At 38.4% G+C, this 576,716-nt stretch overlaps 3 protein-coding genes across 4 annotated transcripts; 1 reads left to right on the forward strand and 2 right to left on the reverse strand.

The window, feature by feature from the left end:
* Nucleotides 1–251: 251 nt before the first annotated feature.
* EPAS1 (endothelial PAS domain protein 1) lies at nt 252–76,029 on the reverse strand. Its single transcript, XM_079298020.1, has 16 exons — nt 75,710–76,029; nt 34,644–34,834; nt 24,274–24,425; nt 23,578–23,662; nt 22,963–23,081; nt 22,666–22,868; nt 14,564–14,670; nt 9,972–10,119; nt 9,001–9,209; nt 8,489–8,676; nt 7,533–7,643; nt 5,401–5,882; nt 4,178–4,301; nt 3,971–4,088; nt 3,247–3,438; nt 252–2,593 (listed from the first exon to the last, which is right to left on the reverse strand). The coding sequence occupies exons 1-16, from the start codon at nt 75,733–75,735 to the stop codon at nt 2,442–2,444; spliced, it is 2,607 nt and encodes an 868-aa protein (XP_079154146.1). The 5' UTR covers nt 75,736–76,029; the 3' UTR covers nt 252–2,441.
* Nucleotides 76,030–123,973: 47,944 nt separating this feature from the next.
* PRKCE (protein kinase C epsilon) lies at nt 123,974–402,277 on the reverse strand. The gene is made up of 15 exons (XM_079298248.1): nt 401,704–402,277; nt 306,278–306,341; nt 230,673–230,832; nt 229,574–229,608; nt 228,012–228,097; nt 226,199–226,331; nt 223,254–223,396; nt 221,990–222,086; nt 220,281–220,495; nt 218,865–219,038; nt 177,721–177,875; nt 151,748–151,886; nt 149,339–149,527; nt 144,991–145,137; nt 123,974–127,185 (listed from the first exon to the last, which is right to left on the reverse strand). The coding sequence occupies exons 1-15, from the start codon at nt 402,049–402,051 to the stop codon at nt 127,039–127,041; spliced, it is 2,232 nt and encodes a 743-aa protein (XP_079154374.1). The 5' UTR covers nt 402,052–402,277; the 3' UTR covers nt 123,974–127,038.
* A 20,401-nt stretch (nt 402,278–422,678) lies between these two features.
* Nucleotides 422,679–544,252, forward strand: SRBD1 (S1 RNA binding domain 1). Of its 2 annotated transcripts, XM_079298246.1 has the most exons (23): nt 422,679–422,799; nt 423,969–424,076; nt 427,568–427,662; nt 428,928–429,006; nt 429,432–429,600; nt 430,550–430,900; nt 432,347–432,513; nt 433,679–433,796; nt 433,930–434,068; nt 436,829–436,925; nt 438,078–438,213; nt 443,251–443,354; nt 447,487–447,594; nt 453,005–453,162; nt 454,306–454,396; nt 455,467–455,574; nt 482,063–482,154; nt 495,129–495,211; nt 525,802–525,908; nt 528,446–528,622; nt 530,381–530,533; nt 541,032–541,216; nt 543,309–544,252. In XM_079298246.1, exons 4-23 carry the CDS (start codon nt 428,930–428,932, stop codon nt 543,596–543,598), a joined length of 2,910 nt encoding a protein of 969 aa, XP_079154372.1. In that variant the 5' UTR covers nt 422,679–422,799; nt 423,969–424,076; nt 427,568–427,662; nt 428,928–428,929; the 3' UTR covers nt 543,599–544,252. The 2 variants fall into 2 exon arrangements, with proteins under 2 accessions (XP_079154372.1, XP_079154373.1); XM_079298247.1 differs by lacking the exon at nt 427,568–427,662 and having other exon boundaries at nt 422,685–422,799; nt 428,930–429,006.
* Nucleotides 544,253–576,716: the final 32,464 nt, after the last annotated feature.

Genomic DNA, 576,716 nt, shown 5'->3' on the forward strand with positions numbered 1-576,716 from the left:
TGATTTAGTGGACTTAAGGCACCCTCATCTCCTCAGGTAGGAACACAGTTTTGAATTGGAAGCAGCAGTCTGAGCCATAGGACAAATTCCAGAAGGGCTGTGGTCTGTAGGGCATTAATTCTTCATTGGAGGAAAGACAGGCCAACTCTATAAACTTGTGGATAGTATGGACCTTTGGCAGGCTCCTTCCCAGCTCTCAAACGTGGGTAACATTTGATTGTTCTTTCAGTCTTCAAAGATGAATGCAAACCTTTATTTTCTATAAATAATTTAATAAATACTTTTGTTTTACAATGATACAACAAATAACAAATTCATAGCAAATGACTCACAAAGAATTTAGGATCAGTATACTTTAATAAGGTATCAGTGTCAAAATACATTTCCTTATCAAGTTAAAGTTCCCATACAGTTATAATATTGTCAATAAGAATTCAGCAATATAGATTATGAAATAATTATGATAAAAAGTATGATTAATATTAAGACATGGAATATTTTTTCAGAGTGTTTTAGTAAACTGTTAGGGTATAACATTTTTAATGCTGAAACTACACAAATAAGAAACAGAAGAGCAGTATTCAAGTGTCTTTAATCCTTTAAGCCTTAAAGTCTGTGCCACTGCAAATTTGTCAAATCTGGATGGCCAATTTTCATCATCTGTTGATGCTTACAATAAATTTTTTCACACAGTAGTAACTTCACTTTACGAGTAGATTAGTTTTTGTAATAAATTCTTGAAAGATTGCCTACAATAGGGAGTATATTTTTTTTACATCATGTACCCATAACAAAAAGGTCTTCAGCTTTTCTCGTGTGGTTAAGACTTGCTTAACACAATGAAGTGCTTTATGAACCCAAGGCTCTCTCTCTCTATGCAAGTGTCAGTGCATGATATAAAGCAATTTTATACACCAGGCTTCAGCAGAGTCAGAAGTCTCAAAAATATATTTTTGTTCCGAGTTTCTGGGCCAGATTTTTACCTTTAGTACTTTGCCACTGTTTCATTTTCTTCAGTGAATCTACAGTGATTTATACCAGTGGAGGAAACAAGATAGATCCCAACACAGATCTAAGTCTGTATGTATTTTCAAGTCAGAACTGCTCATCTGCCTTTTATTCTAATATTTTTTGCTGTTTAGAGATGTAATTTTAAAGTTTCAAAACCCTTTGAAAGCATTCAGAGCCCTATTTTTCAAATATGTGCACGACAATTAATGATAGTTGGAAAGGAGCTCTGAAAATGTCTGGCTGCCTTTTAATGACTTTTTAGCTACTGATTAATGTAAGGCAAGTAAAAATGAGAGACCTCCCTGCTGGCTATTCATCTCACTATGCAATTCCTAATTCTTTTTGTCTAATTATAACTGAGTTAGCTTAATACAGTGGGAAATACTATTTTGAGATTTGTGGATTCAATATTGCAATTATATTGATAGCTAGCATATAAAATGAAAAAGGGTAACATCAATCAGAGGTGTTAGTACGAGCCACTGCTCCAATTCCTGAAATATCAGCAACATCATAACAAATACTACAAGTTTCTAGCAGAAACAGCTCTTAAAGTAATTGTGTCATAGATACAGCAAAAGTACCAAGAGATGATGAACAACTGACCCAGAGAGAGATAATAATTAAAAAGAATCTGTTTTGTGTAAAAAATAAAGGCAACAACAAAGAACAAAACAAGAAACCTCAACACAAATGAAAACACAGGCCTAAATCCTCCACTGGGGTAAATCTGTAGGACTCCCTTGGCTGTAGAGCAAGCCAGGTTAAGGCAGCTGAGAATGTGGTTTGCTTCTGAGGAAAAAAGCTTAAAACGTGCAACTTTCACAGATACCCACAAACATTGCATTTCACCATTCACATTTCTTTCAACAAAGTGTATAAAAAGGAAGGAAAGGGATGGGAGGCAGAAGGCTGGGATTTTTCCTTAGTATGCTTTTCCAAAAGTTATTAAAGTTACAATAAAATAAATGCTGAAAAATATAAAGACTCAAAGGATTTTAATTTGGCAGATCAACAAAAAAACTGTGGTTGGAGATCAAATTTGTTTCATTCATCTTTGGCAATAAAAATATATCTTTGCAGTACTGCAGCCAAAGTATCACATGATGAGGCATTTATACCACAGCTTTTTATTAGCATGAAATTTGAAAAAAAAAAATTCAGAATATAAATTACAGGTAACGAGATAAGGGGAGGGTAATCAAACTCTCTAAACACCACTTTAATTGCAATAGAGAAAATACAGTAGATGTATTTCTTTAATATGAATAATAAAGTGAGTAACTTCAAAAGGCCACTATTTGGTAACGTGGACAGGTTCGATATCTACGTAAAATCCTGTAAAAGTGTACTGGTATTAGAAATTGTCTACTTGCAAAAATACATTTGAAAGGCAGCTGTTTGGACAGTGTGTGGGGTGCTGGGGCTGCTCAGGTGGCCTGGTCCAGCGCCCGGAGCAGCGCGCTGCCCTGCAGCAGCGTGGAGCCGCCCAGCACCGGCACGTTCACCTCGCAGTCATACCTCGTCAGCTCGGGCAGCGAGTAGGGCTCAAAGGAGGGCCCCAGCAGGCGGCTGGCCAGACCTGCAACACAGCAGGGAGTGAGTTAAGTGCTGAGACCTGAAAGGGCGCTGGCTTCCTCCCACCGCCTCTGTTTGCGCCGGTTTCGTTCTGTTTTATGTCAATGTGCCTCAAACCAGCAGCATTTCCACGTGTCAGAGCAAGGCTGTGCTCTGCCCCTCCTTAAACTGCTGAAAGGGTGTCACACAAACAAGTGCAGGTTTTCACATCTGCCCCCCAACTGAGATTGTTCTGAGAAAAGCTGTGTTGGTGCAGATGAGGAAAGTTGTAGTAATAGACACGGTTTCTGACTTGACACCGCTCCTCCCATGTATTATAAAGAACAGATCCACCCCTTTAACTTACAAACTTCCATATCAATGCTGCAGCTAAGTTCTACAATAAAAAGTACAATAATTTCCATCACAAGACAAGAGTATGGATGGAGGATAACAGGTCCTCCAAGGTGAAAAGGTGTTAAGTTTAACTGATATGAAGGATAAAAATATTTTTCTCATATATTATAAATGTAAACACTACAGTTTCATGCTAAACCACAAAACTAATTTTTTGTGCTATATTTTGACTTTTATAATTTGTTTTTTATGACAAAAAAAAGTGTGGGTTTTGGAACAAAATACCAGCATTTTCCAATCTCTGTGTTTGACAGCTCTTACCTGACGCTTTATGAGCTGGCTGGGTACTGTAGTCCTGACAATGGGAACTGTAAAACAGAGGGGGAAACGCTCCTGCTTTCAAATTCTCACCCAGACTGTCACAGGTGGGTTGATGCTGATGCTGATGCTGCTGCTGTTGCTGCAGTTGATTCATTGGTTGGCTCAAACCTCTTGAGTTACAGAAAAATTCATCTGTTATTTAAATAGTAAGAATATAAGAGTTAAATTGAGCCAGTCTAATAATTATAGCAGATAATAGTGATCCAAAGCAAAATGAACCTCGAAGTGATGGTGTTACAGCATAGGCAAATCTGCATCTTAGCACAAAGAAAGTCTAGAAACAGCCCCAGCTCTAGCAGCCATACAGTAGTCAAGATATGCTTGTGTAAGGAAACACAGTGTTGTAGAGAAACAGTATCTGTTCAAGCTCTGAGATATTCACACCTTGGATCTGCAGGAGGTAAACACAGCTCCATTAAGCTGATTTCTGTTCCCTCCAAAGCAAGTGTGTGAACATATGTGAAACCAACTAAATGGTATTTATCAAATGTACCTTTAAATTGTTCAGCTCTTAGTGACAGAACTTGATCTTGAATTTTAGCTTAGTATAATATTTACAGAGCTTATTTACATTTCCTTTTGAAAGAGCTTTTTTCCCTATTCAGCCTGTCTTAAAATGGTGTTTCAATATGTAACATTGCAAAACCACTTTCTTTTGTCTTACCAGTAAGAACACTTGTGCTGAGAGATTTCTTTTCTGTAACCAAGGAACAGTTTTCCCCCTTGAGAAATTTCATTCTCTTCCACATTAAGTGAGATGGGTTAATGACAGATGGATCTCCCTAGAATGAGAAGGGAAGCAAAACAAACAATTACACTAATGACCACGGTGAGTCCAAAGTTGTGAAGGGAATGTATTTGTTGTAATTACCCCACTCAGCTGTTGCAAGGCTTGTTCTTCATAATCCAGTTGTCGCTTCAGTTTCAAACTGTTAGACAGAGCAAGTCTTGCTGGGTTTATATCTATGCCTCGTTGTCCAAAAGCATCCAGGGGCCTGTGGAGAGGAGATCTTTGTGAGTGCACAAAGAAGGAAGGCCAGTTGAAATAATCTGGTTCATTTATAGAGATTCTTCTTTCATTTAAGGACATTTAAGGTATCTGAGTTTTGGCAGTGGACAGATCTCAAACATCAAATGTTTTTATTTCCTTTTATTAGTCATCCCACCATCTTTAGAAACTTTTGACGTTTGGGATCAAAGACTTATGAAAATTTAGCATAAACAGCCTGTAGGGATCTCCAAGCAGACAAAAAAATACTGTGGAAAAGAAAGTAATGTAATTCTTAAGAACTGGATTTGAGAGCCATGCATTTGAAGCCTTGCTTTACATACTAAGTATGAACACACGAGTTGTTGACTGGGGACAAACCCTTTCTTTCCAGATGCATATTCAGACACTAGTATTTCTGACAACAAGTAATCCCAAAAAGCAAACTGTACAATTTCATGTTTTGAAATGACTATTGGTATTTTATGTACTTCTTGAACATGTCAGTGTGAGTAGCATTAAAAACTCAAGAGCTGCAGAGAAACTTCCAGCTATGACACTAGAAACTCCTAGGACTGCACCCTCTGATCTACATGTCATTGCATACTGTTCACATGTGTAAGAAAGCAAACAAAAGGGTTGTAGAAAAAGACCCTGTAACTTAAATCTTGGCTGAAGTATTTATATATGCCAGCAATCCTGTTTTTATTCCTCTCTCTCCCCCATTTTCTGTTGTGCAGAAAATATATGCAAGGTAAGAAATACATGTATGTCCCTGCTACTGCTGGACCAATAAGTCTTTTTTTTTTAATTGCATAAAGTCAAGCATGCTTTGCAAAATTACTGGTGTAATTTTAACTGGACCAGCAGGAAATTCATTTGCGTATCCTTACAGGCAATGAAAAATTAGCCCACTTCTGCTTCCTCCAGACTCACTGCCACTGGGAGAGCACCACATTAATTTCCCCAGAGCTACAGTCTGATGCCTATCACAACAAATTGTTTCAGCTGAATTGAGAAAAAATGATTTTCAAGATTATCACCCTTCTCATTTCCCAAAATATTTTCTGGGTAAATATACATAGTTATACCACAGAAACACGTACCTTTTTTTATATATGGGCACCCTCTGAGAAGTTATTGGTGGGCCTGAGGGGGAACTCAATAGGGATCCTGAGTATTTATCCATCAGTCTCCATTTTGCAGGAACATATTCTAATGGGGGATCAGGTGGCCACTGGGTATTTGGTCTTCCTCCCATTGAAGACAGGGGAGTGCTGGCTTGGTCATGGTATGGTGGCAGTGATGACCTTGTATTGTTGAAGAACATCGATGACAGGGAGCCATGACCAGAGTTAATTTTTTCATTTGATAGCTGTGGGCAATATTTCTCTGTGAGGAATTGATTCTGTGAAGTAGGAGCGAGAGTTTGGAAGATGGTACTCATGCTACTTAGACTCTGCTGGGTATTTTGTGCACTTTCAGAGAGAGGACTTTCTTCTTGGCAGATGGGGCTGAGTTGGAAATCTTCTCCCTCCATAGGAATGTAAGGAGCCAACGTTTCAAGGTCCAGTTCATTAAAGTCAGTCTGTGCAAAGATAAAGTAAGTTCATAAAGAAACTGTAAGTTACATAGTTGTGGCAGTTAGTGCGAGCTGGAATACTAATATATGCAAAGTTGAAAATCACTGTATGCCAAATTTACCTAATGAAACTGGCCAACTCCTGTTTAAAGATGTCTTATTTCTATGCTAGCATACATGTTCATAACATCAGCAGCAAAATTTAGACAACAAACTGAAGGAAGAAACCTCCCAGAGGAGCAATCTTTGTTAAAGCAGCTTGCATGCAGCCTCCAGCATCACTGTGATCTGAAGTAGATATTGTTTCACTAAGCTTTGAATAACTTGTCTGCCAAGACTCTACAACATGTGGCATGTAGTTCGACCTAAGGCTTTTTCATGTTAAAATAGAAAACACAGCTTTCTCATAATCCAGCCACATAAAAAAAAGGTGTCTAAAAATGTGAGGGTTGAAAAAATTTAGCCAGAAGGACACTATCACACTTAACTCTGTATTCTTTTTTCTTGGAGGACTAATCATACCCACATTCACTTCTCTTGGTTTGACCAGAGCTGAACACAGAGGATAATCAATGCTGGCCCTCAATCAGCTCATAACATCCCTGCAACACTTTTAGAATATTCATTTTCCTCACCAAAGCAGCTGATGTGGTGGGACACACCTGAGCAAGCAGATGCTGAATCTGACAATACTGAAGTTTGTACATGTAAAGTCTTGTAGTGAATTTCATCCTGCTCCACATTTGTTTCCTATCTGTCCACTCTTGCTTTCATTTCTATGTCCAGACTAAGATGAAATTTCTTCAGAACATAGATTACAGCCTACCTAAGCCTGCAAATTGTGCTGGAAATAGAAGTACCTAATTTGGGCCCCAAACTTTCTGTAGGATTAATAGATAAAATGAGTGTGAGGTCTGTGCTTCCAATCAGCAGTGCCTGTTCCTTTCTCTTGACTATAAAGTATAAGCTCTTCACAAAGGCATTTTGATTAAGTATGCTGAATCAGGCCCACACCTTTTAATCACTAGCTCACTTGCTGTAATGTTGCAATAGTGGGTTTATTTATTCATAGGGGAAATTTCTACACTTACATCATTATTAGAATGCAGGAGATGGAGACTGTGTTACTTTATGTGTAATTTCCAAGTCTCTCTGAAAATCTCCAAGAGGCAAAAGAGGAAGCATATACCTAAAATGAGTTTTCATTTTGTAGTTAAAGGAGATGTGTGTTATGAGGGGCATTCCTCCCTCATTTGTTGTTTCGCAAGAATTAGTTTATTTTGTTCTAGAAAGGATGTTTACTCATTAGTCATTTGGCTGGATTTAATAACAAATTGCTGCTGCTTATATTCCTTATCCAATCTACAAAACCTTCCAAGTTTTGAAAGCTCTCTGGTGATCCTTTCTTCTTTCTTAGCAGTGTCACCACAGTCCACAGTGACACTCCAAACCTCGTGTTTCAGAGAATTAGGGACAGAGATTGACATGGCAGCTTTTGGAGGTGCACTGTTTTGTTAATGTGCATCAAAGATTTGGTGTGCATGTGCAAATGCAGTTTAAATGCTGCATCCCAATATCTGCACACACAACATGCAGCTGTATTGTCTACTAGCAGGAGACTGATCTTGGTGGCTTTTGGAAGAGATAGTTCATTACCTGGGAGGTGCACTGACTTTTTGATTCTGTGTCCATGGCAAAAAGTTTTTCAATCACCTCGATCTTAAAATCTTCATCCACAGAACTGTAATAATCTCCTGGGCTGCTGGGCTGCATGGAAATAACATTTTGTTGTAAGCAGGAAGACAACCACAGTACTGGCTTAGCATCATGCCATTTACACCATGCTGTTATTCAGTAACATCTTTCCTACGAGAAGTGAATGGACAGACAGTACATTTAGTGTGCTCAGAACACAAAACTGTCCACTTCTATCAGAAGCTTTTCTCTGATACAAAATTGTCAGTACAAAACATAAGCACCTATTACAGGAATCTAGATGTCATCCTATTTTAAATGCTTTTTGGCAACTTAGACCAGAAACAAGAAATGTACACCATTAAATACTTCTGTCAAGAAAGAAGATGCTTAGCAATACCTCCATGCTTTTCTTAAGATTGGATGACCTCGGGTAAGAGTGGCTCCAGCTCTTGGTGGCAGGGCTGTGGAAGCATGTTCATTTCTTCAGTGGGAAGCTCCAAAGAGCTGCTCTCAAAAGCCTGACTTGGCTAAGCTTCCTAAAAGCTAAAGCTTCTACTTAAGAAAAGGAAGGTGGGTCTGGGGCAGACAATTTTACATTGGCTTTTTATATAAGGCTAACTCTATGAAAGATGGTAGCATGTTCTCCTACTAGTTGTTTTATATGTTACAGTAATTACTGAGGGACAGCTGAGAGACAATGAGGACTGCAATGTGAAGCCAGGGTATTGTTCCCCTTTGCTAGTTTGGCTATTAATTCTTAAGGCATGATGCAGTATAGGAAGGATAGAGATACTCTTGGCCTTGCTAATAAGCAGGGAGACAGGACTTCCAACACAAAAATTCTGTATACATATACTGATGAGATTTTCATACAAAACATAACATACTTTTAATGCTTTTTAATCTCTTCTTACCGTGGAACAGCTACTGTTGCTGCTTGCACTTGGAGTACTGCTGCCAGGTGCAATCTGAGGCATTGTGAAGGATGGTATTGTCAGTGTTTCACCTTGAGCAGGGTGGCTTTTCACTTCCACTGGCCATGCTTTGTTTGGTGTCAAAACAGCATTGGTGAAGGCAGGGGCTTCCTCAAACTTCTGTGTTCCTGGATGGGGTTTTAACAATATGAATGAATACTTTTAGCTGGTGCAGTGTTATGATATAACTGCAGCTATTCATTAAAAGTAAACACTGCTCCTAGTTGCCATGACAATATGTTGGCATAGACTTAATGCACGTTATTTAGTCAGCAAGAAAGCCTGATTCTGCTCTCATTCACAGAAATTTTCCACTGGTGTGAGCATGTGGGCTCTTTTAGCCATTACTCCCAATTTGTACTCACAGCAAACAGACCTTGTCTATTAAGTTTCTAAATGTAGGCTCACATGTGGTTCTTTGTTGCACAAAAATAATTTATACAAATACTAACCAAAATCCAGGGAAATAATGGCATCACCAGGTGTTGGTGCCAGCTGAGCAAGTTCCTCTGGTTCTTCCTTTAGCTTAGTAAACAAGAAGTCACTCTTCTCTGATGCAGGGATACTGCTGTCATAGGCAGTGTTCATTGTCAGCAGGTGAGGCTTGAAGAGTGATTCTGTTTGGTCCATGGAGAACACAACATCGTTCTTCTCAATTTCACTAATGAGAGAGAGAATAGGTTTAGGCATTTTTTACCACGAATATGAAAGATCTTTAAAGATGGATAAAGCAGGCAGCACAAAGTGTCTCAAGCTGGGGCTATAGGAGCATTTTGGCTTCCCAGATGCATGCCAGGCTCTCGACAGGCGAGGCACAGTTCCAGCGTTGCTGAGCACCACCATTTCGGATGACGCACAGAGTGTGGTCAGGACTTCTGTGGGAATACTCAGGGCTTTGTTGCTCTGCTTTTTAAAGGGATGTAATCGAGGCTGTAATGACCAAGACTATCACTCAAATAAGTATTTCCTATTTTGGCCCCAACCAGGAGCAAAAATACTTGAGTTTTGCCAAATGAAGGCAAAACTTTTGATTGGTCCTGATTTTTAAGGCTGTAAACAGCTTCTCCTAGCAACATATGATACAATTCCTACTCAGTTTTATCTCTTGGTCACATCATTAGCAAAACAAAACACATTAGCAGTTGTGTTACACAATAAAATCTTCGTTGCAGACCTTACACTCTGTCAGATGAGCACTGCAGCCGCTCTGCAGAGGAGAAAGGCTGCGGTGTATTTCAACAGCGCCTATGGGAACAGGCATGCCACATTCTTCATCGATGTCTAACATCAGTAAACAAGACTGAACAAACATGACTAAAGTGATTTCAGAACAACAAGGCTGAATAAATAGACCCTTGAAAAGCTCCTCCAGATACTGCCACTCTCCAGCCCGTGAAGGCATCCGTGCGTGCCCTGAGCCCACCTCAGCACGTAGTTGACGCAGACGATGCACTGGGGCTGCAGGTTTCGGGTGTTGTAAATCACTGTTCCCTGGGTCTCCAGCCATACGTATCCCCCGTGCTTGGCCAGCATCCGGTACTGGCCCGTCACTACTTGACCTTTTGTGCACACTGAGAAAAGGGGGCAGAGATACAAATAATGCATCAGGACAGGAACATGCAGCATGTACCACTTGTTTGAAATACGCCCACCGCTGTGTTTTCATGATGCAGAAGTGCACCGAGGCATTTGTGGACAAGGGATGGGCTTAACTTTGGGGAAATTCAGCCATTTTAAACATGAAAGGGGATGTTCATTTGAGGCTTCTACTCAAGACTGAAAATTTGAATTCTGGCATTTGAGTTCTTGAGATGTTCTGAACCTTCAGATGAGAATGAGGAATTAAAAAAATTTAATATAATATCTCAACTCTCAAATAATGCCTGCTGACTGCATGTTTCTTGAGACCCTGTTGTAGAAGTGTCTCAGTTTGAGCTCCCAAAATGATGTGTAGAAAAATGAATTTATTGAGGAAACTACAGTTTCCTTATTTAGGTAATCAATAAATATAAAAATCAGATTATTTAAAAGCTATATTCACTAAGATTTTTTGATAATTGACATATTAAAAAAAAAAAAGGTATAAAAATTAAGAATAGTAAACAGGACTGCTTTGTCTAGACAAGAAAAAAAGCTGAACCACTATATTTCTCCCTCTCCTTGAACTGTGTAGCTCCTCTGCAAGAGCTTGGAATTAACACCCTAGAAGAAACACATCACCATATCAAATAATGTTTATGTCTTTTGAACTATCCTGTGTTTCTCAAATAATAACTGACAATAGTACAAATTTGGTTTAAAGCTTCTAAATGTTTGAAGGGTGAAAGCTGTAGCCCTGCTACCCCCCCAGTATTTCGCAGTATTTGCAGAGAATGAGTTTTGTAGGTTTGGACTTGTGAGATGTAAAGTTTTATCATGTCCTGTCTGTTGTAATTCAAAGCTATCAGTGAAGGAAAAATAATGTCGATCAATGACAAAAAAATTAGGGCTGGAGTAGACAAGCAGTACTTGCACTAGTAAGAGCTTGTATTTGTAAGCAGTTATAGTCATACTGAATAGCAGCAGAAGTGGGAACTGGCTGAACTAAACCTTTGACCACACATTGGCAACCTTTCCTTTTAAACAGCTTTTACATCCAAAAGAAGTATGCCATCAAACTAATGCCCTAGAAATAACACAATCTGACTCAGGAGGACTGGAAAATTGATACTGTGGTCTTTTTGCAGAAAAACTTCTTGTGAATGTGGCTATTAAAGGAAGCTATTTATTGTCAGCCTCTCCTACATTGCCACCATACAAATGTACAAATCCAGGCCTGTGAAACACAACAACTGTTTTGCAGATAATTGTTGCTGTGTTTATCCTTCTATTTCTGAAGTTTGTTTGTTTTCTTCCTAGGAGTATTTAATCATCCTTCATTTAATTTATTTAGACAAAGTAGAACATTACTTTTATTGATTAAATACTTCTGGTGGAACAAAATCAAAAGGCTTTCCTTTCAAAGTGTTTTAGTGACTGGACTGTTCTGCTCTGCTTGTGAAACATAATTACACTGCTTCCTAATCATCAGCTCATCAATAAGAGTCACAGTGTAGGCGCCTGTTACATTACAAAGAAGCTTTTTACTGCTTTAATCTTTTTTATTATTATTATTCAAAGCATGTCATGTTCTGATATAATAAAGTACAGCAGAATCCCTCCATGGGGTAATCTCATAAATTACTAATACACTTGTAACTGCTGACTTTGTTATCAATGCTACACTTAAGGTTCTGCCTTCAGAGTGAACTTCTCACTTGTCTCTTTAGTTATTTTATTTTTACTTTTTATAAGGTATACATTACCTATATCTGTACAGAACTAGTTACATGTCAATGAAATAGGCTCCAATTATATTCTTTGTCTTTGTGTGGAGAGAGGGGGAAGGCAGGGAAGAATTTAATAGAACACAAAACCATTATTCCCTTAGAAGGTTTTCTGAACTTCTGCTAACTGGTGGGCACTGTCAGAATTGATGACTGCATTATTGCAAAGAGATATACTCTATATATAGCATATTTCTAATAAAATTGTTGTTTAATAAATGCAAGTCTGCTGAACCTGAATTTTGAGGCTATTTCCACGTACAAAAGGACAATGGGAAAATGAATAAGTTCTTGGAAGAATGAGTAAGTCTGCATAAGCTCTAGACCTGCTTGGTTACCCTGCATTACACAGCATCTCAATGGCACACATAATGGAATCCAGGCATTTCCTATTTGAAGGGTTTGCCTGTGTTTTTTAAAGTCATAGCTTGCTGTTACTTTGTCTTTGTGGTTTTTCCCTGACTTGGTAAGAAGCCTGATGGTCCCAGAAGACTTGGGAACTATTTTATCTTAGAAAAACTAAATTTGCTGGCAATTTAAACTGTTGTGGGAAATCACATTTATCACAGCAATAGACTTTGGTCCTGTGCTTCCAACAGTAAAAACCTAACCCTTGCTGATCCTGTACTATCATAAATTCTAAGGAATAGTTTGATCCTAAACATTTATAACATGTGCAGTGCCTTGAGGACTTTTACTGGTGTAACACCACCCCTCTAAGACTTACTCTTGCCCTCATTCTGCTTCTTGATCAGACCTTGCACCCTGCAGCAAGTTTGTAGGACATGGGCCTTTTCAGTGGGCACAGATGGCATCTGGACACACACCCTGCACTACAGGAGGGTAAGTGAATCGCTGGAATGAGGAGCAACATCTCTTAATGCCTGCTCACAGTGGGTCCTAGAAACTCTCCAGAAATCTTTACAGGGACAAGTAACTCAGTGCTCCCATTTCATTAACTAGATGGGGATAACCAACAAGGGCTTGCTCACCCTCCCCTTCCTCTTACCAAATGCATTGCCAGCTCCCATTTTATTCCCTCCCTGGTAGTGTCCCATTCTTAGAAATCTTTAGTGATTCAAAAACACCAGTGCAACACACCCCATGATTTCACAGGATGACTTTCAATAGCCCAGCACAGGATATTAACATCCTATCTATAAATATTACTTATTCATTTTTACTGGTAAAAACACTAACATATTACCTAAGAAACAATTTTAAAAAATTAGATTCCCAGATGACTTTCACTGAGTATGGGCTGATCTAGTTTTTCTTTTAAGCAGCTTTGGAAAAAGAATGATTCATATCAACACTGTTTTACAGCAGACAACTTTCATCGCTGCCAAACACTTTTTCAAAAAACATTTCAACTTAAAACTGTCCTGAATCTTTGCCATTGGAGCTAACCCCTTAAGGTCAAACAGCTATTCTTTGCTGCAACTTTTCTCTGGGAAGTACAGAAATATTTTCTGTAAGTCTATTTGGTGGCCAATTCCCTGTAGACGTGACCTAAGTCATGGGCTTTTCCTCAGGACAGAGGCCTTCATCACAGCAACTACAAGGTGTGGGGGGTTTGTTTTTGATCTTGCAAGTTCCAGCCTAGCTTTTTAGCTTTGTTTCTATTAAAAGAGCATCTGCAGAGGTTTTAGTGATGTGCTGGTTAGAACTCTCCAATAAACTGGTTCAGGGGCTGTAACAGCCAAGGGTGGGAATTGTAATTTTTGTACATGAATGCACTACCTTGTCTCCAGCCAAAGCACAAACTCTTAAAGACAGAGAGTGAAGATTTAAATCCAATTATTTTACTTTGGATGGGAAGATAGTTGTTATTTGGTAGCAAAAGAGAGACATTCAAAAAACCACTGCAATAAGCTCTTCCTGTTTCCCTTCAGCTCTGTCTGCTGAGTCCAACAGCACACAAGAAAGATAATCACAGAATGGCTTGGGATCTTTAAGGGACCTTAGAGACCATCTAGTTCCAGCCCCTGCCATAGGCAGGGACACCTTCCACTGGAGCAGGCTGCTCTGAGCCCCATCCAGCCTGACCTGGAGCTCTTCCAGGAATGGGGCAACCACAACCTCTCTGGGCAACCTGTTCCAGTGCCTCTCCACCCTGATACTAAAGACTTCATTCCTAATATCTTATGTAAACCCACCCTCTCTCAGTTTGAAGCCATTCATGCTTATCCTGTCATACATGCTCTTGTAAATAGTCCCTCTCCATTTTTCCTGTAGGCTCCCTTCAAGTACTGAAGGGAGGTCCTTCAGTCATCACTTAGGTCCTGATACCTTCTCTTTTCTTTTTGAACAATCCAAATTCTCTTGACCACCAGGAACTGCCCTTCCCACCAGGCTAGAACTGCCTAACTCAGCTTTTCAAATTTTCAGCTGAACCTTGCACTATACCTTAGATAGACAGCGATTCTTCTCTCTAACATCCAAGTTTAGTTTTAATTATGGCAAAACCCAGACCTTCTGGAAGGACCAGCAGCAGATTTCAGCTAGACAAGCACAGTAACCTGGTGTAAATACTGCTCTTGGGGAGTATCTGCACACAAAATGCACTTGGATTTTCAACTATTTATTGAGGTACCCACAATTTATGTTTTACATGCAAACGACAAAGAAAAATAAGAATGTGACTTACAGTTCTGATGACTCTTGGTCATACTCTCTGAGTCCAAGGCATGGTAGAACTCATATGCTGAACGACCCAGCAGCTCCTCTGGATGGTATCCAATCAGCTCTGTTATTCTTGTTCAAGAAAAAAACCCCAAGTATTTAAAATTGAGATCACTGTAGCCTTATGCTTACATGTGCAGGGCAGCTATCAGCTCAAGTCCTTAAACTAACAGAATTTAAAAAGTAAAACAAGAAATTCTAAGCTTCCAAACACATGAGGAGCTATAGAGGACTTCTGATCATATTCTGAAATACCTCCATATCCAGAATAAACTGCCTTGTCCTACTACTAGGATAAAAATTAAAGATGTCAGTGTGTGCACTGCAAGTTTTCCTATGCCTATTGCATGCTATCTCTAATAGAAGATATCGAGTTTTGTTAATGACAAAGTTCTCAAGCTGCCCACTACATGCAGAAGCTCCCAACAACCACCATTCAAAATCTAATATGTGTGTGTGGGGGGGTAGTGGTTGGTGCCACCAGGTTTAAAAGTATGTGTACAGTTTAAAAACACACATAAAAGGGTTAAATCACTACTTTGGGCACTGAATTTAATCAAATAAAAATGGCAGGTAAGAAAGGAAAGAAATGCTCATCTACTTAGTCTTTCCTCACTCATTTGAAAACTTTGGCATATGGATTAGGTTACTTGGGTGACTAATCCACAAACTAAGTAGGATTTTACACAAAGAAAGCTATGATCTCAAAAACTAGACCTTTTTTTCAGAGTCTTTTTGAGGCAAGGCAGGATTTCTCAAGTTCCTGAATCAATGAAAACAGGTCATCAAACTGCAGATGATTTTCTCTAATGAGGGGGTGGAAAGAAAATGCTCTATTTCATTTGGAAATACCAGCACACAGCTTTACAGGAAATATGGCAATTTTAAAAAGTACATTAAAAATTAATTCAAAACCAAAGATTATCTTCTGCTTTACAAGACAGTGATACTCTTGGATGAATCTTCCTACCTCTGAAATTCTTTTAATAACCTGTAATACAGAGAACAGCAGCAGAAGGGATATAAACTGATTGTGGAGCTGTCATACAAACCTTGCAAACCTTTAAAAGCTGGGAGGTTTGTAAGGAATGGTCACATCTTGCAGCACCTCATAGCCATCAGTGGAGGTGCCCAGGTTTTATGCCACATCACTAACTCACTCAGAATGGTTTTATTTGCCACCACCACATTTGATTTGTGGTGCTGCTACTTTTAAGAGGCATCCTCAGATTGGTGTGCTCCCTGGAAGGACAGCTTTGGCCCAGCTCTCTAGACACAAGCATGTCTTTACAAGACAGACATGTAAATACTGTAAAACAAACAGAGCAAGGGCATGGCATTCATCTCCTGGATCCCCCTCCAGCAAGGAAGACACATAAGATGGGACTATTTAGAGTATGGCTTGAATGCCAAGGTATTGAGTCAGCTTTTCCCTGCCTCCACTTCCATAGGACTCTACAGCTCATAGCCCCAGGACACCTTGGTTTTGTCACTCTGAAAACTAGTCTCTGTCCTGATTTCCATGGAACAAACCTGGGTTTATAATACTTTAGTTAAGCAAAAGCTGAGGCTTGTATTGGGTTCCTCTCAAAAACTTACTCTTCTGTTTATGTTTCCAGTTTTATTTACAATTAAAATTAGACCAAACAAAGGGGAAATGTTTTAATCCAGATTTCAATTGTTTTTTTTTACTCTCTTCACTGAGCTTTTAAATTGCATCCCACTCAAATCTAACTTTTTATATATGAAGCCACAATTGTTTTTTTCTTTCTTATTGAAAAATACTCCTCCTAATGAATTGGTCGCCAAAGCTGAGTCACCAGAAGAAAACAACAAATACTGAAAGAGCTCTAATAAAATTAAAGCTCACAAAATACAGTTGCTGCTTGCCTTTACACAGCCAAATGGTGTAAGTGACCACGGGCTTTTGCCAAGACCATGATCTTTAACATCAGAAACTATGGCCTTTGGCTATATAATGGCACAATACCATAAAGCCATTCTGGTTAGTTTGGAGCTCATTGCAAGGGAAGGGATTTTAAAATTCAAGAAGTTCAGTATTTACTCTTAATCCAGTCATTGGGGGATGAGAGCCAAGTGGGGGTTGAACAGAGAGAAGAAAAACAAAATTCAGATAATGGAGAAAAAACAGAAGCACCATGTACCCAGCAGCATTAGTGCAATCCAAATCCACATTACAGCCCACATGGAAGTCAGCAGTGGAACTGAGATTGCAAAAAAAAAAAAATACATTACAGCAGGCTGAGGGACTCTTCTCATATGGGAATTGTAATCTCTATGCAAAATGTATGTATTCCAATCCTGTAATTCCCCTTCTCCAACTGCTCCTTGCTGTTCATAATGAGCACCCTCACTATGAAATTACTCTTCTTGTCATTCCATGGTACAGAATGACTTGTGGTGCAATCCTGCTGTGACAATGTCAAATCTAATTAGATCTAATGTAATCTTGGATGGAAGTTAGCAAGTGGTGGGTTGATAGTATCTTTTTACTACAAGTAACTACATATTACATGAAAAGATAAAAATAAGATATAAAAAAATTACCCACAAATTCCACAACATTGGCTAAGTTCTAAACTCATGCCTAGTAACAGTTATATACTAATGAAGAGTAATTGTTTTAAAATAGTTACTTTAGAAAATAATGATAAGTAGCTAAACAGCCTCTATGCTCTCATTGACTGATCTGATCATCTGTTAACACTATTCAGATTCATTCCACTTCTCTTTGAAGACTCCTCAGATTGACTTTTTTTTTTTTTTAATTATAGAATGTTCCATTTTCCCACTCACAAAACCCTCCTGAAACTGGCTGAGAGTGTTTCCTAAATACATTTTTAAATACCACTATTTTATAAAAAACACTCCAATAACTGTTATTTCTATTACTTTTGGGTGCATAAATGGACCATTCACAGCCCCCTTTATTCCTCCCATTCTGCTGTGGCTCTGAAAAGCTTAAAACAAATCTTGTAGGCTGCAGGCTGTGCAGGACTGGAAATGGGTTAGCTAATTTCATGCCACATTATGCAGCAGGGTTGAAGTGGGCAGATATCCCTATATCCATCACACCCATCCTGTGGCTCTTATCCCAATTTGTTCATGGAAGAAGACTGGGCAAAACCAAGAGCCTGCCCAGCCCCTGGACCAGGAGGCAGTGAGTGCTTTAGCACCTCACCTGAGCATCACTTTGAGGTTTGCCAGTGAGGTGCACCCTCTAAACTCTGTGTGCTCTCCACAGGAGCCTCTTAGCTGCACAAAATGCCAAGTGAGCACACAGAGGACTAAATGCAAAGGAAAAGGCATCCCATGGAGCTATGAGAAGGAGTACACAGCTAAGAAAGTCAGGAAAATGTCTACATCCCATAATACCAAAGGATGATTTACAAAACTGAGTATAGGCACAAGACTTCTACCCTTGTTTAGACACCAGACAGAAAACTGTTCTTTGTGCAAACTGTGGAATGACAAAATTAGAAAACAAACTGTATGGTGGTTTTGGATGGCATTCCTGTCACGGTAGGCTTTGTGTTTCCTTTGCATCTGTAGAATGCTAATTAGTAAGATAATAATAATTTTTTGTTGAAGATGACAGGTGGGCTGTGAGGCTGTTTATTTTCCTGTTACCAACTAGTTTCTGAGAACACTAATACCTTTGGGAGAATCTTATTTTTTTTACCAGACTGGCACTTCAGTTTTCTGAGCTAAACTTGTCATCATGATGTACAGAGGTCAAAATCTCAGAAAACACAGTGAAGAGGTGGGCAATAGCCTTCTGCAGTAGATCTGTCCCAACTGCCACCACTCATGAGTGTTTTGTGCACTATTTTGGTTTCCCTTAAATATGCAATATATATAAGTACCTTAATATTGAATTTTTGGGACATGGAATGAAGGCAAATTTTGTGCTTAGGGCATGCAATTGAGAAACAAGCAATCTGAATCCTGTTTCTAGGTTTGAACAACTTTGCCCTATTTTACCTCTTTGAGACATGGCGAAACAATCAAACCTCACTGCTTCAAGGCTGCATTTCCTACAAGATGAGCTAGTTCAAGTATTTTTGCTTTTCTTAAAATTGTGCTTTTCTGTCCCTTTATAGGAGCACAAAGCTTTTTATTGTACACCATTTCTAGAGTTAAAATAGTATGGTAAGAACCATCAGAAAGACTGCTCTAATGTTTACTGCTTATAAAAAGTAGCCAGGTGTATATTCATTGGGCCCTATTCATTGGACTGCACCAGTGAGGGTGTGGATCTCTTAACAAAGTCTTTCTGTATTCGAACTATTACCAAGTTATTGAAGTTAAATTGGTCTTGAGAGGAACAAACAAAACAAAGTTATACTTAAAGCAGAATGAGTTAAAAAAAAGAGAGAGAGAAAAAAGAATAAAGCCTAACATAGACACTATGCCTGGGGTAGAGCATTCTGTCAGCCTGCTAAAGCAGGCAGTGGGGCAGTCGTGTCAACTAACCACATTTCCTCTCAAAAATATTAATGGCTGCTGCTACTCTAACCCTGGCCAATGAAAAAAAAAAACAAAAACAAAAAACAAACAACAAAAACAAAATGCAAAATCCTGGGTCCCCTGGCCACTACTGAGCAGGATGGATGGCCTGGTCAGGGGTATCTGCCCTGTGAGCAAAAAAACTACATGTGTACATGAAAATCTTCACCAGGACCATCACTCACACTCATTTTGGCTACCTAAATCAAGTTTTAGTTATTAACCAAAGAAGTAGGTCACATTTTACTCTTAAATATGACATATACCAAAAAGTCAGTTTTGTCAAATGTGGATCTTTGGCTTCAGATATCACCACTTCACTCGTCTCCATACTGCATTTTCCCCTGAGCAGGAATTGAGGTCCATTCAAATGCCTGTGTTCTCATTTAACTTAAAAGTACCCCCCAAGTGTAAGTCAAATGGCAAATTGACTTAAATCCTCCTCCAAAGTCCTGTGCCTGCATATTTCTTATTTACTTGGACATAACTGGAAACACAATAAAATTCAGTTTCCTCTTAGTTGGGCACAGCCTGGATCCCACATGAATACTCATATGGGAAATCTAACTGGGACCAACAGTATGGCATTGCATTTTCCTGCATCATTCTATTCTGAATCATCACATATCCTTTTGTCTTCTTCAACTCTAGCATTAACATGTCCCAGTCAAGAAAAAGAAGAAAAGGCTATATATAACTAATTTGGTTTCTAGTAATCAGGGAAATTTGATCCCCCATAGCAAGCCATGCCTTCAAGGTGCAGATGCCACCAAGGTAACAAAATTGCCTTTGTACAAAGACGTTCCTTTTCTTCTGACTAAAACACCCTCACTGGCAATCCCTCCTGACACAAAAGCATTGTGCAGCTGAACTAAATTCCCACTTGGATTATTAAATTGTACCCCGATCAACATTTCTGTAGTACAGCTAAAATAATCCTTCCAATAAACCACTTAGCCAAGATAAGTGGAGCAAAAGAACAGTTTTAAATCACTCTCCAAGAATGGCTAAAGCAGGCATTTAAGAAAAAAACACTTATTTATTATTCATATCTACGAACCTTTCTCTACAGGCTCATCACCTTGCAAAAACTGTTTTAAGCATACAAACATATTCCACCTAACCACTGGCAAGTCATAGGCCCACATGCATAATTTATTTTTGGAAGACAAATTATATGGGCTACTGTCTCACATGTTTTAAATGATGGCCAGTCTTGCCTGCTTCACATTACATCTACCCTATACCCTCCTAAGGAAAAGCCAACTAGTTTTTGTCCCAAAATGCTGTAAGGTATATTAAGGTATATTTTACATGATGCTTTGTGACAGAGACAATGAGCTTTCCTTAGGAGATAATACTCAGAAATCAGAGAGCTTCTTTGACTGAGTGCTTTGAAAAATAAAAACCTAATGCTCCCTGGAAGCAGACCTGTCCACACCAGATGAACTGCAAGGAGGACACCAGGACCACTGCAGAAGCCTGGTGGAGGAGGCACACTGCCCTCAATGACACCGGCCCTGAACTGGAAAGACACTGTCCCTTATGGTGCAAGGAACTGTGTCAGCCCTGCTGTGTCCTGCAGAAAGGACAGAGTATGTAGAAAAGAGTTTAGGCACCTGACTGGCACATGCTGCCTTCCCTCCTCTGCTCCCCAGCCTGGATTTACATTCTTGGCATAAGCTGCTCCTTCAATGCAATTTGTCTAGCAGCACTGAATTTCATAAGAACAGCTGAGTGTTTTGCATTTTTATGTATTTAGTGATGTGTCGCCTGCTGGAGAGAAATCAACATCCCTCTGGGAGGAAAGCAGGGGCCAGGCAGATCTGCTGCGAAGAACAAAAAAGGTTTGTGAGCTCTCCTCCTTCTCTGTTCTGACTATCTTTCTGCAGCTTTACCAAAATATGAATAACACAGGAATGAAAAATCCAACTGAAACTATCCCGTAAAAGATATGCTACTTTGTTGTCTGGTTTTAGAGAAAAAAAATCTTTAAAAACCCTACAAGTTCAATCCTCCAGAGGAAGCTGTTGTATTTCACTGATATGTAAAATATTTTCCCTGTAAATCAAATGCCCACTATTTATGACAAGGCATAACATATCATTATTTTTTAAATAAGTATGGGTATCTTTAATGGGATAGCATCAGTCCCTCTAATTCTCATTTATAATGGCTTATGTGTTAAGTCTTGCAGACACATGTGAATGCTGCAATAAAGCAAAATCCTCTGCTACTCTCCTGTAGCCTGCCACTGAATGGTCCTAGTAATTCAGAGCACATTGCTTTTAATAGAGTCACTACCATATTGTTGCTTCTCCCTCCAGCAGCAAAATCCTTTTGATATCTCAATATTTTCATGAAAATATTAACAAAGGAAAAAGTCTGATTACATCAGAGAGCATTTCTAGTTACTTGCTGCACTGTTCTCAGAGAGGTCAGAAGGTCAGTCACAAGTTTCACACTTGCAATCTTGCTTTCATCCACAGCTGCTAACACTGCAAGTTTACATGGCTACTTCATTACAGTGTTTAAAAAGATAATCTTACTTAGCAAAGTTTAAAAAAACTTTCGAAGGTTGAAGAAATCAACAAAGATGTTGGTCCTGTGAGTTTCTGCGTAAATTGCAAGCATGCATGTAATCTCACTGATAACCCTCCAGGCCTCAGAGGTTGCTAGCATCTCTGAATTTGAGGAGACCAATTCCTTTAGGCAGAAAAGTTAATCTTAAATTCAGGGATGACCTCATAAACTTAAAAAAACCCAACAAAACAAACCCCAAATCCACAGCAGTTAAGACAGGACTTTCCAGGCAAATGGAGGACAGGAAGACACTTCATGGGAAGGGATTTCTCACATGCACAGAAGATAGTTATCACAGTACATAGACAGGGAGAAGAGATAGATGGCATGGAGAAAGATAAATGCCATGGAGATCCCAAGACAAGTCAGGCAGGTGGATTCTAGAGGGATCTCCATTTATTTCCACTCAAGAGTGAATTGTGGGGAGCAGAGAGTCAGCCCCTTGCTTGATCCAAGGTCCTTCCTTCCCGTTCATTTCGTCACTAACAGGTGCAGGGAGATAACCAATAAAGGCTATTTGCTTTTCATTGTGCAAGAGGCTGCAACTCCATTTCAGAGCAGCAGGTACTCCGGATGCCTTGGCAATTCTTGGTTAATGCAGAGCATAAAGTACTTGCCAGCTAACTGATAACAGCATCCTGGGCCAACCCAGCCGTAAAACAGTCCTTGACTAAGGTCCGTACAGCCATGGGACATGATCTCTAACACATGGGAACAAGCGTTGTGGCTCCAAGTTGCCTCATCTTCTGCCAGTAACACTGAATTCCTCACTTGGCAGGACAAGGAAATACAGCAGGAATACAGTTTCACTCAAACTGAAATTTTTGAGTGTATTAAATGAGCCACTAAATAGCCATTTCGGTAACAGGTCCACACAAGACATTTGGAAGAACTGTCTTGTTTTGTTCAAGAAGATAAAAACACCTCTGGGAATGAAAAGCCAATGGAACATACCTGTCATCACAGTAGGTGAATTTCATGTCCATGCTATGGCGACTCAGGAAGGTCTTGCTGTCCAGAGGGATATCAATGTTTGAAGGGTGCTGAATAGGTTCACACATTATTATAAGGCAGGTGAGGAGAGGCTCCTTATACCCACACAGACTGTGAGGAGGGCAAGTGTTATACACTTTAACTTGCCCAGTGCAGTGCAAAACCTGAAATAACAAGAAACAAACTTAGGATGTACTTTTTCTCCACATCAAAATGTCTATTAAAATGAAACCCATTAAGTTGGCTCAAATGTTGTACCTTCCACGTGGCAGACTTGAGGTTAACAGTTCTGCCTCTGTTGGTAACAGTGCATTTCATCCTCATGAAGAAGTCACGCTCAGTTGACATCTCTTTGCTTTTCTTTCCAAAGCCTGGCCCTGCATAAGGAAAAGGCAAACTAATTTTCTCATTTTCCTTCTTTATTTCTTCTACTTATAAGCATGAAGGATTCAACAGAAAGAACAGACTAATTCTCAGGTAATTTACCAGCAGAAACCATCAAAGATGCATTCACCCTTGCAGAGCAGTTTGTAGAGCTCAGATCTAAAACCCTTAAGTGGAACTTAAATAGGACTTTGTGCATTTTAAGTCTATGTTTTAGCTTGCAGCACATGAATCTTTTCACAGCGTTACAATTGAAAACATTATACCTGCCTAAACTTGATGAAAGGAAAATACTAAACAAACAGTTCCTTAGTACTTTCATATTTAAGCAATATTTGGCAAAAATAAAGAATCTGCAAAACACTGAATAACAGTTAATGATTACTGTAGGAACAAAAATTCCTTTTACCATGACAAACAGATCTCTACTGCTATCCATTTACTTCATTTGGTTATTGCAAAAACAAACAGGGATTTTGCCATTATTACCATTTTTCAGACTCAGATTCTCTCGAATTTCTTCATGGTCACATGGATGAGTGAAGTCAAAAATGCTGTGTCCAGTGAGTTCCACCTGTGTGGAGGCAAGAGCTATACATAGCCAAATCAAAGCAGTAGTCAAATGAAAGCAACTGAAAGTATTTATCTGTTTCTAAATACAATTGAAATGGAACTGGTCACTAAGGTGCATTGACAGGATACTCACAGACACAAATCCCACGACCCTCCCTTTGTTTATCCTATGCAAAACTCCCCATTTTCTCCCCAGAACAATTCTCTTATCTTTGAATTTGCACAGTGCAGTTAACAGTCAACACCACTTGTTATTTTTGACACAGGAGAAAACTCCCAATCCACAAAGCAGAAAAGGGGGGACCCAAAAGAGCAGCTCTATCCCCTCTGTCCCACTATCTAAGGCACAAATAGAATGAATGCCTTCTCATCTCCCCAGTAAGATCTAGGAAGGCAACTTTGCAGTCACCAATGACATGATAACTTGATAGGAAGGGAGAGGGAACCTGCAACCTGTGGTGTCTGCTGTGCAGGGTACCTGCCTGAGAAATAAGACATTTTATTTCCAGCCCTTTTTGCAGTGACACACAGCTGGGTATTCTGCATTTAGAAATAAGAGTTGTTTCTGTGAACTGTATTACAAAGAGAGGAAAGCGTAAGGGAACAAGTTACCTGGGTAAGACCCATGTATTTGTTGACATTCTCTGACAAAAAGATCATGTCTCCATCCTGTGTCACCACGGCAATAAATCCCTCCAAAGCTTTCAGGTACAAGTTGTCCATCTGCTGGTCTGCCTCTAGTTCATTCTCATTGTCAGCACATACTGAGGGAAAAAAAAGAAATAAAAGCATTTAAAGCCTTCAGCACCCCAGCCAGCCTTTTTTAATGCAGACACATCCGGTGACAAGGCAATAAAATATTGTTTTGCTGTTAAAATTTCCTTTCAACAAACCTCTTCTGGGGGGGCCTACTGAACAGCATATGAAAAGGATGCCCTTATCTCTAGGAAAGGCAGGAGATACTTTTCTAAATCTTTTGGCAAATACAAGATCCTTTCTTCACCTTCAGCATGTCTCTGCAAGACGTTTTTCCAGTCACTAACACCTGCAGATGCAAATGACTGAAGTGCATCTTCTTTGTGCATGTTCTCTTAGCCACTTGCAACATTTGTACCTCCTAACAGGCACAAGGTAGAGAGCAAGTCTTACAGAAGGTACATAAATCTGTGTATCCCTAACAAACACCTAACAGGACTCTTCCATCAGGTCAGGTTTTCTAAGAAGTTCAAATACAGCTCCTACAAAACTTGCCTAAATAGACCTTTTCACTCAGTACAGAGACATCTGTTAAGACTACATTGAATAAAAAATATAGAAAACTCCCTTGAACTCATTCTGGGTAAATCTCTTTGTCACCCCATAAATCTCAATATTCCTTGGAGACCCATCTGACTGATTGATACCCGCTTTTTCATCTTCAGACCTCAGAATTTCCTATGCTCCACTCCACCAAAGTATGACAAGCTTCATCACCCACTCACACTTCCCCTGTTCCTCAGACTCTCCTTGTATCCTAGATGTTTGCTTGTGCAGATTCATGAACCCAGTGCACCTCACTAATTTCTGGGAGAGACATGCCTCCTTTCAGCTGAAACCTAAGGCCATGCTAGAATATTTATTACTGGTGCTAGCTGGTGTTTTTTTGGTTATACATTTTCCTGGTACCTTCTGGCTGCAGTGTAGTGACAATTGATGGCACCATGATGCTCTTGTCATGTATGCTCTAATTGTGCCATGGGAGGCAGCACCTGACAAAACTGCAGGCAGGGGGGAAAGGGGCAGACACTGCTCCTCCTGATGCCAGTCACACAAATGCCCATTTCCCTATTATGCTTTTAAGCATGTCTCAGCTCCATGAATAAGAAGCTGTCAAGGAATGACATGCAATCAGCTAGTATTGAAAAAATTCTGTGTAGGAGCTGGCCCATTAATTTCTTGGTATGTTTTATGTGAAACTTCTGAAATTATTTTTTACAAAACCACTTACAGATATTGTATCAGTCTGTACCTCAGACATGCTGTGGTGAGCTTATCTTCACAGTTTTGTCAGTTAGCCTGCATTTTTGTGATCAGTCATCGCAAATGTCATAGTAAGGCTCTAATTTTGAAGGAAAAAAGCAAGTAAAAGAAGAAAAAATCACACCTTGTTGTCTCAGAATAAGGAATTACCAACTCCAATTTATAGGGCCGTGGGTAAGTCCCATCTAGATCAAAGCTGCCATAGAGCCCATGGAAGAAAGGGTGATGAGAGAATAGCTGAAGTGATTCTGCTGGAGCTCCCCATGCTCCTTCCTGGTGGCAGAAGAGTGCACTCAATTGGGTCCACCACCAATTCTCCTGTCCAGAGGCTCCAGCCATAATTACATCAGCCTTACTTACAAGAACAGTGGGACACAAACGCATTTATTGAAGAAGTTGCACCTCTGATAGTTTAATGTTGTAATTTCAGTTTACATTTAGTTCTGTAGTACAAATACTGTTAGCACTTAAGAAAAGTCATTAATTGTTGTTCTTTTCCTCAGTGAAACTGATCCTATTCCTTCATGTTTCTTGTTGAAACACTCATTTTGCAAGAAGTCTAGAAGCAGGAATAGGGCATTGCTTTGTAAAACATTACATGATTTGAGTTTGTTGCTTTTTTGAATAGGGAAGAGGCTGAGCCAAATTAATGCTGTTTTTACTTTGAAGCACTGAAGAGAGATGATTAGAGGATAAGTTTGATCTATACAGCTCCTGGAACTGCAACTGCTAGTGCCTGGGGATGGACTGCAAGCAAAACAAAAGGGATGAGCATTTGCAATTCAGAGCCCAGCAAGCACTGTTTGGAACAGGTAAGTGGTAACAAAAACGATGCTGGCTGCTGCTGCTGCATCCTCCTGTTCCTCAAACACCCCTCCCTGGCAGCAGCCCATCATGCATCATCCAAACAAGAGAAGAAATGGACTCACCCCCAGAGCTATGGAGAGCACTTGGTTTATCACCCTCTGCCTCTCAACAAGACTGTTGGCAGGGAACAGAGGATGCTCTCTGGGGATGGCCAGCACAGGCTGGGGATTGATCATTTCACAGCCCTGCACTGCAATTCTGGTACATATGCAGGAGCCAGTTCCTCCTCAGTACAAAGCAAATGACTTCAGGAAATTACATCAGGACTAGCATTTAAAATTCAGAAAATATACAATAATATATTTGAATAGTATGCACTTTGACCAAAATGACATTTAGGAAAGGAAAAAAAAAAAAAAAAAAAAGAGGTAAGTGACCATCTGCTCCCAAGCTTGTTTCTGCTGTGTAAAGAATGTCAAGGGTCTTTTTTTACTTTTCCGGAAGCAAACAAATGGTTTATTCAGCAGGGATCATGGCTATAGCCCAAGACAATCAGCCAAGTGTGGGTTCAGAGAAAAAAATGACTTTTCAGCTCTAACCCCAGACCCTCCTTTCCATTTTTTTTTTTCCCAGCTCATTAAGTTTGCATTAACAAAACATGACCATTCAAAGGCAGGAAGGCTATTCAAAGCATTTGTATTCTTAAATGCCTCCAACAGTGAAAGACAAACACTTTACTTGTATTATCAGATGATTAGGTTTGCTTTTCCATGTATATAAATTATATTACTTATACAAACACACACAGAGGACATGGATCACTCACATCAGGACTGCAGGTTCAAACCCTTAAGGTCCGAGCTGAGCACAGCACTTAAAGATACAGTCAACTTTAAAGCATGTGGTTACAGAGGTTTGTGGGATCAGAGTTCACTGTTTTTATTAAAATTATCTTCGTCCAGCTGGAGGCATCTGTGATGTGGACAGGGAGGAGGGAGAGAAGATTGTTTGTGTTGCTGTGCAGCCCATCTAACCTAACCCAAAAGCACAACCAAGGTGTTTTGCAGACACACTCCCCATGTAACTCAATAAAGCCCAGTGCACCCCCTCCTTTCTCCTCAGCAGCCTGGTTGCAGCAAGAAAGGGGAGCTGGCAGATACAGATTTCTTGTAGTACTTAATAGGGCACGCTCACATTTCAAAGACGAGGAAACCGCAGCCGCTACCAGGCACATAAAGGTGGGTGCCAAGAGCCAAAGCCACTCTGCTGCTGTTGCCCATCTATTCCTTGCCTGTCACCCCAGCAGCACTGGGAAACACACCACAGGTGCTCATGTCTTCGACTCTTTCCAGGCTCTTTGCAAACACAGCCCCAGAAGGTGTCATTTGTGCTAAACTGCTGAGGCAGATCAGCTACCTGAGGATCCTAAGTCTGCAGCAAAGAAATATGCTGGGCTGCACTGTGGCAGCCCTGGTATGCCCTGTATCAGGTAACTTGGTATAATTATAGTAATATAAATAATTAATAGGGGTCCCTCCTATGGCTGCAGTGTCAGCATTAGAGCACATTCCCTTTCTCCTGTGGAAACCACCAGCTACTAGTGCACAGAGGATATACACACTTTAGGAGAGTAATACATCAGAAACAATTCAGTCATTGCCACTAGCAAAAAATCTGGTTTGCTTCAGAAAGAATATTTTGCAGATGCAAAACAAATAATTACATAGCTACTGTGAGTTCCTCCCTGAAATCCCTATCATGTTTCACTCTGCTTTAAATTGTCTTCATTAATTTACCTTGGAGCTGAACTGGAGCACTAGTGTAAGAAAATTCAGCTTCAGATGGAAAATATTTGAGAAAGCCAGGACCAAGTGGAAGTGGGAAGTTAGCATGAGGAGTGAGAGCAGAACTTCAGCCTTGGGTTTCCAATAGGTCTGAGGTCATTTTATCCAGAGAGTAGCACCTCGTGTAGGCTTGCCAGGTTTTTGCAGGTCTTCAGGAGTGGTAACAGTGGCACTCAGTTTATACTGGTTTTTAGAGGGTGGGTTTGTTTTTTGTTTTTGTTTGTTTGTTTGATTGTTTTTTTGTTAGCATTGCACTTCAAAATAGCTGCTAGCTAAATTTTGAAATAAGCATATGTTTTTTGTTTTTTTCCTACAACTTTTTCCACCTCCCCCCAGCTAAAGGGAGTACCTCAGTTCAGGCACCATGACAGTACAGCAGGGAGACTGGACTGCAAATATGCTAGCTTAAATAACAGCACAGTTTAAATAACAGCACATTCAGCAGAATGAAGTGCTGTAATATTGTTGTTCATATTATAGCTACTTGATGTACCCCAAGCAAGATTGTGTTCATGCAACACTGGAAAGCCCATACAGGAGTAGAATCCCTGTCTAGGGGAGACTGGGAGATGTTGAAACATGTCAAAACACCTCGTAAAGCTGCTCCTGTGGCCTTCCTGGGATGACTGTCAGAGCTACAGGAGAGCCAGGAACAGAGCAATGGTGTCCCATATCCCAACATTTGATGGGTGATACATTGCTCACTTTGCCCCAAAGAAATACTTCTTGAATTTTGATACAGTATCTTTTTGGTCCATGTCTCAGTCTGTATTAAATTTTGGCAAGTATTTATTTTGACAAATTTTCTAATCACTAAATAGAATTTATTCATTGACAAGAAACTTTGAACTGTAATGGCAAATGCTTATTGCAGTGTTTATGATAGCCTTTTATGCTAAAAATAACTTTTGTAAACAAGCTTTGATTAATTCTCACTGTCAGGATGTGCACTGTTCCCAAGTTTAAGAACACTTTTTCCGTAGATGCTTGCTCATTTCCTTCAGTCCAACCTCTTGGAACGAGTCTGACGACTCAAAAATCAGGCTTCTCCTTAAAAGAAATCACTCTGCAGGTATAAACAACCTCCTAGAAAACAGCCTATAACTCCTCTCAGCACCTTTGATCTGACTCAAAGGGGTCTTTCTGGTCAGTTCAGAGGTAGACAATGATAAAATGTGTTTCTACTGGAGGTCACATCATCACCTGCACAGAATTTTCCTGGCTTTGTCTCTCATCCTGGTTCTTACAAGTACCAGTAAGTTGCTTACATATTGTACATAACTGATACCAGGCTACAGCTGCAGTTCCAGAGAAGGATTGTAAAACCTTCCTGATACCAGCAGGCAAAATTAGGGAAGATCTAACAGCAGCTTCATCCTGCATCAGAGAAAGAAGCTTTGAGACAGACTTGTCTCTTCCTGGTTTCTTGTTTTCCATCAAAGGAAAGTCACTGATTTTCCCCCCCTTTTTTTCTGTCTTGACAGGGCAGTACATCCTGTTCAAGGGGATATTTTCAATGTGTTCAATAAAAGCTTTCAATTTAGATACACCAAGAAAAAGCTACTCTTAAACTTGAAGCTTCCTGAAGGGCTCTTATCTCCAAGTGCACAAGCAATCTTGGATAAAGAAAACACTTATGTTAGTGTTGTTTTGATTGCAGTTTGTATCTAGCCAAATCATTCAGATGCTGCTCCCAGGAACTTGCTTGGAGTCCTGCAGCCATTGGTGTTGAATGTTGGGAATACAGCACCCCTTCAGACCAGGCCCTGAGTCCCATGGGACCTTTGGGTGCACCTTCCCCGAGAGGTGACATCACTTCAATCAGCTGAAGCACTCAACACTCACTCTCATTCCTAGCAGAATGGCTGGCATAAAACTATTTTTCCAATTTAATAAAAGCAACCAAGTAGACATGCTATTTTTAAAGCACTGTTTTATACCACAATGGTCTGACATTAGAGGCGGTTTGTCCAGACATTCAAAAACAATGCCCACATCGGTTCTCCCTGCAGTCTGTCCTCTCCTTTAAAAGCCTAGAGAAAAGCTATTTTTTCCCCTTCTGCTCCCTGCTGGCTTTCCGGCCCTGTTGTCTCCCTCCCTTGAAACCTTCACACTGGCTTCCTTGTGGCCTCCCTCTTCCCAAACAACTTCCCGTCTGTATCCCTGTTCCCTCCCCATTTCTGCTGTCTGCCTGCATAAGAACAACTCCCAGCCAGTTTCCTTTGCTGGATTTCTGCACAGAAAAGACACCCGGGTGACTACACAACTGGGATGGGATTAAGGCAAGCCAATAAAATAGTGTTTGCCTGATTAGCCTGATTAAAATGTCCATAGTCCTGGCACAGAGAAACTCACTGTACTAAAGAGTTCTGGTTCCTGGAACACCTTTAGCATCAGCATGGTTCAAATAAACACTTAAAATTATTGGCATTGTGCATACAGGCTTCCTAAAATGGATTATCATCCTCGTTTTCAGTCAAAAGGAGAACATCTGAGGCAGCCTTAGCAACTATCACAATGTTAGCCATTAACCAAGGCAGCCATGCTTTAGCAAAAGTCATTATTTCCCTTTTGCCATCTATTAGCTCCCCCAAAAAGCATCAGCCTTACTTACTAGCTGTACTAGAAAACAATAGGGAAAAAGTACTGCTAACAGTCTTTCTGACCACATTAAAGAACATAAGATCCCAAATCCAAAAACTCTACTACTGATAAGCATCTGAATTCCTATTTTCAGCAGCAACTTTATGGGATCAAAACCTTTACTTAAAATCAGCAAAGATCAGTTCTAAATTTATCCCAAACATTTGAATGTGACGATGGCAATAATGTACTATGCCAACAGAATTAGGAGACATCTTGAAAAATATTCAAGATGATCATAATTAAATATTTCTACTTAGCATTCCAATTATACCGTGTACTGTTCTGTGCACAACATGGAAACAGTATTATAAAGCTATTGTTTCAGTTTGCTTCCTGTGATACTAATCTCAATCAGGCCGTCAGACGAACAGCCTGCATTTCTAAATGTTAAAGGCTTCCTCTCCAACATTCCCACACAGAATTGCCTACTGTGAAAATCAAAGGGAAACGTGTTACTAAGTAAAGCAGCAACTTTTATAAAGCAAAACCTGGTATTTTTTACCCTTTTGAACTCTGAGATATACAACCAGCTATTTCCTATTATGATAGGATACAAGGGCCAAGCTCGGCCCTGCAGCGCCTGCCGGAGACGTGCACTCTGCAATCCAGAAGTCGAGATTTTTCAAGGCACGTAGCAGGAGAGCTCTCAATGAGGGCTCAGATTCAGGGGCTCTGCCATTCACCTGCTGGAAGAATGTGGGCATAGATTTCCCTAGGTCTTGGCTTCCCAACAGATAAATGATCATTATGCAGATACAACTAACAAAACAGCCCGAGTTACACAAGTGAAAAGCCCTATTCCGACTGAGGGAATAATAGGAAAGGGCATGAGGCACTCAATGCCAGTGGAGTGACACTGGCAAGTTGCCTATGGCCATCTCCAAAATCCCACCTGAGGCATCAGCTTGCAGAAAGATGAGGATACAGTCCTGGGAAAGGCCTTGTTCTCTCTGCTTCAGGCAAAATTGCCTTCAAACAGAGAGATGCGTTTAAGAATTGTGCCTACAAACAGTAACAAACTAAAATATGGTGTGGTAGTAGGTTTTGATAGACTAAATAAAAAAAAGAAAAATGGCAATCAGGCAGTAGTTTTTTCTCTATCACATTTTGAAGCTTTTTTCCAAGCTGCAGCAAATGTCATTTCAATGTCTAAATTACTGACAGAACAAATACACTCACTTAACTCCAGTTTACAATTAGGTGTCCAGCCCAAATAATCAAAGCCATTTCAAAAAAGGCAACATAAAGCAAAGAGGGGATTTGCAGGCTGGGACGGGCATTTGCTTCTATGAACTTCCATCTCCCTGTTTCCCAGTTCATCCATCAAGAGATGACAGTGTTCCTGTCAATCAACCCAGACTTCTCAAATGCAACAGTATATTTATGGTCAAATTCCAGGCTGCTAAACATGCACATGAAACCTTTGCTGCAGCTTTGCTTGGGGATCAGAAAGGGTCCAAAGCAGAAGCAAGAACAGAATGAGCACAAACATCACCCAAGCCCAATTTCCATCTTGCTTCACCCTCATCAAAACAGGATAAGCAGCAAATCCTTGATGTGTGAGCCTCCAGCTGGATCAAAAACTTACCACTCTGAATTAAACTGAACATCCTTCTAATGAAAGTCAGTGTCCTTATAAAGACTGACATTATTCAGAAGTCCACAAAGATAGGATACTTAACTTTTATGTTAGCTATACTCAGATTAGTAGAATAGTAGATGAGCAGCAGACAAAGTTTTCTGACTTGGGTTCTTTAACTACAACGTATTTTCATTATCAGATAATAATACCCAAAATTTTGAGAAAATCCATCCTTTTAAAGGTCAATTTCTCAGAATAGAAGCATCTAAGATTTTGAAACACTTATCTACACCTCTGATGTAGATGTACACCTCTGATTCCTAAAGATGCAGCCATGGACAAATCTGCATTTTATTAACAACACAAATTTTAATGAGAGGATTTACTCCAATATTTGGACTGGGGAAGTAAGTGCATCAGATTTAAGATGATGCAAATAACTAATACAGGGAAAGCATGAAATATTAAAGTACAGCCGCTGCTACTGTAACATTTTAATTCCAGATTATTTTCTGCTGCGTACTGGTGGTACTTAAAGAAAATGTGAATTGTCTACATGAATCATATTATTTTTCAAATACTGTCACAGAAGCATGTCTCAGAAATATCATATCTTTATGTGTATGTATGAATATTATACACATATATTGAATTGTCCACACTATCAAATGAGTCCAAGCCTTAACACTATAGAAGCATCAAAACAAATGTATTAGTCAGTTGACTTTTTCCTCACTGAGAAATGTAAATTAATTTGAAAAGTTCACTTTAATCTTAGCAGGTTTGCAAATGTATTTTTCTGATGAATGCATCCAACTATTTCATGTCAATTTTCACAGGCACGGACATTACTTATATTATAAGTTAGAGCCTCTCAGAAGTTTACTTTTCCTATGGTGTGTCAGTCTCCAGTTCATGCCATATAAATATTTGAAAAGCTGAGGTTGTGTTTTTATGAGAAAGTTACTAACAAATTGGCTTTGTTTAAGAACATTTACCTATTTACGCAACTTCTTCAAGTATCAGTTACATGACAAAATCAGACATGATTTCCAAACACTGTTCAGGACAAACTTTTCACAGATGTACATATTAAAAGCACATTCTAAAAGATAAGATAAAAATGCCTACATTTTATACAGTAGGCTTCAGCAAAAGCCAAAAGTGCTACGAGAAATTAGAGAGTGCACAGAAGCAGAACTGAATTTGTCTTATTCCAGACTAACCAACAACAAACCAACAGCAAATTCGCCTACAAAATGGGTTGCTTCCTAACAACATTTTTTAAAGTAATTGCTCTTGGATGACTCAACTTTTCTGTGTAGAGGAAGTGCAATCGTGACCTTATTGGGAGTCTTGCCATTAATGAAGGAAAAGACAAAATTCTGGGGTTACCATTCACAAACAATGCAGGTATTGTTTTCTTAACATATTCTCAACACTCACAGGTCACCGTGTGAAAGTTCTGGAAACATCAGTTGTTTTCATTGATCGTACAGGCTGCTCAAGACACGTATTTCCATACAAGTGGTTATTCAAGTATAGGGGCAAAGTAAGAATATTCCTAATTTTATCAGTTTTCACAGGCTATAAAAGTTATGCTTATTCACATTTCGTACTAGTCCAACATGAGCAAAACTGACTGCATAGAATCCACTCACATCAAGTATTTAGAAGTTGTTTTAGCTATCTTAGTACAGCTTGTTTTCAGCAATCTAACTACTACTCTTTGCCAGTGGATAGCACAATTACCCCTTTAAAACAAAGTATTGGACCTTCAGAGCATCCCAGCTGCTGTTTGAATGTGCAGGCACAAACATGCTTTCCACGCCAAAACAAAAATTATTTGTTTCAGCATGGAAGTTTAAGTCATGTTTGAATTCTGATTACACTCTTAAAAGCTCAAAATCTCGCAACTGAGATTAACAAACCACCTTCAAGAGTTCTCAGAGGTTGTACTTAGAGAGACAAAAAACCTGCATTAATTGTTACTTTGGTAACACTGTAGTCAGAGAAGAGCATGCAGTCTTACCAAGCTGCCATCGGCCAGCCCAGACAATCAACTTCTTTTAGCCAGGTCTTACCTGAAGACAAAAGCTTATGAGTCCGTAGGAAACTGATTGCCAGGCGCATTATGGATGCCTTGTCCAGGTGGGAACTGATGTTGTGGGGCAGGGGCAGCTCATGTGCCAGCTCATAGAAAACCTCGGTCTCTTTGCTTCTTCTGCATCTCGCTGCATCTCTTGATTTCTCCTTCCTCCGTTCAGAACTGCTCCTGACAGGTAAAGAAGAGAAAGGAAAAAGCATTTCTTGAGATGCAGTTCACAACTTGAGGCATTTACCAGAGTACATCTTCTCAGCAATAAATCCATTCTGTCAAGTGTTTGAAATCAAATGGCCAGGCTTTAATACCTATTTGTGCCCTTTGAATGGGAATTAGGAGAGGACTGCCACAGCTGGAAAGGGCTCCCATTGTACATGAATCAGCCTCTGAACGCCCTGAATCCCCACGCAGTTCAACAGGATTGAGATCTGCCTCAGGCAAGAGATTCAAAATGAAACAGCAAACTATTACTCCTGAGATTCAGGAAACATTAAAAATATTTTCTTTGTTCCATCTAAATTTACTTACTCTGGGACAGGGTGGCAATCCTTTCTAAAGCTAGAACAATTACAGTGAATATGGCTGTGACATAGATACAACAATGTTGTGGAGTTTCAATGGCTGCATTCCACATTAAAATAAAAGTAGCAGTAGAGTATCAAATCGTGTTGGTCTAGAGAACTGTCTCAGCTCTTAATCCAAAACTTGTCCAGAAAGCCGCCTTTCTTTGACCATGAAGAGCACAAAATGGAAAATACTGTTGCTTGCAAGATAGCCCTTTTTTGGAGAAGCTGTTCTATTTAAATCACCCTCTCTCCATTGTCTATGAAAATAGATTCCTTCTTAAGTAACACAACCAGTAGAGCCAACCTTCTTCAAACTTCATGGCAAACAGAAGGGCAGGAAAAAAGGGGAAGACATTTTATGAAGCAAGTATGCAAATTTAAGCCACCAAGGGACATAAAGCTAAATTTAACATGTGAGAAGCACAAAGAATACATTTATAATGGTTCTGGGATATGGCATTTTAACAGCAAACTCTACAGACTCTAAGGTTCTTTAATGAAGTACAATTCTTATTTTAGAACATGAAGCAGCTGAACCCATTTAAAACCATGAGCCATTTCAACCCCACGTGCTCTGCTGATACTCCAAGTTCTAAACTTGCATGAGTTGAGGTTTTGCAGTTGAGGATCACAGACACACCAACACAAAATACATTTCTTTCCAGGCCAGTTCTAGCAACAGTCCACCAGTGCCACTTGATTGAGCACAGAACAGGGTTCTAAGTTGAACAGGGTTCTAAGTTCCACTGTTTTTGCTGTTTTGGCTGCACTTTCATTTCTAGAATCACCAGTAGAACCCGTCTCCACTCGCAAGGCTCCCAAAAATGAAGCAGCTTATAACTTGTTTTTTTCCAACATCAATATAAAATAATGAGCCTGTAAACTAAAAATGGATCAACCAAAAAAAACCCCCACCCTATCAAAACAAGGAGTTTCAATAAATATATTTTGTTGCATGAAGATTATGAGGAAAACAAGAATTAATTGCATTACTTAATTCTAGAAACTGTTTCAAGCATGATTGGTCTCATGCAAAACTGCCTAAAACACAAAAAGAGTATTAATCCATAATAGAGTATTCCAAAGAAGATGACTATTTCTTAAAGACCTAGACAGTCTGCAAAACCTTCTAGTATTGAAACCACAGAAGGCTTCATAAATTAGTAAGAAGGAAAAACAGCCAGGACGTGCATTAAATGCCAAGAGTAAAGTCACAATAAGGTGTTTGCTGGGCCTCAACAAGGCTGGACACTCAACATCATCATTCAAAGCAGGAGGGAGCACACAGCACATCAGCAGAGCCCTTGTGCTGCCAAACACAAGAAGCTGGGCACATATGTGGGATCAGATAGGTGCTCACTAGTGGGTGTGCTAACAGGGCAAGGGGGCTCAAATTCCTACAGTATCCTCTCAAGATCAGTGATCAGCCCTCAGCAAAGCTCTTTCACAATTATTTTGCCCAAGGTGACTGTTTTATAACACAGTCTCTGTTACAGGAGGCATGTTCTGGAGGAGACCTGCACACATTTCAGTACACAAATGTCAGAATCCAACTTCAATAATTACTTCAGGGGTATTGCTGAAGTGAGCACCAACCCACCTAAGTCTGAATGTAAAGGAAATTCATTACTTTTCTCCTTGCCAAGTAAGAGTCATGCTACATCCATGTGAAAAAAAAGGTCCTTCTTACAACTATCTGAGAAGATACAACAAAAAATGTCCCATGCTCTCCTGGGCCAGGTCATGGCTACAGGAGAGTCATGTATAATACTTATACTGAAACACAGCTTGGTCTCAAAAGCAAAATGTGCCTACTATGTGCCTATACAAATGCCAGACTGGGAACAAATCTCACTTTCTAATTATACCAAGAAAATAAAAGACTAGAAGCAAAACAAAACCAAACAGAACAAGAACTATGTAACAGTATCTGTGAGCATTTCCCATTGTTGCTTGAAAAAAATAACTTCAACCATAAATATTTGAGCTCTGTTCTAAATCTAGAGGCCACAATTTTCACATTAGAACCAACTTGGGCAAAGCAAGATCCAATCCTTCATTTAATTATGAAACTTTGGGAAACAAGGCCAAAGCCAGGTCACAATTTATACAGTAAAAACAGGTTGTATAAGACAGGGTCTCACATGACACCACTGCAGCCACAAAGAAAAATATTTAGTTTTCTAACCTCTGTAAATATAATTTTTAAGTGTGGCTAATGAGACAAGCTGGTTTTAATAACCATGGGTTGCTCAAGGTTTCTAATAGTTAACGCTATTAGAGAGAAAGATTTTCTCTCTATCAGTTACAGACAGATTTTTCCTTCAACAGTACTTTTGACTGTCCTGCTGAGGTCCTCTGCAGAGAGGCATCTCTCTTCATTACACACCACATAAGAGGTTTCTCAGAAAACAAGGGGAGGAATCAGCCTGCCTGGTTGCTTTCAAAAGACTTTTCTGTTCATCCATTATCATTTTAAATAAACAAACAACTTGCCCATTAAGTATTTCCCCTTGTGGCTTCCTGCACCTCAATTTTCCTCCCCATCTCAACTCACACAGCACACCCTTGAGTCGTGTTGCTATTGTAGTCAGGGTGGCATAAGCTCACCAAGACCCAAAATGCCTCCATGCCATTTCCCCTACTCAAGACCTCCATCTACACTTGCTTGCTGTGCCTCCCAGGGATGTCCATGTCAAAGATGGTCATTCTGTGCTTACTTGTACTGGTTGCAGAAGACCCCCAAAATTGCAGTTGAGTGACAGAACTCTGCAAAGAGCAGTATTCTCATGATTTTTGTTTGCAGGCTGTAGGCCATATAATAATTCTCTCTGCAGTTACCCCCACATGATTAGCATTTCACCCCGGGTGAGGCTGGACCACCCATAGTTGGAGAGCAGTGAAGTGACTGCTCAGCAACCTGCACAACTGAAGGCCAGGAGGAAAGAAAGGCTGACACTGAATCCTCTTCACACATCACCCAAGCAATAGAGAAGAGGCCTGGGCTCTAGCTAATTTATGAATCATTCCCTCCTAGCACATAAACCTCCCACTTATGTGGCAGAAAGAGAGCACACGCGTGCGTCACCGCTTGGAGAAAACAACGCAAGCCGAAACCTCGCTCACTCTGACAGATGTCTGAAAGTGCAGAGGGAAGAGCAGAGAAAGCCACCATGAATCAAGCCACCCTTATGCTGGCCCAAAGCCCCAGGGTATTTCAAGCTAAACCTCCGGGGAGCTCCCAGGCACCTTCTGGAGCCTCAGGATCAGGCAGGACAGGACTCGACTGAGCTGCCCAGGCACCCTCACACAGCAATCACAGCATAACTGGTCCCAATAAACCAAGAAAGGAATTGAGAAGCTCAAATTTCTTTTGGAAATGGGGAAGCCAAGCTGAGGAATGGGTCTGGTGACTCCATTCAGGACCTGGCCACATAAAAGGTGGTCAGGAGACTTGAGAAGGAACAGGGAGTGCTGCCCCCCAGCAAGGACTCTCCCAGGGCTGCTGGATGATGCGCTGGTGCTGCACTGCTTATGGGCGTGCAAGCCATTGGGAATGGGAGCATTCCAGAGGCACAGGCAGTTCTGTGACACAGAACACGAGTACAGCACTGTACCCTCAGGACAGCTGTTTACATGATTTCCCACTCCCTCCTGGTGGGTTTAGTCTGCACTCTGAAAATAGAGTTTATGGGCCAATGCACGTGAGAAAAGATGACAAACAACTGGCAACTGTTAGTGCTCCCAGGTGAAGCTTCCATATTTTAATAAGCAGGTCTCCATGCTCCTCCCTAGAACTCAAACACCAAACTAGTCCCAAGGGTACACCCATGCCCAGGAAGAGAGCTCTTCATCCCACTGAGTGCAAACACCTCAGGTGATGCAGGAATGCCTTGCATGGATCCCAGGAGCCAGATTCCTATCTCTTTGCTCATGTCCAGCAGGCCCTTGCAACACAGCTTCACTGAAATCAGCAGGAATGCCTGCAGACAGAGGTCTTGCACGCCCGAGGTGAAGATCTTAATCTGACTTTCTGAAGCCTCTTTTACTGCAGGACTGGAAACTTAGGGATGGCAATTTATTAGCAAAACCTGAAGCCCCACATAACCCATCTGGTTTAAACAATCCTGCAAAACTACTGTGTCAGTTTAGGAATACCTTCCCACTGCCCTCTGCAGTGACAGCTCTGGGCTCCAGCAGCCAGGAAAAACGCTGAGGCAGCCAGCCTCAGCCAGGGGCTGCAGTGCTGCCACTGTCCTGCTGCAGCATCCTCAGAAGGTAACTGTGACCCAGGGACAGGAGAAATCAGCCCCACAAGCAATGGGGCACACAGATCATCCCCCGCCTGGGAGCTCCGGCACACGGCGTCACTCGCTGATCCCAAGCTTGGTTAGGCACCCACACAGTCCTCCCCAGCTCAGCAGCCAGGGACTGAGATGAGGTTTCAGTCCTGTTTCCACTGACTGTGGCTGTTTGCTCTCTGCAGTTTCAATCCCACCAGTACTTCATCTCCACCAGCAATCCCTGCCCGCCACCTCCACCCATACACCTGCCTGCTGCTTCCCACGGGCTGTTCCAGCCTCCCCAAAGCCCTCGGTACCCACTCAGCTGATGAGAGTGCCAGGCAGTCAGCGTCAGAGATCCTCCCTTCTGACAGGGACATTGGTGGCCTCCTCTGAGCTGATGGAGGGGACTTGGCAGGACAGCAATCTTCTGCTTGAGGTTTCGCTGCTCTTCACGAGTCCATGTGGGTCGATACTCAGGTTGTACACACACACACGCTTGTTTAAGATTCAGCAGTGCAGCGACTGCACTGAATTACACTCCCACTGTGCAGGCTCCAGAACACAGAAGCTTTCAGAGAAACTGAAATGCACACCTTGCAGAAAAATATCTCACAAGTAACTCGGTAGCCTTCAGTCATACCTACACTCTGTGTGACACATCCAGACAGCACTTTGAATTATGCAGTTCAGACAGACCCGCTTGAGTTTACTTCATGATTTTGGTGACCCTTGGACTTTGCTTCAAACTGCCATGTATACAAGCCAGTAAAACAACAGGCATATTACTTTATATCCAATGGCTGGTTATTAAATGTTTCTAGCTTCAGCACTTTAAAGGTCAAAAATCCACAGTTAATAAAGTTGTCACATGAAATTTCTCTAGCAAATGCTCATTTCGAATGGTTTAGAGTTAAAGCATCAAATGCTAATTTGCAGAACAAGAAAAATACATTCTGTGGATGGAAAGATAAGAAAATACTTTACAGTATAGAAAATGAAAAATCAAATGCTTAGCATAAAAAAATTCTAACGAAAACCTGTAAAAACTCAATAAAAATATTTTAACAGGCAGTACTACCTTAGATAACAAAAAAGATTTATTTCAAACTAGCAAATCCATTTTTTTTGCTGAGTTTATATTTTGCATTACTTTCTGTTTGGCAAATCTCTAGTTGATTGGAACCAGAATAATAAAAAAAGTTTTGCTGACTGTGAGGCAGTCCACAGCTATCTCAAAACTACACCAGAGATGTGCTTGCAGACACCAAGCAGCCAGCAGTCATGCTTACTTAGCCTTAAAATTCCTTTTAAAAGAATTTGTAACCATTCTACCTGACAAGCAGTTTATTCTGGATGTCATGCTGTGCTTTTGAAAGCTCCCTCCGTTAAAGTAATAAAAGTGACCATTGGTAAATAAAAAGTGCTAGAAGCAGCAATTTACTCACTCCCCACAAACTCGGGCCAAACTGGGAAAGCTGTGAAGGAAACCCATACACAGTGCCATGCAGAGCCCTCCTTATGCCTCTCTCCAGGGAAAGTAATTATTTCTAAAGCCTCAGAAGACACCAGATGCCCAGGTTCAGCACAGCAGCAAGAGCAAAACCAAGGGAAATGACACACAATTATTTTTCAGGCAGATGAAAAAAGCCCCAGACCAGTTTGAAATATGTGGAGTGCTCATGGAGGGCAAGTGCTAAAGCAGTGTTGCTGCCCACTGGGATACAGTACCCAGTACACAGACAAAACAAACTCAAAGGACACTAAAATGGGGAATTTGTTAATAAAGGAAATGAAAGTTCGAAGGTAACAAGAAAGGCAACTAACAGAAAGGGCTATTACAAAAAAAAAAAGGAAATGAAGTGTCTTCCACCCTTCCTTTAAAGCTGCCCTAACTTACAGTAAGTCACCACAGTAAGCTCCTTGGCGTGTTTGAGGAATTTCTTGTGTTTCTCTGCATGCGAATTAAATAACAAATCCCTGCTAGCTCAGCAAAACTTGGCACCTACTGCATAGCACTATTGATGCAATTCTTTCACCAAAGTTTAAAACCAATGGTGAGGTGATAGGAAAACGAGAAATCTGAGTGTCTCAGCAACAGAAGAGGGAAGAGTCTGCATTAAGAGTGAGGAACTCACTTCCATTCTCATTAGGATGCTTGGCACAACAATAGAGGATTTGGCTACTACAATTACAGTATCAAGAGATGAGGCTTAAATGAATACCAAAGTTTTGGTGCCTTTGAACATATTTATGATTCACTAAGTCCATATCACTCCAACACCCTCAAAGATGACAGTAACACAGCGAGCAACAGGTTTTCTTTATAGGGGATAAATTTATATGTACTTTAAAAGGACACAAAAAACTACAACCTTTCAAGTGTCTGAAGCTCTGATTATACCTTTAGTCATAATAATTAAAGTGTATTTGGTTTGTATTTTATTTATTTTCATTAACATTCTTGGCACTGATTTCTGTAACAAAAAAAAAATAGTGTTACTAACAGAGAAAGCATTATATCTATACAGTTTTAAAATGTTTATAGCACTGGCATCTTTTTTATACCACTAACTGTATTTAATGCAGCTACTACTAAAAGAAAAACACTTTGCAAGGTATGACTGTAAATACTGAAGTTATCACAGCAACTGTGTAGCACTTTGAAAGTTCAATGTTGCAAACCTCACTGAGGCTGCAGAAGCACTGACATTTTTGAAAGCATTCAGGTTCACAATATGTCAACAGAGTCTGATAAATTTAATCATAGTAAGCAAAACAATGTCTAAGGATTTATGTTCTTCCTATTTTCTCTCTGGTTTTATGAGTACCTTGGACAGAAAGATAAGTATTAGGATTTCGGCAGCCATTAATCTCCTCCTGGATTGTTTTACGATGCTGAGTGCCAGCCTGTCCCACAGCTGCCACGCCAGCACAAGCCTGGTACCTCAGAGGATGTGTCCAATGCTTTGTGTCCAGGGCATGGCACAGCCCCATGGAACCACCTGAGGCCCATGTGTGCAGAGAAGATGCCAGGCTGCTGATCAGCTCTCAGAGCAGATAGTGGCACTGCCTTTTTGCCTGTATCAGGGCTAGGTGACTTTACTCTGGCTTAGTTTTCAGGAAGTGTAGTATCCTGCCCCAAGTCACTGCATGCTCAGAAAGCACCAATGCTGCTCACAGAGGGTCAAAACAGCTCTGGGTCACCTTTGCAAAGCTGCTGCAGCACACGTTTAAAACAGAACAGTGAAACACATCCTCCATCTTCTCAAATATTAGGGGTCTTTGGAAAGAAACAAGCACAGCATATGGTCAAATCTCAGGAGACCAGCCAATCATCCCAGCTCAGGTCTTCCCTCCCCAGACTGGTTTTGCACTGCTCTGCTCCATAAAGATCATGCATTCCTTCCCTGTGGCAATCAACTCTGACACCAGCCATGACAAGGCAAGTTTCAGGCCCAGCACCAAACACTCTAAACACCACAACAGAAATGACTGTTTCAACGTTGGCCGAAACTCAACTGTTTTTAAATCTGCCAAATTTTTTTTGCAGGTGATAAATGTATCACTCTGCTTTTTTCTCCTGGAATCGCACTGCAGTGGTGGGGGTAAGGCTGGTTATGACAATGCACAACCCCAGATGTCTATCAATGATTTGTGTTTGAGAGATTGCAGATCCTTATCTTGGGGCATTACATTTAGTAATCAGTCAATTTTGACAGCTAATCTAGAGGTCCATACACATTGTTGCTCAAAGGCTCAGCAGGTATTGCTAAGATCTGTTTTCAGATAACCCAACTATTTACCTACTCTAAAAAACACATATGAAAGGATGTGCTTTATCTCTTCACCAGCGGGTTAAAGCTAAAGGTGAATGAAGTGCAATTTGCCGGCTGGGGGAGGGGGGTGAACCCGAAGCTAAATTCAAAACCAGCCCCATTTTTTGATGGGGCACTGATCACATCTCCAGCCCATACCAAACCACAACTGGCATTATTTAACAAGATGGGACAACTGCAGGTAAACAGGGACAAGTTTTCAATTAAGCTGTATTTCAAGCCTAAGGGACAATCATTGCCATTGCATGACTTTGCTATCAGTGGTATGCTTCAGCCCCAAACCCACTCAACCATAAACAGTTCAGAGTGTGGGGCAGAGCATTGTTGACAAATCCCAAGTTTTACAATGTGTTGTGCCTTGAGCAATACCCACCAACATTTGTGGGGGGCAAACCCTGGGGCTTCAGCAGGCTTGGACCAGTATCTCATGACATTTTAGCTCTGTGCTGGCACATTTGTGTGCTGACAGGTTCACACAAGGGGCCTTTGTGGGTAGGAACAATGAGAGAGGCCTGCACAGCACAGGAAAATGGGTGGTGACCACCAAGGGCTGGAAAAAAGCCTCTTTCAAAGGAAGGTCTTTGAAAACATTCATTACACCCCACCCAGCTATTTTCACTACAATATTTCAGTGCATAAAAACAACACAGGGAAAATAAGCAGCCCACCCTTCAATATGTTGTAGGTTCTCCAACCCCTGAAAAGAAATCAGCAAGCCATAAAGACTTTGAAATCTTCACCAAAAAGCCACATAAGAGGTTATCCATCAAAATCTCTCCACAGCACTTTCCTTCTCTCATGCATCTCCAGGCTCTCTATGTAATCTGACTCAACAGACATCCTAATTTTCAGAGTAAAATTGAAATTTAAAAGTGCATTGCCTAGTAAATACATGATAGCAAGCATTTATAGGAATTGAAAAGCAACCTCATTTACCCAACTGAAAAAACTGCTGTACAGTCCACTACAATGGATATCAGCTGTGATTTTTTCCCCCTACCAATTTCAGCAAGATAATAAAACATTTATAGTAAAACAGCAGCCAGAGAGAAAGAAGCAATAAATAATCTATAATTAAATGGGTCTCTGAAACCAGCAGACAGTTGTAAACTGGAAGCCAGTCTTTAGAGACCATGCTCTCACAGAGCCTTGTCTCCATCACAGTCAGCAAAGTTTGCAACAGAGCAAAGATTGAGCAGGTGAAGCCCCCAGCCTTGGGAACACAGAAATAGCTCCTTCTCCTAAAGCTCTGCTCTCTGATGATGCTCACTACAGCACCCTTACACCTAAGTTCTGTACAGAAACCTACACGGAGCACCTACAACAGAAATTCAGCCACTTTGTGTCATCTTGTTTCAGGTGTGAAGTCTCTGTGCTGGATGCTCTAATGTGCCAACTCTAAATGAAAATGCTTTGTCTCACTTACAGAACTTTCCAAACACTCACTAAGATTATTTTGCAGCATTGTCTATTAATAAGTCATGCTTCTTCTCCCAAAGTGTCAAATCTTCTAATACTAAAGTCAAGAAAATAGATCTTGCTATAAAATCTGCATTAAATAACGCTGACCCTTCTTTACTTTTTTGGATCTTAAACCATTTTAGCCTGCACTTGGTAAGGATGGAAGTTAATGATTTCTCCTTCTCTATCTCTTGGTGATTTATAGCCATTCATGGTAAGATGATGGATATCCAGAAAGACAGATTAAACAGCCATTTCTTTGGCAAGCAGGGAATAATAATTCCTGAAAATAACAATACAGATGCACTAAATTTTGATCATACCTTGTAACACAGTTTCCTCCACTTCCTGCAACCATGATCAAGCACAGATTCTGAGGGCCAGGCTACATTTTTTGCCCTCTGGGGTGTGGGTTTTTTTGTAGAAACATCCCAGGACACACAGCTCATTCTCAGCCCCTGCTTTCTCTTCGGAGGGCTGTTGTTTTACACAGTAGCTCTTTAATTGTCTCTCTCCTCCTAGTTAAGTCTTAGGGTAAACTGGAGCAGTGATAACTTCTTATGCTGTGATTTTGAGTTCTCATTAGTGTTCAAAATCTGCCACTAGTTTAAATCAATGAATATCGAAATTTAGTAGCTTGAGCTGGGGTAAATTTTGTTCTTTGCTTATACTACAAGGTAAAAGGATTGATACCAAAGGGTCAGACTACTTCAGCTACCTGGCCAGAAGAGCAGCAGTCACTTCAGCCAAGTTAGGCAATTCCTTTAAACTTACAGCTAAAATCAGAGCCTGGAGTGATTTAACCCAGGGCAATCAGTAACCCAGAACACAAACCTTCAGCTCCTGGCAAGGTCCTGAGGAGTCCTCCCACTGCTGACCTGCCCCTCCACACCCATGGTCGTGGCAGAAGCTGGAGGGACATCGAAACTCCAGCACTCGAGGAGGAAACAGTTGTGGCCTCTCAACACTCAACTGCAGTATTTCAAATATTTTAAAAATTAAGGCTTGGTTCTGTCGGGAATCAGCCACTAGCACCTCTGACACATCAGCCTGAATAATTACCCACTAAACACTAACTTTCAAAGGGAACTGACAGAAAGGCAGTCTGTATTGTAACACAAAGTAAATAACTGGATGCAGTCTTTCTCTTTTGGTGTTTCTTGCTTTATTGCTTCCCTGCTGCTACTATCTTCTAACTCCTAAACCACTATGTAGCTACAATAAAAAAGTGGTTACTCTGGGAAAAGGAAAAAAAAAAGTGAACATGAGAAGCAGCAAAGCTAGGGAGAAATTCTGTACATACACAAATGTCAATTAATATGGCCACATTTCTTAATGTTTTTGGTGTTTTACTTCAGATATATGAACTAACTATGAATTCAGTATTTTCATGTTATTCCTGTTGGAGCTTTTAAGCAAACAAGGCATATGCATACACTGGGCCTGATTCTCATCTCCACCATGGTCCCATCATCCAAGAGGGCAGGAGGCAGGAGACAGCTATAATAAATTCTGTTTATGAAAAACATAGGTAGGAAGAACTCAATTCTTCCAGAAAAGAAAGAAGACTTTTTTTGTTTCATATGATACCATCCACAATTGTTAGCTTACTTCACATTACAATAAGGGAGATCCTGAGATCTCTCAGAACTGTGCATCTGTCAGGGTGTGGTACCTCAATACTCACTGTTTTGATTCTAACTATACAGCAACCAAATTTCTGATGAGAATGTCCAAGATGCACATGCTGAAATGCATGCAACTGGATCAGTACACACAGAAGTGGCCACAAGAGTTACACAAAACAGATGGCATCTCGCAAGTCAGGAGTGAGGGTGCTCTCATCCCAGTAACTACCAGCACTGTTTTGTAAACTCACTTTGTGCCTCCTTACAGTGGTTCTTGGAAAATAAAATTTTGATTCTTCTCATTCTTTCCCCAAATTATGTAACTTAATCAACTGAACTGCACAATTTCCCAAAACCTAACTCCTTTCTCAGAAAAAGCAAAGAAAAAAAAAGGAAAAAAAATGAAGGTAAAAAAAGAAGAGAAACTGCACTCTGCCAAAAATCGTGGTTTTGTTATTAGAAAACACAACTGGGATGGTACAGGGGCCAAAGCTGAGGTAGGCTGAGAAACAACTGTAGCAGCATCAGCAGGGGAGGGCTGAGGCAGGCGCAGAGGGAGCACCACGTACACATGTTGATACAGGCTGAATCCAAAAGGGAACAGCGCTTCTCGTGCTAATCATTCCTTGGAACTGTCTGTGTCTGCCAGTGCAGTTAGCTACATTTGGACAGGACATGCTGCTGTGGCCAAGGGTAGTTACAGAAATGTATTTACCTCATTCATAGACGGGGGAAAAAAAAAGTCCTTTAATACAGAATACAGAACATGAATAAATATTTAACTCTTTTACTGGAACAGCTTTATGCTACTGTGAAATACATTTAAGACTAAGGCATATGGAAAACAAGAGTCATAATTAAAGAGCAAAGCACAGAACATCTAATGAAGACAATATAAGTTGTATAAATATAACTTAACTTGATTTAACATGGTTTTTAGTCAATGGCACATTTAGAAAGTAACAAGTCTTGGAGAAATACACTTCATGGCCACACTCCTGATTTTATTACACATTTAAAAAATTTTTAAAAGCCATCTACTTCATGACTGTATACAAAAATTATCTATATAAACTTCTCTCCCTTGTTCTTATTGTTATTTCTTCATACAGATAATGGACTTCTACCAATTTCTGTTGATTTGAAGAAAACTTGAAAACATCGGGAAAAATCTTCAAGGACTGTAAAACAACCATTACCAGAACAAACCCATGTGGATGAATATTTTAACCACAGTTTCTCCACTTAAGAGGAAACCAATCTCTCAGATCACTAAGAATCAAACAGGCGATTTTCATGACTGATACTAAATAAAGTTTCGTTATCTACCGATAACTGCTTACCACAGCTAAGAACAGGTTGTTTAGCTTTAACCAACAAAAGCCTGGCAAAACCTTTCTAAAAACACAGTGAACAAAACCAATCCATGTGAGAAGAAAGAGCCTCTCCTCTATCTGCTATATTTTCATCTAAACTCTAACTCACAATGAGGTAGGGCATAGGTCTGTGCCTCTGCAGGCACAGGGATTTTGTTCATTGTGATTACAGCATGTTTTATTAAAAACCTGAATGAAAATTTGTTTCCCTGAAGCTCTAGCTTGCTAACTGCTCTGGGAGAAGGATGAATGACAGCATCAAACCTCATCAGCCCAGAAATGAAGAATGCCAACAACTCGTCTAACCTGTACATCAGAGATTGCAGGATTCACTTGAATTAATACAATTTGAATTGGAGTGTTTCTTTGAAACAACAGTCTGACCAACTTAAGCAACTTTCAAGGATGGAGAACCAAAGCCAACCCACTGCAACATTTAGAAACTTGCTCTACTGGTCAGTCACCTTCACTGTCAAAATATTTGTAGATTTGCTTTTTCCTCCATTATAATTTATTTATTTCTGCCTATTTTTAAAGACCTAAAGTTATTTTGAGCACATAGGTATACCAGCCCAATAACACTTCACTTTCAGTCTCTGTTTCATACTGTGAAAAACCTCATAAACAACAGGTCTTGCATCACTGCTATATTCTGTGCAGAAGCTAGGTGCAAATTCAAACCCAGCATTTAACATGAGAAAACATCAGGCCAAGCAGGAAAGAGCAAAGAACTACAAAGTTGAGTTTTGCCAGAGGGGAGAGGAGAGATAGAGAAACAAGCAAGATAAGCTGTGGGGTTTGAGGAGAAAAAAAGCCACACACACACACAAACACTCCCTAGCCCAGTTCCCAGAAAATCCAGTGTTTGGTGAATGCTATTTCCCCTTCTGCCTTCCTCAGGCAGCACCACAGCAAGTCAGTGCTGAGGGGCTCCCAGAGTCACTGTCACTCACTCTCACCATCAGCACTCTCAGACATTTTGACATTTCTACAGACTACAGGATTGCTCTGGACAGTAAAAACCAGAGTGGCTAGAGCAGCAGCTGCAAAGCCTGTTTCTGTGACCTCTCCCTCACTCCTGTTTACATGGGAAGGATGGAATGCCATCGAGCATACCCTCTGAGGTGCAGTTGACTAAAGCTCTGCAAAGCCAGTCTCCAAACATGTCTCCCACGTTTTTGGGAGATGCAGCTATTCAAATTATCATCTTGAAATATTGAACTCCTCATTTCAGCATTAAAAACAAAAAAGCAACAAAACAACTGGGAAAAACATACTTGACATGACATGTCCCATGTCTGACCCATCTGACTCCCGCTCAGAGCAGGGATCCGATACTGGCACATCCCCACACACAAACAGGACCCAAGGAGAGGAGGGACAGCAAAAACCATCAAACTCCATCGAAACAATGATACTTGTACAAAGGAAGAGGACACGAGGGGACACAGCAGAGCTCAGGATGAAGGACTAGCTTGTGATACTACAAAGGCAAGGTCTCCCCTCCAAGTGTTTCTCTGAAGAATCATATCACACCTGTCCCTGAGATCAGTTCTTACCTCATCACACTAACTTAAATGGAATTATCCCAACTTGCACCAATGGAAGATTGAACACAACTGGTTAAAGTAAGTTTTATATTTTCTTGTGTTGTTTTAATGCCAATAAACAGGAAATACTTTGCTCTCAGGCTCTCTTGGGACATGCCACACTCCTTACATCAGATCAGCTGTTAAGAAGCAGTGACTATTCAGCATGGGAAGAAACATCTAGACAGCCACATCAGCTCTGTTACTTGGCTACTGAAAAATAAGGATAAAGATTTAAAAAAGAAAGTAGGTACAAAACTGTAGAAACAGTTTTGAGAAAAGTTTAAACAAAACAAGGGCTCTGCAAGAGAAAAAGGACTTTCTGTAAGTCTATTATAGAAAACAATGGGAATTTCACAAAATTCCAGAGGACATGAAAGAGTGAATCTGTAACTAGCCTGTGACATAGCATTTCCAGTGCCTCAATACAAATCTATTTCAGTAGAGAAAAAGAAATAAAATATTGAGGAGCATTTGAAATTAATACCATCTAAAAAAGCAAGAAAGACCACAAACAGAGGTTCATTAAATGATATTCTCTTCCACACAGAGGCCTGAAACATGGAGAGAACTGGAAACCAGATTTTTATCAAACCATCTCTGGAGGAAGTAGATAACACAATTCAGAAAATGGGATAAAGATTTGGGAGTGCCGTCAGCAGATTTAGGGAGAGGAAAGGGAAAGCACACAACCAAAAAAAAAATCCCATTGAGTGCAGAAAGACTTCAAGAATATGGAAAACATTTCCAAATGCAGACCTGGAATTAGATAAAGAGAGGAGTCAAGAACTTTTCACCCTAAGTGTCTTGCTTCACAGAGGGGAAAAGGTACAGGTGTGCCTGAAATACAGGAACATCTGGACTTTGTTAAGTCCTAGTTATGCAAGCACTGATCATCTTAATTAACCAAGCTTTGAGAACTGTCAGGAGGACAAAGATTAATTCTGTTTAATTCCATGAATAACACTTTTTAAGAACAAAAGGGCTCAGCCTGCTCAGTAGCTTCATCAAGAAAGATGCACTTCTTATTCCCACAGGGATACAGTTAAGAAGAAGAAAAGATACTGCAGAAAAACTTTAAAGGAAAGATAAAAATGCACCAGTACCTTCATACAAATATACATGACTGCAACTGTGCAGATACAACTCAGCCCTCAAAAAAACCCACCAAACTGTAGACAAACCAACCCCACAACCCAAAAAAACAAACTAGAATAAACCTTGTGTCAGGGTCTATTTTCTATATTCTCAAGTATTTTCTCCATGTTTCTGCTCACAAGAACTCTTGCTGTATCCTTACCTATGGCAAGCTGCCATGGCTATCTGCTCAGTGAGCCCATGCTATCCCTTGGACATGGCAAGGCCACTGCCAGCCCTCCTCAGACAGGTAAGTGCTACCCCAGTGAGAACACCTGTCCTGGGAAGCAGAGTCCATTTATTGAAAAGCCTTTTCCAATTTGGCCTGACTAAAATTCTTTTCATGGCCATCTGCCCAAATATCTCAGGTCTTACATGCTTTATCCCTGGTCCAACTACTCACCTAAAACACCTAAATTGGCTCATTTTCTGGTGTGCTTCTGGCACTCACATCACAGGCCAGGAGGAGCTGAGCCCTTGCATCCTCCTCCCTGAAGATGAATTGGAAGTTCAAACTAGAGCTTAGTCTAAGACTAGCTGTCCTGAGGATTTAATTCTGCATCTCCTTTTCCTATTTCCTTTCATGCTGCTGTTTCAGTAGTTTTGGCAACTACATCTCTGTTCATTCTGTTATCAGGGAACTGGGGACCATTTTCTGCACTGAAATAGCTTTGTTCAACATCCATTCATACCTGCAAGATCACAAATAAGTAAATATGTCAAACAGCAGAATTTCCTCTGCATCTACTTGTACATTGGCATTCACACTCCTCAGTTTTGCTACTCCATTTTGTTCCCTCTCAGGTGTAAACACAATGCCAACACATTACACTGTTTTGTTATCCAGCTGTGGTAATACACTTTGATGTTGCTCAAAGTTTAACTTCACTGAAGTTGTGTTTAACATGCCATGAGCAGAATCACCTTGTGCCTGCCTGTCAGAAGCCAGAGTATACCTGGTACTCTACACTACAAACAGACCTCTGCCACCAGAGGGTTATTTTCCCAAATATGCATTTACATCAGTCAACTAGAATTAGGGTTTCTTACAGTATGACATTATTATTACTCCTTTTTATTGCTATCTAAACATTATGCCACTAAGTTCGTCTTTGAAGACAACTTTAACGTATTTGACTAGTATTGAAAAAAATGAACTAGCTACTTGTTCTGCCATAAACACATTTTTAATAGCACATTACCCCCTTTTTTCTAAACACTTTGAAGCTGCAGAGGGAATAAAGCCTTACCCACAGAATGGGCATAATACAGAAGCAATGCTCAAAGTATTATAACACTGTACATTTCTAAAAACAGCATTAGCCTCAATAAGTGCTAAGGCACTACAGTACAATACAGACCCATACAGCTAACAAGATTAACACAGGTTTGTGTCAGATAAAAGTACTTTAGAAAGTTCACGTGTGGTATTTTCTCCTCCATTACACATGAAAATATCAAGACATTAATGCATGATAAAGTATTAAAACAACAGTACTTTTGCACATTGTATTAGCCTGGGGCTGTAAGGAATTATCTGTGCAAGACTATGTGCTCTAGCCAATAATCTGCAGAGATACACACATGAAAATACTTTCTATAGCTTTTCAGGTGCCATTGCCTTGGTCTTCATGGTAAGGAGAGGGAGTTCATATATTTTACAGATTGTCTGGACCAACAAGACCTAGCCCTCCCAGGGATTACAGTCCTTGCAGTCACACAGCAAAACAGAAATTGGCAGCAATAGCTGGAGAAGGAGCTGGAGAAAGGGCAGGTATTTTGAAGGATGGTCAGGAGCAAGTCATTTAGGAATGTGAGAGGGTAACTGTCCTTGACATTTGCAAACTGGCAAGCACTGTACTGCAGTGTCCAGGCTGCAGCTATAAAATACTTTAAGTACTGCAGCTAGAGTTTAGCAGTGGTTCCCTATTTGGTCACTCAGAACTCAATGCCTTTATATAAATACTTTTACAAACTATAAATGTACCAGAGAGCATGTCAAGTTTTGACAAGACACTAAACATCCTTCACATATCCTGTGGCTAATGTTATACCCTGGACACTGGCTACCCATTGTCAATGTAATAAGAAGGCCAAGCATTTAAAAAATGACGAGAGGTAAGTTTGGTTTACAAGAAAATGTTAAAATTTTAATTTTTGTAGATGTGTTTGCACATGCTTATATGTACACATTAGAATCACTATGCACACACAAACACATGGGGTTCAGTAGTCTTTGCCTTCCCATTTCTGAATTTTTGTGAGCAACTGGGACACAACTTCAAACTTCTCCATCTTAAAATATTAAATTAAAAAAAATAAAAAAGACACAGAGAGAGAAAAGAAAGAATGTGTGTCACATCTAAACATCAGGAATGAAGACATTCACAGTAACTATGTGTGTAACTCATGGTAGGAGCTACCAGTACTGCAATGACAGAAATAATTTTCTCAGTTTCTCAGAGGAAAAAGTAGGAGTTATCCCTCAGAAACTTACTAATGCCAGGATTTACTATACCCATAATTTTATTGCCTGAAGCCTCTACTGAAAAACTCCTTCCTTGCTTGGGAAGGGGAGAAGACAATAAACACCAGAGGACAGAAGTAGGTTACAAGTAAACATTATCCATTTAAACTGCTAATGGCAAGCTCTGTTGTTATATTTTTATCAATGCTTTTCTTCAAATTACTTTTATCAGTGATAATTTAGCTTTTATTTAATTATCTGGCAGAGCAGACAAAAGGAAAACAGATTTGTTTTACAACAGCTCCAGCACTTGCTCTGTCCATTAACACTGACAGACGAAGGCAAATTAAAGCTCTTAGACCACATTTTCAGCATATGAGGCACTGAGGTCTCTGTTTCTAACCAATGTGCTTCTAAAGGAGAACAGATTTCATGCTAATGCTTTTATTCTCTCCACACAGTTAATGCAAGTTTCTGTATTTTTCAATATTTCATATTTTTTCTCCATTCAGTCCTATGTGCTTCCAAAAACATCTCAGGACAATCAGGAGTATTTTAAAGAAGGAAAATACTACATTTCAGTCAACTGAAGAGTGAAACAGCACTTTCCCTCCTTCCAGTTTTCTTAAGACCACAAAACCACAGAGGAGTTGTGCTTGATTAAAATAATAAATAAGCATAAAGAACCCTTGGAGGACTTTATTTTGTTCCAATGCTCTTCATCCTTTTTTTAGCAATGTTTTCAGCTATTCTATTTACTTCAGTAGAAGTAAACAGATTGCTTTATAACTTTCATCTAAAATAATAAACTTATTTATAGAAGTTAATGTAGCAAGCCAGCTGTTCTGGGCAAACAGTGGGCTCCCCATTTAAATGATAATTTAATGGCTTTGATTACAAACAATTTTGCAATAAAAACAGCAAAATATTATTGACTGCTAAAAGTGCAAGTAATTAGTCATTAGTAATTACCATTCTGACTAAATAATACAGTTACTTCTGGTTTTTTATGAAATAGTCTTTCACTTGATCTTAATAAAAAACCATATTAGAAAACCAGAATTTCAAAGTCAGAACTGTCAGCCAGATATTCTGGCATGCTCTGAAGAATACTTGTGTTTCCAATAAAAATACATATATTCTTTAATTTTAGATATTTAGGATAGTTCTAATTTGTGATACACAACCCACGTAAAAGGACTCTTTCTCAAACACAATAAATAATGTCACTACCAGTCATTCAGTCTGAAATTGCTGCCACAACAACTTAACCATAAACATTTATTAACATATAATGCAAAATTAAAAGCTAGTAACAAAGTATTTCAAAGAAAGAATATTCTACTTTGTAGAAGCAAAATGAAAAGAGTTCTGCTACCATAATTTATTGACTATTCAGGTTTGTGACAAATTATCCCAATACTGTCAAATGTCTTTTCATTTTCTAATAAATCCCTCATTTTTCTCAGAATGCGATTTTTAAAAGTCTCAGATAAATTTAATTCAGTTTTTATGTCTCTTCAGCAAACATCACATGACCAATTACAAACAAATGTTACTGCTGAGGCAGGTCACATTGATGAAAATAGATTAATATTAAAGCACATGGAAATTTGGAAGACTAAGAAAATATTTCTTGGACTACCACCAAGGCAATTTTAAAGCACAAATATGAATATAATTTCATCTTTTTCTTACAAGCAGCCTTCACTAAAGGGCTCCCAAAGAAATGACAAAAATGAAGTGTCAGTATGTATTTTAAGAAGACCTTTAATGAGATGAGGGAGGAGGTAGAACGTGGTAGTTGAATATTTTTAACCAGCTTTCCAGAGATGAGTCTAAATCAAGCTCTTATGAATCTTCCCTGTCATAACCCACTACAGAGGTCAAAGGTTGAAGCTTTCCCAGAGGTTCACTGTGCACAACAAACACTTAAATTTATTTTATATATAACAGCAAAGTGCTACGGCCAGTGACATCCCATGCAGTCTCATTAGTACTGAACAGGGCATAAGCAGGGCAGGCAAAAGCACAAAATGGCCACAATTTCAACTAGTCCTAGTACTCAGTTAGTGCACTTGCACTCTTCAAAACGTGCTGTGAAAGCACAACAAAACCAGTCCCTTACTGAAGACATCAGACATATTTTGCTATAAATAGTGTATTTTTTTCCCTAATGTATTACAATTATTTGTGAACTACTATTAAGCTTTACAAAAGGACTTGGGAGTGCTCACTTTTGTTTTGTTTTGAGCAGAGATCCAGTGAATAATTTTGAGTAATTTGAGATTGTGAGCTCTGCAAGCTGGACTGGGGCAGTGAGTTCAACACCCTGCAGCCAACCTGGGGGACGCCTGGTGGGAGCTTGGCCACTTGGCCAGAGCTGAAGCCCTTGGCTCTCGTGCCAGGCACCTGACCTGTACACCATTCCATGTCTGTAATTTATCTTCAAACAAGCTCGGGGAATCAGTAGGAGAGGGAAGGCTGCTGGATGTGTGTGCTGTCTAGGAACCTGCCATTCCAACTGTGCTCAGCGCTCGCTCTAATACTGTCTCCAATCAACCAATAAATAAAATTAAAATCACAAAAACACTTTTCCTTGAACTTTTGGAAACACTTTTAAAAAATAAGAGAGTCAACATAATGGGTGTGGTTCCAGAAGAAGCTATCAGCACGATCAGAAAGAGAAACTACTGAGTTTCACGAGACATTGTCATCATCAGCAAGCTCAACATAAGGAGATATTTCTTCTGCCCCAAGCAGCTCGTACAGCACACACTGTTGGGGAAGAACAAAGGGACATTAATGATGCTGTTGCACGTACTGCACAGCCTGACCAGCATCAGGAAAGTGTTGAAGAGCCTGAGGCTGCCAGCCTCTTGCTCCACAGGCACTCTGTCTACAGCCACCCACCGCCAGCATCTGCCGCAGGTCCTGCAGCAGCCAGCAGCACATACTTGAAGAAAGCTGAGTTTCCACAACATGATGCAAATGAGAATTTGGCTTCAGCTGGTTTGTGAATACAGCTGCTACCCATCTTTTTCATACTCAGGTGATCTTTGACATTACCATGCTCTACAAATATCTACAACTTGTTTGGCACATGATGTTTCAAAAACAAGAACAGCTTTATAATTATGGTTTTGCTTTGGATATAAGTAGTGGTAACCACGAAATGTATTTAAGGCGATTTGCTGTACATGCAATTCTATCAAGCACATAAACATCCCTCTCCTAAACAGAGCCTACTTGCCTTCATTAACCATCCTGGTGTCCCCCCAGCTTCTTGGAGGGCACATAACCATCTCCTCTCTTTGGCACTCCCTGCCTAAACCAGCACCCTCCTTTCTGTCAGTGCCTTACTCCTTCTCCTTTGACATCTCACAAGTCTCCGCCACAGACTTTATACTTTTTAAATAGTAACAGATGCATAGAAGAGTTTCAGCATCTGCATATGCTAAGTGTCTTCAGTTCCCCAGTAAAGTCACCCTACAGGAAGCAAATGCAAATTACTGCCTTCTAGACATAAGGCACGGTCCTGGGGACCTTGTTATTAAATCATTAACCTTCGCCTTTCATTTTACCTATGTTTTCAGTATTCAAATGTTGCTTGAAATAGACAACCTTAGTACTTCCCCATGCTGCAATTTGTTACCAAGTGCTTCACTCCAATGATTGAACAGTGACAAACAAATGAGAGCAGGAGTTCTCAAGCAGCTAGAAAGCAGTTCAATAATTACTGCAAAAGTTAACAACGGTGTCCCCGTGAAACCTTGCAAAAATCTGTTTATCATTCCTATGCAATCCCTAAACCAAGATTTTCAAAGAGCCCTAAATACCATTTTCTGTGCCTTCAAGGCCATAGCTCTGCACCCTACTGATGCTCCAGTTTATCAGATGATGCTAACCATGGCTGGTATCTTATCTCTGTAATCCCCCAGAGTTAGGCCAAGGCTAGTGCTGTGCTATGGGTATGTAAAAATGTGTTTTGCTGTGGAAACAATCACATGTAATTTGGTGAAAAGCCTGAATAACTGGTATGTAATAATTATAGTTGCGAGTATCAAATGATTGCTTTCCTAAAAAAAAAAAAAAAAGCAACACAAAAACCACCCCCAAAAACCCATCAAACCAGCATTTCCTAAGAGCCCTTATCTATTAAACTTGGTTCATACATATATTAACATATTAGATATCTAACCATGTGATGCCAGGACAAAAAGCATGTATGGCTACAGAAATCAGTGGGAGGGGGTTTTGCTGTTGATTTGGATAGAACAAAAAGTAAATCTGCTCTGCCCCTTCATCAACCCTTTCTGTCCTCTTGGCATACCCTTGCCTACAGAGGAATACACAGCAATCTCTGGCAGGCAAGGTGAGAGGTTGATGTAGCCCAGCATCTTCTCATCAGCCCACTTCAATCAGAAGACACTTCAAGGAGGACACAGAAAACTTCCTCAAAATGTTCTCCCAGCCTCCCCCTGAGCACTGACCCCAAGAAAGTCTGTCTGGTCAAACCTCCAGCAGTGGCCACGGGTGCTCTTGATCACTGAAGTCCAGCACACACCCAAGGCTCAGCAAAACCCTTTGAAACTGCCTGCTGTGGGAAGTCAGCACGACACTCAAGTGTCCAGAACTGCTCAACAGCTTTCCCAGCTCCTGGTCCTGTCCTGCCAGCCCTCCCTTTGGGCCAGCAGCCCAAGCAGACTCCTCAGGAGAAAGCCAAGCTGCTGATCAGAGCTCCCTCCACAGGCAGGGTAGAGTCCCTTGGCTCCTTCCCAACCCCCAGGCAACATCAGTGCTGCAAATGCCACCTCCACCCAAAAAGACAGCCTCACCAAGCCTACAGGGGCTCTAGTAACAGCAAAAGGAAAGTGCCTCTTGTCCTCTCTTAAAGCTCCCTTTGCATTAAACTCTTCTTTCAAAAGCATTCCCATACTTATTAAAGCAAACAAAAAAAAAAATTCATTTCCCCCCCCATTTAGAGAAACTGAAGTGTGAACATTGTGTAAGATCTTATCATTCTTTCTGGGACTTTTGTGTTAACATTTTGAAAAGGTGCATTTTCATCATTTTTATTGCACAGTACTATCCATCATATCCTAATGCTTTGAAAAACTCAAATAAAAAAACCAATACACCATAAGCAACAGTTAACACAATTCACTTCTGCTTGTTCTGACAGATCTGTCAACCAGGAACCTTTTCAGATCTCTATTTTTTGCAGTATGGCTAAGACTGTACTTCCTCACCATAGCATATGCTGGATTTTAATGTTAATTTTACTGTTCTTTCATTTCACTTTTTCAAACCACATCCATTTAAGCTTTTTAAGCATACTCAAACATATAAATGTACTAATTGTTGTTATTACACCTAGGCTCTAAGAGGTTAAGTACACAGAATTACTACATCAGGCAGTAGGAGAAGCCCTTCCAAAACTCCTGAGGACTCAGTACTTAATGAGACTGGATTTTATAATATACATTAAAATTGTTGCTACACACCTACAGCATTCCCTTTTGTGCACAGGTCCCTAATGACAGCATGCAAGTTACACTGCATGAGACACAGCATGTTCTGCTGTAATGTCCCTGCTGACAGACTACAACCTCTGGCCAAGTGCCTTTAAAAAAAACTTTAAATTTTAAGAATAAACTGAAATAAATATCAGCAACTCTCTCTCAACAACAGTATTTGTATGAGAAGTCTCTCATTCCCCCTGCACACTGCCTGTAAAAGAGGTGCACAGGCACTTCTGCAGCATGCAGCTCACGGAAAGCACTCTGGTGCTCTTTGGCACTGTGAGCATTTCTGCTGTTCCCAGTTAGTCTTTATACAGACTCTTCCCGAGATGAGAAGCTTATTCCTGCTCAGTCTGGGAAACACCAAGCAAGCTCTTCAGCTTCAGGGAGGAGCAGGCAAGCAGGCTGAAAACACTCTGTGTCAGGCGAGCTGCTTTATCTGCGAGCACAGGCATTTTGGAAGCGTGTATCTGCGCCAACACATCCTGCAGAGGGGAGCAGTATCTCCACGCACCAAAAGCCGGCTGATGGGGGCTGCTGTAGCCCCAGAGATACCTATCACTCCTCTCCTGCAGCAGGACATGGATGGACCATTGGTGTCCTTAACACAAGCCTGCACGGAGCTCCAGGTGTGGCCAGTGACGCGAGGGACACGCTGTCCCCAGCTCTGGGAGCAGATTAGCGCGCACAGCGACACGCGCGGTCGCTGCACTGAGATCCACATCTAGACACGCACACAAGGGAACAGTCCCGAGCTGTTTACTGGGACAAAACACCACTGAATGCAGCGGGCATCTGTCTGCCTGTACTGCTGAGGATTACATCCTCAAACCTTCACTGCAGTGCCCATTTGCACATTTCTAACTCATCAAGGAAAAAGCGAACATGCCCATGTGACCATGGATCTCTCCAATGCTTGGCTACATTTGGATTCGGAGGGTATGTGTGGCCTAACATTGCTGAAAGAAGAACTAAGGCTCAGCCCATCTTTGAACAAGAGTTTTTAAATCTTGCTATTCTGAATGCAGAGTAAATTTCTAGATCTGACTCTATATGGTAAAATGATTTTCCTGAGATCACTTAAAATGATGTACACAGGAGGAGCATATACTTATTAAAAGAAATGAACTGTTAGGTCCTAAGATACCTCTCTAACTGTTCCATTTGGAGAGAAAAATCCATCTTTATTGATAGTGAACTGTGTTTCCCAGCCGGCTGTGCAGTGCTCAGCCCAACACCTTTTGCAACTTTTATATGTCTTCCCTAATCTTAGGGCCAACCTCAGCATCAGTCTGCTTCTACCTACAATTCATATTTGTATTGCTTATCCAGGACTCCAAACCCATCACTGAGGAGCAATCTTGTTGCTTTTCCCCACCATTGGCCAAAACATGTTGGGGTTAACTTGGTTTATTTGGCACCCATACTGCTAGAGCTGTTTGGTTGAGCCATACTAGGATTTCTGGCTTTGCATCCATCTGTCAAAAATGCAGTAGATGCAATACATACCCCCAATAAGTGCTTGTATTCCCAATACTATAAAATGGTTTGCTAGATGTCAGCATTTATGTCAGCACTCTATTACTCTGACAATTCTCCAAGTATGGTATTAATTGGACTGTAGCCATTAAAATATTGATCCTGAAATACAGGATCAAGAATACAAGGTAATAAACCAGACTACAGCCTTTAAGTGACCAGGAAAGCTTTCATAACACACATTACCCAGTAAAAGTTTATCTTCCATTAAATTAATCAGATTCAAAGGCAGTGTTGCAAGAAGTCATCTGTAGGCAGCATGACTTTTCCTATGACAACTGGATAACCTGGATTCATGGAAAAGATGATGGTATGAGACAATTTAAACAGAATTTCACATAATTGTGATGACTAAGTCAATTCTAATGCTTTCTCTTAAAATGATTCTTCTGTTTCTTCAAAACAGATAGTATTTAACTGGAAGATGATACATAAACTGGAACTATAACAGAAAAAAACAGTACAGTCTACTGAGTAAGTTTACAAACATGCTAAAGTGACTATTTTGTCACCTCTACTCTTCAGCTTTTCAAAGGTATGCCAGGAACAGGTTTGCCAAAGAACATGGGTAACAGTTTGAAAAACTTGTATAGAAAGTGTCAAGTTAGAGAAGCACCCTTCTGAAAAGGAGTTACTGACAAAGTACACGATGTTTTACATACAACTACGTGTGCAAACACAAATACTTAGAAAATGATCAGCACAAATGCAGTGACATGGCACAAGTTCCTATGAAATACACTTTCAAAACACATACAAAAATCTAGGCTAGTAAATGCTAAACATTATTAAATACACTTGATTCAACAGTAATGCAAAACTAATCCATATTTTAACCACAGACAATTGCAGAAACAACTTGTGTGGAAGCATTAAAAACCACCAGCATGAAAACACTGTTTTCTGAAACTCCTCCCTGAAATTCCTATCATAGTCTATAACACTCTGGATAGCTGGAGCACGTTTTCAAGGCAAATGTAAGGATTTTAACTGAGGGACTACCAGCAATACAAGAATGCTGCCTCCCCATCCCTAACTAGCGCCTGTGTTCGGTACAGCAGTCGGAGCGACAGCGGCACGTATTTCAAAGGTGCAGTCAATCTGAAGCCGTGCCTCACACGCTTATCTCGTCACGAGGCTGCAGCAGCCGACTTTATTGCCCTCAGACATGTGGGCACTGACACACGCCCCCGCTGCCGGCGGTGTCCCCGTGGAAGGGCGCTTCCACTGGCGTCACCAGCGGGACACCTCCCGCCGCTGACATGGCTCGGCCGCACGTTTGCAGGGCTGGCCTCCCCAAGAGTCGACCGTAGAAACCAGGCAGTGACCAGAACGAGCTGCAGTTATACAAGGAGCAAGGAAATATTATGCAAGACCACAGGAAGTCAGAGGAGACAGCATTCTGGGCAGGCCTGGCAAGGAGTCTGTGTGAACTTCAGCTAACAAGCAAAGCTCGGTCATTGGCGCCAAATTCAGCAGAGAACATTCCCAGTGCTGCAAAGGATAACACTCCCCATGCTTTTGCCAGTGGGCTGCCTTCCAGGACGCCATGTACCTGATGAAATGCAGATAAACCCAGGCCCTGCTTTTCGCCAAGTTTTCACTTATTTTTAAAATCTGAGGCATATTTTGGTGAAACACTTGTTAGAAGTGGCAAATAGTTAATTTTCGTGGCTTTGCTAGTAGATCACTTGCTCTTACAGTCATTGTAATTTCAACTACAATAAGTGACCTACAAAGAAAACGTCCGGCAGAATCCTCATTTTTTCCACACATCTTTCCCATCTCTACCTCAAGGCTCTCTGCTAATAGGATACGTGAGGATTATGGATTCTCTTTCCCTAAGCATTTTGGAATGACCTCTGAAAATACACTTGGTGCAAAAGGATGACACCCACCTACACTATTTTAGTCTGTTCCAACATCAAAAGCAATTGTTTTGGGGCTTGGTTTTGTTTGTTTTTAATTTTTGAAAGCTGACTCACACAGGTCCTAATTAGAGAACACATCCATTAAAATGCATCAAACTTGATTTCCCAAATTAAAAAATTTGCCTTTATCTGGTAAGCATTCATAGTCTAGCAATGAGTTCAGAGAGGTTTTTATGCTTTGTTCCAGGATTCACCTTTAAAACATCAGTGATAAAATGCTGGAGATGGAAATCCAGTTTTAGGTTCACACACACATACTGCCAAATAAGAAGCACAGCATGCAGAGTCTTACACAACGCAAAACAATTACCAATTGTGATGAGAGTAGACAAAGTGTTCTCAAGAGAATCTATTTTATGTTTGTAATCACCCTCAAAAAACACACAATAGCACTCTCCTTCCAGAAAATACATAATACAAACAAAAACCAAACAGTAGTACTGCCTCAACTGGGGGAAGTGATTCTGAGAAGTATAAGAGATCTTCAGTAGATACTGACTGCCAAAGCTAATGAACCAATCTTAAAAGTTTTCATCATTACCTTTGCTTATGGGAACAACAAAAATACAACTCTTAACAGGAGATTCCCGCCTCCAACACGGTTTGCACATGAAAAGGTTCCCATAACCTACTGCTCTTGCAAAAATAATTAAACAAGCACTGCAACAACACAGGAAAGTGAAAATGTTAGTGGTGACAATGCCTTCATTGTTACTGCCAGGATAACAATGCCCAAAATTAATCATGACCCCAACAATCAACACCAATGCACACACAGTTGGGCCTCTCCAACCAAAACAGATCTTTCTACAGCCGGATCCAGAGTTACAGATGAGAAGTGCACTTGTTTCTCCAGCTGAAGTCAGAGATTCTTGTCCAGCAGAAACAAGTCTAGCTGCACTTCCCAAGGCTTGAGCGAAGTTTATACATTGGTGGTTTCAATGTGGCCAGTCTAGAACAGCCCGCAGTGCTGAGTGTTAGTATTAATCACAGTAGCACAGCAGTTTCTTCATCCAAAAGCAGTAGGGTCTAAGCACACTGAAACACTCAGAAACGCCCAGAGTAAGGAAGAGCGTTTTATCTGTATCTATTTCTGCCAAATAGTGAGGCCAATAGCTCACAGTACATTCTTAAAACACCACAAGGGTTAACTAGTAAACCAGGCGACAAAAGCAACAAGTTGTTGTGCCAACAAGGGCACTACCAGAAACACACTTCTCCAGATTCCTCAGACTCCTGGTGGATCCTGGAACCTGTGGCACAGCAAGCTGCAAGCATGTAGCTAGCTGGCACCTGGACTTCTTCAGCCTTAGGAAGGCTTTTGTCTCTACAGGGAAATGGACTTGTGGCTGAAACTTTTCCCTGTAGCCATTACAAAACCTACTCCCAGTTATTTAATATCCTTGAGATCTCTACAACTGTATCAGAAATGGAGGTAGACACACTATAACCATGTAAACCTTGATCCCTTAAGGAAACAAGCTAGAAGAGGATAATTCATCTAATCACTGTCTCATAACCTATTAACATTTCTGTTGAATTCCAAGTAGTTCACTAAGCCATAATCCTTCTCCAAACATCCTATATGCAATTCATATTCAGCTACAGCAAATTATAGCATATCTACAACCACAAGGACAATGAGGTATTTACTTCCTCTGAGGTAGAGGAGACGTTTCAGACTCTCAACAGCAAGCATATCTCTAGGTTGAGACCTTCTCTTTATTTTCCTTCAGCACATTGATTTCATATTCCACAGCTTCACTAAATCATCTCCTGGTATGTGGGCAAACAGAGTGCACTGAAATACATTTGCCCACCAAACATTCATTCTTACAAGTGTAAATCAGAATTGTTTTCCTATACAAGTAACAGTATAAGAACAGATGCTTGCTTTACTTTCCTCATACCTCACAAAGGTATTTAATTTGCTTAATTCACCAGCTAATACCTAAAGTGAAATGAACATGAAACCCACTTTTAAGAGGAATAAAGGTTTATATCACACTGAGATTTTATTTTCCTTAAAGGCATTTTCACAAAACATTACCCAGAGGTCTGAGGCAGTAACTGAACTTCATTTTAATAGAAGTTCTAGATATTATATACATGGAGGTTTTTTGGTACAAAAGCCAGAGCACTCCAACTGTTAATTAAGGTATAAAGAGAAACTTAGGAAACCAAATCAACAGGAGTGCACAGCTCGACAAATGACTCAGTAGGCTCTTTCCATGGCTGAAACCTACTCAAAATGCAATACAACATGAAATCATTTTATATTTGCACTGTATTCATCACATGACTCCCTCCAAAGGAATGCTCTATAATGACTTCACCTTGGCAGTGCTCCTTCTTAAAAGGTTTTAACAGGTCAGCTGGCAGGCACCCTCAGCTCTTCCTTCTGCTCCACATTAGCCATCACTGCACCCAAAATTTGTGACTGTGACCTGCAATGCAGACTTTGCTCCCTGCTCACTTTATTCCCCAGGTTAGAAGAGCTCTGAAAAGTTCCTATTTGAATAAGCACCACTTACTGTCATCTGCTTCCTTTAAAATACTTCTTTTTAAAACTGCCAGAAAGCAATAGTGCTGGTCACTCTTGTCCATTGCTTCATATCTGCCTTTTGAGAAGCTGGAATTTAGTTACACCATGTTTACAGTGACATTTAGGTTTGAGGGGCGGGGGATGTTGTCCTAAGATTTGGCAGGCAAAGGGAAAGAAGTGTTACACAGATAACACAGCTTCTTGCACTATCTTCTTCAGGGCCTGCGTGCACAGCGTGCAAAGCTGCCAAGCCTGTTGAAATGTTAGGCTATTCTCAGTGTCTCTTCTTTACACTAAACACTGTGTGGGCTCCGTCTTCAGGCCCACCCTGGCACCCATATGCAAGAGAACCTTAACTGAATGAAGATCCACAGGCTTCAGCCTCTGTGAATGAGATTGCCTATGCTGACCTCTACACCCATGCCACATTAACCCTGTGTGCCAGCACTCTTCTTTCTTGCAGCTCTCAGTTCAAGGGAACTGAGAGCAAACGATTGCTGGCTGAAACCCTGCTGAACTCCCCATCTGCAGAAAAGACTCGTTTTGTTGTGATGGTCAAACCCTCCTTTTCACTCTTACAGCCCCGTGGGTTGCTCACCTGCCTGCCCCGTGACGAAATCTGAAAGAATAAGGGATTTTATCATCTCTGAGATGATCTCAGGGTGTTGCAATCTCCTGCTGCTGCCACCAACACCCCCACCTTCTCAATTGCTTGGGGCGTCTAAATTGCACGAGGATCTTATATGACAGGAGGACAAACTCAAAGGTGAAGCAAACGAAGGCGTAGGTCACCCGTCAGCACGTGGGTGTAACCTACATATTGAGGGATAATGTGGAGTGCTGCAGTAAAGAAAGCAATTAACTAGGTAATATAGGAGTGAGAGATAACCAAACTCCTTCCACTTGACAACCTCCTATTAAAGCATTTCAAGCTAGGTTTATTCTACAAGTTTCTTGCCAACATATCTACAGCATTGTGTTAGGCATAGAAATAACGTCCCTATTTTAAAAAGTTTACAGTTTAAATAAATAAGACACACAAAGGGTGGAAGGAAGGATGTACTACCATCCCATTTTTCCAGACTGGGGAGCTAGGATAAGTACAGGGACCAGCCACACCATGCTGTCCAGGCTGCATTATCAGTGCAGTGCCCCAAGTACCCAACAGAATAAAGAGCTTGGCTGAGCAAGGGGATTTCAGAGAGGGTGTGGAGGGGAAAGGAGACAGAAGAAGCAACTGCAAAGACCAGACCCACTTGCTGAAGCTGTTGTTCAGCAGCCAGGTCAGCAACAAGACACTACTTTCACAGCCAGCTCTGAGAGTGGCGAACAAGCTCAAGAGACAGAATCTAAAACATGATTTTATTCAGCTTCACTGCGCTTTGGCCCAGTCTCCACGCCAGAGAGGCTTTGTTCAGGCCAGCCATGCAGCTGACAAACAAAAGTAGGGTTGGGGGGGTTGGTTTTTCTTAAATGGGAAATAATGGCTGTTTCGAAACACCAGCATTAAGTTTCCCTCAAGATATCTGCACTTGCTTCTAGTTCATTTTCAAGCCAGCACATGCCTAAGCAAACGAGATAGTCCCCTTCTGTGAATCACTGGGAACATAAATATGGCTTTGCTGTTACGTAAAAAAGCCAACAGAAGCACTAAGACAACTTGAGCACAGAAAGGATGTTCCCATAAAAACGTCCCTCTGATTAGTAATGGCAATAAACACATCCTTCAAATCATTCACAGGGAAGAAAACCAAGACCCAGATTTATTAACACAAACTGATAATCTTACAGCTGCAGCACGAAAACAGCCCACCCGCAGCTGAACCAAGCCATGTTCCCTCAGTGAAATTCGACATCTTCCTCCTAAACCCACACATAAAAGAGCTGCATTAAGCAATAAAGGGGGTCAACACCCCCAAATGTCTGCCTTCCCTTAAAAGAGTAAGTAATACTGTTTTGTTAAGACCAAGCATTATCATCTGTCTTGAGGTATTGGTTTCTTCCTCTGCAAGCAAAAGACAGCCATGCCACATGCAAGAAGCGCTGAATTCCAAATCTCTGCATTCCTCAATGTGCAAGACAACCTTACAGGACAACAGGAATTGTGTCTACCAGGTCAATACGGGGATAACTGGAAAAAGTAAACCAAGAGCCACGTTTGTCATGGTTTTCCTTTGTGACAGAGGAGGAATGGGAAAAGCCAGCAGTAGGCAAAGCCTCGCTGTTCTTCTGACCATATGGTGAAGGCAATATGGAGAGGCTATTCCAAAATGTTTACCCTTTCCCAAAGGCTCTCCACCTTCACTGAACTAGACAAATGCAGCTTTTCCAGGAATCATCTATAGGCAAAAAGTAGAGGAAAATACCAAAAGCACTCTCACCAATTTGCAATCTTCTCTCACAGGTTATGAAACACAGTGGAGGCAACTGAGTCCCTCCCCAAAAAAATTAAAAATTAAAAAAGATTCCTGGAGTGATGTATAGCTGTAACTGGTGGCTGGATTTGTATTCCAGAGAAATACTACCTAAAGGACTGTGGCATGATAAAGCCATTTAATGTTGAATTTCTTCTCACACATCCAACACTGACATTCCACAGATCACTCAAAAGCCATTTTTGTTCTAAGCAAACTTCCTATCAGCTTTAAGTCAATACTGGCCATAAATACCTAACAGTCTGAAGACACTGTCATTGCCATCAGCTAACGAGTTTATTTCATCACAATGCCATACAAAAATCTAACCAGGAACAACAATGCTTATCATCTCAGAGGATACTTTGCCATTTGCAACGATTTTCGGATACAAATTGCACAGCCAGCTAAAAGCTGGGCACATTCCTAGCAACACTCCCCATTTACAAGCTAGAAATACAGAGTGGGGTGCTTTCTTAATGTCTCAAAGATCTTTGAAGTATTTTGACAATAAGTACCCAATAATACCTAGAATTTACTGGCAGAGAGGGTGATACAATTGTGAATGAACAGACAGGGCCTGAAGACCAACAGCAGCCAGAGAATGTCCCAAACAACAATGGCTGAATAGGATTGCTTTGTAGTTTATCATACAAATGCAAGTGCAAACGACTACAGCTGTGATACCAACAGTTTAAGCACCTTTTTATGGAAGTAAATAGCTTAGAAATGCTAATGGTGAAACAAAATACAAGGAATGTTCTTTAAAGCATACTTCCACCACCTTAACAAAAGCCGCCCAATAACCACCCCACTTCATATTTGCTTCAGCTTATTACCTAAACAAATATTCATCTTACAAGAGCATTAATATATCTTAAATGAGAAATATTATACAGTAAATTTTGACAGCTTGCACCAAAATTATGAGTCCTTAATGGATTTTTTTCTCATGCAGATTTAAAAAGGTTCATAAGGCTTCTGACACAACAAATGAGAACCAGCTTTCCCTTTCAAGAAGAGGAAAAATAGGGCACATTTTTAAGATTTCATGCAGCTTATTCAAGACACTGAACTGGGTTCTTAAACTGAAACCATTCAGCAAACCACCTTCTGTGCATGAAACAACATATATCTATAAGGGATTCATAAGGTGACGATGTAAAGAAAACACGTGTCCTAGGCCAAAGGTGGATATCACCTGCTATGACTATATTGTTATATCTGCTACTTAAAGCAATAGCTTTCCTGGGAAAGGCAAACATGTCTATCTCAGCATATGCAGGCAGGTTTTCCAGAACACGGCTCTGAAATTACCTTTGAGAACAAGTTAGGAATTCTGTAAACATGCTGTTTTCATCTCGCCCATATTTTGACTTTCTTGTCCATCGTGTCAGGAGCCAGTGAAGGGCTATGAAGGGCCTTCATTGCTATGTTTTCAATTATACTACAGTCTTTAAAAAGCTGTTCACATAACCAAAGCTAGAGAAGACCTTTGTCATTGCCAAGTCACACTTCCTGCCTAACCCAAGCCAAAGACGACTAAGTATTTTCATCAGACCTGCTAACTTGTCTAAGCAATTGCAGCTTTTGAAAGACTGGGACTCTTTTGAATCCAAGGCTTTAAGTAATGAGGGCCCTGTAAATAGTGTAAAAGGAATACCTAATATTTTTAATTTGGCAGATAAACTTGAAGATTTCTCCTGAAAGGAAGACTGGAATCTGATTGAGATCAAGCCTCCAAACCAGACACATGTATGTGTGTGATAGACTTTGGTACAGCTAAGATCTGGAAAAAAACCCAGTTAAGTTTAATATCAGAAAAGAAAGACAAAGAAAAAAGCAAAATCTTTAAATTAACATGAGAATGATTATTACTTAAGTCTCATTCAAACAAATTAAAACATCTGGTTTTCAATTAACAACACAGTGCAACACAGGAAGCCTTATAAAAATGAAGCCAAATCTAAAATGTTTCAGCAGTCTCCAAATGTCTTGACAATTTCTCAACCCAATCCCTTAATTTTAGTCTAGCTAAAACTAGAACACTGTCTTTTGTTTTCCTTGTGCTCTGGAAAATTATTTTCTAAGAAAATACCTGTTTTTACAGAAAATATTCACCAACTGCGTCTGTGGCTTTCCCAGCAATGGGCTTGGCAGCCCATTGTTCAAAATTTGCACTTTATATCTTATTTTCATTTGCCTAACTCTAACCAAATATATTTTGAAATATTAGATAATGAATAACAAATATTTACAATAGATTAAGTTCACATTTCAGTAGTTCCAAATAATTTCTAAATTATACCAGTAATCTTATTACACATACACCTTCAGACAGACTGCTTGCTATCAAGTGCCTAAGTTACACCCACATGATTCACCCATTAGGAGAGCTCCTCTTTAAAAAAAAAACAAACCCAAAATCCAACCACACCACCCTCCCAAAAAAAAAAAAATCGCCATGCACAACAGACCCCATCTCACTTCTAATTTTAGCTTTTCCTTAGATAACACAATTTCCTGAAACAAAAAGAGACTGCTCACACTCTTCTAGCTCCAAAATGTTACTGTAAATGTATTGTTATTTGTAGAAGTAGTTCAAGGCACACAGTATTTCATATCCAAGTATAAAGGGATGTTTCAGTGCTTCAGCCTTCTGTTCTGCCAGGGCTGTGGAGAAGGAGGTGAAAACAACCAGGATTTACTGGTTTATTGGTTTGTGCTTTTATTTGCATGAGGGGGGGTTAAAAAAATGAGGCAGATAATAGACAGCAGTGTAGGACTCTGCACTTACCACTGTTCACTCATATATATGAAAAAAAACAAGCAAAAAAATCCCAGCCAAATCCCATAAAAGTCCAATTGTTTTCTCCACCAAGTTCCTGCTTTACAGTCTGCCCAAATTCTGGCCTGGAGGTTTCATTCATGCAGGTCACAGCTGGGATTTAGGGACATACCTCTAGGAGTAGGGACTGGAGGAATAGCCAGGCAAGATGCAGTTTGAGAGAGGTTTCTTGTTGGAAACACCAATATGCTGCTGAAATCTCCCATACCAAACAGTCAGTTTGGTTCTACAGATTTCCACAAATACTTGAGATTAAAACACATGCTACTTAATGTTTGTCTGAGAGCAAATCAGTGCTTAAATACATACACAGCAGAACAAAGCAGCATTTGTAACTTGGGGGGTGGTTCAACACATTTATGTTAGGAATCAAAACCACTGAGGAGCTGTATTATCCTCATTTTGTCCTACTTGAGAGCACAAACAAAATTAAAAAGTGGGTTTTCCTCCTGCCCAAATACACAGAAAGCTGCAATAAGCCAGTATTAATCGTCCACTCACAGGCTAACATAAAGTATGTGTAAAGTTTCTGAATTTTTCAGACAATTTTCTTGGAGGCAACACCCTAAACATTCCCCTAAATCAAAGAAAACTGCTGATTCCACATACTAGCACACAGAGAAAGGGTCAAGGCCAGGGCACCTCTTTGACTGAAGATCAGACATAAAAAAGCAACTTCGCTTCTTGTCTGACAAAACATTTGATGAGTTTCTATAGAATAAATATCGAATATTTGCTGGGTCACTAAAAGCAATGGATAGAGAAGGCATAATGGAGATGCTATCCAATTCCAAATGCTTTGTGATAACAGTCAAATAAATTAAATTACAAGCCTAACTGTTTTCAGGCCCAAATATGCCCATTTAATCAAAATTTATTATGGCAGATTTTGTTTCAGCTAAGTTTTCTAGACCTAAATAAAGTCACAGAGGAAAGAACCAAAATCATAATTAGATTTGAGCTGAAGAAGTAAAAAGCACAATTAAGTGAGTTACTTTGGAACACTACTGATTTATCAGCTAACTGGCCTACTGTACTTTATTAAGCTACTTTCCAAATGCACAGTAAAATTGCTTCCCATTTAACAGACTTCAGAAAGAGTCTCCATGAAAAGTAGCTCTGTAAATGTAAGAAAGAAGTTAATTTTTTTAATGTAAGCAGTCAAGGTTTTGTCCTCACCAGACAACTACTTTATTATATTGCCTTTTAAGCAAATTGAGCACAAGAATGATAAATGAGAAATAACCTGCCAGATGCATGATATTCATGCTTGCACTCTATCTTAATTTAAGAGAAGGGCTCTGCCAACCTTGTGCCAGCTACTAGGAGTAGAACTATTTATAACTATTAACATATACATGTCAGTATGAATATTGGAGTAATTAACACAATAGCATTTCACAAATAGCTTTAGCAGAATAAAACCATTCCATGTATTTAAATTATTTTTCAATACAATCTGCCTTTGTATTGCTCATTTCCTTATTCTAATGTTTATCCTAATAACAGCAAAAAGTTGAAGGATTGAAGAGTTCTGTCCCCACAACACCTAACAGCAGCTCCCGCTTGGAGGCTGAAAATAATAATACTTAATGTTTATGAATCCATCATAATAAAAATACTCATGATGGATCTCCTGAATTTGCAGCATAAATGCAAAACTGGTAATTAGCAGAGTACCTCAAATATGCAAGACATTCCCCATGACCTGCAGAAGATAAATGTGACAGAAGATGCAGAGAAAAAGACATGACACAAAGGTTTATGAAGGACTGACAGATTTTTTACTTGCTCTAGGGCTAAGTGCTGAACACAAGCAGGGCAAGCCCTTGGAGCATCCCTGCAAAACACAAATCCTCAGACACCCAGATAACTTTGGGAGGATAGTACAACACTGGGAGGCACTCACACTGCACACCATTCCCACAGCAAAAGCCATTCAGCCTTCATCAAGCTGAAACACTTTGGCTCCATCAAGAAGAAATCACAGGAGCTGGGCAGCAGAAGTCAAGAGCTCCCAAGCAGGCCAGGTCACCAAGGCAGAGCTCAGCCCAACCTCTGCTCCAGGTCCCTGCAGGCACAGGCAGAGCCAGGGCATGGGAGCAGCCTGTCCTTCCTCATCCCTGCACCCTTGGGTCACCCTCTGGTAGGACAGCCAGAAACCTGCAGAAATGCAGAAGGGGCAGGGAGAACAGACACAGAAGAGGCAAAACCAAAGCAGGAGTGCCAGGAGTGGCCAGGATCATTTAAGATGACCTGAAAGCTACAGAGTGCCTGAATTTGTGGTGCTGAAACAAATACAAACTGTTTAATTTTGACACACCATAAGCATGTCCTAAACAGCCAATTTCAACAGATTGCTCACTTTTGATAATTCCAAATAAAAACTGCAAGGGCAGATGTGAGCACAGAAGCAAACAGAAGTAAATAAAATATGTGGGCTATGCATGGGGAGATGTTGAGCAATAATAAAACTTAAACAATATTTTTTTATGAAGCTGAGTAATCTATGAAATAGTTTGCAAAGGAAAGTGTTCAAAGCTGCTTCAACTGAAGTACACAAAGTAAGGTTTAAAAGAGTATAAAGATGAACTTGGAATGGCAAGAGAACAGACAAGATCATCTGTCATCAGCATCATGGAATAACAGGCAACAGGGAGCATACCTGGCAACAGTGACACTCAAAAAACATGCTGGGGAGAACGAAACTGAGACTTGTGTTTCTTGAAATCTGCAGTTTAACACCTTGGCACATTCAAATGCTCACATTTCCTGACATTCAAATTTTATCCCTTATGAGAGAGCAACTACCTGGGCTCTGAAGAGCTGTGCCATCAGGGCAGTTTCCTCATCCTGAGGAGGAGCAGCCAAGAGTGACCTCAGCTTGGCAAAATACTCTCCTGAAGGAAAAGGTCAGTGAAAATTGAGGCACAAAGCATCTCATAGAGGGGGTTCAACATCAAATAAAGCTCTAAGTAAAAGGGTAAATGAAAGCTGTCTATTACCTAGACAATAACTGGGAGCAATCCTATTTCTTTACTATCTGGACCAGAAGAAGTTAAACAAATTTATTAACATTACATGGTTATAGTCAAAAAACACATTGTGTAATTACATGGGGATCACTAGCACAGAAACACCCTGAGCTGCAAAATTGGTTTATTTTCATACAACTGGAAAACAAACACAGAATTCCCCAAGTAACAATACAACTGAAAAGGTGAAACCAAATGATGTATCCTCAGTGGTACTTGACTTGTCCTGAGCCTGCTTTCAAACTTTTCTCAGACACTGTTGTCCATCCAAAGCTGTTGATTTAACACAGCATCCATTCCTAACAAAATAGCTGTGTCTTGCACATCATTAAAAAACACATCAAGATATTGTATCAGACTGCTCTAATTACACTGGGACTTACCCACTACTTGCTGTTGTACAGCAGTGATCACAGATACTTTTCCCCCAGCTTCTACTATTTTGCTAAAATGTGTTATGCCCTTTCATTCCTACTTCTCCCAGTTTCTAATCACCACATTCTAACATAGTATCTAATATTGTGGAGATAATTTTTTAAAAATTAAGAATAATAATGATATTAATCTCAGCTCTGTATCCTTTAAATGTGGGGAATCAGCCTACTGAAAGTGCCACAAGATTTGTTCCAAATAAAGCAACTGCTCTTTTCTGCTGACAAACAGAGCTTCAAAAGAGGACCTGAGGACGTTCCTCAACTTAAGTGGACCATAAAGAGAATCAAAGATTATCTTCCTTAGAACATTAATTAACAGTAAGAGAACTGGTCCTCAACATAGTTTCAGAGCTGCCTGGAAATCTGGGAACACTGCCCCACCTTTTCTCCGTGAAAGTGATTTATAAATGCAATTAACAAGTTAGGTTAGAGATCCTAGCTGCATATCTGGAGAGAGATCAAGCAAAAATACAGTAACTGTCGAACTCAAGGCAATAAACCCACTCTATAATAGTGCTGGAAAATTAAGAAATCAAAACTACCTTGTTTCAACAGGCTACATAGATACATCCCCTGTAGGGATATCCACAGAGCACTGACAGGGCAGTGATCTGAACTCCCTCATATGACACTCTCCCAGCTCTTCCACAAACATCCATTTACGCAACAAGCCCATGAACCAGATAACAATTAGCCTACTTCTGAGAGAAACAGAAAAATTGTCACTGAATGTCACAATATTTAAAACCAGTGACAGAGTCAGGATCAGGGTTCAGACTTCAGTCCTGTGAAGCCTGTGTTGTATCTGAACAGTATTTCCACAAACCACTCCAGTGTGCTGTCCTGCAAGATTAGACAGCGCTCAATCCCTCACTCTGCTTGAAAGTAAGAGGTTAAAAGTGAAGAGATTAAGAGTGCCCCATTAAAAAGAGGTGATACAATGAATGCAGTGTATTTCCAATATATACACTATTTCATCCCCTTGCCTTATAAACGATTACAACATATTTTTATAACTACATTGTACTGTACTGTAATTTTTTTTATATTTTCAATATAACGTATATTTTGTACTCCTCTCTATCTAGAAGAAAATACACTTGAGGTAACTGTTTAACCTTAATACATTAGTGTCTGATAAACTGAGGAAAAAAGAACTACATGGGAAAGGTACGACTTACACTACTATACCTCCCCTACTACATCGTCATAGGGTGACTCAATAAAAAGGGAGCTATTATACAAACAAAAACCCAGTTTAAAGCTTACTGCATCATCAACTGGATAGTATGCATGACAAATAACTGCACTGAATTCTTAAATCTGTAACCCACATCGCTTATAAAGAGAATATATAGCCAGAACAGAAACCTGTGCTGATAATCGACGGATCCTTGTGACTGCTTGCCGTATAAAACAGACTGAATATGTATCCTTTCACAAGACTTCATAGTCCTTCATTCACTTGCTTAGTTTTCCCCATGTCCGTGCCCTCGCTCATGTGTAGGAACTGTTTACAGCTTTGGAGTAACAAGCAGATAATTCCTCTCTTAATCTCCACCTGTAACTTCTATATTATGGACAGCTGAGTTTTATTTTGACATTTGTTCTCCAGAACCAACAAGAAAACACATTCTTTGATGAACTACAAAACCACTAGTGCATTACTTTGATTCCCTCTGGAAGGGTAACTCTGGCAGTGTAGGAATGTCTGTCTAGCTTTACATCCCCCTCGAAGGGCAGCAACAAACGAGGCGCTGGGCACTGCTGGGGCTCTCGGCCCTCCGGGAAAACCCGCTGACAGCCGAGGAGCTCCACGAACCGCGGGGATGCGCCGCGGCCAGCGTCTCGGACTTGGAGCGAGGAGGTGTCTAAATATTTACACAGCCTAGCAATTTCATCCACGCGACTTTAATTATGAAACACATTTTGCTAAGAGCACTGCTACCTCCAAAACTCCCGTCCCCAACTCAAAAATAGTTTCCCACTACCTCTGTCCGCGCTGACACCAAGCCACGGCGTACACGGCAGCGGTGGCGCACCGGCTGGGTGTCCCGCCCGCCCTCCTGCCAGTGCACCTGCCCGCAGCCCGGCCGGCCGGGGCCGCCTTGGCGGGGCCGGGAGCGCTGCCGGCCGCGGGGGCATCTCCCCGGCCAGACGCTGCCCGGTGAGGCGCTGCCCAGCCCGGCTCCCGGCCGCCGGAGCGCGGTCACCCCGCGGGTCACCCCTGCCCGCTCCGCCCGGGCTGGGCTCGCTCGCCCGGTCCCGCCGCGGCTCGGCACAGGAGCCCTGGCGGGGGAGGCGAGGCCGCGCCGTCCGGCCGGCGGTGCCCCTCGGCCGAGCCCGCGGGCAGAGCCGGGCCGAAGGGGGCAGCGGCAGGAGGAGGGCGCAGCGGCCCGAGCAGCCCGGCTCGCCCGCGGCCCCCTCACCTTTTCTTCTCCTTGTCAGCTGTCATCGCGGCGGCTGCTGCCGGCTCCTGCGCCGCCTCTCGGGCCGGGGCGCGCTCAGCACCTGCCCCGGGACGCGGGGCTCCGCGGGCGGGGAGCGGGGTCCGGTTCTGCCGGGTCGCCCCCGAGGCGGGCGTACAGTCTCAGGACACTGCCGAGGATTGTACGGCCCGCTCGGGGGAGGCGGTGGCGGCGGCGGCTGCTGCGGCGGGACAGGAGCGACGCGGCGACGGGGCTGTGCAGCTCGGCGCCGCCCGCAGAAAGTTCTCACTTTAAACCTCGGGCCGCCGCTGGCCGCGGGGGCAGGGCCGGCCCCCTCCGCCCGGGACCCGGCCCGGCCCGGCCCGGCCCCGCCGCCGCCGCCGCGCCCGCCAATGGGGGCCGGCAGGGCGCCCCGGGCTCCCCGCCCCCGGCACCGGCCCGGCCGGGGGTCAGCGGGGCCGCTCCGCCCGCCAGCGCCGCTGCGGCTGCGGCTCCGCGCCCGCCGCCGGCCCCGCGCCGCTCGCTTGTTTATTAGATAGTGAAGTTTTTCGTTATTCAACTTTCTTGTCTTTCCTTCTCTTTCTCTTTTTTTTTCCCTTTCTCTCCCAGAAGCGGTGTCTCCGCGCCGGTGCGGTCCGAGGGCCACCGCAGCACCTGCCCGGCGGCTGCGGAGCTGCCGCGGCCCCGAGCGCTGCTCCCCGAGCGGGGACCTGCCCCGGCCTCGCCCCCTGGAGCGCCCCCCGTTCAGCCCGAGACGCGGGGTGTGATAAAATAAATGTAAAATCACGAAAATAGGAGCCGCAAGGACGGTGCGGGCTCGGGGCTCGGCGCCGGGGCCACCGCAGCGTGCGGGGCCGCCCCGCTCCCGCCGAGCTCGGCCCGGGTCGCGCACGGAGGAGGGAGGCTGGCGGCGGCTGGGGCAGAGGGATGTGCAAGGAAGCAAGGGCTGTGCTTTTGCCTCCTTGATGGGACTTCCTTCCTAGCCTTGTTTTTTTCAATTTTATTTTCTGTATCCTAATGTATATTTCAATCCAGGCGTTTTAAAAACTCGTGGTTGATGACACATGGTGAAGCGAGTCTGTGGCAAGTGCCAAAGCTCATCTCATGCTAGCACCTGCTATGGCTTGCTGCAGTTAAGATAAATGTAAATAATAAAAAAACCTCCCTCTTGCTTTGATTTCTGTTTATTTTACACCAAAGCAGCAAACTTTCCTAGACAAGGGATTGTGAGAATTTTTACTGATGCTGTCTTTCAGCATGGTAGAAACTTCAGCCTTATCTTCATGTTCTGTACGGCTTACTTTACATTTTTATATCTTGAACCACATGCACACCTTTGCGTTAGGCTGCACGAGGTTTTCTTTACTTCTGGAAAATGGAGGTACTGTGGGCAACATGAGCCAAACAAGACTTATTTCTTGCTAATTCAAATTTGAGCCATTTCCCCATGCCATTTCAGAGACTGGTTTGTATACAATGGGTCAGAGGGTGTTTTCCTTTTCTTTTATACAGTATGAAAGTTTAAAGAAACGCATTTGGGTTTGAATTTGCATATTCCGCTCTCAAGTCTGAAAAGAGCTACACATGCTTACACAGCAACGGCCTAATTATGTGGTAATAGTTGGGTTTTTTTCTTGTTATACAAGAGAACCTAAACAAAAGAAACCCACAAATATTTAAAACCTAAGTAAACTTAGTCAAACAGAATTTGTGTATGCAGGACTAAATTTAACCTTCTGGGAATAGGAGAATGCAATAGGATCAAAGAACCAAGTCACTCATTTCCTAGATTAAATAGACTTCTTCGTCCTTCATTGATCTCTGCTGATGTCAATGCTCCTTGCTGTATCTTAAAGCACTTCACTTGGACAAACAACTTGCCTTCTAAAATCAGACAAGAAAAGCATTCAAACTGACTAAATCTAAACTACTCTGTAATTTTAATTATTTCACATCTACTCATTGGGCAGACTCCTGTTGGGTCTGCCCACATGGATACGGTGTAGTTGATTAACAGTGTAAGCCTCTCGCTTTGGAGGGCCTGAAGGTGCTTTGACAATGGGACAATTCACATCTGAGCTCCTCTCAAGAACCTCCACCCATCCTGTCCTCCTCTGCAGACAGCTTGGTGGGCTTCAGCACAGGCCAGTGCCCAGAAAAGCAGGAATTTTGCTGCTGCATCAGGAAGGTGAAGCAAGCGAGAATAAGTGATTCTTAGTGCTCCCTCACAGCTTCAGTTCTTGAAACTCTCTATACTATTATTTCTGGCAAATGAACTTCTCATCTTGAACATGAAAAAAAAAAATTACCTGTCCTCTATAACTTACTTTAGTTATTAATTCACTCTCTTTCCCAGGACTGTTCAGGGAGGTGAAGATCAAATGTATCCTTAATACCACTGGATGCATTCTGTGGTGATAAAGAACTCCACAGCACCTTCAGGGAGGCTTGCTGGAGTTTCTCCTTGATGGAGAACAGTGGAGAGAATCACATAATTTAATTTTCAAATGCATCTCATTACTACTTTAATTTCCTTTGTGATGAGTCAGTATTTATTAGCAGCAGTACCCACCATAATGTGGACTTTCTGTAACCTTGTGCTACTCAGAAGCTTTGATAGGAACTACACCATTAATGAGCACATTTACTCTGTGAATGTGCACTATTTAACCACAGAAGAGACAGCTGCCAGAAAAGCCAAACAAATCATTAAAGTGACAGTAAGCACACTTTGTCCTCTTGATTACTTCTAAATGCTCTTTCCATTTCATATTCCTATGTTACTCCTTACATTTTACCTTGCACTTGCTACATTTTGCACTTTGCTTAGTAGATATAACTCGGATAAAATCTCATGGAAGGGGAGAAAGTGCTCAAGAAACTTCATGAGCTGAACTTAGCAGAGGTTAGCCCCTCTTTTTCCTCACCCCATCAAAGATTTCAGCATGATCAACAGATGGAACTCCTTTACTTTTACTGGTCAGAGAAAATACAAGCTGCTTTGTCGCATCCCTTCCATCTGGAAAATATTGGAGAAGATGACCCATGTTGTTCCTATGTGAATTTTTCTAGAGATGCTATAGGAACACAAACTTTTTAATTTCTAAGAGCAGCTTTCAGGTGATATATTTGAAAAGTCATTGACATCTGCCTTGATGGGTTCTTGAAGGGTCCTTCAAGTCTAGAGGGAATGAGTTAATGTCAGCTGTGTTTGGACAAAACTTTGGGGAAAAGAGAGACTTACAAAAAAATCCCGGTAGTGTGAGGGCAACTTTCACAGCTCACACTGAAATTTAAACTACATTGACAATCTAGGAAATCTGCACGGGGTAGTGACACCCGTGGTGCCCATGGGGAACACCCCATCACCCAAACAAGATGCTGGCAAGCTCCTGATTACTGCCACTTACTCTGGAACACACCAGTGATTTAGGACCAGTTATGCTGCATTGTTTTTTCCAAGGATGTGCATATGTATGTCATCAACCATCCAAATCAGCACTTAGAGCAATTTGAATGCGCATAGCCATCGTCAGCCAAGTGAAAGCCCTTCTAGGACTCCAGTTTATGTATGCATGCTACCTGTACTGACTGAGGAGTCCTGGTAAAACAGAACTTTGGCACTGCTCAGCAATTAATGTTCCAGAGTAGTCAGAAGAAAACATGGATACTCCATCTCTTACAAGGGAGGCATATTTTTAAAATTAAAACCAGCTCTTAAAAAGAGATTGAGAGAATAAAGTGTTTTAGCTTCATTAATAATCCCTGTCTGATTTCTTTCTTTTTCTGGCTCTTCAACACTGCAAAAGCAAAAGTTGATTCTTGTAATAACAAATAATGACATGATGGGAAAGGGAGAAAATAGAGCCCTGTTATTCAACACAGCTGATCCTTTGGAGGAAGGAGACAGGATTCTTCACTTACAACAGAGTAAGTTAAAGCCACAGAACATTTATTAAGTACAATAGCAAATGAGACAGAAAAATTTCAAACTTCAGGTTAATTTGTTAGCAGGGGAAAAGGGATGCTTATGAAGCATAGATAGAATACAGAAGGTCTACAAGAGAAAGCAGGGATGACTCGGGTGGAAATATAAAAAAAGTGTGCCTGACCCGTGGGGGAAAACAATAAAAATAAAAATATACATATATTTACTATTAAAGAGGACACATAGATTTCCCTTGGATACAAACAGATATGAAGAATATCCTATAGCAGCACTGACCACTGCCTTAGGCAGAAAGCAATACTCAGTCTATACCATATCCTGGACTGGCCAGTCTGAAATGTAGTTTCAAGGGAATGAGATGTTCAGATTTTTTTGAGAGCTTCCAAATACTGAGTGCACACCTTCAAGCAAGGCTTACAGATAAGCCCCAGTATTCTGAGGCATTGATTACTTACAGACACCTTCCAGACGTTTCAGCCATCACACTCTCATGGAAAAAAAAAAAAAAAAAAAAAAAAAAAAAAAGACACGATGGCAAAATGTTGGGAATGTACCTGTAAATATTAAAAGGCTTAAAATAACTCTTCTTATCTCTTTGGCTTTTTTAAAATGACATACTGAGGATGTCTCAGCCTAACCCAAGGAAAGGTGCCCAAACAAAGTCCAATTAACACAGCAGTGTGTTGTAATAAATCTAATTAGTAAGAAAACTCATGATGAAGTACACAGAAACATTCCTGTCACCATACTGGAAAATATAATTTTGAAATTTTGGGCACATTCAACCAAGAAATCAAGGGAGAAAACAAATGCAATCCAGCTTGTTAAATGGAGAAGGGTTTTGTTTTGTGTTTTCTTCTTGACCTTCAATATCTTAGTATTTAAAATACTATGGTTCCAAAGTGGATGTTTTCTTTTAATTGGTCTTACACAGTAAAAGCTGAACACATTTGCTAAGCAGAACCTTGTCTCATTGTAGAATTGCTTACAAGATTCCAGCATATTAAGAAAAATCCTGAAGAGGAGTGAGGTTAATCTAGGAATATAGTCTGTTAATGGATGCTTTTTGGTATAAAATGCAGTAAAGTCAAATTTAATGAAAATTAAGTGGATGCAGCCTTAACTTTATTTTCATAAATTCCTTTGCAATGTTTCTGGAAGTTAGGCACCCTACAGGTGTAATATTGATGATTGCCTCCTATCCAATTTCATTCCATTTCATTCCATTTCATTCCATTTCATTCAATTTCAACCTGTTTAGCTAACCCTCTGCATCACCCACACGGGCTGTCAGCTCCTGCAGAAGGTCTGCAGCCTCTTGCTCCCTGTCAGCAGCTCTGAGGAGGAAATGGGGATGCAAGAGCAGAAGCAGCATGTTTTACTCAAATCCAGCAGCAGTATCAGGAACATTCAGAAGCTGGGAAGGGTAAGTGTTCCTCTAGGTGGACTTTAAAAGCCAACTTTTGTAGCAATGTTTTTAGTGCTCATTATCACCTATTCCCAAATCACCAGAGGAGAAGAGGAACCCTATGAATAAGAGCAAAAACACTGCATGCTGCATGAACATTCAGAGAGAAAGGAAACTGTGATTGAAGATTTTTGCAATACTGAAGCTGATACCAATGCCTAGTAGTTAACATTCAGTCACTCATCAAATATTTATTTAGAGACCATGTAACATGACCTTTGCAGAACTTTGAGTTTTTACAAAGAGCCAAGAGATTGAGTTTTGGGTTGGTTTTTTGGGTTTTTTGGTTTGTTTTTTTTTTCTGGTTTCATTTTGGGTTTGTTTGAATTTTTGTTTGTTTGGTTGTGTTTTTGTTTGTTTGTATTATTTTGTTTTGTGTATGTATTTTTAAAAATTATTTTAAAAACCTTAATACTACAGCACAGCTGTTAAATCTTTTAATCTCTGGCAATTACCTCTAGAGGTTTTGCATGGCACGTGGGTGATGCTCAAGCTTATGGTGACATTGCGTAGAGCACTGAATTTCCATCATAATCCCAATGAAAACTCAGTTTAGGGTGAAACTAAAGCAAAGAGATCTCTTTTTAATCCCAATACTAAATTGTACTTTAAGATTAATTCAGGCAAATAGATTTCAGATCTGTTTTTATTCTTGGACAAAGACTAATTTACTTATAAAAAGGTAATGAAAAGTGGGGTTTTTTTTTCAAACTGTCCTTAAATTACCAATATTCAACAAAGCCACTGAACCCATTAACCCTGTGGACACCTGTTACCTAAAGAAGGTGATAAATTATTGCAAATATGTAAAGCAATCCTAAATTGTCCAGCCACTGCAATACTAAATGTCAAACCCCTGCCAAGGATATGACCTTTCTGGGGGCAGAAAATGGTCATAAAAAGATAACATCCTTACCACTACATTCTTTGAAATAATCCCACATTACTGCTGAAACTCTCTGACTTCAAGATAATTGTTTTTTTCTCCTAAAGGAAGGTTAGTTTTTAAATAAGTGAGGTTCTTGGTAATTGAAATTGCAGCCCAAAGGTGCTGCTGTAACACTCCCAAATGTATCCTTGGTGCTTGGAAACCTTAAGTGACCTGAAGCAGTCATAGATCCTCCTGGTGGATAACTGTAACCAAGTCTTCCTTTGCTCCCTCCAAGTCAGTGATGAGAACAGTTTCCCTTGAGGCTGTGACCTGTAGCAATGAGTCTAACTCAGTCCTCAGGGACATCTGGGACAGCCTGCACCCACCCAGCCCACCCCTGCTGCTCACCAGTGGCCTCCTCCAAGGCCCAGAGGTTACAGAAATACACCTACCTATGGTAAAGTTCACCTTTCCCCCTCTTTGCCCTGAAACTTGTGCTGCTTCTGAGAACCAGCCCAAAATTCCTTTGGTACATGGTCCAATACTGGTTTCTCAAGTAGATGTGCTCCTGGAAGTACTGATAGGCTCCTAAGTAGAGAAAAGATGAACTATTGGTAACAGTACAGTAATTCACATGCAGACAAGGAGTCATCCCCCTTTTCCCATTGTTGTGCTTTGTGTTTTCCTTCCGTGTCTGTGTGCTCCATGCTTTGCATGAGGCATCTGTTATCCATAACAGCCCTGCCTGTGCATACTGAAGGGTACTTCTTGTCATTATACTGTAATATATAATTTATGACATGTTATTACACCAAGTGAAAAAAAGTAGAATAGGAGGAAACTGCAACAATTATATCCCAAGTCATTTACTTATGTGGAAATTATTTTTAATTTTAAATGCAAGTTGCTTTGATATGGGAATGGTTTAATATTCTCCAAACCCGTGAGCCTTGGATTTCAGTAGTCATAAGAAATAAAACAAGAAGGACCATATTACAGCTTGCTCCATATTATCATTAATGATGAACTGAAGACACTTTAATCTAGTAGTGAGTTTGCTCATAACACATACATTCAAATAAGAGTGCAACATCCTATTTTTGCATATTCAAAACCAATATTAAGCAGCAGCACACTAACAAGGGTAGGTAAATTTTCACAAAGTGAGGGTTGGGGACTATATGAATACCTTTACATAGTCACTGATTACAAATTACTCTTTACATTTCTACAGACAGCTACAGTCAGATTACAAATATCTGAAAATTCTGTTCAGCAACATGGAATCTGAGACATTGTTATAGATAGTTGGGTTTCTTTTCTTCTTTCATTATCAGTGACAAAGGAGCTGGTCCAAACTTTCACAGTGCCTTTCAAAAGTCTGAATTAATTTCAGAAATTGCCAAAACCTCTGAATCTCCATCTCAAGCAAGTTTATTAAATCTCCACATCTACCCTCTACTTCAGAACAGTTGTAAAATAGTGTTTGCTCAAGCTATGTGAGTTGTTGACTTACTGATTTTATATGATATGTCCTATAGCCAAGGCAAGGGCAGCAGCCAAAAGAGAGAACAGTGTTTAGAACTTTTTCTCCTCAGACTGCAAAGCTTTGGGAACACGGCTGAAACCTCCAAATACATTTTTCAAATAGTGGAGCATGTTAGACCAGTATGACCCAAAACCTTGGCCAGCCTGACAGGCTCAGCAGGTTTTCACTCTGAATTGTGTCACCAACTCAGAGACAAGAACAGCAGAGTCCCAGACAAGCCTTGCATCAGAAATGAACGACACATTAACACCCCGTTCGAATTTCCAGAGATACAGGTGGAAGTTTTGCTGCAAGAGTCCTCCAGGACACCCATGCAAATCATGAAACTGAGAACAAGCCCTCCTGCTCACTCTCCCAACCAACACAAAAGGCATCTACAGCAGTCCATTTGAGATATTTCTCAGCAGCAGCACAAGTTTTTTTCATTATGCTTAATGATCGCTGATGGGATTTTCCACCAGCGATCCTTGAGTGCCCACAATGACACCAGATTTCAATAAAATCATCTTGACACCAACTGCTGTTATCACAGCAATTCAGCTCAAAACCATCCTGGATATTAAAGCTTTTCCTGTAAACTACCCATTTCCAAACACTGATTGCACAGACTCATCTAGTGACCCAGTTGTGTGCTTTATTAAAAGTCTTTCAAGCTGTGTGATGTAATGCACCTGATCATCAGCACAGCGTTGGAAAACCTGCACATATCATGTTGTCAGAAAAAAAAAGGGAATTAATATTTGTAGCAATGTCCAAAGGCAAGGTAACAACAAGGAATCAGTGTCCTACTTAAATAAATCGTGCTTTGTCCTGAACACAGTAAAGAACTTAAGTTTCTAAGTCCTTCATTGACTGGATACTCATGATTTGGCTTAACACAGGATGCTGGCATATTTCCATAGTTACACACACATAAATGACTTCAGCAGAGCTCTCCAACAAGCTAAATTAACTCAGTGTCCACATTATAACACTGCATTTGCCTTGTACATAACTATTTTTATTCACATTTTTAATCTACTTTTCATTTCTCTGCTTATGTTTTGTAGTTTTATCTCCTAAAAATGTTCTGGAAGCAAAGGTGATTGTGAATGGATGCTTTTTGATGGTTTAAGTGCATGCAAATTCAACAGGAGTTTCTATTGAAATTAAAAGCTAGTTCACATTAAAAAATACTGAATATTTTTAGAAGAGATTCTTACCAGAAAATACCCAATATCCCTACCATGCAACTTAAAAGAATGAAAACAGAGACGAGCCTTAACTATCAGTTCTGTAAGGAAGCTTTGAAATCTTTTCCAGTAAAACCTGGCAAACAAAAGAGAGAATTAATCTCCTGAGAAAGAAGTCATTTATGTTGACACTCTAAATTTCTTTAACAAATAACAGAGACAGATTATGAAGCACTGAAATGAAAGTACTGAGGTTGGAAACTGTGCTGCTCAGCTGCTGTCGTGAAGCTTGAAGTGTTACAGGCAGGTGTCAGAATCAAAGCAGGACTAGCAAGTACCAAGCTCAAAGGTTACTCTGTTTTCCTCTCACACTTACTGAGAATATCTTTCACTTTCTAGCTGAGATTTTTGGTCTGTGAACAACAACAACAGGAATGGCTAGTTCCTATTAGCTTCAAACAGAAAGTGGGCTGTGAAATAATAATTTTGTGATATGAAAAGTTCAGTCACAAAGAGGAAGAGCATGGGGCAAAAGAGAAACACAAAGTACTTTTCAGGCTGACCAAAAGATTCCATACCTTGTAAATGGATTTGGGATTATTTTTTCTCTTGGAATTTCCCCCCCTTTTTTTTTCCCTGTGAAGTCGGAGTTAATTTTAATCTTCATGCTTTAGAAGATGTCCATGAAAGCATCCCTCAAAAGATTTAGTTCTGCAATTCTAGGAAGGGTCTAGCATGTCTCTTCTGCAGTAACAGAGAAGCAAGTGGGATTTCCAGCAGTTTTAGGTTGTACCCAAGCTGGGAGGAAGCAAAGTGCTCTTTAGGAATAATCACAGCACTCCCCCCTTTCAGTGAAACTGAAAGTCTCCCATGTTTTTGTCTGCTGACACTGTCAGCATTGTTTCCTTACTACTTGTTGTTCTGCAGGAGTCTGCTGATGAAATTCCAGCTCTTTTCCCACTTCCAATCCTCACTGTTTGTCCTCCTTCCCTCCATCTTCTCTCACACACCCACCCCAGACTCCCTATTCACAGCGTTTTCCCCATGTCACTCTTCATCCATTTCTGAAACTGACAGTTCACTTTTACTCAAAATGCTCCATTTAAAGAGAGTCATTAAATCTAGTTGCCATAAATCCGTAGATATAAGCCAATAAACCAGCATCACAGAGAAGTTTTATAGTATCTTTTAGATATTTATTGGCGAGAATCCATCACAACTCATTAAACACTCTCATGTCTTATCCTCCCAATTAAAAACCTAGAGTAAGCATGAAATGTCCTGACTTCTATTTCCTATAACATGTTACACATTTTTCAAAACCAATAGGATATTTTTCTCAATTTCATTTCCTTTTGCCTAGGAGATATTAAGGACTTGCAGTCTAGTCAGCTTCTATTCTGCTTGACTCTTCAGGCAGGTGTTTTCTCCCTGTGGCACACTACAAGCAGATTTTTGGCTCTTTTAATTATTCCCAGATGGATCTCCTGGACCAACTGAAAAATGCCATAGAAGTAGCTCCTGTGTAAAATACAAGGCAAGGTAGGGTTTATGCATATCACCTGAAACTCTTTACTTCATAAATTTAAGGAGCACATTTGTCTTTACAGTTAAGGTACAAATATAGGTATCAGGTACAAACCATACCTGATACTAGAGTTTTGTTTGAAACCTGTCAGTCACATGGTTTTAGTACACTCAGCAAATTTGGCATTAAATCAGGTTATTCTGGATCCTAACGTAAGCAGTGTATTGCATCAATTGAAATGTTCAGAACATATTGCTTGAACACTCCTGTTTTCTGGAAGAAAATGTCCAGAAAGGTTTTGGCTAGTGGGCACTATTGTGTGGTGCCAAATTTACCTGCTCATTATCAGTCTTTATATTAGTTGTTCCATTCTCTTCCCCAGAATTAGACTATAATTTATCTTTCTTTTTCTGATGCATTGTTAAGTCGAGGTCAAATCTCTTCGTCTCTTTCATGGTTTCATGTTTGTGGAGGAAATCACTATCTGAGAGACCCATCCAGCCAGCTATTCTGAAACTCTTTGATGCAAATCGTTTCAGCCTTCAATATGCAAGTTAAGAAACTCCTCTTTAGCATCCTGCTTTCTTATGAGTGATACTGAAACACTTGATTTCATCCTGCAATTTTTACATCACTGGGCTTCTCTCAAATGCAACACAAATATAAGTGTTCAGCCCTTTAGCATTACTGCTTATTATTCTCTTTTTACATTCAAGTGAACTTATAACATTTTCATTATTTGTATTTTTAAATCCCTTTCAGCCTAGGCTCTACCATTCACAGCTCTGCCAATGGTCATTTTAATTTCCTTTTGTTGCGTGTTCTGGATCATTGACAGCCTCACCTGCATCAGTCATTAATTCTGCCTGTTGCATTGGCAGCTTCCTTACTGCAGCTACCTGCCATAAATTTTGAACAGCTATCAAGAATTCTTTTAAGAAAGTCTGAAGGAAAAAACAAGTGATGACTTCAGATCATCAATCAACTGATCAAATGCCAAGGAGTGCCTGAACATGAGAAAGCTTCTGCAAAAACAAAAGCAATCATCTGGTAATCATCACCTGCTGGACAAAGGGCAAAACTGAGACTAAGATTTCTAGAACACAAGTCTTCCAAAGAGTGGCTGAGAGAGCTGAGGTTGTTTAACCTGGAGAAAAGGAGGCTCAGGAGAAGCTTTATCACTCTCTACAGCTATCCAAAGGGAAGGCATAGGCAGGTGGGGGTTGGTGTTTTCTCCCAGGTAAGATGCTATAGGTAGGGCAAGAGCAAATGGCCTCAGGCTGCAGCAGAGAAGGTTTAGACTCAATGCTGGGAAAAATTTCTTTGTCAAAAGTGTTGCCAAACACTGGAACTGATTGCCCAGGGTAGAAGTGGAGTGTATTTGAAAGTCATTCAGATGTGACACTTGTGACGTGGTTTAGTGCTGGACTTGGCAGTGTTAGATTTATGGCTGGACTCAGCCATCATGGTTCTTTCCAACCTGAATGATTCTATAATTCTATGAGACTTAAATTATGCAGACTTGGATTTTAGCAATCACTAATAGGAGGAGTAGCTGAGGATCCTTTCTTGAGGTGCTGCCTTTGGTCCTGGTTTTTCCCCTGCAGCTGGCATGGGAAAGCAGAGATTTAGCAGTATGAAACTGGCAGGAGGTGTATTGGGCACTGCTCACAAACTTGTGTGAATGTAATAGAGCTAAAACATAAGCAACAAACTTTTCCCCCCCTCTATTAATCTTATCATCAAAGAGGAATTGCAGATATTACAATTCCAGATATGTCAATATTTTCAAGGACACATCATCTCTCCTCCCTAGTGATAGATACTCTCCTGGAAGAATGTGCTCAGTCCCTGGAGGAGTAATAACCTATAAAACTGTGTAGCAAAAGGATTTGGCAAGAAACATCCAAACAGTTTACATATATCACTTGGTGTGTTTTCAAAAAGATTTTAGGACATTCATGTGCAGTAGCAAAGGGTTGTTTAGGTGAGTCAGGAGGTCTCTTTCCATCTATGCCCCTATGAAGTCAAGTACACTGAAATGTTTAGTTCTGCTATTAATATCATTACTGTTGATAATTTTTGCTTTAGAAGTTTGCATTAAAAAAGTTTTCTAAACCTCACCATTTCAGAGGAAAATTTGGAAAGATGATGCAATAAAATCACAAATCAGGAAAAAAAAACCAGCAGAGTCCTCAAACAGTCCCAACAAACAGCAAAATAAGAAACAAGAAGGGAAATACACTTCAGGGAAATTGAATCAATTATATGGATCTGCACACACTTATTGGCAAAAACTGTCAGCCTGTGTTTTTCTGAAAGTAAGCAAGTGTGTTGGAGGAAGTCTTTTCCCCTTATTGTTTCCAAGCAGCAATTTATGGATAGAATTTCTTGGGCTATAGACACAAAAAAAAAATTGTAAAATAATGTAAATATAATTCAGTTTATTTTGACTACATAAAATGCAGTATTGTATGGAGACAGTTTGTGAAAAGAAGAGGTTTCTGAGGCACTGAACTGGTGCTGGAACATCAGAAAAGCTATGGTCTTAGTGGTTTTTTATGCAGGTTGAAACAGGTGCTTGACAACTTCTAGCTTCCCTTCAAGGGAGCTGTGTGGTGGAGAACTGTACACATAGGATAATCTAAAGTGTTCTCTGCAGCCTCACCAAATAATCTGGTTGTGTGTGTTGGAGCGGGCAAGCAGGCAAATTTCAAAGATAGGACAAAGCTAGAAATAACTGCATGTGATAACCAAACCTTGAAATTACACCACCCTGTGAATAACCAAGTAGAAATTGCCTGGTTTGCTTTGCTAGGGGTGTCAATCAGGTGCTTGCCTGCTTTATTGCTTACTCTTCCTTAGAATGCAGGACTGAAAAACCAGTTTCCAAGGAAAGCAGCATGTGTCAGTGGACTTACTTACGTGGGTGTAATGTCAACACCACTGAGGGGCCTTGCCTCCTGGAGATAGAACACCAGCCTTTTGGACTTCACAACTGATTTCAGAGTGCCTTTGCCACAAAACTCCCAATGATGGTTTTCTAGCTATGACTAATCCCATTGCCAGCCCCCACAGCAGGGAGAATATCTCTCTGTACTCTCTCTGTTGTAATGTGGCACGTTCTGGTCCACATTCAGGTTATTATTTATTTTTAAATGCATTGTATTTTGGGTCTTTGTATTATTACTGTCTCTTAATAAACATTTCTGTTCTCAAATGGAAAAGATTTGAGATCTGGGAAGCAAAAATTCCATAACATTTTGCCGAAAGAAGAGCACTAAGGCTTTGATGTAAATAAGCACAGCCCCAGACTCCACCTGGTCCTGGATGCACAAGGAGCAGAGCCAGCGGAGGGAGGAAGCCTCTCCAGCTGGGCTGAGAGGAGAATCCAAGGGAAGAAAAGGCAGCAGTTGTGCTCAATTGAAATGCAGACTGCCTGCCAAGTTCTCTAACTGCACCAGGAAGTATTTGTTAATTAGTTTAAAAAAAAGGAGGGGAGGGGAAAGGAGAGTGGTTATTAGGAACAGGGTGACTTCTTTATTATTTGGCATTTTCCTAGAAGGATGGATTGTCGCTGAGAATATTATTTTTTAATACTTTTAATAGTAAGAAAAATTCTCAGGAGCAGTTTAACACAGGTGTCTCATGGAAGGTTATCTCTTGTTTACAATACATTTTGGTTCTGCCTGTTAGGCACTGAAACAAACAGGCATCTAAATACGTGGTACCACAGTTTGCAGAAGCCATGAATTATTTATTATTTCCTGTCAACTTTTACATTGTGTTAATATGCTTCATGTTGCACATCTGTCACACACATCCTCCCATTCAACAGAAGGGAAAAATAGATTTATACAGAGTTACCCATGCTTACATGTCATCAGCATAGCTAGTGTTAAGATGCAACAGGTGAAATGTTCAGAGATTATACCAGCTACTCTGTCTGAAGAACTGGCCCTCAGTCTCTGCAACTCGTCTTGTAATCTACAGCTTCTAAAATTATCTTCATCACCAAATCATCTTTTTTAAAATCTAATGTCATTTAGGTTAAAAAGGCCCGACAAGATGGGAGAAAATAATTTAAGCTAATGCTTTATCACAATAATCCTTTGTTCTTTTGACTTGTCTAATTTAGGATTATTTTTGAATTTGTTTCCTTACACAAGCATCCAGTTATCATGGTAAGAGAAAGGGAATGCAGCTTTAAGCACTTGTCAAATGAAAACAATAGGTCAGACCATTCTTGTTGACTGCAGTAGGAATTAGATCAAACCTAAGTACTACACTGCAGGAGCACAAATTCCATAAGCAGGCAGCAGTGGGATGCTGCCTGATTGATGGGGCATACAGGCAGTACTGATCTGTATGCTGCGTTAGCAGATATGATTTTGCACAAGATTTTAATTGTCATGAGAAATTCTGATAGAGATGTAGATTAATTCCATCATAGCATTTTATTTCCAACTTTATAAATACTATAATGCAGAGTATCAGTCTAAAAGCAATGGTTTCCAATAGCAATGCAGACTAAACCTGTGTTCATGTAAAGCATTAACACAAAGGTACAAATTAAGTCCAGTGCATATGGCTACAGTATAAGAAGGCATTTTCTTCTTTATTTATTTGCATAAGTCTCCTTTGCCAGTACCTGGCAGAGGAAGGCTGAATGCATGCAGCTGCTCAATTGCTGTAGATCAGGTGCCTTAAAGTCAGCAACTTCATGATAAATTAACTCAATTAATTTACAATAGGTCAGAATTTCCTGCCATGGGGGGATTCAATATAAATACTTGTAGCTCAGTAAGTAAGACTGCAGTACAGATATGCATCTTCTTCCTCTACACCTCTTTGAACAGATACTGTGGGTTTCACCTGTTTGTGGTGTTATAGGAAGTTTAGGTTAGAAGGGACCTTCAAGATCATCTTGTTTCAACACCCCTGTCATGGGCAGGGACATCTACTAGACCAGATTGCTCAAAGCCCCATCCAACCTCACCTCAAACACTCCCAGAAATGGGACATCCAGAGCTTCTCCAAGTAGACCATTCCTGATGTCTAATCTAAACCTATGCTCCTCCAGTTTGATCTGTAACCCAAGAAATCAATGGAAATCCCACAAGTGTGCCTCAATATTATTTATTTATTTTATATACCAAGAATTTTATTTTTGCCCTGTGTTTTATTTCAGACTTCATTTGTGTTCATTAGACATATTAACCCTGGCTTACTTGTAGCAATGCCAAAAAATATCATTGCAATGTACAAGAGAGGCACATTGAACCAGAGAGTCTGCCTGCCACCAAAATGCCAAACTTTCTGCTTTTCAAAATGCACAAGTCTATAAAATGTTGTTATCTGGAGTCACACAAAGATACTTCAGGCAGAAGGTCACCATATTTGGTAACTTTTATAGTTTACCCCAAAGCTTGGGGTATTTTGGCTGAGGCCATGGAAAAGAGACACTGACATTGAGTACTTCTCTGGATTGAGGTCTGTGGAGGGACAGGAGTCTCTCAGCTGCTCACATCTTTGTATTCTGCATACACCATCTGTGCACCCAGATCCTCAGAGACAGGGACCTCTCTTCTTTGAGAAATACTTGAAGTCTTATTACCACCAATAGTAACTTATGTCAACTAACTCCAAGAGCACAAAAATATGAGAATTCTTACAACTGTAAAAAGCTGATTGTGGGGTTTTTTGTTTGGTTGTCTTTTTTTGTTGTTGTTTTGTTTAAATCATATGAATACATGACAAAGAATGAAAAGACAGGACCCTTACAAAAATAGGAAGTGCACACACATTCTCCAATAAAAATCCATCTCCTAGAATTGTTGTCTTCTGTGTCATGAATCCTTTCTATGGGCTCAGCCAAGGTTTGATTCACTTATCCTCAAACCTTAATGCATGGAAAAAATTGCCAACTAAACTTTTTAAAGACTCTTTAATTCAACCACATTGGTCAAAGGAATGTCCTACAGCAGATCAAAAGACTCAAGAAATCTATGAGTTTTTTAATTATTACTTTTTAAAATGTTAGTTGAGGGTTTATGACATGTAACTATTCATCAACAGTTTAAGAGATGGACTATCAAGCAGTAAAATTAAACAAGAGCTCTGGTGTGAGGCTGTCAGAAGAGTTTGATAGCTCTGATGTGGAATAACCAATATGCTTGTGACTAGATAAGAGTATTGGCTGCTGTTAACCATTTTTACCACACACATGGGATTTTCTTTTATGTTGGGGTGTCTCTCACTCATCCATAAGAAAAGAAGCCCTTTTGCTTCTTTGGAAGTACCTATCATTGCACACAGCAGAAACAACAGAACAAGGAATATGCATGTGCAGAAGTGCAAGGAATGAAAAAGGCCAGAGTTCTGTTCATCCCAACACCAACCACATTCCTCAGCAAAGAGAAAGGTCCACCAGAGCAAAGCAAGCCAGCACACTTCACAGTACTTCTGAGAAGGAAGAGCTGCCATCAGCTTCCATGCTTTCCAGGAGACCCCAGATCTTAACCCAGCAAGGTGGTTTTGCTGTTTCCAGGAAGAACACATAAACCCCACAGGCAGAGCCCCATGGGACTGGCAAGACCTTGGTGGGGCAGCCACAGAGGAGGGTGCTCCTGAACAGAGGCCAGCAGCATCTCAGTCCTTTGCATTCTGTGATGGGGTCGGTATTCACTTTTGGCCAGATCACTAGCCAGACTTGAAGAGGTAATACCTTCTTTATCCCTCTGTGAACAGAGCAAGTAAGGGGCTGTATATGGAGCATTTGGGGTAAAGATTGCATTCTGGGTAGACCTACTCCTGATTTTCACAAGAAGGTTCAGGGTCATCTGCACACAGGAGCTTATGAACATGTCTGAATCAGTATGTACAGCTGTGCTAGTTAAGTCAGGTTCATGAGCAACTATTTCACATTATAAGAGGAGGAAAAAAAAACCACCACAAGAAAAGAAAAAGGAAAATAAATGTAGTTTTGAGTTTAGAAAGGCCAGTTCACTTTACTCTGCAGCATAAAGCACATGCTCAATCTTAAGTACATGAGCAATTCCCATAATGACTCCTGCTGGAACACAAGTGTGCACTTCAGTGCTTGCACTTGGCTGGATTTTTAATTTCCAACTCATTTGTCTAAAGACATTTCTTAAGCCAAGGGAAGTTGTAAGAAATTACCTACTTTTTCATTATTGGGAAAAGTAAGCAAGTGTAATTTCCCATTCTCTTATACATTTGGTTTTAAGAAAGTCTTGCTCTGATTCATGGCATTTATTTTAAAAGAAACACTTTCAGGCCAAGAAAAGCAGTCTTTGTTTTAAAGAGGGAACAATACAAAAATGCATATTCAGCTCTCCTTCAATAATAATAATTATTATTATTTTCAATAAAGATATTTTTTATCAGAGTAGTTTACCATATAAGCAGTAGCACTAGATTTCTAGGATCTCAGATCTGTCGTGCATGCAGCTGAAGCTACAAGTGCCCTGAATGTTTCACGACCATGTGATCCTTTCACAGGCCAGCAGCTTCCCTTTCTGCCAGAAAAACACACTAAAGATTCATTTGGAGTGAGGAGCTTAATTCAAAGCTCTCCTTGCATGCTCCAGTGTGAGAGGGTGTGCTTGCTAAGAGGCAGGGCATTAAGATATCTGCATTTAAGAAGAACATTTCAAATTTTAGAAAGTGAGCATTTCATGAATTACATTCATACATAGAATCACATTCTATGAATGTAGAAGCTAGTTGGTAGGATGAAGCCCTGGAAATTATTAGGAGATAAATTTTTTAAAAAATACAAGGTAAGAAATGTAACAGCTGAGCTTCCAACACCATCATTTCATGGTGACCCTTTATCCTTCCCTGTATCTCTCCTTCTCCACCTTGATTAGCATGTCACCAATGTCAGGCTATGGACTCTTCAAGGGTGGAACACACCTCACCATATTTTTTTTTTTTGCAAGATGCCCAAAAGCATTTCCCAGAGAGATGAAGAAAACTCCCAGGGCCCTCAGCTAGGTGAGATGCAGTCATTATGCAGGAGACTCACATGCTTCAGCATTTGCTAAATATGTGCCATAAAATTGATTGGCTATGCTACTGTACTAATGTAACTTTCCAGCTGTCTATTTTACATGGACTGACTCTGCAATTTCCAGATGTACAGTCTTAGCCTTGCACTACCCTAGACTGGATCTTGTCTATAACTCATTTGCAATATCACTATAATATTTCAAAGCACATAGTTGGGCCTGCAAGTTATATTTTCAGTTCTTTGAGTACAGAGCATTTAACAGTAATTATTCTGCAATAATTATGTTTAGAATTATGTCAGCAATTCCTTACAATCTGGGGTTTTTTTAATTCCTTTTAAAAATGATATGGTAAACTGATTCTCTCAAGACAGTCATAGGTAATTTTGGAAAAAGAACTGAATTCTAGGAACTCTGAGTTAAACAACATTCACTCAAATGTCTAATGCTTTTTGGAAAAAAATATAGTGTCCAACCCTCCATATTTCCCCGAGCATAATTTTTTAACACTTTCCAGCAGTTCAGGAGAACTGCAGGGCCAGCACAGGAGAGGTTCAGCAGGTAACTGAGGTCCAAAGGGGCTGAGGCTGGTGTGGACCAGGCTTCTCCTCCTGGTCTCCCTCCCCAGTTACAAGAATTATCCCAAGCAGTAAGGCCTTGCAGGAAAAATACTGCAGCTCCAGAGGACCAAATGTGCTGATCTTATTGTTCATTACAGGTGAAAAGTATTGTCTCCATCCAGCTTCCCACACCCATTCCTCTCTTACATTAAACTATTCCTTTTAACCACTTTAGCTTTGATATGGAGTCAGGCTGAGAGAGTTTGGGGCTGTTCAGCCTGAAGAAGAGGTTTTGGGGGAACCTTATAGCACCTTGCAATACCTAAGGGGGGGCTTTTGACAAGGAAACATAGCAATGGGACAAGGGGAATGGCTTCAAACTAAAAGAGATTAAATTTAAATTAGATATTAGGAAAGAATTCTGTACTGTGAGGATAGTGAGGCTCTGGAGCAGTTTGCCCAGAGAAGCTGTGGATGCTCCATCCCTGGGAGTGTTCAAGGCCATGTTGGATGGGGCTTTAAGCCTGGTCTAGTGGAAGGTGGCCCTTGGAATTAGATGATCTTTAGGTCCCTTCCAACCCAAAACATTCTATGAATCACCCAGGAGGAAGCAAACTGAGAAAAAAAAGTATGTAAAGTACATAAATTTGTGCTGGTATTGCAGCTGCCTCATCTCAGAGTTCAAGCAGCCTTCAGCTGGAGCAGAGGAGTGAGACAGACCTCTTCTCCTTTGTGGTTAAAGAGGCATGCATATTCCTCCCAGCTTCTCACCTTCCTGAGTGAAAGCACTCAAGGATTGTAGTTTGGTTACTCCTAGGGCAGAATGATATTGTGGGATCAAGGCTAAAACCCAGCAATTGGCTGGCAATTCCAACTATTGCAACAAGAGCAGTACCAGAAGTTCCTGATGCTCAAGAGCATGTGTCTGCAGCTGCCTCCTCCACAGAAAGAGAAACAAACAGCCTTCTCTAAAGCTGAATGCTGGGGGGAAAAAAATCACCACTTCTGTTAATTTTCTTAAGATCTTGGTTTTTGAGCTCCCTGGGATACCTCAGGAAATGTGGGTTTCCACATCCAAACCAGTCAGTCTTGTAAATTGGTACTGCAGAAACCAGCAGCGGGTGTGGTTAGCTCATAAAACCACTGGAGAAATAAACTGCAGAGGCTCTCTAGCAATGGCATCAGCTTTTAGGGCTGGGAGCAGCCACAGGCACCACAAGAAATTCCCTTGTCTCTGAGGGGAAAATGATACTACTCCTGATCCCAATCTAAATTACCCTACATCAACTACAAGCTGATCCCATACTAGCCAGATGCCTTTCCAGCACTTGTCTGGAATTGCTGGCACAGCTCCATGCTGTGCCCCATGCCTCTCCCAAAAGGGGCAGAGGGTCAGGGGAGTGATGCTCTTTGCCCTGACAGGCAGCTCTGGGGTGCAGCATCTATTCAGGCCAGAGGAACAGTGCAAGAGCAGCAGCTTTGCCAAAGGCACAGCACTATTCCACCAGGCACACTGGAATAGAAAAGGTGCTTTCTTGTACATCAGTCCTGAGACTGAAAAGGAGGAAGGTTGTTGATAAGCTTTTGACATTCAAAGTAGGAGGGAAAAAAGTGATCTAACCACCGAAAATCTGCATTGCTAGGTAGTAGAATAAACATTTTGGGAGTTTCCTAATGGGATATTCTGCAAATGAGTGCTATAGATGGGCTACCTTTAAGACCATAAAAAGGCTTGAGAAAGCTTGCTGCACCATTGCTGGTACCTCAGTACACTTTGTCTGCTGACGAGCAGTAATGCAGCAAGGGCCTCTTCCACCATCACCTGCAAGTTACTTCATGGCTTTGTACTGCACACATTCCTGGTCCTAAAGCATTTTCCACCTTGAACACTCTCTTTATAGATCAGATTCTCATAAAACTAAAATATCTGGAATATCTATACAGAAGTGACTGAACAAGTGAACTGAGAGTAGGTGAAAAGATCATAAGGTACTCTATTTCAACAAGTCAAGTGTAAGAATTAACTGAAACCACAGTAAAAAAAGTTCACTTTTAGCCATTTACTGAATGCTATTTAACAGCTAAATTCACTTTCACACTGCTTTAATAATGCAATGATAATCTCTCTTTAAGCACTGGTGTTATACCATACAGTATATGAGCAAGAAGTGATGCTTCAGCTTTTCAGGCTTTTTTGGTTGGATGTTCTCTTTGGGATCGATGGCAATATCATAATGTGTTTCCAGAAAAGGGATGAAGTTACAAAAGACCAAATTTTTGTCAGTACTTTTTTGAAATACATTGAAAACAGCTTTGAATGACATCTTAATCATCATTCACAGATTATATGTTGAACAGAAAAGGGTTAGGAATAAGGGTTAAATGGTACCAAACCTGGGAAAACATGAGCTAGACACAGGAAAATAATTTGATAAATGTTAGTTAAAACACAGTAACATGGAAATGTGAAATTCAGAGCTGGTCCTGTTTTATTTCTGCTGCAAAGATGTGTAATTTAAAGGAAATTCCAGCAAGAGCAAATTTATCCCATGAAGTGAGATGAGGCACCACAACACAATGAGAACAACACAATCAATAAGTTTAGTCTTTAGAAGTCTGCATTAAGAAAGGGCAAGAAGTATTTCTTTGCAAAGTCTGTCACAATCCTGCAGTGTTTTCATCTGAACTTTAGAAAGATGTAAACAAACATGAAGGACTTTGGACAAGAGCTACAAAACAATAATGTGATCACAGAAACTGAGACTTCTTTACAAGAGTAAACACATGTAGTCCAATTGAGTAGTCCCCAGCAGCAGTGGAAGACAAACCTGGGAATTTTTGAATCTTCATCTAAAGTCCAAAACATGAAGGTATTTACAGAAATACAAGTCAAACCATGGGATAAAATTAATCACCAGAAAGTAAGCTGTCAGGGAAAAGTATACCTCAAAAAAAAACAGTTCTGCTGTGAAATAAGTAGTCAGGAAATCAGCTGCATATCAGTCCAGATTAGCAGGTACTAACAACCAAATCTAATGGGGGTTATTTAATGGGATCACACAGAGCCCTGGGGAGCAGCACAATTAGCAAACTAAAAAGGACATAAAGACTTTTTGGTGTTCTCCAAATTAGAAGTATAAAGCAACTCCCTTTCAAAGTTTTTGAAATAACAGCACCTAGATTATTTCAAGCATCTAAATGCTTCACTAAATTTTTGATCCACTAGTTTATGGAGAAGGCTCTTCCTCCTAGGAAAAACAAAAAGGTTTTCTATGACTGATAAGGGAAAAACCTTTTGCATGTATTAGTTCAGTTGCAAATCTATTTCATTTTAGAATTTATTTCATTTAAGAATTAGAAGTCATTGGAATACAGCTGTCAAAGCATATCAATCTCACTGTCACCATCTAAGGCTTTTTGGGTTCATAGCAGACAAACACAGGGGAGAAGACAACCTGTAATTTTGCTTTTTGCTATTCTTATGTCTGTAAAACTGACTGGAGCAACCATCCACTTTTACTTGTTTTTGCATTTAATTACATTAGCACACATGGGCACATTGCTGGACTGGTGTCTCGTAGGGGAGTCACATATTGGCAGGAACAGCAGACAACAACAATGTGTTTTCCACCTCTTGGATTTATGTCTTACTGAAAAATGGCAATTCAATTCCTGCATCTTATTCTAGGTTAAACAAGCCCTAATTGTGATCTAAATCTTGCTGTCTAACAACCTTATGGTACACAAATGCAGCAATGTTTATTTTCTATATCCTTCCATTCATAATTGTGAGAACCATTTTACATCAAATCTTCCTCCAGTTTCTCTATCCCCCCCTAAACTTCATGTCCTTGTCTATTTTCATTTTTGCACAATCTTTTTTTCTCCTTTGGGAACAGTAACTGATGCACAGAAACTTGCCAGTTACAGTTGTTTTCCCTTAGAAATTAAAATGATAGGCACTGGTGGGGGAACAGGACTGCACAGTAGCAATTAGGCTCATGTTGAGTACATCATTTGGTCTGTGTATTTTGGTTGCCTTCTGAAGGTCCTTTTATTTTAGCCCCAGGCCTACTTGGCTGCAGTAGGTCACTTGTTTCCGACAGCAATAAAAAAAGAAGCAGCCCTGAAAGCAGCATTTTTTTTTTAATTTTTTTTTTTTTTTTTCCTCCCCTGAGGATGTTGTTTTCTAGCCCATCTCAGTTTCCGGTTCCCATGAACCAGCTTGTCTCTGTTGTGTTTGGATTCACTGCACCGTAGGAAAATGTTAAAAGGCTTGCTTTCTTTGAAGGCAAAAGCAAGACAGATGTTAATGGGAAGCCACCATGATTTCCATGCTTTTGAAAAAACAAATCTAATTTTCCAGCTTATTTCTCCATAGTTCTACTTGTACTTATTCCAGAAAAATCCCTGTCATCTTTCCTAAGATTTGGGAGGTATGGAAGGACCAGGATTTGCTTTCTGCAGCAACTACTTTCCCTATGGATGGTGCTGCTCTGCCAAGAGATCCTCACTAGGATTTTTCCCACTGCAGCCCGAATTTCAGGCAGCATGGTCCTGCCATGGCTCTACTGTCTAGGTAAGAGTGAAAGCTGGGCCAGAGCATTTGCATCTTCAGATCCAACCCATCCCTCTCTGTTCCAAAGAGAGAGAGATCAGGGCATAAGAGTGCAACTGGTAATAAAACCCCTAAAGAATTGTTTCTCTGTGGCAACCATGGCTTGTGGAAAACACACACACATACATACACACACATATATACAGTTATTCTCCAGTCTTCAGTCATTACTGCAGGACTTGAAATAAAAATGATTTTTTTTGCTTTGTTTCTGGTTTTGTACAGCGTCATTTAATAAGCTGGAATAGCTGACCCTGCTTCTGTTAGTCAGTTAGAATGAATGGTCCAATGAAGCCTCTTCCAACCTGAATTGTCATCTTATGACACTAAAAAGCACATAAAGTCTCAGTCCCCCATCTCAATACATTTGAGGCTTGACTGATTTCTATCCAGCTTGGCAAAACAGTATGAAAAGACAATTAAAGTCTTGGGAGTTATTTTTACTTGGGGGTTGGTTTGTTTGGTTTGGGTTTTTTTTTTTGTTTGTTTGTTTGTGGGGGGAGGGCTTTTGTTTGGTTGGTTTGTTTTGGTATTTTGAATTATGGCAGAATAGAGAAGAAAGATGAAAAGCAGATTCTTCCCTCCTCCACTTTCCTGGGAAAAGCAGACAGATTTCTCATTTTGAATGCTCTTTAGCAACAGCACATACATCAACCAGCCTATTTCCTTCAGCTGTTTATGTCTGTGACTAAGATAAGTCAAAGACAGCAGCTCTCACGCAACAGACCCATTTTCCCCTCCTCAAGATGCCACCCTTTCTCCAGAGGGGCTCACACTCTGACCTAGCAGATGCCATGGGGAAGTAATGGTGCTCCATAGCCACAGCCCCAAGCTTTGGGGCTCTCTGGAACAAGCCCCATATTCCTAAGGAACTACAAAATCCACCCATTCTCCCTCTGAGAAATGGCTTAGATGAAACCTGGGAGAGCTATCACATACTTTTGTGTTACTGGCACAGATAAGTTGCATTTTTTGCTGTAGGTTCATGCCAGAGAGAGCTGCTACATGCTCTGGCAATCTTCCTCTCAAAAACAGCCACACGTAGTTCAGACTTGACAGGAACTCCACAGTGCTCTCACACCCCAGAAGGTTTTCAACCCTGAGGACAGGTACAAGATTTGAAAGCAAGATTGGGCCCTCAGCCAGCAGAGCATCCAGGTTTCTAAGGGCACTATCTCATCCTGTGCTGGCTTCTCTGGACAGCTGGAGACACCCAGCCTGAGCTGCCCTGGGGGTGACAGGTGAGGAGCCCCAACTGCTGTGGCTGGCTCAGGATGCCTCCCCAGGGCTGCACTTAGTGTCAGCATCAGCCAGGCACCAGCTGCCCCCAGGTAAGGGAGCAGAGATAGTGGGATCCCTCGCCATAAACTGACGTGCCTTTCCACACAGGAGCCACAGATCTCACTTTGTGTCTCTTCGCTTCCCCCTCCTTCCCCTGATGTGGGATAAAACACAGCAGTGGCTGAAATGTTTCAGGTAGTTCTGCATATTTATTTATGTATGTATTTAGCATTCAGGCAAAGCCCAATCACTATAAAAGCTCTTTCCCCTGACAGGCTGCCCATGAGTATGGCCCATCTAAGTGTGCTGTGCATTTGACTCACAGCATTCCAGAGACTTTGGCTATCCTCCTAAATTATAGACATTGTGGTGGCTGTGTATGTCTGGGGAACTGTCCCCTCTCATCTCAGGATCACAAGGCAGTATCACAGCTCATTTCACAGCTCCTCACCCTCATGTGCCAGGACTGAGGGACCTGCACACTGCAGGGGTGCAGTGGGGAAGGCAGGGTGCAGGGGAGCAGGGCTGTGGTGCAGCGTGCCAGCTCAGAGCACATGGAGTGCAGTGACAACACGCAGCTTAGGGGTGGGCAGGAAAAAACCCAGGAGGTATTCTCCATGTTCCATCATTCACAGAAGGACCATGAATACCTCTTCTAAGAAAAATCCTATTTGTGCCCATTCCGGGATCTCAATTCCCTCAGTCCTGCCTGCCGTCTCCCAGAAAAAAACCCCAAAAACAGAACTCAGCAGACTAGTGGCTGTACTGAGAAATAGTAAAAGGACAAGCTGACACCTGGTTGCACAGAGTAGTATTTCATCAACCCCACAGCAATCCCACGTTGCACAAGGGCACAATTCTGCCTGCAGTGGAGGGCAGCACCACCAGGCTCACGCAGGCTGGCACCGCTCCGGAGAATTCCTGTAACCCCTTGGAAAGGTTCACAGCTGCTCCAGGACACAACCTGTCTGCTTTGCCATGCAGCCAGCCTTGTGTGACAGGACTGCAAAAAAGCTGCACACCCTGCCCTGCTGTAATGCACATGCAATTTTTTGGGGTGCTCTGCTGCTGGTCTGTGGGAGGAGCCCTGTCCTGGGACATTGCAGAGATCCTGCACATCCTGAGTTTGGGATGGCACCCACCTTGAAGGATCTTGCTCCCAGCTGTGGTAGCAGCACCCTGCCAGCACTTATGGCATCTTCCATTTCCAGCCTGCTGCATCATATAATGGCAGTATCCAAGCCCTGCAGCCCTGCCTCCAGATCCCTGAGAAAAGGAAAGGCATCACCCTCTGGGCTGCAGGGAGCACAGGCTGGCCACACACCCTCCTTGTGGATTTCAGTTTGTCCCCAGACCACTGCTAATTACAATTTCTTTACATGAGTACTTTCACACAGGCAGCATTTTGCTCATGAAAAATCAACAGAACCCAAATAACTGCAAAAATAGAATCAGATGCAATAATATCTTACATAAGCTTTGGGTTAATAATAAACACAACTTTACTCAAATCCTAGTGACTCTAGTCCTAGTAGTGACACAAGAGTATAGTGAACTATTTCCCATGAAGTGATGAGATTATCCTTCCTTCATTCTGTGAATTGTTAATGAAGGAAAGGACATATTTGAGATTCCCCTGTCCCATTAATTGGGATTGTTCTGGTAGCTTGAATCAAATATCTGATTTATCAGACTGATTGTATTACAGCACAGACTGATAAATTGTGTTTTACTGGGACTCAAAAGTTATAAATACATACCAAGTAAAATTCTCAGCTGCCTTTCTGTTTACCTCCCTCTAAAATCAATGATAAGATCCTAAAAAAAAGTAGTGTTACAACTATTGTTTGGCTAAATTGGGTCAGTTCTGGCTATCCTCATGCTTCTTGATTAGACAAACTGGCCTTTATAAACTGTGTTTACTCCTGCCAAAGCACAACCCACTTGATCAGAGAATAATCCAAATTTCTGATAAACTGGATTACCCATTTTGGTGCCTTTTGAACTAAGAAAATAGTAGCCTTCCCTCCTGCCCCTTAGTGATTGCAAGGGCCTGAAATACTGTCATAGAAGTTTAGAAAGCTACCCAGGAGCAGGCTCTAGTCTGCCTGTTCCTCCTATTCAGGAGACATTATTTGAAGAAAGTGTTAAATAGATAATATTATCAGCCATACCTATCCTCTTCTGCCATGGAGACAGTAATGTTCCAGGACAGGTTAGAGACAAAAAGGCACCCAAGTCTTCAATAGCTAAGTGACTAAGAACACACATTCCAGGGGCAAACAAAGGAAAGGAATTTAGATGCATTGAAATGCAATAGTCTCAGCCTCAGTGATATTAACAAAGAACAAGCCCTATAAAGGAATTTGCAAGGTCATAACCTGGTAAGAAAATTCTTATTCCTTCTAGACACTGCCAGCTAGATTTTCAAGCTTCTCTAAAGCCTGTTTGGAGATAGATTTTTCTTCAAGTTTTTGGTGTTTCAATAATAATGTATGTGCTGGTGCATTAGTTATACCTGTATCTAATGAGAGTTATTTAGACATGTTTGCTAAAAGCAAAACCCTCATCCACTTGTACATATCAGATCATCTGTTTTTTCTCAGTTTGATGACAGGAGTCCAACCTAGATGTTAACTACAGAGAATATTTCAAAAGCAAAGGCACTTTTTAGAGTAACTTTGAAGGGAGAAAATAGTGTTCACCCTTCAGTTACAAGCTGAATTTGTGTTAACATATTTGACCACATCTCTATTTTAATTTACTTCTACCTTTGCTGTTGTCCTCATACTTGGTGAGGCAAGGAGTATTTGTAGAAAGATAAAATTGAAGCATATGCTCTGACATAATGAGATACTCCCCTAATGTATGAAAACGTTAAAATTTCTGTCTAAATAGTGACTTTTTTCTTTGACATGTCAGATTTTTTAGCTTTAACAACATTTTAACCATTTTTAGTACTTTTTAAACAAAGGAATGCACAAGAATTCATATAATGGAAGAGCTACTGTCTCAAAGCCCTCGCAGAAAAAGTGTCCAGGTTCAGATGTGAGCAGTAGCACTGCCATGGACATCCAGCAGAGTGGGAGAAGGTATCACTGCATCCCAGCATGACCCTGAATAAGGTATCTGACTGCTCAGGTCCAGTTTCTCAGTTTGTGAAACAGGAATATTAATGTTTAACTACCTTAATAAACCAACACCCACACATTACTACAGAAAAGGCCATGGTACTTCCATGTCAGAAATACAAATCAGTACATGGGAACTCCTTTTACTAAAACGTTGACCATGTGATGTTCCCATTAAAAACAAAAAAAAAAAAATTTAAAGTGTTTAAGAATGACACAAAACTGACACAAGGCCTTACAGCTGATTTGGGGATTTAACGTATCAAAGAGAAGGTCAAAAGTCAACTTGATGACAATCTAAAGTACTTACACAAAGAGTGTAACCAGAGGGCTACATCACCTAGACAAAGGCAAAACAGCTACAAGAAATTCTAAATACCCAAGGCCCAAGGAAGGGGCTGGCAGCAACAATCTTCAGATCAGGGCTGGAGAGCATAAAATTCTGAGACATGCACTAGCTCACCAGGTTACCTGCAGGCATCACTGGCCAAGATCCCACATGCTTTCTTTGCAGAGGGGGCAGACTAGACTTAATCTGAATGCATTCTCGCAGCCTCTCTCTGGAAAATTATGTTTTTAAATGCACAAATTGAATTAAAGATCCAAGTGGGCGTCCTTATCCAAGGGCTGGCAATAACTCAAGAGAAACTGAGATTGAAGCATTAACATATAATGTTATTGAAGTGCTGTAGCAAACACTTAAGTTGATAGCTTTAAAACATCAACTCAGCCTTTACAAAAGGTTTTTGTGAGGGTGTGTGGGAGAAATAGGATGGCAATTTTTGCCAGAAAAGGTGGCAAGGAAAGCAAAGAGTCAAGCCAGTGCTCCAGTTGCTATGATGGAGGCAGGGACAGGTAGGAAAAAAGCTGTGATGTCAAAAAGTCTCAGCTGACTAAAAAAATCTTTCTTTCTATTCCTATCTCACTGTCAGCTAACTCTTTGCTTCTTTCACCTGCAAGCAGTGTGTCTTTCCTGATTTGAGCCCTTGTGTGGGAATGCACAAGAGCCTATTTCTTGTCCCTTTGTTCTCTCATTTTGAGTGAAGATGGGTTGTCAGGACTCACCAAATTTGAACAGACCAGTCTTTTTAATGATTAATTCAACTGGAAATAGCTTCATGAGGTAAATAGTAACAGGAAAAGGCAATTGTTTTGGACCCATAATTGTTCCAAACAAAGTTTACCAAGCCTAGGAAATCAAAGCTCTGTACTGTCAGAGGTTGCAGTTATCCTTCCAGGCAACATCACCCCATAATGTAGGCAGCTCTGAAGTGGACTGGAACATTTAAATCACAGCTGTAAGCAGGGATGAATTTGGATATTCATACCTGTTATTTCTTCACATATTCCAGAACTGCAGCTAAGAATCATCTTCTAGATGTATGTCTCCTTCTTCATACAGATAATAATAATTAAAAAAAAAAACCCAAACAAAAACAACCTGAATCTCAGAATCTCTATTCTTTGTAGTTATATGTCTAAACAGATTGCCTTTCCATGAACAGAAAACATTCAGACTTCAAATTAACCAGGGTTAAAGGATGCTCTGTTGGGATACAGGAAACTTGGGTTTAACCCCTCCTCTTCTGTGTGATCTAGAACTTGAAACATGAACTTATATCTTCCACCTTTGGGAAGCCCAGGAAGTAGCCAGAACAGGCTACTGCATCCTAAAAATACTCTGGAGCAAACACTGGTAAGGATTATGTTGAAATGATGCACTTCCCACAAATGTCACATTATTTACTGTAAGCACCCATGAACTACATGCACTCTTATCTACTGATTCAAGGGTAGTTGGCTGCAGACATCAACAGGGACAAACCCACAAATACAACATTATGTGACTTGCTGTTTACTTTCCATTGTTTACTAACACAGATCCATACCCAACTGGCAAAGGATCTAGTTTGGGTTGCGCCATTTTTTTTTTTTTAATTTGTAAAGAAATGTAAGTTTATAAAATCACATAACTTTATGTCACTAAGCCAGCAATAAATAAAAACATATTTAAGCATTTAAAAGTCCAATTGACTCTATAGCAATAAAAGCTATTCAACCTTTTTACATATTGCAATTACAACACTGCTCCATGAAGAGTTTGGATGGAATCCTGGTGAGGGACGTGAGTGTCCCTGCAGCATGTTTTGTCCCATTAAAAAGTTCTAGGAACTACTTCAGATGATGACATTTATGATCCCAGGCCTCTTGTCAAAAATATCTCTTTCTAAATATTTCACAGAAATCAGTAGAACACCATTTCCAGGAGGTGTTTCAGACCGGCTTCAGTGGAAGCTGAGCCCCTGCTGGTCATTAGAATTAGAATTACCCTCTTGTGACTCCCTCAGGTACAGGCTGTTTGTATTTCTACCTCTGAAGGAAAAGGCTTTCCTCATTTTGGGGAGCACAGTCATATGTCCTATGAGTTTAGCAAAGCACAGACCAAGTCCTGTATTTTTTAGTTTCACTGTGCAACACATCCAAGTTGTCAGGACTCCAGAGGAAAATAAATCTCACTCCTTAAAAGTGAAATATATTTTACCTGAAAAAGATGTTCTTGGTCTGTTAGTGACTATCATGTGTAAAAAGAGAGGAAGACAGACTGCAGGTTTTCCCCCACCTCTGTCCTTAGTCATGCAAGAGATACTGTTCTGCAGCAGCCTCAGGTCAGAAGGAACCAGATATCTGTCTTGTCAGGCCTCAGCTTCCCTGGTTCTGCTTTTCATCCACTCACATGCCCAGTCCAACCATATTGCTCTACTACACTAAAGCAAAACCCCCAAAGAAATTCAGGGTTGTTGAATAAAGGGATGAGCCCTCCAGCTTCCCATCCAAATGGTTTAACTACAGAGACCCATTCCCATTTGTTGTGGTGGTGGCAGGATTTTGTCATTAAACACCTGTCAGGAGATGTGCAGGGCTTTCTTCTTGGTAGCATGACATGCTTGTTTGATCCCTGAAACACAGGGATGCAAAGAAACTGGTTTTCATCACTTTATCCAAGAGTATTCCTAACTCTCAACTACTAAAAATGGATCAGAATCACTCCCACCACTTCTTCCATCACACACCATATTGTAAGAGGAATCTCATCTCAATGGATGGCCAAATTTCTTTGCAGCTCTAGCTTTAGTTGACCAGATGTCCAAGGGTGAGTTTATGATGCCTGTATCCCCAATTGTCTGTTCTATTTATGCTGGATATTGAGTTCTGCACCTTTATGACTGATTCCAAGAGGGAAGGGGAGGAAAAAAAGCCCAAAGTTTGTTGGCAGAAGCTGCACTTGCTCCCCTGCATCCTTCTCACAGACTGTGCTGTCTGCAGCAGGGATGGACAGGAGGAGAGAGCTCTCTTTTGCTTTTTAGTTATTTTTTTTAGGTAGCTGAGGCAGAGAAGTTCCCTAGACTGTGGCTTTTCTCTTTCTTGTAACTGAGCAGCCCTGCTCTGGACTGAAACCCTGTGGCCCACCAGGGCCAGGACACGGCATTTTCCAGTGCAGGAGGGACTGAGAGAGACTGAGCACCCCATGAAGCTGCACCCCATGAAAAGGGCTTTCTGAATGTGCCATCTCTTCAGAACAGTGAGAGGTTTTATTGTTTAATGTTATTAATTTGTTATGCTTGTGAATACTTTGCTTGTTAAGTAAACAGTTTTTTTCCAGTTTTCTCCAAGGAAATATTTTTCTGAACCAGTGGAGGGAGGAGCCACTTGAATCTGCTTTCTAGAGGGACCCATTTGGAAGTTTCCTCCCAGATTTGCAGAAATGTGTGATTGGTAGGATTATGGATACACACCAACACATAGCATTTCTTAGTGACTGGATTTGCTAAGGAGGTCACTTTTAACAAGAATTTATCTGTTCAGAGCTGAACACCCTCTGTGCTGACCTGTAGCTACCAAAATACCTGGCACAGATATTTGGATTGCACATAAAAATACTGAAGGTGGACATTAGAACACACAATAGCCAAGTGCCATTGTCACTGAGTTGTGTTCCTTATCTTCCTTGGACCTTGACTAGTCCTAAAATGAGCAGTTATTAGAAGAAATCACTCCTACCCAGCAGGGCTGCATTTCTGAGAGGGCAATGACATTTTGCAGCTGTAAAAACCACTTTTGCCTTTGTCTAGTCAGAGGAAGATAACTAAATTCCCATGTTCTTGACAAAGCACTCTAACAAGCCTTGACAAGGGAGGACAGATGCCTTACCAGACATTCAAGAGACACTTGGTGAGTTTCTAGCATGACACTGACTGCTCTGCTGCTGTGATCACACTTCTGCATTGAGATTTGACAGGCACATCTCTCAGAGTGATACCAACTTCAGCAGCCTCATCTCTTTTCCTCCCTTTTTCATTTGCTCTTTGGTGCTCTCATTCACATTATGGTGGTACATTTGCCCAAGCAGTTGTGCATTCAGCCAGGTGAGAACTGACTCAGGTTAAAAAAACCTATCAGAAAGGTCTGACTTTAATGTGGAAGCATTTATAGACTGGCCTAGCCTCCATAATTCAACTCTGTACCAGTGAAATGGGAACAGAAAGTAAATGGGAGGATAAACAAGCTATGTCTGGGAAAGGTATGCCCAGTCTCTTTCCACAGCTTGCACCTTGCCCACTGATTCTTGCTGCCACCCAGCCTTAAATGGTGCCAAACACCAGACAAGAAAAGGAGGAGATGTAGGTGGCAAGTTCTGGGTTATAAATCTCTCAGTTATTCCCATCAAGAGCCCTCCTGCCTCCCAATAGAGGAGACAGGCCAAGGCTGTGAGCAGAGAACCTCTGTGTCTCCCCATGGCCCCACCAAGTCCCCCTGCCCTCCAATGTCACTTCAGTCCTATTCTGGAGAATCACACAAAGGGGCAATAAAGACAATCATTAAGATTTCCTACCTCAGAATTTGCTCTCCACTTTAGCTACCAATATTTGTTAATTCATCAAACAATGGACAAAGGTGGGGAGAGAGGGATGAAGGGGCCCTGGTTCAGAAAAGTGTGTACATACCAAAATGAAGACTGCAAGTGACAAACCAAAGGTTGGGATATATGATAAAAGAATGTTCTCCTTATAGCTCCAATCATCACATATGAACTTCCTGGTTTCAGGAGTGTTCACACTACAAATGAACCACCCTTGCTCTTAGTCACAGAGATACACTCCTGTGACTTGAGACTAAGATAGAAAAGAAAATGAAAGAAATCCATCACCAAGGGCCCAAGAATCACTGAGTAAGCAGTTTGGAGTTTTAACTTACTTTTTACACTTTTGATGTTTGGAAAGTGGGGAAAAATGCAAGAGAAAAACCAGGTTGCCTAAAAGAGAAAGGAAATGAAAAGAGATAGAAGCAAAGAATTGAATCAAAGATAAAACAAGGAAGAGAAAAAGACAATTCACAAGCCTCTCAATAAAGTAATCAAAACCCACAAAGTTGAGCTAATAGAAGCAATATTCAAAATGCAGTCAAGCATTTAGTTTACATTTGAAATAAGGATGTCTGCAGAGTTTTATTCCCAAATAATTTTGAGAAGCCTTACCATAGGGGACCAGAATGTTTTAAATCTTAAAATAATAGAGAGTTTGAGGTGAAACAAACAAAAAAAAAATCAGCAACCCAAACTGCTAAATGAACTAAGAAAAAACAAAAATTACCTGAACTAAAGAACAAAGTGTCCTTCAAGGAATAAGAGGTTGCTATATCATTCTTCCAAAAGATAATCTCAAAGACTGTGAGAACGACAAAGACACACAGCTGAGATGTTTATTGACATTTAGTAAATTGTACTGCTCAGCTGTAGCTTCCTTTCTTTGAGTTAATTCTGTTTCATGAGCACAAGAATACACAGAATTGACTTATCAAGAATGGTAAGAAGCTGAACATTTACATAGGCATATACCAAGAAAAAGAAATCTAAGTTGTTTTGCCTTTTAAATTCTCACTTTCTTGTATTATAGTGAGAAGTTAAACTTGGAGGAGGTGGTGTGACTGCAAGAGAGGCTGCATCCATAATCTCTCCACAACTCAGGGCACATGAGTGCAAATCCTCTCTCACAGACTGCAATTTCACAGCACTTTTGCAGCTAGAATAAGCCAGCATCACCAGTTATAGAAGTCCTCCCACCAGTGCCCTGCCCAGCTTCCCAGTGTAATAGGAATGCTGGCCTTGGCCAGGTTTGGAAGGAGTTCAGATGGCCTCTGTGTCACTGCCCAGTGACAGAACAGCACAAATTCCCTGGGTCGCTGTGACATGTGGATTCCTACACAAAGGCATCCACATATATATAGATTGGTCTAGCCAGTCCACATATTTTCAAGGGCCAATCACCTCTAGAAGAAACTCAAGCAGCAAAAAGAAAAACATTCAGGCAAAGAGGGCAGACTAAAACTCAGGTCCTGGCCTTTTCCTGTGTTCCAGCTGATGGTAGCTTAGGACACTGCCCACCAAACCCCATTAACAGCAACTGCATGGGCAGACAACCCAAGACAGGTTCATGACAAGAAATGCTTCATTTATGTGTCTTAATGACTGTCTGGCCCACCCCAAGAACTATCACTGGCAATCCTACTAATTTTCTTATCCTTTCCACAGGCTGTCTAAGAAGGAGTGAAGCCCCTTGTTATTCAAATCAGTGACCCCTCTCAAGTGCCCTCCTATATCAAGGGCAAGCCCATCTTTTAGTCATTTAGTCTTTTCTCACTGCAAGTACTTCAGGGCAATCTACCACAGGTGCTACACCTGCTCTGAGGATAACCACAGAGGCACAATCAAACATTTCACCTCCTCCTACAAGAGGGAAACCTTTGCAGTGAAACTACAGATAAACCAAACAGAAATGAACCTTTGTTCATTAATTATATGTCAAACATTCAAAGAGATAGAGAACTACTGGCAATAAATATTTTTTCACATAGTTATGATGAAACACAGCCCTGAACATCCCACTGGTGCTTCTACCCTCACCACATCCCTTTGCCCCTGTGGAACTGCTAAAACCCACAAAATCTTCACCTACAACTCCTTCCTCTGCTTTCTTATCTCCAGGAGAAAGGGGCAAGAATAGGATGATTTTAGTTCCAGAAGATCCCATCCCATAGGTTTTGCCCCATGGCAAATGAAATCATACAAAACAGACTGACTTATAGGGCTCAGTCTGTACCCAAACACATAAAGGAATTTACCCAAGTTATGCAGCAAACCAGAAGCCCAGATCAAGGAACAGATCTTCATACTTTACCAGAAGGTCTATTTCTTGAAATTCAATTCAGCCTCCACCAGCTTCTCTTAATTTCACTTTTCAAATAAAAAGAACAGATAAAAATAACCCTACGTGTCAACACTTAGTGAAGTGAAATGGGAAGCCAGTTGCTTGTATCTAAGGTGAGGACTGAAGGCTGTACATGTAGTAAAGCCTTCACACATTAGAGCTTTTACTACATATCAGTAAATTAATTTCATGATATAACAAAGTAGCTTGTCTTATTTTTACCAAATTTCTCCTACCACGGAGCTCACAAATCAAGGCACTTGTGTAGTAACGATAACTAGATTTTTTTAAAACATGCACACAACTGGCACTTGAACAAAATCCAACACAGCAGAAGCCCAAGATTTCTACAAGAAATAGTTGTGTTACAGACAGCCCTAAACCCTCTTAGTTATTATGTTAGAAAAGCATTGGAAATCCTGAATGCCCAGGTAGACTATATGCAGTAACAAAGAAATACCTCACACATCAGGATCTTTGCAGGGGAACACAGAATTCTCCTGACAGGTTCCAAAATTCAGTCATTTTTCCCAACAAAGGATGGATTTTACCAGATCCTGACACCACCACCACCACCACCACCACCACCACAAAGACCAAGTGCAGTTCTTGTTGCCTTACCTGTGTTCCTGCTGCAGCCAGCCCCAGGACAGGGATGAGATCACACCAAACCTCCTCCTGCACTGAGGATCTGAGCACAGAGCTTGCTCATCAATACCACATCCCTCATTAGCCACAGCTCCTGGTGGTGGCTTTGGCACAGCTCTTGTAATCCCCACACTTCTGCTTAACAGCCTGCATCTGAGACAAGAGCAAGGTTTCAGCCCTCCCAATCAAAAACCTCCCAGGCACAAGTGTAGGGCAGTGATGCATAAGGAGGGAAACAGCTTTAATTTGTAGAGGTTGAATGAGTAAATCATTAAGGGATTCAATGTAAAATCAGGAACAACTTTTCCTTAGCACACAGGATGGTGGTGGTGAGATAGGCTGGAGAGCACAATATGCACAGGGGATGTGGCATGCAGGGCATTTGGGGAGAAAATTAAACAGTGAGGGAAATGGAAATGGAGGCTCATTTCTGTTTTCTCTCTGAAAGCTCTTCATGCCTCAGCTCCTCTCTCCTGTTGTGATCTTTCTCCTATCAAAGACCACCCCTACTCTGTCCAAATCTGATTCCTGTGCTGCCTTTTACTGCAGGAATCAACTCTTGTTTTGTAAACACCACCTCCAACATCTCTCTCAGCCCTGTGTAATGCAGGATGTAATTGAGCGCTGCAGTGTGCTGAGAGCTATTGGATTGAATCTACATTTACAATTACAGCCCCTCTATGCCTTCATCTCTTTCTCTTCTACCTGCTTGCTTGTCTTTTGAGATTAGAAATTTTTAGAATTTAGAATTTAGAAATTAGACTTTTGGGCAACTACCATGTTACCCAAAGATGTAGATTCCCCCCATGGTGGGATCCTGACCTGTTGGGAAATATGGATATCAGCAGAGAATAGTGATTACTATTTCAAGGGGGCTGTGGTACTTTATATCCCATCAATCATATCTAGACATGCAGCAGTTTTTTGTTTTTTTGACTTGTATTGGGAATGAGTCAATTCATCAGAGATGTAAAGATTATTCTTCACTTACAGGTTAGTCATTGAATGGTCACTACAGTATTATAGTTTATATAGTACAGTATTTTCATATGTTTATATAGTACAATATGTACTATATGTACTATACTGTATATATGTTTATATGCACAGTATGTTTATAGTACAGTATTATAGTTTTACTGCCCCAGTATTGTGTGGGCATGAAACATCACAGAAAGTTCATGTCAGAGTAGAGAAAAAAATCTGGAGAGAGAAAACTGAGGGCATGGGGAGTTAACCTGAGGTTATTGTCAGGGTGGATGATGCTGTGGAAATTTCATGGACAGAATTGAAGCATCTGGAGCTGGCCTAAGTAAGGACTGCTAGATTTTGGTTCATATAACCAGCAGTTCCTTTGCTGTCTTTGCACACTGCTTCAGAAATAGAAAAATGTGGTTTCTGAAGACACTGCAGTGGCAGACACTGGAAGGTGATGACACAGACTATGGAGCAGCAACTCTGAATCACTATGAAGCAACTGAATGAATGCTCACTTTGCCACTCCTAATTATCTTTGCATACCACACAAAAGAAAGAGATGACAATACATGTTTTTGAAAACATATCACCATAACAGTTGCCAGTTCTTCTTTTCCATTGTACTTATGCCTATTGTGCACCCAACAATGAAATCATCTGTCACTTCAGCTATCCTCAGGAAAGAGAGTTGTATATATTCACACTGACATGTCAAGCAGCAAGTAAATTTGATGGATATCAGCAATGCTAATACGCACAATGAGAGGAAAAATCACCCACTTCTAGATCCTAGTAAAAAACTCCTTTTTATAGCTTTCAAATTTCAATGGGCCAGAGAAAAGCACAGGAAGATGAGAAAAATAAAAAGGGACGTGATAAGATACTGGATAAGACACAATTAAGTCTTGGCTAGATGCCCCAGGTACTGCAGTGCAGTAACAGTGTTAGGGGCCTCTCTTACTCAGAAAACTGAGATCACAGGTCTTGAGTAAGCACATCCCTCCTTTACTCTCCTCAGTGCAGGAATGCCACCAGTACTCTGAAGCGGCCCTGCTGCCCAGCTCTGCTGGGGACCTGCCCTGTGGAGCAGAGATGGACTTACCCTGCTCAGGGCACAAGGGAAGGGTTCACACAAGGGAAGGCAAAACTAAACTCTCAAAGCCTGCAAAGGAAGCAGCTACTGGGCTTCAACCAGCAGCACAAACTGGCAGAAGGAATAGCATGGATGATCCATCAGGAAAACAGCCTCCAGTCTCCCCAAAACAGCAGATCAAGCCCCAGGGCGCTCCTCATCCTCCCCTGAGCTGGGATAAGAAATTAGTATTTTCCTCTTCTCATGGTCCCAAGGAAAAGGGAGAGTTGTGAAGTGTTGACCTTATTCCAGGAGTTGTGGGGAGGAGGGGTTGAAACAGACCCTTTTCTACCAAGCTACCCTGCTTTTTGAAGGTTCTGGAGTATTTACAGCACAAGTACATTAGGACTTGGGAGCAAGTGTATTTGAGACTTTCTGGTCCCAAAGTCATAAGTTTGAGGAATCATCCCCGAAGGACACTTAATCTGACCTGTTATTTATTTCCATGATATGCAGTACCATCAAGGGAACATAATCCTCACAATGTGTTTTTTCGTTAGTAGTTGCAGTATTGATAAGGATTTCTTAATTTAGGGGGAAGTTTGCAAGGCCAGTTCATCTCTTTCTACTGTGAATTTCAAAACACATCCCTTGTCTCCAAAGTACTGCAGAGGACTGATCAGTAGTCACAGCAGCTACCAACAAAACCACAAGTATTTGGAGTAATTTTTTCCCTCCTGTTTGCACAGATCTACTTTGAAAAAGATTTCAAAGACTCGATTAGTGTTTGGTCATTGGGCATCTGTGACAGAAGATGACTAAGTGAATCAGTAGCTCCTTTCACTTATAATCACTCATTGTGGCTGTTGGGTAGCAGTTGCACAAAAGTGTATTGCTCCTTTTATTGCACATGGAAACGAGCTTTCAAAGTAAACCAAGGGACAAATGTTGCTGCTCAGAGCACCCCTCAGCCTTCTGATCAAATCCCTCTTTGATATCCAAAGTGGGGTGTTCCAGGAGCACATGCTGTTGACTGCAATACCATGAAAACTGGCTGGCTCACATGCAGGATTGTAATTTGGGTAAATCTGTTTTCCTTTAATGTACTTACTTTTTGCAGTGAGGAGGAAAAGGCTTTGTGAGGAAGAAAAGGGATGCAAGGTAGCAAAACAAGGCAGAATGCCAGCATTTGCCTTCAGTACATGTTTGTACCTATTAAAACATTTTGCCAAATCAAAGAGACGAATTACTGCACTGTTTTTGGAGGCTGATGCAACTCTTTTTGCTCATTCTGAGCCTGCAGTCAGCTGGTATCATTTTGCAGGCTAGAAGAGCTGTGATTTACAGTCTGGGGGATATTAACATTTGAATTACAAGTTTTCAAACTTTCAAAGCACAGCATTGAGTGTCTGTTCTTTCAGAGTGTGTTTCAGAAGATGATGGTAGCCAAAAAAATTCATCCTGACTTTCACCTCCATTAAATGTTGACTGGTGGGTAACTAGTGCTCTGTGTTTACATTTATTTGGTTTTGGTTGTATCATCATTGTTCTGTGCTCTTGGAATAAAACAATTTCTTCTCTTCTCCTGCTGTGAATGGCACTGAATGAATTGTATTATCTTAGCCAAAGTCACAGCAGGCACTGGGTCAATGGGTAAAACTGTCCAGCACAGGATGAAATCCCATCCAACAGCTCAATCTCCAGATGTCGACATGAACTGGAGGGGAAAAAAATAATGACAGGGAAGGGACAAAATTAAGTTGAAGGAAAAAGAAATTAATAGTATCAGTGGTAAAATAGCCAGAAATGAACAAAACCCAAAGCAAGGCACACACAGAACAGAGAGTGCTTCTAACTTCAGAATTTACACATTATTGAGGAGAATGGGCTGTAAGTAGCTTAGTACTTTTGCATAGCTCCTTGAAGCATTGATTTTCACATCTTATATGCCTCCACTCCAGTGAACTTGAGCTCTATTTTCTCCTCAAACCTGAGGATTCTGTGCACCTCATGGAGCAGGCTCTCAATTCTCTTGCTTGAAACAATTGGACCCAATTGTTTGGGTCATTCCTTCCATCATCACACTAGCCAAGGCTGCAGTGAGCTTTGGGCTGATGGCTTGCAAAGGGCTAGTAAATCCCCATGGATATTACAGAAGCAACACAAAGTTTCAGCAAAGTAACTGCTAGTTCATAATCTCTTTTAGTGAAATACTAAACATGCTCAGTTCTTTAAATATTGCTGCAGAGGTACAAACTGATCTATGACATCTGACTGGAGTCTCAATCTTGAAGAATTAATCAAATAATATCTGTTTGTTTAAAAACAAACAAAAAAAAGAGGACAAACCTCCTTTACTAAAATGCTATAGTTTTGTTGTTCCCATAATTCAGTATTTCCACAGCCAACAGGTAGAAGAGTGGGTTCTGATCTGTGCTACCTCTGCAAGTCTGTAAGATCCCTTTGGGAGACTGGCAAGGGCAGCAGGGATGTGTGCCTGTGGTCACACAGAATAACTCTAGATTCCAGTGGGACAAGAGTGGCTCCTACCCTGGAGGTAACAGAGGCTGCTTGCCTGAGGACAAGACACTCTTTTTTGCAACCACTGGAAATCCTTTCCTCACTTTTGTTTCATGAATAATTTAACTTTTATATTTTAATTTACTATTGAATTTCCCCTGAAAACTGTGTTTTCTTAGCAATGCGGTTTTTTTTTCTTTTCTTTTCTTTAACCTGCCTTTCAAGAACTCTATTACAGTTCTCATTTCAATTGCTGCATTTGATCCACTATATTTTCAGCTACTGCATCCCATAATTCCTGTGCCAGCACTGATTCCAAGAAAGGACAACACCCCACTGATTCATCAGCATGGCTTCCTGCAGCACAGGATTGTCCCTTAGCTATTTGTCACCTTTGCAATGGTGTCCCCTGACCCTGTTTAATTAAGAAATGGTGACTTGAGATGAAGTACCTATTTCTTCCACACCAATGAACAGTCCTTCCTCCTTCCATCACCTATTGGGTTAGCAAGCTGGATTGCCTCAAAGGAGACAGGGAATTGCCAGAGGCAGCACAAAGCCAGCAGTGCAAACAGGAAGCTCCAAGAGGCAGGAAGGGTGACTGCCCTCTTTGCAGGGAGTGTGTTAGAAAGGCTCTACACATTGTAAGTGTGACAGTGGGAGCAGATCTACTCCATTTCCCTTGCAGGAGTTTCAGGGACCTGCTAAGCACAGAGGAGAAATGGAGTACAGCACCTTGCACATCTAGCAGACGTGGATCCCAGCTCACAGTGCCCACAAAGCTGGGATCACATGGCTGAGAGCAGGGAGAGATGGACATCCCCCTCCTTCAGCCACCGTGGGCTGGCAGGCTGGCTTGGCTATCACAGCACACTGCAACTAACTAAATCCTTCTGGACTAAAACCAACAAGATTTTGCCAAGTACCCCTTTTGTCAGCTTGATCTACCAGTAACATTATGCAGATTTTCTGGTCTGAAAAATTGAGCACTCAGAGAGAAGTCTGAATATCAATAAATTAAAATATGCTTTAAATACTTGTTTTTGCCTTTATTTCTATCACCTACACAGAAATAAATTAGTTATTAAATAGATGTCATATTTGGTTTTTTGGGGTTTTTTTTTATCTTGTTTTGGTTTATTGCCATTAATAGATGACAAGTTTTTCTTGCATTGCTAAATACACATGAAAGACAACACTGAAAAAATGCAGTGTGTCCATTTGGGGCAGCAACATGATGGTAGTGGGCTAACAGCCTTAAACTGCTATTTTAAGTCTTTACCTGATAATCTCCCTACCTTTAGTTGACATACACAACACCAATATACACCACCAATAACAGATTAATTCTATTTTAGGCTAGAACAATCTGCCTCCACTTTTCTTTTCTTTATTTTTTTTTTTAATTTTTTTTGAGAAAACCTTACTGTGCTAGATGCCCTACATTTTTGTCACATAGGCTGTGAAACTTGGGTTTTCTGCAGTGTTTCAAAAACATTGTGCTGGATTAAAAGATGATGCCCTTCTCTTGAAAAAGCTGAGCCAAATAACATACTTTTGTAAAGGAGATGGTGGCAGAGTTGTAATCCTCATGGAACAGACCATGTGGTCTGTTCTCCATGGACACGACAACCTTTGGGGTTTTATTTAGATGTGCCTCCAGTAAAGGTCAAATTGTGTATGAACAGCTTGGATGAGCTTTAAAGCAGAATACTCTTTACTCCTGGTGATGCAATCAGCAGCCAGGTTGAGTTCTCAGCTGATTGCCAACTCCCTCCCTTAGCTGCTAGGTTGATAGCTGAACATGAAGCTGCACTGCTGAGGTAAGAGGACCCACACTAGTTATTCTAAAAGTAGCTTGCACTTCACATCCTTAAATCACAGTCATCCAGTTCGAATTCTTCCTGTTCCCTCCTACGTTTAGCTCCTATGCAAAATTCCCATTTCCTCCTCCATCACCTTTCAGCAGTTTTCTCTTTGATCACTGGAAACATCTCCAGATGCAAGGCCACAATTCATTTTGGACTGCTACTGCGTTTTCTGTCTTTCCCATTCTCACCTACTTGCTTCTCCATCCTCCTGCAGCCATTAAAACTTCATATATCCTGTTGTCCCACTCAGTTTTCTGAATTCCTCGGATGGCTTCCAGCTTTGATGGGGTGTGTTCTCAGCCCTGGCACTGTGCTGCCTGTGCTGGCTGATAGGATGTTAATGGGGTGCCCATGCACAGCCATGCCTGCTGCACAGATTTGCACTGGCAGCTCTGCACAGATGTGTGTTTTCCCAGCTGCCAGGCAGGAGGTGGCCTCAGCTCTTCCCCCACAATCAGCAGCACATCTCAAGGTCTTGCATTCTTCCACTTCCAGATTCTTTCACTGAGGGAAGTGTGTTTATTGCTAAGTGCAATTTTGCCTTAGTAATGTATGGTTTCCAGCAGAATTCCTGGAATCTGCTGTTTACAAGCAAGGTCAGAGGTTATAGAAATACTTTCAGTTTGCATGAGTAATATACCAGAAGGTTTTTGCCATGCATAGTGTCTAAACTACATGACAACTGCATTTTTATTGGTGTTGATAAGCTCCCTGGCTCTGAAATCTACACGTTCAGCTGTGTGGGTGTTTCAAATTATTTCTAGACAGCTTAGTAAATGAAAATTAGTACTCTCTACTCCTCTTCATCACCCAGACTCTTCTTCCAATACAAGCAGGAAAATTAACAAGAGCTAAAACATCAGTAAAGCTCTCACATTTGAAGTCTTGCAGCTGGAGATCATCTCTCAGTGTGCATATACGCAATAGCAGAAATATTACCCAGTGCAGAATGCTCCTGCAGTGTGCTGCTTTTATCACTGAGCAAGCAAATTAGAAAGTGGATAATGTCACTGAGCTGAGCCTCTTGGAAGCTCACCCCTGGGTGCTGGCCTCAGGCTAATGGCTGATAGCACAAAGGGGGGTATCAACAGCATGCTGCATGTGCCTCCTTCTGGAGAAAGGAGATTCCATCTGGTGGTGTTAAAAACTGATGGTTTAATGCTGCTTTTGTGCCCTTTGCCTTCTCAGAGTATTGGTGCCCTGCACACTTTTCCATTTCTTCTCCCACCAAAGTCAGTACCTGTGCAGCTGCTGACAAGGCAGCACTGGTGACGTGCAGTGGGATGTACGGTCACAGCAATCTTGTGCCTGTAGTGCAAGATGAGAATGCAATCAACAAGAAAAACTCACAGTAAAAGGGACTTTGGATCAGCACTTCTTGGCCCATATTTGGTAGACTGAACACACCAATGAGTTTGGCAGGCTCTGTGAGCAGAGATGTTTTCAATGGCAACACACATCATAGACTGTGTTTCAGAGTGCCCAAATGTAGAGTTTTGTGATGACAGCTGCTTAGAAAGTTGCCCCTATATTTGAAACTGGAGAAGTGTGGTATAAACCCTGCTCTGGAACACCAGTTTACCAGCGAGACAACTCAAAGAGGATGGATCTTGGGATCACCCAGGGGTGCAGGTCAGCAGCTAGAAGGCAATATTCAAGGGATTTTGTACCACCCTGTACTCTGGTACAGCAGCATCATAAACCATGAACAGGCCTCAATCCAGCAGAATTCAAGATCTAGGAAGTCAAGCTTCTATCCTTTACAGAAGGATAATGAGAGTGCAGCTGCAATTTACTGGCATGAAAGGGGTTAGCATATAATTTAATCATAGAAAAATGTCTCCACATTATTCCAGCAAGAAAAGATTAAAGGTCTTAAGTTTGCTTCTAAACAAGACAGTGATCCCCACCCTAACATAAACATTTACCTAAGTGAGATTTGCATAATCTCTTTCACCCTCAATCTCTTCACTTTAATCAACCATATCATTATTTAGAAAAATGTGCCTCCATGGGCCTGATACCTTTGCCTACTTCTCACTGCTCATTAACCAGAAATCAAGAGAAAATGTTTGGGATTTTTATGTACTAAGAGTCCAAGTAAATAGCTTTCCTAAAAAACAGAGATTCTCAAACTTTTCCTGGGTGTGACCATTTCCATAAAAAGCTTATCCTGTTGTAAACCAAAACCTCCTCTGTCTCCCTTTTACACAGAATCATAGAATGGCCTAGGATGGAAGTTACCTCAAAGATCATTTAATTCCAAATTCCCTGCTATGGGCAGGGACACCTTCCACAAGAACAGGTTGCTCAGAACCCCATCCAACCTCATCTTGAACACTTCCAGGGATGGAACAACCACAACTACTCCAGACAAATTTTTCCAGTGCCTCACCATCCTCACAGTAAAGGATTTTCTCCTAATATCTACCCTAAACCTGCTCTCTGTTAGCTTAAAGCCCTTCATCAAGTGCTGAACATGAGTGCACACCACTGCTGACTGTGAAGAACAAAGGGGACTCCAAGCAGCTGTGACAACCTTTCACAGGAGACCTCCAGCAGGTATTCACCAAAGCACAGATCTGAAAACACCTTGTTTTGGAAACACCAGGACAATTGGGGCACTGATGAACTTCATCCATACTCTTTTCCTATTATTTTTCCTAGTACTTTTACTGACTTTATACTCATTACTATGGCACCTAATTTCAGTTTGCTGATTAGCAAAAGGACAATAATAATATCTCTCCCTTTGCAGAATTTTGAGACCTCAAGCTCCAAACCACTTGTGTCGAAGAAAACCAGGGTGTTGCTTAGGCAACTGTACCTTTTTTTTTTTTTTTTTTTTTTTTTTTTTGCTATTGGAAAGTGCTTGTGCCATTTAGACACATTTCTTCATATTGATGTTCCAGTCTAAGTGCATTTACTATCACTCGAGGAGTATCTGGCCTATTCCTAAAAGGTTTTCAAGGGTACAGCTACATAAAATGACCCAATTAACCTAACAGCTTGTGCAGTCCAAAAGCAGGGCTTCTCTTCCTTACTTTCCTCTCTGTGGCACTGATCCTAGATGCATGGCACCTCTGGGTAACATTTTGTCTTAAGAGGTCTGGAGGAATGAGAGTGTCCATCTGCACAGATGAGCTTCAGCCCAGCACTGACTCTTGAAGTGACTACAAGTCTTATCTTCAGGCTGCTTCCTTCAGTACACAAGTCACTAGATCAAACTGGTAGTGTTGAATGGTGATGACAAGTGCATGCAATGCTTCAATTCAGTTCCCAATCCAGTGCCCAGATCAGCAGTAGTCTCCAGGTCAATGACTTTTTTCCTAATAGATTAAACATCTGTGTACAAATGCTAAAGTTCTTTAATGCTTTTCCAAATTTTGGACAGTCTTGCATAACCATTTCACAATATTTATAGTGGCAATTTGAGTTTCAACTTTAGCTGTTGCTCTTATCTCCTGATGCTACAGCAATGATGAGGTAAAAGGAAAGACAGAGTGGAAACTATTTTGGCACACAAGGGCACTTTCCCAATGTGCTAAGAAAACCTTTATCTTTCTCCCCTTCACTGTAGCTAACAGGACAAAAAAAAAAGGGATACTGTGTACTCCAGAACACAGTAGGAGCTTGTATTGGTAGAAGGGGAGTAGAGCATGTCCTGCATCTAGATTCTGGAAAAAAATATTTTTTGCATACAATATAAGCAAGCTAGGGAAAGACAGTCTAAACATAGCTATCTATATATAGGGAGTATGAGAAAAGCAGGAAAACTATACTGAGGTGATCATCAAAGCTTTGCTACTAAAAGGGAAGCCTGCACCAAGGACCATTTTGCAACTTGCTAAATTCCTAATTAACATATTTTCATTGTGTCCTGGACAGAACCTGTTTTGACTATGACTGGATGATCAGACAGAAAGTATGAATATTAGATTTAAAATTGACACTAATTTGGGACAGCCTGTAAAATAATGGAGAACAAGCTTGGATTAAGAAAAGAACATGTAAAAATGTAGCAGAAAACAAAACAGAACACAGTAGTAGTCATTGTAACAATCCACACTGCATCCACAACTGAAAATTACATGTAATTCTACTCCCTGTCTTCAAAAGGGATACAGTAGAACTAGAAAAGATTCAGTGGAAGTTGACAGATGACTGAAAATGGGATGTGTCTTTATGAAGCCTTTTGACAGATAGGGCAAGACTTTTCAGCCTGAAAGAGAAATGTCTGAGGGAGGGTGTATCAGTGACCTATAAAATTCTGAGTGGCATGAAACAAGGTGAAAAGCAAAAAGTGATTTATCCTCTTTCAAATAAAGACCAGGCAGCATAAAATGGACTTATGATTGGGTCAGAATAAACAAATAGAGGCAATTTTTTACATAATTGTTAGTTGAGCTCTGTAGCTCTTTCCCACAGAAATGTTTTGCATCCCAGAAGTTGAGATTGCTCAAAACCGATTATAAAAATTAATAAAAAGACAGTTTCATATTGATTTCACCATGTAACTGACTAGAGTAGCAGGAGGCTAAAAATGTTTTTGATTATGAAATTACGTGACAGCCCCTGTCTCTGGAAGGCCATGGAAGCAGACAGATACTTCCTGCTGAGACTCTCTTCCTGAGCATTCAGTACCACATTTGCAGCATGGATAGCCAGTGAGACTGCCACTCAAAAGACTGTTGTCTTCCTAAATTCTGCAGTCCATCAGCAAGGATAAAAACTGTTCTTAACAGACATCAGTTTTACAGCATTACAAGAAAACATGGTATGAATTGATCTGTTTGGAGTGATCCTTATTGTTTGTGAGATGAAGTTGAGCCTTCATATGCTTCTAAGGCTGCAACACACAGTCAGAAAACCCAAGTTACATGGTTGTTTAACTGGTAAAATCTGTGTGACAATTATTATTCTAATGGTGTCAACACACAGGAACTGGAATATCCTCATGGGCACCAAACACATTCAGCAACTTTGAGAAGACTCAGCATAAAGAAAAAAAAGTAGAGGTTTATGCAAAAGCTGCATTTGCACAGGAAACTCAACTAAAATTTTTTTTTTTTTTTTTTTTTTTTTTTTTAAAGCCAGTTAGTATACCTCCTACTTAGGTATACTAACTGGATATAGTTAATTGGATTTACTACCAGAGGATGCTGATAGCTCATCTACTGAAGTTAAGAATTTCAGACCATGGAACTGGAAAATATTTAAGGTGCCAATTGAAATATGATGAAGTAGTAAAATATTTCAGTCAATGTCATATTGACATATTTAATTAAATAAATAATTTAATAAGCTCTATGACCTTAAACTTAATTTATGGATCTCTCTATTCAATCCAATGAGAGACTAAAGCAGTGCAATGTGTTTGTAATCAAAGTGCCCAACTGAAATGATTTTCAACAGTGCAGCTAAGCAGAATGCTGCCATCAGTCAGAACTCAGTGATTATGATGCAGCCAGTAAGCAGAAAAAATATGTGAACTCACCTGCATGGTGTTTTTGAGGTAAATGTTGTATTATCCAAGAAAAATAGTGATCACACAGTTACCTGTGTTTTTCTTGGATTGTTTAGTGCTTCACAGGTGAGGTTCTTGTTAGCCAATCCTTCCTTTGCAAAATGGCCACTGCTAAAAGGCAAGCTCATAAAATTTTGTACAACACATAACTGGAAAAATATTCATCCTTCATCTTTCTTTCTTCCTCTTTAGGAAATACTCAGGAAAATTTTGGGGAAAAAAATAAGATTTAACATCATTGTATTTATTAGGTTCCAAAACAATACACATTCACATCCTTTTGAATACAGTACATTTGGCACAGTAATAATGTTTACGATGAAATAACACTAATGAGTGGCAAGAGATTCAAATTACATCCATAAGAAAAAAATTCTGTACAAATAAATCCTCACAATAAAAAAAAACCCTACCCCCTCAACTGAGTACATTTTTTATTTAGCCAGAATTATTCTGCACATAATTTAAAAAGAGGTAATTTTTAAGCCTTTTTGGAGAGAATTATTTTTCACCCAATGGAGAAAAATATATTTCCATTTTTAAAGTCTGTTTGGGAGGAAAACCAAGAAACAATGTATTCTTTATAATTATTATTAATAATAATATTTTTGGCATTTTGCACTCATTGTACAAAGAAGGAACAGAAAAGATTCTACAGAACAGGCAGAAATGTAACAGAATGTCCTTTTTTAAGAGTTATCTTTAAAAAATGTTCAAGGTAACAGACAGACCTTCTGATGTAAACCCAAGGCAGAGGATCTAACTATTTATATGGAAGAAATATCTGCCCATGCAATAGTTTCTATCTCCTTCACTTTTCTCTCAGCATCCTACCCAACACTGTGGGCACTGAGGCCTCCTGACATAATTTGCAAATTATCTTCACTTTGGAAAGGGAAATACAGACTACATAGCTTGTGCACAACAGCTCTATGGGATGCTTTTATTCCTTCAAAATAAATGCTCAGAGTTCTGTGTAAAGGCCCCTTGTTGGACAGACAGTAGTGCACGATCCCATAACTTGCTTTCCTAGCATTCCACTCACCCATGGAAAAGAACTCAGCCTTAGCATTGTGATCAGTTCTTGCCTGGATGTCAAAAGCTAACTGTGATGAGAAATAAACAGAGCCAGTGGCGAGACACAAATTGATGGGCAGCTCTACATTGTATTTCTAAGAGAGAAAGAAATTTAAACATTGAGATGATGCAATCATTAAGATGTTTCTGTGCTGGTACTCAGCTCCAGAAGCTAGTCTTTTCCCAGTACAAAAGATTACTGAAGATAAATTAAATTAAACTAAAGGCTTGATCCTTATTACACTCGTAGGCCAGACAACACATTAATTGATATATCATAATATTTAATATTTTGAAATAATCATAAGAATATATATAATAATTACACCTGAGTTTTAAAAACAAAACAAAATGGAATTGAATGGTGTCATCAGTAATAGGCTATGAGCAGCCAGACGCAAAACTGACACAAATTAACTCATCTGCTTGAGACCAAGATTATCTCTTAAAGCCAATGATTCACACTTTGTCCACCATGATTTGGAACATTCCTGTCTCTTTCCGAGCTCTATCAGGTCATAATAGAGTTGAAGAGAACTATACAAGAGATTTAGTATAGCTTAATATATGTCTACATCTTTTATAACAAAAACCTCATCTTTCTGACAGTAACTTGAACCAATACACATACAAGAGTATTGCACATGGACATTATTATAATTATTCTTTCATAGACTAACATTTTAATAGTATGCCTGAACATGCAGCAGTTGATACCTCTATATTCAATGAATTCCACAGGCCTTGCAGCAAACACTATATACAAAATCTCACCTGTACAAAAGGCAAAAAAGCTTCTTTAGTGCCACTTTGCCAATCACAAGTATATATATTTTTGTGCAGCTGGAAATCCATGTGCAACAATTAAAATGGATTCCAATGACCGCTCACTCAGTCCAGTAAAATATATAATAAAATGACCTCAGCGATACATGTACACAAAAAAAAAAATTAAAAAAAATCAAAACCAAAACCAAATCACAGGGTACTCCTGGAAATATAAGTACATAACACTGTTAGCATATCTACAGGAGGTAACTTCACATTAGTAATATTGTCCACATGAGTTACCATTTCAATTCATACACAAAAAAATTATCAATTTACAACTTTCAATAATGTCAGTTTGTGAATGTTTGATCTTCAGTTTTTTAACACATCTCCACATAATGCATGTGTAGCCTTATTTTGTGTCTTCTAAAAGCAGATTTCTCTTTAGATTTTAAACATAAAACCCAACAAACACAGTAGTATTATGGTTTTGTAAAAGTGTGTAAAAGTAACACACTGCTGAGAAAATAAATATAAATAAGAAATTATTTACCAACTTAGCTACTACAGAAAAGGCAAATTTATAATGTTTATAATTAATTTTTTATGTAAAATTAACTGTAAACATTTGCAAGCTTGCCGTCACATTAATGGTTCATTTAAAAGGATATTAAATTTGATAACATGGATAGCACACCAAATTGTCTAAAAAACAGTAAAATGGCTTTATATGGCTGAGTTAAAGTACTGTAGGGTTTTTATTCTTTAGCCCTTTAATATCTATCCATGTAGCATCTGTTTCTTGCTTTAAATAAAATTTCAGTTATCTTTTTGTCTCTTATTCCTAAGAGCTTCCTGTATATTTTATGAGAAAATTCACTGAAAGCCTTCATTGATGTGCTTCTTTTTCTGGACAACTTCATAGTTTGTACCTCTCCACCATAAATTAATAATTGAGGATTACACCTCCATGAAGGCAGACTTTGCTTTCCAAAGGGCATCTGAGTACAGATCTCACCATAACACTCGTGCAGAAGAAACAGTTCTCACCTTTTTAGCTTAATCATATATGATTATTACAGAACGTGGTCTGCTAAATTGCCTTCAATAGCATAGCTTCATTTTCTATGGAAAAGATGCAATTCCTCTGGGAATTCCTATTCTTAGGAATAAAAGAAAAGTTGCAAATATACGGCAGTGTGTTACATCCACAATTTCTGATACAAAATTATTTTGCATTGCTTTGTGAGAGAGAAATGAAGAGTGCTTTCAGGTCAGAAGATTAAAGAAAAAAACCAATAAATATATATTTTAACTTGGGATATGGGCTCAGGGTAAAAGAAGTAGTTCTTGATCTACTGAGTCTCAGTAATTTGATGATCTCTTCAGAATCACTTCTTGTAGCATCAATCCATCATTCATCCATCAGCCTAATGTTGTCTATGGCAGTAGTTCTTCTCCAAAATAAGAGAACCCTTTAAATTCTTCTTGATTGATTTGTTTGATAATTGTCTCATCCACTAGTGTTAATACTGGTTCTTCTCGTGTAAAGTCTTGATCAAAGTTATTTACATCCCTTTTGGTTTTCTGAGAAGAAAAATATAAATAGGGTGAATGGTAAAACAGCACAATAAAATTAAATATGCTCTCCCTCCTCTCCAACCCCCCCAGAAAGGCTGAATTTTCTGGAATGATGGAAATAAAAGAGGAGCTACTTCACACAAATAATAACAAACATATGAGAGAAGCTACAGGAGCAATAAATATAGATGAGTTTAGGAGAGGCCACAGAAGCAGTACTATAAATGAGATCCCAGAGACTCACAGTCTCTGACAGGTGAAGGAATAGCATTATGATGATAAAGCAGGAAGCTGAGATTAGGACTAGTTTTAGAAAGGCTTTGGCATAGTAGGTGGTATGGCTGTTTCCTCTTGGATTTGAACACAATCATATTTCAGAGTCACAGAGTGGACTGATTTAATTTATTTCCCCCAAACACAGCCCAGTGTTTCAAATCTAAGTTAACCAATTCTTTATATCATTACAAGTGATATAGACTACAGTCATGTTTAAAAATCTGAGGTAAAGCTTCCAGCAGCCCTCAGTCCAATAACCTTCAGCTCAACATTGACAACTCAGATTTCCTAATGCAGCCATATGTAATTAAGAGCACCATGCAAAATGTCAAGTCCTGTCTCCAGAGAATTCCACCTCAGAACTCTACTTTATTGCAATGGCATCAGGATTTCCCCCCACAAGTCTAAAGCACCTCACTCCTTTAGCAAAGCTGGGCCAACAAAGTGCAGCTGTGCATGTTCTGGGACAAGAGGTTTTGAGAGAGACAGTGGTGGGGAGGATTTGCTGTCCCCATGGCACTCACAACACAGACTGTCTCTGACCACTTACTTGAAAAGAACACTCTGGGCTACACTCTGTTCTCATGGTCATTCCTTTGAACCTGCAGTGTTCACATTTTCCCTGTTTGCAGCACATTTCAGGCATGTACAGGTTCAGGGAATTGGAACAAACATTTTTCTTTCTGCTGTCTCTTTTCTCTTTGTGTCATGGAAACTAGTAATTACCTGGGTGATCCTTAATGGAGGCACACTGACACACTGAAAATGAGCTTTGTATTCCTCCTGCCCATGTCTGAGATTAAATGATACTGGAAATAGAACAGCTATTTTGACTTGCAAAGTAAAATGATAAAATGACAAAGTCATAAATCATAAAGTACATTAATACATTCCAAATGGGATATATACCACCTTTCAATGTAGGTAAACTTTTCTAAAACATATAAAAATGCATATTATTCATAATATAAATATGTGTGTATATACATATATATATGTATTTAATTTATCAGCTCTACTGAGACACTAAACAGTTTTCTTTCTCCCAGTTGTAAAACAGTCACAGCAACCTTCACCTTCACTGTTTGTAAGAAATTTGTAGATATGGGAAAGAAAGGTCTGTGTAAATGCAAGACTGTCACTTATAAACCAAGTACATTCTAAGTGCAGAGAAACAAAAATCCACAACCTCTATCCACAGAATTTCATTAAAAGGAAAGAGATATGGACTTAACAAACATATATATATGTATTCTTTTTTATATTGTTTACATTTGAATATTTACTTTGTACATAAAGACCAGATATGAAATGTATGTGATTCATGTAACTCTGAATTGCACAAGAAGCCTGAGGGACATGGCTTTGGACTTTATGAGGCTTTTTCCAAGTAATTTGGGCAAAACCTGCAACGTAAGAATGAAATTCCATCTCAGTTTTTAAAAGCACTGAGTCTACATTCTTCTTGTTCTCCATGTCCTACCAAGGTATTTTCACACACTCACACAACCAATTTGCCACTCACTAAATACTCACTAAAGCAGAACAAGGTAAATGAGTATTTGCAAAAAATAGAATTCTTATTCAGAACTGTAGTTACATTCAAAAGAAGTGTGACTACCCCCACACTTCTACCACTCTCTATCAAGGGCAAATAAACTTGTGAGTAGCTGAAAACAAATAGAATAAATATTATTCTCAGGTTTTCATATGGAACATACTTGTGAAAACTATTATCTCCTTGCTTAAATTAAGAGTAGAATGACAAATTCCTTAAAGGCTATCAGGGATAATTAATTCCCCATAGCTGCTTATTCCAGAAATCACCAAGACTTGTAAAGGTGTTGGACAAAAAAGAGCACAGAGTAGTACATCTAAAAAAGGGTCTCAGCATTGGTGTCTATAAATTCTATTGATTAAAAATAACTGTGCTGCCAGTAGGGAATCCCAAACACTTCTGAAACAACAACCAAAGGTATTTGCTTAGATTTAGAAGCCTACTGCGTCTTAAAACATGACTTCAAGACCAAAGGATGAAAGAGAAGTTTTTACTTTCTCCGATTTATAAACAATTCCATGTAGTTTTGGCAGCATAGATGTAAATCACCCAATTTATTAACAGGACAAGCATGGAGCAATGTATGACTGCAAGGATATGCTAAAAGGTCTCTAATAACCAATTGATGAAGAGAGATTAAACAAATCACAGAGAACAAAAGGGAGAGGAGGGAGCCTAGGTAGCGCTCATAACAAATGCTTCTTTTCAACAGAAAGATTTATTTGAGAAGCCCCCCTTAGCAACTTAGACACTTTCCTCCTGAAGCTATGACTATTTTGCAAGGCTCCATTTGCTGAGACAAAACAGGTCTGGCCACATTTCTGCCACTATTGCTATTTTAATGTACTTGCACCGTGAATGCTCTGTGGGCCAAGAGCATGAACCAACACAGGGTTGCATCATGAGGATGAAGGTATGAAGGGCTGTGCCTGTCTCCTAGCAGAGAAGCTGAGAAAAGAAAGAAGATCTGCAAGGTAAGGAGAATATATGAAAGAAACAGTGCAGCTATTATCTGACTTTGAACATTAAAAAAATCATGAAGGTAAAAGGAAAAATGCTTAGATTGGCTGCTAAATGCGTAATTTAAAATGCAGTAATTAAATGGGTGGGATTCTGTTTATTTAGCCTGAAGCTCCTAAAACTCTGAGAGACAATATATTAAACTTTTCAAAGTTTTTTCCAGGTAAGATTTTTCAATTTCAGGTGACTGAGGAAACAACAGTATTAAGAAAGAAGAACACCGAAAACTACAGTTGTCCTGTCAAACACACAGAAATTCCATTAGGTTTCAGATGCTCCTTTTTTCTCTTTGGACTACCCAAGCATCTTGTCTTCAGCTACACGAGAGCAGGGGCACAGCAGCCACCCAAGAGCTTCTGACAGTAGGTGCCAAACTCCACACTGCCCTGGCAATGACCAAAAATGACAGAACTGCAATTCTAAATCTCATCAGAAAGATGATTGCTCCACCAGCAGAAAATCTCTGGTACTGAGAAGGAACAATCACCACCTCTCATGCAGGACACATGCTGGCCACTTGATCTTTTGTTTTTGCCAGAAGTGTGAATGTTTCAGAGGGCTCCTGACTGAGCAATGACTGTGAGACTCATGAGACATCATCTGATTAGATGTGACACCTGAAATAATAAACCCATATGACTACTACCCATCAAAGGTGACAATTTTTAAGTCCAAATCATGTTTTATTCTATTCAAAGAGATAAAGATATCAGAAATTATAAAAGACTATATCTGTATAATTTTGGATAAAGAGCTATCAGGTTTTTTGAGCCAAAATGCTTTTCTTCCCTCAAATTTCTTCACATACTTATTAAAAGATGGTGTTAATAAGCCCACAATAAACAATGGTTTTCTGAATTGTTTTTACTTTCACTACTATTTCAATAAAACATTCAATTTCTACCTGCAGTTACAAACTCAAGCTTAAGAAAACCCCACTAAAATCTGCTTATTAAGATTTCCAGTGGTGAGGATTACCAATCTTGTCTGTCAGTGATTATTAATGACTTTGTATGAATTTCAACAGTGAAAAAAGAAATTTAAGTTGATGTTCCTGTAACTGAAAATACACTCAGAAAGTTAAAACTCGTCATTCCTTCCATTAATTACATGGGCCACATGGGAACCTTTGATACTGAACAGCCACAGAAATCCTTGCAAGAAGGCCCCTGACAGAGGATGTTCCAAACCAGGGGACTCAGCAAAGCTTGGACAACTCATCAGATGTGTCATGAGATCAAGAGGCTCAGTGGAGTCTCTTCTGCCTAATAAAGGTTAAATTAACTCTCCAGTTTGGAGCCATTAAGAAGTCTCTCTAGTCTGTTACTGATTTTCATTCAATTTGCAGAAAATCACTGAAACCCTTTCAAACCCACTGAAAGGTCTACAGCTCCCATTACTGGGCTGCCATTGTCCAGCAGCTTCAAAGGCTACACAGAGAAGGTAAAAAACAGATGGAGGTGTCTAGGAAGCAACACTGCCACAAAAGACTGGGTTTTGTGTTTTAGTCTCATACAAATTAACAATATGCTGTTTAAATATAACTATAGGAGGCTGCTGCAGCTTTTGGTGTGTACCTCCAGAGGCACAGAGTAGCAGGAATGGGACATGCAACAGGAGTCACACCTTCTCCTATGTATTACATGGTATCACTTAATTTTATCCAGACTTTTGCTTCAGTAAGTTATAAGTGATTCCCATGTTTGACAGTTATCATCAAGAAGAAATTCTTCAATCACTATGATAAGAGCTCAAACACTTTGTATTTACCTCATTGCTGATAAGATTTATCAAGACAAATGGAAACTCAGACATCAAACCAGTTGGTTTGAAGCACAAGGTTATGTGGCTAACCTCACATGTCACCATCCTCCCATTCACCTCTCCTTATTATGGTAACAAAAACCACAGCACAGGCAGAGATCACTTTGCACCACTGATTGGATCTCTCTTTGTAAAGGTGTACTAGTTTCTAAATATTTGCAACCAACTATAATGAGCACTCACTTTTGCACATAACTCATGCTATTGATAAATAAATTCAGTATGAATATTTTAAAGGAAATGGGCTAAGAAGCACAACACTTCAGGCCTGGCTTTCAGTTTATCCTTAGGATGCCTCTTCACAGTGTTTGCATGTCCTGAGAATCTCTATCAGCTTGTCTGATTTCAGAAGAGAAGAAATACATGTTATCAAAATAGCTTTAAAAGTTATTAAATTTTCTCAGCATGTTAATTGCTCTATTCACACATGGAAGAGTGACAAAACATTTGCCATGAGCTGTAATATATTCAACTGAAGTTTATGATGATAAGAAGGCTTTTGAATCTAAGTAGCTTTTAAAAGTATACCAACATTCATTACTTCCAAGTATAGTGAGATTTCATTCTTCTAGATTATGCTTTCATTAGAGGTAAGGGACACCACATTAGGTGAATGTAATGGGAAACCTCCCACTCAATAAAGGTGTTAATAGATAGTGAAACAGTATTTGAAAAGCATGTCAACCTATGCAGTCCATATTTTAATCTCTTATGGAAGTGCACAAGTATTTAATAGACATCAATCAAATTCACTAAGTGATGGATTTTAAAAGGAATCATTAGTGATACATTAAACTAAAGCCACATTTATATTGAAATGGTATGCGCTTTCTTAGGAATGTGAAATGGGTCAACTAGGAAGGAGGAATAACCTAAACAATTAGGGGCATAAACATTTAATGACTTCATGGCCAGAATGCTAGCTTTTACACAGACTTCCTCAAAACCAGAGCCTCCTCAAACCACCACCACAAAACAAACAGCAAGGCAAACAAAATCACACCTCTGCAGGGTCCCTGACAGCCACCCTGTGTTCATGGTCTGAGCAATGAACATCTCCAGCAGTCACTGAGAATCTGTTGTCCTCTATAGCCCTACTTGGGAACACTCATCACCCTGAGTACACAGGGTTAAAGTTACACACAGCAAAATGCTGTATATACAGCACACCCTTGTTCACAGCCTGATTGCTACACCACAACACTTATCTCTGCACAGAACCTGGATGGAGACAGATTTCACAGGAGCTTTAGGGCAGCTCTGCACCAGCTTTCCATCTGTGCTTAGTCCTTTGCTCTCAAAATCCATTGAGTTCATTTTCTCAGGGCTTGCTTCCATTAGGACTCAATTGTGACATACAGCTATTGCACATTAGCTATGCTATGGTAGAATACATGCATTTTTTGAAGTGAAAAAATTGCAGGGAAAGAGTGCCAACTTCTGAATTGCTACACTACATCTTCCCCTTAAGGTAGGCTTCTTTGAGAGATTCAATCTCATGATAAACAATTTTATATTTCTTCTTGGGGAGGAAAACAAGAAGAGGAGACAAGAGAAGTATCATATGAAAATATCCTTCACCGGTGCATTGTGACTCCTATTGAAACCTTATGATCTACTCTGCAGTGCATATTTTATATGTGTGTCTCCCTAATTCACATTATACTGGCAAGTTTCCATTGATATCCTCAGCTGCTCTAAGGTCATGATCAGCCATGTCACCTCCCCTTTCATCCTGGCACACATCCAAGATGAGCCCATTCTCAGTTGTGTTCTGAAACTGCATTTCCACCACTGTTACAGCAGAGTGACAGGAATCAGGGCTGGAGCATCTGTGACAATGTGCTGAACCACCTGCTGGTGAATCCTCAAATACATGTGTAGAAGCCTTTGATCTTCCTGATCCCTAGCACTTTGGCACAGAGGACTATCCAGACAATGGAGCTGACTTGCACACAGGAGGAAAAAGTGGGTTAGGTTGGTAAGTTTAGGGCATGTATTCCTAGAATTTCAGTGGCTTCCAGGAGACATGCACAAAATCATTGCTCCAAATATATATCCAAATATAGAATAACTTCGCACTGGCATTTAACCAGATATATTCTGTAAAAGATAAATAAATTTACTTTACTTTCCATTCTTTAAGAAATCAGAAAGATAAGGAATAATTTAAGGAGACTGTGATATTAGTAAATCAATGAATGATGTAATAAGATATTTCAAGACACTCTGTGTGTCCTGAATAAATACTGACTGACATTCCAATGTTTTATTCTGCCTACAGTCAGTTATGCATTTATTTACAGGAAAGTACCACATTATGGAAACCTGCCTGATGATGAAAAGAAATTATATACTAGTATAATGTGATTCTGAGCCCTCCTCTATCAAAGAGCCTTGACATGGGCATTGTGATGCCAAGAAACATCACAGCTTGTAAGGTAATAGCAACACTTACAGTGGGAGCAAAATACCACGACTCAGTTGCACACTAAAATAGTTTGCATTACAGGCCATAGAGTAGGAATGCCACACAAGTTTTTTGGAAAGGCTGCCTACATTTCTGGAAATTTATGCTCTTTGATGCTCTGGCTAATTATTTTGCATGGATGATGCATATGACAGGCTTTCATACAGCAAAATGGCATAGCAGGTCTTACCTAAGATAAATGGGGAAAGCTACACAATGATGGTTGATTGTTAAGACTATGAAATTGTTAGAGATTATATTTTTTAAGTGCAATGATTATTTTTAAGCCTTTACAAAATCGAGTAAGATGTATGTGACTTTAGAAAGCAGCTGAGGTTGCTGCCTTTATTTTTTTTTAACTAATGCACATACAAATCATAGGCTAAATAAAAGGCATTGGAAGAACTATGCATGAATGGCTACTACTTCTGCATCTCAATACATCTTCTTTCCAGCTTTCTTCCAGACCCTGTTACTGCTTCTTTTGGAACACATTTTTATTAAAAGAGTACAGTATGACATAGCAGAGTTTGTAGTTACATGACTTTAATTCTTGGTTTTGCTACTGATTTACTTTGAGCTTAAGTAATTTTCTCTTCTTCCTATTTTTGTTCTCCTGTCATTCTATCAGTCTACATTCTTCTGTCTTTCACTTATTTGGCTTTTTGCTCAGTGGCAACCCCATCTTGCTGGGAATTTGAGCTGCTAATGCAGACATGACAGTACAAACTCCCTTTCTTCTTGTTCTTGTCAAATGTAAGCACAGTCGTCCAAAGAGTCACAGGCAGTCATGGTCTTCAAATCCTTCTTTTCTGCACTCAAGAATTAAGCCAGAGAACTGTTCTTCTGTAGGTCCTTCACAAACATGAATATGGCATGCAATGAACAAGATCTGTGTTCAAGGGTTTTTGTAAATGTTTAGACTGAGTGCTCCTCTCATCCCATGGGGTTTAAGCACATGAGTTCTGGAGCATGCTGTTGAGAGGACCAGCACAAGGTCTGTGCCTCCACAGTAAAAAATCCCTTATACCAGCACAGCAGCATGACAAGAGGAAAGCAGCAGCTAATGAAATGTGAGCATTCCTCACCATTTCAAAGTGTCTTCCCTGTCCTGCTGCTGCAGGTAAGTAGCTACACATCAGCTGCTTCACTCCTCCATCTGCCTAGCAGTGCATATGTCACAGGAATTAAGTTCTGCACTAGTGTGCTGAGCTGTGAATACACACACTGACACATTTTTGGTGCCCATTTTGGTTGAACACCCTAGTAAGAGCTAATGCTTGCATTAGCATAGTGTACTGCTAGTACAGAAAGTTCTGCATGAGAAATAAGCCCAAAGCTCTTTTTATACTCAATGTTTACTGGACTCCAGCTGGGATAGGACTAGTCAGAAAAGGCCAGTCTTCAACAAGTCTTGACTTTTTTTTGATAAATTCCACCTTCTGATAAAGAGCCAGATGCTACTGCTACTTAATCGCCTGGTGTTTATCCTCTGGCTTTTATTGACATCAGAAACAGGCCCTACCCAGGAATATTATGTATTATTTACTTGAATATAAACCAAAAATATTTCTGTGTGAATTCTTGCGAATGTACATAAGAATGCAAGTGAACATAATAAGATTATTTCACTCGATGGTTTAAATAACTTTATGAAAATTGTGCTGGAGCCGTCAGAAAGTGAAACAGAATTTGTGTTTTTCTTGGGAAGCCCAAAAGGAAAGCAAGTACACTCTGGTTGCTTATCACTCTATCCCAAAGGGCACCACTTAACAATGTACACTTAACAGACAGTTATATGGACTTAATTATCCAGCATGAAATTATTTTAGTGCTTAGGACTTAACAAAACCAAACAAATACTGATGGATCCCCAGTATAGAATCAAAAGAAGCATAATAGAAGTTGTTTAACTTATAAATATTTGAGAACCTGCAGTGCTGGGAAGTAGCTTTCAAACTTCTGTAATTCTAGTGTTATGGTAATCACATCTAAAAACAGCTGCTGGAGGCACTGACGCTGAAGATAATAAAAAAAAAAAACAAACCCAAATCAGACTAACTGAATGAGAAATTCTGAGAAAACAAAACCTTGTACATTGAAATAAACCCAACACTGAAATCCCTTAAAAAACCAAAAAAGGCTCACTTCTGATTTCTAAGCTGCACATAGGCTCCTCAAAAGCTATATACTTACATCTTGGGCAAACTTACAGGTTGCACAAAGTGCCAAGGCAGTTGAAGCTTTGCAAACCAAGGTCCTTTACTTTGTTGAGGGAAGAGGCAGGAGTGCTCCAGGCTTCTCTGTCCTGCCCAGGCACTGGGCTGATTGGTCTGAGCTATGTGCAGGCATAACTATGATGCTATTTGTTGTTCACAGCTGCCTACAGCAAGATCAGGTGAGATCTTGAACTTTATTGCCTGAAAACAACCAATGCTCCTCAATCAGCAGCCACCTGGTTAACACTCAAACCCAGCAGCAGCAATGTGTAACTTCTAGGAACCACTTGAAATTCAGTATTCTGATTCATGATACCCTGGGACAGGGGCAGCATGCAAAAAAAAGTGCAGCAGTTCCACCATTAGACTGTCAGTAATAAAAAGTCTGTCTCAGAAGTTCACATCCATTTTTCTTCAGTTTTTTTAAAGGATGTATATTAACCATTTTGACAGTCTACCCCATTTCTAAACTTTCTTTTTTTCTGTATCAATATTAATCAATGCAGTGTCACTCTCAGAAGGAAGCCCACTGTTTTCCTATGCCTGAAATGTCTGCAGCAAGTGGGAAATACATCATGTGCAAGGTGTAATAATGGTACATGAGGGTCTGAGGTCTCAAGATCAGTCCCCAGTGTTTTGTCTAAGCAGTAACACTTCATGCAAAGGCATGCAGTATAGCCTCTTGCGTGCCCATCTGCTAAATGCTCATTGCCATGCACTGATGACTGAATGGAAATATAGTATGAAACTGAAGGGACACCTCAAGGTTATTAGGCCTAAAAATGGACCTACCTTGACATTTTCCCCATATTGAAGGCCTTACCTTAAAGAGGGACATTCACACTGAAGCAAACTTGAAAAGAGAGAACATTTATACAAAAAGAAATTTACTTGGCCTGTAATTTCCTATGTTCCTTCTGGTGCTATTGAATGATACTGCATTTTACAGGATTTCTTCCCCACAGCATCAAGGCAAAGTCATAATTCTGCATGGATGATGATACAATCTACTGTCACAAAAAAGTAGAGGTGTGCCAAAGAACCCCCACCAAAACAGTATCATGACTTCCCAACACCAGGTTAAAAATCCCTCACTAAAGAGTAAAAAAAATCTTTGCCTGTTATCACTCATGTATGAAAATGAATCTGCAGTTCTAGAACTTGTGTTTCAGGCTAACATACTGGGAAGTTTTCTCCAGAAACGTGGTCCCTCTTTAAGGATTCCAGCCGTATTTCACAGTAAGCAGATGGTTGCTGCAGCAGTTTGAACACACACCTCTCTAATTGAAGAGATTTTTCTGGAGCCATTCAGTGCAGCACCTACCCACGGGGCAGGCACAGCCTCTGCCTGTTTGCCTGTGCAAACAGCCCAGCTGCACTCTCCAGAGGTGCTCATTTGTATTTACTACTTATTACCCAGCTTCTCATTCAGTCATAGGCAAAGGATTGCCAAAATTTTGCCAGTTTTTCACTCATTCATGGGGAGGTGGAAAAGAAAATTCCCGGTGCTCAGTGACTCCAGTTGTAACCCACAATCATTGGCTACGACTAGAATTTCATATTTGGGAATGACTTTATTTCAAACCTTTGCTGCAGTGCAAAACTGAAAGAGGACACATTGCTGGCATCCTTAAGTCAAGACTTAACAAGGGAGTTCGGGTTCACAAAGGAAACTGCATACAGACAATGTGGCTCAGATAGTGATAACTAAGGGGGGAGGGACTTCCATAATGGTTTATCATCATCTTAGAGTTACTGGAGCTGAAAAAGGTGTAATTTGAGGCTGAGAGGAAATCTGCTAACACTGAGGTCTGGTATAGTATGAGAACACTCTTCCAAGGGAAGTCCTAAGCATTAGGTCAATTTAAAAGCAGGTTGATCTTTAGCACTTGTTTTCTGACATTTATTTTTTCACTGTCCCTTAACTTTGCTTGTGATTACCACAGAGGGGAAATCGAAGTGAGAAAAGATTAGGTGATGCAGCCTGGACCACATCATGAGTTTCTAGAAAATCTGACAGAGGAACTTATAAATCTTGCAGTTCTTGGGTCACTGGTTTTAGCTGCTAGACCAACTCTCTACCCTAAGAAATCAGAACTGAAGAAGGAACATAGGATTATTCAGAAAATATTCTCAGTGATGTAACAACAGAAATTGCAGAGACTGCAAAAAGAAAGAAAGCATATCAGATGAATAGACCAGCAGCAGCTGCTGCTTCATGGTGCAAGATACAATTCTGCAATAGACTATCCCATTCATTTTGTCTCTAATGCTCTTGAGGAAAGTGAGCTTTTAGAATGGAAAACCAAAAAATTATGAGTGCATTGAGAAAATTAAAATAATGCATTGTTCTGTGAAAGCTGCATGTTGACAGTGAATCATTGTAATACGATTATTTTAACTTCATCTCCATAAAGCCACACTATGAATGGATTGCCACAGGCACTGATAAAGCCATTAGTGATGAAACTTTGGGTTAATTGCTAGAAAGAAATACATATGGCAAACATCTGTTTTACCAAGCTTTGTATTACCCTCTGCATGAGAGTTCTTCAGCTTTTTCATGGTGAGGACATTTTACACAGTGTCTCAAATTTTCCCAATCCTGACATCTACGACAGAGTAGATGAAAGTATCAAGTCTGTCTGTTTGCACATTTGCAAGGGTTGACAGTGAGAAGTCAGTCTGCAAGGGCAGGAGTGTGCCTGCAGTGAGACTGTCCTTGCTGCACAGTGTCCAAGAGCTTCCTCTGTCTCACAGCTCCTTGCAGCACACAGAGCCACTGTCACCAAGAAATAAGAGAGTGATTTTACTCTGCTGGTCTAATTCTACAAAATCAAAAAGAAAGCACATCTCCTATGAGGAAGGGCAGAGTTGAGGCTGTTAAGCCTGGAGAACACTCCAGGGAGACTCTATATTGTGGACTTCCAATACTCAAAGCAGGCTTCAAAGAAAGAAGACGACAAACTTTTTATTAGGGCCTGTGGCCATAGGACAGGGGGTGATAGTTTTAAACTGAAAGAGGGTAGATTTAAAACAGATAGAGGAAAGAAATGGCTTACAATGAGGACAGTGAAACACTGAACAGGTTGCTCAGATTGGTGAGAGATGTCCAATTCCTGGAAATCTCCAAGGACAGCCTGGACATGGTTTTGATCAACTGATACGGTAGATTAGGCTCACTGCAGAGGGGTTGGACTAGATGACCTTTAAAGGTCCTTTCTAACCCACATTATTCTATGATTCTATTAAATTGATGCTCATATGAAGCAACCACTGACTTCAGCCAAATGAGTAACAAATTTGGGGCAGTGATTTTCCTCCACCCCTGGCAAGAGTGACTGCAATACTGCACCTCTTTTTGCCACTTGTGAACTTGTTCCTGGGCTTCACTGGCTGATGTTACTGAGATGTCAGCAGGCCACAGGTTTACTCTGGAAAACCTACAGCATAGTTTGTATTTGGTATGGATAGACGGAATCAACCCATCATGCCACTAAGCAGGATCTACCACACTTACCACCACATCAATAGTTTAGGTAAGAAATTGATTTATGCACTCTTGTTTTAATTTTTAAGATGGCAAATGCAGTTTGAAAATGGGAATAATCAACTCAACCAAGCCAGGAATACAGCCATAGAAACAAGGATGGGGAGCAGAGAATCACTGAATGTTGCCAAGTTCTTTGTGGTTCTTGGGAAATAAACCATGTTGCAAATCATAGCATGGTCTTATGGCTACTGATCATGGAAATTTCATTCTACAAATGGAATAAAATTCCAGGAAGTATACATGTGATAAAATAGCTGAACAGAGGAATAAAATGCCTCAAAGGGTTTTCTGTCTCACAGCAGTTGCTCTGGAGAAAAGATATCTTTCTGCACTAAAGTGGCACTTATTGCATATGCAATTGCACATTCATGACTGCATTCAGAAAAGAATAATATTATTCAGAAATTTTCAAGACAGGCTGTGAAGCCTAAGAATTAGGTTCTAAGAACAGTAAAAATGATCTTCAAAAGACACTGCAAGCTCACTGGAGCTTAGATGTAACCAGTATCTTCTGCCTAGGTGCTCAAAAGTTTGCTTTATTTCTAATGAGCTTGATTTCCAGAGCTATGACTTTTTTCGTACACTAGCTTAACATTTAGAATAGCTCTACATGGAACAAACTCTCTATAATAAACCACAGTATATCTATACACACATATATATATGTAAAGTAATTTTACCTCTGAAAAGCCTCATGATCCTAGATTTGTGAGAGGAGGAGTTGGCAGATAACATGCATCACAGGACCTGAGCCTCAGTGAGTTTTAATCTCTCTATACTCTCTATTCCTAGTCATTAGAAGCAAAACCCTCACAGCAGGACTCAGTGCCACCAGATCTGCTTGCATTGTCTCTACCTAGGACAGCCTAGGGTGACACTTCTGTTACTGTTTAGAAATCTAAACCTCAGCTATTTGTACGAGTCCTCTGTTCAGGGCACTCTTGCAAGCCTTCAAAAAAACAGACAGTTCTTCAAAATCCTTTTGGCAATTTTCACTCTAATGCTGGACACAGGAAGAAATTTCAGCTTCCAAAGCATCATTAGAATAATCAAATCATGTACAAACTAAAAAGACATTCATTATATATTTCTGGTATAATAAGGAACATAATGACATCCATCCACTGTGTGAATGAGATTAAAAAAACCCAAAAAACCCAAAAAAAACCAATAGCAACAACAAAACAAAACCTTCAAAAGTCTGGCTAATAAATAGCTATGCAGTTTTTTTTGCAAGCCCAGTTGAAATATTCAGACTTAAGGCTGGCAGAGCTGAAGTGACATGCCTGAACCATGGAGAAGCACAGGTCTGACAGTACCATGAATACAGCTCCTCAGAACATTCATTATGGCACAGAAAGGATGCCAGGTAAGAGAAAAGCAACCCAGCTGTGCTAATCAAGGAACTCATGTGTTTTGGGGAGAGTGAGGCAGAGCAGAAGCAAGGATTTTTCCACAGTAGCACCTCTGTGACCTCCCTTGGCAGATTATTCCATTGTCTGATGGGACCTCAGTGTTTGACCATCATCCCTAAAGACTTTACTTGCTCAGTGTCATTGATTTTACACTGCCTGGAGCTCATTTGAACACATCTTATGTCTTGTTTTATTTAGAAAGTGTTTATGATATAAACAAAAATATTCCCCCCTTAGTCATCTTACTGGTTGGTCAGAAAATAGAAGACTACCTGTGTAAATATATGCATTCTTGCATGAGCAGAATTTTGTATGTGCATGCCAAACTCAATTTAAATGCTAGATGATTATATATGCATTGTACAATTTTTTCCCCAATACATATGTACACTCACATATCACATGCAAGAATGTCTATTTTCTGACTAATAATCTGGCCTCTCTTTTCACAGGTCTTTTCACAGAACTAAGCCGTCCTCAACACAAGATTAAAATAATTTTTAAAATCCTCTCTTAGCATTACAACTCACTTTAAAATAATCAACAATCCTTTATTAATACTAAAAGATGTTAAAAACCATAAAACATTCCAAACACAGGCATTAGTTATGCTTTTTCCATAGTTATTCCACAGCAATGGAATAGTTATGTTTGTTAATCTGCATCAATGAATCTCAAAGCTACACCCACAAGTAAATTTAGAGAAGAGCTCTATATGTAGATTTTAAAGAAGATCTTATTTCATTAGCTCACCTTCTGCCCTCTTCTCACAATTTTTCAAAGTGAGTGCAGTCTGGTCTAGCTTGGCAAGTATACAAAATTACCTTTATAGCACTTGAAAATTACTGCCCTAAATTTCTTTGCCATTTCTGAAGCTGAATAATTAATAATTATATTTCATTCTTGTGATCTTTCCCTCTAGCCCAGATCTATATTACATTTTACTTTCCAAGTAATACATCATTCAGTTTTAAGAGGAAAAATAAAAATTTCAGGTATGAACTTATTCAAAGATTGCTATACAACAATAAAATCCAAGCAACTGTAAAATTTATACACTTGGCTTGGTGGATCATAAACATGGATCATAAATTTATAAGGTATGCTCAAAGTTATCAGTAAAAGCTGATAGGACCCAGTCACTGGGGAAGATACTTTAGAGAGAGCAGATTGAGAACATGAAAATAATAAGAGATGCCTGTAACATAGAGCACATATTATCTGAATTTACCACTATTAAAAAAAAATTAAAAAAAAAAAAAGTGTTTAGAAAAAAATCCAAGCAAACACAACTACTAGACTGCAGGAATCAAATCTTGTAGAATAAAGAAAGTTGGTAGATATAATATAGAAATAGGTAATATGAAAATCCAACATTAGAGAAGTAGCCTGAAGAAAAATGAGCAGTAGTACAAATAAAGATGCATAAAATCACCCTAACAATTACTAAGGAGCAAAGAGCTGTCCTACATTTATACAAATTTCAGACCACTCTGAAATAATCTGCAATCACTGCTACTACTGGAACTGAAGGATTCAACTAAAACACCATTGAAGAAAGCAGAAAAGAGGAAAAGGAAGAAAACAAGAGGAATTAATGAAATAGAATTGGCTTTACAATATAACTGCAATAAAATAATTACCAGGAAGAGAAATAAACCCCACTGAGAAGGCATTTGTGTCAGCAGTGAATAAAAATACCTGATATATGAAATGCCTCCTAACTTTTAAGGACTGCCACAGTGGGAGTACTTACAAAAATAATAAAGGCCTCATAAAAATACCTATTGTCAAAGGGACTGTGCATCTTCATCACAAAAAGAAAACAGCCAATAAACAGAGTGGATTAAAGGAAACTGGAAATTAGATGTAGGCATAAAGAGAAAATAATTCTGCAGTAGTTCATCTTGATTTAAAAACAAAATTCTGATGAACACTGAGCAAAGCAACAAAAACCACAGCGAGATGAAAGGCCAAATTCCTGTGAAAACAAGAAAAGACCTACACAAATGCAACTCAGCTGAACACAATTTGGTCCAAGTGCAGCTATCTGAGAGCTGTGGCAGCTGGCTGGAAAGCTGCTAGCCACATACTAGACAGGTTCAGGTAGACACTGAAGGAATTAATGTGGGTTTACACTTCCTGCAGCAGTGCAGAGACTTGCACATCAGCTCAGGCACCAGCTGCAGCCTTGCACACCTCCAGAGCAGAGTAAGGGACTGCTGCATTGCTTCCAGGAGAGGTGCTGGCTCAGGCCCCCCTCCAGCTGGACACATGGCATTGCAAGGTTTCCATTCCCCAACATTGCATTATTCCTTGTGTGATAATGTTAGACTTGGTTTTTACTCCTAGAATGGTGCTCATAAGGGTTTCCACTCACAGCTGTCAATCCCTTTGGGCTTTTTCTGCACAGCTACAGAGAGATTTCCCCCAGAGTGGACTCAGAGGAGCTGCCTCAGGCTCCAGTTCTGGATGGTCAGCCCTGCTTTCACCAGCTCACTTGGGGAAATGCATCTCCCTGAACTCAAAGCAAAGGCATTATGTGTAACATACAGCAGTTCTTCACAAACATAGGGGACTTCTTCACCTCTGAACTTAATTCACAATTCAGACTTGAGAATTATGGTTTTTATTTTGTTAATTTGTTTTGCTTTTTGGGTTTTTAAATGCCTTTATAAACTATCTAAAGAAACAAACAAGTACCTTGACCACATGCACTGGCAGAAGAAGCAATGTGATCAGGAAAGTGTGAAATCAAAAGATGCAAATCAATCTCAGGATTTACCATAAAGTTAGCCTCTTGCACTCTGTAAGCACAAAAATGACTGCATGCATTCTGTGACATTTGGTTAACTGTAGGTATTTTCATCCAGAGGAAAACCAGAATAAGTAAAATATTTTTGTGTGGCTTTCGTACTTTCTGCAGGTGGGGTTGCTCTTAACAGATTTTTGTTACTTTAAAATAGAAATACTTGGTTATTATCCAAGAAAATGTTAGTACATAAATTTATCTAATCATAAAGTGTATTTCTTTCCCCCAAGAAGCTGTGTGTCCAAGTTTCTTCACTTAAATATTATTCCTTATAAACTCTTGTGCATGTTTTACTACAAAATCCATCAGTGGCCATCAGCAATGCAGAACTGTAAAGAGTTCACACAAAGTATGGACAGTAGATACCAACTGAAATAATCTTTTCTGGCTATGGCAAATTTGAGAACACAGAATATAATTAAACAGTGCCTTGAACTCTCTCATGGTTCATGTGGATGAACATCAACATTTTTCTGTGCATTAAAATTTATTCCTGACACTTACCTTCATAGAAACAAAGACAAAGAAATTCCTCAGTCCTGTTTTTGTGTTACTATTTCAGCCCTCAAAATACTGCATCGGGGAAATCTCATTTCTCAGCAAAGCCAGCAAGCAGAACTGCCAAAGCAAGTTTTCTCTGAATGTTATACAAACTGTTACTTACAATCCGAGGTTTGAAGGGTGGCTTGATTTTCCTTTGTTCTAGAAGAACCCAGTCAATCTCCTTGAAAAACGGATGCTGCTTAATCGCATCCTCTCCGTTCTGTGACGCCACGCAGCCAAGGCGCTTGTTGGGATTTTTTGTCATGAACTGCAGGGTGGGAGGGAGAGGAGGGAAAAGGTGAAACATGAATGGCAATACCTGGAAATCATCTGCTGCTCGATTACACACTAATTCTTAAAGCCATGTTTTTAGAGACAGTCCCCTTTCAGAAGGTTATTTCTTTTGGCTCTCCAGGTTTCAGAGGTTTCAGCCAAACTACAAGATTCAGAGACTCCAAACTATGAATTTACCACAGGAAACTCTTTCAGTTTATTGTTGAGACATCTTAATTTGATCTGACTAAAGACGTGTGGGAGTGCTAGAAAAATAGTTTCTCTTTGAAAATATCTATTTGCAATTTTAGCCAAAACTACTAAAGGAAAGAAAGACGATCTTACACCCTTCAGAGGCAGAGTGATCAGTACCTGCAGAAAGTTTCCCTTGAGAATGGGAAGTTATGTCATGTCTCCCATGACATAACTTGCACATTCTCGTTCATTTTTGTACATGATTACTGTCAGCAAGTGATGCTAACTGGTCTCCCATGGTGTGGCAATTTATAAACTTCTCATGCTTCAACTATTACTGTTCCTGTCAGGAAAAAGCTGTACAAATGGTGTAAGACATTGATTTCAACATAATTCCTTACATGATTTTTCTCTGTTATTTTTCCTTCTTTTATTAGCAATTGCTCTACTTATTTTCTAATCTGTGGGCAGAGAATCCTTGCAATTCAAGTAGTAACAAATGCTGCTCTTATACACACAAGCACATTATAGAATTAGCTCAATAGCTTTGCTTTGACTTCATATTCAGCCATTATGTAACATTTCTAAATTTAGAAAAAGTGTACAAAGTAAATAAAATGTAATAATTGTTCAGTGCCTTTTCAACCTATGTATCACATTATAGTACACTTCTGTAGGAAAAAAAAGGTGGAAAAAACCAGATCACTGTAATTCATGCCCTTGTTTTAGTACTCCAGTTATTAGGTAAGAAAGCCCTTAGAATGATTTTAGATATCTAGATCAACCATCCACAGAATCCCCTTGCTCATTTTAAAGGTACAACATAGATCAGCAGGACAATTCTATCTGTGATTTCTGACATAAACACGCCGTTCTGAGGATGATCCTCCTCTTTGGTCTTGAGTTCAACTGCTCTGCAAGTTCTTCTGCAAGTGGACAAGTCATATCTAAACTACAGGTAATATTTTCTATGAGCAGGAGAAATAAAGGTTTTGAAAGGATTACTGTGCTTTGCTGAGGACTCTTGAAAAACCACAAAACGCATTCCTACATTCCTCTGCTTTATTTCATCTCCAGGACTGGAGCTAACAGGCCAGGAAGCAGCAGCCACATGTATTACAGAAACAGAACGTGGAAACTGCAAGATACACTTTTTGTACCATGTAATCCAGGTATCAAAGAAGTAAAATGTGATCCTAGTATTTGCCATATTTTATCTTGCTTTTAAACAGGAGACAGGGAAAGCATCTGGACATGTAATTTTTAAGAAGTCCAGGACATGAAAATGTGACTAGACAATCCAGTTTAGTGCTGTACTTCACAAACTTCATGCAACTTTGAAATGGATGATGAAAAGAGAATGTATGTCAATAATGAATACTTAAAAATATCAAATGCATGTATGATGAAAAAATACAAAACTTCAAAAGCAGACATTTAATTCCATTAATTTATTCCCTTTCTATTTCTGAATGAAAGCTGACATTTATTCCCTGTTTATCACCAGCATCAGCACTGATGCAGCTGTCAGGACAGATACAGCTGTTAACTGCACTCTGCTGAAGAGATGGTTGCCAATGGAGCTGACAGTCATAGCCATGAGCCTTTTTATTTTCCTTTTATACTAAGGTAGGAACCTCCTTCTCTGAAAGAAGAAGCCTTTCAGGATCAGTATTCCTACTGACAAAATTGATAACAGGACAAAATGTTGCTTAGGGCTAGAATCAAGGATCATTTGGCTCCCCAGATTTTACTTCTTGAAATAAATCAGCTTAAAAACAGAGTTCTGTTTCTGTAGCCAGAGACTGTCATCCCAGTACACAGGGAACACACACTGTAGGGACAACACCTCTCCATTGCTTGGGAAGAAGTAGAGAGCCAATTTCAATGAAGAATTGTTTTCCTTACTACACAGGAAAGAATTTAAATAGCAATTCCTGTCAATTCACAGAAACAGGACTAATGAGATGTGTGGATTTTCATGGGATAAGCAACAGGCTGCCTTGTGATAATGAGCTTTAATATCATCCTCAGTGTTTTGTTGGAAATAACAGGAAAACTGTTTCTTCAGAAAATAGGAAAACATTGTTACTTAATAAAAGAGAATGTCTTCTTATTAAACTTTCCTTACACGGTGTTTGAAGGAGTGTAAAAATACACAGTTTCAAAATAATAAAACTCATGTCTCAAAGCACAATGTGAGGAAATGAAGTGTTCCAAAGTTAATCCCTTGCTACCATTCAGCACTAAAACACACAGATGCCTCTTTCTTTCCTCTGTTTTTCCTGTTCTTTATATGGACAAGCATCAGATGAAGAATACAAATTTCAAGCAGGTTTCACACCATAGATCTGCAGGCAGCAGGTTGCTAATCAGAAGGAAATTTGTTTTATTTGTGGTTTCAATTGCCACAGCTCCATTAAATTCTATCAGCTGATGCCTAAAAGGCTATGACTACAGCAAGATACAAATCACCATTCCTACTACCAAAATGCAGGACCATTCTGTAGAAAAGTCCCATGGACTACAATAAAAATCAGATGTAGGAATGAAAACTGAAACAACTCTTACTTTACAATGTGCCAAAATAATCCCTGAGCCCTGGATATAATCCTGAACTCTGCAGCTCAAGTCCATATATTTTAGTTGGTGAAATAAAATAATCAAAGGGTCTGGAAACAGAAATGGACTCCTGAAAGTATCATATGAGCTAACAAGAAGTAGCCAGAAAGCTATTTGGGAGGGAAGGGAGAAAAATATTAATAAGTTACTACCAGCAGAAAAAATCCTCCATGTTCTCACTACAGTGAATGCAGCATGAGAGATACTCCAGCAAACATTTCTAAAATGTAAACTTTGACTTCTGCTTTGAATCATTGCTAGAGCATCTCTCTTGCTCACCTAGAAGGAGCCTGAAGACATTATCATTAAAAGGTCAAGATGAGAATTTCTGCAGAATGTGCTGACCACTGGTGTTACAATCACAATTTGTTTATGTTTTATATAAAATTTCAAAATAACCCTTATGAAGATTTCTGCAGGATTTTATACTATCAAGTGCCTTCTTAATTTAAAGTCTACCTTATTCCAGATGCTGCAAGTAAAATATGTAGAAAGGCAGAAATTTTCCAGTTCCAAAGACAGTGAAAAAATGGAATAAATAAATACCAAGTTATTTTTTTAAGCCAAAAATCCTCATTGGGTTTTCAAACTATGAGGATTGGCATACTGCTTTTGCATTGCTTTGCTTTTAATTTTAGGATGATACTAGCACAGAAGAAAGAATTTATGTCAGTGTCATAGTAATGAATGACTTTATAAACCTGAGTTATAAAAACATATATATTCTTATATGTATTTATTTGCATTTTGACTCACAGTCTAAAAGCTTTACCCAGTAGCACATTTAGTAGCTGATTTAAAAAATCGTGGCATTTGGTGACATGAGTTGCTGTCAAGTCACCACTCACACAGAGAAATTCCAATGAGAACAGAAACAATCACACTTAAGTAAGGCTGCCTATCATGTGAACTATAAAATAGAACATGCAGCTGTAAATAAAGGGCTTTCAACCCTTCTTGATGACAGGGGAAGAAAGGCAAAGGACAGGAAATTTTGTAAGTGGGTTAAATAAAAAACATTGTTTCTTTAATTACAGAGTGCTTCTCCCACTGGTGATGGGAGTAGGAGGCATATAAAGTGTCAAAGTGATAGCACAGCTCTAGCTGGTTGGGTTTTCCCTGAAACATGAGTCTGCAGTACACAGATTTATACAGTGTACAACTGCGTGGAACACAAACATTCTGTTCCTTTCCCACAAGCAGTGTAATTTATCCCAGGCCCCATTATCCTAATAGTGGCACTCTGAACTGTGCCTGAACTCCCAGTGGTGACTGCTCTCAACAGCTATCAGCAAATTCAGTTTTAATCAAGGGAAAAAACCCAACAAACCAACCCCCCAAAAACCCACGAGGAGGAAAGCAAGTAATGGAAGACTCACTGCTTTTAAAATGCTGACAGCTTCTTTACTGAGCCAGACTGGATACAACACATCATCATGAAGGATGGATTCAAAGAGATCATCTTCATTGTCAGCTTCAAAGGGGGGTTGCCCAGCCATCATTTCGTACATGAGAACACCCAGAGCCCACCAGTCCACAGATGGACCATATTCCAGCTCCTGGAGGATCTAGCACAGGAAAAGAGATTGCACTGAAGAGACAAGTGAGACAACTCTCTCAGCTGCACATTTGCTGTTTCAACATGATCCAGCCCTTGTATGCCCTTCAGTGCCTAAGCAGGACAGAACCACACACTGATCACAGCACCCATGCAATTTGCACTGGCATAGCTAAGTGCCAATGAGATGTTGTTCTCAGAAATACTGACAGAGTTTATCAGTCCCCTGAGTAAACGAGTTTTGCCTGTGAGCAAAAGAGCTGCATATCCTTCCAAGCTGTTTAAAGCAGGTCACACTATAGGGGAAAAAAGATCATATATACAAAACAGGCTGGTGGAAAATGTGAAACATTTCCTTGTCTCTATCTTGAACAAAACAAAATACCAGCTTCTAATGCTGCACAGAGATCATCTGAGAGATTTATTCTTGTCCTTTAGGTAGGGCTGAAGGAAGCCAAAAGCATTTGTGTTCAAGTTCCTTTTATAGCATTAAACCACTGTACAATACATGGCTGTAGAACTGACTTTAATTGAAATTGCTTTCAGGAAAAACTGGCTACAACTTTTCATGTGGCATGAGTTCAACCTTGTAGCAAATACCTTTTGCAGCAATAATAGGTTAGCACTATGGAGTTTTATAGCAGCTCTTGGTGTTACAGAACTACTGTTGTACCAGGAACAAGTTTAATTCTTGTCTCCTTTTCACTGGGAAGAAGCTGCAGTTTGGCTGCATCAGTTCAGGGTGACAGGGAACCAGGGAAAGGGGAGTGGGTGCCTGCTTAAGGTGAATCTGGCTGCCTTAAAATGACTTGGAATGGCAACAAATCCACTAACTCCTTACACAACACTTAACAGTGCAGTGAGAAATCCTCTCCTGGACTGCTTGGGCTTATAGTGCTGTAGCTGGGAACCAAGACCAATAAAAAAAAAATTCATGTTTAGATGCACAGGTCTAGATTGCAACCACATTTCTCACTGAAAGAAAATTTTATTTTATATCCACCATTGTATACTTTTCAAGTGTTCTGGACACTCACTAGAAATCAGATACTGAAGAAAAAGAAAATAAAACAAGGAAAGGAAATTAAAAGATCCCCATGGTGCAAGAGAAATGGAAGCAGGAGCTAAACTTCTGCAATTGACATGACAAGTTGGAAGCCTCAGCAAAAGTTCCTGGGTTCTTATTATTGCTTTATTTTTAGTAATAATTTTCAAAGATTTTGTCAAAGGACTCAATTAATATACTGAATCAGAAAAAAAAATTAATACAAAGTGAAAAGTACCACACTGGTATTTATTTTCTTTTAATGCTGGAATACTTTTCAAACTCTGTTAGACATGTACTTATGATAGTTTCAAGATGATTCACACCTTATCAGTTGTGCTACCAAAGTTGGACAGCCATGAACACTAGCAGTATGGATTTATGATTTATTGCCTCTAATGAATAATAAATGACATTTTTCCCCACTCCAAATTTATGTTTGATGAAAGACAAACCAACAACACTTTTCCATTAAACCTGCAGACTGAATCTTCAAGATGCAGAGGTTACTAACTCAACTGAGCAAAGTCTGCCTAGCAGAATTGGTTCATTTTAGTCACTTTGAAATACACCTCTTAATATTAAAATCTAAGATATGTAAAAGCCACACAGCTCTCGGTTATTTCTTTTATCCAATGAATGCCTTGAAATGTTACCAACTAATATGCAGCATCTAGACCTAGTTTCCATCTTATTGTGCAAGTCTATGAAGTAGCACAAGAATAACACATTTTATTCACAGATATTTTAAAGAAAGGAAAAATTATATTTCCGCAAAGGCTGTGGACAAAAAGACACCAAACACATGGTTTCTTCTGTATGAAATGCTCTTTTAAACCTCACTAAAAAATAAAAACATTTTTATAACTACACAAGATTACTAAGGTAATACTCAGTTGCATGTAGCATCTTTAAAGGTTGCTAAAAATAATGATGCTGAGTCAGAAAGAGCAAATTGAGAAGAATAATTTCAGGAAACAAATTCTAGAAAAACCAGTCCTATCATCAAGGAATATGTGAGCAATAGAATAACCATTTTCTGCAAGACTACCTAAGCACAACTGCAGCAGAGTCTAGTCTGCATCTTAAATGTTTTCATCTACATGTAAAGAGTGTCTAAAATTACACATGTAACAGTCTGATGAATAAGAATATCTGTACTCTGAGTGCATTGCAAGAAAATACCTCTGGAGCTATATAGTCAGGGGTGCCACAGAACGTCGTGGTGGTCACTCCATTCAGAATCCCTTCTTTGCACATCCCAAAGTCAGCCAGTTTACAGTGGCCTTCTGCATCCAGAAGAATATTGTCCAGTTTCAGGTCCCTGAAATACAAAGGCCTCACATTAAATCAACTCTCAACTTTTGATCATGTGCTCTTGAATTTCATAACAAACTGCAGAATTTGAAAAATCAGTGGCTTCCCAAACACCACTAAAAAACTATCCTTCACATGTGTGCATGAAAAATTGGTAGCAGTTACCAAATAGACCTAGTTAAAGGCAACAAAATAAAGAAGCAGGCAATTACAAGCATTCTGCAAGACTAAGCTTTTACTCTCCTTAGCTGCATGAAAGAGCTTTTATGTATTCAAGACAGTATCAGAAAAGTTTGGGAAAGATCTCAGTTTCTTGTTTCCTACAGATCTATCATTCTGTCAATGTGAAATAGGTCAATGAAGCCATTTTGGTTTTTTTGCATTAGCACTAAGCAAGGAGTAGCAATTTATCCAATACTCAAGCATATGGGTTCAGTGAATAGATATTTTCAAACTTGGATTACTTTGAATTTGATTCCTAATGTATAGTAGTGATTCAAAGTTCAGATTGCCATGAGAGGGATGAAAAACACAATTCCCATCCTTGGGAGTACTATTTTCTGCAGCTTAAGCCTGCCCAAAAATATTTTCACAGGAATATTTTGCATTCATTGTTAAATCACATATCTTAGCAACTGTTTCTGATCACTTGTACAAATGTCTTTGTGTCAAAACCACACAATTGTCTGCTTATTAAATCGGGTCAGGTCAAAAAAAGGTTGAGAAAAGAATATCCACCTTTCCTGTCTTGCCCTCTGCATATTTTCTAAGTATACCATTGATGGTTATTATGTGTTCCAACACAATAGGTTCTAGGTACCATTTAACTTACCTGCCACTTGCCTTGGAATTAGTTACAAAAGGATCTGGAAAGTCAGTGCATGAAAGAACTCTCACTTGCATGAACCACCCCCCTCCCCCCAATTAAAACCTCTTCATCATGTAGAAGTAATAACACAAACATAAAACAAAGGCAAAAAAAATCTCACTTCTACTGCATGTGTAATAAAACAACATTTAAGTTTTATATTTCTTTCTAGGCTTTTAGGTATCACTGATAGATATTAAAGATACATAGTTATAGACATAAAATAGATAGATATATATATATAAAAATATATATCTATCTCGTATTGTATGTATGAATGCATAGAGAGGTGAGAATCAAAAGCAGAACACATGCCTTTAGGTGAATTTGTCAACACTTTCTGATCAGAATTCTTTTTCCTAATTTGGCACATTTCCTTAGGTTGAATTGATGAAAAAAAAGAGTTCTAAATCAGAGAAGAATAACAGAATCTCATGCCAGCCTCTGTAAATTAATTTTACCCCAAAAACCTATGAAAAGATGTGAGGTTTTCTTCAAAAATCCTTTATGCCAACAAATTTGATCTGAGTGAGGGATGAGAAGTCTTCACCTTACTCAGAGAATTTCTTCCAGAGAAATGTCTCCCTATCAGATCCCAGCCTTCAGAACCACAGGCACCAAACATTAATCAATGCACATTCATTGATTAAACAGCCCTTCAAAGGCTGCAGGATGTTAAGAGTTTTTGTAGACATGTCCATGGCTACAGTATGCTGGGATTTACCCAGAAATGTTCTTTTCTGTCTCTCACACCCATTTCAGTAAGTGGATTTTAGTTGGTTTTTTTTTTTTCTTTTAACAATTGTTAAACATTTTTTTAACATGCTGGCCCACATATTACTCAAGCAGGTACACAGGCCAACATGAAAATCAGCTATTTCTGGGACACAGTGGACTTGCAGCTCAAAGTCAGCATAATCATTACACATCTGCAATGATACACCCACAAATCAGATACTGGGAGGCACTGGAGGACTTACTGAGCATGTAGAGATAGGTTGTGTTATGTGCACCTTACAAAGTGGTTTGTGTGTGTGAAAGAAGTCTGACATGGCACAAGAAAGTCATATTCACCTCAGGAACAGTAAAACCACTGTCTCCTACATAAACCAGCTTTGTCAGATATGGTTTATGTGGCTGAAGTTGATCTGTCTGTAGCCATGTTTATTGCAAGCAATACCCCCTACATCAGAATTTGCTATCTCTGGGTCAGCTACGCTGCTCGTGCAAGTCCTCAGTGGGCACACGTTTTATCATTCCTTATGGTCATAGCAGCTCCTAAATAATCCAAGATCCAGCTGGCTGCAACATAACCCCCTATATAAAACCATTTAAATCCTCAAGGAACCATCCCTTCCTACCTCTGGAAAGCGACTTGGAAGAATTGTCCAACATAATGCCAGGGCAAACAGATAACCACAGCTCTGAGTCCCCTCCACAAGAAGTCAAAGCAATAGAATAAAGCATCTTGCTTCAAAAATCATGTATTTTCCCAAACCTGCTCCTTCAGTGAATCACAAGTGCTACAATAAAAAGACCTGCATTCAAACAGGACTATAGGAACATCAAATTGAATGTGACCATCTGGGTAAGGCTCTTGCAGATTGAAGAAGGAAACAAGATTGTAGCTGTAGCTTTTAACCTTCCAAGTACACTGTTATCTTGGATGTTCCTTAACTAAGGAAGAATACAAGCTATATTTCAAGAAGTCAAGATGTTCAGATAAAGAAATCAAAGTATAATTATATTTGACATAATCTTGGAACCCAACTTAAAGCCACCATCACAACAGACTGATAGAAAGAAGATCATAATACATATAATTATGATAAGAACTGCAGAAATTTGAGAAGCTGCTTAGAAAAATGGATCCACCTTCATTAAGTGTTTTCAGTATTGTTTATCAGAAGACTCTTATATTACATCTCAACTCTGATTGCAGGACTTCCCCATGCAGGTAGGTGAGACACTGGATTTGTTAGGAGCTAAAGTCATTTATCTTTCATTTAATGCCACCCATATGGTAGCCATGGATTTGAATGGAGATACAATCAATAATCTAGGAAACTCCTGAGCTAAGAAAAACCTCAACAGCAATAAAACACCAACAGTAAGGCACTGCATAATGGATAAGGATGATATACCATTCTCTTTATTTCCTTAAGGATTTGTATAAAACACAGAAATTAGCAATAAAAATTTAACTTGACAGTGGAAAAACAGACCAAACAAACTGAGCCAAGAGAAAACTAGGAAGAGTCTAATTATTCAATTCTGACTACCTGTAAAGAATGACAATGAAATTGTAAGCCTACCTGTAAAAGCACAAGTTAAATTAACTTCTTTACCATTTACCAAACTATAATCTTACTTGACAGAAGAAAAACATCTGGGATCCCTTTATCAAGCCAAAACAGTGCAGTGAAGCCTACAAGCCTCTTCAAAACTCTATTGAAGGCACTGAGGACATCAGCTTAATCACTCACGCAATAATGAAATGTAATACCAGTAGATTTGAGCTATCACAAAGTGCACCAGAGTTTCAAAAGAAATTTGGAAGAGGCTTAAACAACAGCAGTATGACTCCCAGCAAAGTACATATGGGAGGTTAAAAGGTAAGCTGGGAGTCTGCCAAAGTGCCAAATTCATAGCTAGCCCACAAGATTATCATAGTCCATAAAAGTGCTTGCACCAAAAATCATTCTGTCAATTTATAGTTGCCAGATTAAAACAAAATAAGCCAGAAAAAAACTCCCCAAACCACGAAACCTCACTAAATCCCTCTAATTCTGCAACCTTGGAAAATGAAATCTTAGTTAACTAAATAAATATGAGAGTAGGAATAAATAATGTGCTATTTAACACCTCACAGGGGAAAAAAAAACCCCAACAACCAAAACATACAGAGAAAAGGAAACAAATGAAAGAATAAAAGTAAAAGAATTGTCAGGGAAACTTGTCCTTCCAGAGCAGCAGTCTCACTGAAAAAAATTAAAAACGTTAACTTTTAGACCCATATTTCCCCAGAACTATTGCAAGAAACAGCCAGCTCTCCTACTCCTTCAAAAGTACAGTACACAGCCATATCTGGAATGTAAAATAATAATCTGTACAGATTGTTCCATTCTGATCCATTCTGTCTTTTATTTGTTTCCTGGATTTAGTGCCAGTTGTCTACCTCTGAATCAGAACATACTAAATAATACAGTGTCAGATAGCTCAATGACAAAGGTCTATTAAATTCTTCTTTTTCTCATTCGTATTCTCATTTTGCATTCTCTTTGTAGCAAGTAAGAAAGTCACCTGTGTCTGACAAAATGAGTTCCTACAACCTGAGTAATTAATTACATGCAATTGCAAACAACCTAACCAGTTAAGCCAGGAGAGTGCTCAGATTTCTTGAATGCAGCAATGCTACATTAAGCTGTTTCACTCCTTTGTTTTTTTGCCAAGATACTTTTTAGAGTCACTTCAGTTGACTTGAGCAGTCATTGGATGAAATGTTGTGGGTTGGTGGTTTTTTTTCCTTTTCTTTTACTTTTGGAGGCAGGGCAGGTTTTGTTCTGAGAAAGCTTTAAACAGAAATTTAAGCCCTGGTCCCTACTTCTGCATACCTGCCAGCATCACAGTCACCTCAGAAGCTGGAATGATTGGCAGTATCTCAAGAAAGAATCAGGATTATGAGTTAGGTTTTTGCAAGTTGGAACAGAAGAGCAGGCTGACTACAGGTAACCTGTGCAAAAACTCTGCAGTGCTCATTCCTTCCTCCACACACAAGTGCCATGAGACACTGAGTGCCCTGGCTTCCCACAAAGGCTCAGTGCATGACTATTTCATAGGACAGGGCTCCCAAAGTCCAAATCCCACCAGTAGCCAGAGAGAAAAGCATCTTGTGTGAGTGGCACCAAGTGTCATTTAGATAACACACAATTTTCTTGTTGGAAGTAAGGCAGTTAAACAATCAAGATGGGTTTGGACCAGTAAAATCAGAAAGTCTGCCAAACATTAGTAAGAGTAGCCTTTCAACACAGTAAACAGCAGTGACTACATAAATACATATTTGAAGAACAAGATCAAGCAGCTGAGAAATATGATCACAAGCTGGCAAACCACCACTTTATAGTGTCCACTTTGCCACTTCTACTCTGACTGTTGTTTGAAGCATAATAATTATTATGTACAAATAACAATATTGAAAGGGGGAATATTTATATGTAAGGTGAAAGTTAAATTAAGGATTGTACCTTACTAAACATCTATAGAACATCAACATTCAGAAAGATTTGAAAATAACAAAATAGTAAAGTATGGAACTACTGAACAACCACTTTTTTTGGTAACTTTCAACTGCAATAAACGCTTTCAATAGTGTATTTGAAACCACTGCCATTGTTCCCCTGCATGGGAAAATCACATCCTTTCTGCAGGCTTTAAATAGACAAACTGTTCACACAAGAAACCACAGAAGGTAAAAAGGAAACTTCGTACAGCAACATGGAAAACCATCAGAATCATTGCCTATTTCCTGAAGACAATAATAACTGAAGACAATATGATCATCATAGCAATTAGAATTTCAATAAGATTAATTTTTTATCTGTTTAATTAAGGCAAGACCTCTACATTCCTAAAATTACTTTCTTAGTTACTCAGTGATATCCAAGTTGCTTTTGAGACAATGATGCTCACCTACAACATCTCATGTTGGTCTCTCATGTACCCAGCACAAATTTCCTCTTTGGTGTCTTCAAAATACCGGTAATTAATGTATTAGGTTACAATTGTAACCAAGGTGAAATTATATATGGAAGTAGTCAGAAAACATAAAGGAAAGTCAACAATTTAAAGGTTCTGATGTTAGCTTCTTTAGTGATTAGATCTCACCAGCTTAATCTCAGTTTCCATACATAAACAGAAGAGGACAGATATATTAGGGGATTGTACTTGCAGAATGGATTCTTTTGTTGCTCTAAGTATTTTAGTCACAATCCATCAGCAGCCCTCTGCAACAGATCAGTGATAAATGGGAAAATTCAAACCATACATACTAAGAAAACACAAACTAAAAATATTTTTTTTCCTATTTGAAAACGTCTAAGGGCAAGAAGGAGCCCATACTTTCTGAGGATACTGAGCATAAATTGCAATAATTGCAGTGTCATTGGATATTAGGTTCTACCAGTGACCTCCCTTATCTATTGAGCAAAAAATAGGGGACACACTGGACTGTTCACATTTGTGAGCGAATTCATGATAGTAGAGCAGTTTGTGTTAGCAGAGAGGAAGTAAGGGGATACCTGAGTGAGACTAAAAGTGAGAAGAAGAGGTTAGGCTGCTTACATTGTCGTAACATATCTCAGTTTCACCTGTTATTAACTAATTTCTCTGATTTGTTTTTATGTTGATCCATTAAGCAATTACTGAATTTATGATACATAGTTTTTGTCACCATTACATTAAATATAATATAAAACACAAACACTGTAGTAGAGTTGTAGTCAGTAATATACAGAAAAATCTGCCATGCAGACTTTTTTGAAAACTGCTAGTTTCCAGTGTCAAATTTGGAATAGACTGAATCCACCTTATTCTGATGTGTATCAGTGTGCATAATTGCTATTGGCAGATGAATTACTACCACAGACTTGGTTTCAAATAAAGCCAGAGATACTATAATTCATTTTAATCCAAGAAAACAGTGATATTTCAGACAGCAGGCTAGACATAAATGTGAAGTGCTGACTTTTAATGTGACCATAGTGACATTCTCTCGTCAGGCATGTTTACTTTAAAAAACATGCACCTTTACTTTCCTTATATAACACAACATCCACCATCCTGCCATTTACACAAACGATTTGTGGTCTAAGGGGTGGCAGAGATGGGAGGAGGGATGTAGAAAAAGGCAGTTTGCTATCTACCCACCAAAGATATCAGAGGGAGATAAACACATGATCACTGTCTATGCCTCTGTAAACCCTTCAAACCAAAAGTGAGGCTTGCAGATATATAACATCACCTCTCCAGCAGTGCCCACCATTGAGAAACCTTTCAGGTCAGCAAGGTCCCAGAATAGAAAAGAAGGCTGTATGTATTACATGGTCCTGACTCTTTACTGATGTCTTAATGACATATTGAACAAAGGTTTAATATTCATTTCCAGCAGCTTAAGGAAACCAATTACTTTCATAATAGCAGAAAAACATTTTCTTTAAAATAATTTCTTTATATGGCTTTCTACTGGCTTTGACCATAACTTTATTACAATTGTCGGTAGCAGCTTAGGACATTACTGTGCCTGATCTGCTTATCTTATTATGCTGGGTTTCCTTTAAATAATGTGCAGGCAAATAAATACATTGTACTTAACAGCTTTCCTTTGTATGACTTTTCCTTTCTTATTATTTTCACATTTTTATTTGTGAACCTAAGTGAAGTATGTACAAGTTCAAATATGCATTATGTAAAATATTCTTTAAAATTGGCTAAGCACAGAAGGGAGTGGTCTCTATTTCTCTTTCAAGAGAAGGTTGCCTTAGCATTCACATCATGTTACTTTATAAACCTCATCCTTCGTGACTCCCACACCTGGGAATGCAATAATTTTTCCATGGGTCTGAGATAGGAATGTGATATAGCACTACAATGCTGCCTCTTGACTTAGCTTACTGCCAAAGACTTGATTTAGACAAGTTTTTTTGTAGGATCCCAGTGGCAACTCCCCATTCCCATGGCCCACAGGCCTGAATTTTTGTACCAAATAAGAATTTCCACAAATGGACCTGACTTCATATTAAGCCTATTGCACAGGACAAACAACCTGCTTCAGAAACCTCAGTTAAACTAGATACCAAATTATTTCCCCATTTTGTACAGCTTCTTGAGATTTTACAAACACTTTGTGTTTCTCTCTGGGTGAAAACACAAACTGTTCAGAGCTTTTTGTGAAAGTAAGATAAACAGCCCCCAGCCAGGTGCTCCAGCCAGGGACTGGGGGCTGAGCTGCCTGCAGGTCCTGGTCCCCCCAACCCTGCAGAGTGTCCCAACATTAAGGCTTCCTTTGTTCTCACTCCCTTTACTTCTGTTTAAACTACCATTTTCTTACTTTTTATTTGAAAATTTCAGCTGAAAAATTCTTAAGTGGTTCTGCATATTCAGGATGGGAACAATGGGGTGAAATCAGTCCTAGTGCTAATGATATTTACTGTTTCAGCCCCGAGTACAAAGCCCATGTGTTAAGTCATTGCTAAATATGTAATGTGATAAACCTTGTCCTCACTGACACCTTGGTGATCTGACTGAAGACAAGAGAGGTCCCAGGCTTAGCCAAGGACTGACTCAAACTGTGGTATGTTATTTAGTGAGGTTCAGTGCTCTTATTTTTGCATCTCAAATAACATAAAAATAAGATTGTGTATTATAACAATAGGTTAGGTGGAGCGCAAACCAAAAGTGCCTACTACGTATGTCCATAATCCTTTCAAAGAAAACAATACTTAATCATTATTTGATAAAACCACTTGATGAAAGACAATGAAAGGACAGTGTGAAGCTAGAAAAGCTTGTTAGATCAAGTTTTGAAAACTGAGTTCTGAAAAAATGTTACCAGAACCGTAGAAAGCAAATTTATCCGTAGATACCCTAATGAAGTTTGGATCTGCTCAAAAGTTTTTCTTTGAGCAAAAGCAATGTTGTTTTTCTTCTTCTTTTTTTTTTTTTTCCCTCAGTGACCTTAGTAGGTAGGATGACAAAATCATTATCATTTGAACAACAATAGAATACAAATCATGCAAGCAGAAAAAAAAAGAACACTTGCATTTCAGGCATATAGTTTCTGTGTCTAAACAAAATGAGTGAAATTCTTCTTCTCTTTCCAACTTTTCACTGAAGCTTTCTTGCACAGAGTAGGAAAGCATGCACTAAACAAATGCATGCATATCTAGGTAGCACTTTGCATTTCTGTAGCAGTTCTTATTGAGCTATCTCAGCAATGAATCCTTGTAACTTAATAACCCAACAAGGATATTTGATCATATATTTTAGATATATTTTATATATACAGATATCAGGAAAAGCAGAATTAAAACATATACTGCAATCAACCCCGATTCCATCAACTTTCAAAATTTACCTTAAACATGAAAGTAATTAGAGGTCTGAAACACTTTGCTCTGGTTTGAATTTTCCATCCTGTATTTTACAGGATTATCACTAGATTTGTGCCACCAGTCACAGAAGGTTAATTGAGGTACCATGATTTGCCCCAGTCCCTCCATGGCCATCTCCACAGATATCTTCCAGCAGATGATACACAGAACATGTGTGCTGCACAGCCTCCTAAAGCAGTCTGTCCTACCCCACTGACTGTGAATGTTCTCCAGGAGAAGTAGGATCCTGACTTGGAAGCTTCAGTTGTGTTCCTAAAGTCAGGTGAGATGAATCTGAGCCTTTGTGTCCTTTCAATATAAGCTATTTCCTGGCTTCCTTTATTCCAGATAGAGATTTCATTCATATTAGTTGCAAAACTTCAATTTTTGTAGTTGAAAGTCAAACAAAGGCAGGATTCTTAAAAAAACTTGCATTTATTTGTCTTCTTAGTCATGGTGGAATTGCCATACACAATTTTCTAGGCTTTTAAGTTATGCCTTCTACTAATTTTTATTTTTTCTTACTTAGGTCACATGAGCTCTCCTGTGCAAAAACTCCCTACATGCATATCCATCAAAAAGCCAGACATTAATTGCTCTGCTTTGACACACCAAGTAAAGGGCTCCAAAGTATTATTCTACATTGTTTCAGGCACACAGAGAGAGTATTCTGAAAAAAACCCCAACAAACCAGAAGAAAAGCTGCTACTGTAATCAGGCATGATTGAAGGCATTTCCTGTATTTTGCTATCAAACCAGTTGTTTTTTCCATTACATACTAAGTGAACTTTAGTAAGGTCAAGACACCAGAGAAAAACAGGATCAGAATATCTTTAATCAACTAAAGTTGAGTACTTTAGTCTCTCTCTTTCAGTTGTTTAGCCCTGGATCTTATCCGACAGCTCCCAACAAATTTTTTCCTTCAGAGATACATAAGGCAGGTCAGTTTGAATTATGATTTAGCCAGTTGTTTTCAATGGCATTTAATGTGTTAGCCTTACACTTTCCCTAGCCTGAAGGTCAATCAACCTCATACTGTGTAACAAGACCAATATTATTTTAATATAAGTCCAACAGAGGAGATGGGTTTCATTCCCAATCACAATACTGAGCAAAAATACTTCCCTTGCTGGAAGCCTATCACTTCCACCACAGTGACTATTAAGATCAAGTCTAAGTTCTGAAATTACTATTAAATGAAAATTAAAGCTGCAATAGCACAGATGAATTTGATTCATTTTTGTATATTGTCATTCTGCTGTCACACTAAATGCAGATTATTCTAAGGTGTCCTGTGCTCTGACCCTATTATTTTTGGAAAGAAAAAGTATTTCTCTTCCATGAATGCCAGATGACATTTTCCTGGTTAATGTAATACAAATGTCAACACCTGCCTCGGAAATGACCAGTACCAAGAATGTTTTTGACTGATTGAAAAAGGGAAAACCAGGCTGTGCTAAACCCAGCACATAAAGGCAGGGAAGAAAATGAGGAGTGTCATGCTCTGTGTTAAGGAGAAGTGTGAATGCATAGAAGTCAGCTGTGGTGACTGTGGAAGCCCTATTGAATTCCTTTGGGTCATGATCAAAATGGTTGTCTCCAAAGGGGATCACAGAGCAGGCACCTGCTACTGACCTCCCAATCAAGAAGATAAAGCCAAAAAAAAGCAGTATTTGTGTTATTTAAAGCAAGCTTTAGGTCAACAGAACCTAACTCTCATGGATAACTTCAACTCCCCATACATTTGTTGGAAAAGTAATTCAGCAGCTCATGTATCATCCATCCAGGTCTTGGAATGTGCAGAGAACTGCTTCCTCAAACAAAAATTAGATGTGCCCACCAGGAATGAGCAACTGCTGGACTTGCTACTCACAGACCAAGAAAACCTGCTTTGTGTTATCTTCATCAGTGCCAGCCTTGGCTGCAGTCATCACCACATTGGTGATGGTGTTGGACTGGGATCTGACTGAGCACACTGAAGCTTAGTACTAAGGGAAAGGTATTAGATTTCAGAAGAGCAAAATTCAGCTTGCACAGGGGTCAGTTAGGAGGGATTCCATGGGAAGCTTCCATGGACAAGAAAGGAACTAAGCTAGAGTGCTTCAAGCATGTTCTTCTGAAAATACAAAACCAGTCTATCCCCTTTAAAGGTAAGGAAAGGTGGTAGAGAAAGAGGTTTCTCTTGGCTTAATTTTGAGCTTCTGAGTCTTCTCAGAAATAAAAAGAGAAGTGTACCAGAGATGGAAAAGTGGATGAACATCCATGAAGAAATACAAGGGCAGAAATACAGGAGCTTGACCCGTACAAATCACTGGGCCCTGACATTATCCATCCGAGGGTGCCAAGGAAGCTGGCTGACATCACTGCAAGGCTGCTTCTTTGAGAAGCCATGGAGATCCCAGAAGACTGGAAGAAGTCTAATGTCAACCCCATCTACAAGAAGGGCTAAAAGGAGGATCCAGAAAATTACAGGCTCATCAGTCTCACTTTCAGGTCCTGGGAAAGCTATGGAACAAATCCTCCTTGGCCTGTCAGATCCAAGTCAGATGAAGCACATGATTGGGAAAAGCCATAACAGATTAGCCAAAGGCAAATTGTATGTGACAAACCTGATGGCATTCAATGACAGAGTAATCTGCTCAGCTAAAGTGGGGTGAGTGGTGAGTGGACATTGTCAACCTGCATTTTGACAAGGCTTTGAATTTGGTTTCCCACAGCTTCCTCCTAGAGAATCTGAAGTGTTACAGCCAGGAGGAGTCTGTGTGGCTCGTGAGGAACTGGCTGGCTGGACACACCCAGAGAGGGGGTAAATAATTCCTTTTAGAACTGGCAGCTTGTCACAAGTGAGGTTCCCCAGGGATCAGTCCTGGTCTCAAGGCTGTCTTATATTTTCACAGGTGATCTGCATGATGGGATCAAGTGTACCCTGACAAGGACTGATATCAATATTAAACTGATTGGGGAACTGGACACACTGGAAAAAGGACCACCCAGCAGGAAGGTGGATAGGCTGGAAGGGTGAGCTAACATTACAAACTCAACAAAGACAAGAGTGAAGTCTTGCACCTGGGGAAACATAATCCAGGAGTGGAACATAAACCAGTATCTATCCAGCAAGGGAGCAGCTCTGTAGAAAGACGTCTGGTGGTCCTGATGGACAACAAGCTCAGTGTGAGTGAACAATGTGCTGCTGCAGCAAAAAGTATCTAGGACACTGGGCTGCATCAACAAGGGCACCACCAAAAAGATTGCCAAAGGACTGAGAATCCTGCCATATGATGAAAGGCTCAGAGAACTGGGCTGTTCAGCCTTCAGAAGAGAAGGCTCAGTGGAGACCTTGTCACTGTGTTCCAGTATTTAAAAGGAACAAAGAAGTTAGATACTCACTTTTTATAAGAAATCACATGGAAAAAAAGGGACCATACATTACTCCTGGAGAGATTACTATTAGACACAAGAGGAAAAGTTTTCACAATGGTAAAAATTAGGCATTGAAATAATCTCCCTGGTGAAGTGCAGGATCCTCCAACACCCTTAAGATTGAGCAGGAGAAGGTGCTGGGCCATCTTGTCTACACATTGCCTTTACCAAGAAAGTTTGGATCAGATGATCCCTGGGTCCCCTTCCCAACTGACACACAATCATTCTATGATTCCCAGCAGCTACAAAGAAAACCTGTGCTTTGGTCCAGTTCTGTTACCTAAATGAGAACTCCAGGCTGCCTGAACACTGTGATAAGACTAAGAGGAACCTTATTATACCCCTGCTGAACACAGATACAAGCAATGAAAGCTATTCAGTGCTAACACAGATTATCTTCTTATTTTAGTGAAGGTTGTTTATTAAAAGAAAACTAATGAAATGAAATCGCCATTTCTCAGGGAAGGAACCAGACCATCAACCTACTGCAAGATGAGAACACACAGCAAAGATGAAGAGCTTGTAAAATATTACAATCTGCTGGTAAAAGTTAGCACAAATCTTTTACATCCTAATTAATGCCTATTTTGTGCTTATATCTGAAATAGATAGAATCACTGTTAGATTCAGGGCAAAAGTGACAACACAGCAATGCAGGGAGCCCATGTCATAACTTGAACTGGTCTTCTTTATCTTTCATTCCTTTGAACAAACACTATATACACTCTGCAAATTTTAAGGAAGATGTTTAAAAAAAAAAAAAAAAAAAAGAAAATATTTTAGTCTGGAAGCCACCGCACAGGACATACATTAAAATGGCCAAACTCAGATGGTTGGGAGCATATCCTGAGGAAGCCACTGATGCACCAGCACAAGCCAACATTTCAGTGCCTTTTCTATACTGCATTAGCCAATGCCCTCTGTACCTTTATGAAGCCCAGAAAGTGTAAAGGAGAAGGGTTGCTGAAGGTTTCTACATAAAATGTTTCTTTTATAAAAAGAAACCAATTGACAGGAATCCTCTTCCCTATGTTCCCAAGGGTGTCCTTAGCAGGGAACAAACACAACTCCCAGCAGTAAGTAGAGTCTTGTTAAGCAGCACATCATGTTTCCATGGAGAAAAATGCTTTCTTATTCAGAAAAGAAAAACTCTGCAGTGAACTTTTGTACAGACACTGAGTTTTTCCAACCTCATTTTGGTCTTTTTATGGAAAGCATTTCCACAGTGGTGCCTGTAATATTAGACAGAAAGGACTAAATAAATTATATAGCATAAATGAAATGATGTAACAAAGAAAGAACGCTGCTTCCAACAAAATATTTACTTATATGGAATCACTAGAAGAAAGACTTTAGTAATTTTTGCTTCTATTCTGATTTCAGTAGCATAGTTCACATGCCTAAACATGTTTTTAACCTATCATGTGGTCTGAACTTGGGAAGGGTATGTAGGCTCTTCATTTAAAACCTTTTCTAACCCTGCTGTATTTACTGGGGATCAAAACATCAGCAGTCAACAGCAGTTTAACAGATCTCTGCAGAAATTCTTGTAAAAACTGTGAGTTAAATTTATTTTGTCCTTTAATTTTCTAAAAGTATTCCATTATACAGAAAGATTATCTGTTTCGAAATTCTGTAGAGTTAACAATTTTCTATTATGTTTGATGGAAAATCACTGCAGTGGCAGGATTCTGGCAAAATAAAGAAGAATATTATTTGTCCATAAAGCATGAAGAAGATGCCTGAAACCTTGGGAGTTTCTCACCCTTATATGTTGATCTATGCATGACATAAACTCCTAATGCTGCTTCCAGACAGAGGTCACAGAATCTGGTGGTTCAAAATCCAATCCTTGCTTTGATATGTAATTAAAAAAGGCTATGTGTGTTCATGCAGAAAACTATATTTTATAAGATACTCTTTTAAAATTAGAATTGTGTAGCAAAATGAAGTTACTTTTGCCCCCAGCCTCTGCCAGAAAGCTGCACAAACATTTCTAGACAATCTTTTCACATACAGAAAGTTTCAGCTCCAGCATTGTTTCCAATGTAGCTGCTCCAGCCTTCCCCCATCTCCTCCAGAAAATGTTCTTGGGAAAGATACTTTGGCTGCAGTGCCAACTTCTAATGTCACCACTTAAAATCTACTTATACAAGGCACCCCATGATTTTTAATTAATATGAATGCAATGGAAAGATGACTCATGGGTTACTCATGTGGAATAAAACATGGCATGACTTAGGAAATTTACAGTGCACTCACCTTTGCCAGCATCAAGGTGAGGAAAATGCTATTGCAATTTACCTTCAGCTGTGAAGACAGAGAGATAACTAAGAGAAGCCAATGGTCCATCCCAAATGCAAGAGAGAGGCACTTCTGAATAAAGATTTGAGAGGCTAAAATGTGATTTTAATCTCTAACATTTGGTACTTACTGGGTAGTCACTGCAAGTAAACACTGACTTCAGTAGGATTATAATATTAACTATTGGTCACTGTGGGCTGTTCTCAAACAATTTTGTGAACATGAAAAAAAATTATTTTGGGCCTGAGGAATTATCTTTGTAACTTCTGCATGCCCAGCCTCTTCTGAGATCTGCAAACCAGACTCTGTGTTCTGACAAGATCTGAAATTATCCCATAAAGCTCCCAGATAGTTATGTGGGCAAAGAGTAGCAAGGAACCTAATTATTACAGCTCACACATAAGGTTTAATTAAATTATAATGCACAATAAAGTCCCTTTGCATCCTTCTGACAGCCTTAAACTGAGCACACTGAGTACAATTTAATTCCATTGTAAAATTGCTTTTTTCTTCTGGTATCAGAAAGCGATTTTACTGCAAATAAGATTTTTTAAGAAACAGTCTCTTATACACCAGATGGTGGCTTCTCATATACATTCTCATAAACAACATATTTTTATTATGTATTATCACATTTTGAATTCCAACTAAAAATGCATGAACAAACGAGTCTCTGAGAAAGATTATCAAAATGCTTTTCAAACAGAATGGGAGAGAAGTTGCAGAAGTTGCACTACATCTCTAAGACATATGTATGATATACTAAACTCACTATTGCTCAACCCTGGAACAAATAAGGGTATTAGTTTACAGTCTCTGCAGCCAATGTATACTATCGTGTTAAGACTTGATAGTGTAGCAAAAAAACATTAAGGGGCACTGTGATTCTCAGCTCAGACTCATTAAATGATGACACAAAATACTCCATTAGCAATGATACTGTTCCACCCTTTCATCCTGTACTTTTAAGCCCCAGACACCAATCCTTCCACTGTCTTCCTACCCCTGTAATTCTATTGCTGTAATTAGGCAAATATAGGTATGTTTTACTGCTTTTTAAATAGATTCTATTACATAGTGTGTTTAAAAAATAAACCCTATTATTATATGTGTTACAGGCACAAATTTTGGATTTTAGTATAATCTCTCTTGTATTTGGTTTATGCAGACAATTGTTTTGCTCTAATTAAGAGCACACATATCTGAGCTGGGGAGAAAAGTCAGTAGTGGTAATAACTTAGATTTGTCATCAAATTGTCTCTGGTTTTATAAGCTATAGCTCACTAATACCAGCTAATGTTTTGTTGTTACTACTACACAGAGAATTTCCAGGATGCTGTTTCAAAATTTCTTCAAATCCTCTTGCTCACAGAGAAAACAACTACTCAAGCTACAGATGTTTTGGAAATTGTGGTGAAATCCTCATCCTCTTGGGACATCCACAGAAACCCCAAACCTTTGTCCTACTTTGTGAGCAAGTGCACCACTAGCTCTGATCTGGAGCAGATAAAATATTCCCTTGTTATTCTCTTGTGAATGTTCAAAAGGTGAAAAGAGAATCTGCCTAAACACCAGGGATATCCAAAGGGTTTATTTCCCCTTTGCTTGGGCTGTTTCTCACTCAGTGTCTGTGGAAATTAGCTTAGAGGGTTTTGGCAGAGGCAGCTCCAACAAGCTTGCAGCAGACTGCCTTTAGCCTTGTGCAAGGCATTTGCTGCTGAGCTGCTCTCTATTTCCTTCACACACAATCTGAGGATCCTTGTATGCTAGCAGATAAAGACTTTGATATAAATGAGAATCAGAGCCTCTTGACAATAGCTATGGCCTCTCTGGACCCATTACAGATTATCAGCAAATGAACTTGGCAGGCATTTGGTATGCCTTTTATATCCTCAGTGTGCAGTACCATAAACACTTGCTGTCCTCTCCCTGGTAGTTAAGTTTATGCAGATACACACTCAGGTAGTTTCTTAAGTGCCAATTATTTTTGTTCTACAAGTACTCTGTTAGAGCTCTTTCAGATTTATTGATGTTTGAAAGCTTTTAAATATCCATTACCCACTTAACTGACCATAGCAATTTCATCTGACTCTTTATTTGTGTTAGAATATATTTAGGCATTTTTTAAAATGGGTCTTTGTAGACCACAGGATATCCCTTGGAAACCCTGTAATAAATCAAGTAAATACCTGGTGAAGTGCTATAATGATTATTTGTGACCATTTAATTTCATACTTTATATTCCATGTTTTGAACATATAAAGTTCCTCTGTTCAGGTTATTAGTGACCAAGTTTTCTTCAGTAAAATTTTTGGGTACTGCTTCTGTATTAATTTCATACCAAAGTGCACCCACAGTGACTGCTATACTGGCACTCTACTGCTGCCATCCCATCCTTCCCTTCCCTTGAAGGGGCAATCACATGCTCTAATACTGGAATAGCTGTGAAGAATACCTTTATGGCTGCCAACTATCAAATCTACACCAAAAAAAACCCCCAAAAAACAAACAAAAAAACCCCCACACACAGCTACATGTACTGTGTGTATTTGACAGTGACATTTTCTGTGTTTTCCATACATCAGGAGAAGGAAATTGAAGCCTGGAGGATAAAAGCATACATATGTCAATACCACCATTATTTCTGGTCTCTCACATTTATTTACTCTCTCTCTGCTATTTTGTAAGACTGGCTACTGGAAACAAATTCTTGAAGCAGGAAGCAAGAAGTGAAGACCCATGGGGTATGCACACTGTGAGAAGTGCTGCTTGGGCTTCTCATAAGCCTCTCTTCTCAAAAGCTGAAGGGCACTGTAAAAATGTTTTTTAATCTAAAATATGATATCCCCATCATAAGTGGTCTTGGGGGATTAAAATTCAACTTGGTGGTGGGAGAGATTGTCTGTCCCTGGAGCCATCCATTGCTGGGTATGTAACAGTGCAGAAACCACACCAACTCCCATTTTGATAAAGGCTGGCCTTGGCATCTCTGCTATATCTGCCCCCTCCACATGTACTCAATGCTGCTGCTGAAGATGATGATGAAGGCTCCTAATTGTGATTATTTCTGCTGCTGTCTGCTGCTCTGGGCAGCTGCTTGTTCAGGCTCTGACACAGCCAAGGCAAGGGGCACTCATTACTGCCGGCACAAGAAAGGATTTATTATCACTCTGGCCTTGTTACCCCTCACCTTTCTGCTCATTTTCAACACTGCCAGGGCCACCTGGTCCATTTTGTTCCACTTTCTGATTCTTTTGGTTAGACTGCACCTTGTCTGTCCAAGGTCTTTCTGACGTAATCCTACCACTATTTATTCTGGTATCAGTAGAGACTTTGATGCACACCCCAAAATGCTGGGCTGTATTTTCTCTGGTTTATTTTTTTTAGGCCTATTTAGTTAACCTCCTAATGAACAATAGTATTTCTATTTTCTTTCATTTGAGTACAAGCTGTCAGCTAAAGACATTTTTAAAATTTTCAAAGGATTCTGTGATAACTCAGTTATGTCAGCTTTTGGATTAGCTAAATTTTCATTTTCCACTGCCTTTTGCAGTGTTAAGCAAAAGAACATATGGTTTGTTAATAACATTGCCTTCTCAAATGTGATGATTTGCTCTTTTAAAATAAACATATTTTCTATCTAGGAAGTCAAAGCAAGACCCCAAATCATTCAGGAAGCTGCACATATCATGGATTTGAGCAGTCTCACAATCCAAATCAGCTTTTGAACAGTGATCTGCATGCAAGAATGTTTGCCAGAGCAGTGTCTAAGTGATAAGCTCTTATACAACAAGGAGGTGGATGAAAGAAGGGGCAGGAAGATGGGCAAAGAGAGTAAATGCAAACCTTGAGCCAAAAGTAGCAAGGTTTTGGCCAAAAAATAGAAGTTGCATGCAAATGTCTTTACTGAAGGGCATAATTGAAATTTGCTTTTAAGGTTGTTCATAATTTTTGCCATCACTATTTAAAAAACCCCAATGAAACAGAGTTCCTTACTTGTTTTCATCTAACATTTTGCATTGCTTACCAACTCCACAGCCCAGAAAGTGCATTGTATCCTGGGCTGCACCCTAAGCACAAGGGAGGGGATTTTGTCCCTTTACTCCCCTCTGGTGAGAGCCCATCTGCAGTGCTTTAAATGGCTTTAAACTGACAGTATTTTTAGATATTAGGAAGAAATTTTTTACCATGAAGCTGTGGGTCACTGGAATGGGTTGCCCAGTGAAGCTGTGGATGCCTGGAAGTTTTTAAGGCCAGGTTGGATGGGGCTCTGAGCAACCTGGTAGAGTGGGAGGTGTTCCTGCCTATGGCTGGGGGCTGAAACTAGATGATCTTTAAGCTCCCTTCCAACCCAAATGACTCTGTGGTTCCATTATTCAGTGATTATTGAGTGAAGCATCTCAAGAGCACAACAAAATCTTTGTTAAAAGTCTATAACCTCAGAACCACATTTGCTGTGCCCTTCTCTGCATTATTATGAAACTTTGGTAGATCCATTCAACAGCAGGCAAAAAGGCAAAGCCTCACCCTTAATGAGCCATCATTTCAACACCACTGCAACTGGGTTATAGAAATATTTTTCATTGTTTCAAGACAAACATGACTGAAGGACACAGTAAAATTCAATCCTAAGTTTTGTCTGTTAGCAGCAGAATTACATGTATCAAGCACCTTTAACTTTTTAGTGCATTGTGAAACAGAAAGCATTCTCTTTCTTCTGTTAGAAAACTGTTTGCAGAGTATGATTTTGTTTGGAGCTAGTGCACATGATTCTGCAGAAACAGCAGTTTAGGAAAACTAATGGGTTTGTTCTGTACCAGTATAGTTCAGTTTCACATGTGCTGCAGCTCTACTGGATTTTTATTCTGTGTATGTTTCTCTGAGTTAAAATCTTCTTATCAAACGCTGAGAGATAACACACATTTCTTCCTGTTATAAAATAGAGACACGAACATCAATCATCTAAAATCAGTGACATTCCTGCAGAAATAAATACAAATATGTTCTGTAACATTTCACTGCTATTATCTGTTGAGAGGCACTGTTGCCCTTTCTATTGAGGGTACCGGAACATGGCTGCCCTCAGAGGAATGTAAACTTGGCATTAACCCTGGCAGATTCCCACTCCCTGCTCACTCTCATTTAACATTAACTCACTCCTATACTGTTATCAGAAGGTAAAGGTCATAGCTTTATTTACACAATACAGCACTATACAAACGGTCATTAAACAAGAAAATCTTGCACCAAATAAACATGAAGCAAAAAACAATGCTGACCTCTCTACCAAGAACTCCCCCTGGAAGTCCCTTGCCGTTCCCCAAATAAGGTCGATGGTGCTGGTCTATCCTTCTAAATATTAACTGCCCAGCACTGCCCCTCCCCACCCCCAACTCCCACACAACAGCCAGCTAAGGACTTCTTTATGTCCCAAACCCAGGAGAAATATAGAAAGCATTTCTTCTGTTGGCAAGACCATGTGGCTCATATCCTATTCCCACAGCCTTTACTCATCCTTCCACAGCTGGAAACCTTGTCAAAGGCTCTCCTACAGGACAGAGCCTTTAGCACAATACATAAGCTGGGCAGATGGCAGGGTGGACTCCCTCAGTCGAATGCCAGAAGCCTGGGAACCAACTCTCCTTCCTGCTTCTCATCTCCCTCAGCTCCGCTGCTCTCCACCCCAGCCCACTGCCTCTTCCTGCAGGGAACACATCCTGCTTATTTCTGCATTGCATGACTGCTCCTCTGCCTACATCCAGCAAGAAACAGTGCAAAGAGGGCAGGAGGCTGCTGATTAAAATCTCATCGGAGCTCAGTTCAGTTTTAGAAACTAGAGCAGGCAGAGCAGAGAGAGTGTGGATGCAGTCCAGGGCTCAAACCCAGCCAGGAGCACTGGTCAGGTGCTGTGGCTTGGGCAGCAGTCCCTGGAGACACTGGGACTCCACACACACCTGCACAATCCACTCCTTGCTTCCTATTTTTACTGGAGGTGATGGAAATAGTTTGTTGCTCACTTGGGCCAGAAGCAAACTGTACCTTCTCTGTAGCAGACTGCTGCAACAGGCAGCTTATGTGGAGAAGACTTTGTGTTCATATTCCTATGCTTAGGTGTGAATATGCCAGGTGAGGGTACAAGGTCTTGCCCTGTTTCATGGACTATAGCTAAAGCACCAATCTAACCTTTAACTATTCAGAGTTGCAATAAGATGATCTCTACATGCTTAAATCAAAATGTTCTATGTCTTGTTTCACTAAAAAGAAAATAAAATGGGGGAAGAGAATTCTATTTGGCTGCTGCCACTCAGAAATAACACAGTAAGGTAACTTGGGAGAATGATGACTTTTAACATGTTAACCACTGACCATGCAACATTTTCATCAGTGTAAATATAACTCCTCATTACTCTGCCAAGGTTGCACTGAATCACACAACCACCAATGAAGTCACACTTTCTAAATAACTATTATTATTTCACATAAAAACACACTAATGAAAGTGTTTTTTTAGGTAGTTCTTCTTTCTGAAACCCTGGTGTGTGCTGCCCTGATAAACAGGAATGCTGGGAAAACTGATCATCCAGGGAAGATTTCAGTTAGTGTTCAAACAAGTTCTTAGGGTAGTTGTGTATGGAAAAAGCCTGGAGGTACTCAAGAATTGGCATCAGTATATTTGCATCCACATTTGCCTCAATTCAGTGTTAATAAATCATTCAGCATGACCAACATATTAATTACAGAGTGCAGAGAGCCTCAGAGAGCTCCAGCATGTTACAGGCTGGGTTATTACCTCATATTGCTGAGGAACATAATAACCCATAGTTATGAATAAGGACTCCATCATGACCAGGTGCTGCATGATTTGAAGGCAACATCTCACAGATCTTACACTTGAAAGCAAAAAATGTGCTCATACATTAGTCAACCCAAAGCAGGTGACACTAATTTCCCAGTTAAGATATTTTTCATCCTTTCAGGTGAACTGAAATTTTATACATTCAGTTTTTTTCTTTTATATTTCAGAGAAAGCACTTGAATGATTCTGGAGGATAACACAGATGAAGCAACATGCAACTACTGAAACAGTGCTTACAGCTCACACAGTAATTCCCTAAATCATGTATGAGCTGGGGACACTATCATTTATGTTCCTGAAGTGGTACCCCATTCTAGTGCTGGCCTTCCTGCCTGGGGGGACAATGGCTCTTTGTAGGTATTTCAGGTCACAGAAGGTCACTTCTGTCACCTCACTTGAACTCCTACACTGAGAGCAGAGACAGCCACCCAGGTACTCCTGACCTCAGCCCAACAACTGCAAGTGAAACAAGAACATGCCACGTTTACATACATCTGCAGAAAGAGCACAGGAATGTGGAAATTCAGTGCAAGAGGGGAGTACAGAACTGACAGATACTTAACACACAGTTAATTGCATTTTCTCTACATGAAAATTTGTACAAATTTATATAGACATAATATACATTAAGACATTATAACTGACTAAATACTAGACTCTGGGAGCAGGTGACACTGAACATAGTCCACAATCTTTCATCACCAAGTTCAAACTCCAGTCCAGCCCACAAGAAAAATCAAAATGAGATTCCTAATGCTTAATTCCTGAAGCTTGGATACATTTTTTCAAAGTGGTGCAATTGCAATTGCATAACACAAACAAGGAGAAGTGCCAGAAAATGGGATTGAAACTTCTCTAGTGTCTGATTAACTCTACTTGTATTATCAGGCCCCAGCCTGACATGTGCCTGAATAGCTGAATGCCAAATGAGAGGGAAGGTGGCAGGGATAATGTAAATATTTTTATTAAGTTGTTGAAGTGTTTTTGACACAACATTAACATCACACCTTTAAAAATGCCACACTAAAAATTATCCTATAGTTTCTCTATCATACAAGATGCATTCAGTAATAGGAATATCTTTGTATAAAAGAGTTGAGAGGTTCATCTTTACTTCCAGCTTAAGCTCAATCAACGTAAGGAGGATAAACATAAGGAAGATATATGTAATTCCAGTGAGCACACCAGCTACTGGACAAGTCTGGGAACAACTGTTGGGCCAGCTGCAAAGATGTGAACTCAGAATAATTTCTATTGCCAAAAAGGGAGCTGGCTTTCTCTTTGAACTTCAGGGGAAATGAGGATAAACCAGTTATTACAAAAGATGATCATTTAGTATCATCATAGCACTTTCTAAAAACCTAACCAACAAGCCAAAGCATGAGCTAAAGCTAGTTATTTACTTCCAAAAATATATCTTTGTTTAGCTGCAAACAAATATTTCCACATACAAGACTGAAAAAAGATCACAAGGTATAGCAGCTATTTTGAAACCTACATTTCCATCAAACATCTTAGTTTATTTATATATTCTCCACTTTCCTTGAAGTAGTGCCCACACAAGCAGCATTTCCCACTTTGGAGAATAACCATTAATTTCACACCACAATGTTTTTTCTAGAAATATAATTACACAGAAGACAAGTATTCTTTATTAAAATATCTGAAGGCACGTTAGGTAGTTATGACTGGTAGCTATTCAGGAGCAAAGGTTGTTTTCTTTTTTTCTTTCCCTTTTCTTTCCTTGTTTGCCAGCTAATAAGAGCCTTGGAGATGTAAAGCAGTTACTTGATCCCAATGCATTTTTAACATTGTAGTAAATAATGCAGTGAGGTATGGAATAATTAGGCTGAAACTGTTCTGTGCAAGACAACACATTCTATTCTTAGGCATGCTTGACATCAACAAATGCATTCTCCCAAGGCCTGGCACATTGTGAATGAATTGTGATATTTTATTATGATTAATTATTTTAAAATAATTTCTAATTTCTTCCTTCTACTTCTATTTTACAGCGTAACTTGGATGTACACTTCACAAATGTTTGAACTCCTAGTTCAGATCTCATGGTCTGGAAAATGAATTATTCTTACAGACGTAGCCATGTCAAGAATCAAAAGCCTATGTCAGAACAAAATACAACTGAATGTGTTCCTAATTTCATCCTGCTGCTTTCAATAGTTTATGCTTTCATCCTACAACTCAGGTTCTCTTGTGTCTTCTGATCATACACTCAGCATAACATCCCATTTACAAGTTCAGTGTCATACTCCAGCATGCATGTCAGACACATCAGTACAGTGTCTGAATCAAAAGTTGTGAGTACATTGTGAAGTTTAAATTGTGAAACATTGTCTCAGAATTACATTTGTCCTGAGATGGAAGTGGTCTGCTGAATAAGTCATAGAAAGAACCTAAGGCACATGAATTGCAAACCAGCCAGGAGCCAACACCCAGCAGAAGCTATATACAGGACAAGGGAAAAGAGACAGGAAAGAATGAGTAAGGAGAGATGTGTGTTAGGGATGGAAGCAGTTAAAGACAGGGGATGAATGAAGACATATTCATATAAAGCAGGGAGCTGTAATATTATACCAATTCTTTCTTGCTGGTTCACAGAAATCATTAAGATGACTGCTAATTACAAGGTGTCTACCTCCAGTTTCCAGGAGGAGGAAATTAGCTGTAGTATTTTATGGAAACAAATCCTCAAAATCCTTCACTTTTCAAAGTGACAAGCTTGTCTGTTCCCCTTATGACAGATCCTTATAAATTCTAAAGTTGCCACATTCTATTATGTGAATATACAAATACCTAGCTTTGGAAATAAATGCAGACAGTGAATAGGAAATATGATATGGGCAGGAAAGGTAAGAAATGTGTTGGATCTTCAGCACTTGAAAACAAACCCATGTGAAGTGTCAGGGCCAAAGGTACAACCCAGTATGCAAACATCATACCAGCTTTAATAAAAGATGGAGATTAAGAGCTGCAGCTAGCAAAGATTTATAAAGAAAACCAAATTTTTGATGAAAAGACCACTTTCAAAGAGATTTACTTTCCTCAGAAGCTGTGATGTTCTGCTGTTTGCTATGTCTCTGGGAAGGAAATGCCTTTGAGAAATTTGCCTTTGAATCCCTCTGTATGTGGGAAAGCCAACTGCTTCTAATGGAACTTACCACTCAACCCTGGTTACTAAACATTTAATATTTCCTTCTCAATTTCTAGTACTCTCAAGACCTGCCTTTATATGAATCCAGAGATGTGACAAATTCCACATCCTTATCTTGATGTTTCTGCGCACCAAATCTGAGACTGCCTGTCCCTGAGATGACTACCTCAAATCAAAACTGATAACCTGAAAGAGGATAGGAATATCAAGGGAAAAACAGGGCTCAGTTAGATCTGAAGAACTCAAGAGTTTTTACTAGACAGGGCAGATTTATATTACAAAAGCCTGTTAAGCATACTGCTTGTGAAAGCCTGAATTTATCTCAAGTAATAACAGGCTGCTAAAAACAAATAAAAACAGAAAGGAAGTGTGAAATGACAAGATAAAGGATTTAATAAACACATTAACATCAGGGTGAAATTTTTCAAAGCAAATTCTTACTTTTAATAATAAAGCCTATCCCTAAATGCATTCTTCATCCCAGCACAACAATATGCACATTTTGTGTGTGTGTGTGCATGGGTGTTGAAGATTAGAGACTGGGGCCAGTGGGGGAGTTTCAAATAGATGCAGGGCACTTGAAAGCAAATCAGAATTGTCTCCAAAGAGCCACTTCCTGCTGGTGACTAAGCCTTCACCCAAACAGTCAAGAGGAAGGGGCATAAGCAAAGCATTGCAAACGACCATCCCGATTGTATCTCAGTGGAGACAACTAAGACAAACAAAGTCAGGAAGTGGCAGGGGGTTAGAGACCCAGAGGAAATCTATGGCACAGAGAGGAAAGTGAAGAGATTGCACTGATCTGCAGAAAGGTCACCTCTGGGTTGCACTGTGCCAAGCTTTTTCAAACCCACTTTATTTGGACTAGAACACAAAACTGGCACACACAGCTGGCGACTGCTGCAGAAGCTATTCAAATGTTAACATTCTCAATGATAAACAGCCAAAAAAAAGTTCTGTGTAAGCAAATTGGAACAAACAGCTAATCTAAAACTGGTTGCTAAGAGATGGAGGATTTCAGCCAAAACCATCCCAAAGCCCCAAGGATACTTTATTTTTGACCAAAGAAAGTACCTGTAGATGACGCCGTGTTGGTGAAGAAACATGAGTGCTGATGTGACCTCTGCAGCATAAAAGCGGGATCGGGGCTCGTCAAATTTGCGCGAGCGCTGGATTTGAAACATGAGGTCTCCTCCATTTACATATTCCATGACGAAAAAGAGGCGGTCCTGAAATTAATTAAACAGTGCTATTTAGCTGATTTCTTTTAGTGACATAAAGGACTGCTTGAAGCTACAATCTAAATGACTGGAGCATTTACATCAAGAAATAAAAGAAGCTAATGCTATGATTCTGAAAGAGGAGAAAGCCGAAAACCTACTGAACCTAAAGAAAATTAGAAGAGTCTCAAAGTGAGAAATGAGAAAAAGGCAATCAAAATACTGTATTAAACAACACACACATAAATCTCTACCATCAACAAAATGCATATGGAATTATAATCAAGTTCATATAATAACAGAGATAGTTAAGTGATGCTACTTCTTTTATAATTTAGCCATGAAAACCATAGTTTTAGAAAATTTAGCAATAATAACCCATGAAAAGATAAGTCAATTTTGTCAACTACTGATAGATTGCTGGGCAAATTTCAGTCTTTCTCCTCTCTTACCATCTCCTTTGTCTGCACAGCATCTTCCCCAAGTAATGTAAAAATTATTTAGAATTGTTAAGCTATAGAAACAAATGCTGCCAATCTCAAACACTTACAGATTTTTCAGTTGCCTCAAACCCTCATAATGAAATAGGGTTGCATTATTTAAATACGTATCAGGTTCTTTCTATTTTTTTCTAATGCTTATCACTTTCCTATTCAAGCTTTCAAACATATTTCCATGATGGAGGTCTAGAAATTAATGCTCCTTGAGAACAGCCACTGAGATTCTCAGTCTCACCATCAACCCAAAAGTTAAGCAAGTGTTGAAACAGAGCTGAAAATATCAGTAAATTAAATCCATGCTTGGCATCTTGAACCATTTATTATCTAAACTGGCAATGCAAGTAAAGGCCTAAGGAAATAAATGACAAATATCTACTTGATACAATTTAGATAAATTTTTAAAGTGCTTCTTACAAATTTTTGTATTTTTCCCCAGTCTGTACTAATACCCCTAAATCTTCCAACTTCTTGCCTGTTCACCCTTGGTGAGTGCCTACTCCACATTCTTTATTTCCTTACTGTTAATTATCTACAGCTCTATGCACATGAGTTTAGATAGAGGTGGAGGTAACCCTGATGTGATGTGACCCAGACATTACTTTCCCTGGTCACAATTCATAGGTGTGTGAGCATGGGACTTCATCCTTCTGCAGCTCTGATGTCACACTGCAGTTTGGCTCTAGTCCCTAGTGGCTGGTAGCCGAGTTGAAGAAAAGGAAGCAAAATGTGACTTTGCTTTGGACAAGGAAAAACAACAAAATATCAAAGTTAATTAACCTCCCACAAGTGAATCCAGGCCTGCAGATTACACAGTTTATATATAAGAATCCAGAAATTCATAAATGTTTGTCATTTGTCTTTAATAATCTACTGCACAACTCAGACTCAGAGCATAGCATTTAAAATACCCTTGAACTTAAGTATGTGCATTAATGCTGCTCATTAAGTGCCTAAAAGTTATACTTATCAGGGGCTTCCTGGAGGAGGCTAGAAATGTTTGTCTGACTTTTTGCTGATTACAGAAAGAGGATGCAGAAAAAAACTTTGTGCCTTTCCTCCTGTATCTTGGCAACACAGACACTGCTGGACTGGACGAAATTTGGAAAGCCAGGTGAACTGGCATGCTTGGTAAAACATTGGTAATGACTTTGGTACATTTCCCAACACTTTTCTTACCATTCCCTAGGAAGGAAAACCACCTGAAGAATAGTATCAAAGCTTCTGGCTGCATCATTCACTCCAAAGAGCATGGATCCAGAACCATGCCTTTGCTCTTTCTGTAACATTCAGAACTGCTGATATGAAATGTTCAAAATCATAGTGCAGACCTTCTGACATTAGAGTAGGGTTTAACTATCACCCTCTTTGCTTCTTTGAGCAAAAATATGGGTCCTTGTGCTGTCTGTCTGTCTGATTTATCTTTGGAACAAATAATTATAGCCTTGCTTTTAAAAGAGAATCTGGTAGTTCTTATGGTCTTAGGATTTCAGAAGCTGGAGCTTAAGGATAACACCAATACAGTCAGGTTTGTGATGAAGTCAGTCAAAAGCATAGCTACTGGAACATAAAAAAAAAAAAGCATAAAAAAACATTAAAAAAAAAAGCATAGCTACTGGAACATAACATAAGAGGATACAACATCCCTACAAAGATGTGGGCACTGTCCTTTGTCAGGCCTCTCACTGCTGCACCACAGACTATCTCTGAAGAGCACTTTCAAGTGTCCCTTGGCAGGTCTTACCCTAAGATTCTCACGTGGATACAGTTCAGGCATTCAAGCACAAAACCCATTGGACTGCAGGCTGAGGAGAGCAAGACTAACACTTGGCTAAAGTAACTTCTCCTAACATTTATTGAAATGGAGCTTTCTTCCACTGCTATTTTAACCTTTCTAAAGTCAACAGTCTGGACTTGAGTGGGATCAAAAAGGAAAACAAAGCTGCAATTCCCATTCTCCTGAGCAGCCCTACTCAATCCCAACAATGCTATCATTTTGCTGCACCAATGACAAGGGGAAAACAAACAATGCTGATGGGAAGTGATGGTGCTGTGCCTTACAGCTGGGACTGCCAAATGGTGACCCTCAACTTGTCATTGAGCTGGGACCTGCTCCTCCCAACAGTGATAACACCAGAAAAAGACTGATTTACACAATTGTATAGATGAGGGCCATTTCCTAACATATCAGGATAGACACAGATTTTTTTCTCATATGAAATACTGTTTGATCCAAATGCTTTTAGCAACACTCACTAAATGCTTAAGTGCTGATTATTAATGTCAAAAACTGTGTTTAGTTAAAGCTTCAAGTTCTTTTATTGTAGTTCAGTCTTTTTTAGGTCACTAGCAGCTTAGCTAACTGAAAATTTGACCTGTGCTCTTTAGCAGAGTATCTTGTGACCAGACAGTCTGAACAAAAGGTTTAGCAGTATTCTCTGAGCTGGACATTGATATCTATCAATTATCTCTCACTCTCTCCTTTACATCTTCCTTTTTATGCACATCCCATCCTTAATTTGAAAGGATATTTCTGACAGATTCTGCAGCTTAATTGACAATCTCATAAAAAGCATACCTACTGAAAGCAGAATGAACAGCTCAGTAATTTAATTTGTTCTGCTATTGAATTTTTCTGCTACATATCTATATTTCAAGTCACTTTTCCAGTTTTCCTCAGCAAACATATCAGTTTTCTACTGAGAATTCACAGGAAAAAAATCGTTTGAAAGTTCTGTTCTCTGTTTACAGTGAGTCACAGAAAGCCCACTAGCATGGAGTAAACAGTAAGATGCATAAGCACAGCAGACCAGAACTTCAACATTAGAAGGTATCTTTTTTTTTTTTTTATGAAATATATTCAGTCCCCATGGAAACTTTCTTAAAAGCACTCTCTGGTCTTCCTTTTTGGTCAGAACAATGATGTCATCAGCTGAGACTCACATTTACTTGAAAAGAAGATGCAAGAAAAGAAAGAATATTTTATGAATAAGAGTTGAGATTGACAAATCCATATTTTTATTTCCATAACCTCAACAACAACAGACACACTACTTTGATTTTTGCACTCAAATATTTTTTCCATATTTCATCAAAGGTTCATGTTCAAAATACAGGTTCCCAACCCTCAGACTCCTTCCTTTCTGTCATAATGTAAGCACACACATAGAGTGACCCAATGAGAACTCTGAGTTCAATGCAGAGAGGATTAAATCCCCCCACTAGTAGTGAAATATTGTATTATTCCTGATCATATCTATCTTGCTATATGTACCAACAAGAGTTATTCAAACATTGGTATGAGAATATAAAGTAAAGACCCTTAAGAATTATACATTAAGAGACAACACAATATTTACTCAGTTAAAAATGAGATACAAGGTATGACTTTATTATCAAATGTGTTCCAAGAGAAAATGGAAAGGGTTTGGTTTGGACTGCCTGATTTTTGAACTTTGTTTTCATAACATTTGGGAAATATGTTTTGATGAATAAAATAAAAGTAAAGCAGTCCTGGGAACTCTTTAATTATATAAACTGAAATAAAAGGCAAAATCACAAACAAAGACATTACATATTAATCCTCTCTTGGCACCAATAAAGCAAAAAAGTACTGCAAAGTAAGCTAATATGTTTTCTGAAGTAAAGTAAACTAATATGTTTTCTGAAGTAATTTGATTCTTTTTCAGGGTTTATTTTAGTCCTTAATCATACTGCTTTTTCTTGAATTTCTCAAAAGACATGGTTGAATGAGAATACTTAAAATAACAAATGGAAACAAAAGCACACTGCATGAATAAGTGATTTTAAAAGAAAACTGGATATAAAATAAACAGGTTAGAAATTAAAAAGTACATTCAACTCTGTATTTCCACAGTATTTTCTGACCATGAATGCAACTCTTATACTGGAATGCAGAACAGCTGTCTCAATATCTTTATGATTTGAGTCTCACCTCTCGACTTCCTTAATTGAGAGCATCCTATATGCTTTGTGTGATCAAAAATGGACACCAAAAGCAACCTTTCTCCTAGTCTTTGTCCTTGTAACTAAATGGAGGTACTAGTTAAACTAGAAATCTTGTTTCATCTCTCATTCCACTCCTTTAATTTTGTCCCAATTTCATTTTTCATCCTTCTTGACATTTGAAATAGCCACCCTCTGCTCTACAGTATATCCTTCTAGTACTTCATGCTTTATTGTGATTATTGCCATTCTCTAATTTTTAGTTTTGTTTATATGTTTTTTGTTTATATCTGGCTATCTATTATGTGCACTCCCTGCCATTTTATATTTGCTTGGGTTTAGGTGTTCAGAGTTCCACTGAAGTTCTACCTTCTTTTCATTTGGAATATTGTGCATATTTTTAATTGGGAAAAGGAGGGGATATTTCCAGAGACATCAATAGCAATAAAAATCTAAGGACATAACAGATTCAATCCAGCTCCTCTTTGTGGAGGTGTGATTAATGACCAAGACCTTCCTACTAGTAAGACCAGATAATCTTGCCAATCAGTTCTGATTTAACAGATGACACTATGCAGTCTATTCCTTGTTTAGATGTGGAATAATACCATTGTTAAGGAACAAGCTTCTACGTAAACCCTGAATGAAAAGTTAGACACGGAAAGACTTTGATGTATTGTTTACATTAATTATTGTGTAAATCTTAAAAGACTTTTAAGAAATGGCTATCAGTCATTAACCCAGCTGTCCTTCATTTGTTTTCCAATTAAAATCTCATTAACATTAAATTGCAGTCTAAAGACAATCCATTGATAGACATAAAACCATGTACAATTATCACTTCAATCTGAAGAATACAAACTTTTTTTTTCCTCTTTCAAAAAAGTCCTAACAGCTAGGGGACCCAATATGCAGTTCAACACAGCCTCATTAGTGAAATATTACAAAACAAAACTAAATCATGCAATCTGTCTCCCAGTTTCAAAATTGAGATGTGTGTCCATGGCACAAGTCTGAAAGCAATTTTTTTCACTACTGCTTTTTGTCTCCCAGTTCAGCTTCTATAATACTTAAAATCATGGAGGAAAGGCAGTGATCATGGACTCAAGCAAAATTCACAAATGATAAATCTTAACAGCCTACTCCAACAACCATTTTTTCCTTCATTTATGTTTTCATAAATTGGCTGTAAATAAATTCCTCCTGATTCTCACTAGTTCCCTACATTAAGTTATTGTATGAAGAAAGATTTTTCTCCCAATTTCAGAAAGTTGCATTTGAATTACATTTCTTCAGAGGCCCCTGAAAGTATCAAGGAAACCAACATGTGTATCAAATACAGGTAAATGTAAAATAGTTCACATTCTAGTAGAGTACTGTCACATAATGGAATATGTTTAGCCACTAAACTTGTTGCAAAACAAAAGTCAAACACAACTTTTATTGTTCAAGAAGTCAGGTAAATATATCACCTTGGTATGCTCTGTAAGATGATATTTTATTAATGTCTTGCATGTATGGAATTCTCCTCTAACTAATATAAAACTGTGATTACTTAATTCTATTTAAACAGGATGCTGAAAAGTTTGTTTAAAATTACCTAAAACTACAGCAACTGTCCCACCCCTCAGAACTCAAATAAACATTTCCTGCTTCTGATGGAAGTTGCACAGGCATACTGTATACAAACTATGTGCAAACCTTCACCACAAAGACTAACCAGGATGGCAGATTCATTTTCCACAATCCCAGCATTAGGAGGGACAAATACAAATCCAAGAGAAAAACCAGGTACAACACTAAAGAAACCAATAAGAAGCTCTCTCCTGTTCTTGTAAGTCCTTTTTGAAGTTCACAGAGGACACCACGACATGTTATCTATCTCTGATTTCAGTGTTTATACTCAGGGCTAATTGTGTTGTTTTTCCTGTTTTGTACCAGGGCTTTCAAGGAGTTCCAAATAAGAAGGGAACAACTTCTACGAATCCTATATTTCTTGGAATAAATGACCTGTACATAGGAACTGCTGTCTTAAATTTCACATGAGATGTCTGCATCTTTCACTTAACACAAAATGCATATGTTCAGATTCTGTATTAGAGTTTGTTTTTTTTTGTCAGCCTGACACTCCAAATTTCTCTCAAACTGGTGAGTACTATTCTAGTTAGAGCTTGTTGGTCAGTTTTGCTCAGCTTTGTCCAGTTCGTCCAATTTCAAATTCTTTTTTTTGCCCTTGAAAGGATTGCCTCAGAGTTAAAACACAGACCAGAGAGAATCAGAGAACCACACAAAACTGGATAAGGAAGTCTTGCAAGGTCATCTAGCTTATCCCACAGCTGACAGGCAGGATCAGCTGTACCTAACCTAAGGGGGAACTAACCTTTTCAATGCTGCAAGGCAGTCTCTGGACTCTGTAAGCCAGAGATCTAAAACTGTGAACCTGAACAGCCACTCTGAATGGACTCAATTTGGCCCACAAAGACCTAGAAGCAGGAGCCTCTGCTAATCTGGTCTGCCAGAGGGCAAATAGGCTTGGCTGCATTCCACTGCAGTGGAGTCTCATTTCTGGCAGAAATGCCCTGCTCCCCTTCTCAGTCCCCTTGTCACCAGCAAAAGCCAGTAGTGAATAATTCCTCCTAGAACATGCTCTGCCTCCCAGGTCAAAAAGTTGTATCAGTTACTGAAAATAAACCTCCTCTGGCAGTCTGTTTGAGTACTTGCAGAAGATACCACTGGGAACTCTCACTGCTGCAAATCACTTGGGTTGCTTCTTATTCTATCAATTCCTAGCTGTGTTGGAAGTTATATAACACCTTTAGAGAAATAATTCTGTGCTTTTCACCTTTGTTTCTTATAAAAATAACTGGTGACTGGTTTTTCCTTGATTTTTACAGAACTGATTACAGAATATTTCTATTCTGTTTGTAGAGACCTCAGTTGCTATGTTAGTTGAGAGCCTGGGGTATAAAAATCACTTCTAAAGCCTTAAGAATGGTTTCAAGGTTAGGCTGGCCATTCTTGAGACACTCAAAAATCCCTCTGTAGCCTATCACACCATACCATGTGAATGGCCAGAGAAAGCTACAAATCAAATGCAATTAGTCTTCAGACAGTGCTTTCTGAATCAATATGGAGATTCTCAAATCCTCTACAGTGTATTACCTTAAAGACCTGCCTTGCAGCATTTATTCAGCTATGATGTGAGTAGCTGGAAAGGGGTTTTTTAAAGCAAGATGTTTGTCTGAGATCTCTGCCATAGAGCAGTCCTGGTATGTCACTTCTGTCATGGGAGATTTATGCTGTCTCCTTATGGAATACCCATGGATACTGGAACAAAATGTGCTTCTTGTTTTTCATGCCCATAACATCTCATAGTATTATTCAACAAGGAAAACATGGATAGTGCTATGTATCTTGAGATAAATTGGCTGGCTTGGGTGAGGGATTTACTATGTGCAAGCAGTAGGTCACAAAACCATAGAAATAACAAGTCAATGATTCAAGGCAGGAAATGTTATCCAGGACCTCACCTATTCTTTGTAAAAAGTTCAAGGGACTATTAAATTTTACCTAGAGCAGCACTCAAGAATAAAGTTTTATTTATGGCAATTCCAAAGACATACCAAACAATACTCTAAAACTGTCCAAAGTGAAGAGAAGCCAGCCTGCCCTGAATTCACTGAGAGTGAAAAAATGTGCCTTTTGTTTATCACCCCAACACTAATACTTCTAGAGAAGTTTAGTTGAATGTTTCAATTATTGAAAGACTCTAATTCCACATTACTCTGGCAAGCAAAATTCTCTGACATTGGCATCACTTTTGAAATGTACAAGTCTTCAACTGGACCATAAATGCTGGAATATGAGAAAGCATGGTTATGCATAAAATCTATACCCTGGACTCTGCAGCAGTCAGAATCACAGATTAACATCACCTCCCTCACACAGACCTTTTTCCTGTGAAATTTATGAACACCTGATCTGGAATACAATTTTCATAATGTTTTCTGAGATAATGAATTTTGTCAGATTGCTATCTGGACCAAATTTACCATGCATTGGATTAGCTCGTGTATCAGGCTCATACTAGGTCTAGTAAAAAAAATAATAAAAAACAAAAAATCCAAAATTTAATTAATTTTGTTTTTTAAAAAAGATGAAATTTAGAGTAATTCAACGTCACACAGAAACAGCAGGTAGAGAGTTGTCAGCCTGCTCTCCTCCATAGAGCTCTCATTTTACTCACTGAGAATATGACATAAAATTCTAGCTCTGAGTTGCCTGAATGGACAAAATTTCATATCAAGACCCTAAAATATAATCATGTGAGAGCAAAAATGTTCATTATTTTACTTCCTTCCTCCTTTAAATTAAGAATTAAAAATTATAATTTTGGTTTCTGTTGTTCTTGGTTACTGATGGATATTATACCTCCTCCCTATGTGAATGTTTTCTATGTGACACCTATAATATGATATAATATCTCATTTTCTGACACAGTACCTACGGAGCTTAGTGGTGAGACTCTCTTTAGCTCAAACGGGGTTGAGATCAGGACTAAAATTTTAATACTGTAATATGTTGAATTTATTAGACAAGGGCATGTGATGAAAATGCTGAGCAAATTTTGTGCATTAACATTTCATCAGTTCGATCCCCTACCTTCTAACCTTAGAAATGAACAAAATTACTTCTAAACTTGGGAAGATCTTCAACCCCAAATTATCCTGGATAGATATGTGTTGTGACTGGATTTTTCTGGGAGCTAGGGCAAACCTTTCAGTGCTACCCAGGTGCAGTGCTGGTAGCTGTGAGCTCCAGGGTGAGCCCAGGGAAGGGCATTCCCTGGATAGCATTCCCTGCTCCCTGCCTGCCCCCTGAAAGCCCAAGCAAGCTCCAAGAGCAAGGACCCCAGCAGGGTCCCAGCTGGTGGAACACTGTTCTTGTGCCCTTCCTCTTATATAAGGGAGAAACACAACTGGAATCCTCTGCAGAAATGGCATGTTTTGTAGTTCTAGTCACTTCAAAAGGGGTATCAAGTAGGAAAAGCTTCTCAGGCCATTTCCCTAATACCTTCATTTGATGACAGATAAGCTGTGAAAAGCGCCTTTTATGAAATTCTTTGATCTCATCTTCTTTTGGTGTTGTTTGGAAAAAAGAACTGTTCTGGTGAGATAATTTTAAAGACCTCTCATTTAATGGCCTGGTGCACATGGCAGAAAATTATATCAAGCCTGTAAAATGTCATTATGCAGAAAATGTTACAATGTGCAGGCAGCTATTAATATTCCTTTGTTCTGCTTCTCATAGGAAAAATATAAATACTCTCATCCAAACAGAACGAGCTATAAAGTTTGTGAAGCCACCTCAGAACTTCTAAGAACAATTTTTAAACTATTTCTGTTCTACCAAGGACCTTACAGATGGCACATATCCTAGGTGTCTCCTCAGCTCCTAGACTGGCTCTGGTACCTTCCCTGTCTTTGCAATTTCTCTTTTCTTACACTGTTTGGGCATCTAGTTTATGTCTTTGAGCACACAGGGAAACATGCCAGATGCTAGAAAACTAATAGAGAACACTCTGAGGAATGCAACCAGTTGGTCCAGCAGCAGTGATAGGAAAACAAACCCAGTTAAGGAAGATAATGAAAATGACAGGACAAAATATTCATCCAGCAGTGAGAGTCTCAGAAAAAATCCAATATTGAAAAAAAAAAAAAAAAACCCAAACCCAAGCAGAAGTAATCAGCTGAGTGGGCAAGTCCTTATATCACAATCATGATACACTGGCAACAGTGCTCTTTGTTTCTAGGAATGCAACAAGCTGACTGAAAGGCAGAAATTGTCTTCTCACATTTATGCAACTGCCAGTTGTGATCCTGGAGAAATCTACAATGACTTCAGCAATGAGTTACTCACATACAAGCTATTAAAAGTTGTCTGTTGAGAAATGACTTCTAGTCACGTACATCAGGACCAGGCATACTGAACCAAAATAGGCAGACTGCAGCAGAAATATGGGATGACATTTTATATTTTAGTTTCTCAGTTTACACTTTCAGAATTTGTTAAAAAAAAAAAAAAGAAAACAAAAATGCATAGATATTTCCTCTCCTCTCATGCAAGAACAAATTCTTGCCACTGCACCAGACCATGAAAAAAGAGTTTTCAGAATTTAGTTCTGCTGCTTTTCCCAGCTCAGAATTCTACTTACCCATGAACAGAGTACTGAACAATGCATAAGGGAAAGAAGGCAAACCAAACAGGTACAAAAAGTTATTCAAACATTTGTTATGTAATCCTGTAAGTTAACTTGCCCAATAGGAGCTTGATATGAACACTAGCGTGTTCATTAAGTAAGGAGTAAACTAGAATTCTCCAATAGCTTTCAAACTTCTTTCCCTGTAATGTGGAATGAGTGTTGGAAAAACTGTGATGCATCAGGGCCAGCTTCTTTACACACTGTCTAGATATCCCATTTATGATGCTCTATGTGTTACAGACATTTGCTACCAGATACTCTTTACTGGTTTTAAATTGTTTTTTCTACCTAAGTGAAAAAAGAGGGACGATGAAAAGATTGGTACTTCCTCCAAAGATAATTATTTTAAATGGCAAAGAGTAACCAAATGAAACTAGAAAAATGAAGTATGAGCATTAAAGAGAGGGCTTTTGCCAATTTCACTGTATGAGCTTCTTATTCTGATAATTTCACAGTCACTAATTAATGTTTCCATAATAATTAATGCTCCTTTGCATGTTCCTCATATCTCTTCCTCCCTACTCTTACAACCAACTCAATCACTTTGCACTAAGGAAGAAAAAACCATGATTATTCACTGATGGACCTAGAAGAACAGTCTATTTTGTATTCAGCAATTTTACATAAGTCAGAGCACAATAAAACATTCTCTGGCCCTGTTTAAGGACTTGATTTTAAAACTTTGTACATTAGACCAGGTCACTGTCTCCTACAGGACCCTTTGTGAGATTAAGCATTAAGGAATTGACTTAGACTTTTAGAAAGTTTGTGATGGGGGAGGACAGGGAATCCTGTGCTCTTTTCAAAAGAAGGAGATGAATGAAGCCTTTGGCAACAAAGATATTCAGCACAGAGAAACAGCTCTTCTGCATTATGTGAAGTGTTTCAGTAATGTTCCCACGTACTTAAAAACTAAGGTCAGCCAGTGACAACAGTTGGTTCTAGCTTGACAACACAGCAAGAAACTTGCATTGCACTGCGATCACCCAGATGGAAAATTTATATGAGATACTGTCATATCAGTTCACAAACTATGCCCTGGATGCCAGAAATAACTAAAAGTCTAGAGCTTACTTGAACATCATGTTCTGAATAGAAAAAGTAGTTGCATTTGTACTGACAAAACCTTCCTGAGGATTTGAAGTTCCTTAAAATGAGACATTAGCATTGAGTAACTGTGTCTCTGCTCACATGAAAAAAATCCAGCAGAGTTTGTTTTGCTGTTTTTACTAATGAGACTTTCTTTTTGGGAACTTAGCTAAACCAAAACAAATTAATTATGACAGCAAAAATAAAGGCTTTGCTATTCTGATGTAAGTTAAGAGATGTTCCCATTCAGAAATATCTATTTCCAGATTTTTATTCAGGGGTCCTCTTTTCTTACATTCATGGTATTCTGACAGGCACATTATCATTCTGATGCTTATTTCCTTAAACTCAAGCTCTGCTCTTTACGCTGGGCATATTTAAAAATATAATCTCAAATATATATTATTACTACTTGTCTTAAAATGCCATAACAAGATAAATGAAAGAACACCTTTCTGCTGATACTGCACTGAGTAATACAGACTGAAAGCTTCTGTGCACCAGTACTTGGTATATGCCAAGAAAGGACAGAATTAGGCTGCACAGGGAGAAACAGCATGGCAAAGAGAAAAAGAAACATTAGAAAAAGTGTTTGTAGGGTATCTGCTGCCTAACCTGAGCTGCAGCCTTTGCTGAATGCTGGAGCCACGGATGAAGCCTCAGGAACCAACTCCCTTTACTGAGCTCCAGGGGTTGCATGCTGCACATGACTTTTTACAGATCCCAGCTTGCTTCCCACTGAGCAAGCTTCAGCACCCTGACTGCAGCAATGGAAGGAAAGATACTCATCCACACTTTGGGAAGTGCAACCTTCATTGAGACAGGATAACACAAAGCTATCACTGAATCAGGCCATTCAGGAAGAGAGAGACTCAAAGTTCCTGACTTCATGGCTAGTGCATGGCCAGACACAAAACTATCCTCTCTTTGTCTCCTCATGCATAATTTTTTTTTTTTTTTTTAATTTGTTCCCAGGCTGTCCTAGCTAGCTGTTAACAGAGGTTTCATTAAATAATCATAATACATCATTGTTTCTAAAGTTTTGCAGTGCTCCTCCTGAAACCTTGCTGTGGAAACACGACAACATCAAAATTCCCTTGTCATGGGGAGACAGATGAGTATGAAGAGCAGCTCAGACAGAGCTTCTGCCCTGGGTAAATGTTCTGAACAAATCCCTGTACAGCCTCTGTTGCTAAGCAGAAACCAGATAACCTGCTCTGCTAGAGAGCAGCTGCCAGAGAGGGAAACTTAACCTTCATATGCTCTCTCCTGTGCCTCTTGTACACACCACTGTTCCACACACAGACTCAGTGTTTCATGCTCTGATTTGATCTCATGCAGGAGAAAACCACACAACACAAAGGGAGAATGAAATTATGACAATGAATAAAGACTAACAAAGTCAACATTGAACATGATTAATACAAATTCAAATAGATATGTCTACTTAAAAATAACTAATATATGGACAGCTTCTCCTATTCATCCAGAAAATGATAAAAGACCAAAATATAGAGTGCTACTACATGAACTGAGATAAAAGACATGAGGACCATGCCAGACTACCTCAACAAAGGACCCTCAGCTAAGCTGAGCCCTGTCATCTTCTGCAGCCTCCAATGTAGCACTTACATCCTTGCACTTACAGGATTACTAATGATAGAGATCAGGGCCCTGAGGGCACTGCCAGGCCCCAGTTGCCCTGTCCAGTCTCCCCTGGGGAGGGACATCCCCTTAACACTGCACTGTGGACCAGCCCAAGGCTGTAGAAGTGCACCTCAGGCCCTGGCTCTGAAGTGAACCCTGCTGGGGGCTGTCAGTGGACACCCTGAGCAGCAGACAGCTGTGCTTGTCACATCTGGACCTGGAGCTAGGTCTGCATTAGCTGCTGAGAGTGGCCTGTGCTGGGCATCACTCTCAGTCCCCAGTGCTCAGCCTTACTCTCACTGACAGTCTGTACCTACTTCCAAAGGTATGAACAGGTTTGATCCAAAGGAGATTAAATTCATACATTCAAAAGAAGGCAATTAATATTCCCCCAACATGATGCCCAGGAACTGCAGGTACAGGAAGATTTTCTCTCTGAAGCACAGGTGGTCCCCTGCATGACTTAATTACCAGCCAAGCTGCTTCTGAGAAAGGCAGTGGAGGGACATAGAGGTTTCTGGGTAGATGCAAGTCCCTCTGAGGTTACAGATGAGAAATTTGGTCTGGATTGAGGAGGGTTGATCTCCCCCTAAGACTCAGTAAAATGTTAGTAGCTTTTAAAAACGGACTAGCAAGTTTCCCCTGAAGCAAAGAGCAGGGACAAGGGACACACAGAGTAAGGGATGCCATGAGGACATCACCAGTCACTGACCTCTGATTTGGGCAAAGCTTTTGTGAGATCAATTTGCACCTGCTGCTTGGATCAGTGTGTGTGTGGAGGCTCTGGGTTGCATATATTCACCATGCAACTTCAGTGCATCCTGAAGCATAGTAAATTGAAAACATCAGTCCTGTAAATACATAAAGAACTTTTGAATATACATTTATTTTATTGATGAGGTCTCTAAATTGAGTTAAGTTTGCTAGCTGCTCAACAAATTTCTATCTTCCCTTGGAGGAAAAGTCTTTTGATACACAGCAAACACAGACTTCAACTTATCCACTGTGTCTATAGTCTTTTCAAATTATCTAGAAAACTGCTTCTTTGATTTGTTCTTTAGCTGGTTAAAGGTTAAAAAGCTTTAGAGAACACAGCATTTATTGCAACATCAAAGATGATTACAGAATAGCCTGGCAGTTTACTTCTCTGCAGAATGTCCATAAAAAAGAAAGATGCGTGCATCGGGAATTTGCAGAATGTGTTGCACTAGAAGATAAACTGAAAAAGGAATGTGTATGTGCATGAATGCAATAAAGTTCCTACTTTGACATTTACTGAAATAGCTTAAGTGGTACCACTTCTTTTGTAAACCTAGAAGGAAAGGTGTTTTTGAAAAATACTTAAAGAGATGACAGAATGGATCCAAGTCAGGAAAGTTTCATTCCAGGTTAAATAGAAGATGTAGCATGCTTCAAATCACAAGAGACAGAAATTATGAGGTGGAAACATTCAATTTACACTAGACTCTTGCTATTTCTACCATCACAAAATTTTCAACCATCTGGTGTAAGCAGAGAATGCAACCAAACAGATGGGGCAAATTAACCTCAGAACCTCTCTGTGGTTCATGAAGTTTACAAACATATGCTGCTCAACAATTTCAGTAAATAATAGAATTAAAGTCCCCTCAAAAATACTTTTTATTTATTCATCTCAAAGTAATGAAATATGAACTTTGAAGACAGTCCACTCTGAAGACAAGTTGCAGTAATGCATGCAGTAGAAAGCCTGCTGCACAAAAGAGTGTAACAATGTCAGTGATATTAAAATCATCACAAGGATGGTGAGATGAATGTGGAACTGCTATTTATCAAATCCTGCAATATTAGAACTGGAACATTGTTACTCCAAATATGAATTGGAAACATTTATGGACAACAGGTATATAAGCAGATACTAAAAGGGATAAAGGTAGAACGGCACATTTTAACATCCTTCTACAACTCTGGATGATGCTGGATTATGAAGGGAATAGACTGCAAAGAGTGCCACTTTCATGCCCTCTCCAAATAACCTCTTTTGCCGCAATGTGTCAGTAGCAACAAAATGGATTAGACAGACCAATGATCTAACTTAGCAGACACTTTTTATTCTCCCAGTTTGCAAAAAATTAAGTGATTTACATACATATACAAAGACATTCAGAAAATTGAATTTTCTTAATGATCATTATCCTAGCAAAGGCAGCAATGTATCTGAAGAGTAAATATATTACTATAACAATTATTTTAATGGAATCTGAAGAAGGATTAAAATTATGATTGCAGTAGCTTGAAAGAACACCCTAAAATGTAAGAGTCATGTTTATTCTGGAAAAAAGACTGAAAATTACCTTCTTTTGGGCTGTCAGGCTCTGAATATTTTTCATTTAGGATTCATCAAAATGCAAAATATATTAAAAAGAAAAGAATGAATAGAAGTTGTGTGCTTCAAGTCTTCAAACCCTGTAAAAGAATTACAAAGCCTTTTCCTCTCCATCTATCAATGAACTGTGACATCTGCTAATGTGCAACAATTCAGATCAAGTGTAAAAACATAGGGAAAAAAACTCCACTGATCAAGCACGAGCTTTCATTAAAAGCCTGTGCTTTGAAGAATGTAGTGGGATAATAAAAATAAATAATAATCTCTTTTAGAATATCATGTTGTGAATAAAACTCATTGTTTCAAGCCTCAATTAGATTTATAGACTCTGCACCAACTTAAATGATAACTTGAATAGATTCAACTGCACAATGGCACTTTATATTCTTACTGTCTCTTTTCCCTGTACATATACCTAGGTATAGATTGATTTCAATCTACAGGTTGAAAAAAACTACTCCTTTCCCCAAAACCAACTAACCAACCAAAAAAAGTCCACCAAAAATTCAAGTTTATAAACAAAATCCCAAAAACAAAACCAATTAGTCTTACAAAGTACAGGTATTTATGTCAATGGGAATTTTACAGAGATTCATATGATGTATTGAAACATTAGGGTTGTAAAAGATTATCCTCCCAAAAGAATACTTGAAACTGGAAATGACAGGAATATTCTAAAGCAATTAATTAAAAAAAAAAAAAGCATAAGCACTTTTGTTTCTGAAGTATTTTTTGAAATACATGCATTTTGCTTTTCTAACATGAGATCACTTTTAGCTTCTTACTGTTCAATGAAAAAATGTTGACATTGATTCACAAAAAATGCTTTCATTCCCACATTAGGTGGGCTTTTTTTTTTCCTAAGTTTAAAGCCAAACAAAACATATTTCTAATAAAACAACAAAATTATTTCAGCTGCCAGAGTTTAGGAAGTAAAACAAAAACACAATGCCAGAGTAAGAAAGAAAACTCCCAGCTTTCCATGCCTTTTTTCTCCCTCTATATTTATTATCCCATTGCTAGAAACAGCTGTTTCTGGCTATTACTTAGCTAGGAACATTACTATTTAAGAAGGTATTTTTCAGGATGACTTTGTTTTGCTAGCTTCAAAGTTCTTTCTGGTCCAATCACTCCGGTCATGTTTTATGAGTGTGAAGCAAGTCTGGGAGCAAGCACACAGACAGCACTTAGGGATGTGCATTTTCTGAGGGTCTGTGCAGTGGCTTACATGTTGCATTAATGCTGGAATTCTACAGAATATGAAGAAATTTTAAAAGTTCTTCAAAAGCACAGCAGCAGGGGAAGTCTCCCCTGTCTGGCAAGTCCAGCCATAAGATGCCCTTTGCAGCAAAGTTGCCATCAGAATGAGGATGGTCCCTCCACTCAAAGCAGGAAATTTTTCTTTATTTGAGTGTCATTTTAAGTACCATTTTTATTTCCTGTCTATCTATAAGTTTGATATGTAATTTACTACTTCTGTAGGACCTTTTTTAGACTTTTCATTTCCCAAGTCCTTTTTGTTTCTGAAATCACTGCACCACTGGGGTTAATTTCCCATTTAGTGTAAATTACCAAGGAATCAGATTCAACATAATCAGCTTCTCCTGCACTTTTCCTATTATTCTTATTGGTGAGACAGCAGTCTTACGAAGACAATAGTGACAAAACAACTGCTTTTACTAAACATTTTAAACTTTAAATTCCACAAACTCTGCATCAATAAACCATAAAAACTGCAAAGTAGTTGATTTTGACCAAGTGTCAACAATATCATGCTCTACAAGTGACTGAAAGCAGATGCCCTTCTCTTCCAGCCACCAAACTTCAGTTAAATCCACCCTGCCAGAAAGAGAGTCTAAGTGTAATATCAAAGGTTTCCCCAAGAGCCCTAAAGGCAGTCTGGCAAAAATCACTAAGGGTCCATTCACCACCTGGTGATTGCAGGAGTGTGTTATTCTTCATCCTGCTCCTTCTAAGGCCTCAAAGCAGCTTCTTCACAGCAAGCAAAGCACAGATCTCAGACATCCTCAGGTCTGTTACACGAGATTCTACTACAGCATGGAAATAAAACCAAACCCAGGAAGATGCTATTTAGGCTTACTGTTAGTAAATGATGAAAAAAAAAAAGATAAAAAGAAAGAAAGAAAAAAGCCACTTAATTTTAATTATAGAGGAACTAGAGGATGTGATGGTTTAACAGAGTAAGACAGGTTGGACCTGGTTTAAGTAGACATTTCTGCTAAACTCTGCTTAGCAGCAAAACAGGTCTTACCACTTTTTCCCTGGTGAGGCTTAGAAGTTACCTCTTTTACTTCACTTAAATTTAGTCTCATTCTATTGAAAAAAATAATTAACATCCTGGACAGCGAATTGGTTGCTCCCAAGTGCTTCTTTCCATCACAACACAAGGAGCTGCTGGACTTTAGCCAGGGATCTTGGCTTCCTGGAGGGACAAGGCGCTTAACCTTCCGAAAGGGGTGGCCATGGAAGTGTCCTGAGCTGCACTGTGCTCTCTGCAGCTGGCGTAGTGTTCCAGTGCTGGTTTATTTATGTCTTACCAGAGTAGAAAACATGCAAGTTTAAGTAAATTGAGGTCACAAGATGTAGTAAGCTTCTACAAATCTAACCCCAACATGGTATTAAGTTCTTGGCAAGCTTTTAGCAATATGATCTCATATAAAAAAATAACCTATTCACTGGTATGAGCAAGTCAAAACTCTCTTGAATCAATGGATCTGTGATTACATGGACCTGCCATGGAGCTGATATATTGTGTTTAACAGCACTGGACACTGAACAAGTGAACCGCTATAGTACTGCTACTTGATACTATTGTCTATGTGCAAACATTAAGCTGAATAGGACAAAATACTGCCTCAAGCCTTTATACAATACATAAATTGAAACTTCCTTTGAAGGTTAAGAAAATTATTTTTTCTGTTTTCTTTACTGCTTGCAATTTTATTATATTGATGAGGACTGGCAGCAAAGCTGTCAAGAATAATTTTTTTTTACTCAACTAGACAGAAAAAATACTCTGACATGATTTGGTCTTTGGATGGAGAATGAGAACATTTCTATTCTATACTAAATCAATCACTCCTTGTTTTTTCCACCTGTTTAAAACTTTACAAAGCTCTAAAAGCCTTTCACTCTCATTAAATCCAAAAGAGAAAGAAAACCCTTCTTTAAAAACATAAAATAACAAAAAAAAAGTGAAGTGTGGAAAACCTAGCAAGATTAGAAACAGTAGAAACTAAGCATCTGGCAACACAACACTTGTTTTTATTCTTTTCCTCACAGCACATTTAGTTTCTTCTAATTCTATGACACCTTGAGATTCATATGATCAATTATAAAGCTATACCTACTTATATTGGTTCATCTAGGAGAACACTAGATGATTCTTTCACTATAGATTCCTTTTCCTGGTACAAAAAGATAGTTCAGCTGCTGAAAGACTGGTAACGTTGTGATATTATTTATCTGGGGAGAGCTGCAGGCACTAACAGGTTTACTCTCCAGGCAGAGTTACATTTTGAGACAGACTATTTGTCATCTCAAATGAAGGAGAGAAGTAGATGAGGAATAAACTTGCAGTACAATATCTTCCAGACCCAAGAAATTTCACTAATTATACAGCCAGACTTGGCATTATTGACTTCTTTGTGAACAGAAAACAACTTTCTTCTGTGTAGCAGAGGAAAACTAAAACATAAGTTTCAACAGATACTACAGAGAGCAGTGTGGTGATGTGGTACAGAGGTCACTTGCTGTGCTGCCTTTCTTTTGGAGAGTTTAGTAGATAAATTTTGAGAATTATTTATCTCTTAGATAATGCATCACAGTAAAGTTGTTTGGGTTTTTTTTTTTTTTTTTTAACTATTTCTTTCTTACTGAGTTTCACAGTTCTTGTCTTCTTAGATTTATTTCTTTTTTTTCCCCATTCATGAAATAGTCTGAGGAATGGCTAAAAAAATAACATCAACAGTTTTCCCATCCATATATTTTACCACTGAGCCCAACATCAAGGTGGTAGGTACTGATGAATTTGCACCTGGATTTGCCTTGTTTGGACAACTCACTTCAATTTATCAATACTATGATGCAATATTAATCTGACAAAACCAGTTATATAAAATAATACCTAAATTTCTGTCGTGCTGGATTCAAACACTGGAATTTTCATAACTTTTCAATTGCTTGTGCATTTGCTTAGCTATCTTTTGGAAGCTTGGCTTTAGGAAACTAAGTTTCAAAAATCTTCAAGTACAGCTCATACACAGAAATATTTTAAGACCTTTTAAGAAAAACAGATCAGCTACATTCAAACACAGTGATTTCAAAATTAACATATTGCTGGACCGGGCCCTTTCTTTTTTCTTTTTCTTTTTTTTTTTTTTTTTTTTCTTTTTTTCTTTCAGCCTTTGAGGAATGTCAAAAAGACTTAAACATAGCTTCACTCCTCTCTCATTTCAATGACAGTGCAACAGAGACACACTTTAAATGGTAGCTCTGCACACTATCTCCCACTGGCCAGGTGGGAACACCATTCAGAAGCTTAGAAAAAGCAAGCAAGTTTGGTTTTTCTGTTTGGTTGGGGCTTTTTTGTTTTGTTCTGTTTTCTACAGATAAAGTTAAACTAACACTTTAGACGGCATTCTCAGGATTCCATGGGAGATACAAAGGAGGTCCTGTTGTGATTCTGTAGGAGAGATGTGAATTTAGAAACAGTGTCCTCAGGAGAAGATACAAACCCAAGATAGATGCCAGGACTGCAAACAATACTGTAAAGCACAGATGCTACAAATTACAGCAAGCCCTGCACCACACCAGTTTCTCTTGTGACATATTATCAATTATGAAAGTACATAGAATGATGTTTCTCTGGAAAACACACATAATGGTGGATATAATGAAACATCACAAATATTATATAAAACATATGTATCAGTTTCTACATTAGAAATGACCAGTTGAAAGATCTGAGCAAAGCCTCTAATTTTACCTCTCAGTTCTCTTGCCTTGGAATAGATGTGACGATGTGACTAGGATGTGACAATAACACTTAAACTCTTCTGTCATCAAATCACGAGCCATTAATCACACAACAGCACATACATTACTGAAAGCACTCTGATAAAGAAACACATGGGAGGCTTCAGATACTGCTGTAGACTTCACTTTACTGGAGACTTACAACAGATTTAGCAAATCCAGTCAAGGTAAGCCAAGGAATAGCTTTCCCTGGAGAAAACAAACAGTATATATATGTGAAAGTACTTAAAGACAAGAAGCAAATAAAACAAGGGCTGCATTATGCACCTCCCTGAAGTAAGTAAAACTGCATGAAACAGTAAAGGCTGGATTCAGGGCTGAAGAACTAAGCTTGACTTACCATCACTGTGAATATACATATGCATACAAATATGGATCCCTCATAAAGAAAAAACCCACCCAAGAAGATGGAAAAGAGCATTACAGGAGCAGTCAAAGATTCAAAATCCAAGAAATTCCAGATTTATGAATCTTTTATACCCTGACATATTCCACAACTGCCTCTTTAGACTGCAGCTTGGAAGTGTTTACTTATATGATGACTACATTTTCTTCTGAAACGCCAAATTTATTAATACAGGAAAGCTTAAAGAAATAATTTAAAATACTGATTTTTACAGTAAGTATCCTAAGTAAGGTTTTGCACTGATTATCACAGAAAAAGAGAGCTCCTCTTTTACCACAGCAATGGCCTGGGATAAAAAAAAAGCACATAATCATGGAATTAGGGAATGAACCATACGCAATACACAGAAAGCTGAATTTTACAGGAAATCTCATTATAGCAGTGAATTTTCCAAAACTTCTGTTTGGCTATGTGACCTTATCTCAGTGTTGCACAATACACTTTTGAAAACAAGTTATAGAGTCAATCTTTTTAAGCTGAGCATTTAAAGGCTTTAGTGATCAGCATCTTTAAAAGTAGGTGCTTGAATACAGGAGGAAGCTATTAATGTATTCTTTGCCAATAATTTCCTACTGGATATAAGTGTGGGTGAATTACAGGCCTAAAAACTTCTTGGGAGCTACCATGAAAATCCTCATATTAAAAATTTTAAAGTACAATGTTTTATACATAAGCTTCAGAGGCATATATGGAGGAAGGAAGAATATTGCTCATTACAGTAGTAATGAAGAGAATCAGGCAAGACTAAGAAAGCTAAAATTACTATCTTCCTAAAATTCACTTTGCACTGCTCTGGGGATAGGAAAAAACCTCCAAAGGAAAGGAAACTGATCTTGGTGTGGCTGGCTAACATGAAGACAACTTTAAAAGCTGTTGTCTGTCCTTTTGCCTCGTCAGCAGGTAGCTTGGTAGGGACTGGGTTTATGTCCTTGAAGGCGTGCCCACCAATATCTGGGGACACATTACACTGGAGGTGCTGACGGAGAAGGGACACGTTTAACCTTGGCTGGGGGAAGAAGGGGAACTGAACAATAAGCAGTTTTCTTTCAAGCAGCAGCTGGTTTCTTGAACTTCACTTAAGCAGAGGAAGTAGCATCCAGCTGGGCTATTGCTATAACAAAGGCCTTCACTAGCTCAGAAAAGGGGTTGGGCAGAAGAGGGAGGAATGAAAAAACAAGCCCAAGACCTGGCTTCTTCCATAAGATACTCTGTATGCCAGCTCAGTTTCTAGAAGCTGTTCATTGCTGGAATACCTTCCCCTCTAAACTTGTTGCCACAGAAAAATCGGGAGTTTGAGCAATTTCAAAGTATTGCAAAAATTATTTCTGAGAAATAAAAAGCAACTAAATATCATGATGCTGCCTCATAGAGGAGGAATGTTTTTAGCACAAGCATTATTGTGATAAGAGCCATGTAAGGAGATACACTCCGAGAAACTGCCCCCCACCTCAGTCCCCCTGGATTCTTGGATACCTCAGCAACATTAATTTTATGTTGATCAAAAATAGAAGGGAAAAAAGCAGGGCTGGAGGGCACCAGAATGAATGCTCTGGCAGCTTAGAAGAGCTGGGAAGTCACTCTCTCCACTCAGAGGCAGTAACTCAGATACAACTGTTGGCTAGAAATTTGAACTCCTGAATAACTTCCCAAATATTGCTACATGTTACTCCTACATACCCCAAGCCAAAACAAAACTACTAAGAGAGTAAAAAATACTGAAAGATTGCCCCTTAATAGTCGTGATATGAGAAGATAAAGTGTACAGACATTCTAAAAATAAATGAAGATGATCTTTCCAGCCTGAAAGCAGCAGCCAAACTCCTGACTGCCCTTGTCCAACAAAGTTCTTAAAAATCCATTTCAGAGGAGACTGCCAACTGTACAGACAGGGTTATACATTTGAATGGAGCCTCTTCCCAGATGGACACCAATCACTAATGGAAAAAGGATTACAAACTGAAGCAGTTGGAGAGCTGGCCAGGAAAGTCCCCTGGAGATGAAATTTGGAAGCTCCTGTGGCAGCTTCTGTTGGTGATACAGGGATGTGACTGCAGCTCACCATCACTAATCACACCTGGGTGACTTTTAAAGCTCTAACAAAGCGGAAATAAAACAATGGTTTTCTGTGTTACTGTGAACTTCAATAAAACTCTGACGTAGCAACCATCAAAGTCAAGAAGTTACACAAGCAGTTCCCATTATCAAAATTAAAATATGACATACCCCTCAAAATGCCCAGATTATTCTTGACTGTAATCCAGAAACTTCAAAGACAAAACACACAAGGACTGGAAGTCTGGATATCTACTAAAATAACCAATATACCCATTCAAGCAGGCTGTTCCTAAGTATCAACAAGTTTTGTGTCTTGTACATTATAAATGGGGAGTTCATAGTCACATAATAGATTTTAAAAGAGTTACAAATTAATGTGGCAGTGGTGGTGGCTTAATGGCAGCTCTGACATTTATCTTTTGAGTCCAGACAATTTCTCAAGTTGTAAAACATGTATTATTCACCAAGAATGATTGATTGGTCTAACACATGTCATATTTTCCAATAGTTCTGATGGCCTGAACACCAGTAAAAATGCTTATACATGGGTTTCATTTTGACACTCCTGTCTGTGATATTTGTATTAACACAAATATCTACAGTTGCATAGCAGTTCTGTGAAATTATTCAGCAGGTGACATATTTCTGATACACAATGGGATTTCTTAGAACACTTTAACATACCTCTTAAGGCTAACCCTATATAAACTGCTTTTATTATGTTCCCAACAAAAGGGTTTTGTAAATGCCGTGACTTATTCTCACATTAAGATTTGTTGGTGCCATCAAGGTGAGAGGCTTTGTGGCTCTAGGCAGCCTGATCAAGCTGATCAGTCACTCCTTTTCAGTGTGCATGCACCTGTGTGTGCTGTGCACATGAATGCATGATGGGTGAATGGTCCCTTCTAAGCCTAAATTTTACTATGATTTTATGACCTGTTACTTGGCATTTTTAAAAATGTGTTAAAATATGTCAGATTTAAATTAAAATTGAGTCTATAGACATAGAAAAAGCATGTGCAAATCAACAAGGGAATTTACAAATAGAGTTAATGAACAATTCAAAAGGTCAGTAGTTTTCACAAAAGTGCCCTTACAGACCTTTAAAACACACACACAAAAATTGTTAACTGAAAATAAAAACAGTTCCTCCTATTTTTTCTTGCCTTTAGCATTATGACAATATTAATGAAAAACCTTTCCTTCTTTCAGGGACCCCACAAAAGGAAATTCAAACACCCTTTACAATGTGAAAAGGCATTTCTGACTCTAGCTGAGTAACACGTGCACACGGATTTTTACAACATGCATAAATCCCAAATGGTTTTTAGCTCCATAGGAAAACAATGAACTGACAAGTTTCTAAATTACAGATAAAGGATTATGCAAGTCATTTTTTGGCATGCACATTTAATCTCTTAGACCCTGACCACATAAGAAAAAAACCCAGAAAGTTTACAATAACTTCAATTTGACAAAGGGAAATTTTGTTGGAAATCTGTATTTTTCAGAGAACTATATTGAAACTATTCTTTGTATTTCTAGTCAGAGTATCTCTGCAAGTTTCTTCTTAGAAAATCAGATCCTAGTTGTTGCTTGCATGACCCTGTGCCACGGTTGGACTGCATAATGTTTTTCCTGCCACATAAGCATGTCTATAAGAAGCCCAAACAAGTTCAGAAAGAGTTATATAACATTTTTTGCATTTTTGGGGACTATAATTAAAGCGATAAGATTATGGCAGAGATCCTAGAACAGATTAAGCACAGAATTCTATGATGAATGAAAGTTTGGGTCATTAAAAGTGCAAGCCTAGATTTTTTTTCTTTAAACCACACTCAGTTCAACATGTACGACAAAAATTTTGCTCTTAATAAGCACCTTTAACAGGGATGAGCAAGAGTACTGAGGCATACATTAGGGAAAAACAAAAATGGATTAAAAAAAGAAATAGAGAAAAAATTTCTGTTAGCAAGCCTGACTCAAAATGCATGTGGAATTTAGATTAAAAGTAATTATGTGGAAAGACAGATCTAAGAAATTTACAGGAATCCTTAGGGGAAAAAACTTCCTAAGGAACTTCTTACAGAGATAACTTTGATGTACACAAAGTTCACTGATCCACACTGAATTCATGTGAATCAGTAGTTTCAAAGATCTTGTAAGTTGTCTGAAGATAGAACTTAATATTTACCTTAACATACTGAGTGCTGGAAAGAAGAAGCTAAAAGACTCTGGTTTGAAATCTGGAAGAAAGCTGTATTTTATATAAATTATCTCACATGGATAATTTCTCTCTGTGTTAAAAATCTGCCAGTCTTGTAACATGGAAAAGTAACCCCATGGACACCTGCAGCAGGTACCACCTCCATGCATCATCAGCCGTAAGCCTTCAACACTGAGCCATCTTCTTCCCAGTGCCAAAGAGATTCAGTGGGGTTTTCTGCAGTCTAAAGCACTTTTATATGGCATTTGAACTATTTTTGTAGTGTTTGGTTAAACTTTTTAAACTTTGGTTAAACATTTTAAAAAATTTCTTATATTGGTACATATAATGTATTTAAGTAGGACCCACATTTAAAATCATGGCAGCAGATCTAGATTTTGTCTATGTTTAATTGCAAAGATATATGTGAAAATTCAAATCAACTTAAGAAGAAAAGTCAAGCTTTTGGGGAAATAAAAAAAAATAGAAGGGCAAACTTCATTAAGTAGTTCCTAATTTTAAAATTATAGCAGATATATTAAAAAAAGCATTTATGGAAATAACTAATACATACATAGGTGAAGCTGGATGAACACTGAACTACCAGGACAGAAATATATTTTAGAAAAAGTCTAAGTGCTTTGAGTGTACAAATACACAAGTATATTTTGCTGCACATGTTTTAGACATATGGTTTGGCCAGAAAACAGTGACAGATTAGCCTGCTTCTGCCTTCTGGAACAAGCTGCCCTGAATCCTCTCTTCTTAGAACAGGACGCAGAAACCATTTCAAAAAGTTGTCAAGAGTGTGTACAAACACAACCCCATGATACTAGTCAAAATAGCCATGGCAAACTCTCCTGTGCATGCCTTTCAAATAACCTTGTCTATTCCACTTTGCTGTTTTACCCATTTCATGCCATGAACTGCTGTAGCAGTAAGGCACCAAGTCAGCGTGGCCAGCAGGTTGAGACTTGTATCTGTCTGACTGAGCCAGGTCTTGTTCAAACACAGGATGTCAAGACTGCAGACTGAAAACCAGCAGCCATGCACTTGGCAGTGATGCAAAGCAGAGCAGTGGTCAGAGAGCAGGGCTGATCCTGCCTAGAGAACTCACAGCCTGTGAGAAGACAGTGACAGGCAGTCACAGGGGATATCTTAGAAAGTTCAGGAAAAATCGCCCGAAGAAAAGAGAAGACACAAGGATGAGCAAGTTCCCAAAAGATTGATGTGTCTGGGTACATTATTCTACAAATGCTCTGCAATCTCTAGCTGTCCTTCAAATTAAACACTGCATTTGATACATAGAAATCTACTGGCCATTTTTTCCTCTGTCCTTTAAATATGCATGTTCAGATATTTTACATTCCATTTGGGATCAACCATTATAAATCCTCTGCTGCATACTGCCTAATCCACATAATCTAATCCTGTGCAGAAGTGAAACAATTACTTCCAAAGACAGACATGGAAAATGACAGCATACCACCTTAAGACTCTAATCAATTTATGTGTAACAGCTACTTCTGAGGCTTCATTGACTACAAACACCAGACCAACAAACAAAACAAAAAAATCCACAAAAACCCAGAAACAAAACAGCAACAGCACATGCTGCTCGCATAGCTGTAGTGCCAAAAGCTGAATTTCTAACAGATGACAAAATGACACATCTCATCTGCAACACATACTTGTTTCTGGACACAGCAAAAAAATAAGGCTAATATTTCTGACCCTTCTGAAGTCAGGGGGAATATAACCATTATCTTCAAAAGGATCAAAACTGACCCACAAATCTTGTTTTCCATTCTCATGAGCAACTTAATAGCAATCATGAGAATAAAGAGTTTAGGATCACTTCTAAGGTGATTACAGCCACAAAACACCACTGTGAAAAACCTGCAATTCAAATTTTCCTTTTTTAAGAAGAAAATCCATCGCTGTCTGGATAGGCTACATGGGATTTCTCAGCTGGCTTGCTGTCCCAGCATGAACTGCCACTGAGGAAAGTGACAGCCTCTTCCACACTTGCTGCCTCACAGGCACCAGTGAGTATCAGGCAGGTTCATTGAGAGTTCCTCAATGACACACAGATTATTTTTTGCTACTTCAGTTTTCAGCTCTAGCAGGAAACCAACTCAACTCATCCACACAAGGGTTTACTGGAATCAGATACAATGGACAGACCCAGGAAGGGGAAGCAGAGGGCAAGACATCCTCATCCTCCAACAGCAGCCCAGGCTGAGTACATTTTCAGTACTCTTCCCATAAACATTCTCATCAGGTGACACACTGCATCAGTAAAATATTGTAGGACACTCTTAAAATCTATATAGTGCATCACACAGTATCCTGCTTTCATCTTCATGAGCCTAATCAAAAGCAAAATTAATTCCATGAGTTCTGGATCAAACCACAATTCCAGCTTCAAATTCTGTAGCACAAATGTATTGTTCCATGCAAATAAGAATAATTTAAGGAATGTGAACTTTGTTTTTAATACATGGCTTTAAAGACAAAGTTCTCAGCACCCTTTTCTCAATACCAAGGCTGACTATAAAGAACATACAAATTTTGCATTTTTGAAAACATACAAAAATAATTACACATTTGGATAAGCAGTAAGTAAAAGTAAAGAATATCTATAGACTCAGTTTTGTTTCTTAGCTGTCAAAAATCCCATGTGTAGAACAATAGCAAGTTTTAAAGCAGGTTTAATGGCCATTTATACTAAGAAAATAAGCAGAAATGGCTGGTGCCTTGGTAAGATTGCAAGCATCAACTATGAAAATTTCAGTGGTATTCACAAACAGTGGAGTGATGGCAACTCCACAGTATCCCAGAAGACACAAGAAATTCCTTTAAGGAATTTTTTTCACCACATATGCAAAGTTAAGACAAAAATGCCTTTCCTTAAATAATGCATGAATAATTAATTCTCTTTGGATAACAAAACCAGGATTGCAATAAAAAGTTTTATAAGACCACCTGTAACAGGTTTTGGTGAATTTCTAAAAAAACCCTAGTAGTACCTAAAATCGCTGACACATACTCTCTTTTATCCTTTCTGGTGGACAAATTTATTTAAATTTGAGGTTTTATTAAAAAAAAAATAGGCTGTTTTTCTCTGTGTGTCAGAAAGAAGCATGATCATATTTATTTTTTCTAATTTCAGATGTTAAAATTTATTTATTTATAATGAGATTTTAAACAGGAGTGTTCTGTCCCTGAAGCAGCAAAACTTTTCAGCATATTGAAGAATATAATATATAAACAACCTTTTGCTCAGTCATCAGTACCATGAAAACAATAACTAGTGAACTACATTTTTATAAAACCATAAAATCAACAAATGGGCTGGGAAGGACCTTACAGATTATCTAGTTCTGATCCCTGAGCCATGAACAGGAACACCTCCCACAAGAGCAGGTTGCTCAATTAAAACAAATTATGTCAAAGGCTCACATAATTATTTTAAAAATAAATAATAACCCCCTGTGTTCCAATGTATTTATCTTACTTTTATTGCAATTGTGGGGTTATGTGAAGGCAAAGAGAGGGAAAAGTCTTTGTCTGTCTTAGCTCAGGATCAAAACCCACACAGAGGCCAGAAGAACTGAACTTACAGACTCACACAGCAAGCCAGTAAAGCAGAATGATGCAACCAGTGTCTGATAACTGACCAGATTTAAAAGGAAATCTCATGTTTTAGCAGAACAAGAACACCAGTGGGGCACATTTCTCCTCATATGATTACACAATGTTCAACTCATAGTTTATATTTGCCCCACTGGTTTTACGCTGCATTTCTACAACTATTCCTGGACTAAAACATGTCCAGGGAATATAACATGCTGTAACCAAGGCCCAGGGTAATATTTCATTCTAAGAAAAACTTTATTAATCATTAAAAAATGTTCTCTGAAATCAGGAACAAAAGAGCAGTGGGAACAATTTGCACTTAGCCTTTGTGATTCAGTAAATACACCAGCAGTGATTTGAACCTTCCCATTCAGTACTTTGTGGTTGTGCTAACCCAGCATTTCAAAGCAAACTCCAGTCCCACTGACACAATTTCCCATGTCTTCAGTTCCATAGGGGAGAGAAAGACTTTTTGAAAATTTCACCTACTTTCACCTTGAGGCTTCATGAAATTCCTTTGAAGTTTATAACCTAAGGTTTCTATGGGACAAGGATTTACACAATTCAAAGGAGAGCTTTAAGGAATGCTCACAAATTACTACTTTTTAAATTAAAAGACATCTATTCTTACAGGGAAAAGAAGGAAAAGCAAAAAAATAATTATAAACCTCTTTTTTTTTTTTAATCTACAGATTACCACGTTTTTAACCTTTTAAGCATTCTACTTCAACCATCCAATAATTTTATTTGTACTCTGCTTATCTTCCTGAGACCATCAGTAACTTGACAAAGGCAGTAACTTGCAAGCAAAACTTATGGGTAGGACCAAAAAATTATATAATTCTTCATTGTATCATGATAAGATCTGGCAACCTCTTTTTCCCCCCAGAGTTTAGATTTCTTTATTCAAATATAACAGAATAAATTCAGCTTGCCAAGACATTATGTTCTCTGTGCTATTACTTGAATAATTTAATTTAGCATTTTTTTCAAGAACATTTTAAAAAAGAACCCATAAACTCATGTCCTTTAACCTCTTCAAGCAGTAGCTTCCGCATTTCCTCAAAGAATGTAAACAACTTTAAAAACAACACACCACTAATGGATAAAACATTACTTTTCTCTGTACAAGGCCGGTAAATAGACCCCCTTTCTGTCACTGCTATTTACAGAAGGATGGTAACTGTGCAATCAGATAATGGTTAACAAATTTTAATGAAGTCTTCATTGGCTAACAAATCCTGAACTTGGTGATGTTTAGGTTCTGGGGAGCTGCCTGTGGCTTCTTAGACCCAAATCATCAGTCTAAATCCAGTTAAAAAGCAGAGTGAAACAATACTCAGATATTGGGTTACACATGTGGCTGAGATTACATGTTAGCCTAAGGGATATTTGAACCACTTCAAGTGTTTTATATAATAATACCACATTGGAGAGCACTGTAGAAAGCAGTTAATCTCCTTGGGCATATCACCCAGAAACAATTCTTTCCTAACTTTTCCCACAGATTCATGGCAAATTTCCAAAAGTTCAGAGGTTCGGTGAGTTTAAGCCTCTTTAAATTCAGATTCCTATCCAAAACTCCCTTATTTCTGATCCAGAAATCTCATTAGATATGATCTTCCCCTTTCTCATTATGCTAGAAAAGCTTTGCAAGCTTCCTTTCCTACTGCTGTTGCAATGCAGAAATTGCCATTAAAGGATTTGTTCTTGAATCCTGCATCATGAGAACATGTGGCACAAGACTGAATGGGTGAGACTTCAGGAACATGACCAGCAAGCTTCTCACATCTCAATGCAACCAAAAAGAACTTGCCAGGAGCTAATTACACCACAGAGCTATACAGAATTTTAAAGTCCTGAAGACAGACCCTCTTCCTGGCCAAACCTTATTTTTACTCTTTGATTGTCTAAAAATACAACAAGAGAGACTTCTTACAAGACCAAATAACCTAATTAACTTCTCTTTTAAAATTTGTCCCCTACTGTATCGGTCCATAAATATTATATTTATCAATATATATGTTATATTCATCAATATATCCAACACACCTGTCTTCCCTTCTAGAAGTTGTCTATACTCAATAATTTATTTAAGAAATGCTAGATAAATGTATTAAAATTTAGAATTTGTTAGGATTTCATTTGGATTTGATGATCCTTGTGTTGGGTCCCTTCCAACACAGCATATTCTGTGATACTGTGATTTCTACTTCAGAAATTCAACAAACACTGCAGACTGAAAATTTGAAAGAGGATGGCATCACTCTTTGGCATGCTTCTTAATTAAGTCTAATGCATTATGCATGATGCCCTTTTGGCTCTGGCATGGCATTGCCAGCTGTGGTTCACTGCTTATGTTCCTGATGGGAAAGCACAAGATACTGTAACACTCTTTCTTTCAATACCTTTCCTCTCAGCAATGGAAAAAGCAACTTGAGAAGTGTTCTATCAAATTCACTATGTACTGTTTACCTGCATTACAGCATGTAATGCTTTTTCTATGTAATGTATTGGTGGCAAAACATAATGGACATGCATATTGAAACACCTGCAGGGAATCCTGAGTTTCTTCTATCTGACAAACCCCACTCAGTATTTTAGTTGGTATTTCCAGGTGCTCAGACATATTATTTAACTACTCTAGAAGATGGTGAAACTACAGTGCAGCTATCTTAGTTTTGAGATTTTGCAATGGCATAGACAATACTTTCAGAAATATCTCTTAAAAGAAAAAGTGTAAGTATTTATACAGCATCATAGGGCTGTCTGTTTGCAGATGTGGTACTGAGAGGATTTCTCTGCTCCATGTGGGTCAACAAAATGCAACATTCACCAACAGCTGTGTTTCCAAGCAGCTTGTCACTTTTAACACCTACCACAAAAAAAAATTTTGTGCAAAGTGCCATCTGACTAGATGCAGAGCTGCCATCTTTAGCTCAGGAAATGCCCAAGTCAGCTATCTCATGATATTGGGATAGTGTTCTGGAAAAATGTCACAATATGCTTTACATTCTTCCTAGACGTCTGCTATGGCACTGTTAGAGACTGGGCAGACATGCTGCTGGTTGCTCTGCTCACATGAGAACAGATCTTGGTTTTGTCCTTTCTTTGGCCCTTTAGGCAAAACAGTTCTCAAAAGGGGATGAAAGGAATCTAGCAAGAGGTTTAAAATTCACATTTCAAGTGAAAAATACATGAGCACACAGAATTAATGAAAACCCATAAATATATGCAAAATCCCTAGTCTACATATAACATTTCCTATTCAACATGTTTTCAGAATCCTTCCTGAAAATGAAGGTCTTCATGAATATCCATTGATCTATGTAAGCCCCCACATACTACCTTATTTTGTTCTTAAAACACTAGTTACCTGAGCAAGGCTTTTTCAGTACTTATTGGAAGTCATTATTCATACACCTCTCTTCACTGTCTGGATTTCTGCAGTTCTATAAATGCAACAGTGACCTTTAAATGCAATAATTGTATCTGCTTCATTTTCCATATTTTCCTGTTTCCAGAACTTGATTAAGTTTTGGCAAAGCATATGCTTCACAGAGCTGAAAACCCTGGCAATTCACAAGTATAAATTAATTAGACAACAGGAAACCCTGTCCAAAATTCTGCTATCATTTAAGTCATCTTAAATCCTCTGAAATGAGTAAAGCAGCACAGAAGAAAATAGTGTATTTTATTTTCAGGGCATAGTTTTTTCTACAACTCAGGAAGCAGTTTTAAGTAGCAGAATTCTGTGTGATTTTAATATTGGGTTTCTGAAAACAGGCAAGAGAAAATAACTACCAACACAAATTTTACAAGAAACTACTCACCAGTAGGAATATTCCAAGTTAGTTATTTTGTGTGATTCTGTGAAGCTTCTTGGAAAAACTTATTTATAGAAGCTTATGAAATGGATCCTGTTCATCCTTCTATAGGCTGAATGGAAAGTTAAATACCTAAAAGGACAATTTTCCTTCTTGTGAGCTTGGCAAGGTGCTCATACCCTGTAAGAAGGAGTTGCAAGTGGATCTTTCCTGGCTGTGTTAAGGACAAAATGGGGTGATCTCTCTATGTCACAACTTTGATTACGGAAATATGCAGATTTACTACTAGCTGGTATTATCCTCTACACAATCAAAGTAGCTAAATTTGTATTTTAACCTTCAGAATGCATTGCTATGACCTATGTATTAATATGCATCACCAAAGACTTGGAAGGAATCTTTATCATTAAAGTTTCCTCAGTTCTGAGCAATTACTTTTCCTGACTGATAAGTTTTCTAGAAGAGAACAGAAAGCCTTAATGGTGAGATACATTTTACCTGTACATACTGTACAAATTTATGTTTACTGTCACTTACTGTTGGTGGAAGCTGTATATACCCTTCACACAGTATTTCAGCCTTGATGGAGAGACTGTGCACTCACAGGGCCACAGGTGACACACCACTCACTCTCCTCCAGAGAGACACTTCTCTTGAAGGCTGAGGTGACCTCATAGATCACCTTTGTCACTATTTCATGGAGATAGAACCACATGCTGAATACTTCTCAGCTTACAGAATGGCCTGGGGCTCCACTTATGTAGGAACACAGAGAGGTTTCCTACACCCAAGCATGAGACTGTGGACATCACTACTTTTACACAGCCCACAGTAACTATGCAAGAATAAATACTGCACCAAAAGGTCTTTCTAAAGCTACTCACCCACAACTGAGATAAAATGGCATGAACAGTGAAAAAAGAATCTGATGGTGTGGTTTTGAGAAGAGATATGCATGCTTTAAGCTATACCCTACCCAGGTTTGGCCCTGGTTTGGTTTTGTGTGGTATATGGAGCAGAAAACACATTATGCCAAAACTCTTTGTGTAGATGCTTAAAAAAACAATGAAAAATTCACTAAAGTTGCAAACTCAAATGTTTTGCAAACTCCACTTCATTCCCATGGTGAAATTCTCTTGTGTACCATTATAATTGACTAAGCTTACTGTTGTTACAAAAAAAAAGTTATATTAAAGTGCCCTAATGAATTCCAAAGAGAATCATTTCCTGCATTTAGAAAAGAAGCTGAAGAAGAATCAAATTTTATTTGCAGTTTCCTTTTTCCTGGCTCTTCCTTTGGGGTGTGTTAGTTGCTTACTTGTAAGAGCAACACCTAACAAATACAGTATAAAATGTTGCCCTACAATCTCTGGTGTGTCATGGACTTTCTTTAAATAGCATTAAAAACAGTCAAATGGCATAAATAGGCATCCCAACAACTACCCATGTGAGTATTACATTTTCACATATTTTAAATATAGGATTTAGTGTTGTAAATTTATTTTAATCCTGAGGCCATTAAAGGCAATTTGTGAATAGTGCTTTACAGCCATAGAATACAAATACAAGCACAAAGGGTACTTGGGCAAGGGACCAGTGGGTCATGTACTCAGGTCTCTTTTGTCCAACTGAGGGAACCCACAACAGCTGTGAGGATGGTCTCAGGATGTTGGTGCAGAGGAAGGACAGAGAGAAGATCACAGCACAGTGATCTCTGTCACTCTGCAGAGTGACAGATCCTGTTACAAACCAGTTAGGCACATTCCTTCCAAGCAATGCTGCCACAAGTAACATTACCCTAATCCTTCCCACTTTCCCAAAACAATACTAAACTGAAAGCCACAATACAGCTTTAACACACAGGATTTCATTTAAAGCAGCAATATTAAATTGTCCTGCTGGATGAGGAACAGTACTGTGTTTTCACAAGGGCTGTAAGATTAAGAATGCCACATCAGGAACCAACTAGAATGATGTTAACACAGCCATAGCACAAGATTATACAGAGATTCTGTGGACCCAGTGAGGGGACTACTCCAGCTTGAAAGTCTGCTACCCCCTTCACCCTGTTTGGATGACAGCATCCCTGTCTCCTCTAATCTCTGCTAAAAGATAGTGTACAAGACAGACAGACTTGCCAGGGAACTTACTGGCAAAGCTTCTGGGTAGATGCTCTGAAAATTTCTCCCCTGAAACATGCCTCAACTGGAGAAACACACTTTTCCCAAGATCAGAAGTGTTTAATATGTAATTCCAGCTACTCTGTCCAAGAGATATGAACACAGCACCTTAAAGGCCCTTAGCTCTTCTTGTTATCCCAAAAACCTCTTGTCTGCACATGATCAGATCAGGATTAAAACCCTGACGTTGACTTTTACGCCTGGCTGCACTAAGATGTCATTAACACAGTGAACTACTGACACAGTTAACTCTAAAACCCTAACATGCAGGCATGAGGACCGAGGTTAAAAAAAAAAAAAAAAAAAAAAGCAGCCAGCACAAACTCCAGCTTGCCCTCACCTATTTCATGTCGGCTGCTGCAGTGAATTCTGGCCACTATTCCCGGGACTGCTGATCCTCAGCTGGTTACAGCAATCCATGGAGCTGCAGCTGCAGACTCACTTGTACACATGCACACTAGGAACAAGCCCTAGCTTTGAGAGGGTGTGAAAGAGTCCTGTTCAGTTTGGGTGCTACATCACAAAGGAAAAATCCTTCCTGTCTGAAAGAGGAGCATTTAGACTCTTCTGATTGATGCTGGAGGAGTAATTTCTCCTGCGGGCTCTTGATGAGCCTGGCTGCACTGCTGGCCTGACTTGAAGTTTAACACTAAAGGGACTAATGTGAACAATGAATCTTCAGTGAGCTAACCAGGCTTTAATAATCCTTCAAGAGCAGCTAGCAATAACTGAGCTGCATAATAGCAAGTTTCCCAAAACGGGGTCATCATGCTGGAAACAGGGGCTTGTGTGTGAGAGAGAGACAATGATTACAGTATTTAATCATCAGCTTCACTGTTCCAACTATTCTTGACCATGGTGTCTACTTTCAGACAATGCAGAGATCGTGGTCAGTGCATTCAACACTGGGTAGCAGTCACTAGGAAAGCCAAATTTAACATATACACTATATGAATTTCTGAAAAACCTTATCCTGCCAAAATCTGTATATTTACATAACTTCTTAATTGCATGATATATGAAACAGATACTATTCTAACTTCTAGTGATTCAGGAAATACTCTGAAGAAAAAGTCAAAATCAGTATATTTTAAGTTCTTATGATATGAACTTCCTGTATAAACCAGTATTTGGGAATTCAAAAACACCTACTATTGAACATATTCTGTTTATGTGCATATATAGCAACATAAGTAAATAAAATACTTAAAGTAGGTTTGAATATAAATGTGTATAAATGTTTATAGAAAAGATAATAGAAACGGTATAAATAACATCACTCTATGCTGACCTACAATTTTATTCTACCTTTTTACAATAGTTAACACGTATCTTTAAAAAACCTTTGTCAGTAATTTTGTATTTAAATAGTATTAAAATATTTTAGCATTAAAATAACTAAAAATACAGGGGTTAATTTAGGCTTTTGTCTCACACGTACAAATCCACTGAAGCAGGGATAATAATGAACAGAATTGGGCCCTAAAAAGTTCTAATTTGACACTAATCAGTAATAAAAGGCAATGCAAACTTGTGTTAAACTGATTACACCCATATAGCAATATCTGTATAATGGCTTTAGCTGCTTAGCAACAAAAGTACAAGAATACAGATAAAAAGGATTATAAACTCTGATTAGTCCCAGATGAATGTAACAGTGGCAAGTCAGCTAGGTTAATTTGCACTGTATATCATAAATGACACTCCTCTGAGCTACAATGGCAGAAGACTTTTTTTTTCTTTTGGCACAAATACACATAAAATAAATAAGACTTTATTTAACCTTACCAATGACAGTTTTGGTCACATACTACAGGGATTCTTCCTAAATTAACTTAGAAAACAAGAAGACTTAAAGAAATCATAAGCATGACAATTATCTTTCCCTTTTGTATTTTATACTTTCTTGCAAAATAAATCACTTTAAAAATGGAACTCCGTTTTACACTTTTCCACTGGACTTGCAAATCCTTTTTAGAAATACTTAAATTCAAGCCATAGTGGAAGGAAGGCTAATTACTCTTGGTTTTTAGAGGGGTCTGATGCAGAAAGAGGTTCAGGGATTTTTCAGAGTAACAACAGGACATCATGACAGCAGAAGTGGAATAAAACATCCTGAATTACAGTTTTATAAACACCAGACTTGTAGCATTACTCAGGCACAGGGCACACAGCGGAAAGGAATAACACTTGAATGACAGAACTCTCAATGGAGCACAAAGCAGCAGTAAGCCACTGGGCAGCATGTAACAGCTGAGGGACCAACACAGTCACACCAGGGTCACTACAGCCCCTGCTCAATGTCCTCCTGCCACCTCCCATGGCTGATCTCCACCCCACCACACCAGAACACAGCAAAGGGAATGGCCTTGCAGGTCAGACCCAAGCTATGCTTTGGATAGATACACTGATTTCAACACTGCAAGGAAGAGCAATGTTTTTACAGGTGGCATAAGCCTATCTACCTGTAGTAATTGACTCTCTACCCTTTATTTAACTACTTGTTTCCTGTAAGAGAAATAGCTATAATGTTGACTAAGGGTCCTTTACAAGTTCTGCAACTCTATAATTCAACAGCAACATTTTTGTGTACTGAAAATACTTTCTACTATGTCTGTTGAACATAGTGTTATGAAAAGAAAAGGTAAGCACTATCTTCAAATTTATCTGATTTTATGAAGTTGGATAAAAAAAATCAAACGGCAGATATTAAAAGCAGCAGCTCTCCAGTCTTCTAATTTTGTACTGAATTATCATAATAATGCTTTCACTGCCTTAAATAATTTAAACCTCATTTTATTTCTTAAGTATTTATTAGGACAATTCATTATAAATTATAGGGTGTGTGTGTATGCATCTCATAGGGTAGAGGTCTAGAAAATTTTAAGCACTTATGAAGAAAGTTGACAGGGGTGTAGGAGGAATTAAGTGAAGCTACTTATATTTTCTAGACCTTTCCATAAAAAGCATTTTAATTCTCACAGTTCAGAAACATCCAAGTGAATGAAGACAAGGATATCTTCAGAGAAAACATGTCTACAAATACTTAAATCCACTCGTCAGCCACCTGACAGAAACATTATCAATAAAACCTCATGTTGATACTGTTCCATGGATGATCCCTGAAGTGGGATACGAGCTTGGAGGCAAGAGGATACTGAAGAGGGGAACTGGGTAGCATCAGATTAACTAATTCACTGTCAGGTAAGATACTCCTTACTGAAAAATCAAGGGACCAACACAAAGGAAAAGAGAAGACATGAGGAAAAGTGGAAACAAAATTAAACCCTGAAAAATGTCCTATGTTTTCTACACACCTTTATTGAGAAAACAATACCTACACAATGATGTCCTGAATAAACCAAAGATGATGATCAGCAAAGGTGAGTTATTACAAAAATGCTGTACCCTGTATATCAGACCTAGGGCAGGTTTGACCATACCCCAGCAAAACAAGAAGGAAAATGCTGCCATAGTATAAGAGTGTTGAAAAACAATATCCAAAGCTTTATCCCAAGCTTTGGAACTATCTCAACTTCAAGGTCACTGAAGATGATGCCAAAACTATTCCTGAAGTACAATAGTTTAATACAAATTTTTTAATAGATCTAAAATGTTGATGAGGGCAGGGGATGGTAGTGGCTCATTTTTGATGGGCTTAAAGCAAATTGGTTTGATTGAAGTTTGCTTTTGTATTAAACAGGAACATGAGAAGTATCAGTCCCAAGAATATTTCTGTAAAGTAAGGAAGCTAGATGGAATTGTTAAAAGAAATTAGATACATAGGGCTAAAACCACACTAGTGTATAATGTATGTTGTTATTAGGCATTATTTGGCACAATTTCTGAATTCCAAAATAATATAAAATATCTCTTACTTATTGTGGTAATTATAGATTCATTTAGTAAGTGACACTAAGGAAAAGTGCTTCATATAAAAAAAAAGCAATACTGAAATATACTTATTGTAAAAAGCATATTAGGCAACTTTTCTGCAGTGTCTTCAGCTGATTACTGAAGGAAAACACTGCAGCATATAAAGCCAAACTTCTACATCTGCATTTTTGTGGAAGAGGAACAAAGCAAGTAATCTCATTACATAAAGACAACCTCTGAGTGCTTTGACAATGAATACTGAGTCAATCTTCTCATTAAGTCAGGGTGTATACGACAAATATGCTCTACTTGAGATGTAAAATTTAATTCCAGCACAATCCCTTCAGGGACCAGTTCTGCAAAGTGCAGCCGCCATGCCACGGCACAATAGCAGCGTCAGTGACTATGCACTACTGTGGAACACACTTAAAACCCATTGTACTACAGCCTTTGTCTCAAGGAAGCTATTTTAACCACACAATACGTTTGTTCAAGTGAGTTTCTGTACCTGTTTTTCTACTGAACCTGAGAAAATCACTCAGTGACTAATTTACTTGGTACATTTTCATTTGTTGCCATTCGTAAGCAATGTGTACTTTTAGCAGCCGTACTGCTTTTGCTTTTTCATGTATTTTGGTATTTGGTATTCCTTTAAAAAGAACTCTTTGTAAATTTTTCATAGGACGTGCTCAAGAAAACCCTTCCTTTTTTCCACTATGGATTTTCAATTTGATTAAGTCTCACTAGGTGTAGTTTTGATTGTTTGATAAGAGACACTAGTCTATGACTTGCAAACTATAAACCACTTCAGTTTGAGTTCTTCTGAGCTCAAGAAAAGCCACAAACTAGTTTCTCTCTGTTAAGAGATCTAGGAAGAAAGAAGACAGTGAGAACTTCTTAGTATCTTTGATGAATGGTTTTGGAAAGTATGGGAGAAGGGAGAAAGCATGGCACAAAAGAGCAGACCAAAAATACAAAAGGAAAGGTAAATTCAGGAAATCAGAGGAGTAGCAGAAAAATCTTCTGTCATAATTTACTTAATGTACAACTGATCTTTACCAATGTCTGACATATGATTGACATCAGGCTGCTGATACATTTATTTACTCCAAGGTGTGCTCTCAGTCCTAAAGATTCCTCTCTGTTCAGAGTGTTTATACCTCACTCCACTACAATCTTTTAATCACTTCTTTCATCTGAAATTACATGCTTAATTCTAGTTATAAATTTAAAAAAAATATGCTAAAACATTTTAAGAGTGTGTTCAGACATATAATAAAAGTCTGAAAGTGAAACACCCTCCACAGACTTAAGTGGACACTGTCCTGCTTTGTGTGAACCTCAAAGTACATAAAATGCCAGCATATTTTTACTATTTCAAGAACTGTATAACCCCATTAATTGTTTGCTGTTTCTATATTCAAACCATTATAATCTTGATCCTATTAGCCATTTTCCTATGACTTTCCCACTGCACTATTTATCTCTGCTGAAGACTTTGCTAGAAGATCGTTTAGTCAGTTTTTCTGCAATTCCACACACAAGTATTGCACACTGGTTGTTAAAAACATTTGTACTCAATTCAACAAGTGATACATCCTGTTAACGTACCAAAGAAACAGAAAATGGCACCTCAGTAGGCACCAAGCCTCCTCAGGAGGTGCCATTTTTGTGTGTTTATATGCATGTGGGTTTTTAAAATTTTTTAACTCATTTACTGCCATCTCCTGGTACTTACAAGGTAATCGTAGTTATGCTTTTTAGCAGCAGCCAATATACTCGTACAACACCACTGAAATGCCAAAAACTTACCAGAAATATTTTCAAAATACTATTGCACTTTTTATGTTGTTTTGTTTCAGTCTGGAAATAGTCAATGTTATTCCTTGGGCAGAAGCTGGTAAAAGACTCATGTAGCTTACCTTTGTCTGGAAGCAGCAGTAAAGTTGTGTTAAATATGGATGTTTCCGAGCTAATGCCAGGATTCTCTTTTCTGTCATTGTACAGTCTACATCATCATCTTGGAGTATGACATCTTTCTTCAAGACTTTCACTGCATATACTTCATCTTTTCCCTTTAGCTCAGCTAACATTACCTAAACCAAAGAAAAATCCTTTTTATGTATGAAGAACAGATGCCATAAATGCAGGGTTTCATTTGAGTTTGACTGCACTGAAAATAGAAAGACAGTTACATACTTGCCTAAATGAAGCTGCAGTTAATAAAATAAAAGTAATGTACCATATTTAGAAGCATATACCTCTGGTATTCTTTAAATTTGGAACAGAAGGTATCTGTTCTGTTTGTTAGCTAAGAATTTTAATGAGTACTTATTAGTGAGGTCTCAAAAACTAAACAAGGAAGGAAGTTGATGTAAAACAGAAATTTATTTCCCACTTTTATCTCCCACTTCTGGTAGTGAGATTTGAGTGTGATGGACTTTGTATACAATCTAAAGTTACCATCCCAAGCTGCTTTCAAGTTGTTGATTTTAACTACTACTATTGTTTAAGGTTCAGGCCCTATATTCTGTTTAAGGTCAGGTCTGGCTTGGAGCCAGGATAATCTTCAGAGCAAGGATTAGAAAACAGGGACACAAAAGAACTGCTTCAGCCCTGCTCCCCTGCATGTGAAGTTCCCGTAATATCAAGGAAGGAAGAGTGTACTTCTAAAACAGATTCATATTTCAGTCCTCCTCTTTGATTCCATGGTGCACAATAGTGTGGAAAGAAAACCTATGAGCCCTGTAAACAGAGCAATGCCCCTTCCATCCTCACCAATTCCCTTCTGTGTGAAGGTGTCTGGCTAGCTACATCTCCTTTGCTTACACTGTATTTTGGGCAGCTGTCTAAACTCTGTCATATCTGACTGGAAGTGCTTCAGTTCTGCTTCCTCCAGCACTGAACACACCCACTAAGGAAAAACAAATATACACAATGTTCTGTGAAATAAGTAAACTTGACCTGAGAATTATCGGGAAAGTGAATTAACCCCACAGCATTAATCCTGACCTGACTTTTCCTGCTTGATCACAAGCAACTTTGTTGAATAGTATGTAACTGCATGGCTGTGTGCCTTCATCAGCCAAATCCTGAAATAATGAAACACTGACATTGTGTTTCAAAAGGCTTGACCCTAGTCAACAAAGTGAGCTGCAGCACAGACAAGGCCAGCTCATCAGGAGACTGATACTTTTGATCTGTTGGGCAAAAGAAAACCCCTAGGCTGGAAGCACTTTCTGAATGGCAATACCAACATTTCCAAATTAGTACAGTCAAGACCACCCCCAAACACTAGATTAAAAAGAAAAGAAAAAAGGGAAATAAAAGCTACCCACCTTGCCAAAGCTGCCTTTTCCTAATACTTTGATGAAGTTGAACTCTTCAAGACCTATTCGCTTGCTCTGGGCCTGTTTGACCTCCCCATTTTCACCATTCTCCCCAGGTTTGTTAAGCTGGTTGTCTGTTGACGTTGTAGCTGTAGCTCTGTGCTCCTCTCCCCGATTGTCAAAAGATAATGCTTTCCTAATATTGTTTTCCAGCTCTTTGATTTCTGTGGAAATGTGAGGGAAAGTTAGTTACCCATCCATAGGACAACCAGCCTTTGTTAGTCTGTATCACTGTGGGAAGGGACATCCATCATCTCTGAATGTGTTTAAGAGCATTCTGTGGTTAAGAATACATATTTAGCAAACTGCTTCTCCACCTTACAGTAATCAGCCAAACCCCTGCTCTAACAGGAAGGGTGGCCTTTTAAAATGAACTTAAGAGAATGACATATCCAAAACTTGAAAGATAAGTCAGAATACTAGCCAAATAGTTGTTCTAGTGACTTTGGGTGTTCCTGTACCACAGAGAAGTACTTTGTTTTGAATATCCCTATCTTCCTGTAGCACTTACTCATCTTCCTGCTTAAGTATTTTAGAGCAGTGTCTTCAAAAGTTCAAAGGATAGTTGGGCGTCCCAGTCCTTGAAGTCAACATGAATGGAGCATCTTATTCAGCTCCAGCTGTTATCACACGCCTGCCAATAAAGTGTTTGACCACTTCCCAGGGCTGCTGCAAGCAGCAATTGTGCAGATCTGCTAAATGGTTCTGAAGGTTTCTCAATATTAAATACAGAGAGTCCTGGTGACTAACAGACCTCAGGGTCTGCCCCGAGCTCCTGCATGGCATTTCTGCCTCATGGCCTCGGAAGCAACAACTTTACTGGACAGCCAGAAAGGTCAAATTAAAGACAGAATTTGGACAAATTCTTTGTTCTTAATTTAAACAAAACATCAGATAGTTTTAAAAATAATGATTTTATGAAAACAATGTTTGTGAAACCAAAAGGTTTACAAATTGAAATCAGTTCTAGATTCGGAGGTCATCAATTTCTGATTTTTAAAAACAATCAGATGAGACTCAAAAAAAGCTGCTGACATACACATTCTGTCAATCTGCTCAGCTCAATGAGATCAGGTCATATCAGTGAAGATTAAAATGCCTGTGTCTAAATGTATGCATAAAATAAATTGCTGAAAGGAAACATGGTTTTAAGAAGCCTTTAGAGACCACATGGACATGCTAGCATAGCCTGTCTGGATGGCAGCTTTTTATTATTACAAATGTTCAATATCGAATAAAAAGGAGCCAATTTTATCTCAAAAACTTTTTAACAGATGGGTTTTTGGGTAAATAAAGGCTCTCTCTCAAGTTCTGTGTTACTATTCAAAATATTTTCCAGTGTTACAGCAGAATATGTAAACTACTTGCATAAATATATTTCGTTGACAAGGGCCCATGTAGTAAACTTAATATATCTTAAGATGACTGCTCTATAATTTTCCCTTTAAATGCCACCTAATTTCATAGATTTAAATTAAATGAGAAGCAAGACTTTAAAAAAAGATTTTACAATTCATAACTTTAAATCCTTCATTTTCTAATGGCAATTACTTTGTTGATTTGCATCTACAGAGGTTGATGATCATAGATATTTTTTTTATATCCAGGGAAATGTGTGACAAAATACGTTGGACAGGAAATAAAAAGATTTGTTTGACCTTGATCACATGGAGATGTTGGTGCTGATTTCGACCTATCTTCTTCTGATGACGCGCATCCTGGAACTGGTGGTTGAGTCTCTGCACCTGCAATTAGCTAAGAACAATTCCAAAAGGGGTACTCAGCTGTGGTCTTCCTGTGCCATGGGGAAATTTAATTCAACAGCTTCAGTTCAAAAGTAGAATTATAAAGGAAAGTGAAGATCTTCCACCCCTGTGGATTCCCACTGGCAGAACCTCAGCCATACATAGATGGCATTACACGAAATGGAAACCATAATGCAAACAGAGAAAAAACAGGCAACTGAAAGAAAAACAGGTTCTTTAGATGAAAAAAAGTGTACATACCCAGTGAGTGGGAAAGTTCTGAGAAGCCACCATGAGTCTGTATTCAAATTTATCCAGTAAATACATTTAACTATAACATGTATCAGCAAGCACTGCAAACCACCTCATGCAGTAACAGCATGACAACACCTTTTCCCAGGAGTGTCAGACCAATTCATTCTCAAGTTCCTTAAGTTTCTGTAACATTTTAAAATGTACAGGGGATCCCAGTGTGCAATATGCAGGAAAATGAACAGAAGCAACTGTCAATGTTTAAAGAAATTATGGCACAAATTGCCTATTTCTGTGAGACCCATCGGTCTCAATGTTGTGACAATTATGGAAATGGAGATACAAAGTGTGGGCCCATTCTCATCCAGGATACACATCATCACTCAGGTATAAATCCTTTAGTTTTGGATGTTCTTGGGGTGACCTATGCTTTTCATTTCTAGAACAGCCTCATTATTCCTACAAAATGCATGGTAACTCCAAAACAGTCATCTGGCAAATATCTCCTCTTCATGAGAATCAGCATATTGCTTGTTTATCAACATTTATGACACTATGGAGTAGTGCTGTCTGCCAATCAATCACTCAATGCCAATTCTGAGCCATAACATACATTTATATTTTTAACCGTTGCCAGACATTGTCTGTCAAATTTCCATCCTCAACATTAAAAAGGGGAAATCCTTCCAGAAATTACAGACTAGAGATCTGCAACGTTGCGCCAGGTCAAAATAAACTTAATATCAAAGTTTAGAATAGATGATTTACATTCACAAAACAAAACTCAACATCTTAGGTCGGCACCGAGGTATAAAAAAAACACTGCACAAGTCATTGAAGTGTAGGACTCAACCCCAACTAATAAAGTGACAATACAGTCATAATTATCCGATCTTTTAAATGTGACAATACAAAGTAAAATTACCTTTTTCCTCCTCTGCCCACTATTAGTGATCTTATCTGGAGTGACTCCAAGATCTGCAAGAACTTTAGCTATGCCTCTAGCATCCACTCCACAGTTTGGTGCCACATTTGTTTCACAGCGTCGATGTACATTCATCTTGCAAACTGCAAAGAAATGAAAAGTAATACAGTAAATTAAATGCTATCAGGGCATGCATTTGCCTTTCCTAAATTAGGTCTTATTGGACCTATCAATAACTTTTTCAAATAAATACAATCTCAGTAGGAAAATACTTAGCCAGATTTGAAGGCAACTTCAATGCTAATATAAAGTTATTAACCTGATTGTCATTCTTCTGATATGGTAATGTAGAAGAGCATTTTCATACAGTGCCCAGAACAGACACAGAAACAAATGAAATTATTGAATGATCCTGTAACTCTTAAGTTAATTTGAATTAGAAGACCTTCAGAGCTTGGATTTTAACTGTCCATTATGAAAAACAAAACATTAAATCCTTATGTATTATTGCTTCTTACACTATATTACTCAACTAGATTAACTTCTAATGTAGGCAGCCATAAAATTGACAGTGCTTTAACTTCTAATAAAAAATAAGGGTTAAACACCTACTTTATTTAGATGGCAATCCTGTTACTTAGCCCTTTCCCCCAAACCTCCTGAAACTATTACATTATTACAGGGAGAGAAGAAAAGGTTACTTTGCTTCCACATTATGGGGCAGAGGCAAAGGCACAGCTCCATTAAAACTCGTGGAGGGTGGATTTGATAGGAGCAAGTGACATTTTATCTGAGACTTCAGTGCCCTCTTGTGGAGCAAGGTATAAAGAGAATACAGCTGCAAGTGCAAGCAAATCCTAGATTAATATTCAATTGTTCAAATTCCTCACTTCTTTATTTTTTAGAGAAAAGGAAACTATAAAAATATAAAGTTACACTTCATTATATTTTCTAATGAGAAAGCTTTTGCTTTACAGCCTCCAAAGAAAAAAGACAACCACATTTGCCTCCAAGACCATACCCAGACACTGTATCTGGCCATAACCATGTGCTTCAGAAAGCTGGTGATGGTGACCTTCCTTTTTTAAGTATGTTTCAGCTCATAAGAAGAGAAAAAAGAAATTGCTAAACATTGTATTTTCAATTAATGTATGTATAGTGACATAAATTCAGCAGCAGCAAGTAAAACATTTGAGCTAGGATCCATAAAAGGGGACACTGAGATGTCAAACTGCTTGAAATAGCAGGAAAATTTCGTACAGCTCAACTTCATGAACATATTTTGTAGCACAGGATGCACAGGAATAACCAGTGGAAAAAAACTGAAGAAGAACAAATCTGTTATACTCTTCTCATGGTGTTAATAATCACGCTGTGCAAGGAAGTACATCTCTGAAGAAGGGAGTCACTCAACATTTGTTAAAGAGAGAAAACCAAGCACAGAGAAAATGACATTTTCAGTTCAGATGAGTTCTAGATTTCATGCAGAGAATATTGCATTTTTAGAGGCAATAATTTTATAAACACGGAGAAAGCAACATAGACTCTCTGCACTATTGTTTCTATACATCTGCTACACAGTATGAAAAATAACATTAAAACTAAATGAACAGTATGGTACTTGAGTTAGAATATGAAAGAGAACTCATGTATGCCCAGATTAGGTAGAGAGATACTACAGCTCTGGTCATGAAAAAGAAAATCAAAGAGGAAAAAAGCTCAGATTTATTTGAAAAGTCATCACTGAACACATCTCCACTACAATTAAGACAGCATTTGAGCAAAATCTTCAAGAGCTGCAAAGTAATAGCAATTAGAGCCCAGCATTTCCTCACTGTTCACTAGCTGGAATCACAAGTAAAGGCTTCAACTTCAAAAGTCTCACTATGCATAACTTTGCCATGAAAGAAATTTTCTTCTTTCCCTTGCTGCTCAGCAACTTGTGCCATGAAACATCAGGTCTGGCCCTCACCTATGTGTCTTCCTAAATACTGCAAAAGATGTATTTATGTAGATAATGCAGTTATACATATATGGGTGACCCTGTGTTTTTGCTGTTGACAGGTGTACTCAACATGATTTTTGTATTTATGAAGATGGACCTATCCATTCCAAAGGCACAACAAAATCAAAATGCTTATCATTCCATTAGGCACTACTTCATAAGAACCTAATAATCATTTCCTTCATGATATCATTTCCTTCCATCCACAAATTAAAGTATTTTATTAACTATTTTTAAAAAGGACATTACTTTGCAATTGTTCATACCCTTTTCTCACTCATTATACAGATCTGCTTGAAACAATGAGACATGGAACCAAACATTTTTGACAACTAAAATGACACAAATGCACCTTCCAGCCATATTTTCACATACAGGTCCTGTATAGAGTACAGTCCTTAAGAGGCAGAACATAATTAATTCTTTATTTTCTGGAATAGAGGGGCTGAGCAGACCACCACAAAAGATGATTTAGCTGGGTATCAGAATGCCTCATATTCTGGACATGGGCACACAGGACTGGTTCTACCTACTCTAACCAATACAAAATAGTAATTTGTATGGTATTAAAAGGAAAAGTAGCTGGAATGTCAATGTTTTAAAAGTTAAAAAACCTGAAAACACAAAAGGCAAAAATAAACTGAAGGTACATAAATTGTCATGCTCATTATTTTCTGTTAACTTCTAATATCGTGTGTAGCAATAAACTACACAGCAGTGAGTGTAAAATGTGTTTCTTAATGCCTGACCTCTGCATCTGTTACTGACTGGTGCTGCCAAAAAGGGTAAGGACCGTGTTCTAACAATGATGGAAATCCTTACATTGCTCCACTAATGATTTTCTATTTATTTCTGTACATGCTGACACAGTGACTTGAAGTCTTTCCAAGTCTCCGAGTCACTCACAAAGAAAAAGAGAAGCTCTGAAGTGGTGCCTTACCTTTGCATTGTAAACCTTGTCTCAAAAGACCCCAGAGCAATGAACCACAGTGGTCACAGAAGGTGGGCACTTTGTAATTGTGAATGCTGAACTTGTGAGGCATGTTGACACTGAAACGCTGGGATCCCACTTGCTGAAAAAGGACAGCACAGCATATTTCATTTTAATTAATTTCTTTGCAATTGGTGTATGCTGAGGCCCTGCTGCATTATGAAACCACACAGAATTCAAATGAGATGAAATAGATCTGTGCTCAGATGATGACCAATGCATTAGATATACTCCAACCCCAGAATTCTTTTCACTACTTTAATGGGGAAAAGAGGGGGAAGGACTGCTGTTGTCCAAGAGATAAAGACTAAAGTCTACTTCCTAGTACTTTTGGGAACAACAAATACAGAGCTATCAGGAAAGATCTCAATGTGGAAGGCAAGGAAGTCACTCCCAATTGTTTTGGGAACATGAGGCCAAACTAATACAGGACTAGAAAAGAAATATATCATAAACCCTTTGCCTTTTCATATCCCACTCTTCTTTGGATTAAAAGAATGACAATGATAACCTGTTGTGTTCAGAGATTCCAAGGTATGATTACCTACCAATTAAAGGACGTCATTGATAAGTTTTCATAGTGGCCATTGCACTGCAGGGGATTTATTTTTATGTTTTTCCTTCCCTTTTCTATTACTGCTGGCTTTTCTCCAGTGATCTAGTACCCCTTCTAAACAATGAGACTATCAGCAAAGTATGCAAGTCTCCACCAGTCTGGAGCCTGGGAATATAAACCTGCACAAGATTTTGTATATTCCTGTGAGCACTACACAAAACCAGCACCAGCCCAACACAGTCCTTTATCACAATTGCACGTGATCACATTTTGGATGTAAAATACTGGTGGTAGACCAGATATTACAAAATGGTTCCAGTAAGGAAAATGCTAGTGAATTGCACAGAAAAAATGAGATCACAAGTTAGTGCCTCAGTCAAACTCATGATGAAGTTGAAAGAATAGATTACAACTGCCCTGTTACATACACCTCTGATTTGTAACTTAGACTTTTTCAATTATATGAATGTAGGTTTTAATGAATACAATTAAGAAACGTAGTTTTTCTGTGTGGCCAGGGAACTGTGATCACCCAAAGATGACCTCACCTTAGCCTATGGTGAAAGAAAACAGGCCCTTGCTGTTGCACAAAACAACAGGACAGTGAATATACCTTTGCTTTTCTGTTGAAGCAAAAACTTCTTTGTAAGAAAAAACATTCACTGTTTGTACTCGAGGGCTAGAACTGTTTTTAAAAATATAACTACATTTTGACAGTTTGGATGTAGTCTTTTTGAGGTGAGGCTTTGCAAGCAAATTCAGGTCAGTCCTTTATGTTGGTGCCAGACAGCCACCCAAGCATCCCAGCTCTCCCATCAGCTGCTGATGGCTCAGCCACGCAAAATGCAGCCAGAGGGATGAGGGATCCCAGCCTGTTTCTGCTGAATTAAACTGACAAGACTTGCATTAACTCAGAAATGGAGAGAGAATGTTAAAAATGAAAAGGAGTGGAAAGAGCTCTCTGAAACTTTGAGCTCAGATGTTCTAGAAAGTAAATCGATTAGAAATAAATTTCTGTATGATCATTCCCATGTAAACAAAACAGTGATGGAAATCTAGCATTCCAAAGTAAAAGGTATACCACAAAATAACCAGAAAAGCACACAAAAGTCTGTAGCATCTATTGATTAAACAGAGGAGATGACATGATTTTGAACAGAACAAAGACAGATTTTTATATAGGAAAATTAATTTATAAACATTTACCTCATCGTGAGTTTCCTGTTTTTTTAAGCCAGCACACTTTGTTATTATAAGTTCATGGCATCTCTTGTGAACTACACAAGTGCAAACTAGAAAGACAAAAACAGATTAAAGAACAGGTTTTCATGAAGATTAATTTTAAAGCAGAAGTCTGATCTCAGAAGACTAGAACCACTGGGCCTTGAAAGTGTGCAAGTGACTGGTGGAGATTTGGTGAATCCTGTGAAATAAGTTGGTTTACAAAGGCAGAAGATAATGGACTTTCAAAAGACCAAAGAATTGTAAGATAACTAAAGCATATCTGCCAAATATTTCATCTGTAAAACTACAAATTACCTTCTGAAATATTCAACACAGTTTTTCTTGGTTTTTACGTATGTGATTTATTTATCTGATGAAGTCCATGATCTCCACATTACATGAGATGCAACATCAAGAACAATTCCTTTTTAAAGAACTTCCAAAGGAAAACATATAAAGATAACTCATTGTAAAAGTCAAAAGAAAAAAAAAGAAGCCAAATATTCTTTCTGTAACATAAGTTAAGAGCAGTAAAAGGTTTTAGGAGGCAAATGTTTTGCCAACACACATCCCGATGACTTAATCAATTAATAACGTTTGCAGATCTGACAGATAAGATAAACAATACTAGGTCTATCATAATGCAAAATTCAAAGTCATTGAACAAAGTAAAAACCCTCATAGTGACACAATGAATTTCACTTTCTCCATTTGTGGTCATTGTTTTAAGAAAAAAAGATTAGATCAGAAGTCAAGGTACCTCACCAGGCACCTCTATGTGTTAATACAGTAATTCTTATTATAGCAGGTAAAGCTCTATTTAAAAAAATGGCATTTACTCATTTACTATGAGATTTAATACAGTAATTCTTATTTTACCATGTAAAGCTCTATTAAAAGAAATGGCATTTACTTATTTAAAATGAGATTTCATCAAGTCTTTTGTAACTGAAAAATCATCCCTAACTTGATGGTTTCTACTTGTTAGAAGAGAATTAAGTACTAACACATCATCCCAAGAGAAAATTGCCTAAAGAAGTAGGAGTACAAGAAATTGAGTTGAAAAATGGGAGATGAAAATGAAGCACTCGTGCAATCTTCACGATAACCTTCTCTAATGATGACCTCTATAATTACCTCATCTATTTAAATTACAGTCTTCACAATCACCTGGAATTTTTAAACACAGAATCTTAAGCAGAATAAAGAGCTCTCAATTTTAAAATGCAAGACTTGAAAAATGAAGAAGCCAACATCTGCAGATACAGTTCCCTAGATGGATACACCTGAAGAGATGTCTGGGATCTGATATTCAGGGCTGTCAGCTGAGCTCCTACTTCATATATGATGCTTAAGACCAACAGTTTTGAAAAAAATTACTGTGACTTTGTGCAAAGATTACATACTTATTGAGACAAACTTATTCTGATCATCATGTGCTAAATTCTTAGCATCATACATATACAATGCCTGATAAAAATATCTTATTTCTTATATAACATAATAAATATATTTAAACTCTCCTTTTGCAGAATTTCTCTTACCTTGACATTGGTATCCCTGTTTTCCTATTACACCCCTGAAAAATAATAAAGTGTTTTAGAAAACAAAGAGGAAATATTTTCAAAAATGCAAACATTTTTCCTTCCTTTTGCTGGATGTGCACATATTTAAAGAAAAGCTTCTCATAACCAATCATCTGATAATTGCATGCCTGGACTGAGAGCAGTTCAAAGTAGGAAATTTCAGCTGCTGAGAGGTAACAGGAAGGATGAGAGACCATGAAGGCAATCAGAAATACAGACACATTTACTATAATGAAACAAAGCTGAAGAGTGCATGAAAGGGGACAAAGTGGTAAATAATCATCCAGCAGACCTCGAAACAGATAGATTGCATTTGTCAATATGGCTTGAAATCACCTCAGCCAACATGAAGCCTAACCCACAGGCACTTTTTATAGGAATATAGTGGAGTTCATTCACATTTCATATACATTTTACATTAAGAAAGATTGATTTATTACACACTCCTAAGAAATATTTATTGTCAATTACATCAGATCTAATGTATAAATCAGTGTTTCTAGGTCACTTTGGAAAACATCAGGGGTTCCTGAAAAATAGCTGAAAACTGAATGTCTCCACCACTTATCCCTATCTGAAAACTGAAAATACTCAAAATAATGTAAATAATTTCTAAAAGGGAGTTCTTAGTGTACATTGCAATAATAAAGTACACAGAGCACCAAAATCTGTGTCATTAGAAGTATAATATACCCATATTCCATTAATTTCAGTAGGATGTAGAGAAGCTTTGCATTTCTTAGAGAAAAGATGGTGATTCTTAACCATGTAACAAAGAATTCTGTCATTGTGATAAAATGGAAAGGTCAATATTAAGTCTAAATCTAGACTGGTTATTTACCTGGAATTTAGAGTGTGTTAGATAGGGAAATATGGAACTTTGTGGCTCAAAGGAGAAGAACCACAAACACAACCAATTCTATTACCTTCTATTACCACCTGCAACATTTTGATAGATCAATGTTAAAATAAAGAGGAAAAGAACCACCGCTCGAAACAGGAAGGTTTCTAACTAACTCCTGCCACCGAAGAAAGCCAAGCCCAAGTAGCTCCATACCATATGAAGTCTCTGCAGTGGGAGCAGTAGGTGGGCTGTCTCAGGTAGGTGGCCATGAACTTGTGCCCGTTGACCTGGTGCACCCTGCGCCGCACGGCGCCCTGGCGCTTCCTGGGGCGCATCCGCTCGCGGAACACGCGCTCCTCATTGTCCTTGGGGGCTGCAACACAGGGAAACACGGTCAGCACGGCCTGCCACGGGCACAGGGCTGGGGAGACTCAAAGGAGACGCATAGGTAGGTAGTCGTCAAAAATAAAAGTAATCCTCCGTACCCTGCGGTGCAAAATAACTTCCCGAAGTTTTAATTTTAATTCGTTTTTAGAATCAATTACCAGAGGGCAAAGGTTTGCATTGCCTAGTACAGGAACTTCTAGATCTTCTAAAGCTTCATCTGTAGACTCACGCTAAATTGGGATTAAGTCTTCTACACTTTATCACTATCAAGCACACTGACAACCTCTTAACAGTAATTATACAGTTAGATTCTCGTAACAGCTCAGACTTTCACCTCACTTGATCTTTAGGAGAAGAAGAAAAAAAATCCCAACGTCCCCATGTCTCTGCACACCCAGGAAATGCTGATACAAGTGCAAGCAAGCTGAGCAAAAATGTGTATTAGCAAGCAAAACAAAAAATTACACCCAGAATTGACTGCTTTGTAGAATTCCTGATTAAAATCTGAGCTTCAGGCTCTAATAACCCACTTTGATGCTAATACATGCTCAGCAAAATGTTCAAGAGAAGGAAGTCCTTAACCAATTCCTATTCCAATTGTACGAGATTTAATGGTAGAGGAAGTATAAAATGAAGTTGATACAACTAAGAGTAAAAACATTAGGAAAAAAAATTCTTCAGAGAAGAATTAGGTCTTTTCTTAAGGGTTTGTTTGGTTTTTTTTTTTTGCAAAGTATCACTAAGACCATCATATTCTGTATGCATTAAGCAAAAGCTGAGGCTGAATTAGCAAAGAACAGTTCACAATTATTAATGAAACACAGATTTTACAAACATTCTCTGAGTCACTCATGCATTGGCAAACTAGAATATAAGACTTGGAGGGGACCATATTCAGTCATCCATTGCCAACTGAATCTATGCACTCAATGCTTTGGGGCCTGTAACACTTGGATCTGTAGTTAATACTTGTCCTTCTTTGAATTTCAGCTACTGTGAATCACTACAACAGCCTAGAAACACCATCTTTGGTCTGCTGCAAGCTTTTCTGTACATGATTGAGTTATCCAAGCAAGAGTAGAGTACCTAATAACACATATAAAACCCAAAGTCTAAGAACAGCTCAATGTATAAAAGTCTCAAATTCTTACAAACATCAGAATAAATCCTGGTTTTGAGGGTTGTAAATATAAAAGTTGTTGATTAAAAAATTTCTAGAAAAATGTCTTATATTAAACCAATGGATGGACATGTTGGAAAAAAAAACAGAGCACAGATGAACAAATGGAGATCAGTGTCTTTCACTGCAGAGCAAAGGCTAAACTCCTTCACACCAGCAAGTTTATTTATGCACAGAAGAGCCTAAGCTCCATACACATTCATGTTTTACAAACACTTCATACTCAGAGTTGGTTTTCACCCTAAGATGACATATCTGTGGGATGGCCAGAGTAATATCCATTTTCCATTCTCAAGTGAGCTCTGAGTAAATAAACACTGCCTCACACACAGAGCTACTCCTTTATTTATGCTGAAGAACAACCAAAAAACAATGGTTGAAGGTTGCCCTTCAATAAAGAGATAAAAATCATCAGACTGTTACCAATTATATTTATTTTGGGGTATTAAGCAAAACTCTGTCTAATATATCCACAGCTTCTTAAGAGAAAGTTTTTCAACTATTTGCTATATATTTTTTGTCTTCCACAAAGAATATGTAACAAGTAGTTGAAAATCCAACAAAATATTCATTTTCTCAGCTTCTTGAATGATTTACTGACTCTACAAAGCTTTTGGAAGTACTTTGAATGCCATTATTGGAAATAATTCTATATTAACACAGATCTGCTCTTTTGGTTATCATACAGATTGCAGACTTTAGTACAGTTTGCACAGTCTGGATGTGAGAAATTTAAAATCCAACTCTTCTGGAAAGATCTCCCAAAAAGTTATGTACTTATACGAAATGAACAAGATCTTCTGACAGTGCACAATACACATTTGATATGATATCCAGTCTACATGACTGTTTTTCTCATTTTTTCATCTTGAGTGCAATTCTTTACAGATAAAGCACTGGTAATTTCACAGAGCATGAAAATCCTCCTCTTGTTTTGGGTACATAAACACAGTATCATGACACTGGGTTTTTTGTTTGTTTGCTTCGTTTCTACCAACAAAGCCTTAAAACTAATTTCACTGCATTAGTTTCAATTCTATATTTAATGCTTTAATGAAATTCCATTTTTCCTTTCTAGTACCTAGGGTTTAAATAGGACAATGAAACAGTATCCTTTTCAGAAATGCACTGACTTGAAAATAGACACAAGCAATACATCCGAAAGTATCAGATTTTCAAAAATCACTTCCACACAGACAGCACTGCTGTTTTGAGCAGGAACCTCCTCTAAGAGCCCAAGAAAATGCAGTTTTCTTGGTCTATCTTGGAAAATGCTGGAGGCCCATTGGCCAGCTGGCCTCAAACAGTCTCTGCTGTCAGTCTGCTGCTCCCCTTTTGTCACTAAGACCAGCACTTGGCCAAGTCCACACACTGTGCCCTGCTCTAGAGAAAAGTGCAGATGAACTGCATGTGTGAGAGCATTGACTCTGCTGCCACCTCACCTAAACAAGCATCTGACATTCCACTGCATGACTGACCACTGGACAACTGGACATGAGCCTTTCATCACAGCAATGAAGTCACAAGAGAAATTAGCTCACCCACAAGCTTAACATTAACTTCAAGTTAACAGTAAGTCCACTCACTTATTCACTGTGACCCTATACAAACATATAAGCAATGCTTTCCCACAGCCCCCAAGCAAAGCACTGCTACATCTTGCACAAGACTGAATTCCAAGGAAAATCTTTTTACTGAAAAGCTGGTCAGGCATTAGAAAAGGAAGCCCATAATGTGGTGGAGTCACCATCCTGGAAGTGTCCAAAAAAAGTGCATATGCCACTTAAGTACATAGTTTAGTGCTAAACACAGAGGTGCTGGGTTAACAGGCAGACTTGGTGATCTCAAAGGTCTTTTCCAACCTTAACAATCCTGTGATTCACACTGCTGTTTTGGGCCACAGGCATGCAATCAGACAGGAACTGTCCCAGGTGACTCAGAAGCAGATGATCACATCTGTTCTGGCTCACACCCAGGGTGGTGAACCACTTATTTCTAGCAATATCCTGTATTTAAATTAAAATCCATTTATCTCATACTGAACAGTCACACTAGAGATGTTAATTTATCTGTCTGAAGACACCTACTTGGGAAGGAAGCTACACTGCTCTCCCCAAATACCTCTCATCATTTACAAGCAAGAAAGCAAAGATTAGTAAATATTTGGGAAAAGCCACAATATCTGTATTATATAGACAACTAGTGCTTTCAATGCATTCTTTTGAAAATACTAACATCCCAAACAAAATGGACCTTCTAAATATATTTTTAAAAGTCTGACACTCAGGTTCTAGAAAATACCATTAGCATGCTGCATACTGTGCATGGCATTTCTATTCTTAGCAGAGGAGTTAAAATTAAGTGAATTTTTCATAGTTAGAATATTAGCAAGTTTCAATATAAACAATTTCTTTTCACGGTATTTGTACTAAATAGTCACAGAGGGTTCTTTTATCTCAGTAAAGGCTGTTTCTTTATGTTATGTACATTCTGTTCCCTGCTTTGATTTTGAGTCCTTCTGTCTTCTGTACTATTCAGTTTATCCTTTTTAAATGCATTTCTTCCATTTCATTTTCAAAAGATGAAGTAAGAAATGATGATAATTTCCAACATGCTGTTGATGGAGCACATTGAGTTTCGGCTTCATATGATGGTACTTGAGAACTGGCAAATTTAGAACTAATTTTATTTCAATAATAAATGTAATGCCACTGCTTCTTTTCACTGTAGCCAAGAGTAACTCTTGAGTTATTTGAAAAACAATAGTATATAATTGCTTTTCTATACTCATATGTGCATACATACATAATGCCTACAATTATATAGGCTCAAAAGACTTGCAGGCTTAACTCCAAGATCTAAGGGAAGTGTTATAAAAGTCAGAGGTATCTGGCATGAAAAATAGCACAAAACTCAAATACCTGCAAAACAGAGGCTTAAACAAACTGTCTGAACCACATTTAACACTGTTCATTGTGTAGTATCCATTAAGAACGAATTGTAAGTCATAACATAAAAGTAATTTCTTAGAATTTAAAAGAAAGGAAAATGATGCATAATGCTCAGCAACCTTCAAAGGAAACAAGACTGGGGGAGTAAGACCTGTACACCAAATCACAAAGGGCTCAACTGTGTCAGGTCTTGTTGCGTACTAAAACAGTTTCAGCAAAAATGAGAAGGGCTCAATGTGGAGCACTAACTGAAACTAGATTATCCTGCATAGCCATTTCCATGTCTTACCCTTAATGTTGTGAGTACCTACAGAATTCTGACAACCACCAAAAAAATGCAAAAAATAAGGCAGAGAAAGAACAGGAGAGCTTACACACAAATAGAGGGGCTATCCACCATTTTTTACTTCTGATGATGCTGACTTCTAAACTGGAGCAATGTTGATCCCTTCCCTGAATCTGGAGGTGATTGTTACCAAACAGTCAGCATTTGTGGAAGAAAAAAAACAATGAAGCTTTACTTAAATGGTTTCTGCCCTATCAAAGCCAAAGTGTGGGCTGTGTATGTCAGTAATGTGGCAACTGGTGGAGCTGCCAGGTAACCCTTGCAAGAGAACATTGACCCCTCAGGGCACTTCTGGAACAAGGGGATTTTCACCCTGGGCATCTCCTGGGTGTCAAATTGCTGTCATGCCTACCTTATAAACACCACTATAAAGCTAGCTGGTTTAACATCAACCTTAAGTAATTACAACTGAGCCTAACTGAAAAACAAATGCAAAGAAACAATGGTTGTACTGATTCATTGCTGAAGATGAAAAATAACAGCTTTTGTATCATATTTAAGTCTCATCAATATAACCAGTAAGCATTGAAATAGAGCTTTTGTTTTAGCACATATAATGTCTAAAAAGAGGAAGGATATTGATTGAAGCAGGAGAGGTAGTTGGTCTAAAAGGAAAGTGAGAAGGGGCAGAAACAATGTCCAGGACTTCTCAGAATTCAGGATGAAGTGCAACCAGATCATTATGCATCAAAATAAGTTCTCAAAGGATTATTCCCAAACTCTATTCTGGGCTGTAAAGTAGAAGTGTATATATACTGGCATGAAGATTTCTCCAGGTAGAAATCATTACAGGATTTTGCCTTTAAGACTTTAATCTATTTTAAAGGGGAAAAAAAACCCAAACCAACAAAAATCCACCATGAACGAAAAGCTAAACACTTCCATATATTTGCATTTCTATATCTTTTCTTTTGAAGAAGCCCTGTTTAGTAGCAACACATGCAACAAAATAATTCTGTATTTTTTTAGAGAAAAAAATAGTAAGGTAAATGCTATAATAAAGCTGTTACTGATGAGCACAGAAATTATGTAGATAGTTTACCAGTCATATAAAGAGCATGAAATTTTTTTGTGTCTTTTTCTAGAAGTATTATTTACTTCTAGATAATCTCATTATATTAGTTTTCAGACTATTAAACAAGGAACAAAAAGGTTTTACCTAGCGTATCTCAAACCTACTTTATTTAGGAGACCTGACAGGAAATTTCTTGTTTAATAGGAGAATCAGATCCTTCAATTACACTGTATTGTTAACAAAAATAAAGATGTTGAGTGCTACTAAAGAAATGAAAAAAATGCTGACAGACTTTTAAAAGAGATATGTCTAGACATGTCTGCTAACACCAGCTATTTACTAAATGCACTGAAGAAAAAATTCCATTTTAAAGTATACCAAGTCTAAATGTACTTGCCTTCAAACATATGCTTACCTTCTAATACCTAAATTCTTGTCTAAAAGAGAGATTCTGCCTGTATGTATTTTAAAATTTCCCTTGATATGTATACAGATAGAGATGATTTGGGTTGTGACAAGCACATGTTTTTTGTTGAAAAACTTATGTTACTTCCCTTTTTTTCAAAAAAAAAGAGCCCAAACCAAAACACCAATAGCACTATAAAGCTATGCAATGATTACTTACACATGATTCAAAGGGTTTTTTTTAACATAATTATTATCAGGAGAACATTAATAAGGCCACTCAAAGTTGAAGGGACAACAGTAACTCCCCACGTATTTTCAAACAGAAATACTTCCACATTCAGTACACTTAATAAAGGAGATCAATGTCCAGAAGTACTGATGAGTCTCATAGATACTGATGGTCCAATTGCAATTTCAGTATACATAGAAGTCCAATCTAGTTTTTAGAAATGTCCCAGCCTTGAAGGCTGGCAATAATTTGGAGCAAGTGTTCAAAACCAGGAGTGAAGAAGACATTGGGTGAATCCCCAGTGCTGCCCCAGCTGCAGCCCATCCACTCAGCTACAGCAGAGGCTGGGGTGAGGAGGGATAACTTTCCATACCTGCTCAGACAAAATTTTCCTTTAAATGACTCAGAGACTTTTCATAAGAAAGTCTTCAAGATAAGCCCTGAAGTTTCTGCACTTGATTTCCACAATGCCCACAGAATTAGTGACAATTTACACAAGCTTAAAGTTTCAACAACATGGAATTACAAACTGTCATCTTCAGTGATAATAAAGAATAAATCTAATGTTTAACAAGCAGAATTCTGTTTTATATTAACTGGACCACTGGTAGGGGATGGATATAAATATGTGGTCCTTTTGTTAGATCCCTGGGAGCTCACATGGATGAAGGGGTACTGACCTCATTGTGGACGGTGGATATAACAATTTCTGTACTTAAACAGCTGTCACATCCACAAAGCAAGCAAATCAGAGGCTGATCCCTCCTACTTCCTCTCAATTTCTTTACTGGCAACATTAAGTCACCAATTGGTGATCTTAAGAAAAACTGTATTCCTGAAACAATGGAACAATTTGTAACTACAATTTACATATTACAACTTATTTGACAAAAGAAGTTCTATTATTAGAAATGCCACAGGGAATTTATTGCTATGTGGCAGGTTTTCTGAAAAGTGAACGTCACATCTCAAGGTTTTTAAATTAAAGTTTCAACTTCCAAATGTTTTTCAAAACATTAGTGCTTTTTCAGTTGTAAAGGAGATGTCACAGGCAACAGGACCAAAAAACCAAAAATCAATGCTAAGTAAGGTTAATTCAGTATTTTGGTACTATTTTTAGGAGGAACAAACAGCCTCACTCTAAGCACAATACCCTTATGTCAACAAATCTGCAATTGAAATTACAGAACTGGAAATGCATTCTACATATGGCAAATACTAAAGCTATTATTCAGGAGAAAAACCTTAGTCCATGAGATTTAATGTTTCTATTCATGTCCTAACTAGCAATGTAAAGTAATAATTTTTAAAATGTAGAACAATTTTTGTGCCATAACTTGACTTGATAAACTTGCAGGCAGAAATTTGAATTAGTTTGTGTCAGTAAGAGTGAGCTCATGTTGTTACAGTGTTAGTAATGAGCAGCATTAGCAGCCCGGTGTTAGCATTGTTAGTGTTAAGACCCTGACAGAACTAACAACATGAAATGTCTCATATTAAGCCAAATACTTACTAGAGCTAAAAAACCACAATATCTTCTAAATGAAGAAACTATACATATATATATATACAATATAATATAATGTGTTATTATTATAAATTTATTGTAACTGATCAGATAAGCTGTCCCTGGGACTTTACATCTCTACTGTCACTGCTGCAAGTCTCCAAGCACATCCTGCAATTCCATTGCACTGCGCCCCTTGGAGCACACCCAGCCCCTTGGTGACACACTCACACTCTGCCTTGTCTTCAATGAAAGGAGGAGGATGGGACAAACCATCACAGCCAGGGCTCCTGGGGGAGGTGAACTTCCACAGTGGGACACAGCCACGCTTGTTTGAACAGAGCTCCAGGCTATGGAAGTATCTGCAGGGCCAAATGACCCCTCTGCAGGGTCAACACCTGAGCTGCTGGCCTTTGTCAGATCCCTGGAAAGGAAACTGTGTTGTGATGGGAAGAAGGAAAACAAGCATTGTAAAAACTTCAGGACAAAGCTCCTTTCCCAGAGGTAACTGCTAAACCAGACAGATCCCAAATGACACTATTTTAAGCAAGTGTTTGTGATAGATTAGAGAAGTTCAGCAGTCTCTTTCTAATATTTGCAAAAGCTACATACATTATGATGAAACAGAACCTTGCATGACTGGGATTTCTAGTCTTTCAGAAGTTGTTTCTTAAATATTTGTTCAATCCTAGCTCTGTTCCTTTCCCACAGAATAGCAGAAGCCCAAGTGGCAAGACTGAGGAGATTCCTGAGCTCAGATTCCTGCAGTAAGGAAGTGTCCCATGTACCTCAGGCATCCTCAGCTTTCATTTTTTGATGGTTCTCAAAAATCTCCACTGTGGGAAATTCCACAACACACTTGTGTATCTTGTTTCACTACTCTGGCAGGCAGGCTGTTTTTCTAATATTCAACCACAATCCTTTTGCAGTAAGTTATGCTGGATGACTGATGGCACCATGAAAAAGCTAATTTTTTCCAGCAAAGAAACTACTGAATTATCTGTAGCAAGGCATCCATTATCCTGTGGATACCATGCAGAAGGCCAGGGACACAGCAAGATCTCACACAAAAGAGGACTGCAAAAATTTTGTATGATTCTCAGGCCACAGCGAGACAGAAACTGCTTTGCACTACACAGGACCCTGTGGATATTCCAGTCACATGCTAGCTATAGAAAAGTCATGGTATCTGAAGGCAAAAATGGGAATGAAAATCACTACTGCCTTAAGCTACTAAATCTCAAAGTTATCTTTCTGATTCCATTTCCAGATCCCCATGCTGATAGCAACAATTTGTTTCCATCCAAGCTTTGAAAAGCATGTTACAAAGCACTCTTGTACTTAAATTTTCTGTATTAAAATTCCATATAACCACATTAGGGATCTATGGGGCATAACCCACATAGGTCTGAGAAGATGGTTTTCAAAACATGGTTTTATAATGGTTGTACCCTCAGCAAGCTCAAGGCTGTGATATTCCTTACACAAAGTGCTTCACTGTGGCAGTGAAATGCTACCTACAATTAGAGAAGTGATTTTGCTTTTTAATTTTTTTATTTGTTTCTCAACGAAGTATGTTTGCCTGTATCCTCCACAGACATGGGGAGCCCAGTGCAGAATTGACTGTGATTCAAAGAACCTCCCACAGCACCCCTATGTATTAACTGAGACAGCCAGAGAAGATTGCACAGCAGCTTCCTTATCCCAAGCAGGAACAATCTTTTCAGTTTGACTGATTTTGATATAAAATAAAAAGCACAGAATCCCAATACTTTGCTCAAAAAATGCTCATAAAAGCCAAAGAAAGCTTCAAGGGCAAGGAGAATGGAAGTGATATATTAATATTTTATTTATGCAGACTTTTTTTTTCTTATTCTTTCACGTAATGATAATGCTATTCCTCAACTAATTAAAATAAAGACTTTAAAATTTGAAAATTACTTCTTCCTTCCAACAGTACTAAAGTAGTAAGACACAAAGTAGCTGTACCTTCACGTAGATAAATCCACTGATGAGACTCTAATGGTTCTAATAAACAAAAGAGGATTTAACCCAAAGCAATATGCCTTATTATTATAAGGCAATCAAACCTTTGGGTTTAATTTTGCACAACTCTACTGATGAACTGAACAAAACAAGTGAGAGATATTAGTGTTATGCCTCAAAAGGACTGCTCTCCGATGCAGCTGCCACCAAAAACATCCAACACAATTTTTCCATTGTTGGCCCAATATATGACCATAACACACAGCAGTGTTCCAATATGTCCCAACTTGCTCTAGTTTATCTATTAGTAATTGAACAATTGTTATATGTTATATATGTTATATATATATATATGTTGTTATAATTGTTATATATGTTATGATAATCTTGTCATCCTCTACTAGATCTTGCCCGTGTCCTAAGTGGGCAGCTCCTGCAATTGCAAGAGACAAAACTCAGCAGCAAAAGAGCTCCTTCCCTTTCCACTGTCCTTCTTGCAAACGTGGGAGGCATTTTCCTTATTCTGATATTCCCCCCTCCCTCCTCAGAACATAACAAAAGCTTAATTAAGAACCTCTCTGACTCACAAGCAGCACTATTAAAGCAACTCTCACATCTATGTCTTTTAACATTACATACATTACTGCAAATTTCCACTCAGAAAACAGTAATAAATATCTTACATAAATTTTGAAGTGCTTGATATGATTTATTATCAGCATACTACTTTCACACCCCAGTTCAACAAAGCATCTCTGGATGTGGCTATTAGAAAGAACATATTCACTCTGCCATGGATTGCAATGGAAATTTTCCAAAACTTAAAGCACTATTTTGCCTGCCCTGCACAATGTTAATCCTGTGCATCTAATGCATGGTAAAAATGGACATGTGCTAAACAGCATGTTCTTTCTCTTTGCCAAGCTTAAGGACACAGCATCATGAGGGAATTGCAGATGATGAGTCCACATGTTATCAGCAGAACCTGAATGTATTATATATGTTTTTACTGGGGAGGTGATTGACACATGACAGGAACAAGGAGATGACCTCTTGCTCCCCCATCATGCATCCCCTCTTAACCTATTATTCCTGCCATGATGTGCCCTCATAACCTATTATTGGCAGAATAAGCATTTCTCAGTGACAATATTAAATAAGAGAAGCTTTCAAATCTTTCTCATTTGCTTTGGGTTTCAATATACAGAATACTTTATTGTTCAAACACTATACAATAACCAAAAAATAGAGCAATGAGGGGAGATCAGAGTGCTAACTCATTCTAGAAGGAATTAGGACCATGCAGTTCCTACCAGGTCAATCATGTCCTTTGATTTGTAATATCAGATTGCTACCTATAAATATAATGCTGGTTTTTTTGCAGGTCTTCATGCAAAAGAACAATAAAGGGATCTCTCTCAATGTTCTTAGGATTCCAGCAAAATTTTGTAGCATTTGAGGTATTATACAGTGTGCTTGCTGAAATACATATCACATGAGAACCCTGGCTCTTGTTAAATTAAGCAACACATATCTAGCCCACAGGTTATGGAGGAACACTTAAAAAATGTGACACGAATACACACCCCACCCCAAAATATATTATGGGAAATTGTGCTTGTCTCTCTACACTGGACACATGAATACAAATCAGTATGGGACTCACATGGCAAGGTTTTGGTGGTGGTGGGAAGCAACAGGGGCAGATTCTGTGGGAGCCTGCTAGAAGCTTCCCTCATATCCACAAATGCCAGCTGGATGCACAATGGACTCGTGCTCGCTGAGGCTGAGCCCACCTAGCTTGAAATAGTTAAGAAGCACAGAAAAAACCCCACTGTGCAACAGCACAGAGAAAGGAGTAAGAATACAGAAGAGAAACAATGCTGCAGACAGCAAGTTCAGTGAAGAAGGAAGGGGAGAAGATGCTGCAGCAAATACTCCCCTGCATCCCACAGTGCACACCATGGTGAGACAGCCTGTTTGCCTGTAGCCCAGGGAGGCTCACAATGGAGCACAGATCCACCTGCAGCCTATGGACAACCCCACACTGGAGCAGGGGAGTGCCTAAAGGAGGCTGTGAGCCCATAAAAAGCCTGTGCAGGAGCAGGACCCCATTAGGAAGTGGGGATCCATGGCAAGAGACGTGCATGCTGAAGCAGGTTTACTTGTGACCCTGTGGAAGAGACACACACTGGAGCAGTTTGTGAAGAACTTCAGCCAGTGTGAAGGATTCATGCTGGGCAAGCTCATGAGTCAGTCTCTCATGAGAGTGGTTCTCTACTAGAGCAGTGGAAGAGTGAGAGGATCTTCCCCCTGAGCAGGAAAGAGCCCAAGAGAAGACATGTGATATGTGATGAACTGGTGCAGCCCCCATTCCCTGTCTGCTGTGCCACTGGGGAGAGGATGCAGAGTATTTGGGTGTTAAGCTGAGCCTGGGAAAACAGGAATGGAGCAAAGGTGTTCCAAGACCTGGTTTTATTTCTCATCATGCTTCTCTGATTTGATTGGCAATAAATTAAATTAATTTCCCAAGTTAAGTATGTTTTGCCCTGAAAACACTCCCCACAGAGTCATGTCTCCCTGTCCTTATCTCAATCTATGAGCCTTTCATAGCACTCCTCTTCCCTGTCCTGTTACAGAGAAGAATGGCAGAGTGACTTGGTGGGCACCTGGCTGGGGTCAACCCACTACAGCTGGACTAACTTTGTGTCTTACTGCATAATACACACATGGATAAAAGACAAGATTCTGTTTGAGCCAAGTTCTAAAAGCGTGCTTATCTCTAATTTTGCAATATTCTTTTATATTCCAAAAGTCCTAGCTGCAAAGTTCATTTAGCTCTTATTCTCCAATGTTTGGTAAAACAGATGTATTGGTGTGTTTCTCGTTTTCAGTGATTTGCTGAGCATCTGCCTCAAACTTTCACATGAAATGCAAAGTGCTTCTGGCTTATGAGATATGCATATCTAGCCACCTAATTTCTAACTGAGTCAGAATTTCAGAAAAATGTTGAAGCATCATCTGCATGAAGGAATCTAATGGGGCCTGGGCTGTTTTACCTAACCTATGGCAGATTAAGTCTCCAATAAAAAGTATACTCACTGAGGAAAAGAACTGCCTTTGAAGAGGCAACAGATGTGTTGATTGAGATGTATTTTGTTTTTCATAGCTCTCTAAAATTGATGTAAAATTCAGGAATGCTTAGAAACTTACTGATGGAAGCAGCTGGCAAGTGGGAAGAGTGGGATGTTGGATGATGAGGTGACTTAGCATGGGAATTGAGAGGGGGAAAAAAAAAAAAAAAGGACCAAAATGGAATTCGACAGAGTTTTAAACATCTCACTTTGGAGAAGGAAACTCAGAGAAAAATGGGATGTGAAAGAAATGGGAGGAAGGAATAAAAGGAAACATGGGGCTGATGAAAGAGAGAACATCAGAGAATGCTCCTTTTCCTCCCACTAGGATGAGCTGTGAGCACTGCAGCTCACATCTGTCAATGGCCCAAACTCCAAGGGCAATCTGAGTTTAGAATTACTGTTAATCAACTGCTTTCCTTTCTACCCATTTTCTGTATAGAAAAGTTAACTCTCCTCTTTACAGAAAGCTCCTACATAAGGACTAGCAGATACACATGTACAGAGTTAGCTGCAGAAAAGAACTGAAGATCCATGCCTTTTCCACAGCGATGTAAATACCTGTCTTAGAGTGCTCCAACAGATTGGATATTCTCATGACGAAAGAAAATATGTTAGACTTGCTAAGGTTTTCCCAAAGATACTGTTAATCAAATTCACTGAAACAACTTACTTAAAAAACCCCACCACAGATGCAGTGTCTTTAGATTCATGATAGTTAAAGCCAATTTAAACTATGTTTATGCAGAAGAACAGGCACAGAAAGTCAGGTCTTCTAGTTCTTTTCCTTCCACAAGTCACCTTTTGCCACTTCCTAAAACAGAAAGAAGTTCAGTACTAACAAATGCCCTCAGCACTTACTAAAGGTTGACTTGCAAAATATATGTGAAGACTTCATGTAAGAAATAAGTGTGCAGGAAAAAACCTGCCCCTAACAGTTCTGAAAACTGTAAGTATTTCAAGAAAAATACTCCTCAAGCTCTGAGCTGAGAGAAACTCTGGTCTCTGAATCTGAGAGAAAATAGAACTAAAACCAAACCAAAACCAAACCAAACCAACCAACCAAACAACAACAACAAAAAAAAAACCAACAAAAAACCCCTCTGAATTCTTTCCTTTTCTTCTTCAGAACAAAGATCAAATAAAATACTACTTCAAGCTCCAAACAACTTTCTCCCTACTCCAGAAACTAAATCAGGCAATGAAAACAGAGACACAACAACTCTTGGAATGATTGTAGATTTAATTTTTCTCTTATTATTCCAGTTCTGTATGTGTTTTCCATTTAGTACTGCCTGCCTTCACACCAGTGGTACTACCCTTGGATATTCCAAGGTACCAGGTAAGTTCCCCTAATACTGACAGCACAAAACTCATCTAGAAACCTGTGCACAGCACAAGGAGGATTGGGTCCAACCAAAATCTGAGCAGAGCCAAGAGAATGACAAGGAGACTGCCTGCAGCACAAAGGACAACTATTTGTACAGCTTAATGCTTAAATGCATAGCCACATGAGGATAAGATCTATCTTTGGTTACAGCTCTGCACTTACGCCAGAGAACAGAGACACATAAAATCCAGGAGAATTTGGCTCAGTTTACTTACAGTAGAAATAAAAAAAAGAAACCTTAATTGTCTGTGTCCAAACTGGAAAGACACAAAATGTTCTAGCAATTGTAAAAAACTAACCTCTAAAACTTCATTCCATTTATTGTTTTGTTTATTAGCAAGTCAAGAGATAGACACTTTGAAAAACCTTTCCTTAAAAAATTCAGGTTACAGACCATCATCTCAAAACCTTTCTGTCCTCCTTGCTTTGCCAGCACCTCTGCTCACATTCAATCACTGCATAATTCATTTTAACTTAGCCTTATCAGGTTGCTGAATAAGAATGTGAAAGTCATCTGGCTATAAGTTGAAAAAATATATTCAGTGTCTTCTTATTGCTGCTGTCACTGATTTAGCTGTTCCCATGGTAAACTTAAATATCACCACAGGAAGCTATATCATCTATCAATTCAAGAGTTGCAAAGTGCGGTGGATGGAGATTACATTTAAAAGATCCCAGATCTGTCTGGTGGAAGGATGGATGTGGCAGTTGAAAGCTGGAGACTGAATGTATTTTTATTTTTTTTATAAAATTTTTAGGCAACCCTGTATAATCTCAAGAATAAGACATATGGCAGCACTTCCAAGTTGGTTTCAAAAAGATTTTGATTTCCCACTCACTTTCTCTCAGTGTGAATTACCTAAGGTGTCAGAAGTTCCTCGAGAAAATCCTTTTAACACTGGTTGTCTTTGGGAAAAGAACCTCTAGAGAGAAGCTCCTTTAAAAAAATAAAACAAACCAAAAAAACAAAACCTCAAACAATTTTGCTTTCTCTATAGCTGGAGCCTCTAACTTGACTATCTGTGACACATCACAGCAGTCATGAAATAGTTTATTACAATCATTTTAATTCAGAAAAAATGTGCTTTCTTCTTGAGAAGGAGATAAAAACATCCTAAGAAAGATTATCCCACACAGTAAAAAGATATTTTTGCCATCAGAAACTGCATAAATAAGAGCTAATGTACCCTATAAAACCTCTTTCTTTAGTATCTATTGAAAAATCAAAAATAGATTCTTACATGTTGAAAATATTTCCCTAACTTTTTAAATAAAAAATTATCTATGCCATTAGCATAGAGTAGCCAAATAAAAATATTGAATGCATTTTAAGAAATACAAACGAAGGTGGGAAAAAGAGCTAATTTAAACTAAATAAAATCACATTTATAATCTGACCTTTTCTTTATTCCATTTCTGGAAAACCATAACCAAAACACTTTAACAAAGAGAGAAAACATATAAAGATATTTTTAACAATTAGAAAAGAAATGCAGGGAAATGGAAACACAGCATTTCAAGATTCAAGCACTCCAAAAATCTCTTAAAAATAAGTCTTCACTATGAATCCTCAAGATTTTTTAAGCTCCCAATAATACCCCTTCCAACACATGAAATCAAATCTTACTTTTTGATATATTTGGAACACTCCTCTGAATCTGAAAATTTGATATCACACAGTGAATCTAAACCAGTCAATTGCCAATTACCAATTTTGTGATCCTGTATTTTTGGAATCACTACAACAAACTTATGCTAGAAAGAACAGATTTTATAGGATACAGTGAAACTGTCTGAACTCAGCTGCATTAAAAGTGTCTTAAATCCTAAATCCAAACCCAGAGGTATTCAGAATAGCTGCCTGCCTCTATCTGGGAACTTGGACCACCAGGTCCATATTGTGGAATTAGTTTGCTTACCCTCCTACATGCAAGAACATAATCTCAGTACACCCAATGCCCCCTGTTCCACAGTGGGGGAAAAAGTCAAAGAAAGAAATAGGCCAAGAAAATTAGATGTCACTAAGTGATTTTCATTCAGCCCACACAGAACATTAGGGGGAAGAAAGCATTCCTCTGAGCAAGCATTAGCACTATTATTAGCAGAATCTCGACTTATTGAAAATGATTATTCTTGTATCTATTCCAGCAAGTAACACAGATTACACTTGTCCCTTAGATGGAAAGACAGACACAAAATCATAAATATGATCCTCCCTCTGCATTGCATTTATCTTTACCAGAAGGATGAAAAACAGGATGGAAGGTATTCCTGGAAACCAAGGGCAAAAATAAATCTTAGTTTAAGAGAAGCCAATTGAAACATTATGATTATCGTGCCAGAGCTGTGGTTTTGATGAAAACAAATTGTAAATTATTTAGAAAGAAGTAGAAAGCTGCATCACAAATCAAAAGCAGCAAGATCCCAGTCTGAGTACAGAGAGATCAGCAAATCATTGCAGCCTGCCATCAGCAATGCAGGAGTTGGGTGGCTCTACCATTGCACCAGAAGCATGTTTTGAATCACCATCCAAATAAACTGACCTGGGCATTTACAATTTTTTAAACTAATAGGACAGTCTCTAGATGCAAGGAGCACCTGCCTTCTGACCAGTGAAGACCCCTAGTTGTATCTGTATCACATTTTCCCTTTCCTTTCATTCTCACAAATGTGCAGCTTCCTGCTGATGTTACAGAACATCATCTGTCTGGTCACACAGGCAACAAGAGAGTGAACTCCACCAAAACACTCCTGGTAAATTATCCTTTTTAACATGGTATTATCCAACTGGTCCTAACACTGGAACTCTTTCAGCCCACCATTAATTTCTTTAAGGGGCACTAGCTCTAAAACAGCTGTTTTCCCCTCAGACACAAACTGCATGCATGCTAAAATACAATAAATACAATAGTCTTGGTCAGAGACCAACTCTGATGAACTGCCAGGAATTTTGAGTTATATTGCTGTAAACTTACACAAAAGTAATCTGTCTCTGCACATATAAAACAAAGAAATGGTTCTCAGAAGAACAGTTCTTTGAAACAGGTTTTTAAGGTGCTTTATAGCTAATGAATAACAAAATTAAAGCAAAAATCTCTCAGCAAGCATGAGACTTTTTAAGAAATTAAAACATTTTTTTCTCCTATTTAAGATGAAATAGCAGGTTATACTAGACTATGCTAATAATGACTTATTTGTTAATTTAAAAAAAAATTATCTTTTTATTTACATGCAATGGTGTTATTCTTTCATGTAAGTCTAACTCCTGAGAAACAGAATTTCTTGTACAATCCATTTTTTCTTCTACCACTGTCAAGCACCAGTTCTCCCTTTTCTTCCATCTCTGGGTCTTAGAAGAACAAAAACCTATTTCTAAAAAAATATTTCTAAAACCCCACTTATAAAAGCTGTGATTTTACTTCCACTGAGTTGGCCATGATGGCCCACTTCTCTTCCCCCTTTCCTTATCAAAACTGACAAGATTTTCAGATACAATTTACAATGTAATAGGTAGGCAGACAGGCAGGCAGGCAGATAAATCAGACAACTTTTTAAATTTAGTGACTATGGTTTACTGTGAAAGGAGGCATTTTTCACGAGAGGATTTTCTGGTTTATTTTTGGTTATCACATCTTTCTAGCAGATCATGATTCATTCACTAGTCTTCACAGAAGACCAGTGCACATGAGTATTTATAAGCACAGTGCTTGCATAGTTTAAAACTCCTTAGCAGTAAGATTAGACCTCTAAAGAAGGCTCAGCTCTTGCAGCCCTACAGCTTGAGCTGGATTCCAGTCCTGCAGAAACCCAGCTGTGAGCATCTCCCCAGACCAGATCATCTTCCTGAACAGAGCCTTCAGCACAGGGATGTGGATGTTTGATGCAGAGAAGTATAATTTTAGAAAATGGTTTAAAAATATTTTTAGTTAACATAAATATTATGTGGCATGTTTTTATGGGCAACTGTAGATACACACACAGTCATATCTGGTGTCAGAAGGGCTGTACACAGTTCTGCAGTGCCCTCCTCTCCCTGTGAAATTTATAATCACATGTGATGTGGGAAATTTGAAAGATTGCAGAGGAAACCATATTTACCAGCACAGAGACTCTCTCTCATAAACTTTACTACTGCAAATTCTCTTCTGCAAGTGTGGTACAACTTTCATTGCCACCTTTACCCTGGTCTGTTAAACACAGGTGTAACTATTGGGCCTCTTGAACAAAACCAAAACCAAATTTCATAAGAGGTAGGTAGATCACATAGAAGTGCTTTGTTTTCCCCCTTGCAGAAAATATTCCTCTTAGTGCTTGAGGCTTTTCAAGACTATTCAGTTTAGTGACAGTCCATGAATCAGTACTCTGCTTCCAATTGTTGCTGAATTACTAAGAATTGGAAGCACTATTTAGAAATTTTAAGAAAGGAACTTCTGAGAAAGGCAATTCCTAGGAAACAAGCCTGTCTAAATACTAAAGAAATGTGTTAATGTTTAAAATGATAAAAGATAAATTAAAGTCAATTATTAAAGGAGCCATAAAAATCCTAAGCATTCTGAAAATAAGAAGATTCATAATCAAGACAAACAAACCTTTGAACACCACAATTCAAACATCACATTATTCCAGGCTTCAAGCTGAACAAACCTTTCAGACATAAGTCTAAAATCCATAAATATTCCATAAATTATAAGAACCCTGAAGACTTTAAGATACGATCCAACATATAATTAGAAATTTCAGGAGCTCATTTTGCCTTGTGACAGTAATCTGGAACGATGATATATTTTATCATAACCATAAGTTGCACAGTGTGCTATTTTTTTAACTCATGCTACTTGTTCTAAGTAGCTCCAAAATGCTACCCTCAGACACTCACATAAATTCATGTAGACTCAGTATGGAAAGCTAACAGGAATTGTTTTTCCAGAAAAACATTCAAGGTAACTTTCAATTATATAAATGTCAATTGCCATATTTTAAAAAATTATTTCATAGATACAAGATTTCAATTATTTAGGCTTTTTCCACCCATTTATAAATAACTTGCCAAACTGCCATCAAGGAATGCTATAATGCACATGGAGAGACCACCTGAAAAACAATCAGAGAGGAACAATACTTAAAATATTAAATAAATTTTAAACTAATAAAATAAGCTTAGTTTATATTTAAGATGTTGTGACACAGACACATGGCACTACAAGCTGTTAATGGATGCACTATTGTCCTTTCACCTCATTTAATGGGTTCCCTTTGCAGAGTGAACTGAATGTGGAGTTTGCTTCTCAAATAGGGACTTCAGAATTAAAAAATACATTGCTCTGCTGAGAAAGCTCACACCCACAAAGCATTAATGAGCATATTATTTGTTTCAGGTGAATGCACTACCTTTTCCTTTCAGCAGAACTTACTTACAGATTCTCTGAAGACTTGCTCCTGAAAAATTCTATGACCTACTTTAAAGAAAATGTAAAAGGATTGTAATTTTTGCTCTTTAAATCAAGGCTTTTTTGCATTTCCAAACTTTGCTGAATCGTTTTGGCTGTGGTGCCTGTCCTTATCTGCCCAAGCAATACTCAGCAGTATGGAATTTGCTTCCAGGGTACGCTGAAAGTGCTAGGACTTTGCAAAAACCATTATTTCTTTAGCAAAGCATCTTTCATTGCATTTTACAAAAGAGTTTGGAAACCATTCGATATGCACACACAATGTCCATCTGCACAGTAGAAATGTACTCAAATGCATCCAAGAAAATCTTCAGAGGGTGCATGGGTCTATCAAAATTGACCTAAAAACATCCTACAGAACTCTGTTGATTAATACATGAATATAAAACCTAGAGCTTCAAGCATTAAGGAATGAGCACTGAGAATCAACTGCTAGGATTGTTTGTCTAAGAAGGTTTTTTTGAAGGTTTCAAAATCTGCAAAATCAATTAAAAGAATCAGATTTTATTATTGAACATATTCTAACTACATTAACAGTAGAAGGGAGATGACTGAGCCTCAGAGGTAACGCTCAGTAGAGCTAACAAAAAAAAGAGCTAAGTGATTTAATTACACCTTTCAAATCTGCCTGCTCACACAGACCCCATACTTCAACATTCAAACTTAGTTTCATCCCTTCTACTAAAAATATCTTTTATTACAGGGGAGTAAAAGTAAAAAGCTTATTCAGAACAAAAATTATAATTTCAGACAATGCATGGTGTGAAATGACATGTACCTTCCCATGTTAATGAGTATTTCAGTAGCAGCACAGCTTACGTAATAATCACGGGGTTTATGGCAGCTGGTTATTTTGACAAGAAATCTGAAGGAGCTGTGAGAAAATAGCATGGAATGAAGGAAAGAAAAGCAATAGGTCTGACAAGTAGATACCCTTGTAAAAAGCATGCCAAGTCTGCTCTTCACAACTTAGTTTTCATATTGAAGGTTTAATTTTGAATCCTATTAATAGATTAAAAAGGGAATTTGCAGCAAAAATCTTAAGGAAGCCATCTGCAAACATGTTTCTACAAATCTCTCCACTGAAATGGAAATTGTTAAATAGAGAGTGGACATACTCCTGTATTTTTAAGCAAAGACTAACTTTTTAATACATTGTGGTGAATGGGGAAAATAGAAAGTTTAATCAGTACAGTTCAGCTGTGGTTTTGGACATTTTCATTTCAGTTCTGACAACAAAATTTAGAGACTAAATTCTCAAAATTCAAAGGAATATCATTATTACTTCTTTTCAACAGGGTAAAAGGCTAATGAAAAAATACATAATTTACAGTAAATCACAGCAGATGAAATGCCAATTTTACTGAATGACACATTTGGTTATTTTCTTTGTTCCAAACACGTAATTTGAAGTCGAACATTTACAAATGCTTAAGTTGAAGTCTGACCATCAAAAGCAAAACAGTCGTGACAGTCCACGGTTTGTTTTCATGGAAGCCACAGTGGGGCACCTTTGTTAAAATGGTTGTTGGCTCTGAGCAGCACAACCACATGGTGGCAGAAGAACCAATATCTTGTTCAGGAGCTGCACTGCTCTGGGGGGGCCACGCAACCTGACGGGTTTGCACAATAAATTATTTGCACAATAAATTATTTGCCCCTAATAACGATGATGAAAAAGGGATTGGTTCAGGGTAACTCAGCCCTCAGGGCTGATAAAGGTACGTGTCTTCCCAGAGCATTCTAGCTGCTGCAAATTGAATTGCTGCTTTATAGATTGAAAGCTTGTACAACTGGAAACTTCCATTTAAAATACGATCAGATTATTTTATATCTAATTGTTAATAACGTTTCAGGGGAAAAATCCACCAAACAATTGTTTTGATGTCAGATTCAGCTTGAAAATTTGGAAAGCTCTGATTTGAAAACACATTAAAAAGAACACTAATTGAATTATTTTAAATAATATATATAAATACAATATAAATATTTAAAACAGATCACTAATTATTTTACTAGATTAGTAAACAGGGCTTCAACTACAATCAGTTTTATTTTTCTCTCCTCTGTTTCACACTACAGTAAGACCATGGCAGAATGGAATGTATTTCACCATGCCCAGGTCAGGAAGGCTTGTGCTCCTCAGTGCCACCAGCCTGGGCAGAGCAGGGGCTGGAGAGACACGGCCACTCCCTGCCCCAGCACAGCTCAGCAGCACAGCCCTGGCACGGGCACCTGCACAGCAAGGAAACCATTCCCTCTGTGCACAATCCTGCCACAGCAACGACAAACAATTAACCTGCTAACCCAAAAGGATGATTCCTGAATGAGCCTGAAAGCTTTAGCAGCTTACTGCACTCAAGTGAAACCACGCAGAAAATCTACTGAAGCAAAGCTCTAGGGAATACCTCCTGCAAAATATGTAAAACACGGATGTATGTATCTCACCAATTAAAAAAATAGTGTGTTTGGCAACTAAAACCAAGAATCCAACTAAAAAGATCCCAGTCTTTTAATACATCTTGTTAAATGTAGCTCCTACTATTTACAACTTGAAATAATTGCACATAATGCTTTTTGCCTCTCAGAGATTTTTCTGCTCCTCGGTGTTTCCTGACAAAAATCAAAATGCCCTCAGCTAGACTGCAGCAAAATAAAAAACGACTGATGACAGATGTAGATCCCAGAACACATTATGTTGATGATGATTTGTTATATTCATAGATACTAGTTGTCTGTAGCAAAATGATAATCAGTGGAATATTCTGGGTGTGCTTATAAAAGGACAAAAAGACAGCACAGAGCTCCCCTCTTGCAGGGAACGAAAACTGTGTTTACATGGGCATTTAATCACAAATTTAGTGTGCCTCTGTGAAGCAAATCTCCTGATCACCCCTGCCTACCTTTGCTCCACATGGCCAAATGCTCTCAGTGCACAAACCAGACCCTTTCCCAGCAAAGCTAAGGCAGGCAAGAGCTTCTCTAAAGTAAAATCCTCCAAACACAGCGTGGACACTGGATTGTCCAGCACTGAAGCTTTGCCTTACAAGTCCAACTCCATGGTGCTGGATGCTGTGCTAATGCAGATCCACCAGACTCTGTGATGTACTTTGAGATGCAAATCTGCAAAAAATTAGTATTGTTGCTATCACAAATTATTTCAATGCTTTCTCTTACATGAATAGTTAATTGTGTCTATAATGGTACATCTCATTATCCGAAGCATCTTAAAGTACAAATCTACTGAAATCAGAAAAAAAAAACTTGTGCAAAACATTACTAAATACCTTTTAAATTAATCCTGTTTAGTTATTTGAATACTCGTGGTAGGTTACTGATTTCAGCAAGTTCAGTGATAAAAGAAAGCATTAACCCACATGAAAAATTACTAAAAATAATTCGGGAAATATAATTTTTTTTTCTTTCCACAAATCAGAACTACTAGACAGTACTCAGGAGCAGAAAGCTAAAATGGGAATCTATTATAAATACTCCTGGAGAGCATATATGCATCATCAATGTCTGAGTGACAAAATGTTCATACTGGCAAATGGCTCTTAAGGTAGGTTCTGAGACATGCAGTTAAACACAATGTTAATGTTTTTCTTCTGTGATTTTCTTTCAAGAAAAATAAAAGCGTAATAAAAACATTAATTCAACATAGCCAAAGGAAAACATATATATTAAATAGCTTTTTCGTTCTGCTCAGTAGACGTTGCCCAAGTATAACATATTCATTACCAACTTTCCACTGTACATGATTAATTTCTGTTTGACTGCTGTCACTTAGAAGAGGAACAAAAGTTTGGATTTGTAAAAGTTGGAGGCTTTTTTAATTTATTTTTTAAATTTAAAAATCAATTTTAATTGATTTTTAGCATTTTCTACAAAAACTTGGATTAACTACCCTTATGGAAAATGTCTCTCCTTACTAGATTATACAAAGAAATATAACACTTCAGCTTCTTTTTAGCTTTACTACCCTCATCCATTGCTATTTGCTTATACATCTTCATTGCATCCAGGTCTGAGGTGGCATTGCACCCCTACCACACACATGCATTAATAATTTAGCCTGGAAAAGACCTTGAAAGGTCATCTGGCTGGGAGCCCATTCAAAACAAGACTAAACTCAAAGTCAGTCAGAGCTCATAGCACTCATTTGTGTAGGCTCTCTCTTTGAGCCTTATGACATACATCTGAATAATTCACAAGGTCTCAGATTTCTCTAGCCACCGTACTAGAATAACATTTGCACATAATTTGTAACTTGTGAAATATTTGACTAATGTTTATACATCCCTTAGAAACCTTGCAACTAATATAAAAGCAAAAAGTACGTGAGCAGAGGAAAACAAAAAGCTTTGATTTGAGAACAGTAACTGAAGAAGCGTTTAGAGTCAGATGTATTCTCTAACTGAAAATGTCAGGGGAAAAGAAAAGTTATCTTAGATCCAAATAGACTAGAAAGCTGATTGCTGAACAGCAGCAATCCAAGCAATGTCAGCAACTGGTCACAGAGAGCTATTTTGTATTCAAATTCATAGAAAAAAAAACCCTACTGAGATTCTTGTTACAAAGTCATTTTAGACCATAATAAATCCATGCTGCCAGAAAAGAAATAATCCTCTCCCATGTCAATTCTGCTGGAGCATCACCTCTGTCTCTTGGTGCTGTTGCCTGACAGGTCCAGTCAGGACAGCAACACACTGAAAATCAGTGCAAGAAGGAAAGAACCAGCTTAGTTCTGCCACTTTACACATTTAAACAGAGTCTCGTTTTTATTTCCCAGAACAATTCAGCATTAGGCTATGCTGTTTTCTAGAATTTGTGACTTCCAACAGGAAGCATAAGGCTGTACATTCTCAAGATTCTCCAAAAGACACTGCCAATATGCCCTTTGAAAAAGGACAAACTAAGATGAACAGGAAGAAAATTATTATCACATTAATATTAATTGCAGTATTAATTAGAGATGCAATTACAGGTACATCACTTTTACATAATTAAATGCTCTTACATTTGCATAGCCTCTGTCATATTGGATCATCATCTGCTAATTTCAAGTCTGTAATGCTGATGCCCCACTGTTCCCTCTTCCTCCAACAGAGCCCTGGAAAACCAAGATTCCCTTTGAGACTAACAGGTTGTGATATTTGAGGAAATTTGAGGATATTTGGTAATGGTTGGGGTGGTTCTCGTTGAAGAGCAGCATTTCCCAGCTCTGCTTTTCCCACCCTGAAAAGAGAGAAGGAATACTGCTTTTTCAGATCACTTCTGTTTTTCAGCTTTCATTCACCCTTCCCAAAGCATGAAAAGCTTGGCTTCTCAGCCTCAGGATGGCAAAATGCATCTTTCCACATGCTCCTGAGAAGATTTGAGCTAAACTTAAGACTTAAATTTTATAGAGTCCTATCTGCCAGCACTCACCTCTGAATCAAGAAAACCTGATGTTGCTCTCTAGGTAATCCAGCAAGAGCAGAAACACTACAACCTAAATCCTAAACAAAACCAGGACCCTGCCATACATTACTTATATTTGGTGAGATCTGCTTGGACAAGTATCAAAGAGTATAGATTTTAAACTTGTACAAATAAAAGGAAAATAGTCTCAAACTGGAAACTTCATATAATAGCCTGCATTATCAAACAGCCCCTTCCTGACACTGAGGCCCAAGCTGTTAAACTGCTGTTTAATAGCAATATGGGAGAACTGCTTTAACTGATTTTGATGCATCCCAAAATGTTCTTTCAGCAGTCCTGAAAGCCACAATTGTAACTTTCCTGAGGTAAGGAAATTTCTGACACTCACTGGTGAAATTAGGAGAAAACCTGTAAACTTGAATAAATTACTTTTAACAGACGAAGAAATGTCAGTAATGGAAAATAATTTTGATCAAATTTCTTTCCCTACAGCATTCTGACTCTTAGGGACAGATCCATATCTATGCACCAATTTGGAAAATAAATTATGCAAAGCAGCAGTTCCCAGAAATCCTTTATTATTTCAGTGGATTCAAACAACTCTAGACAAAAGAAAAGCTGGATTTGCTCTGCATTGTGAGTGAAAAATGCTTGCTTAAAGTGACAGAGAGGAGGAAAAATGCTACAGTTTGATGAATGATATACCTACAGACTGCACTGGTAATTGCCATTCAGGAGCTTGAGCCTCCTTATCAGAGTGTTAGTAACAACTTCTCCACCCTGTACTAGGGAACTAACACAGCTTGCTCGTTTGGGCCAACTCCTTCTGTTTTCCATCTTCCAACCCCTTTAAAATTTCCCACCCCCCTGCTGCATCACATTCCACACATCTATCCCAAGACACCAGCCAAAAACAGAGGACAGAGTGCCAACACTTTGAAAGCTTAAAAGCTAACAGAGCACAGCAGTTTTATCTACAAATGGGGCTTCTGCCTCTCAGAACATTCATGCCTGGATTCCTCCCTCTGCTTTTGTGGCACAGAGCAGGCATGGCTCTTTTTTTTCCTTCATTCACTCCATTTCAATGCATTTTTTCACACCACTTCTGGTGCACAGAACAGCATCCCAAACGTGGCCCAGATTCTGAGGACCTAAATGCTATTTGAATCCCTAGGATACTTGGCTTCTAGAGCCAAGGTACCTCTGAAGGTAGAAAGCCAGACCAAGGAAAACACTTGGCAAAGGAATGTGAATGAAAATGAGATGGCTTGACTTGAGTGTTCTCCCCTTGTTCAAAAAAATGTTGTATTTCCTATTTATCCCAGAAAACATTGACAATGCAGAACTGAACTGCTCTGTTTACTGCAGCCCTCCAGAACTGTTAGACTGCTAATTGTTTGGGGAAACCAATATTGGAAAAGTTTATTACAATATCCTGCAGACATTCACAGAACATTTCAGCTAACATTATCATTGTTTACTTACCACATTTGCTATTGCAGGCTGCTACTGGAGGACAGTAATTTTCTTTCTTTTAAACCTAAGAGACATTTCATTTAGCAATTTCCACCCTTTCTGCCATATGACTTACTCCATGCCAAGGTGTAAATACTAAATATGACAGGACACTCCGGAGGCACAGGCTGAAACCATTTACCCCACCTGCCCCACTCCAAAGCATAGAGGCAGAATAGTCAGGAACCAAAATTACCACCTTGGTCATAAAGTTTCTTTCTTAATGCCCATCCTCACCCCACCAAGTGACATTCTCATGATTCTTTAAGGCATTTTTTCCAAATACAAGAGTAGCTGTGGCTGCTGTCACTCTGTGTCACAAATGGCTGGCTCATTTTTTTGATATGTTATATATGAACTAGTTCATGAAGAAGCTGAGGTCCCCTGTGCCTTCAGAACAGGAACTGGAGCCTTTCCTTTCTCAACACTCCCAAATTCAGCTTTTGGATCAAAGCAGACAGGACAGGTGCTGTCACAACATCCTTTTGAAAAAGGGTAGCAAGAACTTACTTGCTACGCAATAAGCATAGCAAACCCCCCTACACACTCACCAAAAGGAATAATTTTTTTTTTTTAATTATATCCTTGAAGAAGCACTATTTGTGCTTCTAAAAGTTCTCCTTTTCCTTGGTCTGTGTTCACCGTTTTGAATCTGGCTGCTACACACCCACTCCTGACCTCAGAGTGTCTTTCTGTGCTTTGTATTTTTTGTGATTGTAATTACACTGAAGCTTACAACTGTTCTAATGCAGTTTCAATTCAAATCACCCTGATGATGCATCTTTCCTTATATTACTATTACTGCTAACACCTGCAGAATTCTCAGAATAAGTTAGTGGAAATAGTGCCATAGGTTGGCAAAAATACTGCCTTCGATAGCCCTATACTTTGTTTTTCCTCATATCTATTTTACAGAACCAACTATTACTTTTCACAGGTTCTTTGTGAGGGGTGAGAGCCTTTCTTGAATAATCAAAATGTTAACCAGTTGTGCACTTGAACCCTGTCTCTTTGCCCCAGAGAAGCCCATAATAGACAAGACGTGCCAAAAAACAAGCTGAAAGACTACCAATGGTTAGTGGTCCCAGAGCTTCTTGTGCCTGAGCACTCTGTGACATTTTTGTTGTTTATGTCCAGACTGAAAACAGAAAAAGTAGAATACACACAATTTTTTCCAAAATGAATTTGCCTCATTTCCAGCAGCAATCAGAGCAATTGCAGCTGCTCCTTGTCTTGTCTAGGAATTGGATGAGGTATTTTGTTATTTGCAAATGATTATATAATACCTTGAAACAGCTTTCAAAACACTATCAACACACTAAATACAGTTCATGAACTTGCTTTGTATCAATACAAAGAATACAGTTCAAGTCCATTCAGCCACACATACAAAATATCCTATATTACACATGTTAATTATTCATCCACAGCCTGCTGATCTAATGGAATAATTCTGCAAAGCAACACACAGGCTAAACATTTGCACATGCTTCCTCTCATTTTTAATAGTAAGAGATGGAATTATAATTAATTTTAAAAAAGACTCCATGAGGTATTATTGGATCTTTTATGTCTTTAGTCTTTGATGAGCTGATTAAGATGCACAGAGCTCTGTACTACCATAACTAGACCATCTTGGTCCTTTTGAGTTCATTGAAGGCTCATTCAGAAATTTTTCAGAAATATGAGGAGGGCTGGGACCATTATGGTGAGATTAATAATTTATTCCAAGAAGCAAATACCCATTACAAGTACCACTCCTCCTCCCCCATAACTACAGCTCATACAAACCCAAACTCTTCTTCCAATGTTTCTCAGTTTGTTCTATCCCCACTTCCATTAAAAGACACATTATGCTCATGCACAGAGGTGTTGCTGTCAAAAACTCTTCATAATGAATATTAGCATTCCTCACTTATCTTATTTAAAGAGAACTTACTGGCTCAGGTTTCATGAGGATTCCCATAAAAACTATCAAATCAACCTTCCCTGCTCACACCTGGCAAGAAAACCACTCAATTCAGGAGATTCAAATTTGGTCATGGGAAACAGCAGTTCCAGCAGACCCTCCTGGTGCTCTGCCCACCTGGCTACCAGGCTGGCAGTCTGAGGAACACCCATGACTCACCAAAGCTTTTACAAAGGCTTAAAGCCTTTTGTTTTCAATGGTGCCTGGATTCCAGGATGCCTCCTGAGCCTAAACAGAAGTGATCCAGGTGAACAACAGCTCTGTGGGTGACTTCAGGCAGTGGCTGTGCCATCCTGCTCAGGCTCCCACGGTGACACACAACTACTGCTGCCACCCAGCCCTCCCACAAAACAAGCAGATGAGCAAAGTGCTAGCTTCTATTAAAACAAAGCAAAGCGCTGTTCCTCCTTTAGGTAGGGAAGGAATTGCTTTGAGATACTTTCTACAATGTAAGGGCAGAATGGAGAAGCAAAATAAAAAGGGAAGGAAGTGGTTATTAACAAAACTGGAAAAAAGAGGCACAAGGATTTTCTAAAAATCTATTAGTAACTATATTTGTCACATATTCCAATTAAATTACTGGTAATAACAATAATAATACTTGTGCAGCAATCATACTTCATGCAAATGTTGGGTTCTTTCTGCAAGTGGATGACCTAAACTTAACCTCAGCTGGAAACATGGCCATACAGCAGGAGAATAAGACTCTCATAAAAGAAGACTTCAGATTACTAATAGACAACAGTGCTTGCCCCTCTGTGTGATTCACTTTCTTTGCTCCTGATTTTCCATAAAGATTATCTGCAAACCTACAGGATCTTATACTTATTAGGCTTGCCTCCTTCTGCAATCACCCTGGTGTCTGCAGAGATGTTCCTCTCACATATCTGCACGCCCCTCTCCTTGTGCAAGTGTGCAAATATTTTTTCTCCTTCATAAATAGGTTACCCCAGAGGCACTGCCACCATCATAGCCAGCTGTGGGCCAGACTTGGCCAGCAGTGGCTCTGCCTTCATGCTGGCTGGAACTGGCTCTATGGAACATAAGGGAGGCTTCCAGCATCTTCTCACAGAAGCTGCCCTTATAGGTCCCCTACTACCAAAATCTTGCCATGCATACACAATACAAAGCTTTAATTAGACATCAGATCTGCTGCCAGATCCTGCATGTAATTATGCTACCAAGGAAATCCTTGCGCTGCAGACACAATCACTACAACTTTGGAAAAATGCTTCTAAAGAACACAGCTGTGAGAATGTCTGCATTGAGGCCCATGTTTATGTGATGCTTCTTGTTTGGAGTTTTGTACAGAAATCAAGCTTTGTCTGAAAAAAAAAATAAAATCCCTTAAATCACATTGTGCATCTATATTCTTCATATGTGGGCTGCTTTCTCCAAGCAGTTTCCCATATAACCCACTTCTCCTACAAAACAGGACATTTATCCCATATGCACATTTTTTCATCAAATTAGTTTGTATGACTGTGAGCAATAGCATTATTTGCTTTACTCAAAGTGTGTTTCAGAAGTAATCTTTCAGCATTCCACTTTCAAGCCTGTCAATTCATAGTTTATCAATATCTTGGGTTTAATCTGTAGATCTACAGCATTATAGTGTCATCAGTAATTCTACTAAAATCACCAAAAACTAGTTCACATGAATTTGATTTGCTAAACTCATTTATATTGCCAAGGCTGCCAGAGGTCCACACACAAAAAAAGAAGATAAATGCTCTATGACAGGCCATTAATTTTAAAATACTATCAAATCATCCTCAGTCTAACTTTCATTATTAACTTGTAAATAACTGTTCACTCTCTCAGCTGTAATCTTTCATGGAGTGCTGTTTTTTAAATGAAACATGAGGCATCAAGACAAAAATTTAATGGGAGCTTCTCCAAAGGAATCACCTTTCTAAAATTTCATCACATCCCACTCTTTGAAAACTCATCCCTCCAACAGATGACTCTAAGCTTTTTCTTACCACTCAACTGTGCACTGCCTTGCTGGTGAGAAAAGGGAGATCCACAGCTCAGTGTGACTGCAGAGGAGGGGCAGGGGAGATCCTCTGCTCTCTCTCACGCTTCCTTGGGTGGGAAAGGAAATTGCAGTCCTTTGCTTGTGATTTCTCTGGCAGATAGGAGCCAGCAGAGACAGGAAACTGAAAAACCTGGCTTGTCTTCCCCCCCCCCCCCCCCCCCCGTCTGCAATGCCCCACGTCAAAGAATGCTGGTGGGTTGAGCTGCTGAGGCTGCTGCTCCCCTGACCCCCTCAAATCTTTATTTGGTGCCCTCAGGCTGGTCAGGCAGACAGGTAAGACAGTGCTCTGCTCTGCACTGCGTTGTCCTGTAAGCATCCATGCCTTCCTTTCCCTTCTTTCAAACCCAGAGCATCAAACAAGTCTGTGAAGTGCATTAGAAAATATCAGCTATACCTATATTTTTGCCAAAGATGCCTTATACTGTGATGCAGGATGACTTACTTTTTCTGACAAGACTTGTACATTGCTGTATTACCATCTCCTCTAGAGATTTTACAACCTCTACTATCAGTCTCTAGATGTTGTGCTTCAGAGATCACAGTGCTGCCGAAGAAATGCTGGATCTCCATAGGAAATACAGATCCATGCTTAATATTCTCTCAGATATTCAATTTGACATAAGGAGTAATCCTGTTTTCACCAGCTTTTGAATGCATTAAAAAGGGCATTCTACAGGTATTTTGAAAGGTATCACAAAATACCTTTTGTAAAAAAATGAAAGGCATTGACTAAGGCAAAAACAGAAACATATAAGTTTCATTATTACATCCAATAAAGAACTCTGGTAAATTACTCAGACCTCCTAGAAAATAAAACATTTTTCCTTTTCCAAAGGCCTTGAAGTCTTTTCCAATGGAACAATATGAGAGAACTTCCAGGGTTAAATATTTCCTCAAGCAATCAGTGCATACACAAGTAATGAATTTGGATCTAGATGTGTGGCTAACATTCGAATGTGTTGCAAGCAATAAGGGTGGTTAGAGGTGTTTGTGTGTATGTATATTGCATTAGGATGCAATATAGGATGTGACCAAAAGTGTGTATTCTATCACCATCTGCTGAAACCAGGTGGGGCAGTGATCCTTATCTCTGTGGGTGATACCTCTGCAAATGGGCCATCTTTAAAACCAGGTGGGGCAATCATCTTTATCTCTTCCACAACCCATCCTCCCTCCAGGAAGATATCATCTGTTAATGGGTCATTGAGTCCCACTGTGTGACTGATAAAATTACATCATCCCACTGGGAGATGCTCCAGCCAGGGGGAGGAGCCAAGCATTTCCTACCTAGATAAAAAACACCAAAGGAGCCTTTTTCCACTGGATTCCAGAGGAAAGCCGGACCTTTCCACATCATCCCTGGATCTTCAGAGGAAAACTGCACCTTCTACAGGAGCACTGCTTCAACTGAACCACATCTGTCACTGCAGGGGGACTGTAGCCACCATTTAATGGGGCTGCTACCAACACCCTGATGGGGTGTCAGGTGTATTCTGACTCTGTCAGTGTGTTGGGATTGTTCTTTGTAATACTGTATTTCTATTTTGATTTTCCTAGCAAAAAACCATTATTCCTAATTCCCATATCTTTGCCTGAGAGCCCCTTAATTTCATAATTATAATAATTTGGACGAAGGGGGTTTACATTCTCCATTTCAAACAGACTCCTGCCTTTCTTAGCAGACACCTGTCCTCCAAACCTGGACACACACATATATATATATATCTCCAAATACACACACATATATATACTAGCTCACATGCACAGCATCACAAGGCCAGATATGCATCTAATTTTTTTCATCTTTGTCTTTTCTCCCCCATCCCAAATGTGCTAGAACAATATGAAGGAAGTATCAGAAGGATATGTCAAATGCAAAAAAAACCCAAACTGAAGTGCATAAGCCTAAACCAGTTAACTGCAAAATCACTGCAAAATTACTATATTTAGTATATGGAATGCAAAAACTTTCCCATGTAATGGCCATCAAAATGCTCAAAGATAATCTTAATAGTGATTATCGTTCAGGATAGAAAGTTTTCTCCACCATCTACAAGGATGGCATGAGTAACAATAATTCTATGTTTTTTATCATTATGCTGCCAACTAATGACATTTTAAGAGCCACAGTCATAACAAAAATAAACAAAATAAGATCATCCACAGTTGAAAGTTTTTTAATCCTACCTTTTTATTATTTTTCAGCAGAACATTTGCAAGTTAAAGTTCATATTAATAAAAAAGAAGAATCAGACTGCTGTTTGTACCAAAAGAATTTGAAATGCAGACTGGAGGAAAAAGGTAGCTCTGGAAAATCTGGAAGTGTTCAGCAGCCAGTATGTTCCAAACAATGCCTAGGAGTGATTTCAAGGGAAGGTATTTAAACAATTGAACAGTTGAACAATCCCAGCCAGTTTATGATGCAATAAAGACATCTTGCTTTATAGAAAGAAGGGAGGTGAATTAAACAAATAGCTAAATGTAACAACAGTGTTTCAAGTTGTAAATTTCTTTTTGCCTTTTTTTTTTTTTTTTTCTTCCAAGGGCAGGAAAGTGAGTACCTCCACATACTTTTGGGTCTTATTTTAGTTATTATTTTATTCTAGTTATTTAGTTACAGAACTATTATATTCTGACCATCTATTTGAACAAATGTCAAAAAAACAGCTTTAGACCACACATGAAGAAAAGATGTGTAATTAAACAGACCAACTGTTTAATTGTGCATGACCTTTGCAATAACACAACAAAATTTTACTACTAACAGCAAATGATCACTATTTCCATGGGATGTTCCCTTCATTTTGGATAAATGCTCCCCTTTTATCCATTCCAGCTAGAAACATACAGAGTGTGATCCTGTCCCTGGGCAGGACAAATACTTAGTCCATTTAGCTGAAGCTGTCTCCATTTCCTGTAAGATAATGGTCTGCTTTTTATCAGCAACAGGACCTCTGCTGCAAGAAAAGCATTTTATAATGCATGATGGTATTCTTGTAACATTTTCAGGTAGATATGAAAATTGATCTGAATTTGCAACCTTTGCCCATCATGGTGTTTTGCCTTAGACTCTGGGACTGGGCCAGACTGCCAGAGCCTGATTTTATTAAGCTTGAGCAGCCTTTTGCAAAACCTAGTTTATGGCTATGTGATAAATAGCTTTCTATACTCGTACATTAATAGGCAGATAACAGCTAGAGGAGGCTGAAGGCAGCAATATGGATGAAACTGTGTTTATTAACATTTATTTCCCCCAAAACTACTTATCTAACCAACCTAAATTCATCAAACACCCATTTTAATTTCTAGACTAATCCTAGAAAGAATAAAGAATTTTAAATGTTTCTCTCCATAGTAGAACATATGTTAACCTGGTCTTTTTGTTTATTTGTATTGCAAGTGATAAAACCTGAAGAAACTACAATTCAAACACCAAGGAAACATCCACTGAGCACACATACTGTTGTAATCATCATCCTGATATCTGTGTGCTCCTTGATGCTGTCCCAGACAAAACCAGCTGCAAACCTTACCCAGAACACGCTAAGGGGACACTCTTTCAGCTTAATACTTACCAGGCATTCTAATTTCTTTTGTAGTTCACCACACTTACTAAGATCTCCCTTGAAAAATACAAGCTTTAAATAAAGTTTGAGACAATAAAATATCTTGAGGAATGCTAAAATGCTCTGCTTTCAAAGTTCTAGAGTGCAAATATGATCTTTTTAACTGTTTAGCTCTTTTCATCATTCTGATCAATGAAGTCCATGCTCCTCAAAAATGTCCCCTAATTTATGGAATAAGCCTGAATAACAAGTGGTGTAAATTTAGTGCCACACCAAGTTCAAGGTGATCTCAAAACACTCAAACATTTCTTCATTTCTACACTGAGAAAGGAATAAAAGACAATGGTATATCTGTTTAAGTATTAGATGGCATGGGACTTTCAGCAAGCTTATCTTTCAGCCTTCCTGAAAGAATGTGATTTATTCTATACATCGGTATTCAAATAAAAATAATAATAATTATAATGCAAGTACTGCATCTATATCCACAGACAGAGACCTTACCCACATAAGGACACTTACAGCATTTTTGTCAGATTTCCATACAGACTCTCAGAAGGGAACCAAGACCTCAAGTGTGACTGCATACATTATATCAAATTTACTGGAACACAGTTCTATTTTTATGAGACAATTATGTGACATTGTAAAAGCATTGTTCTTTTAGTTAAAATGGTTGGCAGTTAAAATTATCTTGCAAAGAAATATACATTTGATTCATAATCTTTACTATAATAAAGGTATTAAAAAGGCCAGTATCTTGGCTTTTTAAAATCATTTCTTACACTTTATATGAGAAGAGTAACCATCCTGCTATTTTTATAAAAAATTCTTCCAGGATTTTTATTTTTAAAATGCTTCTTCTGCCACTTACTTTAAAAACTGTAGAATGATGAAGAATTAGCTGGAAGGAAAACTTCATGAGTCCCACCGAAGCAGTTTATTCTGGAACACCATTTATAGAAATGCCATTTTGTCATTTTTACCCTGAACAGAAACTGTGTGTGATATTTCCACCCTTATACAGCTCAGCTCATTATACTGTTGCCATAACAACAAATAGCAGTACATGAAATTAGATCCCAATAAGATTCTGAGAAAATTAAGTTACAGCCTGCAAACGTGTCTCTTAGAGACTCACACAGTGAGCAAGAAACCAAATCTGCAAAGCTGGCAATGTGGGTACCTAATAATAGCCCTACAAGAGGTTAATATCTAGTGAAGGGAATCAAAGAAAAACTGCCTTAGCCCATAACAAAGTATGGAAAACCTGCTTCTCACACTGAGGCTATATGGATGGACACATTTAACTCAGTGTTTTATCCAAGAATTGCCCAAATAGTGGATAGAAAGAAAGAATAATGGGTCCATGGGGTAGATTGTCAGACAACAGTTTGTCAGTGTGAAAGTTATTCCCGAATTCTTAATGACTCCTACAGTCCAGCCTTTCTGTTCCAGATAATATTCACAGCTGAAGTCTTTAAACTTTTCTTATTGTCTATAGCTGAAGACTATATGTAATTCATTTCTTTTGGACATTGTTTTCATTTTGCAAAACAAAAGAAATGAAATGAGCCCATGACTGGCTTCCTCTGAAAGGAACTTGGTCTTGACACAGAACCTACTGAGCTCCAGTGCTAAGATCTGTTGTTGCCGTAACTCAAATAATTCTAGCCTTGCAGTGACCTGTAACACCATCACCACACACACTGTAGTCAGGTTCAAAGGCTTTTACATATCAGAGGAAGAGATGTCCTGCCTTACTACAGCCTGGTTTTGTATCTGTTCAGTGATGACAGACAAGAGCACACCTAGCAATTTTAATGCCATTTATTAAAAATATTGCTAAGAAATTAATAAAACAGTAATTACCCCAGATCACACTACTTCTTTCTCTCTCCCTTCAACTTGTAATGGCAAGCAGCTGTACACTTTCCTCTGACTCACGAGGAATAGAGAGAAAAAAAGAAGTTCTCTATGCCTCAATAAAAAGCACCATTCCTAAGAACTGATTTCCTCCTGGTACAAAGCATGTGTAGCTCTTCATACAAGGAACATCCTGCACTACATATCTATCTACAGGCCTCCAGTATTTGAGGACAGCAAACAAAATTCATCTTGCTCCAGAGACCACGACACCAAATTTTCAACATTGCAAGGATGTAAGAAGGTCACCTAGACAAAAAAAAAAAGTCTGAAGCTTAAGCTACACAGTACGATATTTGTGGACAAAATCCTTTCAAAATATTTTTTTCTGGTCATTAATAATGGTCTTTTACATAGCCATTATAAGTAGTCAGGATGCAGTAAAGGAGTAAATGGATATCCTGGGGAGAGACCAGCACTCAGAATATTTGCCTGTAGGGGACACATAACTAGCCACATTAAAGGACTGAAATCTAGGCATTCTGCCATTACTCACATAGCCTGAGCAGCTAACAAAAGCATATATAAATAAATAAAAATAACTGAAATAAAGGACACTGTCAAGGCCAGAAACTCCAGAATTAGCCACCGTAGCCACATTTTGGGTTGTACTGCACAAGCCCTTTTCTGTGCCTGGCACAGTCTCTTGTCCGGGTGAGATATGCAGCAAAGCAGACAAATCCTCCTCATTACCATACAGAGACAGCAATTACTGTCTTTCAGCACCTGCTTTCTTCTTCAGTTTGAATGAACAAGAAGGCAAAAGGGCAGACCATTCATGCCTCTGTCACAGCACTATTTCCACTTCAGACCTGATGACATAGAGGTGAACCAAAGTGACATCTTACTGCAACACATGCCAGACATCTTTGTGGAACACTGAACTGCCACAGCAATGAAATCTTCATCCAACCCTGCTGGAAAATGGTTCTTCAAGCATAAGAATCCATCAGTTTAGGAGCACACACTAGATTTCAAGTATGTACTTTACATCTTAAAAAATCTGATAACTTAGAGTTTTTTTGCAAGAGCCAAGTTCTATTTTAGAGTTTCCATCATCTTATAGTGTGCTGCTCCTAAACTTTAAAAGGACGCATTCACCAAATATTTGCTCTCACTCTAAATAATCCTGCTATTTTAATAATCTTCACAAAAAGAAGCCTTGTCTACAAAAAGGAATTGTGAGCATATGAACTGAAATATGGTTCCTTCAGTGATCCTTCAGAATCTGATAATTTGCAACGGCAAATGTGTAGAAAGAATCCCTACTCTGATCCTGCTGTGATGACCACAAAAGGGTATTTTTTACCTAGTCCTTATAGGAATAGCAATCACAATATAAAGTACAATTATATAGTGTTCAGGCACATTAAAATGCCTTTTACCAGCTACCCATATTGAACAGATTTCAGTAGAACAGCTTACATGTCAGTATGTAAGCAGGGAGCACAGGAAAAGTGGTTTTCTTTTAGGCTGAAAGACATCTTTAGGGATAACTCACTCCATGATGAGCCTAGGACTCAAGTCAGAACATGTGAAGAACAAAGATATTCCTGCATTCAAATTTGAATGACTTTTGATATTATTAGGAAAGACTGTCAGTCACCCATATCTGGATACAAGTGTGGATTATAAGCATTATTAAAAAAAACCCAACACAATAAATAAGGAGAAGGGTCAAAGTCCAAGAGCCCAAATGCAAATTCCAGCCTTCTGAAAACAAAGACAGTAAGGTATTCTGCTGACAAAACAGACTTAGAAGGAGAAATATTCATCAGCAGGACATCAGAGTTTCTGTGGTCAAAACAAAACTGCTTTGTCCACAGGAACAGAGCAGGTCATTGCCATGGGTCAATCTGGCACATGGGCCAGCCAAGCTGGGTAGAACAGGAATGATGCAGAGAACACCCATTCCATTTCCAAGGCTAAGCCAGCATGGCTTCACTGCAGCCAACTAAGAGGTTGGAAACACAAACAAATTGCTATTACGTAAAATATGAACTCAAATTAACAATTTGTCAACATTCCAAAATGAATGAGATTTAAGAAATTAATGTTTGCATTAGGTCAAGAACACACATACGGCAATCATCAGACATAGCAAAAATGCAATAGAAAAAAAATTAGAAAATAATCAGCATCTAATCCACTACATCAAAAGAACACTTTATTTCTCTTTTAAATCATCACAATAGCTAATGGTAAGGAAAATAGCTTCAAACCAAAATAGGTCAAATGTGTCTAAGGACAACACACAGACAACATGTACTTAAGTGATACTTCTTTTGATAAAGTGTTATTGATTTTATGACAAATTATTCCTTCAGCAGTGATCAAGAAAGGAGGGAGAGTAGTAGCTGCTACTAAGTAGAGAACTCTATATGCATGTGACTGCCTCAGCAATTCTTCAATAATATGAATTTCCCCTGCAATGAGATAGTTTCTACTCCTTGTACAATAGATAACCCTCTCCACCTGATATGAGGCTCTTTTGTCTCATATCAATGCATATTTAAATATCTCCAAGGAAAACACATGTCCCCCCTCCCCTCAGTTTTCTTTTTGCTTTAAATTTCAAGTCCATAATGATTTCAAATACCTTTCAATCTATTCATCACTTTAACAGATTAAACAGCTGACAGATTCTTGGATAAAATGCTTGTAACTGAGTAAAAATTCATAAATTCACTGTTCATAAATTCACTGTTGCCATTACTCCTGTACAATTTAAAAAAGTCTACTTGCTAATTGAGCAAAATTTTGTAAATAGAATTTTCAAGATATTAAACCAATCACAGATAACTAAAGTGAAGTTTTCATTTTTGTCTGGAGTTTTCAAACAGAAAAAGGAAGAGTGCCACTTAAGTACTTTGAAACCTTCAAGAGAAAGCAGATCCTAAAAAAAAAAAAAATAAAACAAAACCCCACAAAGTAAAAATAAAATAATAAAAAGGCCACAGTACTTGAAGTTTTAAAGTGTTGGGTTTTTTCCCTACAAAATCATCACAGTTACTCTTACACTGTGCAACTAAAACTCGATCTCTAGAAGTTAATAATTTTAATTTCTGTTCTTAATAAACTGTCATATCAGAAAAGATTCTACAGTTTTAATTTGCCTAAGGCATCCACAACTACTCTGAAAAGAGAAAAAACCTGTATTAATAAACTGTGAATTGCACTGTGAGAGCACCACTGAATTTCTCTACCTGTCTTCTTTGTAAGACCCAGAAACTGCTGACGAGAAAGACAGATGTTTAATTTTTAAAGTTTTATTGAATACAGGAAGCATTAATGGCTAAACTTAACCTGTCTTTTTGTAAGTGTGGAAAAGAGACCCAGTTCTGCTACCACCTTTATACATTTTGGGACTTAATTATGCACCATCAATATTAATATCATTTGCTAAGAATCATTTTTCTAATAGCTTCCAGTGCTTCTACAGTAAAGATGATTAAGTATAGCAAGGAAGGTGTAGAATAGGTAATATTAATACTGCATTGACCTTGAAAGCTACACATTAGCAACATAGAAAATATTAAATGCCAATAGAAAAGGTACTGCTGAACGATAAACTTTATGACAACAAATTAATGCTCTATGCAGGAGAACATTAACAGGCAATAAATTACTTACACAACCTAAAACAGCAATCTCCCAAAACTTAAACTACCAACATTTAAAATTGCCAAGAGTTAGAACTATTTCAAATCCAGTGAGAATGTTGAGGGATTAAGCTGCAAATCAATAAATCTTACCATCAGAAGGAGTAAGAATAAGGGTAGAAATAACTTGCTGTCTCAAAAAGCACAATTTAATTTTAATGTAATTTTTTTTTCATCTGCTTTCTCAAATTGGAGAATGCAAAGGGTACAGGACACTAGTTTAAACAAACAGCTTTTCTGGTCCAGTACAGGGTTGGTTGAATCTCAGAGAATGTTTATTGCTCTACATCTGAGAAAGCAGAAAGAAGTGAATTCATATCTATCAGTGATTCTGAAGCCAAAACTTCTCCCTTAACAGCAGAGTGCACAGGGATGCTGGTTTGTGAGACTACAACAAGAGCAAAAAATTTTTTTGTCAATTAACCTAAAATATACACATGCAAGTTGGCACTTGGAAAGAATAATTTTACTAAATCTGGAATTAAGCAACCATAAAGTTAAAAATAAGACATTTTAAATTTTTCTCTCCAGTGCAAATACACAGAAACCAGTTAGACTGATTTTCAGAACTATAACTAACATAAAAGTACCACCTCATTCATCCTTCATAAAAATTTTCATCATGGGTTCAAGTGAGTCTCAAATCGATTCTCATTCCTTACGGTACTCATTTAAAAATAATACAAAGAAGGTTTTTCCACAAATTGTCTGTAGGAAAACAGATTTGAGAACATCTATTCACTGTGAATATAAATGCAGAATATGTAATTTAACACAAGCGATTGTGTTAAAATAATTCCCTTTTTCCTGAACTGTCTCCTCACAATACATCTGCAACTGAACAACAGAAATTTCCAGCTCTTCAGAACCACTACAGCTTTAATGACACCTTCAAGAGAGGGAATCCAGTGCCTAGAGGACCACTCATCAGAAGGAACACAGTAATTCCTCCTACAGGCATGGAAAAAGAAAGCTCCCTGATTTTTTTAACATCTACTTTTTGTCTTGCTAGTGCATTACATGCTAGTGCACACAGTAAGAGGGCAAGTTCATATATTATTTTATATTAAACCTCCCCTGAGCCCTGAGGCTTGGACTTATGGCTGAGGTTATTAAGTGCTCCTGGAAATCCAGAGTGTTTAGCACTTCAGCATATCTGAAAATAATCTTCTGAAAACCAAAATGTGTGTCTAAAGATTATTCTGATGTCTTTTGAGAGCAATGGGCGCCTTCTTACTATTTTGCATGTCTCAGGATAATGTTTCACAGGAAATAAAAGGAATTGCAGGTGAAGCTGCTCCTGTAACAACATGCTCATCCAGACTGAATAGCTCTCCAGGCAAAAACTACTGCAGCAGCATTTAATTATACTGCAGTATAATTACACTGGAAAGAACTTTCAATGCCTTTTATACATTGAAATCTCTGGATTTATAAATGTACCAATATTTTTCCTGCTACCAAATATCCTACTAAGTATCAGCCATTCTGGCTGAGTATCTGAATTCCTGTGACAAGTTTTAAAAGTGGTCGCTTCTTGGTTTTACTGGAGCTCTCTCAAACTTCTCTTGGGAAATATTTACAGAAATGTATCCCCTAATGGCCATTATGTTTGTGCCAGCTATGCTCTTCAATAATTTTTCTACTATGAAAACTAGTAATAATCTCCTGATGTATAGTAGCCCATTGCAGATTTTGCTATCCTTGTTTCAAGACTATTCTATGTGTGCAACAGCCTGTCAGGGTAATAAAAACACAGATGTATTATTAAATTAATTCTTTAAAAATGTCTTGAATACTTTTGGCATTGTTGCTTCACCCTTTAACATAATTTCATATTTGTTCTTTATGCACAGCAATGGAGTTGGCATTGGAAAACCAGGTAACTGAGTCGAGTGGGTGAAATGCATCAATCAGGTGGGTGTGTTAGTCCAAGCCAACAGCCCCACTTTGGCTCTCAAATACCAGCAGAGGATGTCACTACTCTCCTGCCCAGATACATAGCAGAGGACTAAGGAAAAGATAGGGGAAGAACTCTCCCTGATCACTTAATCTTCCACAGAAAAATTAGGAAAAATACTCCTCATGCTTAAAAAGGACATAAGGACTTCCTAAAGCTAGAGAAAAGCCAAACTTCCCATCCCCTGTGAAACCTACTTTCTCTTACCAGAAAAACTAGAGGATGAAGTTTGAGGAATTTGAGCTCAGCTAGAAACTTAGAAGTGAAATGAAAGTTCTGCAAATGTGCAAATATGACTAAGCAGATGTGGCCCATGAATCATCTTTCCTCCATCCTCATCAACTGGGCTGTGATTGAGCAAAAGCAGTACCATACAACTTCTATACAAGTAAGTTAATTCAAATTACATTTAACCGAAATGAAGGAAGCTATTCACACCTCACAGCTATTGTTTTAGGCTCTCATGTAAACTCAGGAAATAATTTCAACACTTCTGAAGCCCTTTTCATGTTTGAAATGTTTTCTTTGCAACTATTTGAAAGGCCTCAGAAACCTATGCTACAAATATCAATATGAATTGTAGTCTATCTCCTCCTTCAAGTATTCTGCCTATTTGACTTCTGAAAATTGGATTGTTACACAAATAAACACTACAATTCTGCAAGCTTCTTCCATAATGCAGCTTTGCACTCAAGAACCTCAAATCATTTAAGGAAATGATCCTTAAAATGATATTTTTAAGGAAATATACCTCTGACATTACTTCAACGTAAATAAAAAGATGGAACAAAACAAACTCCAAACACACTAATTTTCCATCACCAATTTTATTGTTTTCTTCTGGAATATTATTGAAACTTCTATTATTGCTAACCAAAGAACTTCATGATTGTAGTTCCACCATGAGGCTTTCTAGTCATCTTATGATCCATGCTCCTTGTTTTTTGATCTTTCCCACCACCACAGCAGAGTCAGGAGGAGTTGGAAAGACCATAGGAAAGAAGAAACCAATTTGCAGCAGCATAATCAAGTGCAATTTAAATGATATGAAGAAGCAGTCAGGATTTTTTTTCTTGCATGAAATGATACACACACACACACAATGCCAATTTAAATCATGCCTAGGAAGTGCACATTGTGCATTCCCAGAAATTCATTACATTTTTCAGCAGTCAGCTCTATTAGACTAATGTAATAACACAGCCAGCCACCATGCATAAATCATAAGTGGTATGATTGGATTTGTCTGCTCATTGCATTTTCAATTTGAATAATAGTCATTTTATTCAATTGAAAATATCTTTTTTCCTCTAAATACTCAACTGTTGTATTTAGCTGGAACTGGGACAGCAGCTAAGGAGCAACAGAATTGGCTATTTGTATTGGTATACAACCAAATTCCTAATTTTTGTGAGGTGCTCTACCTTACTACAGCTCTGAAGGATAAAGTCTTGTCCCCTTATGCTACTCTTATAAATACTACAGTCACTGCAAAGATTTTGAATTGGCATAATTAGGCTAAATTTTTCCAAATGTTTGGTTGCCAATTTTACAAGAAAAAGAGCTTTGTATTGGTCCAACAAGGATGGCAAACACAATGTAAGTGCTTGTCTACATGGAGAAGGAAGTTAGAAGTGCTGTTCCATAGCAGCTCCTACAGCACTTGGTCTTACTTCAGAAAAAGTGCTTTTTTTTACACATTAAGAAAGAGTAGAAGCCAAGGCACCCTGAGGCCTTGGCTGTATCAAGCAATACAACTTTCATAAAGAGTCAATGTGAAAGAGTTACTGTTTTTCAGTATCTACACTGGAATATTTCATAAGGTTTTAATCTCTCATTCCCTGACAACTCTTTAGTAATTTAAAGGGACTGATCAGGTTGAATCATGTTGTAGATAAGAGCAGGCACCAGAATCTGAACAGATGATTCAACCTTCTGAAGAAGGAGACCCTCCCAGCCTAACTTCAGACAGGCCATTGCAGCATTGCTATAGTGGTTCACCATTGTCTCAGGGAATCTAACAGGGGAAAACCTGATGTTTTATACTGCATAGAAAGGCAAAAAGACTTTAATTTTAAGCATCAATGAAATTCCATTATTAAAAGACAATAAAAAATTAAACCGTGTTGAAAAAGAATTTAAGTGCTTATACTTAAAAAGCCCAAGATAGATTAAAATCTAACTTTTTTCTCCAAAAACTGTATATATAAGTAGACTGATATTTGTTCTGCCATCTAAAAAAAGAGTAAACTGACATTTCAGTTTATTTCGTTCAATGTTTATATTGCTATCCTGTCTCTTTCATTCCCCCCCCCTTTGCCACTGCTAGAGACTGAAAAAAAAAAGGATAAAAAAGAATGCAATTTCTTTTAAACCTTTGTAAAAAAAACAAAGTTTATTTTTTTCCTCAAAACTACCCCTTACATATAATGACAGGAAGAGTTATTTTGCTTTTATGTAATCAGTTGTAGAGGCATTTGATTTCTTTTTCTCCAGCTAGTAAAACCATGTATGTACATTTTATATCCAAGAGGACACAAGAGAAAAAGCCCTGCCTATATTGTAAATAACTTTCTAATTCCTCAAAACTGTTAGCCATTCTAAGCATATGAAACAATAATCAAGCTGAACCCCTTTATTTTTGATGTCAAATACAAGTGCTCTTTCTTTGCTGTGATTTTTCTGGAATCTTCAAACAGAGTCGCCCTTGCAGCATGGCCTGGGGCTCCACAGGAAAACAAAATAATGAATAGAACTCGGGAGGGCTGTGCTATGCACTGCTCTCTGCCAGCAAAGACAGGGCTTGGGCTGTGGTTGTGGTTCCCCCAACATGCTGGAATGACCATCTGTGGTGGGATCCATAATCTACATGGATGGGTTCCTCCTCCCCAGAACCTTCTTCATGTGCACCCACAAACCTGTGATTAATGTGAACAACCTGGCAAGCAGGTGATGCACAGGGGTGGAAGGGTTAAACAGTATCTACCCAGACTGAAACAATTTTAGAAAATGGGGAACAAATTCAAGAAGAAATGTAAATAATCCAAAGTGCAACCAACAGGAAACCAACTAAGTGTGAAAATAAGCATGCACTGGTGTTTTTTCTCACTTTGGTGGTGTATTGATAAACAACTTCGGTTTTTATGCTGTTATTTACAGAAATGTATGCAAAGGTTGGACAGCCACCAGAGGGCTCCCACAATTTTTGTGTTCAGGTTTAAAAAATATTGGTATTAACAACAACAACAAATCTTGCTTCTAGAAGTTAGAAAAAAACAGAATTAAAATATGGAAAATATCAGGCTATTATGATGATTTTAATAAGTCATCTGGTAGCTGTAGAGATCATTTAAGAAAGGTAAAACATCCCCAAGTTTTGAGGATTGCTTTACTGCCCACATTCATAGATGTAGCACTCAACAAAATGGGTCTGAAACTTTGTGTGTACCACCTATAGGCATTTCAGTAAAATTAAAGGCCTAGGTTCTGATTATATCACCTGGCAGATATCTCTCTGGAGAATGCCTAAAAATTACTTTTTTTAAAGAAATCTGAAAGAAAACCCAAAACACCCAAACCAAACACCAAACCAACTGGCAACACTCACCCACCAGAACATAACTAAAACTCCAGAAGGGCAAAGAGAATCATTACACAGGCCAACAAGGACTAATATTTATCTTCTGAGAAGTAAAACTGTCTGCAGAAGGAAAACAAAGCAAAAAAAACAGTGCAAGTCTGAGCAAAGCAGAAAAAATGACGCAGGCACACTCAGAAACAGCTTTAAAGTAAGTATGGTTAGCTGTACTCCAGTTCACAAACTGACAGGAGCTGTTTGGTGACTGTAAAGATGAAGATCCACATGAAAGGACTGAATGTCATGAGTCAAAGATAAGCCAATCCAATCACATTTTGGGAAAGGAAAGATGGCATTTTCCAAAGATTACATGTGACAAAGCTGAACTCCCTGAACTCCAAGAAGGTTGTTGTGGGAGCAGTGGTAGGGAATCTCTCAAGCAATTTTATCTGAAACAGGTCACACAGCTAGGATTAAAAAGGCTGAGCCCACAGCAGCAACATGACCACTCTGCAGTCTCTTGCACCTTCATGACAATTGTGGGCACAACCAATGGAAATTATTTGCCAAAAAGTCATGGTGCTGCTTGTTGGAGAGCCACAGAAAGCTGTAACATTCTGGAGCAAGTGAGCACTAATAGCAGAACAAAAACCAGCTGAGGAATAAATATCTTTAAAACCATATATTTATGGTTCCCTGTTTGGGACCAATGAACATGGAAACGGCTCCTGTACAAGTTAAAACAATTGTTAATAAAACCATTGTAAGATTTTCAGAAGGCAGAAGGACTTGCTCATAAAGCACTTTTAATGCAGTTCAGATTCCCAGCTATGAAAAGAAACAAAGGCAGAATAGAAACAGTTTGTAATACGAATAAACCATTTAATAAAGTTTGTAAAAGAAATAAACAGAAATACAGCAAGATAAAATATGTATTTTATTAAACTGTTTGAAAGAAAAAAAAAAAGCAATTTCTGCACAATTATTGATGTCAGCTTAAAATACACATGCATGTAAAAACTAGGGGACATCAAGTGTGACACAGGGCAATGATATTAAAAATTTAGTGCCCCATCATCAGAAGAATGTTAAAAGAAATGGCTGAAAAATGATCTAGCAGATGTGGTGCTGAGGGACATGGTTTAGTGGTGGGCTTGGCAGTGCTGGGTTAATGGCCAGACTGGATGATCTCAAAGGTCTTTTCCAGCCTCAACAATTCTAGGATTCTGTTTTTCTATACTCATAATCCTGGCAATCAAAAAAGGAAAATTCAAGTAATGAATGAACTTACAAGGTCTAGCATTGAACCATATAAATATGATTCTAAATCAAAATTGTCAAGGCAGTGCCAGACAGCAGAATATCCCTATGGTGCTACCAGGTGTACAGAGAAGCAGAGAAATTCGAGATAGAAAAAGGTGAATGGCATTTTTTGACAGTAAATACAGTTGTCAGAGTCTTGTGCCTTCAACTTTTGGCATCACTAATAAAACCAGCGTAAGTAATACTGAAATTTGATTTAAAGAACTGTGATTGATACCAAATTTAAATTAAAATCAAAAAATATTCCAAGAAAGACAAGCAGTGGCTGAGTCTCTCTGAGGCCATGACTCTGCCAAGGGTGAGACACTATCAGTGTCCAGCTGGACACCACCTTCAGCAGGAGGACACTGCAAGATGGAGAAAATTATTAGTGCTATCAGCTTGCATATTTGCTGTCATTTGTAGCATCTCAGCACTGTTTGGAAGAAGCAAAAGGGCCCTTCTGCTTTCCAACAATAACAAAAAATGTATAATATCTCTAAAACAAATACAAAACAAGAGCATTTACTACAGACTTCACCAAAACTAGTCAAGGTCACACATTCTAGTGATGCTCTTTAACAAGAAAAGTTATGCAACATCATTCCTCTGTAATTTCAAATTTGTATCTCAAAATTGATATGCCTAGTTTCCTCTAAATGTCCCTTGCACAGTTCTCTGATGGCATGGGACTTGTGGCTGACAGTTTTCAGCCACACTGCTCTTATTTCACAGTGCTGCAGTAAGGGTCAAAACGGGTCATATGCTGGAAAAGTCACAGCAACTCTTTTTTTTAAATCTGCTTTTCCATAAACAGCAGAGAAATTTGGCACTGTGCCAAATAGCTATTTATAGACAACGTTTATTCTTAGGTATTTATTTTAGTTATCAGAGAACAATTGTAGCTAAATGTACTTATTACTATCTGGAAATCTATTTTTGGAAATATCCTCTGTCAACGTAACTTTGTCACTCTAACTGTATTTGGCCTTCATGCACATGCTGAATCAATCACATACACTTCCACCACACTGGAACCTGTGTGATTTACCCAAGTAAAAGATGAAACCTTGAAGTTACCCCTCAGTTTTTATGTAAAATATGCTACTTGCTCTGCATACTTGTTTTCTTAAATGCCAGAATAAAAATTGAGTCACAGGATTTTGTAGTGACTTGAGCAAGTTGGTCATTGCTGATTGAACCAAGTTTTTTACAAACCCTCTGCACAGACATGGAATTTCAGCTCAGAGCCATCCATCCCAACTGCTGAATGAGAAAAGTTGTGCCCTCCAACACTGTGTCAGCTGCTTACACAGGAAAAGAGCATGAAACTAAGACTGTGCACTCTCCTTTCATAGGCCAGAGCTTTTCACACTTAAAATGTCATCCTTCTGTCTCTCTTTTCTTCTCTCACTTTATGAAGCATCAACTTCTACTCTACATTTTCTGCATCTTTCCCCTTATCTTCTTTTGTCTGACTGATTTGTCCCACACTCAGGACAAGCCCTGAACTGACCTCAGTCTCCATATGTTTGCCAGTTATCTATTGACATATGTTCAGCTCAACCTCTGCAAGGTAAGAAATTTTTGTTTACTCCTCTCTGCAGACTGATAGCTGGGCTGCAGATGGGATGATTGACTGTATAATCCAGCTGCAAGCTTGTGCTTGCAAACTCTGTAATACTAGGGCAACATATTTCAGCCAGCACTTGCATGTAAGCTATCAGCAGGGATTTTCAGAAGTTTCTGTGCTGCTGACAGGGCTCAGAGGGATGAAGCCATTGCACTAAGCCCAGGCCAGAAGGGTGAAGCAGCACACAACTGTGGACACGTGCAAAAATCAGCTTAATGCTTATGACTACTGACAAAACCTTCCAGATCCATTTTCCCCTACTGAAAAGAGGGAATCATCAGAAAAAAAAGATGGAAATAAAAACAACAAAAAAACCAACAAAAAAAACCCAACCAATTAAAAAAGAAAAAAAATTAAAACTAATTAAAAAAAAGGGAAAAGGTGAAATAATTCCCCACTTTGTGAGGAATCCCACTGTTTTCACCAGCAGATTTTTAGCATTCTGTTTCAAACAATGGAGTGACACCACTGTCTTTAGAACCACTGTGTGGGCAGAATGCAACACAAGCACCACAAATGCCATAATGGCTTTTTCATTATTAATGATAACTTAGAAAGGTCCAAAATGTTCTGAGATGGTTACTGGACCCATAATCTACCTAGGCCATTAACTGTTTCTCTGATTATGCCAAAATGCATCTCAATTCCCCATCTACCTCCCTACTACAATTGCTTCATCAATATTCATAAGATCCAAAGGCTTGATATTGATTACCACATCTAATGGACTCATTATGCAAAGTCATCGTGACCTCTGAAGCAATTCTGCTTTTGTGACTTAGCCAGATGCTTGCTCAAAATGTTTTGAGATATTGGTACCCACACAGGAGCAAGCAGAGCAGAACAAAACCCACCACAGGATCTTTAAATGATGATCCTCTGACAGGATGAGTTTTTTCCATGCCTGTATGAGATGTCACACCACCCTAAAAGCTCTGCCACATTATCCCTGACTTAACAGGAGCCCTTGTTATCCCAGAGCAGAAAGAAGTAGTTAATATTAACTGATCATTATTAACATTCATTATGGAAAATCAATCTGATTGTGCTATAACCTCCTGCTGCAGTCAGCTGGGTTATCCTGATATTTACACAATATTGAGTTCCTGCTAACCAAAACTGTGGTGGTTATATAACATCTTTCAATGTCACGGTGATTCTGCAAACAAAATCTATTCTGTTTATCAGCACCAAGGTACCAAATAAAGGCATTTGGCAAACAGTTTCTAATGGCAAATATTTTACTGCTTCATGTGTCCAACATTGTTAGCGACAAGCATTCTTTTTTGAAAAGATAAGAACAAAACGAGGCAACTACAGTGTGAATTCATCTTTTAGTCTCAAAATCTAACCTTTTCTGGATGAATGATCTTCATTAAGAACTCAAAACAGGCAAAAAATGACACCACACTTGCATATGTTAAGAAACTGAAAGAGTAAAAATAAAAGTTGGACAAATTGTAGAATAGGAATTAGGAATAATATGTTAAACAACTACAAAAAGAAGTACAAGAAAGAACAACCTAGGAAGGAGGTGAATACAGCATCACTTCGATTTTTTTTTTTTTTAATAAAGTATCTAACTCAATAACTCATATTTGGATTCAAGAATAATTTAGCAAAATATTATTGGTATAATATCAGATGCTGCATTACAGTTAACAATTAAAATATTATTGGTATGTTTTCTCCCAACTACATATGAATAAATGCAGATGGGAAAAAAATCAGTACACCTAATTTTTCAGATCATGTCCACACACCACACCCCCAACCTCCTTCCAATAATTTCTTGTGGATCAATTACTATATGTGTCAAAGCTACAACAACTGTCAGGTTGGTTCTCTTCTTCACTCTTGAAAAATGTTTCCCTGTCAGCAAGTAAAGTTTTCACTTGAATTCAGATTGTTGAAATACAATTTGAGGCTCCCAAAATAATCTGTTAAAAGTACTACATATGTAAACATTAACAGACAAGATTAACACATTATTCTGTTCTTTAATGTGAAAATACAGTTAAAGACTTTTCCAATACAGTCAAACACTGGTTTTGGACTTGTCTTTTAGTCTTACAGTAGAACAGCTTTTAATCACTTTGCTTTTAATCTTCTCCATGGATACAAGCTCCATGTGTTTCCAGTAATTTAGAGACACATTTCCCCTACACACATGTAACTGAAAAATTAGGATCTCGAAAAGGTGAAACATTTTAATCAATCGGAAATCAATTCCAATGAGAAGCCTGAGGAAAGAAATGTCAGCCACAGTCAGAAAGTAGAAACAATAGATTATTCTCTCTGTGCATGTTATCAAATGCATCTGTAGCTGATCTCCTTGGTTTAAAAAATAACTTCTGCAACTTTTTCCTCCTTAGAGGGAAAACACAGCAGAACACAGGCATCTCATTCAGATATTACTTTTGCTACATCTGTGATTCTTCTTTAGTAAAGAGGGACCAAGATTTGAGTTGTGTTTGGCCTATTTAATGCAGTACTATAGCTAGTTTCTTCAGAATTAGCTGAAGCACACCTAAACATGATACAAACCAAACTACAGGTTACCATAAAGTCTTCATTATTTTCATTTTTCACATCAGAACTAAATTGATATTGTGCTGCAGGATAACAAAGCATGGCTCCAAAACAAGTGTTTGTCTAGAGTAATTAGTAGGTTTATTACACCACTCATATTTGGGCATGGCCTAAACCAGCAAATTTTATCCTCATTCATAAATATCTATTTCTTAAGCAATATGATCCAAAAGGACAACATTTTTCTCCAGACTGGGAACCAAAATTAAAAATTCAAAGCACATAATCTCACTCCATTTCACAGCTGAAATCTCTGCCAAGTAGCAACTCTGTCAGCACAAACCTAACACTGCAAAAATTTCCAAGGTAGAACTAATTAGAAAGCAAGCATGAAGTACACAAATTACACAAGTTCAAAACTCTAAACCCTCAGTCAGTATTTAGATGTGTGTTTGAAATAAGAGCATTTGTACACATAAAACAGATTGGATTTACAGACCTGCAAAGATGCATTTCCCAAATGTAACTAATATAGATGTGCTTGCTATTTATCACATCATGGTCACTGGTCACACTTATATACAAGAACACTTATGGATATAAACCAAAGAATTCCAATATTCTCATGACAGCTTAGTCTGTGGTAGGTAACAAGAACTTTGCTGAGAGAATGTGGAGGGTTTGTAGGCAACCCTGAGCATGTGCTGGAGTCTGGGTCACAGAGGACTGAACAAATTAGCAGCTCAAGACAGGGAGAGGTTGGGATCTTGCCCTTGAAGCTGGTCCAAGGGAGGAAAGAGCAGACCATGACTATGCAGCTCAACTATGCACTGCCCTCTAAACAGGGCTGGAGGAGAGCTCAGACAAGGGTAAGGAGCTATTCACTCTGAAGGGACTCACATCTCACCCCACGAGTCAGAGAAGCAGATAGAATCTATTAATTTGGTTTTAAATGGAGCTCTTTACACTGTTTTTTCTAAGTCCTAACTACTAGTATTTTCTTTTTCTCCCAAGTATTTAGGCAGCCTATTTATTGATTATCCATCCTACCAATACTACCTGACATTTCAGGATACTTCACTGATGTAACACATGTATGCTAGGAATCTTAAACAGCTGCTGTGTTTAATTCAAATACAAAGCTCCACTGCACCTGCTATGGAGATCACCACACACTTGGGCAGAAAGGCACCAAGTGTTTGGGAAGCTGTAAGGCAAATGCTGCAAATTTCCTTCCTGCACTCCTCCTATTCCTCTCTTTCTCATTCCCCTCGTTCCTTCCTGCATTCCTCCTTTTCCTCTCTCTCATTCCCTTTTTCCCGCACTCCTCCTTTTCCTCCCTTTCTTGTTCCCTCATCCCTTCACTCCTCCTCTTCCTTTCTTTCTCATTCCAAATTTCCAGATGTGATTTTGCACCTGCCAAAGCCTATCCACCTCCCTGGCATCTTTCCGATGCTCCATGAATTCTAGCAGAATAGAAGCAAGACATGCCCACTCTACCAATGGCACTCAGAGGAACCAAGGCAGTTCAGTACCCTTCCAGATTCAGTATATCTGTTATTCCAGTTTGCCCCTGGTGATGATGACCACTGTCATGGTTGTTTTGTTTAAAGAATCAACCACTGATCATCCCATAACTCTTAATTTTATTCCTCTCTCTAGGAAGCCTTGTATCAGACAGAAGTAACAAAGGTGCCTGATGACAAACCCAAGTCCTGTTCCACAAATCTGAACAGCCTGAAGCATCAGTTCTGCATTTCAGCCCTTTTAGAGGTGCTGAACACCTGTAAGATCAGGTTACAAGGTTCAGTTCTAAAATTCTGCCTAGAGAAGCACAATGGCCAGGAGCTGCCAAGGTCAAAACTGAGCCATGAGGATCATGAAACTGAACAGGACCCATGCAAACTTTTCCAATAGCAAAAATGGGCCTTGAAAAATTAGCTACGTGGCCAAAACCTTCCAAACCCCTAAAACCAGATACTGTTGTTACACAGTAAAACCTAGAGTCAAATATAACAATCAGCATTAGAACTTTAAACTGAATGATAGAATATAAATGTATCCTGTTACCTTTAGTACTGCATAGCTTTCAGACACCAAGATAGTTTCATTCTTTCAATAAAGGAGTTGTTAAAAAGTTTAATCAAAATAGTAATAGGAATCATATAAATTCTGACAAGGCTGGACTGTGCAATCATCACAATTGTGAAACCAGCACAAAGAAGCTGATTGAAAGGAATTAACTTTGGAGGGATAGTTTTCAGTATACATTAATTTGATCAATTAGTTGAATACTGTGATAATCCTATTTCTTCCAATCTGTGGTACCATAGAAATTCAATCCTATCTCAAATCACAATATGCAGATACCAAAGTAAAAAATATTATTACAAATGAGAAAGAAATCGGCTACATTTCAATAAATTATGATCCTCTCAAGCCTGAAAATTTAAAGGAAAGGTATGATGGTCTTGTTGGATGGATGCTCCACAAAAGAACAGATGGATTTTGTTCCCTGCAGGTTGTTTTTTTCTTCATGAGATGGACAAGTCAAAGTCCTAGCAAAGTAGCTGCATCCCAGAGCTCTCACTGATCTTCTGATACAAATGACAAGTACAGATCAAATACTTGTGTCTCATGAGAAAAGGTAATTTATAGACTTGACATGAGATCTCTGAGATGGGGGTGGAGGATCACTCAGTGTCAAAGACTGGTCTGTTACACTGAAATATGTGTTCTCAGCTCAGTGGAGTATGGCAAACTTCACACTGTTAAGTCTCTCAGGTCCCAAGAGTGTTCATAGGGATACAAGTGGATCTTCAGGCCACAGACAAAGGGGCAAAGTGTCTACCAGGAGATCCATGTCCAGCAGCAAAGTGATGAACCAGCAGCTACACGCTGCACAGAAGGGGACTATTAGGAATAGCCTCTGCTTTTAAATCACATTTGCTTTGACAGAGTTTTGGACAAAGTATGGAGCATTTTTTTCAATAGTGCCTCCAAGGAGAAGGGGCAAGAAAAAAAACAAAAAAAAAAAAACTAGAAAAACAGCAGATGAACTAAACGGAGATGCCCTGACAGGTAAAAGTGCTTCCATAAAAACTAGAACTACCAAAGTCTGCTTTCCTATCAATTTGATATGAATGGTTGCTAAGAACTTCTGAATCTTCCATAAAAGTCCTCCTTTCTGTACCAAGCCATTTATTCATCACTGGGATTTTTAGGAAAAAAATCACCTTTGACACTTCATTTGCTCCATCACATTTGAAGTAAGCCAACAGGTTCCCAGAAGGAGCAATATCATCTTCATCAGGAAGAAGAGACAGACACAGAAAAATGAAACAGCTTTGTAGCTGTTTTCAAGGGGAGTGTATGTTGAGGCATGAGGAAATGACATGCTGAACATCTTGAGAGGCAGGAGGCACAAACAACATGGACTAGGCATAGAATTTTTTTTCCCCAATCCACCTCTCAAGTTTTAATGAACTGTCATCATAGTGGTTTTGAATACTAAGTACCTGAGCATGAAGCATTTTTAGATCTCCTTTAGGAGTTCCTATATTTAGAACAGCACTGCCTGAAAAATCAGGAAGTTTCTGCTCAAAAGTTCTTTTGTCAAAATGCAAAGCTGAGTGGAAACACCTATTTATAACGAATTCAGTTCAACAAGTCACACACTAGGTTTGGCCAAGATTACTCCTAAACCCTTTTGAAAAAAAAGGCTGGGAGAGGATGGGAAATAGGTTTTTTTTTAACAAAATTCTGCATCATTTGCAGAAACTTCCATGCAAAATATTTTTTTTTTTGTCTGAAAACTCTCATAGAAAGGAAAAAAAAAGTATTTCCTGTCCAGTTTTGGCATCTTGCCTTTCAGTGACCAATAATAACAGCCCAGTAAAAACAGAGCACAACACACAGGATCCAAGTGTTTCCTCCAGATGCACCTGCAGATGTTCCTTTGCCTCAAATACAAGAGTCCTCTCTCTACTAAATCTCATCTTTGCAGGATGACAATTTGAAATAAATACATTTAGTTACATCAACAGGATCTGATTTTATCAGCATTTTTATTTCCTTCTATAAGTTATTCCATGCAGAAGAGCATTCTGCACAGAAATAAAAGATGACAAGAAAACACTGTTTTAGCCACAGCTTGTGTATGATTGAAGGTAAGCCTAAAAAAACGACATTTCTGAAACTGAAATTTAAAACAAGGATAAAAATGAGAAAGGCAGACTAAACTTTTAAAGGACCTGCATTTGCTGTTAAGCATGCAACACTATCATATTTCCACTTTTACTATTGCTACATTTCACTGTCACTGAGAATGCCTTTGGCTAACACAGCAAACATTGCAATGTGCCGATAAATAATTTTATTAAGTTTCACCACAGTGATCCTTTCTTAAGATGCACAGGGAAAGGTGTCAGTCAAACTACACTAGAACATCTTGCACTGGATTTATAAAAATTGTGCAGAGAGCCAAGAGGAAGCGTGCAGCCTTCAGCTGCATGACTGCTCAGCTAGGGCTCCTCCCGTTCCTGATTCCTGGTTTGCAGAATACTGGGAAACAACAGAAGCAGAAACATGAATGGTTTGTTTAAAGTAAAACATCCTCCAGCGAGAAACTCCACTGGGTTATTAGGCTCAAGAAGCAGCTGGGCACTGGAGTGTTATTGCACATGAAAGGATGAGACAAAGGCTCTGGGACAAACACGAGGGGGGTGTACAGCACCAAGAAACCCCTGCAGTACAGAGAATTTTCATCTGCCACAAAAAACCTGGGAAACGTTCTTAAAACCATGGCAGACACAAAGGTTCGGGTGAATACTTTGTGTTCTGCCCTACTGCTGCACAGCTGTTTCTATACAGCTGTCCAGAGAGGTGTCTCTAAAAGCAAATTCCACTTCAGGGAATGCTGCAGACCCTGAAGTGAGCCCACATGCTGCATTCCCAGTCACCCTAACAGGTTCAGGTAAAGCTCCCACCTAGGGGCTCAAGGACTGTATTATGCTATTGCTAACCATATCCAAGGTAAATTAAGAAATAACAGGAATAATGGAAGTCTGTTATGTTTCCTACATAATTTTTTCTAAGTCACTATAGACACACATAAGCACAATAAAAACTATCATGGTTGTCATGCATTCTGCTGTTTCTTAAAGAACATGCACCACATTAGAAGGAGAAAATGACAAGTTATCTTCAGATACCACTAATAAACAATCACAGCTTCTCCATTTTTATCTATTTGCAGTTGGCTAAAATCTAATGGCACAGTGCAATTTTCAAGTATCTCACCAAGAAGCTAATTAATTTAATTGGCTGTCATCAACCAGTATGTGGATTTCCTCAGCTACAGCCAGCAGCAGACAGTCTTAGTGAGTGGATTCTCTCACTTGCTCCTTTTCCTTCTTTTGACTGACAGTGAGGAACACTTAACTACAAAAATACAATCTCATACACAGAAATAAAAATCAAGTCAGATTTGCTAATTGTTAGTTTAACCAGTAAGGACTAAGGCAAGAAATCTGGCAAGATTCAAGTTTATTGCATGCCAACAGGTAAAATACAGAAATTACATTTCAAGTAATTTAGTAGATAAATAAATCTTTTTATGGCTTCCTGTAATTAGTCAAAAATGAGTGAACAGTAGATGCAGGTCCCTTCTTAAAATATATCTGTATGCTGGTTATGAAATCCAGTAACAAAATAACACAGAGGACTCGATTTTCCTCTACCACTATGGACAGTGTTCTAAGAGAAGTTGAAGCTAAAGGTCACAGAGGATTTAATTCCTCCATAGCTCAGTTTTTTGTTCCATGCTGAATGTATCAGCAAGGGTGTTGTTTATAGTGAAGGGGTTTTAAAAAATGGTTTGTTTTTGATGCATCCATGAGGAATTAAACTTGGACCACCAACTAATTTCACACAGGCCACCCAAGTATTATTCCCTCAATATCAAAAGCAGCGATTCTTTTTTAAAACTTAAAAATTTTGCTTCTGTCTACAGTGCCGATTGCAATTGAACACCACCAGAGAGACAAGAATTTTGCTGTAAATCAGAGCAGACCTGCCCTGCATAAAAGCAAGGACTATTTAAAGACAAAACACAGAGCCATGATGGAATCCATGCATTCCAAACAACGCTGACATCATGGTACAGCTCACCCCAGAGTGAGTTTTCCATGCCCCAGGCACATGCTCAACTGCCTTTTATCAGCACTATTAGTCATTAGCATGACAGCAATATAGGATGAAATCAGCATCCCTTACATTGCACAGTTACCTTAAATGCCATCCAGCCACTGAAACATAGATGCCTGGAAAATTACTTGGAGCAATATTGAGCTTTTGCTTGTGCTAGTGCATTTTTCAATTGATGGAAACACATTAAGACAGCTAATCAATTACAAATCAAAATCCATTCCCTCTACCATTACTGGATGTAACTTCGTTCAGGTAAAAGCATAAGGTTGAAATACTTTGAACTGAACATCAAGTGTATAAATTCTGAGTAACAAGAGCAAAACAAACTCTTCCAAAGAGTTTACCTATTTCAGACATAAATCTCTGTAGCTTTAAAAGATGTTTCAGCTATTTTCATAATCAATTTCTCTCTTCTTGCAGGAAATACACTATGAAAATTTGACTGTCCATATTTCCCATTACAGTGATTAGCATGTGGATAAAAGACTTGGCCAATCAGAGATAATTTGATACTCTACACTAAAGCCATAATGTGGAATATTTAACTTCAAAAAATTAAAATTTGCACTTTCTCATTAAGCTGCTGCTTTTTCCTTATTTGTGTCCCAGAGATGAGACACAGGATAAAGTATTTGACTTGCAACCTGTACATCAGGTTACCCTGCACGAATGAGGATCACAGTGCTCAATTCTGAAAAGAATTTCAGTCATAATTTAATAGCTTTAAAATGAATCACTTTCATGTCAATATTATTGCATGGCTTTATTACCCAGACTTGATTTTCTTCTCAAGGAGGTCACAGGTGAAGCACACTGTGGGTTCCACTGCATCTCTGAAGTGACCATGTGCTAATAGAAACACCAAAAAGACTGCCTAGGGCTGATCTATGGGAAAAGCCTGCCTTGCAGATCTTTGTCATGGACTTCAGGAGCAGCTAACAGGTTAGGGTAGCAGAGCAAATCAGAACCTGCACCAGCAGCTTTTCTTCTAAACTGACAGAACAATTTGATATACTTCCTTCTGTCTGTGCAAATTGAAAAACTTGCATTTTAAAATTATTGTGTTCTAGTTCAATATTATTCAGGGGTTTTGATTTGAGAGAAGAGCTGAGAGACCTCCCTTAGAGAATTGAACCCAATCTCCAGTGTGCAGCTCCCAAGAAACAATTCTGCCTCACAGTCTGCCATAGTCTGATGGCCTAAGGCAAAAAATAAAGAACTTGCTACTAGCTGAAGGCTTTGAAGTACTGCACTAAAAAAAACAAATACCAACATTTGAAACTATATTTTCCTCCAGAATCAGAAAAGCTGTTTCTTGTTAACAAGGAGGATTTTAAAGGCTTCTGTCATGTAGTATCTGGCAGTGATGTATCTGTTAGTTTTGTGTCATCTTTCTCTTGCTGACTGTCGAAGTTCAGGTTCCTCCCGTGGGCACCATGACAATCTCTACTTCAACATGCTCCAGTCTCTTTGCAGCCCGAGCTGCTTGATTAATTTTTCACATATTTTATTCCTGTGGCAATCACATTTAATAACAGTGCTCATATACAAACAGAACTGAGATGTGGGATAAATGGATGAGTTGTCCAAAGTCAAATACTTTTTTGCTGAGGAAGCTTCCTGAGTTCTGTATTCACTGACCAACCCGCCAGCCTATAATCCTCCCAACCTGGCAGCATCTCTGAACACATAAAACCAGATTTTCTAAAGATGTAAAGCTTAAGCAATATATAAAGTGTACCATGATAAAAAATACCATATAAATGCAATTATTGCCATGCAGAGGAAACCTTGGCTGCTTTCCATATAAATGACATTAACAATAACAGTAGAAGGAATAAGACATGGTATCAAGACTATAATTTATATAATATTTTAATTCTAAATTACATAACCTATTATTCTGCAATTTGTTTGTAACACCAGTTTTTTCATACCTCAGATAATAGGTATTGCTGCATAGTCAAGTGGCTACTTAAATTTTAGCAATATTTTCATGTTCTTTACTTGCAGAAACAATTAAAAATTGCTTTGACTTTTTATTTAGTTTTCAAACAGCTATTTATGTGCTTTTGCCACAAGGAACATAATTACTACTAGGCCATAAGCAGAAATAGCAAGCAAAAGAAAGTCTTAGAAAATAGTCTTATTCTTTGCAAGGTATCGAAATATTTTGATGCATCCATCTCAAGACAGACAATATTCAGTATTGGGAAGCACTAATTTTGGATGGTTGTCATCAGCTGCAGTGGAAATGCATGATGGACATAAGTTGTTTAGGTTTTTTTCATTCAGAAGACAATTAATGTGTTGAGGGAAACTAGGTGCAAAGTGAAATTCTGGGATGTGCAATGATATTTAGGTGAGACCACCCAAAGCCAACCTAATTAGAAACTGGATATTTCATTTATTCTTATAAATTAAATTATTTATTTATTCTCTGAAATAAAAATTATTCTACCTAGGAATATTCCAGGCAGGCAAAATGATAATCTGGACTTAAAACTGCAGATAACTTGGTCATTGGAACATAAAAAGAATGCATGTTTAATCTGTATTAATAAATACTCTAATTATTAATTATCAGTAATTAGTATTATAACGCTATTAATACTATGAATATTAATATTATTAGTATTAATATTAATATAATGTTATATAACACTAATAGCATTGAGAACGCTATTAGCATATTATTAATTATTAATATGCTCCATATTAATGTATGTTAAAACCATAACAGGACTCCTCATTTTACTGATGCAATGTATCAAATACTAACATTTTCCAGGTATTCATGACAAGTTTTGCAGTAAGAAATTTTTTCTTTCAATTACCAAAACACACATATATGCATGTGATTATATACATACATGTTTTTTTGACCGATGAAAGCAGTTTAGTCTAAGTTTTCTTCATATTTACAAAGTTAAGATGAATTTTGGTTTTGAAATTGAGTGGTCTTTTCACAACAGTATTTCCTATTTCGCATGTTTTTCCTATGGATACTGTTTATCTTCTCAAAAGCAAAATGTACAAGTGGTGTTTTGGATTGGCAGTTCCATGCATCATTATTTCTACATAAAGGCAAAATTATCCCCAGAACTTGCAATGGAACACAAACATTACAATTTGAAGTGATTTTTTTTTTTTTTTTTTTCCCTGCTAAGGGTCAACTCCAAATAATACACATCCACAGTCTCTGCCACAGTAAAGTCATGACTTCTCCCCAGAGCAATTACATATTTCAGTGGTCTTTCCAAAACAAACCAGAGGAAAATCCATTCTGCTCTTCAACCAGCTCTGTCTTCTATGTAAGTACTTTTACTTAGCCTAACTACAGCAAGCTTTAAAAAGCCCAGCAAGGAAGGATTTACAGGAAATTACAGCTCCAAATACTGATATCCAAGTAAGAATCAGTTTTGTCAGGGCAGGGACTTGAGATTTTGGCCTGCCTGCACTTCTGGAGGCGAAGCTGGCAGGAAGTGGAAGGGGAAGCAACGCACTTGGGGCTGGGATAAGCAGCTCAGCAGGAAGCAAGGGAAGACAGCTACAGGCCAGTCAGCAAGATAATGAATACAATCCAACCTCCCAGCAACAGGCAGAAAATGAAGTTTGACTTTGATTTTTAGCTCCAATTTCAAACAATGGGATTAATGGTAGTCTGCTGTTTTCCTCCCATTGTAACAAGGCATAAAACAAGCTTTGTTTGGTTTAGCAAGAGAAGACATCACTTGTATGCACTGGTACTGAGAGCTGTGTATAATCAAGCCCCACACAAAGAAGTACAGGACAGATTAAGGCTTTAGTGCCTACAGAGGCAGAGAACAAGTGGGATTTCCATAGGAAATTAAATTACTTATGTTCCTTATTTTACCCGAGATATAGCCACCTAAGGAGAAAAAGCCTTATATTGACACTGATTTCTGTGGATAGGTGCTTGCCTCAAGAGAACATTTGCCTAACTGCTCCAGCTTTTCCACTGGCATCACTGGAAAGAGCTACCAACAATAGTAACAAAGTGAAAAAAAAAGTCTTTCAAAAATAATAGTCTTTTTTCACAATGACTGAGGTATTGTGCCCGTTTCTTAGAAATCTACCTTCTGAAATGCTACTGGTTGCACAGCTACATAAAAGTAGCAGCAAATTTCCAAAAAGAGAAACCTACAACTTTTGTTTTAAACTGGAACTACATAATGTTTAACAGCACATTGATGTTCAGATCATCTGTGATTAATGCACACCAACTGAAGTCCATCCTCAGTTGTTGTTTGAGGAAGCACTATCCAGGATAAGAAGGAAAATATTTAGTTGGGTGCTATAAAAATAGGAAACTAGCAATAAAATTTCGATCCTACTGAATTTAACAATGCCATTATTTAACTTTATTCTGAATAATCCTTAACAGAAACTTCCATTTTCTAACTAATTAAAAACCCTAACCATATGTCTCCCAGAAACAGAGAGAAGAATGAATGAAAGAAAACCCAACATCAATACCATAAAACTGAAGAAATAGATTCCAGATGTTTAAAAGGCAGATTATTTTCTTAGTTTCTCTAAAGTAGGTATGAAATTTAAAGGTTGGATTCTTTCCATGTTGTCTTCCAACTATCTTATTGATGTAAATTTGTTTCAGTGGAACTGGGCTGCCTTCATTACAATCCCAGAAGAAATACTGTGTGCCTGATTTTATCCAAACTGCTCAGGCCAGAAATGCTACAACAATTTGAGTCTCAACTGTGCTGTAGCAAATCCAATACTCTTTTAGTGTTTCATGCAGTCCTTCAATACCAGTAATGCTGGCAGTAGCAGCATTGTAAGAAGGAACCAGTATGGAACTATCATGTAAATCCAGCTCTAAGTGGTGGTAGCTGTGACTTAACAGCATCTGGTATTCGTGACTCAGAAAAATAATTTGGTAACATGATAGTTCCATTGTAATACTTTATATGGTTAAAAGAGTTTGGGCAAAGAAATTAAGAAGACTCAAGTTCTCAGATACAGCTTTTATAGCCTGTGTGTCTGCCATATACACAGCAAAGGAAAACTGCTTTGACTACTCTCACTACATACTGAATTAGGAATCAGGAGTCTTGTTTCCTAGGAAAAAAAATATGAACACTGCAGAGAAGCTGTGTAGAATGTACTGGACAGCTTCTCACAAGGTTTTGTAAATTACTTTCCTCCAAAGGCAGAAGCAATGAAATTGAATACTCTCCAATGCTTTCCGTAGTTCTTTCTGTGTAGCTAAACTGGCATAGAGAAATGTTTGTATTCCCTACTCCAAGTATTTCACTGAGTTCCTATTCTCAGTTTGTCAGACAGCACTATGCCTGACAACTCAAGTGATCTGTCCAGTCAGTGGCAAGAGTTCCAATGATGCTTTCTGAGACCCAAGAAAAAGACAGAGAAACATGGGCTCATGCTATTTCACAGCTCATAGCCCAATACAGAATTACAAAGCTGTAAATAAAGGTGCAAAGAAACAGAAACGTGAAAAGCTGGAGCACACCCTAATGTGGCAAAAGGCTTAGTGGAAACTGCGAGTTCCTTCAGAGAAGACATCAACCAAGATATTACTGCATGTGTAAAGTCTTCCTCCCCTTCTCCCAGACAAAAACTTAGGAAAAGTACTTGAACAACATAGGATTTTCTTACATAACCTAGTCAAACACTGAAGCACAGATAAGGGGAATGCTTAATCCACCTAAGGGAAGCTAAGTAACTTTTAGTGAGCTACACATTGTTCTGAAATGATACTACCAAACCCTCCAAAGCAGGATCTTAACTAAACAAGAGATGCAATTTCTGGTACTGATTGTATCCCACAAAGATTACATGACTAAGTCAAGTATGTCCTGTGTAAGTTAGATAACTGACTTTCCCTATGCACACAGAATTTATTTATGCTCTCTAATAAAGACCTAGAATTAGAGTGATTATTTAAAAAAAAAAAAAAAACAAACCAAAAACAAACAATCAAAACCACAAGGGCAAAACAAACAAAAACAACGAAAAAAACCAACAAAACCCAAACTATAGTTAAAGAATTGTAATCTTCAAGTCCTGAAATCATTAGTTAGTAAAATCCTCATAAAATCATTTAGACTGGAAAAGACTTTTAAGATGTTGTGTCCAATCGTTGATCCAGCATTGCCAAGTCCACCACTAAACCATGTCCCTAAGTGCTACTATAGGTCTCTTAAATACCTCCAGGGATGGTGATTCGAGCACTTCCCTGGACAGTATACTTTTTTTGTATAAATTATGTAAAAAAAAAAAATTTGTACAAATTTTTCTTGATATCCAACCTAAACATCCCTTTGCACAACTTGAGTCAGCTTCTGTTTTGTTATGATTTTGGTAATTTGAAATCAGATCTGAAATCCACACCACCACATATTGGGTGGAAAAAAACCAACCAAAAATGGTGTTTTATTAATGGCCAAATTTAGAAGTTTAACTACTAATTAATAACTCCTGCATTTGTACACCAAGTATTACATTCAGTAAAATGCTCCAAGAAAGAATTCTGAAAAAGTACTTTACCATAATTTAGTAACTACATCCATCAAAAAGACTTTAATAATAATGAACCCTTAAAACATACAACTCCTCCCTCAACCTAAAAATTTATTTAGTATTCTGAAACAGGGATAAATGCATTTTATTAACTGCCAGTTCATTACATCACCAAGTGTACTTTCCAGTCTTTCAGTGAAGAGTGTGCAGCTCACTAAAGAGAAGATATAAATCTAAATCTCAAGTCCTTTTCCAGTCTTTATGAAGCTCTTTCTTTTAAGGAATGCTTCCACTTACATTAGCCTTGCAGCACAATAGACAGATCTACTCCAGTTTTCCAGAGAAGTTTGCTAATGCACTGAAGAACTTTGCCCAAAGTCAGGACAGCAGATGTACAAATTACTCCAGTTACAGGGTTTAACCAGGCAATCCCAGACTCAGAAACATTATAAAATGGGTTCATCATTTTTATTAATATTTAGCATTAACATTATCTTGCCTGAAGTACTGGATTTGCACGTGTCTCAAAGTGTATTTAATACAATAACTAAACATTTCTGAACACTCCAAAAGCTGAGCACATAAAAACTGCATACTCTAAAACAAACTTCTCTTAGTGTGGATAGTCACAAAATCTGCTACAAATATGGAGTGTATACAAATGAATTATAGAAAAAAGCCCTAAGAATTCTTAATAAATTTTAACTCTACTTTTCTTCAAAAACACTCTAACTCATTTAAAAGTAAATAACTTGTTTAGTCCACAAGCTGTTCTAAAGCCAAAGTAAATCACACATTGAAAATCAAGTTGCTGTAGTTGAAAAACCAACTCCCCACTATTTAAATTCTACTTCCTACCTTTGCAGCCAATGAGACCTTTTTATTCCTCTTTTTCCTCTGTTCAGTAGGTAGGTGTGATTCTCATGCTGACATTTATGAAGCACTGAAATATTTGTGAACTCTGCTTGTGAATATATTAAATATAATGCTAACTGAACATGTGGCAGTGCATTGCTGATTTACTTATTCAACTAAAATACAAAGGACTATTTTTGCAAAACTAAGAACTCATCCCTCAAGGCAAAGCTTCAAGCCTGATCCTAAAGTTTTGACCTGTGGAGCTCTCTTCAGACAAGAAGACATTTCCACAGGAGATACCTGATTTTTACCAAGCCCCAAATAAAGTCCTGACACAGGATTAGCAGGAGAACTGGACTGTTAGATGGGCACTCCTTCAAATAGAACATGGGATGGTTCCAGATCCTTATCACACTACAGTTAAATATTACACCTATTACAGATGCTATACCTAGGATTTGAAGAAACCTGACCAAAGTCTCAAAGTGATTATACATTCACAGTTTCATTTTTCTGAAGTCTAAGTAGTAAAAGTTCTTTCTTCCTTTCTTGCCTCACAATACTGCTGGGCACATGTAAACAATTACATTGCTCTGAAAAGGAGAAGTACAACTGCTGCCAGTATTTTAGGCAGAGGTGAACAAATACCCTGGGTCACTTTCACCTACTACAGAATCTTCATGAATTGCAATAGAAGAGGTTTCCTTCAAATAGCATCATTCACAGCACAGAAAACTTCCATGATGAAGTTTAAAAATGCTGGATTGAAGATTTTTTTAAAATACTGTGTCTAGTAAAGAAAAGCACATGCTTCAAAAGTCACGGGAAAGATCCAGTTTCCAGGTACTGAACTGGGAACTATAATAATGAAGTTAAAAAAAGGAGTATTTCTCAGTGTTTCTTTACAATACTCTAATATAAAAAAGGTTTGTTTTTCTAAACTCTCTTCTGTCTTGGAGGAAGGAGTCCTGCTGGTGCAAACTGGAGTTATTAAAACTCCTCAGATTTATTCAGGTTGAGTATTTTGACCTAGATGCTGATATGATTTGACCATTTATCAAGGCTTAAGCTTAGTGTGGGCATGTGTGTAGATGTTACAGAAGTATAATTTCTTAGAAATATACCTCATCCTAACCATACATGAATTCAACAATCTGCACAGCATGCAATAGCTGCAATTTTGCTAAAGCTGACAGTGCACATTAAAATCTATATTTTACATTATTCCTGATATCTGTAATATGCAATTCACTTTTTTTGATAAATACATGGACGACATACGGCAGAAATAATGAAAGCAAACTAAAGAATACAATGAAAATAAAAAGGGACAAAGTAGCAGGCAAGGCTTAGAGTGTCTACCTCAGCTTGCAATACTGCCCTTAGTATAGCTCTTCTAAAAATCCAGATAAATAATGAAAGGGCTGAATCTTCCTTTTTGAACTTTGCAGCTTCCTTATAAAACTCTAACTTGCAAGTGAAGCAAGATTACTCAATTTTTAATTCCAGATAATGCCTTTTACAGTGGCAAAATAATTTTTCCTACCACAAGTATAGAGCATTCATGAAAAGGTTGAAATAGTTTAATCTTTCAAAACTATAATTAAAGAAGGCAGATTTTTGACCCTCTGCTTATACTACTGTAAAATTCATATTTTTAAAAGAGTAGTAGATTTTTCAGGCTATGATGAAGGCAGTAGACATTTGGCTCATGACATTCACAGAACAAGTAAGTTTCCATAATCCAGCTCATGCATGGAATAGCCAGGAACATGGCTAGACTTGTCTTTATGTGTGTACTTTCTCATTTGTCCACCCCCTAATTGATTAATCAGAATAGATTATACCAAGGCCTTTTGCCTCAATTACCCAAAAAATAAACAGGTTTCAGTATTGTTGGGAAACAAGGGTGAAGAGGGAAAAGATCTATGCAGAGCATATTACTGCACCAGCAAAAGTGTAAAGCAAAACCTTAACAAGTCATAAGAATAGAGATTATGTATTTTATGAAGTATGGACTCACCCATGTTGTGTCTTCTATTGTGAAATACGTAGTCACATACAAGGTGTGAAATAAATACACAAAAGGTGTATTTATTTCAAAACCTACGACTAGTTCATGTTTCACTTATGTATGAAAACACCACTATAGCTTTTAATGTGATACATTTCTCCTGTTTTCTTCAAAAGACACACGAGGCATAGGCAGTGATAAAATTAAACATTCCTATTCCAAAGGCCCTGCAAGATTTTTTTAGCAAAATCTCCCCAACATATGGAAATCAGAGCTTTTACTACATAAATGGAAAAGCAAGTGACAGCAGTTGGGAACATGGTATGTATATGAGTTTCAATCCTTTTTCAGCCTAACATAGTCTTCCTTAAGCAAGTACAAACTCTTCCAGTACAATATAAAGGTGCCTTGAAGCCAAATTTTCTCTCTGTCTTGCTCCCTGCAAAGCATTTATTTTGGCAAGTGGCTAAAAGCCTGCCAAGGAAAGGTCACTGATCTTTGCCTGAAAAGCTTGAGCCAGCTTTATAAAGTAAGGGCTTAGTACAAACACACAATGCTTCCCAGATGTTCAATCAGCTAACTGGATACAGTCCAAGGGATGGCTATAAATTCATGGAGAGATGTTCCTTATGAAGGCATTTGCCACACAAAGTTAAATTTATATAAGCACCCTTTGGAGAACCTCTACACTGAGCAGTGCAGTTTAAAAGGCTCATGCACTAACAGACTGAACTGTCACCAAGTGCTGATTTGTGTGTGCACAGATACCTTTAAAAGGAAATCTGGGGTTCAACTGTTAACCTGCAAGGTTCATTTTCCCAAATAAATGCCTGTGTCATTACTCAAGTCAAATGGCAAGAGTCAAAAACTTAACGTAGACTCTAACATTATTTCACAGCTCCTCTTCTCAGACTTTCCAGTTATTGTCATTTGGGTAACAACACAAAATTATCTGCTCTCAGAAGCCACGCTAACAATGGGTGAAACTTTGTCTCAGAAGAAATATATCACCTACTGCAACAACATGCATATGCACACCAGAGTCAGGTACTGCAGTTATCTACTGACATTTACATATTCTAACACACTGGGAAAAAAAAAAGGGATTCATTTAGTGTGGCTCATTTGAGATGAGAAAGTTGTTTGGCTGAGCAATGCAACCTACAAATCTACACATCTCCAAATTAGTATAAATGCAATACTTGGGAAGTTTGTTTGGTGAGTTTTTCGTTTCATGGGTTGGTTGGCTTAATAAAAAACAAATCAGAAACTCAATATCTGGATGGTTAAAGATTTCTTATAGTTATTAAAAAAAGTCATAAAAGAGATGAATAATTTCAAGAAAAGAAAAAAAAGGGCAAAAAATTTTCAGTTTTGTAATAAGTATCCACACATCAGTTCTGATGTATTTTAGGTTTAAACCAAATAAGCTTTTTTCCAAGAGAAAAAGCATATTAGTAGCAGCTCTGCATTATCCCTCCTAAGAGAAGATGATAAAGGCATAGCAGAAGGAGAAACTTTGCAGATCAGTTTGTTTCTTTTGTTTCTTTGATTTTAACCTTTTCTCCCAGTTATCATTTGAATGAGTGCTGATTTGGTTCTGTAGAAATGAAAACCAGAATGGGGCAAAAAAAAAGTAATTCCCCAAAGCCTATCTACATAAAACTAAAGCTTCAAAGCAAATAGGCTCTCAGTTGATATACTACATAAGGAATTTTGAAAAAGAAGATTGTGGTGAAATTTGTTGTTTTAAGATTGTTTGTTGTTTTTCTCTTAAAGCAGAAGGAAAGCCAAAATGCCAGTGTAGGATTCTACCTTTATCCAAGCTATAAATAAAATATGAAATTAGATCTTTAGATTGAAGGCCTTCTTACTGATACTGAACAGAGCAGAGCAACAAATGTGTCTGGTTTTCCTGACTGGATATTTTGCTTTACAGTAGGAAGAGAGAAAAGCTACACAATATTGACACTTCAAACCCTGTATCTCCCTGAGCACACAATAATCCCTGGAACCTCTAGGGGAAGCTGCATTTGTAGAAGAGCTCTAACTTGCAAACCTACATGAGTAAAGAGACTGAAGACAAAAACAGTCCAATTAGCACTGCCAGTTCACCATTGTCCTTTTCACATAGTTGCAGATTATTTTAACTCCCAGGAAAAGCCCCAGCCTTGAGTCTAAAAATATGATGTTCAAGCAGCATGCTGAGTCTCAGTAAATAGTTTTCCAGCATCCTTACTTCACAGATACTTTACATTTTACCACTGGAAGATCAGTTGCCACAATGCCACAAGAGATTTTTGTGCAGATCCTGTTTCACCCACAGCTCTTGAAAAGCTACAGAGGCTCCTTAGATCCCCTGAGAGATCCATATTGACTAAACCACTGACTCTCCCCAGATTTCCTTAGGGGTCTGCCTAAGATATTTCCAACACTCAGCTTCTTCTCAAACATTAACATACAGAGGAAAGTAAGAATGTGTGAGTTGAACACTCATTCAAATTCTGGGGGGGCAAAATAAGAGATAAGAAGGTTTCAATAGTAGAATAGACTGAGTCTCTTTTTCCCCATGTGTTTACCATAAGTGCAGGGGTTATTAAAAATACGTTCTCCATCTATTCTCGCTTAAAATCAAACAAGCAAAAATAATCCAATAAAGATGCAACGTTTGGAAACAAGTGGTCAAACCAGCAAAGAGAAAACTAACACAATAAAGAAGGCTGACTCCTGTGCTGAAATCTTAAAACACAATTACTTGCAGTGAAATGCTGGTGATTAACTTGAACCTTTTGAGAGAGATGATACTACCAGGAGGAGCAACAAAGATGGACTAGAGATACAACCTGATGAAGAGATTCATCAGTGAAAATAAAGAAAAATTTGTAACTTCTAAGAAGGTTTCCAAGAAATTGATAAAGAGAGGTGAGCTGCTACCATAAGAATATTCAGGTCTGAGATCTGAGTCAGTAATATAAACTCTGAACAAATCCAAGAATTCTTTCACTGCCTGTTCAGCAGCCCAAGATCAGCAGCTGATGGCCATGGGGAACAGACCAACAAACAGCCTGTCAAAGCTGCCTTTGCAATAGAAGATATTAGCAAAAGCAACCACTTCTCTTCAGTAACAAAAATTCCTGAAATGCTCCCTAATTTAGGAATTTGAGATTTCTGATTAAGCACTTTCCACTGTTCTCTGTTCAAACAGTGCCTGGCACAAGCAGATCTCATTCACTGAGCCCTTATGGCACAAGAAGCATAATTAATGATGATGACAACTACAAGTACTTGAAGGAAAAGCACCTGCAAAGAGATACATTAGGAATTGTAGAGAAAGATTTTATCCTGTGGGATATTTTCTATGAACAGATTTTTGCAAAAGAATGCTACAACATGGAACAGAAATGTAATTTTTCTTGCTGTATCAATTCCACTGAAGTTGAAGGCCTGAAACAAATCCTCTGGATATTTTGATTAACAAGCTGTATTTATGTCACAGATCTATCAAAATCTATGTATCTATGGGATACAAAAATGGCATTAAGAATAATTCTCTGCTTCTGCTAATACTTTTTTTATGCAGACCTTCTGTCCTGACACACCAATCAACAATAACCGTATTTGCAAACCTGAGAGCCTTCAAGTAAATAAACTAAGAAGAACTGGAAAACCTCTTCCAAATTAATGTATTTTAAATTACATATTAAATACATAACCTGGTGCAGTCAAGAGTTCCAAGGACCTTTTTGTTGGCTATTTCAATGCAAAAAGGCCAGATGACATATGTAAACAATGTTTTCCACTCACAAAATATCATTACTTCAGCCAGCAGGCTTTATTGTAAGTATCACCTTATGTTCTTCATCTTGTGCAATTTTAGTACCTTAGAAGCAGATGAATCTGAAGATGAATGTATTATAAGCTGTGGCATTTTATTGCAATTCAACTACCCACTCAAAAATGGGGAATCTGTGATTGTAGAGAAAGACAAATCCATAATGCAAATTGGAACTTCTAACAATGATAAATAATTATTACAATTGATTAGAAATCAGAAAAAAATTAGATCATAGAAAAAGAGTTTTGAATAGTTCTAAAATTTGTATTACATGCCACCTATAATAAACACAGTTAAGAAAAAAAACCTAACATGTCAAGGTCATTATGAAGTTGTCCACAGTTGATTTAATATTGACATATTTCAAATGGGAACTCAAAAATTAAGTTGGCAGAAAGCTGCTGCAAGTGACTGTATATGTTTGTGTCCCACATAAACCAGTAATTCCAAAGAAAGAAGAAACCTTCAATGACAAATGCAGCAAGCAGGTTACAAGCTGTTAAATACACCAGCACCTTTCTCTCAGCACACATAAAACTGACTTGGCTGAAAATGTTTTTAATCATTCCTCAGGCAATTTACCTCTCTTACCCACTTGCTGGCCATCTGTTACTCCAGTTTGCAAACCAAATAATTGTGTCATATTAGTTAAGTTTTAAACTTTAGCCTGCATTTGGATTTTAATCAGCTACACTGGAGCTCTTAAGAATTTAGCAAATAATTCAAAAAACTTTACGTACCAAGCTGCATAAGAACTGAAAGAAAAATATGAAAAAATAGAAGCAAAGACACTGCCAAAGCATGCAAATAAAACAGTTAGTGAGTGCACTTCAGTACAGAAATGCTGCATACACTACAGCATCACTGAATTAATATAGAAAATCGATATGACCTTGCACAATAAGCAGCACTGAAGGAATGAATAAGGCAGCAAGACTTGCAGGTTCTCCTGTTCACTGACAGAACTGATACACGGGCACATCCTGTTCCATAGTCCAGGCAGAAGTTCAAAATACAAGACTAAAAATCTGTGCAACCATTAGATCAAGTTTGCAGTCAGAGAATAAATACAATAGATCTTTTCCAAGCTAATTCCTTTTTACAAACACCAGCCTATTATAAACTTTGTTTTTCTTATAACTGCATACATAAAGGGGAGTCACCAAATGTTTACTTAACAGCAGAATTGACTGATTACATGCTTTGCAACACTAATAAACTATTCTAGTAGAATAACAACTGCAGCCACCCACATTTTGATTTGGTCTCCAAAAAGCAAACTATCAGAAATGCTTAAGGATGCTGTATGCTTGCATATGGCACAGAACATATCCATGTACCCAACTCTAGCAAATCTATGTAACAAATTCCAACTCATACTGTTGGTGTATCACGTCCCAAGAAGCCACATTTGTTTGTTAGACCAAAGGGATTTGTTTTTGAAATATCCCTTAAAGCTCTGGGCAGGCAGTTCCTAAAAAACACTTAAACACTTCAAGAAACCCAACTAAAGTATTAAAATTATTTTTTAGAAAATTATAAATAAAACTTTACTGATTAGTTGTTGCAGTTAACTGTTACTGAGCAACTGTTGCAGTTATTTTAGACTGTGAACAGACACCTTAGTGCACATTTACATTTGGGAAGGTTCCACTGATACAGCTGCTTCCATTCACAGAAAACAAATATAGATTTACTCTATATGCACAGACCTGTTTAAAATAATCTACAGAAGGTAAATAACATTGCACATGAATTCTGGCAAAGGAAGTGTAAAGACATGACTCACAGGTGTCACAGAGAATTTAAAAGATGCATTTTAGGCGCTTTTTTTTTCACCCTTTTCCTATGTCAACAACACTAAAATGGTTAATTATATTGCAGAACTGATTTGGAAGCACAATATGGAAACTTCCATGTTTTAGCAGAAAAATTTAAATGCTAACTTTTGAGAGCATCATTATTTAGCATTTTCTTTTCAGTATGTGGGCTGGACAGTTCCTACTACAAAATTTACAGAAGACTGCTAAAATAAATAGTTACTCACCATCCCTATCAGTGCAGAAACAAACATTCAGAAGCTATGAGGAGTTTCCAAAATTGGATTAGTGTAAAAGGCTGATGATAAAAACACTTCTCTTGGGTTTGTTGTTTTCTTGTAAGGGCTTTTTATGTAGCTTGCTTTCCACTTCTCAGACTTAAGTATTTGTGTTTTCCAATATTTTTCTGCTTTAAAGACTAGAACTGAATGGAAGCAAGTTCTAGAAAATTACTTTTTCAGAACAAATCTAAATTCCCTGAAATTTGAACAATCCACTGTAAACTTCAAGTAGCAAAGCCAGCAACTCTACTGTTCTTTCTATAATTCCATGTAAAAATATTGGTTAAGGGCTGATATTGATATGCTGGGGTGGCTCTCAAGTCTCTCTGCCTAGGGAGAGGCAGAAGTACTCTTTACCTGCCTTTGTAACCTGCCAGATTTCCATCTGTTCTGCACACCTAAGCCACACAAATCCATGAATGATTCAGCTTAGACAAGGGGGGGGGGAGGGAAGAGGAATCATGTGCTTTTGAGGAAGTCAGCTTATAACAATGAGCTGTTTTCATTGTTTTACCATACAAATGCAAATAGTGCAGCAGGATAAGCAATCTGACAGCTGGGACTAAGCAGCAATTGGATTGTAAGGGGTATATGGTTACAATATAAGCTTACTTTCAATTTACATTCCAATTTACTCACATAACAGCTTGCTTGGAAAATTAGGACTTTTACCTTTTAGAGGCAGTACAGTAGAGAGCAATGCTCTCTGTCCATATTAATGGATTGAACTAATCTTAAATCAATTATACTAAGAGAAAACTTGGATATCTGTCTGATAAAGCTTTTAGAAGTGCCAAATAACAGAAGCTACGTTACTGACTGCTGGTACTAGAAACCTGCTTGTGTAGGAGAAACAAGTTCAACTTTCAGTACACAGCATTACAAGACAACAGTTGTTGGTGAGTATAAAGTACATTTTTGCAAGAAACATGCAACTTGATTGCTTCTTCCAGTTAAAATTGTTGCTGCATGTATTTCTATTTTCATAAATAGCCCATTTCCCCCCTCCAAAATTCCAGGTGGAATAGTGATACCCATTGTGCATCATGAAAAAACTACTATGTAATCTTGCTAATCAACGTGATAACTATGCAAAAACCAAGATCCTGGTTCCAAAATTGGGTCAATTTTAACCAACCCTGCCCACTCAAAAGTGATGCACCTAGGTATTCCTTTAATATTCAAGAAATACAGATCAACTAGAATGAACTAGCCCATTGTAATTCATGAAATACCTCTCAGATACATTATCTTTACCTGCATACATATGTATATGTGCATAAAAATAAAGAGACATTTTTGAAACACATAGAATAAGCTACGTCCCATGTGGTCTGGTTTTTCTGTTCACTACACAAGGGTGCACACAGTTATGTTCAACTAGATGCTCCAAGAACATAACTGAATATCCAAAATTATTTAGGCCACAGTCCTAATAAAACAGTCCAATAACAGGATTTCACAGTATCCCTAACAACACTATAAAAATGGCTTACCAGCAGTTGCACAAACCTGGTCTCTTTCCTTTGAGACTAAAACTGGAACCCTCCTAGAGAATTTTGCGATACTAATACACAACACTTTTACACACTGCATAAGAAGTTTTACACTCTTTTACATTCCTTATTTAATTGCATGGGAAAGCTCAAAAACCAGACAAGTTCCATCACATTTTGCAAGAGCACCAACTTCTCTAATTTCCACCAAATTCACCTCAGCTAAATCCTCTTGGTCTTCCTGAGAGCTTCCCATAAGCATTTCATAAGCTGCTTTCCCTCACTGGCCTGATTCCATTTGTGTGTTCCATCCCAATGCTACTGCAGCAAAACAAATTTCTTTCCAAGTACCTTTCAAGTGTCACCACCCAATAAAGGAGACATTAGAACAGCCTTTTTCTACTCTCCTGTGTAAAAGGTTAGAGTTTTAAACAACTTTTGAAGAACCACATAACACGATTCTTCCTGCTCTTTGACAGTCAGACTCACTTTAATGCATCTTGGGATGAAATAGTAACAGCATAGTAATGAGCAGTACCAGGCCCACCTGGGTATCAATTAGCCATCAGTGTAAGGTTGGAAGTACAACTACCTGCCCTAGGACAGAATCACACCTATGCCTGTAATCACATTTCAGGTGATCATTGTCATATCACTCACACAAATACGTAGAAACAATTATTAAACTGAAATTTTCTTTGACGTGCAGGAAGAAAAAATGGTAGAATATCTTAGGTAGGTACAAAAAAGGGGCTATAAGATATATTGTTATAAATCCTGAATTCCAAAAACAAAATTTATGTTTTTGCAAGTTACTGCTAGTAGCTGGTCAGAGTGCAGCAATTCATTACAAAGACCAGAAAGATAAACATGCTCTTCTGCTGTTTCTCCACTGTGCCAGGCAAAATAATTTTATTTCATAGCATTTTTGGTTTCAGCTCCTGTCAGGGTTCATGTGAATCTTCTTTATGTACTGTGAACCAGCGATAACCCCATTTAACTGAGCTCCATGAGCTGCTGGGGGAAGCTGATCAAAGCTGATTGCTGGACATAATTTAAGATAATCAATCATCTAGGCCATTTTGGCAGATCAGGCTGTCACCAAGTGCATGACTAAGACACACAGATTTACCTCTTCATAAATTATCTTATTCCGACAGTATATCACTTGACAGCAGAAAATTATTTTTAGAATTTTTCTTAAGAATGCAATAAATACTTCTCTTCCATATTTGGGGCTTTTTCCACCATGTATCTACTATGTCATAAAAATGAAAACACCTCATACAATTATAACATTCTGGTCATTACTTGAAATGGAAAAATATAAAATATTAGAAAAAAATTTTAAAAGTAAATAAACTCCTGTCCCTCATCTTTGCTATCTTTTCTACCTACATAATGGTTAATTTCTTAAAATTAAAGAATTTGGAAGTTTCCTCTAGAAGTTAATATTACTAAAGTACAATCATTTCATTATGATAATTTTAGCTGGTATTGTTGCCACCAGTGATTAACAGGGTAAGATAAGTGCAATTGCTTATGGACTCAAAGGCAGAGAATAAAATGTGTTCATTTTAACTTCAGCTCATACAGATTCGAGGATATCAGCACACACCTCTGCTAATACTTTTATTGCAGAGAGTCTTGGAGATTCCATTCACAAAAAGATGAAATATTGAAAGTCCCTACCTTCACCTGACGATCCTGAAAGGTCTATGATGACATACACTCTCCCTTCTGGCTCCAAGTCAATCTGTAATCAAGAGAAAAAGAAAAACAAGATCAAATTTAGAATGGCTCCCAAAGCAAGTGACTGTACGTCCAGGAAACAAGAAGTTTCCAAACCTCACCAAGTCAAGGTATAGGCAGGACACATTCTCTAGCAATAGAGCCTCCTTTTGCAAAGAGGTGTTGAGGACCCTGCACCCTCACTGGAATAAAAAATAAGTGTGCACACTTAGAAAGTTTGAGCTCAGTGAATTTTACACTGCAAATATTGAATGTACTGTTCTGACATATGCTTGCACCACTATTTTCAAGAAAGTCAAAAAGTGCCACAATTGAGCAGCTTTTTAACTGTAATTCATACTGAGCCCAGATATGCAAATGTGGAAAAGAACACAGAGCAGGACAGGCCAGCTCTGGTCACAGAGTGGGGAAACGAGCACACACAGCTCGTACAGATGGTTAACACGTGTTTATAATACCCTCTTTGTGTCCCCACTGGCAGAAGGAAATGCATGCTTCATCCTCTCTTTCTGAAACACAAAATTCCCTCATTTTTGCACCATTCTGGTGGATTTTAAGGAGCCTTTACCCGTGTGGAGATCACTTTCACTCAGCATGAAATACAGGTGCTCAGTATCAAGCTGCTGTACTTCCAAGATTTCACAGGGTATTAGAATAAGCTCTGGAAAGCTTAGGCACCACAAAGAGCTTATTACAGATCTCCCTGCATTTTATCACAAGTTTCATCAGCAAATCTAAATATTGCTACATTTGATTACCTTAACAGTACAGAAAAATTAAAAGCTATTTTTGCTGCCACACATCTCCCAAAAATAAATTAAAACATTTTGCAATCAGTATCTTCTGCTGCAATAACAGTTACTGTCACAATTTTAGACACCGAGCGATGTGACACTGCATTTTCAAACTATTTCACTGGAAAAACCACACAGGTAAGATTTGTAGGGGCCTTGTCTGCCAGGACCTGTCCTATGCAGAACACCCTGGCTGTGTCAGGCTTGGCCAACCTACATTCTGTGGGCAGCCCCATGGGGCCACCTGCTCTGTCTCCAGGTTTCTCTCAGTACCTGAGAGGATTTTACAGGAGAGGATTTCCCTCTCTTTCAGGACATGGTTGCTGAGGGCATCAGGATGATGCAAGCTCCTCCCTCCACTGACCACTGTCCTTCAAGAGAAGACTGGGAGAAGAGTTTACAGGTCCTGCTGATGTCATTGGACATCAGATCAAGAAAATTATCTCAGCAGCTGCATTGTAAATAGAGCAGGCAGGAAATAGTGTTAGCAAGGCCAGGGGTTACTCAAAGGAGAGAAAAATGAAAACGTGGGTATCTGGTCTTTTATAAATAATAGTGTTGAATTTCCAAAAAAGACATTTTTTTATCAATTGCTGAATTGGCAGCATGAATTTTGTGAGGGGGGTTTTGGGGGCTTTTGGCTTTTTGTGTTTTGTTTTAAATAAAGCGGCTGATCTTGAAATACTGCTCCTCTCCCTTTACCATTTTTAAATAAGAAAAATATTAGAAGATCAGAAGCACAGGTGCATGAATAGACTTTGATGTCTATACTGAGGGAGGCTTTGGAAAAACTGCTATAGCATTCAACAGATGGCTGTATTAAAGACAGACATGTCTGATGCTCTGTTTGTTTCAGCACTGTACACTGTTTGGTTAAGCTTTCAGTAGAATGCTTTATGCAGTTCAGATCCCAGCATGCACACACACACAAACCCCCAACATCATCCCTGCAGAAGAATCAGGCATCTGGACAAGTTACTGACCACCATCACAAAAATCTCTGTTCTGCCCCTTTAATTGCAAACAGCACTGGAAGCAGCTCAGGAAAAAGACTGGAGGCCTGCAACCAAGTTTCCATTACCCAGCAAGTAGACTGTTTCAATTTACATTTTATTAGAAATGATGCTTAGTGATTTTGAATTGGAAATTTTGCTGATGCTCTAAGAAAAATGAACTATTTATAAAAGGAAGTATCTTTTACAAAGAAAGCATATTTCAGTCTTCACATGTTCTAATGCCAGCAAGAATAGACATATTCTTATTTTTGGATTTACAAAATACCCACATTTCATTTCATTGAGTACTTGCACTGACAGCCTTATCATATGAACTGGTACTTTTGCTAGAAGCCAGCAGTTCAGGTGACCCTAAACAAGAAATGAACATCCCAACAAAAGCAGAATTCTCAGACTGATTATCTGCCTACCTCTATTTACTCATTATCTATCTATCCCTTCTTTTCTTCTCAGGTAAGAGAAGAGTTCGGCTTGGAATTGGTCTTTCTTTTTCCTCTGTTCAGCTTGATACATCAATCTTAATTATTAATTAAAAATTTCTAATTTAATGTCTACAAACATAATTGCACAAATACCTCCAAAATAGACTACTAGAATATGCATGCTTTTTCTTTTCAATCTGTGCATTAAGCTATGCTTAGATTCTGCAATGCAATTTTATAAATAACCAACAAAAGATGCATACAGCAAAATGTAAAGTTCCCATGCATTTTTCACCAAATGCCATGAATTTCATTGCATGTGAAATGCCCTTAGACATATGTAACCAGAAACAGAGTGACTGGCCAATTTCAGCTGAATAAAAGTGGCACCCTTGAATGCAATGGAAATAGTTTGATCACAGCAATTCTGATTCTGACCCTTCTCTTTGACTAAAAATTCTTCTCTCTGAAAGCAGCCTGGCTTTGATATGTGCAGAGAGAACTTATGAGGAGATATCTACAAAAGACATTACTGTTCAAAAAGAAACAGGAACAAGGCAAGATGCAAACTAAGGATGGGACAGAGGAGTTGATACAAGAGCAGCTTTGCTGTAAGCAAGACACATTGCAAAATGTGTGCCTTGCACACATACATCACATTTGCCACATGCAGCAAAAGATGTAACAACTATCACTGAGCAAAATCTTTGATCACCAAACATTTAATCCTGTTACTGATCCATGATATTGCTGTGACTTTTGCTGAAATGCAGATTTAGCATGTGCAAGTAACATTAATTAAAAAGGTAATTTAAACAACTTCTATATTGTTCAAATAACATGTGGCAGCATACTGAGATGAGTGCAATCATTGCTGGAAAGCAGGACAGATAATCAAAAACTCCAGGCCTGAATAAAACCTATTAGTAGCCTGTTGCAGGGAACAAAAGGCAACCATCCATAAAACCAGACATACTTTCAGAAAAAAAAAAAAACATGTTGAAACCAAGCCCAAGCTTCAGCATATTGAAAGCATTTATACAGTCTCACAGTCATTAATGGATTTTATTTTCAACACCCTTCTGAGACAGTTCCCCATATGCAAAATGGGATACTCCCAAAGGCAAAACCTAGACTAAATGACTTTCTGGCAAGTCATACAAGAAGCCTATGGTTAAACAAGAAATGAACTCTGGTCTCTGGAGGCCCAGACTGCCCAATGGACCACTTCTCCTATTCCTCAAGTTAGGCTGCATTTTGTCAAGCAATACACATCCTGTCTTCCAGCAGTATCAAACACTACCAAGAACGTTTCTTCTCTTTTTTTTTCAGACTGCTTTAATGGGTATATATCTGGGATTCAACTCCTTTTCCATTCAGATAATACTCTTGTACAAAGACCAAAGTATGCTGAAATATTTCTCTGCAGCATCATAATTCTTGGGTAAACTGGAATAATGCAAAACAATCAAACTACGCAGAAGACCGTGAAAATGGTCCAGCTTTTCCTCAAGGTTTGTTTTTCACAAGTCTTTGACACCTAAGTGTTCAGGAAAGCTGAGCTCTAAGCTTGGCTAGAAGTTCACCACTTCCTCCTCTCAGGCATAGGACATTATTTCCTAACCCTAAAAATATAAAATTTGGAGAAACTTCTCTTAGAACAAGATTTTCTAAGAAAACCAAACTCTCTAACCTTAAAAGGATGAGGAAGATCAGAATATGCTATGGAAATGCTTGTGTTTCACTGATGCATCATATTTGAATAAGATTTTATGTACAGCCTGAATAATTCCATCAGCATTTGTGGGAGTTCTTCCCATTCCATTTGATAGCATCAGCACAGATTTTGCATGCTCTGTGGCACAGAGACCTGTTGTAAGCAAATGACAAACCACTGTCTTCAGTGGTTCAGTGCCCCATTGCCATAGAGTTTCCTTTGATCAGAGTCCATCAGCCACCTATGTTCCAACACAAGCACATCACCTGAGATTTACTGCACTGAACTCATTCAAAAGCCAACTTGTCTGAAGAGTAATTTAAAAACAGCCATTGACATAAATCCAGATCTGAAATAAAAAAAATGAGTGGACAAATGCATTTTTCATGACTGAGATTCCTAAAAGCAGAACGGATGAGTAAGTTTTACTCTGTTCTTCCTTAGCTAGACAGTGTATGAAACACAGCAAAACCCCTTCAAACATAAAGCTGTTGAGGATTTTGGCAACAGTATAAACCTAAATGGACTGTGTAAGCCACAGAAACAGAAAGAATTAAACCATAAAACCTGCTTTGCACCTCTTCTTGTGATGTTCTAGGATTATCTGATATTTGGGTAGCTTAACGCATAAACCTCCAAGCACGTGATCTGTCACTGCAGATGGTTATTTGATTCATGTCAGACCTGGGAATGGTTTAACCCTTCCTGAGGGTAGCATAACAAAGTTTTCTTGCTGAACACAAGACTTCTGAGAGAAGAAAGGAAGAGATTGTGCTTTAAGTGCTGATAGCTGCAAAGGCTGAAGAGAGGTGGTTCCACTGTCTGTTGTTTTTAGAGGTACTTACCAATTTTTAGAAATATTTCCACGAAAATGTGTAAGAAAATCAGAAGTTATAATCTAATAGAAAACAATGGAAAGTCTGTGCTGGTCTTTTGTTCTTCAGCCACAAGATTTTTGTGCTTAAATTTAAATAGCTGATACAGTACCTATTATAACTTATTTAATACAAAATAAAACATTAACAGTGATACTCTTCAAATATAGCCTCAAAGCTTCTCAATATAGCCAAAATGACTGCAGCCCAAGTAATTTTAAAACTTTCAAACCCTCCATGATTATTGGAACAGAAGCAAACTCCTGACCAAAGGAACAGCCAGATATATGATTTAACTTGCAAACTCACCCCAGCATTTACACCTGAATCCCTGTTCATCTGAAATGAACAGGTTTGCAATAAGCCCCATAAGTTCAGCAAAATAGCTGAGAAAATATTATTTATTACTAGTGTCTAAAAATTAAGATGCTTACACATTACATCATTAATTACAGGGCAAACTTGACTTTCAAAAGAAATTACCCGGAAAACATACAAGAAAACTTCCTTAGACTCTCCATTTACCTCCATGATGTTCTTCACCCTACCAGCCTCTTGCTCTTCTGGCAAAGGCAGCAGGAAAATTTGGAGTCAGTGCACTGCTACAATGTTCACAAATCTGCCTTTCATTATGAACATTACATATTTGATTATCATAATTAGAGAGAAACGTAACACAGCTTGACGCATTGTAATTGACCACAATGATATACATAAAGGTTCAGAAATTTTGGCCACAGGGGATTCTATCAATTATTTACTCATACTCAAAAGTCAACAAAAAACCATCAAACATCTTGCATGACCTACAGAAAACATCAAACACTTTGCAGTGCCAGACACATGCACTGACATAATACAGAGCAGCAGCAGCCAGGGAGAAACAAGATTCAGCTGAAATAACCCACAGTATTCAGAAACCAACTCTAAAACAAGAATCCTTCCATTACTTCATAAAGCATATACTGATGCTCAGTTGTGAATCACATGTGCTATAACCTTGGTTTTTCATGACCTGTTGTGCCTAAGGCCTCCCAGACACCAGAGCAGGAACATTTCTGAACGCACAGAGATGCAGGCATGTTTGAGCACAAGCACATCTGCACTGTCAGAAGCAACATATTCATTTTTATGTATGAGAAGGACAAACAATTTTTACAGATCATTGTGCTGAGCCTAGGGTGCTCAGGGTTCTTTTTCTTGCAGAATCCAGAGAGTGAGCCTGGACAATTGGTTTATTTACATGTAACAGACAGCAGAGTAGCACAAACAACTGCACAGGCATCGAGCAGCACGACCAGAGAAGGGTCACTGCACAAAACCAAGTTTGACTCCATGACCTGAAGCAGGGAAGAGATTATCTTGACTTCTTTGAAAGCTTCAGAAGGTGGAGAGCATGTACAAGGTATTTCCTATTATTACAGTACTTAAGACTTCCATGGCAAACTGGTTTCTAAACACCTACAACCAGAATTCATGACAAAGGGAAATAAATCAATGAGAGAGAAATCTCCTCATGAGCAGAAAAATAACTCAATGACCTTAAGAGATAAGGCTGCCTAGACTAACCACTCCAGGCATTCTGTGTGTGAACAGGTCAATGGAAACTCACCAGCATGAGTGTTCCAGACACAAGTGTGTTGTGTTGGTTTATCTAACCCAGTATAGTTATTCTGATGATGCAAATGTGTTCCATTATTGAGCCTTATGAAGACAAGGGAATAAGCCAAAGCTATGTAGTATTTTTTCACTGAACTAAAACTGTATCTACACTAGAAATGGAGGTGGCATTATTTCAGCAATGGTAATGAAGATAAAATACAAAGAAACTACACAGGCCCAGAGACAATGTGAAGTACAATGTGTAAGAGCTGTGTTAGACTGAGAAACTCCCAACTAGACATTTTGAGTGAACAGACAGCAAACCACCTACTGAACAAAAGCCTGCATAAAGCCATTCTCTCAAAACATCTGCTAAATGCATTTCAAGAAAGAAAATAAACTCTTCAGAGCAAAAACACTTTCCAAAACAGATGGTTATTTGATTTAAGAATAAGGGAATTGCATTGTGTGGTAAGATCTGACCTGTAATTTCATCACAGCGTTTTTCAAAATGTATTTCTTAATGCACTAATGCAGTGGCACTCTCCAAACCACAGGGAAATAATTAACTGTCACAGAGTATTTAAGACATGTTTGTTGTCTTGGCTTAAAGGCATTTTTAAAAGTCATGCTATAGAACTGCAACCAGAAGGGAAGTTACCTTACACCCAACAATAAAACACTGAGCAGGGAGTCAAGGCTGCTAGCAGATAGTGGTTAGCCAATCACTACATGTTAAAAACTGGTAAAGGCTATCAAATTATCTTACCAGAGTACAATTTCAGACAATTACTTGCTCATAGCCAAAGCCAAACTCGTAGGTGGTACACTTGTTCAGTCTCAGGAAGCACCTAAACATGACAATATTTGGAGCTTTTCCTAAATTACTTTAAGCAGATATTTGGAGTTTCTCCTAAATTATAATAATAGTTCCTCTGAGTAGACAACTTTTCAACACTTTGCACCACCACCATGAACTATGTGTCTGTATGAAAGTAAGTACATGGATTGACTGGTAGCTTTTCCTGCCCACTTAAAATGTTTTTGGTGGACTGCATACTTTTTTCCTTAATTCCTTAAGAAATTCCCCTATTTCCTTACATCTTTTAAGCAAGAGTTTCTGCCTGAAGACATACAGATTAAGATACCAAAGCAACCCAACCTATTTCCTGTAAAGATGTATTTTTTCTCTTTATTGTCAAAACACTCCTTTCTTGGCCTCTCTTCCTGCCACATGTGCTCTGGGAACTCAAGGCAGTATACAGTAGGCAATATCTACATGGCATTTCTGTACAAAGAACACAGGAAACAACTGTGCTGATTTTTAGATCTCAAATCAGGAAAATTAACAGCTGGAAGATGCAAAACCATGGTGTGACATATTAATTTTTGGAGTATTAACTATCAGTTAAAATTCTTCCTAAATAGAGTAAGATACAAAGACAGGATATAAGTAAATCCTAGGAAATGGTGATATTAAATGATGCTAAGTTGATGTTCAGTTTTCTCCTGTCATTCCTATTCTAGTCCTCTGTAAGAAACACAAACAAAAAACAAACCAAAAAGACAACCAAAAAATCCCTAACACCACCCAAAAAATTAAAAGCAAACATCAAAAAAACCCTTTAAAACCGAAAAACCCCAAAACCCACCAAAAAAACCAACAAAACTTCAGAAGTTGCCTATGAATCAACTGTATTCCAAAGCAAAGATTAAGAACATTGATGATATCTACTTTGGGTAAAGCTTTCATCTGCCTTAGAGTGAAGATATTCCCAGATATTAGAAAATAAATAAACCTTACATGAAACCTCAGCCCAAACTAAACAGACACTTCAGTATTAGCCTCAGACCCTTTCCACAAGAGGTTCACATTTTCAGTCTGTCAAACACTACTATGCAGTACCTGTCAGGAACTCTTCAGAGGTGTCCACCTGGAGTTACAGCCTTCAATGAGCCAAGAGTGCAGCAGGGAATTGAATCCACTTCAGGCTCACTTGTAAGTAGAGCTGTGCTGGCTTTGTTTCAGCTAGCAACAAAACTCACATCTAGGTTTTGTTTCAATTAAAAACCCCCAACATTACTACTGTTTATGAGTGTGAATTCAGTTCAGCTGAAGAAAGGCAAAAGGCTTTTCTTATCTGGAAGGCAAGCACATTAAATGAACTCTCCATTTGCATTCACAACAGACATTAATCCTCCATTAGGAAGTAAACAGCTTGAATCAATATGCTGCAAATGGACAAACTGTACTTCAATGACACTTGCTGGAACTTTTAAAGTTGCTTGTTGATGTGCAACACCAGCATGGGCTGCAAGCCAGAGTGCATCAGCAGAGAAAAATAAAACTGATGGGTAAATTTTTACTCTTCTCTCTTGCAAATTTGATTTAGATATAAATGAAATTCCCTCTCCCCACAACCCTCAACTAAAGTGGCTAAAACTACAGAATATGCAATTAGGATAGTCCTAGTGGTGTGCCCAGAGGTGCCTTTGATCTCAGAAACTGCCTATGAATGACTAAGTTCTTTCCCTCAAGTTTCCAGAAAACGAACAATATCTCATTAAAATAAAATAAAAAATAAAAAAAAAAGAAAAAAATAAAAAATAAACCAAGAAGAAAAAAAAAAAACAACCCAGCTCTAGAAGCTATAAAGACTTTGCTGAAAACTCCCCAGGATCCAAGCTGCTCCTCTGTCTGTGCAAAACTGTACTTGTAACAGGACAAAATCCCTGACCTCCTTTGCAGTTTACCTTAGTGCACCTTTGATGAAATTTGGCTGGTAATCAACTTGTCAGCACTGCACCACCACACACAGATTGACTTGAGTTTTTGTTTCAAGTCTCACCTTGGCACCCAAAGCCAAAGAAGAAGGTCACAGGACTCTTTGACCCACCCAGATGGTCAAACTGCCCCAGGCAGTGCCAAAGAGGGGCAGCTCTGTGGATTACCACTAGGCAAGAAACAAAGAACACTGCTTCAAGAAGGCAGAAATAAAGAACACTGCAGAAATAAAATAATAAAGGGTTTGAAACATCTTCAATTAAAAACCACACGTGAATGAGGAAAAGAATAAAGGATCTAGGGAAGGAGACATGGGAACATGCAGAGACAAAAATTATATATACAGCTCAGAAGTAGCATGAAGTTGTCACAAGGAAACAAAAGGAAGTAAAAATAATATTTCAAGAACAAAGCTAAGCTACAATTACTCTAGAAATTATTCTGAAAGTTTTCTTTTGGAAATATTAACCTCTTTTAACCTCCTTCTTAAATCTGAGAATGCTTCTCATTACTATCTCAGCTGTCCAATGTCAGAAGACACAGCTTTATTCCAAACATAAGGGGTAAGCTTTAAAAAAGTAGTAAAGAAGTTTAAAACAGTTTTTAGATCAAGACACTAAAATCATGCTGGCTTACTTAAGATGTTTTATTATTCATCTACGGAGTTGAAAGCTTGTCATTTGTTAACCTAAAATATCTCTGTTCATTTACCCTTATAATTGATAATTTTAGTAATTTAAATGCAATTTGAAAAAATGTGTCTCCTACTGTCCCATTCAAGTTCACCACAAATACATCTCTATTTTCAAGGAAAGAAACTGAAAAACAAAAAAGGAATTAGACCCTCATAGAATTACCTAAATTTGTGTTAGAAAGGAGGGGACATGGAAAAAAATATCACTAAAATATTTGTTTCTCAGTTACAAAAAATTCCTCCACCAAACAAAAACACTAAAGCATGAATAAATAATCTTAAAAATTACAAATCAATGTTCTTCTGCTGGGCTATGAAGATGGAAGAAAAAAAAGTATGTTTGACACAAATAATCTCTATGTCCTTTCACATATGTATCTAACTTCAGTTTCTTTACAACAAACATTGACATAATAAACAAACACCACATTATATGCAAACCACAATAGTTACACAGAATTGGCATCAAATATTTAAACAAAAGCATCCTTTCTGGGAATATCTCTCCTACTTACAGCCTGCCAAGAATCGCATTGATTGAGAGACTTAGACCAAGTCACGTTCTAAAGAAATTTGAAAGCAGAAAACAGAAGAAAAAATATAAGCTTCTTGCAAAACTAGCTTTGCTTTTTTTAATATCCTCCTAAATGCTTGTTTAGCTTAGAATGAAATCTTTCACTTTGCTCTCACACTCTGTGGAACACATAAGTGTAAGCAGGATTATAAATTCGTCCTTTCTTATAGTGAGCACATGCGGGAGCCCCAGGGCAGGTTTAAGTAAGGATGTCTGTGGGAACTGAATGCACCTCTCAAGTCTCAGTTCAATATCTAAACAGAAAGATCACTCCTGTTTTCTAAGGGAAAAGGGAATTTCTAATGTCTTGTAATAAAAAAAGGATTTTGCCAGGAAACGTGGCAGATTGAAGCACACAAAATGATTGATAATAGATATGTTCAATCCTGTAATCTCCCCCCAAAATAGTAAATTCAAGAACAGCACCAAAATATTTTAAGTTTCTTGAACAACTACCCAGAACTGGCAAAAAAAAAAGCCTCAAAAATTTGAAAGAAAATGTAACCCCCAATGCTACTTTATGCGCCTTGCCAAAAAAAAAAGTTGCCAGAGGAACTAAAAAGTGTATTTCTATAAGAAAATGTCATTAAGATATTGTCTATTTGGTTCTACTTTTCCCCATGTTTAGAAAGTATCACGATAAGATCTTTACATACCATTCAATGATGCTGAGGGGTTTTTTCCAACATAGTTTTTGTGTTGCTCTGATATTTTATCCTCTGTTTAATCATCAGATTAGAAAGATTAATGAAGCTAATTCTGTTAACAAAATGACTATCCTGAGGACTGCAATTATCTGTGATTCACTTGGACTTCCTCTGCAGCTTTACCCATAACAAACCCAGAGCAACTCCAAGACTCCTTGGATGTCAGCTACTAAACACTTTGTTAAAACAACAGCTAAACAGAAAATTGATATAGCTTGTTCTACCCATGTTTAAATGAAATATATATATATATATAACAAAAAAAAAGAGGCAAAATAAAATGTAGTAGCATTATATACCTTTATACATGCTGCCAGGCAACCTATATTGCATGAAACAGACCAGAATGCAACATCTTGAATACAGAGATTACAGAAAAGGAAATGGCAAAAATAGCCACTACTATTATTATGGTTCCTGAAAAGTTACACAGTCCACCAGCCAGGAGTGGCACACCAGAATAGACACATCTTCAAAACTACCTAAGAAAAAAACATGTTCCGGTGCATGTGGCATTAAGTGGAATTTTTCTTTAGCATTTACTTTATTTTGCCGCAGTGCTTTAAACAGAATTACACGTGGAGTTCTCAAATGTTAGATACGACTTTAACATGAAAGTTGCCTTTAAAAATCCATTTAAATAGGAATTTTTAAAAATCTCATTCTTTCAGACATCCAGAAAGTTTTCCAGTCTTTCCTGAATTTAGCAGAGAAGGTGGGGGGAAATCAGCCCTGAGACTTAGTCTTTCTTGTATTGTAGTGATTTGGATGTTCCTCTTTTAGTCCATGAGGAAACAGGAAGCACAGTCATTTATAGTTTTGTTCTTAGGAAAAAAATATTATAATTCAAACCCTTCAAACTCATTTGGTGGGGGTGTGAGTTGGGTTTCTCTTTTTTTTCCAGTTTTTTTTTTTTTTTTTGTTGTGTGTGTTTGTTTTATATTTTGGTTTCAGTTTTGAATACAAAAGTATTCATATTCAGGTTTGAGTAATTTCTTTGCAAGAGCTCAGGTTAAATTACACACCACCTGATAGAATTCCTGGAACCTGGCTCAAAGTTGCACAATTCTTGTTCATTTATCTCTTTAAATTTTGTTCCAAATGCATAAGAACCATCCAGTTCTGCTAATGGAAGGCACAGCATGCTGCCCACTTACTGTTGTATTGAACCAAGTAAGTGGAGCAAGGCTAACACCTGTCTTCCGAGAAAGGCTTTCAGTCTTTTCTGAAAATGTCTAGGGATGAAGTATCAGCTACATCCTTGACTAATTGGTTTCATCAGCTCAACATTTAAGAAAATATGTGCTATGGTGCCCATTTAAATATTTGGATAGCCCTCAGTTCTTGTTTTACCATTTTGAGATTAAAAAGCTCCTTATTTTTTTTAATGGTACTTTACATACCCAAATTAAGTAACCTCCCATTGTTCTTTTTATTTAAAGCAAACCAGTAAGCTTAGAGTCTCTCCCTCTAAAGAATTTTCTCCAGCATGTGAACGCTTTCAGAAACCCTACTGTGAGCCCTGCTATTGACCTGCTGGGTCACCCTGGGCAACAAGCTTGATTCACCTTCCATGTGCCTATTTCACCTTCTATTATTAGTCTTATATAGAGTACAAATTGTAAAAAGTTCAGGCTCTCTTGAACACATTCGTGCAATTAGGTCCTCATGTTTTTGAGTTTGCAGGTTCTGACATATGAACAACCTGAACTGCTGAACTCACTCAGGGTAATCAGCCCTTACTGCAGCCATTGACAGCCCTGCACATAAATCTGCTTGGGTGCACCTATCTCCTCCCACAAAGCATGGAACCTTATCACTTGACTTGCAAAAACAATTCCATTTGGAGTACATTTGTGTGAGGCTTAGCTCTAATTCCACAGAGAGAAGAGAAAGGTCTTGCAGCAGGTCTGGCTGCCTTCAGTACACTTTTTTTCCTCAATTTCCAACTGGTTTTTAAAATGTCGACCTCCCATAATCGTCCCATGTGCAGCCTACAGAAGAAGGAGGAATAATTTCACACCTGAGGGAAGTGTCATAAAAAAATCTGTCAGCTGCAAGAAGGGTGGAGGCAGGCAGGATAGGCTTCCTCAGGAATGGATCTAAGTTTTGGATACTCTGGTACCTCATTCCTCCATGACTGGCCTACAATTTTCATAAGCATTATCCCACACAGCTTGCAGAAATCTCTGCCTTAGACAACCCTATCACCAAAACTTAGTTGCATCCAGTTTTGTTTCAAAACTCTCAAAGCATTCCTATCTGAGAAAAACTCAGCAAGTGATCTGAAAAGGGAACTACGTATTTAGATTTTCTACAAAAGTATAGAAACAGTTCCCAAAGATTTGCTTGACACAGGGACAGCACTAGTTCCTTTACTCCAGAGACTTAAGGACAGAAGAGGCAGGAAAGTTACCTCTGTATTGGAGAAGAAAGTTTTTGTGTGGGTTTGGGGCAGTGGAGGTGAGGGAAGAAAGGGAGGGCAGTGCCTGTTTGGTTTTGAGTGTTTCTGTTTCGCCTCGCTTCCCTGGTTTTTTAGTGCCTTATATTTTCCTTTCTAGCATTTGAGATGAAAATGATTAATGCTTAAATATGACCTCGTTTACCATCTGGACCACCCCCTTTAAGTAAGGCTTTTTTGGGGAATCCAATGGATGTACTTGATGTCTGTGTAATACTGCAGAGTAGGAGAGTTGGACTGTTTCCATCCCTGATTCTCTGACCCTGTCCAATCTGTTGCTCATGGCTCAGTCAAGTATGTTGCATTTTAACTTTTCCCAGGAAACTACACAGTTTCTCTTTTGGATTGTTTCAGTTCTCTGCAAAGCAGCCAGCTTTGAAAGTGACTTCAAGTTATCCAATTTCCAAACCACTCCTCCATGAAGGGAAAGAACTTCCTCTCTAAAACCTCAATGTGCATATATACATACATGCAGGGTAATAAAGTTGCTAACTATTGAATTTAGAGACGCAGTAGGATCCAGTAATGATGAAAGGATGACAATGTTAGCATTCTCAGAATCTGGCTCAAAAAGTATTTGGTATTCAGCCATGACGTGACTAATTCTCAGGAATCTGGTCATTTTTCTTATACTGTCCTTAAAAAAAAAATTAAAATGAGAGATTATGCAACTTTGCAATTGTGTTCAGAACACAAGCAATTTAGCAGTATTTTCCATACACCTGAGGAATTTCTGGGGAAAAAATGGAAAAGTTGTTTTACTGCTAAAATTTCCTTAAGATCATGGGTTTACCCATTCTTATTTTTCACGTTGTGAAAACGTCAAAAATTAGATTAAATCTGAACCACAACCTGTTGTCATTTTCATCTTGGATCATTTCAAAATAATTTTTTTTTTTTAAACCATGAACAGTCTCAACAGCAAAACCTGAAACATTACCAGGTATTTTGGTAATACTTTAATGGCAGTTTTTTCCCTTCAGGACGAAGGTGAACACTGAACTTTGGCATTGAGGAGAGCTGCCACTCACTCCTGAGACAGCCAGGATTCTACAGGCATCAAAAAAAACCATCTCTAAAACAGGCCAATTGCAGAAATTGGCAAACTGTAGAATTTAATGTAGACAAAGGCAGTTTTTCTGACTGCTGCAGTACATTTACCACAATGCAAGGGAACTCTTCACTTCACTTTGTTCTCACTGCACAAACAATATCGAAGGAAGGAACTGGACCTCTCTGACTCAAAGTGTAAACTTAAGGCCAGACTAGTTTACTTGAATTTATTTTGTTACTATTTAAACTCCTCTCAAACTCTGTTATAAAATAAGCAGTGACAACCACAAGCAGCAGCAAACATTAGCATTAAAAACAGAGATCAGTACTCTGACTCCACAAGCTCATTGCACAGATTTCACAAGCCTGAACGGGTACTTTGGCAAGGAAAAAAAAAAACAATATTGGAATAAAAAAACAATATACACAAAAAGCCAGTTTGCAACACTTTGAGAACATCAGTTCTTAAGAATTTTTTTTCAGATACAAAACTAACCAATATTTCATTCAGAATTATCTTCATAATGTATGGCTTAGGTTTTATAAGCATGAACCAAGACATTTTAAAACCATGATTCTATCTTAGTTACATGCTGGAAATTAATTAACAATTCATTCTGAGAGTTCAAGAAACAGCAGCTCATTCTGGGACTCACAGTCCAATTAACTTATATTAGAGCAACAACTGCTTCACATACCTCCTACTCTGACTCTTGAATTCCTATTTCATGGTAGCTTTTTATAGAAACTTGAGCAGTTTTGTGAAAATGTATTTTTACATCAAAAATATTTCAGCAGCTAAGCATAAAATCTATTATATTTAATTATCATTGTGCATTTGTTATTTTCTATAAAATTACTGAATATCACATTTTCTGAGAGATTTAAATCACTGTTATGTCTATACTAGGTCAATAACAGTGTTTTATTTACAGAATAATTGAAAATGGCAATACAAAATGAACAGGCAGAACACACATCAAACCAAACTGTATGCTTTACTGTCACTCATTTACCCTCCTTGTACTTCCCCTTACTTTGCACATGAACCAGGATAACCACTGAGTTCACACTGCAAACATTCCTAAAAACACTCGAGTTCAAGGGCAGCTTAAGAGCTGCTGGGAAGGATCACGCCCTGGAACACTGGCAGATTTTGGCAGTGCTGCCCTCCACACTGAGGTGACCACAAACCTCCATCAGAGAAGGGAAAACTGAAAGCTACTGAAGCTGTCACTGTGTAGACAGCAGGTTCTTCCAGGGAACTTGGACATACTTGAAATTGAAAGACAGTTTTGAAGAACACAGCAACAGCAGTGGGCTTACTTGGCTGCAGTCTGGGAGTGATGACTAAATCATTCTTCAGTAATAAAACAACTTAACTTCAAAGATATTTCACAGATAATGAGCTGTCCTAAACCTACCTACTAAACCTCCTACTGACTGCAGTTTGTATCAGACTGCTGTCAGTGCCTCTGACTCTCTTGCAGATGGCTCTAGCAAACCAAAGTTCAAAAAGCATCCAAATAATGTCTGGGCTCAGTCATCTAAAGGTTCAAAAAAAAGAAAAAAAAATCTGTCAGACCTCAAGGCTCCATGTTTACTAGAAACATATTTTGGGAGAGACAGAATGAAATAAAGCCCTGACACAGTATTTTATTTCTCTCCCCTAAATCATCTCCCTCTCGTGACCATTTCTACTGCTACAGAAATGCTCCACAAAAAGATGCAGCTGATAAAAGCAGAATGAAAGACTGGCTTACTTCACCAAAGAGCATTTGGTCTCTGAGAAATCAGACACACAACAGAAAAACCACCCAGTTATATATCTCAGTTATTCTTCTTGAAAATACCTGGCACTACAAACACAGTTATGAGTGTGCACTTGCTTTTCTTCTTCCTTATTCCACTATTTGTGGTGCCACTGACTTACCAAGTGTCACTAAACAGATGACACAAAAATAAAGATGCCCATGCAATGGATACTTGCATCGCCCAAGTCTAGTACAAACTACACATAGAATCTGTGGAAAGCAGAAAGAATAAAGAGTAGGTTTCAAAAGAAGGGAACTTCAGCAGGAAAACTGAATGAAATCCTATTTTAAGCACGACAACAGAATCTTTAATATTGTTCCAATGCTGCCAGGTTCAGATTTGTCAGGAAAAAAAAAACACACAATACTTTTCCTTTTAAATTTTATTAGTTTTATCCAACTCAAAAAAGGAAGGTCTCAGCAGACCTCTGAGTGTGACACTCCAAACCTAAAGCTTAATCAATTCTTCTACTCCTTCCACAGCTGCATGTACAAACGCTGACAATAAAATACCTTGGAGCTAAAAATGAATTGACATACTAATACAAATCTGTAAAACAGGTTAAAAGTGAGGATTTCTGCTTTCTACTTGAAGAAAGCAAGACACTGAGCAGAGATACAAGCTGTGGTTCATACAAACTACATAACCCCCTTCAAGTCCACAAATCTATATCTGAAAAATTAATCCAGTTTTAGATTATGGAAATTAATCCTGATTTAGCTTATATTTCCTACTTTAAAAACAGTGTACACAAACATGATTTTTTTTAACTCCTCCAAGTTAGATCAATATAAATAAAGCTCCCACTTAGAATAATCTTCAGAAATAATTTCCAACGTGGAAAACCATTGCTATTCTTTGAGAGAACAAGGACTGAAGAAGGGGAAATCAGTCAGAAGTGCTTGTAGATATAACACAGCACTCTTGTTATTTTCAGTTTTGCTCCCTTCTTGGAAATACTTGAACATTAAGGGCAAAATAACTAACCCTTAACTTCCATGCCTACAAGAAGCAGCTCTGTACACTGAATCAGAGTGTTACTAGCTCAGTGTTATCTGGGACCCAAGGCATGCCCAGAGGCATTCAGAGACCACTTGCAACATCCAACACCTTCACTCCTCCTGAATAAATTGGGCAAATTAATTCAATTCAGTATTGCTACTGGATGTTTCTGCAGCCTGCACCCAGGGCAGAAAGGACTTCTTATGAAGTTCTGTTGTTCTCCCAACACAAGAGCAAATTCATGGAGGACAAAGGATGAGCAAATGAAAATAAGTAACACAGATGGAAAAAAATACTACCCCCTACAACTTCAAAGGACATGGGAATATGGAACACCATGCCCAAGCCAAGCACCTATTTGCAATACACAAAATTCCTGAAACAGATATTTTTTTTCTTGTTCTTGGCAACTTCAAGTTGTGGCACATTTTTGCCATTTGCTATCACACAGTTTCTCTGCAATCTACCAGATATTTATAAGCTTAGTACTATTATAAAAGTCGATCTAAATTTTGGACTCCTGGCACAAGAAAACATTACATCATCCATTAAGCCTCTCTTAAAAGAGTTCAGTCACCATGTACCTACTCAAAACACATTAGAAACAAATTAAGAGGCAAATCTGCTTGAGCCTTATTTGGCAGATGTAGGACTACAAAGTTGGCACTGCAGCCTCTTGCCCTTTTGCATTCCTTTATTTCTGAGTTTTGGATATGCAAAGAATTTTGTGCGGCTGTGTTACAAGTCAGAAGACTCAAGGAAGAAGTCAAGAATTTTTCTGATGTTATTGTTGAAGAGACTTAAGACTAAGGAACTTGAAATAAAATATATAAAATGAATAAATGCTTGCCTTCCCTCAGGAGAAGGCTGTTGAGGAATCTCCTATTACATGAAAAGAACACTCTGCAAACTTTTACAGGACCAACATTATTTGATTCCTTCTACAGAAAACTTGTTACATTTCCTGGCCTACCAAAACAGAGCCTGGTATACACCAAGTCTTTGATTTATACACCTGGAGCTGAAAATGCTCCCTTTACAAGAAGCCTGGTTTCCCCTAGGTTGCATGTTCTTTCTTGATGAATTGCCATGGAATTACCTATTGCTTTTGGGAACATCTGTTCTTGTTCCATCTCCCAGAATCACATGCACGTCCACTTCTAGTTGCCACATACATGAAAAGTTTTGAAACTTCTCTGTTCAGAGCATGTGTTAGGAAGAAAAAGGAAAGGAAATCTTGCAAATTTTATAATCATGCTTTGTCTTAGCTTATAACAATATCAATCTACAACAAAGAGAAAGAAAATCCTGTCCAAGACTATAATGGGGAGTAAAAATATATGAAAGAGAAAGAGCACTCATTTGGGTACACAGTGATCTCATGGGGTCTTACATCATATTAATTAATCTGAATTTGAGCACAGATTAACTGCTGAATTAATTCCTGATGTTTCCACACAAATTGAGAGATTCTGAGTTTAAATGCTACAGTCCCCAGTCAAGCATTAACTTAAAAAAAGAAAACAAGTGACAAGAGGTAGACTTTATAAAGAAAAACATTTTGTTATAAAGAAATCAATTCAACTAGTCAACCAAGTTTAAATATTTCACATGCTCCTTTATCAAAGACTAAACTCTTACATTATTTTAAACAAGTATAAACAAACACAAACAAGTATAAATTGCTATTCTTTTACCTGGAGTACACAGCAACAAATTGTTATTAACAGCTACACAAAATAGTCATCCTAAAAATCTAAAAGTTTTCCAAAAAAATTTGTTGTTGGTAGTGAAAAGAAAGGTAAGAATTAAAAAAAAGCCACATTATACAAAACCTTCTCTCTTACTACCACTTCTCCCTATAAAACACAGATCCTCATGTGAGATTTAAGACTAGCTGAAGAGCCACTGAGGCAGAATATTTGAGGAAAACTGTTCCAAATGACAATAGCTGCAAAACACACACAACAGAACACCAGCTGGAAAAGACAAAAACTTCACTTAAGACCCTTATATCAGAAAACAAGACCTAATAAGTTACTCATGCAACTCTCCAACTACTAGCATGAAAAATAAAAACATTGTCATCCACAAATTTCTACCTACTAAGTGATTTATCTGCATTTGGACAGCTTTTTCTTGAAGTTAACTGAGGTTAGATTTCCAAAACATAACTTGAGGAATCAAGCACTCAAAACCTCCTGGATTATGCCTCCAAATCCTCAACACATCTTTGAAAAAGAATAAATGCAAACCAGCACAGAGTACCTGGGCCAGGAATATTGACCTTGTCATAAGTTGAATCAGGTGTTTACAGCACCAAGTCCAACTCTGCTGCCAACAGCCCTTTCAGCTGAGAGTGGCTCTGGCAAAGGCAATGTAGGCTCTCAACAAGAGTAATGAATTGTTATTTCTGCAGCAGTAATTCTGAAGGGTGCCTGTGAGAGCTCTGAGTCCATCCAGCAGCTCCAGGATAAAAGAACCACCTCCTGTTCTGGGGAATTTCAAGGAAAAACAATCTGGTTTGGCACTGCAAGTAAACACTTTGGTTCCCTTCCTTGGAAATCATTCACAAGTTTCTCTTGCTTTGTTTCTTCAGGTTTTCAGTGAAAGGATTTATTAACTCCCACAAATGAGTTAGTGGATTTTGGTTTTTAGACATGGGATGAGAAAACAAACAGGAAATATGGGAGAGAAAAATATGCAGAATATGGACTTTATCTTAAAAGGAAACAGAAGAAATTATTATGCATTTCTTACCAGGAAACCAAAAAGTACTTAAACCAGAACTCAAAATACTGGGATTTTTTCCCTGTTCTCTTTTGACCAAACTCATAGCATATTAGAGTGCAAATCTATTTTACTACTTTCATGCTCAATGCAAATAGGCTTTATCCATTTTTGCTGCTTTCTTATGTGCCTGTTAGAACTGTAAAATGCAAACACTCGGTGATTTCAGCTGAGGAAAGCTTGTAACATCATATTCAGCAACACTTTAAAGTTGCAATCAGAATTTCCTGAACTGCATGATACCTGGTACCAGGACAGATGACAGAAGAAACACATTGACAAATGTGCATTGAGAGGGTTTGCAAAGGAAGGATTTCCCTGTAACCTCACAGACCCTGCTCACCATCTGTGGGGTGCATGTGCACACACAGAGCACACTCCTCCCCACCCTCCCATTCAGAACAATTGCTTTGCTGGTAGCAGGAACAGTTTCCTCACCCAGAGCCTTTCTGCCAGAGTTGAGCTTACATCTGGCCTGATTTAAGTCCTGTTACACAGGCAGGATGGAGGTTTAGTTTCAGGAAAACTAGAAGGGGTATTTATACCAGTATGAACAGAGCTGAAGTTAGCAGAGCTACCATCAGCAGCATGCAAGTGTAGGAAGAGACATACCCCAGATTTCCTACTCACCAGCACCCATCACTCAGGGACCATTACTAATAAGGAGTCTGTCCTTTCTTACCCATCTCCACAACCTGCAGAGGCACCCTAAATAAAAAATATTTTTCCATTTTTATCTCTCAAGGAAGTACAAGAGGATTTCTGAACATGCTGAGATGGTGTCTTAAAGATTTCCTGCTTGAAAAAGCAGACAATATGCAGTAAGCAGACTACACATGAGCCCCAGAAAATAACTGCTGACATTGATTGCATTTTATGAATAAATATTAATGTGGGCCATTTGACAATAAGACTTGTTACATGACTAACCAAAAAATCCCTCACAAACTTCCAGTTTGTTATGTGTCCAAACACCAAACTCCACACTGCTAGTAGTGTTTTAATTTTAAAATCTTAAGATCCTCATAGTTTAGTACTAATCTATGGAACAGTTATGAGTAGATTAAAAACTCACATGCATATTATCAGCAGAACAGCAATTGCTAAAGACAACAGGGTATCTTTCACAACTTCCTAATATTTTTCCAAATTATAATTTATCACAACAAAGAATATTTTGAGCATTACATGAGCTTTTGAAAGATGGTTAAATAACACCATCTTCTCATGTATCATGTCCTGGGCCCATAAATAATGGAATATGTTAAGGGAGTAGGGAAAAAATAAGCAACCATAAAAAACCCCAAGGAAAAACAAGTGAATGAGCTCCATGGGCTTCCCTAATTGACCCAAAATACCAATCTAAGAGATGAAAGGAGAATACTGCATTTTTACAGCGATCCAATGCTCCTATACATCTCAAAATCTGCAAGAGCCTTGCTTACATTTGCCACAGTCTTGGCACAACAGCTTTGTGCTGTGTCCTTTATCCTTCACCTACATGGCTCTTGGATGGGTTTTTCCCAGCTCCATTGGATGGCAAAGGGTTAAAAGGTTTTGAGAGCAGTTGGCTGATTTTGTGATGTTCTCCAGCAGCCTGAACAAACAGGAAGCCCGGAAATGAGTGATAATTGTTAAATAAGAGCTCTTAAAACACCTGCTTAGCTCTGACTGCTAACTATTAAACCATTACAGCAAGTTAAAAACAAAATCCCCCAGAGAGATTTCCACCTGCTTTCCCCATCTATTTTCTTGATTTATACAATAAGACATTCAGAAACACCCAGTGGAGCTGGAAGCATGACCCCCTCCATAAGCAAGCACAACCTGAAAAGCCCTCTCACTCAAACACCCTCCTAAGGTGATATAGACACTTGGCTTTTCAGAGAGATGTACATTTTCAGTCAACTTGGTGTTTCTGAAGCTTCCACCCAAAGCTTTTTGGGGTTTTTTTCCCCAAATGTGACCATCTGTCCTTCTTTCCTGGAGCAAATATGTACAGCCATTCACCCAACACTGTCAGAAAGTGGTTTTGCAGGAGCAGGCCATTTTGTAAGGCAATTAAAAAAAAAGGAAAGCATTTTCAGATCCAAGCTGGAAAGGCGTGGACCTTCCCCACCATTAACTTGGTAGAAAGGTCTTCTGCATTGTTAAAGTCAGGAATATTGGCAAAATTACAACTACCTGGCTATATAAACCCTGCAAAATTAAAAACAAAACCAAAAAAGAGGAGCCCACCAAAAACCTACACAGAAAGACCAGTCATCAATAAAAGTATGGCTTCTTTGGATAAAGGAGTATGAGCACAACACAAAACTCATTCTTTTGGACTGGTGCCATGAGTGCTAACTCCACACTCTGCCCTCTTTCTAATGCAGTGACTTTTCTGAGAAGGTCACTCAGGGCTTTGAAAATTGTCTTGCCTTTGATGCATTCCAATAATGATTCTCTTCCATGAAATCCATTATTCTTGAAAGAGAAGCAAAATTCTTCACAATTTACAGGTCTGTATATATCTTGTTTCCCAGGCAACCTTAACAAGCTAGTTCTGAGGATTAAGAAGAAAGTTATCCTCCCCAATTTCAAATAAATAAGCAGATACACAAGTAGGAAGCTAAGGGAAAAGGCAGCAATTCATCCATTTTAAAGGTTATTTGCAAATCTGTTCAAAAATTCTCAAAAATTCTCGTTTGAAGCAAATACACTCTCCATACACACAAGGTTGTTTGCCACAAGTGGAAGTCAGATCTTGGGGGGTTTTTGGTAATTATACTGGTTTTCAATGAACAAAAAGTTACCATTTAAATTTCCTTTCTTCGCCAACAAACAAATTTATGGAAAGACAAAATGGAACAGGAAGAAAATGATTCAAAAAATGTGAGCAGCTCATCAGAACCTGACCTGCATGTGCTTCTAAACCACCTTAGTGACGAGAATTCAAATTGTTATCCTTTTCCCCTTGTTATAAAAATTAATTATTTAGAACATTTCTGGTTATGTCTAAACTTCCATGACAATCATTTTCTAAAAAATTATAAACTGGTTACTTTTCAATAACATTACTCAATATCTGACTTAAAAGTTAGAATTTAAAGCAGATTTATTTTTGAAAAGAAAATTGTGTTGCCACAGCAACATAGAAACAATTTATTAAACATTTGTGCTATCAGCCTAAACAGAACAACTTAAGCTACAACTCCCATCCAAAAACCTGTTGGCCCTGTCAAAGGTCAACATGAAACTAACACATCCAAGACTTACCCTTCCCAGAAACAAAATAACTGAATGCTTTTCTAGTTTTAGTTTCATATAATTTGTCCCACCCAAAGCAAAATAAAAAAAGATAATAGGAACAGTTCTAATTTACAAACACAGAATAGTATAAAAAGTATAAATGGATTACTACCTGCTTAACTTACTCAATAAAATGAGTTTTACTTTAAAATCCCTAATTTTCTCCCATGATTTTGTTTAATCCTTCCCATTACGAACATCTGAGCGGAAATCAGATTTAAGAAGGAAACACGCAGAACAGAAAATTCCAAAAATCACTGGTCTAAATACACATTCAATTCCTCATGCCAGCCTGGAAAACCAAACATTTTGGTTTTACACTAACACGAGGCAGCCTTTGAAACAGCAGCAGTAACTTGAACAAAACCTCACAATTACAAGCCCCACAACATGAGCCTGGTCCATCTCCTTGAAAGCATGAGCAGACACACAAGCAAGGCTGGAGTAGATCAAGAATGCCCCTTAATTAAAACTGGCTAACACTTCTATAATATTATCTGATGCTCTGTACTCTTTTCTGCATTGTCTCAATGTTTCATGTGGTAAATCAATCATGACAAACACAAATGTCCATAGTTTCTTTTTTGCCACAGCAAAATATTTAAATATATATTTGATGCTTGACAGCCACAGCAATATTTATAACTTCTGCTGATCCAGTAGAGCATTCTCTGGCTTATTATGTAACAATAACATTTTTCAACCCAATTTTTATTTCACTGAAGATCTGCCTAGAGAAGGACAAACAGCTTTAAAACTGCAGCTTAACTCCCATAATCCTGTTTTTTTCAAAGCCCACTGATTCCAGCCCAATTAAAACCCATCTGATGCCACAAACTCTGCTAAAATATAGCACCAAACCAGCTCCAAAGAACAAAGGAAGTAGAGACACCATAGCCCTGTTTCAGCTAGCAGCAGTATATGCCCATCAGTGAATGCTCATCTTTACTTGCTACAGTGCTAATTCATCATATTCATAGACATGACCTGTTTGTTTGGGTTTTGTTTATACATGGAACTAAGTTATTCTTCTTCAATCCCTTCTTTATTATGCTCTGTAATTTTTATATTAACAACTGACTGACACAGGGAACTTCTCAAAAGACAAGAAAGACAACAGGATGCTTTTGTGCTTGTAATATCAAATAATTTTCAGCATTGGATTAACACTAAATGTGTACTTTCCAGAGTAATCAAATTAAATGTACTTACAGAAATACCAACATGAATGTGTCAAACCTGCTGCAGTGGAAAGTAACCAGTTCAGAATTATCATGCACTAACTGCTCTGCATTATCTTTACAACCTGAAACTGGAGTATACTCTTTTTGATTAAAAAACCTATTTCTTGTATTTTTGAAGTTGCCATCCCATTATGTGAGAATCAGAAGCTTCTTAAGAAGTTTGATCCTGCAGAAGAACCTTCAACCTGCAAGTTTAGAAAACTTTTCTAGTTCATGTCTTAGAGACATAAAAAGTACATTATTAATTGCTCCTCAGAACCTTGTGATTAAAAACAGAATGGAGTGCTATGGCACAAAATTCCATAGAAGAACGTTACTCTTAAAAAATTATATAAAAGATGGAAATACTCTGTGATAATAAAATCCCTGAATATTTCTTACTTTTGTGCTGTATTCATCTCTAAATCTCATAGATTTTTGCCACAGATCAGTGCCATCTCCAGAGCTCCCATCACTTTACTGTGATCCAGTCACATAGCACAGGAAGGTCAAACGAGGAAAAGAACCCCAAGCATCACATTACTCAAAAAATAATTGCCACTTTCAGAAATAATAATGAGGTACTATTCCTTGCACTTCACCAAAAAGAAAAAAATATCCCAGTTGGGCATTCTCAGGGTAACAGGACTGCTTCTTATCAGAAAAGAAATCGTTCCTGCATCCACCTCATTCAAGTCCATCTCATATATCCATGGAATATATATGTTGTAGTGATCTGATGTGGAGAAAGCATTAACAGTATTTCATTTATAAGGTTTAACTCTAACCACACAAAATGTCAGTGGTATTCAAATTATTTCAGCTGCTGTTGAATACAGGCAAAAGCTCATGAAATTCTGCAACAGCATCTACCCTGGCTTGGTTCACAGATTGTTCCCCAAGTCTATCAGAAATGAACTCTGCAAATTGCCAGGCAGGCTATGGAGCAGGGTTAACCCCACCTTGATAACCAGCATTCAAAGTCCTTATCTCTGCTTTTAGCACCAGTATAGAACAGCATTCCTTTTCCACCCTCCCCCCACAGCACCATCCCTCTAATTGCCAGTGCTGTACTTAGCTTCAGCTGGAAGGGAAAAACTACTAAACCCAGGACTTTTACAGACTGGTGTCTTCTGTTAAGCTCTCTGCTCTGCTGGCTGCCACAGTGTGTCCAGCTCAGGTTTACAGGCTGATAGATGTCAGGGGGGACAGAGCTCCACTCAAAACTATCAAACATACCCACTGATAAGAAAATATGGTTCTCACTACTCTGTTAGTGAATACCCATGGGAAATACTGATGGTCCTATTTCAGATCCTACTTAGCATATGCATTCCACACAACTCAGCCTTATAACATTCTACTTGTCACTTTTACTGGAAATCTCACAGGAAAGATAAGATACTGCTGTTTGTGAAGGTTAACCTTAAGGTTATCAGGGCCCATGCAGCATTGCTTGACTAAACCTAAAAGCACAGTAAAAATACCAGTGAAAGGATGGCTACTGAGAGTAAGAAGAGAGTATAAGGTACTCAGGTCAGAAAATCATTTTGTGATGAACAAGTTGAAGGGTATTTGGTCTACAACCAGTAGAGCAAGGATACAAATCAGGACTGGTGAGATGAAGCAGAAAGCTGCTTGCTGGTGGGCAAGGGGTAGTTTTTAAGAAGGTTAGTTGTCAGTGGGAAGAGACCATTACCGAAAGCACAGAGTTTCAGGGCTCTTGTGCTCACAGCTCATGAGCCCAAGTTCTGTGGCCAGTGGCAGAAACAGCTCTCCCAGCATAGTTCTGGGAGGTGTAGAAAAGCCATGAAAAGTCCACTACATGTCTGTGAGATTACATGTCTGTCTCTGTTATTTGCATCCTGCAAATCAAAGCAATGTTTAATTTACAATCTCTACAATTTTTTTCCAATAGGCACTCAAAAATCAGCTTTCAAATACCTTTTAAAAATTCTTTCATAGAATTAGGACAGTTTACATAGAGTTGCAAGTGTTTAATTCCTTCCTGTCCATCCCATCAATATATTTACTGATGCTACAGACCAAATCATTGCCTTGCTGCTTCATTATTCATAGAAGAGACAGAGGATGCTCCTTGCCATTTATTTCTGCTGAACTACAAATATTGTGCTGGTTTTGAAATGGGTCCATTGGAGCAATAATAAGGAAAAGCCAATCTCTGAAAGCTGAAAAATAAGTGAAAGATAAAAGAACCATTATTCCAGTATCAATAGCAGTGCTCCCTACAAGGTGTTCTCCCCTCGGATAATCACATTTGCCGTGGTGGAGCCGCAGCTGCACGGCACAGAGGGTTTGCAGAGTGCTGCTGGCTGCAGGAAGCAGTGGAGGAAGCAGGCAGAAGGGAATACCCAGGGCCACAGGATTGTTTGCTCAGCAAAGGGCTACCTGCCAAGGGCATCAAGGCTAGCACACAGCTGAAATTCCCTTGCAGAAATCACTGAAAAGCTGCTTTGCAAGCTTGCAACCTATGGGATCTTAACACATTGTGCTGTGGTAAATTCAGCTCCTGCTCTGAATGCTTATATTTGAAACCACAACTGAAATGAATAATTCTTTGGAACTGGGAATTCTATAAGCTGCTGCATCATTTTAATTTAATTTAGATATTTCAAAATAGATTATACTCCCATTAAATACCTTCTGAAAATAAGAAGCTGTGGATGTACTACTCATGACACCATGACAAACATGCTAAGAATAGCAAGGCAAATTATTTTTACAAATTCTGCAGAATCAGACTTTTTGATAATGCAACAATTTCCCAGAAGCACCTGAGATGGTAAGAGGATTCAGCTGTTATTATGGGAATTATTGATCCCATCTAGCAGAAACCTGTATGTACAAACTTGTTGATATAGTTCCAGAAACAACCTTCACAATGTGTAGGAGTGGATGCAAGGGAAAACATCTGGCAGGCATTCTCAGCTTTTTCTATGAGGTACAGAAGAACCAAGTCAGACAGGGAGAATTTGGAATATTTTCTCCAGAACAGCTCTGGGCAGCATTGTGAAGACTGATGGATATCTGTGAAGTCTAGGGGGATTCTTTGGGTCTCATTCTGAACCGTGGCTCATCCAAGATGGAATACCACAGTACATGCACCAGAATAAGAACCACCTTAATTAAACCTGCATATAATTATTTATTGATGGAGAATTATTAGGTACACTTGAAAGTACTTGAAAAAATCTTTTAGAAATAGTTTTGCTCATGTTCATTTTTTACCTTTATATGGACAGCAATTCCACACTAAGAATACCAGACATTTCAAGAGTTTTGTTTCTTTTTATCTAACATTTATAACCAAGATTTAAATTCCACTTCTGAAGAACCAAATCGGCAGAAAACCCAGTTTACAGCTAGTATTTTAGTTCAACCATGTTAAATTCAACTGCAAATAACACAAGGGATCAGGATGAAAAGGCTTTTAACTCACCTAATGTGAAGCCCTGAAAATGGATAAGGCTTAGTTACTCTTGACAACATTGTTAAAATTCAGGACCCCATTTAAAACTCCAGAGCAACTTTCCAAACGCAAAATGGAACAGACCACTCTCCTTATTTGCAGTTGAACTAAAATGAATTCCATGTAACTGCATAAAGGCAGGTTTCCTCTGATGTTTCAAAATACCTACTGACAGGTGTTGCAATGTAGCAAAATTCAGAAGCCAAGTCCAAAATAACAGGCAAACCAAGCACATGCAAACAGTATTTAGAAAGACAGTCCTGGCTTGCCAAGGACACTTCAAATCCCCTGTCAAAAGGAATGTCATTCACAACACTATAGATTGGGACCAACTCATATGCCTTAAGATTCTAGGACCAGTATAAATTTTAGACTTAAGAGAAGTGAGCCAAGTTTCAGTCTGAAAACTCTCCCAAAACCTTCCTGATGCCAGCACTTTGATCTTGAGGTTCCTGCTGCTCTGGCTTTTGGAAGTTCTCTCTGCTCACAGACATGCATCCACCCTTCATTTTGCATATTTCAGTAATTATTCTCCTATCTTGGAAAATAGGTTCTCTGACTTTCCACTGATGGAATATTCTGAGATTCAAGTAGAAATTTTAAGTGATTACAGGATATATAGCATGGAGTCAGTTTTTTGCTTGGAGATAGTGAAATTTAAGTAACAAGGCAAAGACAAAGATTCTGGAAATTACAAAGTGAAAAGGAATCGTCATTAAGAGGGAAATATCATGCTAGCCATAGTATACAGATCTTGTTGCTAAAATTTAATTATCCCTGGGCAATCTCAGAAAATTTGTGAGCATCTCATGAATAAACGACAAGTGTGAGCTCATAAATTTTCACTAAAAGGAAATGGAAGAGGAAATGGATTACTATTATTATTTCAGAAGGCAATTATTTATATATATAGCTCATGCTAGCTATAATATACAGATCTTTGTAATTCTAGAATTTAATGTCAGTGGAATCTACTCATAGCAAAACCCTTAATATGTTCCCTGATATCCAATTTTTTTTCCATGTATTTCAGTGGGCAATAGGCTAACATGGCAGCACACATTTGAAGAAATGTGGAAGGAAACTTCAAATGCATCTTATTTTACTAAACAGCACAAAATCAGAAATACACAAAGGTACAGTAAATACTAGGTTTGAAGTTGCATAACCTGCTTCCTGCTTTTTCCAAAACAACTCAGCACTGACCTGAGATAGATTTTCTTTCTTTTCTCCCAGTTTGAACAGCTACCCTCCAGCCTACAAAACTGTCTGGATCAAAAGCCAATATTGCAGATTTTCTTGGTAGCTGTACTACAATGACATCTCCATGCAGGAAGCTAAGCACAGACTTGTCTGTGGTTTGCTAATTATTGCCAAGAGATAAATTTTCAGCTATCCTTAAAAGTTCCTCTCCTGTAATAAAAGAGAAGTGTTCTCTTCTGTACTATTTCTGCATCCCAGGTGTCCTGCTGGAGTCATTCCTTGGCATACAGCATGGCTCTCTAGCTCCTTCACAGAGATGATCACAGACCAAGACATGTTTTAATTTAGATTTTTATCTCTCACTTTCAGGTTCATCAATGAAAATCCACTTACATGGCAAGTGGAAGGAAGCCTCTGTCATAGCCTAAAGTGTTCAACTGATGGACCTTGCCAAAAGAAAACATATATGGGCAAAGAGACACATGCAGCAGTAGGAACACCAATGTCTCACTGAAATCACACAAATTACAGTGAAAGCCAGGAGTCCAATGCCTCCCACATTTCCTTCTGAAATCAAACATTCCAGTGTCAGCAAACAAAAGCAAGCAAGGTGATAGATGTTTTTTAAGGCTGTGCCTATCACCCAGGCCAGATTGGTGGTACATGACACAGCTGACAATTTGCAGCACTGGCTGGTGCTCCCTTGTGCCCCAGACAACAGCCAAGAGGTGCCATTCCAAGGAGCTGCCCAGGGAGAGCACGGGTGACAGAACAGGGTCCTGGGAAATTAAGAAGACTGCATAGGAAATGTCCTTATAATTAGATATCAAATAGGATGTACCATAAAATACATGAAGTGCAATATAATTAGCCATTCCAAAGCTGCAGTAATTTTTCCTGTTTATATGGTTCATTTCTAGATCTTGCATTTCACATTGTTATTCAGATCATTCTGCTGCTGTCTTAGCTATGTAATGTGTGTCCTTGCAGACATACAAGGAGCAGCAAGAGGATAACCCTACAAGAATAGTAATGAGCTACGGAGCAATAATCAGGAAAGATAAATTTCAAAACAAAAGAGAAGGAGGGAGGATCTTTAAATAGCTAATATACCTGGAAAACACTCAAGAAATCAAGGTCTTGGTTTTTCAAGCCATAAAATAAGGTAATTAAAGGAGAAATGCAATCCTATTTTCCCTTTGAATCACAAAAGGGTATTTTGGGGTAAAGTAAAACCAACAAACAGAAAAAAAATGTCCCTCATCTCAATTTTTAGTAGCAAATAAGAGAAAATGGGACTATTTGAGTTGCAGATATTCCTGAATTCTTGACAACACAACATGCACCCTGGGAAAGAGGGTATGAATAGGAAAAACACCCTAGTACCCTGCTATCCTCAGGCTTATCCAGAATAGCAATAATAAGAGTATTACATATCCCTTAAAATAACTTCAAGTATATTTATTTGCATATGTAAATTCTCCAAGCTCAAGTAACATTAGCAATGTAGCTCTAAAAACATACAGTGTAGGATGAATTGGAAAAGATGCAGGAAAATGAAAAGGAAAAGTTAGGCAGATGGTCTCAGCTATATTTTGTTCTCTCTAAATAATGTTCTTTTCCAGGATATAGAATAACAAGGTAATAACTTCAGGATACCTGTGTCCTCATAGAGAAAGAGGAGAGCAGACAAATTATTGTTCCTGCAACATATCCATAAATGTTAGTCAATTTTGGGGGGGGAACAACTCCTTAGAAATTCAGAGGGATTTTAAATAGGAATTGAAGAGTGACTCCTCCTTTTATCAAGGCAATTCTTCTCTTTATACAGTACTAAAGTCTTGTTAAACTATGCTAAAAAAGAAAAATATGGCAAAGCAAATTAAAAACATACTCACAGAAATGCAATAAAAATATTTTTCATACAGAAGAGCTAGAGGAATCAGATAATACAACTAAAAGAATTTTTGAAAAAATTCAAAACACTTATTTTCCAAATTATGTAAAATCTGAAAAAGGCAAATATTTCTGTCAGCTATCTGTCATAATAGTGTATCAACACTTGCTGATTAATTCTAATTAGCTTTTATCTCCTTAAAAATTATTTACTTTAACAAAGACCATTGGCTGCTGGCTAATTTTTTTCACATGCCTTATCAGCTTTGTTCTTTTCTTGGTTGCAGAGAATTAAAATTAAATACATTATTTTAGCATTTCAATATTTGTACTAGGAGACACTCAGAAAGATTAGGAGAGGATGGTTTAGAAACCATGAAAATACTGCAGAAACAGTGTTGTGAGAAGGAAAATCTGTTTCCAGCAGTAGTGTACTACTTCTGAAATATAAACCAATGTGATCACCCAGACTAAAGCACATCAACATCAATCAAGCCTGGAGGACAAATGACAGCAAACAAGATACAGCCTTCACAGTCTCTGTCCAGCAGAAGTTACAGTGTACAAGAAATAAAATGACAGTAAACACTGGGAAAGTCACCTAAAGAAACAATATGAAGGGTAAATGGTCATTATGAAAAGACACAAAGCCTGTGAGAAGGCTTAAGGCTACAAAGTTGAACCAGAGATTTTGAAGGCAAAAGAGGGACTTGATGTGGAGTAGGGGAGTGCTTTGTTGAACCAGGAGTTTCATTCCCAGCTACAGGACAGCCTGATTCTGCAGGGCTAGAGAAACAAATGGAAAAAGATGGACACCTGAACCCTGAATGCCACCTAAACAAATTAAGCCAAAGGGTGATGACCCCACAGTTTTCACTAGCATCCAGTACTGAGGCAGTCATTTACCTTGTGTCTAATTGTCCACTTGTATACCAGCCTTCCCCTATTATCCTGTCTTGCATTGATTATGAAATTCTTAGTTTTACCTTTTGCAGCACCATTATTGTAACAAACCTGGCCCTGTAATAAATATCTCCCAATCACTTTGAAATCCTGTTCCAAATAAAGGAAGCAAACATCACACAGTGCTTCTTATGGGCAGTTTGGACCCCAGACACTGATCCCAAGCCAACTCAATACTTAGAACTTACAAACTCATCCACAGCTCTGACCTTTCTGAATTATGCAATACATGGCTCACCCAATCACAAACTGCAAGACAGGGCATCAGCAGTGATGCAGCACTGAACACAAAAACAGCTTTGCAATACCAATTGCCATTGATGAAACAGACTAATATCCTGCAGCTAAGAAAGATGATTACGAGTCAAGAATATTGAATATGATGAAGATACATGGACTGGCCTTTTTCCTGGATCATACAGGTTTTCGTAAAGGCAGGTAGCAATTTGGTTGTCAAGGGATATGTAAAGCACTCTAGATAGAATTCAGCTTATTGCTGGAGGACTGGGGAAAACACAAAGTTGTAAAAGTGACACTGTCATGACTATCCCTGTGCTCAATGTTCTGTGCTTTACAACAGAATGAGGTAGAGCTGTGTTAGCAATTTCTCTTTTAGCACTTTGATTGAAAACCACAGAGACTGGGCATGAGAATTAACTAAAACCATCACTAAAATGCACTTAGAATTAATGCTTAGGTTCTTAGGACCCTGCATTGCTAAGCTGCAGACTGATGACTAAAGCAGGGAGATTAATTAAACGCTATGATTAAATCCACAAAAAAACCTCTGCTACTTAGCTGATTCTAGCCAGCTGCAGTTTCAAAAGAAAAAGTGCAATAAGGCAAAAAAAGCTGAATATAGTGTCATAAAGCAATAAAAAAAATTAATGAGGTGTCATGGTATCTCCATCTCTACAATCTCCTAGTGTCCCCTGATCTGAAACAAAGTTGGGAAAAAGCAAGGAAAAAAACAAAACCTTTCTGAAAATCATTTTATCCCAAAGCTTCAGCCAAATCCTGCCTCCTGCTCTGTTTCACTGAACATTTTCAATGAGATTTTGCACATATATACTAGAACAATGTACATTTTGCACAATGGCCTGAAAAACACTTATTTTTCTGACAGTCTTTACTGGTGTTAGACAATTGGTATGTTCAAAGGCTGAACTTCATCTCCATGTTGCAGAGGCACTGAAAAAGTAACATCAGCCAGACAGACCTCAGCATAGAAACACTACCTTGTGCTTCCTTTGACAGAGCACTTAACAAAGCAGCTTGGAAAGAACCACACTTGGATCTATACACCTGAAAAATATTACTGATTTTCCAGCAATACATGCAAGAGTGACTTCAGCAATAAAAGTGAGGCTTTCTCCCTAGTTTGAGGAGAGAGAAGAACTCCTGCACCTTTATTAGAAACATATGTGATGCCTCCAAGAGAACTGCTAGATAACAGGCATCCAGAGGGAGGAGCATGACAGGTCACAATCTTCACTCCCACTAGATGGCAATATTGGTTCTTTTGCAAGCTCAGAACATGCTCTCATCGAAAGGAAGCTGCAGTATTTTTCATGGTTTCCCAAGTTGCATTTTCTGTTTAAAAAATAATAATCCGGTCCAGGATTTATTGATCACAGGCACGGGGGAAAGGGAGGTTATAATACATACAAGTTAGCCAACATATGCATTAAACCATAAATAAAGACTACAGTACCTCAAAAACATCCTGAATGAATAATAAATGTAATATATGCTTTTAAGGCTCCTAGGCTTATAATTAGACCCCACATCAAATTAGATCTTCAGTTTAATCCCTAACCACTATATCAGCAGGATGTGGCAATGGAAACAGCACATTTAAATCCTGCAGGAGAGAGCATCTCAATTTACTCTCAAGCAACCTCCTGTAACATTAATCAGGAGTTTAGAGCAGTATTAAAAACACTCCAAATTAAAGAGGGCTTCAGTTCTAGCTGTCATGATCAGAGGGAGATTTACTGACACTAGGTCTAGAAAGAGCATCCTAATTATTTTCAAAAAATAAAAGAAAAAAGAAAAAAAGAACAAGAGAGTTAATTCTTCCAGTTTTTGAAAGAACCTAAATGTCTGCATGCATACACATAAACCAAAATGCATTAAGACATTTCTACATTTTTCAAACCATTCTACAAACAATACTTTAGGAAGTTTGTGTTAGCCAAAAAAAATTCAAGAAAAAATTGAGCTAGCATAGAAACCTAGTGAAATCACCACTGAAGGAAAAAAAAAGGCCCCATGTTCTTTCATAAAATGCTACAGCTTAAAAAAGAAAATGAATTTTCCATTGTGAACTGTTATAAAGAAGCAGCCAGATGCCAGTCATGTTAATCCCTGTGTTGAGCTCTGCCCTCTAGCATGGGCTGAAGGAGCAGGGCATGGACACATCCCAAGCACAGACTGCAGTGCGCAGCAGAGCCCAGAGACCCCAACACACACAGCACTCTGGGGAAGGATGGTGTCTGGGATTACAAACCCAGCTCTTGGAAGAACCAAGGTCAAGGCTGCATACACTCACATTGCTGTGCTAATCAATGGCTCTTACTTAAAACTGGAACTTGAGGACTCAGCTTGGAAGAATTAATGCCCTATGAGTCAATGAGACACTACAACAGGGGACATATCAAAATACTGACTCCTGTTTTGCAGCACTTGGTTCAAGAGACCCATTTCCAGTAGAGTAGGATGCTGCCACTCTTTAGTCACCTGCAGAGAGCTTATGCTCTTGTTAGAAACAAAAATATCAGCTCACAACCCCAGATCAGTCCTGACTCCTGACCTGAAGCTATTTCAGAACATGAGACAGTCATTTAAGTTCTATTCATAATTTATTATTCTGCTTTGCTAGTAATCTCATTACACAACTTTCACACAATTGAACAAAGCTTGATACAAAACCATTGCTTCAAGTCACTTCCCAAATACTTTCCAGTATTTCCAGTCTTCAACAAGGCCTTGAAAAAAAAAACAAACAGTGAAACCTCATGGATCCTTTAAACAGTGCCAAAAACCAATGAGAAATGTTTGGCAGTAGTTAACTGGTTCAGTCTCAAAATGCCTTACTCAAAGGTTTTGGAAGGCATTTTGCACATTATCAAAATATCTTCAAGTTACAACATAACATATGTTATGGTAGTGGTGCACTCGTTTCCAGAAAAAACTGATCTATGATCACAATCTTGTTTAAGAAATGGACTTTTCCTCTTCCCTTCCCCATCCTTTTTCCTCTCCTCTGGTTTATATTCGCTCAGCATATGAGAGAGCAACAGAAGACAATGTTTTCCTCTAGGAGCCAGTACTAATACAACCCAAATACAAATAACAGTCCAGACAGGGAGCAGAAACGACATGCAGGGTAACTCAAACTTTCTCTCCCTTTGGGCAATCTGACTCCCTCCCAATGTCTTTCTGCACAGACCTACATGCAAATACACCCATCCCATTTACTGTGATTAAAGTAGAATTCAAGAACATTGTATGACTTGCCAAGTATTCTTAGAAAGTATTAAAATTTTCCAGAAACTAGGTTTTATGTGAATGAAAAAATGTTAATATATGAGGAAGTTTTCATTTAGTGCTCCCTCACAAACTTCCCATTATCTGCAAAAAGACATCCAAATCCTACAAGGCCAGCTCCACAGCTTTTAAACACCAATGCCAAAAGCAGTTCATGAATCCATAATGGACAGCACCAGTCAGCTCCCTAAGAGTGATGGTGTCATGGAGATGTGTCCCAGTTTTGGGTTCTCCTTCAGAGTCATCAGTCCCTCCATAAGGACATGTAGTATCTCAACTTAAAGACCATATTGTATACAACAAAAGGGAAATGGCCTTGTCTCCAGCCCTGCATTTTCCATCAGCTGCTGGTGCTACAGAAGATCATGCTCCAGTGAAGCACAGAGGCACTGACATAGTTTATGAAGCCCTGCTTTGTTAATGCTCATGAAAATGAGATTCATCATCAGTAACACCACTGGGTCACAATATGCCATCTGAAATGCAAATGTCATTCTGGACTGCAGTCAGACTAGGGGTGCAAATTAATGAAGGTGACTCAAATGCATCCGTGCAGATAAAAAAAAAAAAGCTCGAATGCCCTCCCATGTAACACTGACTTTGCTCATTTCCCAAGGAGAGGATTCTGCAGGAGCTGTCAGCACTCTGCACAATGAAGTTGTAAGTGATACTGCCTATGCTGCTGTCACACTGCATTGCCCATTAGATGCTTTTTTATGCAGGTATTTATGATCAGTAGCTCTCTTATGAGCCAATTGATACTCCTCTGCTGTTGTCCATGCATAAATGTCTTTTTCCTTGATATTTGATAGTAACAAAGGACCAAGAGACACTGGAATATTCAGCATATCAAACATCACCTGCAAATTTTTTGGTTTAGAATTGAAACTCATTGTTCTGGCATGCTCAATTCAAACACAGCATGGAGACCAGCCCATTCTGAGTACATTAATTGCTGCAGACTGGCCTAACTGCAATCTGTCCTCTTTCCTACCATGCAGCAGCCATGCAGAACACCCACCCTCAGCTCACACAGTCATAGCTACTGTCTCTTCCTAACATGTTAATAATACATTGCTCTCTTCATTTGGTGATTAAGGCTCAGAGTCAAAACCCAGGCACTTGATAGTTGTGCCAAATATGTGATAATTTTGTTTTAAAGGCTAAGAACACCCACGGTGAATTGACTAAATTTGCCAAAATTAATATTTTATTCTCACAATAGCCATATGCTATTCATTTCTACCTTAGCCTGAAAAGAGCCATTATAAATATAAAGATCTCAGTAAAAACATTTTCCAGCAAATTAAAACAATTTATTGCACCAATAGAGAAGGGCAGGACAGAACCTGTGAGGTCAAAGAAAGTCAGTAAGCTTGACTTTAGAGAATTCATCATAAAAAAATTATCAAAAGTATTCCAAGTCCAAAACAAGAGCTTCCAAGAATGTAGGTAAGTCCCTCGGATCAGCTTGAAAACTGATCCAAGCAAAGTAGCAAAGAAAACAGATTTACCATACAGAACTAAAACAGATTGGTCAGCACTAGGATACAACACTGCATGAGGGTCAAGTTTAAAACCTCTGTATGTCAGGTTTTACTGTATTGATACACAAAAGTAAATGCAAAGATTGTCCAGACCCTTAAAGAGCAGGCAAATCTAAACAGTCTTCCTTCCTTCCTTCAGCAAATGTAAACATTTAAGGCAGAACCTGCTTCAGCTAATAGCCAACAATCTTTGCTCCAAGGTTTTCCTTCCCTGCTCTCCACAGAAAATCTCAGAGTGCTTGGGAGGTGGGAGGGAGAGTTATGGAAACAGAATAGGGAGCAGAGGATATGGAAAAAAGTTTATTCTCTACAGATAACCCAGCTCCAAAAATCCTTCCATGCAGTCACTTCTTGAGCTGAAGGGAAAAGACCTGTCTTCTGGCTGTCTGCATCCCCACACCTCCCACACATGAGGAATGGAGAAGGACAGGAGGGTAGAAGCAAGAATTCCAGTGTTACCACTGCTAGACTCAGCAGTAAAACACTCATTAACTTCAGCAAGGCCAGGATTTTGTGCCAGATTCACAAACAAGTCATTTATAAAACTCCAGAACAGGTCCCCAAACTATCTGTCAAGGAAAAAAGCAAGAATCTGATGAGATATATTCCCCAAGTCTGCTCTTTCTGTAAGAGGTTTTATTTTATTTGGCTCTAGCTGTAATGTATTGCTAAATGTCATTGTAAAACACAAAAAATATTCATTCATAAATATTCAGTAACATACTGAACTTAAAATGAACTACACTGGCTGCAGCAGCAAATTTAACTCACAACACACAGAATCCTAGAAGCACACATCTAGATCTAATTTCTTTAGCTGCTGATAAGAAAACAGCTGCATGAAAATAAAGTGGATCCTTGATTTTAGAACTGCTTAGCAGATCCTAGTAAAACAGGCTGGTTGCCAAACTTTGAGGAAAGTATCCCATTAACCCTCAGGACCTGAAGCTGTTGCCATAAACAATTTTGGCTCTTATACAGATGGGTCTCTCCAACAGATTCCCCCACTACCTTCAAAGTCCCTCACTTGGCTTTCTCTCCTGATCATATATGAAAAAATCCAGGCTCTTTATGAGGCAGAGAATCTTGTAAAGGCAAACACACCCTTAGAATGTAGTAATGTCATTTTGTGGACAACTACAAACAAACAAAATTTACAAACAATTTACAAAACAATTACAAACAAATACTGACTAGACAGAGAATATGGTATATTATCTGCTGCAGTTCTTTGAGTGCAAGGCCTTATATGTACAGGAATTAGCTCAACTCCTGTAGGAAAACAGCAACTTCAGGTGTGCAACTTCAGCTGCCTAAAGATACAGAACAAAGATTTGAAGAAGGAAGTCAATGACAACTCGTAAAACTGAATTGAAAAGTTTTTATTTGGTAACCAACTTCTTTCTTGGTTGTGAGTATCCTTCTAGTCCGAGACTATGGAGTACCTGAACGCTTTCAGGGGAAAAAGATAGACCATATCAAAATGGGGAGATTTATAGTCTGAAAACAACAAAATTAATGTTTCTATCATGTACAACAACGCCTGGGCAGCACAATCACAAAAAAAAACCCAAAACCAACAAAACAACCCCAAACAAATCCCAAGGCTCTTCCCATTTATGTTCCAATCAGAAGAGAGTACTTCCAACTACCATCCCTTCTGAGCCCCTGCTGAAAAACTGTCACTGGAAGCAACACAGGGGAGTTGTTCACAGGAATACTAACATCTATTCCAGTAACTGGAAAGTTTAGCTTTGCAGCCCATCCATATAAGACAGGTGCTCTGGTGACTTCTAAAATAGTCATAACAAGGTTTCAGGGATTGCACTCTACTAAAAACTACTGGAAAATGATCTTGTTTTGATACACTTCAAAGTATTTGAACTTTTTCGAGCCGATAATGAAAACTGAAGTTAGTGATAAAGATTCAGGGACAACAATAATCTATTAAATTACTGCAAAACAAAAGGAAGATCACTTTGCTTCTTAGTTGAGGAATTTTCAGCTCCGCATTTCTGTTGCATCAGTAATATTTTGGAAAGATGAGATTCACACCAGGTATAAATCAGTGCAACTCCAGCAAATTCCAATGGAATTGCACCAACTGCACATAGCATAAGCCATTCTGTGCAATTGCCAAAAAGGAGAGAATGGAATTCAGCTACAGAACGGTTTGGCTCACATTGTCCTCATGGGGAAGAAAAAGCCCATACACACACTTCTTCAAACCCAGGCAAAAAAGGCAGGATAGAGAATGTTTAAAAGGCTGAGCCCAGTTTACTCAGTGACTATTACGGAGTTTCTGAATATATGAAAAGGAAAGACATCTGATTTACAAATGTAAAATGCAAGAAGTGGAAATGTTTCTCTAGTACTAGCAGAATCTACCTGAAGGTAATCATAAAGCACAGGAAAACAGCAGCAGCACCAGCCATGATACAGCCACTAAAGGAAGCAGAGAAGTGCTTCCTTTTCAGCATTTACCATTCAAATCTAGAACAACTTTAGCAGCAATTTTTCCTAGAACAGTTTTTCAGCTGTCTTACCCTGCATCACACACAGCCAAATCCCAGCCCCTAGTGAGAGTGCAGATGGCAAAGCTGAGGACTTAAGAAGCAAAGGAAGAATGGTGAAGAAATAAATTTTTGAGTCATAGCCCAAATTTTACATAAAATACTTTTCAATTCCTTATTTTCCTGACTCAGAAGAATAGCTGGCTGCCTGTCTGCAGTCATTTCATACACACCACATTTATGATCAAAGGCAGGTGAGTAGAGAGGAAAGTTAGACTTTTAGAAGACGAAAAACAAAGTTCTCCTCCATACAGCTTGGGTGTAAAGCTGAGGTTGCTGGCAGGGGGACAGAGGGAGGAAGTGTGCAACCACCAGCAAGGCAGAAAGCATTTGCTGCATGCAGCAGTGACAGATCAAGTAAGAAAGACAAAGAGACTTCCGCTTTTACAAGTACACAAATTCAGTTTACTACGAGAACACAAAATCACAAAAAATTTACTCCCAGTTTCATTTGACAACACCTCTGCTTTGTAACAGCCTACTTTTGGGTGTGCTCTCTCCCCAAAACCAGCCAAGTGAGCATTAGCACAGAACTGACCTAGCCACAATGGCCACCTCAACACACCTTTCTTCAAAGACATGCTCAAACACACAGCCCAAATCTGTTTAAAACTCTGAACCCTCTCCAGGCTAGCAGTGCTCTAAGATAGCTGCCCTGGTGCAGAAGAGGAGCACCTGGACAGAGACTGGCAGAGAGGAGAACCTGTCTCTGAAGGTGAAGCAGCACTGACTTCCACTCCAGCCATGCCATGCACCCCCAGTGTCAGGAGGGATGCTCTGATCACTGCAGGACCAGCATCAGCCTGCCAGACCTAAGAGAGTCCCTTCACCAGAGTTAAGGTAAGTACTCCAGCACACTGAACCTTACTCTTCTTTCACAGGCTCTGCTTACTGCAGGTAGTCACATTGTATGTAGAGAATTACTTATTATTTTGCAAAATGTATAATTTCTCAGTTTAGCTGGCTGTCTCAGAATTTAATTTAGAATACTGAAATACCTCTTCTCCCAAAGTCAAATTTAATTCTCAATATTCTAATTAAACTTCCTATTCAAAATTCTAAATATAAAATAGCTAATTTACACTCCTCTGCATAAACAATTGTATTAACTGACAGTAAGATCCATTTTTACTTTTATGGTCAGACTTAATTTCATAGACACAGGCAAAATGTTGAAACAAATTAACAGGAACAAATATGCTGCAACATTTGAACTGCAACAAAAATACCCAACAGAAATTCCTACTTGCATCTTTTAGCCAGTTGCCAAATTATTATGCACCACTGCCTCTTGCTGTATAAGTACTTATCCTATTACATGAATATCTTTGTGAGGAACTCCATCAAAATTTTTTGAAATGTCTAAATTGTATCATCCTGTTCACTCACTACTTCAATGGGATATCCAAGGAACTTCACACAGCTGGAAAACTCAGTCTTTCTCTGCACAAAATACAGTGATTTGACTTGTTCAATTAAGTCTGCTTAGGCATTATAGAAAATTATTCAGATTATGCCATCCAGACTCAGTATTATAGTTAATACATCATCTGATTGCAGGCACTTGGACTTGCCAAAAGAAACTCCAGTTAACTCAGTATGTCATCTGCAAGAAACCCTTTCTAAGGAAAGAAGCAGCTGGAAGGCAATGCTTTAAAGGGGCTATGGGCATAAAAATGCTTTTTCACTTAGTTGGCTCCATCTGCTTGACAAGTTCTGAACAGATGCTCCATATCTTCCCAAATGTGTTTTACCAGTGACCAGAAAAGTCATTTTTTTCAGTAGACAAAACATCAGCATCCAGAAGTGGAGAGCAACCTCTTTGAGAGCTGCTCCCCTTTGAACTAGAACAGTCTGTACAAAAACAGATGCAACACTAACAGACAAATATTGACCATTAAATTGAGGCTATTTTGCTTAAATCTGGAGAAGGGTTAAAAAGGAAAGGATATGGAACTGAGAAAGAAATAGGAAAAATTAGAAAACACCCTTAGGAGAAAAGGGGACAAGGCATTTGCTGTTCAGTTGCTGTGCAAAATAGGGTGTGACTATCAGTTGTCTTCTGCTTGTTGGCCCAGCATTTGGGCCTGGTTTATCGTGTTCTGGGTCTATGGGAAACACTCCCTGTCAGATCACCTACAAACAAAGACAAATGAGATTAGAACCACAGAACATGCTGAGTTGGAAGGGACCCATCAGGATGGCCGAGTTGAACTCCTAGCTGTGCACAGTCACACCATGTGCCTGAGAGCATTGTCTAAAGGCTCCTGAACTCTGCCAGGCTTGGTGCTGGGACCACTTCTCTGGGATGCCCATTCCAGTGCCCAGCCATTTCTGGGTGAAGAATCCTTACCTAATAACCACCCTAACCCTCCCTGAAATGAATTCAGACCATTCCCTCAGGTCCTGTCACTGGTCAGCAGAGAGAAGAGATCAGTGTCTGCCCCTCCTCTTGCTCTCTTCAGGAAGGTATAACTACAGTGAGATCTTCCCTCAGTCTCCTCTTCTCCAGGCTGAACAGACCAAGTGACCTCAGCTGCTCCTCACACATCTTCCCTTCAAGGCTTTCACCATCCTTGTTGCCCTCCTGGGCACACACCTGGTGCCAAACCAATACACTTCCTTTCAAGAGTAATAATTTAATGTCTTTTTTTATACTGTGGCACCCTGAGCTGCCCCCAGCACTGGAGGTGAGGCTGCCCCAGCTCAGAGCAGAGCAGGACAATCCCCTCCCCTCCCTAACCCAGTGATGCTGTGCCTGATGTCCCCAGGGCATGGCTGCCCTTCCTCCTGGCTGCCAGGGCACTGCAGACTCACATTCACTGGCCATTGACCTGGACCCCCAGTCCCTTTCCCTGGCACTGCTTCTAGTGTCTCATTCCCCAGTCTGCCTGTACATCCAGGATTGCATTCTCCCAGGTGCAGAATCCAGCACTTTCCCTTTTTTAAACTTCATTGAGTTGGTGACTGCCCACTCCTCTAATTTCTTGCGGTCTCTCTGCCTTTAATTGAGCCAACAGCTCCTCCCAGTTTTCTGTCATCTGCATCCCTTCAAGCCCCATCAAAATGGTTTATGGGGATGCTGAAGAACACAGGGCTGGGGCTGGAGCCCTGTGCAACCCCACTAGTGACAGGTTGCCAGTCTGATGTCACCCCATTCACTGTAACCCTCTGTGCCCAACCCATGAGCCAGTTGCTCACCCATCACGTGTTTGCTCATGCAACTGAATGCTGGACATTTTGTCCAAAAGAATCCTGCAAGAGACTGTATCAGAAGCTTCCCTGAAATTCAAAAAGATTACATCTACTGTCCTCCCTTGATCCACCAGGTGTCACCTTGTCATAAAAGAAAATCAGATTTGACAAACATGAAGCCTTTCCCCTCACAAAGCCATGCTGGCTGTGACCAGTCATAGCACTGCCTTCAGGTGTTTTCCAATACTTCCCAGAGAAATCTTCATAACCTCACCAGGCACTGAAGTGAGACTGATGGATCTGCAGTTCCCAGGGCTCTCCTTCTTGCCCTTAAAAACCAGAACAATGTTCACCAGCTTCCAGTGAACCCCTTCAGATTCCCAAGACCATTCAAAGAGAGGTTTTGCAATGACATCAGCCAGCTCTTTAAGTATTCTCAGATAAATCCCATTAGGCCCCAAATATTTAGAGGGATCCAGCTGGAGCAGCAGATTCCTCACAATTTCAGAGTCAGCTGCAAGTCAAATATTCTCACAGTCCTGGTCCTCCAGATCAAGGCTCTGGGACTCCCTTCAACCCATGATCAGTGTTGAAGATATAGGCAAAGAAAGCATTAAACATCTCTGCAGTGTCTGTGTCCTTGGTTGTGAGGCAACCACCCCTATCCCATAAGGGATATAGAGTATCTGAACTGCCTTTTGCTCTTAAAGAATGATTATGCTCATTTAGCAATAAAGAAATGTAGTGTGCGTGTCTCTTCTTAAAGCGGAAACAAACACTCACCAAACAACATTACAGTCAGGTAAATTCTTTTCCAAAATAAGTGCCTCCTTACAGTAAAACCTGACCAATTATCCAGCCACCTTCATACCTGGAGGTCCACTGTTTTCTTAAAAAATCCATGATCTTTTGTGTGGACTTGCACCTCAAATTTTTAAACTTCCCTTCCAGTGGTCAGATTGTACCTGTGCTGCTCAGCCTGTTTGGTCAAGTTTGCTGTTTGACTCACCTTGGTCCCAGAGGTAGGATAAGGTCCCACAGTTGGAAACAAGGTGAGTCAAGGATTTGCTCCAGGATGATGCCACACCCACCACTTCACATCTGTTCCACACATAAGGCACAGCAAACAGGGATGGGAGCTTCCAAGAGTAGCCCAAGCTGGGCTATCCCAGGAGTGGATGTACAGAGTAAGAGCGTACTGATAGGATAACACAAAATATTATTAACTGCTTCATTAGCTAGCAGGTGTTAACACTAAACTCTACCTTCAAGATCCAGACAACCACAACTTATGGTTATTAAACAGGGATGATTATTTCAGCATTTTCATCCTCTAGCACTGAAAGGACAAATCTGTTAGACCTACAGAAATTACACTCAGTCTCATCTGCAGCTCTGCATGTGTCCCATCAGAGACTATACAACACAGCTCAAGGTTAAGAAGGTAAAGGTACATTGAAGAAAATAGATTTTTCTCTGGACCTCAAGAGGTTTGGAAAATGGCACAACAAATTGCTGAAGTCCAGACCAGCATTTTCTCTCGTACTGGATGTTGCCTTTCCAGCACGAATTCAGATCCCCCACAAAGGCAACCCATGCTCAACCAAGCAGTTTAGAGAGGGCAGATTTATGAAAGCAGCCTCTCAGGGTAAGCCTGGCTGCAATAGGCAGAAATTACTGTAGCTCTGCTTCACCCTGCAAAGGTGTTTTCTCACTATGCTGAGCCAGGCTTCATTCTCAGCCTCATAACATAACTAGACAGATATTATGAAGTGTGTTCATGCTCATTTCTCTGTCCCATCTTGCAATATAATCTTTTCTTTGGTAATAATGGGTTTTCAGAAGTATCTGTTCTCTGACAGGTTGTTCAGAATTTGATAGAGAAAAGGAGACTGAAGATGGTAGCAGAGAAGATACAGAGTATTAACTCCCAAAGCTTCTCAATGTGCATATGACAGAACATCCTACTGTTATAGTAAAGCAAGATTTCAAGGGACATACAGAGTTAGACACAGATGTCTTAACAGAGGGTAACCTTTCATGTCCAAATCAAGTTTTCTTTAGTCACTTGCATTGTGTTAAAATCTTCCACTGCAAATTTTAGTTTGGAGATTTTCCCAGTTCTGAGTATGAACCACAAGCCAAATTATTCACATTTTCAGGCTGCTACAGTAACCAGAGTCCTACAGTATATCAGAGCCAGCAATTATTAGTGATACCTGTTGCTCTAGCCTCACTATCCAAATTCAGAGCTAAGGAGACAGTCATTCATTCCTGCTACTGTTTGAAATTGAAAAACTTGTCTTTAAAAAAGCAACTTAATCTCACTCTATTCTGAAAGCCAAAGCAAACACAAAAGCACAAACAAAAAGTCATGTTAAACCTATGACCAGCAGAAATAGAATTTTGACCAGTGGTTTGAAACTACTTTCTGTGGTTGCTGCACATGTAGCCACAGCAAACACAATACTGGCCGAGATTTCTGGTGGTCAAAAGCAAAACACAACCAATGACAAGAGTTTTCACATGGCTGCTGGGCATGAAATTACTGGTGTTTGGCAGCAGCCACAAGGTAATTTGGGTTGTTCAAAAAAGGCTCCCATTAAACCGAAGTGACAGTCAAGCTGTGAGACTTGCACCTTATTTTTTGTATATTTTAAATTAATTTATTATAAAGCTTGTGAAACTTCAGAAATGCAACATTTCTTGGTTTACCTTGGGCAACTGGTTCATCTCTACCCAGTGTGGATATACTGTGAGATTTGTACAAAATCAAATTTAAAAAGCAGTGTGTTGTGCCTTTTGCCTCCAGCTGTAATGTACCATTGGTCTCATTTGGCATGAGGAAAAAGGCTTATGCTTTATTGTCAATACTCAGCAGTATGGAGCAGCACCAGAGGAAAAAAACTTAATAACCTCTCTTCTAATCCCTAATTCAAAGAAGTGAGACATTTTGAACCTGCATTCAGTCACCTGCTTCTCTGCCTCCTCCCACACCTGCTCACTACTGTGCACTTGGAAAAGGAAGGTGTGCATCCTTCCTAGGGAGGGAAAGCTGTCGTCTGCCCACATCCAAGTACAATAGTGCAATGTACATTTGAACAAGGCCACAAAGGACCAGTCAGTACATTTAAGAAAAATTGGTATCATCTCTAGCTAAACCATCTTACTTCACTGGAAACTAAAAAAACTGCAGACAAGAAATTTGGCCAGGTCTGCTATGAAGATGCAAGCTGTATTTTGACTGTAACACAACCCTCAGTTATACATATATATATATATATTATAGTTTGAGATTATATCCTACTTTCCAAGGATTTCTGCATAAACTACAGAACCTGCACTCTGGGGGGTTATGCAATATATACAGCTGGGATAAGGCCTCCCAGCTTGGCTTGAAGGGCTTAAATTCTGAGATTCAAAGTCATTTAATGAAGACAAAATATGAATTTCATCTTTAGTAAGCCTTTAGAATCACTACAAGCTGGTTGGTCAGTGACCTCACTAAGCCATAGATAAATTTTATGTTGATTTAATTCTGCAAACACCACTCACAATAGTTTTACACAAAAATTTAGTGCCTTGAAGACCTCATTAGAAAGCTTGCTCAGTGTCCAGATAACACCAAGGGCTCCTGTGCTGCTGAGGGAGGGCTGTGATTCCCATCTGACCAGCAGGTTCAGCTATTCACTGACCTCTCCATGTAAACAAGGTGCCAGAGTTAATTCTATCAAAGTCAACACAGTGATAACAAACAGGCCCTAAATTTTCTAATTAAAAACTGCTTTCATATGGCAGAAGAGATGTGGCTGTAAATATCACACAGCAGCCACTTAACATGGCACATTAAGCAGACTGGTGGTCTATTTCATAATATACCCAGGCTGTTGCCAGTAACAACTGCTTTTCTAAAGAAGTAAGGTGTCTTTGTTAGGAGGAATCAGAATATCACCTCACTGGATGAATAGTGAATTCCTCCTAATACCAGGCCCTTGGCAATGGATTCATATTAATTAGCTTTCCTATTTCACAAGGAAATAGGGGGGGAGTTTTCCCTTTTCCATTAAATAAGAATTACACAGAGACTGAACATCAAACATCTGGCACAGTGCATGAAAAAAAATGCAACAGGGCTGCAGAAAAAATAAAGGATAACACAGGGAGTGTAAGATTTCATGAAAAAGGCATATTAGATGCCTACATGAGTACTCTCACTCCCAGTTTTTGAGTTTCAGGGTGGGTAAAATTAGAGCTTCACTGAAAAACACTTTAGTATATATATTTTTCATTGTCTGTTATAAATAAATCTAATCATATTCCTAAGCACACAAATAATGCCAATGTCTTGACTGGACTGATAATCCTGTTTTCACCAGAGACCAAACCTTACAACAGTTATTCAATGAAATCCTTACGAGACAGAAATAATTCACGGGATGCAGATTGTCTTCCTTGTGTCTATGGCAACATACACTCCAGGATAGTATTCACACAGTCTTTTTTAGACATCTAAATTTGGTTGTCTGTGTTAGGCACCTACTTTCTCTATGAGACTGCTATAGAGATCACACCTCTTTTCTGAGCTGCTCTGCAAAGGCACCCTCTGACTTAATGGCTCCATGGGAAACCTTTTGTCCCAGTTTAGCTCCTAAATTCAACCCCTTAATGAAGAAAGTCTGGATACCTCTCCTGGCTGAGTACCTGCATTACTACCTATAACACTGAAGCTGGTCTTCTTGAAGTCAGTGCAGTTTACAAGGGACTGAATCTTTTTTTAAGAATTGCATCTGGAAAAAACAATTCTCACAATTACATTACCTCGCTGCACAAACCTCATCCTTCAGTACTAAAATTTTAGCTTGAACCTTTCCTTTGGCAACGAAGAAGAAACTCAAGAGAAACTCACAGAGAGGCTCAGGCTGTAGATGGAGAGAGAACTTGACAAAATCCCCTTCATCCTGCACATTTAACTCCCTTTACATTACCACCTCTTCAAGAGCCAAGAGGTGCATTACCTGCCTAATATGACTAAAAATGTTTTCCATCTGTCTTATTCAGAAGCTATCCCAACTGATGAAGCAGATACAGAGACCTACAGATAAGGCTCATATGAAAGGTCTTATCTTTTCTTTAAGCCAAGGTCCAAGTTCTTTTGATAGGATAACAGAATTTTTTTGTTATCTGCACTTCAGCTCCATCAGCCCAAAGGATGAAGCATAAGCTCTATTCTTTTATTTAAGCCTTGCAATAAAAAAGTCACACTGAACAAAACCTGTGCATTATTTTTAGAAGTGCCCAGTGTTTAGACAATCCTCTTCTGTTTTGCTCCAAGAAGTTTAATGCCCCTTGTTAATCTATATATTCTTTTATGTGTGTTCATCCTCATGGTACCTGAACATTGTATTAAATCACAAACAAACAGTGCAGCTTCCTGTGGCATAGCTAACCCACACGAGTTAGTGGGGAAAGCCACTAATTTTTTGAATTAAAGCTATGTTCTGCTAATTTCTATGAGCTATTTTAATCAGCTATGTTATTACTTTATTGCCTGTATTACAGCAATCCTTAAGCAGACTTGCTTAATGCTGTAAAACCTCACACTGCATTTCAACTTGTAGGTTCCACTTCACCACATGAAGTTCCCATTTTCACATCAAAGTTCGCAGTAGTACACCACAAACATCCCACATCCCAGTCTGGCTATCTGTCAATTAGTGGGACTCCTACATAAAAAAGGACTAGCAGCATTGCACATGCTAGATAGGCACTCTCTCACCTACTTCCCTAACTTCCACCCTCCAGATTATCAGCTTCCCAGTTCCCTTCCTCTGCCTTTCAATGTAGTGCCAATGCCTAGAAGTTACCAATGGAAAAGCCACCATTTTTTCCACTTGCCAACACCAGTTTCTCTCAGAATAGTTGAAGACTCCCCACAGAACAAAATCATGCAGAAAGTAAGCTTCCTCTATATGCTATCCAATCTGATCCAGTTTCACTGAGACTGTTGATATTTTAAATCTCATAACAAATCATAACTACAATACAAATCCTCTTTGCTCTAGGCATGAGACTTGCATGAACAGTATTACAGATGTCACATGAATTTGAAAGTGTCCCTAGAGAAGACTAAGACCCACTTTCTAGAATTGGTTGCAAAGAAAATTTTTCAACCTGTACTATTCAGAGCACCATCTAAATCTACCTTGCATAATACAGACAGACAAAAATAAATGTTTCCTATGGTAGAAAAACATAGTCCCCAGCATATCCACACACAGAAATAGATCTGTCACTGTAGAATAGAATCCCTGTTTACATAGCCACCTAGGATACTTAAGAACTTGGGGAATCTAGGAAAGGATGATTACAAGTACTGCAGAAAGTTCTGAGACAAGGATTATCATCAGTCTGAAAGACAAGTGTATAAATTAGTTAAAGCAGTCTGCCAACAGCCCCAAGGTTGACATTTTAGTAAACACAGTGATGACTTTTTATATTCAACATCTGTACTCCTGTATGTTTCTAAGTATTGTTTCATAATTAATTAATCTAGATGTTAAAAGTTTCATTCAACTTTAAATATTCAAGTTAGATTATGATTTTCCTTATTTTACCAACATTTTCTGTTTTTCTAACCAATTCTTTTTTAAATTGGATTAACTGTTGGAAACGCATCTTTTTTGATCCACCATCTTCAATCTGTTCTATTTCTCATTTTTCATAATCCCTTACAGTAAAATCATTGCACACCAGGCTAATCCACTCATCCTAATCTACAACTTTCACAGTTCAAAGTGGGAGTTCAGACAGTGACAAAGAAATGGAAAAAACAGTCTTAGACAAATTCAGAGCAGAGAATTGATGCCAAGTTCTGTGCATTTTGGTGTTTACATGATTCCATTAGCTGTATTGGTTGGAGCATGGTGCTGATAACACCAAGGTCATGGGTTTGATCCTTGTATGGACATTGATCTTAAGAGTTGGACTCAATCCTTCTGAATCCCTTTCAAGTCAGACTATTCTGTGATTTTTAAGTAGAACCTAAAAAATGAGAAGTCTCTGTGAATGATCCATAAAGGCAGTGCAGTAAGAGGACAAATCACACAGATTTAGACAAAGGCAAAAAGAGAAGAATAAACCGTCTCTAACACAGAGGTTTGTGTTTAAAGCATTTTTTTTCAACTCGTCAGCTTTTTAACCAAGAAACTCAACTCCTTGTCTTTTGCATTCAGCATGCATACTTCCCAAAACACTCTAAACAAACCAGAAAGATTTTATGATCATTTTATAATATCTGCTCTCTTCATAGGCAGGTCCTTTCCCAGATAGGAGGGGATGGGAGAGATGGGTACCAGTGTCAGGATACCTTGATGCAGGGGTTCTGCTCATACAATAGCAACCTTCATGGCATCCTGCTTCTAACTGAACCTATGGCTGCTCTTTGATGGAAATGTGGGAGAGGACTTCCAACAGCAAATACCTGCAGGTGGCTTATCCATGCAGTTACTTTCAGGATGAGCACAACTCAAAGTTAGACTGATTTCCACTGCTCACTGGGTATGCAACATGCCATCTCTGTCAGGAAAACTTTTCAGAGTAGTGTTGTAGGTGAGTATCTCTTACTTGCACCTACACTAGCTCATTATACACATTTGAATCAAAAGTCTACCATGTGGGGATTCTAAAACTCTACTGCATTATCAAGTAAATGTGTGGTATGTCTCTATTTTCTTATTAAACTTGGTTTGCTCTTTTTCAGCCTGCAAAAATTACCAAGTGCTAAGATGCCATGGTGATGGAAAAAACAGAAAACACCAAAACAGATTCTGTTTTCTGTAACTGAAATGCAAATTCCTTGTTTCACACAGGAAATTTTAGTCAGAATGACTGCATAGACGCAAAGATTCACAAAGGTGAGTTTTGTGAATGAACAGTTAACGTACCGTAAAGCTTTTCCCCCATATAGGCAAATATGTAATAAAGAAAGGAGCAATAGGAAAAAAATGAGAAAATGTACATAAAAGTAAAATAAAATGGCATCAGGTCACATTAATCTGTGCAAGCAATAAAGAGAAATGCAAAGTGTTCAGAAAATTACTGTGGCATAACCAATATGGATCATATGCTGTGAATCATTTCTTTCTCCCAAACTGCTGGAGATTGGTCCTGTTGGTGACTTCATGAGCATTTTCTAGGACCAGCAAAACAAGCAACATGTAATTGATCAAACATCTACCTTTAAAGTGACACAGTTATAAGCAAGTACAAAAAGCACCATGCAGATAAATCAACTGCAATTACTTGGGAGAAAGCTCAAAGATGAATTCAGCATTGATTCATTCGTGACATTTTTAAAAAATACTTTGGTCCACACAGCTACATGGAAACTTCAGCTCTCAGCTGGTTTGTTTCTCTTGGCTTCATTTGTTTGTGATTTGTTTATTGGGGTTTTTTTTTTGTATTTAAGTTTCTACCCTACAAGCCCCTGCCAGGAAGACCTAAGTTAAAAAAATAAAAGAAACAAGTAATAAAAACTAAAAGATAAAACCTCTGCTAATTACTTAAAACTTACAATCTTTAGTGTCATCACATGTTCTTTGCAGTCTTGACTTAAAATTTGAGAACACAGACTAGAAGCAATATTAACATTAGTAGTAATACTAGCAGTGATTAACACAACACCAAACCATGCAAGCAAAATTGCCCTTCTTTGTGACAGAACATTCATCCAGCAGCCATGCACATGGCCTTCAGTAGATAAAAGTTAAACCTCCCTTACATTTCACCTGAACAAACAGGCAGCTGGAATAAGCAAAAATACAAAAACAGGCCACAAGGGAAAAGAATTGTCACAGCAAATCACTGAAAACTCAGAGCTGAAGGAGCCTCTGGTGCCATCACCCTCCTTTGCAAGGAAAACTTCCTTTTTCTAGTCATTCAAATCCAGTATTTCTGCTACTGTCTAACACAAAGTCTCACATGATGTTTTACATGCCAGCTCAGGATCTCTGTAAATAGCCCAATACACAAAATAGTTCAGCCATCTCATACCCTGTAGGTGGTAAATTATTAGGAACTTAAATATATTACAAGTCATGTCCAATATTGGTTCGCTCCCAACTTAGCTACACAGCTGTCAGCAGACAAGCCACCAAATTCACACCTCTGTTGCTGCAATTTTAACTGTCAACCAGCATCTGCTAACTAGTTGAATCCCCTTAAGAAGGATTTATAATATTTTATCACATGAATTGAACATTTGATCATGTGGATTCCAGAGCAATACTCCTTTTGATTTGCACACAGCTTGAAAACACAGCAGATATTCCTTTCAAAATATCTTGCCAATTAATTATGAAAAATGGATTTTATTTCAGGCATCCTGGACTGTTACTGACAACAGAACAGTGTTTCAGCCTGCTATAAGAGTTCCCAGTATCCCAGACTTATCTCTCAGTGTCCACACTTCTTGTTCCCTAGCAGCTTGTGCAACTTACCAGTGATACAGCATAGGCTGTCAGTTCTGTACCCACCCACAGTGGTGTTTTTAAGCCACTGACAAGACGACCTAATCAGCATCTGTTCTTGCTATACCTGTGTGTTGCTGTGATTCTTTTAATGATTTTTTTCAAATGCAAAAAAGAAATTTAAGTTCTAATGTAACAGGCAAAAACATAATTATTTTCAGAAGTAATACCCTGAAATTGTCTGAGTTATAAATTACTGAAATAGTTTACTTAGCACTACAAACAATAGGATAAATACTTGTATTACTTCTGATCCTTCATTTTTACCCTCCTTTTTCAGGAGAAGCTCTGCTGCACATACAGTATGCTACTACAGTTGCTATTACAGGCAATTCTGGACATATTTGTATTTCTAGCTCATCTAAACACCGGGTCAAATTTAATGGCACATTACATGAAATTGAGAGGATTTATTTTTCTTTACATAAAGCCTAGGATAATCTTTGATACAGATAATAATTCCAGTGCATTCTGAAGATAGAAAGCACAAGACAGTGTTCCCAAGAAGCCATGAAGATGCTGACATGCAGGATGTAGGAGGAACAAACTCAGAAAAACACTATGAAAGAACACATGTGATGCTAGGCCAACAAATACAGGAACAGCAAATGCTACACAACATTTACAAGGGTCCAAGACCCTCTCACTGCAAACATACAGCTAAGGACAGCAGGGCACAACCTGCCTCAAGGCAGGGGCAGTAAAGGCACTGCACATCACCATAGGCATGGCCAGTCTCCCAAACTACAGCATCATCTCCCCTCCATCACGAGGCCACTAGCTGGTACCAAAGAGGAAGAAGATAACCAACCAAACAACTACCAAGCATCTAGTGCCAATATTTTGAAAGAGAGCCTCAAACTCAAAATCCCCAAACACATAGGGGAATCATCTCCTTACCCATCCTTTCACAAACACTTCTGCTTTTGGCTGGATCTTTAGGGCCTAAGGTAGCAGGGACTCAAACCTAGCCTTTTTTTGTTGTTGTTGTTCTTTCAGAGGAAGTATGTACAGAATTACAACATGAAATGTTCTCTTTAGGTTGTATCTTTTAAAGAAATCCCCCCTTAGTCAACTCAAGCAATGGTTAATACATTGCACACTCACAAGACAAAGAAATTAAAGAAAGTTACAGTTGAGTATACAGAGCACCTGTAACTTGTTAAGCATTGAAAGCAAAGGCACCCTCCATAACCTCAACACTGTAACCATAGATTCCTACAACCAGCAGAGCACAGCAATCAGCTCAAATCCTTGCAATGCAGTTGTATCATGATATATTTGCATTGAATGTCATGTTCCAAATTGGAACTGGCAAGCATCTCAGCTGCACACAACAATGCCATATGGAGTTACATCTGATACAGCTCGAGCAGAACTCCCTTCCTCTCCAGAATACATCAAACAGTGCCACAGATAGGCTATGGCATTTAAATAGTAATAACGTGGATGTAAGGGCTAAATTAAAAATGTGCTGCACATTAGAAACAATTTGCGCACCGAGATATAAAAAGGGATTTGCCGGGTTTTGGCAGCAGAACTTTAAGATATGTAAAGAAAACCATTTTACTTAATTACCTGTATGCCAGCTTTCTGAGCAGAACAATTTTAGGACCAAAGATCCATCAAAAATACTAGCGGAGATTAAAAAGCCCAACAAGCAAAGATTTTGCTTCAAGTGAATAAGAGAGGAGCTGAGAACTAGAAGTTGTGCATCATATCAGAACAGGGTGATGGGCCAGGCTGGTTATCAGAAACAGAGACTCCACTTCAAACACTGCTTTAAGACTCGACAGATGTGACTTTTGTGCTGGTGCAAATCAGGTTCATGGCTGATGCTTCCAGTTGCACAAAGAGCAACTGAGATGCGTGTGCTCCCACCAACTGACATCACTCAATAAAGGAAAACAGTTCAAATCTCCAATTGTACTGCTTCTGCAGAACCCATAATTACAGTCACAGTGCACTGTCACTCTCAGCAATTCAACCCCTTGCTGTCAAGAAAATTAAAAGGTTATCAGTTATAACCCATTGTAAGAACTAGATCAGTTGCCCAATACATACCTAGATTAGATACATCAGGCAGAATGTCCCACAGCTGTCTAGAAAAGAGTTGAGAGCTATACTGTCACAGGAGTCCTGTTAACAAGTGACCAGACTGCTCATTTTTTCTTGGGAAATTGTTACTCTGTGGAGGTGACCAGTGTTGCACAACAAAACAAAAGCACAGTCTTCCACACTAATGATACTATTACTTCTACAGAGGATCAGATTATTCTAGAAAGCCAGAAAAACAAGCTTGTGGCCCAGGATCATTTGAAAAACTTTAGAGATTTATTTAAACTAGGATGTTACATGGTAAATAATTCAAGAACACTGAAATAACTAAATATTTGATGGATCAAATCCTGGAGGTTTCTCTTCAGCTCAGACTCACTAATGACTCCACTGAGAATGCACAATGAATGAGAACAATGTCATTCCTTCAGTAGTTTTCATTTCCTGGAGCACATTGCTAACTAGTATTTGCAACCTTTCTTCTCTGGAGGTCTTCAAAGGTCAGAGCACTTGGAAGATGTCCTCTTCTGCCAACACAGAAACAGGCATTTCTTAGCCCACCCTTCAACAAGGTGAGCACCCTTATCCTTTACCTGTTCCACAGTAACACTGGCCTTTGAGCAGAGTGAAACTGATTCTGCTGCTGTTTTCAGAGATGCCCAGATTATGCAATGGCAATAAAACAGTGCAAAGTTAAATTTTTCAAAGCTCCAAAGGGGAAAAAAAATCCAAACGTTCAAGGAATTTCATAATCTGAATTAATGCTATAGATTCAGGTATTCAAACCATTTGAAGCATTCAGAAAATACAAATATTATATTTTTCAAAACACAGCATGTCCATGCCTGTCACATCCTGATTTGCCACCAGGAAGCACAAAAACTGGCTGCTCTGAGGCACAATTCAAGGGCCCAACAAGCCAAACTCAGAGCTAAAATGCCAAACTACATCACTTTTGCAGTAACTTCATCCACATCAAAGGTTCTGAGTGCCTGGGTTGCTGTCAGCCTCAGCTCAGATGCACTAGGGCCACACTGCTCTCTAGTGTCAGGGGGATTGGTGCAGGAAGCCCTTGAGACTTCTTCACAAGAAGATAAGCTTTAAATGCCCCAGAATCCAGATTTTTGGTTTTTTTCACTTGGGGACTCTAGAGATGCCTAAGAGATTGTAGTTATCTGCAATTGTCCTGTTTAGTGACAAAATCTCATTTTTGAACAGCTCTCATCACATGCAGCCACACAACATGAAACAGTGTAATATTAAAAACCAACCTTCCAAGGTTCTGACTGGGAGTAACAGCAGCAATACTTTTTGCATATGAGGATAGCTCATTATGAATTATGGGTGTGTTCAAAATTTTAGAAGTTTTGGAACATAATTTATGTAGGAACTTTCAGCAATAAAGGATTCTGTGACCTGCTAACTTCTCATGAAGAAAAACAGTGGAATAAAAGAAACCACAATTTTCATGGGAGTGTCAGGCATGCTTTAAATCAAAAATGTGCCAAGTACAAGAAGATGCCAGCACAAAGTTGATCAGGTGATGATTTTCACATATTAAGGGACTAACTGCATCATTAAATATGTATTAAATATAACTTGTCTGTGCATGAAATCCTTTTTGACATTCAAGTGGTTATCACTGAACCATACCTCCTTGTGCAAATTTTAACTTCACTTTTATATAATAATTTCTAGGAAAGTAATCTGCAAATCTCTCAGAAGTTTTACTTCAAAATACCTGCCTTTGTTGCTCACAACTCCAATTTTACTGACTGATGCAATGACCAGACAGCTATGCTCAAAATCAACAAGACTATATTAAAGTATGTTACTGTATAGCTGCTATAAATGAAAAGACAGTATTTGTGCTTCTGGTTATACACACCCAGACATTCCCTAGCCTTAAACTGGAGGCAGGTCAAAGCTGTGATGCTCTGGCACTGCCAGCAGCATATACAAACTGAGGAAAATAGAATAAGGGCCTAATGGTCAAATTCTGACTTAGAACAGTGTATTAGGAGCAAGCAACAGCAAGTCAGAAAGTTCATGTGCCATTTAAAACACTGCTATCCTCAGGCAAGCAGGGAAAGCTTTTTCAAAAGCAGCTAATGGTATGGGATGGCTCATAGACTGGCAACCTACAGGAAGAACTGAAATAGGTTTGATTTCCAGAAAATGAGCATTGACAATGTCCTGAAAGATGCACCAATTTACCAGCTGAGCTTTGGTCTACCAGCCACAAATTCCAGCAGCTCAGGAGCAGTTACATAACCACTACCACTTTCAGCTTTGTAAAGCAAGTCTTGTATATATATATATCCAGAAGAATGCTCAACAAGACATTTTTCTTTTTCTTTTCACTCAGTGGTTTCAGAAGACTCAAAGTCCCCAGCAAGATTCCTGTGAGAATTTTTAAAAGCAGAAGAACTAACATTAGCTACATTGGGAATCACAGCCCAGAAACACTAATAACTGGTATTTTCCAGTATTTTTCTTCTGTTGCACTTTATAACTCCAGCTGCTATGCTGCAAGTATATTGATCCACATTTATTAGCCAATTAAATTTTCAAGAATGCTTAAGTGATTTCGATGTCTCAGTCTTACTTGTAAGATAAAACAAATGAAATGAACAGGACATATATAAGTGTAGGTGATTAACTGCTCTTGCAGATCTCACCCACAATTAGCCTAAGAAGTTGTTGTTCTCTGCTCAGCCTTGCTGCAGTTTCCAAAAATGCTATGTAATAGTTTTCCTCAATTTCTTATCCTTCCATGATCAGGATATTTGTATTTCTTGCTCTCAAACCGAGGCTCAAACCAAGTTTGATAGTATCATTAGACTGTGTAGGTATTTGTATAGTTCAGAAAGGGGCAAAGGAAACTGTATCCTCTCTGTGCCACAGAAATCAGGCCCCAAATCCTATAAAAACCCTATAGAATTGAACAGCAATAGTGCATTTGAGAAATCATAAAAGTTCTCTAGAAGCTGCAGAAATTAAACTGAAGCTGCTGGTTTCTCAACTTGTTGCCATAAATACTTTTGATCACCATTCTCATGTATTATTTTCACTCACACAGGTATTAATCTCTTGTCTTGGCAAAACCCCTCAGCATAATAACGTCATGGTATGTGGACTATGAGCATGGAGTTATAGGGGAAAAGGCATTGGGAAATTCTGTCTCTTCCCCTACAGCCTGCTTGTCCTAAAAGGAGAGGAGACAATCTCACCCTTATTGAGCACAACTCAAGGAAATTGAAAAAGGAAAAGCAGAACCAAAAATTTAAACAAAAAAAAAAAAAAAAAAAAAAAAAAAAATCGCAGCATATCCCCTATTTAATTTATTCCTCTCTTACTAAGCAAGATCTGCTCTTCTGTGTTTTGGGTCTACATAAACCAAAAGAAATTCTAAGAACTGCATTTAACTACAACAGTTTTCATATCAGCACACACATCCACAACCCTTCACTAAAGAAGATGGCCAAAGCCTGGGTCTCACTCCCAAATTAAAGGCAAAATCATTTGAGTGAAAGATTCTCAAGAAACAAAAGGTAGCTGCTAGTTGCTTATTAAGAAGATAATGGCTAACAAGCAGGTAGGATTAAGCTGTGCAAAATCTGTTGTTCTATTTTTAGAGTCTGCAGCTCCAGGCTGAATGCTGAGGTACTGGGAATTACGTGAATTATGCTAACATGCTCCACATTTGCTTACTAGGCATGCTTCCTATTATCTAGACAGGATAAGACTCTAAAAGAACATCTGTACAGACTGAATAAGAGCCAAGACCTCAGTGGATGATCCCACTAACATTAACTTTTTGTTGAAATTATCTGGACTAGACATGCTGTAAGAAAACTAACAATTTGGAGGATGTTTCTTCCCAAAAGAAATTATTTTAAAAGATAGTTTAGAAATGCCAAATAAACAAACAAATTGCATTCTGTTCACTTTTGGCAGGATGTAAAAGATAAATAATCTGATCATGTGGAAAAGGAGCTGACTTCCAGTATAAATACATATTCTAATCTCTTTGTGTTATAAAAGGAGAAAACGAGTAGGATTTAGGTCATATCCTCCACTGTGTAGAAACCATTGAGGAGAAGGCCCTGCATCTGACTTCCACACAGCCTCTCTCCTTGTCACTCCACATCTCTGTGCTTTTCCCCAAGTCACAGTGCAAGAGTGGCAATGCCACCATTTCTCTCACAGACACTCCTTTGTTCCAGGATTCTGAGCAACACTCATCACTGGGCACCTCTACTCACATCACACAGGCTATGCCTTGTTACACCTCAAGTTCAGACACAGAGTGGAAAAAGCTCCTGAACCCAGTGCTTATACAGACTCTGGCAGGACAGATGCAATTCAGCTTGGTGGGACCTGGGGGAAGCCTTGCAAGAACCCAGAGACTGCCTAGACCGTGACAATCAAAACCACATCTGTTGTCAGCAAGGACTAAGAAGCCATCATGTCTACCAGATAGCATGTATGAAAAACACAGGACAAAAAGGGCAGAGAAACAACAAAAAAAAATTCACTCTAAATAACCATCATGTTATATAAGGGAACAAACAAGTCTGGTGAGCTGAATTAAGTTCACTGGATTCCCAACGAATTGACATCCCTACTTGCAGACATGGAATTATTTTGTATTTTTCTTTCTTTCACAGTGGCTTCATAATACAATTTATTCATATGAAAAGGGTAAACAACACAGATGCTTATTTTCATCTGTTACTTATGGGAATGCCTCCAAAAACACAAGCAAGTTCCTCTGAGCAGCTTCACACCCTTTTCCAAAACTGAAACGACACAGTTGATCCAAGATTTAAATGTCTAATACTGCAAAGCCAGCTCTTCCCTGAGCTGGATTTGGAAAAAATCCTTTACATCCAGAGGTAGAAGTTCAGGACAACATTTTGTAACATTTGGAACTGGGAATCATGTCTGCAACATTTATATCAATGCGTACATTAATACCCATCTGCTCAGATGGCGTGGTGCCTACTTTGAAGGCTCCTGAACCTGATCTCCAGGACACAGATGCCAAGAAGCTGTACATGATTTTCATGGCACCACTGTGGAGACCACACATTGCAGAAAGGTCCTTTCTCCTCCTCACTTACATGGAAGCACTGTTATGAAAGAAGTTCACTGCATTTCTTTAAAGAACAGAAAAACACCAAAAAGCAAGTGGAAGGTGACATGAAGACTAACTCCATGGCCTTCTGGCTGCCAATTCCACTGTGCTGCTGCAGCTATAACAAAATGATACAATACAATACAAAATACCAGTCTCTGTCCTCCTAACTCTGCAAGTGGGCATAAAATGTAAAGGCAGAGATGAAAGGCTCACTAGATATTACAGAAAGAGAGCTGACAGAGCTCTGAATACACATCAAAGCACCAGCTCCAAGGAATTGGTACTCACAAGAAATGCATTTCTTAGGGCTTTTTATGTCTGGCACTGTTTCTTGCAATCTGTTAACAAACATGGTACATGGGAAAAACACACATTTATGAGGGATTGCTTTTCAAGAACAATTCTCAACTTATGAATATGGAAAATTCTTAGCATAGTGAAATGGAAACAAGACCATGGTCTCCACATTATGTTAACTGATCCAAGCTTGAATAGCAGCCATCTGAAATCCCAGACTTGAGGAATACTAAATGCAAGTGCACATGGTGGTTCACAATACAGAATGGCTAAGGAAACTAAGGGAAACTGTGGTGAAAGCTAAGATCATGGCACTGAATTTTGAAGCACACTGAAAAAAAGTAATAAAATCTGTTAAATATTAAGGACATGTTTCAAGTAAGAATCCTAACAGTGAAGAGAAGAAAAACATGTCTCTCCGCATGACATTATTGGTCTTGTCAGATACACACACCAACAGCATCTGTGGCATCCTGTGAAATCACTCTTTTTAAATGGCATTTTGCAGATGAAACAATTTTTTGGCTTCAGGCTTATGTAGTTTTGAACTGAACCTCATATCCACTCATATCTCCACACACACAAAGGGCTGACTAAAGCACCAACTGAATTTCATGCAATATGGGCATCAAATTAAAAAGAAAAACTAGGAAAAAACACCTGTGACTAAATGCTCATAACACAATGATAATTTTCTTTTAAAAACCCAGAAGTCCTGTTGTAAGAACAATTATCTGTGTATCCATAATTCAAGATACCATTTATCATCAACAATTACATCAATTAATTACTTTAACATTTAACAATTAGATTACAATACATTAACATCAGGTTGGATTATTTTTAATGTGCCAGAGGGAGAGATATTATCATGCACCACAGCCAGGTCAGACAGAATTGCTCTTCTGCCCACCAAGGCTGGTTCTCCCTCTCCTCTTCAGGATCTTGTGCTAGATACATCCTGGTAAGCAGACAACACTTCTTTTTTCCTATTGCACACTTCCTTCCTACCACACCTAGCTGTCCCTCACCATTATCTTTCCACCACCACATCTCAGGGCTGTATCTCCTGTCTCAGCACTGCCAACTCACACCCCCCCTCAGGGGCAGCCTTCCAGCTCCTGGGACTGCCATGTCACAGCACAGGTTGCTGTCTGCCTGGTTAGTCACACCTGGGAGAAGCTGTGGGTCCTTGTGCTAAAGAGCTACACCACAATATGCAAAGTTTGACTAACACCCACCTATGGGAGCTGCAGGTGTGGAGTAACAATGAGAACTGTGTCACAAGTCTCCAAAAATTAGATAGAAATGCAAAAGAAAGGACTTTGGAGTGCCTCCTAGTGAAGAGCATGATCACAGCAGTTCACTCTGCAACTGATATTAATTCAAGAGCTGAGCAGAGAAGTACAGACACACCTACATAGCAGCACAGATGAGACAGTTTACCTTTACATTGGGATCACTTCAATGCTCTTCAGATAAAACTCATGGTGGTCTTTTGCCTATGTGCCTCAACAACCACTCTTTCATTTAATAGAAATTTCTAGGATAAAGTATTTTCAGAAAGGTGATAAAGAAAAAAAGAAATTGAAATTTTGCAAAACCAACGCTTCTAAAGTACCAAGACAGATTCCAGAGAGATGAAAAGAATCAAAGATAGCCCAAATACCTGTGACTGACTAGACTAAGTTAAAAAAACCCAAACAAACCCCAAATCAACACCAATCCAAATCTCCCATCCTGGATGGTCATGAACTAGATCATATCCTTAACATTACAATCAGGGCTAAAAACACTCCCTAATCCCAGAAACATCAATTAGCTTAACAGGTAGCATATACATATGCTACACTAAATCTGAATGATTTCAACACTGACTATAGTCTGGGTACATTGTGTTTATAACTGCGACATTTGTCAAATTTTAAGAGAGGCTAAAAACAAAAAAAACAAAAAACAAAAAAAAAATCAGAAGCAAAAACATGTTTCAAAGATAAAAACAATTTTTGTTCCAGCTTGCAGAGGTGATCAAAAAACAAACATGTGATTAATATCATTAGGCAAGGACAGAAACAAAGAACAGTACTTTCCTTCAACTGGTATCTTGCTAAGATACCAATACATCAAATAGCTAACAATATAATAAACTCAATTTTCTATATACTGCGATTTTCCTGTCTTGGTTGAATAAAACTATAATTTCCCATTCCTCAAACAAGCCTCCCATCTTGGCACACCATCAGGTCACAGATACTGCCATAATTCCTTACCTGTGTGACTGGAAGCTTCCTTCTAATCTTGAGTATTATTTTTACTTATGACTACTATAAAACTTGCTGGTGTTAACACTGCAGTCTTTCTTTGGTAACCAAAGTGGCTGTATGACTAACATCACTTAAGTTATCCAGCAAAGTGGTGTGATTAACTCCATGTCAGCACCACTCATACTGCACTGACCAGTATGGAACAGGTTTGACTGGCAGTGAGATTTGATGCAGATTCAGCAAGAGCTTGAACTCATTACTCTGGATTTGATATACTTCTTGGGCCATAAAGATAGGCTATAATGTCCTGTTCTTTTCACAGTAGAAAATTCCAGCCTTGGTAAGGATTTTGCTCACAATTTTGGCACTTAACCAAACTCCATATTTATTTGAGCTATATAGATTTGCCTTTCCTGTGAAGATTGAGATGACAATGACATGTTTGTAAAATTTGCAAACAATTCTGTTGGTTCCAGCTTGACTTGAAATAAAGTTCTGCTCAAGGCCCTGGATTTCTTACAGTGATGTTGAATACTATTTTATGTGATTAATTATAAATAAATAGCTTCTGACTATTTTAATTCTTAAACCTATTTCAGCTGATTAACCAATTAGAATTTTACAGATTCTTGACATTCAAAATCTAAAGAACAGTTGCTTAGCTTTCTTCATTTAAAAAAATTAAATTAGCAAACATCTTAAAAAGTACAAGCCATAGACAACTACTTCAGGATTATCAATTTTTTCAGTAGAAGAATCCTGTAAAAAGTTTCAAGTGGGCAGCTTAATCACCAAAGACAGACTCATCATATCAGACTCTCTTGATGAATATGGATCATATTTATATTGCTTTGTTTGTAGTTGTATCTACCAAAATGAGTAGCACTTGGATGTAAATAATTAACATACAAAATTTCACTCTTGTCAAAACAAGGTTCTTATCTAAAAGAAAAATGCATTGAATTTTTATTTCAAGAAAGAACTCTTTTTAAAAAGTTTTCAAGGTTAAAGAAATTAGATTATATAAATATGCAAAAAACGTTTAAGGGTTATGTTCTTATCTAGACAGAATAATTATTCTAGCTTGAAACTGTCTTTAAACTGCATTCTCTTTAGCCAACAAAGCACTTCTCCTGCTAAAGCAAAAAAGCCTTGAATATTTTCCTTCCAGCTAGAAGACAATTTGGAGTTTCAGGAACACAGATGTATGTGCAATGGAAAATACTGAAAAAACAGCTTCTTGTCCAGCCAACTGGTAGCAAATTTGCCAAAAGGTTGAAAGCACTTTATATAATGTGTTAACAATATATTGTGACCACCTCAAATTCTCTAAGGCATATGACAAAAGCATCCTACACATTGTTGTATAACCTTGCAAAAGACACCTTCATTTTACACAGTCGAACAAAAACCTAAGCTTTTCATGAAATGATTCCATAGTAGTGAAATTTGCCATGAGAGCTATTGCATTAGCACTACTCACATAATATTCCCTCTTCCTACACTTGAGTCCACAGTAGCTTTTGCATTCTGCACTGCTGCTTTGAATCTGCACCACTGAAGCCAATGAGAATATTGTTACTGGACTTACAAGCATTTTATTTTGCACACAAATATGTACAATAAATACAGTGATTGCATAACAAGGTACAAATGTGACAGTGCAACAGACCAGCAACTGTAATTTCTACTCTAAGTACTTGTTCCCCATAGTGTTAATGTGTTGTTACAGTTAGACATTACTGCAGCAAGACATTAATTGAATGCCACAGTATTACAAATATTATTCTCTTACCTTTATTCAACAACTCATCAGAAGTCAACAAGCCACACAGACACAAAGGGAGCCCAAAAGAACTAGGATTATGACCTATATTGTCATTCCTCAGAAAATGAAGGTGTCGACCAATAATATTCCCTTATATTACATGCCAGTAGTAATAAAAATGTTTTTGACGTACCATGCTGCATGTAAGTACCTTAGATAGAAATGCTTGGAAAGTTTCAAAGAAAATAAATTATTTACTTAAATTGCTAACTATATCATTACACCAAGAAATCTAGGAAAGTGCTTTCAGGACGTGTATTATAGAGTAAAGAGGTTCCACACTACATTTCTTTTTGGAGAGTGATTGCTATGTAAGTGTCCCAATTTTCCAAGCCAAATTACATGAACTATGTATCTGGACTCCAAAAGAATCCAACATTTCTGTTTATGCAAATAACTGTTACTGTATTGTTTTATTCAAATTAAATCCTAAAAAGATTAAACAGAGGAAATGCTAACACATTACATACTGCTATGAATGTATTTTCTATCCAAAGTTTCACAAAGTACATACACCAAAATCGTCCCTAGGTGCCAGAAAATAAACATAAAAATGAATATAGTGAGATACCTCATTTACTATCTACCTATCTTGCCTATTCAAAAAGGAATTTCAAGCAGGAATTAATGCACTTTGTCTGCTCTTTTAAAACAGTTGAAAAGTCGTGCAGCTGTTACTCGGGTAAGCATAATGTCAGACAAGGGAGCTGCAATACTCAAACTGGTAACAGTAAAGAAGGAACAAGCCATGTGCCTTGGGCAACAGCTCTGCAGTTGCTGCAGGATTACCAGGGAACTAAACGTGTCTCCCCTGCTCTCCTCTGGCTGCCTGCAGAAAGCAGAACACCTTCAGTGTGTGTGTGCTGACCCCGCCACAGGCACCGCCTGCTCCCCCCTCCCAGCAGCCAACACTGGGCTCGGTGTGCACAGAAAACGCTGGGGAAACAAAACCATCCCAACCTGCCCTTCAGAGCTCTGTTGTAGCGACACTGCAACTAGAACTGAATGTAATCTGCTGTGTTGGTATAAACCCAAGGTCTCCACTGAAAGCAAGTCTGTGTAAACACTCCACTATTTTTTGGCACCAAGTTGTGGACTCCTACTCTGATTCCTCTCACTGCAGTTGTCAGCTTTCTCTTAAGACAGGCAGCACAGCTCTTTTTCAACTAAATTTTTAAAAAAGCTTGTTATCAATTTGAATTATCATTAGTTCATTTCTTCAAGGGTGAATCCTGTATCTTCACTAATATTTGAATATTTCCATGGGTTCATTCTACTTAAGACAATTTGACATAAAAAATATTAAATAATTCTAACTTTTTAATTAAGATTTATTTAAATAAATTATTGACATGGCCCTTCTGCTTTGAGAAGGACATCTGGGCAGAAACAACAAGCTACCTGCCAATGCATCTAATTTATTATCTCAGTGATGCTGAGTGCACCATTCTCCACACTTCTGCAAGTTAGACCACTTGCAGCTATAGGTGTGCAGGCAAACCCCACAGCTGTGAAGCTTCCTAACAAATATTCAGACCCAGCCACATTTTAAATAAGATAGACTGGTGAAATGATGGTAAGGGTGCTAAAGCACCCCAGCCAAACCTGATCTTGGCATAGGGTAGAAAAGGTTGACAAACATTCTTTAAAGAGAAACACAGAGGACTGCCATGGCAGCAGCTTTCAGCTGTGTTTGCTTCCCAAAGAACCAGGAGTTCAGACTGATGAAGGGAGTCCAGGGACACTTCACCAATAGCACAAACCCCAAAATATTTTTGTTTCTACTCTGCTGAGTTAAAGCACACAGGCAGCAGAAGCAATTGATAATTGTTTCCAGCTTCAACATCCATTATTTCACGTTTACACCTTTTGTAGCTTCTTGTATGAAAGCCTGAAATTCCTAATAACTCAGTGGAAATTGCACATCAAATTCAGTGTCTCCCATACTACTGCAGATGTTACTTTTCAGAAGAATAAGAAGTCAAATAATTAAAGTTCTCTTTGTTTGTGTTGGCAGGATTCAGTTGCTGTTCTTTGATATAAAGGCAAAATAGCTGAAAAACTCTGTTTACAGAATCTCACAATTTTCAAGACAGGAAATAAAGAATATTTTAAAAATTACTTATGAGGGACTAGGTTACACCTTCCAGGACAAAAAATAAAAAAGTATCTCACAAATATCTCAGTATACCTAGTAACAAAGAAATGGAATTCTTCCATATGAAAACTGGTTAAAACGAAGAGTGAAATTCTGATTCCACCGAGGTTGAGGCAAAGCTGGCACTAATAAAATAACTCCATGAAACTTTGCTACTCATATCATTAAAAACATGTTCACTCACTTTGTCTTTAGAAAGGAAAGCTAAATTCAAATTAATGGGGTATCTGTATTTTTATAGGAAGTTTCTGCCAAAATAGCCCAGAATATAACAGCAGTAACTTTCAATTCCTACCTCACCAGGAATTTACAGCTTTACCATCCTAAAGGTTTAACACAGTCTTGCATGGATACATCCCACTCAACATAGTCTATAGACTATCTCTTGCATTTCTGCAAGCTCTGCTCCTCACAAGCTAGCTTCACAAAGAAGAAAGCAAAAGTATTTTAGGATAGCTTTTGAATGCAGCAGAGGTTTTGTTGCTGTGGGGAAGAGGTGAATATGAAACAAAAGAAGCAGCTTACAAGCTTGGACTTACACTTGGACCAGGGATAGATTGAAACAGGACAGGAGACAAACACAAACACAGGACCAGCAGCACAGGAAGACACAGAGACTTTATGCAGTGTTCCTAATGAGTGAATAACTTCCCCTTGAAGAAATACTGGATCTGGCTGCTGTGTTCTCAGCAGTTGCCTTCCATGGATGACACTGTCATATGAGTCAATTGAACTGGTAAGCTGCTGTACACGTGCAGTGAGGAACCTTAGGCACATTACTCATTATCAGTAGAATTCAGCCTATCTGAAAGTTACATATGCATTTATGCTTGCTATTATCATTACACACAGCTGCTTAACATCAACATCCATAGTGTGAGTGGACATCAGAGTTTTTACGTAGAATTTTAAATGAAACCAGGAAAGAAGTCAAATCACAGGTTGGATATCAAGCACTACAACTCAGATTCTCAAGGTGAACAGATGGTGTTATCCTTTCCCATGCCAGCAACAGTGCTGGAGATTCCCTTCATTGTTAAAAGATGCAAATTGAAGAAGAAATTAACCCAAGCTCTAGTGTGAACAACACTATCTTAAGATCATAATTTGCTTCCAAAAAAAAGAAAAACCATATCAAGGTGTTGAGTCACAATTGTAAAAGGTACTAGACTGACAGCCTCAAAATTATTCAGAAGTTCAAATTAAGGATGCAGCAAGCTTCTAGAAGTAACTTGTCTAAAAGTATCTACTTCTGGCACACAAGCATGAGACTCCAGCAAAATTAAGAGACTCTTCAATACAAAAAATTATTACTTCCAGGCTAAATTCAAAATTAGGTAGTGTTAATATAGAAGCCTAAATCAGAGGACAAATAGCTTTTTCCTGCCATTTCATTATAGGGAATCGCCTATGCTCTCTACACTATTTTAAAAGAAGATTTGATAAGGTGAACTAGAATATAAATACACAGGATTATTTATAAGACATGCCTTTACTGCAGGCACTATGCCTACGACCACTGACCGCTGTTTTTCTGTGCAAACATCTCCTAGTAAGAACACCCAAAGCCTCAAGTAGAACATCTATAGAAACAGCCTTCATTGGGTTAAAAATATTTATGTTATGATCTTCACAAGACAAGGAAAAGTTCATATACCTGACTGTACTACTGAAAATTTTTAATGATTTTCCCAGTTTGGATTTGGCATATCTAAGCAAAGAAACATTGGACTGCTGCACAAGTAACCCAGCTTAAAAAATTTGTCCTCTTCCTTTTATGCAAGTTTTACAATCAAACAGTCAAAGTTGTACAGGACTTGGAAATGAGTCCTTTCAAGAGCACAACTAGAGTCTTGAGTAACTAAAAGAAAAAAAGATTACAGTGTGTGGTAAGATTATGCTCAGTCATCATGGCCACACACTTGTAATAACTAAATTAGAAGAGATGTGTAAGCATTAATTGTATCAATATGCAATCCAGGAGAACACAGGTTTGCCTCCAGCACCCAATGAAAAACTTGCCAATGACTATTATTTGACTGTGTGATCTAAGGCTCTAACCTCTCTCATGCAGACATCTGACTTTTGTGCAAAAAGCTAAACACAACTCACCTGAATCTGCTGTTCTAGACATCTGCTGTGTCCATCACAGGCAGCAGAATAATTTCAGCAAGAATTCTAACTGGTTACTGTTGGTATAACATTAAGATAATGGATTTTTGTCCCTAGGTATTAACATGACACATGAAAGTAACAGCAAAAATTGCAACATTTGACATGTTGGAATTCAAAAGTGCCTCCCTTCCTTAAATTGCTAGGGATGAATAAACCTCACATAGGCACATCAGCTCCCAGAAGCACATCAGTGACATGCACAACTCAAAATAGGATTTTTGATACTTCAATGAGACTGTTCTAGAGGGAAACAGCCCATCTTCCTTTTAAATAGCTACTTCACCTGCCTTCATGGTTTTATTTTCCACCTCTTGTCTTCTACATATCCTAGTGTCTGAAGTCCATCTACTTCACTGAGAAAACCCAGATTGTATCAATATCATCTGATGGGATGAAATACACCAGCTCTTTTTTCTTTGCCATTTTGTCCTTGGAACAGATAACTGTGATTAAAGATGTATGAGACCTTGGTAATACTCAACTTTTGTAAATTAACCTCTTTCCACTCCCTTTCAAGTAAAATTTTAAAAAATGCTGTAATAGGTATTTTGCAAAAAGAAGTGAATTGTGTTATCTGATTTTGGGGTGGTTTTCATTAATTTTAACATGCATTAAAGTGAAAGCAACTGTCTTTGGGCAGAGGAGAGCTTTTTGCCCCCAAACCGACTACTCAGATGTGGCACTGAACACCACAGCCAGCAAGGAAACCTGGCCTTGCAAGTGCTCTCCTGCATGCCATGGAACCACTCCCATCCCAAGCTCCTGGCTGGGAATGGTAATTCCACCCAGGACCTCATAAATATTTCTCCTGTGTAAATTACATGAAATGGCGACACTGTACTGAAAAAACTGCAACAGATCAGTATTTCCAAAATAAGAATTGAATTAAGAAAAAAGTTCTGACCAGATGGAATAAACAGGATAGACCAAAGGTCCCCAGTTTGCTGATCTGGCTTTCTCCTGAACTTGGGAATGCAAACCATTAGCCTCACTTTTTGGCACACTCACAGATGTGAAGTAACAAAGCAACAAAGCAAGCCACCTTTATATTAGTCTCCAGGTAACCCTGGCTGCCAAGGAATTTATAGCTTCGTTCCATGGACAGTGGAAAAGACACTAATGATTTATCAAGCTATCTTCAAGGCTCTCACACACACACCAGCACTCACAAGCATTTGACCAGCTATACACCATGACATTTTATACATGAAGCAAAGTGTGTCAGGAAAAACTGGCAAGGACTCCTGCACCTCTCTAGGCTACTGACAGAGGCGTTCTATCCATTACAAAATCAGAGAAGTTTTGTGTCTGTCTACTCTGTAGCTAAAGAAAAAAAATGCATAGAAATACTCCATCTGGTTAGATACTGCCTGTATATTTTAATTAATATAACATACACTGTACATAATATCATATATTAAAGACAGCTGGACCCATACAGAATAAGCATTTATCATCTAACTTGGTCACACTGGTTAGGCTCACTGAACAATGGTTATATTGATAATACTATGCTACAATGTGCTATAAGGTTTTCTAGGCACAATTTTCAGATGGCTACTTTCAAAGGAACAAAGGCCTCAACTAAAATTGTTGCCCTTCCAAAACAGTATCCATGCTATATTAAAGTGCTATATTTTGCAATATATCTCAACCCAAGCAAAACATGAATTAATATATAGACACATGTATTAAGAAAAGCATAAAATGTACCAGTACTTGGCTACTTGGGCCTTGCAAATCAAAGAATAACCTCCTTCCAGTCTTATGCTGCTGGAAGGCTTAAAAAGCTAAAGCAGTTCTTGGCAGAAATGAAGCAGTGGAAAGAAGCAGAGCATTAGCATTCATGTGAATCAGTCAAAGTCACACAATACATGAAATTCTATAGTGTGTGCTATTTGGCTTTGAAATTTGCTATACATAGAAAATAGGCTTTTTTCTCATTTAGAGATCAAATAGTTTCATTTTTTAAAAGTGTGCTGATCAGTACCCTTCTAGGTCCCAAGATGTTTAAAAACCCTGAAATTAACAGTGATGCAATTGCCATTACAATGAAAAATATAAACATGTTTGCTAATATCTTGATTAAATTCTACCTGTAGTTTTTTTACAAAAATCAGTCTTTACCTGCCAAAGAACAGATGAATACAACTCTATAAGGCTTGTTTTTCACTTGTCTCACTTTTTGAAAAAGCAATGTTAAAAACAGTCCAAGTGGCCATTGCAAAGAACTGTTCCAGGAACACTTTGAATAAAAGTGCAAATGATGCTTCAAACTCATCCATCTCCATCGAAAGCAGATTTGGAAAGCCAAATGGAAAAAGGTTAATCTTTGAGAAATCACACATCCCCACAAATGGGTGCTCTCACAAGGACAATCAGTGAGGAAGGAGGACAAGCTGTATAGTTCCTCAACATCTAGCATGAAGTTGGAGCATAATACCAAAATGTTCACTACCCTTACAGTTCCAGACAGCTCTGTAGGCTGCATGTCCAGAAATGGCCTCTCCCTTTTCTATCTTGCCCCATCACTTCGCTCCCCACAGCCACAAAGGGACCAAGGGATGGGTTCACTATCACTCCCCACTGCCAGACAATTGCACTGTGTGCTCCCAGGGACCACGAGAGATGCTGGCTGTGCTTCCCCACTGCATTAGTTCCCACTCGTGACTTGCAGCAAGAGTATTCCTGACAGCAGCCACCCCTGAGTTTCCTCTCACTGGTTTCCTATGGGACAGCCTCAGCAGCCCCTGCCACAGCAAGACTTCCTCTCAGAGTTCCTCTAAGCCCTTATAAAGGCAGATAGCCTGGTGCAGTCAGAGGAAAACCTGTTTGGCAGCACTCTGGTTGTACCTTCAAAGCCTAAACTACCTCAGTTTTGAGTCAATGCAGCTATTAATCCCATCTTCGTATGGGGTTAACATGATTCATTATTTTTCACCAACTGGCAGCTAATTCCCATGTAAAGATACTAAACAAAATATAAGATAAATGGCTGTCTGTCTCTAAGAAAGACACCTTGTATCACAGAATAGCTCAATGTTCAGTAAGAAATGTACTCCTTTTTTATGCCATGATAGAATATCAAGGGGTGAATTCACCATGACACAAGAGTAACAAGCAGCACTCATTTCTCTTCTATGCGTATTCAGGCTTTCCATGCTAAAAATTATAAAGCAAGATGAAAGGGCACATCTAACTCCAATCCAGCTATGCTTTATTCATCCTAAACCTCTGGCTATGGATGAATAGCACTGAGAGGCATTTGAGATTCCCCTGCTCCCTCTGCACACCTGGTTTGCTAACCCTGAAGCATGAAGTTGGCATAATTTTGAGAATTTTTTATTTCTATAATCTCACAATTAAATGATCTAAATCAGAGGACAAAAAGGAGGTAGGATGGAAAAAGATATACACAAATCTCACTGCACTAACAAATACAATGCTATTTGACAGACCATATGGCTGGCACAGTATTCTTCTTGGAAGAAAATCCTCAACATACCACAGAAGCCTTAGACAGGTTGAAAGCCCACCAGCCATCCCCATACCTCCTTCCTTTTCTTCTCCCACAACTAAAAAAAGACTCTGAAAAAATACAATCCTCAACTAGGCACATAAACAAGTATTCAATCAGACATCAAAATAAAGCAAATAAAACACAGACAAAGTGCAGTAGATGTAACTTGGGTGCCTATCAGCCAGCACAGCTCTCCTCCAGGCAGGAACCTGGAGGATCACACTCTCCTGCTGTGAGTAAACCTCTGGGTGCCTTGGCCAGTGCCAAGCAACTCCCTCAAGGCCCTGGGCATGGCCAGAAGGAAGCATCCTTTCTGAGAAATGGAAAATACAAGTTTTTCTTAAAGCTCCAGCTTCCTTCCAACAGTTCCACTCACTCTGACCAAATGGCAGCCGCTCTTCCCACCCACCAGACCAACATCTCTGTCCGTATCTGCTCACAACAGCAGCACCTCAACTGCAAGGGCATCTAAACCAAGCCTAGTCTGCCTTGCACAGCCAAGCCAGAGGGAGATGCTGGTTTCAAAGCTATAGCTTCAGAGCAGTCCCACCAGGTTTTAAGACAAGTGTAAACTCAACTGCTGAGCAAGGGGGAATTGAACAGTCAGCATCTTACACAGCCAGGCCCGTATATGGATGTTCTTAATATGGCACTTGGTACTCTGCTACTAGAGACACATAAATATTTTATTTTTGGATTACAAGGGCTGCAAACAAGGTATGCCAACTAATGTCAAACAGAATAGCTTTACAAATTCCAGGAAAGTTACGTGCAACGTTTAGACAACACATACCCAACAACAGGCTTATTCGTAGTTACAGTAATAGGAGACGAGACATATACTCAAAATAAATGACCCCATTGGAAAATTCGAAGCACATTACTATAATTAAGCTAGAACATTTTCTGCAAAGTCATATTATGTAGACTTTTTAAAGTAAGGTTTATATTTGTTCATAAATTTCAGTATTGAGACATCATAAACTTTATTTTTCCAACATTTTAAAATACTATCTAGCACTGTTCCTCAGATTAGTTTTTAATTCCTTTTAAAAACATTTTGGGTAAAACTAGCTGTCAAAAGTTTATTAGTGACAATGACATAATATTGAACTCAAATGTGAGTAACTCTTTTTAGCAACAAAAAAAAGCACTATTAGGCACTATGCTTATCCATATCCTTCACACAGGGCATATACTGTCTCTCCAGGTATATGATTGTGCAAGCCCCTTCTCTGATTGCTAGTTCATCTCCAGTCTATGAATGAAGGTAAAACTGGCTTATGATCAAAGACCTCTATTGATGAATGTGTATTGTTACTGCACATGATCTTCAGCCTCTACTATGACACCTATGCCATACTGCCTTCTCCTAATCTACCTGCAAATCCCATAGGGTCTTTAGTTCATTAGGGCTTATCAGTTATATTTATTTGGACCCACTGCATTCACTTGTTTCTGGGAAATCATCTTCCGTAGAGGGGGAAAAAGTGTTACTTATTTAGCACATCCTATAGATAAAAATACAAGTTTTACATAATTAGCAGCTGCAATACTTTTAGAGGGAATTTGAAGTACAAAACTATTATTTATTCATTTTCTTGCTCAAACAATGCAATGTTGCTCAGTGATCTGTCACTGGCACACTTTTAAAATTAAACACTAGAAATAAATGGCCTTAGGTTAAATAAAATAATCCAGCAAACAAAACAAAAGCAAGAACAGAGCAATCTCAGCAACATAGCCCATTTTCATCCTTATCTAGCTCTAGCCAACACCCACTTCCACAAAGAACTAGAAGAAAAAAAGAGGGCCCTGCTGTATGTCCCGAGGTTTGCAAATCTGGGCTGTTAAACAGCAGGAACTGGCAAATTCCCGAAGTGCAGAGTCCTAAAAAAAGATGCCTGCCAGATACTTCCCTCCCCTACTCCTAAGAGACTTCAATTCAATGCCTTCCACAGCCTGCATCTCTGGTGAAAAGCCTGTACTTCAGCATGCATTTAACTGCAGTAATATTCAGTGTCTGCACAAAATTGTTGCGCTCCACCACAGCTGAGCATGGCATCACACCTGCCATGTGCACAAAACACTTCTGTCCAGTTCCCAAAACAGCCAGCTCCTAGGTGTTCTTTCACTGCCTTTAAATTAAAGGCAGAAAGTGAGAGAGCACACAAAAGTGGAAAAAAAAAAAAGAGTGAAAGCAAACATATACAAAAAGTGCATGCAGAGCCAGATTTTTTTGCACTGTGTAGTTTCAAATATTCACCACCCAAAATTCAAACCAAATTTTGAAGAACCTAGGCCCCAGTGGTTTCTATTGTGATAGTTAACAATTTGAGAGTTAAACAGATTTTAACAATCTAATCAGTTTAGTTGACAGCTAATGAACTCAACTAAAAAAAAAAAAAAAAAGCCCTCTTGCAACTTAAAACCACATTTCTTTGCACACAAAACACTTGAGCAAAAAGTCACGCTCTATATTTTGCAAGTTCTTGCTATTTTAGAAAATATGAGAAAATCTCATAGCTGGGGCTTTTTTTCCACAATATGTCACTTTCCACACAGCTGTGAGAGGATGAATTGTGGTAGTGAAGTTCATGGTAAGGATGAGATTTTGAGTAGAGGAATTCCTGTTCACTGAAGGTCATGCGTCAGAAATACCCTTTTCAGTATATCAGGCTTTAAAAGGACAACACCTCACTTCCTGGTCTGAGCTGAATCTGCTGTGAATTTTCAAAATAACACTGCTGTGTTTTCAGTGGTTCAGTTTGTAATGGCTAAATCTGCAGTTAAAAACCCCCAAAGCCCAACAACAACAAAAACAAGGCTATCATCCTGTAGCTGGCTGCACTCAGTATGTCTGCTTGTGGTTTACTTGCAGAAAACTTCAATAACAGAGGAATTGCTTTATTTTAAGGAGCAGGGAGAAAACAATATTTTCCCATTATGATCTGTTCCTATTTATCTTTAGACACATTTTGCAAGGAGGGAATATAAAGTACTTTTGAGTTTTAATATTTATTTTATTTGCAAACCATTTTGTTTAGTGCTTGAACACAAAGGCAGAAAACAAAACAAACTCAGAGAGAAAAGAAAGCTATGACTACATTTTCTCCACCCATTGCCAAAAAGCCTATAAAGAATGGAAAAAACAAGGTTTCACTTTAAGCCCCAGAACTGGTTAATCAAAGCAGTTGATGATCACGCACCAGCTGGGGAAAAAAATGCTTTTCTATCCATACTGTACTCATAACTGCTACCTCTGGCAGCCTCAGATGGAAAACAGGAACTGCCATGCTCCTGTCAGAGGTCTGCAGAGTGAGGAAATCTTCTGGCAACCCCCACAAAAATGCACTGAGCCAAGGTGCAAGAAACCTCCTAGTGGGCAGCTACTGAGTGACCAGAGCAGCAAGGACACAGCAGTGTCAGGAGAGCCTACACAATTTTGTTATTAATGTAATAAGGCCTTGGTGTCAGAGATACAGCTCTCTATATAAACAACTTTTATAAATCATCCAGTATGGACTAAGTTTGGTATAACCTAATAACCTTTCAGCACATCTTGTGAGCATACTTTTGTGCCAGGTTATGGGACCACACTACACTCAGATTGACTCATAGGACCTCAGTGGATTGTGCATGGCCTGTGATAAGCTTCTCCCAAGCATTTTGACAATATCAAGGCTCATTCATCAGTGACACATACTTCTCTGGGGTAATATTGAGGTACTTCAGACATGGTGCGAGTTGCTTTTTTTTGCAATTATGATCCCAGTTAGTTTTACTCTTCCTGCTCAGGCAATATTACTTAGCTGGACCAGCAGCCCAGACAGCTCTGATTCACACTCTCCTGCAGAAAGCAGGTGGGTGAGGAACTGAGCTTTACCACCTTCATTTAGGAGACGCAGCACTCAGTTCCTAGTCAGATCTCCAGATAAACACACAGGCTTCAAAAAAAAAACATCTCCAAACAATAGTCAATCCTGGTGCTCCACATCACTTTGAAGGAAATTTCCTTCTATGCAAGTGTCTCCCACCAGGCTTTCAACTGACCTGTCTCAGTGAGAAGGGTTTCACAGCCAAAAGAGTGACCCAATCCAAACTAACCAACTTAGCACTGTTTAGTGGTCCTCTTGTGAGCTAGAGCAGGAATGAATCAGAGACTGTACCTCTTCACTCATCTTTTATTCCACAGATGCTAAGAAACTGAAGATATTTACCCAGCTCTCTTGGTTCTTTAAAACATGGTGGAGGGAAGGAGAGGAAGCAGGGGGAGGAGAGGGGAGAGGGACAAAAGGAACATTTAGCCCTAATATTCAAAACCAGTACAAGGTACCTTTAAAGCTCCACAGGTATTTGGACTGCCCTTTTGAAGCCAAGTCTGCCAGTCAAAAATATCACACAGCTACTCAAACAATGCAGATCTTTCCCAGCTTTTGATCTACACAGGCCTGCTTCAGGAAAGGTGGTTTTACCTTTGTTTCAAATTAGTTACTAATATTTGCCAAATTTCTACATGATCTGTACAGTGAAGAGGAAGATTGTCTGGTCTTCTCCCAGTAGGCAGTCTGAAGCACATTTATGTTTTACTCAGAAGCAAGATATTCAAAGCACAGTCTCCAAATGCTTCAGAGGAAGTTCCTCTTATCAGTAGTCTTTAGGGAAGTCCTGTACACCAGATACTAAAGGATCAAGAAGATACAGCATGAAGTCTATAACCTAAAAGAGGTTAAATACACAACTACCAGCATAACCCCCTTTTCAGCATTGCTTTGCAATATTAAGATCATCCTTTAGGTAAGTGGAAAAACACTGGCTACAAAATACTGTCTTATCCCAGATGGTGATGTCATGATTATGTAATATTATCCTCCAAAGATTACTGTATATTAAAGAATATGCTGTATTTCCCAGACTCTTCCCTTGCATAACTTCCCAGGTGATTTGCATCATTGATGAATGGGAAACAAGGCTCTCCAGGCTTGACAGGATACTGCCTCTTCCTACACAGGAATCACTTTTCTTGCTCATTAAATTTGGGTTCATCTCCCTGTGGTCTCCCAGAAGATTATCACACACCAAGTGAACGAACTTGCCCCAGCAAACAATTCCCCACCCAAAGGATCACAGCCCAGGATCTGTACTCCAGCTGTTTCCTGGGTGCTGCCAGTCCTGGGGAAAGGAGGCACTGTTTCTCTGCAGCACAAGGAAGGCTCTGAAGCCTTGTGATTAATTAAGCATGGTCAGCTTGACTCTCCTCAGGAGGAATGAGGAAACAGAGGTAGAAGAACCTGTTTGATGAAACTTTGAGCACTGAAGCCTGAGGCAGGAGCTTTAGTAGACTTAAACACTGTTTCTTTCCTACCCTTTGCCTCCAATTAGTTTATAACCCATATACTGGCAGGGTCAATGCACACACAAGTTCTAGTCAAGACACAGAAAACAGAGCAAGAAACAAACCCTAGGAAACATATAATATAATCAATATCCCTTTGAATCAATGTAGTCCAAGCCTTCTGTACAAGCACAGATTTTAAATTTCAGAAAAAAACAACCCCCAAACCAACCTTTATATCTATAAGGCTGTTAAAAACTTCAGTATTATTTCAGATAAGATTTCTACTTTTACCTGCTACAATTATCAGACACAAACATGTTAGCCATTTTCTAATCATAATAGCCACAAATTAGGACAGGATTAAATCAGTCTGACTACTGTATGTACGTTTTTCAGCTCATGCTTCAGGCATATAGATTTCCTTCTATAACTTCTAAAAACTACTGAGAAAAAACAGTTTCCCCCTTAAGCATGACTAGCAGTGAAGTCTCATTCTCACCCTTAGTTCAAATAATGCCAACAATGACTGCAGTCATTGGTAGCAAATTAACCTCACAGGGACAGTAAAGTATGTACTAGTGGGAAAGGAGAAATCTAGTCCAAACATTCTTTACAACCTCTCAACCTCCATGCACAACATGGCATATTGAGCTGCCCATACAACATGAAAGGCTCCAATGAAAGTCAAAAAAGTTAAATGTGAAGGGCTTTGCAATTCATGTCAAAGTGAAGAATTACATCAGCACATGCTTCTTTATCCAAAGGTCTTGAATGTGCATTCAATACTTTCATCAAACTGATATCCACTTTGGAATCTGCTGATGAAAAGTACTACACAAATTTGGTGTATTTTACTCTACATAAGGGGAAAAATGCTCTTAAACATGACAGTAAAATTGAAGAAGGATCTTCCTTTTATCAGTAAGCATTTGGTATCTTGCTTCATCCCCTTGATGTCTCATTTTCATATTCGAGTTCTAATTAGTACAGCAAACCAACAATGAAAATGTGAAAGTGATACAGTCACTCTAGATCAGCTTCTATCCTTACTAGTGCTATACATGCCTGTGTACATTCAGAGCACTGATGATAAGCACCACAAGCAATATTGGTAGTCAAAAAAAGCTGACAGCAGTAATCTAGTTTTACTTCAGAGGGTAGATCTAATCTTGGGACCTGATCCTGTCAGGAACCAAGAGCCATAAACTTACTGGAAATCAACCAAGCTCAGCATTTCACTGAAGACACTCAGCACCTCACAGGTTCAAATCCATACTTTTAAAAAGTCACTTCCTATTTCTCCTTTGTTTACCCTGGCTTATCCTGAACAGTGAGGTTTTCCGACATAGAGATAACTTTGGCAATGATTACTCTCGTATTCTTTGATGATTTCAAAAGGCAGGAAAGAATCTCTCCCTTTTCTGAGGGCCACACAGCTGAAGCAAAGAACATGATTTTTTTTTCCAGGCGTGTTAATAACTCAACTGAGTTTCCTTGGCCTTGAAATACCTGACTGAATTTGCTTTTGTTCTCAATAACATATTTTGTTCCTGTATCTGCTGTCACACCACTATATTTTAAACAAGCCTAAAGGGAGGCTGCCCAACAACTTCCAACCAACTTAACCTCCTCCTGTGACACATATTCACTGCCCTAATGCATTTTATCCATTACACCTGTCTTACAAGCGGATGGAGCCACTGGGAAACACAGTGTAACAAAGTAGGTCTTCAAATTAAGCTTTCCAATGATTAAATATGTTAACTGTAACTAAAGCTGCTACTAGTCTCACTTTCTCCAGGAGAAAAAAAAGAAACAAGGGAATACATGAGCATTGAAGAAGGGCATCTTCTTTCCTAGATCCTAATAGTGAAAAAAAATACTAAATGAGTTGGACATATACACCCAAATAAAAGAAATTATTTCATCCCTTTGCACCCCCATTTACACCAGTTATTCTGAGCCAAAAGCTTTTTTTTTTTTAATTGAGCTAGGAGATTTGGCAAGTGCAACCTGTCACCACAATTTCTTAATTCTGCTAAGAGCAGAAGTGACTTACTTCTCAACTGAGGAGCTGCTAACAGCAACCAATGAATCAGGGATTACAAATACCACTGGGAGAAGGTACAAAAGGGAAGTGGAACTGGAAAAGTAGTATCCCTTAGAATAACAGGATTAAAAGAAGACTGAGCCTGTGGGTTTGAAAATGCAAGCCCTGGGACATGAGCTCTGAGCTTCAGGGCAGATGCATTTTTGGGACACAAATGAGCTGAGTTCTTTGATTACAGCTCTTACCAGGAATATGGTTTGTAAGCAGGTATACATTCAGGACAGCTGGGTACCCCTCCCACATGCTCTCTCTTCTGCTGTTCTGTAGCCTTGAGATGAACATCTAACATACTAGATTCACATTTTAAAAAGTGAGGACACAAACATCAACTTTATAATGAAGTGATGATGACTGATAGAGCCTTGCATTGTACAGTGGAACTGCCAACAAATTTAATAAACAAATCTGTATTCATCTAGTATTCATGCAATTCTAGGCCATATTCAAAGCATTCTGCCAAAGTTTATCCCTAACTAACATTACTTATCTGGGAATGTAAACCTGTGACACCAGGAGAATTTGCTGTATTTAGGCACCATGGCTTTTCATATTTGCCTAAAAAAAAAGAAAATCATAGCTTCTATGAGGAAAAAGTTGTCACAGTATTATAAGCCTCCAGTATGAAATAAAGCTATTAATATACTCCCTTAAGCTGCTATTCTAATTCATGTTCATGAGCCACATGCATTTGAAAGATGAAGCAAACCCATCAGAATATTTTAAGGGCATTGGTTTCTTCCTGTAGATCACTGAGTAGCGTACTGCAAAGTCAATATTACATTTTGGATAGCCACACAGAAATGTGCAAGTTGAAGTAAAAGTACTTTCTCCTCAACAGATGAAAACTAAGTAAGTGAAGCCTTACATTCACCACCTTTGCACACCAATGCCTTCAGCATCATGTAATATCACACAATTGATATTCCCATCACTGACTACTTTTAGTCTAATGGACCTTAGAAATCCACATTTCAACACTTTTTCTGTAGCATCTGCACAAGACCTTTGGATGAAAGAAAGGTAAGTAAAAAGCTTTACTACACTTACAAGCCTAGATGTTAAATTTGTACTGATCAGGGAGGGCAATACTAGACACAGCATCAGGAAACCAAAGAGACTGTCCCTTCCTCACTGTGAAAGGATGGCAATGGCTATGTTGAGTCCTTCTCCCACTTCACTTAAGCTCCAAACAGGCTAAATTATGAATAACTTTGCAAAGCAACAATGCGCATTCCCTTATAACTTCCCCAGAATCTGTTTCTAAAATTCATGAAGCCCCTGTTGCTACAATCTCCTCCAAATTTTTCCCAACTGGGGTCAGTCCTGAAGCACAAGATGCTAACCCCAAGCCATGTCAGCACATCCGGTGCAGTGAATCTGTGGCTTTTTCAAAACCAGGGACAGCCTTGTGTAAACCACAGGCCAGCAGTCTGCCAGGCAGGCAGGACCAATATAATCTCACTGCATCTGTTTTATAAACACACTCAGGTGTTGGGCTATCAGGCTTTGCTGCACTGCACAGCTGCTCCACAGCACACACCAGCTGTACTTACTCCCTCTTCACACCACTCCAGCTGGAGGATCCTAAACCTTTCCACTCTCAGAGACAAGACCCTAAAAATGTAAAATTAAATGTTCTGTTTCCTTTAAGTGATGGATCAAAATGGACATCCCCTTTCTCCAAATTTAGGACATGAACAATCAAACAAACACTTTGACTTGACATTTTGTCTGCTGTTCTACCATATTAACTACAGTTATGGGGCTATAAAAAAATACACAAAATTCTAAGCTAGGATGGCAACTTTCAAAGTTTTAAACTTGTCAAATACTTGCACATCCAAGTCTTCAAACACTTTGAGTGCTTATATATATTCATACCTAGGTAGGCTCAATACCAGAGATTGAGAGTAATGCACACAGGATAACTCAGTGGCATGTTTTTCACTGGAACAGTAAAGTTGGTGCTGCCCCCAACTCATCATCCAGAGGAGCAGCTCAGCTTCCAACTAGAGACTCTGCTCTGACAGACTGGAAGTCTGGTCCACACATCTACAGAAAAACCTGCAGTGTCAAGAAGGCAGCAAAACAGGGGCCCTGCATTTCTGCTTGTTATTATAACTGAAGGAAAGCATCCCCACAAAGTAGTTGGAAAACTGAAACAGTAAAAAAACTCCTTCCAATAAATCCATTAGCCTACAAAAGGTAACCTAAAAGAAGGAAATAGAAATGTAATGGTGAGAAACCTTTTACAAAAGTAAAAGGAGAGATGACAGATGAGGAAGAAGCTTCAGGACAGAGAGATGTCTCTAGAAGGTATTAGGCAGAAGCCTAATTTCACTAGTCTAGATCTCTGTCCATCTCCCCACTGTAAAAATGAAACTGACACTTGCACAGCAAAATTGTGAGATTAAAACCATAATGCCTGTGCCATACTTCTAGGCAACAGAGAAATCTGCATCTATTACACTTCCTCTCAGGAATTCTGTTAAGATGACTATACTCAAGATTTTCCAGACTCAGATTATTTTGCTAATGAGCTTCATTACAACCTGAGACAGATAAGATCTATGTATCACTCCATGTAAATTAAAGGCAGACAAAGACCTCTTCTGGAACCACTGATATAAAAAGCTGGATTATTCATTTTAGAAGATTTTATACCTGAATTATGAGTGAATGCTTGTCCCATCATTTCCATTGCTGCCATGTTCATTTGTCTGAAGGAATTATGTAAGTAGAAATAAAAGCAACAATTAAAGAAGGAAGAGATAACATGCTATATCACAAGTAGATGCAGGACAACTAAGTATGTAAAAACCTGCATGACCAGTTCACAGCATGCAAGATTATAATGAAGTTATTACACATTATCTCTCAGCTTACGCAAACTTCAGAAAATAACAATCAGGATCAGAAATACCTTGTGTACATAAAAGTTAATTCACCAACCCCACCTGTTACCAGAAACACTAAGGAAAACCAAGCAATACTGATGATGGCTATTTTTTTTGTTGATCTGTTTAGACATTTTGAAACTTTTAGTTAAATAAAGCCTGCTGCAAAAAAAGATCTCCCTTATTTGTACGAACTGCTCTATTACAAAGTGACTTCACTTTGTTGACCATCTGTCATATTTACATGTTCCTTGGTCTGGCACACAAGCTTCAGCCTCTTTCTCTGCTGACTCATGTGAATAAAAAACACTCTTCCCTTAACTCCTCAGACAACTATTGCTTCTCCAAGGGGCATCAAATGTAATTTTTTCAAGTTACAATAATACATAATTTATTTATTTTGCATACTTCTGTCCTCTAAAGTATAGGTTTTTATTTTGCTACACATTCACCACAGCTTTTGCAAGCCATGTCCAGCTTGATACACAGGTTATTGCACTCCAAAAGTGAGACTGTCTCTTATTCTACATCACAAACTCCTGCAGGAAGAAACTATGAACTTTCTGTTTCTGCACAACCTCATGTTATCAGAGAAACTAAACTCCTACATTCAAAACTGTCACACTGCCAGCATGTGCACATCCACACTCTGATGAGGTCTCAGCACTTCACTCCTGCCTCACTGGGATATCACTAGCATTAAGTACATTTTCATAGCTGCATAAAATTTCTCTGAGACTTCACATTCTTCTGCATCACAAAGTTCATTAACCACGCATAAATCTTCCAATACAGGGGTTCTGCAGAGCAGCACACTGCTGCTGGGAAGCAGATTTTGCTTGCAAGTCTACAAATAGGGTGCAGGGCTGATTCACAGTTGCTGGAAGGGCTGCAAACTTTTTGGCAGTTCTACAAAACATTTGGCCTGTAACTTGTCTTACTGAGCACTGCCACAATTATGTCCAGGTCCCAAAGAGAAGAAGCCTATACAGTCCAGCAAGGAGAAAAGGCTTCACCAGAGGTACCCCCACTTGTCACCCTGCCTGCCTTCCCTTTCAGTCAGATGAGGTTTTTTTAACCTCAGTCTTCCAGGAACAGCCTGAAAGACAAAATTACATTCTCACACTCCACATCTGATTTTTAAAAAGGGTAAACCTCAGAATACACTAAGGGTTTTGAAAGCTTCATGGTACTAATAACACTGCTACAGCAAAACAGTGCCTGGCTGGAGAATATACACGTTTCAAACCAAATCTAACATGTCAGAGATCGTCAGTTTGATGTCCAGAATACATTCACACAAGGCGAGCAATCAGTTTAATTTAATTTGTTCAAATATCCAGTGATTTACTATAGTTTTATTCATTTATATGGTTTATAGATTTATATAGCTTTACCATAGTTTTATTAAGTGTCAGCCTAAACAAAAATGTTAGAGTTTTGGAGATTTCTCTTAGTTTAAAATCACTCTGAACAATATCACTTTCAAAACAACGCATATTACCAAACTGAAGAGAAGGCTTGATGGTCAGAACTGACCATCAGAACTGACACTTCTGACAAACACATTCACAATGTACTCACAACTCATTCATACACAGTTTACAAGCTGTGTTGACTGGGTTTTTTACTCAGAGGGTGGTTGGGCATCAGAACATTACACATAGAAGGAACTCAATCGATGGTGATGTAACTAACTAGGAGCACAGTATGTATGCAACTAAATGATACACATACTCTGAGTAGTTTCAGCAACAGAGAACACCACTCAAACTACCCATTAAAATCAATATAGGAACATCAGCTTTGAGTCTGTGTGAAAGACAACTTACCTCTGTCTTTCCTCTGGTCATTAACAGACAGCACTCGCTACAAACTTGCAGTTTTTGTTTGAGGTATATTGATTTTGGTTACTTAAACCTCTACTTATAAACAAAACGAACATAGGAAAGTTCCTAGGGTTTTTGCACTGTTCTGGGCTGTGATGAACATAGGTCAATTGCTCCTCATCTATTTTTGTTACCATACTACAATGGTAAAGTGAACACCCTTCAACAAAGAATCATGACCCCACATTTCTGCTAAATGATATATCTTAGATTATCCTAACATTATCCCCACCCAAGGCCTCTTGCAACTAATGGGCAAAGCAGACAATGAACATGGACTAGCAAGCAAAGAAAATGTAAAGAGACTATAGGAGCTTGTCCAGGTCAGTGTCTGGGCTGCTCCTCAAAACTGTTCACAATAAGTTGAGCAGAACTTGTATTTTAAAATCTTTCACCCAGATATATAAAAACACATATGCAAAGTTGCCTCCCAAATATGACAAACTAATATCTTTGTTTAAGTTGTCCCTAGATATATAACTATAATATAGTTACACAATTTATCTATGTATCTATAAATATATAAATATATAAATATATTTAAATTATACATTATATATATATAGTAGTGCCTAAGGGTCATCAGAAAGAAGCCCAAGGTTTTGCTTTTTTAAGTGAAAAACCCTGTCACTTGCTTCTGATTTAATAGATAACACTTGTAAAAAATAGGCATGAGGTGTTAATAAAATTCTTCTTTCCTCTTCCTTCCCTTCAGAGGCTTGGCTTGCCTCTGAGAAATTGTTGCAAGAAGAGAAAAGGAATGTGATAAATCTTAACGTAGCTTATCTCATCCCAGTGACATTAGTATATACTATTATCCCTACATATAATATCCAAATTTGATTATTATATTGCAGTAGTGTAACCCACCTATCATTATAGAAAAAAGCTCTAAGGTAATAATACAATACCAGCTTTCAATGAATTATACAGAAAAATCCTGTAGTTCCCTCAAACTGGGCAGTACCAAACACTCTTGAATCTACACAGACTAACAAACAAGAAGTTTAGCAATCATAGAGCATATGGGCTGCCCCTCTAAGCAAATCAACTCCTTGAAGATAAACACCACATTATGCAAAGTATCAGGAACTCCAAATATCTCTAGAAAAACTTCTGCTATTGGCTCCCCCCTTGGTATTTTGAGTTAGGGACACCAAGCAAAGCCAAGCTGATAGGCTGCTGCCTAACTATCACTGCAGCCTTTCACACTGGTAAGCATTTTCCTAATATTTCTCTTGGCTTCCCCAGTCTGCCTTTTTGACTTATGCTTGGACTGGAATTCTTTGAAGACAGAAACCACCATTTCATGTTAATTAAAAATAAATTACCAACAAACACTGGTAGGTATGAGGAATCCCTGAAAACCCCAACAGTCAGTACCAACTAAAAACTTTCAATAGTGTTTCCATTGCTTGAGAGAGTCCAGTTTTCAGGGATAGATCATGTCCCCACAACATCCCACTGAGTCTGCTAAAAGCAGAGCATTTTGCCTGAAGTTCAAACCTACGTATTACATTTATTCCTTCAAACACTTCAGTAGTATAACTAACTGGAAACTCAGTGCATCTCTCCTCTGACTGAAAATAGCTGCTCCAACAGCCACGAGTGTGATCAGCTCCCTGCTGCTTGCTGAGCAGCACAGCAGGGACACGCTCAGGATGACAGCAGCTGGGCAAATGCCACAGAGCTTCAGACACTGCAGATGCTTCCGAGTCCTACTGACACCAGCACTGGTCCACCAGAGTGACAAAAAAGGAGCTGGACTGCTGGGAATAGCAGCAATATGGATATAAGGGAAGCAATGACATGGAAAATTAAGGAAAAGTTACAACAGCAGTCACAACACTTGAGGACAAGCTGATAGTATGTTCAAGATGTGCCAAGGCACTATGGGGTTACAAGGAAAGAAAAGGCAGTGAAAATCAGAAGAAAAAAAGATTCCTCAGCAACTCTAGAAAGAGCCACACAAGAGAGAAAACATAGTGGACACAGCATGAATGACTAAGTCTTTCCTTCTCCAATACATTCTCAGACATCATTTTCTAAGGCCGTGGATCAATCTCACCTTGAAATAGAGGGAAGTTGACAGATGCCAGAAAGACTTATGCAATGAGTAAATATGGTCCCAGCAAAAAAAAAACTGTACTTGGAATAGATCTCTGTAGAGATCTATAGCACAACACTTCATTCACATAGCCTGCTAGCATTGCCAACATCAAAATCCTATGCACTATTGTAAAAGTTGCCCTATAATTTCTTGACCATCTTAAAGCCAGAACAGATAAAGAAAGACAGAATTGGCAGCACAAAGACAGAACAGATGATAAAGAGGAAACTGAAGGAAAACAGGGAAGGACATCATTGTCTTGCTGGCTTTTAAGTGAAACAAATCAAAGCAATTCCAGCCATTTCCTCATCATCTATGCAAAGGATGCATCAGTCTTCCCTTCATGTTTCCACCACTATTATATCTGCTGCATTGCTACAACATCACTTGCTAAATGTACTTATAAATACTAACATTGTCAAAGCCATCTATCTTTTAATGATATTAAAAAGGCCAATGTACTGAAGAATAGAGAGTTCTAAAGGCATAAGAAATCCTGGTCCCTCATAATAAGGGGCTTGTAACTTATTTATATACTTTCAAATACTGAAATATACTAAGCTGGAAACACCAAGTATTAGGTTTCCCTACTCTTCAGTTAAGATACTGAGATATCAAAGGGGCTTGCTGTTCAAACAACACAGACATGAAACTTATTTGGTAACATCTAGCTGTTATTCATGCCTTTTTGTTCCTGCCTGTGATGAAATTTCCCAGCAGGACACCAGAAACAAGCAAAATTATTCTATTGTCTGGAACAATCAAATCAGCTCAAGTTAGCTGATATAAGGCAGAAATGGATGTCTGCAATCCCCCAATGGAATCAAACTTTACTATTTTTTAATTTTAGAACCTATGGTCTGACACTGCTTCTGTTTCTCAAAAATTCAAGCCCTACAGAGTTCTGAGGGAAAAAAAACCCTTTTAGAATTGTGCAGCATTTCTCTAACACTGCTTCCAATAAAATAAACATTAAAACTCCTGATAGATTTAGTGGGAGCATGTCAATATCTCTAGGTTTCTTAGCTATGCTATTCAGAAATGTGAGATCTTGGCTTCTGTAACTTCTGTTAAATCATGGCAATGATACTATAATATAATTGATATGTTTTAACTCTTGGAGGAATGCAAGTGAGAGGACACTCAGAAATCAATTTTACAAGCTTATCAAGCTACTGACTTGAAAAATTATCAGAGTAGATAAGAATTCTACAGATGCTCTTGCACCACATTCATTTGCATTTTCTTTACTAAAATATAGTGCAAAGCACATAACTGCCATGAAAGTTACCCAATCTCGAGAATGGCTTATTAGCTAAAGAATTGCAGTTTCATATTAATATCACTGAACATACTTTTACAATTGTCTAGTGACTGCCTGCCAAACATGACAGTACTCACAAACACAAAGTTAAAACTTCTTGCCAGCCTTCTGTAGTAACACTTTCTCCCCAAATGGCTGAAACCCCTTTAATTTTTACAATTTGCAGGACTCAAAAGAGCACAAAAAACAAGCCATTATTCAGGCCTTGTTCTGGCAAAAAGGTTTGACCCCTCCCCACCAGCCCAAACTGTCAGTTTTCTAAGCTGTCTTTGGACTTCTGATCTTATTCCATACCCAGATACTTCCAGCCCTACCTTTCCATGTGAATGAAAGAAAAGTCTCTTCTCAGTCCTCTCTGACCATAAATATCCCATTACTTGCATGCTCTATTGTTCCCAAACCCTCTCTTACCATGAACTGCAGACAGCTTTCTCTTACAAGCTAATAGTTGGGGTGAGGGAAAGGGGATTAAGATAGTACTGGGTAAAGCAAAATTGAATTTAACCACTCAATTCCAAGCCAAAAAGCTTCCATCTCTAATGTTTTAGAAACTATATTCACAGTCTCCCTTCAAAATCTGAAAACCCCAAAAAAGCTCATTTAAATAAAAGTTACGTACAGAGCAAAAACAAATCACGTTTAGTTGCCAAGCTCTACAATTCCAACTAAAATCAAATCCTAATTTAGCATTATTTAAAGAATTATGGGCATGGAAGACAGAAAATCAGTTTGATGCTAGAGAATAGAAACCAAATTTACATACACAAGAGTTGCAGAAGATAAATAAATCAGTAAGAAAAAAAAAATACAAATAAAGGATGTTGTTAGCTGCTATTTATTCTTGGTTTTCCTTTGGAGCACAGGCCCCTATTGAAGGAAGTATTTAAACTAGTCTGTATGATATCCAGTGAACCCAGTGAGATCAGTGGTTTACTCAGGACCATGAAGTACTGCACAGTGTCTACAGAACCACCTGAGCCAGAATAATGACATGGACTGTCTTAAAGGTGGTACAAGAAGGAATTGTGTCCACACCACTTGAACATTTCTTAAAAGTCTAGATTTCAACTAGTACCCATGAACTGCACTCTGCTACTAGTAGCTTTTTTCTAACAAATAGTTCCTACAGAGTTCAATAGAATTACTTTCACTAAGTGGAACTTGGACTGCAAAGGTACAACTGACATCAAACAAGATTCTAAGCATCAGCCCCCTATTATCTGATTAACTCTCACACCTTTTCTCTGCAGACTTTCCATGGGCACCTCCACACAACACTGAGTCTTGTCTCTCTTCCTTCTGCAGGACCAGCTAACCTCTTCCCACCCCTAGCACAACTACCTAACCCTGACTGTCCCTTGTACAACTTCTTAGCCTTTCAGCCACTTGCACAGCCACCCAACCTTCCTCCTCACAGCACAGCCACAGACTCAAATTCACCCTCAACCAGCTGACCTATTCTTTATAACACCCATCTCATTGGACACAGCTGTGACCTTCTAAGGGCAAGGCTGTTCCCACTCTTTGGTAATTAGTACAGCTGAAATTTATGAGTGGTGAGATTGCCTTCAGCACTATCTCTACTCTCTTACAATCTGTTCTCCCACAGAACTTTGTATCAGTATTTGGTATTAGCAACAATAGGATGAGGTTCTGATCAGTGGTGGGATCAACTCCTGACCTACAGCTATGGTAATTCAGTGTTAAGTGAACTGCATGCTCCACTACACACTTTTCATGCCCTGAGCAATTTTTTTTTTTTTTTTTGCATCTGAAGTGAGACTTCAAAAATTAGACACTCAGCAAAGCAGGCAAAAAAAAAATCCCAGAGCAGGTCAGTGATGACCATACAGCCTTCACCCAGCCAATTTGCCTATGCCAGCTCATCCCTGTCCTACACGTGTGGCTTTCTGCTGCTACCAAAAGGGCAGCTGGAGTACGTGGTGTGGAGCAACTGTTCATTGCCCTCCTCCAGGTTTCTCCCCAAGCCTTATCTCTTCTTTTCCCCACTTAGCCCTTTGTCTCTGCCTACAGTAACAACAGCAGAGGCAGCATTTTCCCCCTGTAGTGCTGCTCAGCAGACTAGGAAGCACTGCAGGTAAGCAGGAGCTGTTAGGAGAGAACATTTCTAGCAGGGAGTAGGAGTAGATTTATGCAGCTGGAGAAAGGGATTGATACAAGACAGTGGGTGAGCTGTGTGTGACTGTACCACATCCCCAGCACAGTGAAAAGAGAAGGCACAGGAGATGGACTGTGGGAGAAGGCAAGGAAAACCCTTATCTGTATAAAGTTCTCTCCAAAATCTGTTAGCTCCTCTTGACAATCACTCATCCTCAGAATGAGAGTGCCTGTGAAACCCTGCTGAGCCCCTGTAGCTCTCTCAGTCTTGCCCCACAAGCCTGACAGACCTTGCTCCATGACCACCTTGTCATGCAGAAAACTCTCAAACAGGACCCCAACAATTTCCCTTTCATTTCAACAAATATGATTCCAATAACAGCTTTTCAGCAGCCCACGAACCACAGTTTAGATGAGATCTAAAGTTTTTGCAAGTGAAGTCCTAGGCCCTTCAACACCACGAGCACAAATAAATTCAGTAAGCAGATGAAAATAAAAATGAAAACATCCTACAGTCACTTTCTGCCAGCCCAATGCCAGCCCTCAGCAGTGTGCAGCACAAGCAGAGGTGAATGCACAGGGTGACCTGCACTACAATAATGACAATTCCATTCTCTGTCTGCCAGCTACAACAGATCACCTGCTGACTGAAAGGAGTTCCCATTCCAATAACAGAAACGACATTAAAAGAAGGGAAAAAAAAAAAGAAAGCATCTAAGTAGTCTTTCCATTTCATTCAGATTAGAGGCACTGGAAAGAGACAGGTCTATTTCTCACATCCATGGACAGCTCACAGGACCAAGGACTCTCAAGAGATTTAATTCCTCCCCTGCTACTGCCTTTCGAGTGACATTCAGAGCTCAGATAACCTAGGTGTTTAACTCTATAGACTGCAACTTCTTCCCCATGCCATTTCCTCTAACTCATCACCCACTTGCTACTGAGATATTAGATTAATTCTAATAAACTGGTTTTATGTAATGGTGGCACAGCTGCACAACTACATACTGGCAAAATGGCAACATGAAAGGATGCTTTCAAAAAAGTATAACGTTTTAAATTTAGATCTGAAGAAGCTGCACTGAAAGAATAAAAATAATATGGAAAATATTTTAGCAAAGAAAAGCTCACTGAAATCTATGTTTTATTTTTTTTTTCCTGACAGCATTAGGGATTTTTTTAAGACAGCAGAAAATTAAATTTCTTTCATTAACCTAAATATAGCTGTAAATTATTTTGAGTGGAAATAGAGGCTTTTCTTGTTAAATGTTGTGATGTCCTCACTGATTTAGTGAGTTCTGCTACTCAGCCAGCAAAAGGATTTCTTAGGACAACTCAATAGGTTTTCTCATGTACAGCCAGGCTAATGGCTAAGACCCTTAGATGGAGTCTTTGGCACAGGTCCAATCATGCTGATTTCATCTGTCCTCAACTCTGCAAAGTGGACTTGAACTCAGAACCCATACTACCAATCATCCACACACATAAACATTGATCATGATAATTTGCAGGAGTGGAACCACACAGCTAAATATCAATGGAATTTTCCTTCCTGATCTCAATTCCACTGATTAAAATGTAGCTGCATTGCCAACTCAAGTGAATCATTTACATATGCCACATGTAAGAAAGCTAGATAAAAACATACTTCATCATTACCTGAATTACCTAGTTCAAAAAAATATAGCCAGAGCTGTCAAGTTGCTAGTTTGTTCTTCAATCAGAACTTGCAAGTGGTTTATTGTTCTGTGTTTTCTGTTTTTCAAAGTGTAAGTTCACCAGAATCCTCTTGAATACTCGGTGCCATTCTGTATGACATTTTCTGTGCTTACAAAAAGCCTGAAATGTCATAAATTCAAAGCTCTCTTTAAAACTGCAGTGTAGCCATGACTCAAAAAATCTGCAAAACTGACACTTTTACTGGGCTATGTCTGTATTGATGCACCACTGGAAAAGCAGCCATCTTTTTAATTATCACTACACCTATTTTAGAAACCCAAACAAGTGTTTTCTATTGATCTTACCAAAACCCCACAAAACTATGAACTTTGTTTAAAAGCTTTCATCCAGTAAACTCCGAATTACTGTTTCATGCCACAACTTTGAATAATTAAATATATATATATAGGGAGTATATGTATCATAAGGTTAAATGCAACTGCTGAACACTCTGTAGATGAAAGGAACCAGGATTTTGCATATCTATCCAACTTGTGTTAATACAACAGACATTATCATAATTTTAGGCTTTGTACTTGTTTATCATTAGTGTTTCCACTGTAACCATGGCACCCGTATATAGCACAGGCCTAAGAGTGAGAAAAATATCCAGTATTTTCCTCAAAAACTCATCTGAGAAAAAATATAAGTATTTGCCCAATGGCAAAAGTCAATTCAAATTTGGTGAGCTGGTTAAAATGAGAAACAGTTTCCTCTTAGAGGATAAAAACCCAAAACATTATTTTTGTAAATCTTTTTTGCATTTTGGACTTCTGACAAGAACCTAGAAACCTAGAAACACAACCTTGACCCTAGGGCAGGTATTAGAAAACAAATTCTGAAATATGCTTTAAAAAAAACCCATGCAGTACTATATAAGATCAAAAGCATTAAAGCTAATAATATGTTGACACGACCTGTTCTCAGCACATGAGCATTTTCTCAACCCTCTTTTAATAGTGACAGTCCAGTCCTGCAAAAACTGTTGCATCATTCTGAAGGAGGGGCAGCAGTGCAATTACTCCAATCACACTAAACAAGTACTTGGTACACAGTTCCAACTTTCAGGACTGCTTAAAAGGAAACCCTCATAAAAACACTTGATGGTCTTCAACTGTGTTTCAAGTGTGTAGGCTGCATTTACTTGATATTTCAGGCAGTAAGGAAGAATAGATTATTGTGATTGCTGGTTTTAATTTGCTTGTTACAGAGTTCAGAAAGAGCACTACAAAAATATCTGCCTTAAATGCCAAGAGTGAAATGAAGGAACTGGTCCTCTCATTAAACAGAAAAAAACTGACTGCATCGCACCAGCACATCTTAGCCTAATGTTGGTTTAGGCCATGTGCATTTTCCTTGCAGTATGAAACTCATTCACTTTGCAGAACTCCTTTTTTAGGTTTTAATACAGACTCCAGACTCTGATGAAGATACCAACAAATCTATATACTTCAGTATGGACTCTAGAGAGATGTCATTGCCACAGGTCTTCTTGTCACTCAATGAAAACAGACCCAAAATTGGTGTAATTTTGTAAGAGCCAGTTCTCTGAAGGTCTCTATCTATTAATCCAATAAGCACACTCAGTATTACAATTACAGTGACACACTCAGTAAATAGGAAGATTTTGGAAAGGATAAAGCACAATCCTATAAATACTTACCACCCCCCATTCTAACTGTGATACAGGGAGGAGGTGTATGCTGTCTATGTAGCACATGAACACAATCTAATGGTAAGGACTTTTCAGTACAAAACAAGGTAAATGATGCTTCAGAAACTGCATTATATTGAGCTGACCACGTATGATCCACTGCCATGCCCTCGATTCTGTCACATCAACAGACAACAAGCGTAGTCACTCCCTCGTCTCCTCCCACCCACTGAATGCTGGACAGCAATGAATCCTGATGTAATAAAAGCCAGCATTTATCTGATTCAGCTATCTAGTTCCTCACAGATCCTGTTTACAATGGACCTCAACCTGTTAAATTCCACTACTTATCTAGGGAATGTGTTCAGACATTTGAGTTCATCCTAAATATCAGAGTCAGGATGTACCCTAGTCCCATCAAAATCCAAACTTGGGATCCAGAATGTGCAAGGTCCTTCCAGATATGGTGACAAACTCACAACATGTACCATGTACAAAAAGAACATACAAAATTATTATTCTTTCACTAAAAATCTGTGCAGATCTTCTCATCCCTCTGGTCTCAAAGAAGAAACCTCACTTGATTTCAGGAGAGTCCCAACTTGATTATCATTCAATCCAGGTAAAAGACATCTGCAATACTGCTGCATTTGTCTTTTCCTGATATAGCTATTTTTCCTCTTTCTGTCACCCACTTTTATCATTTGAGCTTACTAATGTGTAGCTTTTACAGAGCATCAGAATAATCTAGATCCTGATTATCACAATGCAACACATACGTAGCAAAAAAGAAAAATATTTTGAAGTTGTAAATATAAAAGTTTTAAAAGCAAACTTCATCAGCTCCTAATCAGCACAAATAAAGTCTAATTCTTTCATGTTCCTTCATCATTTTGCCATCTCTACATCACTGCATTAAGCAAAGAAGCCCCAAAGAATACATAAAACTCAGACCTAATAATCCTAGCTATTTTTTCATTGGTCCTGAGTTCTTTGTCTGTTTGCCAAAAAAATACTGGCTAGTATCCTTGATCATGAAAAATAAATACATAAAAAGATGAGCATATATAATTTCAGATGGGTGGTAGAGCAGGGCACACTGAAAATGAGATGATAGACACTATGTTTTATTACACATCTCATTTAAATGACATCCACCATTTAACTGTTTAACTGCAGAAATGTGAAATGTGCATATTCAGATTTCCCATTTCTTCATTGTTTGATTGGCTTATCCCTGTTAAATCACACTACCTGAGGATGTCAGAGCAAGGATTTTCCAGCTTTTTTATACTCCCACTGAGGCACGTTATCCTCTAGGTCTTAAAGACGCTGTGAAAGCTGTTAAGACACGTTGTGTGTACAGAGAACAGGATTTCTCTAGCTGGGCCCAAATTCCACTAGGACTCTTTCATCAGGCTTGAGCATTTGAAGAAGCATTGCGTTAGATCTACGCATAGAGGTGTCGATCATCGGGGGGGAGGAAGGAGGAGCATCAGTGTTGATGCAGTGAGCTCTCAAGTGACAGGAAGACCCTGAGGTGTCTCGTATCAGAGGTCAGGTCTGGATTTTTAAGGCTCATCATTGCCAGGCTAACCAAGTGTAATTCACCCTGAAACGATGAAACTCATCAAAGCGCTGGATCTGGGTTTTGTGGTAATGTTTTGTGGGGATGCATTCGGTCCGGGCTTTTCAGACTCAGTAAGACAACTAATTTGTATTTATGTCACATAATTTCAGAAACTTGCGTGGTAACAAGATACCTCTTACTTAGATTCAGCATATTTTTCTTTCCTGCCTCGCCTGTAGACCACATGCATTAGTTATATAGTAACCATGACTATCAGTATAACAAAGTGTGGAAATAATGAAAAGCCTTCAGAGGCATTACATGCCCTTGGCAACCTAGCTCTGCAAGACAGATGTTGCATCTAGAGCCATGCCACCGAAAATCGCATGTACATGTATGTATCCACGGCGTGAACACTTACCCAGTCCTCGAAGTGACGGCTCCCGTTCTGCAGCAAGTCCTCAAACTGTATAGTGCAGTTAGCTACAAAATCGTCGTACCCGATGGGGGCATCATGGAAAACAGCCATCTCTATCTTCCTGCCATTACAAACGTCGGTGACAAATTCATCGTTCCAAGCAGGACTGTTGGTCTTTTGCTTGGTCGAGGTCTGCCCGATCCTGGAGTCGTCCACATTGAGGGCGATGTAAGGGTCCAGCAAAAAGGTCTGTGGCCTGGGACCCACCGCATGCCTCAGAGACCACGCCGTGGGTTTCAGATTCACCGCCTCGCAGATCTTGATTTTCAGCAAGCCATTGAAAACCACCATGGCTGGATAGCTGCACTTTTCCCGGGATCAAACACTCACTCAACGCACTCGCACCGGGAGGGAGGGAGGGAGGTCTCGCCAATAAATAGGAGGGCAGGTCTGGGAGTGGGGGAGCAGGGTACGGTGCGGGTCTCTTCGCCTGCCTGCTGCTGTTACCTTTGATTATTTAGCCTTTGCTCTTGCGACACCCAGTGAATACATTTATTTTCTTGTCCGTGTTTCTAACGGAAAACAAGGGAGGGGGGCCGCCGGGGAGGGGGAGGCGGCCGCGGCTGCAGGAACCCCCGAATGCAATCAAAACCCGAGCATAATCAATCCGGGGGGTAAGCAAGAGCCTTCTCCCTTCACCCTGACCATAATCCTGGATCAGTCCTCGCAGAGGAAGCAGAGCCGCGATCCCGGGCTCCCGCACACGCCAGTCCTGCCCGTGCGCCGCACAACAATACACACACACGCATACACACACACGCACACACACACATACACGCACACACACGGATCAGAATCACCGGCCGACCCACCAGCCCTGCCTACTGCACAGCCTCCGCTCAGCAAACATCCACTCGGGGACCTTCCATCCGCGCCGCCGCCCGCCGCCGCCCGTCCTGCGCCGCCGCCGCCTCCTGCTCCGCCGCCGCCAAGGCCGAGGACCCAGCGGAGCGACCCCCGCGCATGGGGGGCGCCGGCAGCGGAGCGGCCCGCGCGGGTCTCGGCGGGCTCCGGCTGGGCGGCCGCCGCCCTGGCGATGGGCAGAGCCGCCGCCGCCGCCTCCCTCCCGCCTCCCTCCCGCCGGCCGCCCCCCGCCCGCCTCCCGCCCGCCGCCTCCCCTCGGCCGCCGCCGGCCGCCTCCCTCCGCGCAGCCCCCGCCCGCTGCCGGTGCCGCTCCGCCGCTCGCTCCAGCGCAGGAAATGCGCAAAAGACGTCAGTGTGTGTGTGTGTGGGGCGAGTGAGCGGCGGCAGCCCCGGCCGTGCGGGTGTGTTTCTCTGTGTGTGTGTTTGAGTGGAGAAAGTTTTGCCTGTTGGGGGAGCAGCGCGGCCGCCGCCAGCCGGGAACCGCGGCGGAGGTCGCGCTCCCCGGGCTGGGCTTGCGGCTCCTCCACACCCGCCGGGCGGCTTTCCGCCGGGGACACTGCCCGCCCCGGCCCCACGCCTCCTCCGCCTCCTCCTCCTCACAGGATAAAGTGGTGAACCAAACGTGGAGAAAGCGCCCCCGGACGCTTTCCTCCCCGACCGCCTTTATTAACGTGCTTGACCACCAAGGTCCTGCCCGGACCGGGACCACCACTCGCACCGCGACGGGCGCTCCTGGCGCCGCGCTGCCGGCGGACGCCCCTTCCCGCAGGGCTTCCCGCCCCTCGCCCTTCTCTCCGCGATCCCCGGGATGTCCGCCCGCGCCTGACGGGCAGCGAACTCCGCCGCCCCCGCCCTGCCCCGCCGCCTGACAGCGCCGAGCCCCGGCCCGCGGCTCCGCCACCCCCGCCCGCCGCGGCAGCGGCACAGACAGCGCTACGTCAGCGGGGGCCGGGCCGGGCCGGAGGAAGAGTTTCCCCGCGGTGTGCGAGCGCCGGGAAGTGCCGAGCGCCGCCAGGGGAAGCGGCCTCCCGGGGCCCGCCCGGCCCGGCCCGGCCCGCGCCGCCCTTCCCCCGGCCGGGAGGCGCTGCTGGCTCGGGACAGAAGCCGCTGTCGGCCGCCCGGCGCCCCGCGGCCGTGGGGCACTGCCAGCCCCTTTGTCTGCCGCCATCACCTGGCCCGTGCCTGCCCCACCTCAGCCCGCGGCGCCTCCCCGATGCTCCGAGCCGGCGCTGAGCGGGAGACCGCAGGCCGGCGGTCGCCGCTGCCCTGCGAGCGCACTGAAAAGGGGAAAAAAACAAACCCTTAAAAAAAACCCAAACTTTTGAAAGGGTAAAAGGGTGTGCGTACTGTGTTCTTGAACGTTATCTGCACGTCATGAAAGATTTCAGTCATTTTTCATCACCGCGGTACCAAATACCCTACGAAACACCCGTGAAACTACACGCAGCCTTTCTTCTCCTCGGAGCAAACGTACTCGGGATCTGGATGGTTTCCCATGGTGAAAATTGTTACTGCCTTAGTTATTTTTAGCCACTGATTTTGCCTTTGTGTGTGTGTGCTTGTGTTGAGAAATTCACCAGGAAATGGACAGACTTTGCCCTTTGATGGGATTTGAGTTCGCTGTAACATCACAAGAGAAAAGACATCAGTCCTGGCACCCGGGAGAGCGGCTGGGGTGCTTCGAAGAATCAGCCGCAGTAGAAAGAAGCTGGATTGCCTGGACCCAGTTGAATAAGGACATAAAAGATGAGCACCCAGCCCTTAATCTGGACCTGATATTCCTGACTGGAGAGGAAAGAATGGATAATTGTGGATATCTGCAGATAATGGCTCAGGAGGCAGGTGTTATATTTGGAGCTAATGAAACAGCTCCAGTATCTACGCTTCCAGAGCAGTTTCCAGATAGGAGATACAATACTAATGAAGCCAATGGGTCACAAGAGCATTCATATTAATGGAAGACAGACTTTCTGGTGCCTGTTGCCACTTAGTCTACTAGTCAAAATAGAAGTACAGTAAAATCTCCATGTTCATTATCATCTTGACAATCTCCAAGCAGAATCGTTTGATACAAAGCTGTGGTATGGAGCCAATTACGGGAAAGATCTTCCTTTGCAATTCAGTCTTTCTCGGGCTCACAGCAGTAGTGATACATTTATCAGCTTGCTTTTGTAAAAGACCATACTCGCAGGCCCCACCAGAAATACAAGAAGGACCTGCTCCTTTCCTCTCAGCCCTATTCACTACCTGATGCATATAGTACTGTATATTAAGCTATATGGTCTTACATTAACTGTGTGAGAAAGAACACTATAATTAAATCTTTTGTTTGGATATCTTTGTATTTTTTTCTCAATAAGGACAATGTAAATACTGTGCTCCATTTCCTTAGATACTTACTGGGAAACATGAAAGCCAAACTGATACACTGTTTAATTTTTTTCTAGTTATTTTTAGAGAACTGCAACTGTATGTATTCTGTATGCCCAAGGTAAGTAAACAGAGTCTCCATGGTGAGTTTAATGACCTAGCATCTCCCTGAGATTACACATGGATATTACGAAAGTCTGAATAAATACAGACATTATTAACACAGCATACAAAATAATAAGTAGACCTTATATTTGGCTAATTACATATACAGTCTACTACATACCTAGCTAGGCCCTGATCCCTAATTTGATCCATCTGCACTTTTCTGTGCACTGAAGCAAGCTAAAGTTTGGTTTCACAAATAATTTCTTCTAAGAATAAATGTCTGCCTGCATGAACAGGGATTTACAAGCTTACTTAGACAGCTCCAACCTTAAACAGCTCTAGAAAAATGCAAATACCTTGCACAGTTTTAATTTGTTTTTAGTTTGCATTGTTTTTTTTAATTATATTTTGGAAAAGCATGTCTATGTCAAGACTGAACTTTTATCACTAAGCAGCATCTTCCTAGTTCATGTTTGTGATTGGACCTCTGCCCTCAGATACCCCTAGGTATTGGAAAATTCACCACTCTCCCCGGAATTTTGGAGGTTGCCCCTCCTACTGTGTGGTTCATACGTTTGTTGTTCTATATATTAAAAGTTCTTTACTTTTTGGGTGACCCCATCATTCCTGTCTCTATCTACACCACAGACTTTCCAGCTGGACCGTCCCAGTATCGCTGTCTGTCGACAGCAATAGAACAGTATTCCTAAAATCCAGTAACTCAGATACATGGAGCAACATTACAATGCTTCTTGGAAGTTCATCTAAAAGCTTGGCTCAGTGGTCTCAAAAATTCTAAATAATAGACAGTAAAGAACATTCCAATTATAAGTACCATTTTTCCACTTGAAAAGTTTTTTAATATTTGCTTGCTTGAAATTTTTTTTCTGTTCTATTTCTGTGCATTTGGAATGATTTGGTTCTTCAAGAGCTGAAGAGCAAAAGCTATTCTATTTTGTACAGGGAGGTCTGGAGAGGAAGACTCAGCACTTGCAGTATTTCTCCTGCAGAAGGGCAGTAAGAAGTATTCCAGATGCATTTCTGTTCTCTCTTACAAAGGCTGCAGCAGCACAGTACACCGTGGCCTGAATTTTTATTATGTTTTACCTATTTTTCCCAGCTGTGGTTTGTTGTTGTTTGCTGTTTGTTTTTTTAATACACAGAGGATCTACAGGATATCTAGACTCAGGACTGGTTAAGGTGATCTGTCTACTCTCCAGAAATAACTTTTGCTGCTAGAAGCCCCTGTGTTCAGCACTCTGAGAGCAAACAGCCTTTGTATCAGGGCTGCTCTCAGTGTGTGCTGCTCGACTGGAAAAGACCCCCGAGAGATCATAAAAACACAAGCTAAATGCATCAACTCCTATTTTCATTCTTACTTTAGGAAAGAGGCTACATCAACCTGGCAAGGGATAGCAGCAATGGCACCGCCAGCACGCAGTCACCTGCGGACAGCAGCCTCCCAAGGCACGGTTTTACTCCCGCAAATCCCTTTTAGGATGCGCCTGCCCTGTTTCGGGTAGCGGCGGTGGCAGCGGCAAAGGAGGGACGAGCAAGCTGTAGGCAGCCTGTAATTTCAGACAGCCCCTGACCTTTCCCTGGCCTGTGCATCCTCCACGGCTCTGTGGAGAAACAGCACTATCTGCTGGAGAGAGGGTGTAAAGTCCTGCCTGGAGTCGAGTTAGATTTAATTCTATTATTGCAGCCACAACTGCAACTGGGTTTGAGGTGTTGCTCCAGATTGATAGATAGTTTAGCTGCATTTTCAAGAGGATTTATTTTTTATAGTCATATTAGTCCTAAAAAACTGTTCAAACATTGGAGAAAAGGCAGCAAATTTTCAGACTTTTCTAAGTTCAGCAATATGAAAGGAGAGGAGATTTTGTGTTGTTTTATTAATAAAAAGAGCATCATTTCTTAGAGTTATACTGAACTGTTAGACAAGGAATAAAATCAGGCTTGAATGCAGGAGAGATTTTTGGAAACAACTTTATGTAAAAAATGAAATGAAAGCCAGACACCCCATCCGCCCACCCTTCATTAGAGGCCCTGTGAAAACTGAGGAACTTTGAATCCACTCTGAACAAGAATATATTCCAGGCATATGAAGATATTCCCCAGTACAAGTATATCCACTGAATTCCTTTGAACTTAATGGATATGCTTATGCAAGTGCAAGAGTTGGGTGTTAGTAGCATCAGTCCCTTCCTGGCAAGAAATCAAAGATTGCTGTCAAATACTGACTATTTTTGAAAGTCAAATTATTGTTTAGTATCTAATTTTGGAGACACAGTTATGAAAAAAGCAAGAGCATTTTCATTCCTGTCATGATGCAAATGATCTTTTGGGTATACCAATAGCTGATCCATCTTTTCTAAAAATAAAGATCAGTCTCAGTGAGCTTGGTCCAGCCTCCAACTCCATTTCAAGGTTTCCTTTGTGTCCAGCCAATTTCCTACTAATTTATTCTTCACTCCCAAAGCATGTACCTGAGGAAGTTACTTAAGGCACTCCCACTGCTCCCTGTGAAATGTCTCAGCATAAGGGATCTTGTCAATGTGTGATTAATTAGGTCTCCAACTCTCTCTCCAGTGTAATTATACTTTTGGTAGTCTTCCCAACCTCTTTTAAAAGAACACTAGCTGAGTGTGTTAGCTTTCACTGGGAATAAATCTCCCAGAGTACATCTGCATGGATTTGCATGTTTAAGGTATGTGGTTCTGGAGGGCATGGGGACTTGGTGGCTTCAGTGCAGTGTCTACCAGCCAGCCTGTGCTCAGGTATGCACCTGGTTTGCTAGCCAAGACTGAACCCCATGATATCATACCTGTCCAGCAGCTCTTATCTGAGCTAGATAGATCACAGCCAGTTTTAGCATATCTTCATGTGCTACAAAAACATACCTCTCCAGTTGCAGAACACATGCTTAGGTCACTTATAGGCTAGAGATTTCTGGCTCAGGCAGGGCTGCAGAGCAGTATGATCTCAGACAAACACAGCTGTGCCAGGGACTCTCACCATTGTGGGAGCAGTTGTTATTTTATTGCTTGTGGACTGAGATTTTTTTTTTTTTTAATTGATATAAAAAGTTTTAGCACTGTAAAGCTTTCTGGTAAAATATAATGGAACTTCTATCCTACTATATGTATCCTAAACATAAAAATAGGCTTCCACTTCATCTACATGTCTCCTCTCAACCTTCACATGAGTATGCTGACAGCATTTACTGTGAGTTTGCCATTTGTAGGATTGTTGCTATTCTATACAAGGAATTGTTGGAAAAATTTCTGAAGGATAAAACCAAGCTCTGGTCTGTTCCTGGTTTATCAGCCTTCATCCTAAGAATTTACACCAGGTTTCTGGACCAGGGAAACTTGGAGTTACCTGGCATTTCTCAGGACTATAATAGGAGTCTGTTGCTATTCAGACTCAGTGATTAGATTGTCATTGCTGGAAGTAATTTTGGTACAGAGCTACAAGGAAAGAATTCTGGAATAGATCAGGATTCAGGAGACAACCCCCTGGCCTAGATCAGCCTCTCCACGCACACGGCATGAGCCTTGGAAGATATTTTTTCTAGGAGTACAGTTCACTCTCTGCATCAAGACTAGAAGTGGGCAGGAATATGAAGGACAGCCTTACCTTTGCAGGCTGTTGCTTTCTTGAGCAGCACAAAGAAAAAAACACATAGTGTATATACTGCTTGAATGAGTTATTTTGTGTTGTATTGAAAAAAAAACAAACTAACTAACCAACCATGCACAGTAAGTAGGAGAAAGGACTGGTCTGTTTCCTTCCTTTCTTCTTTACCAGCTAGACAATTTCAGGCAAGTAGCAAACACAGTCTGGTGTTGAATGTGATTCCTTTCATGATAGAAAAGCTGGCCAGTGGGTTGTTACAGCCCCCTGAGACTGGACACCCAGTGCATGTGGGGGTCTGCAGTCCATTACCCATACTTCTCTTGGCTTTGGCTGGTTTTTTGTCTTCCACAAAGTACCAAAGCATTATTGCTTCTAAAAACTGTTCATAATTTGACATGGACTTCCCCAAAAGAAATTGTGAAGGGATCTGAGGGTGTGTGCCTCCAGGAAATGGAATTGATCCTCTGCTCTCTTGTACACTTTAGGAGTGGAAGCCAGATAAGACATGGCAGGATACAGCATATCAGGCTGGAAGGGTTTACTGCTCTGCTGATCTATTTGGTGTGAGTACACCAGAAGAAATTTGAAAAAATAAGGGAAGCTCCAGGTCTGGGCAGCTTGATATTTACATGCCTTGCCATCAACAGATATAGTAATGTTTCCAGAGAACAGTGGCAATGTATAGGTACTTTATTGAAGCATTGGTAGCACTCCTCCTACTGTCTTACCCTGAACCCTGTGCAGGGTTTGGATAATCTGTCACTAATATGTGTGACACTCCAAGGCAAACTCCTTTCACAGTTGATAAATTGCAGGGGAGTAATAAGTGTGCCCAAGATGTAACTATCATTACCAGCTTCTGTTAATTTTCTTGATGACTTTAAATTATGCACACTGTTGGTTCAGTAGTATCAATGAAATGTATCAAGAAGGTAGTATCACTGCTTTACAACACAGAGAGTGAGAAAAAGAATGAGTAAATGGCTGCATTTTTTAAGTACCCCTGAATTTTGAGTGCTTCAGTTGTAAAATATGTGACCAGAGATATTTTTGGTATCTCAAGTAAAGTGGACAACTTTCAGAATTTAGCCCTAATCACTGCTTAAACTCGCATATGAAGTCATTAAAAGAGTCTGATAAAAACCAGTATGTTGTTATTCTCAGAGGCTTCCTCCAGCCTACTCCCATGATAGTATTCAAGAAGTGAAACTTTGTAACATTGATAAGTAAAGGCAGAATAAAGATGTGATATAATGATTTACAGTATTGGAGTGCTATTATTGAGGACATGTAGGATATGCTGAGCTGTATTTTTTTACTGACTTCATAAATAAGCTACAATGATTGGTGAAGCCTAAACAGACCTATTTGTATGTGCATAACACTATACAGTCTGAATCGTCTGGATTCAGGACTCTTCAGGGGACTTATTCTTGCATATGTCTTTGGAGAACTAAAATGCAATACATAGATTCACAAGTATTTATATTTATGTCTTGGAAGCTGCTAAAGCCTGGTTTCATTTTCAAGTATAGGTGGCAATTTCAACTTTTAAAGGCCGTGGACAGTCCAGCAATGATTTTTGCCCTAGCATACTTCTCATGAGCTGAGGAGGGGTGTCAGTGCTGGGTGAAACCTTTGAGGTGTGGACTGACAGAGTTGGCTTTTCCCATGAAAAATTTACATTTAATGGGCCTCTACTGGCAAACACAGATAGAAAACAGTTGACCACTAAACTGCCATGACTCATGGCTTTGGATTTCACAAACGGAATAAAGACACAAAGGATTAGCAGGTCATAATTACTCCTCAACAGTTTATTTTACTTTCCTTTTTCCTTTTTATGTTTGTGAGTGTGGTTTTAAGTCTGTTGCAGTCCATTTTTCTTCTGCACTTACATGCTCCAAACATACCCACCTAACTATACGTCCAACTAAGGGCTTGATCTCTTAGTGTTTTCTGTTCTGGATTTTAGAATCCCTTAATAACCCATATAATGTCTTCCTTCAGCGTAATTTGCTGTAACAGCACAAGATGGGTGGAAAGCAAAAGATGTGATCCCACAGCAGAAGACTTGCAACAAGACAGGACATGATCCACTCCCACTACATACAGGTAATTTCTGAGTGTGAGCAAAGCACTGGATGTCTGAGTTAGTGCTACCTAATTAGTAATTATGCCTCTGCAACCTCATAGGTATCTACAAAACTTTCACACGTCTATCCTCAAAGCAGCATCTCCAATACTTTCATTTTGGGATATGATAGCTATTCTGTAAAGGCAAAGAAAAATCTATGTTTAACAAACAACTTTAAAAATGTATCTTTTATCATAAATATTCCTGCTTTTGGACATATCAGGTATTTTGGGGAAAAAGAAAGTGCCACTGAGTACAAATTTTCAGTATCTGAAACCACTCTAGGTCTCAAGTGAAAATGATCTGTCATAGAATTTAAAGTTTGAATATGATATCTAGTTTGGTTGTTAATTTGTTTTTGTTTTGTTGAGGTTTTCTTAAGGAAAGCAGACATTCTAAAAGAAATAGGTGAGAATTGATTGCCTTCATCTAAATCTCATATGAATAGGCCAGTTATTTCTTGTTATATGAATGTAAATGAACTAGTAGAAGTATACTTGTCCTAAGTTGCTCTTGTAAAGTCAAATAGGTAACTGATCCAAAGCAACCAAATGTAGGACTGCTGACTCTTAGCTAACCCAAGATGGGATAAGTTATAAGTGGTTTTTGTTTTTTCCCAGGCAGTTTATTTAAAAGTTTAAATTTAATTAGTTACAGTGTTCTTTAATAAAACATAAAATATTAATAAAACCATTGTGAGGTTTCTTTGTTTGCTTAGATCATAACTGTCAAAGTAGGTTGGTGAAGAGATATATCATAATTATAAGGACACTACATTTTTCTGAAGTGTTTTTCATTAAAATTGTTTCCTCTCTCTAATATTAATATAAGTGAAGGAGCCCCTTGGGATATCTTCAATATCCAAGGTTTTAACATTTTATCTGAGTCTGGGGAAACCAGTATAATTCACCCACTCTAATGCAAAGTGTAAGGAATTTGTTGCATCTAGAGATATGATATGATGCTTAAAAAAGCAGCATGGAGAAAAAACCTTATGTTTCTGCTTATGAATAATTCTCTTATTTTTTAAGATGTTACAGTCTCCACACCTTCATTCTTCATAAAATAAATTACTAAAAATACCTATTTTATTTATTAATATTATATATTATATTAGCTATTTATTATATTTATAAATAATATAATTTTTTTTATTCACATCATGCAGTACCTCATCATTTCAGTTTTATTTTCTCCCTTTTTTTTGATCGTTTTGTTTATACTGACATTAACATATCTTTGTCTGCTTTTCAAATGAATGAGATTTCTAGTTTGTGCCTTTATGCTCCAGTTTGTATTAGATTTTTTTATACTTGGTTTAGCCTGGGGAGAAATGTTGCCACTTCCTTTTTTTATTAGGAAAAACACATACTGACAAATGAAATGAGTGGTTTCTTTATGTACCTCTTCCTCCAACATATGGAAGTAGCTTATACTTGCTGCAAGATAGAGAAAGCTGTGATTTGCAGCAAGGAGTCATAAGGGAGAGAGGAAGGAAAGGGGGATTAGCAATTAGGTTAGAAACTCTAGTAAGGTCTTATAATTAACAACTGTTTATTGTCACAGAAACAGCTATTATCCAGTATAATCAATGTAATATAATCTATAATTCTAATGTCTTTTTTTCAGCTTGTGCTGATTATTTCTAATTTTACAAAATACTTTATTAGGGCTGAAACTTTTCTGGTTTTGCCTAATGTATTTAATATAAAAGCTTGAGTAATATAGTTCCAGACATTTCTAAGTTATGTATGAGTTAATAGCATAACCTTATTCTGACATTACAGTAGCATATTTTATGCCTGAATATTTCAATAATGGCAACGGACAGAAATGACGCATCTAGTTTGTTTTGGGGTGGTTTTTCTTTTTAGATTGGTGTGATCTAAAAAATTCCAAGCCTGGAAAAATTAGTATAATTGTTTCAAAGTTTTGAATTTAAAATGAGAGATTTTCCTCAAGATTATCACATTTGTTTACCCTCTCTCTCTGAAATGACAGAAACTGGCAGCTTCAAATACACTAAGATATCTAAATATTACAGTTCTGGTGTCCAAGGATGATGATGCCAAGATCATGAGGCAAAGCTCCCATTGTTCTTAGCACTCTGGAAAGGTCTGGCACTGTACTGAGGTATAAGAGATTCAAATAACTAATTTTAAGTGACCTCTATTTCATATTTTTGGAAAGAGCTCAGATGTCTTCTGCTGATTCAGAAACTTATCTGATGATTGGATCCACGTGAATATCTATCACGAAAACAGACAAGCAGAAATGAGAGGGAGTTCAAGTATTTAGAGTCTGGCTTTGAGTAAAACCACTGAATCATACCTCATCCATCAGGTCATTAATGGAACAGTTCAGGTCTTTCACTGAAACCTAATACTCTTTACTTTAGGAATACAAGTGCACTGATGAGAGACAGCATTCACAAAGGTGTTTGAAGTTGGCAAGCTGTGACATGTTGCCACTCGCCTCTTCCCATAAGGACAGTGCATCACCACGTAGAAAATAAAATGTGGATGGTTTTCTTCTCTTTCTTGATTATTAGTGGATTGCATGGAGTGGATGATAACATATTTATTGCAGGTTGTCTGAAATACCCTTTATGGAGATTTTTTTCCTAGCTTTGCAGGTGAGTGATTATCTATCTCAGGAGGCAACATATAGTGCTATCACAGCTGTTCAGAAGCCATGAAGCTTTGTAGTGAAGCATATGGGCAGGTTAAAAATGTGTCTGTAACTGCAGCAAAATGCTTCAGATTAAAAAAGGATGTGTTGTGCATACAGCCTTTTGTGAACTCATCTCCATTTGACTTAAGTGAGTTTAGGGAGCTTCAGCTGCAGGTAGGGCAGAATAAGCAGCAGCAAGTTACTGTGCTGGAAGGGTGCAATTCCTGCAGCTGAAAGGCACAAATGCTCCATCCTCAATAGATGGGAAATACTGGATTCATTTACACTGCATGATTAAAGTAAATGTTCTTGAGAATTGTCCTGGGTAGGAATGTTCTCTAGATTTGTCCTTCAAACAGTTGTTGGACATACCTGCTCCTACCTTGCTTTACAAGACAGCATTCCAAAGCTTTCTAGGAAAGGCAAATAAAAATTTATTTAATTCTACAGAAGGTCCTTCCCAATTCCACATGGACCTCACTCAATGCCTCCTTTAATGGGCCAAGCACTGGAACCTGCATCTTTCTGTTTCGTTTAACTTTCCAGGTTTTTTTTTTTCCACAAAGACATCTTATGGGAAAGTGTTTCTCAAACTGAGTAGAAGAGATCCATCTATGTACACCAAGAGGGAGTAGTGGGAGTGCTCTTTGGTATCATGTGTTCTTATCACTGGGATACTTTAGTGGCACTGGGTAATTGCCCATCAACAACATTTATTTCTGTTCTTACAGAAGCAACACTGCTGAAGTATCGGTTGTTGTTAATGTCATTTTGTTTGACAACAAGTTGAGAACACAAATATCTGTGGTTTTGGAGGAGATGATGTTGAATTGCTGCAAATGTATTAAAATACAGAGAGACAAAACAAACAAGTTAATAAAATTTTGTTCCCTGCTTTCTTGTCATACTACTGTCAGGTCTAATAACATAGATGTCAACTTCTACTCTGAATTATCTTCAGAGTTTGTCTTGTGGATCTTTTTGGCAGTGAAATCTTCAATAACAGCCTGTCCAAGATACAATGGAGCATCACCCTGTTTTTTCAGTTATGACAGATTTATTCCGGTGCTGCTCCCATGCATTCAGAATCTTGTAAGGATTTGTGTAGGTTTTTGCCTAAAACAATGCACTGGTTACTCTCATTTATCCCTGTTTGCATAAACTCATGCTGTTGATTTTCACTTTCAGGTTCCTACACAGCCCATCCCCACACTGCCTACAATGGCTCCTTCCTAACAAGATGTCAACACCTTTCTCTGATCATTGTCTCCTAGAAGCAGGAAAACTCCTTTCTTATGTTCTAATTCAAGTACAGAAGGGTTTTTCCTGCATTGTCCATATGCCTAATAGCTCCCTGAAGGGATTTGCCCATTTATCCATTGGGCTTCATGCTAAAAGATCTCCTTTACTGTGACATCCAGAAATATACACAATACCTGTCTGTTTTTACTCCTATCTATACCTTGCTATGTAGGATCCTGCTCCCTCACAGCAGCTTCCAGTTCTCATGACAGTACAGAAACAACAAAAAGGACCAAATCAGAAAAAGATATTTTATAGCAATGGAACTCTGTTCTTCTGAGAGGTCCAAAACTAGCTGATAGTGCAAAATCAGCTTCACCTGAATAATATCAGATTAGGAAAGAAAAAATAAGGAACTTTGAAACTCTTATATGGGTGCTGTCTATACTTCTCACTTGTGGAATTGTTAAATCCCACCAAAAGAGTATAAAGGATGAGCAGTAGGCTTTCCAATTTTACCAGCTGTAGTAAGCAAAACTCCCATAGTTTATGGGCAATAACTCTTCAGATCACTTCAAAGTGTTAACTGGTGACTTTTCCTAAAGCAGCATGATATTCAAGCTATTTAATATCACCTTCCCTCTCAAAGATGGACGACACCTTTATTAAGATATATCACTTCTGATCTGATCTTCCATCAATTTATCTCACTTTTACTACCTATAACTGCCATACAAAAGAATGTATTTTTAAAGAGTGAGAGTTTCAATTAAATATTTGCCTAAAAATTCATGCAAATGCCCAGGAGAACCTGAATCCATTATTATACCTGTATAAGTCCTAACCATAGCATAAAATAAACAAATAATTGCATGACAGTATATTTGGTGAAATGACTGTATACTTTTCTTCACTAATGAAGGGTGAAGTGGCCAGCTAAAATGAGAACTAAGCAGCTAATGGAAAAGCACTTTATTTAGGAATGTGAGGAAGTATAATATGCCACACATATCCTAAATTAAGTCTTGTGGCATAGCACAGCTATGACTGCAAAGTCATCGTGTGTATAAGGGTGGGAGTCAGCAAATAACTGTGTTGCAAGCTCAAAATTTATCTTTAATCTTGTAATGTGTTCCCTGGTATTTTATTTACAGAAGCAATTACTTCTGGCTATATATAGTTAGCTACTGTAATAGTTATTTTACAGAAATAGCAACTGAGCTTTATGTGTCAACATTCTCCATTCACTGGAATTTTTGGAACTTCTTGTCAGAAAATGAATGACCTGCAGTGCTTCAGGATAGCTGAGACAAATACAAGCAACCATTTTCTAGGCCTTCTAGTACTATTAAAAGTGAGGTTGCCATGTAACAGGTTTTTTTTAACCTAACAGCATTGGTTTAAATTTAGCAAAATTGACACATTATATATGTTTATGTTACTTCTGAAATGTTGGCCCCATTACAAAACACTGTGCACACTTCAAACTGAGCAGATATTGAGACTGAGTCTGCAAGACTGATGGTAGTTATTTAAAAGAATGGTCCCTAAGATTGCTAACAGAGCCATTTCCCAAGTATTTTTAACAAAATTGCAGGCTGCTGTACTAGTGAAAATACTGACACAAACCAAAAGCAATCTCTGACTTCTCCTGGGGAAGGCAGAAGGGCTGGATCTAAAAGCGCATCTCTTCCTGTAGTCAGGAGAGGCATCTTTTTCTCATTTAGGATCAGACTAACCCATCTCCAGCTGCAGCTCTGCTGAAGACAGTGGAATTTCAAGCGGATGATAAAGGCCTTAAATGACTCTTATTTTCATCTTTACAGCTGTGTGGCTTTGACCACACACATACAAGCCCTCTTTCGGATTTGAAAGAATCAACTTGCTTTCAAGGATGGGAAAAGGGAGGAGATCACGACTGAGAATAAAACAAGTTCTCCAAATGATGATCTATATCAGGATATCTAGTACTAAGCTACATTTTAACTACATATAAAGTTTCTTGATTCAAAATTACCCACAGGTTGCTTGGTTAGAAGTGTTTATGCATGCCTGTGTAAACTGTGCACCAACAGCAGACCTGCAGTGAACAGGGCAAAGGGCAGACATTCTTAGTGTCTGTGCACTGACTGAAACTGGTCAAAATTTTTCTGGCAGAAATTTCTCTGTAAAAGCCAACATGCTTATCCATCTCTTATGTGCAAGTGCCTGAGCATATCACAGTCACTGTTTATCCTCACACATTGTTTTAGGAAGTGTTATTAGTAGCCCATTTTAACAACAAGGAGCCGAGGCACAAAAAAGTCACTTGTCAAAGGTCACACAGGACATCTGTAACAGAGGAGGAAATTGAGTCTGAGAATCAGATTTATGTTCTCTAGAATGAAGCCCTTTCTGTAGTTTGCTGAAAGCATATGGTCAATTTGTAAGCACTTAAGTTGCTATTTGAACAGACAGGAATAATGGACATGTTTTGAGGCTCCTCCACTTGCCAAGATCATCTCCTCTTTTAAAAAGTGATGGATTCAGTCCTCCTGTAACAAGACATGTGGCCTTGTGACTATTGAAGGTCTTGACCTGTGTGCTTCTGCAGAGTCAGCAGAGGAAACTGGAGACTGATTTGCCTTTGATGTATCCTTCCTAGTTCCACACGGAGAAAACTGATAGATAGATAGATAGATAGATAGATAGATAGATAGATAGATAGATAGATAGACGGATAGATGAAAGATGTGGGGTAAAATAAAGTGGATAACTCCTTTTATATTGATAATAATACTGGAATAATGTGTTTTCACAGTTCAATGGTCTAATTTTCAGTGAAGGATTTTACTTCTGATTCTCCCATGATTGTTCCAGAAAACTCTTGCAGCCCAGAAGAAATTTACTGTCATTCTCAGCATGTTTGTTTACACAAATCAGAACTTATCTCTACAGAATCAATTCCATCTGGCAATCCCTAAACCACCTTTGCTTCTGATTCTGAAGAGACCTTCTCTTTGAAATAAATGCATGCAGTAACCCAGGAACAACAGCTTACACTTCAGTCCAAACATTCTTTGCACCCATTATCTTCCTTCCAAGACTTAATTCTCTTTTCATTCTCTTATGTATATAGACTGAACCAATGAGCATGTAACAGAACTTTGAGAGTAATTCTACAAAAGGTTGCTGGATCAGCTGGGAAAAGAACTACCCTATCTTCCTTCCTGCAGCTGTATATTTAACTGTTCATCTATGGAATACCAATGCATTTTGAAGGTGCTGGTACAGTTCTGTATGTTTACACAAGGTGTGTAATTTGTCTCTGCCTTTGTCCTTCACAATAGGGGAACAACAAGGCTGTGGGGATAAATTTCTGGAGCCATTCAGAAGTCCTTCAAATACACTCTGACAATATCATCCTGTCTTCTGGGCCTGGTAGAAAAAAGAAATTGAGAAGACGTTGAAGCAAAGGGGGTTTTTTGGTGGTGGTTTGGTTTGGGGGTTTTTTTGGGTTTTTTTTGTGTGTTTTTTTTTGTTTGGTTGGTTGGCTTTTTTGTTTTCTTTTTGTTTGTTCGTTTGTTTGTTTTGGGCAGATACTCTGATATCTGTTTGCAAAAATGTCTCTGCTAATTAAGTGGGAAATTGCTGCTTTTTCTTCTGCAAGGCCATGCAGACAGGTGCAGACAGACACAAGCAAACTCTGCTCACACTCTGAGCTGCCCAGACGTTGCAAGCTTCTGTCTGGAAGATGTAGAGTCATGCTAACGTGGCACCATGCCCAAAATAACATACCCTGCCTCTCAGCAGTGCTCATTAGCTTAGGTTCATATAGTTATCTTGCTTCTGGACTGGGGCCTTCCGGTGTCTGACAAGCTAAGTGCACTGGCAGAGTTCTCCTGCCTCTCTGGCCTCCTCTATGTACATATACCTTTATGTCATTACATGTTGTCATTTTTTGTTGAGAAATGGGCTGTTAAAAATCACTGACTCTCTTCTCCCAGTCATACTCCTAAGGAAACTTTTGTCAGCCTGCCAAGATGATAAAAACACATGAGAATCTCACGGTTCAGCTCACACCACCACCACCAAAGCAGCAGTAATGGCTGCAGAAGCAGCTAATTCACAAGCTGCCAAAGCACTGAGGTAGGAAACAGAAGTATGGATTACATTCTGTATGAAACCTGAGTACAGACCATATGACCTTCAGCATGTTACTGCAACATGGCCAAGAACCAGACTGCACTCTCACAGCATAAGTAATCCAGCATCTGCCCCCAATGACAAATTTTTGGGAACACTGTGAAGGACTGGATTTTCTCCAGTTCTCAAGGAGGAGAGAGTGAGATCCAGCAGATTGCCCCACTGGTTCATCTCCCTTCCTGACATTTCAGGCAGCGTGAATTTTCCAAATCCCAGAAAAAGAGAATAAGATGCAGCTATGCTGAGTTTCTTCCCCCAGCCTCTGTCAGGACCCAAAATCCATACCCTACATTAAAATGACAAGTTTGACTGGTTTTATGTGGAACTGTGGCTACTGTGGAAAAGATACAGGTATCAATCCTCACTGATAATATAGGATATGAGGCATATGACCATCACTGTTGTCCTCCAATAAGGGGTGTGCTGTGTCTGTCTCCAGCTTTTCATCCAGCACACCTTGGCCACAGGCACCACGACATAACCAGCAGGTTATATTTAAACACAGCTTTAAAAAAACATATCAGGCACATACATTTGTGTGATAACATTTGCACTAATACATATGGATGTGAGGTTTTACCACAGCTATACCTCGAGTGTCTTTTGCAAGCAAGTTAATGCTTATTTTGTGCAGCTTGCAGAGTATTAGGAAGCTGAAGCAGCTTGAAGCTGCAGCTCCTTTAGCAGGGCCTGTTAGCTTTGAGGTTAAGTGCTTCACTTGCTATGGCTGCACAGCTTTTGCTCGACACAGAGCACACATAGATCTTTTTCTTGTAGAAGACCCATACACATTCCTTTTGCTGAAGCTTTTAAAGCCAAGCTTGAGAAGATATTTTATTGAGGACATTACTGGAACAGATTGACACTTAAGTCCTTCTGAAACAAGAAGGGTAATCTGTGCTTAAACTTAGTCCTATGCTTTAATCTGCTTTTTTACTAGTTTGCTATCCTGAACAGAGATAAACATAAGCACATGCTTTCCTGAGCGGAAGTCTGAAAATATTTACATGTAGCAGTTGAAACATTGATTTATTGCTGTGAAGTCTAGCTTTTATCAAGGAACAATAGCACAAAGAACAAGCCTTACCACTAGCAAATGAGAAGCTATTTTACTTTGCAACTGTATTGCATTGCATTAGAAAGTAAATCCTACACAAGTGAGAGAGGAAAAGCTGCTGTATGATTCAACTAGTTTTACTGAAAATTATCCAGATTAGGGAGTTTCAAATTTTGTATACTTGGATTTACATCTGGTTGGTTCTTTTATGCAGAACTCAGAAATAATGGGGTAAATGTCTTTTTAAAGGCTTAGAGAAACGTCAATCTTAATCTTTTGCAGCAGGGGTCACTATAAACAAACCTACAAAAACCTGCCAGCATAGGATACATGTGCCAGAACAGACAGAAAAATCACTGATTATAGATAAGGAACAGTGTCACTGTAGGCGAGCATGAGAAAGGAACCCAAACATTTATATGTAAGTAACTTCTTTTAAATCAGTTTTACAGGCTTAGCCTATCCTTGCAAGAACAGTGACCTAATTTCAAACTATTAATAGAAGAGAAGTAAAGTTGACTGCATGATATGTACTTAGACATAGGAATTTTAATGCAGTGCATCAAAGGAGTCAGATGATACAGGCAGTATTTTTATATTCTACACAAAATTGCACTCTAAGTATTCCAAAATTTAACCAGACCAAGTCTTTAAATATGACTTTTAAGGTATTTATAGTTGCAACCTTTTGTCCTTAGTTATATAGTGCCCTGAGTTCCTATATTTATTTAAAGATTGTTTTGGCATAAGAGTAGAATCTGATCAGAAATATAAAGAACTGGAACCTTTTCTATTATAAATGACAATGTTTTATCCAAAAAACCTGATGATCTAACATGATTTCACAGTCTCTAGTATTACACTGAACTACCCTTTGCTCAGGTCTTACTGAGACAAAACTCCAGGTGCATCAGCCCTGAGCCTTGCACACTTGATCACCTTGAAATATGTGAACAGTCCTATTGAGGGCTGTGAGTCAGATCCTCAACTTTGTGTAAATCACAGGCCCCATTTAAATCAGCAGAGCTGTAACAATATATCAGCTGAAGATTGGGCACCGCAGATACAGCCCCATGCATAAAGACAAGTATGTGCATAAGTCTCTCTCCAGGCCTCTGAAAGCTAAAGAGGTCAGGTAAACTCCATGCAGAGAGAGACTGCATTGAACATTATTGTGTTTAAAACCATCCCAGGCTGTTAAACACACATTTATTATAAAGTCAAGATGAGAAATTATGAATTATTTAAGTTTATAGCACCTTAGTTACATTTAAGATGTTGCTGTTCCAAGGCTGGAGGACAGCTGGCTTGTAGTTATGACCACAAGTTACAAATATTTATGATACAAAGCAGAAGACCTTTTAGGGTAATGGAAGCTGGAAAGGCAGCTTTAATGTAGCAGTGTGCTTGCTCCATGTTTCTGGCGATGGCTCCAGAAGCCAGCATCCATTAAACTTTTTGCATACGATACGGACTTCACAGGATCCTTGCTGAGCACTAACTTAGAAGATATGTATGAGAAAGGAATAGGTGTAGAGACTGCAGGGTAAGATAACTTTCGACAGAATTTTGGGGCAGGAACCTAACCTTTGGATAAGTTTTCCAGTACTAGCGTGCAAATGCTTTTAAGGAAAAGCAATACATATTTTAGTGTGTAAAGAACGTGAGCATCCTATGTATATTGGGATTTACATGTTCCTATCTACTCTGGGGGCTGAAAGGGTGTGTGTTTATTTCTTCGTCTTCTGCAGCCAATTTTGACGCTGTGTCTCAGCTTCACACACCGACTACCTCTGCTTCCCAATACCCCTGTGAGAAATCCGTGCTTCTTGGCTAACACATTTCGGGCTCCCATTAACCCAGAACCGAACCAGGACATTTCTGCATGGCCACCCTTTCTCGTTGGTTTAAGAGAAAGGCGGCCGATGCTCTCGCCCTGAGGCAGCCTCGGGGTCGCCGGCTCTCAAACCCTCACCGCTCACCGCTCCCGGGGCGGCGTGAGGGGCGGCGGGGGCTGCGCGGGGGCGCTGTGAGGGCGGTACGAGCGGCGGTGTGAGGGACGGTGAGGGAAGTACGAGCGGCGGTGTGAGGGGCGGCGTGAGGAGCGGTGCGGGCGGTGTGAGGGGCGGTGTGAGGAGCGGTGCGGGCGGTGTGAGGGGCGGTGCGGGCGGTGTGAGGGGCGGTGCGAGCAGCAGTGTGGGCGGTGCGAGGGGCGGTGCGGGCAGTGTGAGGGGCGGTGAGAGGGGCGGTGCGGGCAGTGTGAGGGGCGGTGAGAGGGGCGGTACGGGCAGTGTGAGGGGCGGTGCGAGGGGCGGTACGGGCAGTGTGAGGGGCGGTGCGAGGGGCGGTGCGGGCAGTGTGAGGGGCGGTACGGGCAGTGTGAGGGGCGGTGAGAGGGGCGGTATGGGCAGTGTGAGGGGCGGTGAGAGGGGCGGTACGGGCAGTGTGAGGGGCGGTGAGAGGGGCGGTACGGGCAGTGTGAGGGGCGGTGCGAGGGGCGGTGCGGGCAGTGTGAGGGGCGGTGAGAGGGGCGGTGCGGGCAGTGTGAGGGGCGGTGCGAGCAGTGTGAGGGGCGGTGCGAGCAGCAGTGTGGGCGGTGCGAGGGGCGGTGCGCGATGGCGGCACCGCCCCGGCCCGGCCGCACTTCCTGCGGCGCGGCGCGGCCGCCGCTTCCTGCTCCTCCCCGCGGCGCGTCGGGCGCTGGGTCCGCCATGGTCGCGCTGGCGGCCCTTTCAAACGCGGCAGCCGGCAGCAGCACGGGGTAACGACGGGGGGAGCTGCCCGCCCCTCGCTGGGACCGGGCCGGGTGAATCAGGGCAGGCGGCGGCGCCGTGCTGGCCCCGGCGCCCTCCGTGCCACGCCGCAGCGCCCGGCAGGCGAGGGGCTCGCTCATGTCTCGGTCGTTCAGGAGGAAACGAGGCTGTTCTTGTCCCCATTGCCACCGCCTCTGCCCTGGGAGAGCGGTGCCCGACCCCTGCGAGGGGGCGAGCGGCACCGCGGATGCGGGCGGGCGCCCCGGGCTAGGCTGGGGCGGGACAGCTGGAAGGGACAGGAAAGCGATGGAGAAGGTGGCTCGTTCCCGTGGCTCTCCCACGGAGCTGATGCCTCTCCCAGGCGGCGAGGGTGACATTTAGCTCTGTTAGCCCTTCCTTTTGAACGCTGTCGACATATCTGAATAAATTAGGCTGTCGCCAGGGAGAGAAAGCTTTGAAGTACATGAAGTGTATTTTCATCTCTGGACTGAAAAGCAGTGATTTGGGATGGTAGTGAGTCACCAAGCAACAAACACTGCTTGGCTTTCAACTCCCCTTGTACCTCCAAGCCTCCAAAATGAGTGTTTTGGTGTGGTAAACTCTGTTGTGGCTGTAGCCATGCAGAAGAGATATGTGTCCACGCATCCCTTTGGGAGCGAAGGCTTCCCATTTAATGAACCAGGCTGGATGTGTTTCTGTGGGGCTGGTTTGGTGGCTGGAGAAAAGGAATAACTGCACATGATGTAGTTGTCTGTTGCTCCATGAGAAGCAGCATCCCCTGATTTTGGGCAATGCCTTCATAGCTGGTTTGAGATAAGTGCATTATGGAAAATGCATGAGAAATGTTTATGTCCTCCCTTTCTTGAGCAGACCTCTTCTGATTCATTTATAGGGTGCTGCATAACATGGGTTGTTCCTTTTCCTCAGTGGTACCCTGTCATGGGCTGGAATGTACCTCCTAGGGGCACAATCTTGTGCTTTGTCTTTTTTATGGTACTTCTGCAAGTAAAAACAGTAGGTGGTGTTCTTACTGTTCTTGCACCTTTTCTTCTCTGATGAGCTTTGAGGATTGTTTTGGTGTATGTGTGTACCCTGTATGTCTCTTTGTTTCATTGTGGTTGTAATTTTCCAGTTAGTGCTGGAGTCTCCTAAATTGTGTCTGCAATTCCTTCCTCAGGCAGGCCTGACTGGCTTTGTACAGGAAGAGTCCTTGGAAATCTGCACTAGCTTCTCTGAGCCAAAGTTCCTGGGAGTTCTTCAAGGTTTTAACCTCAAGAGGATTACAGTGAGTTGGATTTATGTTTTGAAGTGCAACTCAGCTGACTTCTCTCTCCAGGATAAGAGACAGAAAGATTTCCATACAAGTCCCTACCATTGGACTGCATAGCACCTTGCCCCCTTGGTGCTAACTGTATGCTCACTTTTTGATTTTTCTTTTCCTTAGAATGTTATTGCTGTGAAGGTATCTTAAGATGATAAGCAAAATCAATCTGTTGAGAATCTCCTTATAATTATTGAAGTGGGCTATTCTGCTTCTACTAACAATTGATCCAAATATGGGATTTGTATAGTGCTCTTTTTGTTCTGCCCCAGGTGCTTCACCTTTTAAATGATGACTTGGCTAGTATTGTTAAACTTAAGAAGCTAAAATGTGAAATTCTATTATTCCTACTGGTTTATTTGTGATAGAAAAGCAGAGGCTGTAGAGTAAAGTTTGAGGAGCTTCCTGCATAGAGGGATCTCTGCTTTGTAAGGGATGTCTTGCTTTGAATTAGCAGGAAAAGAGATTCCAAAGTTTCTGTGTGCTTTTCAACTGTACAGGGCTTTTTGCAGTTAGTGAAATGAAATTAATTTCCAAGTGTATTTGTGATGGTAGTGTGTTTTGGGTTGTTTGTTTGTTGGGTTTTTTTTAATCCTGTGCCTTGAGGTAGAAAAATCTATTAGGATTATTAATAAATCTGAAAGTTGTTCTACTAATGTAGTTTTAAAAGAGGTAATTTTTAATTAAACTCTTTCTGTGAGTGATTGCTTATGCCACTGGCATTCTCATAAAAAGAAATTTATTTTTAATGGGTTATGCCTTTGATTGTATAGGGAGATTGAAGAGAGCAGCAGTCTCTAAATGAGATTTGAATTGCTCTTTAGCATAATAAGGTCTTGAAAACCTCAATCTGCTTATATTCTGTGTGCAGCCTAGACCTATTTGGAGAGAGAGAGACCAGAGAAATTATTATTCCTTGCTGTATGTTTTGTGCATATCCATATTAAGATTCTGTACAGTGAAGGATGGGAGCTGCTTGATCAGTCTTTATCCTTTGTCTTTATTCCTGCCCCCAAACTACTGACCCCCTCTTATTTTAATGAGTCACTGACAGGCAGGGAGAAGTGTACTATTTGCAACCATCTGAAATGTAATGTGGAGCTCTGCACGGGATGCAGAGGATAGGGGTGGTGGTGATGGTAACAAAATAACTGGCAACAAAACTGATGCCAATGTTTTTTGGAAAGTGGACCTAGCAGATATATTTATCCACAATAGCAGTGATTTAAATAGTTTCAGCTCTTCTTCACTGCACATCATAATAGTTCTGTGAATTTCTTTAATTTTTACCTGGAAAGTACTGTCAAAGAACATTCCATAGCTCCTGAGTTTTGTGGAGAAGCCAGGCTTTAGTGATGGATGAATGTGTTTGAAGCAATGATGCTTCATGCTGCTGTTTGGGATATGGGCAAGTATAAGAGTTTTTATACCTTCGAACCCTTGAGGATCAAGGGTCTAATGTGAAGGTTCAGCATTAAGGTTTCAGCCTATCTTACAGAAGCAAAAGATCTACAAATATGTACCCAGATGGATTTGAAATGAAACAGCAGTCAGGAGCTTAATATGTGGGCAAGGCCAAGGTTTCCAGGGTCTTGCTCATGTTGCCTGCCATGGAAGTAAAATACTGTTGGTGAGATAAGTATGAACTGTTTTTCTTAAAGAACAGCATTGTCAGAAATTAAAATGTTCCTGACAGTGTACTTTAAAATAAGAAAAGGTGTGTTATTTAATGGTTACTGGCCAGAAGTTTACTAGCCTCAGGTGTGAGAAGAGCTGCTAGAGCAGAGCTTGTTGAAGCTCTGACAATTGACATATGACAATTGGCAAGCTGATGAAATCCTGAACAGAATGGCTGGAGAACTTGTGCACAATTCTGGATACTGCATATGTATTTCCTTCAGCTGATAAGGAACAAGCACTGTAAACATCTGTGATACATCTGTGATAAGGTACAGCAAAACTGTACCAGGAAAACTGACACAGGAAGGGAAAATGACCTGACTGGACGTATAGGTTACTCTTAATTTTTCACCTTTGTAATCGGTTCTTCCACAGCTGTGGGTTTCTTCTGGATTTGGAAGTTTTCTTCTTTTGGATTTGGAAGGTTTCTTTACTTGGGGTGGAAACCAGCTCTTGCTTGGAATATAGTTAACTGAAGCTGACAGGGAAGGAAGTGTTAAAACAGTTTTCCCACTGAGGCCAGTCTATCTGGAATATAGAATAGGAGATAAGTGGCCAATTTCACACTGGCTTGATCCCAGCATGCTGTGGGAGGGTGAATAAAGCTGTTCCCAGTTCCCTCAAAACTCGAAGCAGGGGATGTGGGGGACTGTATCCCCACAGAAGCAGAGCATGGAGCTGGCAGTAGTTTACTGAGTACCTTGTGATGCAGTCAGTGCTGTAGATGCCCCATGTGGAGCTTAACAGTGTTTGCCTTTGCATGTTTCTTGAGTCTTCCTGCCTCACTTCAGGGACTGTCTCCAAGCTTATTGTCTGTATTTGTTATTTCTCATCATCAGTGGCATTTAGACATTTTACTTTTCCATCCTCTTCCCTGCCTCCCCCTCTGCAGTGAATCACAGAAGGGCTGTTTTTCTTAGTCATTAAATGTAGGTGTTTGCACACCCCAGCACAGGCAGATCGGGAGGAAAATTTAGCAGACAGCTGTCTGGCAATTTGAAGTTAAACAAGAAGTACTTTTGTGGGTTCTAATTTTAAAATTATTTTTTGTAAACAAAAAGTATATATGTAGTAGCTGTAAGATTCTTTTCTACAAATATGAAGTACAGTTAGTTCGTTGTATTCATTATGAGAAGGTGAGGTAGTTATAATTTGGCCCCACCTTGCAGTGGAATATTTTTTTTTTTTTAGTTTTTTTTTTTTAGTTTTTTTCTTTTTGTGTTACCCCATGTTTTGATATTTGTTACATATGGCTTCTGACCACAGCTTGGCTGTTCATGGAGAATTACTAAGGAGCTCCTCTCCTATTCTTCTGCAGATATGGAAGGTTAGGTAGGTCACCAGTATTGGATGTCAGGAAGTGCAATTAACTTTATCAAGTGAGCATTACTCTTGCCATAATCTTACTTAATGTAATGATACAAATGTTGAGATATTTTAAGACCCTCAGCCACTTGAGGTGAGAGGAGAAATACTAGTAGAAAAAAGGACCTTCCAGATGAGGTTTTCCTTTTATCTAGGCATCTGGGTAGACTCCAGAACTTTGGTGGATTAGCTGAAAAGAAACATTAAGTGTCAGTGCCTTGAGAAGAGTGGATGAGGGATCTGTCTGGCTTGGATGCTGCCTAACTTTGGAAATCTCGGTGTTTAATATTTTTTTTATCTCCCTTTCACGCATTGAAGTATGATATAAAAATGGAAGCATTCTTTTCATGCCTCTGAAGTAATGTGAATAAATAAGTAATTAATTCAGAACTGTGATAATGGTTGTTCAGGTATAAAGAGCAAAGGAACACAGAGAAGCAGAGTGGCTGGATGAGTTTATGGGTGTCTCAGAACTGACTGTGAAAAGGCACCTGGGAAGCTGATAAGATGAGTAATATTTGCTGTGTTCTTGGGAGATTTGTGTTTTTCTGTGGTAGATGTGTATTCCAGCCAGTCACATAATGGAACAGCACAGAAATGCTGATCTGTTACCAAGATTGTAGCTCCAGTAAGGTGTTTTGCAAGTGAGCCAATGGCTTGTTGCTGTGCTCCTCAATAGTGTTCCTTCCACTACAGTGCTGAAAATTGTCACCTAAATTTTTTGTGCTGCTGTACAAGGAAAACTTGTTGAAAGCCATTAATAACAAATGTATTCTAGTGCTTGAACAGAGGCCAGAATGAAGTTGGATTAGAGGGCGTTTTTCCCTTGAGTTAAATGGCACTTTGGAAAACACTTATCTGGTTTGTATTGTGCAAACATGGTACTTTTAGGTTCCTATTGCTGTGGTAAGGCTGGATCAAAGGTCAAGGTGTAAAAATATTAATTATTGTCAAATTGTACCGGGTATAGGTAAAATATGCTTCTGAATTTTGTAGTAATTGAAATATATTGCAAGGTTTTGTTGGTTTTTTTTGCTTTTTAAGTTTTTTAAATTTTGGTTTTCTGGCAGATAAAATTTTGATGATACCTTACATTGTTTCACTAGGTCTGCTAAGCATGATTATTGAAATTGATAGACCCAACCACAAAAATTCTGTAGCTGTTTAACTGAAATACAGCTATTGTAGGTATGAATCTTAGGTTGGGAAAGAGTATGTGCCTCCCCTTTTGACTTTTGGTGAAGTATGCACTTCCTATATTCCAATGAGCAGCTCATTCAAGATAACAGCTTTTATTGTGCCTACAAGCAACAGATAGTCTTTAAATGTAAAAGTCTAGCTGAAAATGGACAATTGCCTTGTCTTGTCTCATCAAAACCACACAGTGAGCTCACTTTACTAATTTTAATTTTATTTCCTGTGCTTTATTAATGGATGGAAGAAATGCTGGCATACTATATGACACCCAATAAAATGAGAGAACCAACCAGTACCCTTTTTGCCAGAAAGCTTTACATGCAAGCCAAGTAATTTACCCCCATGTGAAGAGAAAAGTAGCTTGAGAGGTTGTAGTGTTGGTTTGTTTGCTCAGTTGAGAAGATTGTTAAATGTATGCTGCTGTGGCCTAAATTCTTGGATACTGAGGAAACCTAACTTGCTCTAGAGAAAACTTCTGTGCTTGCTGAAGACATTATTAGGGCGCATTTGACAGTGAGCTGAAGAGAATACAGCTTCAACCACATGTTATGTTTCTCTTCTTTCTGCTGTTTCAGATGTCATCTCAACCAAGAAGGGTGAAATCTGTAGCCAAAGCCTCTACATCAGAAGAACTTCCTTCATTTCTTAATTCGTAAGATCATTTTTTCTGTAGGATTTTTTTCAAGGTTTATGCTAAGTCTGAGCAATTGCATAAGAATAACATTCAGTTTCTGAGAAGTTGATTGAAATGTTTTCATGCACAAAATTTCAATTATAAAGTGCAAATTACTTAGGCTTCTTCATGCACATAAAGAAGATAGGATGAAAGCAAATTGTCAGTTGTCCAAACAGAATCATGTGTATGATATGTGGTTGTATACATCATGAAAGTTGGTAGATTGTTTAAGCCATTACCCCTGCAGCAGTGTGAAAGACTTGTATCTGTTGAGTCTCTCTACCTTTCTGTTAATTTTTCCTGTTCACTTTCTTTCATGCCAAAAACTACTTAGACTAGCTTGCTTATGTATATTTTTTGTTTTTCTCATATGCAATATTGTTGATTCATTTGTTTTTCAGGACCTCTGAATCAGAGGAGGAAGAGGAGGAGGAATGGGAGCCAAAAAGCAAAATTGCCAGGAGACCTCGTTTGCCAAAGAAAACTGAGGCAAAAACTAAAAAAGCTGCTGCTCCACGCTCAACTGTGGCCAGAAAAATGGTCAAGAAGGTAGCAATAAAAGAAGAAATGGTGAGTATCTATAAGCAAGAGACTTTTAATTACTGCTCTTGGGAAGTAACATAAACAGTTTTTCCGACTCTGGTTGCCTGAGTCTCATCAGCTAGTACAATTCCACTGTTCCTGTGAATATTCAGTATGTTGGATAAATGTGGCATTGGTTTTGTATTAAAGTGGCAGTGACCTGAGGGTCCTCCTTGAAAATTTTGGCCAATGGTAATAGAATGTGGTTTTCCTTGGAGATCTTTCAACAGTGTAAATAAATAAATAAATGCCCTTGTTCTTTCTGTAATATCTCTGGTTTTGGTATTGCACCTTTGATGTTTTCTACTCTTTCACTGTCTGGGTACTGAAGAAAAAGGCAGCCTGTGCTTACATTTCCTTACTTGGCTGTTCAACCCAGTAAGGATTGCAGTTTTATTATTATTAATATAAAATGAAGTTATATTGAAAATTAGATACTTCTGTCAACTATTAACAGCTGAGATGACATCATGATAGAAGCCAGTCCTTCTGACTTCTGAAGGTCATCTCTGGGGAAAGTCAGTAAGGAATGTGTGGCTTGTCAAAGGTTAAACTGTGTCTTGGTAGATTTCAGTTCCAGTTTCCATGGTGGGAACCTAACACCTCAGAAGTGCTTCCCTGCCCTGCTGTTTCCTGTTTTGTTGACATGAATGGAGACAAAGATTGTAGGTCAGCGTCTTCTGAAGGAAGGTCCTATTAAATTTTTTGCAGAATAATTTTATTTGGTCTAAATCAGGGGTCTGCTGTGTGTGTTTATATTGTTTCATCCATGCAAGATACATTTCAGGTTACTTGATTTCTGGATTGGCATTTTGCTGCCAGAGACATTACTTGGGAAAATGATGTCTGGAAGCAAGTCTTTTTAGTGTTTAAAAGAAATGTTGAACCATTTTGTAACAGTCAGTGCTTAATATGATTTTAATGTCTTTTTTGACAGGATGTATCCTTGCCTATTGCACCTGTAGAAGATAATAAAATGCAACTTCTAAAACCTAAGGAAGAAAATGAAGACACTAAACCAAAAAGTTTAAATCGAATGCCAGAAGTGCCTAAGAAAATGGAAATAAATTCATTCCAAGGGCAAAACCTGAACTGTTTAGCGAGTAATGAAAAACCCTCAACAAGTGTTCCTGTAGGGAAACAAGAGAAATGTGAGGAGGAGTTTGCATTTGATGAACCACCCTCTAAAAAGATTAAGTTGAATGCATGTCCTGAAGGAAAGCCAGTTAAAAGTCTGGGAGGCAACAAAATAAAAGAGGAATTTGAAATGAACTGGGATATTGTACAGGTATGAGATCTTTTTCTTTTCTGAGGTACCAATGAAACTATTTCCTGCCTAATTAGCACTTAGAATTTTAACATACAATTTGAAGTTGTCATTTAATCTCTGCTTGGGTTGTCATAAATATGTATAAATATAGATGTTGGTTGGTAACTGATAAAATTTAAACTTTAAACTTTTACATCTTCTGGCATCTGTCACTTTGGGTGTTCTTAGTACAAAGCTTGCCTGTAACAGTTTGCGTGGTTCTCCTGTATGGGTTTTTTTGTGGTTGTACGCAACTGAAACTCCCACAGGAAGGGATGCTGACAGATTTGGGATATTTGTGTGTAGTTTTCCAACTTCATATTTAGTCAGTGTGGGTCATTCAGTTGAAGAGACCCATTTGAGAGTGTTTATCAATTTATGGTTCCATGAGGAAAGAGGTTTGAATTCCTCGCACAACAGTGACAGCAAGGGAGATATCTTTGTTTTTGTAGGATTTTAACTTTCAAGCCATTCATGTGGAGGCAGTTTTAGCATAGCTCTTGTGTTGGAAGCTTGGGTGTGAGCATGGAAGATTTTAATATAAATAGAATGGGAATGGATAGGACATATTGTATTCATCATCGTTAGTACAGTTGGCTTAAGAAAGCTGTAAAATTTTGTGGGCTTTCTCACATATTCCTGGAAATACGTATGGAGAATTTGATCCTTTTGTCTGCTCTAAAAGGAATGAATATGATTGTGCAGGTGTTGTTGTATTTTTAGGATTCAGAATGAAACTTTTGAAAGGCTTTTGTATCAGCTGTCTATGCTAACTATGTAGTGAAGTGCAAACAAATTGCCATGGTTAAAATGTTACTAAGATGAGCTACTTGTATAGGGTGTTACTGATTCCATATTGGTACTCTATAACTTTGGAAATCTCAATTTGTACAAAATCGTGTTTAGCTTGCAAGGCTTGATTTGCCTTGAGATTGTCAGTAGTAGTGCTAGTTTCCTGTTACTGGTTGAGTGGGATTTGGATCAGCTCTGGCTTTGTGGGTTTTGTTTGTTTAGCTGAACCACGAGGTAGATCAGTGTTAGCTTAAAAAAAAAATTCCAAATTTTCTGAGTTACTATGTCCAGTTCTTTCTGTTTTGTTTTATAAATTTAGTTTGTTTTTTATTCCTTGTCTTTTTTTTTTTTTTTTTTTTTTTTTCCCAAGAGGTACTGCTTCCGGCATTTTTTAGTGTGGTTAGAAGTTTCTGGAAACATTGGTTGGTGCATGTGTTGCTGAAATACTGGGTGTGGTGGCTGGATGCATGAGAAGCCTGAGATTCTGTCTTGGGAAGGACAGTAGTCTCTGCTGGCTGATGAAATGTTCTGGAAGTGGTTTTGAATATTGAATGAGAAGCTGTTTGAAGCAATCTACCACCCCTCTTAAATGTGTTTGGTTGCCGTGTTTGGATTTTTTCTCTCCTTTGACAGGCCTTGTCAGAAATAACTAATGTTGAACCATGGGTATGTGCAAACTTGCTTCGGCTCTTTCAAGAAGAAAACACGATTCCTTTCATTGCGCGGTACCGAAAAGAGCTCATCAATAACCTGGAGGCCGATGCCTTGCGAGAAGTGCAGCACACGTTGGAAGAGCTACGGTAAGTGAGTCAACAGCACAAGGAGGGATCTGGCTGGGAGGTGAGCAACAACTGGATGCTGCTCCTGTGGCCCTTGTTCCACCTCCTTGTACACACTACAGCTGTAAAAGAGCTAATAAAGAAAAAAGTTTTAAACGGAGGTAATTATGCTTAATACCTCTCTGGGGTTTTGTTGGGTTTTTTGGGAGGTTGGGTTTTGTTGGTTTTTTTTTTTTTTTTTCCCCTCTAAGTAACAAGAAATCTAGAGTTATTAATTGCCAAAGAAAAACTAGCATCTTAATTTCTTTGCAGTTTATTAAAACTGCACAGAAAAACTTGTGCTAAAAGAGTAGTTAATAGTTGCTGGAAATAGATACTTAATGAGATGGAAGCTCCACTCTTAGAAAAAGAATCACTAAGAGCCCCTTGGCTCCCTGCTTGGATCAGGGAAGCTTCTGGTGCAGAGCCCTTCTTAGACTGGAGTGTGCCAGGAGATGTGGTTAAACTATCCCAGATGACTGCAGGAAAGAAACGATCAGCAAGGCTTGTTGTGGCAATGGATGAGGCTGCTTTTGTTCCATCTTGCTTTTGAGTGGGTCTGTGTTTTGAGATGGCAAGGGAACAGACTGGTCAGCTGTTCTGTCAGCTTGGTGTTGTCCTCCTTGTACTTATTGCCAAGGAAGGAAGGTGGCTTGAGAGACTTCTTGTCTGAACAAGTAGTGAAGTAATAACAAAATACCTCTGCTGCTTCCAGTTGCTCCCATGTATCCTACTCAAGACCTAGGAGTTTAAATCTGGTAGCTTGTACTTGATGCTGTAGAACTATCTTGATATGAATTGCATCTGTAAGAGCTCATCAGTATGGATTTATTCTAGGGCTCTTTTATTTGGCTTCCAGGCCAGTAATATTACAGAAATGTGTGGAGCACTAATGACTGTCAATGTTACTTGATGATTTTTCTTAAAGCTACCACAGGATATTTTGATATAGTTTTGAAGTAACTGAAGAGAAAGAAAAATGGTTAGAAATTTTTGAATTATCAACTTGGTTTGTTGTAGATGAACATGAGATGCAATTTTCAGGGGTTTCAGAGAGTTTCTGCAGTGTAATAGACAAGGTCACAATCGATAGACATTTTAATTTATTCTGAAACGTGGCACTTAACATTAATCTCTTGCATTTTAGTACTGTTGCAAGGAAGACACATATGATGATACAGAAGTTGAAGAAAGAAGGAAAGTTATCCAGTTCCCTTTTAAAAGAATTGCTAAATTGCAGAACTTTGGAAGAATTAGACCATGTGGTCAGTACTATCGTCTTTTTCAGATCAACCTTAGTTTAAATGTAATCTTGCTAGCTAGTGCATAATGTCAAATGCATAGCATTCCCTGCTTTTTAATAATTGGTTTTGTTTTGTTTGTTCTTTTTGTTATAAGTCTGCGCCTTATAAAACTGGGAGTAAAGGTACCAAAGCCCAGAGGGCCAAGCAGTTGGGATTAGAACCTGCTGCTCTCTCACTGCTGCAAAATCCTGTGGAACTCAATCTCTTTTCTTACATTAGACCCAATACAAAAGGTAAGTGCCCTGCTTCTTTGAGCAGTAATGTGAAACTATTTCAAAAGGGAAATTGCTTTAATTGTTTTGTTGTTGCTGGAAGTTAGGCAACTACTTTAAATACAACAGTGCTTTTAGCAATGTGTGGTTAACATGTTAACACGTTTAATGACTCTCCAACCTTTCCTCTCTCTTTGTATTGTAAATAGTAATGATTGTGGTATAGAAATTACATAAATCTGGAGATCTTATAGCTGATGTCTGTATTTACTGGTAAGAGAGAGGGAACCACACCACACACGAGACCTTTCTATTGTTCTACTTGAATTGCTTCCTGAAGATTCAATGCTGACTGTATAAGAGGCTTAGGCTCATATTCTGTACTGAAGGAAATGTCACCCTGCAAAGCACATCTTAATAAAAACTGGCCTAGGGGATTGGGAGTGAGCAGGAGAGTTTGTGCCTGAATGACAGTAGGGATTGGAGAAGATGTAATTTCTGAAGTTTGAGCAAGAGCTTTTAGCAACGTGATTGTCACATATAGACTGCAGAATTGGGTGTCTTTGTGAATGTAGTTATGGGTGGATCTGTAGGGGGCAATCTCTGACAATAAAATATGAAGATTGCTGCAGCCTTCTGTATGATGTTAAAATAGAGATGTTCTTCCATTCTTCCCTGTCCCAACACATACTTTTTGAATTTCATCATAAAGGTACTGAACCTCCTTAGTAAGGCTGACTCTTACTTTTCCCACTTTATTTAAATATTACTTACAAAATTCTGCTAATTCTGCATTGAAAATCAGTTACCAAATATTCTGCTTATTAAATTACTGCATTACTTCATACAGTAGTGTATTGCAGCCATATATCTGACTATTTTGGTGCAGTCTAAAGAGCCAAAAGAGAATCTTCACTGTGAAAGTTCAGATAAATTATTTAGAGTTGATTCAAAAGGAGGTGCTATTTGTTGCACCGTAAACATTAGGTTTTGAAAACCAGTACACCTATTTTTAATTCTGTGCTAAAAATAAATCTGGTTAGGTTTATATAATGGTCTGCCTTTGAAAGACATCAGGAGTTATATACATCTGTGAACTGGGTCACTTTTATCACCTTGGGAGCCAGTTTGACAGCTTATATGTAACTTAAGATCAGAGTGATATTTTTTTTTCTTCTTTTTTTTTTAAAGGAATGAGCCACTTGCAGTACAGGAAAGTTTTTATCAAATCTTAATATTTGGTTCTTTTAAATTCTCAGTGTTTTTCAACTTATCCTAAAAATAAACTGAAATAAAAGAAGCTGTTGACGTTTCAAGGCCCAACATTTGAAAGTTAAAGAAGCAGGCCAATCAGAAACTTTGTTCTTTTTAGTTCTGTACACAGTCAAAAATTTCTCTAATTACATAAGCAAGTGGACACAGTAAAGTGCCTGTGAGTGGTGGTTGTTGGATGGGAACTTTCTGATTATTTCTCAAATTCTGACTTGTCTGGGCCTATGCTATTTCATTCAAATAATCTACTTGAGTGTCTCAGTCCATGAGACACTCAGTATGATGCATCTTTTCAAATTCCCTTAGCTTTGTGTTCTGACATCACTTGTACTATAAGAAATATTAACTCTCAGATTTAAGGATCCAAAATGTGCAACTTCTGATATATTTAGGCATTTAATAAGGCGTTCTTTTTTCTTTTTTTTCTGGCAGGTAAGTTTAGCTTCCTCATCTCAAAAAGGGACAAGATAAATTTTTTTCTTGTGTGTAACTTTACTGGCTACTAGAAGCAGGTTTCTGGGTTCAGTGAATAGGTGCAGCTGTGCAGCCTGTTAAAATGGTGTAAATAAAACTGTCCATGAGGCAGCAGAGTGAACAGCAGCATGTTTTGCAAGAGACAGTTAATGCTGCATCTGCCAGCTCTAGGATTCTTGCTGTTTGCTCTGAAGCATTCATTACTGACTTGCTGGAAGCAGAGCTAGATATATTGAATTAAAATACAAGATGTCTGTTTTATTTCATTATCTCTGCTTCTGGTCTAATCCCTTTGCTAAGGAGAATTATGTGCTTCCTCTTCTGGCTATTTGAAGGAAAGACTGGATTCTGCGTGTTGGAAATTAACTGAATGATTCTGTTATCTCTCCAGAGATAAGAAGACATTTATAACTTCATGTCTTTGAAGACATTTTATAACTTCAGTGTTTCATATGAGAGGTTGATGGTACCCTGACCTCAGAAGTGTTGTGCAAACTTCTGCTACAATACAGTGGAAATAGAAAACTATTCCACAGAGAAAAGAACCCGTTTACCTGCAAAGAATTTTAGGCAGTTTTCATACCAGTAGCAAAATATGTAGACTTCTGCTGCAGTTGCTCATTTTATTAAAACCTCAAAAATTTAATTTTTTCAAAAATTATATTTAAATATATAATTTTGCTGTTGCATTATTTGCATCACAAATGTCAAGATCTGTTAGTGTCACTGTAAAAAAAAATGTTCTTTTCTAATTTTAATATAATTTTGACTTATGATAATGCATTGGTCACTTTAGGCTCATTAAAATATAGTTGCAGATGTTTTGTAAGGGAAGCTTTAGTTGATAAAAAAAATTAAGTTACTTAGGATTCTTTAAAACCTTTGCAAGTCAGTCAGATAACTTTAATCAGTTTCAGCTTGCATATGTTTTCTTAGTGCTTGTGCAGTTATGTAAAGTAATTTTGGTTTTTTTTTCTGTAATTATTGACTGTATATTATAGTGACTGCATATTCTATAATTATTTTTCTTCTTAGGGCTTGCGAATATCCAGGAAGTAGAGGCTGGAGTGCAGCATATTTTAGCAGACATCTTTGCTAAAGATAAAGATGCACTGGATTTTATCAGGAAATTGTGAGTTTCACTCTTACTGTCTAAACTTCTTGCTACTTGGTAAAATGCAGTCTCCTAGTGGCAGATAGAGGACTTTTCCTTAATGATGTGAAAATGGTGCTCCAGTGAGATGGATAGGGACATTCCTATGTATGTTCAATAGCCCTTCTGCTTGTCTGGCTGTCAGTGCAGTATAGATCTACTGTGAGCATGGCATGATGCTGTAACTCCCAAATAATGAAAAACTCTCTGTACTCTGCCCAATGTATAGCAGGTCTCCTTTGCAGTTAGTGATCCATAAGGGAGTTTTCCCTTCTTGCATTTTCTTCAAGCTGTAACTCTTCAGGAGTGAATCTGCTTAAGCTTTCGCTCCAGTAACTGACTTGACACCTGTCAGTGTAACTAGTGTGCAGAGATGGTTGATTTTGGCACTGGTAGCCAGTAGGCCAAACAAATAGGACTGTTTTTAAAGCAGAACTTACTGGTCCTTAAATTGTGTTAATTTAGATTTTCTTACATTACCTGACTTCAATGTTGTCATGTCTGGAGAGTTGGTGTGACAGGGCAATAGTCACTTGTTATTTTGTCTGCTGTGTGCCATCTGGGGCAGAGAAGAGAGTTATCAAAGAACATGCACCACCTTAGGAGCTTGCAGAGTTGCTTTGAATCAGCAATGTGATAATTTCAATGAAGGGATGTGCTGTCACTACCTGACTGTCACTTACATTATTTTGACCACTGGAAGTTCCTTAGTTGAATACTCAGTGATTTACAGATTAATCCTGTTAATCTGAAGTGAATTGTATGTATGATAATCATGAGGAGCATTCAGGATTCAATGCAATTTTTTTTTTTTGCAACTTCCCCAAATTTGTTGTGTGAAATTGGACCCATAACTGAGGTGCAGGTGGTGGCTTTTGAATCTCCATTTCCTTGAGGAGGAGGGCTGTGATCAGCTTTTTTTTGCTTGAATGTTTTCTCTTGGTATATTACCTCAGTACGCATTATGTCTCCTCATCATGAAGTTATATCATCCAGTTCTGCTGGTAATTGGAGTTAACATTACTTGTAATTGAGCAGACTCCAAACTTCATTTTTGATCTGTGCCATAATGACTTGTTACAAGTTTCATGCTAAAATACCTTGTAAATATCTGATTTTTCTTCTATTCAGATGCCAGCAAAGGTATGTTTCTATCCAGTCAACATTGGCAAAAGTGTCATCCAAAAATGGAAATGAAAAAGACATTGATAAATTCCAACTGTACCATGAGTTTTCTTGTAATATAAAGAATATTCAGCATCATCAGGTACAACTTAATTTTTTTTTTTCTTAGAATTTTAACTTAGTAAATGTTACTTTGTTTTTGAATTCTGTTGCTTAAAACTAAAGGTATTTTCTTTTTCTTTACAGTTATCAGGGGTAATAGAAGCTTTCAAATTCTTGAAATGCAGAAATAAGCTCTTGATCTCTGTTTTAAGAATCAGTACAAAGGTCTGCTTTTCACTACCCCAAAAATGGGTGTGTTTTGCAAGTCATCATTTTTCTCTTTGTGTAGCATCTTTGGGTATCCTAAACCCCAAGCTTAGACTTGTATAAGTAGATAAATAAAGAAAGGCTGAAGCAAAATTAATAGCTGATGAGAAGCTGATGTCTTGTCAGCTAGGCTACCCCTGTTACTGAAGTTCAGAGGCAGAAGTGTGATGCACTCAATGCAGCTGTCGACTTCTGTTCTAATCTACAACTAATCACCAAGTGAATTGTCTCTTGTTATATTTTAGTCACCTAGCTTAAAAAAACATAACAAATGCAACAAAAAACAATTAAAAAATAAATTAAAATTCCAAACCCAAAACAAATCAAATATCACAGAAGACAGACCACTTAGATACTTCTAAGTAGAAATGTCCTTTTTCTTTAGAAGGCACTGATATGCTCTCATTTTTTCTGTGCTTTCTGTTTTAAACCAGTGTATTTTGGATTATGAAAGGATTAATTTATTACAAAAAAAAAAAAAAAAAGCTCACAATATGGATATGCTAATTTTTAAGCTGTTTTTCCCCCTTCCTATATGAAAGGTGAAAGACTAAATAGCTGCTGTTGATTTCAATAGGCTGGTCTTGTGTAGATGTTTGAAGAAGTACCTGTGGTTTTTCCTCTTTGTAATAAGTATGATTGTTTACTGTAGTTACATTAATAGTTATTTGGTACAAAGTAGATTCTAGAGGATCTGGAAAAGTTGCTGGAGCAGTCTGTTGGCTGCTGTGGTGACATTGACAAAGATTGGTGGATTCATCATATTATGATGTATGGATTCTTTTGTGTCCTTTTTTGTTGAAGGAATTCTTGAGGTGGCAGAGTATTTGGTTTTACCTGCACTCACAGTGGTGAACACCACAATGTTCACTCAGTGCATGTTGCATAAGTGTTTCCTGGGATGATGGTATGATTTAGTTCTTGTCTGAGGTTTCCTTTTTTTTTTTTATTTTCTTAAGGAAAACTGTTGCTTAGTGAGGGCTAAAATTATTTCCCAAACCTGGTCAGCACTTTGATTATGTGGCTGCACTGTTTTTATCCAGGATGTGTCCTTAGTTTGTCCATTTCATATTAAAATTAGCTCGATCTGCTTTGCTTCATTCTTTCCTGTGTATGCTGCTAACCTGAATACCTCTTTTTTTACTCATTCTGGCTCTTCAGACAAGTAATAAGCACTGATTTTGCAGCTGGCAGTCCTGTAATCATGGGATGGTTTTGCACACTTAGGTGCTGCCTTTCATCTGTATATTTCTGCTATCAATTTCTGCTATCAATGCTAATACATTGAATATTTCTCTACTGTGAATTGTAGAAGTCTGAGTTGCTTGTGCTTTCAAGGCTCAAGGTGTGACAGGGCTCTCTGTACTAACTGAGAAAAAAATGCTTTTTATGATCGTTTCTGACATGCAAAATTTGCTCTTTTATAAATATATTGTAACTTTTCATGTCTGTTTTTGGTTCTTAGGTTCTTTCTTCCTTTTTCAGTTTCTGTCTTTCCCTTTTGTATTTTGATAAGGGAATAAGGAGAGATTTTTTTTTCTTTATCTGCCATTTCTTCATTCAGTTTAAACCCTGGTATTGTAGTTTTGAAAGCCTTTCTCATCATACTAATTTTCTTTATTACTTGACCTTATTCCCCTACTGATGCAAATTGCCATTTTTTTCATGTCTTTATTTTCTTGGTTTATGACCATCCTTTTAAATACCTAAAAGTCTTGATTTTTTCCTTCACCTAAGACTGTGAAGAGATGGTTCCTTTGTGCATTTAAAAACTGGTAAAAATATATTCTTTAAGAGAAGGAGTTCTCTGGTTTGGCTTGAGATTATTAAAAGAAGCTTGCACCTGAAAAAGATATAGGAAAACCTGAACCTCAGAGTGATTTATATAATTTACTAATCCCCCAGAACTTCAGGTTAAATAGGTGTGCTTGAAGAACAGTTCCAAAACTTACTGCTTTGAATATCTTCTCTAGTGCTATCATGGCTGCACACAGACAAGTGTTCTGAATGCCTCAGGTAGAGGCAAAAGGCAGCTTTGAATCATCTCTTTTTGGAGTTGCAGACTCAAGATTCCATAAAATAGCACTGAAACTTGTTATCACCTGAGTATGGAGGTGCAAGTGATCTTAAAGGCCTGGATACAGCCCTAGCTCTGCTCTGGCTGAGATGTGAGTACAGGGGGTGTGCAGTAGCCTGGCATGTTACCTGTAGGAGCACAAGCTGTGCCTTTGTGTCCAAAGCCCTGGCAATTGTGAGTGTGCCCTGCAGCATTTGTTGCAGTGAGTTTAAGTGCTCTGCAGTAAGCTGTGCTGCGAATTGCTTCTGCTGTAGGTCTGGGTTACTTTCTGTGCCACTGTAATTTTGTCTCTGCTGTCATTTGTCTCATGGCTCTGCTGAGACATGTCATTCTCTCTTGTTTGAGTCCTGAAGTAATCAGGACTAGCATGGAGTCAGGTTGTTTGAAAAAGTTAAAATACTAAAACTGTAATGAGAAAAAAACTTTGTTTTAGTCAGCTTTAAAAGCTGACTCCAGATTTTGACATGGTCAGATACCCCGTGGGTGTTTCCAGCTGGAATCTTTTGCTGGCTGGAGGTTCAGTCACAACTTCTTCCTTTGGCAGCAAGGAGAACCTGACTGGACTCTCTTAGGACATAGCTGAGAAGCAATACCAACACTGTCAAAACTAAGGAAAAAAAAAAATCTTCCAAGAGTTTATTTGAATTTTTGGTTAATTGTAAGCAGTTCAGTTTTTGTGTGGGTCTTGAGGTTGCTTTCTTGTATTTGGAGATGACTGGAATAGTAGGAGGAAAAGAATAAAATGTGGCATTTGAGGCAAGCGCTCTATTTTCCATCTCATATTTTAAAAGGAATTGGAAATTAAAGTCCTTGGCAAAGTCTACAGAACTTACTCTGTGAGTTTAAGTCAATATGCAACATATAAGAGAGCTGTGTAATACGAAGCATGTTGCATTTTGATGGTAAACAGAATAAGGTTTGATAAATCTTGTGACTGGATCATGTTGTTCTTGCTTTCTCTGAAAAATGTATGTTGTTTCTAACAACCCTTGCACTGGATCTGTTCCAATCTCATATAAAAACAGTCTTTTTCCAGAAGTAAAGACTGCTTTGTGACTACAATAGTCAGATTTAACTTGCTACATAAAAAAAAAAAAAAGCTAAGCAAAAAGACTTTATTATATTGGAGGAAGAAATTCAGTAATTCCATTCTTAATTGAGCATTTATTGGATGATAATTCTTCTCGGATTGCATCACTTAGGCAGACTGTTTGAGAATAAAAAATATAAATAATATTAGTGACTACATTAACAGCTGGTTTAAGTTCAGGTGATTGACACATTCTGCAGATGAAGTGCCAGGAAACAAAATTGATGTAAATATTGACCCTGCTGACAGCATGCTGAATGATGACATTATAATTCTATCACATATATTCTCTGTTGTGAGCATCACTTTGATTTCATTTTAACTTGACATTTAGCTTTCTCTCTTTTTAAAAAATAAAATCAGAATAAATGCGAAAGCACTTGATTTGTTAAAATGTGTCTTTCTAATTTCTACGTGAAAACATTTGCTTTGGCAGTCAAGGTACCAGATGCTATAATATTTCACATGCAATCTTTATTATTAGCTTTGTTGTTCAATGATATGTCAGGCCTGGTATGTCACAGGAGCAGTAGGGCTGAGGAATATAAATTGGTACTATGTCCTGGAGTCATTTTAAACCATTGTATTTAACATATGTGACATGTCTGAGTTAGCTAGTGATTGAATTAAAGTTCATGATTGACACAGAATGCTCTGTTGTGACAGTGCTCAGGGCCTGCTACATACAACAACATGGGTAGTCATATAGGAATGTCAGCTTCGAGCAGGTCTATTTTTTTGGTATTTTTCTACTTTAAAATACTTGGGAAAGAAAAATGAAATCTAAAGATGTGGATTTTATTTGCTTCTGAGTATTATTCTGTCTCTAAAACCTGCTGGTCAGTGAGTTTTCTTGTTATTAAGGTGAACATTCAATGTCTCCATAGTGAGATTACACTAGGAGATATCCACCAGAATCCTCCAGGATCCACCACATGTGTTGTGATTCTGGTTTTAAATGTAGAATCGCAGACTTACATTTAAAATTGAGCTGTGTGTGCAGGTAGCACGTATACAGCCAAACTGAGCTTTAGATCATGACTGCAGTTATGGACACAAGACTGTCAGAAATACATGCATATAGTTAAAGGCTGGAGTGTCACTCCAGTAAAGAGTGAATGTTTACATCCTTTTCTGCTATTTGTGAACTAGCCATGAATAACTTTCCTCTTTCAAATTAAGCTGAGCACTTTTGTGTCACAAGTTCTGATTCAGAATTAATTTTAAATTTGGATTAATAATAGGAAGAAAAATGGAATCTGAAGCATAGGAGTAACTTCTTCCATTGCTGGTGTCTAGTTCTTCATCTTGCAATTAATTTCTTGAGTTTTAATTTGGGTTATTAAGTAAGATTATTCCACCACCAAAATTCATGCTGTCTTGCATTATAAGTGTGTTTAAGATTAAACTGGATCCTGAGATTGCAGACTCCAGGAAAAATGTGTCTTATGCCATGGCATGATTTGATCTGTGTTTAAATTTTGGATGTTATCTATACATGCTAGTACTTTGTGAACTGATTTACTGTACCACCATCCTGATTTGCTACAGAATGTCAAGCAAGCGCGTACACAAATGTTGATAAGTTTATCTTTTGGATATTTTGTGTGTCATCTGTCTCTGCCATTTATGTTTGCACTCAGATTCTGGCCATTAACCGAGGGGAAAATCTGAAGATCCTGACAGTGAAGGTCAACATTCCTGACGGGGTGAAGAATGAATTCTGTTGGTGGTGTGTCAATGAAAGGTCTGCATGGATACATACTCTTACAGAAATCTCTTTTTCTATGAACAGCTGCATACTGAAGTGTACCTCATATGTCTTGTTACATTAGGAGAACAAATTAAACAAATATTTATTAGATTAGATGAAATTAGCAAGTGGATAAGTCTTACTCTGTATTTCCAACTGCTGTAGCATTATGCTGAAAAGATCAGCCTTAGGCTATATTTGCAGGTTCTGGCACCATTCTTTAAGCAGTTGAATTTTTTTTAAATATATGCAAAGGCTGGTGAAATGTGAATGTATTTTCAGATTGTAATATGCATCACATCCTGTAGCCTTTACTGAAAGGACTTTGTAGAATCCAATAGATGTATACTCCTAACTTGGAAAAATAGCTTCATATGCTCAACTGCAATGATTAAATAGGGTTACGTCCTATTTTAGGTCTGTGGAGTACATAACTTGAAGTTGCACAAATGTAAGGAATTACATATTTATAAAGAACTTAATGGATTTAACAGACCAACTTAAATGAAACTGCCTTCAATGCATAATGTAATATTGTGTGAACCATCTCTTTGATTTTGATTTCTGTTTAAATCGAAAAACCGGACTGTAAAAACCAGGTTCTTTTATTTTTTACTGTTTTGTTCTTATAAGTTGTCTGGGTCTTTTTTAAGCCTGTAGTGACATGTTTAGCATTGCATAATTTTCAAGGTCTTTTGCACAAGTTTAGGTTAAGTATATGAGGTTTTTTGCAATAACTGTCAGTTTTTTTCTTGGAAATTGTACTTTGGTGTCCTCTGTAGGAGAATATTGTGTTCCAAATATTGCATCTTCTTTGCATGTATAAATACCATCTTTCTCAGTAGTGTAAGATATTGGGCATTGTTCTGATGGTCATAGAAACTTCTTCCTTTGCATCCTAAAAATGACTAACCAAAAGGAGGGGAAAAAAAGTAGGAAGAAATGTGCCTCTTAATGTATAAAACTGAATGCAGTGATACTACTTTTTACTGCTTTTTCACAGCAAGGCCAAGAAATGGCTGCAGTAAAAAAATTTCCTTTTCACCACAGAAATTGAATAAGGCTGTTTCCCTCTGAAAGGGAAGAATAGGGCTCTGAAAGTATTAAAACACTTTTTGGCCAGATACTATTGCTGTTAGGTCATATGCTAAATAACCTCTATTTTCCAGGAAGGTATCAGGAGTTATAAGTCAAACACCTGTTTGTTTCTAGTTTTTAGTACCTGTAACAGAATTTATGTCCTCCCATCAGGATGTATATTCCGTAGGCAGAACATAGCTGTCAGTCTTGCTTTACTGCATATATGACAGAATTTGGAAGCACTGTGGACCACAGATAATGGAACAGCTTGTCACTGCTACACAAATAAAACTGGGGTGTAAATGGAGATATTTTTGGTTGATTACCCTTTTGTGAGTCACCCTGGGATAAGAAAAATATTGATGTTGGAAATGAATGCTTATTAATACTTAGTATTCATAAGGCTATATATGCTTATGGCTTTTTAGTATTTAAGGACACTTTTCCACCGCTGGAAAACTTCTGAAGGAATGGTTTTATTACATCTTTGTGCATTAACATCGAGGACAGCTCCTGATATTCCTCCTTAGATTGACAACTGTGTTATCAAACTGATAAATAATAAATGTGTATTCTGCCCTGCAAGCTTTGAAATGGTTGTCCAGCGGTGGAATTTGCATTATTTTCTTTGCATTGATACACTGGTTAGAGCAGGTTAATAACTTTTTTTTAGTTTCAAAACTTTGCAAAGGTTTTAACTAATTTGCTAGAGATCACATACACAATGGCTTGCAGAACCAGAAATGCCAGGTTGCTACAGAGTTTGGCCAGTATTATAGCCACAAAATAGTATCACTACTGCAAGTCGATTAGTAGCAAATATTATGAACTATTTGTGTTTTTCTGAGACAATTTTTTTAGCATTAAATGCTCCTGCAGTCAAAAGTGAGTTTGGAAGACTAGTGTTCCTTATTGCATTGAGATCTGTGTAGATGCTAAGAATATTGTAAGTTTTTTTGCAAGTACAGAACATGTACTAGCCTGTATAAGCATCTGTTTCCTTACAATTTTAGAAATTGTAGAAAGCTCAGGAATATCTTTATGCCTAGCCCTGGATTGTATTTTTCCCCAGAAAACAGCATCCTGTGGTTTGACAGTGAACCTACTGCTATTAATACCAGAGCTCTACTGGTCCCAAAGACTTTGTTGTGAAATTGAACACAGGAAAATGATCAATGAGAGTGACAGAGGAGCTGCTTAGCTGGCTTTGAGTGTGGAAACAACAAGGAGTTGTTCCTTGGGATGGGATGAGAGTTTGTGCCCAAGTGGGATTGCAACCTTGAAAATGAAATTTGATGTTTGATTATGTTATTTCAGTTTCCAGTCAAATTTCTCAGATCCTGTGTAAACTCCATGGTGCAGGCCTTAAAGGCTTTGTCTCTGTTTATTAACTTGGTACATGTTTTATATAATGTCTTGGAGGAGCACAAAGCTCTGCTGTTTGTCCTTCAGGTCTAAAAGCTTAGCTGGGCTCTTACTGGAGCAGTTATTAATCAGTACTGGTAGTTCTTAATGTGGGCTCTGTTAATTCTGTTTGTGTGGTTTCACCCTCTGGTGTATCAGTAGTCTAAGCCATTTATGATTGTTGTGGTCCCTGTTGTGAGCACTAGGATGTGGAGAGCTGATGACCAGTGTAAGATGATACTGTTTGTATGGAGCTTTTTTAAAATTTAGTTTCAAAAGGTAGTTCTTGATTGAATAATAAAGAAAAACCCATCTTTAGAGGGGGGCTTAACTAGGCTGTGATGATCTTTTTAAATATGCAGACATGATTCTGCATTGCTTTTTGCAGCAAAGTAGATTTTTCTCTTCTCTGAGGAAGTATTGAAATTTTTAAATTTCAGTATTTGCTGTGATTGAACTTGCTGTTTGAATATTGTCTCATTTGTAGCAATTTGTAACAGAATGTTGCCTACTTTTTTACTTATCTATTGGCAGGTAATAAAAATACCTATTGTGATAACCTATTTACAGAGGAAAAGTTTGTTAACTGGCTTTAATGGATGGAAGAGAGGGGGAAACAGCTGCCAAATTTCCAAACTCATTCTTGTTTGTGCTGAGAATGTTTTCTGGGACAGTCATACTTGCCACCTGTGAAACCTTCATGTTTATAGAATGTGATGGCAATAAGAGGGTTTAAAGCCTTTGCCAGTTTTATATAGGCATGGAAAGAGTCTCTAGTTACAATTCAGTGTAATAGAACTATTTGCAAAAATTGTTAGCAAAGTGATGAGGTCATGTGGCTAAGCTCTGAATTGCAACCCTGAATGTTGTAAAACTGAATGATGAGCTTCATTCTGCTCCCATGTCTGTCTGTTCAATGCAGGGTTGGCTAAACCACACATTTCTCAACTATTATATGCACAGACACTTAGAAAAGCTGTTTCATAAAGTTGCAGATCCTCTTAGACAACCGAAGAGCTGTCTGAGTTGGAGAAATTTGGAATTCTCAGTATATATGAGTGGTTACAAGTAAACAAGGTCAAAAGTAAAGTTCTGTTCTGTTTTTGCCTGCACCTGGACACATTATGATCATAATTCTACCATGTTTTATTTAAAAAAAAAACAGGCCAACAAAATAAACGTATCAAATTTGCATGCTTATTTTTTGATAAGTCTAGGTATCTCCCATTATGGGTTGGGACCCAGGCATGTTAAATAATAGAATAAGTGAAGAGAACTGAGTGTTATCAGTATTTTTAAAAGTAATAAAAAACAGGTGGACTGTTCTTTATTCTGTTGTAATAAGCTTTGATTTCTCAAAGTGGATAATTTTTAAATATTTTCCTTAAAACAAAAATCATAATTGTGTTCTGATACCCAAGAAAAGAAAAGATAAGCCTGGCCCTTGTGTGGTATTAGAACTATGAGCAACTTCTCATTCCGTTCACATTTAACTCATGATTTAGTTGCTTAATTACTGTAATAATTCTGCAGTTTATAGGGTTTAACAATGTAGGAGTCTTTCTGGAAAATTCCTTTTTTATCTAGCTCTCTGCATGTGTTTTTAAAATATTTCTTTTATTTTTCTTTTGGTCTTTTGCAGATGGAAGCCAAAACAATTTTTAAAACCGGAATTTATGAGGCTATTCCGGAGTTCTGTAGAGGATGCATATAAACGCCTTATATATCCTCTTCTCTGTAGGGAATTCAGGTAAGCCTGGAATAAATCTGTGCTTTCATGTTACTGATTTTTTTTAACAATTCCCTCCCCAGGATATTGTTAGGCTATCATTTATCTATTTGAAAATATCAGTATGTTTCTAATCCTCTGTGCTTACAGAAGAAACAAACTGTGTACGCTTGGTTCTATAGATTTAATTACTGACCCTATAGAGTTTCAGCTACAGTAGAGAAATGATCTTTCTGTGGAGACATTTTACATGTTTACATGCTAGATGCTCGTACAATTATCTAATAAAGTACAATTTTAGGACTATATTAACATGATTTTTTAATAGCATAAACACTGATGTCACTGTGTTTTCCCAGCATCTGTTCTTGTGACAGCAATACTGTCAGTGACACTGTTGTAACTCTTTTACCTGTCTAATAGAACTCAGTGAAGTATTGTTAGGGTTGGACGCATTCCTTGAGTTTGCCAGCTGCATTTTGTGGCAAATTAATGAGTCATAGTATTAGTCTGATACTATTTTGTGAGTACTGTGATGTCTCTGGAAAAAGTTAGTGAACCTATTACTGGTGATACTGTAGTAATGATGTCATTGGATATCATGTCATTTGTTAGGATCTGTAACGTTGTTCTAAATTTAAAGGAAATTTAAAACTTAGTATCAAATAAGCATGAATTAGATAGGGTATACCATGGTGTAGTATGAGAGTTTACCACATAGTGGAAATTATTGAATATGTCAATTAAAAGCATTATCTTCCAATAGCTAACAGTACTTTTGGTGCGATTCTTCAATACCAGAAAAAATCCTCAAAACATAACATGCTTCATTCTGGCAAGGCTCTCTCATATGTTAATACTTTCTTGAGGTAGTTGTAAATGAATTTTATCTAAGAGACCCTGTTTCTTTGACTAGAAATGTTGAAATTGCTTGCATCAAAATGACATGCTATCTAGTACCTAGAATCAGCAACCACATTGTGAAATGTATTTCTTCTGTACTTTTCTGGGTGTGATTTGTGTATGAATTGAAGTTGTTTTCCTGATGCCTTTCATGAACATCATTGCAAGAATGATCTATATTCTACCTCTCTGAAAAGAACCATCAGCTCAAGATTTTAACAGTGTGTACTTCCAGTGGCTTTTGAGCTTCTTCACTACAGTATATTATGTTTGCTTATTGCTTTGCAAGCAAGATTGTTTCACCTCTTGATTAGTGAGCCTGGTTTTTTGTTACTTAGAATTTTGCAGGGTTCTAAAAATACTGAGTTCACTTACTATTTTGTGACAACAATACATGTAGCTGTGGTATGGGAGGCACTGTCTATTGTGGTCAAAATGGTGAACATCTCATGGTAGAGAGTTCAGCTGTTGGCTTCTGTCACATGGGAATGAAAATAGTTTTCATTCCTGGCCAAATCTACAGTCAAACAATTTTAAAATAAAGAAAAAATGCCTACTTTTTAGTGGAATTTCATTTTAAGAGAACTAAGCAACCTGACATAGGGATGCTTCAAGGCCCTTTTATTGTGGTTTTTATTCAGTGGTTTGTACCAATAGGATTGTTGTGGCCTGTGCTGTGTGTAACACTTTGAGGACTTCTGGAGCAGTGGGTTGCTGAAGGTTTTCTGTTCTATTAATCAAAAGAGGGGGGGAAAAAAAAGCTTCCTGCCCTACTGCTTATTCGATGTTGCCCACAAGTAATCAATGAGAAGAATATGAAGCTTGCTGCTGTTTCCTGAGGGGATATGTGCTTAGGTTTTACTCTTTGTGATGATGTTGCATTATTTGGAGTTTGGATTGGAAAATCTGAAACCTCTCCTATAGAGAGGAACTCAAAGCACCTAGCAGTATTCTGGTCCCTGACCACTTAACCCTTATCCTCCTCCTATTTTCTTTCCGGACATCAGGAGCTGTTTTTTCCGACTCTTGCAAAGGGCTGCTAAAGTATTCAATACCTCCTTTTAGCATTAATATTTCCAACCCACCTCCTGCTGTTCTTTTTTCTTTTTATTGTCATTAAATGTTGGAACAGAAAGTTTCCAAGAATGTATTGAAATTGCTGGTGCTCCTAGTGATCAGAAGAATGAAACTTGCCAGCAAGACGATTACCTTATTTATTGTTTAATTTCCTTTCTTCCATTCTGTCAGATATCATTTCTTCTATCTGGTATAATAATGTCCAGTGTTGCTTTTGGCTCTCTGAAATACATTTTATCTTGTTGCAATACTGCATGGAATGATTCCGTTTCATGCAAGTGATGTGGCATGGGCATATTTTTTAATGGATAATCCTTTCATAATTTTCCATGCTTCCTTGCAGAAAGTGCTTTCTCTCCTCTGTCTTCAGGGACACAACCACTTGTCTGTATATCTTGTTTCACACCTGAAGCTAGTTTGCAGATATTTTTCCACAGAAATGATTGCATCTCGACTGTACATGGAAGTGGAAAATTTTAAATCTCAATTTAAAATCTGAATCTTATAACATTGAATATAGAAACTAGTAGGTTATGATTAGGCTATTTGCTTTTATTACAATACACCTGTTAGTGATATACAGATCTGAGTGTTCAAGGGAGGGACTTGGAGTCCTGACTTGTCTTATATTTTTTCATAAGGTAAGAGTTTTGAGGTTTATTTGCTTGCGTGGTTGTTTATATTTTTTTTTTCCCAAAATAGCCATTTTCTTGTATTTAGAGAGGAGGACTCCTCCCTGCCTTTTATCTCTGTCATCTTTATAAGAACTCTTGTGAATTTGGAAAGCATGAAGCCAGACATCTTGCCATTTGGATGAAGCCAGTAACACACTGACAGAGAAAGATATTAGTTTGTTTTGTGTTGCTTGATATATTATTTTTCTGGTTTTTGTTGTTTGTTTTTCCAAAGGATCAAACGATTATACTAAGCTTGAAATTAAAAGCCACTGCTTTGGGCAGTAGATCACGTAATTGATACAAGTGTTGAGTAAGACACAGAAAAAAGAGATGTCTATATTTGAAATGTAAATATACAGGATATTACATAACAGAAAGGACATTCCCCCTACACACCTGGCAATTTCGGTAACATTTCCTGTTACTGTAAAAGTTGCTATATATTCATGCGAATTTTAAACATGATTTCCATAAGGCTGACATAACTAATAGCATGTGTTCAGGGGCAACTTTAATTCCTACACAAGTCTCCCTTCTTAGATGGATTGACAGGAATTTGCAGTGTGGGAGGACTTGGCCTTGTGGGCAGTTGGGACCTGATATCTTTGGGATAGATGGAGGGATGGAACTTGGCCTGTCTTTGTACAAAGTCTCTGGTCCAAGGGCATTTCCGTCCCTTGTCTACAAGCCACTTTTAACCTTCATTTGATGCATGGATGACTGGTTGATTCTCTATTGTGTGTGTATAGAAGATCCATACTTCTGTGGGGCTGAGCTATTTGCTTTTGTTTTGTTTTCTCTGGTCTCATAAATGGCATCTAATTGTTCTCTTTCTCTCCCTAGGGAGGGTCTCTCTGAACTCTCACTAGAAGAAGCTTGTTCTGTGGTTTAGATAATTTTTTTTTTTTTTTTAAATTAGAGAAGGGAAAAATAGGAGAAGGATCCTGCAAGATTGAATGATTAAGAAATGGAATGGCAACTGAAATGCAGTGGAATGAGTGTAAAATTATACTTTCAAGGGGAAGTAATTATATTTTTATAAGTAAAGCTATTAGCTCTGAGCTATCCTTCCACAAGGGAGGTGCCGTGGCACTGTGAAAGGTAGCTCCACATGTTAAGTGAATGTTAAGTGCTCAGAAGATAAGATTTAGTTAAGGAATAAAGAGAAAGAATCATTTATTTATTTGGCCTGTATTTGAAATGTTGTTGTCCATTTTGGTCCACTCACATGGGGAGGGGAGTAGGAAGTAGAAAAGCAATTCACTGAAACTGGGAAAGGCCCAGTGAAAGGGAATGAGGAAATAATTTCTCTGGAAAGAAAACAAATGGCTACACTATAACTTCAACTTGGAAAATAGAGGACTTAGATAAATGATGGAGTGGAACAAGATTTCTAGGGATAAATTTTTACTCCCTTCCTATATAAAGCTTAGGGGAGCATAATAAAAAGAATGCTTCCAACCAAAAGGTGGCAGCTATTTACACAATTGGTGATGGACCTACAAAACTCACTGCCAACAGACTCTGGATGAAATAAATATATCTTTGGGAGGAATTGGATAGCTGAGCAAGACCTCTATTACAAGCTAATAAGAAGACAAATCATGACAAGTCCAGGAAATACTCTGGAAGCAGTTGGAGGCTAGGACAAGATTATGGAACAGATAGTAGTGCTGCTCTATCAGCTGCTAAGGCAACTGCTTGGAGGCAGACCTGGAGACAGAATACTGGGATAGAACGACAGCTTAGCTGAACTGGTGCAGACATTCACACATTTGGTGGCGATATTCAGTGTGTCTGCCCTTTGCTGAGGGAACATTTGAACTGCAAAGGAGCCTTATAATGCATGTATGCCCTGCACCACCTCATTTTCAGTTGTGTCTGTGATTATCTCACCTACCTGATACAGAAACAGAGAGCACATGGATAAACGGGAACTTTTTGCTGTTGCACACCTCCCTAGGAAATGTTCAATCAGTAATGTATAAAAGAGGATCTAGACCTCTCTCTGAACTACTTCACAAATGAGAGATGATGAGGACTTAATAGTTTTTTTATTACTGTGGGATGAGACGGGGCTGAGCTGGTTGTGATTCTTTGGATCCTGGGCAGATTTAAGTCAGGCTTTTGAGTTCTTCCACAACCAAAAACTGCTCAGAACAGTTTCATATTCCATCATGTCACATGGCCCTTATGAGGGTTGTCCTGGAACTATTTGTAGCCTGCTTGTGCTGTGCATTGATTGACCTAAACCACTTGAATAATTTTCCCTGTCCCATTCTGATAGGGTTAGTTAACTGTAATGCATCTATTTCCATTCTGTAGAAATAAATGGAGATAACAGGTTTTTTTCAGTGATAGGTGAAAAGAAAAGGAGAGTAAGGGCACTGGCTAACTTTAAATGAAGGCTTTACTGGATAGCTTTTGACTACCTAATTATTGGAGTTACTGACAATGTAATGCATATACAAGTGGTAATGAGTATCTGCAAAAGAAAAAGAAATTAGTGAGGTGATGAATATTTTTGTACCCATTACTCTTTCAGTTTTGGGTTTTTTTTGAAAGTGCTATACCATGATGAAAATTCTGAGAATAAGAATGAGATCATGTGTAGGTGATCCTTTTGAAAAATGTGAATTGTAACATTTAATTAGAGATGATAGAAACATGATTGGAAAAAGTCTTAAAAATTTGGAACAATAAATAAGTGTATTTAAAAGCTAATTGAAAGAAAAATGTTTTGGCTTTTTTTCTTTTATTTCCTTCCTTCTAAGATCCAAGTTGACATCTGATGCAGAGAAAGAGTCTGTGATGATGTTTGGAAGAAACCTCCGTCAGCTGCTTCTGACCAGCCCTGTGAGGGGCCGTGCTTTGATGGGAGTGGATCCTGGCTACAAACATGGCTGCAAGTTGGCTATTATTTCACCAACCAGTAAGTTTCAATTCTAAACATTTTTGGAAGGACTGGTAAAAATATATTAATTTATAGTAAAGATAGTTTCAAAATTTTAATTTTTTTTATTTGGGGAAGCTTTTAGTGTTTTCCACACATCCTGTTGTATAAATTTCCTTCTTCAGCTAGCCTAAGGTTAACTTTCCAGCACCTGGATTCCAGGGACTTCTTTGGTGCTATTACTGCTCTCTTATATAGAATTTAAAGTGCCTTCGATCTTTGTGAATACAAGTTTAAATGATTGTGCCCCTCAGTAGTCAGCTAAGAGAACACCTGGCATTTTTATTGTTTAACAAAGAATTTGAATTTAAATACTTTCTATAATATTGCTTTTTTCATGGCTAATATCTTGGACATCTGGACCCCTTTTCAACCGTTTTTTGTTTAGTAGTATGTGTGTTAGTGTAAGAAGTCAGAAACCCTATTTTTGCAAATATTCTTAGTTCATGTATAGAGCAGAGCCTTTCCACTTCATCCTAGTCTATTCAGGGGATACACACCTCTTTAGGCCTATGCAAAAACTATTTTTTTTCCTTTTATTTTATTGTTGCTTTTTACCTGAGAATATATCCACCCTAGGAGAGTGTAAAGAAAGGTGTGTTCTTTAGAAGGCAGTAAAAGTGAGGTAAATTATTCTGAGCTTTCATTGCACCATTAGCTATTAGTACTAGTTAATACAGTTCTTTCCAAATGTGACAGATGGGATGATGATGAGAGCTAGCACTGGAATTCTAGAACTCCTGTATTGCAAGTCCTTAGACTTTCTAATTTTCATCACTCTTTACTGGATTTGTAAATTGTACTATACAGGAACAATCAATCTTTTATAGTAAATTGCTCTTTTTCTCTGTGACATAATAATAGGTTTAGATGCTCATTACTTGTTATATTAATTTGTCTGCAGTTAATAGAAAATGTATTCATTTGTTTTTCTTTGCCAACTAAAGCATTCTTGTCCTATGCCCACCATACATTTCTTCTAAATGGACATAAATATTCAAGGGAAAGATGGCTTATTAAGAAGCTTTCTTTGTGCATCACCAAATTACCTTCAGTAGTTCTGTCAGGTACAGCCTTTGGACTTTTGCAGGTTTATTCAAATGGCTTTGCCTTTCCTTCTAGGTCAGATACTCCATACTGATGTAGTTTACTTGCATTCTGGTCAAGGATTTCGTGAAGCTGAGAAGATAAAGAGGCTTCTGCTACAGTACAAGTATGCTAAAGACACTTCATTTATTGCTCTTTCCTACCAAATAAAATGAAAGTCTTCGCTATAGATAAACTTGATTTTGAGTACAATAAGAATGCTATTGATTTAACTGGAGGTTTATTTCCTTTAGTCTAGTTCAGAGCTTGTTTTTTTTTTTTTTTTGTGTTCAAGCTTTTCCAGTTTATACATGTTAGAAGCATATGAAATCAGTATATGTTATAAGCACTCAAGCCATGGGAATGAGTAAAGCTGCATGCTATGAACGTATTCCCATAAAACTCTGCTAATCCATTTATTTTTGGGAATAGAAATTAGCTTTCAGCTAAGAAATAAATTTATCTTTCTTCTTTCTACCCGCCTCAACCCCCGAATCACTCATCAGTTTTTCCCTGTTCCAGAAACCGCATTAGGTTTTGGTAGAGTTTTGTCAAGCAAAGGAAATCCTGCAAAGTTAGATCTCCAGATGGAATTGCAAACAGGGGCAGCGTGATTAAAAGTTTGTGTCCAACTGTGTCTGTGGACAGACATCTGGTGTACTGAGTCAGCTGCTGAATTGCCACAGCATACAGTCCAGTTTGTCTATCAGCATCAGATTGGCTTTAAACAAGGTGATTTGGTGACTGACTGGCTGTGGTGTGGGCAGAAGGAATGACCACGCAAGCTGTTGGAAACTATGATATTCCCATTAAGGAATTAAGATGCTGATTGCTTTGGCTTCTGCTCTTTTTCATGACTCGTACCAGATGAGGGAAATAAGAGGTGAAACTGTATGAGGTCTATAAATAACATTCCATTTATTAATATGAAGTATAATTTTTGGATTTTCATCTTACGTTACCGCTGTATAATCCCATTACAAGTAAGTGAAAGTTTTTGACTCATCTCATGAACTGTCACATTGAAAACCTGTTAAACACAACATGATACTTCTAGGAATGTTTTCTCATTACATCTGGACCTTGTGTTATCTAAGATCAGATGTATTGGTCACTGTGGTGGACTGAATATTATGCATGAAAAGGTATAAAAGAATATTTAAGAATAATTGTTTGGTTTTTTTAACCCACACAAAGCTGCAGCACTGTTGTGATTGGCAATGGCACAGCCTGCAGAGAAACAGAAGCTTACTTTGCTGATTTAATTATGAAGAAATATTTTGCACCACTGGATGTTGTTTACTGGTAAGATCCCTTTGCTGGGATATTTTTCCTTTGTTCAGCATATTTTAACTTAACAGGTAGTTTTAGATGTAATTTTTGAATTGCTGCCATGTCTGTATTTGAGTTAAGCTTGACCCAACGTTCTAGCCAAAGAAAACTGGCTGTAGCTCTTTGAAGTATGAGAGTAGTTATCCTGAGTCAGTCAGAGGGACTCACTGAAGCATTTTATTTTTATTTCCTGAGGTTCACTCTGTTGCTATTATCATTGTAACAAAGTATGTGAGAATAGCAACACTAACAGCTAAGGGCCCTTTGGCATTGTGTGTTTGTTTCTTGATAAATGAGGTTTAACTGCAGGTGATAAAGCTTCTGTTGTCTGACTGCAGTATGCAATGGTTGCTAATCCTATGGGAATTAAATGATCTGGAAGTAAATATTGTGTTAATACCAAATGGAGAATAGCAAAGAATTTATCCTTTTCAGACTTCAAATTTTATCCATTAGTTTGTTGAATTTGAACTAAAGTATCCTTCTGTTGGTTTGGATGGAAACTGTACTATATCACTTTCTTTTCTACCACACAGAATTGCAGAACTCCTCTCTTTTTTACAATTCCCACCTTTATGTTTCCTAAAGTGGTTTTTTGTGATTTACCTTGGATTATCTTTTGTGCTGACATGTAACAGCAGTATTTAGTTTTCACTATCTTAGCATACTGAAGTAAGCCTTCTATATTTCAGGATCATAAGAAGGCCATAGCCTTTTGCCATTCAAAATATTATATACATTTAAAGATGCCTTTTTTTCATAAATTAGTGAGTGTCTTACAGATATGTTTAACAAATGTGTTACTTCTACTAACTTGTGATTGCACTTGTTCTTTGTTTCTAAATTTGCTCAAAATTCCATTCTTAAATCACTCCTTTATTCCAGGAGGTGTAGTAAATGTTTTTTAATTGTAATTGTTTGCAAAGGGAAGAGGCTATTTAAGCTTCTGAAACATTAGGCGTCCTCTTTACTGAATCCAATGCAAAAACAGTGAATGTTCTCTGACTGTAGAGGGTGCAAAACACATCATACTGTGTGGGTTTTGGCAAATGCTTGATTTCCTTATTGTTCTCTTAATATAGCTTAAAAATTCATTATGTTGCTATAAGCACTTTGTCTGAAATAGTGGGTTTGTGTATTTATTGTTCATATACTTCTTTACACAGAAAAAAGTTTTATATAATATTTTGATTGTTGTTTTTCTCACTGTTTGCCTCTTCTAATTTAATATTTTCTCCCTGTTTATAGTTCAAGATGACAAAATTTTCGAAGTAGTGCTTTAGTTGCTAAGTTCTTGGACCTGATAAAAGCTCTTGTGTACTAGGAGTTAGTATAAATGCTGGTACAGTATAAAGTCAGGTTAACTGTTTGTTGGTTTCTTAAGTAGTGACCAATAATTTTATAATCTTTCACTTTCTCCAAAACTTCTGATATTTGTAGCAAAAATCTATAATGCAGTTGTTTGACTTGACATGTTATATCCTGAACATTAACATAATTTAAAAAAAATATTTTTTATATATTTGTATTGTTCATGGTTTTCTTGTGTTGTACTCATATGGCAAAGAGCTAGTCCATACTTCAGAATTTGTGTGCAGAACCATGAGGTGCTGTGCATTTAATCAAAGTGGGGGTTTTTTTTGTTTTTTTGTACTTCATATTGTAGGTGACATCTGGGGCTCTTGAGCTTTGTATACTGCTGTGTGTGTGTGAATTTATGTGTGTAAGTTTACAGACAGGCTGTATTTGCAATGCTTGTCTCTCTTGACAGTTTCAGTCTGTACTGAGTTTTTTCATAAGGATCAGGGTTCCCATATATCCCTTACTAATAAACTAGTTTCATGAGCATCTCATTGCTTTATCCAGTGTTGGGGTTTCCAAGCCATGCTGCTGAATCCTGCAAGGCAGCTACTTTTTCCTTTTTAGCTCCAGAAAGCATTAATGTCCATGGTATTTCTTAGTAACAGAAAGGAACGATGAGTCCAACCCCCACTTCTGATAATCCAGTGAAATGCCTGGAATTTATGTCTGTCCAAGTTAAAAAATATGATACTTGCTAAATGAGGAGCAATTAGTACAGTGTTACTGTTTGAGCAATAGGTGACAGTAGGTTTATATCAGGATAACTGCTATACCTTTTGAGGGGAACTCTGAAAGGTGACTTGAAAGAGTATGCTCTGCTGATCATCATCTTTTTAAATAGTTAAGTCCTCCAGAGTATGTGCTTTCAGATCACAGCATTTTTGCTTCCATGTTCCAAGCCTTCGCTAGATTAGGCTGTTTTCTCATGACAGGCTTTATTTAAAAGTATGAGGACTTTGTTTATACATAGGCTGAATACAGTCACTCATCAGTTCTGTGGAAATTGTGTATGCTTTTGGACGAAATGATCTTTATGAATTGTTTTTCTGGTAAAATCTATAAGAAATAATTTCAGCCTTTTTTGGAACAGTTAATTCTTACAGAAGACCAGCTTCAGCAGGTTGCAGTATTAAATAAAGAATGGATTTGCTAATCGATATAGTGTTTGAACTGTGGGGAAAACAAAGCAATGAAGAACCCCAAACAAAAAACCCTAAACCCCCTAGGACAAAAAAAAAAAAAATCCATCCAGTACTTGAACTGTAACAGGCTGAGTCAGTTGCATCTAACATGATCCTATTTCCCAAGCCTTCATCTCCTCACAGGGATGCACTGAGCTGCACCAAGGTGGATATCCTTGCTCAGAAAAACAGCTCAGCTCATTGCTGTGTGCAAGTTTTAGGTAATTACTAATTGTATCTCCTTTAATTTTTTTTTCCTTGTAGGAGTTCAAATGTAAAGGGGCTTGGCAGATGAGGTTGGATTGTTTTATGGTGTTTTAAAAGCAAAACACTCTCAGCATAAGCTGTTGTTTAGAAAGGTGACTGATGGGGAGGTACTACAGATTTCAGCTTCCTTGGGAAATATTAACAGTGAAGAATAGCATCAGGAATGATTATAAAAAAACAAAAATGTGTTCATACTTTTCTATACAGTTCATCATATAGAGCTTGGAATCATGCATTTCCAGGGAAATGAGACAATAATAGAATATGTAAATTCAGAAAGGTGTGTGCAGTTGGTGCACCCACAAATAATGAAGGCTAAAGTTAGTATATAAAAAGCAAGTGATTAAAATAAAAAGTACTTAGCAATGGCAAATATAAACTGTGTAGAGTTTTACTGAAGTTCCCCAAAGTCAAGACAAGTCAGTGAAGACAGTAGTAGGAAATGAGGCATATGGCATGATTTTTCATGTGGCTTTCAAACCTGTCTGGACTCAGCTTGACAGTTTTTGATTTAAAGCAAATATTTTTACTATTTTTGTAACTAACGTGCTTTCAGATAGCTACATCCAACCTAAATAACTACAAGACTTTCTTTTCTTTTTTTTTTTTTTTTTTTTTTTTAAATGTAGTTTCCCTTTTAGAGCTATGTTTATTGACTTAGACTAGGATTGGACTAGAGCCAGGGACAGTCATATCTAGTCTTTGGGTTTTTGGTTACAAATCAGTTTTTGTTACAAGGTTCAATAAATATTCTTGATTATTTATGTTAGTTCTATTGTGGGTTCTTGCCAAAGATACATTGTATTATAACCAAAACAGATGTTCTAGTTTAGACAAGTGTATTTGTTTTAACAGGACCAGAAATGTAAATGAAAAAACATTGTGTTCAGCATTAACATGGCAGATGATGAACTTTTAGGATTTCATTGGCCTTTTTGGATTAAATGAAAATCTTGAAAAAATATTTCAGGAATCTCTTTTTCTTTGATTGCTGTCAGTTTGAGGCATCTTGGAAATGAAAGCTATCTGAATGACAGGTGAACTATGCTAAAGCAGGACAAAACAAACAGCTCAGTCTTTGTATTTGGCAGAATCAAATCACAATTTCTCTCTCCATCTCAATGGTTTTGTTGTCACAATACAAGCATTCTTACTGGTCTGACTTCTTATGTGCTTGCTGCATTAATGCACACTCAGAATAAAGTATTTCAGCTTGTATTTAAAAGAAAGTTTGATTAGTGTCAGGAATTGTTAATTGTTTTCAACATGCAGCTACAGCCAGACAAGTGTAGTTTTTGTTGCTGTTTAGATGGGTTGGTGTTTAATTTCTGTCTACTTGGTTTTAAACTTGATGCAAAATCTTTTTCTGCCACTTACAGCCAAGTCTTTTCTTACTCTCAAGACTTTATAAGCAATGTAATTAGTAATTTACTGCTGTTTAAGTTCAAACCCTTCTGTACTGTGGCAAATAGGGGAAAGTCTGTAATGTCTTGTAAAGTTCTCATTGGGTTTTCTTTAATGTTTAAATTGTCTGCTTTAGAATACTTAGAAATGTTCTGCTAAGGTAGAAAGGAGTGGAATACCTTTTGAAGTTGGACCATGGTGGCAAGAAATTGATTTAGAAATGTTTGTTCTATGGGGTTTTAGGTCCGCTAGTATTTTATAGGTGTCTGCACATGCTTTAAATATCCTTTTCAATTTAAATGCGTGTTTTATGTTGTTGAATATCTATATTATGCTCTCTCAGCTTTAACAAATGCCACTTTCAAGTTCCATGCCTCTACATTTCTAATGTTACACTAGCTTAATTCCCATTACTTTTCTGCTTCACAGCACTCGCAGTTTGAAAGGGACCTAACATTCGGGTTCACATTATGATAATTAGGTTTCAAAGCAGTGTGGGGGGATTAAGATGTCTGAAGTCTAGTTGCCGAATAAAGTTCAGAACTACTTGTAAAACTTGTTTGAGTGGTTAACAGAAGTGGTTTTATTTATTCAGTGCTCATGCAGCATTAATCCGTATTTCATCAGGTACCCACAGTGCTGTAACTCTAGATATGACCTTGGGACTTAATTTACCCCATCTCAGTTTTCCTTATTAATGTGCCATGAAAGAGGTACATGAAAGATAGCCAACTTCAAAGCACCTTTTCAAATAAAGTGGTTGATATGAATCCTCTGGTATTTAACACTGTCTGTCAAATGTTTCAGCTGGTTTGCATCCTTTTACAAGCTATTGCTTGCTGCATTAATGCAGTTGTTTCAAGTCTGTTGAGAGTATGAAGGGGGTAGGGATACGGGAAACTTTATTCCTATTTCTTTTTGATTGTGTTTCCTTTAAGCTGTTATTTTTGTCTGTTAAGCTATATAACTCTCTTGATGACACATTTATGTACGCACACCTACACACCTTAGGTCATTAGTTGTCTGATCCAGAAAGTGGAAAGTAGTTTGGAAAGTTTTGGCTAAAGGAATACATATTCAATGGAAACAATGCACACATCTGAAATGTACACTGAGGAACCTTTGTTCTGCTTTTGTCTCTTTCAAGCTCTAGTGGAGTCATGAGAAGTCCAAATCAATGAAGAACTACTTTGAGGAACAAACAGGTTTAAAATGTGTGTGAAGAAGACATAGTCAATGAAAACAAATTACGTAGTGATTTCTAGCCAAAGTGCCTTTCATCCCTTACTTAAAAGTTATGTTCTGTTGTGAATATTTACCACAGTTGATTGATCATGCATACTTCAAATGGTAAACCATTTTGTGTGTACTTATATTTAGAGAAGACAGTCTCATAAGTCGGAACCCCACTCTGCATAGTGATGACTTCCTCCTACTACTCTTTGTTCTTCATAGCTTGAGTAGTAATTTATCTTTCATTCAGTACAACATGGACTGGCAAAAGTGTCTGTATTTAAAATAGGATCCAGTGCTTATTCCTGGTGTATCCATAGACTGGTATCTGTGTTGAGCTGGTCCCATCCTGTATTCAAAATGGAAAATTCAGAGGTCATCTGTGCCTTTGAGGCAAGGATTCACCTTTGTCCCAGCTGTAGCCACCAGTACCATCCCTAGCTGTGTTTATCTGGAAGGAGGGATGGAAATGGGTGAGCAGTGAAATTGTGGTGGGGCAGTGAAACAGGAAATGGTAACTTCTGGCTTGTATAGCATGAATTTGAAACTTTTTCAAGCAAACTGTATAAATTTTACACTTGACAATTATGGAGTTGTCTTTGATATTTCAGAGAAATAATTCATAGTTTCCAGGATGAGAACAAGGTCTAATTAGAAGTGTTTCAATGTAATTAAAGAGATTATTAATTCCTCTAAGTTCAGAAAAAGAGTAAGTGGCATATGGAGTCTAGATTGCAGCAATTTGAAGGCGTGAGGTCAGGAAGCAAGTGTTGCTAGTGAAAGAAATCTAAATCTTAAAGAAAAAATCCATTTTTCCAGAACAGTGGGACATCATTTGACTTGCATCCAAGGGAATCTGTGGTAAAACAGTCTGCGAGGAGAGAGGAAAGTTTTTTGCAACTTCCCTTCTGTGTTTTCTCTTTCTAAGAGTATTTAAAAGTTATGCATTTTCAGTATGTAAAGCTCTTCAGGCTTTAAGGGATACTAAACAAATCAAAGAAAGGGAAGATTTTAGAATGAAAAGCTATTAAATGTGTGACAATGTGTGTAAGGGCAGTAATGCCTTCTTGACAATTAAAAATGTACTCATCTCAAATATACTTTTATAAATCAGATAGGGTTAGAAATTGAGCATGATAAATTCTTTCCCTCCTTTATTTTCTCACAAAGAAACCATTTAGATTTAGGATTGCAAAATGAGTTCTCTGTTTTCAGTTTTATGTGCCCCACTGAGTGGTAATTTGAACACAAGCTGTTTTCTTGTAGATCTATGTTATTTTCAGATTAATGAAACATCTTTTTTAAGATAATCATTTAGAATTTATCTAGTACTGCAGTACAATAGAAGTAAGATGAAAAGGGAAAACCCTCCAAAAATATTAGCAAACACAAAGCAAGAAATTGTTAGAAAGGTAAAAGGTTATTATTGAGAGACACCAGAGAAAGAAGATGCAGTGAGCAAGAGTTAACATTTCTACACAGAATGTGCCCATCAGGTCCCCTGGGGGCAGTTTTGGCTTGAATGTATTGCATGCAGTATGTTTGTAGAGCAAGACTAGGAGTTTTCCTTAAACTCAATTAAGACAAAATCGGATTTAGTCTTAATTTAAATGTACAGCTCAGGACTAGTAAAACTATACTGTGAGTAGGGGTTTAATCTTTTGGGTGTTTTTGATATTATTAGTAGAAATCTTGAAAACTATTACCAGTTCACATTGTGTGCTGGTCAGTGTTTTAAATGCAATCTCCTTTCTTAAGGGCTTTCTGTGATAACAAATTCATCTGGCTTAAAGTTTCTTGTTCAAGGCTATTTCCAAAGCCCAGCAATACGAAAGGTTTTAATAAATCTAAGAAAGATGAATACATCTGAAATTTCCTAGATAGCTCCAGTCAAAGGGAGAGCAACAAAGATGGTGAAAGGCCTTGAGGGGAAGCCCTATGAGGAGCAGCTGAGTTCACTTGGTCTGTTCAGCCTGGAGGAGACTGAGAGGAGATCTCATTGCAGTTACAACTTCCACACGAGAGGAAGAGAACAGACAGGCACTGATGTCTTCACTCTCATGACCAGTGACAGGACTTGAGGAAATGGCCTGAAACAGAGTTGGGAGGTTTAGGCTGGATATTAGGAAAAGGTTCTTGACCCAGAGAGTGTTTGGGCACTGGAACAGGCTCTCCAGGGAATGGTCACAGCACCAAGCCTGCCAGAGTTCAAGCACATGGTATGACTCTTGGGAATGGTTCTGCACAGAGCTGGGAGTAGGACTTGATGATCTTTGCAGGTCCCTGTCAACTCAGCTTCTTCTGTGTAAGAAAACTAGCTAATTTCTGTGTCTGATATTTCTGAGAAGGCAGCATAACAGGATATTTCAGACTAAAGGGATTTAGATTATAATTTAATGTGGTTACAACTTTTGCAGTTTTTCTGTGCTTTTTGGTCAACACTGCAAGCTTCCCACCAGTTTGATATCATAGGAAGCTCTTATTTAGCAGAACGAACATAACACAAGGTAATAGTATAAAATGCCTACTTCTCCCATAATTGCTGTGTTTGTTTGGTTCAACATCCTTTTTTCTCTCAAGAGTTACAAGCTGCTATTCATTGAGATGTTGATATGCTCTCACCATGTTTGCAATATCAGTAGAGATACCAAAGGATGGACCTTTTAAAGTTGTTGTGAAAAGCTGTGTGCAGGTCTCAGCACTGTGTGCCATCTTGTGCTTCTTGGCAGAAGAAGGCAAGGAGCCTGTTGTTAAGAGGTGTCTGAGTGGTTGCCAGGGTCAAGGGATGGCTCAAGGATTGCAAGAGGCTTGAGGAAGTGGTGCAGAAAAATGGGTGCAGTCAGGGAATAAGGGGCTTGGCACTTTGAAGGGCTTCCTCTAGACAGATACACTAAAGTACAGCCTGTGGGAACTTTGTACAGCTGTGACCTCACATCTGAGCTGTGTGCTCCTTGCCTGCTCAGTGCAGCAGGTTATGTCAAGAGACATTTCCCACTCCTGTTCCCTGATCATTTGTGAGCATGAATGGGTGGTGTTCAGTCCAAGCTTAAAATTGAGGTTTGGACTTCAGCTGAAAAATGTGACCTAATGGCATAATATTGCTTCACAGACTGAGCATTAGAGAAGACTCCTAACGGCTACACATAGGAGTTTTTTTTTCCAATACTATGTTAATTAATTTCTTCTTAAGATGGAGTGAGCTAAATACTCTTATTTCATGTATCTCCAGAGTATGTTTGAAAATGCTGTCTATTCATCATGGAACGTTAGGATTTGATATGTTAGTGTGAGGTCCCACATGAAGAAAATGAGTGATGCTTTAATAATCTGAACCTTAATTGTTCCAAACTTGGTATTGATACTGATTTCAAACAAACCAGAAAAGTTTAGACTTTCAGGTAAGCTGCTGCAGCAGCTTTTTAAGAGCTTCCCAAATGAGCATGTGTGGTTCTGTAGTTTCAGGTGGCTTTTTTTTCTTTGAAGTAACATGTGTGGTCAACCTCAGTTTCTGTCATATTGGAAATAGAATGTAGTCAAATTTTGGATGTTACCAGATAGAGCAGATTGAGAGAAGGTAACTGAGCTGAGTAATCATTCTTTGATGTCTTTTTGATTTGAAGATCACTGAAATTTACTGATGACCATGTAAAAAACTGTAAGCCTGTGGGCTGTGCTCTTCCATGTCCTGTTTTAAATATCTTGGAAGTAGCCTGTGAACCACAGGTTGAAAGCCATTGAACTTGGACCTGAAAATAACAGAAAGTACAAAGTACTTTAAATAGATGAAATCCTCCTTCTCATTTTTATTTGCAGAACTTTAATTATGGCTATGTAATCATGGAAAATTGAGATGTGGTTCTTGTTACCCATGTGGGCATTTTAAGCTGCTGGTCTTCATCCATTGTGTAGATGAAGTAAAATTGCTCCACACTAGAATGGTATTGTCATGCTAACAACAAAATCTTTGATACTTTTATTTCAGTGAAGTAAATTAAGTGAATGTAAATTAAAATAGTTAACATGTTAATTTATGTTTTGTGTCAATATGACCTTTCTATAATCAATTATGTTTGTGGCATTTGGGATATTACTCTATTATACATAAGAGACATCAGAAACATTTGTGTGTTTTAAGTGACTGTCATGAAATAGCTATTGGTAATTGGCAATTGGTAAATTTTCACTGGTGAAGATTGAGAGACTTCATTTAGGCTCCTTACTATGTAAAGAGACTCCAACAGAAGTTATTTTTGAAATCTGTCAGGAGTTAATTTAAATAGAAGCATGCAAATATAGTGTGATTAATAGAGCATCAAGATTAAAATTTTATAAATACGATAATTTGTAATGTACTGAGTGTTATTGCAGAGTCATATTTGGATATGTATATTTGGATAATGTTTTGTCTTCAAATAGACATTCTCTTACAACCTAATGGAGAAGTAAGCATTTTTCTATTTATCTGAGTTTGCCAGGAATATGTTTTTACTTAAGCTAAGATTTTGCCAAACTTCATACCTATTCATTTGTAAAACCACATTTGCTGTTCTGCATTTCAGCTCTTACTGGGCTTCCTTTATTGTTGTGAGATGTGATATATGGATTTGTTTATTTATTTAAACTTACTGTGCTATTATCTTTGATGCTGGTAGCAGAAGCTTAGAATAGGCATAGATTACATTCAGCTGCCAAACATTAGATATCTTAATTTCAGTGACTTTTCAGTCTTGTCTGTCAGGGAGGTACCTTGGGGATGAAATTTTTCCTCATAAGTCATAAATGCTCTCATTAGTGGGGAAAAGTTTCTTTATTTTTTGTAATATAAATACTGTTGAGATCTGGTAAAAATGAAAGTTTGTGGACAGATTCTAAGTTTAGATAGAAATCTCCCCCAAAAATATTTTCAGGATTTTTTAAAATAGTAAATCTCAGGAAACTGCCTACTGTACTGCTACTAACAAGTTCCCCCAGTATTAGGAGAGCAACTGGTGCAACTTTTGATTTAAACCCAAAAAAAGACAAAATGCCTTGGATTTGAAAATTGAACATTTATGACCTCCAGGTGTCTGATAGCCCGAGAGTCTTCCACGCCTGAAAAGCAATTGCAATGTGTCTGTCAGTAAAGCAAGAACTCTTTGTCTCTGCAGTTACCTGAAATGACAATTTCTATTCCTGATTTCAGGCTATTGGCTCTTAGAGGCTGCTGGCAGTACAGGAGTGAGTGCTGCCCATGTTGTATTTTCCCTCAAAGTGATTTTGTGATGCTGAAGCTGGGAATTATGCTTGCCTAGACTCACTGAACTTATCAACAAAGTACATAGCAGTCTTAAGAGCTCCATGAATGACATTGAAAGAAGCAACAGCAACAGGAGATACTTCAGCACACTTGTGCTTTTTTCAGATCATGAGAGGCAGAGAATATAGACATGCTGTGTGTCTCAAAGGGACTTTGAGTAGGTTATTTCAGCTTGAAAAGGGATTAGACTTAGATGACTGCAGTGTCATGTGGTTGGTGCCTATTGAGGATAATTCCTTTCTATAACTGAATCCTAGCAGTTTTGTCAATGCTGAGTAAGTGGATAGAGGGAGAAATGGTCTGTTTGTCATAGTGAGTGATATAGAGGTGAGAAAGTACTCCTGAAAGGAGACTTCAAAATGCACAAGCTGCATGAAGCATCTTCTTTCAGTACCAGTCTCTCCTGCAACAGCCATAAGCAAGTGCAGGGGAGAGGGCAGAGAGGAGGGTGTGATGTTGGCTTTTCAGTTTTGAGGGCAGACTGGTGTTGCTGGGGTGACTCTATGCACGGTTGTAAGTTTAATCATGTCCATCTAGCAGTTCTGCATGTTTAGATATTTTCCTTTCCTTGTAATACCTAGTGCTCCTGCAAGTAAATTTGTTGCTCATGTAGAAATAACATTTTTGCTTCAATCCTATTTGCAATTGCAACTAATATCAGTTACTAATTAAATCAGATCTTTTGATTTAGCAGCAAATACTGTTCAAACAGCTCAGCTGTCTGTGGATGTTTCTAAATAAAAATCCTGGAGGTGGGGGCAGTGATGTCTGTCTATAACCACTTATTGCTTATAATAAATTGGCTTTTCACATAAAACTTCTCTCTCAAACCTAATTAACTTTTATTTTTCTAAAACATCTTTGGCAGCCAAGGCAATATGCCTACTACCTGTTCAGTTCTTTTATTGGATTGAACTAGAACTAACATTTAGATAGAATACATTTTGACATTTGAATTTGATGCAAATGTTTCAGGGAAACATGCGTCCTCCATGGGTGACTCTCTTGTCACCGTTATGATGTTGTACTGTATGTACTGATGTGTAAATATACTTTGTAAGTGGGCTTTCAGTAAAATCAGTGGTGTATTTATTGCTTGTTCCTGGTCCGGTTTTCCTCATAGTATAAAATCACAGTTCCAAGTCCCTGTTTTTTATTTTTAATTCAACTTGTTTTCTAGAAGTTTGTCATTTTTAAGTAAATCAAACGGATATTCCTGTGTTACTTCTCAGTGATTATCTTTCTTCCAAAAGAAATGTTAACTCTAATTTTCTGCTGTAAGGGTAAATAGAAAGAAACATTGTCAATTTCAATGTTTTAAAATGAAATAATTTTGATATTGTTATATAGTATCTTTTTAATATATCCTACTTTCCTAGCTAACATGAAGAGTAAAATGGCTTTTAAAGCAATGTTTAACTCCTTTTTAAGGAATGCTTAAGGCTCTCCTATTGACTATTCCTCTTGTTAGCCCCTGCTCCTGTAGGGAAATGGCTCTGCCATCATCTTGCTGGCTTGTACCCGAGTGTCCACAGGCACTTGGTGCTGCCTTGGTTGTAGCTTTCTCCCGGGGGGCTGGTTGATGATCTCATGGCCTTTCTGGAGAAGACTGCTCACTGGAAAGTCTGAGCTCATTATTAGTAGATTGAGCTAGAGGAAATTGCTTTTCCTCTTACTGGCTTCTCTTTGGTAAAGCAGTTACAGTAGATTGTAGGTTACTGGACTTCTTACACTAACAGGAATAATGTTTTCTGATTGAGACAAGATTTTAAGCCTGGGGTTGTTCTGGTGCTACGTGAGAAGAAAAAAGTGGTGGCACCTAATTCAAAGCAGATTCCATTCAGTTTTATGGTCTGTAGGAAATTTCTTCCAGGTTTTTGTAAAGATACAGATGAAATGCTGATTTGTGTGAATATATTTTATTTAGTATGCAATGCATAAAATGCAAAATTGATTATTTTTGGTTCGACTGTAAATATTAGCATTATGAAGCAAAGCTAGTCTGTAGTTTGTTTTAAAGTCTATAATTAGTACAGTGGACTTTGAGCAAGATGCTTTCTTTATGTAAATTGTCTTTGGGTCATCTGAAATAGCAGTTCTAACACTCAATACAGATTGAAGTCTGAGAGATTACAACAGGTCTCATCAGAATTTTAATGGAGTATGTATGGTTGGAGTTCATGTTTATTCCATATTTATAAAGGATTTGTAGGTTAGTTTCCATTTGGTTTAATGACAGAATACAAGTTTTGGATTTCTTCTTTAGCGTGCCACACTTAATATAATTAGATTGCATAAATCACATCTTGCATGTGGTGATGGCAATGTTGTGAGCTTTTATGAACTTCAGAAGAAGTCAAAACTTGGAGCTTGTGAAATGTATTTGTTCTAGTTCTCAGGGTTTGATTAAACTCAAATCCAGGACATACCAGTTTGTGTATTACTAATCTTAAAGCATTATTTATATATTTTTAAAGAAAGTATTTCAACATTGTGACAGAATTCTGAACATACGCATCTGTGGCTAATTTTATAAAATAATTTCAAATATATAGTTTAGAAATAATTACAAGGCATTTTAGGATTAAATTCTCCTTTATGCAAATTTATGAAAAAACAAAGGATAGTGGTGATTTGACCCTTAATATTAAAATCTACACCACCAGTTCCTTAATATAATACGGATCTGAATTTAGTTGAAGTTTTGTTTGTGCTTAGACTGGGAAGCCTTGTGGGGGCAAAGGGGAATATTTGTGTTTGTGCCTTGTTCTTTTGGTGGAGGAGCAGCCTGTTGTCTGTCTGCAGGGATGTAGGGAATCCTGTCAGCCCCATACCCCTGCCCAGTGGGAGCCACGGGCTGGTCCCGTGCGGTCCCGGCTGTGATACTGCACGTGGTGATGCTGGTGAGCCAACACGAGCCTCGCTCTGCTCTGGCTCAGGGCCCTGGGCATGCTGACAGCAGTGCCACTGCTGGCCTGGCTTCCAGGGCAGGCTGAGGACAAGGCTTGGCTCTGCCACCTCCTGCAGTAGCCAGCAGAGCTGAGCAGGCGCCCGGGGGCAGGAGATGCTCTGCCCTATTAAAGGGTGCTGCATATCCCACCCTGGCATATGTTCTCCATAACCCCCCGCAGGAGCTGTCTGTGTCAGCCAGAGCCCTCCAGGCTCTGCACTGCTGTGCTGCCATGGAGTGTCTCAGATAACCTCTGTCCTCATCTAGACAGCTATTGTTTTAATATTGTGCTGTCTCTTCCATAGCCCTGATCTTCAAGTTGGGTTTTTTTGTTGATTTTGTTGCTAATTTTCTTTAAAGTAATGGCTGTTAATTGTCAGCTGCAAGAATAGTCTTAACAGTTTAACATCAGACAGTGGAAATTAAATGGGCCTGCTCTGTTCCTGCTGGAATCAGCAGGGTACACATTTCCATTAATTTAATTTTCAAACAATTTCATGTTTTCTTTTTGCTTACAGCATTGGAGGAAGCTGGGATTGTTTAGTGAGTTCTTAGTGCAGCACTGTTTTTGAAGACAGAGTTTTGACTCTTAAAATCTCCATTTATTTATGCCCTGCTGTTCCAGGGCAAGTATGTGCTTTTCAGAAGTGTATAATATAGTGCTAAATCTTTGAACTGCCATTAAAAAAAACTTTGAACCTCAGCTTAATACTATCAAAACATCAAGTCTTAGCTACAGAGGATTCAAATATTCTTGTTAATATGTAGTAGGTTTTAGAGTTTCTGTTAATGGGAATACTTGAAACCTGACTGGACACAGCCCTCAGCAATTTGCTTTGATTCTCCCTGCTTTGAGTGAGAGTGTTGGACCAGCCAATCAATCCCCAAAGGTGATTGTGGCTGTGATTCAACCACTGTGATTCCAAGGCATTCAGCGGTTTCCAGAAGCTGCAAGAATCTTTCAAAGACCCTCACTCTTCATTGGTAGCTTGTCTTGCAGGTTCTAGGTGTAAGAATAATGAGCAATCCAGAGAAGTACATGTAGGGTAGATGCTCACTTGGCAGGATAGAAAAACTGAGTATGAACTACCTGGTGCAAATTTTGACATCTGTGAGAGAAAACAACATAGTTATATTTGAAAAGGATGAGTTACCCGTTTTAGTTTTATTAGTGCCTTTTTTTAAAATAATGTAATTGACCTACAGCTTCTCAAATGTTTCTAAAAGACTTTCCCATTATAAAGTAGGGTGGGGATGAAAAAGAGGGCTAATATGGTTTAAAAAAAATTCATATTCCAAGATGTTTTTCTCTAAAATGTGTTGTTGGGTTCACAAGTAATTAGATGTATAAATGTTTTAATGCACCTTTACACTATTGTAAGGAATTCTATTGCTAGAATTGTAGTTGATTTTTAAGTGCTTATAGCATATCTATAACTGGAGAATAATTTTGAAAATTGTGGTGTAAAAAGCAGGACATAAAATAAACTGTATTTTTGTGTTTTAGTAGGTGTAAGGATCTCTTTAAGACTACAAAGTCATCTTATCCTGTGCTTATGTATTTGGATAACTAATAAAACAAAAAGACTATAGTTGGGATTTTCTTTTAAAGTCTAGAAGTAATTGGTTAGAAATGAAGCATGAGAAATTTCTGTCCAGGAGATTTTTTTTTAAGTGTTTGTAACTGAATGAAAAATGTCTTTTAAATGAAGTGGTCTTTCAGCATATGTTTATGCCAGTTCTAGTGATATTACTCATGGAAAGTCTCCTGTGTGGATCTGTCACAACCTAAGGGAACAAATTTTTCCCTTTTAAGAGAAGGGGGAAAACAAATGTAGCACTACCTAACTGGACTTTTATTTCACTAATTCCAGATACCAATTTTTGTAATTTTTTTCCCCTCTTTTGGTTACAGGTTACAGTCTTATGAAAGAAGTTTGTTGTCTGAAAAACATGCAGTTCATTAATCCTTTTCAAGTTTGTGAGGATTTGGTCATTACTTTTATTTGTGGGTGTTTTTTTTCACAGAGCTTGATACATACTTCTGATTGTAAAACAAAATGAGTAAGAGGGTGTCCACTGTTGTAAATAGTTAAAGGATAAAATATAGTATGCCTAAGATTTAACTCACTTTTATTTGGAGATATTTTATTCAGGTCTCTTACTTTTGATGCCCAGCAGTTGCATATGAGAGAAGTAAAATAGTAATATTTAGAGCTATGACAGTGAGGAGACCAGAGAAGTCATGGACAAACCATAGATGCCTAAAAAGAGAAGAATGGTTAATTTAATAAACAGGCACTCTATCTACTTATGTTGCTCTACAGACATTTGAGTACATCTTCCTGCCTTTAAATATGTCTGAGAAAAGTAACAGAGTTATTAAAGGTGCTTGTTAAGGTAAAATAAGCTTCAGCTGATTTTTTTGGATTGTTTTAGTTTCACATGAAAAATGTTACCTTTTTCTGAAGAATGAGTAACCTACTCTTTTTCTTAACTTTCTTGTTTGATTTTTTTTCCTGTTTGTTGCTATTATCCTTTTTATTCTGTAATACTGGAGTTCCCTCATAGGGATTAATAGATTTTTCTGGAAACACTAAACTAGTACCTCAGTTTTACAACCTTTTTTCCAATGAAAAAAATATTTTCCTTGATGGGCAGAATGCAACTCTTCCTGTCAAGTGTCAGCTTTGAATGGTTATAAACTAGATCACAGGAAAATATCAAGGGAACTGTATTGTCCTGTATTAAAAACAAAAAAAACCAAAAAAACCAAAAAAAACCAACCAAACAAACAAACAAAAAAAAAAAACCAAGAAGAAGAAGAAAAAACCAACAAGTGAGTACTTTAAGAATTATAAGTGCACTGTCATGGTTTAATTTGTAGAAGTGATTTTTGAAAGGTAGAAGCATGTAATTTTATTTGGGTCTGCGTGAAGCACTTTTACTTTGTGTAACATTTGTCTTCAGTATATTGAGCTGTAGAATTAACTCATTAGATGAATGCACCTTTACCTTTTGGTAAACCAAAAGAGATACTTTTTTCTTTTTAGGTGAATTCCAAATGAAAGTAAACTAAAAAGAAACTACATGGCTAGAAATATGTGGAAAGAACACTTTTTCGTAGTCTTTAATACTTCAAATAATTTTTCCTGCCAGCTTTTATTCTGATTCCAGAACTCTTAATTTACTTTGAGTTTCTCTATGTGGAAAACCTGTATACTTCAGAGTTCAGTTAGCTGTGCCAAGAAGTGTCTGTAGGTTAAAAGTATTTAATATGAAGTCTTTGGATACATCCAAAGGGAGCAGAGAAGAGCAGCAGCAGAGGATCTGTGATTGCCCTTCTGTGTGCAGGGTCTTTCTACATTGCATTACTCAGCCCTAGTAGGAGGACTATAATTGACTCCACCTTTCTCTCCTGGACTTGTGCTGAGGACAGGGTTGGGCAAGTTAGGAGAGACTGAGGATTAGGATCAATGGTATTGTAGGAAAGCACAGAGAGGAAACAGAATCAAGCCTGTCTCTGGCCAAAGCTACAGGTCAGAATTTTGCATGAATCAAGGCTGTGGAGGCAGCACAGCAGCACTGGCCAGGCTGCCTCCCAATTGCCCAGAATGAGCATTAAAGAAAATGACAGTTGCTGGAGGTGCTGTTCTCCAAGAGGCATTTTCCTCCATATGCTGTGGTCTTGTCCAGTTATGCTCCACTCTGGGGACAAAGTCTCCCTGAGAGTTAATGTGACTCTAAGCTCCAGCCTTTGGTCTGGATTAACTAACTGCATTTTGGGCACTGCAGTTGCTGCATCTGTGTTGCTCTTTCTAACAGATAAAAATGATTCACGTGTGCCATTAAAGCACAGGAATGCCATGATCTTGTAGCCTTTCTAGGTAATTTCAAACTGACTATTCACATGTGGTGCTTCTTAATGCTATGTTATTTGCTTGAATCTGAATGCTCTATCAAGTTCACTGACAGATAAATTGGTTGAAAGATCTGTATTCACTCAAGAACCTGATGGAGTGTCCTCAGTGATCATTTGTTTTCTTGAATGTCCTGTGTCCCACTAAAGGGTGAAGAGGATATGGTAGTGCGTGCAATAGGGAAATGTTTTGGCTTAAAAATTAAATAGGCTTTAGTCAGACATTTTCCCCCTCTTTTATGACTTGTCAGTGACAGTGCCAATTACTGGTGAAATAGGAAAGTCTAGGTATTTCTTTATAGGCAAGAATCTTTTCTTTAAAGTCTTGTTTGTTTCCTAAACCTTGACATTTGATAATGCTTCAACTTGAGTGTGAGCATGAACCAGGTTTCAGGGTTTTACCCTTTGCCTCTGCTGTTTCTAAAACCAGCCTTGTGAGATCTTGCATGGCTGGAAACGGACTGGGTGAAACACCAGTTCTTGCCATGTGCTATCACTGCAGGGGTTTCTGCTTGGCTGAACTGAGAAGAAGCTGCTGGCAGGACAGGGTTGGTGACGGACTTCTACTGTGGAACTTTCAGATTCCTTTGGTTTCCTTGGCTGGGTTTCATGGTGTTGAGTCAAGCTTGTCGTCTTCACCAGATGCCTGAGAACTGTGAGGGACAGGGGCTAAAAAAGGCTGCTTATCGAGCCCTTCAGTGGGGAACAGTTCTCTTAGGCTTTTTGGACTGTGCCATGTCTCTAATGTGCATCTAGGTGATTTCATTTCATGATTGTCTATGAAGGTACAAAATGTAAGTGTTTAATATCACCTACTGTTTCTCTTCTTTCTGAAGCCTGACTGCCAAAATCAGTTTGTCTCCTCGTGCTTCCCTCCTGGGTAAAAACAGATCAGGTAAAATCCTGTCAGTGTTTGACTACATTTTTTTTTTAATACTGTATGTACAGTTTGTTCCCCTGAATTCACTGGGATAATATAGTTGTGCAAAACTGCTGAGCACTGGCATGATTGGTCTTGAAATTGCCAATTATATTCATAAAGAGCATACCCACTTCCATGCTGGTTATATTTTAGAAGTGGACTCTAAGGCTTTCATTTCCTATGTCAGTCCTGAAGCCTTATTTACTTTCCTTTATTTTAATGGCAATTGATTATAGATAGGTAGCTTTTGAACATTTGAATGCAACATTTTTGAATATTTGAATACAGCCATTTTTCGTTTATGCTGCTTAGAATTGCTGCTATTGCATGGTAATCATGACATAAAATGTGCTTCTTTTGAGTTAAACTTTTCCTCTTGCATTAAGGTAATATTGATTCTACATTATCCATGTTGTCACCGTTTCTTTCCTTGGCATTGCTGCAGCAGGGAGATGAGCAGTAGCTGAATTTTTTACAGTTACTACTGTACTACACTGTTTAAAGTAAAAATTACTTGACTGCTTTTTAGTTGGATGGTTAACTTGGAAGTAGATTTTGGACCTGAAGCTCAGATTTTAAAGCTCTGTGCAAGAGCAGAAAGGAGCTTCAACTCCAGCTGCTTTATGAGCAATGACAGCACTTGTTTTCTGAAACTGTCAATGGAAGTGGTGGGGGCAGTCACAGGTGACTGTCACCTTCAGTCTTGAGACATGCCACCCTAGGTCTTTCACTTTTCACTGCAGACATGGGACGTGTATTTCTTCTGGGGATGAATCCACAGCACCAGTTTTGTTCTGATAACAGCATCTGGCACTAGATTGATTTAACAGGCTCTGAGGTTTGCTCTTTTCAGATATGCGCTTGTACGGCAGCTTCTGTGCAGCTCTGACATGGCCACACGCTACTGTTGTTTTTTCTGCCTCCTAGCACCACGTGTGAAGCTAAAGCTCTTTGACACCTGCCATTTGGACCCTTTTCTTACTGAAAAATGTCATCGTTTCCAGACAAGATGAAGACAGATATCTGATCATTCTTCCCTTTACAGGGATGTGCTGAGGGCATGGTTCATACACAGCTGAATAAAGGGTTTCAGACTGGAGCTATGCAGTTTTATTAGTTTAGTATAGTAACTAGTTCTTGATTTGGGAGTTCAGAGAGATTTCTTGTAAACAGACTTTGAGGTATGCTTGCACTTTATCTGTTCTTGAATGGCTATCATTTGTTGTTTCAAACCATTAAATTTTGTATGTTGTTCTTCATCTGAAAGACTGTGCTTCGATTCTGTAGGAAAGTTTAGTTTTACATAAGCATAGAAAAATTGGGAAACACAGTATCATTGTAGGACTGTTATTTTAAGATAGGTAATTTTTAATGATCTGAAGCAACAATACCAACACTAATTAGAGTATATTGCTAAAGATGGATTGCAACAGGCCTAATTATTTCTTCTTGAATAGGTTCTAAAGATCTATACTGTCTACCAGGAAAGCCATCAGCTTAACTGATGCTAAATATCATTTGTGGCTGAACAGGAGAGAAATAATTCCTAATGAAAGGATGATTGCCTTGAACTTCTGTCACTTCAGGAGCTGCTTGATAAGGTGCTTTTTTATTAAGTCCCTGCTGTGGGTCAGTAAGCTGTTTCAAATGTAGCGTTTCTAACTGAAAGAGGTGATGTTATTCTGTGTTATAATCTGCTGCAAAACAGAGACCTGGATATGAAATAATGTAGTAGCTTTTACTTTACAATGTATATTGAGTTGGTCAAGAGCAAATTCCTTTCTTTGCATTGAATTTCTAGTAAACTTCATAAAATACAGAACAAATACATACATGGCTAGAAACACTGTTTTTTTTGTTCTGGCTTCAAAATGCTACTTGCAAGTGGAAATTCACCTACTATTTTCTATGCAAACTTGCAGAATGCAGCTGATCAGCCATGTGGGTTCTGTTTCACTGCCCATCATTTGGTGTGCTCTCTGAGGACTATTTGTGGGGTTAAATTTCCGTGTATTTGGGAGCTCTGAGGCAGGAGCTGTACTTTATGGCTTATGGGGTCCCTCCTGCAGCTAATTGAATAACTACAACTGAGTCACTATGAACTTTTTTGTATTACTTTTGCTAAAGATGGCAAAACCAGCTTTTGTCTAATTTGACTGATTTTGAAAGATGGACTGTCATGTAAGCAACACTTTTATGCCATGTAAAAGTTTTGAGTGAAGCAATGGAAATTTGATGAATATTCCTTTCCAATATAATGGTGTTTTTTATTATTAAATGTATTTTACAGTGAAAATATCTCACAAGTTCTATGTATTGTTATCATTTAAAGCTAATTCTGTATATTTTTTAAAAAACACAGATGAGTTGGATGCTTTTTTGCCTTGGTTTTATTGAATAATGATTGCTTGCTAGTATAATCCTTTTTCATGATCCTAACATCTTCCCTTGCTATACTACTACTTTATTGATGATGGGAAACACCAGATTATCAATCTTATCTATCAGAATGAATAAGCTTTTTTAAAATCTTTGACCTTTTTATTCTTTGAGTACATTTTTCAGTATATACCAAAACCTTTTAATCTTGCACTTCCATGATTTATGTTCCTCATACAAACAAAAGCAATGGCATAGCTGTCTCATAGGCAGGGTCTGTCAGTCCTGGTGTCCTGTTGTTCCTGTGGCAAAGCATGTGTGGCTGCACAAATCACAGCCCAGCCTGTGCTGTGCTGCAGGCTCCAGCTGGCCACAGTCACCACAGCAGAAGGAGTTGTGCACAGCACAGAGGTGCTGGAGTATTTGTGTCCCCAAACATGAGTTGCTAGGAGAGGCAGGCAGCTCTGCTTTTGGTAATGGTGAGCAGTTGAAGGGGCTGCTCCAGTTGCTTCTTCCATGCGCAATGTCCTGCTTGGCAGGAGCAGGAAAGAACCAGATGAGTCAAAATGCAAATGAGGAGCTTGCTGTTTCCTGTGAAGAGCTTTTTCAAACCTCTCCTTGGTGGTTGTCTTCAGTCATCAAAAATAGGGGTGCAGAGAGACATGTAACAGTAGGCAGGCATCCTGTTTCTGTAGTGTAACTCAACCCTTTTGGGTGTTAGGCTCTTCAGGAACTAGTTGCGACTTCCGTGTTTTCAATAAGGCCCAATGGGTTTCTCATTCATGAAGTAGCCCAATCTTCTTTTGAGTATGTGCTTAATTAAGTCTTCCCTGACCCTTCTTAGTTGATTTTAATCATAACATCTGTCAACATAATTAAAGCTTGGTACATTCCAACTGAGTGTCTTAATGTAGCATTTTTTCTAAAGAGTATTTTGTAGTTCTATTTCATTTTATTTTTCTGTCCCAAGTGATTCATAACCCAATTATTTTAGTCAGTAAACCTTTGACTCTTTTTACTGTTGTACTTCATGGGAGCCCCTGGCTTTTGCAGCCACAAATTTATGAGAAATGTATTTATCAATAAATATGTAAAAAGTTGGGTTAGAGCAATTAGCCATAATTACTAAATTATGATTGTGAAGGGAGTTTTTCTAGCAGATCACTATCTTATAGCCAAATATGAAAATCATAGCCCATTTTGAGGTTGTCATACCCTTTGCTTTTAGAGTAACCAGGATTTTTTTCCGAGTAGTAAACACCAGACTCTTCATTGTACTGATGTTGTTTCTTAAAATGTTATTTTAAAAGATTGAGGTTGTAAATGGGGGTTTTGAACATTGTAGGAACAGCAAGTTATGTAAAGTTGGATAAAATTACTTTTTTTCTCTCTGTGGATTATTAATCCAGTGTTGCATTTGATTGTAGGGAAATGGCCTCAATGTAATATAGAAGTCTGAAATGTTGGTGAGGTTCATGGAAGTGTCAGAAAGGTGCATTCATCTTTAATTTAAACCCTCAAATGTCTATCCTGATACATCTTTTCTTTGTTATACATACATGAGATGTTTTACATAGCTTTGAAAAGGTTTATAATGAAAACTTCCTACCTAAGAAACTTGCAAGTTTTAAAAATTGTTATTTAGTTAAACCACTACTGTTAACTAGCTGGTTACATGTAATCTTTATGCATTTTTATAGGTATGTAATAGTTTTGAATTTTAAAAAGAGTAAATTGTAAGTAATCTTAGATTTTATTTTTTTAATGTTTTACAAGAAGGGTTCTTTTTCCTGTAAAAATTAGGAGATGGAAAATCTCAATGTTTTCAAAATCAAATAATCTTTTCAGACCAAACAGGTAGTGCTTATTTAAGCTGAGTAAGAAAACAACTTGTTTTAGTAAATGTTAAAAGGCTACTTAAAGTATTTAGGATATAGGTGGCATGGTCTCTAGCATAAAGCTGAGGGCCCACCAGGTGGTGCTGGTGGAATACATTTAATGTTGCCTCAGCTACTTAAATGTGTCTTAGCATGAGAATGAGATGGGTGCAGTACAGGAAAACTTAGTTCATCTACAGCAAGCCAATTTGAACAATTGAAAAGAATACACTGTAATATTGTGTAGTAGATTTGTGATTTGGGCACTTTTATTAAAAATTGGGTATAGATGCTGAGGAAAAACCACTTATCTGTAGGATGGCTGACGTGGGAAGCACAGCGTGGAGCAGAGTCCCAGATCATTTACCTGTTTTTTTGTTAATTCAAAGAGAAGTTTATGAAACTTGTTCATTCATGTCTTAGAAACATATTGAATCATATCATAACCACGTGCTTATTTACCTACTGCATACTGACTTTAAGAAGCAAAAGAAATTTTTGTTAAAGCTATTTTAACTGTTTAAATTTGGTTGCAATCTTTCCTTCTAAGGAATGCACAATAATGAGGGTCTCTTATGGGGCCAATTCTTTCATTTTTGTCCATTAAGTGACTTAAAATAGAAACAAATTCTCAAGATTCACAAGATTTTAATACAATTTCACCAACTTCACCATGAAGTTTATTTTTTTAACTCTTTTGGGAATTATATCCATTATAGAAATAGGACGAGGAGATTGAAAAACAGTGTGGACCACAACAGTTTGGAGTAAATTTCTATTGCCTACTCATTTGAGCATGTTTGTTTTTGTCTTAATATGCCCTGACACAAAATATATATACATTATTTAAAAGACATGATGTAGAGCACTTAGCAACATTAAATTAGCTTAAATTGTCTATCAAGCCATCCCCCTTTTCAAGAGAATGATGAGAATTTGGAAAACGTACGAAATGTCAGCAAACCGAAGTGACTGTCTCCTGTCTAATCAAAAAGTAAAATCCAGAACAACTGCTGACAATCCCTAAAACTTGTAATCTTAGGATTTTGACCAAGCTGAAGGTTTCAGCATTCTGTGTGCCATTGTAGCATTAGTTACCACCTCACTGTAGCTGTACCAAACCGTGTGATAGCCACTGATAGTTCAGTAAAAGTTTGGTTGACTGTTGTTGAATGAACCAGAGGATGGTTTCTTTGGAGTGTGTGGCCTCATGTGTTTAATCTGAGTAAAAGATTTATTTAACGTCTGGGTTTTGCTGTCTTGGGCAGAGCAGTGTGAGGTTCTACGTGAGTGGAAATTCTTGCTCCCTTTTCCACATCTGCTGCACCAAATACTTCACAGAACTGCATGCATACACTAAACCATCTCAGAGTGGATCTCAAGTATCCAGTGTATGCTGTTTCTGAAGGTGCTTTTTATATCTTGCTCTTTTTCTTTAGATAATTCTTTACTTGGCTTCCCCCCTTCTGCTCACCTCAGTGTATAAATGGTTTTGCTCTTGAGGAAAGGAAATATGCTTTTTTCAAATATCTGTCTCCTATCCTGAGTTTTAATTTTATCTACTCATTTTAGCAAGGAGTTTTTGTACTGCATACCTTAAAATTTGGCATACATCACATATTACCATTGCATGACAGTGTTAGTGCAATCCTGCTTCTGCAAATCATCAGTGTATTATTAATGAGAAACATTAAAATGTCGAATGTGTTAAAATTCCTGTCAAGTCACATAAGTTTTTTCACTGCAAAAAATACCAGGAGAGGATCAAGCAGTAGGTTATGTTCAGTAGTATAGTTTATAGTACAGCACTGTAAAAATGACCGCAGAACACTGACTTTTTAAAATCTAAAATTATATTGCTCTGTGTTATCAATGTATTAAATTTAAAAATTGCATGTGGGCTAACATTTAGGATCTGTTGGAATACAAAGATTGGAGGGAGATTAGTGAAAAGCTGTTAGAAGTGTGTGCTCATGTGTGGTTTTTGGAAGCGATATCCAGAAAGCGAGCGCCTGCCAGATGCTGCCTTTATAAGGTGTGAACAGGTTAAGAAATACGTTCTGCTGCATTGTTCTTTAAATTACTCGTTCATCAGAGAAATCAGTTTTATGAGTCTTCTGTCAACATCTTTATGTTCAGCAGTTAGGTTTTTGTGATACGATCTTGTTTCTGAGCGCTGTGATGGGAATGTTTTATGAATGTCATTTATAGTGAAGGAGTGCTCATAATACTGAATCTCTTTGAATGATTGTGAAATAGTTTCATTTTCACTTGCCTTGTTCACCTGGTCTGAGGATTTTTTTGCTCTGTTTGAATGGATCTGGAGTTAGAGTAATTTTAAAGATAACAGGATTTTATTCTCCGTATTTATTGAAAGATCCAGTCTGTTTATACTGCTGCTCTTTAGAGTTTGGGGTAACTTTAAAATCTAATTTGTGTGTACAGCACTACACCAAATTCCAGTTTTGACTGGGGAAGAGGGGAATCTGTAAAAAAAACCAGTTAGAAATTCTTACCTTTTGTGTTTGCATTTTACACTATTTGCTGTTACTGTGCGTGGAACATTGAATGGGAATATATTTAACCTCTGAGCTGTTCTCCAGCTTTTTCTAAAGGGAGGGGCTTCTTGGTATCAGTTTCTTTATTTAAAAATTTGACCTAATAAATGTTCCTAAAAGGAAAATTTATAGTCCAGTTTTAAAACAATATAAAGTGAAGTTATGGTTTTTTGCTGAAAGGTCTGTTTCTTAAGGTCTGTGGTTTCTCTCCTTATGGCAAAGATTAGGTTATTTTTAAAAGTGGAATAGTAAAAGTAAAAATAGTTCTGAAACTGATAGTATTAACCTCCAGTGCAGTAGCTGTATTGATGCCATAATTATCAACCTGAAATTCCAGTTCTGTTGAAGTTATTTGAAGAAATATACTGTTAATTCAGTGGTGTCAGAATTTCTCAGTTGAAAATAAACTTAGACTGTGAATACTTGATTGCAGTTTTCTCTTGAGTGGAACAAGAGCACTTGAGGGGCTTTTAATTATGTGTTTGATTTGAATTGCTGAGTTTATCATCATTACTGAATGAGTTTGAGGTGTATGGCAGATACATGAACTGTAGTTTAAGTTCCTGAAGACAAGCAATATGTTTTTCTTTGGGGATGGCAGTGAGAGCTGGGAGAAGACGGTATTGAATGCTGCTGAGAAGGGAGCTGCAGCTCTGTGCCTCAGTCTGTATCAGTCTGGGGCTTTATGAGTGTTTTAGGGCTTGAGGCAGTGTGTGCACACTCAAGGCTCGCATTCAAGTGATGCTTGAATGTTAGACTTAAGAATGTAAGTGTTTTTAATGAAATTGTCGGGTAGGTTTAGTTTTGTTTATGGAAGCTGGCTTGCCTATTTACTTCTGGAAACACTTGTTTCTTGTATTCATTTTTTCTCCTCTTGCCAAGATTGAGATCGTGTGTGTTTATAAGAATTGATAAAGAATTAATGTTGCAGGTCAGGGAGGGGTGTTCTGGCTGAAATGGAGATATTTTCCTTTGTACTGGCTTACTTATGTAAGCATTTAGTTTATTCAAAATCTGAGGCTTTAAAAAAAATCTAGGTATTCACTTAAGTCACTTGCAACTTGTGTTGTTCAGTTGTGTGCTGTTTTACATATTTGCCATTTTATTTTTCAGCATTGCCAATGAAGCAGGAGCATCAATCTACAGTGTCAGTCCAGAAGCGTCCAAGGAAATGCCAGACTTAGACCCTAACCTAAGAAGTGCAGGTATGAAGAGTATTTAATTTTATCACATTTCAGCATGCAGCTCAAGTCTCTATTCTCAGACTGTTTTGTTTATATTATTAAATAAAATAATAGCCAAAAGTAGAAAAAAGTTTTGGATATTTTGTTTCTAAACCTTAATTCTTCTTCACAATTGAAGTCCTAGGCATGCAAATGAATGACATCATCTTCTACTAATGCCCATAATGTAAAGATCCTTGTGGATGTATTCCTTCAGCAGGCTGGTGCAGGAGAATTTATAGAGATGAACAGAACCAATGAATTGCATGAACTTTCACAGTTGCACATGTCCATGCCCTCAGGGGCTTGACCTTCCCTCTTCTCCTCTGTGTGTACATAAATATCTCTAGCAATAATTAAACCCTACAAGGGCGGGAAAAACCATGTACAACTAGAACAGATAATTTAAAGGTGTGCATTTGTTGTGATCACTGGAGTCTTCATGTAGCTGAATACAGTTTTCAAGAAATACTGATTAGGTTTCTTTTTTTTTAGAAAGTTATCTTCCTCAGCATAAATGTCACTGAGGTCTAATGCAGTGATTGGAAATGTGCAAGTGTTGCCACTATTATAATTTTCAGTGTTTGGTTAAAGAGTAGTCTCTAAAGATCACATTCCTAGCAGTTCCATCTGTGTCCAAATTCTACTTGTGGATTTGTTTTATTCGGAGACAGCTGTAAGGGCAGGTTTGAGGTTATTTTTGTATTACTTCACTTAGGTATTTTTAATTGTGTCTAACTGTATTTATTTTTATCTACTTCAGGGTTGTTTTATGTCCCTTGTTTTTCTGTAGTTTTCTGTCATACTCAATCAAATCTAGCATATTGGAAAATGCAGCAGCACTCGTATATAGAACTTTTCCAGTCAAAATTATAATATTCTTTAAATTTAATATTTTTCTAACAAGTTACTGGCCTGGAAACCTTTTGGAAGGTATAGATCAGCAGAAAAGAATTCTGACATGATATTCAGGGGTAAAACTTTATAGAGTTCCCCATGTTTCCCTTTCGTCTTATTTCCACGAAGGGGAAAGTGTTAACTTGATGTTTCAAGTGAATGTTTTTACAAGAATATTCTTGGAATATCTATATCAGCACTTCCGTTTGCAGGAGAAGTCTCTAACTTCTTTTTGCTTGACTCCCTTTTGCTTGCCTGTGAACAGACTCTGTTGTTATTTCTTCCTTGGGCCACACAGGTTTTAAATGTGTCGTGGTATGACCAGAGCAAATATTAGGCATGTGACATTTTTGTATTTGTGACAGATAGCACTAGCTTTCCCTTGGGTCACAGTTTATGATGTATTAAATGTAGGTTTAAAATTTATGCAAATGAGCAAAAAAACACTGAAAAGGAGGAAATATAATTATGAACATTACACCTTTCTAGATTAAGTTTCTCATTTTCCCCAAAATTAATTTTTCAACATTCGAAACACTTAGTGCTGTGCATCAAATACAGTAAAGTAAAATCAAAATTTTAATACATGATCACTTCAAATATTAATTACCTAGAGTTCATAATTGCTTCATTAATACTAGGATTTTTTTCAGACTTAATTTAAGTGCTGTTGTGTTGCATCGGGTTTTAAAAGCATCAGCAATTTTAACATGGTGCTGCAGTTCACAGAGTCGATAGAAATTGAAGAAGGGTAAGATAGAAACTGAAAAATAATTACTTAGTTCCGTCAGTGTTGACTGTTATGAAACTGACAGCTAGAACTATGTTACAATCAAGGTATTCTAGAAGTTTTAGGCTTTCTTCTTGACATCTTTTGGTGTCAATTTGTAATTAGCTGTGCTAAAGCTATGGATGTTTTCTTGAAGCTGAATGTTAAAATGGGACATAACATTAGAGGGAAACATTAACTGATGTTTGAGGCTTTTTCAGACTTTTTTTTTTTACTAGCTCACTTGTGTAGTTTAAATTTTCCTTTAATTTGCAGCATACAGAAAAGTGACATTGTGTCAAAGCTGACTTGCTTTTTATTTTAATTGTTGTGTTACATCATGTCAGATTCCGTGCTTACATGATAGCATTTAGTACATTAAAGAAAGCTGACAGCTGCATGATGAAGTGTGACATTTATAGTTAAAATAAAAGGTACAGCTGACGTGAGATATCTGTGATCTTAACGCTATTTGCCACTTTAACATTTTTCTCAGCAGAACTTTATAGAAGGTTTTTTGAATGACACAGGCCTATGTTTGCCTATTGGGTACATAAATGTAAAATACTAAAAAATACATGTTGTATGAGAACTTTCTCATCTCTGTAATATTTGCAGTGGTGTTCAGCAACTGTTTGTAGTCAGTTTTTGCTCCGTACAGAGAAATAGAAAATATCAGTCCTGGTGGAAAAATTAGCTTATTAGTTTCTCCTTGGCTGAGTGTCCTATACAGGGGTAAACCTGTACAGCAACCTTCAGCATTTCTTGGGGTGCTAATTAAAGGTATTAGTTAATCCAAGGTCTCAAATGGGTTGTATTTTTTTTTTTCGCTTTGAGCTGTCTTTGAAGGTCATGGATGACATGAATTCATGATAAATGATTGGGAAAGAACTCTTTTTTCAACCAATGGCGTATATGCAAACTGAAAGTCTTAATAATTGTCCACACAGCACTTTTAGCCAAAATTGCATTTGCTTAAAAAAAAACAAACAAAAAACCAAAATCAAACAAAGGAAAACACCTAATTTTAAAACAGTTTTCTATTATCTACAGTATGGAGAATAAAGTAGGGTCTTTCCAACTTTCGAAGTGTCCAGAATCTTTCATGGAAGTGCAGAAACTTCTGTACTGCTACTGCAATTCCTATAAAATCTTATGAAGTGTGACTCAGCTAAGTAGATAGTAAAGAACTTGATGAAACCTAGTTACTTGTGTTTGAGTAGAGTGAGAAGGTATATATCCCTTTCTGACAGTCATTGTAGGATTAATGAGCAGAACAGCTATTTCTCAGCCTCACAGAATTAGGAGATAAGAGGCTTACAGGCCACAGCAATAAAAGGATTTCCTTCTTGATAGGCTGAGGAAGTTCAGCTGCAGCAGATTAGGAGGACTCTGCCTAGAGAGCAAGCCACTGGAGTTCAGTAATTGGGGGGGTTTTGGATGAAGCTGCGATAGGATTGCAGTCTCACAGACAAGGGAGTGCAAGGCTTCCTTGAATTCTTCTCAAAAGCTGTGCCCAAGGACACACTTGAGATTTGGAGGGTGGGAGGTTTTGTAGGCAAGAATGGAGACCATGAAAAGAGTATTTTGCAAGCTGGAAATGTTGATCACCTTTGTGAAGCTTATTGATATGTGCTCTGGCAAGGCTCTGTGACTGCCAGCTCTGAGGCTGCAATGAGGAACTAGTAATGAGGGAGCTGTGAGGCTGGGTGGATGACTGCAGTTCTATTTCTGCCCTGGCATGTGTCCCTGGCCACCCTCTTGAAGATGCAGTTAAAATGTTTCATTTGGTAGAGTTTTCAAAGCTGTCAAATTCATAAACTTTTGGTTGTTCTGTTCATTTGTTTGTTTTTATTTGTTTTTTAATTAATTAATTCTCTGACCTAGCATCCATACACCATGTTTAACCATATTAGTTTTTATTCATGACAGCTCCAAGTAAGAGTTAAGCAACTTGCCTGTAAAATCTTCTGGATTACTGTGAGTCTCAGTGATTGAGATTTTTTTTGTGCCTTTTTTCAATGCAAAGCCTGGATGCAAGTTTTCCTTAGAAGCAGCTGTAAGTAACAGTGTACTGGGCATGGTACTTTGCCTTGCAAGTTTAACAATATTTCACTTGCCCTTAGTTACCTTTCATTGCCAGAACACATGAGATGATTGTCTTGGTGTGGTATTCTTTATAGAAGAAAAAGGTTAAACTCAGTAGTGACAGGCCTTCCTCTCTCAGATAGATGAGATCTGTGACAGTCCATGTCAGCCTGGGTTTGGTTGCTGTCTCTGGGCCTGTGAATCCTAGAATTCAGTGATTTTTCAAAGGTTTATATCTTTGCTTTACTTCCATCCTATTCTATATAGTTTTGCCTAAGGTTTTATTTTTTTGTGCAGAACCTGTATTCCTAATAAAAACAAATTTTATGGGAAAAGAAATGAAGGATATCACTACATGTGTCAACATATACACTCTGCCAGGCTTTTTTTTTTTCCTCTCGGTCCTTCACCACTTCTACACCCTCTTGTTGCAAATGCTTGTTGCTTTGAGCAAGTTGGGCTAGACAAAAAGGGAAGACTGAAGGAACAGGTGAAGTATATAGAAAGTACAAGCACATATAACTTGTGTGGAAGGATTGTGACATGGGAACATGGAATTGATGTAATTTCTGGATGCCTGGGAGCTTTTCAAGGTGTGGCCAGCTAGTGGAAGTTTTGTTGTCCATAGTATAAGGAAGATAAAGGATTTACCAGTTGTTTGGCTAGTACTCACAAAGAATTTTTTTCTTCTGCTGCCTTTCCACCTCTTGGATACCATAATGAAATGAATGTTGCTTAATAACTAAGAGTCAAAGGGAACTGATGCACACTAGTGAAAAAGTGGCCTGATGGTAGAGAATTGCTATGAAGCAGTAGTCATGCTGGGATTTTGCTCTCGTTTCAATATACAATCAGTTATATAAATGAGAAATGTCTTCGTTTCATTAAATTGATGAATTACCTTTCCTTTTGAGATGACTGCTTTAACAAATGAGCAATCTTCTCTCTTCCATTACTTAAAGAGTAAAATAAAAGGGGGAGTAAGGGCTGTTTTTTCAGATACCGTGTTTGTGTAACCACTTGTTAGAAGAGATCTCATGCTAAGCCTCCCTATTTTGTCATACCTTATGCAATCATAGACACTTGACTTTTAATTTGCCATTCTGTGTTCAGATGCTGAAAAAAGAGCAACATACCTGGGCTTGTCTAATGCAACAGCTCTATGAAATGTGCATTTTCCTCTTGGACTTGAAGGGCTGAGACTCTGTCAAGGCTACGTAGTTGTCACCCAGTTAGGAAAGCAGCAAAGGTAGATAAAATATTTCCTAGAGCTACTTTTCTTGAAGATTTGGAAAACTAACAGGGCAAGCATGTGTCCTGCTGCATGCACAGGTATGATCCTGTATGGAAACTGTATTATTTCTAAAGGATGTATTCTGAGGATAAGGAAGAATCTGAGAGACCCAAAGGTCACACAGCTCAGCTTGCCTTAGCATTGTCAAATCCCATCTGCTTGTCTCCTCTCCACAGGGCAGAACACGTTGCATTATTGTACGCTCAAAGTTCAGCACACCACTTGCACTTTTCCTTGCAAAAGAAAACCTTGTAGGCTTTGAGGGCTTGTTAGGACTTTCAGACTGCTATGCTACAGGGTTTCATTCCCTGAGGTCCTGTTAGAGACATAGAGTTCAGAGCTGTCATACTGGCCAGCAAGTAGAAGGTAGCGATTGGAAAAAATGTAATTTCTTTTGACTTTATCTTAAGGAAAGTAAAACAATTTGATGATTAGATGTGTGGGACATAGTGCCTGGATGTCTACTTGAGCTAATTTCTTCCTCTTCTTAAAAGAGCACTGTTCCCCTTTGGCTATTCAGGAGAGAAGGTCATTTTTCAAAAACTTTGTTTTATTTTGTCCTACGGTTAAAATGTTCACACTGCTGTCTAAGTGGAAGCTTTCTTCTACAGCTAGTTGGCGAGAATTGGTGAAAGTTCCACAAGCTTTCATAAGGGAAAGTAAGCATTGAATTCTCATCTATTAAAACATTTTTTTCAGCCTGATGTTTAGTTGGGTGGTGTGTAATTAGAGCAGTATGAAAGGAAGTATTTAATCTCTCATCTGTTGTGTTCTGTGCCATTTAAAAAATGAGTTTTATTATACTTCCGGAAGGATGGAGATCAGAGAGCCATGTTGTAATGATGAACATGGAACATGTTAATGATGGTAATATTAATAAACTATAAGAATAGTAATAGCAATAGCAATAATTAATTCTTAATAATGGTAGTATAAGTAATTAGTAATAGGAACAAGAGGGTCTTTTTACTTCTCCCCATAGGACCCAGTTCCTACTATTGAGCAGAAGCTATCTTGAGGTATGGGCTAGGCTCTACAGTTTAAACAAATTATAGGCAGTCTGTGGGTTCTATAACAAATAAAAAAAACAGTCCCTAACTGTGAATACTCTGGGCTCTCCCAGTTTGGCATGAACATGTACCTGCACCAGGATACTGAGAAACACACAAGTAGGCTTAAATTGCCCCAAACCAGTAGCACAATCCTGAATGTTTTTTTAATTATTTCAGAGATGTTTGTAGTCTTGTAGTTTTCTTCTTGTTCTAGACAAGAATCTAGTGTTTTCTAACCTTTGTAAACCTAAGGTAATGTGGGAGAGGTGGTTTATCATCATTAACATGCTGCTTACTGGCACGTATTTCCACTAAAGCTGTAGAGCTCAAGTGTGGGCTGTGATTTGGATCTCCTGCTACCTGCAAGTTTTAGATGCTCTGGTCAAGCCCTTTTCCCTTAGCCTAAAAGGGCTATGAAAACCATTCACATTCCCCCTTTATGGTATAACTGTGCATGTGTTGTGTCTGTGCATTTCCTTTTGAGGGCTTTTTGCTTCCTTGAAGCGTGGAGCTAGAGCAATGACCAGTACCAGGATGCTTTTCAATTCAAGAAGTTTTGGTTTCCTTTTAATACTGGGTTATTATGTGTTAATTGCCAAAGCTGCTGTTCTTATTACAGTCATAGGAGAGAACATTCTGGTCACTTACAAAAGATAATGTACAGATGACTAGCTGTAAGATTAGAACTTGAAGTAATTTTTTTACTTTTAGTAGTAACAGTAATTGATGGCATAGTGATGCAGTTAGTATCAGCAGTGTGAATGTGAAAAGGATATTGATGATATCTACCTTCTAAGCTGAACAGATGGGGAAGAGTTTTTTTGGAGTTTATATCATCTTTTGACACTAACTCATCTCTGACAGAGAAATCATGTCAGGCTTCAATTAAGTGATTGCATGTCCCTTGTCTCGTCTTGGATAAAAATGGATACTATTCCATGATACCGAAACTACTAATGCTTGAGAAAAGTCCTTTTGAGAGTTTCTGAGAAAAAATATTGACTTAAAAAAGCTGCATGGTAATATTCAGTTGTCCAAGTTTTCTCTTTAAGTGTATTTCTAACTTTCTTGTTGTATTCAACCCATCTCTTTTAAAGATATTTATTACAACAACAAAAAAATAAGTAGAATATTGTCATTCATTATTTCATTAATCTTAGGCAAATAACAGATTATCAGTTTTATGGAGTTAAAAGTAAACTAAAATGTAACCTTTTTAAAACAAAAACCTGCTCGCTTGCTACAGAAGAGCTTTGGATGAAATGCAGCTGTTGAACAGTTGCTTAAAATAAATTGCATACTTTAAACCCACCAAGAAGATATATGAGGATTCAAAACTGTGTCACAAATCCTGACCTACTGAGAAAGAATGCTTAATGAAAAGACTACTGTACGTTTCACTGTATCCTTTGCAAGGAGGGTGAAATTCAGGTCAACAGGATAGAAAGCTTCCAGGACTCAGGAAACCTGAACAATCGATCACTGAGTAAACATTATTGCAGATACTTATGGAGAGTAATTGATCTTGAGCACAATAATAGGCTTTATAAAAGGATTTTAAAAGTTGTAATGTTTCCATATCTACTCTGGTATGATATATTGACAGTAATTATTTATGCATTTGTGAGTTAGTCCCTGATTACCTTATTTTTTTATTTCATTGACACTGAAGTTTTAACCCAGACTTTTGAGCTGTGAAGGTTAATTTAAAATAAGGGGGTGGATGAGTTACTTGGATGTTATAGTAGCATGTCTCAGCAAGAATAAAATGCTAAGGCTTTATAATGAAGATACAAAATGTTCTCATTTATGACAGAATTGAAGTCATCATAGCTTAATAGCTTGTGGTTGCCATGTATTTGTTTGTAAAGCATTTATAAAACTATCTACTGCCTTCACATCTGGCAGCTTCACATTTTTTCAAAGCACAAAACAAATGCTTCTACTCGTGTGGGATAGCTAAGCTATCACAGTTATTGACTCAGGCATATTTTTATCCTTATGTAAAGATGTGTTTAAAAGGAGGAATGCCATCATCCTGGACTTTTGGTCAAAAGCTTTTTTCTGCTTACAGTGTTAAGCAGCATTTGAATGCCATTGTAACTGAAAGAAATTGAAACTTTTTTGTTCTTCTACCCATAACCAAAATAATTCTTCATTTTCACTATTTCCTTATCTAAGCACCTGCTTTATGGTGTGGCTCTTACATAAAACAATGCAAAAAGAAAGCATTTCAATATGCCATTGTGTGAACACAGAAGTTGGCAGCCTTCCCCCAAAGTGGGCACAAGACTTGAAACCATAATAAATTTCATCTAGTTGACAAGATTTCCATCTGTCCTACCCTAAATAGTCTGCATGTCTGATTTGGCTCTTAATGATTGCCTTAGGGAGGCAGGTAGCTGAAGGAGTTAGCACTAATTCTGTTTTTTTTAGTGCAGGCAGCTGACATGGCCCTTGTATTGATACCGTGCAGGGTAATAGTAAGGCTGCTGTTTTTTTGACCCTTCACTGTTGAGTGTGGCAAGTTTTTTCTGTCTTTAGTCTGAAAAGATTTAACCTGAAAACTATTATCAGTATTCCTGAGTGAAAACTCTCCTTTGTGATTTGTGTGAAAAAATGCTATTGCTTGTTGTGGCAATTACTACAGAAACAATGTTATGTGAAGAAAATAGTCTCAATTTTAAATTCCTCCATTTAAAATTGTTGATTTGGTCTTTAAGACAGGAGTAGCCACATAATTAGGTGTGTTTGCTAGTTTGTGAGGGCATATCTGCTTATTAACCATTAGGAAACAAAACATTTAAATGTAATTCCTCACTTTCTGTGAAGATCAGACACAGAGATTGGCATGAGCTGTGCAAGTAACTCTTAGGGATGTTTTTTGCCCACCACAATGACATCTTCATCAGTGACACACAAAACATACTTTACTGTCTGCTGAGTTTGTCTTGTCAAATAACCAAAGTATGGAGTGAATTGAGAGTTCCAAGCAGTGAAACTGCTTTTTTAATGAAGTGGCATAATATGTCCTATATAATGACAAGACAGGATTACAGTAAATATGCTTGCTGTAATCTTTGTTTCTCATTGCACTTGTATGTGAAATACATCTATGCTCAAGTCAGAGGACCACCTGCACATTCTATCCCTTCCAGTGTTAAAATTTTACATAAATTTAATGGAAGGCAACACAGTATGTTACTACCTTTCCAAGTGTTGCAATAATATTTTCATCTTATTTCACAACTCCAAGCTTTGCCTTTATGGGGTGTGCAAGTCTTGTGGTGATTTTCTAATAGAGGGTCATGTCATCCTGATGTTAATACCCTATTTAATATTGATCAGGACTTTTTTCACATTTCACTTAGACTACTGTATTTTAATAAAGATATTGCTCAAACTTTTAATATTTGGTTGTGCTGATAACTTTTGAGAAATCTGATTTTCTCATTTTGCCCTGCATGCCATAATATAATTTAATCTTTTTTTGCTTGGACAAAAGTGAAGAATACCTTACAGGAGTACCTGTTTCATTGTTAGTTTTCTAAAAATGCATGGTTTCTGCAATGTACCCAGTGTAAAATAGTAGAAAATGAAAAACAAGTTTTATAGTTTTGCTTTAGTTTTTAGGAAGAAAATGCCAGACCATCAGGTTTTACTGTCTCTGCTCCACTGTAGTAGACCTCACACTTCTGCAGAACTTTCATTATTTCTTGGCTAACTGCTCTGCCTGTGTTGTGAGACTCCAGCCACTTGGATCAAATGGCCAGAGTGGAGCCTCACTGCCCCCAAAAAAGATGCATCTAGTGAGGTGTGTAACTAGTCTAGCAAAAAACAAATGGGTTGGCCTGTAAAAGAGTAGGTAGATGTTGATCTTGACTGAATTTCTGCCTAGTCAGAATGTGGACAACTTTTGCATTTTCCTACTGTGCTCTCTTTTATTTATTAATTGGACATGTTCTGGAGTGAAATTGCAGCTTTAGTGGGAATTAGGCAGGTCAGCTATCCTGCTGGTATTGACCATAGGAGCTGCATCCCTTAATTGTGTAACTGACTGCTAGTTGATCTTCCTGCTTCAATATTGTAACTATTAGGCCTGATCCAGGAAAGCACTTAAATGTCTGTGTAACTTTATGCGTGTGAATAGTTTTGCTCGTTCCAGTGGGAATTCTGACATGCATCTGTGCTGAAGTGCTTTGCTGGATCAGGTCCTACGCCTCCACTGGAAGCCTCCTAGGGATATGACAGCATTGTCAACCCAGCTAATATGACAAAAAGAGTCTAAATTTTACTTTTTAACTGAAGGTTCCCAAGAGAAAGCTGTGCTTGGAAAATTCCTGTATCAACCTCTCCATATATTTGTCAGTTTTTACAAGATACAATGAAAGGAGATATGGACAGTGAGAGGTATTTGCTCTCAGCTTATCTAAAATATAACTTTTGAAATGTTTTGTCATTAGAACTAAAAGAAATATCTCTAGAACACTGTATGTGTATTAAAGAAGCCAAGTTTAATGATGGTTGCTGAAGGACAAATATAGTCTGTATGCATAGGCAGCAGTGCAGTCAGGAGATGTACATCGTTGTTTTCTGGTTTGGATCAATACTACTTTCATTGGTGTTTTGTTTCACTTTGTTAGGTGGTGGGTGACTAATATTTCAAAGTAATTAGTATGAATTATTGTTAAAGAAAAGCATTTCTGCAGTGAGCTATACTCGTCTAAGGGATAACTGGTGTACCTAGACTGATGAACCTTTTGTGGGTTTTTTTTTTGAAAAGAAAACGTACGTGATTATCTTTGAATTCAGAACTTCTCTATCAGAGAAGCAGGCATATCAGATGTCACCAGCACAGTGCTTTCTGAGCCTAGCTAGCAAACTGCCTTTGTCAGCATGTTAAAATGGATATTACAGGATATGAAAAGTCTTGCATGACCGAGCAATGAACTTAGTGTTAACTGTGCATTTAACAGTGCAAATCTTTAAAAGTGAGGTCTCTAGTGCAGCATTTAATTGATAAACTTTGCAGTTGTGGTTTGAGGAGCCTGCATATCTCTGGCTACTGTTTTGGCTTGAAGTACAAATGTTTAGTCAACTCCTTTTCTGAAATGCTGTGGAGCCTTTAACACCCTACAGTAGTGATGGTTGCTGTTTAAATTAGGCTGCAATGATGATTAAAGACTGGAGCATGTTTCATACAAGTAAAACCCAAGAAAACTGGAAATGCTCTGCCTGGAGGAGGCTCAGGGGGATCTTAAAAAGGGTTGTAAGTACCTGATGGGAGGGAATGAGGAAGAGAACAGCAGATCCTTCTCAGTAGAGCCCACTGTTAGGACAAGAGGCAATGGACACAGACTGCAAGATAGCAAATTCAATCTGGACATGAGAAAACATTTGTCTGATGTTAGCGTGGCCCAACACTCGAATGGATTGACCAGACAGATTGTGAAGTCTCCACCCAGCTGGACATGATCTGGGGCAACCTGCTGTAGCAAACCCTGTTTCAGCAGGGATTTTAGACAAGGCAGCCTGTGTTCTCCAGAGGTGTGTCCAACCTAAACAGCTCTGTGAATGAATACATTACTTCTGTGAGACATTAAAGGGGCTTATAGCTTATTTTATATATATGATAATTATAGCCATGTTCATGTTTTCATACATGTGTCTGTGTGAAATCAGCTGGTGAATGCTGGACATACTGCCAGTATTCTTGTTTTAGCATTGTGACCAAACCACTGTGTGTGTGTGTGTGTGTGTATATATGTATATATTTACTCCTGAATCCTGTCAGTTCCTCCTCTAACCTTCTCCTGATTTGCTTAAAAATGTATTTAAATATAAAACACTGTTAAAATGACTGGTGCCCTATGTGGTTGATTCTGGACATAACTTTTAAAGACCCACAACTTTCTTTGGTCCCACTTTTCCTATTCTTGCACAAGTGCCTGTGGTAGAAAAAATAGCCCTGGCAACAAGGTTGGGCATTGGGTTTTTTTGGGGTTTTTTTGGGGTTTTTTTGAGGGATTTGTTTTGTTTTTAATTTCGGAGTTCTGATGTTTTTGTTTTGTTATTAGGGTTTTATTTGTTTGGCTTTTTTAAATCTTTGGTCCTTATTTGGAAAGAAAATAGTTTATCAATAAATTCAGCCTTCAAAAATACAATCTTGTTTCAACATTTGGATTTAGAAGACCAAAGGTTCTTCCAATGTGATCTTAATGGCATAAAAAATGTTGGAAATTGCTTTTGTTTTTCTAAATGTGGTGATAAGGGTGGCAGATTACAAATTGATGTGTTTTGGTGTGCAGCTCAGATTAGTTAAGTCCAAGAAGCATTTTCAAAATGAACACTGAATTTGATGGTTGAATTAAATGAATATATAATTATCTGACACCTACCTTAGGAAATACTGTATTAGATAAATAAGTCTGTGAACAGATACTTTTATTTTTTTAAATGTTTGTTTCTTCGTATCTGTCATTTCAGGTTAAAGGTTTTACAGAGTTGCATGTTAAATATTACATATGTATTTAGTATGAGTACAAAGGGAAAAATACAGTGTACGTGGTTTTATTTATTAACTGTGGCTTAGAAGAACTTTTTAAATGTCATGATTACAGTTTAAAATGTCCCTAGGTCTTTGCTAGAATTATTCAAATAGAAAGTTTGATTATACATGTGATATCCTTGTCTAACAATGAAAAAAGATTTCTGATATTGCTGATTATATCCAGGTTTTAAAAAAATAAGATGCATAGAAGATGTAAAAAAACCCAAAAACACCTTAGTAAAAACAATTACATTATTCAGGTTTTTCAGAGAAAAGTGATATCTGTTTTCTAATTCTGTTTTTCAGTTTCCATAGCTAGACGTGTCCAAGACCCATTAGCTGAGCTAGTGAAAATTGAGCCCAAACACCTAGGAGTTGGAATGTATCAGGTAAGATAATACATATCATTTAATCTAAGTAATCTGTCATGATATAGAGCAACACCAAAATGCTGCTTTGTAATTGCCAGCTAGTTATGTCTCCTTTAAAAGACATTTTCAGAGTTGATGGAATGATAGTAAATACTTAAGTCATAAACTGCCTTTTTAAAAATCTCTACTTTTAATGATTGTGATTGAGACTCTGAAATGGCTGTAGCCAGATGTATAGTCTATTAAAAACATCAAATCAGACAGGTAACCTGATCTGTAAAGCTTTCTCTTTTTCTGTATTGTTACAGCAATGGGGTTTTAGCTCTTTGTGTAAAATACAATGAGATATTGATCCTCCATTTACAAGCCGTTAATTAGTACTATTAGGTGCATTCCTTCTTAGAAGTTTGTAATAAAAGGGTTTGTTTTGAAGTTTTTCGTTTAGTGAAGCTGAATTGGAAAATATTTGACAATTGTGATTTTTTTTGTAACTTTTTGTAGGTTATTTCTTAGAAAAAACTTTTACTTTCCAAGTTTCTTTACAAGGAGCATTATGTTAAGAAGTGGTACATAAGTTATTGTCGTTTTATAGCATATTGGCATTGAATCAGGAAAGCATTTATGCATGTGCTTAAGTCCCACCAAATAAAGAAGAAAGAAAATTATCCAGAAAATATGGCATGTGCTTTTCTCTGTATTTTTGAAACTATCCAATGTGAGTAAATTTGAAAGACTACAGCAGAATTCAGAACAAAAGGATAGAACTGTCTGGATCTGTTCTTTCAGGTGAGTTTATGAGTATTAATGGGATAGAATGCAATTAACAACCTAGAATCCCTTGCTGCCACTCCTAAAGATGGTGTGACAAAGAGAAGGTGTTATGAAAATCTTCCAAGAAACGTATGTCCTGTTTTGTTTTTACAGAACTGAGGTCAGCATTTTAATCAGTTAAAGTAGAATTCAGAACTGCTTTTATAAGTCCTACTTGTATTACCACAGATTATAGAATTTATTCATGTTGCTTGCTAACTGCAAACTTATTAGTAAACCTAACTTAAATAATCTTCTGGTATCAATTATACCATACTCTTTGAGGGAAATTGTTTTGAAGGGCTGAAACACTGTAGATTTCTTTACCATATGTGTCCAGATTTCAGTAAAAATGTGCTTTAATGGTGGCAGCTATAAATATAGGTGTGGTTGGTCATCTGGCAAAAAGAAGAGCTTCAGTCTGAAGTGTTTCTTTATTTGTGGAGACCCAGGGCTTTAATTTATAACAGTATCAGTGATATGTTGAAACAAAAATAATGAAGTGATACAGATTTTTGTTCATCCTTGCTTTAGAGAAACATGTATTAAAAAGAAATAAAAGAAGCTTGAAATGCTATGTCAGCATTTAGAGAAAGTAATTTTTTTTAAAACAATAGTTCCAAGATTGAATATTTTACCATTTGCAGTATACTGTGCATTCTTAAGTACTAGGAGCTTGCATTGCAATGTCTAGAAGGTATTGATTTAAATTAATACCAACACCTGTGGCCCATGTGGACATTGTACATGCATACATCTACAGCAAAAAGAGATGGAATTGGTGATGGTCATATGGTTTTGGGCTCGTTATACTATGAGATGAATGTTGCAATGAACAATGTTGCAGCAGCTCACTGCAGTCTGAGAGACTGCAGCTGGTGTCATTTACTTTTCTTTCATTGAGAGCAAGGTAAGTACCATGTTCCTGGCCCTTCCAGAGGAGCTTCTTGATCCACTACAGCTGTGTTTTGAGTAAATGCCCAACTGTGTTATTTGTTATTGTCCAAATTGGTTAGATGAAAAGTTTTGGAGAAATAATTCCTAGAAGCCTAGAATAGAGATAGACCTCAAATATTGTTCATTCCCAACTATATGCTTTTTTAATTCTTGTCCTAGCTTGAATAAATCTCTAAGGTAGATAAATGTCCTGTTGGACATTCTTAAGGATCACCACAGAAGCTATAGCATGTTTGTTCAAAGATACATAAATTTCTCAAGTGCTGAATCTTTGATGTTGCTGAAAGCAAATTTGCACTCTTGGAAAGAAAGTCAGAAGGTCTGCTCCCTTTGGGCGTGACAGCTCTCTTGTGGCACAGGCAGGGAATGGGAGGAGAAGAGGAATTAAGATTTTCTGTCCTTCTTCCTTTTAGAGAGACAGCCACTTGCTGGTGTCTCAGAGGACACTTGCGGAAAAAGCTATTTTGTTATATAGGGAGTCTCAGAGTAGTGGCTGATATAATCCCTCAGATAAGGAGTATTTCAGGAAAATAATTTTATAATATCCAAGGCAACTTGAAAGACTTTATTACATTTTAATTTATATTTTAAATACTGGCTGTAGTGTTTTATTAATTTCTGTGGGGAAATACGCAGTGCAGAGTCCAGATCAGGAATACAACAGTCTTTTCACAGAGGTAGTTGCTTTCTTAGCCTATAGTAACTTTAGACCTGGCATTTAAATATGACCTTTCCTTTCTTAAACACCCTGAAACTGATATTCAAAAATCTGACAAACGCAGGTTTTGGCATTCTTGTCCTGAAAGAGGGATAGTGATTAGTCTGTCAGCAATTAGGCAGAGGCAAGCTGAGACTCTGCTGCTACCCATGACCACAGAAGCTGTATAGCACAAATGACACGGTGGTTTCTTGAGGGATGATTACACACTCACTGTGTGTTGATCCAAGTTTGAACTCCCTGAGAGGATGGTCCTGCCTTTTCTGTTACTCCTCCCAAGTGGCCCAATCTTTTCGTGGTGTTGGTAAGGACTACATGATGTCCTAGGTTGGCATAACAGAGGGGCAGCAGTGCACAGATTGCAGGGGAGTGGAGCTGGGGCAGCTGCCTTTACAGCAGCCTGACTTGGGACATGGCCTCTGTTAGTTTAGGATAGCCAGAGGTCCCAAACTACTCTACTTGAAAGGCAGTGACAGAGACAATAATTTCTGTTCTTTCTTAGAGGTTGAAGTGAGGGACTGGTGAAGCAGAATCTGCCTGATGATATCTGTAGCTTTTGTAATGCAACTGTGGTACAGGATCATTGTGTGTTCAGCTGAGTGACCCCCTTGGGCAGGAGGTGCTCTGCTGCTATCAGCAATGATAGCAGTGCCACAGGAAAGTGAAGTGGTCATGTACTAAATCCATTGCTCACAATATGAGCTTGCCCCAAGTCTGTGGAGTGTGTGCCACACAAAGACAACTGAGTGAAGGGGCTGCATCTTCTCCAATTGCTACTTCCATGGGAATTCAGATCCCTCCCATCTAGTCTCTTGTATTTGGTATGCAGAGTTGTGAGAATATTGGTGTTCTCCAGTTTTTCTAATGCAACTTTTCCAAGCAAATCTGCTCATCTGGGTGTGGATACTTTGAATATGGAATTGTAAGTTCCCAAGTAGCAGATCTGTGTAAATTGAGTCCCATCAGCTGGGATTTGTTTACTTTAGATGAAAAAAAAAAAAATTGAAACTTGAACTTGGCCACCTGCTTTTATTCTCATTTCAATTTATGATTCTGAGTTTGTCCACTGCCAAGAAAATCAGGTTTGTCAGAGAAAAATAAACAGGCCCCAGATCTTCTAACAGGTATTTCCTTAAACAAAGAGAAGCACAACCTGATTTATTAGAGCTTCTCTCAGACTAAATTCCAATTGCCTAAAGGTCCTTGTCTTCCATCATCTTTATCTCATTAGGAAAATTGTTCTTTCCTCCCAGACAGGAACCTAGCCAAAATGAATTTATCACCTTCAGGCCATATTAGTATGATTTCTTCTGTAGTTGAACATGAAGATGATGCCCAGATTCTGCCTGATACAGAATATGCCCCGTCACCTCCCCATGCCAGTTCAAAGCTAAATATCTATTCACAGAGAAGTAGTTAGTGGCTCAAGAGTTTATTATATTGTACACTGAATTTTGGCCATGAATTGCCATTGCAGTTGTAATGATCTTGGAAGATATAGATAAAACTTGAGAACAAAGCTACTTAATGAAGGTTGTGGTTAGGGAATTTAATTTTCAGAGCAAAGAAAATTAATAAGAAGACAAAAAAATCTTTAGTCTCAAATAAAAACCTAACTTTTCAGAGATGAGTGAAGCAGGACTAAGCATAAACTTTCATAATATTAAAGAGGGGAATTAAATTAATATACTTTTAAAATATCAAAATCTCAATCTCTGTTATATGATAAATGAAAAATAAAGCTAAATGAATGTTATGTTTGGTTGGTCTTTTGATGTTCATTCATTTAATGCACAAAATCCTTGGAACCTAAAACACCCCAGTAAACCAGTAACCTCTAGAGAAAGAGATAGATGGAGGTCATACTCATCTGTAGCCTATAAACAAAATATGTGTTGAAGGACTAGAATTTTTGACAAATTCTGTGTAATATTAAAAAGTGTGCACAATGTATGATCTTGAAATAGCAGCATCCTATTTGGTCCTTATAATTTGGGTATCCAAAGACCTGTTCATAGTCTGTTTTTAGGTGGTAACATCTTCACTGTTGAACATGTTTGGAAATTATCATCCTAAAAGAATGTAAGGGATAATATATGTAGTTCTGTGACCTCTGAAGTGGGACAATACTTGATTATAGATATATCTGGAACATTTTGTATCAAATAAATAAAATCTGTAAACAATACTCTTAAGTAGCATCCTCTCAAGAAAAAAAAGAAGATTGAGCTAATTCTTGTTTTGTTTTCCATGTAAGGCTGGAAGGTCCTGATCAAAGGAATGTTTCATAAAGCCTAATCAGAGTGATAGTATCTGAACCTGGAAATGCCTTTTTTGTCCTTCCTGTCCATGTTCCTTTCCATGGTCCTCTAGTTGTTGGAGTGCATTGGTTTTGCATTTCATTATTACGCGCAGGACGTTGTATTGTTTCAGTTGCAATTTGATATTCCTTCTAGGTTTGATTTTTTTCCCTCCAAAGGTAGGTATGTTTTGGTAAATGACAGTGCAGCTTTAGAGAATGCTTTTAATCAGATGTGCTTTCTCTTTAGTTGGACCAGTTCTCTTAATTATGGCTTTGCAGTTACAAAGGCTTTAAAATCCACAGCCAGGTGGTTAATAGTGAAGCATCTCACTGGAGGTTGTGTCTCAGTTGGAAAGGAAGGAGCTTTTTTCTTTCTCCTAGAAGTCTGTGTAGAATGCTGTCTGCTGCTGCAGGCCATCCTTGCCTGGGTCCTCCTTCCTTGTCTCAGGGCCAGTGAGGAACAACTGATAGACAGTGGTGGAAGGATGTTACTGGCCTCTCCTGAAATTGCATATCATAGCCCTTCTCATTTGTTGCATGTCTTCTTCCCTCAGAAGATGTCTGTGGATGGCATCATCACTGCTGAGATACTTTTTTTTGCCTCTAGCTGGTCTCTCTGCAACAGGAGAGCTGTTAACCTTCCTGTTGAGAGGTGTGGTATTAACCTCACTTTTTATAGTAGTACTACTTAATTTTATTTTTTCTGATGAACACCCATCATTCATATTATTTGCTTGACACAATCTGACTGTATATTTGATGCAATGGAGATAGCTGAGAGCTGATCTATAGCAACATTTTAGAAATAGAGGGATCAAAAGGGGAGACCTCAGGGATAACTCAAAGTGTAATAGTAGAGGCATAGTTGTATCAGCCTGATTCAGCTGTGGGCTGAAAAGTTCTCTGCATAATTTCTGTTGTCTTTACTGCAACAGAACCTGGCTCATCCCTTGCACTGCAGGTATTTTTAGACTGTACTTACAAAACCCCAACAAACTTAGTAGCTTTGTTTGGGTAAAGAAATGGTGTGTTGTTTCTCTAGTAATGGAAACTTGAAAATTTGTGTTGAAATAGAAAGCTTCTAACAAAAAAAAAAAAAAAAAGGCTGTGAAGTAGTTAATGACTGCAAATGAGTTGTCAGAATCTGAACGCTGGTTATCCCAAAGAATGTGTTGGTTTGAGAAAACCTTTATGATCTTTTTTCCTTAGAATAGATACAGTTTTTAATGGTGATATATATGAGACTTTGAATCCTTCTTGGTGTCTGATTTTGTTTACATCTTCATGTAGTACGCTTTTGTTTAAGAGCGTGGAGCAAAGTATCGAGCTGATTGTTTTTCCAGTCAGGAGAGTGTTTTTCACAGAATATTTAAGGGGTTTATTTCACTTTTTTCTTCATTATGGAGGGTTTTCTTGATTGACCCATAGAGTATATGAGTAGTTAGGTATGTTACTTGGACAGCACAAAAGAATCACTCATGTATGATGTGAGAGTATAATGACATGATGTGCAAGAATGTCTTTTTTTTAAACCTCGGAGGTGGGATCATCAAAACAGCCTTAAACTTCAGCTTCCTGTAAAGTTTGTGTGGGTTTGCAACTTACAGTTTTTGATTAAGAAAAGGGGACATTTTATTAGGTGAGCAGTGCTTTATTTCGTGTGACTCACATCGCTCCTGTGGAAACACAGTTTAGCAGGAATGTTGTTTGCTGGTCAGAATTGTAGGTTGCAGGTTTCAACATCCAGTTGAACAGCCTGTCTACAAAAAGCATTCCTTCTGTATTACTACACTGAATGTACACACACAGTTCAGCAAAGAACTGAACCTCCTTGGACAACATTGGAATTTCATGAGCTTGTTTATGGTTTTCTGTACTTAAATTGGAGTGGTTGCCTACAGAGAACCTTTGCTTAAGCAAAGCAAAGAGAATACCAATATTCAGTTATGTGTATCTTGCAGTAATCAAACAGCTTAGTAATAAATATAAATCTCTCCTTTTGGTCAGTATATGGCAGGTGGTTAGTTATGGATGTCCCTTAAGTTGAAAAACCTAATAAAAGGAGTTATGCTAGTGGGCTGGAATCTGACTGAAATGAAAGAAACTGGATATACGTACATAAACTTTAAAAATAAGCTGAACGATATGTTGCCATTACTGTAAATTAAAAAGAAAAAAAAAAGTTACTGGACAACTTTTGGGCTGCTTCTGTATTGAATCTCATCTCTGAATAAACTCACTGGGACTTTAAAGAAAGGGACATGCATGATAGTATTTCACTATGCTCTTAGCTCTACTCCTCAACAAAGGAAACTTAAACCTCTCCTGTGAACCTGTAGTCTCCTGCAAAGAGATTATTGTTGTTGAATGCTTTTGCTCTGCAAGGGATTGCTTGCCTTGACATTTGTGGGAAAAGGAGAGAAATAGTCAAGATTTTAAGGGACAGGGTGTGGTAGCTGTAGCTATAAAATATAAAGAGCAGTCCAAAAACCCAGTGTCTTGTCAGTAAGGAATTCCTTATTTAAGAATTTCTTTACTTAAATGGATTTGTAGGCTGGTGAATCGGTTTGTGCTTAATACAGGACTTCTAGCACTGAGCAAGTTATGGAATCCTTTATTTTCCTGTAGTATTGATGAAATATTAGCCCTGTGAGGAAATCAGAAAAAAAAAAAAAAGTGCTCTTTGCCCAACATAATTTTTAGGGTAAATTATGAGCTTTTCATTTTGAAAAGTAGAGCTCTGTGAGCCAAGCCCTCTGACATCCAATGGGAGCAGAGTCTTTGCAGACAGCTTTGCCAGGGAGAGGTAATAACCCCATAATGTTTTGGATGCTTCCCCACCCCACTGAAGTAGGTGAACAAAACTTAAGAGTGCTTTCCAAGTAAGTTACACCTCTGGCAAGTTTGTGTAATTTAATCTTCAGCAGCAATTCTGCTGACTGCCAGGAGTGGTTTATATATCCTGTAACTTGGCAGTCTCTCTGGTTGCATCTACCTATTCTCTGGCTGGCAAAGAGAAATCAAATGTTCTGCCAGCAAAGCACAATAAACTTTAGCTAGTCTATTACAGCTATTTGCAGCAAAGGAAAGGGATATAGAAAGAAATGACTGTTGTGCTATTAGTTATTTTAGTTAGTACAATATATTTACTGGCATCTCCAGGAAAACATGCCAGCTTAGTGGGGTGAGATGCTGCCCCTTTAAGGAAATGAAGGAAAATGTGTGCATGTGTATTTACAAAGAGTGCAAGTGCACAGCGATATCACCCCATCTGCACATGTCACTCATGAAGCTGCCTGTGGACTGCATCTCCTTTTGCTGCTGTCACCAAAAATGCACTGTGGACACTGCATTTTGCACTGTTTCTTGTCAGAGAGGTGTCTTTTTAAGCAACTTGAGCTGCAGGTAAATTTTGGACATTACTGCTATTAATCCCCGTCACACTGCTGCTGTTCATTGTTAGAGAGTTTGTACCTGTATATGTGGGCTTTTACAGAGCTGCTGAGCTTGTAGGGAAGCTCCAGAAGTGTTGCTGTACTGAGGTGGGATGATCTAAGGGTGTTGATAGGAAACAGCTGCTGGTCAGATTTCCCCTCCCTGTCAGTTTGTTTCTGATTGCTTAATTACCAGTTCTCTTGGCAGAAGTTTGTTATGAAGGTTTTTGTCACCATATAGCAACAGAATTGTGATTTGTGCTGTAATAGGGTTCAAGTGCTATGTGTTATTGTTCATTAAAATAGTTGTAAAGGTTATTTACTTCCAGACCTCCATAAAAGCAGCACATAGAAAGCCATGAGCAGGATTGCCTGGATATAGGGTAACCTGTCTGTAAGCCTGTTTATTATTTCAGTTTGATTTCTTTTTTTCAGTTTTGTAAGTCTACTTGCGCAAAGCTAATTCAAACAAAGGCAAGCCACCTGAGTGAAAATCCACTCAGGCAGATTGAACTTTTTGAAAGACTTGTTTGGATGAGGGAGCCAAGTGGCAAGAGGAGCAAGATGGGAATTGTGAGACTCAGATCCTGCAAATCGGCTTGATATGGCTTCTCTGTGCATTGCATTGGAAAAACTTGGCTGACTAAAAGCTGAAACAGAAAATGGAATTATAAAATCTGTTTTTGTATAAGTTTTTGGTTGAACAGCTTCTGAAATGTGTGAGATGCTGTTGGGTTTCCTTTTTGCATCTTAAGTGTTGAATAATATTCAGTGAAACTACACAAGTTTAGCACTGAAGAATTGTTCAGCTCCTTTCATCTAGGTTTCACTTAAATTTTTATAAGTTCTTTGCATTTTTGAGATAGTCTTAAAAATAGTTAAAAAACAGCCAGAGAGCTGCAGATTACTTATGGTATTACTTGTACCCATTATGAGCTCTTTGTATTTGTGAATTTGTGTTTCTGGCTTAGTCATCTTTTATGTCAAGTAAGTTAATTTCTGAGATGTTCTGTTATGAATTATATTCAGATTTTAATATAAATGTTCTAATGATAAAATCGCTGAAACTATTACCACAGTAAAAAACATCTCTATAGTATCTAAAGCTAGGTATAAGTGGCAGTAGGGATGTGAATCACTTGCTTTGAGTGCATGTGGGGGGCCAGTTTAAACATTGCAAATGTAAATATTATTTGTTGGTGGAATTCCATAGTCACTGCTTGCTGTTCTGTGGTCATCTGTTGCATCTGTTGTTTTGGTTTCATGAATTAACAGTATATTCATTTGACTCATAAGAAAAAAAATACTATTGTGCTTTTGAGTGATTCCATGTGAGTTTGTAGCACAGCAGATGTTGATTTGATACCCAAAAATCTGAAATCAGCAGTAAATTTGTGCTTTCGTTCAGTAGGAAGACACAAGTGGCAATTAAAATTCTTATGATACTTTAAGACCATAAATGGTTTACTAATACATATGGTTTGATTGGTTGGTATTACCATAAAGTAAGAGCTTGATGTTTTGCAATGAAATACATAAAATAATAATTTTTATGTCGTTTGAACAAACAGCAAATTATGGAATGCTGCAAGAATTCTTTCATATGTTTACTTAAGCTGTGAATTTCTTTTTCTCATTAACTCTCTACTATAAAATGTTAGTAACTAATAAAATTCATACAATGTTAATGTATGTATTTGTTTTAATATTCGACCTGTGGTCAAATTTTTATTCTCTTGAGGACTAAGAAGATGAACTTAATGTAGGAGGAACTTAAGTTAATGTTGCTGTTCCTCATGATAGTTTTGTGACAGTTATGTCCTTCAACAAACATCTCTGAAAATTGTGGTCTTTTTTCACTGAGACAATGTAGCATGCAAAGTTTCTCTGATATTTTGTAATTTGTTGCTTTTTAGATTTTTATCCTCCTAATAACACTTATCCTAACAAACAGTATTGAAAAAATCATTTTCGAAACTAAAATCATGTTTCACTAGACAGTGATTAATATCTGTGACCTTTATTTTTGTATCAGGAACATAAATATACACTTTTTTCTGTGTCAGTCATTGTCTAAGATTTCATCTTTGTTCTGCTTTCCATTACATACCATGAATTATATGAAATTAATTTAATCGCTACTCCAAACAGAAATTAAATGTGCCCTAATCCAGAGTTACGTTGTTTGCTTTTACAACTGTAAGTCATAAGTAATTAATTTTCCTTGGAAAATTAATTCACTTACCATTCCCAGTAGCATCATATGTTGACACAGGGTTATAGATAGTTTAATATTTTTGTTCAGCATGTTGGCTTCAACTTTGGAAGACCTTAAAGCAAAACAAATTCAAATTTACTCAACTGTATATAATTCAGGGTTATTTAAAGTGAATGTTGTCTTTATTGCTGTCAACCAGCTGATGATGATGATTCTAAAATTATATTCAGTCTTCCAGAAAACTAAAGTCTTTGGACATATGTGATTTATTTTTTCAAAAGCAAAAAAACTGTTTCATATCATACATTTGGATAACAGGGCCACTGGAATGCCGTCAGTAGTAGAAAAATTTAGCTTCATGGAGAACATAACTATATATTACAAAGCCTTGGGCTAAGAAGCTCTGTTTTTCCACATGCCTCATGTTGCTTGAGATATTTGTAGGATTCATTACTCCTGTTGCACTCAGAAATTTCCAAAGTTGCCTTACTTTGGAATGTTGTTTTGTTTTCCATGTAGTCGTGCACAGAAGGGCATCTCATTGCAACTCCAAAGGGCACCACGGGCACTTGGGTGGGTGGCCCTGTTGCCCACAGCTGACTGTCCTTCATAAATGGCATTGAGTGGTGGGGGCCAGAAGTCTTCTGGAATGAGAGAGGCAGCTTTTTTAAGTCTATTCTTTCAAGTTTGCCAGAAAGACCTATTTTCTTTTTTTTTTTTTTTTTTTAATTCATGCAGCTCCATAAAATATGGTGTTTATTACTTGGGTTTATTTTTATTTATTTAAGTCTCCCAGATGAAACTCCAGTGATGGCAGTGTTGCAGTTCAAACAAGCAAGGCTTATTTTATAAATGTCCCTTTGTGAGTTGGTGGCTGCATTTTGCCTGAATGCAGGGGGTCGGTATCAGTGGCATTTAATTTAAAATTTTGGAGGTGGAAAGTAGAAATTGAAATTTAATTCCAGTGTAGAGTTACTGCTAGAACAGGCATAAAAATATTATTGCATTAACAATCACAGGAAGAAAATAAACTATGAGCACATTAACAATATACAGTAATGACATAATATTGGTTGCAATAGAGCAGTAGATAGACGAAAATAATTTTTCAAATGCTTTTTTTTCACGACAATATATTTTATTAACTAGACAGCGTAGAGAAAAAATATTCAGCCAATAGAAATAGGTGCTACTAATAGTGCTGAAAGGCTAATTTTTCTGTATGTAGTGAAGTTTTGCACAGATAAATATTTTTACACATCTCTTATATTTATATGTGTATTTACAACATTGATGATTGTGTTGACAGAGATCTCCATTAAATTTTCTATCTGCTGCTTTCAGATTCAATTATCTTGAGCTTCCTTAGCCTATGTAAGATTTTTAATACTGCTTTGTGAACCTATTAATGTAATAGGTTTCACTAACTACTGCTGGTTGTTTCATTATTACAGCTCAACTTCTTTAAAAAGACTTCACTATGATACTTAAAAATGCAAAGTGTCCAGCAAAAAAACCATTTGGTCGCTTGAGTTTAGCCGCATAGTTCTTGGCAGTTATGTCTATAAGCCAAGCTGTGTCCTACCCACCGCACCAAGCTGTTCTTGTGCTCCTTACCCGCGCTGTTGAGCCAAGTGCAACTCTTGCCGAGCCTGCAATCATTGTGCATTTCTTCCTTTTCACCTACCCTGTGATAGGGTGTACTTCCCAATCCAGGAAGATGAGAAGCAAGAGCCAGCTCTGTCCTTTTCTTATCCTTCTTGCTGGAGCTTCTGCTGATTACAGGTCTGAGAGCAGGAGGCTCAAGACACCCGCTCCACTGTATCAGCATTCTCTTTAGTTACCCTTCTGTCCTACTCTTATTTCTAGGTACTGCATGTAACAATGTGTTGCCTAAGGAAAATCTTGGGAGCCAACCAAAAGCTGTTGCTGTTCTTACAAATTTCTTGGCAGCAAGAGTTTGTGTTTTTGTTGGGAATATCCTCATTCATTTCATGATGACAGTGATTGTCTAAATTTGTAAGAAAAATGATGATAAAACATTTATTGTTTAAAAAGAATCTGCAGAAACTATTTCTTCAGGCAAAATTTATATTTTGAGCTTGACTGTAGTTTTGGATTAGATAATTCAGAGTTGGCTCTAATTCTGAAAAAAACCTTGAGCAATGGAGTGCAATAGCAAAAATCCAAGAAGCTTGAACGAACGTGTACAGTGTCTCCTAGTGTAAGTGCCTGGCTCTTCGGAGGCCACCAAGAAGTCTGCAGTGATTGACGTGCATTCTGGCAAAGCAATTTTTTTCTCTTCCTCGCTGCACCCCCCTCCCAACAGTGTTGCAGTCAGTCAAAGTGTATAGACAAAGCTGAGTGAATACCAGTTTCCCCAGTACAGGGGCTATTTTTTCAGGAAGTCTAACTCAAACCAGATGTTTTGCTTAGACCTAGAGTTTGTTGCTGCCAAGCATCTCATCAGAGGTCAGAGTTCTGGGCTCAGGGCCCTGCTAGAATTCTTTCACAAATTGCTATTCGGTGAGGTTTTAATCCTAATGGAAAGAATAATGTGCTTGTAAAATCTGCAGTTATTACAAACACAGTATACATATTGTGGACTTCAAATGACTACATATTTCATTCCCATAAACAGGGAATGCAGATGAATGCAGTGTGTAATAGTTTTAGACATTCAAACTTAAACCAAGTATATAGTTTATACTACTGTTAACCATTTGCATTCTTAACACTCCTGTAAAATGAATAGTAATCTTGACTAACAATTGGCAGCTCAAAGCAAAACAAAATGAAAAAATCTCCAGCGTGTTTTGACTTGTAAGCTGTTTCCTGAAGTAAATAGTAAATGCTTTTGAGAATGTTCAAAAACACTCTGCTTGCACTAGGTTTGGCACAGTTTGTTTCTTTCCTTTTTTCATTTTTTCTGTCTCAGTTTTAAATGGTTTGGTAGCAGCATTTTATGATCAAATTAATATTGCTTAACCTATTTCTTCATATGGCCAATTGTTCACTCAAAAAACATCAGAGTTAAGTATATATGCTCCAGCTTAATTAAAAATAAATGTTGGTGATACCAAGTGATAAGAACAAGAGTTAATTATAAGAAATCTTACTGTATTTTTTTGTCTTCTTGTTGAGAGCAGTATTGATACATTTCTGTTGTGATTCTAGAAGTGATTTTTAAACGTAAGGAAGAGTTCTAAGGTAGCTATTAGTGTGCTGCAGCCTGTAGCTAGAGAAATGCATATTGCAGTGTAATATGTGTATATTCATTGCAATAGGAACATTAAGATTTGGGATATCAGAAATTAATATATTCTATAGAAAGCAGTACTATAGTGTGAAATTAAATCATGTAGGCGATACCTCAGTACAGTGAGGTTATAGTGATAAGTTGTTTCTGTTTATGTTGTGTATCATCTTATTCTTCAGTGAATGCTGCTGAAGAGTTTTATGTTATTTACAACTCTTCAAACTCTTAACATCCTAAGTATGCTCAATTGCATTTACTATAACTGCTGTTTCATCACATCCTCATTTGTGGTATTTATGTAACTTGTAAATCTGTTTTCAGTTCCGTGGAAAGCATAACTTAAAGGTAAAGGTATCACTCAAAAGAGTTAACTTTTTCTCATTCATGTGATTATCATACTGAGAGTCATGATGGAAGGAGATAAATATGTATAGGGCACTATGTTTATATTAATACTCTAAATTCTGAGACATACTGAGGTGTTCATCTGCTGTGCAATTTATTCTTTTATTACTTGTTTTTAATAATCAAAATGGATAATGATACTATAGTGCAGGTGTTACCTTTTGGAAAGGGGGATCTTATATACTGGTTTAACTCTTTACTAAGTCACCCTGTTGAGTAAATTTGTTTCATGAGATTGAAAATGGAGATTTGTGAAACAAATTACTGCTGTATCAGTCCAATTGTTGAATAAGAAATTAATGGTGTCTGTATTTGGACAGCAGATTAATTTTCAGATATGGCATGCATATTTCAGATGGTAGAGAAAGTGGCTTTCTTTGTGCCATATTCTTTAGGTAAGCTGGCTTTCCATTATAATGCACACTTGTATAAATAATATTTTTCCCTTGGTTTGTTGAGTAAATGTGACTTATGTTTGTATGTCCAGAAGTGAATAGGAAAACTTATGTTCTCTCGGTGGGTAGATCATAAGTTTTAACTTTGCTCTGTTAGAATCTGCATTTTTATTAGCTGAAAGTAGTTCTGTTGTTTACTAAATGTGTGAACCCCCAAAAAGAGTTATACTGTGAATTGGATCATCTTGGTGCAAGCTGCTGCCTCAAGGTTAGAAAGCCAATAGTAAACATGCAATGAAATTAATACATACCTAACCATTCAGTTACAATGAGAGAAAGTGGAGACAAACTGCAGTCTTATAAGAGAAGCTTTTTCATATTAATGAGTTTCCATTTGCCAATAATTCTGTCATTTGTAACTTGAATCATTCATCACCCCTGCAAATGGTTCTTTCAAGACATTATTTGCAATTTTGTCTTGTGTTTTTGTCCTTGATGTTGTGAAAATGACCGTCTACTGTTACAGGAATGAAAAGAGATCTCATTCAAACATCTTTTGTGTTTCCACTTTCAGTGAAAAATGTTTTTCAAACCTGCAGCTGGTTATTTCTGCAGGAGTTCCCACTTATATTCAGGTTTGATTGACATTTTGAAATGGCAGCTTTTCATGAAAAGCTGTTAACTTGTAGAATTTGGTTATGGTACTAAGACAGACTGACTTTGTTCTACTGTTGGGGCCTGTCCAACCTAAACACAACCCTGCATCTGAGTTTAATAGTGCTACTCAGCACACAGAGTGTGAGCTTTTTTCTTTTTTCATTTTTCTTTTCTGTTTTTTTAACACTGTTGCTTCTGATGTGTTTTTGAACCTGACCTGATAAGTACTCATCCTAATAGCTTCTCTGTCATTAATTGGATTAATTGTCATTCCCCTTTTTTTTCTCTCCTGGGCTAGCTAGGAGAATCTAGGTTGTGTTATCATTCCAGTGATGGAATATATTTTCATTTTACATGACGAAAATAAGTGGAAAATGTTTTTAATGACTGTACAAATACTACAGTGTCTGTCTTTAGATAAAAATTACTAACTGCAGCCTTTTTATTACTATTTATTTTTAAAATTTTGGGTATGAGGAAAACCTTATGTTAGTAACAATTTTTCTGAGCATTGATTACTGATGTAATTTCTGGTCAAAAACCGAGAAAGCAGTGCATAACACAAATATTCTGCTGTTGACTTTACTGAGTTGGTCTTTAATATTATGCCAGAATGTTGAAAGTAGGAAAGAGAGAGACATTATGCAAAATCAGTTTCCCTGTGTGTTTCTTGCCAAGCTTCTAAATAAGGATATGAAATGCCCATATACATTAGCTGAGAAGGAAGACGAGTATTTTTAACTTTGAAAGAGATTATTATTTATGTAAGGGAGTTGAAAAAAGAGGAGATGGAAGCATCCCAGCATCTGTCCCTGGATGGATGGCTTTACTTGAGTGTGAGAAGTAAAACACAGGAAAATATTTGGGGTTTTCCACAGGTTATCTGTACAGTCCTGTAAGAGTAAATTTGTGTGATTTGTATTTGGAAGCATTTAAATCTTGTTTTCTAAAGATGTGGATAATAGTGCAATTGATTGTAAGTTGTTGAGCTGCTGATAGATTAAAAACATTATTTTCTATATACTCTAGTTAGCATTTCTGATTAACTGTTCTTTTGACTGCTTAATTGCTTTTATAAAACCTTCCCTATAGATTTACACCTGCCTGTGGTGATGCACAAATTGATATATTCATCCGACCTGTGCCACTGTAGTTTGTTTAGTTGCTGAGGTGGTAATGGGAAATATGTCTTGCTTATGTCTCCTGGGATGTTTGTGATCTGGCACTGGTACAGCCACATTTTAGTTAATATTAAAAACCATGGGACTTCTTGCGGTGCAATAAAATATAATTTGCTTCATCCTTTCCTTTGAAAGGATCTAGACTAAGTGAAAGTGAATGTTTTCTCAGGTGCCTGTTCTGTAGTTTCTAAATTTTAAAATGAATTTTTGAACCCCAACCAGAAGATAAACTTTGTTGATGAACCAATGTTTACAGTTCTGTAGTTTTGTGTGAATGCTTGTGAGCTTGATGTGAAGGTTCAAAATAAAACCATTTTAGTTTCCACCCAGACATTGTTGAGAACTAATACATGCCACCACTTTTTCCTGCAAGCAAAGGCAGCACACATAGGTACAAGCTTTTTGGTATACCCTTAAGGTCACTGTGAAATAGTAGATCAATTGAATTAAATGGCCAACTGCCCACTGACTTCAAGTGGAGCCAGAATTTTGCCCTTCATCTCTATCAAGCCCTAAGGGCAAGCAGATTTCATTCTTAAACAGCCCTGATGTGGCAATGCTTCAAAGGAAAGTTGAGCTCTAGTGAAGTTGGACCCAAACAGTGCAAAATGCAGAGGGAAGTACTGGGACCTTGAACTGCACTTGGAAGTGCAGGGCCTACAGGTAAATGCTTACTGACCCATTGGATGCAGTGGAACGTGATTATCCTTTTGAAATGCTGTCTGCCATGTCATTTGCCATAGAAACACATTCTCTTCATGTATTACTGCCTGTAAATAAACACTTTTCATGCAAAAATAATTAGGAGAATACAGAGAACAGGTGAGACTAACTTCACACTATTCCCATGCACAGTAACACAGGTAGGATTTTTCTTATAACTTCTCAGCAGTAAGACTTAACATTTAAAATAGGTTGGGTTTTTATTTAATTACATGTTTAATGGTGACTTTTTATGGTATTACTTCTTTAGCAATCTGTGGTAAATTTTCAGTAATGTGTATGGTTGTTTCATATGCTGTCTTTTTTTTAAAGAAGAGTGTGTTATGACAGAATGATTATCAAATTAAGGACTGAAACACTAGTGATTTGCAATCACAAAAATCTTGGCTTGCAAGTTAAAATTTTAATGGAAAACATTAGTTTCAGCCAGGTAAGCATACATTTAGGGTATTCAAACTCATTTGTTTTACAGGAACAAGTTGTTCTTTTTGTAGTAGTTTCAATGCTGAATGTCATTATTACAGAGCAAAATTAAAAATTATTTGGTGAACCTGGACTTTTTCTGGGGTTGACACATTTGTCTGGGCAGAGGAATTAAGTAGCCTCGTAACACCTTTTGTTTTGGTTTGGTTTTTTTTTTTTTTTTTTTTGCTTTTCCTGTAACTGTTTTAAGTGATCGCACATTATTTCAATTTTACTTCCTCAACTTGTATAGAAATGTGCTATGAATGAAAATTCTCATATCTGTTTGCTCCCTTAAGATCAGCATAAATTTAGACTTTGCAAAACCTCAGAGTAGGTGGGTTGATAATCTGGACAATCTGTAAATTTTAAACCCCTCACCATCTATTTGAGTATTTTCTTTCTCCAGCCTTTATTCCTGCTGTATAGTTGTAATTCATTTTATTTTAATTTGTCTGATGGATGTAATAAACTAGAGGGGGGAAGTAAAGGAAATGTTATTTTTTTAAATTTGTCTGTGTGATGAAAGGAGTGTTAAATCCATTTATTCCTAAATTATAAATAAAGGCTACTTTTATTCCTAATGAAGGCTGTTCTGAAGCAGTGTTACTGATCATGCTGTCACTCTTGTCTTAGGAAGTGTAAGTTGTCAGGGACCTCTTCCTCCACAACTGCTTCTCTCTACAGTGCTATAGTTAAGCTGTGTTGATGGATATTGTGTATATGTGTTGTGATGAATGAATATGTGAGGGATATCTCAGGAAAATATGGTCCTGCCCCAGCTTTTCCTTGCTTACCCGAGGGACATTGTTAAGAAGTACTTTATTCTGAGTAGGGCTGTTACAGAACCCAGGCATTTTGCTGGAAGATCTTGTAAGTGTGGATAAGAAGGGTCATGGTGCAGTTATTGGCTTGAATTGTGTGCAAAAGAGTATGTCCATGCTCTTTGTTTTCATAGCATTCCTTCCCTCTCTGTGCGTGTCATTAGAGTGTCTTTCTCTTTTATCACATCCTGAGATCTGATCCAGCATTGCTATTAGTAGGTACCCTATAATTTCCCAGCTCTATTTAAGAAGGCATTATGCCTCTTCCACAATCTTTTCAGAAAAGCTAATGTCCCAAGTAAATGGCATATCTTAATGTGTTGTTGGGATTAGTTTTTCAGGGCATTGGAAAGTAGTTTGCTAAGGCTTCTATCTCTTGAAGTGAATGCATCCTGAGTGAGAGACCTTTCAGATTGTGATTTTTTTTTTTTCCCCATGAGTGTCTTTTTGCCTGTTTTTCTCATCTCATAACTAGGAAAATAAAAAAATAGATTAATATAATCTCTTTAAAGATATGAATGCTTTCTGAAACCTTTGAACCAGTTGAAAATAAGAGTAAATTCTAGTCAAATGCAATAGTCTTCTGAAAATGGCAGCATAAGTGTCTGGTATCTGAAGAAACAGTAGGCTGGAACTGTGGTATTACAACACTTGTGTATGTGACAAAGAAATTTGTGGGTAAAGTTTCAGACTGCTGTGTAATAAGTTTGGCAAAGCAAACTTTTTTGTGTTTGTTTTGTGTCAGTAGCTATTGATAATGTTCTAAAGCTGCAACTCTCCAAGAGAACTTTCACTAATTGTGACTTAAACACAGAATTTCGGATAAAGGAAATGCATATTTTAGCACAATGAAGTATTAGTAGTTTGGTTTTCCAGCATCTTGTCCAGACATTAATTTGAGGGGACAGATTTGTTAGTCTGAGGGGATAGCATAGTTGAATCCAGATCTTGATTCCTACTTGAAAATAACTCAGAAAAGAGGGCAGACTAATTTTTGTCCATGAACTGATGTCATTGCTTCTTCTGAAAGAGGATATAATAGGTTCAGTTGCAGCACTCTCTTACTCCTGTGGTAATAAATAAGACAATGATTTGATGAGAAATGTTTATTAGTTCTAAATATCCTTTTCTTTGGAAGCTGTATTTTAATTGTTTAGTACTGATACGTGGACAGCTGAAAACAAAGATAAACATTTGTAAGCTGTCCCTTGTCCAAGCAATCACCAAACACAGCAATCAATTCATGAACATCATAAAATATTGGAGAAGCTAAATGGGTACTGTTCACCTCTGGATAATGATGCTTGGGTTGTAGTAGGAAATGAAGAATTGTGATCCTTTCTGGCTTATTTATTTCTCTTTTAGTATAAGAGGAATCATTAAGTTCTTGTGGGTTTGATTTGTCATCTGTGAGACTGGGACTGTTTTCAGATGCCTATACCAAAGTAGTGGGAAGTTTAAATGTTCTGCAATATGTGTGTGACTGTTGCAGGGGAGGTTATTACTATTCTAATTTTAGAATAGCCTAGCAAAACCAGAACTGTTTCTGTAAGTAAATATCTCCCAGAAGTTCTGTCACCTACAGGTCAAAGTAGTCTGAGTAAAGTACACCAAACCCAAAAGTCACCACTTAGTAGCTCTGCAGTACCAGCTATACGTTATCTGCCACTGGAAGTTTGGAAGAAGTTGAGTACTTCTGATGTTTTTGAGAATTCACTTCAGAGTTTTTGAGAATTCACTACTCTAACATGCAGATTTTCTTGACTCTTAGTAGCTGCATTTTCCTCTTCACATTATTGACTGCCTGTGTTTCTAAAGAGTAAAAGATGGAGTGGTTGTCTTAAACTTTTTTTCCCAGTGTACCTTAATGTTTGTTTTTTTTCTTCCTTGAACTTTTCTTTATTTTGCAATCATATGGAAAGCTAATTATTACTCTGAGTCTACTGACCTATCTACCATAGTAGTATGTATTTGTGGGATTGCCTTTGGGTGCAAGAATTGCCTTTGAACCTTGGGTGATACACACCAAATCTTGGTGTAGCCAAGACTCTCATCCTTTGTATATCAGTCTGAGATGAATTTGCAGTTTGAGAGTCCTTGTAACCTCCTTTCACAGGGGAGGGATGATGTTGCTTGGGCCAAAATTAGTGATGACAAATCTCCAGGCAAGCTGTCTACTCCACCACAACAGCATATGAATTAGCTGCAGTCTTTGCATCAACTCTCCCAGCCATGTGCTTTAGAACTCTCTACAAGACTTACACTTGAGCTTCTTTGCCCATCTTTGTGTGTTCCAGAAGAGGAAGGTCTGCCATGGCTGATCTAAGGTGTCTCAGTTATCTGATTTTCTATCAGAGCAACTGCTAACTTGTGTGAGGATTGATTAAAAGCTTGATGCCCTAATCTAGGTTATTTAGAACAACTGTCTTTTGCTGTTCTTAAAATACAAATTCCCTGCAAAAAAAGAGAACAATTTATTTTTTCATATTTTAAAATTCTGGATTATTTTAGTTTAACTAATAATTTGGTGCAGCTGATACACACTGAACAATCCTGTCTAATATTTGGTTGACCCATCTGCCACCTCATCTTTTAACTCCCAGAGCTGCTAAGCACAGATAAAACTGCTATTAAACTTCTGTCCTTAATGAATGTAAAGGGACATCAGCCTGTGATTTCAATGGAGCTTTGATTCTGGAAGTCGTAAGTAATCTGCAAGTAGTGAGAGACAGTGCTGCAAAATCAGAGGTGATGTTAGTTCTCCTCTTACTCAGTGATATACGGGCTTGGAGTTGTAAATGCTGGTACAAATAGAAAACTCTCTTACTCCTACTTACAAATGTTATTTAAAAAAAACTGAACCAGTAGTTGCTTTTTGGACAAAAATGTTTTTATAATCAGAATTCATAATTATACCTGATTTTAAAATTATCTTTTTCAGAGTTTCCAAAGTATTAGGTCTTAATTTTTTAAACACTTAATTTATAACTTTTTTGCATGTTTATCCAAGCTTGCCTAAAGCTTTATTTAAGTTTTAGATAAATTATGAAATAAAAGATTTTTCAAGGGAAATAAAGCTTAGTTTTTAAAATTAATGATTCTGTGATCAGATTACAGATTTACAATGAATGCATTAATATATGCAATAGTTAAAAGCTCTGACTTGGTAAGTGTCTTGTAAACTTTATACATTTGTAATAGTAATCCGGTTATTATTTACAGACTTTACATTAGAGTATACCTAAGAAATCTTTGTTCTAAGTATTTTTTCTAAACATGTGTTGCAGTACAAAATTGTGCATTATTTTAGACATTTGGAAATACTGTATTTTTTTTAAAGAAGCCTGCTGGAAGAATTTCCAGATCTTGAATATATGTAAGGACTCTGTTATAAGGGCACAAGTGACAGTTTTAGTTAGGGATACTGGTAAAATAAGTGTTCTTTTATTTGTGCTTTTTTCCTTCTACCTGCTGAGGTCTTATTTATTTGAATAAAAATGTGTCTATTGCAAGAGTACTCAATTGCTGTTTTTATGTATAGGGTAGTGCATGTAGTGTTTTACTTTATGCCATTCTACTGTCACATTTTGATTTCTCACTTTTTATATTATGCTAATTCCATTAGCAGTAACAATCATATACTGTCAATGGTGATGGTTGTTCTGAAATTGTGCTTGGTTTTGAGAATGACAGAAATGTTTGTATTCATGTTCACTTGTAAAAATTGGCATTGAGAACATTTTAGTGCAACGTTAGCTAACACATTAGCTCAGCTAATTTGTTATTGAGACTTGTCAACTTTTCAGCCTCCTATGTGCAAACACTTTGTTAATGCTACATATATATAATAGGAATAGTGCTAAATGCATTTTTTAATGCAAATTTTGCTAAGCTTAGGGCAGAACACATTTCTGAAAAGTCATAAGCTTACTATATCATAGTGGATTTTTTGCCAATTGCTTACTTATTCTTCTTCTCTAAATATACTTTGCTGTTATATGTGAGTGGTGCTGAAATTGCTTTCATTTATCAAAGATGTGAATGACACAATGGATTCTTATGTACTCTGCCTGTCAGATCCATAACTACTGCTAACAGAGTTACCTTCTGTTTTTCCACATGTTTCCTGGTTTTCTGTCAGCTTTCAGTCTTCCACGGGTCATTCAGTAAACACTACTCTGAGTGACTTTTTTGAGCTGCCATATGTCAATCACACTTATTTTCTCTGCTTTTTAGTAAGCAGAGAAAATAAGCTTGCTTTATTTCTATATTTATTTGTCTGTCTTCTGCAGGGCAGTGTCTTGCATTCTGTTTTATTCCTAGCTCATTTTTGCTTTTAGCTAGGCTATGGGAGAGCTTGGGATTCAAGGGTAAAGGAGTGTCTCATCAAAGTAAAGGAAGAGCCAAATAGAACAGAGGGAGATAGCTGCAGGATTTGCAAGACTTCTTTAAGCATATTCAGTTTGAGCTGATCTACTTAAAAGATGATGAGGACTGGGGTGGGGGGTTGAGCAAAGTTGAATTACCTTAAAGCTTTTTTCAGCAAGCATTTTCAAGATATGGTGTCACCTTAAATAAAAACTTCTTTTCTTCTTCTTAGTTGTATATTGACCGTTTCTATATAATAATTAATTCTGTGGTGTGTGGGACTAAAAAACTACTAAATGTCATATTTTGGCCTCTGCAGTTTTTCCTAATGAGGGAACGAATGTGTCATTGTATTAAATATATTCTCAGTGCATTGCTGATATGAGTAACCTGATGTAGCAGTTGCTAAGTGTGTATACTAAATTTGAGAAAGCCAGTGAGAACAAGAAATTTCTTATAGGAGGCATCTAGGGTACAATAAAATATGCATCAGCTATACTCATCTTTCTTTTATAGACAGTACCCTTAAATGAATTTGGTTTTTGTTGTTGTTTTTAGTAATATTTCAAGTACCACATTCTTCATTAGAAATGGAGGAGAGGAACCCCTACATGTCTTCAGTAGAGCTGAAAGAAGCATGTGTATTTATGTAGCTTCTTGCCAAGCTTCTCACATCCTCTGGGGACTCCCTTTGCTCTGAGTAAGGCTGGTGGGAGTGCTCTACCCAGGAGCTGCTGTTCCTCACCCTTCTGCTGGAGGGTGATGCATGGTCACTGACTTCAGACTAAACAAAACCCCCACAGATGACCACACTCACCTGGGCTTTGTCATTTCTATCTTCTCCCTCTGTTAGTGCAATCTCTTTCTTTTGTTTCCTTCTCTTATTCTTCAGCAATCTTCAGGAAAATCTTCAACTGAACGTGTTGCCTTTCAGCCATGTGGTCTATGAAGTTCCACTCCTGATGGTCCTTGCTTTATTTTTCTGCAGTGTTGCAAGATATCCCCCGTATTTGTAGAGCTTTAAGAGCCCCAGAATACATGTTTGGATTGAGAATGAAATGCAAGGCTTTCCACCTATAGTAATTTGGATTTTTATCTTTGCAATTATTGGCAAAAGTGTCTCTCTGAATTCTCCAGGAGTTATGTAGTTGATTATAATTAAAATTTGTATTGCTGCTCCTTAGTCACATAATAATATGCATTGGAGAAAACTTGTACTTTCTCTGGAAAGAGGAAGATGTTTTCTGGGTATACATAATTTTCTGCTAACTTGCTCATGTCACAGAAGAAGCTAACTTTAGAAATAAAGACATGTCAGTGATGGGACCAAATTTGTGTAATAGGCTTGGCAGTGTTACTGCTTCTCTTGGGACACGAGTACAAGTAAATATAAGATGGATTCCAGCAATTTGCAAGTGACTCAAAGCATTTACATGATAAACTGGTGGATTTTTGTTTTCTTACTTTTTTTAAATGTTAGAGCTTAAAGACTTTGGTTTTGTTTTTATCATTTTCTTTGAAAATCTAAATCCATTTCTTTCTCCTGGGATATTTCAGTAATAGTAATACACTGTTAAAATAAACAGAATTTAGATTTTTGAAACAAGAGATAAATCAGAGTTAAGTACATAGGATAACATATATCCTATAACAATATAACATTTGGAGAAACCACAAATAATCTTCAAAAGAAATTCAAAAGAAGTTAAATCCTTTTATCAAACATCAGAGGGTAAGCTTGTTTTCTTAGACTCTAACTAGAAGGGATTTTCCAGAGGATGTTAGAGATGAAAACCCCAATCCTGAACTTTCCCACTTTTCCACCTCACATGTAAGGTGTATTTTTAATATTTTTTCTAATTCTAGATGTGAAAAGGTGCTTCTCCTTAGACTATTTCTGTTACTTTAGTCCTGCTGTATTTAAGGGTTTGTTATGAATGCATTTTACTTTTGTGGTTTCACAAAAATTTGAAATGAAGTTGATTGTATATAGGTTACAGCACTAGTAATGTTTTTCCATTTTTTAAATTTGGAAACACACTGCCATGGATTGAATCTCTGTAAAATAATATAGTTTTGAACTTTGCTTGGGATGTGTTGTCCCACCTAATTTCTCTTTCAGTAAAAATCATTGAGTTTGCACTCTGAGAGTTATGGGAGTTATGAGAGTTATGCCACTCTTTAAAGAAAAAATAGCATTTTCAAGAGGCATGCTGTCTGGTTGCACGTGCCAATATTAAAATTCATGGATACAGAAGTTAATAGTAGGTACCAACAAAATAATGTTTTATGAAGTGTTAGAAGTCTTTCAGGACTCAGTTGGTCAGAAAAAAAAAGGTTAAGTTGCATTTGCTTCATTGAAGGCTGACTTTTGGATTCAGAGGACAAGTGAAGTATAACTTGATCAAAACCCAAAATAGATTGTCTGGCACACAGCTCAGTCTTATTTAGAATGAATATTGATCTTGTTATAGTGCTGTAATGCCGAGCCTGGGTCAAGAACCTGCAGGTTGCTGCCCAGACTTGAGAACTCATCCCCTCCCCACTGCTTTCTAACCAGCACCATTAGGTCATGTCTGCACTACATTTGTAGGCTCTGCAGGGTACAAATAATTCCTGCTTGACTGTGTTGGAAGGTGCCTTGCTTGGCTCTTGGGCATTTTAAAGTAATAATGATGCACAGGCTGATTGTGTTGATGTCTACTAATGTTTGTAAATGGAAAATAATTATTTCAGAATTGCTGTGTGTTGCAGTAGAATTTTAAGCTGTTGGAATTTGTGTTTCAGATACATATGCAATCATATCATCTTTTGTGAAATTATGATTTTATAGGGAACCAGGGAAACGTTACCAAATGCATTTTAATTACGTGTATTATTTTAGTGTTGTGTGGAGGTTTAGTATTGTGGGGTTTTTTTGGAGTTGCAAAAGGTAAAGAGCTTGGAATTGTAATTTACTTGTATGTAAAAGCTGCCATTCTAGTCTAACACTGTAATCTAGTGTTCAGGCATAGTGTGCTGATCCACCATCCACGGACATTAGCACATTGGCTAAGTACAGCCTCCAGGCTTCGTGTGAGCACTGACTCTTTGACTTGATAGATTTGCCACGCTGATGACAGATGTATTTTTACAGTGTCTGTGCTGATGCACTGCTAGAAATAGCTGAGCTGAGAGACTATTTGAAATACTGCTTTCCTTTTGTGTACATCAACAAGTTTTTGAAACTGCAAAAGCGATTTCACGTACAGTTGAGGGAGCATTATCTCAAGGAACAGATATCTTTTTAGTAATGTTAATTATTTCCAGTGGATGTTTGTAACTATTGAAACTGAGTGAAACAACAATCCTTGTTCTCTGCTGCATACCATGTGGAATGATAGCTGAAATACTGGGACTTAATGGCAGAACAGAACCATCATGTGCATAGCAGACGGGTGTTCTTAAACACTGTTCTTCAGGGGTCAACGTTTTGTGCCATGATTGATGGAATAGTATGGATTTCCAGAATAGTTGTTTTGAAATGTATATTTTTCTGGTAATTTTAACAAGTTGGCCATGGAATGATCTGAGCAATAATTGTGACCAGAGATCTAAATATCTGTCCTTGATTTTCTTCCATTTTCATGAATGTAAGTTATATTTGGGATATACTTTATAAAAATGTTAGAGAAGTATAATGTTTGAATTTCATTTCCTGATTGACAGTTCTTTACAGCAGCAGTTTCAATTAATCAAGTAGTTTTCTGCATCTTGTTCCCTGGCACACTTGATAATTCCTTAGAAAACACATATTGAAATATGATTACAGTTCCTGATACTTTTCAGTGTAGGATCTCCTGATACTTCTTTTCTATAGTCCTCCCCAGAAAAAGCTCAAATCAAACACTTCTTGCTAATACTATCTGTGAAGCAAGGTGGCTTTGTTTTCTGGAGAGTGATGATAAACAAAAGTTTGCAGTTTTGCACTGGACATCCTGCAGTTTGTGTCAAGCTCTTTACTTCTGCTGGCTTTTGTTTCCATAAATTGGAAGTATCGATCCTTTTGGAGATCATCATATAAAATTAGGTCTTCTGCTTCAGTTCTGCTATTACAGTAAATATTTAAATGGCAGCCATTTCTGAATATCATTTAAGTAAAACTTTGTATTTGGCAAATAAATTCAAGATGATGTTTGCACATCACAGCAAAGGATATGCTCCTACTTCTTAGACATAGCTGTGAGAGCCTTTTGTGTGCTTGGCTCAGAGCTTAAAGGCTGTACTGAACAGACACCCTCATTTGTTGGGGTGTATTCAGAGTCAGTGCTATTATGAAACTGCTTTATTTAGAAGGATTTGCAGGGAATCAGCTGATGGAATGATCAGTGGTACGTGGGGGGGTTGTGAGAGGCTGTGCAACATCAAGTTCTGCATAACCTTACTTTGAAAGCAGCCTGGCATTTTAGACTTGGGCTTTACTTGTGCAGGTTTTATTCTGATGCACTTAATGCAACAGTTCATCATTTCTGTCTTTACAAACTTGTTGTAGGGAGTGGGGAGCAGGGTACATGTGTGCTTCTAGTGTCTGACTCATTTGGTAGCACCCCAGTGCATATAAATAGCACACAGAAGTATATAGCATCATCTAACCTCTGATATTTGAGAAGATCAGTGAAATTGTTGGAAGATTGGAAAATGCACTGTACTTTAAAACTTTCTGAAATGTAACCTTTGGGGCAGTAGGAAGTCTTGGCAACGATATTAAGATAATGTTTTCAACTACTTTTAGAAACTATATGTGTAACATTTCTCTGTGCCTTGTTTCAGTGTAGAGAGGGGGTGTAAAAATGTCTTCATTATAGCCAAAGGAAGCTTTGATGATCAGTAGCTGCATCTTGGGAGGCAGGTTTGCCTTCTGGAAGGTTTTCCTGGCTCTTACAACTTAACATCATTCAACATATCTTACTTCATTGACGTATTGGTAGCTTAGAGATTGTTTTATGCTTATCCTGTTCTGTCACATCTGCCTGTTCACTTTATCTGTGCCTTCACATACATGCTGTGATGTCCATTCCAAGTCACATGACTCGTACGTGTTGGAGCAACAAGGAACAACTTGTGCATGTCTTGTTTTTGTTTTTTTAATGATGACTGTCAAATAGAAATCAACTAGAATGCAAGAGAAAAAGAGAGAGTTATAGTCTTTTTCAAAATGTATCTCATGAATTTTGCACAAATATCAGTGGTGTGTTTGAAAATGAGGTTCTGTGAGCAGTGGCATTTCTTCCCTTAGCAGAGATATTTTAGGATGCTTACCTTTTGATTGTGACAGATCCTTTCCTTGATTTTTGGGGAATATAGTAGACTGAATTGCTATTTAGGTTCATTTTCTGCAGGCTGGAAATAAAGCTTCTGTTGAATCAAGTCTCTTCCAAGGAAATCCTTAAAAAGGTTAGGCTAAATTAATGGATTTCTTTCTTTGCTACTCCCTATGCTGTAAGACACTGTGGAGAATCATCATCATCTTAAGGAATGGATCTGAAACTTGGGGAAGCAGCAGTCTGCACTTCTCTTTGCCACAGACTCTATATTCAGATTATTTGTCTAGAATAAGATTATTTTATTTTTTAGAGGTGGCCAAGGAGTGCTATAGTTTAATAGAATTTGTTGATCGAACTTGTGAAACTTTATCATAATCAACTTGCAAGTACTTTGGAGTCAGGAGCCTTCCTAGAAGCAGGATGAAATTGTCCTCTGCATTTTTTTTTCCTCTTTATGCCTTCATTCATCACAATTAACTTTTTTTTTTTTTTTTTTTTTAATTAGAATCTTTATCTTCCAGTGAACCTCAAATAAAATGTTTAGGGAAAAACCTAGCCTGGTATTTGGCAAAGAAAAGGTGTGGGTGTTGTTGCTGGACATTTTATTTTGGTTCTTGTGCTGTGTTATATAAATGCATCCTTGTATGAGTGTATGTGTGAGCTGGAGGCCTCTAGCTTTAGTATATTGCGTGGCTGATGATGGGATGAGGGAATATATTCCTCATTAAGAGAAGCTACAATGTTGTACATTGTAAATGAAACATTAGGAAACATAAGACTTCTTTTAAGGGTATGGTTTTTTGTTTGTATCTTTATTCAAAAAGAAGCTATTATGTTGCACTAATGATGCCTTAAGTTTTTTTTATTTAAAGGCCTTCAAAGGCTGCACTTTGGGCAGTACAAGAGCCATGCCTACAGCCAGGATAGATGCCAGGTCACGAGTTTTCACACTTTTATAAGGTTTGGTCTATTTGCATACTGGGGTTAATTGTGCCATTACAGCTTCAGGTTATGAAGTCCCATCCTCCCAGTTTGTTCTCCTCAATTCGCTCTTGTTTATACTTTTGGAGCCTGCAGCTGCAACAGTGTCCTTGGTTCTTGGGCTGGAAAAGGATTGTTTTGTCTAATTAAACTGTGAAGAGAACTTGCTAATGCTTTATATGAAGTTCAGAGTTATATACTAATGCAGTGCAGAATCTGGAAAATATGAAAGCTAAAACGTAAGGCATCAGTAACAATACATTAGTAAGTAGAAACTGATGTTTGATCTGCCAAGTATACAAGCAAGCTTTGTGGTTATGAGACCAAGGATGTGTGCAAATGCCAGTACTTATGCATCTACATGGTGTTTTGCATACAAAATTAATATAGGAAGAGTAATACTGGCGAAATATGAGCTTTGTGTTTGTAAGTAACTTCATCATATGTCACGTCATGAAAATGCGTCCTATTACCATCACCTGAAATGGGGAGTTATAAAATGCATTGCCTGAAGTTTTATGACTGGCTCAGTTATTAAACATTGCTTAATGAACTACTAGTGTTAGTAGATTGGGATTGATGCTATTGGCATGTTAAATTTAACTGTGAAATCTTTAAAAGATCTGAATGGCTTAGAACATAAAACAGAGTAATGGATGAAGTGTTTGGTGCCTTGGCTTGGATCCAGCTTGATGTCCTAAATGAATGCATCATGAAACCACAACAGATCAACCCAGATTTACATGAGTGATGCAGAAGAGCCCTGAAGCTAAGCCAACATAGTGATTGAATTAGCTCCTGCATTTAGAGAGGCTTCTCCCTCCAGGTCAGACTTCTAAGCACTGATGGGCTTGTGTGGGGAACTCGCAGTTACAGACTGAAGTATGCCTACAGTGGGGAGGAAAAGAAATCTTAGAGCTTCAGAACTTTTACCTTGACAAGTGTGACTGATTTTTCTTTTAGGGGGAAAAGGGGGAAACACTGTGAACATTTCCATTTGTGGTGCTTTGGTCAAGGGCCTGCCAATCTTCCCAGAAATATCTGTTCAAAATTTGAAACATTTTGTTGCCATGGGGTTGATAAGTACCTTATGTATTGCCCACCTTCATACAGTATGTGGCTTTTTCTTTTAGCAAATAATAACAGTACTGTAGTGTGATGCTCATAAATGGCACTATTTTGCAAATATCTGTGTGTATTGATGCAAAAGTACAGCATTTGTTCTCTTCTCTATTTTTAATAAACTGATTTTCTAGGTAAATAAATTTCTGATTAAAGACAAGACGTGGTGGATGACCAGAAGCATTACTCTTTTTGAGTAATCACGTTTTTAATAAAGCTGTGTTTTTACAAGATGCAAGGAAATAGTTATTAAAAAACAATACTGGGAAATGAAGTGTGTCCTTATTCTAGAGATTTGTGTCATGACAAATATTTCAAAGAGATATTGGGGACATTTAAAAAAATATATTCTTAAATTCATGCTTTTAACTGGTATCCTCACATAAGATATTGCTAAGTTCCAGCAGCTATTTTATTGATGTTAGTGCTATATGCAGTTCCTGTTTATGTATACTTCAGTAACCAGATATCTCCATTTTTGTTTTTCAGCATGATGTATCACAGACTTTGCTCAAAGCAACTCTGGACAGCGTGGTTGAAGAGTGTGTCAGCTTTGTAGGAGTTGATATTAACATCTGCTCAGAAATACTATTAAGGTGAGTGAAACATTTTCCTATTCCAGTAATTACATGGCTGTGGATCACAGAGTCTCTGTTTAGTCTGCCATCTGACTCAAGCTCAGCTGGAGCAAATGCTTCTTGTGTTAAACTTCCAATTACATAAAAATGACACAGTAAGACAGTATTTCACCAAATCATTAAGAGTTGGGTTTTAAGGATATATGTGATTCTCCAGGGTAAAACTATTCTTCAGAGAAAAACAGATACTTAAAAATTTTGAGCCAACGCTGCAATTTTAGAAAAATGTGGTATAAGTAATATGTAGTTTTACATGGAAAAACGTATTTTCAAATGTGCTTTGTCTCTTAGAAGGTATTTTTATAGGTACTTCTAAGTGGAACAGGTTGTAAAACTTGGGTGAGGAAAGGAGAATGGGAAAGATTTAAGGGAAAACTTCAAAAGTTTATCCCCTTTTTTACCATTTGTTTTTTGTTAAGTAGTTATGCCATGTTTACTTGAAGAACCTTTATTTTTGAAGGACTTGTCATGGTTAGAAACTAAAAGCTCATTCTCTCTTGACTATGTAGAATTCAGTGTTGTTTTGGTGGCGAAGTCTCAGAAGAGTAGAAGTGCTGCTGTCATCCTCCATAGTAGGAGGGGAAGGAAAAGAATGTCCATAATCTCCTGTCCATATTCTTCCATAATGTTACTGTCCATAATCAGTAATGAAAATTATATTTGGTATTCAAGTTAGGAAAAACGCATTCTTGCTAGCTCTGTTGTAATTTTTTACCCCCTTACAGCCATCTTTCTTACAACCATCTTTCCATATTTTGGAAGAGGCTCTCTTTCCATTCTTTTTGGTTTTCCACTTTCGTGTTTTTTCTCAGTGTATGCAACCCGTAGCCGACATCTGATTTCTTCTGTCTGATTTAGATCAGCTTTTAGGAAAAAAGCAAGTGGAAAGCAAGGTACCTAAATGACAAATTAAGCTTTCATTCATGGACTCTACAGAATAGAATCATAGAATAAGCTGAGTTGGAAGGAGCAGCTATATTGTCCACTTCAGCAGGAAGCATCAGCCTGAGATGCTACTGTGCCTCCACAAAACTGAATCTGGGATAACCCTGTCCAGACAGGGCTACAGGTGGTAACCACATTGTCTATTTTGTGTGGCCTAATTAACCTGGCTTACAATTGTTCAAGTGTGCTGTTCCATGTAGATGGAGTCTTGTTTCCTTCAGACATCCAATATATGAGATTGTCACCCTAGCTATATTGCAGCCTGAGCAGAGCTTTCTGTTTCTGATGCATAAAATACACTTCTTGACACATAGTACACAGGGAGGGGATGACAGTGCTACAATATTTGTATTACTTCTGACTATTGTGCTTGAAAGACTTGACATCATCAGTGGAAAACTCTGTCAACTCTGTAATGTTCCTTTGTCAGTGTAAATAAGCTGGATTTTTCAATGTTTCTCAGAAATTTTTGAGGAAAATTCCATTCCTAATGATTAATATTCCATCTCTGGTTAAAGGTGTGTCCCCCTAATTTCATTCTGAGCTTTCACCAACTTTGGACTATTTTTTTAACTTTTCCTTGAGAATGAGAATAATGGAGCAAATTTTTTTTATTATTTTTTCCCTGAGATTTTATGACTCTTGGTGGGTTTGCTGGTGGTGTTTTTCTGGAATCAGTTCATGCCATTCCACAAATAAGTCAGTCACCACTGCTGCTGACTTAAAGCAATGGCATCATATATAGAGCCTAGTTGGTGACATTTCCTTCACTAGTCCCATGAGTAACTCATCATGCGAGCTCTTTTCTCTTTTTTTATGATTAACATACTCCACACACAGAAAGTTTTACTCCCATGTACATACAGAAAATGTGCAGCAAATGCACTGCTTCCTGAAGGAACTTGGCAAATGCTGTTGCACTTCACAGGTAAGTTCTTGGCCTGGTCCAAGTAACCCTCAAAACAAGTCATGTAGCCTGTTTCCAGCTGCTTTCTATTTCAAGAAGAGCTCAGAGAAAGGAAACAAGCTTTGTGGATCAGATAAATTGTTTGAGGAAGGCAAGCTGCTCCCAGCCACTCTCCTTCTGGGTAGCAGACGTGAGCCCTTCATGTTGGGACAAGGTGTTTCAGTGCCATTGGAAGAGCTGAGAGGAGGCTGTTCTTACAGGAACAATTTATCTGTTCTGAACCCTCCTCCCACACTGTTTCCTGAAGAGGGCAGCTGGGGGCAGGCCATAAGACATGACAAATTGAACTGGCATTACGGAAATAGCCAACAGATCATAAATTACATGTCCCTGGCTTACTAGTTAGGCATGTACAGAAGTGGATTGCTGCTCTAAGCTTTCTTGACTTGAGTGGGTTCCTTCCACAGAGCTAAGAGAAGAAGGGATCCTTTTTCAGACAATGCCTTTGGTCTGGGAGTCTATTTGCTAATTTCTTAAAGTTTTGTAAACCACATTTTCTATAGGAATGTGTATCCTTGTGATGGGTAGCACTTGCAGTAATGACTGTTCAGTGGTAATAAAAGTATTTTGTAAATTTTCTCAGACACATTGCAGGACTGAATACTAACAGAGCTAAAAATATAATTGAATGGCGAGAGAAGAACGGACCATTTATAAACCGAGAACAGCTCAAAGAAGTTAAAGGTTTGGGTCCTAAAACCTTCCAACAATGTGCTGGCTTCATCAGATTCAATCAAGAATATATAAAGACTTTTTGCAGGTAAAAGAGATTTTAACTGTTATGACTAAATTATCTGAAATAGAATGACATTTTCCATTTTTCTGCTTTGTATTCATGCTTGAGACTCCAGGAATCTTAGACCACTGAGCTCTGAAAGACAGCAAATTAACTAGTTAAAGTCCATGATTGAAGATAGTTCTTCCTCTGAATAGTCATGGCTTGTTAGCCTAGTCCTCGAAGTCAGGGTTTTAATAAAGATGTAATTTTAATTTAAATTTTTGCCACTGAATTGGTAAAAAAAAATTGTCATGCAGCAGTGTTATGATCTGAGATTTTAAACCTTTAGTCTTGTTTTTCAGGCATAATAGAGAGGTCTGTAAATTAATTAATTTTATATGGTAAAGATTGTTCTGCAGAAATTAATGGTAGTAAACTAGTACAGATTTTTGGAGTTTCAATTTCATTACCTGAAGAGAGGAAGTTGAGCAGCTGCCTAGATCAAAATGTGTCAATATTATACTCCTGTGCCTAGCAAATGTGGTGTGACTGTCTTCTGTCTGAAATATGTGAGGCCTTTTCCCAAGTCCAGTTTGTCAACAGTGCGTCATCCTCTTCCCTGTCATCTCATTCCCTGATTCTGTACCGAGTCTTCTACTCTTTCAGCCATTCGTAGTGCTCCTCTTGACCTTTCTACAGCTGAAAATGCCCTTTCTAGCACCATGTCTCTTCTCCTGTCTGTTCTCATTTCTCTTTCCAAAATAAAGAACTCAGAAAGGGCATGGCAGTAGCACCATCCCCACACGTTTGCCACTGGCCTTCTCAAAAATTATTTTCCTGGGAAGCACATGCTGTTTTTCAGCCAGAGCAGTGCTCAGAAGCAATACTGTTTTCCCAGTGGCTGCTGGCCGAGCAGCACACACGTAACTTCCAGGCAGGACGTGGGCACATAGGGACTGGCTTTCTGCCCAGGTGGAAGGTGTACAGATTGGTTGCCCATCTGGCAGAGAGGCATAGGCTGCAGGCCAAATGGTGCTCGCTGTAAGCACCAGAAGACCAAAGAAATTCCTTCCAAAGCTCTCTATGATTGATAGGTCTTACCTTGTACAGATCTGTTCTAGTTTCACTAGTTTATGCTGCAACACAACCCATGAAAAAAAGGCTAATGGCTTTTTTTTCCTCCCCAAATGTTCACTGATGAAATGGGAACATTGTTTTTGGGGTTTTTAACCTTCCTGGAACATGATTCTGATTCCATAAAACTTGGGAACACTGTATAACCTGAGAAATTAATTTTGAGGCCAAGGTAAAGCTCTAACACTGCTGCCTCTACAGCACTTCTTGTGGGTCCAGGTGACATAACCAGAGGCTTTTGAAATGAACTTTGAGATCTCATTTTTATCCTTTCTAATTATTTTCATGACTTTAGGTTGCTGTATGAAAAAATTTTTGTGCTTTTTACTTGAAATTTAACAAATAGCGGTTATTTTAAAAATCGATATGGAAAGAGGAAAATGTGTTTTGCATTTCTGCCAAGAGTTGATGAGTGGAGCCCAAAATGCCAGTGGTAGTTTCAGGTCCTTCAATGTGTTCTCTTTTGTCCTCCAAATGCAGGAGCCACTTGTGATTTATGAAAAAACAAACAAAGAGGTATGAAAGAAGCATTTGCAGTAGTAGCCATTTGATGCCTTTAATGTGTCCTCATAAATTCTTTTGTTTGAGGGAAACTCCAGGGCAAAAAATGTTTTTGTTTTGTGTGTGAATGCTGAGAATGACATGTCCATTTTTGATTTCTGGCAGTAATAAGAAAAATGAACTTGGAAGTGGTGCATTTTTGACTAAAGCAGGTACACTGGGTAAAAAGAAGAGTAAAGTAACATCATGTGCCTCACAGCAGCCCAATCCTTTGGACCAAACTTGTATTCATCCAGAGTCTTACAACATTGCTATGAGGTAAGTGATGGGAAAACTTTGAAACACTGACACCATCAATTTTTAAAAGTTCTGGTTTTTCTGACAACAGCCTGCTCAGCTTTTTGAGACAGGAATATTTATATTTCTTCTGTTGAAGCTTTCACCCCTTTCTTCAAGAAGGTATGTTTGGGATATATGTGAGCATGTCATTACTATGGGCCTTTAAAATTAAATTTTGATATTGCAAGATCTAATTTAGACGTATATATGTTTCCAAATACATGAATAATTGTTTTACTAAATGGCTAAAAGAAGAGAATGGTTTCTGTGTATGTCAGAAAAAAGTATTTAAGAATCCATGTGTGCCTCTGAAGTACTAGTATAAGCTGTGATCTTTTCTATCAGCAGCCCTGGTTGAAATTGGACTCTCCTTTTCCTCTTCAGAAAATATTATCTCCTACCATAAACTGGCACATATTTATTTTTCAACTGCTTTTTACTGCACAAGTTCTTTTCTTAAAAAGTACTGGAGCTAATTTCACCAGTAGCCAGTTGCTTTAAGATTCTTATGATCTCTGTTAAGAATATGATGCCTGGACAAACAAACTAGTCCTTCCTGTATTATAAACAAAACCATCTTTAAACCTCAAAGAGATGCAGAATTTCTGAGTTCACAAAGCTTGACTTTCTTACCTAACAAAGTCATACAGGACACCTTCCCTTCAATGTGTACTCTGTTCTCTCTTCCTATCCATAGGTCTCCATGCTTTCCTTCTGCTAGGCATGCAGTGCACTTTTGTTTCCATCCTGTCCTTGCCACAGTTTGTACCTGATTCTACGACTCACTGTGCAATTTCCTGGTAGTCTATAGCAGTTGTGCACTGTGTAGATAACTTTGGGTTTTCCTTTTCCATGATCATTTCCCTTTTTTTCTTACACATCAACATTTGTTGCCAAAATTTGTTGCCTCTGTGTTGCTGTGGGGAAAAAAACATCAGTCAAGGTCCTGATCTTAATGGTCTTACATTTGGTAGGTGGTTTATGGGTTGAGCAGCTTGGTCATCCTAACTGGTAATTATTCACTGTGAGTCAATGTCAAAAACAAAAATGAACTGGTTATTCAAAAATAATTTTGATTATCAATATTGAATTCCAGTCAATTTAAATTTCAAGTACACAGATTTTAGTTTTTAGCATTCCAGCCCTGGTACACTAATAATGTCATTTGTAAAGTGGTCACAGTGCTACCAGTCTTGCTTAAGGCCTAATGTGGAATAGATTGCTTTAGAGAGCAGAGAAGTATAAGTTAGTGGTGCAATACTAGGTAATTTCCCTACATGCAATATTTGCTCAAAGGTAGGTCAGAAAATAAGGAATTGTGACTTTGTTTCAAAAGCAGCACTGGTGACTTTTATATCTGAAGTGGTGAGTGGGATTATTATTGTATAGGGTAGAACAGATATTCACATACAGCTGAAATTGTATAATTTTAGTAGGTATCACAGATAATTGTGATTTAAAATTTGACTGGGACCCCACCACTAGCACTATTTAACAAAAGATAGAATAAAAAAAAAAAAATAATGAGCACGATTTTACATCTCAACCAAGACACTGGTTTGAGCTGCAGGCTTATACATGTTTCAGTGAGGGGATCTGGCACCCATTGCACAGCCAGCACTGCTTGGAAGGTGCTTTGCTGAGTCTTAAAATGTGCACACCTCCAGACTCAGATTTTGATTGCTTCTAAGCCCATGCAGTAGTGTTATATGGCTGAAGACTAGTGTTAGACTGTCTCATCATCTGTCTTTGGATAATGCAAATATTTTACAGCAGATTTCCAGAAGTGCCATTTTATATTCTGTTTCTCACCAAATACTTTGCCATCTTAGAATTTTCAGGTGAAGTATTTAGGCCTGAGTGCATGTCATAGATATTGTACCATACAGGATTTTGTGTGGGGTTTTTTGTTTGTTTGTTTAATGCAAAAGAGTGTAAGTTGATTGCAAAGCAAATATAAAACAAAAAATACAATATCTGCTAATGAAACACCAAAACTAATAAGCATAACATCTCTCTCTGTAACTAACTGTACTAGTCTTTTCTGCATCCTTTTGGTTTTCTCTGTTGTCTTACTTTTTACATTTATATTTCCTCCACATATAGTAAATGAGAGTAAAAAAGTCTCCAAGTGCTTCCTGTGGATGTACTTTATGAATAACAGTATTTTATTTTTCTTTTGTTTCCTTGAAAGCATGTTAATTATGAAAGTGATGATTTTCATGGTGTAGATTGTACGACTGTGCAGCAACTTGATATCACAATATGGTGTGGGCAAGTGGGCAAATATCTTTGCTTTTTCATGGCAAATAGCTGTTTATGAGAAAAGAAAATACAGCTCTGCAGTGAACTGACAAAAGCCAAGATGTGTAGTATTAAAAATTGACACTGATGACAGAGGGCTAAATATAAACCAGACATTCTCCCCTCAAGCAACTAATGCTATAATTTAGCAATGATTATATATTTAAAATGTCTTTTCAAAAAAAGCATGTGAGCTGCTAAGTTTCTCAGAACTTATGAAAATAGCTTTCCAAACCTTTTTTCGTGCCTGACTATGAATTAAGAAAAAAATTTGCTAGGAATTCCAACTGTATGGACAATTCAGTCCAAAGCTTATCGGGGCTGTTGGCGAGTTTTGCTGACAGGCAGTGGATGCAACTGGGCTTGTAATTCCCTTTTGTTTTCTACATTCATGAGAAAGCTTTTGAGAACCTGAAGATCAAATCATGTTCATGGTGTTGGTTGGAGATGTCTCATGGAAGTTAGCCCATATCTAAGTCTTTCTACAATGCTAGAATTAAACTAGGTTAAAATCTAATTGATAATTCTTATAACTTAAAATAAAACTCATGAGAAAAATTGAAGAAGTTAGATGTAGGTTAGAATTGATATTTAATAATAAAGTTTTAAAAATAATACATATTAATGAGTTCTGTGGTTCTACTGCTCTCAGAATATTTCTTCTTTTTCTGTGCTTACACTGAACTTTGTCAGGGAGTGTGTCAAGTTCACAGGTGGATCTGTGCTACCAAAGGGCAGAATTGTCTTGAATATGACCAGATTTGATTAAAAATCCAGTATTACATACCTCTTACCACAAAAATTAAAATGTATGGAATGGCCTCTACACAAGTGAATTATAAAGGGTTCCTCATGCAATCCCTACCACATCTTGCTATGAGAAAGTAGTTCCTGAAAGTTTTATTGGATTAAAAGTTTTCATGGAAAATTACATTTATTTTTAAATGAAATAAGATGGTGATTTTTATCCACTGCTTATAGCCAAATTACTCAAAGGCAGCAGTCTACATTGTTGATTTATGACATGCAAAATTATCAGGTTTTAAAACAATGTTTTTGAGGGATAGAAATTTACCAAAATTTGAAACCACTAATTTTCTTTTTCAGGACTATTTTGTAGCTTGAAAAGCCAATCCATTAAAGAAAAATATGGTTAAAGTAATTACTCCCAAGTGGTGACTTTGGTTGCCAAACTTCAGGCTGGAGCCAATTTTTAGGGCCGATTTAGAAAAATAGGGTTTTTATAATGGAAACACTGATGTAATCTTTACTACAGTGGCACAAATGGTGCTGGTATGATTGATTTATGGCATTTAAATATCTTAACATAAAATCTGTACAATTTCTGTAAAATAATTGGAAAATGTCCTACTAGTGATTTAACATGCTCCTCAGAAGACTAAAGCATTTTTGTTCATGGTTTCCACACTGTCAGAGCTTGGCTTTGTCATGTGCAGTGATCAAGCTTATGAACACCTCTAAGTATTATGAATCGGTATTTCCAAAAAGCAAAATGAAAACCTCAAAACTTTATAGGCAGCCTATTTTCCTGCAAAGCAGAACCATGCTTTAAGTTTTTGAAAAGTCTATATGTGAAAACCAGTTTATAGTGGCAGAATCTTCTGCATACAATTAATACAATATGTAGGGCATATCCAATTTCTTGGTATGTATTGTTAAATAATTGGTAGGAAAACTGAGGAAACATTTAGGAAGTCCCCAGAAGTTACAACCAGATTATGATTATAAACCAAAATGTTGGAAAGAAAATGCAATGGTTTGGTGGTGGTTTTTTTTTTGTTCTATCAGTCTGCTGGGTGCAGTTGGTTTCATGTAACTAAATTTTAACATTTGCTGACTTTTTTATTTAAATCTCATTAAAATGCTTTTTGCAAGAAGTTGGCACTCGGAATGTGTATTTGCAGCATCTGGCAGACAGGTTGTTTTGACTTAGAAATACAAATTTCTGCCAATGTAAAAGATCTAAAGCTGTAACTTAGAATAATAAAGTGAGGATCTTCCTTGGTTAATTACCTGGGATTAATTTCCTGAGTTTAAGACCTTACCTGGTAGAGGCCAGTCCTGCTTACTGTGATTGGTTATGCTTTTAAAGAAGTTTTTTACATACTGGGCAGTTACTTGCAGTGAAGATTCATGGCTTGCCATTCTCTGTGTATTGGTAATGCTGCTTGATATCTTCAACAGGAATTCAAAGTCTAAAGGAAGCTCAGCAAGCACTCATTCATGGGCTCTTGCTTCACTGAAATGAAACGCTTTGATTTGGCGCTCATTTCAGCAAGATGTTTGTGTTGATAACAGTTTATATTCCCTTACAGGCAAATCAGTCATATTTCAAATATCCCTGGTTTCTTGTACTCTGCATGGGTGAATGTAACAACTGATCCATAGTATCTCATTTGCTGTGCTGATAAGCTGCATTTGCTGTCTTTAAAGGCAAGTACTGGCACATAAGAAAATGCAAAAGAAAAACTGTTGATGAGGCTACCAAAAGAAAGAGATTTTTGTCTCCTGCCCTTTATGAAACTGGAAGCTTGTCCTTTGATACCATTTCCAGCTCACTGGCAGGCTGGCTTGCCTCTGTCCAGATCCCCTAGTTGTCACCAAACAACTGAGCCAATGCTTAAGGGGAGAATTAAATCAAGTAGGGAATTGTTACTTGCTATGGTATTTGAGCAATAAAAACTAGTTGTTATGTTCTATTTAATAATGCAGTCTGCATGTGATTATTTTCACAGGGGATTGGATTTGTTACTGTGGTAGGAGACCTCTCCTTGCAAAGACAGCAGAAATATCTTTTGTCCACTTGAATGAGACTTGTGTGTGCACACGTGTGTGGGTATTCAAGTTATTTGATGTGCAGACTGATATTTAATGAAGTCTTATATCCTGGGGCTTTTTAAAAGAAACTTTAAACAGTTAAGCTCAGTCAATTAATGAACCATTATGACTATCTCCAATAGCCAATGTCCAGCCCTGATTAAGGAGAACACTTGCAGAATTGTGGCCATTAAGTATTATAAATAACTGTTTATATTCATCACTTTAGAAGGCAAATTCATTCACAGGTTTTACTATAACTTAGCTGGATTTTTATAAGACATGTTTTTGAAAGTTATCTTGTCAGTAAACAGAAGAACAGAAAAAGCTTTCACTGCCAATTGCCATCCAATAAAGACATTTTAAAACTGTATTGTAAAATACAGTTAACAAGAATGATTAGAACTTGGAAAAATTGGAGAAATATGCTCCATTTACACTATAAATACTATGCCCATAAATCAAATGGTATTTTTAATTTGTTTAAATTTTTGGAACTTACATAACTTCCCACTAGTTGTATTTAGAAAAAAGTATTGTGGGGTAAAACCCCCACAAGACCTTTCTAATGGAATTTTCTCTTTTAAGTGTAGTATACTAGTTCTTTGTGGATAACTAATCACGTTTCACTATTTTGTATCTCAGGTTGCACTCCAGTTACATGATATATCAGTAGTCATGAGAACAGCAAGCAGCAGCGTGCCTAATGGCATGGGAGCAAAGTGGCTATGCTGCAGCACAACTGTGTCTGAATTTCTTTTCTCATTTAGAACCTTATTGTTTCTTAAAATTTAGAAGTTCAGAATTTCATAAACTGAGTGCTTTCTGCATGCAATCAAATCTACATTATTAATAATTTATTCATTTGAAGAAAAAATTATTGGGTAAACAACTTTATCTGGCTAAACCACATAAGTAGTTTTAGATATATTTGAATCTTTGGCTCTCTGTCTCCAGCAATTAATTACAGAAAGTAATGAACAAATACTGTTTGGTACATAGTCTTCCTTGGTAATCAAAAATTGAGGATCCGTATCACTGGTGAGAACAAGAGCAGTCAACATCTGCATTATACAAATACTGCTTTTGCACTTCAAAACATCACTGAAATATAAATGTCTGCATAATTTAAGCTTGTTACTGTCATAAATGTATGTTTTACCTAACAAAGTGCAAGCTAATGCAGAGTTGTTTTGTTTTCAGAGTGATTATGTTGCTTTACCATTAATTCATGTGTGCACTGTGACAAGATGTAATGGCATATCATGTCGCTTTAATGTAATGAATCCAGTACTCCCAGCTCTTAAGTCATGTTGCTGGAAATGATTACACAAAACAGAAATGACTGTGACTAAAGCCCTTGCAAAGCTTTAAAACTCCTGCACATTTTAAGAACCTTTTTGGGAGGCGGTTAGAGTAACTTCTTAATAATTTACTGTAGGCTTCACTTGGTAAAATTTTTACTAATTTCTGACTATTTTTTACATTGCAGTGAAATTTATATTATCTTTTAAGCATTGCAAGAGCTGTGCTATAATTTTGTGCAGATGTGTATGTTAAGTGAACATGATGTGCTTATTTGTTGCATTTATGCTATTTTTCTTCCTTTCTTTATCTGGATAAGACGGATGAAATTATGTATTAAATAAAAACATCAGTCTTTTATCCATGACCATTCTCTGCTGGTCCTGTAAGACTGCAAAGATTGCTTTTAAAACAAAGGTGATTACAAATGTTTCTGAGTATTATTCTCTTAATACCAAAACCATAAAACTCAAAGTTCTAAACTGTTTAAATTTCAACGTGTTCTTCCTAAGACTCTGACAGCTTTTATCTGAGTTGATGCACCTTGAGCAGAAAGTTCATTCACATATTCAACATTTGAGGAAGTAAGGATAAGACATAAGAATGTCCTCACTTCAGAAAAAGTGTCTCGTCTTCCCCATTTCTGTTAACTTTTCTTTAGGTTTTGTCTTTCCAGTACATAAACATGGTACTTGAGCTACTGCAATGTATTATTTATTTCATATGTGTAGCCAGGAAAATACTTTAAGGACCTTCATTTTTGCACAGATCATTCATATCCTTATGTCATGCAGCTGGAGCTGTTGTTTACAAATTGTATGATTCAAGGATTGCAATGAGAGGATTTAACATTATGAACAAATTATTTAAATTGAGGGAAACCTCTTTTTTCCCCTATAACTATATCTGAGTGTTACTACCAACTATGTCTGTCTTTTTTTTTTTTTTCTGTCTTTATTCTTGAAGGATGTTGTTGGTTTGCTTTTTTAATAAGAAGAAAACTAAATTTGTTCTTAGCAATGGCATTTTAAAATAGAAATTATCAATATATGCACCACTGTTCAGTCAGCAAGTTGTGCATTATATTGATTTTTTTAATTTTTTTTTTTTTAGTCCAAGTGCCCTTAGGCTATGTTCATTTGAGTAAAAATGATACATTAAATATATAATTAGTTTCAACACTATTTCTAAAATGAGCTGCATCTGCAATCACTAAGAAGTTACTTTAGTTTGGAAATACTTTAATACGTAGGTTCTACCAAAACCTGTTCTAAAATGACAATAGAAATAATGCTGTATCTTATAAAGAGTATTTCTTCTCTGTGTATGTGCATGCTGGGCTTTGTTATAGTGCTCTGTTTTGCCTGTGATATATAAGCCATAATTCTGAAATATTCTTAACAAAATGTCTGATTTTTAGAATGTTAAAATTCTGTAGAAGTTGGTGGGACTTTTTATTTACTTAGACTTGGGCACATGTTTAAACCTCATCTTCAGGTGGAGCCAAAATTTTACTGTGAGCAGTAACCACATTAATAAGTTATTTACACAATTGTAATTGGTAACATGAGACGCAGACCTACCACCCTTGCCTGGATGAGGAATCCTTTTTAATTTCATATAAATACTTTGGGATGTGCAGAGAGAGGTGGTTTCAGGGGAAGGAGCAAGGGGCTGAACACCTTTCATGAATTGTGCTTGAAGGCTTAGGCACTTGAATTTTGTCCCATTTCAGACTGGTTTTCTTTCCAGCCTTGTGCAAGTAACACCATTCACGCTATTGCATTATCCACACATGTCACATCTTTATTGTAATAGGGCTTTTTTTAATATACCTTTGTTTTGGTTGCACTTATTAGTGGTGAAACTCAGCCCATGATCAATTTATGCAGTCAGTGCGCTTGGTGAGAAAACGCTACTTGCACATACTCAAGCTGAGTTTCAATTTGAAGTGAAATAAAGCCAAGTACGTGAATGTCAGCAAACTTGTTTATAGGGGTGGGTGGTAAAGCATACATTATTTAGAAGGTTGAGTCATGAGGCTGGTGAGGTTTGTCATGTTACATCTGGCACGTCAGTCAAAGCTGGGGCAGCTGCTGCCTGTCACTAGTGCTCTGGTGGGGCATTGTCAGTGTTAGCAGCCAGCAGCCCCCAGCAGTCTGGGGAAGAACACTTCACCTGGACCTGGGCTCATTTTCATCATTATCATTGCAACTACTTTTGAGACTCCTTTGCAAAAGAAAGTGGTTTTGTTTCATAGAATATCTGATATTTTTCATATCTGTTATTAGACAAAATGTTCAAATAGTAGTGGTGAGATTTGTTAATTTACAGAAAAAAAAAATTTCACTTAGAAAACATTGCAAAATTGATATTAAAATTTATATTATTTATAAAATATTATAAAACGTTTTGCATGTTTTGCTATGTGCTTTGCTTCCAAACCACCTTAAAGTTCTTCAAAAAGTGATGTCAAAAGTTGATATGCAGTCATAGCGAAATTCTGTAAATATGGAAAACAACACCATCCACATCATAAATTGCCACATGAAAGATGTGAAAGCACTAAAAAAAATTAATGAAAATTATATTTTTCACTACTACTAAATCTCTGTGGTTGAGCTTAAGTCACTATGCTTGTACTTGAATTCAGTAAAGTGGAAGTTCTGACAGTTGTAACAGATGTCCTCCTTTAGCAAAATTCATGGACATTTTTAAGTGAAGCTTTGTCCTTATGCTCAAAGATTAATTTTGTGGTTTACTGAAAGTCAGATACTGCTTTAATTATATCTCCAATTTATATTTTGTCCAAAATAAATGTAGTTTTATATTTCAATCCGTAGAACTTTCTATTGCTCAGCACCCAAAGTAATCTCAGTTGGTTCCTCTGGGTTAGAACGAGGAAACAACAAAACAAAGCAAAAACCCTTCTGAGTCCCCTGACAAAGGAAATAACCTCAGGTTTTGATAAAAGCACAACAAGTATTTTGGCAGGGGAAAGGAGGTTGAGTACAAGGGCCTTTTGCTTTCTTGCAGGGCTGGAATGTCTCCCACCAAGTTCAGGGCATGAACCTGCTGGTTAGCTCTTCTTTTGAGACTTGCAGTTTGCACCTGTTGTGAAGGAGGATAAGGAGAGGAAAGAGGAATCTCTTTTAGGAATTTGGAAGAAATGTTTATTCAGACTCTGGAGGACAGGATCAGTATTTCTGCCTGCCTGTTGTGGTGGAGAGCATGCAAAAAAAGTTGTGCTTCCTGACAACAATAAGGGGTATAATAAAGCAGGGTGGATGAGGCTTATTTGTAGTGAGTTGCAGTTCACTGTGGAGATCGTATATCAGGACATAATATTTAGAAGTACTTATTTTTGTTTCTTTTCAGCTTTTTAGATACTAGTCCAAATTTGTCTCAGTCTGCAATATGAGTGTGTATGTGACAATAAGGAAAGTTAAGGATCTTCGTGTTGTGTGACTACTTAGACTTAATGATTACCTAGTGTCTGAAAAACTAATTGTTCTTAATCATGAAGTTCACAGACAAGGAAAGTATTTCATGCAAAGTTTTTTCTTAAGTTGGGTTAAAGATTCTTCATATTAATTTAATATTTTGAGTATTCATTGTTGCTTTACTAAATTGCCATTCATTCTAATCTGAATGAGAGTGACAGTTACAATAGTGTTGTTATATAACTGATTTCTAGGGGAGCTTTCATGGTAAAAGACATCTTTGAATAATAAGGAAATTAATTTCTATTGTGAGATAAAATAATTTGTTTGCAAATAGATTCTAATTTCATTTTATTATTTTACTTCGAGATTTGCAATCTGTTCCAGAAGATACACATATACAGATAGACTCTTAAGTTTCCATTTATGTTTCATATCAGTGATGAGTTGAGAGGACATACACTTGAAAAATTGTTTATATACTTTATCAGAAGTTTTGTTCATGTGTCAATCAAAATGTAATAGAGCAAAGGTTCAGTTCCCACTAAAGGATGTTACAAATCTTTATCTTTGTTTGAAATTCCTAGGTTTTTATCTCTCATTGGAGGAAATGCAAATGACATAGGAAAATCAGATATGCAGCAAAAAGTAAATGTGGTAATTCAAAAGGAAGGACTGGAAGGCACAGCCAAAAGGCTCAATACCACCGTGCACACGCTGCAGCTGATCATTGATGGTCTCACTCAGCCTGAAGGCTACGACATCCGAACAGGTAAACCTCAGTTTGGAAGGTTGTAATCTCAGTCTGCTTGTTCTACATATCAGTTTTAAAATAGCACATTTTCTACTTCTAAAATCAGTAGTTGTTTTTCATGGACGTGTAACTCCATTTCTTTTCTCAGCCAATGTAAAGGCTATATCATAGTCAGATGTTTCTTTTCAGTTTTGTAGGTAAGGATTGTGACTCCTGTCTTTAATCAGGGCATTTTCAGCCATAGGAAGAGGAGTTGTATGGCTATTAGGAAGTGAAGTAATTTCAATATGATGACTCTCTACTGATTGTAGTGGTACTGAGCTGTTTGAGGTAGAGGAAAAGAAAGATGAAGTAAAACATCTGGGGATGCTGTTGTGTAATGAGACGTACAGCTGGATTCTCTTAAAGCAGCAGGAGATAAAGGTAGACAGCAAAGATGCAGACTTGTAATGTGAAGTAATAAATGTATGCTTAAAACCCCAACATTTCTGTCCCCCTTTTTTAGTTCAATAATGGTTTCCATGCTTATTATTGAAGTATTCCCCACCAGTGATCTTGAAAATGTGTATTTTCTGTGTCTTAATTTTTTCATGTCATCTCACATCTAAATTACAGTAGGATAGACTATTAACATAGGGAGACATAAAAGCAAAAGAAAGAATCTACAGTGGAAATATTCATATTTTGCTGATCTAGGATATTCAATATTACTTTAGACATGGCTAGAGAAGGCAGCCTAGTAGCCTTATGTAGCTGTGTGGATTTCTCCATCATGAGTTGTTCCCATGGGCTGCAGCTCTTCATTAACTGCTCCAGCATGGGTCCCTTCCATGGAGTGAAGTCCTTTAGAAACAGATTTTCATTGTTCACTTATGAGGTCCCAAGCCCTGCCAGAAAACCTGCTCCAGTGTGGGCTTCCCACAGGGTCAAGGCTTCTTTCAGGCACCCACCTGTCCTGATGTAGGGCCCTCTGTGAGCTGCAGGGGAATCTCAGCTCTGACATCTGGAGCTCTTCCTCCTCCTTCCCTTGGTATCTGCAGAGCTGTTGCTGTTCCCAGGCTGCAATTGCTGTTGCACAGAGGTTTTTTTCTTTTTAAAATATTTTATCCCAGAAGCATTTACCATCATTGTAAATGGGCTTGACCTTGTACAGCAGTGAATCTGTTGGACACAGGGAAAGATGCAGAAGCCACTACTCACAGTAGCCCACACACCCACCTACCAAATCATTGCCATGCAAGGCCAATACAGATCCACAGACTGATTAAATTCCAGTGCATTTTAGCTATAAACTTGTTCAGGCTGAATTTTATTTCTCAAAAGCAAACAGAAAAATACTGCAATTCTGATTTGGTGATATTCCTTGTGGAAAATCTCAGTCCTTATTCTATCTTGGAAAGGTCAAATGATAGGAAATAATTGAAAGAGAAGTTGTTGAGACGGCTCAGAAGTGTTTTCTGCAGAATCAGAGAGTGGTAGTGAAATAAGAGTTTTAAAAAATCTTGTCTGTGCCCTTAAATGCAGAATGTGAACATTAATATCCCAGTATAATCCCTGCTTGTGATCATGGTTGTGTGATTTTCAAGTTGTCAGTGCAAAGCAGCACTGTGATCAAGCTCATATGATGTCATGATGCAGATGAACAGCAAGCCTAAGAACAGTGCATTGCTGACTTTTCTTTTGGTATGTGGTGAAACTGTATTCATCTTCCTGTGAATGTATAGAAATTTTTACAGGAGTAGAATTTCATGTATAATTGATGTCGCTCGAGTCACCTCAAGTATTTTCACCCTAGATTTGAGAAAATGTAAAAATCTCTCAGTCATTGCCTACTATACAACACCCTTCTGATCCCCTTATGGTAGTTTCACAACACAAAATTCAGTATGCTTGCTACTTCAATAATCTAAGTCTTTTAAAATCATTGACACGATATAAGAAACAAGTTGTTGATCACAAATGAGTCTTCATTTACAAATGTACAGAAAGCAGTATTTGGGACCTAAGGGCTACCTTGGGATGACATTAATTAGGAACTATAATCTGGAAACAACTCTTAGAAACCCTTTTTCTCCAGAGTCTTACTTGTGTTTCTTTTTTCCTGGAACAGACTTTGATAAACCTGACTTCAAAAGAAGCATAGTCTGCTTTGAAGACTTGAGCGCTGGTGCTGTTTTGACTGGAAAAGTTGAAAATGCGACGCCATTTGGAGTTTTTGTTGATATTGGTGTGGGAAAAGCAGGTTTGATTCCAGTGCGGAGCATAACAGAAGCAAAACTCTCTAAAGTGAAGAAGAGAAGAAGCCTGGGCCTAGGTCCTGGAGAAAGAGTGGAAGTTAAAGTACTTAATGTTGATATTCCTCGATTGAGGATAACATTGGATCTTATTCGTGTTTTATGAGAGAGGTTTTGGTAATTGAGCCTTGACTTGAAAGGATAAGAAATGTCAACAAGATTGTGGAGACTCAGGCATTTAATGAATGTTGAAAATGAGCACATTTTGACATCTTCAGCCCCTTTTTTTTTTTTTTTTTTTTTTTTGGGAACAGTTTTTGGATTGCCTCCAAGAAACCTTGTTATTTTGTCTGCAGTGCGAATGAAGTTCCAGTGGGCTGTCAGACAGATGCCTTATCTGTTGTCTGTGCAAGATTTGCTGTCTTAATCTTCAGTTAGTACTGCAAGAGCAGACACATCTATAGCTCCCCTCTGAAAAAACATCCATTAGTTTGCCTGTTTACTTGTTGACAGTCTAAAACAAGGCTCCTAGTGGTAGGGAAAAAGGTGTTCTTTTTAAGTTAAGTGGTAATGACATTGTATCAGAAGTAGACTGAGGAAAAAGCATCTGCTAAAACTATTGATGGTTCAGGAATAGTTATCTTTAATTTATCTGATCAACGTTATTAGGGGGTCTGTTTACCTGTATTCTTTTTGCTTGTTCAGTTGTCATAGTTTAGTGCAGTTGGATGTACATTGCAGTTTAAGGAACTTTGCTCCAAGGTGTCAAAAGACATTTGTGTTGTTCTGTACTTCTGCAAAATAAAAACATTTCTGTCCATCTTTTCTCAGTGTACTGGTTCTACAAGTGATTTTACAGTCCTAGTTGTTTCGTTCCAACTCATGCTTAATCTCCAACACTGAATACTCACTGTTTCCTGCTAGGAGTGCCTAGCACAGGAGGTTTGTTTTCTGTAATTTTGTGAGTACTGTAGCATCTTTTGCATTTTTATGTATCTCTTGGATTATCAGGATATTCTCTAAATGCAAGATATCTTGAGGCTATTTCTCTTGCTGTTAATTCACAGGAGGCATTTTGCCTACTCAGAGGACTGGCTCACAATTCAGTGTACATACTCATAAATAGTTTGCTTTCTCTGTAGTGGAACTCAGCAGCTTTTCATGTGTCATCACGGGACTGTAGGAGAATACCATGTCTATCTCTTTGAATTTTTTAACCACACCAAAATGGGAAATATGCGACTTCATGTCATATGTCTTAAATGTCTGCAACTCTGCAAATGTAATCCCATTATTTGTCAACTAGTGCAGTGCCTTAACTACTTCCCACAAAAATAGTTTTCCATTGCAATATCTTTTTTTCTTTGCCAGAACACAGCAGTTAAAACAGCCCAGTGAGAGTCTAACAAGGATGAATATGCATACATATGAACTTCTTAGGTTTTATCAGATCTTTAGAGACTTAAAAATTACTTCTTCTTAATCTCAGTTTTCATCTTGAATTCTTATGGTGTTCAGGTTTCTGACATCAAAGCATCAAAACTGTTTTCTGTAATTCATCTCCCCCATTACTTTCTGAACCAAGATTTTTTTTTTTCTCTATGGATGCTTTTTCCCATTTGAAATGCTGTCCAATCTTTGGAACAAATTCACTACTGCTTAATGGTGATGTCTTCAAAATTTTAAGCAAACAAACCCCTGCTTCCTCCTGATCTTAGTTAATTGCTTCAAAGTACAGTTTCTCAGAAGAATTAAATATAAGTCTTTGAGTCTCACTAAAAGTTCTACTTTTGCCTAAAGCTGTAGATTCCAAGGCATCTACACACCTTGTAGTGTAGTTCTACCTCTTCCCAGTTAGAAAATCCGGCCCATTGATCTTGGATGACAATCTGCCTTTTTAGTCCCACCTTCACTCAAGTAGTCTGGTGTTTTGCAATCACCTTCCCCTGATATGCAGACTCATAAGAAGAGCTTCTAAAGATTTCCTGTGCTTCAGATATTACACAAAGGAGAAGAATTCTACTAAGCAAGATGGCACTTGTATGCCTGGCTGTGGTAATGCAAAACAAGAGTTTAAAAGAAGCCATTTGTTTTGGTTTTATTCCTGCCTCAGGCAGTTTTAGACAGCATATATCAATTTTCCAGAAACTTGTCAACCTCAGGAATGATTTAGTATGCTGTTAAACATAATAAAATCAATAGGAAAACAAATAGAATTTCCATGAGGAGCAGACGTTTGGGGAAGCTGGTCCATATGGCATATAGACATGCTGGAATTTGGGCTTTGCAGGGTACTTGTGTTAGAAAAGCTGCATACCATGGGAAAGTAATGCATAATTCAGGAGAACAAATAATCTAACAGCTTTGTGGTAGTGCGTCTTGAACTTGGTGTCTGTATTTATTTAACAACAAATACACTTAGAAGCTCTATGCCTGGAAGCTAGAAACCAAACATGAATCATATTTGCCTAATTTCAGAGCTTTCTATAAGGAGCCTTACCCACTGTGAAGTGAGTGCTGAGTGAGTTCTCCTTTCAGCCTGAATAGCACCTTGCTTTTCTAGACTTCCTGGGGGTAGTTTATGTACCTCCTTAGCTCTGCTTATGGGCATCCAGCTTCAAGACTACCAATCCTGTAAAACAGTGGAAGGAATTAGTTGGTAATCCCAGTCCATGTTACTCTGTCTCCCTTTTATTCAAGGTTTCAGAAAGAGCTGTGAGGGAGTTCGTGTGTCTCCAGGGCTAAGTAAAGGTTGGGCAAGTCAGTAATTCCACTCCTTCCAGTTAGAGACCACCTAAAAGTTTGAGAGCACCTCTGTTTACTGGTCCAAACATTTCCTCACCCGCCTCATGGGCATGTAGAAACTGTAAGTGTTTAGAAGTGTTTCATTTTGAAAAATCCTTTTGAATCCATACTCTATAAAGCTTCACAAGTAAATGATGTGTCTGTGTTTCTCACAGCAAACCTCAGTGACTAGTTTATAGAGAACTTCAATTGCCTGTTTCCACTTGAGCCTCTAAATGGTCCCTCTGGTGGATGTTGTAACTCTGTGCTGGCTACAGGTACCTCCTGCCAGGAGGCTGGTGGAGATCACTGCTTACTGACAGGTATTACTAGGAGCTGACCATCTAATCCACATTAGAATTTTGGGTATTTTTTCAGATGGGTGTAAGTCACTCATAACAGCAACTGAAGACAATTTGTAGACACCTGTAGTTGAACAGCAAATCATAAGAAGTGTATGTATTGCACCACAGCCTTTAGTAAAGCTTCTGCAAGCTGAAAATAGCAAAATTCTGCAACTTGGAAATTACAAAACTGATCTGGGAGGGATCAGTGCAGGAGTGTTACTTCTGTGTGAGCTTCCACAATGGGGATTGCTGCTTTTAATCAGGTCTGTTTGGTTTCATGCCTTTTCTGTAACTGTTAGGTCCCCTATGAGTATGTTTAGCTGCATCAAGAATCCTAAGAGATTCTCCATGCTTTGAAAGTAAGAGGACTGGTGACCATGTCCAAATCAGGATGAGTCATCCCACTGGGAATTTTAAATCGAACCAGAAATTCAGGGTAAAGCACTCAAACCTCATCTCACATGCTCTCTATCCCTGACTAGGGGCTGACATGTTTGAAATTGATCACCTCGCCCCTTGTTTCACTAGTTGGAGCCTTTAGCTTGTTGGGCTTCTAGAACTGAAAAACACCTAAGGCATGTTCAACACAGCAGTCCAGTTGATAATATTGCAAATTTTTGTTTTGTTTCCCTCTCTTGTTCCTCAGAAGAAACACCAAAGAAAGGAGCATTTAGTAAGCTGAGGATTCCTATGACTTCTTTAGGTTTATTAAATCTGGTTGACAGGCTTTTAATTGTTGGGATGTGGTTCTTAAGCAGTGATCAGGAGACCAGCATCTCAGAAAAGTTAATCATTTTCTCCTTATCTTACAGATCCATTTATCCTACTTCACTTGTATGTTACTAAATGAAAAGAGCTTTCAGTATGCAATCAGCTAAGCTGGAGTTTTGCATTCTCGTATCTCAATGACAGTCATATTTCAAGGAAAGACTGCCTTTATTTGTGGTCAAGCAGAGAATTTTTTGCATGTGACTCACAATGAGGTATGTGGAAATAATGTCATGAGAGGAACTGTTATGCTTGAGGGTCCTTTACAAAGACCAAATAGAAGTGAAATCTTAGGAAAGTACTTTCACCTCAGAATTAAATGTGTGGAATATCTTGGCAGAGAGTGAAAACTGCCACATACCAGAGGCTGTATGTTGGCACTGTGTCTGCTGTTTGTGTGATGAGGAGAGGAGGGCAGGAAATGGAGGGATTTGGGGAAGAACATCCTGCAAGATGTAAATGGTCTTATGGGAATGAAGTTAAGATGATGAAATGCAAATGGCAGTAATGTAATGGTAATGTGGTAGTAGTGGAATCTGAGCCTGGCTGTCATTTGCTTCCTGTACCTCCCATGAAGGTAAAAAATAAGCATAACTATTTGTTATAGCTAATAGAAATTGCGTATCTCATATCAGTGCATATTGTAACTAAAGAATAGTATGGAACTAATTGGCTTTAAGAGGGACAAACACAAAATATGTGCTCTTAATTGATTCCCTTCTCATTTGCCAGTGTTGCTGTTTCTAGCTAGTTTATTGGGAGTAGATCAGTCCTTGCCGATCAGCACTTCTGGCTGAGAGAGTGCAGCTGTCATGTGTGACAAATGTGTTGTCCGTCGACATATGGCAGGGGGAACCAACAGAATTTTTATCATTTGTACCCAGCAGGAAGAGTCCTTGAAAGACTATTTTGTCATAGCTTTCTTAGATCCCCTGAAGTTACTGTGTGGCTATATTTAGTGCATGGGGGTAGATGCAGAGCCAGTCAAAAGCTGAAAATAGCAGGAAAATCCAGCTATTTGTATACTGGGTAGAATTTTTTTCCAAGAGCTCACAGCCTCAGTGATTTAAGATCGGTACTGATGATTAACTTTTTATGTAAGTACATGCTTGTTAGGTTCTTTGCTTACCTGAAGTGCAATCTTTCCTGGTGTGCTCTCTGTCTGAGATAGTTATTCACTTTTAAATCTGAGCCTGTTCTCAAGGTATTGTCTCTTCTGGACTGTCCAGTTTAAAATTGGTCCAAAGCAGCCCAGACATGTTAAAACAGTGTGTTTTATGAGGTCTTGTGTTTTCTGCAACAGAAAATTAGTCATAATGTAAGAGCTGCAATGTTTGCTGTTGATGGAGTCTTAGTTTTTTGTGTCTGATATATGGTCACTCTTCGTGGAAAAAGGAGGGTTGGCAAAGCTTATAAAGTGAATTTCAAATTTTTTGTCATTCATTAAGCTTATAAAAATACTTTTGTGTCATTCAAAATGACAGGAAAGGAAAATGTCTGCCTTGGCAGTAGGAAGTCCTTGGAAGTCTTTGGCACAGTTGTTTCCCATATTTCAGAATATGAAGCTTTTCACTTGGATCAAGTTGCAGTAATGTGTTTTATTGGGAACTGGTGTCACTTGTTTAATAACGTGGCCCTTTTTAGAGACCAGCAAAACTAAAGCAAAAAAATTCCCACCTATGGGAGTGGAGGTTCATCTCCAAAGCCAAGGTTGCCCATAGTTAAATCCTTCAGAAACAGTTTTTCAATTGAGGAAGGACTGGCTTCCTCAACTCTTCCCCCTTGTCTTTGTTGAACCACGATATCACTGGTTTATCAAAGTTTTTCTTTTCCAGTTTTTTTTCCTTGTATTTTTTTTCCTAATGCTGATCTGCAGTGAGTTATGCACATCTAGGGAAACCAGAGTGCTACAGAGCTTTGCAAATGTAAGTACAATTTCAATATTTCAGCATATGTTCTATGTCCTTTAAGTGTAACTTGTATCTGGGTTCATTATGAGAAATGCCAAAACACTTCCCATATAATCTGGGTGACAGTTACAGCATTAACTGATTTAATGGCTATTGTATCACAATCATGTGGGAAGGTGTAGTGTTCCACAGATCGACTGTCTGTTCAAGGAGAACTTTGTGATATTGGATGATTTTTAAGTGTGGAAAAAGTTAACAAAGGATCAGAGGAGTGTCCATCCTCTGCATGAAACAAGGCATGGACTCCACAAGAGAAATGTTATGTGATGACCTCATCTGAGGCAAGGCAATGGCTTGGTGCCTATCCATAGCATTGCTAGAAGGATAAATTGTGTTTTCTCTAGTCCCCTTGCAGCATGAAGGAAAGTCTTTTTCTAATGTCTATCCTTTCCTGGATTGTTCTTGAAACATGACACTGAAGACTGTGTAAGAGCAGAAGGTAGGACAGCAGCCGTGGGTTCAGTCCCAGGGGGCTCAATCTGATTCCATCACAGACATCTCAGTACAGGATCCCTTTTGTAAGATTACTGGGTCCCTTATAAAAACCCATTTGGCAGTGCTACCCCACAGAAGCTAATTACTGTATCCTGTGTATAAAAAAGAAAGAAATGGGAGAAACCCCGCACCAAACATATGCCCACTGTCAGTGAGCTGGAATTTCAATTGGACCCAAACAGGATTGCGGCTGTTCAAATGGAATTTGCACAAAGGTGGTGAGTCTCTGTACAGACGATGCTGTGTTCTGGGAGTATCAGCTCCCTTGTCACATCCACACAAGCTAATGATATGAGCTGTAAAATTAGTGTTGTTCACAACATTAGTTGTGAACATTAGCTGATGGTCAGCATTTCAAACTGAAGCTTTCCTGATCATAATAAAATGGAGGCAGACTTTGTTAACTTTGTTAACCTGTAAGCAATTACAGCATTCCAGGAGCTCCTTTTTATATTTATGGCTACAAAAACTGAAAATGAATGTCTAATATATTTGTTGCAGAGCAAAAATATAAATATGTGTGACATTTTTGTTCCATTATTTTAGTTCCATTTGTAAACTATGTCATCGATGAATCTATTTTGTATATTTCTGGCTGAATGCTGGCAGGACAGACATAGATATGTCTAGGAATGGATATGCAATAAACAAGCTATGCAGAGTTTTCTAAATATGTGTTTTTGTGATCTTAGAAATAGGATGGTTTTGGTCAGAAGGACTTCACTCTGAAGATCAACAGGCCAAATAAAGTTTTTCATGTTTCATTTGGTTGAGGGTAGTAGGTTCATAGTTTTCTACTGGTGCAGAAAACAGAGACAATGTTTTAGGTTTTGTTTTGCTTAGAAATATTTATGGAAATTACTTATTTAAATAATTATTTAAGTGAAAGTGTACCTTGGCACCATGTACTTTAGATTCTCTGGGTGATTTTCTGAATTTTTCCTTTATCCACCCAGTGGCATTAGCACTTGCAAAATGCCAGTGTTGCATACTTGCATACTTTTACTAGCATCATAAGGGAGCAAAGATCACCTCAGCAGCAAAAATTTTATAAAGGGAGAGGGGGGAGGCAAGAGGCCCAAGTTTTCTGTCATTTAGGTGTATGCAATGTTCTTGCAGTGTCCTGCAGAAACACCTTTGTTATTATTCCATTCAAACTAATTCAAACAGTACTTTGTGAAAATAATTCTTGAAGGAGCTTATACCAATGAACAAGTAGAATGTATCAATGGAACAGAGACTGACTGTTCATCATGCCTGGTATATATTGCTTTGTCTAACAACTTGCCCCAGCAGACTCACAATTGTGTTCTCTCTGAAGACCCTCCAGCTGCAAGGCCTGATTGACGGAATCTGTGGGCAGATGCACTTGCCAGACTCCAATAAAGATGGGGCCTTGGGAACATCTAAGGCAATTATTGACGGGCAGCAATCCACTAATCAGACAATTTCAAAATTAATCCCACAGTCCCTTACTGTATTAGCTTTCCTTCTTGTTTGTATTTATACAGCAAATTCATGACTTCAGTGAATACTCTCCCTTCCAGCCCAATTATGTATCTCTGAGGGTATTAAATTAAAAACAGAAGAAATATTGAAAGTGGCTTGCAATTAGTTTCTTTAAAAAGTGTTGTGGCACTTACAGGCTAGGGTTCTTAATATGATGCTTGATAATAAAAGTAAACAGGATTTTTTTTCTCTCATACAAGTAAGGCAAGTATTTCTAATATGCCTTGTTATAAAGCAGCTTATATATAATGAGAGGAGGGAAAAGTGATTTGATTTTGGAGTTTAATTATATCTTCATAAAATTCTTCTACAGTAACTGACAAATCCACAGTGTCTCCAAATCACATAAGCCAATTTTGGGTTGTGCATTTTGTTTTATCTTTCCCTTGTTTTATTCTGATCACTTTATAATACAAAATTGCATCACATTTGATTGTCACCTGCCTTTTAAATGAAGATTGATCCAAACAGAGCATTTTTTTCTTGGGGAACCATCTTCATGGTGTAAGTGTTCAATTGTGAGTCACTGCCCAAAGTCCTTAGTTGTGTACTGTGTATGTCATTCTTTTAAAATTTGGAAATCTGTTGCCTGCAATGACAGAAGGATTGTTTCTGCAGATCTGAAGCTGAATGTAGAATTTCCTAATTTTATTATTGAAAATGGGTGACCAATGATAGCATCCCTTCAAAGGCATTATTTTTCGTCTTTGCATTGCTGATTACTATTGGACTGAACAGTAAAAGCACTGTACATTTCTGTTATTTCCCACATGCAGCATAAATTGTAGATTTTTTTTTTTTTATTCATTATCAGTTTGCTTTCAAGTACACAGGAATGAAAAAGAAATTGAACTAATCCATTGAAAGTCAGAGGGTGAACTCAGTGAACGTGGGTTGGAGAGTCAATGGTGCAGTGCTAACTGTAAAAAGAGTAGAAAGTATTTCCAAGTTGAGGAAGTGGTGAGGCAAATATTCTACTGAAGAGGCTTAGGCCCAAATTCCTTCCTGGTAACTTTGGTGGGTCCAACCACTTTCTGTATGTCTCAAATTTCCATCCATACAGCTTCAAGATTTCCATCCTTGAATGAGTGCTGGGGGAAAAGAAGTTATGTGAAAGCTTTATTAAAATTATAGAATTTGTATAATTTTTAAGTAAAAATTATAAGTCTTTAAGGGACAGCAGCACTGGTTAACTTTGACCTTTTTAATAATTGTATGTAGAGCTGATGAACATAAAGTTACGAACTTATAAGATCATCATCTACTTTGAATGAAAATTTGAATGGACAGTATCCATTTTGGCCTATTGTAATCAGTCCAAAGTTTGAATTGATTCACAGACATGGAGGACATGTGAGGCAAGGGCCATACTGCAGGTAAGCTATTTTTGGATTACCTGAGTGATTTCTTGAACTCTCTTTCCAGATGGATGCAGCTTTTTGTCATGGAAAATGGCTAAATTAACATACTTGTTTTGTTGGGTATATTTAGCCAAGAAGGCAAGGCTTAGGAAGCACAAGGGAAAAAGTTCCTGTAAGCTTTTTTTATACTTCAGTATTTAGCAATGTGCCTATGATGATGCCAAGCTGCCTTTCCTTTTGCAAGCAAAACCCAGGATGGAGCTACTGGTAGGCCTTGTTTTATATTACTTTTATTTGATTTATTGCAGAAGTTGTTAACACCCCATAGTTCTTTGAAGAAAATAAAACAAGAAAACCTATAAGGCTCAGCAACATGAACCAGGAAATCTTTCACCTTCATTATGAACTAATTCAACTTTTGATTACCTGGGGATTAACACCTCCATATGTAACAAAACATGCATTTTGTGAGTAAGAAGCTCTGTAAGGTAACAGTTCACACAATTTGACATACTTCAAATCCAGCTCAAGATGAAAATGAAAAGTGGGAGGCTAGCAAACAGAAAAGATTATCCAGGTTTCCATCCATCCTTCTGAAGACATCTCTTAAAACCTATCAATTCATAAAGTAGATTTCATGTGAAATTATTTAAAAAGGGTTTACAATTCAGAGATCCTCTTAAGAAAGTAGTACTTGATGAATTAACGTCACCTCTGAGTGACATTGGTGGAGATTTACCCTTTAGTAAAGGGCTGAGTTTGGAGGTTTCTGAAATGCTTTCCCAACTATATAATATTTTAGTGAATGAGGGCAACTCTTCAATCCACATCTGCTTAGAGGGATCCTGCTTAGACACGGGTACAGTTCAATTTCCCTGCTTATGCTGCAGTTCAGCCAACTGATTGTGCTTCTCTTTGTGGGCATTCCTTTGTCTTCATTTTATATGTGCAGGTGGATTCAGACCACGGCCTTTACATACATCACCAGCTGGTGACAGCTTTTGGCTATGGTTGACCTGGGTTAAGTTAGAACTGATGACCAAAAAGTGAAGCTTGATGTTACCAAAGCCTGAGGTTATTTGTTGCCCTTTAGGGATTGCTGGTTTTAAGCAACAGCAATTAGGTTTGTGTGGCACAATAAACAAAAATAGAAAGTGCGTTCATATGGATAATGTAAAGATTAAAGCCCTTGCACTCTCAGCTGCACGCTGAATAGCTTGGGTTTTTATATGCTTTTAAACGGGAGGGCTGCGTAACATGACCCTCCAGTTGAAAGGATGCAGAATCGCTGTACTCCCATCTGGATTATTACCTTCAATTTAGGCCACATGAACTCCTGTGCTGAAGGTGTGCATCTAAGAAAATGGCTGTGAATTGAGCGTGACTTGCATAAAAGAGCAAGTTGTACCTATTGGTTATTGAAAACCATCTGTTTTCAGTTAAAATCACAGTTGGCTTGCCAGCCAGCTATGGGGGCCCCATCTTCTCTTCTGTATCACCCCACATTCACATGCTTAATATACTAGTAATTTTATTATGGAGCTGTGGTCAAGACTCTGTGGCTAAGGTTGCAACCAGGTTCTTTTATAAGCTCTGTTTTTTGTCTGCCCCACTAGAGCTTTCACTCAGAAAATTGACTTGAAAATTGGCAACATTCGCCGTGCACTTCGTATCCATATATTTACATTCTCAGGCATGTTTAATTGTCATGCTCCCTGCTTTACTATTCTTTCAACTTCAATGTTAATTATTAGGCCCCACTTAAAATTAAGCCTTTCTTGGTGTCTTTTAATTACAATCAAGCCCTAGGCAGTCAGGTTATTATGACCACTGTGTATAACACCGTTCTGGGTTGTGGCCCTCAGTTGCCTTGTTACGGCTTATTTGTAGACTGGAAGCTCTTTGACTTTTTGTTGAATTTGTTTGAGTATGTTGAGGGTCCTGAACTACTACTCAAGCCTTTTCCTACTACTGCCATTTAAAAAGTGGTAATAAACATCCAAACAATTTATAGATGCAACCTGACTCCAGCTGAAGTTGATGGCAGAATTTCCAACATCAGCAGGAATGGTGCAGCTGTGACTCTCCTTTTGTAAATGGTTGTAGGTGCTAACTCACTCTACTATCTAAGCTAAACTGGTGAAGTTTTCCAAGTACTGTTTCCTTACATTTTAAAAATTGCAATCACCAATTTTGGCAAGATACTGAAAGTCTGCACACTTGAGTGTAGGGAACATGTGTGTATCAGCATTGATCATGTATAATTGACAAAGCTTTTTTTTGGAAACACTAACTGAATTTGAAGAAGTGTAATTCGAGTAATTCCTTGTTTTCTGTTTTAACCTACTTTTCTCATCACTTTTAATATGAAAATCCAGCCTTACTCACAGGAACTAAGTAGTGTTAGAGGATTTGCAAGCAGTCAGTTGACTATGGCACCTTCATGTGTGTTCCAGAGTGGATACAGGTTAAAGTAGGGTGACCAAGTCTCAATTTAAAATACAGTACCTGTTGTTATTCCAATTTCTGAGTAATAATTTCTGATTGCATATAGGAAAGCTTTTGAGAATCCTATACCCAAAAGTGACTTAACACCATCCAGACCTCTAAATAAGTGACATGTTCACACTCAGCACCTTCAGTGTATGATTAGTTATTTAAATTGAACCGGAGTCTTCTAAGTCTTCTGTCTGCTGTTGATTTTTGTCTTCAATTTTACCTAGATTCTATAAGTACTTAAGCTCTGCAGTCAGAGAGGTTTAAAACTGATAGAAGAGCCAAAATTATCTGCAAGAAACAAGTAATTTGATATTTTCAGAAGAAATTTTATGGTCAAACATTGAAAACCAAAGGGAGAAAAAAGTTTGTTGCTAGAAGAGACCCTATTAAAAGTAGGACTAAGAAGGTGATGGTCACAATGGTAAGGAGATATAAAAGGAAATGTGGAGTGTGGAATGTGACTTGTTTTCAGGCAAAGGCAGAATGAATAGTTGTGAATAGTCCTATGAATGTTAGTTGATCTATTTTCCTTATTTGGAAAAAAAAGCGGTCTTTTTAAAAAGCATGTAGGGTTTTTGCCCTTTTCACTGATGTAGTTGATGTATTTGTTATCCCTTTTGTACAAATTTCTCAGATTCACAATGCATTGATCATTCAGAATGTAAAATGCCTCTAAAGTATAAATTCATATCCAGTTGGGGAAAACATTGTCCCTCCTTCTAATAGAGAGAATACAGTTCTACCATATGATAAAGAAGTTGTGTCTGAGAAGGCTTTGAAAGTCAATCGTCTGAAAAACATAGCAGCATCTGTCTTACAGATTTTTGTTATCAGAGGAACCTATTGCAGACCTGAGACTACAGTAACTGTATCTTCTAGGTTTAAACAGGTCATGGTATTATTAGTGATGTAACAACAAACTGCACTTACCAGAGAAATTTTGGAAGTGCTTGGTCTGCAGTTGTAGCTGGATGATTCCAGAAATCTGTCTTGACCAAAGATTTGGAAGAGTACATAAGAATTGTCTATTCTGACTTGAATCATTACAGCTAATTAGCAAAATTCTCTGGAAATGCCTTTTTCAGATATGGTGTCATTCACTCTTCTGGTTTGAGAGAGAGTATGAAGTACTTTTGTATTATTACCAGCCTAGTGATTGAGCTGGTATATTTCCTGTCAAATTTTGCTTTGTTTTATTGAATATGGAAGTCTTAACTTGTTCTTTGACAGCAAAAGTCTCTGGAAACCAAGAATGTGGAATATCTTTATTGCATGCCTACCACAGAGAGTTGTCACTAGTCTATACACTGCGGAGAAGATTTGAGATAGACAAATCTTGCTAAAGATCAAGATTTTTTAGGAGGTGGCACAGTGATATCTGCCTTGTTGGTTTATTTGTGTGTATTGCAGTTGTAAACTTAGTGGTACATACATTAAAATTCATGTAACTTAGTATGGTGCTGTTTACTAACTTCATGCAATATATATCAGTTAAAAAAAATCACTCATATTATGTTTAAATGCTAATAGAATGAAATCCCTTAGCAGTCAAAGGAATTAGCCCATATATGAGTGAAATAGCAAGGCAGGTCTTGTTATTTTTATGAAACTCTGAATAATATAAGTATCCAATTGATAAAATTTTATTAAAGCTGACAGCCCTTAAGTGATCTAAGTGGTAAATATTGAAATGAAGTTTCAACAACACTGCAGTACCAAGGGAGGCCTAAGGCAGCAATAAGGATTAAACAATGATTTAATGTTGCTCCTTGGGGGTAGGGATTGTTGTTTTAATGGAGAGCAAAAGCTCACTTCCTTCTAAATAATTAAACTGTGATTTGAGAAATTGATCTAAGGTAGTTGTAGTGGTTTGTTAAGTCCGAAAGAGATAAATGAAGGCAAAGTGTCCTGGGGCAAGGGGAAGTCAGGGGAGAGTAGTGAAGAGATAGTTTTGCAGGATAGATTCATGACAAGTGTCCCTCGGGAAGGGGGAAGCTGGCAATGAGCATATTTTATCTTTTATTTGTAATGTAAACAGACTTGTGCTGCCTGAGGGTGGGTAATAGCTAATGAGCAGGGGGTTTCCGTGGGGTGCAGATTTTATTAGCACAGCTTATAAAAAATGGAGCTAAATTAAAAATGCAATGTCTTCTAGATAATCCGATAATCAGCGGTGCTACAGGGAGCACCTCCACCTCAGCAGAGTGAGTGTATTAGCATACGCATGTAAAATTTTCAAACAATTTGTTCAGCAGTTTCTGTGAGCTGATGTTTCTGTATTTCTGAAAGCTGATGGCTTTCTCATCTTCACAGCAGAAAGCAGATTTCACGTAATAAGGTTGATTATTTTGGGCTGTTTTAGGAATGAAGGAATTTAGTAATGTGTTTCAGATCTGCCATTTGTATATAACCAGTGTGAGACTTGGCCAGAGACCTGCTCATCATATATGCCTCTTGGGTGATGGCTACAAATGAGATGACAGCTAGGATGGTGGTAGAGATGGGATAGAAGGGGGAAAAGGGAGAGACAAAACTCTGCCTAAATTTGATAATTGCTTGAGGTAATTTCCTTGGGATTAATATGATACCCAATCCTGAATTGCTCTAGACAACCGATGCAGAGCTTCCAAAATTCTGGTGGATCTTTTCCAACCAACCACTCCTGTCGGTCTGTATGTATATAACACTCTTTAGAAACACAATTGAATTGAGTCAACATCCTAGAAATTCCTCTACTTACTGGAAGTGACTGTCTGCATTTAATCCAGGCTTTCAAATGGGCAGGATACGTCAGAATAATGTTGTATTTAGGCACGTAGAAGGAGGAACAAGTTGAGGCATCAAGAGCCCTTGAGAACACATGCCACTGTCAAAATTTTGTGACTACCACTGCTAATGCCTCCATTTTTCTCAGCACTGAAGGCAAAGCTCAGAAGGCAAATTGAGTATAGAACATGAATGGCAGAAGTCTTCTAGAACTTCAGGATTAAGATATTGTCTGAAGTTTTCAGTAATAAGAAAGGCTATTCCAAACACTTGTGGCTTTCAGGGGCTTTGGGACATAATGAAACAGGAAGAATTAACAGAGATAACCCTGCATATCCCACTCCAGACTGTAAGACCTGGGGCTAGTGTGTTAAAGCTGACATTGCACAGTCAGAAACATCTTTAACCCACCTGCTCCTCTGTGCAATCAACTCAAGAATTGGAAGTGAAGTCAAATCATACAAGCGGATAAGTGCGTATAAAACAATTTTTTCCAAGCATGTCTTATGTTGTTCTCCTTCATATGCACATTACTATAATTAGAGGAAAGCTTCAGGAGCACCTGGTGTAGAATCAACTTTATTGTTCCCAGTTCCTCAGGCTAGGAGAGAGAAGAGGTTGTGCCATGATCAAGCAATCCTTGGTGTTATTTTTTGATGGCTTTCCATAAGTGTCAAGCAGGTTGCAGGTTCTAGTGTACATAATTCCTTAGAGTGCACATCTTGATGCACTGAAAGGTGCACTCTAGCTGTCTCAGTTTGGGTGTTTACCAATAGTTCGGTCTGATTGGAATCCATAATGTGTCTGTGCTCATCCTCTGTCAGAAGGAATGAAAAGTAGATAGGACATTATGACTTGGTACATTCATTTGTCAGATTGGGTTTGGTTTTGCATGTGTACATGTTGCTCTTATTTCTGTTGTGGAACACAAGGAAGGAGAAATGTCTTGCAGTATGAGCCAGGAGATGAACTAAGAACTAAGTTTCAGGAAACAGCTTTATCTTTCCCATGGGAGTTCATTCCATTGGCTCAACCCATCACTAAGAAGACTTCTGTCTCCTGAGGAGGCAAACTCTTCTTTATGGGAGACCTCCCTTGTATGAGAGAAGGGATTCACACATGAGGTTTTTAGGAAGCTCTTTGAGGAGATGAATGGGAAATCCTGAACACAATTCCAGTTCTGTGGAAGGCCAGGGTAGGGAGCTGGGACAGGGATGACATGCCTGTGGTAACTCATCTTAGTGAGGAGGTTCATCACAGCATCAGTGAGCTTGGAAGGCACTACTGCAAAATGTCTAGTGCAGTCTCCTTGCTCAGAGAAGTGACATGTTCAGGGCCATGTATTTCCTGTCTTATTTACTGTCTAAGTACTCTCTCTGTAGGTATCTAGTCCATACTTGAGGGAAGGATGGTGTAGTTTAATGACATTTAACACCTGCTAGGATAAAGTAACAGGGTAATGATAGAAGCACTACTTCTTTGTTATTACATTTCAGTAGTATGTGAAATACCAGAGAATTTCTAAGACACAGGACTAACCTAAACCAAATACTTTAACTTCCTCTGCACCCATGGGTTAATACCTGTGACCAGATAGTCACTGATGAGCTTATCCTAAGTATTGGGATTGTTGATAGTAGTGAATGGTAGTACTGATTGAATAATAACCCAGGCATAGTAGCTTGCTGTCTTGTAAGTTTGTGTTGTCAGTTCAGCTGATTTTGAACAGGAAGAATTGGTCGAAAAATTAATAAATGAAGAAATTTACAATTTAAAATTTGTATTCTGATCCTCTAGAGACCCAAGACATCAATCTGTTTCAGTTAACCAGAACTGTGCTGGGGTTAAATTTAGAAGTGTGCCTAAGCTGAGGCCTGAGATATATTCTCTATGAAGACAATATTTTACATTTGATCTTTTGTAAGAATGCAAATCAAAATTTTGGATATGTGGCAGTCCACAATGTTTATTAAGGGAGAATATTGTTTTTAGTTTATCAGATGGTGCACATCACTAATAGAAACATAATTTTTGACCGATTATTTACTAACAGGGTGTCAGTAGACAGTTTCATTTCTGCCTTTGCCTTATGCTTCCTGAAGAACCAGCATGCAAGCTGCATGTCTTTCCAGGCTTCCATTTGCCAGATCTGCACCAGTAGTAAGAGCAGTGACTTTCCTACTACTTTTTCAATCTGACTGCTGTGTTCAGATGATCACCTCTTCAAGTACCCTGTTCTTTGCATTTGCAATGAAGCCAACCTGAGAGCTTGGAAATAATGTGAAGAGCTTTGTCACTGTTGGCTTAGAACACATTTTTGCCATGGTCAGATTTCTTACAACAGTTTATTTTTGTGGCAAACATTGCTATGTTTTGACTTAAATATAGCAAAATCTTCAACATGATGAAATGGCAAAAAATGTCACAGTTCATCATGCTACAAAGTATAAACAATCATCAAACAGGTGAAAAATACATTAAAGAAGAATAAAACTTCAAACGGGTTTTAAGTAGTTCACTTTTATGTTTTAATAGCTCTTTAGGAGCCTATAAATAAAAAGTCAATTGGATTTCAGACTTGTTTCCATAGTTATATTACACACAGGGAGTATTCAATAAAACAAATCTTTTATTTAGTTCCTGACAGGTAATTAAAATGTGCCTCTGCATTTTCTTGTCTGTTACTGTAGGAACTAATATCAAAGATTTCTAGAGTTTACAAGTGTTCACAAATATATTGAAATTAAATTTTATCTTTTGGACTGAAAACCTGGTGCTAACTGGAAGTCTTTAGTTAGTGGAAATTTTGAATCCTGTTTGGCATTCTAAGCCTAACATTTCTTTTTTACTACAAAAATTTACTCTCAGCTTCAAAGATCTTGAGTCCCATTTGCACATTTTTCAAAGTAATAAATGATGGGCAAAACCAAATATGTAGAAAAATAGCTACTAGAAGCAGAACAAATTTAGAGAAAAAGAAAAAAAAAAGATTGTTAAATTCCTGAAAATTTTTAGGAGATGGGGAGAGGGTGCTTATGATGGTTAAAAGTTCTATGAATTTTTAAAATTCTTAGTTGTCAATTAAGTTGTTTTTATTTCAAGTGTCTGAGTTTTTTCTAGGTACTGTTCCACAAAGGATCATCCAGTTCTTCAGTCTCTTCAATATATATACTTTTACAAGTTTTAGAAGACAGCACCTGTGAACATCTTAAAAAGAAAAAAAAAAAAAAAAGACCAAAACAAAAAACAACAAACCAAAAACCAAGAGAGACACCTCTCTTTACTGCTGACATGCTGCCTGGATCAGTATGGCTAAATCAGAAACTTTCAGTCTTTGTGTTTTTATAGGATTGTATATGGTGGCACCATGGGGTTGGATTTCACAGCTGGGGATCATATAAAGAATAAGCTGCATTTTACCAGACCTACTTTTTTCTTTTTTTTTTTTTTTTTTTTTTTTTTTTTTTTTTTTTTTTTTTCTGTGTATCATTGTAGTCTTTTGCTCCTGCAATATTTTAGGACCCACTATAGAATATGGTGACCAGTAGATCTACCAGGGTCTGTATCAAAATGCCTAAATCACTCACCCATATAGGAAGCTACCTCTGTGCTATTCTTCATGTATCTCCCAGATATGGAAGAAAATTGCTTTGAGAAAGGCTTTATTAATTAAACTGATTAAGAACTAAGCTAATAATAATTGTCCATAGCTTGTTATGTGGTTACTTTGTGATGTGTTTCTCACACCTGCTTTGTCACTTTGGTTACAATTGCCTGGCTGCATGGATAACCATCTACCTTGTTCTTTGTGAGTACCGAGCATTGGTTGTCCTCCCTACAGTTATCTAAAACCACTGTAATTTTTCTTTGGTCAGGCATACTTAAGGAAATGCACAGATTTTCGTGTGTGTTGGGTGGATCTTCCTGTTAGTACCACCATGCTGTATTCCACAGTTCTGGACCAGCTTGGTGCTACTGGGGGATGTTTGATAGGCACAGAGGGTGGGGGTACTGGGGTCATAAGAGACACTGCTGGAAAAATCACAGTGGGGACAAATAAGGTTTCCTAACACGATATGGGAAATGCTGTATGAAGAGACTTTTGCCTTCCAGATGGCCATGTCTAAACAGAGGCAGCAATGTCCAAAGGGGGGAGGATATCAACTTCTCAAGGGTTGCCAGCTTGGGCTGTTGAGTGTTGTGGGTCTGTTGAGTAACGTGACGAACTGTAGCTATCACTTTACACACAAATGCATCTCAGTTCCTTGCTGAGGCTTGACATCAGGCAATAGGCTTATGTTTTATGAGTATTAAAATGTCATAACTTTAGTACTCACTTGTACAATTTCTGGTATAACTCCCCCACTCTCGCTTCTTCTTTTATGTTAGAGTTAGAAGAATGGTTACAATCTTTATTGTCCCTTAAAAATGAGCTTGGAGACATTATTGTAAAAGTTGGGTAATCTCAACAGAATGATAAGATTTGCAGTATTACTGATGGGCTCAGCTAAGCCAATAAAATTCTAGAAAAAAAGGTCTAAGCTGCAGGAATTTTCAGGGATTTATGAGTTCTTGGCACAATTGGGAGTAACTGTTTCCATGAGTGGCCGTTTTATCAAAAAAGAAAAATTGAGTTATGTAGCACGAAATGTTTGCTAGGGTGGAAAAAGTCCTACTTTCTGGATTACTCTTGGCTCTGTCTGTTGTCAAAGCTAATCACACTGAGCAGTTCATCTGTTTATTACCATAATATTGTATTTACAGCATGCATAAATACAGCTCTTTTCATATTAAGCCTGATAGCCACTTTAAACCTGTCTTTTATCTGTTGCTCTTACATTTCTAACTCACTTATTGCATTTGCAGATACTGCAACAAATTTATGTGTTTTATAAACCTAACAGAATACCTTGTGTACTGATTGATGGAAAATCAGTTGCTCAGTTGCCAGGCAATGATTGATTTTCCAACACAGCTGCTCCAGCTGTGCTACAGATGCTATTTTTTCTCGGATATCATAAATGGTGTTGTAAGCTATTGAATATGATCCCTAATTGCAAGGATCTCTGAGAAATCAGTCATTTTAGTACTAAATGGCCATTTGGTCATTACCTTCAGCTATGTTTTGTGTTTTTGCCTCGTAAACCTGAAATTAGCTGTGCTGCTTGGAGGTTGCTTTGGTCTATTTTGCAAGAAGCTGGTTTGAAATCTGTGACATACGTAAATGCTTGTCACTAAAAATTACAGTTCAATACAAAATACTGTAGCCAATAGCATGTGCTGATGACAGCAAGCCTTTTTCCTGGAATGCATTTCAGATTCCAGTATTTTATTTCAAACCTTGCTCAGCTGTGTATGACTAATAAATAATAGAGGAAAGAATAACTCAACAGAAAATTTGCAGACCTTCTTTTGATCTGGGGAAGCAGACTTTGGTTGTTCAGCATTCTTTTAGATGACCTTCATAATTTAGTTGTAGGCTGTGATTTGGCTCTGCTATCCATTTCCACAGCAGCATAAAATATTAAAGTCAAGCAATATCAATAATTCATAGTCTTATGGCATCAGGGATATCAACGAGAGGGAACATTCGGATTTGCTAAAATTAAAAGCGCAACTCTGCTTAAGGTACAAGTGCAACCTTAAGGCTTTTAGTGGTCATTATGAGAGAGGAAATTAAGCCAAGTTTCATATTTCATGAAAGGAGGAGTTGTAGTTTGTAGGTGTCCTGCATTTGTACATTAACCTCCTATTCACAACAGGGTAATGTATCTCCTTGCTAAAATAGACTTGTTGGCAGACTGGGTTCTTTGCCCTACCTTTCTCAAGAAAAGCACTTCTCAATGCTTTTTCCTGGGTATGAAATGTGATTCTCCTTAAAGAGCCAGTTACTACTGATATTGACTGTATGGCTGGTTGCAAAGCAGAGAGAAATGAAGCACAGTCTGGCTTTTACACCTGGTTTTGCCACTGCCTTGTGGGCAAATCCCTTTGGTGTTCTGCATTTAATTAAAAGTTTCTCAGAGGTGTTATTCAATGTCTAGTCTCAAGATCCTCTGATTTCAGTGGGTCAAAGCACGGAAACAATATCAGTAGGAGTCTAAAATGCAATTCATTCCATCTCCAACTTCTCGAACGTTATATTTTCCTTGGGGTTTTCTCTTTTAAAAGTAATTTGATGTCTACTTTGTCTAGTCTTTTCTTCTAATAAATATATGTCCAAATGGTATAAAATGATATATGGGTTAATAGTCTGGTAGACTTCCATGCAATAATTTTTGGAATAGTCATTTATACTTGCCTTCTGCATTAAGGAAATATCCTCATTAATAGCCATTTCTTCAAAGCTGATATTCCTCCAAAACAACAATAAAAAGCCTCTCCACTTTTTAGTTGTAATTGATACCTTTCAAAGCTAGTCTACTAGAGACATTTAAGGATAAATTTACGCTTCCCTTCTGTAAGCTTTCTTCTTCTACTGCCTTCTCCTTCAAGAGGAAAGGATCACCTGTTCTTTTCCTTTGGTAGCTTGCTCAGCTTTTCAACATCTTGCAATTTTAGATGCAGCTATAGGAGGAGACCCAAACCAAATTCCCAGTGGAGTTGCTAGTTTTCACTTAAGCAAGAACGTCCTTCTAACTTAAATATGTTCCTCTTTCCATGTAGCTGATACTATAGTGGCTCTATCATTTTAGTTTTTCTATTACTGTGAAATGGGTTGCAAGCTGTACTCACTGCACAGATATTAAAAAAGGCATGGTTTACAGTTGCGATTGTGTGATGATATCTGGGCAAACATTGAAACTAAAGATGAACTGTGCCTTAGATTGTCTTCATGTAAGCTTGTGCATGCTCATGTCAGGCATTCAACAGTAAGATTCACCTTTTAAATTCAGATTTGTTTCAGAAACAGGGGTAAGCTGTAGGATGAGGCTATGAGCCTGCTTTGGCAGCCACATGTGACCAAATAGCATGGTTCTTCTGGTTTGGAGAGGAACCCGGACAGAAGTCATAGCAGCTCGTCCATTTAGTATTTAGTATTGATGCTGCAAGGCAATAAGGTAAAATTAGATTATTTCCATTGCTAAATGCCTGTTGGTACATGAAAGAAATTGCAAAGAGCAGATGAGGATATGTCAGGGGTACTTTGATCTCTTCAGTGAATGCTATGGATTGGCTTTGGTTACTTAGGGAAAAACAGGTTTTTAAGAGAAGAACTTTGTTTTTGTGAGGCTGTGATTAATTTTTGCCCCTGCTGTAACACTTCCCTGAACCTTTCTCCTATTTTGCTGTGAGAAATTAGAGAACTGACCCTTCAGTTGTTTTGGTTTCCTCTTGGTAGAAGTGCTGCTCTTGCTGTTTGGAGGAGGTTGCAAACAGCTGTTTCCTGGCAATAGAAGTAGTTTTCACTGTGATCTCCTGATATACAGGAATGTGTGAGAGACTTCAACTCCCATATCAAACCTGGAATTTTATTATACCAATGTCTGGTAAATGACATAGCATTCTACTTTCAATGGAGCTCCATCAGGCTTTGGGTCTGGGATGCATGTGGCATTCTTAATACTTCTGAGATATGTCTCATCTTTTAAAATTTTATGTATTGCAACACTTTTGGAATTTTGTTCGTAATCTTTTCCTGTTCTTTGCTATCTTCTTCCAGTTGCCAAGTAATTAGGCCATCATGCTGGTAAGTATATCCCAGTACAGCTTTTGCTATAAACTGTGGAAAGGAAGCCCTTGCTATTCCTCTGAATGTTGTTTACTAGACCAAGCCTTGATGCCTTGCTTAGATACGTAAGTCATTACTCAGTGTTCTTTGTCCCTTGCTTAGAACTTTTCCAAATTGCCATTCTCATTTTCTTGATCACATGTAATACATCTAGTTCCTTACCCTGAGTTTTGTAGTTGTGATTAATATTGTTTAAAAGACCATGTTTTTTCTCCTTTTCTTTAGACAATTCAGATCACATTGTGTGAAAGACCACTACCCTCATTTACCACCACAGAAATTTTGTGTTGAACTTTTTAAGCATAAAAGTGAGTCTGGAAAAAATGTCCCATACCTCATGAAAGAACTTAAACTTCATCTGTGTTTCTTTTATTTTTAAAAGGGTTTCTTCTTTTTTTTTTCTTCTTTTAAATTTTAAACTGCAAATTACAAACATGTCATAATGTTCTCCCTTTTCCCCCACACAAGACTAAACAGAGGATTCAAGCTACCTTCAGCTCCCACCCCTCCTCCTCCTACTCCTTTTGGGATTTGTGACATTGGAGATATGTGGTGACTGCTGAGGAAATTGCTCTAAATGATATTGGAGTAATTCTCCTTCATTTTAGTAATAAAGGTTGCATATGTTTTATGAGAATAGCACCCCTGCAGTACAGAGAGCTACTGTGATCCATCACTTTAAATCAAGAAATCATTTGACACATTTATTTCCTGAACAGGAAGTGTTCTGTCAGATCAGCTGGAAACTCTGAAATTTGTACATGTTGAGATGAAAGTCAAAATAGCAGATGCTGTTATTTTACTGGTCCAGTTCTGTTTTCCTAGGAAGACCACTCTACCATTGGGATGCTGAAGAAGTATCTATTTCTTGCCTTTCAGAATGTATATGTCAGAAGAAGTTTATTAAAACAGGCATAGGGATTTCAGTTAGTCATTTTTAGGGGACTGTTTATCTGATCATTATGTGGTAAAATCTGATCCAAAATAGAAATACACTTCAAATGTGTCATATATAAAAGTGGTCTTGGCAGAAAAAAAAAAAAAAAAGTGAGAAAATTTCCCACATTATTTTAATAAGAGAGTTGTAAAGTATATTTTGCAAATTGAATGTAGCTCGTGGTTGACTCATAACTGTATACTCAGCAGATCAAAACTGGACACTTCAAAAAGCACTGGTAAGCAGGGAGATGGCAAGGATGGCCAATTGCACTCACCTTGAAGGCATCAGTCACACAAGAACCTTTCTGTCTAGATGGTGGGCATCAGAGGGGCTCCCAGCCTGGCTGTTAGTTGTATATTTGTAAGAACTCACTGAGTATTCTCGGGTTAGTCAACTGCAGCTTAAACATTACTGATATAAAACCTATGCTGGAGATGTGTGAGCCTTGCATGCCAGCTGCATTTTTATTGGCTGTCTGCAACTTCAAAGCTTTCCTGCTCTAAAGCCCAGTCAGGTAACCTGGGCTGCCCTAAAGCCTGCCTTTTCTGGCTTATTGATTCTCAACATGACTTCACCTACAAGTCAAGCTATTTGTTTTCAGCATGCAATATCTTGAAAATATGCTCTTGTTGAGCTGCTTAAGATTTTAAATTTTTTTATGTCATTAATAAAGATGTGTTGCTGTTTTGCCCCTTCTTTGACTTCTGTTATTTCACCTGTCAGAGAGATCGGTGTAAGTAACAGATGCCTGAAGTATTTTGACAGGGTGTTTGTTTCTGTTTCCAGCATAAAACTCATGTGATGACAAGCAGACGGTAAAAAGAGATTTGCCCCAAATGTGCTAGAGCCCCGCTTTTCCTCTTCCCTCTCCCAGTTGAAAATTAGCTTTACTATTATTACCTTGGCACGTGCCTTGCTTAAAAAAAATTCCCTCCCTGGCTAGGTGAAGGGGATCCTGGTCTTCCCTCTTTTTGAACAGGCATTCTTTGGCAAGCTTCTTTGTGTGATCAGGAAGAAATATTAGTGTCTCTAGGAGTATTCTTGAATGTATGAGGTCTGTCAGTCATCTTGAACACACAACTGTTGAACATCCTGAGCAGCTGAGAAGAAATCCCTGAAATATCAGTAATGCTCCTTAAAGTCAAGCACAGCAGGTATGTCTTGAAATGAAGTTGAAAAGTTCATCTTCAGTTTTCTGTGAGTATCAAAAGCAAAGATATTGAAGCATAACAGTGTCAAAATTTGCCATAATTTGTTTTTGGTGTCAGATACTCAATAGAATGAGTCAGTTATTTCAGACAACTGCACTGAATTTTAGTACTTATCTAATATTTAGATAAATCTAATTTTCTGCTGGTACTGTTTGTGAAGTAAGCCAAGTTGATTACCGTATAATAGGAATTAATTGATTTTTAAGTTTTCATTTAGAAATATGTGCCTTTTAACTTTATAGTATCTTTGCCTGCTCTACCAACATTTCAGTCAATCTCCTTATGGTCAGCAGTACCTCACAATCAGTCATGTGTATCTGGCCTGTGTATCTGCAGCACTTTGGAGCCTCGTAACTTGTTCATACCTTACAGTGAAACAGGATTTAGAGATGTTCCAAGGAACAGCACTCAGCAACCAAATGGAAAATTGCCCCGTGTGTCTCAGTTAAATAATCCATCCATTTTCATACAAAAAGATGGCTGTTGTCATATGGTATTAGCCCCCAACATTTTCTTTATGGTACTGTGGTTGTATGTCCATATGGGCAGGTGGTACCTGAAACATTCCACTGACAAAATTCTGCCCCTCAGACTGCAACTCTCTGTACTAAGGTCTGTCCGTTTTTACACCAAAGCAGCAGCTAGTCAGATGGCCTCCTGAGCTGGGGTGGGGGCTTTGGATACTCTTATAAAATGGGGTAATAAAGATCTGGTTGTTGAAACTGAAAAATACATTAAGCATCCAACTGAATTTCCTCATTGTTCCTTATTCTTACTAATAAAAACTTGGCAAAGCAGAAGTGTATCTGCTTTTCTGAAGTTTTTGTCCTCAAGTCTGGGGATTAAAGTAAGTGATGAAGGTTTGTATGACTACAAAGAACATCTTTGCTCCATGTTTTCAGATGAACTGTCCCCGCCTGATTAAGTGTCAGGACTGTAGCTGGACTGCAAGATGCTGACATTCATTTCTGCCCCAATATGTTTAATGTTCATTTTCAGGCATAAGCCTGCAGATAAAATCAGTTCAAAATCTGTGAGTCAACATGTCAGAGAGATTCAGGGCAGCCTACCTGTTTGGACATTAGTGGAGGAAAAGCCCTTTGAAGTCACACACGGCCAATAAAAATGCAGCTGGTATTCAAATCTTAAACGACTCCAGCACTAAGCTTTTACATTGCTGGTACTTCAGTGAAGGCTGAACATTTTCAGAAAGTGCCTTTGAATGCTGGTCCACAGTAAGCTTGTGTACCCAACAGTATGACCAAAGTTCACCCTTGTTTTCTTGCCAATAAAAAACAATTTGTGGAAAGCTCTGTGCTGCTGTCTTGCCCAGGGACAAGCATGGCAAGATCCTGCATGGTTTCCTCTCTGCAGGACAGGACACCAGATGAAGAGCTCCAGAAGGTCTGTTTATGCCAAGGCTGGGCAGTCACCCAGGAAGGGAAGAGTGAAATTCCTGCAGATGTCTCATAAGTGGGGTCAAGCATTTCACAGGCTGATACAAGTGAGTATTTTGGAATCATAGAACCTTAGAATAATTTAGGTTGAAAAAGACCTCAGAGATCACAAAGTCCAATCCTTAACCCATCCCTGCTAAGTCCACCACTAAACAGTGTTCCTAGGTGCCACATCTACACATCTTTTGTTTTCTTTTCCATTTGTAAATTGCCTGACCTTTCCCTTGTGCAGGGTGGCTCTGTGGAGACCACTTGGCACAAAAAGTCAGGAGGAAGCTGAGCTCCGCTTCCCTTGGCCTGCAGGGAGAACTGGAAGAGCTGGTAAGTTCTCTCTCTCTGTTTTGAAACCTTGGTGGATGCAAATTCTTTCCAGAGCCTTGTACAACCTCTAGCAAAACGATACAGGGGTTTCTGAGCTTACTGGCAAAACTGGAATGCAAAGATGGATGAGTTAAGTTGGTATGGCTGACTGTCAAATAAAATTCAAAATAGCTTTCTGTATTATCCATGTTTTTTGGTTCTTGAAAGAGAATTAAGACAGACACATTAGATACCCTTAAGAACTAAGTTAATTTTTCCTCTCTATTTGATACAATGCAATGTGTCTTTTCCTAATCCTAGATGGACCTTGAATACTGTGTTTCTGTCTTATAAAGATATTTCAGGGAATCCCAAGCAGCCTTCTTTTTCCTGTGGCCAGGTTTAAGGGGGAAAGATGGAGGCATTGGGCAAGAGTGGGGACATAAAGTTGTTCTTCTGTTGTAACAGGATCATGGTATGGAAATAGTTGACAACCGCTGCAATTGGATTTTACAGGGAAATTCGAATTATCACACTAAAAAAGAACCCAGTTTTGCATTTACAAGTCCTGAAATAGCATGCCATGGGTGTAAGCACTGAGCATTGCCTGTGCTTGGCCTCAGGTTAAGCTAATTTGGAGGAATGATAGATAGAATTTTATTGCTGACATTTGGTTTGTTTGGGGTTTTTTTTGATGACAGCTGTTAGCAGCTGCTTCATGGTTTGGAGGGTTAGAATTAGCCTGAGCAGAGCTAGACCTGTGAGCAGAGTTCAGGTACAGCAGGAGTCAAAGATGGACGAGGCTGTGCCACTTTCTCCCTGAGTAGCCCCATATGTGTGTGAGTGAGCAGTGTAATCAGTTTACTTGAGCAGCCCTTCCCATGCCAGGGGGTTTGGATGAGATGATCTCTAATATCCCTTCCAACACCAACCATTCTATGATTCTATGATTTCCAGATAATTTATGCTTTTATCCAACTATTGAGCACATAATAAAAAAAACAATCCTTCTTAAAAATGTTTGCAGATGTTCTCCTCTGGCTTTTTTTCTTTCCATTTGCAAACTTCCTGTGTTTCCCATGTAGTTCAGACTTCTTTCTTTGAGAAAGAAAGTATGTTTAAAATGTTGTAGCTATTTCTGCACCTCACAAATAAGATCAGCTTCAGCTTAGCACAGTTCTGGTGGGGAAAACCTCTTCACACTGTGTTAAAACCTCACCTGATTATATTCTAGTTTTGAGTAGTTTGAAGAAATTATAGAAGAAAAATCGAGCATTGCTAATTAGAAATGGTATGCTTTGCTAGCCTGGTAAAATCTTGCTATTCTAAATAAATGCATCAAACATTGGATTAGGAGTGTAGAAAAGCATACATGTTCAAATCTTAAACACATCATAATTTTAAGTGTCCACAAGTGTTTAAAAAGTGTTGGTAGGAATCAGCACATATATCCATTCACTAGTTAAATATCATAACCTGTTTCTTTTCTAAACACATGCGCAGGGGAACAGAACACATTTAAGATGTTAAACACATTGACATGTTTACAATGTGTTGCAAGAGAGTGTTTAACTTCTTGCGCTCCAAAGCTAAACACTTTGGAATTAGAGGGTTTACTAATTCTGCTTTTATTCAATGTGACTATCACTTACTGACACTTATTGGATAAAGTTTGAATGGATTCAGAGATTAAAAAAAATTAATCTGAGAGGGAGGAACATTTTGGCTCTCGAACCATAAGAGAAAAAGACGTGAGTTAATAGTTTGCAGTGTTCTGTGGCTTATGCATATGTCCCAGTGAGCAAATAATTAAAAAGAAATTGACCCAAGATTTATGAACTGTCCCATGTTGGGTTCATGTAAATACTAGTACTAATCATTAGTTCAAATTAGAATTCATTTACAAGGTGCATTAAAAAAAGCCTTAAAAAAAAAGTTAAGTCTTAAGTAAAACACTATCTCATTGGCCTCCCAGATCACAAAACTAACCCTAGGATTCCTGGATCACAAGGGTTGACACAGCAGTACTGCAAGGGCAGGGTGGGGAAGGGAGCACTGCTAACCTCTTCAGGTGGCATTTGTAAAGTACACTCTCCTGACCTGGTTTTCAGTTTAGTTCACCCAGATGTGAGGCTTTATGTAGTTTAACTTCCAGTTACAGTGGAATCAAAGATATATGAATCTGATTTCAATGGATGTTGTTGGTTGATGCTGGGCTGAAGCCCTTTTGGTGCTGAAGATGCCCTCTGCTCTTTCTGTTGTGAGCTTCAGTGCAATGCTGGGCAGGAGAAGAAGCTGCAGATTGGTAACTTGTCAGGCATCATATACAGGCCAAGGGGTTCAGTCACACTGCAGGGCATGGCATGGTTACCTGCACTGACTCCAGGTATAAAAGGAAATAACAAAAAACCTGAGTGAAAACATAGAGCTCTTTAAACCCATCAGAAATGAGAACTCTCCAAAAAAACAGAGGGCAGCTGAAGCAGTTTAAACAGCACTTTGCTGGGGCTTTAGGCAACAGGTGCTCTGGTGAGGGAAGGCAATTAGAAGATAACCTTATTGCTGACATCCTTTCTCATCTTGTTCATGAGTTTAATGTAACTTGGGCAAAGAAGGCTAACTATTGCTCTGTATAGTACATATTTAGGAAGTGCTGCATTCCATAGTACCCCTCCTCCCAACTAAGGGAATGATGTATTCCAAATGGAGATTATGAAAACGAAAGTGAAAAATCAGTGTAACTGATCTAAGGTTAAGAGCTACATTTGAGAAGCTAAGGCTACATTTAAACTGATGATGGATGCTCTCACATGAGAGGTTCATCCAGCTGTAGTGCCTGGTTTTCTTGCTATAGATGTAGTGTGTATTCTTGGTGAGGCACAAGGTAACTCAGGGTCTAATTGAAAAATTCAGGATTATAAAGGATATATGAGGTTAAAAGCTGATTCCAAAGGCAGCAGAAAACAATGGATATCAGGATAAGCATAACATGGTGAGGGGTTGATGACAAAAGACTTAAAACTCTAAAGGAGCTCTTCATAGGAGCAGCAAGCTGTGTTGCAGCAAGAACAGGACTTTCATCTGAGAATAAATGAACATTTTAAACACTGTGTTCAATACAGAGCATGAGGTAAGACCACACTTGTATAATACCAGAAAAAAGAAACATAACTTTCTGTTAAGAGGAAAGCTAATCTCATATGGCAGTCTTCAGAAAATGAAAACTAGTAGTAAATAATAACACAGAAAACTGCAATTTATAAAAAGAGAGTCAGGGAAACACATTAGTTACTGCAAGTGTGTCTAAGCTTTTGTTTCATGGAGAGAGTGCCATCACTGCAGTGGTCTGGAATATAATTTTCTCTAACAAAATTGGAGACTAGGTGTGTATGAGCCTCTAAAAAAAAAAAGCTGTGGTCAAAGTTCTCATGCAGCTGATGCTTACACCCACAAATTTCTATCACTTCTCTCCTTTATGGAAACGTGGGGATTCTTTTCAGCCACGCAGGTATTATTTGCATGCTGAAAAACAAATCAGGGAGAGATTTTGTGTTCCAGAAGACTTGTACTAAACAATTCACATGTATGTATGTGATTATCTGCCACTTCTAGTTCAAATTCAAGTTAAATTATGTTTTAACTGATGTTGCACGTGCAGAGGATGGGACTTGGAGCCTAAAGATCCGAATTTTGTTACAGGAAAATGTGTAGGAAAACCACATTAAGGTAATTTAAAGATTGGAAAACCTCAGAGAAAGGCCAAAAATGCTTTTTACTGGCCTCAAATAACAGTCACTGAGAAAGTCATTCAAGCCTATCTCTGGTGTTAGAAATATGAACCAAGTGAAGTGGCCTGTGTTGATGGTCTAGAAAAAACTGGTTCCTGAGGCAAAGTAGGTGGGTCTGTTTGTCTTGGCTAAGAGAAGCTACATATGTGTTCCAGAATATAACTCTGCTTTAATGTGATGGCTTTTCTACTGGGTGTACCTGAGCAGAAGGCTGTGATTGCACTTTCAGTAAACACAGTAGGGATAACACGAGCTGGCTGAGCCATGGCTTGTTATCCCCAGTCTCCAGAGTGGTACAAGTAAGTGCCAGCACAGTAAAGCTTCTACTGAAAAGGAATCCAGGGTCAGATTCTGGCAGGTGTTTAGCAGAGCAGAAGGGCAGGATGGTGCTCATGAAGGATGGGGTTGCCTCCAGTGACATAGAACAGTTGCCTTCACTGACATGGTGCATCAGAAGCAAGTGATGGTGCCACCAGAGGTTTGTATAGAGAGTCAATGTGACAAAGCAGAAACTTTTGATTCAATACCATGAATCAACATCTTTTTTGAAAAGAGGTTCCTTCTATACTCACCACAGTGACAGTAGGCAGTGGTGTTGCTTTCAGTTGACACATTCAGCAGCAGGGAATAATCAAACACTATTCCTAGCACCAGGAAGGAGGAAGGCAAGGACAGGTGAGCAGGATGAGGCAGCATGACCCAGGGAGCTGTTGCACACCAATTTTACGTGGAAGATGGTGTATATGTTGTTTGGGTGTGTTGTGTGTTTGCATCATGACCAACAACATGAATTCAAACATGGGATGGCAAAAACCTTTCTCAGACTCCTGGGCTCACACTGTTTACTGAACAGCTTGGTGTTTATGCTTTGGGGAAAGCAGTGAAAACAGAAACCTCACACTTAACTTGCACAGCCTGCTCTGCTTCTTGCAGGTTGTGACTTTCAGATGCTTGTTCTGTTTTCTCTTCTTCTGAGAACTTTCTCCAGAGGGCAGATCATGAGTGATTGGTATTTGCTGAGCCTTGGGCAATTGAGTTTTAGTCAATTCAATGTTTAATTACAGCATTCACTGGTTAATGCCAGTGCCTACTCTCTCTGGAGGCACATCTGATCTAATATTTTCTTACTCAAGAGAAACACTGGAACAGTGTTGGTCAGGCTTCATCTATTTGGCCTGCAAGAGGTTGCCTTGGGTTTGTGAGAGGATGCTGAAACCTGTCCCTGGGTGCTTGGCACTGGAAGTCACTGTGGCATGCTGTCAAATGTTTTAGTATCACCAGAAAACCTACATTTTTTTCTTCATACACTTTTCAGGTATTTCTGCTGGCACAGGATTGATAACAGGTGCAAATCAATATAAAGAAGCATACGGGAAATTTTTGGTTCAGTGGAAGATTTTCTAGTAGGAAATGTGTCAGTGACACTGCTAATTAAGATGATACTTTCATCTCCTTCACTGTTTGTCTGTATAACGAGTTTGAAGGAAACTTTAGCATCTAAACATATGGGCATAATTTTGGGAAGCAAAAGGTTATGTGTATCAATACAGAACAGTGTGGATGATGTTTAAAGCCAGTGGGAATGACAGACTTGCTAGTAGTCAGCAGGATTAATTTCTGAGAAAGCAAGGGAGCTGTGATTTTTTTTTCTTTGCCTCAGCAAAATTAAAGTACTAGAAATGCATTACAAGAATCACCAACTTTTTAGTTTCATGATTTTCCTGAATCTGCACATGATCTTTCTATGAAGAAGGGCATTTGTGTGAGTGAAGAAGGGAATAGAAAGGAGCATGACAACTCAAAGTTAATTCCTTACAATTACGTGATGAGTCAGCCCAAAAATTCTATTTCCGTTCAAGACCATAAGGCTAGATATACAGGAAGTTACAAGACAAGTCCCATTCATCTAATTTTTCATTTTATAACTTTGAATTATTATCAGTTGCTATCTATTCCTCCTTAATATAATTTGTTATCTAAATACTTTTAATTATTTACCTCTAGTTTACTGTTGACTTGATGGTAAGGATTGGGGTTTATTTGGTTGAAGTTTTTCCCTCTCCAAAAAAAAACATGACTCTTAGGATTCTTACTAGGCTCTGAAAAAAAAAAAAGCAGTCTCAAGTCCTTTTAGTCATGGATTTAAATGGAACTGAGACTGGACTCATCTGTGGCTCCCTCTGCTTACCCTCATGATTGTTGTATTTCTGAGAACAGAAGTGGCACATTTCCAATCATTGCCCGTTCAGAAGGGATGAGAGAGAAATAGAAAAGGACAAAGCAGGATAGGAAGGGAACATGTAGGAAGCCTGAGCTCACTTCCTTGCTCTGCATCAGGCATCCCATGATGTGTGGGCAAGTAACATTTTCCCTCTGTGTGTTCCTTCCTGCAGGATGGCAATAACACTGCTGTGCTGCCTCCAGGGGAGCACTGTGAGAATAAACTTTTAATAGCTGTGAAATGCTTTGAAGGCACTGTGGTGGAGAACAGGTAAACAAAACAACTACAGAAGATATTTCTATGCTTACCTTCAGTCCTTTGTGACATTAAGGTTGGTCTCCATGCACAAAATGACAAGTCCTTTGACCTGGTGGCTATGCATGAAGGTAATAGATGGGTGTTTCACTATCTCCTTCATTCTGTGGCCTCTGCAGGCACCTTTTCTTTGGAGGCTGCCCTTAAGGCTGGTTACCATTTGCTCCCTGAAAGTTTCTGACTGGTGTCCTCATGATGCCTGCAAGCTGTTTGCTTTTCCCCTCCCAGTATAATTTGGTGTTCCACTTCTGTTCTCCTAATGCCACCTTTTTCAGGCCCTTTATTTTCTTCAAGTCTCTGGCATAATTTTTTTCACTTAGCTGCTGATCCTCTCCCACTTGTTGCTTTTGAAGGGGACACAGAGCATTGTCTGTTCATGGGCTGGCTGCCATTGCTGCCTGCAGGAACAGCTCTGCTGCAGTTCTGGAGCTGTACCACAGCAGAGCTGTCTCTGGTGTGAGATGCTGCCTCTCCTGGCTCATGTATGTGCACACAGGCACAGCTTCCAGAGCTGTACACAAGCCAGGAGATGCACCTCTCTGCCAGAGACACTGTGTGTTAGCAGCATCTTCTCCACTGGTAGAGTGTGGTGCTGTGATGAACTGATCTTGGGTCTGCAGAACTTCCTGGTGTATCAGGAAGAAGGCATAAGTTGAGGTGAGTTCATAGCTCCCATTCACTGTGCAGTTCCCCAAATATATATCTCAGCACAGCTGTGGCTGTGCATCACAACCCTGTGCAGATGAAGCTTTGTTATGAAACTGCAGAGCACTAGAGGTTAGATAGCCACCTTCACTTTTGTCACCTCCTTAATCACTTTC

This window comes from Erithacus rubecula, assembly GCF_903797595.1.
Source record: "Erithacus rubecula genome assembly, chromosome: 2".
Lineage (NCBI taxonomy): Eukaryota > Metazoa > Chordata > Aves > Passeriformes > Muscicapidae > Erithacus > Erithacus rubecula.

Coding starts and splice junctions, on each gene's coding strand:
- EPAS1 (XM_079298020.1), bottom strand. CDS start 75,735: ATGACAGCTGACAAGGAGAAGAAAAG. Junction 23,082..23,577: donor GAATCTGAGTCTGAAAAATG/GTAATAATGGCA, acceptor TTCCTTATGCAG/GGCCAGGCTTTGGAAAGAAA. Junction 5,883..7,532: donor AAAGTCAGTGCACCTCCCAG/GTAATGAACTAT, acceptor ATCTTTGCACAG/ACTGACTTTAATGAACTGGA.
- SRBD1 (XM_079298246.1), top strand. CDS start 428,930: ATGTCATCTCAACCAAGAAGGGTGAAATCTGTAGCCAAAGCCTCTACA. Junction 434,069..436,828: donor CATTAGACCCAATACAAAAG/GTAAGTGCCCTG, acceptor TTTTCTTCTTAG/GGCTTGCGAATATCCAGGAA. Junction 541,217..543,308: donor AGGCTACGACATCCGAACAG/GTAAACCTCAGT, acceptor TTCCTGGAACAG/ACTTTGATAAACCTGACTTC.
- PRKCE (XM_079298248.1), bottom strand. CDS start 402,051: ATGGTGGTTTTCAATGGCTTGCTGAAAATCAAGATCTGCGAGGCGGTG. Junction 226,332..228,011: donor AACAGGAAACTCACGATGAG/GTAAATGTTTAT, acceptor GTCCTTTTTCAG/CAAGTGGGATCCCAGCGTTT. Junction 151,887..177,720: donor CAACACGGCGTCATCTACAG/GTACTTTCTTTG, acceptor TTTGTATTTCAG/GGACCTGAAACTGGACAATA.